This window comes from Carettochelys insculpta, chromosome 1, assembly GCF_033958435.1.
Source record: "Carettochelys insculpta isolate YL-2023 chromosome 1, ASM3395843v1, whole genome shotgun sequence".
NCBI classification, from domain to species: Eukaryota; Metazoa; Chordata; order Testudines; family Carettochelyidae; genus Carettochelys; species Carettochelys insculpta.
This window is the reverse complement of record NC_134137.1, coordinates 337,103,636-337,680,351: the sequence shown is the minus strand read 5'-3', so window position 1 is coordinate 337,680,351 and position 576,716 is coordinate 337,103,636. Positions and strand designations below refer to the sequence as shown.

The 576,716-nt window shown below is 44.2% G+C and overlaps 8 protein-coding genes and 3 long non-coding RNA genes across 20 annotated transcripts; 5 read left to right on the top strand and 6 right to left on the bottom strand.

Moving 5' to 3' along the window:
- Window positions 1-36,454: 36,454 nt before the first annotated feature.
- HYAL4 (hyaluronidase 4) lies at window positions 36,455-49,649 on the bottom strand. Its single transcript, XM_075005693.1, has 4 exons — window positions 49,641-49,649; window positions 40,358-41,353; window positions 38,154-38,243; window positions 36,455-36,868 (listed from the first exon to the last, which is right to left on the bottom strand). Exons 1-4 carry the CDS (start codon window positions 49,647-49,649, stop codon window positions 36,455-36,457), a joined length of 1,509 nt encoding a protein of 502 aa, XP_074861794.1.
- Window positions 49,650-73,325: 23,676 nt separating this feature from the next.
- LOC142019097 (hyaluronidase-1-like) lies at window positions 73,326-88,059 on the bottom strand. The gene is made up of 3 exons (XM_075005570.1): window positions 87,139-88,059; window positions 77,630-77,719; window positions 73,326-73,754 (listed from the first exon to the last, which is right to left on the bottom strand). Exons 1-3 carry the CDS (start codon window positions 88,057-88,059, stop codon window positions 73,326-73,328), a joined length of 1,440 nt encoding a protein of 479 aa, XP_074861671.1.
- A 73,969-nt stretch (window positions 88,060-162,028) lies between these two features.
- On the bottom strand, window positions 162,029-170,409 carry LOC142023883 (uncharacterized). The gene is made up of 2 exons (XR_012648334.1): window positions 170,301-170,409; window positions 162,029-162,576 (listed from the first exon to the last, which is right to left on the bottom strand). It is a non-coding gene; the product is annotated as an uncharacterized LOC142023883 (long non-coding RNA).
- Window positions 169,112-252,864, top strand: WASL (WASP like actin nucleation promoting factor). 3 transcript variants are annotated; one of them, XM_075015285.1, is made up of 13 exons: window positions 169,112-169,728; window positions 172,322-172,364; window positions 202,074-202,208; window positions 204,326-204,412; window positions 205,011-205,107; window positions 210,801-210,824; window positions 218,623-218,791; window positions 221,402-221,444; window positions 221,889-222,042; window positions 224,094-224,111; window positions 233,619-234,139; window positions 248,805-248,913; window positions 250,181-252,864. In XM_075015285.1, the coding sequence occupies exons 3-13, from the start codon at window positions 202,077-202,079 to the stop codon at window positions 250,240-250,242; spliced, it is 1,416 nt and encodes a 471-aa protein (XP_074871386.1). In that variant the 5' UTR covers window positions 169,112-169,728; window positions 172,322-172,364; window positions 202,074-202,076; the 3' UTR covers window positions 250,243-252,864. The 3 variants fall into 3 exon arrangements, with proteins under 3 accessions (XP_074871386.1, XP_074871370.1, XP_074871378.1); XM_075015269.1 differs by lacking the exon at window positions 172,322-172,364 and having other exon boundaries at window positions 169,114-169,728; XM_075015277.1 differs by lacking the exons at window positions 172,322-172,364; window positions 224,094-224,111 and having other exon boundaries at window positions 169,116-169,728.
- Window positions 252,865-281,401: 28,537 nt separating this feature from the next.
- LOC142023856 (uncharacterized) lies at window positions 281,402-284,313 on the bottom strand. Its single transcript, XR_012648325.1, has 2 exons — window positions 282,026-284,313; window positions 281,402-281,939 (listed from the first exon to the last, which is right to left on the bottom strand). It is a non-coding gene; the product is annotated as an uncharacterized LOC142023856 (long non-coding RNA).
- A 719-nt stretch (window positions 284,314-285,032) lies between these two features.
- On the bottom strand, window positions 285,033-292,412 carry LMOD2 (leiomodin 2). The gene is made up of 3 exons (XM_075015243.1): window positions 292,018-292,412; window positions 286,293-287,666; window positions 285,033-285,464 (listed from the first exon to the last, which is right to left on the bottom strand). The coding sequence occupies exons 1-3, from the start codon at window positions 292,288-292,290 to the stop codon at window positions 285,438-285,440; spliced, it is 1,674 nt and encodes a 557-aa protein (XP_074871344.1). The 5' UTR covers window positions 292,291-292,412; the 3' UTR covers window positions 285,033-285,437.
- A 5,068-nt stretch (window positions 292,413-297,480) lies between these two features.
- On the top strand, window positions 297,481-313,846 carry LOC142023862 (uncharacterized). The gene is made up of 3 exons (XR_012648326.1): window positions 297,481-297,571; window positions 298,960-299,065; window positions 313,722-313,846. It is a non-coding gene; the product is annotated as an uncharacterized LOC142023862 (long non-coding RNA).
- Window positions 313,847-318,048: 4,202 nt separating this feature from the next.
- ASB15 (ankyrin repeat and SOCS box containing 15) lies at window positions 318,049-360,398 on the bottom strand. Of its 6 annotated transcripts, XM_075015191.1 has the most exons (11): window positions 360,299-360,398; window positions 350,713-350,846; window positions 348,635-348,687; window positions 348,419-348,550; window positions 347,776-347,934; window positions 341,782-342,027; window positions 327,823-327,994; window positions 326,774-327,344; window positions 324,378-324,531; window positions 320,290-320,412; window positions 318,550-318,650 (listed from the first exon to the last, which is right to left on the bottom strand). In XM_075015191.1, the coding sequence occupies exons 2-10, from the start codon at window positions 350,826-350,828 to the stop codon at window positions 320,330-320,332; spliced, it is 1,686 nt and encodes a 561-aa protein (XP_074871292.1). In that variant the 5' UTR covers window positions 350,829-350,846; window positions 360,299-360,398; the 3' UTR covers window positions 318,550-318,650; window positions 320,290-320,329. The 6 variants fall into 6 exon arrangements, with proteins under 6 accessions (XP_074871283.1, XP_074871313.1, XP_074871322.1 ...); XM_075015182.1 differs by lacking the exon at window positions 320,290-320,412 and having other exon boundaries at window positions 318,049-318,650; XM_075015201.1 differs by lacking the exons at window positions 320,290-320,412; window positions 324,378-324,531 and having other exon boundaries at window positions 318,489-318,650.
- Window positions 360,399-370,967: 10,569 nt separating this feature from the next.
- NDUFA5 (NADH:ubiquinone oxidoreductase subunit A5) lies at window positions 370,968-390,713 on the top strand. The gene is made up of 6 exons (XM_075015169.1): window positions 370,968-371,152; window positions 375,466-375,510; window positions 377,687-377,803; window positions 381,518-381,583; window positions 387,605-387,719; window positions 388,007-390,713. The coding sequence occupies exons 1-5, from the start codon at window positions 371,132-371,134 to the stop codon at window positions 387,704-387,706; spliced, it is 351 nt and encodes a 116-aa protein (XP_074871270.1). The 5' UTR covers window positions 370,968-371,131; the 3' UTR covers window positions 387,707-387,719; window positions 388,007-390,713.
- Window positions 390,714-396,857: 6,144 nt separating this feature from the next.
- IQUB (IQ motif and ubiquitin domain containing) lies at window positions 396,858-467,522 on the top strand. The gene is made up of 13 exons (XM_074984113.1): window positions 396,858-396,959; window positions 397,650-398,260; window positions 398,924-399,058; window positions 400,481-400,648; window positions 400,759-400,934; window positions 401,189-401,344; window positions 406,690-406,900; window positions 415,669-415,841; window positions 449,981-450,151; window positions 452,321-452,497; window positions 459,050-459,298; window positions 464,900-465,085; window positions 466,814-467,522. The coding sequence occupies exons 1-13, from the start codon at window positions 396,952-396,954 to the stop codon at window positions 466,979-466,981; spliced, it is 2,589 nt and encodes an 862-aa protein (XP_074840214.1). The 5' UTR covers window positions 396,858-396,951; the 3' UTR covers window positions 466,982-467,522.
- Window positions 467,523-468,206: 684 nt separating this feature from the next.
- On the top strand, window positions 468,207-575,947 carry LOC142023812 (V-type proton ATPase subunit S1-like). Of its 3 annotated transcripts, XM_075015147.1 has the most exons (13): window positions 468,207-468,418; window positions 477,678-477,953; window positions 484,347-484,442; window positions 488,195-488,321; window positions 503,923-504,049; window positions 504,153-504,221; window positions 511,064-511,257; window positions 514,950-514,990; window positions 525,854-525,939; window positions 556,920-557,161; window positions 558,050-558,103; window positions 568,654-568,891; window positions 573,966-575,947. In XM_075015147.1, exons 4-13 carry the CDS (start codon window positions 488,227-488,229, stop codon window positions 574,173-574,175), a joined length of 1,356 nt encoding a protein of 451 aa, XP_074871248.1. In that variant the 5' UTR covers window positions 468,207-468,418; window positions 477,678-477,953; window positions 484,347-484,442; window positions 488,195-488,226; the 3' UTR covers window positions 574,176-575,947. The 3 variants fall into 3 exon arrangements, with proteins under 3 accessions (XP_074871248.1, XP_074871239.1, XP_074871258.1); XM_075015138.1 differs by lacking the exon at window positions 477,678-477,953; XM_075015157.1 differs by lacking the exons at window positions 477,678-477,953; window positions 484,347-484,442.
- Window positions 575,948-576,716: the final 769 nt, after the last annotated feature.

Below are 576,716 nucleotides of genomic sequence, written 5' to 3'. Positions count from 1 at the left end.
ACCAACAATTTCCAATTATGCGGGGTCTGAGTAGTTCAAGAGAAAGAGGCCCAGCTGAAGAAAAACAAACCTCCCTCTGGTTTGCTGCTTAGCCAGAAGCCAGCCAAGTCTTGGGTCACATGCCCTTCATGTGTCTCAACAGTCTGGAAACTCAAAACAAACAAAGTAAGCTCAATGTAATAGCATAGATCTTCTGTCTCGACACGCCCCACCCCATGCCCCATGACAGTGGTTCAGTTCTGGTTTACAACTTGTGGTTATCTCTGCTAGCCAGCTTGGACCCTGGACTTAAACCAAAGTACCCACCAATCTGTCTGATTCAATGGGAGTGCCTCCCATGGATGCCAATGATCAGGGGAGCCGACAGCCTTGCAAGACTCCTGGGTAAGATGGGAAAAGGCTGGCCCCACACTCCTGGAACTTGAGGTGGAAGAGGTGGGGTGGGGTAGCAAGCCCTAAGGACAGTCCGGACCACAGCCCATCCTCTCCCTTCAGCCCACAGCGCTGTCTGGAGCATGCTGTGCAGAGCTGTGTCAGTGATTTGAAGGGCTTTAAAGGGTAACAACGCTGCTGCAGTAGTGGTAGTGACCCCTGGGCCCTTTTAAATCGGGGAGCTATAGATAAATAGATAGATAAAAATAAATATAAAATATGTGGCTCAAGGCCCTCCCCGCCCCCCCACAGCCAGGCACCCCAGCCCCACTCTACTCTACTGGGGTCCTCCACACCTCCTCCCCAGAGCCAGGCACCCCCAGCTTTCCCCCCACTCAAAAGTGATTCCAGTGACCCAGCAGAGCTGCCACTGCACCATGGGCTTCTCCCACTATGCACTGGGGTGCATGTGTGGAGAGGCAAATGGCACTCCCAGCACGCAGTTCTGAGGTGGAGCCGCATTCAATGGCTCAAAGAGCCGCACGTAGCTAAACAGCTGCAGGTTGACCAGCCCTGTACACAGTCTTCCTATTTGCTAGCCTGGTAATTAAACGGGCTTGTGTAGATCTTCAAGGCCCACATGATCTGGGACCTGTTTATCCAAGACAACGTCCCTCTTTGATGTCCATTTAATCTTTCTGAATAGAGATATCTCCAGAATGCCTCCCAGGTACAGTACCTAAGCACCACTGCACTCTACTCATCACAGCAGTCAAGGTGGGCTTGAAGATTGTTATCAATTGTTATGTCTGATCACTCCATGGCAGGCTGCAGAGCTTTCTCAGTTTAGCCTCTAAGCCTGCTGCTTATAGCAGCCTTACAGAACATGAATCTGGAGACTTTCAAGGCTTCATACCAGGCACACTTAGTTTGCTTTGCATTTGAATGACTTGCATGTTTTAGTTTTGAGAATGGTGCATCTCATTTGTGTTTGACACTATAAAATTAGTAAATAACAATGTCTTATTTCCATGATTGTTCTTCACGGCTTATTATCTCTTTGCCAGAGTGCAGAAATAAATAAATAAATAACCCCAAAATAAATCATCTCGCCTGCTCATTCCCTGTGTAGTCAGCCTGGTGCACATGATCCATATTCAGCTACAATTTCACCCTAAGAACCAGGTATGAGACTTGTTTGAGTATGTGTATGAGTTTACCTAGAAGTAAGAGCAGGAGCTCTGTGGGATGGAACTTTTCAAATATTGACATGGGAACTTCATTTTGGCATTAGAAAGGATAGTACTGTGCAGTGTGCTACAGGGAAAAAGTATACTTTAAATCGAAACATGCATATCATATTCCATGAAATAAGAAATCATGAATATGAATCATAGAATCATAGAAGAGTAGGACTGGAAGGGACCTCGAGAGGCCATCAAGTCCAGCCCCCTGCCCTCTTAGCAGGACCAAGCACTTTCCAGACCATCCCTGAAAGCCATCTAACTAACCTCTTCTTAAATATCTCCAGTGATGGAGATTCTACCACCTCCCTTGGCAATTCGTTCCAGTGTTTGATCACCCTGACAGTTACGAACTTTTTCCTAATGTCCAATCTGAACCTCCCCTGCTGCAATTTAAGTCCATTGCCTCTTGTTCTATCCTGAGAGGCAAGGAAGAACAAGTTCCCTCCCTCTGCCTTATGACACCCTTTTAGATACCTGAAAGTTCTATGAGTTCTATTCTTCAACCAACTTTTTCTGTCCATGAAGTTACAGGCAGATTGAGTGAAAATTGGTTTTCTGTAAGTAAAATTCGTATCTGTTTACCCCATACATATGATTAAAAAGCTCACCCACCTCATTCTCCAGCAGCCTGAGGCAGCTCTTTAAACGACAGACCAATGTAAGGGACAATTTGCCTCTTTAAAAAAAGAGGCAGGATGCTCTTCAGGAAGATGAAATATGGTACTGTCTCAGTAAAAACAGAAAAGATGGTCACCCTATGACCACAGCAAATACCAGAGAATGCAAATAACAACAGATTATCTAGCCTTCTCACTACCCCTACCTCAGGCAAATTCCCACTCGCTACTACAAAACATCAATCATGCAGCACTTTAAAAACTAACAAAATAATTTATTAGGTAATGGGACAGACCCACTTCTTCAGATCAATGGCATTGCTAGTCCAGATTCAGTTATATAGCACAGAGGTCCAAAAAAAAAAGTTGCAATAAAAACTGACAAATCAAATACATAGAACTGAAGGAGAGGGTGAGGGGTGGGGGATGTTAAATGTTTTTCCTGAGATAATTATGGACATCAAAAGAAGGGAGACAGTCCTTGTAATGTGTGAGATAATTGCTGTCCCTGTTCATACCAAATGTTAATGTGTCGAATTTGAGTATGAACCCCAGTTCACCAATCTCCCTATGTAATCTGCTTTTAAAGTCTCTTTGTTGTAGGACACATATTCTCAGGTCTTTAAGAGAACAGCCCACTCTGGAATATGCAAAAATACAGAAGAGATTCTCCAGAATAGCTTATTTCAAAATAACGTTGCTACACACAAAACACATTTTGAAATAGCCCTCAAGTTAGCTCTCTAAGGCCATTTCTACACAGGCCACCATTCTTCCGGACTCCAAAACGCCATTTAGAAGCGCGGCCCCGGGAAGAAGGGGCCTCCAGAAGCTCCTCTGGGGCTGCTCTTCTATATGACGTTGTGGAATCTGGAAGAACGGTCTTCCGGACTCCAAATCACGTGACCGTATGCTAATGAGGTGCGGGGAATTTGCATCCACACCTCATTAGCATATTTCAGGCCGTGTATTACCATGCCACTTTCAAAGGAAGTGGCCTGTGCAGAAATGGCCTAACAGTACAGCCTATTTCAAAATAGGCTCTATCCCTGTCTACACAGCCCCATTTTGAAATAGCTATTTCGAAATAGAAGCTATTTCTAATGGGATGAGGTTTGCCTATTTTGAAATGAGACAACTGCTATTTCAAGATTATTTCAAAATAGTGGTTGAATTGCACAGATGCTAGCAAGTTATTTTGAAATAATGGTTGTAATTTCAAAATAACTTTACTGTGTGGACACACCTGAAGTCTCTATGGCTACGTCTACATTAGAGTTTTGTACACAAAACTGGGGTTTTGTAGGTAAAACATGTGGCGTGTCTGCACACAAAAGCTGTGCCTACACTACAGAGTTCTCTAACAGAAGTCACTGTCAACAGATATTTCACACAGAACCTCCATCTACAGAACACGTCCACACCTCATAGGGTCTCCCTCATCAACACCCTGTGTCGACAGAGAGAGGCCAGACTGCCCAGCCCTCTGTCTACAGAACAGCCAACCAGAAGCTCTGCAAACAGGGCTGCCCAGTGAACCAGAAGCCCTCTCTGTTGATAAAGGGCCCCCCATAGCAGCTATGCTATTTTTCTGTCGACAGAATCTGCCTACAGAGCTGCTATGTCTCAACCTGTCAAGACATAGCTCTGCCAGGAAAAAGGTGCTCTGTTGACAGATTAGACAGAATGTGTTTGTAGTGTGGACGTTCCCTTTTCTGTCAATAAAACTTTGCAGTGTAGACACAGCTTCTGTCAACAGAGGACATCGTCAGGGGGAGCCCCTATTAGGTGTGGACGTGTTTTGTAGACAGATGTTCTGTTGGCAAAACTCCATCAACAGTGACTTCTGTAGACAGAACTTTGTGGTGTAGACCCAGCTTATGTATTTTTCAGTATGTTTAATTTCCCACTCTGATCTTATCAATGTCAGCTTGTACTGGAAAATGGTGGCCAATTATCACTGAAGAATGCATATGTAATTTCATGCATGGAGAAGATTTACCTTATGCCAACTATCTCTGACCTTCTATTAGAACTTGGAGTGCACAGATTTCTGAACAGAGAGAATAAAGATCTGTAACTATTAAATAATCCTTTGATAGGTAAATAAATCCATTCTGACCTTTTCACAAAGCCTTTGAGGAGTTGGATAAGGTCTCAGTAGCTTTGTTTCTTGACATGGCTTGTAATTCAAGTTGGAAAAGCAGTTTTCTACCACATTAATGAAGTTGTGATTGATCCATGGCTATTACAGCACTTCTCATGTCTGTTGTTCACACATCTCAATTCATAAATGTCCCTCATGAATCTTCTCTAGCATTTCTTGTCAGAGGCTCCGTGGAACCACAGCCTTACTGCCCTTGAAAATCACCTCATCTATCACAGTAAGCTCATGTCTGCAGTTCCAGTAGTGTCCTATACTTGGACAGGAACTGTTTATTTCTTCATGACAGCCTTTAATTATCGCTTCTTTGAGGATTCCCAATGGTTTGACTTTGTCCATTTCCTCTCATATTCATTTTAGTTTCCTGTTAGCTGTGGGAACTGATTTTACAATCAGATCTATATAGGCTTGCATGTCTGTCTCTAAAATCTTCTCTGATGTTTTGGAAGCCACTGTTCTAGAAAGTGCATGTCCAGAGAACATGAAAGAACAGGCACACTTTTATCATACTTTTATCAGCATTCTTTGAGTGGTTAAGTCACAGTCATTTATGGGTCTGCAAAATCATGATATCGTGGCTTGTGCTCCATTTGAATGTATACTATCTGTCCATAAAAATACAGATTCGCTGTCTTATAGGCAAATAATATATTTCTAAAAGCTCATTTTCAATCTGTGAGTATCTGATTTCTGTCCCAGTCAGTGATTTAAATGCATATGGCTCACTTGCCAACAATCATTGTGCTTCCATAAAATCACTGCAGCTAATCCAGACTATGAAGCACCTGCTGAGATTTTGAAAGGTGTTCCTGGTGCATATAACTTTAACATTGGTTCTTGTATTAGCTGTTGTTTTAAACCTTCCCATGACTTCTCCTACTCTGCACTCCAATGCCCTTCATTTTTATTCTCTAAGGTCACGTCCATACTACCGCAATCTGTCGACAGAAGTTACTGTCAGAAGAGTTCTTCCGACAGAACTTCTGTTAACAGATTGTGGCCACACATAAAAGCAGATCACTCTGTCCGTATGCCGGGTTGACAGAGAGATGCTGGACTTCCTGGCAGCTCTCTCAACAGAACGACCAACCAGAAGCACAGCAGACAGGGCTTTTTTGAAAGAACCCATATTCCTGAAAAAAAATAAGGTTTACAGAGTTGTTTCGAAAAAGGGTATTTTTCAGAAGAATTCCATCTACCCTGCTTTTTTTTTCTTCAAAAAAATCTCTTCTAAAAAGCAATCAGATGAGATTATGCAAATGAAACATGATATTTGTAACATGATAAATCAGCGCTTATTTGCATTTTCAATTTCCCAAGGAGAATGAGAATTAAATCTTGATTTTCAGATTACATGGGTCATTTTTATACTTATTCCTAAAATATACTGCATTTTAGCATAGCAATACTGAATTTTTCGTAGGCCCTGGAAAAATAGCTTTGGGAAATGTCAGTTTAAATAAGAATCTGGTTTTCAGACTGCATTTGATTTCTGGTAGTTTAATTCTTTGCAACATCTGAATGCAATTTCCAGAGGGGATTTTTGAGATAAGTTATGATATAAGTATACTACAAATTCAAGTATGCTTGGTACCACTGTTAATTTCTCTATATGAAGATAATATATAAATTTCTGAAATGGTTGAGAAAAATAAAGAAATGCCGATCCATTTAGCTCCTTTCTCTTTTGTACCAAGAAACCAATAATATGAATTTGAACTTTGATAGCATAATAACATGTGATTGTAACAAAAATGAGAGATGGAGGAGATAATGGCAAGGCCTCGAAGTAAAACACAAAAATACTCTTTGAGGTTATAATACACATTTCTTTGGTACATTATGATGGGTTTTGTTTAATTGGGGTAGTAAAGGGCAGTGTTAGCAAGATGTTTTTATCTTAAGGTAACAGTGGAAAAGATCAATTTAAACAGAGAGACATACTTGCCTGTGTATGTCATAGAGCTGTGTGAATGACTGACTTTTCAGTTCATTGACCATTTCATCTGAAATTTTAAGTAAACCAAAATATTCTTTAGAATTAAATGAAACACTTTGAACTCAGAATTAAAAAAAAGGTTTGCTTTTTAAAAACATTTGATAATTTTAAATAGAATTGAAACAATATTTTTAAAAAGAAAGTCATTTCAAAATAAAAAAAATGTTATATTTCCAAAATGTCAAAGCAAAATATGTAGATTCTTTCATAATTTCCTTTATTTTTTCTAACCATAAGAACTCATCTAAATTAACATGAATTTGCAAAATTATTTGAGTCATCCCAAATCTGTACTCTTCCTGAAAAAAGGTTTAGGCCAAAAAATTTCACACAGCTCTAGTTCATCCCTTACAAATTCAGGATGTCCTGTGAGAGAGGCTAAATCTTATGCTTACTTTATGCCATATCCATTCTTTCCAAAACGAAAGAAATACCACTAAGAATGTTGGGAGATGTCTGTTCCTCTCATGTCACAATGATTTCTAATTAAATTTTAAATCATCATTCCCTGCTGGATTTTCTCTCTCATTTTTGATTTTCTAGGAAAGATTGTTAAATTAAGTAACTGGTCTCAAAACATTTAAGAGATTTTGAAATTGGTAAAACTTTAAAAATCATTTAAAAATTTGCCCAAGAAAACATACCATTAGTAAGAAAACCACTTACCCACATAAAAGCATCCAGAAACCTTAGAAAGTTAAGCCCCTTCAAATACCTCATGGGACTCACATCAATTTCAGTACAGCAGCCAGCTGCATGATTCTTTTAGTCATAGCTTCCTTATGCTTAGCAAAAAATTACCACACTGAGAACCTGTACAACTCCATGGTCATCTATAAATTCATGTTACGTTTTACAAGAGTCCATCTGGAATTCATTAATGTTCACCTTGCTCTATCCCTCCTCCAAGTACATAATTAGCTCATGCTACTTCCATACAAGGTAATATTTGTTTGCAACTCCATAGTCATCTATAACCCCACATTATGGTTTGCAAGAGTCCAACTGGAATTTGTTAATGTTCACCTTGCTCTTTCCCTCCTCCACACACTTAATTAGCTCATGCTACTTCCACAGGAGGTAATATTGCACGGTGCTTTGAAGACACACTGAACTTCATCAGTGGCAATTATTAGGACAGGACGATGCGAATACCTACGTAATACCATCCCACAACTTTTGGCCAACTGAACCTAGGTTACCTTCTTTTGGAAGAATGTCCCCAGGGCTACTCTGAAACACATTTTTCCACATCAAAGTATAACAATATTACTTCAACACCTCCCCATTGTCCTGTCTTGATTCCAAGGACAAGTTGCTTATTCAGTCTTAGGGAATACTCCTATTTCTTCCATCACTTTATTATATTTAAAACCCAGTCCAGTCCTTCCTCAGTATACCTTTAGAGATCAAATCACCAATTTGAAGTCTTGTCTATGATACAGTTTCTGCCCCAACTCCGAACAAAAAAAAAATCCAATAATTCATAACACTGATGCAACATCACAAGTGGTAGCAACAGTAAGAATTCTTAAGGGAAGAGCTCACTACCACTGTCATTATTAGCACCATTTTTTCCAGACTTGTTCTGGTCAGACTTAGATGACATATGGTACCTCTATACCACAAATACTCCAACACTGCAATTATGTCTTTATGTTTCAATGTTGCAAGGTTTCCATCACTGCAGTAAATCCACTCCTTAAGAGGTGATAGTCATGTCAATGGAAGAATTCTTCCATCAAATTAGCCATGTGTGTACCAAGGCGCAGGCTGGTTTAAACATATCTTTTAGGTGTCTGACATTTTCAAACCTAAGTTGGATCAACCCCTAGAAACACTGCCAGCTGCTGGAGTCTTGCCTACACTAGTGATCCCAGCTGGAGATGCGTCGGTATTAGCAATATTGGGATATTTTGGAAGGAAAAATCTAGTGTAGGCAGAGCCAAATAGATAGTATCGCCTAAGTGACCTAATAAAACTAGAAGTATGTTGTTGGGGGGTTGTTTTTGTTTGGTTTGGGGTTTTTGTTGGGTTTTTTTTTTTTGCTTATTTGTTGGTTTTTTTGGTCATGCTTCATGCAGACTATTCAAAGCCTACCAAGCTCTATTATTTATCTTCTAAGTTTATCTTCGAAGTTCAATAAGCTAAGATAGCACTTTTATTTTGTTTCGAACTGGGATTTTAGTTTTAACTAACTTAGTACAAGTCTCTTCAACTGTCCACATTAAGGCTACGTCTACACTAGCCCCAAACTTTGAAATGGCCATGCAAATGGCCATTTCGAAGTTTACTAATGAAGCGCTGAAATACATATTCAGTGCCTCATTAGCATGCAGGTGGCCGCGGCACTTCAAAATTGACGCGGCTTGTGGCTGCACGGCTCGTCCCAACGGGGCTCCTTTTCAAAAGGACCCCGCCTACTTTGAAGTCCCCTTATTCCTATGAGCAGATGGGAATAAGGGGACTTCAAAGTAGGCAGGGTCCTGTTGAAAAGGAGCCCCGTCGGGACGAGACGCGCGGCCGCGAGCCGCATCAATTTCGAAGTGCTGCGGCCGCCCGCATGCTAATGAGGCACTGAATATGTATTTCAGCGCTTCATTAGTAAACTTCGAAATGGCCATTTACATGGCCATTTCAAAGTTTGGGGCTAGTGTAGACATGGCCTGATTGTTTGATAAACTTAGATTTTTTTATTGTGTACTCTATGTCCCTTTTGGTGCCTTTCTCACAATAAAAGATTGTAATCACAGAACAGAATAAAATTTGCCTGTTATATAATGGCTAAACTGTGATTGGCTTTCTGGAACCATTCACCTTGAAATTCAATGACATACTTAAAGGCAATAGAAGCTAGACCAGCTTCCAAAGAAACTTCAGATGAGTCATGTACAGGAAGGACAGCTCTGTGGATAAGACATTGGCTTGGTACATAGTAACAGAGAGATAGCCATGCTAGTCTATATAATATCAAAACAAAAATAACAGTCCAGTAGCTCTTTAAAGATGAACAAAATAATTTATTAGGTGATGAGCTTTTGTGGGACAGACCCACTTCTTCAGATCATAGCCATACCAGAACAGACTCAATATTTAAGGCACAGAGAACCAAAAATAGTAATACTGTGTTTATTTAGTGCCTTTGCTTTGTATTTGCTGTGTGATTTTAGGTTCCTCCATTGTAAAATGCATGTGATGATAATTCCCAGAATCAGTTGCACTACTAAATGCTGGAAACAGTGTAGCCCATGTGGATCAAAAGTTAACCCTGGCTTTGGTGTTTAAAATTTAAGTCAACTCTGGATCAACTGGATGGACTTAGCAAACAGGTTCTATGCTTCACTCCTTTACAACCTTCTCTCTGACTAACCTATGCTAGAGTTAATGGTTATATAAAGTAATCCTACTGTTTATAATACAAGAACATTAGTTACTGATTTCTTCACCATACATTAATATTATAGAAAATGTTTTTTTCCTTTGATTCTCTTCTTGTGTTCTTATATCAGCTGAAGATATAATCCAGAAAATCTAGAAGCACATGTAACTCCTGATCTACTCTGCACTTCACTTCCACTCTGCACAGAGAGGAATGGAGAAGCTTTAACCTCTGATTAATCGATCTCAGGTGGATGATCTGAAATTGTTTGTCTGACATTTTTTTCAAATAATTGCTTTATAGATATGATAAATCAAATTGCATTCACCAATTTTAGTGTCCTATAGTGACAGTGGACAGTTTATGATGTCACAGAAGGTATATAGGCCCCCAGGAGAACAAGCTTTCCTGTGCTGACCTAAAAGAATTTGGTCAAAGATTTAAATTTATTGAACCAAAAGAGTTTATTTTCCTTTCATTGCATCAAATTGCCCAATTAATATCTGATGTAAAGAGGTGAAACCCCAGTGCATTTAATGGAAACCCCTCTTCTAATTACAGCCAACCCCATCACAAAAGAGGGAAAAAACTGGATGACTTAACAAGCCACCTCCTTATCAGTGCAAAATTATTCCCTGCTTTATACATTCTCATGTTTACAAAGGCCCAAAAGACTGATCTTCCTCCAGTTCTCATTTTGCACTATTCTACAGCATGATACATGTCATGCCAGGAATTTTTCCTTAATATTTACCTTAGTTTTGCCATTTCCAAGGTTTATTCCATTTCAGCTAGCCATACTTACTAAATACCACAGTAAATAATGCCTCTTGTTTCTTGACATCTATACCCGGCATTTATTTGTAGCCTGTTATTCTGTTCCCCATGCCCTGAAACATTGCTGAACAAGCCACCTTAATCTTTACATACAAGCCAGTTTCTTCAGTGCTCTGGTCACTTTTGTTAGTCTTCTCTGAGTCAACTGCTTCTAAGTTTTCTGTGATAAGGAGGTACTCAGAACGGAATGCAGTATGCCAAGTGCCATTGCTCCTTTCTGCTTTATAATGTGCCTTGTTCTGTCCTGCAACTCTACCTCATACCTAGCTTCTATCTAATTTTTTAGATATCGACATCCTTTGTTCTCCTTCAGTATTGCATTTCACCACATTTCGCCCTCACCCTCAATGTGCATTTAAGATTATTTCCCCCAGCAGGATTTCTTTCCCTGGAGAAAACAGATTGGTTTGTTTCTGATTGGTCACTACAGGAAGGTTACCCAAGACCCAATAGAGCTTATGAAATTTATTCAGAAGTTTTTGCAACATTCCCTACAAGAACTGCCATCATCCCAGAACATCCACTGTGAGGCTCAACTCATTTTATTTACCTGTTAGAGCTGTTCTGTTCCTGCTGTCTCCAGGAAAGAATTCTGTAGAGGAAAGTCCAGAATTTTATTTTCCCTGTGAGCAGCTCTGAGGTGAACCATGGAAGAGAAACAGGCAGACGTCAGATCAGGAAAGATGTGAGAGGTGTAGATATGAGAAAACACTACAGTGCCACAGGAGCTCTTATAGCGGGGAGCAGAGAATTATGGTCTGCAAGAGAAAAGAGGACAAGCAGTCGAGAGAGGGGAGGAGAGGGAAGCAAACAACAGTAAAGCCATAAAAATTCCAGAGCCTGATAAAGAGGGATGGAAAGAATTACACCTGTAACTGGTTAAATTTACTCAGCTGTTGGGGAGCCAAAGGGTGTGTGTGTAATTATTTAATTTTTCTGTTTGCTATTTATTTTTAATTCTAAAAAGGTGCCTGCAGTTGTTTAAGGGTTAGATCCTACACTTGTAAAATAATTAATTTTAATGGGAGTACATTCAGGTTCTAAATCTAGATATTTTAACTAGAATATGAATAACTTAATGGAACATAACTATTCAAATTTCCACAAGATCAGAGGTAGGAACACTTCGTAACTGAATCAAAGGAATAGTCATAAAATACAAATACACCTTCTGGAGGATGTTGGGAATTAAAATATTTCCGTGAGCTGTAGAGAATTAAGGGCTTAGGTGTTTAGTGACCAAGATCCGGGAAAATAACATCTGCTTTTATCAATTGCTTAAATGACTGGACCAGCTGAAACAAGAGCTGGTCAGAAATTTTTAGACTCAAGATTTTTTTTCATCAGAAAATGCAAATCAACAAAGTTGGAATTCTTTTTTTATAGGAAAGTATCTATTTCATACATTTTTTTCGCAGGGGAACTTATTAAAATATTTTGTTTTGGAAAGGTCAAAAATATTGTGTTTACTTTAAGAATTGGACTTTGCTATATTATGTAGGCTTACATATAACAATGAACTGATACCTTGATTAGTGTGTAAACAATCAGAATTGTTTGAATCATTTACAGCACTTTCATCTTCACAGTGCTTTATTATTATTTGTTCATTTAATACCAGGCCCTCTGACAGAGCAATATGGATGGTGCTGCATGGAAGAAAGGCAGGCCGATGGGAGAGGAAACGCTATCCAGGCTCACCCAAGCGGGTAGATGCAAAGGGGACAACTGCAGCAGACCTTTTAAATAATTGCCAGAGCACCACATGGCCCATTCCAGGCAGTGCTGAGGACTGGCTGCCCCAGTCTCACCATTCCACCTAGAGCCTCACCCATTCCAGGAGCACAGAGCAACAGCCCACCCCACCCTAGTGTTGCCCAAGGGCCCGACAAATCTGTTGGCCCCTTTGGTGGTGGTATCTTTAGCTAGGTGAAGGGGGCTGTGCAGCCATGCCCACGCCTATTATACAAGCATATGAAAATATTGCTGTCTAAGCCAGTTCTCTAAAGGGGCTGCCAGAGCCAATGATGAGGATGGGCTGTGGAAGAGACCAAGGAGAAGTGGTCCCCTCTGTGAGAGCACTTGTGGCACCGTAGTGTTTTCTGTTACCTGCACCTTTCACTCCTTTCCTGCTATGACATCTTCCCGTTTCTCATCCACAGCTCACCTCAGTGCTACTCGCAGGTGGAAAAAATCCTAGAAATTCCTCTACGTGAGTTTCTTCTAGGGACAGCAGGAGCAGGGGATACCTATGTGGGTGTGTTTTTTGGACAAATTGTCCACTGAAAGGTCAGCTTAAGAGAGGTCCCTCTAGCCAAGGTAAAGAACAGCAGGTCTGTACACCCCCAAACAAGAAAAGGCAAGGCATACTACCAAGAGACAGCAGCCAAACAGCCTGATATACACCCTATTGCTTAGGGCCTATGCCCATAGCACTTTAAGACCCCCCAGCGCAAAGTCTTTGAAGAAAGGGCAGTCACTGTCTTACCAGGGAATACAGAACGATTCTGTAGGCTCTATCGCTACAAGTGTGTATTGCATCAAGAAATACACAGAAGAGAAATAAAATCAGTTTAGCTGCATAGTTCACAACTCACGTCTATAAAATAAAGAAGGAATTAAATGTACCAATTGGCCTCCTGGTTTACTCTTGCCAAGTCAAAGCTCATCTTATGTAGTGCAAATTGGTAAGCATCAGGTTAGGAATGTTGCACTATCAATGTGGAAACATTTATGTCTCTAAAGCAACTGTGGCACCTTGAATTTGAGTCCAGGAAGCAGGAAATGTGATAGCAAAATATCTAAACCCAGAAACATTCAAAGATCTTACACATGTATATGCTTGCCTGCTGTCACTCAGGATATAGGATAAGAATGGCTGTACTGGGTCAGACAAATGAACCATCTAGTTCATGTCTTCTGACAGGACCACTTCCAGATGTGTTGCGTAAAGTACAGGTTGGACCTCACTGATCTAGCACCTTTGAGAACTGACTGGACCTAAATGAAGGAATTTGACAGACTAGGAGAGATCCCTTGCCTCTGATTTCCCCCATCCCACTGCTCCACCCTAATGCCAGCTCTGCTTCTGCCCCAGATAACCTCCCCCGCATCCTTCCCCCTTCCTCCAGCCCCAGCTAGTCCCCTACCACCAACCCAGCTGGGCTCTCAGCCCCATCCCAGTCCCTGCAGATGCTGACTTTGGCTCCTTGGATGCCAAATCCAGCCCCACACATGCCAGCTTCAGCTCTGGCCCTGCGAACACCATCTGTGGCTGGCTCCCAGCCCCACAGGGCTCCCAGCCACCGTCTCTTCTGCCACTAGGCTCCTGGATCCAGGGCTGACTGGTCCAGGAATATCTGTGGTTGTGCTGTACAAGCGGTACTTCCTTTTATTTGATTTAAACTTGCTGCCTATTAACTTCATCAGGTGACCAATAGTTCTTGAGTTATGTGAAAGGCAAAATAACACTTCCCAATTCATTTCACACCATTCATGCTTTTATAGAACTTTATCACATCCTCACTTACTCATGAATGTGCTAAGCTGAATGGTTGCAGTCTTTTTCACCTTTCTTAGTATGAAAGATATTCCATACCTGAAATCATTTGTGTTGCAATTCTCTGCACGTTCCTCAATTATTTTATATATATATACTGAGATGAGGTGATTAGAATTGCACACAATATTCAAGGTGGGTGTGCACCATGGATTTATGCAGAGGTATTGTGATATTTACTGTACTATTATTTATCTCTTTCTTAATGGATCCTAATATTGACCTTTTTTATTACTGGTTCACCTTGAGCAAATGTGCCCCATGAACCTAACAGGGAGATATCTCCTTACGAGGAACGTGCAGGGAGTAGAAGGAAGTAGTCTGGGTCATTGTCGCAAGGCAGATTTAGCACTCCACACCCAGAAGCCTCTGAAATTGGGTGTGGTAGTTTGGGGTCTGCTCCAAAAGGTTCTGTCTCCGTTGCTGGGGTCAGACTCCATGGGGGGCAAACAGTAGGGAAGCTGCGGTGCTGGGGACCGTGTGCTCTATGGGAGCTGGGAGAAACTGAGCTCAGGAACAGGCAGCAGGCTGGTGTCCCTCACTCTAAAGCACTTTGCAGCAGGTTAATGACGTTGTTAACCATCTAACAGGGAACATGGGCAGTGTTAATTATAGTGTGTGGAAACTGGGAGGGAAAAATAAGGCTTTGTCTACACTAGGGAGAGTAAATCGATTGCAGGTATGCAATTCTAGCTATGGCAGTTGCATAGCTAGGATTGATGTATCTCCAGTCAACTTACCTGGCTGTCCTCATTGAAAAAGGTCAACAGGAGAGTTTCTCCAGTCAACCTTCCTTATTCCTCCTGTCTCATGAGGAGTACAGGGATCAGTGCTAACCCCTGATAGGTCAGTTTCATGCATCCCTATCAGACGGGTGAAATCAAACCCCAGAACATGGACCCTGGGCAGGTCCGTATTCTGGGGTAGCATTGACATAGCCGAACCCCTGTTTTAATTGTATGCATTATTGTTTTGATTTTAGCCAAACTGGTTCTAGTTAACTTTATGAACTCGTATGATTCACCATCGCTACTTTAACAGTTAGGAAAGAGAGGCTGCTGAACTCTTTTGTATATTCAAATTTGACACATTAACACGTTGTTTCAACCAGGATGGGAATTTTCTAGGTCATTATAGGGGCTATTATTCATAGTTGGCTTTATCTAATTCTTGACTCCCCCACCTTTCTGCCCCTCCGTTCTCTGATTTGCTCACCTTGATAATATTGTTCTGATTTGTCAACCTTGATTACTATTTTTGGTTCTCTGTGCCATAAATATTGAGTCTGTTCTGGTATGGCTATGGTCTGAAGAAGTGGGTCTGTCCCACGAAAGCTCATCACCTAAAAAAAAATTTTGTTAGTCTTTAAAGTGCTACTGGACTGCTTTTTTGTTTTGATAATATATAGACTAGCATGGCTATCTCTCTGTTACTAATAGGAAAGAGTGATTTCTATTTTGTTACTGTCAGTTTTCGGATTTTCTTGTAAGAGGATTTTCTTTAAATCTGTATGCTTATGACTTACAGCCCATCTATACTTACTGGAAGATCAACATGATGACAATCAATCTTCTGGGGTGTGATTTATGCTGACTCCAGCTATGCAATTTTTGCAACTGGAGTTGGTGTATCTTAAAAATATATATATATATATATATATTTTTTTTTTTTGCTTAGTGTAGAGCAGGTCTTTCCTGAGTGATTGGTTGATCAGTTAGCTGACTGTCTCGCAGTGATCCACAGCAGAGGAACAGCCTGAATCAATATCAGCCAATGATTTATACAAGCAAATGGAAAGGAGATGTTTCAGGCTCAGCAAATTGTACGTATTTGGTGATCAAAGACACTAACAGATACTTAGCTTTTGGAATCTCCCTGTTTCTTCTTATGTTTTGTGCGGACTGAGCTGTTCACATTTTTATTTTAGTTTTCTTTTTATTTATGTTTATTATTATTGTAACTGTGAAGAGATGTTTAAAAATTAGTCTATTATTTGTTTCTTCATCATAAGGTTTTATAAAGTTTTTAAATTAAATTCATTTCTTTAGCTCCTTTTGGGAGTGCAATATGGGGAGGCTGACTCCCTGAAATCTTTGCTGAAGTATCATTAGAAACTGAATTCTGGGTCTCCAGCTACTTTCTGTGGAAGTTGGGCTTTCTTTTAAGACGCAGCAGAAGGGCAATGAAGTGAAGTGTAGTCCATGCAAGGTTGGACATGCATTTGCAGAAAACTATCAATAGTGACTCCAAGATCTTTATCTTGAGTGAAAACAGCTAATTTGGATCTATCATTTTGAGATTATCTTTCCAATGTGCATTACCTTGCACTTATCAACATTGAATTTCTTCTGACATTTTATTGCCCAATCACGCAGTTCAGTGAGATCCCTTTTTAACACTTTACACTCAGCTTTGAACTTATCTTGAATAGTTATTTTATCATCTACAAATTTTGACACATCACTGTTCACCCCATTTTCCAGGCCATTTATAAATATGTAGAATATCACAGCTTCCAATATAGATTCCTGAGGGCCCCCTCTACTTACGCGCCCTCATTGTAAAAACTGATTATTTATTCTTTCCCTTTCCCTTTTGAAGTGTGTGGGGTCCTTCCCAAAATGACCCCATGTAGGTGAGCTGCATGCAATCGAAAGTGTCACTTTCAAAGTCCTGCGGGCACCATTATTGTAATGAGGCACTGCATATTCATTGCAGCACCTAATTAGCATCTCCTGACGTGTCTCATTAACATCACCCTTTCAAAAGGTGTGGAGGGGGGCGAGTGTAGACATAGCCCATGAGTAATATCACTAATCTATACATTTCTGCATCACTCTTATTTATTAATGTCATCCTTGATTTTATGTTAATGGCTGCCCAAGATGTGAAAGTGCAGAACTCAGTTAAGATTTAAAGATATTCTGGATGCTGGGTGTTCGGTTGTTGTTGTTTCTTTTTTTTTTTTTTAATTTCCTTTTTGGGTCACATTTTCAACTGGTCTCCAACTAATATTTCCATCAATCTGTTTTCAAGCACAGATTCCTAGTTAAATTCATAACTGAAGTTTTGTACACACGCATAAGAATGTTTAAAAGGAAATGCATAAAAACTATGTGATTCTTAGTATAGGCCCCTGGATAATTTGGTTCATTCTGAAGGCTAGATTTTACCACTACAATACCAGCAGTTCTGTCTTTTTCTGCCCTTAATTTAGTTACTTCATCTTTTTTACTACAAAGTAATTACACATACTTTTGTAACATGTTATTTTATGGTTCCAGCTGGGGACAGGAGTTGTGTTCCATTTCAGACTTTGTTTTCCTATATGAGTTAATATTTGAACAGATCTATCATTATGTAAATCACTAAGCACAATGTCCTATTAGCTATTACTGCTGTTATCAGTACAGCCAAGGGCTAGAATAGCTCTTCGGGGTGACACAGGATGCCTCCTCCTCCTCTCCCATCTTGTAAATGGAAGAAAACTTTATTATTATACTTGCCCACAATGTATATTTAAGCCCTGCAGAGGTTAAGAAATGGTATATTTGCTGATGAGTGTCCCCCATTACCTGTCATTTAACTCAGCTGGATATGTGGAATAGTAACAAGTCTTACATAAACAACACAGAGAACCTGCAGAAAAGCCTCTTCCCAAAGCAGCAGGTGATAGCAGTGTTTTGTTGATTTCCAGTTTACATATAGTGAAAGAAGCAGCTGTTCTGTGATTGTATGTCTTTGTTCTGTGAAAAACTGGATACATTTAGGCCTGAGATGGGGGTGGAGATTTTTGTCCTACCCAAGCCCAGTAAAAATTTGTTTGTCTTTGTGAGGTTCTTTTCCACTATTAAATGAGTTTCCACATTGCCTAAACTGATGAAACTGGATAATATTCAAATTCCAAAGAATGTAAAAGATTTCAGCATTCTTCTAAGTAAGGGGGGGAAGCTCCAAAATTCAGAGGTTTATGTTCAATCCGAACAAGGTTATCCAAAACTGCAACTTTCAGAAGTTTATCTGAACTTATCAAGCCACTTGGGCCAAGAAGCTTTATGAAGTCAGGCTTTCTAAGGAGATGTGTGTATGTGGGGGTGGGATTTTCTCATGGCATTTTTGTTTCTGTTCTTGGCTTAAATAAAAAAGTATTAAAAGGTGCATAAATCTTTATTTTGGTATAAAATAAACCTTTTCCAAATTTCTTAACAGTACACATTTTGTTTTAGTCAAGCTGTGAACGAAGGCAAGGTGGTTCATGCTTTAAATTAATGAGTCTATGTGGCCTTAACTGATAATGATACTGACCTTCTCTGTAAAATATTTAGGCACCTATAAAAATCTGTCTCAATATTGCCATCCACAGTGACTAAGTTAGGTGCCTGTACTCCTTGTACTGTTAATGGGAAGAGACAATTAGAACACAATCCGCAAAGTAAGAATGCTTAGACTGAAGATGCCTGAACTTCTGGGGTATTCATTGCTTCCTAGAGGCTGAGGTGGGGACAGACTTAAACTGGTGCTCTTTCATATCCTAGAGCAGTTTCCCAATTTTATTTCACCACGAAACCCTTTTAAACTGGAAAGAATTTTGCAGAGCCACATTCCTAGGCTGTATTCCCCCTCATCCCCCAAACCTGCCCCCCATCTCCAGGCTTTACCCACTTCAGCCCTTAGCCCCCAAATCTGCTCCCCATCCCCAAGCTTTATCCTTCCATCCCACAAACCTGCCCCTTCAGGCTTATAACCCCTCTCAGCCCCAAACTGGCTGTGAGGACTAACCCCTCCGTGGTGCTGTAGGGGAGCCTACACCCAGCACCCAGTGGAAGGAAGGCTGACGTGGAGGTTTTCTGCTGGTGGGCATGACCCAAGCCACGCCCATTGGAGGGATGTGGCCACTTGGGTAGCCAGGCAAGTGAGGGGCTCTCTGTGGCTCCCTGCTCTGCCACCATTGTAATGGAACTAAATTCAATTGGTTTAATGGCCTCCCACCACTCTGCCAGTCATTAAATCTATTAAATTTGTTTTCACTGTTTCAACAGTGGCAGGGAAGGGAGCTCAGTGGGGTCGGCTATTGCAAGGGAATTTTCTTGCGGAATCCTTATTTGTTCTTTGCGGAACCCCGGGGTTCTGCAGAATACCAGTTGGGAAACAATGTGGGTCTGTCCCATGAAAGCTCACCTAATAAATTATTTTGCTAGTCTTTAAAGTGCTACTTGACTGCTTTTTGTTTTGATAGTATATAGACTAGCATGGCTTCCTTTCTGTTACTAATGTTCTAGAGGAGTGCTCTAGGCACTGGACAAAATGTTCGTCAGCTTTCTTCACAGCCCCCAGCTATTCTGTATGCAAGTAGGCAACTTCTGAGCATGCTGTCAGAGTTGGACCTAATTGGTAAGATAGATATTAGCCTGCCTAGCTTCCAACAGCTTGTGGATCACTCTGGATCTTAAGCAGGAGAGATGCCTGGGTGCCTAGAGGCAGAAATGTAGGCAACTGCAAGAATCTATTAAGTGGCTTGCCTGGGGTGGCTATGAATATCAAAGGTGGAGAAGCTGTCTTTGTAATGTGTAATTGCTTCTGCACTGATAGCCATAGCTGCTGGGTGTGGCCGCATTAAGGAGCTGCAAATGGCTTCTTTGAGAGCCATGTGCAGATCTGAGCTGCTGGTGACGCTTCACAAATCTAAATGTGACCCATGTTCGGGCACCAATTCATAGGTTTGGAATCCCTGCTCTAGTCTTTTCCATCCACGTGTGGAATAAATGTTTATGTGCTCCAAGGCTTGTTTGAATGTGCCCCACTAGGGCTATGTGTACACTAACCCAAAACTTCGAAATGGCCATGCAAATGGCCATTTCGAAGTTTACTAATGAGGAGCTGAAATACATATTCAGTACCTCATTAGAATGCCGGCAGCCACGGCACTTTGAAATTGACGCGGATCGCCACGGCGCAGCTCGTCCAGACGGGGCTCCTTTTCAGAAAGACCCCACCAACTTCAAAATCCCCTTATTCCTATCTGCTAATAGGAATCAGGGTATTTAGAAGTTGGTGGGTTCCTTTCAAAAAGAAGCCCCGTCTGGATGAGCTGCACGGCGGCAATCCGTGTCAATTTCGAAGTGCCGTGGCTGCCGGCGTTCTAATGAGGCACTGAATAGGTATTTCAGCGTCTCATTAGTAAACTTCAAAATGGCCATTTTCATGGCCATTTCAAAGTTTTGGGCTAGTGTAGACACAGCCTAGGAGAAACATAAAACTTAACTGGGGTCCCTCTGTTAAACAGCTGGACAGCATATGAATTTCTTCTAAATTGCCACACAAGCACACAGCTTATACCAGTGTTTTTAAGCTATGTTCCATGGAACACTGGTGTTCCATGAACAACTCGCAGCTTTGCCGCGAGTGTTGGACACTTTTTGGATATCCTACATTGCTGGTATATCTTTTCTGTTAGTAAAACTAGACACAATGTTACTTCTTCATTGCTATGATACCGGATTAATTCTCTTCATTTTTGGTTTTGTTGTATATGTTGCTGTTCTGGGTTTTTTGGTTGTTTGATTGCTTTTGGGTTTTGATTTTGGTTTTGGTTTTGGTTTTGGTTTTGGTTTGGTCTGATAATTTTTTTGAAGAACTTTTTTAATTTCCACATAAATATATTATAGTCTGGTGTTCGTGGTTTCAAAAAGTTTAAAAAGCAGTGGCTTACAGGGAACCCTGGCACAACGTGAGTTAGTTGCTCACTGGGTTAAGCAGCAGCTAAGCAGGGATCACAGTAAAGCCTAGAAAGAGGATTAAAGCACTTCAATCTGAGAGTTAGGGTGCCCAAGGACCTTTGTGGATTGGGGACCTAGAGATTATTAATTTAAAACACTTGATAAAAGTTTGGGATTATTGTTATGATTGTGACCCTACTTTACAGGCCAGATGCTGCCATCCTTAACAATACCTTATTCTGTGAATTAATAATAGTGTTGATTACAGTGGGACAATGTATGGCATCTGCTGTCTGGAAGAAAAGGAACGTTCCCCTTTTAAGGGCTCTCTTTGAAAGGGGAGCAGGTATGGACAGAAAAGACAGGACGATGTTGGAAGCAAATTTATGTCTGATAGTAATTAAAATAAATAAAATTATTTTAGCTTAGCGTGTTTTTAAAGAATTTATTTTAAAAAGCTGTGTCTGCATCTCTAAGCATTTAATACTAAAACTTAATAGTCAGATTGTGCATCTAAATTATCTGTGCAAGGATTTTTTAGAGATGTGATTTTATAAGCTTCAGCCACAAACTGTTGAAATACTTAAAGCAAAATCCTGTAGACATAGTACTAGACAAAAGTTTTTGTCCGTAAATTCCGGATTGACACATGCTTGTGAAATAGCTTCACTACCCAGTTAGTGGCTCTCTCACAGGTTCAATGTTATGTTAATAGGCCCGACAAGCTGGAAACCTTTTCACTTTTAACAAAACAAAATAGCAGTCGTGTAGCACTTTAAAGACTAACAAAATAATTTATATTTTGTTATGTGACCATGCAGATTAACACGGCTACTTCTCTGTGACCTTTCACTTTCAAGTTAACAAATTCACTGGGTGCTGGGTGGGAGGGGAGAGGCAGGGGAGGGTAATGATTCTGCAAGCTGTAAAAGCCTGCTGTAGGAGCCTTCAGGAACTGTTGCTCCCAAGCACTTTTTTGCAAATCTTCCCTTCACCAGTAGCTATCCTGCAGGACATGAACAACATAATCATTACAAAATTCAAAGGCAAATACACTCCTTCCTTTAAAGTTCCACTGTCCGCCAGTATTGCAAAGGGGCTACCTTGCTGGGTTCATTAGTCGTACTATTTATTTAGTGAGATAAATTTTGCTGAATGCGGCTTTGTATTATAATAGGCCCAGTAATAAAACTAATTAGTGATATTGTTTGTGTCCTTATATCACACTTTCTACCTTCAGCATGCTGTGCCAGCAATAACCAATGACCACTTCTTTTAGGAAATTGGCCCATCTGGATTTCACTCCTCTAAGTAAATGGCGTTAACCTGGGGCGAAAGGAAGGAGATACTACAGAGCTCAGCACTTAGAAACAGACATGGCTTGCCCAGTAATTGCACAGAGAGAAGGGGCAGCATAGAATGCTCTCGTCCTCCCTCAGGGGAATGTTGAGTACCATCGTAATGGCATTATTTCCTCCCCAGGATTTACTGGGACTCTTCATGGAAGTAATTACGCTCAGCCCTCGCTCTACGAGCACAACCGGTTCCCAACTTTGTGCTCGTAGGCAAAAACTCTCAAGACGGACACTAAATTCTCATCACATACACATAAACGTTTCTGATTGGTTCCTAGAGCTCCGGGAAGGAGCGGCAGCAGGTGGTGCTGCTTTTGAAAGGTAAGTGAACTTGGGGTTGGGGGTTGGAAAAGGTTAAAGGCTGGGGACAGTTTAGGGCCATGAGTGGGAGAGAGAGTTAAAACCTCGTGGCCAGTTGGGTCCATGGGGTGGGTTGGGGGTTCAGGCTGCTGAAGGTTGGGTGTGTGATCCAGTGGGGGGAGTCAGGCTGAAGCAGTTTAGGTCTACCGGGCTGGCAGGGAGGGGAGGCAGGGGCAGGCTGCCATGGGGCCAGTCTGTAGGGCCTGCAGGGGGCATTAAGGCTGCCGCAGGTTGGGTCCATGTGGCCAGCAGAGAGGTCAGGCTGTTTTGGGGCCACCAGAAGTGGGGAGGTAAGGCTGCCATGACACCAGCGGAGGACGGGGGTCAGGCTGCTGAGGGGCTGGTGGGGGGGGTCAGGCTGCTGCGGGGTCAGTGGAGGATGAGGGTCAGGCTGCCATGGAGCCAGTGGGCAGGAGGGGTCAGGCTGCTGCTGGGCTGGTGGAGGTGGGGGATCAGGCCACTGTGGGGCCAGCAGAGGTGGTGGGTAAGGCTGCTGAGGGGCTGGTGGAGGGTGGGGTCAGGCTGCTGTGCAGCCAGCGGGGAGATAAAGGCTGCCACAGGTTGGGGGGAGGAGTCAGTCTAGGGCAGGTTGGAGCCGTGGGGAGGGGACTAGCCTCGTATTAGTGAAGGGAGTTCACTCATAGAGTGAACTAAGGTAAGTAGATATGTCCCTCGTTTAAGTGAGTACTCGTTAGTAAAGTACTCATTTAACAAGGGATGAGTGTAGGAGATTTCTTTTTTCAGTGGGAAGGACAGAACAGGCAGTCACCTATGGATCTGATAGCACCTGAACTAGTAGAAGAACTCATAACAACAGTAGACACATATCCTCGGTATGGACCAACCACTGGAAGGAAGATTAGATACATGATTATTTTGTAGAGAAAACACCACTACTACTTCACTTCTGGTAACATCACATCTCCCTGCCCATATTTTTCCCTTGTCTTCTTACCTAAACCTCAACATTCTGTTTCCCCACATCCGAGCCATGTTCTGTGCTACAAAACCATTTCTAATAATCTTGTTTTTGTTAGCAGGCTGAACATATAGATCGCTACCATACTGTTTCAAAGACTAAGGAGTTAAATGAGCGTTTTATGCTGATTGTTCAATGCTTGTTAGCGTCCTAAATAAATTAAATAATAATTATAGTTATTTTGGTGCCTGGTGTATATCTCTCAAATGTCAGATCTAATACATATTTTTAACTATTATAAATCTTTAAAGCCAGCGTTTCCCGAAGTGTGGTCCATGGCCTAATACCCGTCCTTGGAAAAAAAATACTGGTCCTTAGAAAATATACAAATTATCACACATAATCCTATTAATTTGGTACATTTTGTATTTTCCCATGTAATTAAGGTAATCAAAATAAGTTAGGTACTTAAATATTTTATATCAAGATTTATATTATTATGTAGTATTATTATTGTGAATAAATAACGAACAGTGAAAATGTATTCATTTTTCATTCATTGGTTTTTGATATGTGTTTATATTTTTGGGCTGCAAAAAAAGGTACTGAAAACAAAAGTGTTCCAGCTATATAAAGTTTGGGAAACCCTGTTTTAAGCAACTTATCAAGGCTTCTATCAAAGTTGTCGACAAGAAAGAAAAGTATTTGTATAATGTCCATATGAAATCGATAAGCTTCTCTAAATCCTTTTTCCCCACAAATTTTATGTGATTCTGACACTGATCTGTTACATAAGAGTTCAAGCATAAAAATATGAGAGGAATTAATGAAAATACTGAGTGCACTTGGACATATGTTTGGATAGTTCTCAGGCATGCACTTAGGATTCTGCAGTGCCTGCTGAAACCAAGGGAAAGGAACTCATTGCCCAAGTCTACACAGCTCTTTAGCACAGGGCTGCTGCCAGCAGCATTATGCTAACACCAGTGTTAGAAATTGCAAATGGAGGTCCATTTACAAACTCGTGTGGCTCATTAACATAGCCACCTGAGATTTCGCTGTCAGCAGAAGGGGTACTGGCAGTACAGAGGTCATGTGGAATTTTTTCAGAGATAAGGGATGGGCGACAGCGGAGGGGTTAGCTAGCAGAGGCATGTCCACATGGCCTCTGTACTGCCGGCACCCGCTCCCCTCTGCTGACTGCAAAATCTTGCACAGCAATGCTAATTAGTCACACAAGTTTGCAAATGGACCTCCATTTGCAATTTCTAGAACCGTCATTAGGATAGTGCTGTTGGCAGCAGTGCTGTGTTAAAGGGTTGTGTAGACATGACCACTGACTTCAGTGGAATTTGGTTGTGTAGACATGACCATTGAATTCAGTGGACTTCAGCCCATATTAACTAGGCCAGTGTTTCTCAACCAGGGCTACATGTACCCTTGGTGGTACAGCAAGGTCTTCCAGAGGTACATCAACTCATCTAGACATTTACCTAGTTTTACGACAGGCTACATAAAAACACTAATAAAGTTAGTACAATCTAAAAGTTCATTCAGACAGTGCCGTGTATCTACTGCTTTATGTGCCTTAGGCTGAAATGTAAGTACAATATTTCTACTCCTATTCATTGATTTGATATTAAGATGGTAGAACGTCAGCAAGTTTTCATTTGTGGTCTTCTGTGATATTTTTACATGTTTTTGTTAGTAAGTAGTTTATAAGTGAGGTTTAACGTGGTGGTATGTAAACCAAATCTGACTCCTGCAAAGGGTGCAGTAATCTGGAAAGGCTGAATGGCACTTGTGGCAAAACCTCAGATTACCACAGGACTATGTCTCTCAAGCGGTGGTCCCCATACCCATAGGGGTAAGTGAGAGAAGTTTGGGGTACTTTGTAAAAAAAAGGGTGAGACACACTGAACTAGATTATGTTATTTTAAACTAAAGGATTTGCCCACCACTGCTCGGATCCTTGTGGGGGCTCAGGGAGAGGATGCGGAGTGCAAAATTCATGACAGGTGATGTGGGGCTCAGGGCAGGGGGCTGTGAGGCTCATTGAGGCTACCTGCAGTGGCAAGAGTGGCAGTGCTCTGGCAGCAGTGGCTTCTCAGAGCCACCTGCAGGCGGGAGGGTGGCACTGCTGCAGTGACACTGGCTCACCAGGGCTTAGCTGCCCACCCAGTGCTGGCAGGTCCTGGCTTCATCCATGGTAGAGGACTAGCACTGCCCTGCTGGCAGCAGCTCCCCGAGGGGCCTGCAGTGGCGAGGACCTGACATATCACACACCGGCTGCTTCCTGGGGCCCGCCCAGGGCAGCAGGGCTATGCAGCCGAGTTTGTGGCTGCACTCTGGGCAGGGCAGAGGGGTTGGGATGGTGGGGGCTCTCTGCTGACCAGCTGGCCACTGTTCCCCTGTGGCAATTGCAGGGACTAGCTGTCCCCTGCGCTTGCTGACCCCCTAGTGCTCATTCGTGAATGTATCTGTCCCTGATATCACACCCTTCCCTTTCCATTTGATAAGAAACAAATCCCATTGTCCTGGCACAACCAAACACTGACTTTGCTTTAAGTTATGGTAAGAGGAAGCGACATACCAAATTCAGTGGTTCTAGCTTTTACCAGACTGAGACATGAATGGATGGATACACACACACAAACTCTCCCGCATGTATAGTAGGTTACATAAGAACAGCCGCATTGGGACAGATCAAAGTTCTGTCTCGCCCAGTAGGCTTTCTGACAGCGGACAGTGCCAGGTGTACTTACGGTTTTGTTTTCCAATGGGCATTACTCTGCATTTATCAACATTATATGTCATCTGCCATTTTGTTGCCCCGTCACCCAGTTTTCAGAGATCCTTTCATAGCTCTTTGCAGTCTGCCTAGGATTTAACTATCTCTAGTAGTTTTGCATAAACTGCAAATTTTGCTGCCACACTGTTCATCCCTTTTCCCAAATAATTTATGAATATGTTGAATAGGACTGATCCCAGTAGAAACCCCCTGGAGAAGAGCATTATTTACCTCTCTCCATATTGAAAAATGACCACCCTCTCCTTTTTTCTATCTTTTAACCAATTACCAATTTATGATGGGACCTTCCCTCTTATCGAAATTGCAGCTTACTTTGCTTAACCGCCTTTGGTGATGGACCTTATCAAAAACTTTCTGGAAATATAAGGACACTATATCCATTAGATCCCCCTTGTCCAAATGATTGACTCTCTCAAAGAGTTCTAGTAGGTGCTGAGCCATGATTTCCCTTTCCAAAACATATTGGCCGCGTCTACACTAGCCCCAGACTTCGAAATGGCCATGCAAATGGCCATTTCGAAGTTTACTAATGAAGCACTGAAATACATATTCAGCGCTTCATTAGCATGTGGGCGGCCGTGACACTTTGAAATGGACGCACCTCGCTGCCATGCGGCTCGTCCCGACAGGGCTCCTTTTTGAAAGGACCCCGCCTACTTCGAAGTCCCCTTATACCCATCTGCTCATAGGAATAAGGGGACTTCGAAGTAGGCAGGGTCCTTTCGAAAAGGAGCCCCGTTGGGATGAGCCGCGCAGCGGCGAGGCACGTCAATTGCGAAATGCCGCGGCTGCCCGCATGCTAATGAGGTGCTGAATATGTATTTCAGCGCTTCATTAGTAAACTTCAAAATGGCCATGCCATTTGCATGGCCATTTTGAAGTTTGGGGCTAGTGTAGACACGGCAATTAACTCCAACAAATTATGTTCATCTTTAGATCTAACAATTCTCTTCCTTACTGTAGTTTCAACCATTTTGCCCAGTAGTAAAGTTAGGCCTACAGATGATCCTGTAATTGACAGGATCACCTCTGGAGCCCTTTTAAAAGGTGTAATCTGACCCTTGTGACTTATTGCTATTTAATTCTCAATTTGTTCCAAAGCATCCTCCAATGACACCTCAAAGTGAGACAGTTCCACCTCTCTTGGAACTTGAAGGGGCGTCAGGAGGTCATCTAGTCCAGTCCCCTTGACAGGGCCAAGCACCATCCCTGATGTCTATTTGTCCCCATCCCTAAATGGCCTCTACAAGGATTGAGCTTACAACCCTGGGTTTAGCAGGCAAAAGTGCAAACCACTGAGCTACCCCTCCCTTGCTTCAAGATCACTACCCAGAAACAATGGCTCAGGGCTGGAAATCTGCCCCCCCCAAAACCTCATCTGTGAAGATGGATGCAAAGAATTCATTTTTCTCCACAATGGCCTTATTGTCCTTGAAAGCTCCTTTATTATCTTGATTGTCCAGTGACCCCACTGATTGCTTAGCAGGCTTCCTGCTTCTGATATATTTTTAAAAAATTGTAGTTACTTCCTGAGTCTTTGGCTACCTGTTCTTCAAATTATTTTTGGCCTTTCTAATTATATTTTTACACCTCATTGGCTCCTTTCATCTTCCTTATTGGGATATAATTTCCACTTGCTACATGGATGTCTTTTTAATTCTCACTTTTTTCTTTCTTTTTCTTTTACTTTGTTGTTTAGACATGGTGGCTTTTTTAAAGTTTTTTTATGATTTTTTTTTAAATTGGGGATATATATTTAAATTGAGTCTTTATTATGGTGTCTTCATAAAGTTTTCATGCAGCTTACAGGAATGTCACTCTTTTAATTCCAGTTTAATTGGCTTAATTTTGTATAGTTCCCCTTTTTGAAATTAAATGCTATAGTGTTTTGCTGCTGTGGTGTTTTTCCCACCACAGGAGTGTTAAATTATCCTCACTGTTACCAAGCAGTCAAGCTATATTCACCTCTTGGACCAGATCCTGCCCTCCACTTGGACTAAATCAAGAAATGTTTCTCCTTTTGTGTATTCCAGGACGAGCTTCTCCAAGAAGCAGTCATTTAAGGTGTCAGGAAACTTTATTTCTTTTATCTCTGCATCACAGCCCGAGGTGACATATACCTAGTCAATATGGAGATGGTTAAAATTCTCCATTATTGTTGATTTTTTTATTTTAATAGCCTCTCTAATCTCCCTGGCTGTATCTACACTAGAGAGTTTTGTCAACAGAAGGGGCCTTCTGTTGATATAACTCAGAGAACGTCTACACACATAAAGCGTTCTGTCAACAGAGTCCTAACAGAACTCTGAATTTGCCTCAGCAGTGTTATGCCTCAAAAATTTGAGGGATAACATTCTGTTGACAGAAACGCAGTGTAGACCCTTCTGTTGACAGAGAGGGCTTCCAGTTGCAGAGCTGCCATTCTGCTTTCTGTCACCAGAGGGCAGTGCAGTCTGGCAGCTCTCTGTCAACGCTGCAAGTTGTGTGTAACAGCAATCTGTCGAAACAAAAAGCAGTCAAGCAGCACTTTAAAGACTAGCAAAATAGTTTATTAGGTGAGCTTTCGTGGGACAGACCCACTTCTTCAGACCATAGCCAGACCAGAACAGACTCAATATTGTATCAAATATTGAGTCTGTTCTGGTCTGTCTATGGTCTGAAGAAGTGGGTCTGTCCCACGAAAGCTCACCTAATAAACTATTTTGCTAGTCTTTAAAGTGCTACTTGACTGCTTTTTGTTTTGATAGTGTATAGACTAGCACGGCTTCCTCTCTGTTACTATTCAGCAATCCGTTGAGATTTCTCTGTCAACAGTAATTGCTGTCGACAGATGCTTCTAGTGTGGACATAGCCCCTGAGCAGTTCACAGTCATGGTCACCAACATGGTTCAGTAGCTGGTAAAATAGTGCTATATTATTATTATTATTATTATTATTATTATTATTATTACCATAGCATGGAATTACTATTCATAGAGATTTTACGCTACAGTTTGATTCATTTAAGATTTTTACCTCATTTGATTCTGTGCATTCTTTCACGTATAGTGCTACTTCTCCAGCAGCACAACTTGTTCTGTCCCTCCAATACATTTTCTGCTTTGGTATGAGTGTCTCCCATTTATTATCCTCATTCCACCAAGCTTCTGTGATGCCAATTTGTTAGCCGGTGGCTGGGTAATGTACCGTGAGGTACCAACTATGCCCTTGTTATTATCCGAGTTTAAAACTGCAAGAGCAGGGAACTCGTCGCTGCAAGCAGCCAAGACAGGCTGACAGATTCCCCTGGGTCCTAAGCAACGCAGTTTTTTTACTGTTAGAGCAAGGAGCTGGTAGCACTCTCACCCACAGCCAGGCTGTAGTAACCAAACGGTTACAGTTCTTTTGTTGTGCTGGCTGTGTTGTAGTGACAAAAGGATAACAGGGTCAGGCTTGGATCTTAACTGGTTACAAGTTTATTAAGCTACAGTTATAAGCGTGTGGTTACAAAAGGCTATTGTCTACTTCTTATTTGCTAGCAAAGTACAGGTGTTAACAAGTTACGTTACAATACAAAGATATCTGTTACCATCTAACACGATATCTTGATACAACAATGTCTAGTTACAGAGCTCTAATTCTTTAGCTGTGCCCAAAAAAAAACGGAGACCTAGCATGGGTATATCTTACCCTCTCTGCGTCTCTTGATACCAGCGTAGCCAAGCCGGATCGGTCACTGAATTCCATGGAAAGACGAATACGAGGTTGGGCGTCCCCAGTTGTGGACCTCGGGAGTCAATCACCTGACCCGACCAGCAGGCAGTTGGTGGAATGCACTCAAAGTTAGAGTTCTCCTGGGCCCACCTTTTATACCCCTTTTAGGTTACGTATTCTCTTTCTTATCTATGGTGCCAGATTGTACTGGTCTGTCTTTGTGACGCCAGTTTGTTACAAGGGCAATTCTTACTTAATTTGCACTTGTAAGACAGGAGATAAGCAATTTAGGAGTACAGGACATTCTTTTTGTGTGGGCAGAGATTTCCTCTTTGGGGATGGTATGTGTGTGTGCATGAAATCCATCAATGCCAGCTGGGGTGATTTCCTGAGGGTCCCCCCCCTCGTTGACAGTTTGGCCTGTTAGCCTTTTATCTGTACTTTCTGCTTCTCAGGGTTACGATGAGCTAGCACATCTGGGCCTCAGTGAGGGCACCAAAGACTGTGCTGTCAGCAGCCGTTTCCGTGCCCTGTGTGCTCCTCAGTGGAGGGGGCAGCAAGCAAGCTGGCTTGTAAGGGGGAGACTTTGTCTGGCTACACAATTACATCGGTAACATCATTAAATATAAGGCATTCTAGTTCACCCATCTTATTATTAGGATTTCTAGTATTTGTATATAAGCACTTTGAAAGCTTGTCACTTTTTAGCTGTCTGGTATTACGCGATGTAATTGAATGGTACCCTTGTTCATTTGACTGTTTCTGATCAGATGTTGTCTGTATTTTATCATTTTGCATCCTCTCTTCCTCACAAACACATAAAAAATCTCCATTAATAGATCCTCCTCTTAGGGATGTCTCTGTCCAAACCACATGCTCCTCATCTGTCGGCTTTCCCCCAGCACTTAGTTTAAAAACTGCTTTATGATCTTTTCAATTTTAAATTCCAGCAATCTGGTTGCACTTTGGTTTAGAGGCAGCTCATTCTTCCTATATAAGCTCTCCCTTTCCCAAAAGTTGTCCCAGTTCCTAACAAAGACACATCCTGTCTCCCTATGCAATCATCTCATCTACAGATTGAGACCCTGAAGTATTCCCTGTCTACCTGGCCCTGCATGTGGAACTGGAGCATTTTCAGAGAATGCTTCCATGAAGGTCCTGGACTTCAATCTCTTACCTAGCAGCCTAAATCTGGACTCCAGGCCCTCTCTCCTATCCTTCCCTATATCTGGGTATCTAGATGAGCCACAATCACCAGATCCTCCCCAGCTCCTACCCAGAACTGTGCATCCATCTTGATGTCTTGAGAGATCCACAACCTTTCACCAGGCAGGCAAGTCACCATACAGTTCTCCCAGTCATTGCAAACCCTGCTGTCTATATTTCTAATGATTGAATCTCCCATAACTATTACCTTTCTCTTCATAACAAGTGGAGTTCCCTCCCCCAGAGTGATATCCTCAGTGCAAGGATGGTCCCAACTATATTTTAGAGAGGACGCTAAAGAGTGTATTTGAGTGTATAAAGCACCCCTTAGAAGAAGCAGACCCTTTCCTCTGATTCAGGCTCTCCTACCTGTTGGTTACCTCAGACGGTTACCTCCCTTAACCCAACTATGAGGAGTCAAATGTATAGTTCAAAACAGAATTAAGTGTATTTAGAGTTAATTTACAATCCTGGGAGAGGGGAAAAGAGATCGATTAAACAATAGCCAGTTTGATAAAACAAACAACAGTGGAACAGTGACCTTCCCTGTTAGGCATGAAGCCCAAACCCAGCATAATTACCCTGGATAATCACTATGGTAAGTATGCCTGAATATAGAGACCCAATCTCGGAGACAGATACGTAGTATCCACTAGGAAGCCACGTACTCAGGACCTACAACCTTTAGGCTCTGTGGAGCCCACAGGGAGGATTACTGAGGAGTCCCTCATTGGTGGATTTGCTGAAGGATCACTGATGGTGAGAACTTGCACGTATATAGATGGTTTATGACGTGATAGATGGACGGGAAGATGATATTCTCCTTCCTTGGCAGGCAGCAGATGGACAGCAATGGACAGCATGAAGACCCACATTTACTGTGCCACTGAGACAGACAGAGATCTTGTGATGCAAGTCACAGTCTTTTATAGATTCCTGGGTGGGAAAAGCTGAGGTGACTTGTACTTTATGATCCCTCGGAAGGAAACAGTTCTGAGGTAAATGGAATGCTCAAGTAAAAGGGGAACATAAAAAATTGGTTCTGGTTATCAGGTGTCAGTGACTGACAATTCTGGAAAAGGGGAAAGCTGAGCCCAAAATAGAGTCTTAATAAGATGGTTCAACTCCATTTTGAATGTGACAACATAATAGTTATAACTACAAATTAGATATATAAAACACATTCAAAACAACCTCTGAGACATGGGATCATTTCTGTCCATTCCAGTTGGATGTTCTTCTCTGAGACTTTCATCCTCCTCAACAGCACACAGGCTGTCAAACTAGGGATGGAATTCTTCTACAGTGTCCCAAGAAGTCTCATCTAGGTACCTATCTGTCTCCTTTAGATCCTCCAGTGCAGTCAATCTGGCCTCTGTGGGCCAGGAGCACCAAATGCACACATATATCACCATAACATAGGGCAGGTAATCAGACAAGGTGCATTGGATGCAATTAACTGGATAGACCCCCACTTTTTTGCTGGGCTTCTGCCTGCATTATTTTTTTTACTCCTGAAGCTGGTTCCTTTATGAGTATCTTTTTTTTATCAGATAGTTTATCTGGCTTTAAGTTTAATAAGGTTAAGTGTATCTGCCCCCTCCAGTCTCTTCTCCAACTCCCTCATAAAACTCCCATTAGCTGCTCTTGTTCACTAGATGATTATTATATGCTATAAAGGAGCAACAACCACCTCTGCATGCAGACTAAAGGGGAAAATCACAAATGCATATTGTAATAAGAGAAAGTATTTATGTTTTAGCCTCATGAAATTTTAAATATGCAAAGTAAGATCAGTGGGTCAGTTTAAGTTTAGAAATTGAATTTTAATTCATATTAAAGAAAAGATACAGCTAAAACAATGTGTTCCACTTGTTCTTGACCTGAGCTAGGTGCTGAGATTCCCTATACAATGAATGGGGAGATAAATGCACTTTAAAATAGAATCTACCATGGTGGGAGACCTCCAGGAAGGGTGATGTCATATAAGAAGAAGAAAGCTCTTCCTTTTCTAGACGTGTATATCTTTCACTGGACTTTGGAAGCTGGGCGGGGGAGAGGGAAGGCATTAGGACGTCTTTGGAGTAATCGAAACAAATTCTTCTGTCACGGGAAGAGAGCAGCATGCGGATACATCTATGGTTTGCTTTGAAAAGAAAGGAAAACTGATTTCACCTGTGCCAGTAAAGAGAACAGTCAAAAGAAACTTTCTTCCAAGTCCTGCTGGTATCAGTTTTGTTCAGACATGCAATAGGTGTGGCTCCACATTGTTAAGAAGTTCAGCATTAACACCATAGATTACAGCTGTCTTTTCAGTCTTCAGCTCCAAGACCACAGAAAATTTTGAAAGAAGTACAGTCAGAATGAGAGGCTGCACAGATGAGAACATGGGTAGTCTGATTCCAACTCACGGGGCATTTGAAAAAAAACAAAGCTAGCAAACCTCTAAACTGAGAATATTGATGCTGTATATCATTTGTTTATAAAGTAATGGTGGAAATCATCACCAGCCCCTACAGTAAGTTTAGATCTGTAAAGATTTCATCATTATAGACAGTGTCTATAGCATGTTTAATGCCATATTTTTGTAAGTGTTCTTGAAAAGGATATGAAATACTAATAGCAATAAAAGAGTTGTGATAAATCAAGGACAAAGGATATTCAATTACATCTTTAACTGTGTAAGTCTTCCAGATACCCCTTAGGAAACCATACCATATGGACTGCAGTACCTATGCACTGCATAGTATGTATGAAGCATATATCAACATCTCACTACGTGTGAATAGATTTGTAAAAGTTTCAAGACCTGATGAAAAATGCGCAGTATAATTGTTATTAGTGTCATTAAAGGTATAACACAAACCTCAAAACTACACAAGTCAAAGCTAAGATTTAACTAAATTCTCCTCAGTAGTTATTAGGAGATATTGTGTGTCATAGAGTATTTATTTCTATCCCTGGACATAATGGCTGCCTCTACACATGACCCCTTCTCCTGACAGAAGCAAAGGTAATGGTAGGAAGGGGAATGGTAATGAACAGCCCGGAAGATGCTAATGATGTAAATTTCCCATGCCTCATTAGCATATGCCCATGTGATTCGGAGCCCAGAAGAAGCTCTTCCAGACTCCAAAATAAGCACGTAGATGTGTGTAGACATGCGACCTGCAAGGATCTCCTGGAAGGAAGCTCCTTCCAGAAGCGCCTTCTTCCTCAAAATATTGAGCTTGTTCCACAATCAGGCTGTTCATTACCGGAAGGGGCATATGTAGATGCAGCCAACAAGATTAAAGGTAAAGAAGCAGATTTAATCGTGCATTTCTTTGCTTCTGTCACCTTGTTTTACAATGGAAAAATAAATGATTTATTTAAAAATTAAACATTATCATTTATATGATGTCCAGATGCCCAGATTACAGTCAGAATTCCATTGCCCTGGGCACTGTACAAAGTGTAATGATGTGCCCACACTGCACACTAAGTCTGTATCTGCACGGTGAGTTGTTTTTGAAATAATTTATGCAATTTGCTCTATTTCAGAATTCCTTATTCTGAACTTGGTGCTGTCCAAACAGCATCGAGGTTTGGAATAAACGGCTATTCCAAACTTTCTGTTACCCTATCGTAACCGCAATAACATGCTCGAAATGACAGTGCTATTTCAGAGCAGGAAAAAGCTGCAAAGTTGCTATTTTGGGAAAACATTTGTATCCTGAAATAGCAATCGCTTTGTAAGCGTAGCCTAAGCTTGGGCTCTGACTCAGCTTTGAGCCCACACCCTCTTCTGTCCACACAGAAAATGGTCTGATTTAGGTCAGAAGGCACTCTGGCCCTGGTCTTAGGAGCTGGCTAGCGGGGTGGGTCAGAGCCCAAGTGCCACTCTGTAATGACAAAATGTTGAGTGTGTGTTCATAATATAAATATTAGAGATATATTTAGATGTTTAATATGACAGACTGCAACGACTTTCATTTTATTGTGGTCTGTTATCTTTCTTTGCTTTTTCTTTCTCTGGCCATCTATTAGCAGAGCTAGTAAAAACATGATATAATTTTCACAATAAATTACTACACTATTTCAGCATATTTTAGTCAAAATTAGAAATCTCTGTGAAAAGTTGTGTAAAAATGTTCAGCCAGCAGTATCCAGTATCCACCTAATGCCACATTTTAATGTCTCTTCTCACCCTGGTCCATGGGCAGACCTGGCTATGAGTTGTCACCATATTACTGTGCATGACAGACTCTGTAAATTGTTTTTAATCTTTTTGAAGTGGTACTTTTTAAATAGAAAAATGGCTGGCCCATACTAGCACCATCATCTTATAGAGTTGCTCTTTTACATGCCAACAAACTTGGAGTTTGTTGAAATAAGTTGGGCTTTTTGTTTTGTTTTGTTTTTAAATAAAAGCTTATCTCCATGCAGAACTTGTTCAGACCAAAATTATAACATTTCTAGTAACTCTCTTTGGATTGTTTTTTACAGTTCATCTTATCTGAGATCGTTCTTATTAAGTGTTGTGTTGTAATAGTTGAAATACGTACGTGACTCCTTTTTAATCACTTGAGCTGCATGACCATATATTGGCCGCATCTACACTAGCAAGTCCTTTCAGAAAATCAGGCCCTTTTTTGAAAGAACACGTGGAGCATCCACACATAAAATGCACTCTTTGGATCAGAAATTGAAAGAACATGGCTCTTCTTCCAGAAGCCCTCTTCCACTCCCAGATCACGAAGAGTGTCTCCTTTCAAATGCTTCTTTCAAAAGAAAGCATGTGTAGATCCTCCAAGTACCCTTTTGTCAAAAGAGCAGTCCTCATGGAACCCGATTTTTCGATCCCTAGGCCCATTCTTTCAAAAGGTGGGGGGCTGTGTGGATGCTGTCTGTCGAAAGAGCTGATCAATCTTTGTATCTGCTTTTTTGTGTGTGGACGCACTCTCTCAAAAGAAGATCTTCTGGAAGAGAAGGCTATTGAGCCTAAGGCAATAATCCCTGTATACACAGAACTCTCATCCATTTCACCAAGATGTGTGCATACAACCTGGCCTGTTTCAGTGTTGGTTTATTTAGGAGAGCATTCCAGTGGTGTTTTCATTGCTACAATATCTCACTTGATTTTTTTAAAAGACAATGGTGTATTGTCATAATCTCGTTTATCAAAGTGGCTTCTTAGAAGCTAAAGAGTTTAGAAAGATTTTCTACAATTTGATTATTCACCAGTTAACATTCAGAAAACAGAAGGACAAAGAAAGCAGACTTGTCATTACTAATATTCTGGGTAAGAGGACATCTGCAGGATTTCCAGTTTGTGTATTTGTAATCTGAACTTTCCGGCAATCAGCTCCTTCATAGCCCTGGTAGCAGTGACAGATGAATTTCTGTGACATTATTTCCAGGTCAGTACTTGATGCTTCTCCTCTCACTGTAAATTGTTGGTCCTCTGATACATCTATTCTGAAGTTTTTAGGATTCAAATGAAGATAATCCAGGGCTTTCCATTTTCTTCGTATGCACCGCCCGTTATCCTGACAAAGATGCTTGCTGCACACCTCTGCTGCTTTGGTCACATTGATGATGTAGACCCCTAATTCAGAGGCAATAAATTGTTTCACCTTGGTACAATTGCCCTACAAATAGCAGAGAAAAAAGCTTAGTTGAAGTGAAACAAACACTCCTTTGTTCAGACTGAGGCATATGCAAAATGTGAATAAAAAGCATTACCATTGATGCTTGAATTAGATTATTAAACTTAAAATTATGTTAACTGTCTAAAGTAGTAGTAGATAGATAAGCTAACAGTTGGTTTGATACACAAATGATAACCTGGAGATCTTTGAATTTGGAGCTTTGTTCATATAATTGGCTTCAGCAACTGATCTCAGTACATATCAAACCTTCCTAACCCAGCACCCTCTCCATAATCTGGCATAACTGCATGTAGCCAGACAACCACTTATCATGGGCATGGCCAAGGTTCCCGTGGTCCCATAAAGATTGTTTACAGCCACGAGTTCTGGCTGTCAGTGTTCTGTGCTGTTATTTACCCTGAAATGTCTTCTAAGAGCACAGTAAACAGTGGAAGCGTTGGTAATACTGCTAGGCAATACAGACCTCCCCTGGATCTGCAAATTCTCTCATTCAGCACCAGTCAAGTCCCAAAAGTGCTGGACTAGATAGGTTCAATCTATAATGACAACTGAGCATATCTACTTGCAACAACCAACCTTTCCTTCCTGTTACATCTGCCAGAGCAGACAAAGAGACCTGTTTCTTATAACTCATTGGTGTGGTAAAGATTTATGCCCATCCTTATAGAAGCTCAAGTTCAGTGTTACAGAACACAAACACCTACCCTTTTCATCTTGTACATGACCAGGCACATATGATACAAACATATTATACAAAAGCCCTACATCATGGCTCCATGTACTCATTTAAATTTAATGCGTCCATAATCCATATGCCTTCACAAACACTTCCCATAACTGGCCAGCTCCCACTGAAAATTCCAGTTAATGGCTATTTTAGAAATAGACAGGCCTGGGAGCCCTGCCTGATTCATCAGATAATAAGGTATAGGCTTAATTCCTTCAGGTCTGTCCAGCAGCTGCAGAAGGCTCTGTAAAACTTGGCCAAGACTATGAATATTCTGAACACTCCTCCAAAATCCATGGTGCCAGCCACTGAGTTCCCTTCCCACCCATGGTGGCCTATAATTAGGGCAATAATCAGGAAAAGTTTGCACATTCTATCATGATCTTGACTGGTAGCTAAGGGGGTTTATTGAGCTATCCCACTAGCTGGAATTCAGAACTGAAGGGAACGGATGTATTTGGAAAATGTATTCATACAATGGTATGCAGCTATATGTTGTGCTAGTGCATTTGAATAAGCGTTATGACACTGACTTACCTCTGATGATGTTAAATTCATGTCTCCCCAAATAACAACTCCTGAAGCTCCTAAGGCAGCAGTCTCACCAATAGTGCTAATAAGATCTTGCTACCATGAAAACCATAAAGACACAATAAAGACATCACTGTCAGTCTAATTCATTGTTCATGGCTTGTGTTATTAAAGCCACAAGGCAAATGTTAGCATTAAATAAAATGTAAAGCATGGTAACCATTACACAAAACTCACTGGACTGATGTGAACCTGTTCAAGCCTTTACATAAGATTAGCAAGTGAAAGTTGTCATGAATGGATTGCCTCAAGGAGGGAGAAGACTGACATAGTATAACTTAAATGAAAGAGAAATTATGACAGTTTTGGGGCCTATCTATGTGAATTTATAAATTACACTCTGATTTTATGTACTCTCTGTATGCTTATACCCTTAACAATGTCTTCCACTCTATCCTGACATCATTCCTCTGGTGTTGAAGAGCTGGAATCTTGAACCAAGGGATCTGTCACTGACCAGAATGGACAATAAGGACCAACAACAACTGAATAACCTAGCCCTAGTAGCAAGCAGTCCTGCAGCACCTTAGAGACTAACCAAGTTATTAGGTCATGAGCTTTTGTAGTATTCCAATCATCTGGGCCGCGTCTACACGGTTAGCTTCTGTTGATAGAACAGCCCTTTTGTCAACAATACTCACCAAGCGTCTACATGGCTAAAGCGCTCTGTTGAGTTTGACCACAAAAATCAGCTGTTCAGTTGTCAGAGTTATCCCTGTTCCTTATCAGGAATAGTGCCTCTCTCAACAGAGTGCCCGTGTGGACACTTCTGTCAACAGAGAGGGCTTCTGGTTCCCTGGGCACCCCTGTCTTGCAGAGCTTCTGGTCAGCTGTTCTGTCAAGATAGGGCAGGGCAGTCTGACTGCTCTCTGGCAACAGAGCAGATTGCTATTTTGATCTGCTTTTATGCGTAAGTGCAATCTGTTGACACAGGAACTGCTGAGATTTCTCTGTCGACAGTGACTTCTGTGGACAGAGGCTAACTGTGTAGATGTAGCCCTGAAGAAGTGTGTTTTACCCACAAAAGCTCATGACCTAAGAAGTTTTTAGTTTCTAAGGTGCAACAGGACTGCTTGTTATTTGTGAAGCTATGGACTAACATGGCCAGTTGATTCTAGATGCACAATTCCAGCTATGACAATTGTGTAACTGGAATCAATGTATCTATCATTGACTTATCTGGCCATCCTCACAGAGGGAAGATGATGGAATAGTTTCTCTTACTCCTTGTGATGATGAGGAGTACAGGCATCACCTGTTGACCCCGATAGTTTGATTTTGTGCATCCCCACTAGGCATGTGAAATCACACCTCAAAAGATCGACCCTGACCAGGCCAATCTGCTGGTAAGTATAGATGTAGCCTGAGACTACTAGCCCAAATTGAGAAATGGAGTCTACCAGCCAAAGGCTATCAATTTGGTAAGGACTCCTATAGGCTGTAATGCACATTGGGGTGCTGAAGGCTACAATAAATTGAGGACTGGAGAAAGAAAAATGGCAGAGGAAGTCCATAAAGAGTTAAGATGGTTTGGAGCTTCTGTTTAAAGGCTGACTCATTCTAGCAAGAGGAGGCAAGAAGCAGAAGGCAAGAATTAGCAGGAGTGGAGGTGCAGGCAGATTGTGGGTTCCCTGTAAGATTCTAGCTAATAATAATACCTGATGCTTATATAGCACTTTTCATCAATAGATCTCAAAGCACTTCACAAAGGAAGTGTGAGGAAACTGGGAAAGTGTCTTATTTGCAGGAATTCACTATTTTTGTACATACCTGTATATCTCTTGTGCTTATCTATGAATGAAAGGCATGTGCATGTTTCAGTGGTGTTTTTGCAAAGTTTGTGTGTTCCTTTAACTGTGAAAGGTCCCAGGTGAGGTACTGAGGAGTCTCAGGAGAGCCATATTGGTCTTGGCAGTCTCTCTAATATCCTGGGATCAACATGGCTACAACAATGCTGCAGATTTTTTTTAAAAAATCTTTCAGATTGAATGGCCACTGCTGAATTTGGCAGTTTTAAAACATGTAGTTATTTAAATACCAATCAGCAGCATGGACCCAATTGTAAGCCTTTACAAACATACAGAGCACCTCTGCAACAATGATGGCAAGATCTGTTAAAGCAGGCTCCATGACTTCTAAAAGTGGCTTACCTTAGAAAGAAATGCCAAAGGATCATCTCGGTAACTTAGCCTGGTATAGACAAACACAGGCAGAGCATAGTCATGGGCTGTCATGGATGAGATCCTCATGGATTCATTCACCCTAAATTGTGAGAAACGTAATACATTTCCACTGTTTCCAAGAGTTTTCTTGATGCCAATGGAAGGATACAGAGCTGCACTGCTATCCCAGAGCCAGGAAAGTTCATTGTTCCTCAAAACTTCACTCTCTGGGCAGGAACCAATGTAGTCTTGGTTATGCAAATTATAATTGTGGCAATCAGGGTATAAATAGTATCCCCAGAGACCCAGGGGTCTGCTTTTAATCCCTAACTCAATTGTTTCCTTCATGAAAGCCTTTGCACTTTCTTCAAAGGAAAGTTTAGCCAAATATTCAATGTCATTTGCTGAGATATTCCCTTGAGTTTCAGAAATGAGCTTTCGTGACTTTCGCCTGTAAATGTCTTTTGTGTTCCAATTGCGTGCCCACTGAGGCCTCCAGTATTCCCAGTCTATGACAGCTAATCCTTTAAAGTCCTCGGCTGGAATGTAATATTGAATGTCTCGGCCAGCTTTTTCCAAGTGAGTTTGCAAGCTGAAGTTTTGAGGTAGGCCACCATTTACAGGGATTTCTTGTGATGTGTACCATGGGTAGTATCCCAGTCTATTCACATAAAATATAGTCACATTCTGCCCTCTCGCTTTGGCCAGTGGACTTCCAATCACATGGAACATTTTCAAGTTCAGCATTATGTTATATTTCAATGAACACTGATCTGTGGGTGCATTCCAGGCAGCTATAAAAGGTTTCCTCTGGAAAATTGGTGGTTGGGCTGGTTTCACTGCAAAAACAGAACTCCAAATAAATGTAACCTGAAGCCACACTTTGAGCTGAGACAGCTGGATAATATGTAATGGTGTCCCACTTTCAAGCGGTATTCTCATGATGTGAGAAGCTATTGTAGAGATGTCCTTGTTCAATATTGTCTGCAAAGCTTAAAAAAAGAGATATTATTTGTTCTTTAAACAGTAGTAGAAGTGTGTTGAGGTATTTCTAAGACATTTGCAACTGTACCAGCACTTGACTGTCAACGTGTATATGATACTTACAGACAAACTAAAAACAATGAGCCAGTTTCTCAGCAGTACTGTGGAAGACAATGGAAATATGGCAATTTATAGCAGCTGTAAAATCTGTCCCATTGAGTCAAATCTTGATCTCATGGAAATTAATAGTTTTGCCATTACTTCACGGGGATGAAGAGTTGTCCCCCTGTGCCTGCCCTTAACATTTACAGTCTAAATGATTCCCAATCACCTCCTTTTCAATCATCTTTTGTTCCTTCGGAGAAGGACAATCCCTAGGCAAGTGGATTTAGGGCCGAATTCTACTCTCAACTCACTGTGCAACCCTCTTCACTTTCACTTGGGTTGATTTAACTCTAATGGGGCTGTACGGGTACAACTGAGAGCAGAGTTCAGCCCTTACACTTTAATGTTAATTTAATTTCCCCTGTGCCTGACACAGTATTCTTCTTGCAAATATTGTGCATTCTGACATTGTTACTGCAAAGAATTGCCAGCAAGCAGGGGTGTTTGTCATTATTTTAATAGCAGAAAATGAGTAAAGAAGTTTTCAGGTTTTGAAACAGATAGCCCTAGCCATTGCTTATGCTGAATCCTTACAAATACTTTCACTTCTCTACATCTGCTCTCATTATTTTCTGACCATACTTGGTATCTTTGCATAGCGTGAGGACTCCTGAAGCTGGCTATCCACGGGCTGTCTATCAAAATGCAGCTTCTTTTGCTGCTTTGAGATCTGTAAGTCTGGCTCTCCTACTTAAGATGTGTTGCCTTCACCTCCTCTCCTTTGCTGATGTTCCCGTACACCTCCATCTGTTTGTCAGCTTGTTGCTTAATTGCCTTTGTGTCTTATACCACATGTGCCCCCTCCACGTGTGTCCCTCTTAAAGACTCACTTCTTCAGCACTGCCTATAGCAAGTCAAGTTGACTTGTACTAAAAAGTCCCAATCTTTTGTTCCCTTCTCCTAATCTTTGTTTGCTGATCTGTCTTGCCATAGACCTGGAGCTGATTCAAGCAGAAAGCATCATCTCTCCTTGACTGTTTGCAGAGTGCCTAACCCATCCTGGGGTGCTCCCACAAGCTAGTAATTATAACCCATTTATTGCACAACAAGCATTCAAGTTATCCTTTCTTGAGCTCAGGATAGAAACTCAAGCATGCTAAATTCTTTTGCCTACATATGGTATTCATACACAGGCCCAGACTGACCTACCACTAGGTCCTAGGCACATTGTCTTAGGCAATCTTCTCTACTGGCCTGCTAAACAAGATGCTCTCACAATATGGACGCATTTATATTAGCCTTATGCTGATCAGCACAGCTACAATAGTGATCTCTAAGACCATGCATTAAGCACCTACTTCCCATTGGCTGGCCTAAGTGACTCATCCAAAGTTGCATAAGAAACCTGTAGCAGAACAGGCTATTGGACAGGTGGTTCCCCTGCCACCGGCTAGCACCCTAACTACCCAGCCTCGTTCCTTCTGGGAGTGTAGACTGTCTTGCCTGTGGGACAGCTATGCTGCAGTGTCACAGTATGGAGAGAATCACAAAAGTTAACAATGGGGATGTCCTATGTGTACAGAAAAATGGACCGTCTGCCTCTATCAGGATTGTTCCCTACTGTGCGTTTTCTGCTGTCCTATGTAGTTTAGTGTTAAGTTCCTATAATCAGAGACAAATCACTTTAATATTACTCTCCTTACAGGCCTTTTGAAACTCTAGCTTGATTTGGGTGTATACGCCCAGTAATTCATCAGAACCTTTAAAGGCTTAAACCAAATACCACAATGAATAGCATGTAACCATTGATTTTTGCCACTGGGTGTCACTATGCACAAAATTCCATGGTGTAATAAATAACATACAGTAAACTCTTTCATATCCAGCAGCCCTGGGACCTGGAGGTTGCCGGATATTCAGAGATTCTGGACAATAGAGAGCTATACGTTGCAGTGCATAACACTAAAGAAAAAACAAAGAAAAATGTATGCAGAATAGTAACAGAGAGAAAGCTGTGCTAGTCTATATATTATCAAAACAAAAAAACAGTCTGGTAGCACTTTAAAGACTAACAAAATAATTTATTAGGTGATGAGCTTTCGTGGAACAGACCCACTTCTTCAGATCATAGCCATACTAGAACAGACTATGATCTGAAGAAGTGGGTCTGTCCCACGAAAGCTCATCGCCTATTAAATTATTTTGTTTGTCTTTAAAGTGCCACTGGACTGCTTTTTTGTTTTAAAAATGTATGCAGAGTATATTTATCAACAACAGCTGTATTGCACGTTATAAACTTATACTGCATTTACTGGTTTTATTCGTATTTTCTTTCACTATACTGTACATATGGAAAATGTAACTAAAATTTACTTAAGGCTAAAATGCTGGTTACTTAAGATTTCTGAATGATAGAATATCATCACACACAATTATTTCCGATCTGGGGACAATTTATACTTCCAGATTAGTGGAACTGATATGGGCACCCACATGGCCCCACAATATGCCAATATATTTATGGCTGACCTGGAACAACGATTCCTCAGCTCTTGTCCCGTACTACCCCTCCTCTACTTAAGATACATTGATGACATCTTTATGATTTGGACCCATGGTATACAGACTCTAGAAGAATTCCACAGAGACTTTAACAATCTATACCCCACCATCAACTTATGTCTCAATTACTCCACACAAGAGATACATTTCCTGGACACTACAGTACTAATCAAGGATGGCCTGATCAGTACCACACTGTACCGAACACCTAATGATCGCTATACTTACCTACACCCTTCCACCCTTCTAGCTTCCATCCTGCACACATAACTAGATCCATTGTTTACAGTCAAACTCTTAGGTACAATCGCATTTGCTCTGATCCAACTGACAGAGACCAAAAAATAAAAGATCTTTACCAAATATTCATAAACCTTAATTACCCACCAGGAGAAATAAAAAAACACAAATTGACAGGGCCAGACAAATACCCAGAGACCAACTACTCCAAAATCGGCCCAAAAAAGTCAAGAACAGAACACCACTGGTCATCACCTACAGCCCTCAACTCAAACCACTGCATTGAATTATTAAAGACCTACAACTTATCCTTAATCAGGATGCTACACTCCAGAAGGCCCTAGGTGGCATACCTGTTCTCTCCTACAGACAACCTCCCAACCTTATGAGGAGTCTCACCAACAGCCACAGTCTATACCCCAGGAATACCAGTCCCGGAACCTTTCCTTGCAACAAAGCCTACTGCCAGCTTTGTCCACATATCTTCTTCGGAAATACCATCACTGGACCTAACCAGGTTACTCACAGAATCACGGGCACTTTCTCATGCTCCTCTACTAACATCATATATGCCATCATGTGCCAACAATGCCCAGATGCTTTGTATATTGGACAGATGTCTAACTCCCTTAGACAAAGGGTTAATGGGCATAAAACAGACATCAAAACATTCCAGAACCACAAACTAGTTAGGCAACCTTTTAATGGAACGGAGCATTCTGTTAAAGACTTAAAAGTATGTGTATTATTGGAAAAAAAATTCGCACCGCTATTCAAAGAGAAGCAGCCGAGCTGGCTTTTATATTCAAATTCGGCACATTAACACGTGGTTTGAACTGGGATGGGAATTTTCTGAGTCACTATAGGGGCTCGTCTGCATACTTAGCTTAATCTAATTCTTGACCTTCCCCCTCCCCACCCTTCACACTCTGATTTGTTCACCTTGATCATTTTTTCTGATTTGTCCTCCTTGATCACTGTTTTTGGTTCTCTGTGCCTTAAATATTGAGTCTGTTCTGGTCTGGCTATGGTCTGAAGAAGTGGGTCTGTCCCACAAAAGCTCACCTAATAAATTATTTCCCTAGTCTTCAAAGTGCTACTTGACTGCTTTTTGTTTTGATAGTACATAGACTAGCACGGCTCGTTCTCTGTTACTAACCTCAGCCAGTGCACTTACGCATCAAATTGAAACCTGATTTGTATGGTTGGTTGCTTGCTTTTTCAAAGTTCTTAGCTGTGTTTACACTAGCCCATTCTTTCAAAAGAGCAAGCCCCATTTCAAAGTAGCGTGCGGCACATCTACATGGCGTGTGCTCTTTTGAAGAGGAAATCGACATTAGGCGCAGCAGGAATCGAAACCGCTCTTCCAAACAGAAAATAGGAAGAAGCCGCCCTTTCTACGTCTTTTTTCCAAAAAAGACTTGCGTAGATGCTTCGTGTTCCACTTTTTCGACAGTGCGGGGTCCTCCATGGCACCAATCAGCTGTTAGGCGAAGACACCCTGCCCGCCTATGGTCTGTGTGTGCAGTGGCTCTTAAAGCTGTGTGGACCAGGAAACCCCATTGCAGGAAGCTGAGATGTGCAGACAGCAGCCCTTGCACATGGTGCCCGTGCATGCCTCAGTGCGACCCTCACCAGCCCCCAGAGAGTGATGGCCACCAGCCAGGCATGCAAAGAGCCCCAGGGCCCCCCCACAAGTGCTCCCAGAGCTCCCAAAGGTCCAGCCGGGGGAGAAAAAGGGCGCCCCCTCCTGGTCCAAGCACGAGCTACAAGACCTGCTGAGACTCTGGCAGAAGGAGGAGGTGCTCCAGGTCATGGGGAGCAAGCACTGAAACACAGCCACCTCTGTCCAGCTGGCCAAGAGCCTGACTACCCAGGGTCACCCTGCTCACACTCCTGACCAAACCAGGAGTAAGGTGAAGGAGCTGCAGCAGGGTTAAGCCCGAGCTCGGGACTCAGCCAGGCCATTGGGGGCCACCACTGTTTTCTGCCCCTATTACAGGGAGCTCAGGAGAATCCTGGACCTCTGGGACACCTCCTTCCTGCCAGCCCTCCTGGACACCTTGGCTGAAGTGCCCCAGCCAGGAAAGGAGCAGGAGCCGGGACCAGTGGCCAGCCCCACACTACCAACACTGGAGAAGGAGCCAGCCCCAGTCAGGGTCTGGTGCAGCGAGGAGGGGGAGCTGGTCATAGATTTCTCCTCCCACACCTCCAGCCAGGCATTAGCCAGATGGCCATCCCCCAACCTCAGCAGTGGACCCTCAGGTACTTAACCAACAGGGCACACACCCTGGATCATGGGGTGGGGGCACCATACATGGCTGGGGGTCCCCCCACAACCCTTGGAAGACCTTGGCCCCAGGGCCCAGCCAGACCATGGCTCTGGGACAGTGGCATGGCTGCCAGTGCCTGTCAGCACCCGCTTGTGCAGACAGCACTGCATCCTGCCCCCAAGGGGGAGGGATTGGGGGGCGGACCACACAAAGGGCAGCCCACAGTGCCACCACACCCACAGATGGGGGACAGGGGACAGGGGACATGGACCTGGTGCCCATGTGGGTTGGGGGGTGTAAGCCACAGGGCAGGGTCAATACTCACAGCCTGTTCCTCTCTTCCCCCTCAGTTTCCACAGACACACCATCTGAGGGCCAGCAGAGCCTTGCTCCATCAGTGGTACCAGACTGTCCCCCAGAGGCAAGGGACAGCAACCAGCCAGAGCCACCACCAGCACCAGGAAGGGCCCAGTTGTGGCGCAGCCAGAGGCAGCCAGCAGAGGACCCCCAACCTTGCCGCCTCCCGCCACTGCCAGCTGGAGCTGTCCAAGTGCCAGCTCCATTTTGAGGATGAGGTGGCTGGCTGGCACCAGGCAGCCTTGGAGGAGTTCCTGACCATGTTCTGGGATGTCACAGCCACCTACTGGGAGCTCCCAGCTCAGCTGTCCCCTCTCCCTGCCCCCCTGCTGCCCCTCCCACCGTTACCCTACCTGCCAGCTGCCCAAGAGAGGACTCCACTGGCCCAGACCGCTGGCCCAAGGTTGATCCCCGGCCCTACCTCCCTGTACTCCCTGCCCCCTCCCTGCCCCAACGGGGACCCCAGACAAGGGTGGGGCATGGGTCCTGGGGCTGGCACAGATGGCGCCCCTCCACCCCTGCCCAGAGTGATAGGTCCCCCTCCCACTGTAAATAGCCATCCTGTTATGTTTAGTGAGAAGTATTACGCACACGGTTTTTGCAGTTACCAATATACCAGTTTATTTTTCAAAAACTCCTGTGCGCTGTGTGCTCGGTGGGGGAGTGTGAGGTAGGTGGGGGAGTGTGCAGGAGGCCTGCTGGGGGTGGATGAGTGTAGCCAGACATGAACCCCCCCACTTGGCCTTTTCTTCCTCTCCCCCACACTGGGAGAGACGGAGAGAGAAACAAGCAGGGGAGACAGGTAGCATTTGATGCCCTGGGAACGCAGGTGTGCTGTCTCGCCCAGCCTCTCTACTATACACAAAAACCAGACAGTGAATGGGCTAGCTAATGGCCGCCCTTCTGGCTGATGTTGGTGATTGACACGCCTTGATCACTTCCCCAGGAAGGACGGGGAACCCCCGCCCATCACCTCCAAAGGTGCCCAATTGTCCACAATTCACAGGTGTGAATTGAGCCTTGCATCTTCCCTGGGAAACCTGGGGTTCAAAACATTCCTCCCAATTGGCCACTTGAGAGCAGGAAGAAGCATACGTGACAAAAGGAGTATAAAGGGGCTTGGCAGATCACCCCTCCTTTGAGTTTTCAATCACCTACACCTGCTGGCCAGGTCTGGAATTCACTCCCGAGACTGGGGACGCCTGGTTCGTATCTACTTCTTCCCAAGGGATTGAGAGAAAGATTCTGGGTCACACCGAATCTAGGAGGCAGGGGTAAGAATTACACCTGTATTACACTTCTTTCCTATAGGAATTGAGGGAAAGACTCTGGTTCCACCAGGTCTAAGAGGCAAGGGTGAAAATCACACCTGCAACTTGCCTTTCTTGTGTACACATTGATTGTATTAGTTTAAGCTAACTAGTTCGTCTAAAACTTTTCTTAAGTTAAATTGTGTTGTTTCCCCTTTAAAAACTGCGAGTACTAACTTGTACTTTAATCATTTGTCTTAGTTAAATTGTTTCTGTCTTTGTATAAATAAAAAGTAACTGTTAAAGCCTCTCTAAGTGTAATTTTCCTCTTGCTGCTGTACCCGAACTGAACACAAACCAAAGAACCCAGCCTGCCCTGGCTGCTTAGTGTAGCTGCTGGTGTGGCATCACCCCCTTTGCCCCACCGGACCTTTAGCTGGCACCTGGGCATCCGCTCACAATGAGGCAGCGCTTATTGGGGCCTCTGGTCAAAGTACCAGTGCAGGGCATCCCAAGTGTGGATCCCATCCTGGTGGGCCTGGCACCTAGGGCCGGTGGCTAGCTGGGGGTAGTCCATGACAACCTCAGGTGCCCACCCGTGTACAAAGGCTTCCCGCCTTACTCTCCATCATATTGTGGAGCACGCAACAGGTGCCCATGAGCTGGGGGGATATTGACAACACCCACGTCCAGGCTGGTGAGGAGACAGTGCCACTGACCCTTCAAGCAACTGAAGATGCGCTTAACCACCTGGCAGACATGGTTGAGCTGGCCTTTGAAGCACTCCTGGCTGGGGATGGGGTGGCTCGTATAGGGCCACATGAGCCGGGGCTGGAGCGGGTATGCAGCATCGGCTACCAGGCAAAGGGGCACAGTGGTGTCCCCCTGTGGGATCTCCCTCTGTGGGATGTAGGTCCCTGCCTCCAGCCAGCGGTACAGGCCTGAGTTCCAGAAGACACATGCGTCATGGGTGCAGCTGGGCCAGCCAGCATATATGTTCTGGGATGAGCCGCCTCTGCCTGGGGCCGCCCCGACTGTCCACCATGGGCTGCAGGACCACAGAATGGTAGCCCTTCCGGTTTATGAATTGTTCTCTGCTGTGCTCCGGGGCATGGATGGGTATGTGGGTCCCATTAAGGGCCCTGAAGCAATTTGGAAACCCCAGTGCAGCAAAGCCCAGGAAGGCTGCATCCAGGTTCTTGGTGAAGATGACCCTCTGGAGGAGCATGGCATTTAGAGTGCAGACCACCTGCAGGGGGCGGGGGGGGACATAGGCACTTGTTGGGGTGTGCATGGCATGCCCGGCCCCCCCCATCCCCACCCCAGCCCCACTTATCCCCCTAACCCTGTACCAGCTCCTCCCCAGTCCCCCCTTGATCCCCTGGCCCCGACCTGGGCCCCACCCTGCTCTCCAGGCCCCACTCGCCTCATCCCAGGCCCCCCAGCCCCCTGTGGCCCCCCCCCCCAAAACCCAGTGTGTGCATGCTGAGCTCTCCTTACCTCCGTCATGACAGCCCCAACTGTGGCTTTGCCCACACCAAATTGGTGTCCTGTGGAGCGGTAGCTGTCTAGAGTGGCCAGTTTCCAGACAAGTATCACGACACTCTTCTCAATGGGGAGGGCAGGCTGCATCTGGGTGTCCTGGTGTCTCAGGGGCGGGGAAGGCCATTGGCACAGCTCCAGGAACATCTGCCACTGCATCCGGAAATTCCGGAGCCACCTACCATCGTCCCACTCCCCCATGAGACCAGTTGCTCCCACCACTCAGAGCTGGTGGGGTAGCTCCAGAGCTGGCAGAGTGCCAGGGGCAGGGCCTGGAGGACCCCATGGTCTGGGGAATCCCCTTCTGCCCTATTTGGGGCAGGGAGGGGGGTTCAAGGAGCTGCACATCAGCCACCAGTGCTGCGGCCAGGAGGGTGCCCACTCCGCTGGTGGCAGCCAGCAGGGTGTCAAGCTGCTGCTGCTGCTTCATGTCCGTTCCTGCAGGCACTGTGTCTGCAGGGCTTATGGCAGCTCCACAGGCCTCATGCTGTGCAGGCTGAGGGTGCTGGGGAGGAGCCCTTTAAAGGAATGACTTGCTGTGGCCCTGTCCGCAGTGTTTCCTGGCCCTTCCTTTTGAAACAGGCCGTTGGTGAACGTAGACAGTCCCTTTCGACATCTTGGATGGCCCCTTTCCATGTGGCGCACGGCCCTTTTGATGGTGCTCAGGGACAGCGCCAGCCCCGGCCCATGTGTAGACACTTCCCTTCAAAAGGGCGTCTTTCGACCACTCTCTTTCGAAGGGCACCCTTTCAAAAGAGTGCTCTAGTGTAGACATAGCTCTTGAGTTTTGCCCCTGAATCTGAAAGAAGCAATTTTCAGAACTGCCACTTGTCGCTGGCTAGCACTTGCATTCTGCATCAGGTGAAGGCAGTGTAAATAAGTATATGGTCTGTGTTCTGTTGTTATTTTTCTTCACTAGAATGCTTGCGAATGCGGCATACGGAAGTCATTCTGACAAATACAGCTCCTACACTGAACAGAAATGGGTATTTAATTGAACACCAGAGAGGTAAGGATAGCATTCCACTGGAGCAGCATGAGCTGATCACCTGTAAAAATTACCTGTGGCCTGAAACTTATCACAAAGGTGCAAAAATACTTTTACCCTCTTTTCTCTTAGAAATTGCTGGGTTTTGTGCCTGATGATTGACACTGAACAGAGTGGGTTGTTTGTATAATCACTTTTTTCATAGACCTGCCGCTGAATGGCCGTGTCTACACAAGCCCCAAACTTCGAAATGGCCATGCAAATGGCCATTTCGAAGTTTACTAATGAAGCGCTGAAATGCATATTCAGCGCTTCATTAGCATGCGGGCGGCCGCAGCACTTCGAAATTGGTGCGCCTCACCGCCGCTCGGCTCGTCCCTACGTGGCTCCTTTTCGAAAGAACCCCACCTACTTTGAAGGACTTCGAAGTAGGCAGGGTCCTTTCGAAAAGGAGCCCCGTGGGGACGAGACGCACGGCAGCGAGGCGCATCAATTTCGAAGTGCCGCGGCTGCCCGCATGCTAATGAAGCACTGAATATGCATTTCAGCGCTTCATTAGTAAACTTCGAAATGGCCATTTGCGTGGCCATTTCGAAGTCTGGGGCTCGTATAGACGTAGCCAATGGCTGAAAATCCACGTCCTAATTGGTTAAATTCACTCTAGTATCCAGCAGTAATCTGCAGACACAAAACACCCAGTGGAGAAGAGGAAGCAAAGGTTCTTGTGTGTGTGCTGGAAACTGCAAGAGCCTATTACTAATTATTGACTCAAAAAGTGTGTGAGGCAGATAAGAATGTCAGCAGAGCTGGACTTTGGCATCTGACTCGAAGCAATCTGCAAATGGACAGCCTCGGGTTGGGGCTGGACCCAGAGGGAGGCTGCGTGTTAGAAGCACTTAAAGAAGACACAATTAATGTTTTGTGATACTGCATAAATGCATAAATAAGGTCACCCATTTTGGACGTTAACCCCATCACACGTGCACATAAACATCTAGCTTCCAGATGGGCCCAGAGCCTGATGCAATTTATTTGCAGACTGACTACTTCAGTCATGTGCTAAAGTCCTACTCTGCTGACATTCTTGTCTCACTCTCATTTTTTGAGACCGTAAGGAGTAATACATTCTGGCAGAGTAACTGAGCAGACAAGAACGTTTGCTTCCTCTTCTCCACTGAGTATTTCTGCTTTTTACTGCTGAACACTCAAATGAATTTACCCAGTTAGGATCTGAATCTTCAGCCACTACATGCCAGGGCTGAACAAAGTGACTACAGAAGCAGTCCACAGTGTCCCGTGTCAATCACAAAGATCTGCACTTTCCAGAAGAGAAGTGAAAAGAAATGTGTCTCATGTACCACCAGAACTGCAATAGGTAGAATGAAGCAAGAACTGACTTTAAAAGGAAAATTAAACATTTGTAATAAAGAGGAAATTAGTGCCACAAAATCTGAGTACCCTGCTGCTGAATAAATTATGACAAAAAATCTAGGCATGGATTAGATTATAAAAGCCCACAAATTAATCTGCAGTTGAGGGATTTATTTCAAATCTCACCTTTTATCCTGTAATAAAATTCTGTTCCAAGGATTTTACTTTATTCACATGAAGGGATTTGAAAACGACATCTAATGAATTAATAGCAGCAGGGTGTTTTTCCACAATGTGTATAGTAGTAGTGAGGTGACATTGGCTCGTGGCACAGTTCTTGAGAAAGTGAATGCTGATTGGCTGAAAAATAGGCTGACTCCCTCACTCTGCCAATCAGCCATCATTTTATTCATAGTGGTACATATTTTTTTAAAAATCACCGTATATGTAAAAATAAAATAACCCCTGAATTTAAATTATCATGTAAAATAATTATTTCATCAAACTTTTAGCTAGAAATTAAAAATGACATGCTCAGAAATATGATGCAGGTTTTACTGAGTTTAAATCATGCTGCTAGGGTAAATCTTGCCTCCACAGGATTTAAAGCTGGATGTGAAGGGCAGGTTAGAAGCTGCATGCTCCTTGTATGGCACAGAATCACTGGCACAGGGGATGCAGCAGAGAGGCCAATAGCCTGGATGGGCCCCTGGACAAGGTGGAGGGGCTGGGTCCGTACTCTGGGAAGGGGCAGGGCCTCTGGCAGAAGGGCTGAGGCTGGTGACAGCTTGCTCTCAGTGCAGTGCAGACTGTGTCTTGTTGTGTACACGCGTGTACACACACATGCACACACACACTCAAACCTCCAGGCTATATGAAGTATGCTGTGTGGCACTCCAAGAGCAATTTACAGGGCCTGGGGCTGCAGCTGTCTCTGTTCCTGTGGTTCATATGTTCTTATGATTGTGTTGCCGTTAGCTTAGCTCTATGACATTAGGCCATCATTACATTCTTTGTGCTGGGGAAAGTCCCCTTTACATTCTGGTCCCTTCTGCTACAGAATCAGCATAACTGAACTGAACAGGGTCCAGAATCAGGGCCCATTGTTCTCATGTGCAGCAGGCACACAGACTTAACTGAGTACACAGGAAGCAAGGCAATGGGAATGAGGCTCTCAGGGTATAGCTGCAGCCAGAGGCAACTAGTGCAGAGATTCCAACAACACATCCCTGTCCTGCCCCTCCCACCACTCTGCCCCTTCCTTCTGCTCTTCCCCAGCACTGATGGTAAGTACTGGGGGAGGCGACGCTGGGGTGCATGTGACCCCTGCGCACTTCCCACACACTGCCTCTGTCTACAGCTACCATGCAGATCAGAGGTGTGATTGCAGCCAGCAGCACAGACTCATTTTGGTGTAGCTAGCTCAGATAACAGAAGCAAGGAAGCTGGGATACCGGGGTGACAGGACAGGCTCTGCAAGCCCATCCTGGCTGTGTACTGGAGAAGTTAGTCCATGCTGACAGTTTCATTGCCATTGTTATCTGAGCTAGGTAGATCAAAACTAGCCTGAGTAGGCCAATGTGTGCTGCAGCCACACCTCTGATTTTGGTGACAGCACAGCAATTATCAGTGGATTTCTCTTTATTTTGCTCTGCCACCGTTACTTACAGCGTTATGAACTGTGCTGAACTGAAGTTCTCCCCTTTGTTTGTGTTCCTGTTCCTAGTTACAAGAAAAATACGTAAGTAACACTTGTTCCTAATACAGTGTTTAGCAGAAGTTTATAAGCAAATTATCTCCATTCAATAGTAACAGGTTGATTCTCCTCTTGCTTATCCGCTGTATAAAATTGGTGTAAGTCTTTGACTCCAGCTGATTTATTCTTGATTTGCCACAATATCAGAACAGAAGGAGGTCTGAAAACTTTGAATAGCTCAGACTGCATTCCCCAATGCATGTTGGGATGATTACAGCTTGTATCCAGACCAAGCAATGGTCGATGTCATTCCTTTCTTCCACCTCCAACAGACTGAGAAAATGTAACTTGCAGATTTTGTCCCACCTGCTGCATCTTGCATTAGCTCTAAATATTATTGTTGGGAGAAATGTAACAACTCCACTTTGTCAGTGGAGGGGATTATAGCAATTATTTTGAACCTGAAATCATGTAAGCTTCTGTAAGCCTAATGTACTGAATTCATTCTCATCATGTTTTATCTTTCTGAGCAAATTTATGAAGCTATCCCAGTTGTTTTCACAACTGCTGTGCATCCATACTGTCTATGTCTCTGCAAAGTACTTGAATAGAAACACAGAGAAAGATTTTAAAGAATCAGGGACTGCTGAGTCCCTGGTGTCTGAGAGAAAGGATGCTGTCAACTTCAGAAGAAAAACGTGTAAGAGGAAGGAAACAATCTGAGGAGGAATAGACAAAGCATATGCAAACACTTGACTCCAGATCCTTGGCTGGTGTAAATATGTCTAGTTCCATTGAAGTCAGCAATGCTGCACTAATTTTCATTAGTGCTTTGCCCCTTGAAGAGCAGAGAAATCATTACAGAACTGCAATAGGAAGGCATAGTCTGAAAATTGAGTCTTGAGAGAGTTTTCTATCAATGCAGTCAAGGAAAAAAATCAAATGAATATTGTAATAGCTTTGGGATAAATTCATAAAGACCTCTGAACTCTGAATCCATTTCAAATTCCACTGTGATCCACAGAACACCCACTGAGCCCTGTAGGTGCTGAAATTCATGGGCTGCCAACATTTTCAGGGTAACAATCTCTCGCAGTTTCTGCAGAAGACAGGCATCCATGACTAGGGAGGCAGCATTTCAGATAGGCAGGAGAATGACTGTCTCACTTGTGTGACCCAGTCCAGTAGGCACCTTGAGAGGCAGCTTACCAGACTGGGTCACACCTTCTAGTTCAAAACAAAAAAGCAGTACAGTAGCACTTTAAAGACTAACAAAACAATTTATTAGGTGAGCTTTCATGGGACAGACCCACTTCTTCAGACCATAACCATATGAGAACAGACTCAGTATTTAAGGCATAGAGAACCAAAAATAGTAATCAAGGTTGACAAATCAGAAAAAAAATGATCAAGGTGAGCAAATCAGAGAGTAGAGGGGCAAAAGGGGGTGGGGGGAGGTCAAGAATTAGATTAAGCCAAGTTTGCAAAACAGCCCCAATAACGACCCAGAAAATTCACATCCTGGTTCAAACCACATGTTAATGTGTCAAATTTGAATATAAAAGAGAGTTCATCAGCCTCTCTTTCCAAAGTAGTGTGAAAATTCCTCTTCAGTAACATACAGACTCTTAAGTCATTAGCAGAATGGCTCACTCCATTAAAATGTCAGCTGACCGGTTTGTCGATCAGGAGTGTTTTTATGTTGGTTTTGTGCCCATTAACTCTTTGTCTAGGAGAGTTTGAAGTCTGTCCAATATACAAAGCATCTGGGCATTGTTGACACATGATGGCATATATGATGTTAGTAGAGGAATATGAGAATGTGCCCGTGATTCTGTTACTAACCTGGTTAGGTCCAGTGATGGTATCTCCAGAATAGATATGTGGAAAAAGCTGGCAGTGGGCTTTGTTGCAAGGAAAAGTCCCAGGACTGGTATTCCTGCGGCATAGACTGTGACTGTTGGTGAGAATCCTCATAAGGTTGGGAGGTTGTCTGTAGGAAAGAACAGGCCTGTCACCTAGGGCCTTCTGGAGTGTGACATCCTGATTAAGGACAGGTTGTAGGTCTTTAATAATGCATTGCAGTGGTTTGAGTTGGGGGCTGAAGTTAATGACCACTGGTGTTCTGTTCTTGGCTTTTTTGGGCCTATCTTGGAGTAGCTGGTCTCTGGGTATTTGTCTGGCCCTGTCAATCTGTTTTTTTTATTTTTCCTGGCAGGTAATTCAGGTTTATAAATATTTGGTAAAGATCTTGTAGTTTTTGGTCTCTGTCAGTATGATCAGAGCAAATGCAATTGTACCTAAGGGCTTGCTGTAAACAATGGATCTAGTTATGTGTGCAGGATGGAAGCTAGAAGCATGTAGGTAAATATAGCGATCAGTGGGTTTCCGGTAGAGTGTGATACCAATCAGGCCATCCTTGACCCGACAGAACGAGGCTGTACTTGTACTAGACAAGAGATTTATAAAACACACTTCCACTTCCTACCAAAAAGAAAAGAGAATAAATTTTCTAAATTATTTCATACCTCAGAATACTACAGCTACAATAACAACAGCTCATCTAACAATATTGTTAATCTTTCCAGCTACCAACTCAGCCCAGTAGAAGAGTCTCTCTTATCCGGGGGTCTTTCCTTCTGCCCTACTTCATCCACGAACTTAATACAATTCTGTGGTGACCTTGAAGCCTTCTTTCACTGCCTCCATCTAAAGGAATTCTTCCAACACAACTATGAACAACAGTCTGACTCTCTTGACCCCCTCTACCAACACCAAAAGAAGAACTCTATGTGGACTCCCCCGACGGTCATAGTGAAAGTCTGGATTTCTACGTACAATGCTTCAGCAACTGTGCTCAGAGTGACATTATACGCAAACAATGCCAAATGAGACACAATCTCAACTATGCTGAACGCTATGCTATCCAGAGTCTCAAAAATAACCCAGACATTAGAATCAAACCAGCTGACAAAGGGGGTGCTGTTGTCATCATAAATAAGTCAGACTATGAACAGGAGGCAGTCAGACAACTCTTCAACACTGCATTTTACAGACCTCTCTCCTCTGATCCCACTTTGGAATTCCAAAATAAATTACAACTGCTTAAGGAACTCCCTGCTGCTACTTGAGACCTTATTCACTCAGACACACCATCTGAGCCCCATCCTGGATTATTCTATTTACTTCCCAAAATCCACAAACCTTGGAACCCCAGATGACCTATTCATTTCAGGTATTGGCACCCTTACCACCAGACTATCCAGTTATGTGGACTCTCTCCTTAAACCCTATGCCACCAACTCTCCCAGCTATCTCCGAGATACCACTGACTTCCTGAGGAAATCACAAAACATCGGAAAATTTCCTGACAACACCATCCTTGCCACCATGGATGTAGAGGCTCTGTACACTAATATTCCACATAAAGATGGATTACAAGTGATCAGGAATACCATCTCTGAAGTCACCACAGCCAGTCTGGTGTCCAACTCTGTAACTTTGTTCTCGTCCACAATTATTTCTGATTTGGGGACAATTTATACCTCCAGATTAGTAGGAATGCTATGGGCACCCGCATGGCCCCACAATATGCTAAAATATTTATGGCTGACCTGGAACAACAATTCCTCAGCTGTCGTCCCCTATTACGCCTCCTCTACTTTAGATACATTGGTGACGTCTTTATGACTTGGATCTATGGTATAGATTCTAGAAGAATTCCACAGAGACTTTAACAATCTACACCCCCCCATCAACTTATGCCTCTATTACTCCAGGTGAGAGATGCATTTCCTGGACACTTCCATACGACTTATCTGCTTATCTTTACTGTTTTTTTGTTTTGATAGTATATAGACTAACATGGCTTTCTCTCTGATGCTTTTAGTTCAAAGGTTAGAATGCTGACATTGGATGTGGGCAGCCCACATTCAGTTCCTTCCTCTGTGTTGGAAAAGAGAAAGGAAAGGGTTAACAGGGGTCTCATTTGTCAGAAGAGCCCCTCAGCTAGGGAATACTGTGATGTTTGAGCCTGGCTCATTTTTTCTGGTTGAAATTGTTCCACTGTGGGTAACTAACAAAAGAATATCTGAGCAGGTGGGCTTGAGCCTGTTTTTTCCCTGCTCCTAGCTCAGTGGCCTAAGAACCAGGCTATACAGTCACAGCTGGCCTTTGGGGTGGACCATGAGGTCCCAGAAAAGCCCACCAAAGGGGGTGCCATGGGCAGGATTTGGATTCCCACCTGATCTGAGAGCAGCAGCACTGGGAGTGGGGAGACAGAACAGCAGGGGGCAGCTGGACAATCAGCCATCAGAGCCAGGAGCAGGGCACCCTTCTCCCTCTGCTCCATGTGTGCAGCTGCTGCTCTTCCTGTCCCCACCCTCAGCCCCTGTCCCTGGAGCTGCCCATGACCACTGGGAGTGGGACCACTCTGAACCTGTCTGCTGCAGTGGGGAGGGAGCTGATGTCACCTCTTCAACTCATCCAATCTGCCCGGGGGAAAAGAGCAGTTGTTCAGTGGCGGAGTGAGTAGCAATGCTCTGTGCATTGGGTGAGTCAGTTTCCCCATGTGGCTGCAGGAGGCAAATACAGGAGGTAGGAGTGAAGTGGGGGGCAGTGCAGGGGATGGGGCACAGGAGGTGCAGGGGTAGGAGTGAAGGGGGGACAGTGCAGGGGATGGGGCACAGGAGGTGAAGGGGGGACAGTGCAGGGGATGGGGCACAGGAGGTGCAGGGGTAGGAGTGGGGGGGGCAGTGCAGGGGATGGGGCACAGGAGGTGCAGGGGTAGGAGTGAGGGGGGCAGTGCAGGGAATGGGGCACAGGAGGTGCAGGGGTAGGAGTGAGGGGGGGCAGTGCAGGGGATGGGGCACAGGAGATGCAGGGGTAGGAGTGAGGGGGCAGTGCAGGGGATGGGGCACAGGAGGTGCAGGGGTAGGAGTGAGGGGGGGCAGTGCAGGGGATGGGGCACAGGAGGTGCAGGGGTAGGAGTGAGGGGGGCAGTGCAGGGGATGGGGCACAGGAGGTGCAGGGGTAGGAGTGGGGGGACAGTGCAGGGGATGGGGCACAGGAGGTGCAGGGGTAGGAGTGAGGGGGGCAGTGCACAGGGGATGGGGCACAGGAGGTGCAGGGGTAGGAGTGGGGGGACAGTGCAGGGGATGGGGCACAGGAGGTGCAGGGGTAGGAGTGAGGGGGGGCAGTGCAGGGGATGGGGCACAGGAGGTGCAGGGGTAGGAGTGAGGGGGGCAGTGCAGGGGATGGGGCACAGGAGGTGCAGGGGTAGGAGTGAAGGGGGCAGTGCAGGGAATGGGGCACAGGAGGTGCAGGGGTAGGAGTGAGGGGGGCAGTGCAGGTGATGGGGCACAGGAGGTGCAGGGGTAGGAGTGAGGGGGGCAGTGCAGGTGATGGGGCACAGCAGTGAGGTGCCCACAACTGGAGGCAGAGAGGGCACAGTGCAGGGGATGGAGAGAAGGGAGGGTGTGGAATGTAGGGAACCCATGTGAAATCAGGGATAATGGAGGGCACCACAACCATGGGGCCAGAGCCACCCAAAATGCAGATTCACCCAGGGTGCCATTTTCCCTAAGGCCTGTACACAGTACAGTAAAACCCCGAGTTACGTGAGGATCATGTTCCTGCAACCCCTGCGTAACTCACGTTTTCATGCAAGTCGGGGTGGGGAGCTGGGCATTTTCCCGGCTGCTTCTCCCTGCCTGCCCCCACCTGCGTGGCTGTTAGCCTGACAGCTGCGTGGCTAGAGGAAGGCAGGGAGAAGGGGCTCTTAGCCTTGCTAGCTTCCCACAGCTGTGGGCAGCCAGGCAGGCTAACAGCCACAGAGCAGCTTCAAGTTGTGCTTAACTTGCACTGAAGTGAGTTACGCGCAACTTGAAGCTGTGTATTTCAGGGGTTTATTCTACACAGTCATTCTTACTCAGTCTCTTGGTGACCCAGCGACTATGTGATCGTTTCATCCTCAGCTTCAACAGGAGATATGGAGGAAACCTTCCCCCATCAGTGTGTCCAATAGGAATAGCTCAGTAGTTAAAGCACTGACTGGAGAGCCAGATCTCTGTTAGAATCCGTTTCTCCCATGTGAGTTCTTTAGCCACAAGGCTGAACGCTTTTAAGTGTGGTGCTGCTGCTATCACCTCCTCCTTTAGCTGTTTTGTATGGAGATAGGTACCTGCCTACCTCAATCTCACCAAAAATACCTGAGGCTCCTAAGCTGTCTGGCTTCAGTAGAAAGACTCCCAGCTGTATGTTGCTAGCAGAGATATATGACTGCCTATAACCGGTGAGAAAGGAATGGCTTACGACACACCTCTCCCATTGGCTGACTGAAGGCAGCTTCCTGCCTAGCAAACTGGATTTTGTAAGGTACTGCTTTTTTTCCCACATATAAGGCAGTCAAGTACCCATCAGGGTTTGTGAATCAATGTCAGCCTGTGATTTTCTAGTTGCTTAATAACTGTGGCACCTTAAAAACTAACAAATGTATTAAGTCATAAGCTTTTGCGGGTAAGACCCACTTCTTCAGATGATTGGAGCAGACAAGTAGAATCCAGGTTTTATATCGCTGGGGGAGGGGAAGGAAAAGAAGGAAGGACAGGTAAAGGGGTTAGCTGTCACTAGTGGATTTCCTAGGTTCCTGGGTGTTGGGGATCAAGCTGGTTCTGTGTTGAATGGGTGGCGGAAACCCCCTAAATATTTAACCCAGCCCTGGCTGCCGCTGGGTCAGCCTTGCAGAAGGGCTACATATGATTTCACTTAACCTTAAATTCAGAACAGAAAGGTCTATTTTATAAGGAAAAATGCTCTAATAAATCTGAATCTTTAACATGAAACAGGCTGCTGTTATGGAGACACTGCCATAGAGGAAAAGAGCACTTAGAAACATGTTTGTTAAAACAGAGGTAACAACTCAGAGCAGAGAACACTAACATATCATCATTTGGAGTTCCATCCATTTCTGCTCATTTTTAGACTGTTAGGTGCTTTTATACTCCAGTGACGTTATATAATACATATAATGTGAGTCAAAGCATAAACCCTCAGTGCCATATAAGATTATGTATGTGCCTGTAGTTATACTCCTGAGGGATAAAAAACAAAAGCATAATGCTTGTGGCAACTGTCCTTCTTCAAAGTCATTTTTTTTAAAAAAAATCCATTGTTCTCTTATTGCCTTTTAAACAGTGTAATCACTGAATCAGAAAACAAGCTACAATTTGAGAATATGATGAAATTTAACTGCAAGTGCATTCTTATTATTATTTATTGTACTACTTATTACCACAAAAGCAACCCACTTGCTTTAGTCTTCTTGAACAAATCCAGGCGTTGACTTTTTTCAGAGGCCAATATTTTTGCCTTCGAGAAGCCATATTGCTCCCATCCTGTGTCATTCTTCAAAGTGCACAGGACTATCATTTCCAATTTATTTTTAGAATGATCTGTGTTTGCAAATACTCCCACTTTCTGAGCCTGGCCCAGATTGACAGGAAACTGCTTTTCCTGTTACGTAAACAAAAATATGTTCTGGCAGCCACAGCATTTTAAGTGTTCATGGAGGCAAAACACTCTATAAATGTCTCATTAATCAAAGTTTTATGATGCAGTTCTAGTGTACAGAGTAAACAATCCCTCTACAGTACTCTGCAAAAACTAGCATATGTTTAATATGCTTAATTGAAACACAGATTTTATGAATACTATCGCTTTTTATTCACTAGGGGTTATTTAATAGAGATTTCTTGCACACCTGTTTACCTGCATGTACAATGTCATGATTCATAACTGATCTTAGCATTTATTCTATTTTAGTCTCATTTTTATTTTCTTAGGCTAGAGCCACACTACAGTGGAAGATCGACCCACTCAGGGTTGATCTTCCACCGTTTGTGCGAAATGACGCTCCCAAGGGTCAACGTCAACCCCTGTACTCCTTGCGAGAGGCAAGGAATAAGGATGGTTGAAGGAAGGTCAACCTTCTGCTGTGTGGATGGACATGGAAGTTGACCACAGATAAATCGATTTTAGTAATGCAATTGGTGTAGCCAAAATTGCATATCAGTGGTTGGCTTCTATGTCTAGTGTAGACACATCCTTCGAGATCTTGTATTTACTAACCACATTATTCCTATTTTCCTCTGCTAAATATCCACACACCACAGCAAAGAGGAAAAAGTAGATAAAATGTAAAAAGGTTTGTACTATTAAATTCAAACAAGCCCCTCCATTCTCTGGGCCATATATATGTATTAGACTTGGTGCAAAAAGGGATTTAACTGGCCATTTTTAATCCTTCTCACAGCAGCATTGCTTACAGTTTATTCAGAATTTGAGCCAAGCTCAAAATCCCACATGATCAAAAATAAAGCATTGGCTAAAATGATCTACCTTTAATGCTTGCAACTTAAGCAATCCTAATAACAATTCAAACTTCGCTGGTTTGGGGTAACTCTCGCCTCTAGACATGGAAAAGAGACAGTTAACAGCACTGGAAAAAAACTTAGTGGAGCAAATTAATCCCTTGTGTCACTCTGTTGACCTCAGTGGCAGTTTTGGCTGCATGATACTGGGCCTCCAGTTTGTATTACTTCTGACCTGCCCCTTCCTGTTTGTGAGTGACAGTTTTGTTTATTTTTACGTCTGTTTTTGGGAGCACAAAAATACAGGACCAGGTTTAGGACTGTTTAGTGCTTGAAGAAAAACTCACCAGGGATGGAATATAAGATTAGATAACAAACATTTGTGTTATCATACATACAGCTAGTCAAACAGTTAGGTGGCAGAAATAAACATTTTCTGAATTTTGCGATTTGAGACCTTTCAACTAGATAAAACACAAGTGTTCAAGGAAAACAAACATGGATAATCTGAACATGTCTTTCTAGTGGTATTGCTAGCCCTTTCTTCTGAGGTAGCAGATGTCAGGGCCTTGCAGATCACTTCTTGTTGGATGAGAAATTAGTGATATGTAGACGGAGTATATTTTTCAGGTATCTAAAAGGGTGTCATACGGAGGAAGGAGAAAACTTGTGCTTCTTGGCCTCTGAGGATAGAACAAGAGGCAACGGGCTTAAACTGCAGCAAGGGAGGTTTAGGTTGGACATTAGGAAAAAGTTCCTAACTCTCAGGGCGGTCAAACAGTGGAATAAATTGCCAAGGGAGGTTGTGGAATCTCCATTGCTGGAGATATTTAAGAACAGGTTAGATAGACATCTATCAGGGATGGTTTAGATAGTACTTGGTCCTGGCATTGGGGCAGGGGGCTGGACTCTATGGCCTCTCGAGGTCCCTTCCAGTCCTAGTGTTCTATGATTCTATGATTGTGAACTTTGTTTATTATGCACTGTAGACATCAGTCCTAGAACTGTGGTCACACATGGAGAGCAGAAAATTCCTTCTTTCGGGAATCTCAGCCAAAACACCCATGCCCAGATCCCAGAGAAGATGTGCTTAAAGAATTTCATTAGCAAGATTAAGGCAAAGAGGAACCTGCCCTGATCTTCCCAGAACTCACTCCAGAGTACTATACCACCACACTAAGAATAATGAAGCATTTCGTGAAAGACTACACAGTGTGCACGTGCTAAGAAACAGAACTTGAAAGAATATGTGCAACAGCACCATCTGGTGTCAAGTATCGGAGGGGTAGCCATGTTAGTCTGGATCTGTAACAGCAACGAAGGGTCGTGTGGCACCTTATAGACTAACAGAAAAGTTTTGAGCATGAGCTTTCGTGAGCACAGACTCACTTCATCAGATGCTGGTCTTGGAAGTCTGCAGGGTGTAGCCAGACAGCCAGCCCCCTCTCAGACCAGCATTGCTGGGAACACAAGGGAGCCAAAACAACAGGGCACTTAACATAAATTCCAGCACAGCCTTTGAAGCTGTGAGAAAGCACAGGTGTGCTGCTACAATGTGCCTCTGGGAACATATACAACGATTAGGCTCACAGCAGACAGAGAAGCTGTGACAGACATGGCTCTTAGCCCCTACTAAATAACGTGATGCACACACACCAACATCCTAGGTGGGAAAATATTTACCCTAATAAAAGGAATGTCCAGTAGTCGAAACTTATTGTTTCTCTCCCTTGCAAGTGTAAACTACTCTTGCGAGAGCTGGCATCGCCCAGACAGACCAGCCCCAATTTGGCATAAGAAAGGAGAAAGAGAATAAAGGAGTAGAGAGGTATAAGTATGGGACCTACAGCACCATGATTTTTGAGTGCTTTTCACTATCTATCTGCTGGTCAGATAAGTGACAGCCTCCCAAGGCTTCTGCAGCTAAAAGGGTCCCTAAGCCTTGTCCCTTATTCGTCTTTCCGCGGAATTGAGTGACCGATCCTGGCTTGGCACCGCTGGAATCGAGAGATGCAAGGAGGGTAAGAAGCACCCACACCTGATCTCCTATCTTTAGTGTACACATATTTTGACATAGAGCTCTATACTTTGTTTTCTTTCTTTGGGATCGTGGCTTCAGTTTTGTAACTTGTTTGTGTGTGTAACATCTATACATTTAAATAAGTAGGCACTAGCAATTTTGTAACCACATGATTAGAATCTAGGTTAATAAATTTTGGTAACCGTTTGTGCATAAGCCTGACTTGTTTCTCTGGTTTACTGTAAAGCAGCCAACACAATTAAAGAACCTCAGCCGTTTTGGCTATAAAGCCTGGCCATTAGGTGAGAGTACTAAGAGCCTAGCGTTGAGTTGTGCCGCCTCCACGGGGCAAACTCTTGGGGCGCCTGTCAGTCAATCCTGACTGCCCACTGCGAAGGGGCTCTGAGCTCTAGCAGTTAAAGTCACGGGTGTGGAAAGGCTCTTAGTGCTGCCATTGGGGCACCTGTCAGTCAGTGTTGACTGCCCACTGCGAAGGGGCTCTGAGCTCTAGCAGTTAAAGTCATGGGTGTTTAGGACCTTGGGGCATCCGTCAGCCTAGCCCGGGCTGCCCGCTGCGAAGGGACAGTGCGTCCTAGCGGTTAAAGTCACAGATGGTATAAAATGGGCATAGCTGGCACCTCACCAAACATCCTTGGCCATCGGCTAACACAGGGCCAGGTGTAAATAAACCAGAGCAAGGGTGGGGATTCATCTGCAAATTCGAAGCCCTCAGCTCTGGCTTAAACAAAGACTGCGAATGGCTGGCTAAATACAGAAGCAGCTTCCCCTCCCTTGGTGTTCACACCTCCAGATCAACTGCTGGTAGTAAGCCTCACCCTTGCTGACTGAGCTAACCTTGTTATCCCCACCCTTGCTCTGGCTTATTTGTACCTGGCCCTGCAGATTTCCAAGACCAGCATCTGATGAAGTGAGTCTGGGCTCATGAAAGCTCATGCTCAAAACTTTTCTGTTAGTCTATAAGGTGCCACAGGACCCTTCGTTGCTAGCACCATCTGGTGACTCCCACCATAACAATTATGGTGTTATAAATTGGCATGGATGAAAGCTGTAATTTAACTGGCTTGTGAGATCTCACTACTTCCTGTTAAGTATCAGAGAAGTAGCCATGTTAGTCTGTATCTTCAAGAACAACAAGAAGTCCTGTGGCACCTTATAGACTAACAGATATTTTGGAGCATAAGCTTTCATGGGCAAAGACCTGCTTCATCAGATGCAAGTTAACTTCCTGTTAACTCTTTGTACCTGGATTCTGCCTTGATCAAGAGTGCATCAAGAAGCAACAGTGCAATCATCCAGAACAAATATTGAAGGGATGATACATGAGAACTAATGCACGAATTGTGATTTTGTTGTTTGGACATGGATCATAAAAATGGTGAGGTGATATGTCTCCCTTATCCTCGAGGTCAGCAGTGTCCAATAGGAATTCAAAGATCACCACATTTGTGGTTGTTATCTTTCCATATTTGCTACATTTTATTATTAAATAAATAATTATCTAAATAAATACCCTCCCCCGCCCCCAGACCTAAGCACTCCCAGCTCCTCCCCCAAAGCTAGGCACCTCCAGCCCTCCTGTTCTAATTCAATGCCAGCGACTCACCAGAGCCACTAGGGCTGCTGCTGGAGCCACCACCAGAACCTCTTCTGGAGCCGCCACTGCTGCCACGCCCTTCTCCCACCAAGTGATGGGGTGGGTACATGGAGCAGGCTGATGACCGTCCCTATGTGTGGCTCTCAGAAAAAGCCACATTTAAAGGCTCCAAGAGCCGTATGTGGCTCAAGAACCATGGGTTGGCCACCCCCTGTGTTCGCCACTATGTAGTGTCCTATTCACCACATGTGGTGAGTGGCAAATGTATTGGATGCCATGGCTCCAGGTGGCTGAGTTTTTAAAGAAAGGCTATTTGCATGTTATGTCGGCCTCTGGTCCTACTGATACCAGAGGCATTCACAAGTGGACAAAAACATTAACCAAACATCTTGAAGCTTCAAAGAAGGTTCACCTTGAGTTTGCTGTTGGTTTTAAATACATAGATTTCAATGGCAGGAGACCAGCTACTCCAAGATAGACCCAAAAAAGCCAAGAACAGAACACCACTGGTCATCACCTACAGCCCCCAACTTAAACCACTGCAATGAATTATTAAAGACCTACAACCTATCGTTAATCAGGATGCTACACTCCAGAAGGCCCTAGGTGACAGGCCTGTTCTCTCCTACAGACAACCTCCCAACCTCATGAGGATCCTCACAAACAGTCACAGTCTATACCCCAGGAATACCAGTCCCGGAACCTTTCCTTGCAACAAAGCCCGCTGCCAGCTTTGTCCGCATATCTTCTCCGGAAATACCATCACTGGATCTAACCAGGTTACTCACAGAATCACGGGCACTTTCTCATGCTCCTCTACTAACATCATATATGCCATCATATGCCAACAATGCCCAGATGCTTTGTATATTGGACAGACTTCTAACTCCCTTAGACAAAGGGTTAATGGGCACAAAACAGACATCAAAACACTCCAGCTCCACAAACCAGTTAGTCAACATTTTAATGGAATGGGGCATTCTGTCAATGACTTAAGGGTATGTGTGTTACTGAAAAAAAAATTTCGCTTCGCTATTCAAAGAGAAACAGCAGAGCTGGCTTTTATATTCAAATTCGGCACATTAACACATGGTTTGAACTGGGATGGGAATTTTCCGAGTCACTATAGGGGCTCGTCTGCATACTTGGCTGAATCTAATTCTTTACCTTCCCTACCCCACCACACTCCTCCACTCTCTGATTTGTTCACCTTGATCATTTTTTTCTGATTTGTCCTCCTTGATCACTGTTTTTGGTTCTCTGTGCCTTAAATATTGAGTCTGTTCTGGTCTGGCTATGGTCTGAAGAAGTGGGTCTGTCCCACGAAAGCTCACCTAATAAATTATTTTGCTAGTCTTTAAAGTGCTACTTGACTGCTTTTTATTTTAACGGCAGGTAAGTGTTTTAAAACAAATAGACAACATCTGGGACACAGTCCCTGTCAAGACTCACATTAATTTACAATCAAAGAACATGTAAATGCTTCTAGTAAAAAAATAATCATTCCTGCCCTTCAAGAGCCAGACTATGACAAGCAGGAAAGTTCAACAAATGCCCGTAAAAATTGTGGTCCCTGAACTTGAAATTCAGAAACCACTCCCTTAATGGCAGGTCCTGTAAAGATATATAACCATGCCATCTGGTGCTGGACTGCATCTGGAATTTGGTATTTTTCCATTGGGATGGGAAGGGTGAAACAAAGGATTTTCAATCATGGGAAATTCTATTTAAGGCACGGGAAGTAATCAGTGATCAACTTCAGCTGGCTTTTGAAACTTCCTTGCCCACCCTAAAAGGATACACATGAAGAAACCTGAAAATAAAGAACTCTAAATACACAAGAAGCTGTTAGACCCAGACCAGAGAAAAGTTCAGCTCTGACTTGAAGTGTTTTATATGGAATATGGACTTGGGTGAAAAATTTATTTGTAACTATCTCTGCTAGCATATCAGGCTTAGCTAACATATTTTATTTATTTTAGATTAGTATTTGCTTTGATCTTTCTGGTTTTACTTGCAATCGCTTAAATCCTACTTTACATACTTCATAAAAACACTTTTGTCTATTATCAAACCCAGTGTAAATGATGGTTAGCTGGGGCAAGGGGAAGCAACAGATGTGCAGATCTCTCTTGCTTTGAAAAAGGGGTTGAACTTACAAATTTTCTCTATTTAAAACATAGTAAGAGGCTTTACATAGTAAGAGGGATTTATTTGCGGTTTTGGTCCCTTTTGAGGGCTATGCTCCTGGGTGCTGTGGAGAGTGTACAACTGAACCCTCCCAGAGCTGATCTGGTTCAGTGTCTATGTTACTCTGCTGAGGGCTGTTACCCTAAGCCTGTGCCTTTACTGCAGGTGACTAGAGCTTCTGGACCATCAATACAGGGCAGTGGAAGATGCCAGAGGGCATGCAGGTGAACTCAATGATATGATAAGCACACTGGTTGATAATCTCAAGGGGACCTCTGTGACCCAACCCATCACACCTACCTCCATACCTGCCTCTTCTATTGGAGTTGTCTGCCTGTGCCTATAAGGTGATACAGGCTATCCAGTCCCACTGTGTACCAGGCTACTTCCTAAAATCTTTGCTTAGGGGTTGGTTTAGTTGTGATGAATTTCAGGTTCTGTCTGTTCCATTTTTGAATTGTGAATACTTGTACGAAATTAGATCCTGATTTTTTTGTCTTATGGAAAGCCTTTAAACCTGTGGAGCCACAATGAGTTAGAAGGGTTGTGTCAGCACTCTGCCAGGCCAGAGCTACATTCAATGACTGTCTATTCAAAATAAAATATTGTTGGAAGATGGGTTTGCTCTGACTGGGAGAAGACATTTCCTCCTATTGTCTGAAGGATACAGAGTTGCAAGTAATGGAATGTTATCAGGAGAACAAAAGAAGCAGGTGGCCATAGGGAAGGTAAGCTCTGAAGGACATCACACGTTTAAGGTATTCTGTTGTTTTGTGTCATCTGTATTCCTGCGCTTTACATGATTAAAACAAAGAGCATAAAGGGGAAAGACTGAACAGAGTGTGTGCGTGTATGTGTGCTGCTTGCTGCACAACTCCTGTGTGGCCCTGAGAAAATTTAACTGTAAACAAATTCAGATCTGTAAACGAACATTAAGTTACACAGTCAGTTCCACTGATGAGATTAAGGAAGTAAAAATCCCAGACCCACCTCTGCTGGCAACAACCCAATAACACATCTGAAGCCAGCTAGTAGAATTTCTCTCACAGTACTGTACTTAATAGCATTATATTGGACAAATACTAAAGACTTCATCTTAGTTCCAGACAAAACTTTCATTGAACCTGACTGTCCTCTTCTGGTATAAGCCCCATAAAACCAGATGTAACTTCAGTGAGATCACTGAGTTATACTGCTGTCAAAATAAGAAATTGAGAACAGAAATGGACCCTTTGGGCCTGATCCAGAGCTGATATAAATTGACATACCTCCAAGGACTTCAGGGGCACAATGCCAGTTTACACCAACTAAAGATTTGTCCCTTTAAGTGAAATGTGAATTTTGCCTGTATAGAGACTTTTGGCTTTTGACCCCTATATTCATACTCTTTTACATAAGATATTACACAAGGTCCCAACGCTCTTTGCATAGACAATCTTAGGTTGATTTAATTACTTTCATTTATGCTACCAAATAATTTATGTATATTATGTATTTATTCTCATAAGCTACATAAAGAGATGGAATACTTTACAAAATAAAAGATGAAAATGAGCTAAAATAAACACTACACATTAAGTGACACTTAATGTATGCATAAACACCTTAGATTTTCTTACACCATAGTGTGGCTTAGGAAAACAAATTAATTTACTCTTCAACAATACAAAAATGGCAAATCCAAAAGCAAACCTATTGGTGATGACATATATTTAACACAATTAAGTTCATTGTTTCAAATACATGTGTTAAAATAAGCTGCACTGAACATATGCTTTACTTTTCTTTTAACTTCAATGAAAGTGAAAAGACCCGAAGCACAGTATATAAGAAAATTTTAAAAATGTAAAGATATCTAGGCAAAATACTGTAAGTTTTATTTTTATTACAGATAATAGCCCCCCTCCAAAAGGAAAAAAAAATAAGCAAGGATTTTTACCTTCAGATTTGTTGTCAGCCATTCCAGTTACCTGATACAAAGTAAGAGTTGAGTGGCAAACCTTTACTGTTGCCTTTCAGCACAACATATCATTACTGTGGTGACTCAGAACACTAAAGCTTGTGCTAAAACTCTGTTTCATCGGCCAGTTCCACTTAAGTGTCTTGGTTTAAACTGGCCATTACAGCCTTAAAATATCTGTTACAATTCCGTTGTGAGCTATATTTTTAACTGGCGCAAATCTGAGCAGTCACAAGTTGGGATTCTGATGCATATGAAATAATGGATGATATAAATTAAGGAAGTACAAAAAACACACTGAAGAATTTTGTCATGCTATCTGTAGGGTTACTGTCTTAAGTTTCTTGCCTTATTTAAACAAGATAGGCCAGTATCCAGGATAGTCTCCAGCTAAGGGCCAGATTCTACCCTCTTTTCATGTTGTATAGCACTTGACAGGATTCTCACTGATTTTAATAGAATTACTTCTGAATACAGTGTGAGTAAGGATGGCAAAATCTGGCCATGAATAATCAGTTATAAATTCTCAGAGTGCTCAGGGTAAAGGATTGTATACCGTGTTCTCTTTGGTCCAAGCCCAGGTCCCTCATTAGTTGAATGCACGCTACTCTAAGGTAGTAATCTACACAAGCCATCATTTGCAAGTTCCAAGAGAAAACAACTTTTATTTTGTGCCTATCAAATCAGTTCTGAGATGGGGTCGGGGAGATTTTTCTTGGTTTCATGACCCCTTTGATCAAGCCACTTATTTATGATTTAAAACAACCATACTGTAGGTAAGGTAGTATTTTTTGAAAACTGTGTATATTCCTGTTAGAAAATGGGCCACTGGCGTGTGTTCACGTAATGTTTTAAAATACGGTTTCAGTTGAAAACTAAAAATAGCATGATAGGACATTCCTTGGATACTACATTCACCAGTAATTATTCAATTGGTCTTTACATTAGCCTCATGGAAAAGAGAATCAGGCTGCAAAGCACTGACGAAGCTGGCTGGTGCCAGGGGAGGAGGGTAAATTGTATGAGGGCCTGGCAACTCAAAGGGACCCAGAGCTTCTGGCCACTTCCACTGCTGTTACTGCAGAAGTGGTAGAAGCTGGAGCCCCAAGCTGCTGTGAATTGCTGTGTGAGTGCTGAAATGCCATTCTGTATTTCTCGGGGGGAGGGGGGGGCAGGGGTCACGCTGTAGTCTGGGTGGTGCTAAGGGCTGACTACCCCAGGTCTCACCCCTTGTGCTCGTAGCCCCACCCCTTCCACCGGGTGCCCACCCCTTTTAGGAATTGGAGCCGAGCCTCCCCCTCCTCCCCACACACACCATGCCCTGGGGCCTGTAGCGTCTGTCAGCCCTGCTGGTGCTGAGCATATCATCAAGATCAGGATCTTCAACATGGGAGCGAGGGAAGAGGTCATGCAAGGTGGAATCTCCCATTTCTTCTCTCTTTCCTTCAAGAGGGGAAGGCAAGTTCCCAGAAGGTTTCTGTGGTGGACAAATAGATGTAGATTGAGCAGGGTGGCCAGTAGGGAATGTAGTGCTCCAGAAGCAGTGAGGAGCTTGCAGCCCCCTCTGGCTGGAAGGAAGGAGAGAGTGGAATATCCCACTAGGAAGGAGTGTGGGAATGTCCCCTTCCAAGCAGCCAGGATGGAAGAAGGGAAACACATGGAGTTCACTTTTTCCAGGAACCCGATGAAGTGCCAGTGGCAGCATGTAGCATGGTGCTGTGGCCTCCCCCTGACTCAGAGGCTGAGGAGGCCTTTCAAAGACCTTGATGGGTGGGCCCAGAACACCTGTGCCCCACCCCCCAGAGACCAGCACCTGGGGCCAGAAGTACCAGGGGCGGGGCTTGAGGCTCGTTAAAAGACTGGCCTCTGAGCAGGGCAGAGGCCTCTGACTGGGCTTCTGAGAACTGGAGCTGGGGGACCTGGGACAGACCTCCAGGCCAGCGAAAGCCACCACCCAGCTGCCCTGACCAACCCAGAGGGCTGCAGCCACGCCTGCAGTTAACCAGGTACTCAGACTTTCCTGATCCACTGGGGCCCTTGGGCCTGCAGTGAACCCCACACCCTGAGGCCCTGACGGAGCTGGAGATCCTGCCCGTGGCCAGCTACCCCAGGGACCCAGACGGGCGTGAGCCTGGAGTCTTGCCTGCTGCCCACAATGCTGAGGCGTTGGACCTGACAGAACCCATGGTCCTGCCTCCTGCATGCTACCCAAATGTTGTAGAGGTGCCTGACTGTCCGTACCCACCCACTGCTACTTACCTGAAGGAGACCCGCCTTCCTGAGCTCGCTAAGCACTCCGAGTGGGACCAAACGCAGATGAAGGGGGAGGAAGAAAGGGCCTGGGGAATGCTCCACCTGTTCCCAGGCTTGCTGCCTTGCCCTGAACCAGGGCTGGGCTCCCTGACTGTTTGCCTGAGGCCCTGCCCTGAGCAAGGGCCTGGGTGTGTATGCTGCTTGCCAGCAGCCCTGTTAAAGGGGACCAGACTCTGGGGAGACGGCTGTCAGCACCAAGGTCAGTTGTATGCAGACTGGGGCAAGGTGCGGAGGCCCGTGCTGTCCAGAGGGGGTGCCCACCACTGGCCAACACTGTTACACAACACTCCTCTCAAAGACTGTGGGGGATGCCCAAACCTTAGTGGATTTTAAATGACTAAAAATGTTATCAGAAATTGCAGATGTGCTCACTCTTTAGTCACACAGCAGCGTGCAAATCAACAGGACAGAAATATCAGGGAAGTGCTGATACATACTGAATTAGCATGAGAACTGAATATAATTGAGTATTTCTGTTTACATTCCAAATAATTTAATCTGTGTGCTTATGGAGAATTCCCTGTGCCTTTCAAATCTTTATGTAGAAGCTGCTATCCAAGCAGTAACATCCACAAGTTGGAACCATTTTGGGTCCTGATGCTACATTATTGTATGTCTAAAACTCCATTTGCCTTTTGTAGGATTTTAACACAAAAGGAGTACAGACTAGTTCCCTGGTCAAAGGGAAGATCATCAGAATTAATATGGTCTAACTTTTCCAGCATTTGAAAAAAAATGGTCTTTCAATCCCCTTGCTTTTTTGTTTCGGTTTGCTTTGGATTGAGGGTTTTATTGCTCCTCAAGGGACAAATTATGCAGTCTTTACTGATCTTTCCTCACTTCCCCCTCAAGCAAACATTCTCGTGGATCAGTAGAGTTTTAACTGATTAAGGAATGAGCTAGAAGATTAAGAGTGGGCACAATAAGAAGGAAGTGCATGGGAAATCTCCCTAACGTCCTGGGCGAAAATGCTGCCTTGACCAATAGGATTGGGTCTCAAATTGAGCAGAATGAAGCTAAAACAACAGTCTGCAACACCATTCCCATCTTAATAGAAAACCTTCTAAGCAAGAAGAGCTGAAGTCTCAATCGCTATATTTTTTGCTTCCTTGTAGGAAACATTAGTGTACAATGAATAGCAGAAAAATCTGCATGGATCCCACTAAGAGAAAGCTGAACATTTGATTGTTTGATCTATTAAACAGAACAAGAGCCCATCGTTTAAGTAGGCTATGGTCAGGCAGTTCACAAAATATCCCAGTCCAACCTTGGTAACACTGACATGTGAAACTCTGCTTCATGGCCTTTATGTCTTCTGGTTGAGGTTTTCCAGTGACAAAGAATCTTTGGCTTTTTTCAGAACGGTGGACCCCAATCTCAAAACTTTTGTGTGACAAGTGCAGATATACAGAAGAGTCAGTGATTTTACGGACACATCTCCCATTCTTCTGACACAGAACTTTACTGCAGAGTTTTGCTGCTGAGGTCACATTAATGACATAATGGCCTAAGGAGCCATCAATGTATTTTTTCACAAGTGCACAGGTGTCCTGTAGGAAAACAAGGGCGTGACATGTTAATCAGTAGCCAGAGTTATGGCCAAGTTTCCATCTTTTTGGTAAAATATTAACATGGAAGCATTGCTGGCTACACTAACATACTTAAACAACTTCTGCTGCTTTTACTCATGCAGTTAGCCCCCTGGCTTAAGTGAGTCTGCTTTCGTGGGAAGGCCAGTAAGATTATCGCTTTATTGCTCTCTCTGCTTTGGCTGAATGGTAGCAACATATTGAATATGTCATTACAAATAAAGTTTTCTAGTGTCTGTTGAATAGGAAACCATGTAAAATAAAAACAGGTTTTACACATTTTTTGACAAACTGCTTTAGCACTAGGGATTTCTACACTGATCACCATAATCCCTTTAACTTAGTAGCTATGAGACAATTTTCACTGGCTGGTGTGCAATGGGCAGAAACTGGAAAATAGCTTTTGCTTTCCTCAGATCCATGTTAAACTGCTGAACTCAGCTGGGGTTTCATCTCACCCCACTGGATTCAATGGGAGTTTTGCCATTGACTTCATCATAGAGTTCACATCATAGAGGTCACAATTTTAAGGAAGGGTAGAAGGGAAAACAGCAAAATAGAGATAATGGATTTCAGGAGGGCAGATTTTGGTAAACTCAGAGAGCTGGTAGGTAAGGTCTCATGGGAAGCAAAACTGAGGGGAAAAACAGCTGAGGGGAGTTGGCAGTTATTATTATGGGCCCAAAAGCAAGCTATCCTGCTGTGTAGGAAAGATAGAAAATATGGCAAAAGACCACCTTGGCTTAACCAGGAGATCTTGCATGATCTCAAAATAAAAAAGAAATCATATAAAACAAGGACAAATTACAAAGGATGAATATAGGCAAACAACGTAAGAATGCAGGAGCAAGATTAGAAAGCCTAAGGCACAAAATGAGCTCAAACTAGCTACAGGCATAAAGGGAAACAAGAAGGCTTCTTATAAATATATTGGAAACAAGAGGAAGACCAGGGACATGGTAGGGCCATTGGTCAGTGAGGAGGGAGAAACAGTAACAGGGAACCTGGAAATGGCAGAGATGCTTAATGACTTCTGTGTTTCGGTCTTCACTGAGAAGTCTGATGAAGGAATGCCCAACATAGTGAATGCTAGTGGGAAAGGGGTAGGGTTAGAAGTTGAAATAAAAAAAGAACAAATAAAAAATCACGTAGAAAAATTAGATGTCTGTAAGTCACCAAGGCCTGACGAAATGCATCCTAGAATACTCAAGGAGCTGATAGAGGAGGTATCTGAGCCTTTATCTATCATCTTTGGAAAATCATGGGAGACAGGAGAGATTCCAGAAGACTGGAAAAGGGCAAATATAGTGCCCATCTATAAAAAGGAGAATAAGAATAACCCAGGAAACTACAGGCCAGTCAGCTTAACTTCAGTGCCAGGAAAGATAATGGAGCAGGTAATTAAAGAAATCATCTGCAAGCACTTGGAAGGTGGTAAGGTGATAGGGAACAGCCAGCATGGATTTGTAAAGAACAAATCATGTCAAACTAATCTGATAGCTTTCTTTGATAGGATAACAAGCCTTGTGGATAGGGGAGAAGCGGTAGATGTGGTATACCTAGACTTTAGTAAAGCATTTGATACGGTCTTGCATGATATTCTTATAAAAAAACTAGGCAAATACAATTTAGATGAGGCTGCTATAAGGTGGGTGCATAACTGGCTGGATAACCATACTTAGAGAGTAGTTCTTAATGGTTCTCAATCCTGCTGGAAAGATATAACAAGTGGAGTTTCGCAGGGGTCTGTATTAGGACCAGTTCTGTTCAATATCTTCATCAACGATTTAGATATTGGCACAGAAATTACGCTTATTAAGTTTGCAGATGATACCAAGCTGGGAGGGGTTGCAACTGCTTTGGAGGATAGGGTCATAATTCAAAATGATCTGGATAAATTGGAGAAATGGTCTGAGGTAAATAGGATGAAGTTTAATAAGGACAAATGCAAAGTGCTCCACTTGGGAAGGAACAATCAGTTTCACACATACAGAGTGAGGAGAGACTGTCTAGGCAGGAGTATGGCAGAAAGGGATCTAGGGATTATAGTGAACCACAAGCTAAATATGAGTCGTCAGTGTGATGCTGTTGCAAAAAAAGCAAACATGATTCTGGGATGCATTAACAGGTGTGTTGTGAACAAGACACAAGCAGTCATTCTTCCGCTCTACTCTGCACTGGTTAGACCTCATGTGGAGTATTGTGTCCAGTTCTGGGCACCGCAGTTCAAGAAAGATGTGGAGAAATTAGAGAGGGTCCACAAAAGAGTGACAAGAATGACTAAAGGTCCAGAGAATGTGACCTATGAAGAAAGGCTGAAAGAATTGGGCTTGTTTAGTTTGGAAAAGAGAAGATTGAGGGGCGACATGATAGCGGTTTTCAGGTATCTAAAAGGGTGTCATAAGGAGGAGGGAGAAAAGTTGTTCTTCTTGGCCTCTGAGGATAGAACAAGAGGCAATGGACTTAAACTGCAGCAAAGGAGGCTTAGGTTGGACATTAGGAAAAAGTTCCTAACTGTCAGGGTGGTCAAACAGTGGAATAAATTGCCAAGAGAGGTAGTGGAATCTCCATCACTGGAGATATTTAAGAACAGGTTAGATAGATGTCTGTCAGAGATGGTTTAGACAGTACTTGGTCCTGCCATTGGGGCAGGGAGCTGGGCTCGATGGCCTCTCGAGGTCCCTTCCAGTCCTAGTGTTCTATGATTCTATCATTCTATGACTTTGATAGTAGCAAGGGTAGGCCCTGAAAGAGGTTACTTCTTCCCATATTGCTCATGCCCTAACAAAAGCCAATTTGCCTCCTACATCCAAACCTTTCTAAGTATTAGGTGAGGAAGCTGGCTTGTCATGTGCCTTAAAAAGACAGACAATTCAACCTTTGGTAGTTCTAGTTGAAGGGACTATCAGACTTCTTTAGATGAGTTCCAAGGCCTTGTCAAGAGGTGCAGGTTTTTGCTTCATTTGGGATTATATTCTGCCTGTGACTGTGTTAGAAAATTTGTGTCATAGTTCAATATTTGATCTCTGAAAAATGTTCCCCACCACATAGAATTGGAAGAGACATCAGAAGGTCATTGAGTCTAACCTCCTGCTGAAAGCAGGATCACTCCCAACTAAATCATCCCAGCCATATCTTTGTGAAACTGTGACTTAAAGACTCCTAGCTAAATTATTCCAGAGTTTCACCTCTCTCCTACTGAAACAGATTTTTGTAATAACCAATTTAGACCTCCCTGGCACCCCAACTTGAGACTATTGTTCCTTTTTCTGTCATCTATTTCCAATAAAAACAGCTGCCTCTCCAAGCCCCTCTTCAGGAGGTTGAAGGCTGCTATCAAGTCCCTCTCACAAGCACATGCCTCCCTGTGATCATGATTGGAACCTGCACATGGAAACCCTATTAGGGTTCTACCCAGAACCTTAACCACTTGGCCATCCCTGTTATCCATTACCAAATACTTAGCCTTGTGTTTTGTAATATACAGATTATGTAAGCAGAATACTGGAAAACAGACTTCAATTTACATTTCATTGCTTCAAACAGTATGTTATTAACTTGGTAGCAGTACTACCCACTGCTATGGATGCCAGCCATCATGTTTAGTCCCTGGATGTGGTTCCTGGGAAGCAATGGCAAATTAAAGCATGTTGTTAACAATGTGAAAGGACTCTCAAACCACTCATCTTTGGCCAAAAGGCTAGAGACAATGATGGGTGAGGGAGAGCTCTGTGGTATGGACATAAAATGGCAAAAATAAAGGTGAGTGGAGAGATAGGCTCTTATCAAAAACATAGCGCTTAACTGGTGAACATTTATAAATCCACCCCACCTACCTTTGAGCTGGCATACTGCATGCTTCCCCAAAGGACAACCCCTGCTGCACCCAAAGCAGCGCTCTCGCCAATAGTGTTCACCAGGTCAGCCTGAAAGAGGAATTTGTGTCAAAACTGGGCATTGGAAAAGCATCAGAATCTGTGGCACCAAACACAGGAAAGGACACTAGAACATTTAAGCATTGTTTTTTCCCAGAGGAGATGCTAATTTATGCTGTAAGATCTTCATATTCTAAAAGGCCCTTGATGAGTTTCCTGCTTAGACCTTAGATCCTTAGAGCGTGTGTTGTCTCACCTTTCTATGCTTGTACAGCTTCCTGGCCCCATGTCTGGACCTTCCAGGTGCTATAGTCATACATATAGTAGGCTGGATCTCCTGGCAGCTCCATGCCAATGAGCAGCCTTGCAATTGCAAATGGTCCCATGGCATATTAGCATAGTCGCATGAGATCTCACTCTCGGCAGATGCGGGGATGCTGGCAGTAAAGAGACCGTTTTTTCAAGCATAAGGTGCTGGCAACAGAGGGGCTTTTTGCCAGCAGGGGCACGTCCACATGGCTTCTTTACTGATGGTATCCCCCTGTGCCAAGTGCAAGATCTCATGTGGCTATGCTAATAAGCTGTGAGACCATGCTAATGAGCAGCCATTTGCAATTGTGAGGCTGCTCATTAGCATGGAGCTGCTGAGAGAGCAGCTCTATGTACACCCACCGGTAGAGAATAATAATAATAGATCCAGGGACTCACTGAAGCATTTTGAAAATTGACTTACAGCAGAAACTGTAAAGGGGAGAGGTAGAAAGAGGAGAAGGAGTAAAATTAATTATTTAAAAAAACATTTTTTTCTTATTCACACAAATAAGTGTGAATCCTATTGATATTTCAGTGTGTTGTAGTATATTTGTAATGGTTTCTCCAGGCAAATGGAACTGAGCAGAAAGGCACTATTGTGAACTGCAGTGGTTTGGAAATTTGTGTAGAATAATCTAGTATCTCTTTTGCAAGGGATTATAAATATGATGGTTTGTCATTTAGTCAGTTGATGATTATCTGCAGTTATAAGGCCTTGTACGTGCACACCAGGGTCGCGTCTACACGTGCACGCTACTTCGAAGTAGCAGCGCCAACTTCGAAATAGCGCCCGTCACGGCTACACGTGTTGGGCGCTACTTTGAAGTGGAAATCGACGTTAGGTGGCGAGACGTCGAAGTCGCTAACCCCATGAGGGGATGGGAATAGCGCCCTACTTCGAAGTTGAACGTCAAAGTAGGGCACGTGTAGACGATCCGCATCCCGCAACATTGAAATAGCAGGGTCCGCCATGGCGGCCATCAGCTGAGGGGTTGAGAGACGCTCTCTCGCCAGCCCCTGCGGGGCTCTATGGTCACCGTGTGCAGCAGCCCTTAGCCCAGGGCTTCTGGCTGCTGCTGCTGCAGCTGGGGATCCATGCTGCATGCACAGGGTCTGCAACCAGTTGTCGGCTCTGTGGATCTTGCGTTGTTTAGTGCAACTATGTCTGGGAGGGGCCCTTTAAGGGAGCGGCTTGCTGTTGAGTCCGCCCTGTGACCCTGTCTGCAGCTGTTCCTGGCACCCTTATTTCGATGTGTGCTACTTTGGCATGTAGACGTTGCCTCGCAGCGCCTATTTCGATGTGGTGCCGCCCAACGTCGAAGTTGAACGTCGACGTTGCCAGCCCTGGAGGACGTGTAGACGTTATTCATCGAAATAGACTATTTCGATGTTGCTACATCGAAATAAGCTATTTCAATGTAGCGTGCACATGTAGACGTAGCCCAGGTGTCCCAGTTTAGCTACACTGGTATAGATACTGATAGACATAATTACAGAGAAAATAACATCTTGTACATCATGTAGAATTGTAGATCAAGTTACCTTGCTCCTGTGCAGGAAAGGAAATAAATCATATTAATGTAAGTACTTTCATACTTGGTGATTGCATGTTCTGGTCATTCCCTCTGAAGCACCTGGCATCAGCCGCTGTTGGAAGCTGGACTAATGAGTAGATGGACCACTGGTCTGAGCCAATGTTGCCATTCTTATACACTGGATTAAATTAGTCCATATATAGATTATACTCATGTCACTCTTTTGGTTAAAAACACAATATAATTATACCAGTACAAAAACTGTTTTCAGACCAGACGTCATTAGTGTCACACAAGCAATGTGTGAACTCCACCATGCAGCCTCTCGAGGTTCCATGCCAGTCCCAAGCCTGGGTGAAATAAAAGGGTTGGTCAGATGAGTGTCGATGCTGATCGTGAAACGACAATACAAATGAAATCTGATGCCAGTATGACTAACTGATAAAAGATGTTGGCTCAGATGTCACCTGGATAAACAAGGCCCACAACATAAAATGAGCTATCAGGGTTGGGATGATAAGTTGGCTTCCAAAAGAAAATTACTACTAAAACATATACTATCTATTGGAACAAGGAACGCCCGAACACTGTGGGTGACTGGAAAGTCAGAGGTGCTTCGAAAGGAGATGGAGAGACACTGATGCAATATACTTGGACTGGTGAAGATGTGTTGGATAGCATCAGGAGAGATGCACGGTTGCAAAGTCATTTGGTCAGGGAAGGGAATGAAGCATGAGGCAGGAGTCAGATTTCTTCTTAGCAAAATAGCTAGAGAAGCACTGTTAGGACACAAAGCAGTGAGTGCAAGAATGATGGTAGCAAGGCTCGAAACAAAACCATTCAGCATCTCAATTTTTCAGGTGTATTCATCCACACCAGACAGTACAGAGGAAGAGACTGAGCTATTCTAAAAAGACTTGACAAAGACACTGGAGAAGATACCGAAGAGAGATGTGTTGATCATTGGAGGAGAATGGAATGTGAATGTTGGAACGAATAATAATAATAAAACAAATGAAGTTTGGGAAAGTTATGGGAAGGTTTGGATATGGAGCAAGAAATGAACAAGGAGAGAAACCATTACAGTTTGCTATGGAGCACAAGATGGTGATCTGCAACATGAGATTCCAAAAAAAGGACTGTAGGAAGTGGACATGGTGATCAAATGATAGGAAGTCTAAGAACATGGTAGCTATGATCTTGATAAGAAGATGGGTAACGTCAGAACAGCAGTGCTGAACTTTCCAAGGAGTGGACATAGACTCACACCACAGTCTAGTGAGCACAAACATCAAAATGAAACTCAAGAGAAAGTATAAGGCACAGTTTAAGAAAAAAAGAGACATGGCAAGGCTAGGCGAGGAAGAAATAGGAAATGAATACAGAGCAGCACTTGAAGAGTAGATTACGAGTGTGAGCACAGAGAAAGACCCAGATAAGAGAATCAAAGAGGTAGCCACAGCAATAGAAGAGGCAATTGACCAGACTGTTCTGGAAGAAAAGAAGATCAATAAGAAATGGATTATGCAGGAGACACTGAAGTTGGTCCAAGAGAAGAGAGCACTGAAGATCAGAAGGGATGTTTCCAAGAGGGTGGAACAGCAACAGAGTGAAAGCAGCTAGAAGGGATAAGGCAAAATCGTTAGAGGAGACGTGTGAAGATATAGAAAGGTATTACGTGAGTGTAAAACCAGGGAGGTGTATAAGACAATCAGGAATATTAATAGGAAGTGGCAGCCGAAGCAGATGGAAATCAAAGACGAGAATGACGAGGTGTTCATGAACAAGGAGGTTGTGCAGTGATGGACAAGATACTGCACCAATCTGTGCAAAGCACAGTTGGACCTGAGTGTCTCAGAGGGTCTGATTGACGAACTGAAAGAGATATCTCCACAGAGCATCGAAAGCAAGACCAATGTTTCAAAGGAGGAAGTAGAAAGAGCAGTGAAAGAACAACAAAAGCCCTGGAAAGCATAAGATCGTGGAAGAGGTGATCAAATATGGTGAAGAAAGTACAATTCAGTAAATACACCAACTATGTAATATAGCATGGAAAGAAGGGAAGACATCTAAGGAGTGGACAAGATTTGTGCTAGTGACAAGACACAAGAAAGGAGATTCAGGATGGTTCTTTGTTTCTGTCTAATCGCATGTCATCTTATTCTGTTTGGGAGAATATTGGAGCAAACATGGTTTTGTTCATGGGGAATGGCCTTTGTATACTACACAGCATGACATGAGTGAACGGGTATTAGTGCAGGAACAAGAATAGCTGTTATCTGCTTTATTAAAATATTTGTTCTTCCAGTCAAGGAGCAGAAACAATACCATGTATCTTCAGTCACTGATCACACATTATTAATATCAAGTTGTCTATAGAGAAAGTTTCTGAACATCCTAGATCATCCATATAGAGAATCATTTGCATACATTATGTGGTGAATACTTATCAATAAAGCCATTCTTAGAAGTTAGGCTGTGATGCAATGGTTTGCAAAGAGAAATAACACCTGTGGGGACCCAACTGCAGAGTCATTCTTGGCCTAGGTATTATGTATTTCCTAGGTCTTTTATAATAGGTACAGCAGCAGATGTGGTGGAAGAAACTGCTCCTTGGGGAGGCAAACCCATCAGCCTGAGACTCCACTCGTACTTCACCCTCTTTCTGCCTAGGCCCTACTCTCCTCACTGTCTGTTTCTTGTCTTCTCTCCCTCTTACTGCTCTCCCCGTCCAGGCAAATCCCTGAATCCAAATGTAGCAAATGACATTTGGGAAAAAACGAAAAAAACACCTAAAGAAAATGGACCTTGTTTTCTAGTGCCTGCCTGTGAAGACTGGGCATACAGAAACTATCTAATTAAAATCACTAAATTTGGGAATAAATAATGTCAATCACAATGTCAATCACAAGTTGTTTGTTGTACCCAGAAGTTCATCAGAGATTTATTGGTAAGTAAGGGCAAGTCAGCAAGTCAGCAATACAGCATTAAATATTATGGAATACATGATGCAGCTCTTCTTTGTTTTAAATTTTCTTAAATTTCTCAGTATTTCTGATCTGATTTTATATTTTAAATGTACTTTTAAGCCTTCATAAGCTAATCATTCCACATTAGTGCACATTTCGCAGGCTGAAACAAAGACATTATTTTAAAGTAAGCTGTGAGAGTGGGTTAGTGTATTTATAACAAAGTTAATTTCTCTTGGGAAAAGCAAACACTAGTTTGTTTCATGTGATCTCCATAACAACAGATATGTTTATGAAATGTCACCTGCTGTTTAAGTTATCATATGATTCCCAAGGTTTTAGGCATAACAGAGGATTTTATATCTTACTAAGGTACTGATTTTGGTGGCGGATTCTCTTAAAACTGCAGGTTGAAACTCCCAAAACCAGCATTCTCTCGTCCGGCAACATTTGTTGTTCAGAAGGACAACAGATGTTACTGGACCAGAGATGCTGGGGTGGGAATTTAGTACAGAGACCCTGGTTGCATTGGGAAGGGGGATCCCAGCAGGGCTTGTGTCCCTGTCCAGAGGCACAGCCAGCCTCTGTGAGGCCAGGGCTGCACCTGGTGCCTGTGGAGTTGGAGTCATACTGACAGCCTAGCTGGGACTGCTCTAGGCACCTGCAGGGCTGGGCCTGCACTGGTCTCTGTGGGGCCATGGAGAGAGCTGGCAGCCTGGTCCATGCCAAAGCCAGCTGCCAGCCTTAGGGCCATGTCAGCAGCCGAGTCAGGGCTTCAGGAGGGCAAGGTCCAGGAAGGAGGTAAGGGGGCCCTGTGGTTGGAGTTGGGGCTGGGGCAGGGGGAGAGGACCCGGTAGCAGACTAGAGCTGCGTCTACACGTGCACGCTACTTCGAAGTAGCGGCACTAACTTCGAAATAGCGCCCGGCGCGGCTACACGCATCAGGTGCTATTTCGAAGTTAACTTCGACGTTAGGCAGCGAGACGTCGAAGTCGCTAACCTCATGAGGGGATCGGAATAGCGCCCTACTTCGACGTTCAACGTCGAAGTAGGGACCGTGTAGACGATCCGCGTCCCGCAACGTCGAAATTGTGGGGTCCTCCATGGCAGCCATCAGCTGGGGGGTTGAGAGACGCTGTCTCTCCAGCCCCTGCGGGGCTCTATGGTCACCGTGTGCAGCAGCCCTTAGCCCAGGGCTTCTGGCTGCTGCTGCTGCAGCGGGGGATTCATGCTGCATGCAGAGGGTCTGCAACTCGTTGTCGGCTCTGTGTATCTTGTGCTGTTTAGTGCAAGTGTGTCTGGGAGGGGCCCTTTAAGGGAGCGGCTGGCTGTTGAGTCCGCCCTGTGACCCTGTCTGCAGCTGTGCCTGGCACCCTTATTTCGATGTGTGCTACTTTGGCGTGTAGACGTTCCCTCGCTGCGCCTATTTCGATGTGGTGCCGCGCAACGTCGAAGTTGAACATCGACGTTGCCAGCCCTGGAAGACGTGTAGACGTTATTCATCGAAATAGCCTATTTCGATGTCGCCACATCGAAATAGGCTACTTCGATGTAGGCTTCACGTGTAGACGTAGCCTAGGTGGCCAGAGCAGGGGACATTGCCCTTCATCAGGCAAATTCCTTTATCTGTGACCAGTCAGGTCACAAGGCTGCTGGATGAGTGGGGTGGAATCTGTAGCTCATCAAATAGATGAACTGATAGAGAAACTCTTTATCCAGCTATCTGGAAGAGAAGGGATGTTTCCCTTTACAGTGTCTCTTCAACAAGGTCGTGAAAGTAGAAAGATTACAGAAGAGATGGACTGAAGGGATAGGAAGACTTTGGAGGCAAGTTTTTATACTATAGTAAAAATTAAAATGCATATTGTAGATAAGGGTGAGCTTTTGAAGAATTTATTTAAAAAAGTTAATGTCTGAAGATCCAAGCATGCAAAGCTAAAGCTGAATACTCAGAGGCTGTGTCTGCACTACAGCTCCGTTTCGAAAGGATGGTTCTCGAAACTAAACATCAAAAGACGGCCTTTCGAAAGGGAGCATCCACATCAGCAAAAGGGGAGTGAAGGTTCCACTGGCCCTTTTGAATGGCATCCACACGTCCTAGGGCGCTCTTCCAAAAGTAAGGGGCAGGAAGTGCCCCAGGCAGGGTGGCATGGCGGACAAGCCCTTCCAGGGCCTCCACCTGCTGTCCCTTTAAAGGGCCCCTCATCCCAAGCCTTGGCCTGCACATACTGAGGGCCAGCTACCTGTCCCTAGGCAAGCAGAAGAGGTGCCCCAGGCCCCCATGGACATCGAGGCCATGGCTGGCGTGCTGGCTGTGGTCCTGGTTGCTGTGACCTTGGACCTCACCTGGTCTGGAGTGTAGGTGGGATGACCCCACCTGGTGAGGCCCTTGGGCAGGCACTTGAATGCCACAGCATTGTGGCACCAGATCCCTGGCTGGTGCAGGATCTCCTCATCTTCCCAGAGGGTGAGGAGGTCCCGCAGCTCAGCCTTAGTCCACGAGGGGGCCCAGTGCTTCAGGGCCTGGCTTCTCTCCTGGGAGGACTCCCTGGTGTCCTTGGGGGGGGTCCTTGGCATGGGCAGCAGTCCAGGGTGCCGGGCATGGTGCCAGTGAGCAAGGTGGGCTAGCTGGAGCCTCACAGCTGGGAGCAGGCTGTACAGCAGCATGGTCTCCCTGCTGCTTGAATGCTTTCAGCTTCCTGCCTGGGGGTTTGTGGGAGCCTGCTTCCTTAAACGTGGCTGGACACCGAAGCTATAAAGCTCTGCTTGTGCTATGAGTGGCGCCACCTCCTGCCAGCTGATCACTGCCATGGAGGACTCCCTCTTTCGAAATAGTGGGCCACAGAGCATCTACACTTTCTCTCTTTCTAAATAATCTTTCGAAAGGTGGTGCTCTTTCCACTGTGGGAATGAAGGACTGACTTCAATGGAATGGCCCCGTTCTTTCGAAGCTAATTTTGAAAGATTGCGATGTGTGGGTATAGGCTCTGCAGGTCATTTCGAAAGAAAGCCATCTTTCGACCTTACTTTCGAATGTACTTGCTAGTGTAGATGCACCCAAGATTCTGTGTCTAAAAATCTATGCAAGGATTTTTTTAGAGATGTGATTTTATCCAAGCAACAAATTAATGAAATATTTAAAGCAAGTTTTAAACTAAAGTCCTGTAGACACATTATTGCAATGCATACCTATTTTTGTCAGTAACTTCAGACAGTATATACATCTGCTAAATAATTTCATTACCATTGAATGGCTCTTTTACATGTTCAGTGCTATCCTAGTAGGTCTGGCAAACTGGAAGGCTTTTCACTTTTAAGTTACTAGATCCGCTGCCAGGAAAGGTCCACCACCCTGCAACAGCCTACTGTGAGAAGCTGCAGAAGTCACCAGAAAAGAGAGAGAAAGAGAGGAGCAGTTAAACACTAAGACATGGGGAAGGCCCAGCTGGTTCCACACCTCAAGTATGTATCAAACCACTCCTTTCATGCCCAGGATATCATATAATCATAGAACATTAGGGTTAGAAGAGACTTCAAGAGGTCATGTGATCCCATCCCCTGTTCACAGAGGGCCAATCCAAACTATAGCTTGGATACCTTTCATCAAAAGCTATTTAGGAAGTCTTTCAGGAATTACATGTGCTGAGCAGTGGCATAAACAGGATCAGAGACAAGGTTTAAAGTTACCACAATATTATCAGAAATCTCGATGTCTCTGTCTCAGCCATCTATTTTGTAACCTGCATATATTTATTGTATTTTTTAAAATATTCCATTCAATTATCATTGGGTGAAGAGGCATCATATGACACAAAATGTATTTTTGGAATACAGTAGATTTAAAAAGACAAAAAGCAGATAAAGTTTTAACTTCTCTAGTCCAGCACTCTAATCCAGCAACATCTGTAATCCATCATGATTTTAGTTAGCTGGATAACCACTTATCATGGGTGTGGCTGCTAGACAGTATTGACCTCCAGTGGTCTGGCAAATTTTTCGGTTCAGCACTGGTCAGGTCTCAAGGGTGCCAGACTAGAGAGGTTCAACCTGTACTTTGTTATTGTGTATGATCAGACATAGCATACTTTCAGAAAACAAGATAGCAAGGAGAACACACTTATCCTTCCTCTAGGAAGCCTGTGGTCGGTCACATTCTGCCTTTGTGCAAGTTTTCTCAGGCAGGAGCTAAGAATGCCAGTTTAAACTTGGGCTTGCCTAGTTGATTCATCTGATTAATTTCTATACCCAGTGAGCTTCCATTTTGGGAAGAAAACAGATAAATTCAATCCTGAAATATTTTCTTCAGAACAATTACCTATTCTTACTATTAATGGGTTTCAAACATCTAGAATTCTCAATTCCATTTCTCAAGCTGAAGAATTAATTCAAAATATTTAATGGCTTGAGACCCAATTGTTTTGTGCTTTCTTCTAAATTCTTCATATTAAAGAATACTACATAATTGTATAGTAATAGACCAAAGCACTCCTGAAAGTTGTACCGTGACTGCAGTATTTTTCTTTACTGGGATAGTTCTATATGAGAAACACAAAGCATCTATAACTATTGTTATTAAAGAAGAAACTCCTAGGAAATACTTTTTCCAAGAGATCATATGGCTAATCTTTAAGTTTATATATATATGTTTGCTTACCTCTGTCAAAATATGTAAAGTATAGGCATAAAAAGGTCTGGAGTAAACAAAAACAGGCAAAACAGAGTCTTTTCTTGCAATTGAGGCAATGCGTATTGCTTCCTTAACCCGATAGTGAACGAACTTCAGAGCATTTGGACTTGACTTCAATATGTAATCCAGGTATATGGAAGGGTAAAGGGCAGTACTTTCTTTCCACAACCAAAGAAGGAGATCATTGCGGGAAGATTCAATGTCTGGGCATTTACCTGTATATGCTTCTGGGTGCTCCTTGTAATCATAATTGTAGCAATCTGGATAAAGATAGTAACCCCACAGACCATTCGGTCTCATGTGCTTAGCCAGAAGGATCGTGTTGTTCATAAAACTCTTTCCAGCATTTTCAAATTCTTCTTTAGCAACCTTCCTAATTTTGTCCTCTGACCATTGAGGATGATGTCTCCTAATCAGTTCGATGGACTTGTTTCTATAAATGGTTTTATTACCCCAGTTCCTGTCCCACTGGGGTCTCCAGTTTTCCCAGTCAATGACTGCAAGTCCTTGGAATTTCTTCATGGGTATGGAATGGTCAATGTCAGACTTAGCTTTGTTAAGATGCTTTGTCAGACTCTCATTCTGTGGCACCCCTCCATTGACAGAAACCCCATTGTCTAAGTAATAGGGGTAATGCCCCAAATGAGTGTGATAAAAGATTGTCACATTGGAGCCACTCAAAGTTTCATTGGTATTTGAAGTAATGTCAAACACACTCAGGTCTAGATCCACCTTGTAGCGCAGCCTGCACTGTTCCGTAGGTGCATTCCAAACAACAATGAAAGGCTTGTGGCGCAGCAGTGGGACCTTGGCCTGCTTGAGCAGTTGACCATCCACCATAAAAAATAGCATTGTGACTACTATCCCTTTAAGACACAGAGTGCTCATGGTATGTTGTTTTCGCTGACACTAATGTGATGGTTTCCTTGAAGAAAAAATGAAAAACAAGAAGACTTTAAAATCCAATGTTCACAGCAAAGACAGCCAGTGTGCCAAAGAAATGGTTTATTTGGGGTTTCTTTTTTAAGTTTTGATTCACAATCAATGTGGACAAGGACAATACTATAACCAGGATAAAAATAAGTCCGCTTTGAAATGCTTTCAAAGAGGGACACCTATGGTGGGAGACTATTTTATAGATTGATAGAGCTCACTGTCAGGCCTGGAATCACTTTGCTATATTTAACCTTTTCTTTAATTCCATTCCATCAGGACATTTTCCTCTCTTCATTAAAACCCAACTGAAAAATTCACTCCTTCCATGAGGAAATAAGAATTGAGTTAATGTAACAATATTAGACTAGACAAAAACAAAAGCACAATAGTCATTCTGTACTTCAGTTTCCCAGAATATCCTATGTACTCACCCTAGGCTTGTCTACACTACCACCTTCCTAAGTGCAAGCTGGTCTCCATTTTGGAAGAAAAAATTAGAGGACTGGAGGCTCAAGTGGTGACCCTATGCTTAATCAGGGAGGATGAAGATTTCCTTGACAGAAGGGAGTGTTTAACCTTGCAAGCATGGCAGGCAGAAGAATCAGGGAGGGTGGTAAGGGATGAAGCAGAGAATTGGCAGCATGTAACTTCTAGAAGAAAAAGAAGGCTGGTACACAAGTCCCCCATCAGTACAGAGATAAGTAATCGCTTTCAGGCTCTCTCCACCAGTTCTGCAGGGGTGAATGCTTTGGAAGGAGCCTCACAGGGAAAAAATTGGAAGGGAACTGCTTCTACTGCAAGACATGGGATGTGTAGTCCTACGAGTGGGGGTTCAATGACCACCACCCCCATAAGAAAAAGATGGGTGGTTGGGGACTCCCTCCTAAGAGGGACTGAACCATCCATCTGCCGACCGGACCTGGAATCTCATGAGGTGTGCTGTTCACTGGGAGCCGAATTCAGGATGTCACTGAAAGCCTTACAAAACTGCTCAAGCCTTCAGAATACTATCCCGTACTACTTCTGCATGTGGGAACTAACGATACAGCCAAGAATGATCTTGAGCGGGTTACTGTGGATTATGTTGCACTGGGAAGAAGGGTCAAAAAATTTGGAGCGCAAGTGGTGTTCTCATCCATCCTTCCTGTTGAAGGGAAAGGGCTAGGTAGGGACCATCGAACTGAGGAAGTAAATGCATGCTTACCCAGGTGATGTTGGAGAGAGGGCTTTGGATTCTTCGATTGTGGCATGCTGTTCCGGGCACAAGGATTATTGGGAAGAGATGGGGTTCACCTAACCAAGAGAGGAAGGAGCATTTTTGCAAGTAGGCTTGCAAACTTAGTGAGGAGAGCTTTAAACTATGTTCGCTGGGGGGCGGTGACCGAAACCCTGAGCGGAGAAAGGAACTTGGAGTCCGGGAAGAAATGCAAAGAGGAATGTACAACAAAAGTGGACCCCTGGTTCGAGTAGTGAGGGTGGGGAGATCAACTGGTTATCTAAGGTGTTTGTACACAAATGCCAGAAGCCTGGGTAACAAGCAGGGCCAGTCCAAGAACTATGACTTGATAGGGTTAACAGAGACTTGTTGGGATGACTCACATGACTGGAGCGCCGTTATGAAAGGGTATAACCTGTTCAGGAAGAACAGGCAGTACTTCCACGTTTAAAATTTTGAAGTTGCTGTGGGGGAGGGATTTGCTTAATGAAATGCTGCCTATGCATGGCAGCACTTCATTAGTAAACTCCCAACACCCTTATTACCATCTTTCCTTCGAAGGAAGGTGGTAGTGTAGACAAGCCCTATTAAGTGTAATAATTATTATAACAATTAAAGCTTTTTGGTGCCAGCACTTCATAAGTTGTGCTCCAATTCAGCATGGAGCGTATTGTGAGTAGGATTTTCCCTTCTTCCACTCATTTTTACTCCCTTCTGCCTTTTTTCTCAGAGCAAAGATGTTAAAGAGTGAATGTTCTTTCACACCAAACTTGAACTTTTCCAAAAAATCAACTCTGGCTCTTCTTGTTGACAAATGAACAATCTCACCTAAAATTAAAATGGCTTTTGTCTCTTTCAAAGGTTTTCTCAAAATATTTTTTTTTGTTCAACTCTAGCCAGATTCACCCTGCTTCTGTTCCTTAATGACACTCTGATACTATTATTCCTGCTTCTTGTATCACCCACAGATTTACGGCTCCACATCAGTTTAGTAGGCAAAAGTAATTTAAACAAAAAGCACGATGAAAGTGTCTTTTTCACTGAGATGTTTGACAAATACCACGTCTAAGAAAAGGATAAGGGCCATATTTTATTATTATCGATTGCTGTACAAAATCATATTTTTCTAAAGGAGTGGGTGAAAGACTTATAATCAGGTCAGAAGGATGACATTATTAATGACTGCAAAGCATTTGAAGGCTAGTTGTTATACTGCATGTAATTTTAACTTACATTAAAAAGAATCAATTATATTAAACTCAACAAATCATTCATGAAGGTGTCAAGTACCTTTGAAAAAGGGGAACTAATTTTTGTTTAAAATATTGACAGAAGTAGATGAGGATTGTGAGACCAGATCTGCCATCAGGCTGAATTGGCACCCTCCCCAAATACCCACAGCAGGTACACTGAAGTGGAAGGATATCCAATTTGTACATCATCTGAGGAAGTGTTGCCTCTTGCAAATGATATATCTGAGACTGGGACTCCCTTAGTCTTCTTTGCCTCCCTTCCATTCTCATCCTCTAACTTCTGGTTTTGTATGCCTCTCCCTCTTCCCCAGTCTCCTCTCGTTGACTTCAGCTTCTGCTCCTGATTCCACACTCTTGGCCTTCTGTCTGGAATATAACAACCATTCTCCTCCCCAGACCACCGCAGTCCTCGTGTCTCTCTTTTCTGCCCCTTCTCCAACTCTTTTCCTTTCCTTAGCCATTTGCTACAGTGAGGAGAATGGGAAAGATGTGCGACACGATCAGTAAACCATCAACCTGTTAATAAGGTTGGTGAGGGTGACAAGGAGGAGACCTTGTAAGATGACAGACTGTGAGCGGTTCGCACCTGGGCCTGGGTGGTCTAGTGGCTGGGCCCCCTGGCCAGGGCCTGTTGGGTGGGTCCGCAGCCCCCACCCAAGCATCTATGTGTTGAGTTTGGGACATGGCCCTGAGAATCTAGTTCCCCCTTTTGGCAGGAGAGGCGTTCCCTGGGGAGGGGCTCTCTGCTCCCCTCAGTACCTGGGGAAGGGTCCTGGACTGCACCCTCCAGCAGCTAACTGGGTGGCAGCTCTGACCTAGGGCTTCCAGCCTCAGAGCCAGCTCCTGCCTCTTCGCTAGTCAACCTCGAACTGAGTTGGCTTCCCTCCCTTTATACCCCTCCAGGCCTGACACTGGCCGCAGGTGAACCGGGGTGAGGCTAATTGGACTAACAGGCCTTGTTTAACCCCTACCTTGCCTGGCCTCCCTCTCACACTCCTACGCAGACAAACTTCCTTTATATGGCAGCAGCCAAGTTGTTGGACCACTCACATAAAAATGAATGCAATGTAGGTTTCATTCCACTCTGACAACTGCCTTCTCCACCTGCCCTCTGCCCTGAAACCCTCCTACCAGCTTCTCCCTCTCTTTATATGAAATCTTGTTACCATTCCAGTGTCATACCTTATGGTGCAAGTATTTTATTGGTGGACCCAGTGGTGCTTCCTGTGAAACTCTAGCCAATCATTCCAGTGGAATTTGGGTTCCATCTTCAGAACGTCAGTTGGCAGAGAAACTGCCAAAGAGCCTTCCCACCCACATCCTATAGGAGATGCTTATCTTTTTGTGCCCTGAGCATCTCCCCTTAAACACTAGTGGGCCCCAGCAGAGCAAGGTATTATCTACAACAGCATTCTTACTGGGCTATCAATCAAAGGCAAAGCTGTTGAATGTAAGTGCCTAAAGTAACTGGCAAAATCCCCTAGCGTAGATGCAGTCATGCTAGCAAAACTGCACTTTTACCTGTGTAGTTTATTACACTAGGGGGTGGGATGGGATCTGGAAAAAGCCATACTAATAAGAGTGCAGCTTTTCAGATATAAGATCACCCCAGGAGCACTGTGGGGGTAGTGGTATGGGGTACTGGTACAGCTACACTACCAAAGCTCTCCCAGAATAGACCTGGTCCTGGATTCTAAGCTATCTAGGCAGGTATTCTCTTGGTGTGGTTCTTTGTAGAGTGCCAAGACAAGGGGGGCTTGATCCTTGATGGGGATCCTTAGGCAATACGAGAACACAAATAAAAATAATTTTTACTATTCCAGCCCCACTATAACTGTATTTTTCCCTTGCTTATATCTAAAAAAAGATTACAGTTGAAAAGAAATAAACAGAAAAGCAAGCAATTCTTTCTCTGATGCATTTTCGTCTGTTCTCAATGTATGTTGAATACCTTTAAAAAGTTGATTCGTTCATATTGCAGTCACAGTCATTTTTTATTAAATGCTGCTCACCATTAGCTACTGAAGGATTATACTTTGCTTATGAACAGAGAGAATTCTTCAAAGTCCTGTGGATAGTGAACAAGAACCAGTCTAGATCTGTTGAGCTAAAATTGTTTTTTGCAAATTGTGATTTTAGTGCTGATGTTATGTTTCTCCTCAGAACATGCTTGAGGCCAAGTGAAACAAATCCGTACGAAAATAAATAAAGTTAATTTTTGATGCTGAAAAACTGAGGAAAAATACAATTACCTACTGTTTCACGACTGCACCACACAATCTCTGAAGCATGAACAAAACTTCTTTTATTACTGGGGCCACTGATGTTTATCTGGACTGTGAGTTTACTGATCTCATGCTTAAGCACTAATTGGACTGCCTCAATACCTCGCTCTATAATGAGCACAGGCACTAATGATTCCATTTTTGCAGCTCATTGTCAATCTTGGTTCATATTTGCCTACTTTTCTCACTCAGTGACACATTGTCATAGTTAATTTAATTTTCAAAGAACATGCCTCTGTCTCTCTTCATCCCTACAGTGTTCTCACAATAGGAATCTGCTTTCAATATTTCTGCTCTAGATTCTAAAAACAAAGATGTAAGAGTTAAGGGCCTGATCCAAAACACATTGAAGTCAGTGGGGCTACGTCTACACTATGAGAAAAATGGCCATGCTAACGGACAAATCAGAGAATACTCACGAGGTGCTGAAATTAATATTCAGCACCTCATTAGCATGCTGCTGGCTGCTGCACTTCGAAAATGCTGCACTTTGCTCGCGTGAGGCTCATCTACCTCAGGGGGTCCTTTCTGAAAGGACCCTGCAAACGTTGAAATTCCCTTATTCCTATCAGCTAAGAACTGTCTTCAGCTGATAGGAATAAGGGGATTTTGACGTTTGCAGGGTCTTTTCAAAAAGGACCCCTGTGTAGATGAGCTGCACGTGAGCAAAACACAGCACTTTCCAAGTGCAATGTCCAGCAGCATGCTAATGAGGCGCTGAATATTCATTTCAGCACCTCATGAATATTCTCCGATTTGTCCATTAGCATGGCCATTTCGAAGTTTTCCCCTAATGTAGACACAGCCGGGGAGTCTTTCCATTGTGTTCAAGTAGTATTCAGATCAGGCACTCCAAGCACAAAGTTAAGTGTACTTTGCTATTTATGACTGTATATGCTGCTGATGTTTAGGACAGTGAAGCTACTAGACTGATTATAGTATATTGCTTCTCGGCCTTTTTATTTTGGCTAAGATGACATGTAGATCACTCAGCCCCACCATCTTCAACCTGGACATGTAGCCACTCCTGCAAGCCATTTCCTGTGGCCAGGCTGGGTTCAGTCTGCACTGTGAAAGTGTCAACGTCCTGGCATATGCAGGTGACCTAGTGCTGATCACGGACAACATCGAGGGCCTCCGGCAGATGCTGGAGATGACTGGATGAGCTGCAGAGTGGATGGGTCTACACTTCAAAGCCAAGAAGTGTGCCTCCCTCCATGTAGACGATGGCCACAAACCCCTTGTGAAACAACAGAGTTCCTGATCTAGTGAGATCCCATGGCCATGCTCAAGGAAGGACATCACTACCAGCACTAGGGGAACCCCACTGGAGTCCAGATCCAGCAGATCCTGGAGGACACTATCTCCAGGATGTTATATGATGCCGAACATATAGATGGATCCCTCCTTGCCCCTTGGCAGAAGATCAATGCAATCAATACCTTCCTGATTCCCCACATCTCCTTTGTACTTCAGGGCTCGGCTGTGGCCAAAGAATCGCTGACCAAGGCAAATAAAGCCCTGAGAAAGCTAGTGAGGAAGTGGCTCTACCACCCCCAGAGGGCCTCTGTGGACATCATCTACATTTTTCACAGGCAAAGGGGTGCCAGTGTTCCCCACATGGGGGACCTGTGTGATGTGGCAGTGGTCACCATGCATTCTGCCTCATGACCTGCCCGAACCCCAGAATGTGACAAATCACAGAGAACGCCATAAAAGAAGTTGTCCAGAAACAAATCACCAGAGCCCCCACTGACCAGGACATTGCTACATATGTGAGCAGATCCCTGGAGGCCGAGTTCAGGAGGGATGGAGGAGACCTGTCATCCCTTTGATCCCATGCCCACAGCACAAGCCACTACCTTGAGAAAAGGATCAGCTGCCGCTGGACCTGGTGTGAGGAGAGATGAGAATTGGGTGTGCTGGTCCCCCGCATCTCCAGTAAAGATCATACCACCATCACCCCCACGGCCAGGACCATGCTCGAAAGGGTCCTCACGTCCACCATTCACCGATACTGTGCCAAGGAGCTAAAGAAAAAAACAGACCAAGGCAAAGTGTTTGAGGTCACTAGCAAGTGGGACACCAGCAACCACTTCCTACATGCTGGTAACTTCACCCCCTTTGCAGATTGGCACTTCATTCACCAGGCACAACCGAACTGCCCTCCCCTCAATGGAGCCAGCCACCATGGGAACCAAGACAAGAGGTGCAGGAGGTGCGGATTCTCCAACGGGACCCTGCCCCATGGTCTCTGTGGACGCCTGGTCCACGCTAGGGTCTGGCAACTATAACACAATGTAATTCAGGATCGGCTCATCAAGGCCCTCCCAGTGGCCTTGGGCAGAGTCGCAGTGGACTCGACCATCCTGGACACTAACAGCCTGCTCAGACCAGACACTGTAATAACCAGTTAGCAGGCAAAGAAGATTACAATGGTGGACGTGTCCATCACCTTCAAAAATTGGATGGTAGACTTCCATAAAGCAAGAGCAAAGAAGATTGAGAAATACACACCTCTGGCGAATACCCTGAGGACACGAGGCTACAAAGTGGAAGTTGATGCCCTGCTGGTGGGAGCCTTGGTTGCCTGGGACCCACATAACGAAGTGATCCCAGAAGCCTGTGGTATCAGCCTCCACTATGCCCATCTCATGTGACAGCTAATGGTCTTGGCTGCCATCAGGTGGTGCCCTAACATCTACATGGAACATATTAAAGGCCTCCACCAGTACCAGGACAAATAACTGCCCACCTATACTGAACTTATCCAACAGGCTACACTACATAGAGAGAGGTGACCTCTTCTCCCCACCCCCTCTTTTTTTTTTCTTTTCTTGTTCTCCTTTTCCTCCCCCCTTTTCTCTCTCTCTCCCTTTTCTCTGTTTCACCCCATCCCCATCCAGGTGAAAAATCAAGGCACAGGACAATGACAACAAGACACCACCACAGAGAATGCCCTGCCAGATCCACCACTTCTACACCACACATGATTTGTGCCTTCCTCCAGGTACCCAACTTGACTGACAACAGGGAACATCTGTGCACCAGACCTACATTGAAGAAAGATGAAGTGGGGGACCCCATCTCTTGCCCCTCTCCCCGCTCTGCTCTTTCCTACAGGTGCCACAAGGAGCCATAACAAGAGGTTGAGGACAAGCAACCAGACATGCCACTGCCAGATAATCACTGGGCTCACACCAGCCAATCATCCTGACTAAACATTGGCCCAGCCCCCAAGGAGATTCTGGAGGCCTCCCACCTGAGAAGGAGGCAGACAGAGTCCTCACTGTCTCTACCCCATGAGAGGCTTCACCTCCTTTTATCCACAGATGCTGATAGAGACCACCACTGGGTGAACCCAAGGAGGCACTGGGACCACAGGTGAGTGACGGGATAAGGAGACCGCCACCCTCCCAATGACCTTACAGCCTCGCCTCTCATAAGAAAACATATGGGACCACCTGCCATGGAGGGCAACAGTCAGTGAGTAGGGGGCCCTCAACATTTCCCTCTCTTTCTTTTGTCCTTTCACGTTTGTTTCTCCCCACAGGTGCCAGGAGAGGCCACAGATGAGGAGCACAAAGGGCCAGAGAGGTACAGAACAGAGGATGACAAGTGATAAATCCCCTACAGGACTATACACCCCTGACTTCTATGGCAGCACTCCAAATGACCCCAGAGATTATATTCTGAGACCCCACCACCCCCATGGGTAAGGAGGAACACCTCAGAGAGTCTTCAACAAGGATCCTGGCCAGATGAAGAGCTGAACTTTCCTTCCTGATGGACTGTGATTTGGCATCTCTGTTCACAATGGCTACGTCTACACGTGCATGCTACATCGAAATAGCTTATTTCAATGTAGCAACATCGAAATAAGCTATTTCGATGAACAGCGTCTACACGTCCTCCAGGGCTGGCAACATCGACGTTCAACATCGACGTTGGGCAGCACCACATCGAAATAGACGCTGCGAGGGAACGTCTACACGCCAAAGTAGCACACATCGAAATAAGGGTGCCAGGAACAGCTGCAGACAGGGTCACAGGGTGGACTCAACAGCAAGCCGCTCCCTTAAAGGGCCCCTCCCAGACACAGTTGCACTAAACAGCACAAGATACACAGAGCCGACAACTAGTTGCCGACCCTGTGCATGCCGCATGGATCCCCAGCTGCAGCAGCAGCAGCCAGAAGCCCTGGGCTAAGGGCTGCTGCACACAGTGACCATAGAGCCCCGCAGGGGCTGGCGAGAGAGCGTCTCTCAACCCCTCAGCTGATGGCTGCCATGGAGGACCCCGCTATTTCGATGTTGCGGGACGCGGATCGTCTACACGTTCCCCACTTCGACATTGAACGTCGAAGTAGGGCGCTGTTCCCATCCCCTCATGGGATTAGCGACTTCGACGTCTCGCCGCCTAACGTCGAAGTTAACTCTGAAATAGTGCCCAACACATGTAGCCGTGATGGGCGCTATTTCAAAGTTGGCGCCACTACTTCGAAGTAGCATGCACGTGTAGACGTGGCTAATGAGGATCAAGGTCAGGAGAGGCATCGGCCTCTTTCTCTTCCTGACAGACTATGTCCTTAACCAGGGTGAGCATTGACTTCCTTTACCTGGGAGACTGTTCATATGGCCCGCAACAAGGGACGGGCCAGAAATCATTGGCTTCCACTACATGACGGACTGTGTCTACAAACTGCGATGTGAGACGAGGTGAGGGGAAGCATTGGCTTCTTTCACCTGACGGACTATATGTTTTCCATAGGAACTGCACCAGACGGAAGAGGATGGGAAAAAGACTCCATCACTGGGCGCAATCCCACCCAAGGACTTGAACTTTTCCCTGCCTTTGGGGTGGCACCCTCCTGGACATTTATAGACTAAAGTTCCCACTTCAACAACGACTCAGTCAACATGAGACACAGGCGGACGATGAAGATGTGTGATGAGGGATGAAAGAAGATGATGAAGGACTGGGACAGGGGGAAGCATTGGCTTCCACCCACCTGATGAACTATCATTAAGGGACTACTTCCCTCCCTCTTAGGTCAACTACAGAATCAATGGACAGACCGCAACTTGGGGAGCACTCCACCCATTACCATATGTATTCTGTGGACTTTTAGACTATGCTATATCTCATGGGTAATGCCCCCCACCAGATAGTTTATAGACTCTTATATAGAACATCTCCTATGTAAATCTGGGATGAGGCGGGTTACGCTTTTGGGCTTTCTGGTTTTAAACTGTTTTTGATTCAACCCTGTTCATGTCAACCTACCCTCAATTCTTGGATCTCAAATGCTCTATCGCGCTGAATGTACCTTTGCCGTTACTTGTTAGAAACATTAGCTACAAAAAAACCAAATCTATCCTATAATCATTAATAATTGCAGCTCGCTGAATTAAAAAAAAGCTGATCTATTTCTGCAAGTTTCCTTCATGGTTTACGTAAAACAAATATAAAGAATACAGTTTTCCATACTTCTCACAAGCATATTCTGCTAATGTAAATGCTCTTCTCTCCATGGTGCCTAAAGGGCCTTCTATTTATTTTCCATTGAATTATGGAACTCACCGAAGTTTGATAGTCACTGAAATTGAGAAGGGAGAGTTATGCTGAAGATTTTTGTTAAAAGAAACACATTTATACCTAATAAAAATTAGGGAATTGATTGAGCCTAAAATTGATTGAGCTACATTTTGAGCACTAATAAAACAATACTCTCCTAATGTGTGACTAAATCAAAGCTGACTTCTTCCATGAATGCACTGCTCTTTCAGCCATGCCGATCACAGGATATTAGAGATATGAGGTGGGTGAGATAATATCTTTTTTAAATTAATTTTTGTTAGCAAGAGGGACAAGCTTTCAAATTTCTCAGAGACCTGACTAAGCTTTTCCCCACTCTGTCAAAAGCTTGTCTCTCTCACCAACAATAACTTGTCCAATAAAAGGTATGTCATTCACCTGGTGTCTTTGATCTCTTCTGGACAAGCAACTGTGACTCTGTCCCTTTTGGTGATTATCTGAGATATTTGGACTCTACAGCTGGGTCTGCACTACAGAGTTCTGTCAACAGAAGAGGCCTTTCATTGACCAAACTAGGGAGTATCCACACTACAAATGCATTCTGTAAAAAATCATTCAAGAGAATGCAGCAGTTTTGCTGGCAGTGTTCTGTCTTGACCATAGGAAGCAAAGTGCCTCTGTCAACAGATTCTGTGAAAAAAAAACAGTGTAAGCACTCTGCGGGGGGGTGGGGGGTCCTCTCTCAACAGAGAGGGCTTCAGGTTCACTGGGCAGCCCTGTTTGCTGAGCTTCTGATTGGCTGTTCTGTTGACAGAGGGCTGGGCAGTCTAGCCACTCTCTGTGGACAGAGGGCATTGACAGGGAGCCTCTATTAGGTGTAGACATGTTCTGTAGACAGAGGTTCTGTTGGTAAATATCTGTTGAGAGTGACTTCCATCGACAGAACTCTGTAGTCTAGACAGAGCTTAATATTCCTTATGAGAGTTGCTGTTTCAGTGCCTAATTTATAATAGAATACGCTCCCCCGGTGTAATCTCCAATGTTATATTCCGTCATCTGTCTACTGACTTCTTGAGAAACTATAATCTAAGAAAACAAAAAAGCAGACAAGGAGCACTTTAAAGACTAACAAAATAATTTATTATGTGGTGACCTTTCGTAGGACAGACCCACTTCTTCAGACCATAGTAGACCATACCATGGGTCCAAATCATAAAGATGTCATCAATGTATCTTAAGTAGAGGAGGAGTAATAGGGAACGAGAGCTGAGGAATCATTGTTCCAGGTCAGCCATAAATATATTAGCATATTGTGAGGCCATCCTCAGCTCTTGTCCCCCATTACTTCTCCTCTACTTAAGATTCATTGATGACATCTTTATGATTTGGACCCATGGTATAGAGACCCTAGAAGAATTCCACAGAGACTTTAACAATCTGCACCCCACCATCAACTTATGCCTTGATTACTCCATGCGAGAGATACATTTCCTGGACGCTACAGTATTAATCAAGAATGCCCTGATCGGTACCATGCTCTACTGGAAACCCACTGATCATTATACTTACCTACACCCTTCTAGCTTCCATCCTGCACACGTAACTAGATCCATTGTTTACAGTCAAGCCCTTAAACACAATTGCATTTGCTCTGATCCTACTGACAGAGACCGAAAACTACAAGATCTCTGCCAAATATTCATAAACCTGAATTACCCACCAGGAGAAATAAAAAAACAAATTGACAGGGCCAGACGAATACCCAGAGACCAGCTACTCCAAGATAGGCCCAAAAAAGCCAAGAACAGAACACCACTGGTCATTACCTACAGCCCCAACTCAAACAGCCGCAATGCATTATTAAAGAGCTACAGCCTATTCTTAATCAGGATGCCACACTCCAGAAGGCACTAGGTGACAGGCCTGTTCTCTCCTACAGACAACCTCCCAACTTTATGAGGATTCTCACCCACAACCACAGTCTATACCAAAGGAGCACCAGTCCTGGAACTTTTCCTTGCAACAAAGTCCGTTGCCAGCTTTGTCCACATATCTATTCTGGAGATGCCATCACTGGACCTAACCAGGTTATTCACAGAATCACAGGCACATTCTCATGTTCCTCAACTAACATCACATATGCCATCAAGTGATGCTTTGTATATGACAGACTTCAAACTCTCTCTGAAACAATGAATTAATGGACACAAAACAGACATAAAAACACTCCTGATTCACAAACTGATCAGTCAACATTTTAACAGAGTGGGCCATTCAGTTAATGACTTAAAAGTCTGCATTTTAATGAAGAGGAATTTTTACAACAGTCTGCAAAGAGAGGAGGCTGCTGAACTCTCTTTTGTATTCAAATTCGACATATTAACACGTGGTTTGAACTGAGAAGTGAATTTTCTGGGTCATTATAGAGGCTCTTTTGCGTACTTGGCTTAATCTAATTCTTGACTTCCCCCCACCTTCTGCCCCTCTACTCTCTGATTTGCTCACCTTGATAATATTTTTCTGATTTGTCAACCTTTATTACTATTTTTGGTTCTCTGTGCATTAAATATTGAGTCTGGTCTGGTGTGGCTATGATCTGAAGAAGCGGGTCTGTCCCGTGAAAGCTCACCACCTAATAAATTATTTTGTTAGTGTTAAAAGTGCTACTTGACTGCTTTTTTGTTTTGATAATATACAGGCTAACACGGCTTTCTCTCTGTTTCTGTTATAATCTATAAGTTTAACATTAATACATTTCTATTTTTCCTTCTTACCATCCTTGAGCCTAATTATCGTTCACTCTCAAATGTTTCCATCTCTATTGGATAAATAAGTCACATTTATGGGTCTATTCTCTACTAAAAATCATTCTAAGGAACTCAATTTTTTCACAGACACATATTGAACACGTGAGGCATGTTGTGTCAAAGCAACACAAAAAATAAAGGCTTTTTCTTCATTCAAAGAATTTCCTACTAAAAGATCCACCACCCGTGTATTTTAGTTAACATTCAGTGTTCTGAAGATAACCACATGATGTGATTTTATCCCACTATTAATTTTGTCACTGTAATTTAAGGACCCTTCTTTCTAAATAAAGGCTATCTCATCTTTTCTTTCTACTTGCTGGGAGATTCTGGCTCCTGTTTCTTCAAGCCAGTAAGCAGGATCCAGGCAGGAAAAGGGTTGCAAGGTTCAAAGCAGCAGCTTTGCAATGAAGCAGAGAGAGTAGCTTTAGGCTTCGTTTTGACTATGATTTAAAGGTGTGCTGTTAGGACATATTGACTAATACCTACTAACTAGCACATGTAAACCTCTGGGATAAACAAGGTAGTGTGTAATTTAATAAATACTGAGCCAACTGATTTAAAGTCAAGGGGAGCTTATGCTTTGAAACAAGCTTAGCAACACATTAAAGGTTACACTGTGACCTTGTCTATACGAGAGTTAGAACATGTTAGTTAGCACATTAGCTAATGACCTTTGAGAAATAGCCTAGGCAATGCCTTGGACTGAGCTTAGGCATAGAATTTGTACTGGTGTAGCTATTTCAGTTAGAGGTCAGAATTTTTACAAAATAGCTACCACAATTTTATTATCACTGGTACAACCCCTAGTAGCATGTGCGCAGTTACATCAATATAAAGTTCCCTTATACTCAGCAAGGTTATTCACTTTCCCGTAGGGAATAACCTACACTGAAACGGATACACTTCTATAACTGCATTTACACTAGGGGGCTGTACCACTTTATCTACATCAGTATAGTTAAAACAGTACAACTTTTGCATGCAGACAAGGCCTTAGGGAACACTGTTCTTTAGTTCCAGTGAGGGAGACAACAGCCTTGCCAGGCGCTTGAGCAAGTTGGGATGGATGTCAGCTCCACACCTCCAGAAAGGGTGGGGCAGCCAGCCCTCAGTGCCACCTGGAACACACTGTGCCATGCCCTTACCCACCTTCCTCAGAGCCATTTGGTGATTCGAAGGGCCTGGGGCTCCAGCCACCACAACTCCTGGGTAGCTTTTGAATTGCCAGGCCCCAGGGCAACTGACCCCACTGGTCGCCCGACTCCAGCAGACCTATTTCCAATAGCATTCCTTGTTCTGTGTTAGAGGAAAGTGACTTTCTGTATTCCTTGTCTTGCCACATAAAGTCCACCAGTGACAATGTATGATGGCGTTATTGTTATTTAGAATGTGGTTGTAAAAGCTAAGACACTGAAGTATTGCCAGCTCCTTCAGACATCAAATAATCACGAGAGTAGTTTAAAAATATGAGATATGTAAAATAACACATCCTGGATTTTTTTTTAATTCTTCTGACATTTGAGCCTGTAAGTGTAGTGTTCTCAAGATTTTTTCCACAATAACAAAGACTAGACATTTCATTTCTTAATGAAATTTGATATTTTTAATGTAATCATTGGACTGTGGAAGCTCAGACTTGGAAAAAGCAGCAAATAGTGTGAGACTCATGATAAAATATCATGAGACTGAAAAAGTAAATGTCAACAAAAAGAGGATATGTGTGTTCCTGTTGCCTTGTGAAGGCAATTCCCTTCATTCTGAAAGCTATCAAGCTATGCAACAATTCACTTTATAAATCCCGTTTTGACACCTGGACCCAACTTTCTCAAACATATCCTTATCACACTAGTTATTTTTATGTGCACTTTGATATTTTGTTTATTGCATTGCACATGTGGACCATGCACTAGTCCATTACTATCCATTAACCAGATGTGGTCTGGAAATCCCATGTACCCCACTCACCCTTCCAGTACTGAGGAGAGACTCTACCCTCCAAATGAAGGTAAGAGATTACCTGCATTGTGTGTTCCCTCCACGTGTCAGCAATCGGTACACCTCTGGGTGTGGTGTAAAGCTTTACAAAACTGACAATATTTCCCCAGCTGTACCTGATATGAGGGTGCACATGGTTCACATCATCGTTCAATAAAACATCCATGCTGTTGTAATGCATGATTGCAGTTGGGGAAGAGAGCACGGAGGATGGTACAGGAATCTTAACCTTAACTTTCATAAGAAAGGTCACACTACGTCAAACCTATGGTCCATCTAGTGCAGCACACTGTCGTCCAATATTGGACAACATGAGATGGTCAGAGGGAATGAACAGAACAGGCAATCACTGGTTGATCCATCCCTTGTTATCCACCCAGAAGACTGTAAGGGACACCCAGAATATGGAGTTGCCCCCCTGAACATATCCGCCAGTTGTCATTGATGAACCTATCTTCCATGAATTTAGGGTTTTTTTAACCTGGTAATCGTTTTGGTCTTCAGAACATCCTCCCACCCCCCCCAGAATGATTTACACAGATTCAATGTGCATTGTGTGAAGAAATTCTTCTTGTTGCTTGTTTCAAACCGGCTGCCTATTAGTGTTTGAGCATTAATGAATTTTTAGAATGGCAAGCCTCTGTTCAGATATGACAGTTTTAACAAATCCTTTGCCTCTGCAATTACGCATGTTTTACATTACTATTTAACTGTTGCAATAAAAACACTGGTGAACATCAGAGTGGCTGCAACTAGGTGATGTTCAGGCTACCACAAAGTCACAGCACCTTATTAAAGAAGCCCAACATCACCAATATACTACTTGGCCCATACAATATACTGGTTTTTCAGGAGCAATGGACTAATCCTGGTCTTCTCTGCCCTATTAAATGAAAGTAGTTTCAAAAGAGCAAACCGAAGCTTTGTCTACACTAGAGAATAAAGTCAATTTTACGGCACTTAGCTCGAGTTTATAATATGACTGTATTCACTGTAAATAGTTTGAATTTAAAAGATTGAGTTAATGCTAGTGTGGAAACAACATTCCTTTAATCAATTTTATTGTCTTCCAGAGGTATTCCACAATGCCCCACATATATCAGTTCTTGCCACTTTCACTTCCTCTGCTTTCCAGGGCTACGTCTACACGTGAAGCCTACATCGAAGTAGCCTATTTCGATGTGGCGACATCGAAATAGGCTATTTCGATGAATAACGTCTACACGTCCTCCAGGGCTGGCAACGTCAATGTTCAACATCGACGTTGCGCAGCACCACATCAAAATAGGTGCTGCGAGGGAACGTCTACACGCCACAGTAGCACACATCGAAATAAGGGTGCCAGGCACAGCTGCAGACAGGCTCACAGGACGGACTCAACAGCCAGCCGCTCCCTTAAAGGGCCCCTCCCAGACACACTTGCACTAAACAGCACAAGATACACAGAGCCGACAACGAGTTGCAGACCCTCTGCATGCAGCATGAATCCCCCGCTGCAGCAGCAGCAACCAGAAGCCCTGGGCTAAAGGCTGCTGCACATGGTGACCATAGAGCCCCGCAGGGGCTGGAGAGACAGTGTCTCTCAACCCCCCAGCTGATGGCTGCCATGGAGGACCCCACAATTTCGACGTTGCGGGACGCGGATCGTCTACACGGTCCCTACTTCGACGTTGAACGTCGAAGTAGGGCGCTATTCCGATCCCCTCATGAGGTTAGCGACTTCGACGTCTCGCCGCCTAACGTCGAAGTTAACTTCGAAATAGTGCCCGACGCGTGTAGCCGCGACGGGTGCTATTTTGAAGTTAGTGCCGCTACTTCGAAGTAGCGTGCACGTGTGGACACAGCCCAGGTGTACAGAAACTAGGTAACAGGAATCCCAGGGATTTGGATTCATTTTCTCTCTGACCAGCATGGACAACACACCTCAAGAGTGATCACAGCTAGCCATCACGAGTTCTCAGGGTTCTAGTTCTGATCAAAGTTCTCAGGGTCACAGAAGAGCCCCAGCATGGAGCAGTCGGGAGATCCAGGATCTCATTTCTTGTGGGGTGATGAATCTGTGCTGAGCAAACTGAGAGCCAGCAAAAGAAATGTGGTCATTTGTGGGAAGATTTCCCAGGGCATGATGGAGAAAGGGTACAAAGGGACTCTCTGGAATGCTGGGTCAAAAATCAAGGAGCTCAGTCAGAATTATAAGAAGTTAAAAGAAACCAACGGGCAATCTGGGACATATGCTAAAACATGCTGCTTTTACAAGCAGCTTGATGCAATTCTTGGGAAGAATCCAACCATGGTTGTCAAGAATTGCATGAACTCCTCAGGCAACAATGTTCAACTCTGGTGAGATCAGCGAAGATGAGGAGGAGACAGATGCCAATGAGAAGGAAGATGCTGCCAGTCAAGAAATTCAGCAGATGGCTGAGGAAGCTGATCTTGCCAGTCAGGAGCTCTTTCTCACCCTGGAGCCAGTCCCCTCATCAATGCCAGCTACTTCAGAGTCCAGCAATGCTGGAGAGAGCTCTTCTGATCAGTATATTTTTTAAACTGCTACAAATGGGTTGTGGCTGGGTTGGGGTAGAGGTTTAGTTCTGCTGAGCATATTTTTTTAACACTGCTACAATTGGGTTGTGGGTGAGGTGGATCTATGCCCCTAAACCAGTTTGTTAATATTTTTGGAGATTGAGCATTTATCCTCTTTGGGGAGCTCCATAAAGGCCTCAGCCAAGTACTTTTAATTTTTGCACAAGTTTTTTGGGGAAGCCTGATTTATTCCAGCTTGCATGACAGCACTCCTTGCCATGCCATGCCATGCCACCAGTAAATAATCTGCCATCATGACACCGCACATCATTCGTGCAAATTTTCCAGCCCCGTGCCCACAGAGTATGGGCATATTTTCTTTTCCACTCCCTATTATTCTTAGGAGTCTGATGTCTCTTTCTGCAATCTAGAAGAAGCATGGAAACTTTCATTAAAGTTTATCCCTTTAACATTATCACTCTGCTCTCTGTCCATTTAAACTTCCCAGCACAGCCCTACCACATCACATGCCTGGTGAACTCTCTGTCTCCCCACTTGACCTCTTTCCACCACCACACAGCTGCCTCCAGATACCAGCATGTTGAGCATGGACTTTCCCTGCTTTAAATGTCTTTTTCCATGCATAGGATTTAGTAGGAGCCACTGAGAAAGTTTTTTTTCAGTGCTTTATGTTATACAGGGCTGCTCCCCACCCTCAGCCCACCATGCAGCCTGAAGGTTTGACCCCTTCCCCAATACCATGTGGCTGATGGGCTGTGCAGACCCTGCTGCCAGACACTGGCACATCCAGTGTGGGCTTTCCCTGCTGTAAATGGCTTTTTCCCTACACATCATTTAGGAGATGGTGAGAATTTTTTTTTCGTTCGGGCTTTACAATATACAGGAGTGTCCCCCTACCAGCCCACCATGCAGATGGTGGGCTTGACGCCTTCCCCCACCATTAGTGTGCTGGGCTGTGTGGACCCTGCTTCCAGACACCGGCATATCCAATATGGGCCTTCCCTGCTTTAAATGGCTTTTTCCATGCACATGAAAAAGATGCCAAGAAAGTATTTTTCTGTGCTTTGCATTTTACAGGGCTTTGTTTCAGCACCCCTCTCCCTTAGTCACCAGGATCTTTCCAAGTCCTCAATGAAATGGTCTGGAGAAGTTATAGTTTCTGTTCTGCAGACATTGATTCATTGGCCTTAGAAAACAAAAATTGCAGTGATTGTCAAACACAGACCCATTCATTGTATGGGTCAGTGCTATTGTGTCATATTTAAAAATTGTATCTAAATTTTGACCTTGACTATCTTCAACAGACAGCATTTGTGGGATTGAGAATGTTAGTGTGATGCACAAGAGGAAATGAACAAAACAGGACCTCATCCTGCAGCAGCTGCAAGAGGCCCAGAAAGAGTGAGCCCAAGCTGCTGCCAATAAAAGCGGACCCAAAAGTGGCAGCAAAGCATGCTCCAGTACATGAGTCAGGACTTGGCAGAGCTCCTGACAGCTGTCAAGGGGCTGACTGACATTTTCCAGTCCATGCTGGAACTGCAGAGGGCAACCCACCACAGAACTCACAGTTATGAGGCCTCCTCACCTTATTGTCTGACCTCCCTTCAATAATGCCCAACCTCCCCTCATCAGGGGCCCCAAAAGTGAGGAGGGGAGAGCAAGGGCAGTCTCATGGTCCACCCACAGGACCTCTCTACACTGCAAAAGGCTCACATTCCCCCCACATATGAGGGCAGGATTCCCTTTCTTTCCCCACCCCTTAACCCTCACACCCCTAAATAAAAAAAATGTTTTTTGTGACAACCACAGTGTTGTTTATTGGTACACATGGGATGCGCAGTTGGAGGTGCCTTTATAAAGTTCAGGCACACATCATTGAGGTGAAGGAAGGGGGTTGTATCACAATAGTTAAATGCAGCAGATTCATGTGGCTGTTCTGTTTATTCATAAAGCTATTTTTCGAAGCATCCCTGATTTCTATTGTGCCTATCTGTGGGTTGCTGATTGCCCTTGTGTCTGGCTGTTCATAAACACTGCCCAGGGCATCTGCCTCTGCCATCCAGTCTTGCATAAAATTTTCCCCCTTTGATTCACAAATATTATGGATAATACAGTATGCTGAAACCACAGCGAGGATGTTGGCTTTGCAAAGGTCCAATCAGGTCAAAAGGCATCTGAATATGGCTTTTAAATGGCCAAAGGCACATTCCACCACCCTTCTGCACTGGCTCAGCCTCAAGTTGAAGTTGGTCCAGGGTGCCAGTGTGTGGCTTCATGAGCCAAGAGAGCAGAGGATAAACAGGGTTGCCCCAGTATTACTATGGGTATCTATTACTATTGCCAATCTTGATTTTCTGATCTGGGAAGAAAGTCCCATTCTGGAGCTTTCTGTACAGACCTGAATTTCTAAAGATTTGAGCATTGTGCACCTTTCCCGACCTTCCCACATGGATGTTGGTGAAATGGCCGTGGTGATCCAAGTAGCCATGGCAATCAAGACCGTAACTTTGGGAAATGTTCCTGACGTAGTAAATGGCTTTGCTGCTATGGGGTTTCCTAACTGCAGTGAGGCAATAGATGGAACACACATGGCCCTGGACTACCTGGCCTCAGTGTACATAAACCACAAGGGGTACTTCTCCATGGTGTTGCAGTTGTTGGTGGATCACAAATAAACTACATCTTTGAAAGAACCGTTCTTCCCAGAACAAAATAGGAACAAGGACTCTTTCGAAGATGGGGTTTACATTTGAAAGTCTACACTGCTTTCTTTTTTCAAAAAAAGCTCTTTCAAAAAGACATTATGCAAATGATGTGTGAGATATGTAAATCAGTGCCTTATTTGCATGTTCGATTTCCTTCATTTGCATGCCTCTTTCAAAAGAGGAATGCAGGTGTAGACACAGCTCACGGGAATTAGAGACCAAAGAACCAGCATTTGGGGTATACCCTAGTATAGATATGTTGCTTTCTATTTCACCCACATTTCCTCTCGTCATATCACAAACGTTGCTGAAATCTGTCTCTTTGAACAAAGTAGTTTTTAATGCTGTGCTGGTTCTATATTCCATGATATGTAAACCAGTCTCTAGTAGCAAAATTCTGACAGTTATTCAACTTGACTAGTACCTTATTCCAAGTAGTCCTGATCATATTAGTAGGGTTACCAATTCAGTAAGGTACTAGTCAGGAGGGATAAGGCAAATAAAATCTAGCCCTTGTTATGTCACACAACTATTTTAAATTAAATACAAATCATTTAAAGTACATCCAAATTAGTGTAACACATCAGCAAAATACACAATACTCATACCTTTTTTCTATAGCTGCAATGTTATGTATGCAAAATCTCTGAGGCTATGTCTACACTGGCCCCTCCCTTTCAAAATGGGCATGCAAAAATGGCATTTTGAAAATGCAGATGAGGTGCTGGTTTGCATATTCAGCACCTTATTTGCAAAATGATTGCCACTTGCCTTTCCAGAAGCTCTGTTTTCAAAAGCCAAAACAGACGTGTAGATGGGGTTCCTTCAAAAGAAAACCACACCTTTGGAAGCACCTTCTTCCTGAAAAAAATGTTTGATCTGCTGAAAATCTGAAGAATTGGGTCTTACCCCCTAAAACTCATTATGTAATAAACAAATGTAATAGTCTTTAAGATGCTACAGGACTGCTTGATTTTTGTGACTCTATTGCCTGACCCTGTCCACAATGTAAATAGCCTTTACACCAGAGGGACTGGGGACTTAAAGGACCCTGGGCAGTATTTTAAGTTTTATGACTTTTCATGGAATTTCTCATTTTATTAAAGCTAATAAAGTAAAAACAAATAGTTGCACTTAATAGCATCAAGGGTTGGATACAAATGCCACATGAAGTATAACAAAAAGCAAATCCATATTCTTACCCATAGTTAACCTAATCAGTTGTTCCTGGTACAACAAGTATACCTACAATTTCAGGCTGTGTCTACATTGGACCCTCCCTTTTGAAAGGGTGCTTTTGAAAGCAGAGCTTCCCTTCAAAGGAACCCCATCTACACAAGTGTTTTGGCTTTTGAAGCCAGCACTTCTGGAAAGGCAGGTTTGAATGATGCTTTGGCTGGTTTTATGTATTTCCCTCTCACCTTTCTACAGGGTGGGAACAACACAGTGAAACCCCTCCCCCTGCCCCTCTCCCTGCATGGATGTTAGAGATTTCCCTTCCCTTTTTCAGTGGACCATAGAAGACCTTGTAACTGCCCAAAGGCAAAGTTGAATCTGGGACCTCTGGAATGTAGGTACCTCTACAGCTTGAGCTAAAGGTCAGCAGGTTTTCAGTTTAGGCTATAGAGGATACTCATTCTTTCTTTCTCTGTGAAGTGCTCTACGTACCACATCGGACAGTTAATCACACACATGCATGTGGGTTATGATATCACAGTCCAATATACATTTTCCTGAATAGAGGAAACGAGGAGAGAGGAAAGGGGCGCTGGGTGGCTTTAGTACGGGAGGGGGTGATGGGGATATAGACCTGGTCAGGATCTCAAAGCTTCTGTGCCTATTGTCCAATGTCCGATCAGCTCATAGGAATAAGGGGATCTCGAAGCTGGCAGGGTACTTTCAAAAAGGACGCCCATCTGGATGAGCGACGCAGGAGCAAAGAGCGTCAATTTTGAAGAGCCACAGCCAGCAGCATGCTAATGAGGTGCTGAATATGCATTTCAGCACCTCATTAGTAATCTTCAATTTGGCCATTTGCATGGCCATTTTGAAGTTTTGTGCCAGTGTAGACGCGGCCTTTGAGTAATACTCAATACTTTGAAAGGTAGAGATGCATTATTATCCCCATTGTACGTATTGTGAAACTGATATATAGAAAGGTTAAATGATTTGCCCAAGGTCACACAGAAATCAATGACAGAGTCAAGAATGAACTGTAAATCTCCCACTCCCAGTTCTCTGTTTCATCCACATGAGCATCTTTCCCTCTTTAATCACTATAAATTATGGATGACAGTTTAAATAATAGCGCAAAACAAATTATCTTGAATTAAATCAGTCATCACATGGCAGAAAGTCATAGGTATATATCAGGGCTGTTGATTAACTGCAGTTAACTCACAGGATTAACTCAAAAATTACAATTTTCAGACTATTAAACAATGCAATACCTATTGAAGTTTATTAAATATTTTGGATATTTTTCTACATTTCCAAATTCATTTATTTCAATTACAATACAGAATACAAAAATGTACAATGCTCACTTTAAATTATATAATTATAAATATGTGCACTTTAAAACTGTTAAACACAAGAAATAATATTTTTCAATTCACCTCAAACAAGTACCACAGTGCAATCAATTTGTAATGAAAATGCAACCTGCAAATGTAGCTTTTTGTTACATAACTGCATTCAAAAACAAAATATTGTAAAACCTCAGGGCCTATAAGTCCACATAGGCCTACTTTTTCCAAGATATTTACATTCCAGGTATGCTAAACATTCATATGCCCCTTCATGCTTTGGCCACCGTTCCAGAGAACATATGTCCATGCAAATGACACTCATTAAAAAAAATAATTAATTAATGTGAAAATGAACTTCTTGAGGGAGAATTGTTTGTCTTTGCTTTATGTTAGAGCAATCTTGGATGGTGACCCAGAATGTTGTTTCTTTTAAAAACACTTTCACTGCAGATTTAATAAAACACTAAGAAGGTGCCAAGGTAAGAATTCTAAAGACAGCTACAGCTCTCAACCCAAGGTTTAAGAACCTGAAGTGTGGTCCTAAATCTGAGAGGGACAAAGGGAGGTGCATGCTTTCAGAAGTCTTAAAAATAATCCCATGCAAAAACAATGGAACCCAAACCACCAGAAAAGGAAAATCAGCCTTCTGCATATGGCGTCTGACTTGGATGGTGAAAATGGATGAGTGTCAGTCTGCTCTGCTTGATAGATCATTATCAAGCAGAACTCGTCATCAGTGTGGACTTATGTCCTCTGGAATGAAGGTTGAAGCATGAAGGGACATAGGAATCTGGCACATAAATATCTTATAATGTCAGCTATAACTGTGCAAAGGAAAGACCTGTTCTTACTTTCAGGTGACTTTGTAAACAGGAAGCAGGAAGCATTGTTTCCCAAAAATATAAATAAACTTGTTTGTCTGAGACAGTGACTGAAAAAGAAGTAGGACTGAGTAGACTTGTAGGATCCTACAGTTTGACATTGTTTTAGTTTTGAATGCAGCTATTTTTGTTTATAATTCCACATTTACAAGTTAAATGTTTATCATAAAGAGATTATACTAATGTTCTTGAATTAAGTGAATTGAAAAATGATATTTCTTTTCATTTTTTTCCAGTTAATGTTTACAGTAAAAATAAAGTAAGTACTGCACACTTTGTATTCTGTGTTGAAACTGAAATCAATATATTTGAAAGTGTAGAAAACATGCAAAGATATTTAAATAAATTGTATTCTAGTATTATTTAGCAGAGCAATTAATTTTGTTGTGTTGTAAATTCAAAGAACTCTAATGGAATCATTTTAGAGGAGTAAATCTGGAAATACTCCGTTGAAGCTAAAGGAATTATTCATCTTTTACAATCCCATAAATGAGGGAAAAGGAGAAAATTTGGCTTATCATGAGCTAATATTGTTTTTTCATAACTCAGTCTAAATTTTAAATGATTGCTCATGTTCACTTCAAAATTATTAAAAATATCTATTTTGTAGTCTATAAATGTTTCTTACCCTCTGGATACCCAGAAAGGAAATCTTCATGCTTTTCTGAACAGAGAATAGGCAATATCTAGACAATATGAGACATAATACATAGAAAGTATCCAAAGTGAAGCTACATTTTATATATTATTTTCAGGACTGTATATAGGTTGGCTGGCTTGCCACAGCCTGCCTTAAAAACCTAAATTACAAAAATCCCTACGTCTGCAGAAACATGATACAACGTGTTAACCTCTAGTAGTGGTAAGAATATCTCAGAATACTTTCAAGCAATAGCCCATTTATTCTTTCCAGATGATTTTGAAGAAGATGGTTTTAAACAGGACACTGGTTTTATATCGATAAATGCTGTTTTACTGTTCAACTGATAAGAAGGGATTGGTGACGTTCTTCTCAAGTCAGCAAATGGCATGCTATTCTCAGTTTGAAACACTTGCCCTCGTTACTTCTCTCATGACACTAACAAAGAGCAAAATATATTTCTTAGTGAGTCGTACATACGTGACCAATATACACCTCTCTATTTTCTATGCCTCTGATGAATGTGCAGCAGTATGATCTTAAATCATAAATTGACTGATCCTGTTCTAAAATACATGTGAAGTCAAAACACTGTTGTTTCTCAGATGTGAATTTTATTTCTATCCTGGTTTCTCTGAAGTGCCTGTTCAACAAAATTCTAACTCAAAGTATTTATTATGCATTAAAACATAAAGCAGCACACAGCTATTTGGCTGGAAAATAAAGAGAAAATTAACCCAGAGGTAAGACACTGTAAAAGAAGACAGTTCAGAGATATTTTCCTAGCTATTGGACTCTACACAAGAGTTAAAACATTGTCATTTATGGTTGCTAATTAGTAAATAATATTAGTACTCACCTCTGTAAAACTAGTGAGTAGAAGAAAACTTTGGAAGAGAAAGTTACAGTTGCTGCTGTGTTTGTATTAAAAATTTGCTCCTCCTAATGGGTGTGCTTTTAACTATTGAGATACTGCCAAGATATGGAGAGAAGAAAGGATTTTTCCTACAAAGTTTCATGTAATTGCAAAATAGATACATAATCTAAACATTAGCCAAAGCTACTCTTTTCTAATCACTATGGTCCTCATGGCTCCACATTATTTTTTTATCCTGTATTTCCTATTGTAGAATACAAAATTAGAATATACAGGTTGAACCTTTCTCATCCAGCACCCTTGGGACCTGACTGGTGCTGGGCAAGAGGATTTGCTGGACAACAGGAAGTCAGTATTATCTTGCAGCATTACCAACGCTTCCGCTGCTTACTAGTTTCTTAGAAGACATTTGGGGTAAATTACAGCTAAATAACAGCACTGAACATGGAGAGCCAGGACTGGTGGCTGTAAAGAAACATTATTAGGTCCTGAGAAACTTGGCCACATCTATGATAAGTGGTCATCCAACTAAATAAAATCATGCCAGATTACGGAGTTTGCCGAACGAGAGAGTTCAATATTAAAGAGGTTCTGACCTGATCAATACTGAAGAAGAATTCATTTATGGTTTGGTAGTTACAGATACTCAGTCAAATGGGTGAAAGGTATGAGCAGTGGCAACATTATCACTCCTTCCTGTAATGGAGCTCTGCAACATAGTGGGATATGAACCCATTTGGAAAAAAAATGGTAAAATGATTTACGATTTTATTGGAATCCCTTTTTAAGAAAGCTGTTTGGGCATGTGATTGCTGGTTAGCTAGGATGCTTTCCCTTCTCTTTCTGATTGGTCTAGGGCATAGCTTTCACAATTCTGTTGACCTCCCTAAGGAAATCACTTTTTACAGCAGGTAGCAGTTGCTGTTGAACATTGCCTTATCACAGGAATATAGCTTTTTGTAATCCTGACATGTCGTATGACCAAGGCCCTATAGTAATGACAAGTCTCTTACTAGCACTCCTATGGCTGTGTCTACACTAGCCCAAAACTTTGAAATGGCTATGCAAATGGCCATTTCGAAGTTTACTAATGGAGAGCTGAAATACATATTCAGCGCCTCATTAGAATGCTGGCAACTGTGGCACTTCGAAATTGTTGCAGCCTGCCGCCGCGCAGCTCATCCAGAAGGGGCTCCTTTTCGAAAGGACCCTGGCAACTTCGAAATTCTCTTATTCCTATCTGCTGTTAGGCATAAGGGGATTTCAAAGTTGGTGGGGTCCTTTCAAAAAGGAGTCCAGACTGGACGAGCTGCCCGGTGGCGAGTCATGTCAATTTCGAAGTGCTGGGGCTGCCGGCATTCTAATGAGGCGCTGAATATGTATTCAGCTCTTCATTAGTAAACTTTGAAATGGCCATTTGCATGTCCATTTCGAAGTTTTGGGCTAGTGTAGACATAGCCTATGTGTCACTCACACCTTCAGTCCAATGACAACAAACTTCTCTGACCTCATAAAAACTTGAGAGTAATTACAGTTGGATGGATTCTAACGTGGAGGTGTGAACATCATGGCCAAACTGGACAGTCTCTATGTGACAGAATAAATGGACATAAATCAGACATCAGGAATGGCAACATACGCAAACCTGTAGGAGAACATTTCAATCTCCCTGGACACTCACTAACAGATTTAAAAGTAGCACTCCTACAATAAAAAAATTTCAAAAATAAAATGGAGTGAGAAATTTCTGAGCTGCAATTCACTTGCAAATTTGACTCCTTCAACCAAGGATTAAACAGAGACTGGGAGTGGTTGGTCCATTACAAAAGCGGTTTCTCTGCTCTTGATGTTCACATCTCTACAATAGAATCTGACAATGGGCCACATCCCACCCCGACTGATCTGACTTGTTTTCTCCTCTCTTGATATTCACTGCTCCACATTAGCTACTGATAATAGGCCATTTCCACCCTGACTAGAACTTGTCACCTCCGGCCCTCCCCTTTACTGATACCATCCTCTTTAAATCCTCCTCTGAACCCCCCAATACATGTGACAAAATGGGTCTTTGCCCATGAATGCTCATGCTCCAAAATTTCTGTTGGTCTATAAGGTGCAACAGGATTTCTTGTTGTTTTTGAAGATACAGACTAACCCAGCTACCTGTCCGATACTTTCCAGTTGTATGGTCACTGGAAAAAAAAGTATCTCTAAGCAAAAAAAAAGCAGATTGGGATTTTATAAAGGAAGTGGTTACCAGAGAAATAATCATATTGAAAGGCATTTGTGTGTCATACAACTGCAGAGACTGACAATATATGTGTTTGCACTGCAGCAGCTAGTGGAAAACCTTAGAGAGAAAAAGAAAATCATTCACATAGTAGTATTCCTTGTTCTGGAAAAGGGCTTTGACCAACTTTCAAGGCAAGTCATTTGGTGATGGATGAAGGAGAAAATGGTACCAAAATATTATGTGTGGCTTGTTTGAGCCATGTATGCAGGTGCAATGTTAATAGTCAGAACTTGTATAGGTGAAACAGATGTACTCTGCATAAAGATGGGAATGCATTAGAGATCAGCATTAGACTGCTTGTTTATCCTCACCCTGCACACCCACACATGGAACAGAAGGAGACAACCTAGTGCATGTTGTTTGTGGATGAGGGCAAAGATGGTCCATCCATCCAATGGTCCATCCAGCCCAATATCTTATCTTCTGACTAGGAGATTAATTCAAATTTAAGGGGCTTAGGTCGATTTTTTTTTTAAGCTTCAGTTTACTATAGGGCTCATTGGGTCCATTTTAAGGGGCTCTAATGTCAACTTTTGTGAACCTCCATTTCACAAGGAATAACTTCAAAATTTAATTTACAACGGCAGCCTTGGGCTAGTGCAGATGCGGCATTATTAAAATTTATTTTATTAGCCTCCAGAAGTATCCCCAATGCCCGCAATGTGTCTTTTCCGGTCATCACTTTTACCTCCGCTGCTCTCCAGGGCTACGTCTACATGTGAAGCCTACATCGAAGTAGCCTATTTCGATGTTGCGACATCGAAATAGCCTATTTCGATGAATAGCGTCTACACGTCCTCCAGGGCCGGCAACGTCGATGTTCAACTTCGACGTTCCTCAGCCCAACATCGAAATAGGCGCAGCGAGGGAATGTCTACACGCCCAAGTAGCACACATCGAAATAGGGATGCCAGGCACAGCTGCAGACAGGGTCAACGGGCGGACTAGCGCTTCCGGGGCAACAGCTAGCCGCTCCCTTAAAGGGCCCCTCCCACACACACTCAGCTTGCACAGCACGTGGTCTGAAGAGCCATAGGCACACAGACCCCGGGTGACGCAGTCATGGACCCCCAGCAGCAGCAGCAGCAGCAGCAGCAGCTAGAGGTCCACCCAGCCCTCCCGGCAGGAGCAGGGCTTGCCCTGACCCATGCCATGTGGGAGGCAGCTGAGCACCTCCTTGCCCCAGGGGAGGAGATGCCCCCAGGGCAGCAGGGCTCAACCCCTACCCCTGCAGCACCCCGCTCCACCCCCCGCCTCACACGCCGGTGGCTGTGGAGCTACCCCACCAGCACCGACTGGTGGGAGCGGCTGGTGCTTGGGGAGTGGGACGACGACCACTGGCTCAGGAACTTCAGGATGAGCCGGCAGACATTCCTGGAGCTGTGCCAGTGGCTCACCCCCGCACTCAGGCACCAGGACACTGCCATGTGGCATGCCCTCACGGTGCAGAAACGGGTAGGCATCGCTGTCTGGAAGCTGGCCACTCCGGACAGCTACCGATCCGTGGGCCAGCAGTTTGGTGTCGGAAAGGCCACCGTCGGGGCTGTCTTCATGGAGGTAAGAGAACCCACAGGGGGAGGCCAGGGCAGGGCAGGGGGGCCAGAGCAGGGCAGGGGTCCAGGGCAGGGGGGCCAGAGCAGGGCAGGGCAGGGCAGGACCAGAGCAGGGCAGGGGGGCCAGAGCAGGGCAGGGGGGCCAGAGCAGGGCAGGCCAGGGCAGGGCAGGGCCACGCACACCCTGCTCACCCCTCATTGGGGCTGTCCCATGTGCTTTCTCTGCAGGTTGTGCGTGCCATCAACACCATGCTCCTGCACAAGCTCGTGAGGCTGGGGGACCCAGATGCCACCATCGCCGCCTTTGCCACCCTGGGCTTCCCCAACTGCTTCGGGGCTCTGGATGGGACTCACATCCCCATCCGCGCCCCGCATCACAGTGGCGGACGATACCTCAATCGCAAGGGCTACCATTCTGTCGTCCTGCAGGCCTTGGTGGACAGCCGGGGACGTTTCCAGGACATTTATGTGGGCTGGCCTGGCAGCACCCACGATGCCCGGGTTTTCCGGAACTCGGGCCTGTGCCGCCGGCTGGAGGCGGGGACCTACATCCCCCAGCGGGAGATCCCTCTGGGGAACACCACCATGCCCTTCTGCGTCATCGCAGATGCGGCATACCCCCTCCGGCCGTGTCTCATGCACCCCTACACGGACCATCTCTCCGCTAGCCAGAAGCGCTTCAACGAGCGCCTGAACCATGCGCGCCAGGTAGTGGAGCACTCATTTGGCCGCCTGAAGGGACGCTGGAGATGTCTCCTGACCCGCCTGGATGCGGGCCCCAACAACATCCCCCAGATTGTGGGTGCCTGCTGCGCCCTGCACAACCTCGTGGAGAGCAAGGGGGAGACCTTTCTGCAGGGCTGGGCCGCGGAGGCCGGCAGGGCACACATCCAGCCACCTGCTGCCCCCAGTCGGCAGGTGGACCCTGAGGGGACCCGGGTCCGGGAGGCCCTGCGGGCCCACTTCAATGATGAGGCCGCGGGGTGAACTCTGCCCAGGCCCCCTACTGCCCGCCCCTTCCTCCCCCACACTCCTGCCCCAACGCCCACACCATGGAGCACCCCACCGCCCCCCCCTCACTTGTCCTGGACAAATGACAGCACGAACTTGTGGCTGAACGTAAATTTTTTTTTTCTGGCCGAACCTTTTTTTTTGGGTGTAAATAAATATGTGAACCACAAACAGAAAACTAGGTACAAACGTTCAACCAAAGCAATATGTACAAAAATAAAACAATCCAAAGAAACAACTGTGTGCCATACATAATAAAAAGAAAAGCAGGGAGGAGAAAGGGGAGAACTATTTACATGGGGGGGACGGGGCAAACGGGGGGACCAAAAAAACAGGGTCCAACTATATACAAGGAGGGGGCCACATCCCGGGCCCCTCACCCCTATAGCCCGGCACTGGGCATGCCCGGCCGGGAGCCCCGCCGCGCTCGCAGCCTGGTCCGCGGCTGGGTGGGAGCGGGCTGGACCGGAAGGTATGGGGGCCGGCGAGTCTCAGGTGGCTCCAGGGGTCCCTCGGCGCTCTGGCCCTTGCGGGTGGGTGGTGGGGTGACGGCGGACGGGCCGGCGACGGGCGGAACAGCTGGTGGTGGGGCTGCAGGAGCAGGCAGGGCGGGCGATGAGTCGGCCGGCGCGGCATGGGGGGCCAGGTAGTCCACCAGGCGGTTAAATGTCTGCATATAGGCCCCCCATGCCTCCTGGTGCCAGGCCAGCGCCCGCTCCTGCAGCTGGAGGTGCTGCTCCGAGACCTCCAGCTGCCGGCGGAGGATGGCCAGCAGCTGGGGGTCCGTCGCCGTCGGCGGTTGTAGGCGCGGGGTCCGCTGTCTAGCCCGCCGCGGGGCTGGTCGTTCCTCGGCCGAGGGGCTGCCCTGGAGCGATGGTCCCGGAGGGCTCTCCGGGACAACCGAGGCCTCGCTGGCGCTCTCTTCCGGTCCTTCTGATGGTGCAGGTGCAGGTGCAGGACACAGGAGAGGAGGGGGGAAAGAAGAATGGAGACAGGCGTTAGTGTGGGCCCCGAGCCGTGGCCTTTGTCCCCCACGCCCTGTGCTGCAGGTTCCCCATCCCCGTCCCCGGGAGATGCTGCTGTGATGGATGGGGTTCAGGGGTCCCCCTGCCCTGCACCCCATCCCCTGGTGGGAGCGAGTCGCACTTCACCCCGCAGGGTCTGAGAGCAGGAGAGGTTTCTTAGGCCACAGATGCCCAGTTTCTGCCAGGAGTGACAGCACCAGCTGTCGGAAGAGACAGTCCTTCCAACCCGTCGTGGGGAGAAGACCCCAAGGGGGGCCCCTCTGGGATGCAGCTTTCCCCCTCCTCAGGCTGGCTGCCTACCAGCTCTCCCTTCCCCTAGCCTCTACCTGTGGCCCCCGCCCTCGCCCCCCAATTCCAAGCCAGCTCGGCTCCTCCCTCCTGTTTGTTCAGGGCAGAGGTGTCACCTGCCAGCTGTAGCGCCAGGATCCTCCTTTGGCCCTGGGAGCTCTTCGGCTCTTGTGGCTCATATGTAGCCTGAGTCTCCCTTTGGCACTCCCCCCACTCCATCACATGCTGCTGCTGCGGGGTGTCCCACCCACTCCGCCCGGGGGCCCCTCGAGGTTCCGCTCCCCCCTGGCCCGGGGATGGGGCATGGCACTGTCATGCGGGGTGGCGGGGGGCAGGGGCTGATGGCTGCAGTGCTGTGAGGGCCATGGCCCTGGTGTCCTTGGGGCCATGGCCATGTGAGCATGTGGGGGGCCCTGGACACATCTCTGTTACCCCCGCCCCTCAAGCCCCGGGGTGTCCACCAGAGACGGGTACCTACCTGTGGGTCCGCTCCCACAGTCCGGAGATCCCCAGGGGTCGGAGGCCCTGCTGCTGCTCCGGGATGGCAGGAGGAGGATCTGCAGGCTGGATTCTGCGGAGGAGGAGCCCCCCTCCTCCTCCTCCTCCTCCTCCTCCTGCCGCGATGTCCCGGGGATGGCCTCCGGGGGGGGCCCCCGGGGTGCGGGGCTTGCCTTCGGGGCAGACTCCGGCTGCAGGGCCTGCTCGGGCTCGTCAGCCGAGGTGTCAAGGGTGGCCAGCGGGGAGGAGGTGTGCCGGGAGCCCAGGATGTCCCTGAGCTCCCTGTAAAAGGGGCAAGTGACGGGGGCGGCCCCAGATCGGCTGGCCGCATCCCGGGCCCGGGCATAACCCTGCCGCAGCTCCTTCACCTTACTCCTCACATGATCAGGAGTGCGGGCAGGGTGACCCCGGGCAGCCAGGCCATCGGCCAGCCGAGCGAACGCATCCGCGTTCTGCCTCTTGCTCCCCATTACCTGGAGCACCTCCTCCTCGCTCCAGAGCCCCAGCAGGTCCCACAGCTCGGCCTCCGTCCAGGAGGGGCCCCACTGCCGCTTCCCAGCCTGGCTGGCCCTCTGGCTGGGCTGGCTGCCCTGGCTCCCCTTGGGGGGGGTCCCCTGGGGGCGCTGGGGGGGCTGCCGGCTAGCCATCGCCGCTCTCAGGAGCTGAGGGTGCTGCAAGCTGCCCGCGTGTGCAGGTTGCAGCCTGCACGTTGCCTCAGCTTCCTACAGAGGCAGGGAGGGGGAGGGGACCTTTAAGGGGCCGCTCCACGCGGCCACCAGTGAGCTGAGGGGCTGGAGAGAGCGTCTCTCAACCCCCCAGCTGATGGCCGCCATGGAGGACCCGCCAATTTCGACGTTGCGGGACGCGGATCGTCTACACTGTCCCTACTTCGACGTTGAACGTCGAAGTAGGGCGCTATTCCTATCCCCTCATGGGGTTAGCGACTTCAACATCTCGCCGCCTAACGTCGAAGTTAACTTCAAAATAGCGCCCGACGCGTGTAGCCGCGACGGGCGCTATTTCGAAGTTAGTGCCGCTACTTCGAAGTAGCGTTCACGTGTAGATACAGCTCAGATGAGCAGGAAGTAGGTGACAAGAAGCAGGAAGCATGAGCCCGGGAAGTTTGAATTCATTTCCTACCTGGGGAGTGTGGCTGGCAGACCTCAAGAGGACACCTCACAATCTTGATCTTAATAAATGGGCATGTATGTGGGGGGAAATATGGGCTCAAAATAAGGAGAGAAAAAACAGACTATAAAGTGAGGAATGTTAATAACATTCACACTGAAGAATTCTTGAAACTAGACAGGAAAAACAATACCAAACTGCAGAGTTTCATATATCTGAGTTTAGAAATCTGAGCTGTCATAATAAAAATCTCACTCCAGTGGAGAGGGATGAGTGGTGTAGAATGTGACAGAAAGATACCTGTAAGATTAAAAAGGAAGTCTATAAAACAATGGGCCATTCAGTTTTAGTGTCTGGTGCTGAGTATTACACAATGAAGAAAAATTATGGCTACGATCTGCTCTACAGAAATGCAAATATTGAAATGATTGAGAAAGAAAGAGGAATGTGTGTGTCAATGACACACTCAGTGTAACACGTGGAAAGGCAAAATGAGGGGATATAAGCTCAGATGTCTGTAAAGAACATTCCTGATAACTATTTAGGTAAGAATGGCCGTACTGGGTCAGACCAATGGTCCATCCAGTCCGGTATCCTGTCTTCTGGCAATGGCCAGTGTTCAGAGGAAACAAACAGAACATGACATTTATCAAGTAACTACAATCCCAGTAGCAGTCAGAGATTAGAGACAACCAGAGCATGGGACTGTATTCCTGACAATCTTGTCTAATATCCATGAACTTACCTAATTCTTTTTTTTAACCAATTTACACTTTTGGCCTACACAACATCCCTGAGCAATGAATTCCTTTGATTGACAATGTACAGTGTGAGGAAGTACTTCCTTATGTTTGTTGTAAACAAACATTTTAATTGTATAATTAATTTCATAAATGCTTCTGGTCCTTCTATTATTTCCCCATTTCATACCATTCATGATTTTATAGACCTCCATAAAATGTTCCCCTTCATCATCTCTTTTCTAAGCTAAATAGTGCCAGTCTTTTTAATCTCCTCTCATATGGAAGTCATTCCACATCACTAAACATTTTTAGTTGTCTTTCTCTGTCCTTCTTTTCCAATTCTAAATATATCTTTTCTGAGCCTGGGTCACCAAATTGAATGATACTTTATGTTTTATTACTTATCCCTTTTCTAAAGGTTCTTAACATTGTTATCTTTTTCAGTGCTGCTGCACATTGAACAGCTGTTGTCAGAAAACTATCCACATTGATTTCAAGGTCTTTTTCTTGAATGATAACAATTAATTTACCCCTCGTCATTTTGTGCTTATGGTTAGAGTTATGTTTTCCATGGGATTATTTCCATTTTCATTAGCTGTCTGCCAGTCATCTGGTACTGAGGCTAATTTAAGTGATAATTTATAGAAGTTCTGCAATTTCACATTTGAGTTCCTTCAGAACTCTTGGGTGAATACCATCTGGCCCTCGTGATTTATTAATTTTTAATTTATCAGTTTGCTCCAAAACCTTCTCTATTGCTATTTTGATCTGGGACAATGTCTCTGATCTGTCACCTAAAAAGAATGGCTTGGCTGTGGGTATCAAACTTACATACTTTGCAGTAAAGATGGATGCCTAGAATTGATTTAGCTTCTTCTCAATAACATGTTCTTCCTTGAGTGCTCCGTTAGCACCTCATTCATCCTTTGGCCCCAGTGACCATTTGGCAGGCTTCCTCATTCTGATGTACTTAAAAAATCCTATTACATTTTGTGCCTTCTGCTAGCTACTCTTCAAATTCTTTTTGGCCTGCCTAATTATAGTTTTACACTTTACTTGAAGAGTTTATGTTCCTTTCTAATTTCCTCAGTAGGATTTTACTCCAAATTTTTAAAATATGTCTTTTTGTCTCCAGCTGCCTCTTTTACTCTGTTGTTTAGCCATGGTGGCTTTTTTGTTGTCCTCTTACTCTCTAATTGGAGGGGGAGGAGGGTATTCATATAGTTTGAGCCTCTGTGATGATTTTTTTTAATGTTTCCATGAAGCTTGTAGGCATTCCACTCTTGTGAATATTCTTTTTAATTTCCTTTTAATGAGCCTCCTCATTTGTGTGTAGTTTTGCTTTTTGAAATGAAATGCTATTGTGGTGGGTTTCTTTGGTATTTTCCCCCTTACAAGGCTGTTTAATTGTATTACAATAAGATTGCTGTTAATGAGTGGTTCATTCTACTTATCTCTTAGACCAGACCAAGTGCGCCAAGTAGAAGTAAATCAAGAATTGCCTCTCTCTTTGTGGGTTCCGTGAGTAGGTCTTCTGTATCCCATCCTAAGGTGACATGCTCCAGACCATATGGGGATAGCTGAAATACCCTGTTATTAGTTAGTGGGTTTTCTGTTTTATTAGTTTCTCTAATCTCCCTGCGCATTTCACAATTGTTGTCACCAACCTGGTCAGCTGGGTGGTAGCATATTCCTATTGCTGTACACTGAATATTCAACCATGGATTTTCTATCCATAGAGATTTGTACTCTCCCTTTTTCTCTGACCCAGCTGATATTTATTTATTGAGGTGAATCCTACAAATCAATATTTAAAAAAACCCAGAGGCTGACCCGAGAAGAAGTGGTGGGATGGCAAAAAGGAAAACAAGGAAGAAGGATACGGCAAAGCAGGAGGTCAGTAATGTGAATTTGGAGTAATCAACTGGGCATTAAGAAGTGTGTGCAGGCCCACTGACGGTGGGGTGAGAAAAGGGCAGTTGCCCCAGGCCTGGCCTTTCAAAGAGGCCCAGATCTCTGGCTTCTACTGCTTTGGTAGTGGTAAGCTGGAGCTGCAGCTGGAGCTCTTGGCCTCTTTGAAGTACTTCAGCAGTGCTGTTCCACTGTTCTTCCTGACTCATGGAGTGGGGGAGGAGGCCAGCACCAGAGTTCAGCTGAGGGCTGACTGCATCAGGCCATGTTCCCTTCTGCCCTTGGTTCCACCCCTTCCAGGGGCACGGAGCCAGGCCCCCCTCCCACCTTGACACAAGGCCCATGGTGGCTTTTGGCCTTGGCTAGTGTATGAACAGGATTTAAGACATCCTAGTCTTGTGATTTATGCCTGATGATTACCATTGAAGGCAAGTGAAAAATCTGAAATAAGTATAGACAATGGAATACAAAAGAATTATTGAAACCATATGAGATTTTTTTAATTGTATGTGGTCCGAAGCAGGTGCAGATATATTTCAATTGAATAGGAAAGATTACCTTTTCTGAATGAACTTCTACTTTGACTTTTTTAAACTAAACTGTTCCACCACAAAGTAATTTTGAAATTTGTTTGCTGGGGAGTCCAGAAAAATTAATAATATATATTGGCCCATGACTATCATATTTTGGCAATTCTCCCAGATATGTCAATTTAGGCACACCTTATAAAGCACTGCCACCCAGTCCACTAGGTTAGCAGAAAAGTTGGTATAAATGAAAAAGAATTAAATATCAAAACACAATATAAAAATAAAAGCAAGCTATGATTCACTCAAAAATCTCATCTTAATGTTGTTATAATATTGCAGAACACGTCACAATGCGTTAGTAAGATCACCGTTGGGTTACAAATCACTTTGGTCACTGAATGCAGCCATAATTAAATGTTATCTTTATTGTGCAAGTAAAGAGCAGGAAAACTGCACTAGCCTGTCCTGACTGAAAGCCTCACACTCATATGAATTGAACTGCTAAACAGGGAGCTCAGGAACCAGAGCACTGTAAAAAGCAAGCAGGAGTGAAGAATATGTGTCTGCCTAGAATGGGGGTTCTGGCTAAGAGCCCTGAGAATGGTTTAAGCTGCTCATCTCTCTTTAGGAGTCTTTGTTTGGTTAAGTATTTACTAGAACTGAAATTGCTTGTTGTGGGACAGTATTTCTAGGCAGACTGCTTCCTCCACTGAGATGTGAAACTCACCAAGTCTGTGTCTACACTTGAGAGTTCTGTTGACAGAAGGAGCCTTCTATAGACATAACTCAGGGAGCGTCTACACACATAAAGCATTCTGTCGACAGAGTCTCAACAGAACTCTGCATTTGTCTCAACAGTGTTGTTCCTTGAAAATCTGAGGAATAACATTTCTGTCAACAGAGTTCTGTCGACCAAAGTGCAGTGTAGATACTTGTCGACACAGAGGGCTTCTGGTTCACTGAGCAGCCTTGTTTGCAGAGCTTCTGGTCAGCTCTTCTGCCAACAGAGGGCAGGGCAGTCTGGCTACTTTTGTGTGTAGATGCTCTCTGCCAATGGAGTTACTGTCAACAGAGCTCTGTCAACAGATGTTATTTGCAACAGATGTTTCTAGTGTAGACATGGCCTAAGAGCTGGGTTGAGCCTCCAGAGATTGACCCACAATAGCCACAGCAGAGGAAGCTGTAGCAACAAAAAACAATAGAGTGTATTGCTGGCAGCCAGTAGAAAGGCCAGAGGAGTGGAGCAGCTGGCAGAGTAACCAGCAGAATGACTGGCAGAGTGCAGTGCCTGGAGGGCAGTCAGCAGGGTGGTGATGCCAGATCAAGCATGCAGACAGCAGAGCTACCAATGTCCTTCTTCACCCCAGGCTGGAGGCAAATTCATGAAGATGCATGTCTGAACTCTGCTCTTCACTGGCCAAAGACAACCACAGTGACTAGGGTGTAATGGGGGAGATGAGGGGGTATGTCAAAGGAATTTTTGATTGTGGGAATCAAGAACCTGAGGCAAAAACCACTGTCCAGCTTACTCAGAGCTGCGTGTTTTGCTCACAGTTTTATGTTTATGAATCATGAATTCTACTTGTGACATTTTCCTAAATTAATACTAGGTTACTTCCCTCCTTTCATTAAAAGTTTCCTTGCTACACTCAAACTCTGTGCTTGCAAGATGGGAGGTATTGACTCTTAGAGGAACCTTGGGGTGGAGTGTCATTTTCCGAGGCTACTGGGGAGGGAGAGGCTTGAGCCAGTTCTATGTTGAATTATTGAAAAGAAGCTCCAAGATATTGAGCCCAGCCCAGTTGCCTCTGACTCAACCTGGCAGAAACATTACACCTATTTGCATATGTATTAACAATGGGCTGTATTAATGTTTTAATATTATTTTTAGTTCTGTGTTATATTATGCTTCCATTTGGCTTTTGAAAATTGGACATGGGTAGGGAAATGCCACAGTAGCCACCAGAATCAATAGATACTGAAGCCTGTCGTGTGACAAAGGCATATGCGTAACCTTTCATAACTCTGGCATGTACCATGTGACTGGGACCAGCAATAAAAGCCAGTCCCTTGCCAGCGCTCAGTCTGTCATACCTTTGTTACAACATCAGAAAGCCTGTGATGTCTTAACAAATACCAAGCAGTCCTGTGGCACCCATCTCCTATTCTGAGTCACCAGAAAGTCGGCTGCTAGTACTCAGAATAGAGATACGTAGTAACTTCTGCTGACTTACATGTGGGATCTTGTGGGTTCCTGCGATAAAAGAGGTTGAAGGCTGTCTTTGATCAACAGAGTATTAGGTGCTGCATCAGAAGCAGTTCTGCAGGGACAGATGAGAGTGGGGTGATAATTTAGGTCAAGGTTTATGTGTTGTTATTTGTGTTGCCAATAAAAACAAACCCTTTGCGGGGCTAACTTTCAACTACATCTGGTAGTCTGTTCTGAGCAGGGCAGGAGCTTCATCTGTTTACATGCTCTTAGCAAATAGAAGAGGCATAAAAAATAGTAATGGAAAGATAGGTTGTTTTAAAGTGTCTTACCTTACAAATACAACCTGTCCCCTTCGGAATGCCTAAAGACACCTGTTGATTGTTGGAGGGACATGAGTTGCTATTTGAGTATAAAATTAGAGTGCCTTAAATTATTGGGCCCCTAGCTATCTTGCAAATAAATCTAAAATTCTGAAGTATATCTCCTTCATTAATACAAGTTAGTTACTAATCTTGCCAAGGATTTAGGCTTGTAAAGAAAATTAAAAAATCCCAATGTATGAAAGTCCAGGTTCCAACCTGACCCTTATACATGTGTTGTGAAACAAGTAAGGATGACCGACCCTCTGTCCTTGTTCTCCAGAGCTGGATCTGCAGCCAGAGGATGGGGATTGGCATCCTCAGACCCAGATCTGTGCTCCCAGGGCCACCACAGGTGCCACTGCTGCTTGACAGAATACCAGAGGCAGCACTTGGCAATGCTCCAGGCCATACACCACCTCATGGCCCGTTGCATTGAGGAAGACCTGTGGCTTCACCAGGAGCACTCCTGTGTACAGCTGGCCCACGGTCAGACCCTGGTGGAAGCCACCCAAGCCCTGGTGTGGGGCATGCTGGCCCTTCACCCTCAGCCCTGGGCCCCCTCACCTACCCTCACTTCACCCCCCATCCTCTCCCCCTCCCACCTCACCCCCCCACACCCTCTCCACATGCTGGGGACACTGAGGCCCCTGCACCTGTGGTGGTCTAACCCACGGGGGAATAAAACGCTTCACTATTGGAGCCCTGATCCCCTTGAACCTGGGTCGCTGCTGCCCCCCTCTACCATTCCCCCTTCATCTCACAGTTGCCTCCACTCCACCGCACTACACCCGCCAGTTCACCAGACACCTCCCCTTGTAAACAAGCCACTCTGCACCGCACAGCTCCTGCTTCTGTCCCTGTCTTGGTCCCTGGCAGCAGCTCTGCTCCCAGCCTGGGCCCAAGGCAAAAGCTGGGGACGGAGACAGGTGTGGATCTGCATCTGTCCACCAGCCCAGTTGCCAGTCCCCACAGAGGCCAGGCTGCACCTTCCCTCCCCCTCCACCTCCAGCCTTAGCCCTTAGCTGCACGTCCACTCCCTGCTGTGCACTCCTGACCCCAGACTCACCCTCATCTGTGGTCTCTTATCCCATCCACACTGCACCCGACCTCCACTCTAGCTGGCAGGTGTGGACAGAGGAAAGTGGGGATGTGAGCCTGAAAAGTTTGGGGGCCACTGCTTTAGCACATCAATCTAGAGCTCTGTTTTAATGATTTGCAACTATTCTAGCTTCTCATCATGTCATTAGCTATCCTTCACTTTTCCATTTCAATGTTATGTCAATCTTTATTGTCCCACTTTACCCCCTTAATGTATTAAGGGGCATGGGAAGGTCTGGAGATAATGTTGGATTCTTTAACGTCAATACCTCTGTATCTTCTGCAAATATGGATTTGTCCGGGGCTTTTGTTATTCATATCCCAAAGCCTTGAATTTGTAATTTTTACCAAATCTCCGCAGTGATTTTCCTGTTACAAATGTTGCAGTGCTTGTGTTTTAGAGAGTTGATATACACTTGCTTTTAATCATATTCCAACAATTGTATGAAAATTTTATTATTGTTCTTAAAAAAAACAAACAAAAAATACTCAACCAACTTTGAGGCAATTTCAGCATCAACAGGGGTGTAAGTAACTTACGTGTCTTACAGGTACTGTTGTTTTGCTCTGCCTCTCCCTAGAGAACTCAGGACATGGGCTGGGGCATTCAATATGACAGTACCTGTAAGAGACGTAAGTGGGGATTGGATTGCAGGGGGCTCGGGGTAGGGGGGGTTGGAGAGTGACAGCGGGGTTCAGGAGACATGGAAAGGGGCTGGGGGCATGTCGGAGTCAGGTTTGTGGAGGTGAGGAGGAGTTCAGGAGTCAGAGCTGGGGGTGTGAGGAGGTGCTCAGGGCTGGGAGTTGGGGGGATACAGGAGTCAGGGCTAGAGGGGAGAGGAGGAGCTCAGGGCAGAGGGGTGGAGGTGGCAGGAGTCAGAGCTGGGGGTGAGGAGGTGCTCAGGGCAGGGGGTGGAGTGCAGAAATCCTCCCGGGGGCTGGAGGTATGGGACAGCTGAGGTCATGGGGTTGTGGGGGGAGTGCAGAAGGGCCAAGGTGCCCTTCAGGGAGGCATCCCCCCATTCCTACCAGTGCTACTTGTTTCTTGCTGGTCCCCTTCTGTCACTGTCAGGGAACAAGAGGCAAGCACATAGTGAGCACCACGCACTCCTCTGCCCCTGCTCTCACCCATCAGGAGGAAGAGGATTACAGGCACGCACGCTGTGTGCCTGTCTCCCACTCCCTGACTGTGGCAGAATGGGGAGAGCAAGCAACAGGTAGTATCAGTAGTAGGAATGGGAGCAGCTTTACCCCCCACCATCCAATGGGCACTTGTTGGGGAGGGGAGCTTGGGGGTGGGGCCGTCTCGGAGTGGTGGAGGAGGGAATGCATCCCAAGGCAGTCCCTTTATCTGCCTGCTGCTTAGCGTGACAGCCTGCAGGGTAGCCCCAGGAGCACCGCTGGGAGCATGCTCAGCCTCCTCCTGCAGCGGAGCACCCTGGCTGGCTCTCACCGGAGCAGCGCACCCGGGTGCACTGTCACCCTTTCACCTCTGGTCTTCAACGTAAATTTCACACACAGCATGTGTCTTCACTGGGTCTCGGGCATGTTCAGGAGAAATAGGAACTATCATAAGAAAGCTGGAATATTTAGAAGGTGCAGAAATACACCATGTAACAGACTGGGACATGTCCCTGTGACTCCGAGTAACTTAGTGCAAAGATGTGTCCAGCTATGGGACTGCTGTGAATCGTATAAAGGATCGCAACTGATGCAAATATGTGACAAATAAGTTAATTGAATTTCATTCAAAGTTTATTGGGATGGAAATGTAGTTAGATAAGGTCCATGTTTTGGGCAGGCTCACTGCAAAATTAGACATGCAAAGATTAAACTATAGATGAAGCTTTCTTCATCACCTGAAACAGGGCGAACTCAGGTGTGTGGGTGACTAATTGCCACAAGACAATATGTTGCCTCATATTTGGAGTCACAGGCATTTTTCAACCCTCATAACCTCTCCTGGTTCTATTTTTATGGTGTGTCAATGTGCAACAGTATCACTGATACCATGGCAGTCATGCTTTGCCTGTTTAGATTTCCTACCATAGCTAATTATAGCGATGTGAGTAGTAACAGCCTGGAATTGATTCTCAAGTAAATTTTCTAAACTCCCAATTGACTCAGGTGCTTAAATCATGGTGACCTGCAATATGACTCAGCCTCCAAACTCTTTTAAAGAGTAATGAAAATGTTAAAAAAAATAAAGGAATTCTCCAATAACCTTACCACCCTGATAAAAATTCACCCTCATGTGTCCAACTTTAAAAAAAAGGATATCTGTTTGCACATCTTCAGCAGAGATTTGTTTGAGTCTGGCGGCTAAATTCTCTAATTAGCATGAGAATTTTATACCTGACATTGGTAGGTATTTATGTTCCAGATATCCCCCTGCCTGCTTTGGCCACCATTCCATGCTTCCGTGCTGATGATGCTCATGAAGAAAGGAATGTGTCAACTGGCTTTCTGACTGATCTCTTTGTGGGAGATTTGTATGTCTCCTGCTTTGCTTTACCTGTGTTCTGAAGTACATTTCATGTTATGGTGTCTCGGATGTTGACCCAGCGTATATTTAAGAACACTTTCACTGCAGATTTGACAAAATGCAGAAAAAGTACCAAACCGCGATATCTAGAGATAGATGCAGCACTTGACACAAGGTTTAAGAATCTGAATTGCTTTCCAAAATCTTAAGGTGTCAAGGTGTGGCGCATGCTTTCAGAAATGTGAAAAGAGCAACACTCTGATACAGAAACTACAAAAACTATATCACCATAAAAGAAAATTAACCTTTTGCTTGTGGCATCTGACCTGGGTGGAGAAAATGAGCATGCATTGAACCACACTGTACTGGATCACTATTAATCAGAATCCATAATCACTATGGCTCTTTCTACTGACATTTTGTCGACAAAACCCATGGAGTGTCCATATTACCAAGGAATTCTGTTGACAGTAAATCGACAGGACTCAGCACTTCTGTCGGCAGCATTCAGCCATTCCCCCATGAGACAGAATGCCCCTCTTGGCAGAGATCTGTCGACAGAAAGCCAGTCTGGACATTCCGGGTGGGGGGCCTTCTGTTGACAGACAGGGTTTCCAGGACAGTGGGCAGCCCTGTCTGCTATGCTTCCAGCTGGCTATTTTGTCGAGAAAGCAGCCGGGCAGACTGGACTCTCTCTGTAGACTGAATGGATCTCTTTTTCAATCCACTTTCCGTTCTGGCTGCCATCTGTTGAGAGAGGTTTTGTTGGAAGATAAATTCTGACAGCAACTTCTGTCAACAGATCGCTCTAAGTGTAGACACAGCCTATGGGTGCTTGTCCTCTGGAATAGTGCCTGTAGCATGAAGGAACATATGAATCTTCAGAACATCTGGCAGGTAAATATCTTGAGTTGTCAGCTACAAAAGTGTCAAGTGCACAGCTGTCCTGAGTTTCAGATGGCATTTTAAACTAGAAGCAGCAGCATTAGCTCCAACAAATGTAAACAAACTTGTTTTTCTGAATGATTAGCTGAACAAGAAGTAGGACTGAATTGACTTTGTAGACTTTACGGTTCCCCAGTGTTTCATTTTGAATGCAGTTTTATTTTTACATAATTCTACATCTGTAAGTTCAACTTTTATGGTAAAGATAATTCTCTATTTATAATGGAGGAACTGAAAAATACTATACTAGCTTTTCATATTTTACAATGCAAACATTCATATTAAAAGGAATATAAAGTGAGCACTGTGCACTGAATATTAAAGTTTGTAATTTAAATTAATATATTTGGAAATGTAGAAAACATCTAAAATGTTTAAATAAATGGGTATTCTATAATTGTTTAACTGTGTGATTCTCAGTCCACCATTACTTTTTCAGAGTCCTTGTTTTACGTTGCACTTCTGCCTTGGCCTTGGAGCGCGCTTCTCTTTTCGTTGTGCAATTGATGTCACTTTGCCAGGCCCTAAAGGCTTTCCTTTTTGCCTCATCAAGCATTCAATTGGGAGTCAAGCAAGGCTGTGTTTGCTCCATCACTGTTCCGCATCTTCATTGCCATGACCCTTCTCTTCATTGATGGCAAGCTTCCAGAAGATGTGAAGATTGTCTACAGAATGAACAGGAAGCTTTTCAATCTCTCCACAACCTCAATCATGGAGTTCCAGTTTGCAGATGACAATATGATTGTTGCTTTTTTCTCCCACAGCCCTTCAGACCATCTTAAGTGCCTTCACTGAAATATATGAGAAGTTTAACCTTACACTGACCATCAAAAAGACTGTGGTTCTCCACCACCCTTCACCGACAGGACAATCCCATGCACTTTCCATTGAAGTCAGTGGAGAACTGCTGGAAAATGTGGAGCACTTCCCATACCTTGGAAGTCATCTTTCCACTGAAGTAGACATTGATGCAGAAATCCAGCATCATCTGAGCCATGCAAGCTCTGCTTTTGCCTGCCTGAGACAAAAGGTCAGAACAGATGCCTGAGGTACGTCTTTCACATCAAATGGCAAGGCTTCATCACAAATCAGGAGCTCTGAAACAGAGCAGGACAAGAACCATCTGACATTGAAATCAGGAGAAGAAAGTGGAGATGGCTAGGCCACAGTCTTAGAAAACCATCGTCCAGCATCGTCCATCAAGCTCTCACATGGAACCTGCAGGGAAAATTCAAAAGAGGAAGACCTCAGACAACGTGGAGAAAGTCTACCAAGAATGAAGGACAACAACTGGGGTACTCCTGGAGCTAGCTAGAAGGTTTGTCCCAAGACAGAATGAAGTGGGAGAAACTTATAGATGACCTATGCTCCACTCAGAGTACAAGGTTTAAGTAGTAGTATTAGTCTACTAAAGATAGTATTGAATGTATTAAATGTGTATTTCTGATCCGATATCTCAAGGCTTGGGACTGGGCGTATTGTGCTATATTATCTCCTGAAAGTTCTAAATTTACATATAAACTTTAGACGTGGGTTTATCTGGAGTTTATATATAGTTTTTCTTTCTGCATATAATAATTAGATGAGGTGCTCCTTGTCAGCTAATTCTTAAGTTATTATCTGCAAAATCCCTAGAGTTTTCAGGTTCCCAAGTGATCGCTGGAATCATGGATAAGGTCTCCTCATAGTCAGAGATGACCAGTGTGGGAGTTTCAGGGGTGCCCATGCCCCCATCTCCCACATTTGCTCCACCTCCACTCACTGCTGCCTGAGCAGGAAGAACAGTTATCCCCTCCACCCTGGAGTGGCACAGCCTAGGAGTAGCACAGGCCATGAAGCTCATGCTACTCTCTCACTGCACCACTCTGGTGGAGGCCCCTGTGCTCATTGGAAGTGGCACTGCACCGACGGTGAGTTCCAGGTGGGGAGGATGCTGGAGGATGCATGTGACTTCCCTGTGCACCCCTAAACATTGCCTATACACCCTGCAATCTGAAACAGCACCCTGGTGAGCCAGGAGTAGCCAAGAGGCTGCGGGAGGACAAGGGCTCTGGGCAGATGCACCTCCCCACACCCTGTGTGACATGCACAAAACCTTCCAGCACATGCAGTACAAACTGCGATGGTAGCACGGAGGTAAGGGTAGCAATACACCATATACCATGCCACCCTTACTCCTGCACTGATGCTGGTGGTGGAGTTCCCTTCAGAGCTGGGTGCCCAGCCAGCACCTGCCAATGACAGGCCCCCCTGCCAGTGCTTAGTTTGTGCTGTTACTGAGCTCTGGCATCTCTTCTAATACAAATTAGACACCAAGCAAGGCAGTGGGGCCCATATATGATAGGAGGGAGCCCAGGCAGTCTGTGGGGGTAAGGAGAGTTAGGGGGGCGCCTAACTACAAGTTTGCCTAGGGTGCCATTTTCCCTAAGACCAGCCCAGAGGTCAGACACAGGAAGAATGGGTTGCAGAAGCCTGTGGGTGAGGACAATTAGAAGGGAAAGGTGGGGAAAGCAAAGGGAAAAGAGGACGCTCCAAGCAGAGGGTGGATAGGAGCTAACAGTATCAAACCTCAGTTGAATAGATAGAAACAGAGAGGAAGGGGGACAGGAGCCAAGAGGAAGTGGTATGGATATGAGCAGAGTCATAGGTGCCAATTCTGTGCAAGCTCTTGGGCTGGGGCACCTGCTGGCAGCCAGAACCTCCCCCCGTCCACACGCCAGATCGTGCCCACCCATCACTCCACCAGCTAATTCCTTGCCCTCCCTCTCAGTGCCTCCCACCTGTTGCAATCTGCTGTTTCATGGCATGTGAGAGGTTCTGGAAGTGAGGGGGAAAAGTGTTCTGGGGGCACAGGCAGGGGAAGAGGTGAGAAGAGGCAGAGAAGGAGCAGGGTGGCGTGAGGACTTAGGGAGAAGGATGTGGTGGGGATGGGGCCTGGAGAGGTGCAGGGGTGGGAAAAGTTGGGACTAGGTGGGGCTTCTAGGAGAGGGGTGGGCTGAGGTGGAGCAGGGGGCTTGAGCACACCCTGGGCCTGGAAGAAGCTGGGAACAATGAGCAGAGGCAAAAGGGGGCTGAAGCTAGGAGCATTCCATATGACCAGGTGCAGAGGGGCACTTGAATTCTGGCATTTCCTAACTCTGCAACCTTAATGCTCTTTTCACAAAGTTTTTAAGGATTTAATAATGAATTAATGTGCAACCATGACAAGCACTTAACATCCCAAAAGAGTAACATGGACTTTCTTTGAAAAATGGCATTGTGATATTATATATTCAATTATTTCCTTTCAATTATTTATATTTTGTAGGTACTCAGTAGATAAGTAAACATTTTTTTCTAACAGTCAGCTTTGAAAACCTATTAGAGATCTAAAAGTAAAGCTTGGTTCTTTCCAACTTATTATTCATCACCTGTACAACAGTTCTGAAAAACAAACTATCCCCTCAGTTACACTTATGTAGTTTTTTTAATTATACCATCAGTAATAATTTTGCAGTTCCACTGTTTTCAACATGCTTGCATTTATATAATTCTTTAGAATGATTTTGGTGATCCATGGAAAGGAACAGAATTGCTTTTAGTTATGTTAGGTTTGCTGGGATAACAAGAACACAATGCAGTGAAAGTTTGTTTTTGTGACTGGCATCAACAAATATGACAAAATTCACAAGGGTGAAATTCACTATTTTTTCAGAGAACAGCACAAGACCTATGTATTATTTAAAATCCCTCTTAAATGCTATTCTGAAAGCTTACATGGGATTTATGTTGTCCGTAATCCTTTTCATGGGGATTAATCTAATATAAGTATCATTTTTTCATAGTTATTGGAGTAAAAATGCATTCTAAATTAAGGAAGTGGCACCATCTTGTGGGTGATAGTATTTTTTTTTCTTGAAGTGAACTTAGACTTCATTTAGTGTATTTCATTTTACTGTTCTTTTATTTCCCTCTACAGAGAGGACTAACACATGTTAAATATTTAATTTTATCAGAAGCCTTTTGAGCCCAGCCACCCAAAACCTGATCAGATCAATGCCATTTTGGTAACATGAACATTCTGTGTCCATTTATATGGGGTGTTTTGGCTGATGCAGAAATGATTAATGAAAATCCATTTTGAAGCTAACCCCAGTCTTCCGAGAAGTGGTTTAATATTTGACAGATTTGATCTTCTGCTAAACTTTAAAGATGCTGTCAGATTAAGAATCCTTACTAAGAAACTGCTGGTAGTCACACTAAGCCTAATAAAAATATAATGATGAAGACTTTCTGATCACCTACTTCACTCACTTTTTCATAAGCCTCAGTGCTTTCCGCCAGAGAGTGAGATTGAAACCATAAGGCTGCACCTGTGTGGCATTTTCCAGCCTAAACACAAACAGGAAGCAGTAGAAAGTGCTGCATAACACCTAATTTAGCACATGAAAAGAGGTATGAATAGTCTAGAGAATAGTCAGATAACCATCCAGGCTTACGCATGTTGTGCAAATTCATTTGAACAAAATAAAAACTGACCCAGATGAGCCATCATCCAGAATTCAAAGTGAATCAAGTCCAAGCTGGATTTGAAGCTCCAAAAAACTTGATTGACTTGATTTGTCACCCTGCTTGTCATGTATTTTAATTGTCATATTAATTATCAGGTGCTCTACATTTCCTCCTTTTGAGCTACCTTAGGAGTGACAATGAGAAAATACAGCTCCAAATACAGCTCCTCATGCAGTATTTTTAACCTGGCTTAAACCAGAAAGCAACAGAAGCTTTGGGAGGGAATCTGTTCTTGTGAGCCTACTTAAACAGACAGAAGAGACTTAAAGGTCTTTACAATATTATCTGAATAAACTTTCCAAAGGCCTCTCTGAACCTATTAACTTTTGTTTTTGTTTTTTCCTTCACGCTATTTAAAAAATCTTTACTTAAAAATGAATCCCTGGACTGCCCTTGTTCTGCTCTTCAGGTCTAGTGCCACCCCTTGATTTAACAGATAGGTAACTTGATTGGATCTGCAAAGTACTGGACATCTTTAAGACAAAGGGGTGAGTGTATACAGGGATAGGCTCCTCCTTCCCAAGTGCACCATTGCTATTTGTCAGCCAGAGAGAAAGCAGCCAACATGCTGTGGCTTCCTATGGTCATTATTAAAACCTGATGTTGGGTTTTTCTTGCCTTTTATCATATGCCTAGGTCAATCCATGCTACCTGCCTGTAATTATATAGTATATTACTATGTAGTCAGGTTACTGTGGATCTGACTGGTTGTTCAAGGAACCAGGAGGAATGGGCATATAGTGCTCTTTGTCAATGTTAAATTTAATAATGTTGTGGCCTGCTGCTTAAAATCCATCCCTGTGTCTGTCCTCATTCCTTGCACATCCTGATAAAAATGGCAGTACATCTTTTTTTGATCTTCACTATAATACTTTCAGTGGCATCAGTAGGTCTAGTATGGCAGTTGTAGATTTTATGACAGGCAGCAGGAGTTGGTACTGAGTGATCTTCAAGCATGGTTACCTGGACAACAATATTGATTTCTCCAGGTCCAACCCTTTCCACTAAAGTCAACAGTAAAAACTCCCGTTTATTTCAATGGACTCAAGATTAGACTGTTTGGGACAGTCTCATGTAAATTGTCACACCTCCACTGAAGTCAATGCATGCCAGTTGAGGAATCTGCCCCTTAACCTGTTACATTTTGAATTGTCTTTCTTGATGATCTACGACTTGTAACATGTAACAGCTGTCATTTAACACACGATTAAACATTGCTCAAAATTAACAATATCATTCCTGCTGTATGTGTCTCTAGGTGGTGTAATAATCTTCCAGAAGGAAACAGCAGAGTTGTCTGTTGTTCTTTCCTATATCAGAGTCCAAGGAATTATCCAACTCCCATAGAAGCCAATCTTTCCATTAATTTTAAGAGAACAGGCCCTAAAGCATGAAATTACCCTCTTTGGAATTTATGATGTAATGACTTATTACTACATCCTTCTTAGGATTCCCTAACCCCCACCCTTCCCTATTTATCTTCTGCTAAACTCAAATGGATCTGCATTAAATCCAGGAAATGAAATGGCATGCTGAGTCACTGCACAGAAAATCAATAGGGAGAAACAGAAGAAAATGGAATGGAGTCTTTAAACTTTTAGGATGGAGACACTGAAGAAGATGACATTTCTTCTTCAGATAATACATATGAAATACAAATAATCACACAACCTGAGCCAAACACACTGGTCATTATGGCATTGCTAAGTCAGTCACAAAAGGTAAGGATGGGCTTTCATTCTAGTCTCCTGTTTTCACTTTTTTCTCAGCCACATCTTTCTCTTTGATTTTTAAAAAATAAAATATAAATGCAAAACGAGGAAACAAGAGGAAAATGTTGATATTAGGGCAGGACATCAGATTCTAGTGTACAGCTTTAAATGCTAATTGAACTCCATACTTCTTCAAAATTCAGTGCTGGAACAATAAATTGGAACTATTGGCCTATTACAGAGATACTGGATAACTGAGGTGTGCTGTTTCGATCCACAGCTAGGCCTGAACTTCCCCAAAGTACACAGGAGTTCAGATCCAGTGTTCTAGAGTGGGCTCATCTAATCACAATAACCAAAAGTTATGACTGAAAATTTGAACACACCAAAATCAAGAAATTAATAGTTTCAGAGATGTCGCCATGTTAGTCTGTTTCATCTATGAATTGGGCTCCAGCCCTGGAAAGCTTGTGGGTAAATAAATTTGGTAGTTTTTAAAAGTGCCTCAGGACTCCTTGAAGAAACTCACAGGCATGGTTCCTTCCACACTCTCTCAGAGGACCAGAGAACTGCAGCACACTTCCAGCTTTAGATGGCCCTAGCTATAATAAAAACAAGAAGTTGGAACACATAAGCACAAAATAAAGCACCAAAAAAAGCATGAGACATCATTTTTGTTAAACAAATGCACTATTATTGAGGGATACACATAAAAACAAGCTGCAGAACTTATAAACGCCAAAAAATTAACAAGTGTAAATTTGAGGCCCCATATGAGCTTGAGGTCAAGGCCAAATGGCCCTCCAAGCTCACTTCCCACAACCAGTTGGCTCTGGTTCCTTCCGTCAGCAACTCAGTCACATTGCACATGTATTTTAAGATTTTATTGTTAACACTCTGTACAGAGGGCAAGCTACTGCCTATGGGCAAAGGGATGCCTTAAGTGTGCATGGAAACTTGGACCCATATTCTGATCACAGGTACGCTGGTATAAATTAGGAGTGAAAATTAGAAATGTAGCACTTTAAAGTGATGAGCTTTTGTGGGACAGACCCACTTCATCAGATCAACCTTATTTCCAATACAGACTGACATTTATAAGTACAGAGGTCCAAAAAAAAAAACTGCAACAAAAACTGACAAAGCAAATAGGATTGAAGGCGGGGGGTGAAGGGTGAGAGAATGTTAATTGTCCTGTCTGAGATAATTATGAGCATCAAAGGAAGGGAAGCAGTCTTTGTAATGCGTGAGGTAATTGATAGCTCTCTTCATACCATTTGTTAATGTGCTGAATTTGAATATGAACTCCAACACACAAATTTCTCGCTCTAATCTGTTTTTAAATTCTTTGTGCTCAAGGACACAAATTCTCAGGTCTCTAACAGAGTGGCCCACTCCATTGAAGTGTTCACTGACCGGCTGATGTGTATTGAGTTTCCTGATGTCTGCTCTGTGGCCATTCATGCTCTGGCAAAGGTTTTACCCAGTCTGTTCAATGTACATAGTGGCAGGGCACTGTTGGCACATAATGGCATTTTTAATGTGCTGGAAGTGCACTAATACGTGCGTTTAATCTTGTAACTAACGTGGTTAGGTCCAGTGATGGCATCCTCAGAATAAATATGTGCACAAAGCAGGCAGCGGGGCTTGTTGCAAGGAAAAGTTCCAGGATTAGTATTACTGTGGTGTAGCCTAGTAACAGAGAGGAAGCCGTGCTAGTCTATACGCTATCAAAACAAAAAGCAGTCAAGTAGCACTTTAAAGACTAGCAAAATGGTTTATTAGGTGAGCTTTCGTGGGACAGACCCACTTCTTCAGACCATAGCCAGACTTTGATTTGTCCTCCTTGCTTACTGTTTTTGGTTCTCTGTGACTTAAATATTGAGTCTGTTCTGGTCTGGCTATGGTCTGAAGAAGTGGGTCTGTCCCACGAAAGCTCACCTAATAAACCATTTTGCTAGTCTTTAAAGTGCTACTTGACTGCTTTTTTTTTTTTTGTGGTGTAGCCTGTGATTGCTGGTGAGAATCTTTCTCAGGTTAGGAGGTTGTCCATAGGAAGGGACAAGCTTGTCACCTAGGGCCTTCTGGAAGGTAGCACCCTGATCCAGAATAGGTTGTAGGATTTTAATGGTGCATTGCAGGGCGTTGAGTTGGGGGCAACAGGTGATGTCAAGTGGTGTTCTGCTATTGATCTTCTTGGGCCTAGCTGGTTTCTGGGTATTCATCTACTCCTGTCAATTTGTTTTTTCACTTCTCTCGGTGTGTAATTCAGTTTTATAAATGCTTGGTAGAGGCCTTGTAGTTTTCAGTCTGTCAGTAGGATCAGAGCAGGTGCAATTGTATCTAAAAGTTTAACTATAAACAATGGATTGTGTGTGTGAGTTGGATGGAAGCTGGAGGCATGTAGGTAAAAGTAGCAGTCAGTGGGTTTCTGGAAAAGAGCGGTGTCGATGTGGCCAGCAGTGATTTGTACTGTGGTTATCCAGGAAACGTTTTTGTCTTGTGGAATAGCCAAGGCTGAGATTGATATTAGGATGCAGGTTGTTAAAATCTCTGTGGAATTCTTCCGGAGTCTCTTTACCATGGGTCCAAATGATAAAGATGTCATTGATGTCACATAAGTAAAGGAGGGGTAACAGGGGATGAGAGCTAAGGAATTTCTGTTCTAAGTTGGCCATATAATGTTCACATACTGTGGGACCACAAGGGTGCCCATAGCAGTGCTGCTAATCTGTAGGTATAAATTGTCCCCAGACTGAAAATAATTGTGGGTGAGAACAAAGTTACATAGGTTAACCATCGGATTTGCAGTGGTAACATCAGGGATGGTATTCCTAATAGCCTGTAGTCCATCTTCATGTGGAATATTGGTGTAGAGGGCCTCTACAACCATGGCAACAAGGATGGAATTGTCAGGAAGGTTTCCAGTGTTTTGTAATTTCCTCAGAAAGTCAGTGGTATCTTGGAGATAGCTAAGAGAGCTGGTTGTGTCGGATTTGAGGGAAGAGTCTACCTAGCTGGACAGTCTGGTAGTAAGGGTGCCAACATCTGAAATGGTAGGGTATCCTGGATTTCCAGGTTTGTGGATTTTAGGCAGTAAATAGAACAATCCAGGTCAGGGCTCAGATGGTGTGTTTGAGTGAATTTGATCTTGAGTGGAGGCAGGAAGTTCTTTAAGTAGATGGTGTTATTTCTTTTGAAATTCTGAAGTGGAATCTGAGGAAAGAGCTCTGTAAAATGTGGTGTTGGATATTTGTCTAGCTGCCTCCTGTTCATAGTCTGACTTATTCATGATGACGATAGCACCCCCTTTGTCAGCCAGCTAGATTATGATGTCCGAGTTATTTCTGAGACTCTGGACAGCATAGCGTTCAGCACAGTTGAGATTGTATTTCATTTGAGCTGTGTCTACACGAGCCCCCTTCTTTCAGAAGGGGCATGTTAATGAATGAGTTTGAAAGATTCTAATGAAGTGCTGCCATGAATATACAGTGCCTCATTAGCATAATGGCAGCTGCAGCGATTCAAAAGTGCAGCTTTCGAATTGTGTGCCGCCCGTGGAGACAGGGACCTTTCAAAAGGATCCCCCCAGTCTTCGAAAGCCCCTTCTTGCTAGCTTGTGTTAGGAAGAAGGGGCTTTCAAAGACTGGGGGGTCCTTTTGAAAGGTCCCCGTCTCCACGGGCAGTGCACAATTCGAAAGCTGCACTTTCGAATCACCACGGCCACCATTATACTAATGAGGTACTGCATATTTATGGCAGCTCCTCACTAGCATATTTCAAACTCGCTCATCACCATGCCACTTCTGAAAGGAAGGGGCTCATGTAGACACAGCTTTGGTGTTGTTTGTGTAAAATTTCAGTCTGTGCATGGTTGCGGAAGCATTGTATATAGAAGTGTAGACTGTCACTATGTCCATCGGGGGTAGTCAGCATAGAATTCTTCTTCTTTTGGTGTTAGTAGGGTGGATCTCGTGAGTCAGTCTGTTGCTCATTGGCATGTTGCATGTATTCTGTTAGACAACAAGAGGGACAATGAAAGAAGGCCTCGAGATCACCACAAAATTGTATTAGGTTCGTGGAAGCGGTAGGGCAAAAAGAAAGACCCCGGGATAAGAGAGACTCTTCTGCTGCGTTAAGTTTGTAGCTTGAAAGGTTAACAATATTGTCCAGTGTGTTGTAGTTGTTGTAATGGTAATATCCTCAGGTATGAAGTAATTTAGATAGTTTTTTGTCCTTTCTTTCTTGTTGGGAGTGGAAGTGTGTATTATAGATTTCTTGTCCTGCTCTGTGGGGTCTTGCATGGAAGCTAGATTATTGATGAGCATAGCAAGTTCAGAGGGGTCATTCTTGATCCTTTCCTGCTTGCTGTATGGGATACTGATCAAGTGGTTCCTCAGTTTCTTTGAGAGCATGTGGCATATTTTCTTCTTATAATCAGTGTAGTAAGTTGATTGTAATGGGTTTTTCACTGTCAATCCCTTATAATAGAAATGTCTGTGTTTCTAACTTAAGGATGATCCTATCACTCATATAAATATCAAATTGCTTGCTAACCAATTCTGGGAAGTACATTTCAATTTCCAGGACTAAGGCTATGTCTACTCTAGAGCAATCTGTTGACAGAACTTTGTCAGAAGATATCTTCTGACAAAACTTCTGCTGAAAGATTGCAGCCAGACTGCCAAGCGGATTGAAAGAAAAATCCATTTTGTCGACAGAGAATGGCTGAACAGCACAGCTGCTCTCAACAAAAAAGCCATCTGGAAGCACAGCAGAAAAAACTGCCAGGTACTGTTGACAGATAGCCAGCCAGCCAGCGCCACCCCCCCCCCCCGAACATCCAGACCAGCTTTCTGTCTATGGAAGCTATCAACAGAGGCATTCTGCCTCATGGGGGAGTGGCAGAATGCTGTCAACTGAAATGTGGCATTCTGTTGATTTACTGTTGACAGAACGCCTTGGGAATGTGAATGTTCCATGGGTTTTGTATAGACTCTGTAGACTTGCATTTTGGTGTGAGTGTACAGCTTGTTGTTATTCCACACTCTCTTGCTGAGTCTGGACAGAGTTGTGGCAGCTTTTCTGACCCTCCTATTTAGCTCAGTGTCCAATGACAGGGTGTCAGTGATGGTGGACCCGAGGCAAACGAACTCGTGGCCTCAGCACCCTCCTTTATGGCAGCGAGACTTGGACCCTGTATGCCCACCAGGAAAAGAGGCTGAATGTCTTCCACTTGCGCTGCCTCAGGCGCATCCTTGGAATATCATGGAAGGACAGAGTGACCAACACCGCCGTCCTCGAGCAAGCTGGAATCCCAACCATGCACACCCTCCTCAGGCAGCGTCGGCTCCACTGGCTTGGCCATGTCCACAGGATGAATGATGGAAGGATTCCAAAAGACATCCTGTATGGTGAGCTAGCCTCTGGCAAAAGACCTCCCGGACGCCCCCATTTGCGCTACAAAGATGTCTGCAAGAGAGACCTCAGAGAGGTAGACATCGAGCTGGACAACTGGGAAGAACTAGCAGATAACCGCAGCAGATAGAGGCAGGGGTTACACAAGGGCCTTCAGAAGGGCAAGATGAAGATCAGACAGCTAGCAGAGGAGAAGCGAGCGCACAGAAAGCACAATAAGAACTTGCCAGACACCCACTACATCTGCAAGAGATGCAGCAAGGACTGTCACTCTCGTGTGGGTCTTCATAGTCACAATAGACGCTGTAAATGAAGTTCTCAGTTGAAACTTTAAAGGGCACGATCCATAGTCTATGCAGACTGAAGGATGCCTACTACTACTACTACTACTACTACTACTTTGTATAGACATAGACTTAGTGTTTACAACTGGTATTTTCTTTTGGTGATATTAACGTAAGGAATGTGTCAGCAGGAGCTCAATACCACTAAGGATTTGGGGAATGTGCCTTTCAAAGATCATTTGCATGAAAATGCAAAGGTGTGCATATGTAATGCCTTGTAAGCAGGAGAGGCAATGAGATTTTGTCTGTTGTAAACATGTTGCTGTAAAGTCACAATTTATGCTATCACCCAGTGTAAGAATTGTGGAGTCTCACCAATGCTTGAAGTTTTGTGGGGGGTACAAGGCAGTCATGACTGCTGTGTAAGATACGGATTGCAGAGGGCTCCCTCCCTCTAAACATTGTGAGGTGAGAAAAGCGGGAGGTATAGTGGCTGAACTAGCTGGAAGGAAGTCTTTCGGCTATACAGCTGCAAGGCTGGTTTGACTAGTTCTTCCCCCCCATTACTGTTCAAAGGTAGACCTAAAGATGGGTCTACAGTTGTTCTGTGAGAATCCTCCTTAGTAGACGCTGCGGCTAGGCCCAGAGCTGAATGCCATTATGAGCTAAAATCACTGAGGGCTGGACTCACAAGATTTTGCCTACAGCAAAACTCACAAGACAGCAGCAGGTGACCAGCAGAAAGCCAGCAGGCATGACTGGTGGATGGCCAGTATGAGGAACAGTAGGTGGCTGGCAGAAGTGACTGGCAGATGACCGGTGGGGCAGCTGGTAGGGGCAAGTGGAATGCTGGACCAGCGCAAAGGGGGCATTGCCTCAGGTTCAATGCGGGAATGCATCAGGGTAATGTGTCAGTGCCTGCACGGACTGGACATAGTTCTAAGTGGGGCATTTGAAGAGAGGTACGGAGAATGTTTGGGTGTGTGAATTGACTGTTTACAGTATTGGACTGGTGATCCTGAGAAGCAAAGGACACTGCTCAATCCATTTGAGCTGGGACAGTTACTTGAGGGTGAACTCGGTGTGATATTTTCCCAAGCTTATGCCGCATGACTTTTCTGCCTCTTTCATTACAAGTTTCTTTTCTACACTCAGACTCTGTGCTTGCTAGTGGGAAAGCAGCAGGTGCCCAGGGGTGTGTGAATTTCCCAGGCTACTGGGTAGGGGCTTGAGTCAGTTCTGTGTGAGATGGATGAAAAGGAACCCATAGATGTTGAACCTGGCCCTGGTTGCTGCCGACTCCTTCCAGCAGAAGGGTTACATTACTATCTACTTTAGCTGCATGTTTGACTACACTTTTTACTTCACCTGACATTCTCATTCATGCTACTTTGCTTCCTTTCTGACTTCTTTTTTGTGTGTAACTTCAGTCTCCCCTCTTTCCTTTTCTGGTACTTTGTGAATAAAAATATCTAGCATACACAAATCTATGAATACCTTCCCAACATATACAACTATGAAAATGACCCTTTTCTCTTGTGTGGGAAGTTTGAGCAAGCTGCTTTCTCATGTTTACTAGTATTCAGCTCAGATACTCCTTGTTCTTGTAGTAACAGATTAGCTTAACTCCCCACAAAGTCCAGGGACAAACTAGCTGACAATGTTAAAAATCCCATTTACCCTTATTTCATCAGTTTTAAACAAATGATCCCACACTACATAAAATGTGATGACATAGTTTTTAGAAAGTTTATTGAACAAACAAACAAACTCAAGTTTAACAAATGCCACACAGGCTATGCTTAAGGAAGATTATGCACACAGTAATCAGCTGTAAATGCTGACAAACTGGTTCTCCGCTGGGTTTCTTATTTGCCTGCAAAACCTCCCTGTGGCTCATTGCACTGACCTCTATGAAAAGGCAAGATAGCAGCACTGATGTTTTCCCACATAGCCTCATTGTCTGTACTGAATGTTTCTAGTCTCCAAGCAACTGCTTGCTTTAGTCTAATGAATTTAAAAATATGCTAAGTCATCAATTTGGTGTTATGTGTTACACAAAGGTAGAAAAATCCAAGGCCACACAACATCACTGAATAAGTAAGATCAGTGTGCATATTATGGAGGAGCAGCAGACGTTTCTTTGCTAATGTTCCAGATGAATTTGTATAATAAATCCAATTCTGACATTCTTCTAAAATCTATAAAAGTTATGTCAGCTCGAAAGTGGTGTGTGAAATCTGGGACTGAGTTAGAATTTCTGTCAGATTCAAAGTTACTAAGAATTGTTCTACATTGGCAAATAAGACTTTGTCTATACTGGCAATTGAGTAACCAAGGTTTTGTCATGAGTGGGTGCTTAACTCCCCTCCCCACACTCAATAAAAAACTGGGGCAGCAACTACTACAGTAAATTATTTTGTATCTGGCAGTCACAGGACTGGGAGGTTGCTAGATATGCATATATTATGGATAATAGAGAGTATCAGAGAGGTAGCCGAGTTAGTCTGTATCTTCGAAAACAACAAGAAGTCCCGTGACACCTTATAGACTAACAAATATTTTGGAGCATAATCTTTCGTGGGCAAAGACCTGCTTTGTCAGATGCATCTGGCTGTACTGTGGATGCTTGGATGAAGGTTGGTTCTTTGCAGTAGTGAAAATAGTGTTTGTAAATTGTAGCGAAAATTAGGAAATCGGAAGTTCATAAATCGAGAGATAGGTGTAAACTTATACTGTATTTGCTGTGTATTTGTATTTACTCTCATTATACTGTACTTAGAGAAAGTGTAACTAAAATTTACTTATGGTTAAAATGATGATTATTTGAGAGTTCTGGAGGATAGAGTGTCAGATGAGAAAGAGCTTACTGAAGTATGCAGAAGAAGTCTTCAGACAACATGGAGCAAAACTATGGAGATAGAAAGACAACAACTGGGATACTCCCTGGGTCAGCTAGAAATTTTGCCCAGAGGCAGAGTGAAATGGAGGAGACTTATAGATGTCCTGTGTTCCACCCAGAGTAAAAGAGTTTAAATCAAGCACTAGTGTAGAGGATGCCAAATGCCACTCATGTGGAAGGAAATTTTTACAACATTGTGGTCATGTCCATACAACCTTGTTGCTAAAAGCTGTGTAGTGTAGACAAAGGTTCAGACAAGGGTTTTATGAATTCTGGAGCCCTAAAAACAGAAGCTACACTTACACTACAGCCGTCTGTCAACAGAAGTCAGTGTCAGAAGAGATTTCCCAACACCACTTCTGTCAACAGTGTGAGACCACACACAAAAGCCAATAGGCAGAGCACTCTGCTCTGTTGATAGAGCAGCTGGACTACCCAATCACTGTCTCGACAAAACAGGCACCTGGAAGCACAGCAGACAGGGCTGCCCATTGGGCTGGCTGCCCTGTCTGTTGAGAGAGCCCCCACTCCCACCCCCGCCTCCCCGACCATCCACACAGCTTTTTTGTTGACAGAATCTGGCAACAGCAGCATTATGCCTTGTGGATGAGAGGCAGATGGCTTCCAGTGAAAGTTCTGAGCTTGGTCAACAAACTGTCGACAAAACACATTTTGTGTTTGGACATTCCACCAGTTTTGTGGTCAAAACCAGAGTTCAAAACTCTTGTAGCATTTATTAGACAATTTTTGGGAGAGGAATGAAAACAGATAGAAGCTAGTTGACTAGTCTGTTTGACTTGAGAGCCAGCAATGACTTAATTACAAGCACACTTGAAATGTTAATAGTTCAACAGGAAGATCACTATGGATATTCACCAACAACAAGCATATACTTAGGACTTCTTGGGATGACCCCTAGCTCTTCTAGGTGTTTGTGACCTCTGGACACTATTTCAATTGTAATACAAATGTCAAATAAGAAGACAATATAATCAATTTCTAGAAAATAAAAACCCGCTTTTCCACCTCCTTCATGTTGTTTTAAATTAATCAGCAAGCATGTTAAGTGGCCCTCTGCATGCCACATCCTCTTATGGGTTATCTCTTAACAATTGTTTATAGTAGGAAAGGCTAAGTTAATCAAGTGTAGTGACAGGGTAGCTATGAAAACGCCGGTTAAAATAATTTGGCTCTTTGAGTTAACATTCTCCTAGACATTTATAAGAGCTTGTAAAAATGTATAATCTTTAAGAATCTACTTTCTTTTGGAATCTAAACAAGGCTTCTTCAGAAAATACAGATTTTGGGATATAATAATAGGACTGATTGTTGGTCTTCTTGCCTACCAGCCCTCTCATGCTCAGTACGTAGCAATCAGCATAACATTTTGCAAGTAATTTTCTTATGTATCACTTTCATCTCCATTTTTAAGGTAGATAGTACTATACCATATTTACTTTTTCTTTTATCCTCAGATGACAAGCTGCCACATTGGTTAAACTTACTGGGTGTGTCTACACTTGCATTCCTCTTTCGAAAGAGGTATGCAAATGAGGTAAATCGAAAATGCAAATACAGTATAAATTTGCATATCCAGAACCTCATTTGTATCTTCTAATTTCAAAAGAGCTTCTTTCGAAAGAAGAAAGCCATTGTGGACACTGCTCTTTCGAAAGTAAACTCCATCTTCGAAAGAATCATTCTTCCCATTAAAGAAAGGGAAGAAGGATTCTTTCGAAGACAGGTCTACTTTCGAAAGAGCAGTGTCCACACTAGCTTTCTTCTTTCAAAAGAAGCTCTTTTGAAATTAGAATATGCAAACGAGGTGCTGAATATGCAAATTTATACCTAATTTGCGCTTTCAATTTACCTCATTTGCATACCTCTTTCGAAAGAGGAATGCAAGTGTAGACACATCCACTATGGTTTTTTTTTTCTGTAGAAACAGACAGAGAACAAAATGTATATTTATGAACAAATTTTCTCTCCTTAATATGGATGTGAATGTTTTATCTAATCTCCTGGAAAATACAGCACAGAAGTTAATGCAAATCTGGCCATAGGTAGACAGTTATTAAAAACTTACAAAATGCTTGAGCTAAAAATACTTAATTATTCTTTTTCTATTTTATCAACAGTTCAGGAAAGCTTGTGTCACAATTCAAGGCTAAAAAAACAATGCCATTTTTAACAGATAAGCATATAAAAGAATTATAGTGACCTCAACAGATCATCAAGTCCAGTCCCTTGCGTTCATGATGGGACCAGGTATCAGACCATCCCTGCGTGGTGATCACTTAACATGCTCTAAAAAATATCCAATGATGGAGATTCGACAGCCTCCCTAGGCAATTTATTCCAGTGTTTAACCACCTTGGCAGTTAGGAAGTGTTTCCTAATATCCAACCTAAACCTCCCTAGCTGCAATTTAAACCGTTTGCTTCTTGTCCTATTATCAGCAGTTAAGGAGAATAATTTTTCTCCCTCTTCGTAACAACCTATTATGTACTTGAAAGCTTTTACCGTATCTCCTCTCAGCCTTTTCCAGATTAAACAAACCCATTTCTTTCATCTTCCTTTGTAAGTCATATTTTCTAGACTTTCATCATTTTTACTGCTCTTTTCTGAACCTTTTCCAAATATTTTCTGAAATGTAGCACCCAGAACTGGACACAATACTCCATTTGAGGCCTGATCAGCAAAGAGTAACATGAAACAATTACTTCTAATGTCCTGCTTACAGTTCTGCTAACACATCCCAGAATGATTGCTTATTTGCAGCAGTGCTACACTGTTGATACCTGTTTAGCTTGTGGTCCACTATGACCCCTAGATTTTTCTTTAATATTTATTGCTAGGTTATTATTTCCCATTTTGTTTGTGTGCAACTGACTGTTCCTTCTTAAGTGGAGTGGTACCCATCAAGTTAACCCTATAAGGACCCACCCAGAGGTGATACTTACTGAATGTAATTACCATTTTGACAGCTGTTAAAGCGAATGAACTAGTGATCCTGAATCAGTCCAGGGTGAATGGTATGCACATCATACTTAGTCATCTCAGTAGAAGTTTGAATGGACATGAAATTGTACTACCCTCACTCCCAAGATGTTCTTTCATGGTAAACACAGAGGTAGGCTTGGTTGAAGAGGTTGGTGACATTAAAAAAGAAAATTCACACGTCAAATCCAATAAAAATTTTCCACTATTAAATCTTTCTTAATATCAGTGGCCATTTCTACTTTCTTCGAAAGTGGCATGCTAATGAGGCATGGATGCAAATTCCCCGTGTCTCATTAGCATAAGGTCACCTGATTTGGAAAATGTTCTTCTGGACTCCAAAACACCATTTAGAAGCGCAGCCCCCGGGGGGTCTTCTGGAAGGAAATCTTTCTTCTGGAGGCTCCTTCCCAAAAAATTTCAGGAAGAAGGGGCCTCTGGAAGAAGGACTTCCTTCCAGAAGACCACCCTGGGTCTTTGAAGAAAGTGGCTTGTGTAGAAACGTCCAGTGTGACACTGGCAAGACAGGTACCAGCTTTTGTCAAGAGTGCATGCTGTAATATTAGAGGGTTTTGGACACTGCTGAGAGGCAAAATGTTTAAAGACAGGGCTACTTACAGCCCAAGACTGGGTTTCCTCCTCTATAAAATACACCAAACCAGTCACAAAGAGTACCACTGCTTGACACATTGACTAGCAAGAAGTCACACAAGTAATCCCTTTACATATTTCATCTTATTCTGTGCCACAATCAGTACTCCTCCTTTCATAAATAAGAGATTATGAAAACCAATCTCACCAAATCTGAATAGGTTATCCTGACCCCAAAGACCAGCCACATTCCCAGATCAAATTATTTCCCAGATCTTACCTAAGAAAGTATGTGGTGCTAATCCTTTAGCATCTAAAGGTTTATTTTTTAAAAAAGAGAAAAGATTGAGAATAAAATTGTTAAAGAAATTTCATTGCATATACCAGTGCAAAATTCCTAGTGCAGGCCCTTAGCAAAGGTAGAATAAACTGCTATCTTAAAAGCCGCTCGAAATCATCCTTTGTTAGGATTGATCATCATTCCTTCCAGGCCCAAATTCATAGCAAAGATGCTTCTGAAATGGTAAGCGTAAAGACCAAGATGGAGTAACCCCAGGGACCTCTTTATACCTGTACCCATGTGGAAAGAATTCCATTCTTCTCCTGTGTGAAGGCATGCCCAAATGTAGTATGTCACATAAGCAAGTAACATGTCCACGAACTAGTCAGTTCTTTGAGCAGCCATGGCTTACCTGATGGTCTGAATAGTCACAACAAAGTTCCTCAGATACAGATTGGCACCTGTTAAGGTCTTCTGTAAGTCAAGCACTATGATTCACATAATAACTAACCTAATCACAACTGGTTGACGAGCTTACTGGTGCGGTGTCCCAGAAACAAACATTGGAAATACAATTACCTATCCAATACTCATAACTCCAAATACAAATATGGTACAGTCATATGAACAGTAAAAAGAGAACCAGTGAATCATAAGCTTTCAATGGGTTCACTTGCTCCACTTTCTGCAAGGTTTAGTGCAAATACAGAAAAGTGGAAGCAACAATGTTTAGTATGTTCATCTCAGAATCCAATGAAATCACAAAGGCTTTAGCAAAGTACTAACAGACTCATCGCTGGAGACCAGATCCAGTCACCTGTATGTTAATTTTGCTCACCATAGGTATTAGTCTTATAAAGCTGTACTCTGACTCTAAGACATGCTTGTAAATTGCTGCATGTCCCAATCAAACTTGTAATATCAATCTTCAGTGCAAGAAGAAAGTAAGTTTCCTTTATTACTTTGAAAATGTTTGCTCTCAATTTGTAAATCCAGGCATGAGGATTGTCCTTCTCTCTCCCTTCCTTGTCTTCTTCTCTCTTCCTCTTCCATGTCAGGCTACATCTACACTATGAGATAAATGCAAATTTAGACTAGTAAGCATGATATTACAACTTCACTGTCTTCACTGTAAATACCATTAGCTTGATTTAGTGAGCATTAACATCAATACCATAACATCAACAAAATCAGCTAGGTGTAGTGTCAAACTTGAATTTAAAAGTCCAAATGAAGGCCAGTGTGGAAGCACCACATCCTAAAATAGAATTCATTAGCCTCCAGAAGTATTCCGTATGCATCCCACAATGCCCCAAAGTACTCCACTCTCGACGCTTCCATCTCCGCTGCTCTCCAGGCATGCAGAAATTAGGAAACAGGTAGCCCATGAATTTGAATTCAGCACCAGGAAGCCCATAGCTGTTAGGTCATGCTTATATCCTTTCTTTGCTATCAGCACTGTGAGCACATCTACCCATTCAAAATAGCCCCAACATGGCATTTATGGTTCTGTCTCTACATCTGCAAGCTAACCACTTGGATTTCTTCTTCAGTGCTGGCACCAGCCCCTACCCCGCTGCACCACATGGCAGGTAGGCTGTTGGGCAGGGAGGGTTTCATGCATGAAAGAAAGGCCAAAAATCTTCTTTCCTGCAGTTTGCATTTGTGTGGGGCCCTCCCTCCTTCCCCCACATGCGCCATGCAGTCAAGGTCTTTCCCGCACCCAACCACATCAAGTGGCTAGCCCCCTGACTCAGTAAAAGGATATGCCTGCTGTTTGATCTGGATCATACTCTCAGGTAGCATCATTTACTGGCTTGCAAGTGATGGGAGCTCCAAGGATGAGAAAGATTTTTGGGGGGCTTGCTACCATCAGGGGGAAGTATCCCCCAGTGGCTAATATTTTGGGTGCTTGCTGCCACCAGGGGTTGGGTGGGGCTTCTATAACTGGCCCCCTCACCCCCACCACAAATATTTTCAGGGGCTTGCTGATGCCAAAGGGAAGTCTCCCCCTGCAGTTAACATTTTTGGGGGCTTGCTGCAGCCGAGGTGGGGGACTGATTCAACTGGCCATCCACCCCCACCACAAATATTTTCAGAGGCTTGCTGCCACCGGGTGCGGGGTGGGACACATTTCAATTGGCTCTGCTGCCATGGTTCCTGCACCTACTTTCTGCATGAAAAGATTTTCAGGGAACAATTTCAACCAGCCCATCATCCTCTGATCCACCGAACCCCCCCATGGGATGATGGGGTCTGGCACCCTGACCACCACTTGTGAAATTTTCTGAGCCCCATTCCCCAAGTTGGATAATTCTAAGTAGTGTAGTGGGAAGCCAAAAATATTTTCCTATCCTTGTCTCTCTTCTTTCTTCTCATTTTGTCCCCCTTAATCCAGGGAAGAGGAGGGCCAGTTGAGAAGACACAGAGTGCTGGGTGATCCCAGGGCACAGAAGCTGTGTAATGGACTGGAAAGCCAAAAACCCTGCCTCAAAAAATCTATTTTTTCAAAACCTTTATGAGCCTACTCCTTCTTCAAGCTTTGCATTGTTCCTGAGTCACTTTCAGGGATCATATGTAATCAAGGGTGGGGGGGACATCTGTTGCTTTTGGCAAAATCTGTGATAATTCAGTTACAACTACAGTTATAAAACGCAATTCAGTTGTAGAAGCAAGAGATTTCAATTGATTTGGCGATCTTTGTTCCTGCCCTGCTTTTCCTTCCTTCCTCCTGGAAAAATGTCCATTTGCTTTCCATGGGAGGGGAATGAGGGCAATGAAATGTGGGAAAATGACACTGGATACCCAAAATCACTTTCAGGGCATTTTTTTCCATGCTGCACCAGTGAAAATACCTCGAATACTAAGTGGCTGAGGGAACTGTGGGATAGGTTGATGTTTGGTGATTGAGTGTGTCAGCAATAAGTCAACTTGAGCAATAAGCCTGTGGAGAGGTGAGGATACTCAAATCTGAATTTATAGAACCTAGCATTACAAAACTGATTTTAATAAATTCAGATTTATCTCACAGCATTAGACGTAGCCTCAGTCTCCCAATGGCCATCAAGGAACACACTAATATGAACAATTAGTTAATGTACCTAGCAAATGCTAGTGCAACAAAGGTAACTTTGGGAACTTAGAAGCTAAATAAAGGAAACAAAACAAAGCTGCAGGAAAATTTTCCATCTCTCTTGGCTGTTTGAACACTGACATGGCCAGAGACTCTAAACTCAGACAGCCCCAGAAGTTGCCCCTGGGTCTGTCCTGAATTGCTTTGAGATATTGAATTGAATTGACTACAACTCTGTCACTTAGGGTTGAGATAACTCATTTGTGCGCAAGTGTGAGTTGGCTTGCTTTAACTTGTAAATAACTCTCTCTTATTTTTTCTAGTTAATAAAGCTTCCAATAGTTTATTACAGGATTGGTGATCAGCATTGTCTTTTATATAAAATGTAGGGTGCTAACTGATGCAACCTGAAACTGGTGTGATATTTTTTAACCACTAATTCCAGTTTGTCTGGGTGGCAAGATGTCTGGAGCCTAATGGGACTGTCTGTGGCTCCATGGTAACACTGATACAGGAATTCACATTTGTTACTGGCTTGGGGTATGTCCTTACTAGGAACTAACTTCGAAGTTAACTTCGAAATTAGGCACTACATCAATTAGCCAGCAGAGAGTTTACACACATTTCCCCTTACTTTTAAGTTAACTTTGAAGTAGGGAGCCCAACTTCGAAGTCCTTACTCCATTCCCAGGAATGGAGTAGTGCCCTGCTTTGAAGTTTAACTTCGAAGTAGGGTGTGTGTAGGTGCTAAACTTCAAAGCTTCTTACTTCAAAGTTGTAATTCAAAGTAAACTTCAAAGTTATTTTTGTAATGTAGACACAGCCTTTGTGAAATCTAATTATGGAACACATCACCAGCCTGGGGGTATCTGCCCTGTTTCTAACAGTCTGTTGTGAGCCACTCTAGCCATCACCCTGACAATCAATTTGAGGGTTTAGGCCTATCTAGGAAATGAAATCTTCCAATTTTTTTGCTGTGGGGTTGTAAATGGTTATTGTACATATGGGCCATGTCTACACTAGCCCCAAACTTCGAAATGGCCTCACAAATGGCCATTTTGAAGTTTACTAATGAAGCGCTGAAATGCATATTCAGCGCTTCATTAGCATGCGGGCGGCCGCGGCGCTTCGAAATTGACACGACTCTTCCCGATGGGGCTCCTTTTCAAAAGGACCCCACCTACTTCGAAGTCCCCTTATTCCTATGAGCAGATGGGAATAGGGGGACTTCGAAGTAGGTGGGGTCCTTTCGAAAAGGAGCCCCATTGGGACGAGCCGCGCTGCGGCAAGCTGCGTCAATTTGGAAGTGCTGCGGCCGCCCGCATGCTAATGAGGCACTGAATATGTATTTCAGCGCTTCATTAGTAAACTTCGAAATGGCCATTTACATGGCCATTTCGAAGTTTGGGGCTAGTGTAGACATGGCCATGCTGATTAGAAGCTGAAGAGGTCTATTTAATCCCTGTGTTATTTAAGAATGGCTAACCTTTCAGACATCAATAGGTGCTCCTTTCACAGATGTGTATACAACTCAAAACAAATATGCACAATCAAGTATATAGCTATTATTTTCAGATTTAAAACCAGAAGTCGTACTTCAGCCAAGGTATGACCCAACTAAACAAGATAAGCTCAAAATCCAAAAAAATATCTCCACTAGCCCAGAAAATCTTATGGAGTTAAGTTGATTTCTGGTGGGACAGAGAAAAAAAATCCTTTCTTCCACTCTGTAGAGTGTCGGCTGAACTGCTCTGCAAAGTTTACTCTAGCCCAATGGCCAGGACACATTTGCAATTCCTGTGCAGGAGAGGTACAAGGGCAGAGATGGAAGGTTACATGTAATACCAGATTTTTTCCTCTTCCTCTCCTTACCACTGAACACAGGGGGCTCGTAAAGGCGAAGACTCTGTCTCACTCATAGAATACACATGGATTATCATTGGTATGGAGAAGTGGGCTGGATTTTCTCCTTAATGATTCTGTGGTCAAATCAGTATCCCCACAAGGTTTATCCTTCACTAGTACTTTCCAAATCAGTAAGGTGTTCTAGCTTAATAGCTAAACTAAATCAGCATTGATGTAGCACTTTAAAGACTAACAAAATTATTTATTCAGTGTTGAGCTTTCGTGGGACAGACCCACTTAATCAGCTCAATCGCATTACCAGTACAGTAACACAGAGGAAGCCGTGCTAGTCTGTACACTATCAAAACAAAAAGCAGTCAAGTAGCACTTTAAAGACTAGCAAAATAGTTTATTAGGTGAGCTTTAGTGGCACAGACCCACTTCTTCAGACCACAGCCAGACCAGAACAGATGCTTTGTATATTGGACAGACTTCTAACTCCCTTAGACAAATGGTCAATGGGCACAAAACAGACATCAAAACACTCCAGATCCACAAACCAGTTAGTCAACATTTTAATGGAATGGGGCATTCTGTCAATGACCTAAAGGTATGTGTGCTACTGAAAAGGAATTATCACACCGTTCTGGAAAGAGATACAGCCGAGCTGGCTTTTATATTCAAATTCGGCACATTAACACATGGTTTAAATCGTGATGGGAACTTTCTGAGACACTATAGGGGCTCGTCTGCATACTTGGCTCAGTCTAATTCTTGACCTTCCCCCCACCCCTCCACTCTCTGATTTGCTCACCTTGATTATCTTTTTCTGATTTGTCCTCCTTGCTTACTGTTTTTGGTTCTCTGTGCCTTAAATATTGAGTCTGTTCTGGTCTGACTATGGTCTGAAGAAGTGGGTCTGTCCCACGAAAGCTCACCTAATAAACTATTTTGCTAGTCTTTAAAGTGCTACTTGACTGCTTTTTGTTTTGATTACCAGTACAGAGTGACATCTCTCTGTACTGTCACTCCGTACCGGTAATGCGATTAATCTGAGGAAGTGGGTCTGTCCCACCAAAGCTCATCACTGAATAAACCATTTTGTTAGCCTTTAAAGTGCTACGTTTCTGCTGTTTTGTTCTGACTGAACAAGGCTACCTCTCTGTTACTAAATCAGCATTGTTTTCTGACGAGCAAACTGGAATGTGTACAAACATGGAAATTCCTCTCTCTTTATCTGAAAATAAACAGATTAAAGTTTAAAAAGTTTATTAAAAAGATACAGTAGGCAGGAAAAATGAACAGCAGGCCCAACTGAAACACAGCATTAGTTGGCACCCTAGCAATGTTAATGAAAGGTGATGAAGAAACCTATTATCTTCCACACTGAGTCTCATACTTAACTGGATATTCTGGTGGCCAGGGATGCACTGCCATGTGGCTTGCAGATCTGTCAACATTCAAAAAGAGATGCTTCCTGCTAATAGTAACTCAGTCCAGGATTCTTAATGGAATTATCAGTGGCTTTATTAAATAAAGTAAAACATAATTAGTACCTATGTACACTGTATTTCCATCATGTGACAGGGTTTTCTTGGGTACAAATTCAGTTAAGACCAAAATCTGCAGATCACAACCTATGAAACTTTTATTTCAAAGAAAGGAAGAAAATAAAGTCTCCATGTGAGAAAGAATACATTGATTATATCTGAACTGAACAATAAAATTCTAAATGTTTCAGAGTTGCTCCTGCAACAAGCTGGCATTTCCTCATACATTTAATAGTTCACTACCCAGAGAGTAAATCAGTGAATGAATGAATCTCCTGACAGTGGCTGTGTCTACATCTGCATTCCTCTTTCAAAAGAGACATGCCAATGAGGGGAATAAAAATGCAAATGAGGTGCATATTTACATATCTGGTGCCTCATTTGCATATTCTTCTTTCAAAAGAAGAAAAGCAGTGTAGACGCGGCTCTTTCGAAAGTAAACCCCATCTTTGAAAGAACCCTTCTTCCCATAAAATAAGGCAAGAAGGGTTCTTTCGAAGATGGGGTTTACTTTCGAAAGAGCTGCGTCTACACTGCTTTTCTTCTTTCGAAAGAAGCTCTTTCAAAAGAAGAATATGCAAATGAGATATCAGATATGTAAATCTTCACCTCATTTGCATTTCCAATTTCACTTATTTGCATGCCTCTTTTGAAACAGAAATGCAAGTTTAGATGTATCCAGTATGATAATTATATACACATCTATTCCTCAAAACAAAAAGCAGTCAAATAGCACTTTAAAGACTAGCAAAATAGTTTATTAGGTGAGCTTTCGTGGGACAGACCCACTTCTTCAGACCACAGCCAGACCAGAACAAACTCATTATTTAAGGCACATAGACTTGTATAGACTAGCACGGCTTCCTCTCTGTATCTATTCCTCATCGATTCAATAGCATTTGAACAACTAGATAGATGTCAAGACGAATTTGCTTTTGGGGGAAAAACAATGCCGTTTTCTTAATAAGAGAAGTGTTCATTGTCCCACTCATTGTCACAGTTCAAACCCCATCTTCAACCACAACTGCAGTATTTTCTTGGTTACTACATCTCGTTATGGAGGAAAATAGAATAACACACTCCCAAGGACAATGAGGGAAACTTACACTCTCCCATTTTCATACTATCCTGTTGATATCATCTCTCTGAGTGTGACTACAATAATCATATATTTTCACTTTTCTCTCTTCACAAGGGGTGTCACTAAGACTCTTCTCTGAGATGTGAAAATGTGAGATCTGAACACTGTGACCAGCTGGGAAGGGTGAGGCCACATCACCCCTTAGAATGGGGGGAATAAGGGACTGTGGGAAGTAGCTTGTGGTAATGGCTGGGCATGGCTCTGTGGCTAGGGGTGGCAGAAGGGGCAGGGCCTCAGGCAAAAGGGGTGGGGCTTAGACCTGCCTTTCTTAGCTGGGCCTTCATCCTTCACCCATGAGGAGCTCCTCCACCAATGTAGTGCTCCCAGCCCACATTGCAGGCCCCAGCCCTGTACGTAGAGATATGGCAGCCAGTGAAGGAGTTGGAGATGGCCGGCAGGGAGTCCAGAACACCGTACTGGCAAAAATAACTTGCGGGTACAGTGTACTAGATTGTAGCAACCTTCTTGCACCTTTGGGCGGCAATAATGTGTCACCCTCCCCCTTCCACATAGCCATGCAAACGCCTCCTGGGTCAGGACCACCAGTTTTGAGAAATGCTGTGTAGTTTTGAGTACATATATAGGGCAAAAATACACAAAAGACCATGAAAGATTCCATGGACAAAACCAGACTTTATGGTCCACGATGTGTGTTCTCAATGGCATGAATTTAGGAGAACCCTATCTATGAGACAGTGTTCTCCAGGGAGACTTACTTTAATACTGAACAGGCTTCTCCATCTCATTGTACAGTCTTCCCCCGCCTTATGAGGGTAATTCATTCCTGAAAAACTCCTCTTTGGGCGAATTCTTGTAAGTCGAAAATGTAATTACCATTAATTTCAATGGGAAAAAATTTAATGCATTCCTGAGCCCCAAAATTTACACTGATTTACGCTAAAACAACACCAAATCCCATTAAAATGAACACAATTACTTCAAAGGTTAACATTAGTTATCATAACACAACCTAACAAGGCATTTTCCCTTCATTAATTACTCTACAATATGTCTGTTTACCTGCAGAGACAGGGGAATGGAAATCAAAGAGTGCCTGGGAGGGGGGCGCAAAGCTGGGTAGCTGCCCACGGCTGCAGAAGTGGGGCCAGTGCAAGGGGACGGGCAGGGCAGAGCAGGGCACGGGAAGGCAGCCGGGCCTGAGTGCAGCTTAGGTTAAGTGGGGAGGGGGCAGTGTCAGGGGTTGGCCACGCAGGGAGCTAGGCAGGCACAGGAGGCCCCCAGTTGGTAACGGTTGATGCCTTGCTCTTGTGGCGCTGTGCGGTGGAGAGGCCCCGCCAGCAGAGGCCGAGGCACTAAATGCAAAGGAACGCCACAGGCGGCAAGCGGCGCTTGAGGCACAGCTGTGCAGGGTGGGCAGCAGTGGCCCCCTAGCCGCCTGGGGAGCGAGCGGCAGGGGCGGAGCCATGATGGGCTGCGCGCCCAGCAGCCACGTCTCGTGGGAGTGCCTGGGAGCCCACGGCTGCTGGCTGGGCTGGGGCGTGCTGCTGCTGCAGAGCTGAGGCGGAGACCCAGACCAGCCACAGGTAAAGGCTGGGCTGGTGGCTCCGGCAAACCGCCGCCAGGCGCTGCGGAGAGACGCACCAGGCAGGATGCAGCTGTGGGCAGCCATTGCCTACAGCCGCAGCCTTTTTCCCACTGCAGGGCGTCCACATCCCGCTGAGGTGCATGAAATTGAAATCGGTCCTCGTAAATTCAAGGAAATGCCTTGTAAGACGAAGTAGGGGTTTTAAATCAAACTCCTTGTAAACTTGAATTCTCATAACCTGAATGGGTGTATCTCAGGGTATGACTGTATGCTTTTTGTAATTTTATTTATAATTTCAGGTTACTTCCAACATTTAATTCACAACCAGTTACAAGTCATAAAACATTTTGTGGAGATTAATAACCAGAATTCATAGAATCATAGAAATGATAAGACTGGAATGGTCCATGAGAAGTCATCAGATACATGCCCCTTCACTAAGATAGAGACAAGTAAATCCAGCTGCACTGGGGCACTCCCCCAACCTGCGGGGCTGGAGCAATCCTCTGCCTTCTGCAGGCAGGGGGCCGCTCTAGCCTGAACAATTAACTGTAACTGGTAAGCTTCAGTTGTTCAGGGTGAAGTTTACCAGTTAACTGGTTAAACATTAAGATCCCTAGTAACTAGTCTTTTAATTAGAAAGTTTTTTTCAAATATTTAACCTAAATCTCCCTTGCTACAAATTAAGCCCATTTCTTCTTGTCCTATTTTCAGTAGACCATGGAGAACAGCAGATCACCATCCTTAACGATTACTAATGAAAGTCATGAATGAAAATGTTTAATAGTACTGGATATAAGACTGCAGGATCCCACTGGATACACCTTCCTAGACTGATAGCAAACCATTGATAACTACTCTCTGAGTCCAATTTTTCAATTACTTGTGCACCCAGTGTAATCTCACTCATACCATATATCCCTAATTTGCCCATGAACATATCATGTGGGGTTGTGTCAAATACTTTAATAAAATCAAGATATACCTTACCACAGTCCAGGACATGGATGGATTTGGATAAGTTTTGTTTACAAAGATAAGTCCTCTAACACGAAGAAAATAATTGCAAAAATTGGACATTTATAAAGTAAGCCTACAAAACAATTGAACTTGCTCATATTGAAGAATGTATGTCATGGTGTTATGGGATGGGCTTGATTATAAATAGGGTTCAGTAACAAAGAACAGCCATTGGTTCTCACAAAGACAGAGTTTTATTGTCACCAATGATTCTCTGGAGGAGAGAGGACAGGGCCTGGCCAGCCTCCACAGTCAGGTTCTTGTCTTCCACTTTCTGCAAAGATCCCTTTATAGTGAGGCAGTCTGGCAAGGAGCATTTTGGCACAGGACTTCCTGTGCAACTTTCAAGGTTTCTGATAGACCTTTATTTCCATCCAAGAGGTCTTCCGTGCGACCCCACTGAGCTGCCATTCTTCCATCGTAACCTCCTCTGGACCTCAAAGTTTGTCCTGGCAAAAGGTCCATGGCGGCTGCATAGGGGACGGTTCTCCTCGCTGAGCTCCTGCTACACAATCCCCTTGGTGTGCCAGACGTTGGTCCTGACAGGAATCAACAGTATTGGAGACCTCCTGGACTATGACCAGGGAGACTGGATGGTCCCCTTGCTCTCACTCAGCACAGGGGACCTTTCAAACTCCTCAGCATGCACTTCACTTGTCAGCCCTACCTCAACTGGGTCCTGTGAGAGGGTGCTCCCCATCCCCCTTCCCAACAACAATGCACAAAACATGGCTCAAAGCTAAGCTGTGAGTGAAAGGCCCCTCTGCTAACAGAACTTGGCTCAGACAGGGCTGAGAGTACACAACACTAATTGGCAATTGGTCCAGGTACAGAATGGTAGGTGATACAGTTCATAAGTTGAAATCTCAAGGTCTCAACAGCTGATTAAAAAAGACCTTAGTAACTACTCCTCACAGATACAGACTTAGGTTCAGGAAGGGGTCTAAAATAACAGCATGACAGATAAGAGATGATCTAACCAAACCATGAGGTACAGGCAGATGGGTGGCAACCTGATGTCAGAGAGTGGAAACCTGACATCAGCAGTAAAGTGTGCTTTGTTTGTACCTGTATTGTCTTTGTCTGACCTAGGGCCACAGTGGAATTCCCACTGTCTGCATTGGTCCATTGTGGCAGGTACATACATACAGGGTATCAGTACAGTATATTATACCTAACAACTGTTATTTGTACCTTACTTGACAATAAATCCCAGCTGGGTGCCTTTGGTCCTTATCTAGTCTGTAGTCTTTGGGGAACCTCCACTAAGGTCAGTGGACCCACATCACTGAACACACACACACGTGCATGTGCACAAGCAATCACCTACACACACAAGCCGCCTTCTGGTTATCATTAATGGAACCAAAGCCACATGAGGACACAAACACAGTAAATCTGCCAAACTACAACAAGAGCAGTAGATGCTGTTCAGGGTTATCTGCTTGGTATCCCCTTCAGGATCCCTGACCTTTACACCTGTCCTTGTATTTTCTGTTTCGCCCAGATGCTAGGGGAGGGTCCTTCAGCTGTGGGAGAATTTATGCCCGCCCACCTCCCTGGAACTCAATAGGACCAATGATTCACTCACATTCAACCTTAACAGGACCAAGGAGAAACATGAGAACAGTCAGAGTGACCAAGGGACAATACGAAAGATGAAACTCAGAGGTTTTAATGGCCAGACGTTTATCCAATATTCAGTACAAGGTTTTGCCAGCGTTAAAGCCAAGTGTATGAAATATTGCTACAAAATAATGCACTATTTGTAAGACAAAGAAGATGAAGCAGAAGAAGAAGAAGCCTGTAAAGTATGTCTCTGTTACTGTCTTTGTATATTTTCAGTCAGTGAAACATTCAATCACCAACATTCTAACAAGGGCTTCTCCTAAAACATTTCCTTCAGCATGTGTCCCAATGGTGCATACACTTTCTGGCTTTGTGTACACTAGATGGTTTTATCGACAAAACTCGTGGAGCGTCTCCACACAAAATGCATTTTGTTGACAGAAACTTTTAGCAAAAAAGCTGCATAGGCACTCTAGGGGATCCTTTTGTCGACAGAGCAGATCAAATTGATTTGCTTTTATGTGGAAATATGATCTGTTGCCAGAAGTTTTGTCAGAACATCTCTTCGGACAGTAACTTCTGTAGACCGTTGCTTCTAGTGTAGATGTAGCCACACAGAATAAGGATGAGGAACTGTAGAAGCTAGATTAAAAAAATTCAGGATCACCACCTATCTGCTACTCTCTAAAACCTAAAGTGTATGTTGAATCAGTGTGAAGTGATGGAAATAAGCATGGCTGAGGGCTCCTTTTGTTCAGAATATCACCAGGTCCAACCATCAGTGGGATTTGTGGTTTGTTATTGTACTTTAAAGCTGGGTCTACACCTAAGCACCCCTTCAAAATGGCAAAAATCGAAGTTTGGCGGTCAAAATAGTGGCCGTCGAAAGGGAGCACCCACCGCCATTATCAGATCGGCATTTCGATCCGCTCTTTCAAAGTGCCACCACAGGTATTTCGAAAGAGAGCATCCACATGGCTCCAAGCCCTCTTTCGAGAGAAGGGAGGCAGGAAACGCCGCAGACAGGGTCCCATGGCCAACAAGCCCTTCCGGAACTGCAGCCAGCCACCCCCTTTAAAGGGCCCCTCCCTCCACCCTCCACTCCACATGAGCCGAGTGCTGCCCAGCCTTTCCCAGCCCAGCAGAGCTCACCCGTGCCCACGATGGAGGCACAGCTACAGCTCCTGCAGGAGGACACCCTCATTATGGACACCCTGCTGGCAGTGCTGTGCACCATCGCTGCAGCTGCACCTGACCTCATCAGGTGGCTGAGTGGTCCCCCTGTGGCCGTGGGGATGCCCCCCCCGGGTGCTCTGATGCCTCTGGACCCACCCCAGCAGCACCGACTGGTGGGAGCGCCTGGTGCTGGGGGAGTGGGGTGAGGAAAGGTGGCTGCAGAACTTCCGCATGTGGAGGCAGACCTTTAATGAGATCTGCCACTGGCTCGCCCCCACACGCCGGTACCAGGACACCCACATGCAGCCAGCCCTCACCCTAGAGAAACAGGTCACGATCATCATCTGGAAGCTGGCCACCCTGGACTCCTACTGCTCCGTGAGACAACAGTTTGGGGTGGGCAAGGTCACCGTCGGGGCTGTACTTATGGAGGTAAGGTGCGGTTGGGTCACGTGTCCCCCATGGGTCGGGGGCGGCGGCTGGGGCGAGGGGAACCCACTGCTGCAAGGGGCCGGATGGGAGGGAGGTAGGGGGATGGACAGGGTGGGGGCTGGATGGGACGGGGGCAGAATGGGCCCCAAGTAGGGGGGAGACAGCCTGCCACCTGCACTAGAATACGTGTCCCCCTCCCTGCCTTAAGATTGTCAGAGCCATCAAAGCAATGCTGCTGCATAGGGTCGTCTGCCTGGGGGATCTGGACAACACCGTCACCGGCTTCCAGGAGCTGGGCTTTCCAAACTGCATCGGCGCTTTGGATGGCACCACATCCTCATCCACACCGCTCCACACAGTGCTGGCCAGAACATCAACAGGAAGGGCTACCATTAGGTGGTGCTCCAGGCCCTGGTGGATGCAAGGGCCAGTTCACCAACATCTATGTGGGCTGGGCTGGCCGCACCCATAATGCCTGGGTCTTCCGGAACTCCGGCCTCTGCCAGCGCATGGGGGCCGGCACCTTCGTCCATCAGCGGGAGATCCCGGTGGTGGAGGATATCACCATGCCGCTCTGCATGGTGGCAGATGTGGCATACCCACTGCAGCCATGGCTCATGAGGCCATACATGGGACACCTCGACCCCACCCGGGAGGCATTCAATCAGCACCTCAACAACACCCACAATGTCGTGGAGTGGGCCTTTGGGCGCCTAAAGGGGCAGTGGAGGTGCCTCCACGCACCGCTGGAGGTCAGGGTTCTCAACGTGCCCCAGGCAGTGGGGCACCTGTATGTCCTCCACAATGTTGTGGAGGGAAAGGGGGATACCTATGTCCCTGGGGGTGGTCCTCCGGCCGGCACCAGCTACAAGCAGCTGGGCACCGCCCCCATCTGCCAGGTCCACCAGGACAGCCACCGCATCAGGGAGGCTGTCAGGCAGGCCTTTGCCAACAGCCACCTCTGACCTGCATGCACACCCACATCCCACACACATCTTCCAACCACTGTCCCCGTCCCCCCCACCCCCACCAGCACCGCACCCACACATCTACCCCCACCCCCCGAGGAGCACAGCACAGAGTGGTGAACATTAAAATTAACATTTATCTACACTATTCGTGTTAACTATGTACAGGGGGTGGGAACCTAACTTGGAGTGGGGTGGGCAGCTCATTCCTGGCAGGGGTGGTGGGCTGCAAACCCCATTGGCCCCTTGAGCCCCTGCCTCCCCAGGTATGGGGTCCCCAGTGGGGCAGAGAGGGTGTGGGGAGCACCAGCAAGTAATGCCGGCTAGTGGACTTGGTGGGGGCAGAGGGAGCGGGCTCAGCGGGAGTGAACTCAGTGGGGCTGGAGGGGGCAGGCTCAGTGGGGGCAGGGAGGGCAGGCTCAGTGGGGGAAGCTGCTGGGGGGGCCCGGAGGCGGGCAATGTTGGCCACATGGTCCTGGAGGGTGTGGCCAATGCCCTCCAGGGTGGTCAGCAGCTTCTCCCAGGCTGCCCACCGCCACTCCATCTTGGACCGGGTGAGCCACAGGTGTTGTTCGGCCACCTTGGCCTGGCACAAGCTGTCTGGGTCTCCTCAGCCTGTTGGCCGGGGGGGGGGCCCTCCAGCCACAGCCCCGATGGTGCACTGTGTGGGGTGGCGTCCGGGCGCCTACAAGGGCTGTGCGGGGGGCTCTTTGGGATGAGGGACAGTGCAGGGCTCTCTCGGCACACGGATGGTGCAGCTGTGTGGAGAGGAAGACAGCGTGTCAGTAATGTGCCCCGGACAGAGGCGACCCAGCTGTGGCCCACCTGCCTGAGCCCACCCCATGAGGTCCCCAACCCCCAAAGGACACTGACCCGCCAAGGGGCCCCAACCCACCCCCCGACGGGCTGGGCCTCCCAACATGGGTGTGCATCCAGGGGGTCTCTCATGCAGGTGACCCATCCTGGCCTGCGGGGTACAGGCCCCAGGTGCTGTCCAGCACTGACCAGCCGCTGCCCCTGTGTGGCTTGTGGCACTGTCCATTGAAGGCGGGTGCTGGGCATCGCTGGTGGGCCACCGCGGGGTACCGCATCCCATGTGAGGGGTGGCCTGTGTGTAGGCAACTAGCCATTGTGTCACCCCCACCCTGTGGAGCAGGTGTGCGCCCCTCCCTGTATGTACCAGAGGGCCCCTCGGTGAGGTCTGGGGATTTCCAGCTCCCTGTTGCCCAGCTGTAGGAGCAGGAGGGGAGGATGATGGTGAGATGCCCCTCTTCACTCAACCATTGCGTGGTCCCCTTGCCCTCCTGGGTCCCCAGTCCAGGCTGCTCCTCCTCCTCCGGCTGCAGCTCCTTGGCCAAGGTGTCCAGGAATGACGGGGGTGGGGAGCTATCCTGGGGCCCCAGGATGCCCTGAAGCTCCCGAAAGAAGGGGCATGTGGCTGGACCAGCCCTGGAGCGGCCGGCCTGTTCCTGGCCTGGGCAGAGCCCTTCCACAGCTCCTTGACCTTGGAGTGCACCTGCTCCACGGTACGCTCCAGGTGGCCCCGGTCAGGAGGCCCTGAGCCAGGCAGCCGAAGGCAGCGGCATTGTGCCACTTGACTCCCATCTCGTGCACGACCTCCTTCCCCTTCCACAGACTGAGGAGGTGCTGCAGTTCCCACTCCGCCCAGGGGGGCCCTTTCTATTTCTCCCCCTGGGGGCACTCGAAGGGGGGGCTGTGGGGCTTGCTGGGAGGCTGGCTGCTGGCCATGCTGCAGCACTGGAGTGTGGGGCTGAAGCATGTGCAGAGGCTGTTCCTATCACGGTCTCAGCTTCCTGCCATGGGTTTCCTGCATGTGTGCAGATTTAAAGCAGCCAGACGTAGGGACCATAGAGCCCTGCTGCTGCTGGCTGGAGCGGCTCCATACTCCAGCTGACCAATGCCATGGTGGACCCGTATTTCAAAAAAGCAGACTGTGGAGTGTCTACATGTGTACTCTTTCAAATTAGTGTTTTGAAAAGGGCCGATCTTCCTGATCTGGGATTGGGGTTCAGATTTCGATGTCTGTGCCTCATTCTTTCGATTTCCTTTCAAAAGATGGTGTTACGCATGTGGACGCTCCTCCCACTCTTTCAAAAAAGGGCCACTTATTTTGATGTTTTGTGCACGTGTAGACACAGCTTAAGATTTTAACCATTCTGAATTTACACACGTGACCGCAAGGCATGTATCTATGCCAGGCCATTGTGATCTGAGATAACTCGAACAATCTCCACCCTTTTCCAATACAGCTAATTTACACACAAAAATTTGATTTTATGAAGGAGATTGGATTACTTGGCCCAATTGCCACATCAAAGGAAAGCACAGAATTTCAGCTACTTGTTATGGAATAAGTCTTTGACGGCTTAGGGCCTAAGCTGTTTTGTTTTTCCCTTTTTAAATACATTCATAACCAAGGTCCAGGTTATCTCCTCTGTCCCCAGAGATCTGCATATCCCACGCATTAATCTCAATCTCTCCACATTGTTGGTTTGGGACTTTCCACAATACTGTGCCTCCCTCACATTCCAAAACACTGTGATAGACTCCTTTCAGTTCGAATCTATTTATTTTTGTGGGGTTTTCCCATTGCTCCTCAGTTAATTTTTAGTATAAAAATGAATGACTAGGTAGGGCTGATTTAGCATTTCCCAGTCAAGTTACAAATTCCAAAAGCTACGTTTACACTAGAGTTTTGCCGACAAAACTTGCAGGTCATCCACACTAAAAATGCATCTGTCAACAGTAAATTGACAGAGCATGACACTTGTTGACAAACTGCTGCTTCTCCCCCATGAGGCAGAATGCCTTTCTTGACAGAATCTGGTGTGAATGCTGTGTGGGGGGGAACAGGGGGCCCTCTGTCAACAAACAGGGCTTCTGGGTCACCAGCCAGCCCTGTCTACTGTGTGTCCAGTTGGTCGTTCTGTTGAGAGAGCGGTGGGGCAGTCCAGTCGCCCTCTGACGACACTACAGATCGACAGAATGATCTGCTTCCATGTATGGCCACGAACTGCTGACAGACGTTTTGTCAGAAGATATCTTCCAACAGTAACTTCTGTCGACAGATCACTCTGGTGTAGACACAGATAAAGTGAGAGGAAAGCTAAAAAATATCCCCTTTAAAATGTGGAGAAAAGGTTAGCTACAGGCTCCCACTGACACCTGGTTTCATCTCAGCCCAGTGGAGGCTTTCCCCGTTGTAGCCGGGAGCTGTATGAATTGCTCTAAAATAGACCTGAAGTTATCCTAAGCCTGCATCTCACCACCCTACCCCACCTCACTACAAAGAGAGATAATTTGAAGCCCAACTGATAAAATTAGACTTTGTGTATGTTTTATGATGCCCTCTAATAGCTGGTCCGCAGAGAACCTAAAGGATCCATTATCATTATTAGCTAAAAGGAAAGTTGCTTTACCTCAAGTGGCCTGTCTTTCAGTCTCACATCCCATTATCCTACTTCCCGCTCTTCAGATGTGTGTGATTTATTGCAGAGTTGGAATAGTATCTACACAGTTAGGATTGTATCATTCCCCATTAAAAAAATCCTATTCTATCCACACTTGAACTTTGGTTTGGAAAATCAGATTGCTTGAAAAATTGCCAGATAGACTCCAAAAATAAAATTTTCCTATAAAAAAATAAAGTTAATCATTACAAAATTGTCTTGAATTCCATTTTTGATTTCCATTTAACCTTCCTTTTACTCCTTTCAGTCAAAACCAAAATCCCTTGTAATACGCCATAAAGTAAAACCTCCTTGAAAAGCCACACACCAGATAACGAAATTAGTAGACAACTGTGAAAAATGTATCAATGATTTTCCCTTGCTTCTGGAAGTTGTTGAGTTTTTGTTCTTGTTTAACACGCTATTCACATCAGCAGAAGCAAAATCAGGCACCAGGGGGTTGTTTTACAGAGATGTGGAACGTCCTCAGCTCTCAGTGACTTCACAGGGAGTTGCTAAATCAGGTTCCAAACCTGCAGGTGAATGTTACTTACAACTGTCACATGGAAGCATGAAGTCATGTCTATAGCCCAGAGCTAATACAGTTTCATTAGCAACCCAGGCCTCAGCCATTCCCAACCCAGGCTGCCTGTACATACTCTGCCCCCTCTTCCCTTGACCATTCCCCACCCAGGCTCTCTCCCACACCCAGAGGGCCCTCTAATTTTTTCCATCTGTGGGTAGAATAAATTTTATATGCATCAAGCATGTGCAGATATGAACCACCAACAGAGCACTCAGGGCCTGCTGTGGGTGGCTACAGGCGCTCAGCTGGGCCGTACCTGACTCTCTCCTAAGCAGCCACCCAAGCGCTCAGCTTACAGGGATCACAGGCCCAAACCACCAGCCCAGCTACCATGGCCATCCCCTGCCCACCTCCTCCACAGACCAGCCCTGACCCAGCCTCCCCCCACCGCTGCCCAGCGTCCCCCCCTCATTGTCCCTCTCACGCCAGCCCCGACCCAGCCGCTCGCAGCCCAGACCTCCCCCGCCCAAGGCCATTCACAGCCCACATCTGCCCCCCAACCCCAGCATCAGCAGAGCCACGGGCTCCCCGGGCCGGAGCCCCGCCCGCTCGCACGCCGGGCGGCCTGGTAGAGCCGGTCGGAGCAAGCGGCGGGCCGGTATTTAAGGGGACGGCGAGAGCAGCGCCGCTCACTAGCAGCCCCAGCTCCCAGGCGCGGCCCAGAGCAGGGCCGGGCTCCGCAGCGGGAGGGTCCCCTCAGCGTGTGGCGGCGGCGGCGGCGCAAGTCCCGGCCTCCCCTCTGGCTCCGGTGCCGTGTGGTCTCGCCCGCCCCCGCTGCCATGTTGGATTGTGCGGCCGTGGGAGCCGGGGAGAAGTTGGAAGTTTAGCGCCGCTCCCGGGGTGGGGGCGATCGGGCGGCGGGAGCCGGTGCTGCCCCGCCCCGTCCGGTCCGGTCTCGCCGGCCGCCGCCAGCGGCCCCCACAGGTGACGCGGCTCCGCTATGCAGCCGCTGTGAGGCCGCTGGGCCAGGGGAGGCGGACGGCGAGTTGCGGGAGGCCAGGGCACCGCGCAGCCCCGGGGACCGGCCCCGGCCATGAGCAACAGCCAGCAGCAGCAGCCGCCGCCCCCGCGGAGGGTCAGCAACGTGGGCTCGCTGCTTCTCACCCCGCAGGAGAACGAGAGCCTCTTCGGCTTCCTGGGCAAGAAATGCGTGGTGAGCCCCGGCGGCGCGGGGGGAGCCCGGCGCTGGGGAGGCCCGGGCCGGTGGGGCCCTGTGCTGCGTGGGGGCGGTTCCCGCCCGAGGCCTTTCCCCGGGCCAGCTGCCGCGCTGGGCCCCCAGAGTAGCGGGGAGCTGGCCGTGGGGCGCCGCGCGGCGGGCTCCCTGGCCGGCCGGGGGCTCGGCGGGGGAAGGGGCGCGAGGAATGAATGGAGCTGGGCAGAGGGCGGCCGCCGCCCCCGCGCTCGGAGGTGCGGGGCGCAGGTGACTGGGCGCCGCCTGCCCCTGCCCTGGGCTCCTGCAGGGGGAAATGCGGCCGCTGCTCCCCGCGAGTAGAGCCTGGGGGGGCTTGTTTCCCCCGAAACTCTCCTACAGGCCTCGCCTCCCCCACCCCGCTGGCTCCTGGGCTGCTGCCATGCGCAATGGAGCCAGCGTCTACGCCTGCTGGTTCGGGAGGGCTCGGGAGTTGGGCCTGGCTGTGGAGGAGCCGGGAATGGCAATCTCGGAAAGAGCTACGGTGTTGCTGACACGGCCCTTCATGGGCCTGGGTGATGCAAAGTTGCTTAGACCTGCTCTTTCAGCTGTCCTCGGGCTGGTCTCGGAATGCTGCGGGCACCCCTGTTCCTCCTTCCTGTTCCTCCTTCTCTGTCCCCATACCTGCTGTTGAGTACTTCCCATAGGTATGTGTGACCAGGGCTCGCCCAACGTGCGGTGCAACTAAACTAGGACTTACTGTGGGAGCGAGTCAACAATCGAGCTATTGCAACATCCGGTAGAAAAGTTTAATCCCTTGGCAAGGCAGAACAGATCTAGTCACATTGCACCTGCAGCCGGATCAAAGGGAATTCACAAAGCTATAGGAAAACTCGTAGGAGAGATGGGTTTGACTTGTTTTGAGGTTGTCTGTCCACATGAGTTTAACCTGAACAGTGGATTCAGACTAGCAGATGCAGTAGTTCTCTTGCTGCTCTGGGCCCTGCCAGAAAAACAAATACAATAAAGTTGATTCAAAAGCCTTTTATAGACCTGGTCCTAGCTACCTGAGTTAGTTTCAGGTTTCCTAAGTGACTTCTTGTACTCTAAAGGTAGAGGGAAAGTTGTTTTGGGACTGTGAAAATGGAAATATTACTGTTTATATCTTATGTCTGCCAAAGAGGAGCTGTGACATACTTTCCGACAGTTTTGAAGGCTTTTGGAATCAACCCTCATTGATCTGATATAAAACTCATTGTGCATAGGCTGTAGTATGGTATGTTGACTTGATATTCTTTGTATGGCAAGTGCCTGGAACATCAGTAATAGATGCACAATATTTTTGTAATTTTATTGATTGTATGTTTATAGTCTAATTTAATATGTATTTTTAAATAGGGTGTCATTAACAAGTTTTTCCAGAAGTCACAATGATTATGCAATTTAATTGAGATCTGATCAAAGTGATTAATTTTTTATGCACACAGATGACATAAAATTATTTTATACTAATTTAATTACAACAGATTAAACCTCTCTAGTCCAGTATCTTCAGGACCTGACTACTGCCAAATAAGAGAATTTGCCAGACCATGGGACATCAATAGAGTTTAGCAGGATTATCAATGCTTCCAGTGCATATTGGGCTGTTAGACATTTTGGGATAAATTACAACTAAATAACAGCACAGAACACTGAAAGCTGGTGTCTGTAAACAAACTTTATGGGACAGTGGGAATCTTGGTCACACCCATCATAAATGGCCATCAGGATGGATTACGGATGTTGCCAAACAAAAGCGCTCCAGATTAGCGAGGTTCAATCTGTATAAAATAACTTTATCATCTCAGTCTAGGTGTTCAGATGGTTCAAACTGTGTAGTCCTAAATCACAAAAAGGAAAAGAGGAAAAAAAACATGTTTAGGGCTGACTTCACCCAGCTACTTGAGCTACTCGCTGACTTGCACTGTAATAAATTATGCCTATGCGTGCTTTGGAAGTCTAGAACTAAGATGTGATCAGGCCAGTGAATTCGTATAGGCTTGATTAGAAGAAAATTTAGTGCCTTAGCTTAAAAATATGAATTACTCTTTAAAAGCAAAACAGATGAGATACTTGGGAGAATTTTTGGTTTAGGATCCATTCTAATGCAAAGCTAACAGTTTTATATGATCTGTTAGTGAAGTACAGGGGTGAGCAATCTTTTTACATTGGGGCCCACTTTTCACCCTGGCAATTAGCAGGTCTTACCCCCCCACACACACTGCCCCTGCCACCTGTTTAATGGAATCCAAACCAATGGAAATTCTGGTTTATGCTTATATGAAATTGAAAAAGGGGGGAAAAATCCTCAGCATGTATAAGAAAATAAGTCTGTAGAATGTAAAAAACTTTATGAACTGATATATGTGTGAATACACATACATAAGACGAATAATGTATGTCGACATTTTTAATGAGATGTATGAGCCTGAGGCCCTGCAGTCAATCGTGCTATTCTTCCCCCCCTCCTTATGAAATTTCATGCCCCCCTGTGGGGATCTCCCCCCTACTTTGCTCACCCCTTGCGTAGTCATTGAGGTTTAATATTTTGCTCTCCTCTAATGTTTTCTTTAAGGCACTCAGAACTCAAACACTGATGAATTAAGCCAACCTCAGAGGTAAATACCACTATTCACATTTTGAAGACAAGGAAATAGAAGCACAGATTATTACTTCACAAAACAAGCAGTCCTATGGACCTTAAAGACTAAAATATTTATTTATTAGGTAATGATCTTTCATGGGTAAGACCCACTTCTACAAATTCTTGGATGTCTCACCCACGAGCGCATGATATAATATGTAAACATGGGACGCAGAATTTTATTTTTAATTTTAAATACCATTTTTATATCAGGTTTTTGTGTTTATTTTAAATTACGAATTTGATTTTTTTTCTTAAAGGGGGGTTGGATGATATTAAAGAAGAGGTGGGTTTCTCAAAAATCAAAAGCGGGGGTGTGATGCTGAAAAGTTTGGGAACCACTGCTCTAGACTACACAGCTACGTTCAGGGATAATTAGTTGATGGTCTCAGGATGTCAGTGCAGGTGACGCTTCTGGGTTGACCTTGTAGACCATGATGGCCAAATAACACTGGATTTATATCCCATCTTTTCTTGGGCTCTGCATATTTCTGCCATACGCTGAATCTTTTTTTTTTCTGTCTTTCTTTAAATTGAAGATTTTTAAGACAGAAATTTGCTGACTATTAGGGCTGCCTAGAAAAAGAGTTTCTCCAACAGTTGAGGTTTCAGCATTTTTATTCTGCACAAGAATCAAAGCTGGGCCTTAGATACAATTTTATGTGTGTGGGGGGGGCAGGGGTGGAGGAAATCTGGATTCTAGCCTAGAATAGCCAGTAGTTCAGTGGTTAGGGTGCTTGTCAGGGATATAAGGAGTTGAATCTAAATTAAGAAGGGCAGGTACTTGAACTTGGCTTTCCCACATCCATTTGAGTTTTCTACCGTTAAGCTCTTTGTGCCTGTGTTTTGGTGGTTTTGATCAGAAATTTCATCCTGAATCTGCAAGATATTCTTGACAAAAATGTTGTAAAAACAATGCGTTTTCATAGTAGTTTCTGAATTTGATAAATCACTATTTTCTGAAAATTCCCATCTAGCTCTACCAGTCACACAGCACTCTTGGAAAGCCTTTATTGTTTTAGGGACCTAATAACTAAAGTCTGCCTAGGGAATCCTTTGAATCAGAGTCTTCAGCCATCTTGAGCATAATAATCTGGGGTCATTAAGACCAACCAGTATTCTTTAGTCGTCATCCTTAATGCTGTTTCCTCCTGTGTCATTTTCTTAAATTTCTGTGCTATGCACATCTATGCAAGATGAAACACAAGGCAGAAGTTACGTATTGGTGGCCTGGAGGCCACAACATTAATGTGTTTAAATCTGTATGCTATGCTGATATATGCTTTCTTCTCTATAACATAAATGATATTTTGTCACTTTTCTGCATGGTGAGTACTTTCTTGATTGTTTCCAGAAAATGGCATTTCTCATTGTGACAAGTTAACCTGGGATTTGAGATCGCATGGCATTAAACTGAATGGACTGTGCTGATGGCATTGAGTTCGCATTGCAATTTGAATGAGGCATAAGTCCCTAGTTTTTGTTTTTACCAGTTTAGCTCAGTGATCTGTCAAACCAAGTTATTAAGGTTACTTGGATATGTTTCTACATCTAGTAAAATCAAGCTAAGCAGTGTTGGATGCATTGTTGGTAGGGAGTGTCAGTGCCACCCAAGTACTCTTTAATACAGTAGGGTTTCAAGATTCGTGAACTTAATGTTCACGAATTCAATTATTCTTGCGCGGCCAAGCTTCCCCCCTGCGTGGCTGCCCCCCTTACTTCTCCCACCCGCCCGCTCTCCAAGCCAGGGGAATTCTGGGGAATCTCTCCCCCATTTACGTGAAATATGATTTACACAGAAGTTGCCCAGGATTTGTCGAGGAATTACTGTAGTGTTAATTTCTCTGTTTGGCAGACTGTTGGCTTTTCGTTTGCTTCCAGGGGGTGGTTCAGGACACTGAAACAGATGCTTTTGATCCTTTGTTTGCACACAATCAGATTTTTTCCTCCCTGTGTGCCACCACGATGGTTGAGACTACATGATGAGTTCCTATTAACAATATTAGAGTAACCTAAATTCATGTGCTCATTTAATCAAAGGAAAAATCTAGGCAACTTCACTATGCAGTAATCACTTAGTGAATATTTCAACAACAGGTTTTAAAGTTTATTTTTGCTCTGGTTTGAACATCCTTTTTTCAGTGACTATTGTTTGACTTCTTCTATTTTGTCTTTCAGACAAAGCCACTGTTAATGTTTTTATATATTAACTGGTCTCTAATGTCTTCCTGTCTATGACTTCAATATAAATTCAGTGTGCCTGTTGCCTAACTTCTGAAATCTTTTTGGCTTGATGGAAGACATTCTGGTGATCCTACGTGTCACAAAATAGTTTAGCCAGCCAAGTCGTTACAAGTGAAATTAAGTGTACTTACTCATAAGGCTGTAAGAAGGTTGATGAGTGCAGCATTTTGATCCAAAATTTGGGGGCTGCAGTTTGTTTAGGCTGTCTTGGACTGCAGCTTTATCTTTCAGAGCAGGGCAACAGCATAGACTCTCATTTAGGTCTTGAAGGCAAGTGTGAGGGAGGGATGGCCGTGCTGAATTTGAGTGCATGGCATCGGAACCTGCTATGCAAGATTGCAATACCAGTCAAATTTGTGTCAGCTTTAAAAAGTTGTGGTTTTGTTTTTCAGTTTCTTAACTAAAATCACATGTGACTTTTTTCCAGCCTTACTTACTGTGAAAGATGCTGGAATGGTGTTACTAGAAATAGAAATTGAAGTCCTGTTCCTCTGTGTAAGTCTGATAAGCCAAGGTACTTTGCTATCCTGCCGGTCCTGTTCTCGAAATGCTACTTGCAGGGCGGAGAATAGATGAGCCAAGTCTTCATGGTCTCTCTGCCATTGATCTGGATTAGTAATGGGGAACTTAAGCTGGTGAGTGGGCTACAGGAGTGGCCATCCTTCATCTCAGTGGGCCACAAAACTGTTGTAACCAAATGCCTTCCTGGTTTTGGTAACTGCGGTTGTGTACCTAGAATTTGCAGGTTATCCCAGTTGAACTATGCCAGTGCTTTGGCTGCAGAGGGAGCATGCAGCTTTTACAGTCAATGCAGTGTGTAATCAGCATGCTCCTCACTTTGCTTGTCCCTGCTTTATATGCATGTCACTTTAGGCTTAAAAAAAGTAGGAAAAAAATAAATGAACAGCAATTAGTGGTTTATAGCACCCCTGTGTGGGAGTAATGGTAAACAAAATGTCTGTGGGAGACACACCCACCCACCCACCTACCTCTCTCTCGGGGCACATGTGGTCCTCTGGCAGCAGGTTGCCCACCATTGATCTGCATGCTAAAATGGTCAATTCTGGTAAGATCCACTAATACCTATCCAGTGAACTGAAAAATTCAGTGCCAAGTGGGCAGCTTTCTTTGAACAGAGAGGATGAAGTGGAAACTGTTCCTAAGTCATCAACTATTGCAGAATGTAAGTTTTTTAAACCCGCTTAGTTACATAGGTAACTTGACCTGTTGAAGGGGAGAGGGAAAGAGGGTAGATGTGTGAACCACACTAAGTAAGATGCTTTAAACTTCTAATTACAATTTCAGCAGTTGCAGACAGGAGCCATTTGTACTATGCCAGATACATTATTTAGAAGTAATGGGTAACACATCGACTGTATGTTTCACAGTTGATAGCTTCAATGAAGAATTAGTTAACAAACACTTAGGTTGACTTTAAATTTCAGCATTAACCTATTTAGATGAATTGTGTGGTTAAGAACTCTTAGAGCTGTTTTGTGCTGTTTGATGAAACTCTGAGACAATTTTCTGTGGGCTGTAAGATTTCCTCTGTAACCAAAAGAACTAAAAAAAAAAAAGTATGTTAAAATGGTATCTCAGGTTATTTTCATGTAGTTGCAGGTATGTGTTCTGTGACTTACTGCATAGCCATCGATATGAAGGGCCTTTCTTATATGTACTTCAGAACTTTGTAACAGATCATGACAGTGCACTCAAGGATTTATTACAAGGCAATGAAACAGTTTACATTTTCTACATTATCTGTCCAACTGGTAAACAGTCTGCAGAAAAGAACTTCATTATAAATTAATACAGTCAGTCCTCAAATCGCAGTTCTTATGTGCCTCTAATGGAAGGTTAATACCATTAAAATTACCTGGGTTGGATGGGAGCAGTGAAAAAATATGTAACTGTTTTGATCATAGGCGCTGGTTGGACTAATTCTGATAATGTTGTTTTGTTAAAATCTGTCCATTAAAATCACAGGCACTGTGGCATGGTACAGAATTTCTGATGTAATGCTGCCTGCCAGACAGATTTCATAACCTGTCTAATTTCTTGATAGTTTCTCCTCTTCCCTCTCTATGCCCCTGGGTGGAGTTCCTTAGAAACATACATCGTCTTGAGTTGCTAAGGAGCCTGGAATGTCCTGGGACTGTGGTTTCCAGGTCCACTGCTTTGGAGGTAGCAGTGGATCTGATAGGGCTCTGGAAATGGGATTCCACTCCTCTTTGTAAGAATTCTGATATTTTTAGGTTTTGTTCCAAAGCAGACCTCAACCATACTTTTACATACTGAAAGAAGTATCTTTCTCTATCCTTTTCACAGCACTCTGACATCAGTGCAATACTTAATATTTGAAGTACGACTTGCTAATCATTTAGCATAAAATAATTTGAAGCATTTAAGTTTTTCTTCTCTGATGTTCCATATTCTTTTATACCTGGAAGTGGTTTCAGTATACAGCAAACACTGTGTTAGCTCTCGCCCTCCCTTTTACTGGGACCCCGCTCTTTAAATACCTCTCTGAAACCACCTCCCCCACTCATGCATCTGATGGAGCGGGTCTTTGCCCATGAAAGCTTATGCTTCAAAATATCTGTTAGTCTGTAAGGTGCCACAGGACTTCTTGTTGTTACTGTCTTAACTGGCATTCTATCATCCAGAATTCTCAAATAACCAGCATTTTCACTAAGTAAAATATAGTTGCTATGCTTTAATTATGGAAAACATGAAAGTAAATACAAATACAGTATGTTTACACTGTACAATACTACGTTTTTGCTTGTTTCTTTATCTAATCTTGTCTTTCTGTAGTGTTATGCATTGCTTAGGTACACGTCTCTCTCCAGAATATTTTACTATCCAGCAATTTCCTGGTCCTGGCGCTGCCAGATATGAAAGACTTTACTGTGGTTAAACTCAAGCAAACTAATATTGTTACTTTCCTTCTAATCATCATTTTTACAAGCATTTAGAGGAACATGAGCACTTTGGTTTTCATATTAGTAGAACAACTAATATAGTGGGGCCCCAATTCTGATTAGAATCTCTTGGACCTTTGTAAATAATGTGGTGCATTTCCACCTTAATTCTGGAGCAGTGCATTGAATCCGACAGCCATTCTGACAGTTGTCTCTCTTACTTCTGCCAATGTTATACCTAAAGGTGCAATCTTGACATAGGAAAATGTCAAGAGAGGAGTTGCTCCTGCAAGCCAGAGGGAAACAGAAAATGTGGGAGACACAAGTTAAATGACATGTGTAGCAGCTTGTATGTGTCAGAATTGGAGGGCTAACTGCACTTCTTGTTTTGGTCAGTCTGAGTGCATCCTCCTTAGGTGTCCAGCCTTGTGCCCTTATCCTTCCTAGGATGACTTTCCACAGTTATCCCATTCTTACATTTGTACGGTAGCCAATTCCCCTATGTGTCAGTTATGCTTACTCATCAAGTCCCAGTTCGTTTGGCACTTGCATTTCTTCCCTTTGTGAATAGTGCACTGACCAAACTGCCTTCTTTTAATCAGATTATTTAATTTTAATAGAAGAAACAAAGTATTTACCACCAAACGATTTAGAACAGTAAATAACCACATATCTGTTCTACTCAGAGCCCTCCCATCTTCTTATGGTGATCTTGGCAGCCTAATTTCTTAGACACCATTTTGGAACCCTGGCTTTCCCCAAACAGCTATCACCCTTAGTGGGAGATCCTCGTCAGTTCCTGGGCTTTGGCCTGGTGTGTCAAAACCAGGTCTCTAGGTTCAGTGGGAGGAAGCTGACCCAAGTTTCTCTGAGGCCTTGGCTTGGTTATTGTCCCATAGAAACCCTTAAAAGTTTGCTGAAGGGGTAGCTTATTCCTTACCTTACTCTTTGTCCTTCCTGCTTGTTTTCTTTATAGCTTTCTAGTAAACTAAACCAGCGTATTTGTACAATAAATATCCCAATTACCAGGTTTGCACATGGTCTTCATAAAATACCTTCCTCCCATTGAGCCTACAGATAGCCACTAGAGTAACTAATTAAGCACTTTATGTACTAATGCTCCTTAGGGCTCCTGTGTCCCATCAGTAGCACCACTGCTAAGAAACAGGGTGAGGCTGTCAATTTTTTCCACAGTGCAGCACATTTGTAGGGCTAGTGTGCCAGTACTGAAAGGATGGGGATGCTAGTTTCTCGAGATACATATTTGACTCAGGTCGGTGCTATGCAGGATGCATACCAGGGCCATAGATTTAAGAATGTGTCAGAAAATCCTTAAAGTTGAATGCAATATAGACGTTGAAACCCGGAATTTGCTGACATCGGTCAGCTGCCTCAAATCCCGCTAACCTTAGGCTTACATTGCTGTGTCCACATATGGGCTGTGTCTACACGGAGCCACTCTCCTGGCAGCTCCATGGTAATGATCAGTTTCACAGTTGCAAATGACTGCTCATTAGCATATTCATTCAGCTTATTAGCATAGCCCCACAAGATCTTGCTCTCGGCGGATGGGGTGCCAGTATTAGAGGCCCTGTGGACATGCCTCTGCCAGGAAGAAAAACCTCTGTCGCCAGCCCCTTATGCTTGATTTCCTAGCGGCCCCCCCCCCCCCCCCCCCCCCCCCCCCCCCCGCAACCCCAGCAGAGGCATGTCCACGTGGCCTCCTTCCTGCTGGCACCCATGTCTGCCGAGAGCAAGATCTTATGCAGCTGGGCTAATGAGCAGCCATTTGCAATTGCAAGACTGCTCATTAGCATGGAGCAGCTGGGAGAGTGGCTCCGTGTAGACCCAGCCATTCAGTAAAAGGTATCTGGTCTCACTGCTGCCATTTGGTAATGCTGCACTGCTTTTCACCCTCCTTTGGGTTAGCTTGCAGACCTTAAATTTCTGCTGCTTTCTCGGAATGGTCAAAAAAGTTGTTGTGTTCCTCTTCAGTAAGCTGCTAGAATGTAGACGTATCAGTGTCCAAAGAAAAGATTGGGCACACTCATGGTACTGGTTGCACTTCCAAAAAACAGCACTCTGGTTTAGCAGGACCACAGATGCTCCTGAACCAGAGAGCCTGGGAGCCTAAGGCAGGTGGGCCAGCCAGGACCATGGGCAACAGGGTCAGCAGCCTGGCAGGAGGCAGCGCATGACTGGGGCTGAGCCTCCTGGAAGCCAAGCCATGCTGGTGTGGGGAGGTGAGCTGGGGCCCTGTGGCAGCCCAGCCAACATTGTGGGGAAGGGGGTGAGACAGGATGGCTGCTTGGACAATAGGCTGTTGGCAGCAGGTGATGGGCTTGAGGGGTAGGGCCTCGGCCCTCCCTTGCCTTGACAAAGTTAGTCTCTTGTTCAGGACCAGTGAGGTCCTGATGGTGCTGAACCAGAGAGGTCCAACCTGCAGCTCATCCCAGAATGCTGAGATGCACACTGGACTCTAAAGGGCAGAATTTGGACTTTATCTGCAATACTTTGTATCATAAACTTCTCAGCCACATGCAATTTAGGGAGAAATTTTGGGAAACCTTAAAAAAGACTTGGTAACAAGTTGGAAACAGGCGGCATTTAATACATGTAAGAAAGTAAAAAGTAGCTGACTCTTGCTGAGTGCTCATAGGAGTTTCACAGAGAGACCCACAGATTGATGAGCTGCATTGGAGAGAATTTGGGAAAAAAGTGAAGGCTTCTTTGCCTTTTGAAAATGAGAAAATAGTCACACTAACATCTTGGGCCTATATCTCACTCATTTACCTTTCTCTCTGGAGGAAAAGCAAAGACTCTGCTTTGTACGTCGAGTCCATGCATTTTCTTTTACTTGTTGGCAGATCCAGGGCACCATTTTGGAGTCTGTCACTCGTTAATCTGCATCGTCACTGCAGGGGTTGGTGATACGTCTTATGTTCAAGCTAGACTTTCAAAGTCTTAACTTGTAACAAGCAAATAATTGGAGTATTTAGCAGTCCTGCAAGTTGTAGCTGAACTCAGCATTCTTCACTGTGATAGATGGAGAATTCTGCTAGTCTAATAAAAGGTTAAGCATGAGTCAGCAAATGACTGATCAGCCCGTGCTTTAAAAAGTGAGTCTAAAGCTAGTGACTGATTTTAGTGAACATTGCATGACCTCTTCTGAGACAGCCACAGTGGACCATTAAATCCGAGTGAAAGCCAATGTACAGGCTCTCTTGCATTTCACCTAGATAATGTCCTCCCATCAGTCCAAGGATAACTGATGATCAGGAATAGATGCCCAAATTGAATCAACCACATACGCATCCAATGTGGTATATGGGGGTGCATGCAGAGGGAGAGATCCAGATAATGTGATGTCTCCAAATATAACAGTTATGCGTACATTTCTAGAGATGAGGGTAGTCCTATATAGTTTAATGACATTCAGAGATCTGGAATCTGTAGTTGAAACATTGACATCACTTTGTATTTACATAACAAGGAAGAGCCTGTTGGATCAGGAAGCCCTGCAGACATGGAAGGGGTTTGTGTCACAAAACATTCTTTGTTGCTATGTTCTTGACAAAAAGGATGTTAGTGTGACATGTCAGTATCCTTTTCCTGAATAAAGCTTAAATTTCTTTGGAGTCCAGTTCAAAGATTATGTTGTATTGTGAAAATATCAAAGAAGTGTGTGCCTGAGGTTTGCTGCCTGCTCTCCTTGCCTCGCTGGCCAAACAGTAAATGAAGTTCACATTTTCCTAGGCTGCTTTCTGCATACTTGGAGAGCAGTGGAGATGAAAGTAGTAGCCAGAGTGGTCACATTGGAGCACTGTGGGACATCTCCAGGAGGCCAAGAATGTAGAATTTGACAGTTCTCTGTCTGCACTACTCTGAGGTCAGCCACATAAGGCTGAATTTGGTGTCGCTCCTTGTGAAAAGCAGGAGCACAAAAGTTGACCTTAGGAGCCCTTAAAAATGTAATGTGGACTGATCTTTTAGACATTTGACTTAAGTCACCTAAATTGGACCTAATCTCCTGGCGTAGACTAAGATCTAGATTAACTTTGAAGTATGTTTGGCTACTAGCTCACCCTTACCCATATGTGAGTTAATGGCAGGTGACTCTTTTCTCCTCTTCAGCTCCTTGTCAAGTTCTGCGTCGACATAACGTTTTAGGAATTTCCTATTTAAAAGCTCCTTGTGTTGTGAAATATTTATGTTCCTGAAAACAATGATGAAAGCTTCCCTTGGACTGCTCAGTTCCTTTGATCTTATTTTGGTTGCTTTTGGGTTTTTTTGGGGGGAGGGGGGGCTGTGGGGGGCTCACTGTAAGAAGTCATTTCAGTTTACAGGGTTTCAGACACTTAAGGGAGATTAACTTTTTATTTCACATTTTACAAGGATTATAAGCAGTGCTAAGAATTCATGCAAGATTCTTCTTTAAAAATTGTTACATGTTAAATGTTGACATAATGGCATGATTATCAACAGCTGCATTTCCGTTTCCTTGATCTTTCTCCATGTGCTCCATATCACAAAGTCTTAGTATTATTTGAACAAATTAGAGCACTTAATTTAATGGTCATTGACATTCTTGTTCGACATTTGCTGGGTGCTGTAATTGGTGGATCTTCTATTGTTTTCATATGGCCAATCTAAAGCTAGAAGGTTGTCAAAGCTCATGGTCAAAAGTGAGAGATTTCTCATAGGTTTTCCATTTGTTAATGTTATATATTATGCTGTTATGCTATATTTTTGCATGCTTATAATGTTAAAATGTTCTGTTGTGTAGAAACTTCTAACCTAGTCTTAACCCCAAAAGCTCATTTTTTTCCCTTGTATTTTGTTTAAAAAAATTGTTCATGTAGCCGTTTGAATTCTGTAAATGTGGAAAAATATCATTCCTATCTTAACCTTTTTAGACACACTGTAGGAAAAACAGCTGAAATTTAACACTTTCCATGTGAATAACCTTCAATAGTTTATTTACAACTTCCTTGAGAAGTTAGCAAGTTGTTGGTCTGATTTATGATGGTTAAAGCTATCTTCTCATATGACACTTATGAGTAAATAGTGTTCTTTAGACCTAGGCTGTGTAATGACTCTCTTAAATTTCAAATATCTACTGTAACAACCTTATTGCTCTGAATTGAGAATAACAACTTGAGACTTTAGGGTAGTACAGAAACAGAACAAATATTGGCTGGAAGTTGGAGCAACAGCTACTTTTCAAGATGAGAATTGAAACCACAGTTTTTTGTTTTGATTTGAATGTGGGTTATTTCCTGTTTCTGTAGTCTTATTACTTTTATCTCTTTCTTTAAGATATGGTCATATGTTGTATATAAACATTCTTTCTTTGATTCTTGCCCCCATTAGAAGCCAACAGAAATATCGTTTGGTTTATGAATAGACTTGGAAGGATTAGATATTTATCAGTAAATGTGAATGTCACTGGACGCATTCCAACCAAGGCAAAATATTTGGTTGCAAATGAAATTATGCAGATGAGCAAAGTAAGAGAAATGCTGCTTGAGAATTTCATAGATTTTGATTTAAGGATATTTACTTTGCAATGTGATGCTTACAAATAGTTTTAACTGTTTTAAGCTTTAATTTGTTGAATCTCAACATGTCACTGATTATCTGATCCCCTCCCCATTGACTGAGTCCACCATGAGTTTGTACAACTATGAAAATCAACACAAATAAACATCAACATGTCAGTTAAAATAAAAACTGAAACCTGCCCAGCCTAAATATGCCAAGAGACCTCTGAGGAAGCTCCTCTCTGTGTAAAGCCTCAATTGCTCTTTTTTGGTTAATTGAAAACGGAGGAAAGAAGTTCTGAACCTCCTGTAGTAGTGTGGTTTTTGTGGGTTTTTTTTTCTTTTAAGTGAAATGCCACAGATTAGCTTCCTCCTTCATTTGTTAAAAGGAAGCAACAGGAAACGAAGGAGTGAAATGAAACTACTCATATGTCTTTCATGCTGACTTCAGTTGATAGTTATCAATATTTATCAGGAGTGGGCAGCGGAGGCTAGTGAGTGGGCTGCATGAGTGGCCCTCCATTTCAGTGGGTCACAAGATTGAAATGGGTCATGTGTATTGACTGGACCCCAAGAATATGATTAAAGTTTTTCTATTTATTTTGAAATATCCAGTGTGGTGTATATTAATGTATTTAGTCGTGCATACATGAATAGAAATGCCAACAACTTCCAGTAATAGAAATATGTACACTTACTTTACAATAACATTGTACTCAGTGGGACTTTTGGTTGGAGATGTCCTCCACAAACTCTCTTAGATTAGGAGTAAGGGAGCCCCAGCGAGTGAGATGTGGGGTGGGGAAGAGTGCAGAGAGGGTTGTGCAGGCTGCACGCAGAACCCCAGTGGTCTGCATGCAGCCCACAACTGTTACGTCAAACAGAAGCTTTTCCTCCAAGAGAGGGAATGAAACTAAATTATTCCTTCAGTCATTTCACACTAATTACTTATTATTTTGCATACTTAAGTATTGCCATCTACCTATTTTAGGAAGGGGAAAGTAGAGGTGCTCAATTTACAAATTAGTCCCAGTTCTACACTAATCTCTCTCTATTTAGGATCTAGTAGACTGATCCAGCCTTGCATGGGTCCAGGTCCTGGGGAATGTGGGTTGGTCAGGTGGGGGCTGCTCTCCTGGCTGCTTCCCACTCTGAGGGTGGAGGGAGGGAAGGGCTGTCAAAGGGGTCACTAGCTGTTCTGGAGGGTGGGGATTGTGTTGCTGGCCAGCGAGTGGTCACTGGGTTGCTTACTGCCCCCCATCGTCATGGGTGAATAGGACTGTTCAGCTCTCATACCTCTCCCTTTCTGTTTGATATGGAACACACTCCATGAACTTCCTGTTGTCCTGGCACACTTTGCCCTAAGTTATAAGAGGAAGCAGCATACCAAAATTTGGTGGTCCTAGCTCTTAATGCTTAGTTCGTGAAATAAATGGACTTGCACATGGACAGACAGAGAATCACACTTCTAAAATAGATAAAAATAAAGGCTTTCAGGCCTACAGAAATTTCTTGGGCAATGATAACCTTGGATCTTTGGCGGTTGGACCTGTACCTTTGGCATTGTATTCCACTATTCATCTTTTCAGTATATGAATCTGTATTTTACCACAAACCAAAATTCCAGTTTGCATTGTAGGCAGTTTGTCACTGACAAAATGTGGATTCCCATTGCTCAATTCCTGTTAGAAAGGCCAGTGTTTCAGTCGTTGATTAAATAAGTGAGAGAGGTTGCTGTGCAGTTGAGATTAATTGTTGACCTGCAATTTTTACATTTATCACAACGAAGTCACTAAAATTTATTTCTAGAGTCTTCCATTGATGCAAAAAGTGACAAACCCTTGACCTGTCTCCACTACTGCTCTTGTATTTTTCTGTGGCATCACAACACTAACCGTTGGACAGGTTCTCATCAGTTTCATCAAATTAAGATGAGTCCTGTTATTTGCACGAAGGGACATAGAAATACATAACACTTCTGATTCAAAGTTTCATTGGTATCATTTGGACTTGTATCTTGCTGACTAAATTTCCATGTAACTTCAGATGAATTTTTTGTTTCTATATTTCATTTTGGCTATGGTGCAGAAAAGAGAATAATCCCCAAGAGTTATTTGGCTGTAGAACTGAAGCTGCAACACTAATACTCAGCACCTTTGCATGAAGCCATAGTCTGATTTAATGAAAAAAATTGAGACTAGCTAAAAGGAGTAGTAACTAGAAAATGGTAATCCACGCCTAATGTAAAAAGTGCAGTGTAGCTGTGACTTTTTTTTTTTTTTTGTTTGATCAAAGGTGTTAAGTGTATTTTGTATTCAGAACTTCTTGAGCAAACTTCAAATGATTATTCTGGATCACATAGTAAAAAATTGGAAGCGTGTGGTATTTCTAATCTGCATAATTTTATTTTGTTTCTGTGAAATACTGAATTTCTGATACAGCCTTCAGTGTGTCAATAGTGCCACCCAGGCTCTGTCTAGATGACTGTTTCCCAAATAGTGTTCTGCGGGACCCCAGGGTTCCTCAGAGTGAAAATAGGAATTCTGTGAGAAAATCCCATTACAACTGCTGACTCCTCTGCAGCTCCCTGCCCTGCTGCCATTGAAACTATAGAACTAAATTTAATTGGTTTAATGGCCAGCAGGGCAGTGGAAGGGATCCAGCCATTACACCAGCTGAATTTAGTTTTATTTCAGCAGCATCAGGGCAGGGAGTCGTGGAGAGCCCCTCACTCACTCAGCTACTTGAGCAGCCACATCCCTCTGGTGGGCATGGCTTGGCTCACCCCCAGCAGCAGAACACCTCCACACCAGCCTTTCTTCCACAGGGCACAGGTGGCCACCCACCATAGCTCCCCAGCCAGTGCCACAGATGAGCTCATCCCAGGGGCCGGTTTGGTGCTGAGGCCAGTTAATCCTGGGAATGTGGGGCTGGGTTTGAGGCTGACGGGCAGGTTAAGCCATAGGTTCTTGGGACATCCCTGTGCCTTAACCTGGGAGGTGTTTTTTGTGCTCATGGTGCAGGGCAGAGCCTTAGGGGCTGCATGGCGTAAAAGACTCAATGTCTCTTCCTTGTCTGTCTTAAAGCTGGACCCACATTGTCCGAGGGCCAGGCCAGGCCACCCCTACCTTGCCACCAGGCTGACCCTGCAGTGGGAGGGGCCATTGGAGGGTGTATGAGGACCTCCAGAGGGACCCCAACACTTCTGTGTGGGCAGTGCAGGAGACGGGAGTGCTGGCTCAGGGCCAATATCGAGTAGCAGTCACGGGCCTGGGACCAGCTCGTGTCTGACTTCGATGCCATTGCTGGTGTCTGGCATGATAGGATGACCCAGCTGCCTGTGGCTGCCCCCACTGCTCTGCCTCTGCTGGCCCTCCCACAGGACTTCCTGGACCCGACTACCTGCTCAAATGGATGATGCCTATGGATGGTCTCCCTGCCCATCATTACTCTGGCGCAGTCCTACCTGTCTGTACCTTTGCATGGTCCCAGCCCTGATGGGGACCCTGAACCCACAGTGGGAGAGGATCCTGAGACAGATGCCACTTAGGGGCCAGCTCGCTCTTGAGCTTGCAGTCCTTCCACCTCCACCGTGTTTCTACCCACCCTACCCCCAGTAAATAGTTATGTACATCCTTTCCCCGTAAATAGTTTGGAATGGTGTTGTATTTGCACACATTTCGTTTTGAGTAAAATGCGCTTTGGTTACTGTGCAGTGATCAGGGAGGGTTGAAGGGGCATGGGGATTGGGTAGGGCTGTGTGCCTGAGGCACCTGCTGGGTGTGCCCTAGGGAGGGTTACTAGGAGCCGTGAGAGAAGCACTTCCTCAGGGCCTCCCAGATCCACAGCCCTTCCTGATGGGTGTGGGAGATGGTGGCTGTGCCTGGCTGCTCATAAGCACACCCCTCATGGCTGATGGGCTGCCACCCACCTGATTAGGAAGGCCTTCTGTCCCTGTCCCTCCACAATGTTGTGTGGGGCGCAACATGCCGTTACAACTTGGTGGATGTTGTGTTCCCCTCCATCCAGGCAGGTGAGCAAGCAGCTGAAGCATGCCTTTAAGTGGCTGAAGGCACACTTGGCCTGCAGCCTTGCCTGGTTGAGTCAGACATTGAACAGTTTCCAGCGAGCCAGTGTAGGGTTTCGTGAGCCAGGGCATGAGGGGATAAGCTGCATCCCCCACGATGCAGAGTGGCATCTGAACATCCCCAACTGCCAGCTCACAGCAGGGGATGAATATAGCTGCCTCCGGCATAAGCCAGAGTTTCAGAACACACCAGTGTCATGTGCCTGGCATGCCCACCCAATGTAAATGTCCCACTACTGTCCATGGTGGTCAGTCAGGGCCTATAACAACACTGAGAAGTAATGCTTGTGGTTTATGTACCATCTGCAGCCGAATCGTGTTGATGGCTGTAACGACCTGCAGGGGGAGGTAACTAATCGCATGTTGGTGACTGAGGGAGGGAGTACCTGGCCCCCAGGAGGGTCCCCAGGCCCCTTCTGGCCCCCCTGAGCTCTTTGCCTGCCCCACCCCACCCCTGGGAGCCATCTCCCAGCAGCAGGGCTGTGTGAGGGTGGGATGGCATAGTCCGTCAGGGCATTTGCATCCCTGACCTTGCTTCCGGAGGGTCCTACTTTGGTAGGACACACCTTGCCCTGTGCAGGGACTGTGGCCAAAGAGTGTGTTACCTCCATGAGGAGGGCCCCGGTGATGGGCTTTCTCATGCCTAATTGGCTGCCCACTGAGTGGTAGCTGTCCGGTGGGAGCTTCTAGAGGGCGATTGCAACCTGCTTCTCCACAGCAATGGCTGTCTGCAGCCAGGTGCCCTGTATCCAGAGGGTGGGGTGAGTCAGGCACAGAGCTCCAGGAAGGTGGCCTTCTGCATTCTAAAGTTCTGAAGCCACTGCTGGTTGTCTCGCTGCCTCATGACCAGCTGCTGCTACCACTTAGAACTGGTGCACTGGGGCAGGTGTGAACGTCCTTCAGCCATGCCGACATCCTCTTTGGCAGTTTTCGGCTTGCCTTCCACAAGGAAGAAGCGGATGGCTTTCAAGAAGTTCAGCAGCTGCTGCAGCGTTTCTGAGTGGGGCCATCGCAAGTCCAGGAGGAGCATTCGCATCATGGCTCCCAAGGACCAGCTGTGTTGCCCACTAAGTTGTGAAGCCCTGCGCTAGCTGTGCTGTCACTCAAGGAGGTAGGCATGCCCACATGAGAGGCAGGGAACATCTGTCGGGGGGGTTGCCTTTAAGGGTATGTCTCATGGGGGATTCTGGAAGGAACTGCTGACTTATGACCCTGTGTGACGGATTTGCAGGTGGCCGTTTTGCTGATAGAGTGCTTGGGATGTCTGGCTGGTCTCTGACAGAGTGGATCCCTCTGATCCACGTTATGATCTGGATGCTATCTGTCAACAGAAGTTTTGTTGCGAGATGTCCTCCAAAACAAACTTTTGCCAACAAATTCCTGCAATCTAAACAACCTCAGATTTGTAACGATAGCTTTTTTGGGGAAATGCACTTCTGCAGAAATCTTGAATCCAGGTTGCTTGTATGTTTCATGGCATATTGCACACTTGTAATTCACTGAGGATACTATGTTATGCAAAACTGCACAGGTCCATGAACAGGTGCACTGGAAAACTGCAGAAGCTGATAACTGGAGAAGCATTTTCCTTTTCTTTGATGGTTAATCTTTACATCTAGATTTCTGCACTTTTGAGCTATTGACTTTGAACCAGAATTTTCTGTTTAACATAGTATCAGAGGGGTAGCTGTGTTAGTCTGTGTTTTCAAAAACAGGAGGAAGTCCTGTGGCAACTTACAGATGAAGCAGGTCTTTGCCCACAGAAGCTTATGCTCCGAAATATCTGTTAGTCTAATATAAGGTGCGCACAGGACTCCTTTTTTTTTTTTAAACACAGTTTATATAATATCAATGTATGTGCAGCTACTCACACTAACACAGAATTTTAACCTAGGAAGCCAATTTGATTAGTTGGAATTATTACTTCACTTCATAAGCTTTTCTCCAGGTGGAAATCAAATCCATCGCATACTAGTACACAGTATGGTATGCACAGATTGTCATTTGTTTTTTTTTTGTTCTATTGAACTTGTAAAGTTGCTTAGGCACATTGACGTACAAGAATAATATTGAAGCCTAAGATCTATAGTACCTCTTCTTCTGTTCAGTCCTAAGAAAATTACTTTATAACAATTATAATAAACTGCTAGTTTAGATTATAGTTGTGTAGAAAAATACAACATTGTTTATGATGTTTGGGAAAATACTTGGAACTGCACAAATTTCATAAAGAGATGGAAAATAAGTCAGTCTGGTCTAGAAATTATTAGCATCCTATATTTTTCTTTATTCCACATTTATGATGCACTAATTATGCATGTTTTAGTCTCAAGGAAACAAATTTCCATGGTTTTAGTTCATAAGTGAAACGGTTGATCTTATGTTACTTAAAAATTTGTGCTTACCAGTTACTGATTTACAGGCAGAGTCTAAAGTGCTTTTCTTTGATCTAGAGACTTAAGGTTTGGGATCTACCAATTTTGAGAAACTGCCTGTCTACCTGCCACTGTTGTAGTTAGCAGAAGCTCGTATTGATATTATCATTCATAAAGTGTCTGCTGTTTGTTTGTGATAGCACATTGTATTGTAAGGTACCGAGACTAATACCTGATGTGGAAAAACTATCTCATTTTTTATTTTATCCAGAAGTACAATGTTCCCCTTGTTTCACAAAGAGACGTATATGTTAAATTAGAGTTGTGTGGGCTCTTAACAGAAAATACATTTTTTTTTCTTTGTGTTGAGGGCTTCTTGCTGCACAATATTCACGGTTTCTATAATCAATAAGATTGACTCCATTTTAAAAAAACTGAATATTCTCCAATGGAATAGTTACAGTCCACTAACGCAGTAGCTTTCAGCCTTTCCAGAGTACTGTACCCTGTTCTGATTTGTCTTGTGTACCAGGTTTTACTTCACTTAAACTACTTGCTTAAAAAATCAAACCTAAAAATGTATACTGATAGCACTGTTACTGAAAAATTGCTTGCTTCCTTACTTTTACTATAGGATTTATAAAATGATTGAAATATTCTACTTACATTTCAGTATATAATATACATCAGCATACAACAAGTATTTTTTCGAAGTTTTAGTTCACACAGGCTTCATTAACGAATTTTGGGAAACCTGTTGTAAAATTAAGAAGATTTCTCCATAGCCTCGTGAGTAAATGTACTTTATGTTGAGAACGGCTTTAAAATATGAAAGAAATACATTATACAGTCAAAGAATTGAATCCTATAAACTCAATCTCTTCCATAGCCACCGTTGGTGGAGGGGAGAAGGGGCAAAACAGGGTTAGCCGCCCTCGTTCGCGTTTATGCACACAATACATTCATCAGGACTGGATTATGTGAAAGACAGTAAACTGTTCTTGTAGGCTTTTTGCATGCAGCTCTCAATTGTAATGTGTTTGTAATGTAAAGTGGTGTCTGGAAAAGCTATTATCAGTAGAAGTATTGGGATGGGTTTTGGAAGAACAGATGGGAAAGGAATGAGTTTCTTTCTCTTTTGATGTCTGCTTGTGGTTAGTAGATGTCAGATTAAAAAGGCAAACACTGTCAAGAATAACAATACAGTTTAACTAATTGTGCCTTCATACCATATTTGTATTCTTTTATAGTCAAACTTGGTCAGCTTGTAAGCCTGTGTTCTCCTGTTGTATCTTAAGTTTCATAACTTGGAAAGTTGCATCTTAAGATTGCAATTTTCTTTATATTTTCATTAATAAAATAACTGCATCCAAATAATATCCTAGTAGACTTCATTCAGTAAGCATTCTGTAGAGATAAGCCTAATAAGGGTGAATATATCAGAAGCACACAAAATAACAAATGTCAAATGAAAGAATTACTCTATTTATATCCCTCATGCCTCCTGATGTCAAAACAGAAGGTGATAGTATTTGGATCAAGTTTCTTTTGGCAGGTTTTCTCATAATCCTCCATTTTATTCCTGACTCTGGCTATTGTGTCACTTCAGTATGGATGGCAACTCCTAGAAGCCTCTCATGAGACTTCAGGATTTCCTTTCTAAGTCTTCCCTTTCCTTTGGGGCTCTGCTTTAGTTTGTCATGTCACAAATTTCTACTGTGGGTGTTTATAGAGAGCCCTGGTTTTGGTGAGAAAGGTTAAGGATGCCTTCCAGTCATGTAGTAATTTTTTGTCTTTCATCACTTGATTTTGATAATCTCCTCCCTAATTTTCTGGTTTCCTGATCCTTAAGAAAAACAGCAAAATGGATTACGTTAGTATTAGGCAACCTGCAGCCTACGAGCCATGTATGGCACAAGAGTAAACTGTGCTACTGTGTAGGAAAGATAGGCAGTACGGCAGGAGGCCACTCTGGCTTAATCAGGAGATGCTGAATGATCTAAAAATCAAAAAGAAACCCTATGAAAAGTAGAAATTTAGATTACAAAAGATGAATATAAGCAAAGAGTACAAGTATGTGGGCACAAAATTAGAAACACCAAGGTGCAAAATGAGCTCAGATTGGCCAGATACATGAAGAGTAATAAGAAAATATTCTGCAAATGCATTAGAAGCAAGAGGAAGAGGGGAGACCATTTCTCAGCGAAGTAAAGAGTAGGTGAGGGGGAATGATAATAGAAAATATGGAAATAGCAGAGGTTCTTAATGGCTTCGTTGTTTTCCCCAAAAAGGTTGGTGGTGATTGGAAGCTTAACAGCTTAAACTGAACATTATTTAGACATGTTAGAGTTCTTCAAATCTCCAAGGCCTGTTGAAGTGCATCCTAGAATATTTAAGGAGCTGACTGAGCTGATCTCTGAGCTGTTAGCTGTTATCTTTGAAAAGTCATGGAAGACTGAAAAAAGTCCAGAAGACTGTAAAAGGGCAAATATAGAGCCCACCTATAAAAAGGGAAATAAGGGCAATCCAGGGAGCTGCAGAAAAATCAACAGCGTAATCTGTACCAGGAAAGGTAATGGAGCAAATAATTAAGGACCACATTTGCAAATGTCTAGAAAATAAGTTGATAAGTAATAGCATGGATTTGTAAAGAAGAAATCACAACAAACCAAGGTGGCGATAGCTTTCTTAGACTAGATAACAAGCTTGTGGATAAGGGGGAAGCAGTAGATGTGGTATGTAGACTTCAGTAAGGGAAATACAACTTAGCGCTTCTGTAAGATGAGTGAATAACAGGTGGGATAACTGTTCCCAGGAAGTAGTTATCTGTGGATCAGTGGTTCTCAGTCACACTGAAAGGACATAATGAGTGGTATTCTGCAGGGTTCAGTTCTGGGGCTGGTTCTTCTCAAAATCTTCAAGAGTTTAGGTAATGGCATAGAAAGTGTATTTATAAAGTTTGTGGCTGGTACTAAGCTGTCAGCAGTTGCAAGCATTTTGGAGAAGACTAGAATTCAAAATGATCTGGAGGAATGGTCTGAGGGAAATAGGTTGAAATTCAGTAAAGATGGTGTGCTGTAATAAGGCAGGTCGTGTATGAACTTTTTTGAGCATTAATTTTTGCTCCATGTGTTTGAAAAGAATACCTGCAAGGTACATATGTTCTGTCTAGGCTGTCTGACCTTTCTCTTGGAACTATCAGTAATTTATCTTTATCGGTAGGAGGAAGTCAAGCTGATATCTGATCTAGTAAGTCTTTGTAGCCAAATCACACAGGTGGTTCAGTCAGATATTTACCAGAGAGTTTTGAGTTTATGGCTACATCCTGTTTGTGGAAGGCTTCAGTCATGTTTGTTTTCTAGTTGGGGATTTAAATTGCAGGGTTTTCTAAAATTATTTTTCTATTTGCCTAATAAGTTAAGGGCCACTGTGTTAAGTCTTTTCCCCATTCTGACGTGCTGTGCGCAGAAGGTACCTGCAAGAGACCTTAAAAATACCTTGCATGGTGACAAGTATCTGGGGTAGCTGTGTTCATCTGTATCAGCAAAAAGAATGCAAAGTCCTGTGGCACCTTAGACCAACAGATATATTTGAGCATAAGCTTTCATGGGCAAAGACCCACGTAGTCAGATGCACTTTCTTCCATGTGTTTGCGTGCCTTATCCTAAGTCTTCCTCTTGCTTCTAATATATTTACAGAATGTCATCTTGTTACCTGTTTATGTCTCTAGCTAGTTTGAGCTCATTTTGTGCTTCTGCCTTTCTAATCTTGCTCCTGCAGACATGAACTGTTTGTTTATATTCGTCCTTTGTAATTTGTCCTAGTTTCCACTTCTTACGTGACTCCTTTTTGATTTTGAGATAATGCAAAGTCTGCTGGCTAAACCAAGGCAGCCTTATACCAATTGTATGTCTTTGCTACACAGCAGTATAGCTTGCTTTTGGGCCCTTAATAACATCCCTTTGAAAAATTGCCAACTTTCTTCAGTTGTTTTTCCTTAGTCTTGCTTCCAGTGTGACCATACCTGCCAGTTGTTAGTTTACCAAATATGCCTTCCTGAAATCCATTGTATCTATTTTGCTGTTCTTCTACCGTTCCTTAGAATCATGAGCTCTGGATTTCATGGTCACTTTCTCCTAAGCTGCCTTCTACTTTCAAATTCTTAACCAGTTTCTCCCTATTTGTTAAAATGAAATCTAGAACGGCTTCCCTCATTATCTTTCTCCACCTTCTGAAATTAAAAAAAAAATTTCAGTGCTGTACAAGAATTTATTGGATAGTCTGTGTTTCACTGTGTTAGTTTCCCAACATATGTCTGGATAGCTGAAGTCCCCTATCACCACCAAATCTTGTGCTTTGAGATAATTTTGTTAGTTGTTGAGAAAAAGCCTCATCCATTTCTTCTAGCTGGGTAAGTGGTCTGTAATAAACCCCTGGCATGACATCACCCTTGTTTTTTACCCCTTTAACCTAATCCAGAGACACTCAATGCATCTGTATCCTGTGTCTATCTCTACCTTAGTATGGGTTGTGCACATTTTTAATATACAAGGCAACACTTCTTCCCTATTTTCCCTGCCTACCCTTTCTTAGTAAGCTGTACCTTTCTATACCAATATCCCGTATTATCCCTGCAAGTCTCTGTGATACCAGTTATGTTAGTTGTTTATTAGGACTTTGAGTTCCTCCTGCTTATTACCCATACTACTTGCATGTGGGTATAGGCATCTGAGATACTGATTTGTGTTTTGCCTCTGAACCAGTTGGGGGTTTGGTGTTCTGCCTAGCCAGCTCTTAACTGTAAGACTTCTTTAAACCACAGTATAAGCAGCTCCAGTAGTCTGAAGGGTTTGTTGGTTTGTTGATTGGGTTGGTCAGTCGGTTTTGGTGTGGGGAATGGACAGCTGTTTCCTTAAACATAACAAGTTGAATGCTTATCAAATTGAATTAGATTTTACAAGTTTGTGTGGGCTAGGATGAAAAATGTGAAGGCAGTTTTAGAAAATGTGGATGTGTGTGCATCTTCTCAAGGGGGTTTTAGGCTATATAAGGTATTTTTTAAAGAAAACCAGGTGACTTAAAACTCTTACAAGCATCCCACAAGCAGCTTCATTGAAAACAAGCAGTAAATTTAGTTTATGGACCAGAGTTTGGCCATGTTTCTAAAGCAGATTTGAAAAATCGGTGTCTTATGGGAATAAATAACATGCTTTCTTTCCCTCTGTAAAAATAAATCAAAGTGGACTGTAATTTTTTATCTTGACTTTTAGAAAGATTTTGCATGCCTCTTTTATTTAAATTTTTATATGCTAGTCTTAAGATGCGTTCTCCTGCTAGGTGTGTTAAAAGCTTTAAAGTGTAAAACTAAGTGTAAGCAAACAAATGTCAGTTTAACAATAACCTATAGACACACCTGATGGAGAGCTCATCAGCATTTAAATCCATGACATATCTATCTTTTCACATTCTCCAAAAAAGAGCTCCCAATCACAGAAAATTTGGAACACAGAAGGCAAAATCTTAAAATAGTTAATCTCAATTTTCCATGTTCTTCAGCACTAAATTTGGGTTGTTTGAGTTGTATATCTTCAGGCACTGATTTCTTTTTTCTGCATCCATATGGCACGGGTTTATGGTCATTGTGAATTTCCATAACAGGGAAATTCTCAGAAGGTAACTGTGTGGGTGTCCTGGCGCTGCATGAGAAAGTTCTGGAGTCCTTGCTCTCCTGGTGTTGAAATGGTTACATGTCTAAGCAAGCCCAAACAGTAGCACAGATTATCTGTGCCATGTATTGTGCTGTAGATAAGCTTGTAAGGGAGTAAGATACTGTGCAAGAAAATTTTGGAACAATTTGAAAAAGAACTAAAACTGCAGAATGAAATCCTGAAACAGGACTTGCAAACTGCTGTAGCACAAAATGTAACCAAGGCTCAGCAGATAGCTTGAAGACATAGATCTCCAGAAACAATAATTATACAGGTGGAGGACAAGGAGGAGTCCTTTCCAAGGCCTCCAGTGGCCCAGCTAGTAGTTACAGTAAAAATGCTTCCGCCTCCATGGCAAATACAAGAGGAAGTAAATCAGTCTCTCTCAGAAACTGAGAAACAGGTATTAGCTAAGGGGAGGGGGTCTGGACTCTGAGAATGGATTTTTGTGAACTTGGTGATACTCTGAACAGAAAACTCTCCACCTAAGGTGACCATATTGCCCTATGCTGAATACGGGGCACCTAGTACAATTACTCATATTCAAGCAAGTTCAGTGGCAATTTGTACAACAATTTAGATTAACTGCATAGTTTGATTCTCTTTATTTACCATCTTATCTTTAAGGTTTTGTGCTCAAATGCAGAGGGGTGACATGCACACACTCCTGTACACCTCTCTCACATGGGGGCAGTGGCTGACCCTGCGCTTTCTGCCCTCCACTCCTGGCTGGGCTACCAGGATGAACACCACTCTCCTGGTAGCTGGCATAGCATCTTCCTGGGACATATGGGCAGGCAGAGGGCATGCAGGGTCACATGCCCTTCCCCTGATTTCTTCCAGGTTTCTCAACGGAATGTGGCCATGAGCAGCCTTTTGGTACTATACAGGAGGAAAGGGATATAAGCTGCTTCCAGCTGCCAGGAAACTGGGCAGGTTGGGGGAGAAGGGTTGGAAGGGATGATCTGGCACAACTTACCTTTTCTCCTCTCCCCACACCACCACTCCCACGTGGCTGGAAGCAGCTTGTCCCTTCCTTTCTGTACAGTGTTGACAGGCAGTTAACATCTACAGGGTGTTGCTGGCCACCAATAATGCAGCCACCTATTGACCGTTGCCTGCTGTGAGGGAAGGAAGGAGTTAAATCCCAAGGATGAATGGTGATAATGAGTGAAATCAGCTGCGACATCCAGGCTGAAAACCCCTAAACCAGTTTATTGGGAAGTAATGGGTATGTGCCCTCAGTAGAGGGTTCTCTACTTTGGATCTTCTGCTTTTTTACCTTCACAATCTCCTTAAGTCCAACAGAATCAGCTTCTTGACATTCAGGTCGTGTTACAAGGCCTTCATATTTCCTAGGAATAAGGAAGTTTGAAAATACTTTAAGTGAACACTTAACTTGACAACCACCTTTTAATGGTGATAAGTGCCACTAGCACCTAAGTTTTCTGTAGATGAGAAAGCTAGCATAAATTATTTATTTTGTACCTTTACCAGTACTGTGTGTAGCCACTCTGTGTTTCCACCATTTAGTTGATGGTCCACTTACTCCCTTGCAAAAATGGTGAAACGTAAACAGTCTTATTCATTTTGTGAGAATTGCTTTTCAAAAACGACGGTGGGTGCATGTGTGCGTCTGTCCGTCCTTGAGGTAAATCTTGGAATTTATTGTAACCGCTGTGCCCCCAAACATTCATCAGGGTTGGCTTCTCCCCCTGCTTTCCTGGTGGCTTTCAGCTGGAGCCTCCAGGCCCCCTTACCTCCCAACTCAACAGGTGGTGGCATCCTGCACTCTGAGTTACTGGAGTGTTTTACCCAAGCCACTTATGGATCAGCTATGGAGGAACCACCCAATTTCTCAACTCTTAGCCTGCACCCTTTCTGGAATGTAAATACACAATTATGTTGTCTTACATTGACATTGCAGAGGTGTCTGTGTATTGCAAGCTCATTTAAATCAGTCTTTCTCCCTCAGTTTCGGGGGTTGCCTTGGGGTTAGTCACACCTGCCAGCTGCAGAAGTCATAAAGGGCTTGGAAAATCACAGAATCCATGACAGATTCTCTGCCCTAATTATAAGCGAGAGCACAGTGATGAAAGCAGCATGCCTAGGAAATTAAACAAAATCATAATCATGGTCACACATAAAGTAGGTAATATTTGAATCAGTAATGTATTATTCTAACAGATGATACAAGCAGGTTTTTGCTTACTTTCACAGGCAGGGCTTTGTTTCTTTCCAGTGACCCACTTCCTCAGCTCAGACTTTATTCCTCTGATTGTTTCCATGTGTTTGTTTTGTAGGGGAGCGAGTCCTAGGCTATGTCTACACGAGAGCATAAAGTTAATTTTAAGGCACTTAACTCAGTTTTACAATGTGACTGTCTTCACTGCAAATACCATTAGGTTGATTTTAAGGGGCACAAAGGTACACTTTCTCGCCCCGAGCCCCCAGTGCATCGCAACGCCAAGTTCCAATTTAAAAGGTAAAATTAATGCTAATGTGGAAACAGCATCACTTTAAATCAGTTTTATCGGCCTCCAGAGTTATTCCACAATGCCCAGAATGTGTCTGTTTTGTCTGCTTCCACCTACGCTGCAATCTTGGTGTGCAGGAAGTGGGAAACAAGGAAGCCCAGCAATTTGAATTCACTTTCTTTCTCGCCAGCATGACGGTTGTGTCTCGCAGTGAAAAAGCCCCAGCATGCAACCTTTAGGAGAGCCAGGATCTCATTTGGGCTGGTGGGCTAGCCCTCTTATCTCACCATGTGGCAGCGTGGGGACCAGACAACAGTATGTCCTGTCCCGCGTGGAGTGAAGACTTCTTCGCTGCACATGATTTAACTTCTTCTCTGCCCTTCACATTTGTATGGGGCAACCACTCCTCCCTCACAGGTGCCATGCAGCTGGCGGGCTAGACCCTGCCCGACCATACCATGTGGCTTAGCCCCCACACCTCCATAGCATGCACCAGCTGTGCGGTAAGGACTGTGCTTCCAGATAGCAGCATGTCCTGCCCTGTGCAGAGTGACGGCTTCTTTCCTGTGAGAAACTAGTTTTCTTGGCTTCATGTTTTCTGGGGCTCACCAAGTGCTGGGGGGCTGGCCCCTGGCAGCAGATATCTTCAGGGCAGTTTCCCTCCCTTAGGCACACAACTGATGTCAACAGGTTACTCAGCTGGCCTCTGCCGGCTGACAATTTCAGGGGCTTGCCCCCCAGAGGCAAAATGTGCTGGGGGACTGGCCCTGGCAACTGATAGTTTTGGGGGCTCTCCCCTCCCCCCCCAAGGCACCTCATGCCCAAGGTACCCAATAGTCTTCCTTCCCAAATCATGTGGCTCAGGGGAATATTTCCTATGAAGGCACGGCGTTTGTGGGCTCTTTCTCTTTCTAGAATAGGCAAGGAAAATCACTTAATTCTTTCCTCAACTTTTTCTATCTTCTAATGCTTCCTTAACTCTTCCTTCTCTTCCTGAGCTGCTACTACTTCTGAGGGAGTAATGGCTCCTTCCAGCAGCCACTAGACAGATACCAACGCCTTCTGTGATTATTTCCTTCTCTTCTGTTTAGTCTTGAGGATTCATAATGAGCCTGGAGCAGGGGGTCAGCACCTAAAATAGCAAGAAGTCTTTTTTTTCCAATTCAATAAAAACCACTGAAGAGCTCCAGTAAATACCATTAAACTATACTTCTAGTAACTCCTATTTCTAAGAACAGCACCCACACAATGGTTTGTAGTGTGGTACATGTTTACTGTAGGACATTCACAAACTTTTTTACCTATTTTATTTTTTCACCCTTGACATGTTTGTACCACTTTCTTTCTGACTTTCACTCTCAAAACTTCTCTCTCTCTCTCGGGGAAAATGCTAGCTGGGAGTTCTCCACCGTTTCAAGATCACATATCACTTGCTATTTAGATGAGTTGTTCATTTTGGGGCTTTTCAACCTTCACCATTTATCAAAGATCAGGTGGGTTTTTTCTTGGTTTTTCATTTTTACTGTCCTGGAAAAAATACTTCTAATGGCCTCCTTGCTTAGAGTGTTCCTCACTTCAGCCAGGTACACCACCACTTTTGCATGGAATTTCCTTTTTTGCGAATAATAGGAAGTGTTTCCCTTGTCATGTGGGGCCAGTTTGTTCCACTTAAGTATCCTGGTCTTCACCCTCTGAAGTCCCCCTGTTCTAGTGTGTTTTCACAGGGGAAAAGCAGCTGAGCAATCTGTTTGATGTGGTATAGTCAGGTTATTTTTTAAAGTCACTGCCCTTTAAAAAGGGACAGAATGAAGCACAGTCTCAGCAGTGACCACTTAGAAACGTAACCTCTGCAGGTGGTGGGGAGGGCAGTTGTAATGCAGACAACTCAGTTCCTCTCATCGTGGAAAGACTTCAGAAAAATGCCACTTTTCGACAGTGCGGGAATGAGGGCAATGCATTCTGGCAAGATGACACCACCATGTCCGCAACCATTTGCAGGGAATTTTTTCCCCCCATAACGCACCAGAAAGACAACCCGGGGTTGAGGGAGCTATGGGACAGGTTCCCACAGTGCACTGCTGCAACAGTCAAACTTTGGCAATTTTAGTGGACACACGCTAAGTTGACTTTGTGGGTAGGTGTGGAAAGTCAACTTCGACTTTATAAAACCTCAGTGTTACAAAGTCAACTTTAATGCATTTGGCTTTCTTTCATAGTGCAAATGTAGCCTCTAGTCACAATCTCATTTCCCCCTCATGTAGCTTTTTCATATGTCAGGAACCCCTTTGTTCCAAGCCAGGTTCTCTGCCCCATTTTCTGAAAAGCACAGGTCCTGTCAGGGAATTCAGTTTCATGATCTGTTCATAAGCTCTTGCATGCTCCCAGTGAGTTGTAGCAGCCGTTATCCATAGGCTGTTTGAAGCATTGGCAGGTGAGGACAAGCTTTTTTTCCATGGTTCTTTGTTTTTGTTGGTTGGTCCATTAGCATGGTCTATCTCTTTCATTGCTGTACCTGGAAAAGCTAGTTGTGATGTTCTCAACTTCACCATACCTTCTGGTAGGTCAGAGATGGGCAATAATTTTTGCAGATGGGAACACGCCATGAATTTTGGGAAAAAGTCTTGGGCTAGCCCCAGGCACCTGGAAGGGCTGGCTTTTGGTGGGTACGCTTGAGAGATGTCATGTGCACACTCAATAGGATGAGGAAACCTCCAGCTCTGCCTCTGCCTCCCCTGCTCTGCAGGGGGTGGGGGAGCTGTGAGAGATACTGCCTCTTTGTAAGTGGCACTTCTCTGTGATTCACCATACTTCAGAATATAAGATGAGGGCAGGTAAGGACACATACTTCAGGCTGGAGCCGCTCTGTAGTTTGACGCTCTCCCTGACTCTTGCTCAAAACAGATGAGGTATGCAGTGGGGGAGACTCTCAGCTCTTTCCTCTACCCCCTTTTCCCAACTCTGTAGAGCTAGCAGGAGGGTCCTGGAGGCGGCTTGGCTGCAAGATGGAGCAAGGTGGGGAAAGGAGCAGCTGAATACTAGCTGTTAGTGGAAGTGTGTATGTTGTGATAACCATCTGTTTGAGCTAGGTAGAAATGTTGGGTGGGCTGGATTTGGCCCGTGGGCCGTATCTTTGCCCACCCCGCTCTAGATAATACTTAGTACTGCCATGAGTGCAAGAAACTGGGTAAGATGGCCTCAGATTCTCTTGATATCGTACAAATGTATGGTGTGTAAAATTAGAACTTGGTTAAGTGTTTTCAGGCTTACTTATGCTATCAGTTTTGCAGAAGTTGTGTAATGTGGAATGTGCATGGAAAGCATAAATTGCATTGTGAGAAACTTTCCATTGTGGTTGATGCAGAAGAATAGGAATTTACTGCTTTTCTCAAGTTGCAGGAAAAAGCAAAACTTTTGAGAAAAATGAAGCTGCTTGTTTCCTTTAAAAATCCTATTGGAGAGAACCCCTCAGTTGTTTACGATAATGTTAGTTAACATAATTACAAATTCTAGAAATGACATGAGGCACATTAATATGTGAAAACACGATTAAAATTCAGATATAAGCAAGTCCTAACTGAGTGATTTTTAAATAAGTCTTGATATGGGTGTTCTAGCTTTCCTGTTGATTTTTGCATGGGTGCTTTGCAAGTAGATGCTAACTCCATTACCCACACCATCACCCTGTTATCTGACTGCCAATTCCTTGATTTGGTTCTATTAGCTGGTGTCTGGTCCAAGAATTCTCAAAATCCTATTCTTTTTAAAAGGACATCTAAAGGACCTTGCAAAAGAATGTAAAGGGTATGTTCAGAGCTTCTGAGCTTGACTATGACTGGTTTGTGGTTTCTGCCTGATGCAGAGAATCAAAGTAGGTATAGGTTTCACTAGGGCTGTGTCTACACTAGCCCAAAACTTCGAAATGGCCATTTCGAAGATTACTAATGAAGTGCTGAAATATACTCAGCACCTCATTAGCATGTGGGCAGCCGCAGCACTTTGAAATTGCCATGGCTCGCTGCAGCGCAGCTCATCCAGATGGGGATCTGTTTCGAAAGGACCGCACCAACTTATTCCTATCTGCTTTCGAAAAGGACCCAGTCTGGATGAGCCACGTGGCAGTGAGCCACGGCAATTTCAAAGTGCTGCGGCTGCCCGCGTGCTAATGAGGCACAGAATATGTATTTGTGCTTTATTAGTAATCTTCGAAATGGCCATTTGCATGGCCGTTCTGAAGTTTTGGGCTAGTGTAGACACGGCCTAGGGGAAGGAATGTGGAACTCTTAATTTTAAGCTTTAATCAATGTGAATGTTTTTTCTGATTTTAGACAATGTCTTCAGCAGTTGTCCAGATATATGTAGCAGATCGCAATGCCATGTGGTCCAAAAAATGCTGTGGAGTAGCCTGCCTTGTAAAAGACAATCCACAGAGGTCATATTTTATCAGAATATTTGATATCAAGGTAAGAAATGTTTCTTTAACCTTTTACTTTGTAATAAATTCATTTTCTAATAAATGTGAAGTTTCCTTGAATTGTTTGCATTAATTTCATAAAAGGATGTTGTAAAGTGAGTAATGCAAGAATATGCCTATTAGATTTTCATAAGACTTTGAAGTCCCATGTGGCATTCTCATAGAAATTTAGTGAGAATGGGGTCAAGATTAAATTACTATGAACGGGGCTCATTGAAAGCCTGTACTCAATCAGTGGTTTACTGTCAAAGTGGAAAAACCTACCAAGTGGCATCTCACAGGAGTCTGTTCGGGGTCCAGTACTAGTATGTGCATTAATGACTTGAGTGATGAAATGAAGTCTTCCTGTAAGATTTGTGGAAGGAGTTGTAAGCGCAATGGAGAGGATTGGAACTGAAAATTATTTTGATATGTTGCAGAATTGATTTGAAACTATACCATGAAATTCAGTAAAGACATGCAGAATACTTCACTTGAAATGAAAATCAAATTCCCAGATACAAAATGGGGAATAGCTGTTAGGGGAATACCTCAGAAAAGAATCTGAGTGATGTAATGGGTCACAAACTGAACATGAGTCAACGGTGTGATGCATCTGTGAAAATGGCAGATGTTGTTTTGGGATGTATGGGAGATAATTATTACTCCCTATCACTGGTGAAGCTTCCATTTCAATTGAGGGCAGCACGCTTAAAGAAAATGGGAGGAGAAATTCTAGAGAGGCTAGAGGAGCACAACAAAATGATGAAAGGGTTTTAGAAATCATGCCCTATAAGAGAGATGAAAGAAGAAATGTGTAATTCTAGAGATGAGAAGGTAAGTGATGGGGGAGATACATGTCAAATATGTAAAAGTTTAACAAAATGGACAGTGATTTGTTCTCCCTGTCCAAGGTTAAATCCTATTAGTCCACAGCAAGGAAGATATAGAAAGCTTTTTTTTTTTTTTTTTTTTTAAACTAACTATGGATAATTAAGTATTGGAACAAGTTACTAGCAAAGCTCTGGAGTCTTTGTCCTTTAGCCCTACATCTCTCTGAGAAGCAGAAAGTTGTAGTGTGGTTTTTACTTACTTATTCAACTATGCTGTATAATGATCTGAGTTCTAAATCGGTACTTTAATTTAAAATCTGTTACAGGCAATTTTTATGTGTAAATAGCCTTTCATCTCAACCATAATTTTAAAGAAGGATGTTCCTGTGAGCTGTTACTAGAGGAATTCATAGGGAGTTGGTGCAGTGTCACTGGTATGCATTATCTGAGCAGCTGTGTAGACTGTATAGGTATATCACCCTGAGTATCTGGGAAGTGCTGAATAAACAGAAGTCCACTCTACAACATGTGCAGCTGTACAACAGATTTTTCCCATTGTACCCTGCCAACGTACCTCCACTGAGAGAGGCTTTCAAAGGGGCTCAGATCTCATTTTTGAAAGAGATTTGAGTGTTGAGAAGTCCCCTTGACATCCTATAAGACTTTGACTGTGGTTCTTGAGTCACTTTTGAATGTTATTTATCATTCTTAGTAGTAGGGGCAGTTCGTTAGCATTAACATTCAATCGCTGCTTTTGCTAGGATTCATTGTCAGAAGGATGCGCATTATTACATGTGCAACTTTGTCAGCTGATCTTTTGGTGCTGGACTGAGGTTACCTATTTTTTTAATGCTGCAATCTTGTAACACTTTTCATTCAGATGTTTAGAACACCTCTACAAAGGTGAAACTCTTTCTACTTGCTACAAACCTGATATGGATAAAATTCCTGGTCTAATTTTGTCTTGGTGTTTACATTTTGACCAGTGTGGTTGTATATGTATAAAATTTTGAAGAATGTACTTTATCAAAAATATCTGGCAACGTGGGCAGCAATACAGCAATCTGTAAGTAATAATTTGGTTTCCCTTCATGCTCCAGTACTCATCTGTTTTAGATGTCAAACTCTGTAGGAAGCAATCTTCTCTGTTTGTAGATGTACAGGATCTGGTAAAATAGGGCTACAGTCTCTAGTTGTGCCCTCTGAGCACCGTTGCAATGCAAGTTTGTCTAGCCGGTCTCCTTTTTTATTATTGTCCTTTCATGTTGAAAATCTGCATTTCTTTCTTTTCCAGGATGGGAAACTATTGTGGGAGCAGGAACTGTACAATAATTTTGTATATAATAGCCCTAAAGGATATTTTCATACCTTTGCTGGAGATGTAAGTCCCAGGGTTTACTTCATTTTTGAGCAGCCATTTTTAAAATGTTTGTCCTACTACTGTTTTTCATATAGTAGATTCTTGTAATACCTCGTAAGATTTTTGCCAAGTAATTTTATGTAGTACATCATTACCTATATCTTCTTTCTAGCAACATGGTGTAGATTTTTATAAGAACTTTTTCTAATGGCAGTGCTAAAATAGAAAACCTGAACTACAAATGGAACAGGAGCACAAAAATCACCTCCTTTATTATGCTCTTTTTTGGTAAAGAAATAACCACTTCAGTGTTAACAAATGAGCATTTTCAAGTATATAAGGAATTTTTATGTGTCCTTAACATTTTCACTTTTGTCATTCTACATATTTGAAAAATTATTCAGATTTGACAAAATATGGACTTTACACACCTTATTAGAGAGAAGTTCTATTCAATTGGAATATATATTGAAATTTGGTAATATTTGCTTCTAAACTTTCATTTGTGATAAGTCAATTATTTCCAGCTTTTTCCTTCATAAACAAAATTAGTTCACTTAATTTTTAAAATATTTCACAGTTTAAACTTAATCTTTTCAAAACTGGTATCTTCTTTCAGACATGTCAGGTTGGTCTTAATTTTGCTAGTGAAGAAGAAGCTAAAAAATTCCGAAAAACCGTAAGTGATTTGCTTGGACGACGGCAAAGAAAATCTGGTAAATACTCAATTTAACATGTCATTAAATCAAATCTAGGCTTCACTGGGAAGGGATTAGTTGACACTTACATGTCTGATAGCTCTTTAAGATCTTAGTGTGATATTCATAAGGTAATTTCCTTAAGTTTATTTAATGTGTGTAATACAGAAAAATATACAGTTCAAATTTCTTGAAGAACCAATTTTTGTTTTACCATCTTAAAGTTTCTGTTGCAATTTGAGACTCCTCTAATATGTGGTATTTGAAAGAACTGATGGGAACAGATAAAGCAAATGTACTTGTGAACTAGAGATTTTTTAGTAAATTGTGCAGAAATTAGACTAATTAGCCATTCACTTCTAGGTTTTGCTTAACTAATGCTGTTTAAATTTGGCCCAAATTTAGAGTAATGTAAATCTTTTTAAATCTGGGATATCCAGTAGTCCAAGTGAACTTAATTGTAGGCATCAATGTAGTTATTAGTGGAGAAACATCTTATTTGCTGTTGGCAAGACCAGTGTTCCTTGTAAGCTGTGCACTTGGGCAGCCACTCCAGGAGGGAATCAGATGCTGCCCAGCTGATGAGGAGAGCTCCCACAGCTAGGTTTTTCCATTTCTGCATATTCACACATGCCTTGGTGACTCTAATTATTTTTACTCTGCACATGAATGGAAAAAATTGGAGTGAAAGAAGAATCACAGAAAATTTGACTTTTCTCTCCTCTCCTCTCCCCCTCCAGGGTTTTGTGTCCATATCTCAGCCCTCAGTGGTGGCACCTATGCACTGTTGGGGCCTGCGGTTGGCTTCCTGCTCCAGGTGTTGTGCTTGGGAGCACCCAGTCACTGCACTGTCAGCTTTGGCCCAGCGACCCCTACCAAGTGTAGTGGAGGGTTGAGTGAGTGAAACCTGGAGTGTGCTGCAACCCTTCATGCACCAGCTTGCAGTCCCTAGAGCAGAGTGCTAGGTTAAGCTCCATGGGACACGGGAGCCAAGTTTAGGATCGTGGCTCAGAAGGCAGATGGCGCTGCTGTGGGTGATTGATCCCTGTTTGCATCATCAACTGGGCTTTTTATCAAAAATCAGGTAGCAGTCACAGTAAATTTGGTAACCTGTGACTTCTACTAAATTTACTGTGACTATGTCGTTATTTTTAATTTAAAATAAAAAATAAGCCATGACACCTGCTGGCCTAACAGTTCTTCATTGGGGCCACATGCAGGCAGAGCTCATTGCAGGACTGGAGCCTGTATTTCTTTGGGAGGAATTTCCTAAACTGTGTAGGCTCCTAAGTCTGCGTTTAAGTGCCTAAACCCCATATTTAGGCTGTGTTGCAATTCACAGGACTCCCTCTAAAGTCTGTGGCTGCATCTACACTAAAGAGTTTTGTCGTCAAAGCTGGGGTTTTGTCGACAAAACTCATGACGTATCTGCACACAAAATGTATTTTGTCAATAGAAACGGTCGAGAAAAAGGCTGTGTAGATGCTCCAGGACCCTTTTGTCAACAGAGCGGATCAAAAGATCAATCTACTTATGTATAGACGCAATCTGTAGGCATTTAAGTTTCTGCATCTGGGTATGTGCATTGCTACCTTGGTGTAGGAGTCTGGATACCTTCTCCCATTTAAGCCTGAGAGAGATTCACAAACTGGAGCAAAATAATTGTGTGTATGGCAGTCTTGTTTGCAGGTCCTGCTCCAGGAGTTGTTCTCAGAAGTCATTTACCAGATTGGATTCCATTCAGAATCTGACTGGAGGAGATGGTGGTGTTTCCTCATACAACATCCAGCCTTTGCAGTTAGAACACTCACCTGAGATGAGATGCAAGTTCTGTGTGAGACAGACAGGAGTTGATCCTGCATTTTTCAGAAGAGAACTCAGTAATATGAGTAATGGGGGGCTGCCTCAGTCTTTCCTGCTCATTGGAGCAAAGGATCTTGCATCTTGCACCAAGCTCCGGGGTCCTTTTGTCATTTTTGCATGAGCATGTGCCTAATGACACACTATTTTATTACCAATTGTAAATAATGAGCTGTAAGTGATAAGGTGGGCATCATCCCCATCTATTTAGTGTGAAGTGCAGTAGGCTCATAGTTCTTTCTCACAACAAGCACTTTGGGTGTCTTTGCTTTCTGACTCCATGGGTGACTTTCCCAGCTGTGAATCATTGATAGAAATAGGCAGCTTTGTCCAGGAGAAGTCTAAGGCTTAGGACACTCATTTCATTGGCATTTTCCATTGCTAGCTTATGTGGCTCCCCTCTGGCTGGGCTGGTTTTTGTGAATCACTGTTGATGGTGCCTGTCTCAATGCATTTGTTTTATAAGAAACCCACCTTCCTAGCATAGTCTTTGAAGTGCAGTGTTGTTCCTGTGATCAGTTAGTGAAAGTTAGGCATGGCAACACTAAAGTCCCTTTGCCAGTCTAACCCTTTTTCTCTGAAAATTTCTCCAGAATTGGAACGTTACCAGGACACTGTACTGGAAATTCATATTATTGGTGCCTGTGCTAGAACTGTTCATTGAGTACATAGTTGTCCAAGGCTGTCAGCCTTGCAACTTCCACAAGCCTAAAATTTCACTCTCCTAAATAGACTACTGCAAGCAAAGCAATATTATGAAACCCTGAAGGTCTTTATTCATATGTTGCAGAACTTCATGTTTTATGCACCACAGTAACACTGTGACTTACTATTCCTTTTTGTAAAGGTTCTTAGTTTAATTGAAAAGGTTATGTAATGAAGAAATACTACTTAATATATAGTTTTCAGTTATTGCTGTTCTCATTTTAATTTCTAGGCTGGGAGTTTTTCCTCCTCTGCCTTTTTTTCTCTTGCACAGAGCTCATGAAGTTCTCTGATTAAACCACTAGATGGAGTTCTGCATTTATATACCTTAGACAGGATTTTATCTAGTTCTGGGTGTTTAATAACGACCATTTCACATTTATCTAAAGACGGCATAGTATAGCTTGATTAGCAAATTGATGCGTTTACACTAGGCTTCTGATGACTTTCAACCTTGATTCATCAGATGTAGGAATAATGTTTTCTTATGCTTTTAGTTGTCTTCACATGTGGTGTTAGACTAGTCATAAAAATTGAGCGTTCTTGGTAAAGGGAGATAATCTATGCCAAGAGTACTTTGACAGTGTGACCCCTTGCTAATATGACACGTATTGGGCAGAACAATTCTGTACTCATGTGAACTAGGTCTTGGAGCTTACATGGGTACATAGAATGTCTTACTGGTAGCTTTCAGATAGCAAGAGAAGTGACTGCAGCTTCTTGCTCTTCTTCCTCTGTCTTCCAACTCCTTCTAGATGCGCTGATGGATAAGGAAACTGGTTCTTGAACAGAGGTGCCCAGAGGCAGTAGCAACAATAAAGGTGCCCCAGGAGCTCATCACCTAGCGAGGCTAAAATAGAGATTGGAAAGACAAGAAGAAGGGGAGAGGGCCCTGGCTGGTTTTACATAAAGGGAAAGTACTGTGTGAAGGGGAGAGTGGAGCAGAATGCCTGCACCCAGCCCTGCCAGACCAAACAAGGAAAATAGGGTGGATTGACTGGGTAGTAAATAAGGAAGAAATTGAGTTGGAGGAGGAATGGATGGATAGAAAGAGAATTTTAGGTGAAGGAAAGAGAATAAAATGAGAGGTGGGATGGAGGGAAAGAATACCAATTACTGAACATGCTCTGATTTGACTGCTAGAGGCTTTTGGTGATTTTTTTTTTGGCTGCAATTAACCCCTAATTGAACACAGGTGAGAGCTCCCGCAAAATAAGTCTTAAGTAGTAGCTAAACTGTTTAAACCAAAAGGAAATAAGACACTATCTTCCACCCCCAGCTTCAAGTGGTATTGGTTTGTGGGGGTGTTCGGTTTGTGTTCCAAAATGCTGGAGAATGTGGCTGAGATAAGAATTTTAACGTGCTTGCAGACCTGCCTCTGTGCCTTCTACTTCTTTTCACCTTTTTTGCTTCTTTCCTCACCTCCCCTGAAAAGTTGTCCTTCCCTGCCCTCACCTTATGTTCTGAAAGAATAGAACTAGAAGTCTTACGTCTGCTCCCAACTTAAATCCCTAGGGTTATCTTGAAAACCACCCCGTCATTTTCTAGACAGAAACAACTGGCAACTTTCCTTTGAACATCTAACTTCAGGAGGAAAGCTAGCACTCCCCCTGCAATCCAGTTGCTACTCACCAGAGCTTTTTAAGATCAACATAAATTGTCTTACTAGAAAATAGGTAACCATGAAAATTATAATTAGGCATCCTGCCTTGAAGACGTTTAGTCATCTTAAATCCATATTTAATTAAATATGCTGCTGTGTGCTGCTTCTGTTCACCTCATATTTAGTGTAGGTGCTCAGTGCCTTTTACATCAAGGCTGCTTCATTTCTAGGACTAATGTTAAACAAGAAACTTCAGATTTAGCTACCTATTGCAGTAGACAAGAAGATCAGCAAGCTAATATAGATGAATTAAAAACATAGATCCATTTTTGCAGAAACGTAAATCCTAAAAGCTTTCCATTTGAATTCCAAAAAAGAAATGCGCTGATCCCAAATATGTCTCTCGCAAGTATTTACAAATGGAGTGTGTATGGATGAGGAGGATATTGTGGGAGGCAAAGCCATTTTCAATGGTAGAGTTAAACATCATAGCTGAGCCTTTTGCCTGCCCATTAAAGCTGTAGGTTGGTGGCCAAGGTGGCTTTGTTTGGGTTGTTCAGCTTTAGACATATCCAAAATTGTTGCAATTAAATTCTAAAATTTTGAAATAGAGTATTTTTGCATAAGTGAGAGAGTGTTTCTTAGCACAATACTGAATGTGACTTGAGACCTGCATTGTTGAGCCACTGACTTGCTGAGTGAACTCAAGGAAGTTTCTGCTGCTTCGTGCCTCTCTATCTCCATCTGAAAAATGGGGTGATGCCTCCTTTGTAAAGTGCTGAGAGAGTTACTGATAAAAAGTGCTATAAAGGCACTTCAAATTGACTGGTGTCACAGCAATGATGACTAAAGTTGCGTGGTATTCGATTTGGGAGGACTTTTGAGAGTATAATGCATTCTCTGTGGAAGTTCTGCTTCAAAAATCTTTGCATCAGAACACATTTTCTTTTTTGAAAATTAATATTCTGTGAACACTTCACCATACAAAATGTAAAGGATTCAAATTGGCATAATCAAATTTTCAAAAAAAAAAAAAGTTAATTCCACACTATCTTAGTCAGTTTAAGCTGTTCAAGCAGCTGATTCTTTCTTGACATGGGTTTTGTAGTTATGCAACTTCTAATTTTACTGTGATAATTAGGTTTTCTGTGGTATATCTGCAGCCTTTGGTCTCTGAAAACTCAGCATATACTGAGCTGTAAACATGAGAAGTGTCAGTTGTAAACTTTAACAGGACTGGAGGCTTTTGTGATCATATAAAATGATTTCACTGATCTTCTGTGCTAAACATTGTTTCGCATTTTGTCAGCCTTTTTACAGGGGATAAATTTGGTGTTTTTTCCATCTGTACTCTTATGAAAAATTTGATTGCTAAAATAAATAAAAATGTCCATTATGGATAATTGTATATTACTAGAAGAATAGAATTCAGATGCAGGAATGCTATCTAATGTGTAAAACTGCAGGTTATGGAGATGGGGAGAATGTTGAAGAATTCTGTTTCACCTGTTGAATGAATACTTTTGTTTTATCTTTTTAACAGAAAAAAGACGGGACCCTCCAAATGGTAAGCTTTTGCATAGGGTTACTACAGTTAATATTTCTTTGTTTAGACACTTTTTTGTCTTTAGTTTAACTTAAGCCTTATATTAAACAGTCCTGAAGGGAGCAATTCCAGTAAATCGGTATTTTAACGTGTCCTCTGCTGTAATGGTCCACACTGAATTCAAGATATGATAATACTGCAAAAGTTGAAGCATGGAAGTTGGGGGATGTACAATAATATAAACAAAAAGGCATTTTCTGGCCCATTGCAAAATGTGATTGCAGCCTCATTGGGGGTATCACTTCGCCCACCAGGGCTCAGGGAAGGGTTCAAGCAGTTCAGGCATCTCAGGCCTATGTTCAGGCTGAGCCTTGAAATAACTAGTCAGTAGGCCCAGGCACTAGCTCAGAACAGAGCAGCATGTGGTTCTGGGCTCAGGCCTATGCACAGGCCAAGCAAATAATCAGTAAGCCAGACCTGCGCTCAGGACAGGCAGCAATAGTTCAGGGGCTTGTGTGAGTAATGGTGCATGGGAAGGGGTTTGTTTACATTACTCTTCCCCTTCTTAAGGGACTGGCACTGGGATGCGGGTGAAGAGCTGAGACGAGGCTGCTGCATCTGCTGCTCCCTATCCCACCGTGGGCTGCAAAGGCTCCAGGGTTGCTCAGCAACCGCTTTTGGTGGGGGGAGGGAGAAAGGGGAGAACACCCTTGTACCATGTGCCAACTCCCCCTTCTCCCTCCGCCACACACCCATGGGGCAGCTTGGGCTGGGGCCTGAGCCGCTGAACCTGGCAGGGAGTGCAGTGGGATAGGTGGCCAGAGTGTGGGGAGCCAACCCTCCCATGCAGCAGCACAGGCCAGGGCCTGAGCTGATGGGGGCTGTTGAACTCCTGTGGGGAGGGTGGAGCGAACTGCACAGGCAGGGGTGGAGCTCTGGGGGCCAGACTGCTGAGGGCTTTGGGGAGGGGAGTGCGGCCCTGCTGTCAGGGAACCAGCGGCGAAGGGGTCCTCTCCAGTATCCATAATACTTTAACCTCTGGCAATTTCCCGGTCCTGGGGCTGCCGGATATGGAAGAGATTACTGTGTATCAATTCACTCATGAGCCATCAAAATGGAACACACATGGATAAGCATTGGGGAAAAAGGGAACTGTGATTTACCCTGTAGAAAGTGCAGTTCTTTGACATGTTGTTCCTATGTTTGCCACAATCTGCCCTCCTTCCTGTTACTGCAGTCTGCTAATACCTGTAGTATATATTGGTAAAGTACCCAAAGGTCATACTTTGTCCTCAGAAGTATAAGGTACTAGGGCGTACAAAACTCAGAGGTGGGCACAACAAATGTTGGTCAAAATATTCTCAATTTGAGATGTTTAGTGACCTAATGATATTTGTGGAGAAGACAGGTACATTATAATATCAGCTTTATGCTCTAGTGTATACATAGCCTTAGTGGTAAATCCTGGCTGCTGATTTTTACTGGGCCCATCATCTTACCAAGATGTTCAAAAAGTCTGAAGTTTGTGCATGTCTAGGGAAGGCTAGTTGTAGCACTGTACTTCAAATTTAAAAAAAAAATCCTCTGTGTTTGGATGACCTTTTGATGTCAAGGATTTAAGATTTTGAACAGAATTGCAGGATTAAAAATTAAATAAGCATTAATGGTTATGTAAAATGCATTAGCCTGTAATTTCCTGGGATTTGTTTTACACTCCTTGGTAATAGAAAAGTCTTTTTTATGCAAATTGAAGGCGTTACCATGGTTATACTGACCTTATGGTAAAATTTTGAAAGTTTAAAAAAAAAAAAAAAAGGGGGGGGGGAATTTGTCAGAGAATTAGTTTGAGATATTCTAAGAACTATGTGGTATTACTGTATTTTTACTTCCACTCTAATATTAGAACCATTTAAATTTATTCTTGGGTTGTTGGCACTTGGGGACAGATGACATGAAAAGCTTTTCAATAATGGGGGATTCTAAATAAAATACAAAATACTGAAATGTTTTGTACTACATTCTCTGGAGCTGCTTCTAAGGATATCACAGATATTAGTATCAGTGGATGCTTAGGGCCACTGTATTGTCAATTACTTCCAAATGATGAGCTCTGTTTGCCCCTCTCATCTTCGTTTGAGCTGTCTACAGCTGGTGGGGAAGGTGTGTGTGTGTGTGTGTGTGTGTGTGTGTGTGTGTGTGATGATGGGGAAATTTTTGTTGGATATAAATATGGCAGTGCTAGAAGAAAATGATAGCTCATGCAGACCAGAGAAGAAAATGATAGCTATGGACAACTAAGGTCTAAAAATGGTGGTAAGCATTGTCTGTTTAGGTTAAAAGTTATTCTGTGAATTACGGAATGGGTGTTAAACTTGGCTCAGACTCTAAATATTGTAGCTGAATTAAGAGAATTTCTCAAGTAAAAACTCTTTGACTAGTTAATCATTTATACGTTCAACCATAGCATTTTACATCCAGTGTGTGGGAAGCATATAGTCAACGTACTGAATATTTGAAGATTTAGTCTTTTCATAAAAAAAGATGTGTGTGAAATTTTGTTCTGATTTCAAAAGAAAAGACAATATCCTCTTCCTGCCCCCCGACCATGTTTCATTTGATTTTTTTTAACTAATTTTGAAGGATAACATATCTGCTGATGCTATGTAGAATCATACACATAATTATGTAAGTAAGAATAAAATCAATAGTTAAATAAGATTTCTACAGTGATTTCATTTTGGAATTCACCTGTATAATGGAAGCATGTAATTTTATTTTCACGATGTACTAAGATAAATTGAATTGTTTCAAAATTTTATTGCATAACTCCAGATGTGTAGCTTCAGCTCTAAGATTTGTGAGTCAGTGAGCTTCTTTTAAATAATACTTTAAATGTGATCTGCACCCCGGGACTGTCTGGAGGAAAAAAAGAAAATAAAAAAAGGGAGAAACCATGTCATGGCTTAGGGTTTGCCAGCATTATGTCGGTTATCTGAGAGTTATGGTTAACCAAATACCAGATAAACAAGAGTTTTCTGTAGTCACTTGCCTTTCAAAAATAAATTCTAGTTGTTCATACTGCATACTTTATTTTCACCTTATCAAAACTGTTAATTTTATATTTAATATCTTATCCACAATAACTTCAGCAAAAGTTGCAAAGTCAAGTATAGAAAAAGCTAAAATGCCAGAATTGAGGTTTCTTGTTCACGTCACTCAATTTATCGTGTGTATTCATGACATCTTAGATTGTAATTGTATTTGCAAGTCAGTTGAGGAGTGTTGAGACTTGTTATCCAAAATTCTGATGGGGAAGTCTTGCTGTCATTTGCAAATTGTGCAACTGAAGTCGACATATCTATTGTAGTGTCTTTTGCGTGACAAGGTCAACAGGGGCAGTTCTCTGGAGTATCGGCATTGACAGTCATGAGCTTGCACATGGTATTATTGCCTCCTTAATGATACAACAAATGGACACCCAGTGGATCTATCCCTGCCATGTCAATCTCTGGCATGGTGTAGACCTCTCCTCAGGATGGAATATGCTTGGTTAGTCTGGAGATGGCACGTACACAGCTTGGTCAGCACTAGGAGCAGTGAGGGATGAATTTTGGCTGCCAGCGTCCAACAAACTTTTATACTGAATGTATGCCAATTGATTGTTCAGTGGCTTACAGCTTAGACAAACTTGAGCAGATTTTCATGGAGACTGCAAAATGTACATTCCTGGAACCATGGCAGCCCTCTACAAAACTCAGGTTCCTGCTCCAAAGCATAGGAATATTCTGGTGTTTCAGTGAAAAGTTATAGGAATTTAACATGGGCAAGACCAGTGTTTTTCTGAAAATTTGTTTTCTGAAGTGGCTGAGCTGTTTCAGCCAGAACTTTCCAAAACCAAATCAGCTAGAGCTATATGCAGTTTTTGCCCCCAAAAATTTTAGATTTTTTTAAAGTTATATGCAACTGAAAATGGGTCCTATAACACAAAGTGTTGAGCAGCCTTAATCTTCAGCATAGCTACCTTCACAATCTATAATTAACTGAAGATGGACCGAAATTATTGACTTCTAGAAACAGATGCTAGTTTTCATAAATTGAGGCATTTTCGGAAAAACAAGCTCAACTGTTTTTTTTTTCCTTTTTCCAAACTGCATATTTACCTCTTTATTTCTGTACTTTTGTTATTCAGCCTTTATTACATGATGTGAAATTGCCCATGATTTTACCAAAGTTTAAAAATTGAAGCATTTCTAACACTGTAAAGGATTTTTAAGGATATCTCATACTTTAGACTGTATTCCATTGATTTCCCAGTGATGTACCTTCCTCAGCTTGAGCCGGGGCCAGATAGAATGATCCCTGCTGCTGCCATTAACTTTCAAAATTAAAGCTCAAGTCTTTGAACACTTACACTGGAATCTAGTGGAACTGTTGGCTAGATGAGTAAGAGGGTTGCTATAGTGAAATCTTTTGCCTCCAAAGGGCCGACTCCTACCGACCTTACTCTGTGCCAGTGAGACTACTTACTGAGTAAAGTAAGCTGGGATTATATTTGAGATAGTTCTTTAAATTGTCACCATTATCAGTCTGATCAGGGTAGCTAAATGCTGTCCCTGTTCGAAAAAAGAGATTGACCTTTTTCTAGGGTTTAGTGAACAAGCATCTGTCACAAAAAATTCAACTGTGGTTGACACTCGAATCATCTGAAGTTTTTTTGTGTCCCTAGAAATAAGTTGTTTGCCACAATATGAAGGGAGAAGTACACTGCTATTTGACTAAGTCCAGTGTTCCCTATTTCAAAACCCCTTTTTATGTACAAGCATATCTTACTGTTATACCTCAATGAAAGGCGTGGAATGAACAAGCATTCTTGCACTTGTTTGCTTTCTTCTGTACAAAAATTGCATACAACAAATGGCCAGTTTATGAAATTGTTGTGGAGGTACCTCAGATCAGACTCATGTTCAGTCCTGTGTAATAAATAGCTTATACTGAGCCTCTCTGTCAGTTGCTAGGGTACTTAGACTTAGGTCCGCCTGTGCATCTGGGCACATTGAGCAACAAGTGCTCGCCGGCGATTTTGGTCGGCTGCACATAATTCTGCCTCCTCCCATGATATACCAATGTTTAATAAGTCTTCCTTAAATGTGGTGTGCCAGGTCTTGAGTGGCCTGCCTCTCTTCCTTCTTCCCTTTGCTGGTATCCATCTCATTGCAGTCTTTGGGTGCAGTTGATCTGGCAGACACAGAATGTGTCCAGCAAACCGCACTCTGTGCTCTGTCACAATATCCTGCAGTGCCCATGACCTGCATCTTTGTAGTATCTCCTCATTGGTAACGCGATCGCAGTAGGTGACACCCAGGATCTTAAACAACGCTGGTGGAATACATTGAGCTTGCGTACTACTCTTGACGTTATTTTCCATGTTTCACTAGCGTAAATGGCGACTGGCGTGACGATGGTGTTATACAGTTGAACTTTTGTTGCAGTGTCGATTTGTTGGTGCAGATCAAATTGGGCGCAGTCTTTGGAACACTGATGCCTTACCGATTCTGCAGTTAACATCTGCCTCGACACCTCCGTCGTCAGACAGAGTGCTGCCAAGATAGGTGAACCACTGTACTACTTCTGTGGATTGGCGTCCGACCACTAGGGGTGTGTTTGTCTGAGTGTTCCCAACCCGCATCAACTTTGTTATATCACTGTTTATCCTTGGGCTAATTTTTCCAGCTTCTGCTTCCAAATTTGTCGTCATGCCTGGCAAGCATTCGCTCGTTTCTGCTAGCAGCGCAGTATCTTCTGCAAAGTCCAGATCCGTGAGTCGACGCTGATCTTTCCATGAGATACCTAGATGTGCATCACTCATCGCCTTTCTCATGATGAAGTCCACTGCCAGAAGGAAAAAGAATGGAGACAGGACGTGCCCTTGATGCACTCCGGAGTCAATGTTGGGGGAAAAAATCTGTCATCCCATTATCAGTCCTCATGCAGCAACTAGAATTTAGATAAAGATTTCGGAAGATGTTGATGTAGTGTTGTGGGATGCCATATGTTCGCACTATGTTCCATAATGATTCTTTATGAAAGCTGTCAAATGCCTTTTTACAGTTGATGTAGTTAATTAACAGCGGCCGTTGGAACTCAATACTCTGATGTTGTGCAATGTGAAGATCTGTTCACTACACGATCGTCTGCAGTGAAATTCGGCTTGCTCTTTATGCAGTGTTTTATCCACCACGCTCTGCAACCTCCTGAGTAGGAGGATGCAGAAGACCTTACCTGGGACCGAAAGGAGCATGATACCTCTCCAATTGTTACAATCAGTGGCATTCCCCTTCTTTGGTAACTTGACAATCATTCCTTTCCTCCACTCGCCTGGGATGCACTCTGTTCTCCAACATTCATTCAACAGCCCTGTCAGTTCCTGCACCACGGAGTTTCCACCATACTTCACTAGGTCAGCTGCAATGTGGTCTAGGCCAGCAACCTTGTTGTTCTTTAGCATCTTTATCGCTCTGTGTTTCCTCAGTCATGATCATGTCTAGGTCTACTTCCAGCTCATCAGGGAGATTGAAGTTACTGAAGTCGTAAGTTGTGGTTGGGTTCAGTTGATTGTTTCTTTGAAGTGTTCTACCCAGTGTTTCTTTGAAGTGTTCTACCCAGTGCGCATCTTGCTCTTCTTTGCTGAGTAAGACCTTCCCATTCTTGTCTTTGATGGGAGCGCTGCTATTGCTTCTTGCTCCTGTTTAACTCCCGGACAATACAATATAGTGTCTTGGTATCGCATTTCTTCGCTGCCTCTTGTGCTTCAGCACCTTTACGTTCTAGCCATTCTTTCTTGTCGGCGTGACAGCTTTTCTTGACTCTACGATCCAGCAACTGGTACTTCACCACAGCTTCCACTTTCTCACCTGGCGACTTTGCCTGATCTCTTTGCCTCTTCGCAACCTTACGTTAATCAATCAACTGCCAGGTCCTGTCCTGTATCCAGCGTTCTTTGTGTGCCTCTCCTTCGACCAATCATCTCTTCTGTGATCTCAGTCACTGCTCTTTTGAACTGCATCCACTGGTCTTTGAGTGAAGCTTCACATTGCATTTGTTGAAATCGGTTTCTAAGTTTGTTTGTACTGTTCAGCTATGGCTTGGTCTTTTAACTTTTCAACTGCATATGGCCGAGCTGTTTGCCATTCTTGTTTTCTTTTAAGGCGAAGACAGAGTGATGCCATCAAAAGATGGTGGTCTTACCCAACATCAGCTCCACGGTATACTCTCACATCTAGTAAAGCTGGTCGCCATCATTTGCTGATGCAGAAATAGTTTATTTCATTGTTAGTGATACCATCAGGTGACCGCCATGTTTTCTTGTGGATATTCTTGTGTGCAATATAGGTGTTTCCAATGCATATGTTGTTCATGCTACAGAATACTAGGAAGCGCTCTCCATTGTCGCTCGTTTGCGTTGATGATCCGTATGGGCCAATCACATGTTCCCATCCCAGTCTTCTGTTATCTATTCGCGCGTTCATATCACCCATGAGTAACTTGATGACATGATTGGGAGCATCACTGATGGTGTCTTGTAACAGGTCGTAAAACACGTCTTTTTCAGCTTCGTCAGCGTCCTCGGTTGGTGTGTACACTTGAATGATTGTAGTTTTTGCATGCTAGGCTACGTACGCTGAGAATTCAAGAAGAGTACCACATGAGATGGGGAGCAAATGGGCACGATATGTGTGTCAGCAGTACAAAATGATTGTTGGTAGATTAAATGTGTAACCCACTTACGTATAGTAGTAAAATTCATGTTCTGTCCTCATAGGTCCAAATCTACCAATGGCAACAGTTGATATCAAAAATCCAGAAATTACAACTAATCGATTTTATAGTTCACAAGTCAACAATATGTCCTATACCAAAGAGAAGAAAAAAGGAAAAGTGAAAAAGAAGAGGTTAACAAAGGCAGATATTGGAACTCCAAGCAACTTCCAGTAAGGACACTTGTATTACTGTTCATTTCATGCTTAGAAAAACCCAGTTCATTCACATAACTCTGGTTTGTTTACATGGTCATTGGCAAATTAGCCCTAAATGTCATATTGGCTGCTTAATCAATAAACCCGCCTCTTAACACTTTTTGGTTTATTTTTATTATATTTTTATTATATTTTTAAATAGCTTAACTGTTGGTTTTTTTCTAATTTTCTTTTTACACATGGAATATATTAGATTCTATTTCACTTACATTGTTTTTCAAAAAAATTCATATTTGACCTGTTTTAGATAAATTACAGTTCAGGAAACTGAATTTTTTATTCCTCTGCCATTTGAAAAATAAGTGTGCATTATCCACTTACTAATAGAGAAGGAGAGGTAATGACAGATAATGCAAGGAAAGCTGAAAGATGTAATGTCCGTGTTGCTTCAGTCTTCCGTAAAAGGTTATCTGTGATCTAGAAGCCTAACAGAATATTAATGAGGGGAAAAGGAAAGCAGGTGAGAGTCCAAAAGGAGAGGAGACTGGCTAAACATCACAGCTTTCTTTAGAAAGTGGAACAGAGCAATTGGGGAATTATACATCAGTCAGCTTAACTTTGATAGTCAGACGTCTAGATAATCAACTAGAAGACAAGTTGTAGTAGCCAGCATAAATTTGTCAAGAAGAAAGCATGTCAGCCTATCCTAATTTCCTTTTTTGACAGTTTATTGGCCTAATGTGTAGGAGGGCGAAATAGACAGAAGGTGTTTTAATTTTATTTTAGCGAGTCTTTTGACACAGTCCCCACATAATACTCCCCTAAGCAAATTAGGTAAATGGGATCTAGATGAAACTACTGCAAGGTACAACTCTTTTTTTAAGTACTCAGAATAGTTATCAGTGGTTCAGTGCCCCTCTGTCTGCCTTGGATCTGTCCTTGGTCTGGTATTACACAAAATTAACAAATATTGACTAATGAAATGGAAAGTATACTTATGACATTTTCATATGAACCTGAGCTGGAGGGGTTGCTAAGCATGTTTAGAATTCACAGTTAGCTTGATGAAGTGAAGTGATGTGAAAAAAACAAAGTGAAATTCAATAGAAAAATACTAAGGAAGAAAAAAGTAAATCACATGGCAAAATACTAAATAGGGATATAACTGGCTAGGCAGTATTGCAAAAATAGTCTGAGCCTTCTAATAGATCATAAGTTGAACACCAGGCAGCAGTGATGATTCTGTTGCACAAAAGGCAAATGTCATTCTGGGCTATGTTTAACAGGAACATCATGTGTAAGCCTTGTGCGGGGGCGGGGGGGGTGATTGTTTTGCTCTGCTCTGCATTGGTGCAGGCTCAGAAAGATGTTTTACTGGCCTTATGTATAGAAGGGAGACAGACACTTATTTTCACAAGAAAATATGCAAAATTGGGTAGCATCACAGAGGGAGTAGTACAAACGATAAATGCTTTATCATTGCTCATGCAAAGGGTTGCCAGTTTTTTTCCAATCGGTATTACTGGAGCTATATACATACAAAGCAAGCACATGTGAAGTGAGGTCTGTGCTAATTGTACAAAACCTTGTTTGTCAGAACTGTGTTCTGTCTGCATCCAAAGTTCGGTTGTTCTTCAATCAGCACACGCTGTAGAGTCTAGGTATGCAAGTGCAGTTAGCAAAATGATCCTAACCCAAGAGGCTGTCTTGGTTACAACAGTCCTGCAGCCCACTGAGATGAAGGGCCACTCATTGCTCACACACTAACCTATGTTACCCCTTGCTGGGTTAAACAAAAAAGCTCAGGAAAGGTGGAGTGGACTAGGTGACCTCTCAAGGTCTCTTCCAGTCCTGTGTATCTATGATTATCCAATAGGCTTCGAGGTCAGATTATAGCAATGGGTATTTAGACATCCTGAATTTACTACAGGCATCCTTTTCAATTCCCTTAAATATTACCCTTATTTTATCTTCAGTGTGAGTTTATACCTTTGTTGATTAATTCTGTTTTACTGAACCCTCATCCTCTATCACTGGCTTGGTAAGCTTTCCCAGTGAACTAGTTGTACTACCCTTACAGTGGTCTTATTTAATAGTGTCTGGAAAGAATGGGCACAGCCAAGAGCAAATACAGTGAGAGCTCAATAAATGTGAGGAAAAATGGATAAAAGGTATCCTTTCACCAAATGTCATGCTTAAATCCTTTGAGGAAGGAATAATTTGTAGTTTATACAGTGCCTCATACAACAGGCTATTAATAGGGATCCTAGGTCTCACTGCAATATAAATAATAAAAGAATCACTTCCTCCAAAAAATAGAGAAGCTGAATTGTGTTTCCTACCCAAAAAAAAAAAACACCTCTGAGACCATCAGGCCTAGTCTATGCTGGGGATTTCAGCTGTGACCCACTAGTGGTGGAGCTCCAGTGATAACACATCTCTGGCATAGAAAGTGGAGTTTACCTTTGCTTAAACCAACACTGAGTGTGCATTCACACCAATGGCTAATCACAGATTGCTTTAACAGGGGCAAAATTCCTACTGCAAAAAACTAATAATAGTAACCACAAGACTGTCAGTTGTCTGACATTGATTAAATGGATTTCTTCTAATTTTTCTTTTTAGACACATTGGACATGTTGGTTGGGATCCAAACACCGGTTTTGATGTAAGTAAATTCAGTATTGTCCGTAATCTGTCAAATGGGTAAAGGCAGTGTTTTTGACTAAGTTGCCCAAGGAGGGCATCAAATACTAAAAGTCCACAGTAAATCATGCTGTTCATGGCTATTTTGATACTAGAGAATGATGCACTTCTGAAACATTGTAGCCAGAGGAATATATTAAAAGGATTTGATGGGGAAATATTTGTAGAATGTTAGTCAATCCTTAATTTTAGTGCTCAATGTTTTCTTTCCCACCAAGAAAATTCTATTCCTATTAAAGAATTCACAGAAATCTGAGTCTCATTTTTGTTTAGCTGTTCCTTGTAACTAAATGAAATTCTTAACCACAAAAAAGGTATATGTAAAACAAGACTTCCATGTGTTTGTTTACTTCGGACAAGAAAATAGTATCCAGTAAAGCATAATACTAATATGTATGATTTGCAGGTGAACAACTTGGACCCAGAACTGAAAAAACTATTTGATTTATGTGGAATTTCAGAGGCTCAATTAAAAGACAAAGAAACATCAAAGGTGATATATGATTTCATTGAAAAAACAGGAGGAGTAGAAGCTGTTAAAAATGAGCTGCGTAGGCAAGGTGAGCTGTCTGCTACTAATTCATGCAATTGAGCTATTTGATTTTTAAAGTACTTTCCCTTGCATATTTTATGTATGATCTTGAAAAAATCATGTATAAAAGATATGGTTGAAAAAAATCCATTGCTGATGTCAGTTCAAAGTTCATCATCAAAATATCAACTATAAGAGTGACAGGTGTGTGTGATGCAAACTTAAACTACTAGTAGTCTACCTTCCAATATACAGGGGCCTGAAAAATTATCTCCTTTAACTCAGTAACAGACATATTGCTCGTTAGTTAAAGGATCTCTGGAGTAAGTTTCTGTTGGAACTTCATTCATAATTTGAGCCATTTCCAGCATAATAATGTATTTGAGACCATAAGATGGGCCATGCTTGGTCAGACCAAAGGTCTGGCTAGCCCAGCATCCTGTCTTCCAACAGTGGCCAGGCCCAGGTGCTTCAGAGGAAATGAACAAAACAGGCAATTTACCAACTGATTTATGCCCTGTTGCCCATGCCTAGCTTCTGGCATGCAGAGGCTAGGGACGCCTTCCCTGCCCATCCTGGCTAATGGCCATTGATTCACTCATCCTCCATGAACTTACCTAGTTCTCTTTTGAATCCTGTCAGTCTTCTCTATCACAATATCCTTTGGCAAGGAGTTCCACAGGTTGTCCTATGCATTGTGTGAAGAAGTACTTGTTTTTGTTTGAAACGTGTCACCTATTAATTTAATTTGGACCCCTCTCCTGCCCCAAGTTCTTGTGTTTATGAGAAAGGAGTAAGTAGCATTTTATACACCAGTAGCTCACAATCATATAGTGGTAAGTTGTTTCCTTTCCAAGCTGAAAAGACTCCATGTCATTCACTTATCACCATACAGAAGCCATTTCATACCCATAATTTGTTGCTTTTTCTTAAACCATTCCTGGTTTTTGAGTTGAGGTTAACTGCATCTGCACGCAGTATTCAAGTTGTGGGTACACCATGGATTTGAATCGAGGCAATATGGTGTTTTCTGTCTTCAGTGATTACCTGTTCCGTTCACTTCCTTTGGAGCATCTGGCATTGGCCACCGTCGGAAGACAGGATAGTGGGAGAGATGGACCTTTGGTCTGACCCAGTATAGCTGTTCTCATCCTTCCTTTCCCAATGATTCCCAACATTGTGTTAGCTTCTTTTGATTGCACTGTATGTTGAGTGGATGTTTTCAGAGAACTGTCCGCAGTAATTCAAGATCTCTCTCTTAGGTGGTGAAACCTAATTTAGTCCCTGCCATTTAATATGAATAGTTGGGATTACGTTTTCCAGTGTGCATCACTTTGTATTTCTCATCTTTGAATTTTACCTCTCTTTTTTTTGCCCAGTCATCCAGTTTTATGAGATTCCTTCTGCAGCTCTTTACTCTGCTTTGGACTTAACTATCCTGAGTAGTTTTGTATCATTTGCAAATTTTGCCACCTCGCTGTTTATCCACTTCTCCAGATCATTTATGTATTTGTTGAATAGGACTTGCCTCAGTCCAGACAGCCGTTTGGAGGACAGCACTATTTACATTTATTCATGCAAATATTTGTTGCCATCATATTTATCTGCTGTTTTTCATCGGAGGACGTTGTGAAGATCAGGACTTAACCGTTCAAAAAAGAATTAGATAAATCCATAAAGTATAGGTCTATCAATGGCTCTTAGCCAGGATGGGTAGGAATTGCGCCCCTAGCCTGTTTGTCAGAAGCTGGGAATGGGTGACAAAAAATGGATCTTTTGGTGATTGATCTATGTTCTGTTCACTCCCTCTGGAACACCTGTCACAGGCCACTTCCAGAAGGGTCAGGATTCTGGGCTAGATGGACCTTTGGTTTGGCCCAGTATAGCTGTTCTTATAACATCTTAATGTCAGTATAGTGGTGGGATGGTGTAAAATGATGTTCTGCTTAAAAAAAAATTCAAATAATTCACTGAAAGCTGTTAAAATTACAGCAGTTTCAGTCTTCTTGGTAAATTTGATTTGGTGAAAAAATACAGTTTAGAGGTTGAGTACGGTAACTTGTTACATTTATTCTCTAGGTCCCCCACGTTGGAGTGGTATGTATTGAGGTGTCATTTAAACATGTATCACTAAAAATATGTACGTTGTCAATGTGTGACCCTTACTTAATGGATAAGAAGTGGTAGGCCAAAAACTCATCTATTAACAATTAAATACACATTAATTATGACACTAAACAAATCTAATTTAAAAAAACTACCTTTCTGTGTTGGTTTACTATTGAAATTTGGGTGGATTCGAACTTTTTATAACACCTGGGATCTGCACATTTCCAATTGTATTCGTCTACTATAGAGGTTTGGCACTTTGAAAATTTGGTATATTAAATGTAGTTTAATTTTAAAACTGCTGACCATGTTAGTCTTTGAGGTGTTTCTTTGCTTGTCTTTGGTGTTCTGCAGATAATGTACAATGCTAACTTTTAGTGTGTGTGCCTTACCTTAAAGTTTCAACACTTTGCATGGGTGTAGTTAAACAAAGTTGCTGCTTCATGTTTGCGCGCATGACAAATAAAACGGGGTGCCTCCTTTGTGTTAGAAGCAGCTCAGTAGTCCTAAAGGCCTTAATTATGGCAACTTAGAATGCTTTTATCTATACCCATTATGCATAATGCCCAAGATAATATTTAATCTTGACTGCTCTTCAAAGTGCCTTGCATATTTTTTCTTTACTGAAAAATGGAGTCTTCATCCCACCGCTCTTAAATTTTTCACTTTGTGTTTTATTGCAAAATTCTCTGTGCTTATAGATGACATTAGCCCTGACAGGATGCTTAGTAGAGGTTTGAGTTCTTTTTGCTCTTAGCTTCCTTTGAAATGTCTTGGGTTTCTTCTCCCCAGCTCTTGGAGAATTGATATTTCCACTAGAAGACTTCAAGAAACTTAATTTTTAACAAGAATTATGTTCAGTTGAATTTGGTTCTGTTATATCAGGGTTGATACAAACTATCTCTTGCTTGGAATGTTTGGCTTAGTCACTTTTTTTCCTTAGGAAGCTCAGAGGTACTGTCATTCTTTGTTACTGTCATACTGTCACCTGTTTTCCTGGAAGGAATGAACAGGTTACTCTCTGAGTTGCACATTTTGAAAATCCAAAAGGCATTCAGCCACTTCCTTCGTGATATGTAACATTTGTAAAGCAGACTTTCTTTGAATGTAAGTGAGCCTCATAAAACCTCAAACTCCTACTTCTACAGTCATCAGGTTGGCTGTTCCACTATTTTGTTTGGGATGTGGCGTAGTTTTTGCCCTCTAGATCTGAGTGTAAAGCACATGATACATAACTTTTCTTCTCTAAGTCAGAGATATTTTAACCCCATTCTGTCAAGGAAAGTAGACCACAACAAGCTCTGATGGTGCACAAATTCTGAAGGGCAAAGCTGTAAATTTTTCCAGTAATCTGGAAGAATATACATAGCTTTTACTGAAGATGTTACAGATGGTGACTGACCTCTAGCAGCCAAAGTGAGAGAGAGCAGGCTGTTACAATGTGCTTTCCCTCATTACTACCCAGACTCCTGATATCAAGGATCAGGATGTTGTCAGCATAGTTTTCTGAGGCAAAAAGCTAAAGCTGAGGAGTGGGTCAGGGGCTTGAATAATCTCCTTCCCCCCTCCCCCCCTTTTTCCCCCCCGAAGGAAGAGGTACTGACAAGGAGAGATCCTCCTCCTCTAGAGGAGAGGAAGTGAAAGTTGAACTTTGTTGACCCACAACCTTTTCAGTGCTGTTCCTCACTTCACTTACAAGAGGAATGGTTGGGAGCCCCATCATCTTCTCCTGGAGGTGCCAGTGCCTCTTGCATCCCCTGCTTCAAATTCCTCTTCCAAGTGATTTTGACTGCAATTAAATTTTATTCTTCAGGGCATCAGGCAGTCACATACAGGAGTCAGGAAGCCTCATCCTCATCCCTAGTACGTAATTGGCCTGATACTGTTTCTTTGGAGCAATGGGAATTGGCCACATCTGGACTCTAGAGACCAGACAGACTGAACTAGTGCTCTGAGGTTATACAGATAATGGCCTTTCTCAGATTCCTGGCTTGTGAATCTCACTCACATGCACAATGGCAAATAATCAGCAAATGTGTAGTTTGGAAGGAACTGCCGCAGCTCAGGTTGGCGGGGACCTTAAGATTTTTTTTTTCTGCTGCACCTTTCCTTGTACTACAGATGGTTTGTAGGTGTATGTAGACTTTTCTGACCTCTTCAGTTTTCTGATGTTGCAGACACTGGCAGCACCTGGGTCTCTCCTGTTCTGTGCCTGCCCTCTCATCAGGACCAAGCACCATCTAGACCATCCCCAATAGGTATCTATTTAACCTGCTCTTAAAAATCTCCGGTGATGGAGATTCCAAAACCTCCCTAGGTAATTTATTCCAGTGTTTAACCACCCTAAACAATTTTTCTCCCTCTTCTTTGTAACCCTCTTGGAGGTTCTTGAAAACCGCTATCCTTTCCCTTCAGTCTTCTCTTTTCTAATCTAATCAAGAACAAGTTCTTTCCATCTTCCCTCATAGCTCATGTCCTCTAGATCTTTAATCATTCTTGTTGCTCTTATGCAGACCTTTTCCAATTTCTCCACATCTTCCTTGAAATGTGGTGCCCAGAACTGGACACAATACTCAAATTGAGGTCCAATCAGCGCAGAGTAGAGCAGAAGAATGACCTCTCATGTCTTTTGCGTGCAACAGCATCACACTGACTCTTTGTAGCTTGTGGTCTACTGACCCATCTCCTTAGTACTCCTTCCTAGGTAGTCATTTCCCATTCTGTATGTATGAAGCTGATTTTTCCTTCCTAAGTGGAGAACTTTGCATTTGTCCTTATTAAACTTCATCCTGTTTATCTCAGACCATTTCTCCAGTTTGTCCAGATCATTTTGAATTATGACCCCATCCTCCACAGCAGTTGCAACCCCTCCCAGCTTGGTATCATCTGCAAACTTAAATGTGCTCTCTGCCGGTATCTAAATTGTTGATGGAGATGTTGAATAGAGCCAGTCCCAGAACAGATCACTGTGGAACCCCATTTGTTATGTCCTTCCAGCATGACTGTGAAACACTAATAACTAGTCTTTGAGAATGGTGACAGAGAGAGAGACGTGGTAGTCTTTTTAAAATGCTACATGACTGCTTTTTGGTTTTGATAGAATACAGACTAACAAAATAATTTATTAGGTGATAAGCTTTCATGGGACAGACCCACTTTAAGGCTATGATCTGAAGTAGTGTGTCTCCCATGAAAGCTCATCACCTAATAAATTATTTTTAGTCTTTGAAGTGCTACTTGACTGCTTTTTTTTAATTTGAGAATGGTTATCCAGCCAGTTGTGCACCCACCCTATAGTGGCCCCATTTAAGTTGTATTTGCTTAGTTTATTGATAAGGTTGTGCAAGACTGTGTCAAATACCTTACTAAAGTTTAGGTATACCACATCCACCACTTCTCCCTTATCCACAAGACTTGTTATCCTATCAAAGAAAGCCATCAGGTTGGTCTGGCGTGATTTGTTCTATACAAATCCATGCTGGCTGTTACATATCACCTTTATTTTCTTCCAGATGTTTGCAGATGAATTCCTTATTTACTTGCTCCATTATTTTTCCTGGCACAGAAGGTGAACTGACTGGTCTGTAGTTTCCTGGGTTGTTCTTATTTGCCTTTTTATAGATGGGCACTATATTTGTCCATTTTCCAGTCTTCTGGAATCTCTCCGACTTCCAGGACTTTTCAAAGATGATAGCTAAAGCTCAGAAACCTCCTCTGTCAGCTCCTTGAGCATTCTAGGATGCATTTCATCAGGCCCTGGTGACTTCCATGGTGACTCGTGGTGACAGGGAGGTATGAAGTAGTGGGATCCTTAACCCACAAGGCAGTGGGGTGTGGAGAATGTGGTTATCCTGGGAAGGAGCAAGGCTAAGGGAGTAAACCCTGACAGAAAATCCGGAGTGGAGTCCGAAGGCGGTTCGGTGTCAACTTCTGGCACCGTCCCGGCAACTCCTGCAGCTGAGCTGGTACCAGACGTGTAGGTTATCCTCTCCTTTGGACTATATCAGTAAAGCCGAGAGGGGGACACTGGTGTCTGGGCAGCCCAGAGTCTCCATAATGAGTGCCCAGGCTCATGCCCGGAGAGGTACTCCGGCATCGCTGAACAGCGTTGCATCAACACGGGAGGCAACAGATAGCGGTTATAAGCTCTTGTTCGATTGGCGTAGAGAACGAGCGCCAGGGGTTGCCTTCGACGGTGGGAGAGATCCTCTCATCTCATTGGACAGTCACCGCCCTCTTCAAGCTGGGCAGCCCCTAGCCAATAGGGTACTGTCCCACCACAGTTCACCTGCCTCGCTGGGTGCGTGAGGCTTAAGGTTCCTGAACCTGACAAGTGACTGAAATTTGGGCACCAGGCAAACCAATAAGAAAATCAACAAGAAATGAGAAACATCAACAATTTAAGCTTGGTTGCTGGAATGTGCGGACCATGCTGACCGGCTTGACTGAAGATCTTCAGGCCATCAGTGACACCCGCAAGACCACTGTCATCAACGAGGAACTGAAGAGGCTCCGAGTTGATATCGCTGCACTGCAAGAGACGCGACTCGCAGATTCGGGATCTCTAAAGGAAAGGGACTACACCTTTTTCTGGCAGGTTAGGCCCAAGAAGAACCCAGAGAGCATGGTGTTGGCTTTGCTGTCAGAAACACCCTTCTACAAATGGTGGAATTAGTCATGGGCGGATCAGAAAGACTTCTTCAGATCACACTTCAAACTGGAGCCAGTCCCATCCACCTGATCAGCCCTTATGCCCCAACCCTGTACGCCACACCAGAAGTAAAAGACAAGTTCTGTGACATGCTTACTGATGCTGTAGCGCAAATACCTGCTCGTGAACAACTGTACATCTTGGGTGACTTCAATGCAAGAGTTGGAGCTGATTGGGCCTCATGGCCTTCCTGCTTAGGACACTTCGGTTTGGGAAAAATGAATGACAATGGACAGTGTCTCCTTGAACTGTGCACGTACCACAATCTGTGCATCACAAACACATTCTTCCAAACGAAGCCACAGCACAGAGTGTCGTGGAGACACCCACGCTCGAAGCACTGGCATCAACTAGATGTGGTCATCACTAGGCGTAATAACCTCAAAAACGTCCTTGTGACACGCACCTATCATAGTGCTGACTGATACAGATCACTTGCTAGTTTGCTCCATGCTCAAGCTGAGACCCAAGAAGCTGTACCGCTCTAAACCTGCTGGAAGGCCCCACATTGACGCCAGACAGACGGCAAACTCGGAGAAAGCCGAAAAGTTCAGACACCCTCCAGGAAAATCTGCACAGTGGCCTTGGGGGCTCCGATGTGACATCCAAATGGCAACATCTGAGGGATACAGTTTACAACACGGCCTTGTCGGTGTTTGGAAGAAGAGCTAGAAACACGAACGACTGGTTTGAAGCTAACTCCGATGAGATGATTCCAGTCATTGAAAAGAAGCGCGCTGCACTCCTGGAGTACAAACGCTCACCGAGCCAAAGTACCCAGCAAGCACTTAGAGAGGCCAGAAGAACAGTACAACAGACAGCCAGGCACTGTGCCAACAACCACTGGCTCCAGCTATGCAGCAGTATCCAGACCTATGCTGACTTTGGTAATCTCAGAGGAATGTACGAGGGTATGAAGAAGGCATTAGGACCTACCCAGAACAAGATGGCATCTCTGAAATCCAAATCTGGTGAAGTCATCGCTGACAAAGCCAAACAGATGGAGCGCTGGGTTGAGCACTGCTCCGAGCTGTACTCACGCGAGAACGTTGTGGTAGACGCAGCCCTCGATGCCGTCGAGCTCCTACCAATAATGGACGAACTGGATCAGGAACCGACTGTGGATGAACTGAAGAGAGCCATCGACAGCATTGCAGCAGGAAAGGCCCCTGGCCAGGATGGTATACCACCAGAGGTAATCAAGTGTGCCGCGGACACACTCCTGGAACCCCTACATGAGCTACTGTGCCTGTGCTGGAAAGAGGGTGAGGTTCCACAGGATAGGTGCGACTGTAACATTGTATAAGAACAAAGGAGACAGAAGCGACTGCAACAACTACCGTGGAATCTCCCTCCTAAGCGTCACTGGTAAACTGTTCGCTCACGTCATCCTTGGCAGACTCCAGAAGATTGCTGAGAGGGTGTACCCCGAATTGCAGTGCGGATTCCATGAAGAGAGGTCTACCGTTGACATGGTCCTTTCTCTAAGGCAGCTGCAGGAGAAGTGCAGGGAGCAGAGAAAGCCACTCTACATAGCCTTCATCGACCTGACCAAGGCCTTTGACTTGGTCAGCAGGGATGGTCTGTTCAAACTGCTCCACAAGATAGGCTGTCCTCCACAGTTACTCAAGATGATCTAGTTGTTCCACGAAGACATGAGAGGAACCATCCAATATGACGGCATATTATCGGATGCTTTCAGAATCAGGAGCAGCATCAAACAAGGATGCGTGCTTGCTCCGACATTGTTTGGGATCTTCTTCGCACTCCTCCTGAAGCATGCCTTTGGATCTTCAACAGAGGGCATCTTGCTGCACACAAGATCTGATGGGAAACTGTTTAATCTTGCAAGGCTGAAAGCTAAGTCTAAGGTGCGGGAAGTCCTCATCAGAGACATGCTGTTCGCAGACGATGCTGCTGTGGTGTCTCACACAGAAGACCAGCTTCAAGAACTGCTGGATCAGTTCTCCAAAGCGTGCAAGGACTTTGGGCTTACCATCAGCCTAAAGAAGACAAATGCACTCGGTCAGGATGTTGCTGAATCCCCATCAATCAGCACTGACAACTATACGTTAGAGGTTGTCCACGAGTTCGTTTACCTCGGGTCCACCATCACTGACAACCTGTCGTTGGACACTGAGCTAAATAGGAGGATCAGAAAAGCGGCCACAACTCTGTCCAGACTCAGCAAGAGAGTGTGGAATAACAAGCTGTACACTCACACCAAAATGCAAGTCTACAGAGCCTGCATCCTCAGCACCCTCCTTTACAGCAGTGAGACTTGGACCCTGTATGCCTGCCAGGAAAAGAGGCTGAACGTCTTCCACTTGCGCTGCCTCGGGCGCATCCTTGGAATATCATGGAAGGACAGAGTGACCAACACAGCCATCCTCGAGCAAGTTGGAATCCCAACCATGCACATCCTCCTCAGGCAGCGTCGGCTCCGCTGGCTTGGCCACGTCCACAGGATGAATGATGGAAAGATTCCAAAAGACATCCTGTATGGTGAGCTAGCCTCTGGCAAAAGACCTCCCGGACGCCCCCAGTTGCGCTGCAAGAGAGACCTCAGAGGTAGACATCGAGCTGGACAACTGCGAAGAACTAGCAGACGACCACAGCAGGTGGAGGCAGGGGTTACACAAGGGCCTTCAGAAGGTCAAGATGAGGATCAGACAGCTAGCAGAGGAGAAGCAAGCGCACAGAAAGCACACTAAGGTCTTGCCAGACACCCACCACATCTGCAAGTGATGCAGCAAGGACTGTCACTCTCGTGTGGGTCTTCATAGTCACAGACGCCGTAAATGAAGTCCTCAATTGAAACTATAAAGGATGCGATCCATAGTCTATGCAGACTGAAGGATGCCTACTGGTGACTTCCAGACATGTAATTTTTTCCAAGTAATTAACTTGTTCGGGTTTTGTTTTTTTTTTTTAATTTTATCCTCTGAGCCTACGCCCTTCCCACTGGCATGCACCATGTTGGGCAGTTCTGCATCAGCCTTTTAGGGGAAGACCAAAACAAAGCAGTCATTAAGCACCTCTGCCATTTCCAAGTTTCCTGATATTGTTTCTCCCTCCTCACTAAGTAGTGAGTCTACCCTATCCTTGGTCTTCCTCTTGCTTCTAATATATTTCTAGAGTGACTTCCTGTTACCCTTTGTCTTTAGCTAGTTTAAGCTCTTTTTGTGTCTTGACCTTTCTAATCTTGCCCCTGCATACATGTATTGTTTGCTCATACTCATCTTTTACCATACTTTCCTGTGCAGCAGTATAGCTTGTTATTGGGCCTTTAATAACGTCCCTTTGAAAAACTTCCAACTCTTCAGTTTTTTCTCTGTCTGCTTCCCATGGGGCATTATCTACCAGCTCTCTGAGTTTACCAAAATTTGTTTTCATGAAATGCATTGTTCTCCCTTTCACTATTTCTTAAAATCATGAATCTATGATTTCATGGTCACTTTTTCCAAAGCTACCTTCCACATTCAAATCCTCAGTGAGCTCCCCCTATTTGTTTAAAATCAAATCTAGAACTGCTTCCCTTCTAGTAGCTTTTTCCACTTTCTGAAGCTTTTTAAAAAAAAAAAAAAAAATCATCCATGCAGTCCAAGAAGTTTCTGGATAGTCTGTGCCTCACTGTGTTAGTTTCCCAACATATGTCAGGATAGTTGAAGTTCCCCCATCAGCACTAAATCCTGTGTTTTGGGTGATTTTGTTAGTTTTTTAGAAAAAGCCTCATCCATCTCTTCTAACTGGCTATGTGGTCTGTAATAGATCCCTAGTATGACATCACCCTTTTTTCTTTTTACCCCTTTTAACCAAACCCAGACACTCTCAACATCTTTGTCTCCTGCATCCATCTCAGTTCAGGTGTGCACATTTTAATGTATAAGGCAACACCACCTCCCTGTATACCTTGTCTGGTCTTCCTGAGTAAGTTGTACAAGGGATCGAACAAGGTTCCAACACACTCAGGTACACAATCCCAACTGCCACAGTAATTGAAACTGAAAAACAAGAAATGTTTCCTGTAACTTAAGGTACTAAATCTGCAGCACTGTTTAATCAAGGCAAGCTTGGTTTAATCTGTTGTTGAGGGTTAATTCTTAAGATTGCAGTTGTTTGCTGGTGACCTACACAACAACATAACTGTGCATGGAATATTGTGTTCCATCATGTTCTAGTGAGAAAGTAATGTTGGTGTGTTGGTAATTCTGTAAAACTTTCCTATGTGTTTAAAAATACTGATTTCTGTAATTCGGGACTACACCATGCTCTCCATTTGTATAGTAAAGATCAGATTTCCACTTACTAGTATTTCCTCACCCTTAACTTTTAATAAAAACAAAATAGTCCTGAAATCATGCTTGGTATCTGAGGAGATGATCTTGCAAAGCTTAATGTGAACTTCTTGAATTATTTTTACTACAAAAAAAAGTAGAATGGATATTCAGGGAAGTTACCCAGTGATGAGAGAGCATTCGTCAGGACCCTCTTACAGTTTATGGCTCTTTGGTTTGTTTACAATCATGGCGCAGGACTGATAGCATTTACTGTGTCAGCTCTCATAAAATACCTGAGGAAGATGACATGTGAACGCTATTTTCAGCATGCCAAGATCGGGACTAGTAAAATATGTACATGCACAGAGATTCTTGCAAAAGACATGGCAGAGATGGTCTGTCATTGTTGCACATTACTTCTTCATGTGCATCTCAGATGAAATGACTTGGAATAATAGTTTTGTGTGGTATCTAACTAGGTGTTTACCTTGTGCTTTGTTTCAGCTCCACCACCCCCACCACCATCCAGAGGAGGACCACCACCTCCACCGCCACCACCTCCACATAGCTCAGGGCCACCACCTCCTCCTGCAAGGGGAAGAGGAGCTCCACCTCCTCCTCCTTCACGAGCTCCCACAGCAGCACCTCCACCCCCTCCTCCATCTAGACCAGGTGCAGCAGTGCCTCCTCCTCCTCCAAATAGGATATATCCTCCTCCACCTCCGTTGCACTCCTCATCTGCACCATCTGGCCCACCTCCACCGCCTCCACCACCAGCAAGTGGGTCAGGTGTGCCACCACCACCTCCACCACCTCCTCCCCCTCCTGGTCCTCCTCCTCCACCTGGCTTCACTTCAGAGGTTGATCACCAATTGCCAGTTCCCACAGGAAACAAAGCGGCACTCTTAGATCAAATCAGAGAAGGTGCCCAGTTAAAGAAAGTAGAACAGAACAGTCGACCTGTGTCCTGCTCAGGAAGAGATGCGCTGTTAGACCAGATACGACAGGGTATACAGCTGAAGTCGGTATGTATGTCATCTTCCAAATTTCCAAAACTAATTTAGCAATAGCAATTTTTTTTGGGTGGGGTTTATGGAGTATAAGTGTGTTTGTTTCTGTTTGGTTTTTTTTTTTTTTTTCAATAAATCCGAGGCTTCCTTTCTTTAATGTTATGCCATGACTGCTGCCACACAGATTAAAATTGATTCTCCATTTTTGGTGGTGTTGACTTTTTTGGCCCACCTTTGAAATCCTTAAGGGATGGTTTGGCTACAAAACTCTGGTGTGGTGTTTGGTTGTGTTCTTCAGAGAATTTTTACATTCATTTTAAATCAAATCAAATTTTTTTTTCAGTAATAACTGAATAATTCTTATAGTGCTCCTTCTAGATTTTTAGTTTGAAAACAGATGAAGTTTTATTTCTAATAGAACTATTTAGTACAGTTTTAGTGTTCAATCCTACACTTCTTACCTTCATAGTCAAATTTTTTTTTTAATTAAATGTTGGCTTAATATCAGCGTCACACATCTGATTATAGCAGGGATGGGGAACCTGTTTTGGGGGCAGGGGCCGCTGACCTATAGATAAGAACAGCCATACTGGGTCAGATGAAAGGACTATCTAGCCCAGTATCCTATCTGCCAGCAGTGGCCAATAGCAGGTGCCCCAGAGGGAGTGAACTCCTGCCACTCATCTCCAGCTTCTGATAAACAGAGGCTAGGGACACCATTCCTTACCTATCCTGTCTAATAGCTATTAATGGCCCTAACCTCCATGAATTTATCTAGTTTTTTTAAATCCTGTTACAGTCCTATCCTTCACAGCCTCCTCTGGCACAGAGTTCCACATTTTTACTGTGCGCTGTGTGGAGAAGAACTTCCTTTTATTTGTGTTAAACCTGATTCCCATTAATTTCATTTGGTGTTCCCTAGTTCTTATATTATGGAAACAAGTAAATATTTTTTTCCTTGTTCGCTTTCTCCACACCACTCCGTTTTATATACCTCTAGCGTATTCCCCTCTTGGAGCAGCTAGTACAGGAACCCACAAGGGGAGAGTCGATTCTCGATCTAGTCTTGACTGGAACGCAGGATCTGGTCCAAGAGGTAACTGTTACTGGACCGCTTGGAAAAAGTGACCACAATATAATAACTTTTAATATTCCTGTGTTGGGAAGAACACCGCAGCGGTCAAACACTCTGGCATTTAATTTCAAAAAGGGGAATTACACTAAAATGAGGAAGCTAGTTAAACAGAAACTAAAAGGTAGAGTAATTAAACTAAAATCCCTGGAAGCTGCATGGAAACTGTTTAAAGACACCATACTAGAGGCCCAACTTAAATGTATACCCCAAATAAAAAAACACAGTAAGAGACCTAACAAAGAACCACCATGGCTAAACAGCCATGTTAAAAAGGCAGTGAGAGAGAAAAGGGCAGCTTTTAAAAAGTGGAAGTCAAATCCTAGTGAGGAAAATAGAAAGGAACATAAACACTCCCAAATTAAGTGTCATAATGTAGTAAGAAAAGCCAAAAAAGAGTTTGAGGAACAGCTAGCCAAAAATTCAAAAAACAATAGTAAAATGTTTTTTAAATACATTAGAAGCAGGAAGCCTGCTAAAAAAGCAGTGGGGCCCTTGGATGATAAAGATATAAAAGGAGCGATCAAGGAAGACAGTGCCATTGCGGAGCGATTAAATGATTTCTTTGCTTCAGTCTTCACGGCTGAAGATGTTACAGAGGTTCCTAAATCTGAGCCAGCCTTTTTAGGCGACAAATCTGAGGAACTCACTCAGATTGAAGTGACGTTAGAGGAGGTTTTGGAATTAATTGATAAGCTGAATAGTAACAAGTCTCCAGGACCAGATGGCATTCACCCAAGGGTTCTGAAAGAACTCAAATGTGAAATTGCGGAGTTATTAACAGTGGTTTGTAACCTATCCTTTAAATCCACTTTGGTACCAAATGACTGGAAGACGGCCAATATAACACCAATATTTAAAAAAGGCTCTAGAGGAGATCCTGGCAATTATAGACCGATAAGTTTAACATCAGTACCAGGTAAATTAGTAGAAACACTAGTAAAGAGTAAAATTGCAAGGCACATAGAAGAGCACGAATTGTTGGGCAAAAGTCAGCATGGTTTCTGCAGAGGGAAGTCGTGTCTGTCTAATCTATTAGAATTCTTTGAAGGGGTTAATAAACATGCGGACAAGGGGCACCCAGTGGACATAATATACCTAGATTTCCAGAAAGCCTTTGACACGGTCCCACACCAAAGGCTTTTATGTAAATTAGGTGGTCATGGGATAGGAGGAAAGGTCCTTTCATGGATCGGGAATTGGTTAAAAGACAGAAAACAAAGGGTTGGAATAAATGGTAAATTTTCACAATGGAGGGGGGTTAACTAGTGGTGTTCCCCAGGCGTCAGTCCTGGGACCGATCCTGTTCAACTTGTTCATCAATGATCTAGAAAATAAGCAGTGAGGTGGCAACGTTTGCAGATGACACCAAGTTGTTCAGGACAGTCAAAACCAAAAGGGATTGTGAAGAACTACAAAAAGATCTCAGCAAACTGAGTGATTGGGCAGCAAAATGGCAAATGAAATTTAATGTGGGTAAGTGTAAGGTAATGCATGTTGGAAAAAATAACCCAAATTACACGTACTACATGATGGGGTCAAATTTAGCTACGACAGCTCAGGAAAGGGATCTTGGAGTTATAGTGGATAGTTCTCTGAAGACATCCACGCAGTGTGCAGCGGCAGTTAGTAAGGCAAATAGGATGTTAGGAATTATTAAAAAAGGGATCGATAATAAGACAAAAGATATCATACTTCCCCTATATAAAACTATGGTACGCCCACATCTCGAGTACTGCGTGCAGATGTGGTCTCCTCACCTCAAGAAAGATATATTGGCATTAGAAAAGGTTCAGAAAAGGGCGACTAAGATGATTAGGGGCTTGGAAAGGGTCCCATATGGGGAGAGGCTAGAGAGACTGGGACTTTTCAGTTTGGAAAAGAGGCGATTGAGGGGCGATATGATAGAGGTATATAAAATCATGAATGGTGTGGAGAAAGTGAATATAGAAAAATTATTTACCTTTTCCCATAATACAAGAACTAGGGGACACCAAATGAAATTGATGGGTAGTAGGTTCAAAACTAATAAAAGGAAATTTTTCTTCACACAGCGCACAGTCAACCTGTGGAACTCCTTGCCCGAGGAGGCTGTGAAGGCCAGGACTCTATTAGGGTTTAAAAAAGAGCTTGATAAATTTTTGCAGGTCAGGTCCATAAATGGCTATTAGCCAGGGATAAAGTATGGTGCCCTAGCCTTCATAACAAGGGCAGGAGATGGATGGCAGGAGATAAATCACTTGTCTTCTGTTCTCCTTCTCTGGGGCACCTGGCATTGGCCACCGTCGGCAGATGGGATGCTGGGCTTGATGGACCTTTGGTCTGACCCAGTATGGCCATTCTTATGTTCTTATGTTAATCTCCTCTTTTCTAAGCAGAAAAATCCTAGTCTCTTAACATGCTGATATCTTTTTTTGAGATAAGATGGCCACATCTGTATGCAGTATTCAAGATGTGGGCCTACCATGGTTTTATATAAGTGCAATAAGATATGCTCCATTGTATTCTCTATCCCTCTTTTAATGATTCTTAACATCCTGTTCACTTTTTTGATTACTGCTGCACACTGCATAAATGTTTTCAGAGAATTATCCGCGATGACGTTTTCCTGATTAGTTGTAGCTAAATTAGCCCCCATCATATTGTATGTATAGGTTTTTTCCAACGTGCATTACTTTACATTTATCCACATTAAATTTCATTTGCCATTTTGTTGCCCAGTTACTTAGTTTTGAGAGATTCTTTTGAAGTTCTTCAGTCTGCTTTGATCTTAACTCTCTTGAGCAGTTTAGTCTTATCTGCAAACTTTGCCACCTCACAGTTTACCCCTTTCTCCAAGGACACAGGAGTGAGAAACAAAACAAAAAAAACCTCACTGATGTGATCCCTTGCTGCATGAGGGCCAAGGCTACGGTGGGATAGAGAGAGAGTGTGCAGGAGCGGGCTGGGAATTGGCTGGGGCAGGGCAAGGAATGGGGGGGAGGAGGGAGGGTGCAGGAGTGGGCTGCGGGGGGTGGGTGGTGAGGGGGTTCTTGCTTGGGCAGGGATACAGGAGCCCAGCTGGAGATGTGGGTCTAGGTGAGAGGAAGGGTGTAGGAAGATTTAGGTGTGGGGTCTGAAAGGGGGGAGGGGGAAGGCAGAATCTTTAGAACTTGAGAGGTTGGCATGTCCAGTCCCCTGCCCTCACAATCCCTGACAGATGTCTCAGTAACCTGCTCTTACATATCTCCAATGATGGAGATTCCACAATCTCCCTAGGGAATTTATTAAAATGTTGAACTGCTCTGACAGTTAAGAAGTTTTTCCTAATGTCCAACCTGAACCCCCCTTGCTGCAGTTTAAGGCCATTGCTTCGTGTCTTATCCTAAGGAGCTAAGAAGAAGAATTTTTCTCCCTCCTCCTTGTAACGCTCCTTTAGGTACTTCTAAACTGTTATGTTCCCTTTCAGTCTTCTCTTTCCTATACTAAAGTCCAGTTCTTTCAGTCTTCCCTCATAGCACGTGTTCTTTAGACCTTTAATCATTCCTGTTGCTCTTCTCTGGACCTTCTCCACTTTCTCCACATCTTTCTTGAAATATAGTGCCCAGAACTGAACACAGTACTCCAAGTGAGGCCTGGTTAGTGCAGGGTAGAACAGAAGAATGAAGTCTCGTCTCTTGGTCACAACGCTTCTGTTAATGCATCCCAGAATCGTTTTTGTGATTTTTTTTTTGCAATTGCATTACACTGACTCCTATTACGCTTTGTGGTCCCCTATGATCCCCTAGATCCCTTTCTGCAATACTGCTTGCTAGACAGTTGCTTCCCATTTTGTATGAGTGAAAATGATTATTCCTTCCTAAGTGGATGGCTTTGCATTTGTCCTTACTAAACATCATCCTATTTACTCAGACCATGTCTCCAGTTTTGTCCAGATCATTTTGAATTATGACCCTATCCACCAAAGCAGTTGCAACCCCTTCCAGCTTGATATCATCTGCATATTTACTAAGTGTACTCTCTATGCTAATATCTAAATCGTTGATGATGCAAACATTGAATAGAACTTTTTTCCAAAACAGTCCGCTGTGGAACCCCTCTTGTTATGCTCTTCCAGTATGATTGTGAACTGTTAACTGCTCTGAGAACACTTACCCAGCTAGTTATGCACCCACCTTGTAGTAGTGGAGAGGGATAGTTGTGTGGTTTGAGTAGTGCCCTTGTAAACTCAAGAGCTGAGAGTTCAGTCCTTGAGGAGGCCATTTTAGAGGTCTGAGTCAAATAGGGTTTTTGTTTGTTTTTGTTTTGTTTAAAAAAAAAAAAGTCAGGGATGGTGCTTGGCTCTGCCAAGAAGGCAGGGGACTGGACTCTGACCTTTCAAGGTCCCTTCCAGTTTTATGTGATATGTATGTCTCCATGTAGCCCCATCTAAGTTAAACTTGCCTGGTGTATTGATCAGATCATGTGAGACTATCAAATGCCTTACTAAAGTCTAGATATATCCCATCCAGTGCTTCTCTCTTCTCCATAAGATTTGTTATCCTATCAAAGAAAGCTATCAGATTGGTTTGGCATGATTTGCTCTTTACCAATCCAAGCTGGCTGTTACCTATCACTGTATTTTCTTCCTGATGTTGGTAGATAAATTCCTTAATTACTTACTTCATTATTTTTCCTGGGGCAGAAGTTAAACTGACTGGTTTGTAGTTTCCTGGGTTGCTGTTGTTATTCTTTTTATAGATGGACACTATATTTCCCCTTTTCCAATCTTCTGGAATATCTCTCGACTTCTAGGACTTTTCAAAGACGATAACTAAAAGCTCAGGTACGTCCTGTATCAGCTCATTGAGTAGTCTAGGATGCATTTCATCAGGCCCTGGTGACTTCCAGACATCTATCTTTTTCTAAGTAATTTTTAACTTATTCTGTTTTCATTTTCTCCTCTAAACCTACCTCCTTTCCACAAGCATTCACCATATTGAGTAGTTCTGCATCAGGCTTCTTGGGTGAAGACTGAAACAAAAGACATTAAGCCCTCTGCCATTTCCAAGTTTCCTGATACTGTTTCTCCCTCCTCAGTGAGCAGTGGACCTACCTGTCCTTGGTCTTCATCTTCCTTCCAATATACTTCATGTTACCCTTTATGTCCTTAGCTATCTTGAGCTAATTTTGTTCCTTTACCTTTCTAATCTGGCTCCCACATCTGAGGAAGTGGGTCTTTGCCCACGAAAGCTTATGCTCCAAAACATCTGTCAGTCTAAGTGCCACAGGACTTCTTGCACTTTTTATATGACCTACCTTTTAGTTTTTGATATCATGCAGGATATCCTAGTTAAGCCAAGGCCATCTTTTCTTGCACTCTCTCTCTTTCCTGCACATGGGAATAACTTGCTTTTTGGCCCTTAATAACAGCTCTTTGAAAAATTGACAGATCTCTTCAGTTGTTTTTCATCTTAGTCTTGAAGGATGCGGGAGGTAGGTGGGGAGCCTGGGCAGGCAGGGTAAGGTTGAGGATGGGATGGCTGGGATGGAGAGGGTGCAGATCTGGGTGATGGGGAGCCACTTTCTTTTGTAGCACCCCTGGATGCACATGGCTCTGTGCCCCCTGCTGCTTGCTCTCAGGTACTGCCTTCCGCTGCTCTTAGGAAGCCTCTGTCCAGGCCGTTCCTGCTCTTCCAAGCTGGGAGAACAGCAGTGACCAACAGAAGACCCCTGGTCTGCTTTCTGCCGCCCAGCCCCTGGCCTTGGCAGAGCCCACAGCCTATATCCAGGCCACAGCTTGCTTGATCTGGCCCTCAGGGCTTTGCGCTCTTCACCCTGCCGTGGGCTGGATTCTGTGGAGGAGAGCCCCAAGTCTGAGGGTCCATATCTGGACTGCAGGCTGGGTGTTCCTCATCCCTGGCTTATCTTTGAAAGGAACATCCAAGGTTTTATGTATAGTTTTCTTTAATAAGGATTAGTTCCATGAGAGAACACTGGGTTTTCTTCTTATGCTTCCAAGGTCAGCAGGAGAAGAGCTCCTGACTACACATATTTTAGGAAAATGATAAGAATAGGACTTCCTTTCTGCAAAACTTTGGAAAACCTTAAGGAACAAGGAGAAATCCATGGGAAGCCTTAAGGAACAAGGAGAAATCCATGGGATGCCTCTCCTGTTCGTGCTGCTCTTCAAGCCTTTCCTTCGTCTGTTCCTGTAGGCCACTTTATGCCTTTGAAATAACATTTTCTCCATGTAGAGTTAGAATCAACATTGAGGTGACTTGTACCTTCCAGCAGGGTCAATTGGGTGTGGGGGAGATTAGATGCATTATATCTTGGAGGTAGCACAGCAAATTATCAGACAGAAGTAAGGTTGTAAGTAGTTGTTACTATTTTTCAAGATCTTTCAAGAACATCCATGGGTGAGAGAGAACTGGGGTGGCTTGGTTTGTTCTTTAAATGAAGAAAATTGACCATTTTTAGGCATGTGTACCTTACCCTTCCTCGCTCACAAACTCATCAGCTCTACCTTTTCTCTTCCGTATTGACACACTAATAAAGAAATGCGCAGAATCTTATATAACTGAAATGTTTCAATTAATAAGTTTTTCAGTAAGCAATTATTATTCAGTGGAGTCCATGGCTATGTTAACCTTACAGCGATCTGTTGACAGAAGTTGTCAGAAGATAGCTTGACACACAACTTCTGTCAACAATTTGTGGTCACACACAAAAGCGGATTGTTTGTTGACCTGCTCTAACAGAGCAGCCAGACTGCCTGGCCATGCTCTCTCTGATACAGCCAGCCGGAAGCACAGTAGACAGGTGTGTCCAGGGTCCCAGAAGCCCTGTCTGTTGACAGAAGGCCCCCATCAGAGGCATTCTGCCTCCTGGGGGAATGGCAGAACATTGCTGACAGAAGTGCTGCATTCTGTCAGTTTACTGTTTGACAGAACCCATTTGTAATGTGGATGCTTGATGAGTTTTGTCAACAAAACTCTCTAGTGTAGACGTAGCCTAAGAAACTATAATTCCTTACCCTTTATTCTACAGTGATTGGGCATAGTGTGCCCTTTATGAATAACTTCATAATCTTTAGAAAAAAGAACTTACACCAGAAATTTTGAAGTAGCATTAAAATAATTAATGCAAAGATTCTTCCTCGAGTGTCTCCGTGGGTGCTCCACGATAGGTGTCGGGCTCGCCCTGGCGCCGCAGATCGGCTCTTTCCAGCAGTTTCTGCCGGACGGCGCATGCGCTGGCGCGTGCCACTCCCCTGCGCACTCCCGGCCACGTGCGCGATCCGGTCCCCACCAGTTCCTTCTTAACCGCCATCAGCTGCAGACGGAATCTGCTCAGGCTGCAGTCAGTCGGCGTATTTAGAGTTTTTCAGAGTTTTAGAGTTTTCTTTCAGAGTTCTTAGTTAAATTGTCTGTTTTCTTTATTGCGAAAAAAAAATAATATATATATATATATATATATATATATATAGTAGAAAGTCTTAGTAACGAGAGGAGGAGCGGAGGCACCCCGGGGACATGAAGGCCAGTAGGCCTCCTGCTGTGGCAGGCTGGAGTCCATGAGAGGGGAACAGGCACAGAGAAGGTGCTAAGTACGCTATTAACAGCTCAAAGACTCACTGCAGTATCCTCTTCAGGATTCAAGAAGTGTGAGTCATGCCGCAAAGCTATGCTGGCCTCCGATGGGCACAGTCAATGTATCAGATGCCTGGGGGAATCACACGTCACCCAGAAATGCTCCTTCTGTGCAAAGCTCACGGCCAGAGCCAGAAAGGATAGAGAAATGCAGCTGAAAATGCTGCTGTTTGATAAGGCCCTCCAGCCAGACGTGCCAGAGAGGCCTCAACCGGAGGGACCCACAGGGCTCCTTAAAAGGAAGGCGGTGTCCCTCACCCCCCGGTGCAGAAATGGAGGAAGCTCTCTCCAGCCCGATCCCTGCCAGCGGTCACAGCGAGCGGGACAGGCGTAGCACACAGCCCCCAGCCACAGTCACAAGCAAGCGGCAGCGCGGCAGCGCATGTGGCAGAGGCTGAGCCTCCGATGACTAAACAGCTGGCCCGCGCATTCAGAGCGGCGGCCAGGCAAGCGCCGCAACCGGCAGCACCGCCGCAAGCGGCACAGACCCCCGCAGCACCAACAGTGCAGGGCCAACAGTCACGTAGCCTGCAGGCACTAGAGGAGACCACCCGCGCGGCACCGCAGATGAGCGTGCCATGCGCGGCACCGACAGCAGGGCCAAGATCCCTGGCACGGGGAGGGGCGGAGCCAACCCCGCAGGGGAGGGGAAAGGCAGCAGCGAAAACCCGGCACCACAGCCCTTCTCTGGACAGGGCTGCAGGGCTGCTCTCAACAAGTCCTCCCCTTATGCTGCGTACACCAACCAGGAGACATGGGTCTCCCCCAGCCTACCCAGAGCCTCCTTCCCCGTTCCTCCAACCAGCATCACCATGGCTCGGGCCACCTTCGCCTTTTCTGGGATTTGACCCTCTGGAGTACGACCACAAACCAGTTTCACCATTGTCTCAATCATCCAGACGATCTCGCTCCCCCAGACATCGGGGGTATGCACCTCGAGAGTGGTCCAGGTCTCCATCCCAGGAACCATGCCCGTGCTGCCACAGTCGTCCTTATCACGCTGGGCATAGACACCACAGGCATACACCCAGGGGCAGGTCCCCCTCGACCACCCAGTACCCCCGCGGGCACTCACGGACAGGGATGGAAACACAGCTGTCTCAAGGGGAGCTGATTTTGGAACCCCAAGATTTTCCCTCGCAAGCCTCTAGTGAGAGGGTGTACCACCAGCAGCAGGACCCTGAGAGTTCAAGGGAGGTCTGCCCTAGTGGTTCCTCCTTGTCCTCCCCCAACGAGGCTACGGTCCCCAGTGATGTTGCCCTCCCGGACGACCTCAAACAGTTTCAGGAGCTGTTTAAAAGGGTGGCTTTCACGCAAGGCATCCAAACAGCAGAGGTGCAGGAGAAGCACCACAAGCTTCTCAAAAACCTGAGGCTTCCGGCCTCGTCCAAAATCGCTATCCCACTCGACGAAGCAATCATGGAGTCTGCTATTACCATATGGCAGACCCTGGCTTCTGCTCCACCTATAAACAAGAGGGCGGATAAGAAATACTTCGTCCCGGTGAAGGGCATGGAGTTTCTGTTTAGTCACCCACAACCAAATTCTCTGGTGGTAGAATCGTCTCAGCAGAGATCAAAGACTTCCCAGTACAAAGCTGGGGGAACGGATAGGGATGCCAAGAAGCTAGAGCTATTCGGCAGAAAGGTATACTCCTCCTCCACCCTGCTGCTGAGAGTGGCTAATTATGCAGCACATCTAGCGAACCACAATTTCGACAATTACTCCAGGCTTACTTCTCTCATGGATTCGCTCCCAGAAGATAAGAAGCTGGTGCTGAAGGCCATCGTGCAAGAGGGCTATGCAGCTTCAAGGACGGGAGTCCAGATCGCCCTGGACGTAGCGGACACGGCGGCACGCTCAGTGGCTACAGCAGTGGTCATGTGCAGGGAATCCTGGCTCCAGACATCGGGTATCCCGAGGGATCTGCAGGCAAAAATTGTCGATCTCCCTTTCGACACGCAGAAGTTGTTTGCAGAGTCAACTGATTCGGTCGTTCATTCCAGTAAAGACTCAAGAGCCACACTCAGAACACTGGGTATTTATACCCCTCCATACAGAAGGAAAAAGTATTACCCTCAACAAAGGCAATACCCGTACCAACCTCAGCGTGCTCAGTACCAAAGGGGCTACGACCAAGGGCGGCATCAACAGCAACAGTATAGAACTCCTAGGCGACGTTCCCAACAAGGCCGTGTATCCTCGGGGCAGGCCCAAAGGCAACAAGTTTGACGGACAGGTCGAGGGCTGCACTATTACTACCATCGCGCAATGTCATCCACAATTAATGTTCCATCATCGCCTTCGACCGTTCCACTCACAATGGCAAAAGATCACCACAGACAAGCGGGTACTAGAGATCATAGCCACGGGTTACGTGATCCCCTTTCAGTCGCTCCCACCGCCAAGACCTCCGCCCAGGCCTCATCTCAGGGATGTCGCACACGAGGCGAAACTCAAGCACGAGGTGGACCACCTGATGCTTATAGGGGCGGTCGAAAGAGTGCCGGAGCGACTTCAGGGGAAAGGGTTTTATTCACGATACTTCCTCACAGAGAAGAAAGCAGGAGGCTGGAGGCCCATCTTAGATCTTCGAGGCCTCAACCAGTACTTGCGCAAACAATGCTTTCGGATGATCACAGTTGCCTGTATACTCACGGCACTGGATGATGGAGATTGGTTTGCAGCCCTCAACTTACAGGGTGCGTATTTTCATATAACGATCCACCCGGCTCACAGATGTTTTCTGCGGTTTATGGTCGGCAAAGAACATTTCCAATACAAAGTTCTGCCGTTCAGCCTCTCCTCGGCCCCCAGAGTCTTTACCAAGACCCTGGCAGTGGTGTCAGCATACCTGCACAGACAGGGGGTATTTATATTCCCATATCTGGACGACTGCCTACTGAAAGGGACCTCGAAGGCGGAGGTACTACGCATGATACGTGTAACAGCAAACACGTTTTCTTCGCTGGGCCTGGTCATCAACCTTGCGAAGCCAAAGATCGACCCCACACAGGACATAGAGTTCATAGGGGCATGCATAAATTCTACCACAGCAAGGGTTTATCTACCCGACGCTCGCTTTCGCACCATCAGTTCCCTGGTACAAGTCATTACATACAGCCCCACGGTGCCGGTTTTAACGTGCTTGCAGCTGCTCGGCCACCTGGCAGCGGCAACGTTCGTGGTACAGAACGCCAGATTGCATATGCGCAACCTACAACATTGGCTGGCGAACGTTTACAAGCCGGCATCCCATACCGTCCGCAGGGTGGTGTTGCCCACGACAGAGATGCGCAGATCCCTGCAATGGTGGGTAAACCCCAAGAACATGCTAACAGGGGTACCCTTTCACCAACCACAAATCTCTATTTTTCTCACCACTGATGCCTCCCACATAGGGTGGGGAGCACATATTGGCGAAAAGGTGACGCAAGGACTGTGGTCACCTACGGAATAGTCACTGCATATAAATATACTGGAGCTCAGAGCAGTGTTCAACGCCTGCAAACACTTTCAAGACCACATACAAGGCAAGGTAGTCGGGATCAATACAGACAATATCTCCACCATGTTTTATATAAATCGACAAGGCGGAGCTCGATCCCGTGCCTTATGTGCAGAAGCAGTCCGGCTGTGCAACTGGTGCCTCGCCAACAATATAACGTTGAAAGCCTCGTACTTACCAGGCTCTCTCAACATGAAGGCAGACCAGCTGAGCAGGCACTTCACACTCATACACGAGTGGCAGATCCGCTCCGATCTGCTACGACCGATTTTTCAGGCATGGGGGTTTCCCCAGTTAGACTTGTTTGCCACTCAGCACAACAAGAAGTGCCCCCAATACTGCTCCAGGGCAGGACTGGGGCGGGGGTCCCTGAGGGACGCGTTCGCGATTTCGTGGAAGGGCCTGCTGCTTTACCCGTTCCACCCCACGGTGCTCATCCACAAGGTCCTGCACAAAGCCAGGAGGGAGAGAGCCCGCATGATCCTAGTGGTCCCCACATGGGATCGACAGCAATGGTTCCCCTTGCTTCTGCGCATGTCGGATCGTCCACCGCTTCCCCTTTCGGTAGCGCCGGACCTGCTCACGCAGGCCCAGGGGTCCATAGTGCATCCACACCCCCGAGGCCTGCGCCTACAAGCATGGTTAATCCATGGCTCAGCTCCCTAGAAAGTACATGTACGGAGGGAGTACAACAAGTCCTGGAAAGTAGTCGAAGGATCTCCACCAGGAAGACCTACAAACAGAAATGGACTCGATTCACTGCATGGTGTTCCACCAAGCAGTTAGCTCCCCTTCAAGTGCCTATACCTGTCATACTAGAATACTTACTGGACCTCGAGAGGTGGGCTCTCCCTCTCCTCATTGAAGGTCCATCTCGCCGCTATATCGGCTTTTCGGCATGAAGAGGAAGGGCCCACGGTGTTTGCCCATCCTATTGTTACCAGGTTCCTGAAGGGGCTGGTAAACCTGTACCCCCCTCGGAAACTGCTTCCACCAACGTGGAGCTTGGACCTGGTGCTCAGCGCGCTAACGGGACCACCCTTTGAACCCTTAGCCACAGTTTCCCTCCGTCTCCTTACGGTAAAGACAACCTTCCTTCTTGCAATCACGTCAGCTCGCAGGGTGAGTGAGCTCGCAGCAGTTATGGCAACGCCACCCTGCATGGTATTCTCAAAGGAGGCGGTAACCTTACGGCTGCACCCAGCCTTTGTTCTGAAAGTTTCTTCAGAGTTCCATCTTAACGAACCTATAGTTTTACCCTCGTTTTACCCGAAGCCTCATAGCTCCAACAAGGAGGCACGCCTGCACCTCCTGGACGTGAGGAGGGCATTGGCCTTCTACATAGACAGGACTAAGTCCTTCCGGAAGACGGACAGACTCTTAGTCTCTCTCGCTCCCAGATCAAAAGGAGAGGGTCTCTCTTCACCAAGCGTCTCGAAGCACATTGTGTCCTGCATAAAGATGTGCTACGAACTTCGAAAGACTCCTTTACTGGCCCCGCCTAGGGCTCATTCCACCTGGGCGGTGGCAGCATCAACAGCCTTTTTCAAGGGCATCGCGCTAAAAGACATCTGCAGAGCGGCGACCTGGTCATCCTGTGACACCTTCGCCAAGCATTATGCCCTACACCGGGTATTACAAGAGGGTACCCGCCTCTCGACAGCGGTCCTTTCGGGGGCAAGCTGCACATAACCCGATTACCCACCTCCTTTCTTGGGGTACTGCTGGGTAGTCAGCTATCGTGGAGCACCCACGGGGACACTCGAGGAAGAAAGAGAAGTTACTCACCGTAGTAACGATGGTTCTTCGAGGTGTGTCCCCGTGGGTGCTCCACCACCCGCCCATCCTGCCTGCCTCGGATCTCTGTTTGTTTGGTGTGTTTTCAGGAGCATCCGAGGCGGTTGGTCAAGGAACTGGCGGGGACCGGATTGCGCACGTGGCCGGGAGCGCACAGGGGAGCGGCGCGTGCCGGCGCATGCGCAGTCCGGCAGAAACTGCTGGAAAGATCCGATCTGCAGCGCCGGGGCGAGCCCGACACCTATCGTGGAGCACCCACGGGGACACATCTCGAAGAACCATTGTTACTACGGTGAGTAACTTCTCTATTTGTTCAGGCAAACCTGCCCATAGGCCTGGATTGCTGTTCTAGCACTTGAGGTAAACACAGAAGTTGCTACAGTAAGAAAGCATGCTTTATGCATGACATGGCTTTTTACACCTTTTTGAAACTCCATTTTTATCCCATTTGTTTTTTTAGTTTTCTCAGCTCTATTAATATCTGAGATTGGAAATTTGCTTAAGCTACAATCTTTCTCCATAATTGAAAGGTTTTTTCAATGTTACACAAAAGGATTTGCTTTGGAATATTAAAGGTCTTCCTTTTAACTAAATCCATAGCATTGTGTTTTTTGTTTTTTTTTTTCCAAGGTGTCTGATGGCCAAGAGCCTGTGCCACCTCCACCAGCACCCACCTCAGGAATTGTGGGTGCATTAATGGAGGTTATGCAGAAAAGGAGCAAAGCCATTCATTCTTCAGGTAGGTTTGTGGTACCTTGTTAGTTTGTAGTCTAGGTGTTAACACACAGTAATAGAACGCAAAAGGTTAATTACATTTTTTTCCTGGTGACTATACTGAATTTTTAATGCACAGTGAAATGGAATACGCCAGACCTAGCCACTGGCTCATCTGAAATAATCTAGCATGCTTTGTCAGGCGGGGACCAGTGTTTTGTACTTTTCACTAATGCTGTATTGAACATTAGCAGTTAAGACTAGCAAATGCCTGTTGTAAAATCTTAGAATCCACAGAATGATTATTTTGGTCTTCTCAGTGTTTGATGCAATACCAAATTAGCAGACACTGCATACAGGAGTTGTTCATTCAGAAAAAATCCCTTTTTAATTGCCAGAGAGTTTTTCTAATTGAAGATGCATCTGTTAGACCTGTGACTATGCTCTTTGAATGTCATCTGCTGGCCAACCTACAAGTGACTATCATCACTTACGCTTGCCTGCTTTGTGGTAATTTTTAATGCTTGGGTCGGTGCAAAATAAATTTAGAGTAGTAGTGAAAAAACTAACTGAAAACTATCTTGCTATTGTGGCTACAGCTATTTTGCTATATCTCTTTATTTTCACCCTTGCTACTTTTTTCTCCCAACATTTTAATAGTATTAATAGCAGATCTTCTGTTGTTGCCTGCAGGTACTCTTACTTTGCTATCCACAGATCACTTTACAGTTTGGTTGTATCATTCAGTGGGAGAACATTTGGATTAGTTTGGTTCTGTGTGGGAACCTTTTAATCATGATGGTTTTTGTGTGTTTTTTTTTTTTAAACTTCAGCTAGTCAGAAATTATTTTAGAAATGTTAACAGTCCTGAACTATGTATAGTAGTAAACGAGTGCTGGAAGACTGATACATATTTCACCACTTAGGCAGAAATAGCTCCACACACGAGTACCTTATCTGTTTCTGAAGGGAAAAGAAACACCTTCAGTAGGAGTTTAAATTTGGAGAGGCAAACATCTTAACCGAGACTTTTTTTTCCTTTTTTGCATAAATAGCAAATACATTTTTAACTGTATATCTAAAAACAGTTGTTGGTTGTTCCCTGAAAAAGAAAACACCCAGAACTGAAACTGTTACCTAATGATATTGAGCAATTTAGGGTTGTGAATTTCATCTCTTGTGATGCTAGTAACTATACTTCAATTGTAATGCTACTGGATTGATTTCTAATGGAAGGGTAACATTTGTTATGCCAATTCTATGTAATCAGATCATTGTTGCTCTTTTTCTAGATGAAGATGAGGATGAAGATGATGAAGAAGACTTTGAGGATGATGATGAATGGGATGATTGATCAAAATATATTATATATATATATATATTTTTAAGGTGAATAAAATACTAAACACTACTTTCTCTCTGGATTCTGTAAAATTATCATGTAAATGTTCTACCAATTTGCTGTATATTTTTGTTGCCTTTTGCTTTTTTATTAATCTGTGCAATACCTCATTTAATCTGTAAAGGTTTGTCAAAATCCTCTGCAAAACTACTCCCTATTAATGTGTGCAAGTTTACATCTGGATGCTCAGTGTACGTGTGAATACTTTCCATTCCATCAATAAGGGAGTTTAAATATAATATGTGAGACTGACAAAAAACCTTAATGTAATTTAGTTGTAATGCAAGAAGGAAAACACTATTTTCATACCCTACTTTTCTGTATCTAAATTTTCTTATTAAAACCTAGTATAGTACTACATTCTTTATGTGATGCAGCTCTTAGTTTCTTTAGCCCCTTCATTTGGAATACAGTGCTATATGAATGGTGAGGCTGATTTATTGCACGGTTTTCAATACATTACAACATTGCATTTGTTCAAATCTTAGCAATAGGCTTTTCATAAACTACAAAAATACACAGCTAGTATTAATTAAAGTTAATAATCTTCCATTATACTGTTGCAATATTGTCTGCTATTGGATAGCAGTAATATCTGAAGGCTTTAATTAGGGAACTCTGCCTGAGATTAAACAAGATTGCTTTTACTATAGCAATGGTGAAGGCATCTTTGATGCAAATCAGTTTAGTCTGGTTGCCAGCTGTCTTTCAGAACGAGGAGGAGCCTAAATTGCTGGGGCTATGCTGTAATCTGGCTGTTGCTACAGTCATTTGATTTATTTTTAAAATCAATTTTATGTATTTTTGGGCTGAAGGGCTGCATTTAGTGCTTGCTTCAATAATGTTGGGTTTAAATTCATTTTAAAATGTGTAGGGCACTGGTATACTAATAAAGTAAACTTGCGTGATGTTACTTTACACTCTTCATGGGTTATGGTAATACAAAACACTGACACCAGTCCTACATTTAAAAAAAATTCAAAAGCATAGAAATCAGAATATACGCTTTAAATATGTACTGAACTTTATTATTGCAATAGTCTGCATATGATGGCTTTAAGACCGAGTTGTGATAAAGATCAAGAGCCCTATTCATAAGAATAGTGTTTGAGTGCATAATTGGAAAATAGGTTTCTCGTTTCACAGCTTTCACCTTTATATCAGATGTACTTAATAGTGAGGTAAAAATTGGAGGCTTTGCCTGTTAAAATACACTACTCTAAGATGGGTATTTAATATCTGCAGCACTAATTATTGTACTTGCAGTAAGATTTAGGTAAAAAAATCTTTTTAAAGAACCACGTTATCTCACTGGTACAGAATGTTTAGTTGAGTCAGTCATATTTGGAGTATAGTTAACACATAGTATCTTGAGTCTTTCTGACTATAGTCAAGATATCAAGTTAAATTTAAGTTATCTGGAGTTGTATTGACTGAAACCCAGTGTTTGCCTGATCTTGACAGGCTGGACCTGCATGATGTGGCTTGGGATTTCTAACCCAGTTATCTAGTCTCTAGTGATCAAGTACTTAATCAGGTTGAGAAGCAAACAATTGAAAAGGTTATGTTGCTGAAAACTGGTGTGAGAGGTAGTTAAATTATTCCGGTAATGCTAACTCTCTTCTGAGTGTAACTTAAGCATGTGACTTTCCAAGAGGTCTCATTTTCTTGCAGTAATATTGACTAGAAACACTTTTACTGGCTCTTGCTGTAATGGCTTGAGCATTGACTATGGATGAGGCCTGGGGAAACTACTGTGCAGTGGGTTTAAGAATGTGCATATGAAAATATTCTGTGGCTTTGATATACCATCTAGCATTGTTTCTCTCTATGAGCATTAATGGCATTTTAAAATTAAGTGGGGAAGCCCCAGATGCTCTCCTAATACCTTGCTTAAAAGGGATGTTTAACCCCCCTATAACTGGGATTTCTGTTCTTTAATACCTAATTAACAGTCAAAGAAATCTCTATTCCCTGTTTTGGGAGAGCTGGAAGTTAAACACTGTATACTTCGAATAACTGTTGATCCATGGATCACTTAGCAAAGAAGGCATTTGATTTCTGATTTTTCTGTACAAAAAATCCACTTTACTGCACAAAGCCTAAATTAACACTTGCTTTAAAATCTGTAAAGTTAAATCCAGGCATGAAGACTGCAGCTGCAGTGAAGCAAAAATAATGTCATGGCTGCATGTTACAGCACTCCACCATTTGCACCATGGGCAGAAGATAGTAAATCAATGCCATGAAACACTGTTGCTAAACATTGTAATGAAGGCCTCTCTGTGTACTCCAGTTAAGTGGCTGTGTTCAGATAGCCTTAGCGATTAACAAACTAGCATGAGGCTTTTAGTATCTCAACACTATGTGCATAGACAATATCAGCTAGCCCCACTTAATTGTGCGTATGGAATTCATAAGAACTTCTCAATCATTCAGTTTTCCAGCTATCAGATTGAAATTTTTAGTATGTGAATTTTTGAAATGTACAGTGAATAGGATGTTGCACTGGTGGCAATTCATCATTGAGCATAATAAAATTAATTTGACCCAAATAGTGTAAAACTGTGTAGTTTTTTTAAGTGCTAATGTGGCACAGCTTTTAAAGTAGTTCACCATGTTTATCACACACTTCGAAAATAATTTCAACCGCTGAGCCAAGGCTACAAAGCAGTAAGTAGTGGCCTCAAATCTGAATAGTTCTCATGTCTGGAAAGTTGGATTGTGCCACTGAATAAACACATTCTGTTATTCATCATAACATGCTGTCCTGCTGGCAAACGTGACAGCTGCTCAGCAGCTCTCCTGGAAACAAGTGCTGCTACAGGCAAGTGCAATAATGCACTAACACTTCAAGGTCAAACAAGTGTGGCCTGGTTAGTCAGCAATGCCAAATACTCACCAAAGGTTGGAGGCTTTTGTCACAACTACTGTATATACTTGGCACACTTCTAGATGCAAGTCGAACTTTGTACCTTTATATTGCAATATTTGAAGATCATTTCCTTACCCCCCGCCCCACCCCAAAAAAAAGTTTGGGGGGGGGAGTTATCTTTTAAACTGTTAATAGAAGGAAAAAAGGATTCAATATTTTCAGTCTTGCAACTTTCTCTACCATAATCTAAAATCTCCTTTCCTAAACTTGGAGCTCCAAATTATCTCCCAACAATCCTAACTGTATGCAAGGTAAATTAAAGTTTAGTGTGTGTATTTTAAAAATGGCATATTGATGTTAATATTTTCTCAATATGGCTAATATTGAGGGATGGTTTTATATTGAATGACAATATTCACTAGGATTACAGTTGTGTGTAGGAGTCTTGATGTTTACACTGTTGCCTTTTCATCAAAACAGCTTTTATCTAATCATTAGAGGAATTCCTGGTCTAGTTAGTAAAGTTCCTGAAGTTCAAGTACATGGATAGTCTTATTTATAGTACTGCAAAAAATTGTTTGAGAAGTGCTTGGGAGATATTAACGCTTGGTTATTTTTATTCTCTGCCCCCCACCACCATAGAAACTGTCTTTACAACAGCACAATAAAAAGGTTAAGTTAATGTTAATTTTAATTTACCTTGCACACAGTTAGGATTGTTGGGAGATACTTTGGAGCTCCAAGTTTAGGAATGGAGATTTTAAGATTGTCAGAGAAAGTTGCAAGACTTTGAAAACCTGGAAGGAAAAAGGATTCAGTTAATATTAGCTTCCTGTTTTGAGGTTTGCAACAAGATGGTGGGGAGAATTTGGGACTAGGAGAGGAAAGAATGGAATCTGAACCACAGTTTTCATTAAATTTGGTGAAATGTAGACATGAACTTGGTTTATAATTTGGCCACATATAGTATTTCTGAGCATGTTTACACATGGAGGAGGCTTTGAAAACAAAACTTGAGTGAAGTAATAAATGTCTTCAGTATATGTTATGTTCCAATATAATTTGTGGGTGACTGAGTACAGGAAGGTTGCTTTGTGGATGATTTATATCCATAGATTAGAAAGTAACAAGAAAATTGAGGGTGAAGTGGAAACATTAGTCTATTTACTTCACTCCTTAGTGTCAAGAAATTGAGCATAACTGCAGTGACCATTCTATAGAAAAATCCTTGCCTGGAATTTTACAGCCATTTGCAGAGTAGCATGGTAGGTAGAGCACCTTCACAGTGGGCCAGGACACTTGCTTTTTCCTCATCTAGCCTGCTGCATATGTAGACTTGGGTAACTCGTTCAACCTCTGGGCTTTGCTTTGATCCCTCCCTAAAATGGAGAATAAGATGGACTTTCAGACAAGTCGAGGCTTAATAGGCGCATATTCAGTAAGTGCTGAACTGTGCTAGTAGTAGCTGAAGCTGATTCTTTCATTTTAAAGCCACTATTGTCAATGGTGCAGAACTTTCCTAGAAAGTACGTTTTGGGAGGTAATGGCCTGGGGAAGGAAGCAATGACTGTGTACAAGTCTTGAGAAAATCCATTTGCTACCCTTTCTCTGCAGTTTTGAGAGTCTTGATTCAAGCTGTTTAAAGGCCAGCCCACCTTTGGGTGGGGGATGGGAGGCATTTCTGAGGGCTTCCTGGCTCATTTAGGGAAATAAAATGAGGGGGAAGTAGTGGTGGCTACTTTCCTACAGTTTTCTGTTTGTAGGATGCAGCATAGTATGAAGTGTGTAACTTCAGAGGGCATAAATGTGATGAAAATATTCATTAGTGTGTAAGTTACATATGCCTCCATCTCCAAATACTGTGCAGGGGATGAATTAAATGGGGGGACAGTTCATTCCTAGGAAGGCTTTGGGAGATGCCTGTCAGCTTCGCAACAGGTTGGTACAATGCTACACAGCAGCTTATCATGGCATTGTATGTAACTGAAATTGTAAATAGACAATTTCTTACCAAACTGCAGTTCAGCTAGAACACTAATATTCATATCAAAAGTTCTGTAATGCACAGGAATCTGAGATTTCTATTTGAGAAGACTCAGTGCCCACCTTGGGACAAGCACCCCCCACTTGCTGTCATCTTTTTCTGGGGAACCCAGCCATGCTAGGCCCATCTGCTCCATACTCAGTGTCTTCCCGCTTAGATTCCCACTGCTGTTTGGAGTCTGGCGCTATTTCAGAGAGCAGTGTCATTCTGATTTGTGACGCTTCCCCCAGCCAGTCATGGAAGTACACAAACAGCAACAGACCAAAACATGCAAACAAAACCACACACAAGATATGGAAACTGTCTCAGAGTGAGTTTTGCTTAAATTGACATAGCTGAAAGCAACAAGAAGTCCTGTGGCACTTTATAGATGGGTCTTTGCCCACAAAAGCTCATACTCCGAAATATCTGTTAGTCTATAAGGTGCCACAGGACTTTATTTTTGCAGGTACAGACTAAGGGCTGCCCCTCTGATGCTTTTAAAAATGCTTTGTGACAAGTATTTGTCTTCTGCATAATGAAGTTTCAAAACCATATTGTCAATGTAAAGTTGTAAATTTTTGAAATAACAGCTGTAATGTTTTGTTCAGAAGTGCAATATTTGAGTTCAGAACTCTCCTTTCCCCAGGTGGTTGTAACTATGGCTGCCAAAAATGAAATCCTTGCAAGTTTGGAGGTGACTAATGATAGAGATCTATAAAATCATATTAAAAGTAGGAAAGGAATTGCTATTTACTCCTTCACATAACCCAAGAACCAAGGGTTACCAAATGAAATTAGTAGGCAGCAGTTTTAAAACAAATGGGAAATATTTTTTTGACATAATCCATGGTCAACCTGTGGAACTCCTTGCTAGAGGATTTTGTGACAGCCAAGACTAGGACTGGGTTCAAGACTTGTAAAGAGATATAAGCAGGCCTGAGGGTCAGAATGGAAGTTTCTATTCCTGTAGTACAACCAGGTTCCCATCCTTATGTTACAGCCTTAAAACCTGTAAACATAAGCATCAGGTAGCCATATCTGCCCTGATGCTTGCCCTTGAGCTGGGAACCAGTAGACAGGGTAACCTTGGCTTCAGCCTCATGAGAGCAGTAACCTTGGTAAGAGTAGCAATGAGCCAGTGTGTGCATGCCCAGTGAACAGCTAGGGGATAAAATCACTGCCAAGTCCCACCCTTGGTGAGTCTTGCTTGGGACTTCAACCTCGGGGGGGGGGGGGGGGGGGGGGGGCTGGATTCCCCCAGCTGGAGCCATGTCTGCCACAGGAGACAACAGGAAGGGGCCTCCCCATGGCAGAAGGGATGTGAGCGTTCCAAAGAGCTCCTTATTTCATTAAGCATTGTCCTGTCCCGCTTTTGGCTTGCTAATGTGTACCCTGTGAACTATAGTAGCAGCAGAGTTGTGATCTTAAAGTAGATTATCCCTAACTAGCTGTGTTTGGAGTGTCTCCCATAATCCTGTCTGCCCTGGGCCTTGTGAGTTGACAAAAACTAGATTAGTTCACAGAGGATAGGTGCATCAATGTATGTTAGTCAGGATGGGGATGGTTGTGTCCCCAGCTTCTCTTGCTAGAAGCTGGGCATGGCTGGAGGGGAATGATCATGTGATGATTACGAGTTCTGTTCATTACTTCTGGGTCATCAGGCATTGGTCAGCGGCTGGAGACAGGATATTGAGATAGATGGACTTTTTGTCTGACACATTATAGCCATTCTTATGTTCTTCACAATAGCTGCTCTTAGAGGGCACTCTTTGTATTCTATTTAGGGTGTCCCCAGATTCTTCATAAGTGATAGGGATTAATTAAAAGATGAGGCCCTATCAACAGACTAACAGTCTGAATTAAGTCATACAGTAGAATGTACCTTTTACTTTTTGATGAACTAACTTCATTTTTCTGTAGTCCCCCTTTCTGAAATTTAATGCTGGACTGCTGGCCTGATATGAAACTTATTTTAATTACCAATGTTCTGGCATTGGGTCAAACATAAATAAGAGCACAAATTGGTTAAGAGGGAAGTCAGAGTTCCTTTGAAAAAAAATGCAGGTGAGATCCCAAGGCCATCCTTTCTTTATGAAAACACATTAGGGAAAGACCCCCATACAACACTTGGGTCTTTTAGGCTGTGTCTACAAGGGAGCCTATCATCGAAAGGGCAAAATTGAAAGCCAGGAATCAAAATCCTAGCGTTCAAAAGTGTACGACCACATGGCAGAGGCAGGTCGCAGCTCTCACTCCCTCTTCCAACAATGTCCCATTCTTTCGAAAGGGAGCATCCGCACGGGTGTGAGCACTCTTTTGAAAGAAGGGAGGCAGAGACACTACAGTAGGAGTTGCATGGCTGCTAAGCCCTTCGGGGGTCCTTAAAGTCCTCCCCCAGCTTCCCTGCCCTGCCCTGCACAAGCTGAGGCCTGCTGAGCTGCCAGCAGTGACGCAGAGCACAGCAGCACCATGGCCACTGACACCCTGCTCCTGTTACTGGACACAGACATTATGAACACCATTGCCCACCTCATTTGCATGGTTGCCGCAGCTGCCCACCCCCAAGGACGTGGACCCTCCCAGCCTGCACCCTAACCCCTGGCACCAGGGGGCCTGTGGAGCCACCCAAGCAGTTCAGACTGGTGGGAGTGACTGGTGCTGGGCCAATGGGATGATGCCACATGGCTGCAGAACTGCCACATGAGCCAGGACACCTTTCAGGAGCTGTGTCACTGCCTGGCACCCACACTGAGGCAGGACATCACCATGTGGCCTGCACTTGCCCTTGAGAAGCAGGTTGCCATAGCAATATGGAAAATGGCTACCCTGGATTCCTACCACTCAGAGGGGCACCAGTTCGGGGTGGGCAAGGCCACCATCAGAGCGGTCATCATGGAGGTAAGCTGGACTCAGGGCACACCCTCAGCACAGGGAAGGGGGAGGGGCACAGGGTCTCCCCAGGGGCTGCTGGCCAGGAGGAGGCATGGGGGTGGGGGGCGCTGGGCAGGAACACCCTGTTGCACCCTCACAAGAACGCATAGCCTCCCTCCCATGCAGGTTGTTTGCACCACAAACACAATGCTCCTGCACCATTTCGTCCAGGACGGGATGCTGTCATCGGCGGTTTCTCCTTGCTGAGGTTCCCAAACTGCTTCAACACCCTGGATGGGATGCACATCCCCATCCATGCCCTGCCACACAGCACCAGCCACTGTATCAACCAGAGGGGCTATCACTCAGTAGTGCTCCAGGCCCTGGGGGATCACAAAGGCCAGTTTATGGACATCTATGTGGGCTGTGCAGGGCAAACCCATGACACGAGGGTCTTCCACAATTCTGGCCTGTGCCGGCATATGGTAGGCCAGCACCTTTATCTACCAGCGGGAGTTGGCAGTTGGGGCACCACCATGCCACTGTGCATGGTTGCAGATGCAGCATACCCCCTACTGCCATGGCTGATGCAGTCCTATACTGGCCACCTCAACCCCAGCCAGGAGGCCTTCAACACCCACCTCAACCAGGCTCCGCACGAGGTCAAGCAGGCCTTTTGGCACCCCAAGGGGCGATGGCAAGGCCTCCTCGCCTACCTCGAGGTCAGGGTATGCAACTTCCCACAGGTGGTAGGTCCCTGCTGCACCCTCCATAACATTGTGGAGGGTAAGGGGGATGCTTACATCCAGCAGTGGGTGGCTGAGGCTTCTGTGGGGTTCGAACAGCTGGCTGCTGTCACCAGGCAAACCGTGACGGGGTCCAGATCCAGGAGGCCCTCCACATGAGCCTTGCCCCTGGGCCGCACTGCCCCCCTAATGCCTATCCCTCACCATCTCCCCACATATACACCCCCTACCACATGCATCAACACCACCACCACCACCACCACAACTGCACCTCCTGCCCACAGGACACGGGCATTGGCGTGCAATAAATCTTTATAACCATGAACCACAACCCAGTGCCTGTGCAAATGCAAAGGGCGGGGGAGGGGGGGCTAGACATGTATGTTGCTGGGCAGGGAGGGCCCTGAACTGGGAAGGTCACTCGGGGATGGGGGTTGCAGGCCGAGAGCCCCATCAGCCCCAGGATCACATTCCCCCCCCGGATGCAAGCTACGCAGCGGGTCTGGGACAGGGTGGGGAAGCACTGGAAGGTAGGGGCATTGGGTGATGTCAGCAGCAGGGGTGTCGGCCCGAGGCAGGGCGGGAGCCCCTGAAGGGGGAACATCTGTGGGGGGCTCGGAGGGGTGGCCAGCGGGAAGCACTGCACAGAAGGCCAACAGCTGAGCTATATTGCCCACATGCTCCTGCAGGGTCCCATGGATGCCCCCCAGGCAGGACATCAGCCAGTCCCATGCTTCCCTCTGCTACACCAGGTCAACCTCGTCCAACCGAAGGTGCTGCTCGGAGGCTGGCGGTGGCATTCCCCAGTGCACTGCTGCAGTCTCCGGGTGTAGGCAAAGTGTGTCTGTGCTGCTGGAGGCACCCAGCCCCTGTCTGCTGCCTCTGGGGGGCTCCCAGGCACCACAAAGGCCAATGGGCTATGCAGATCCTCGATTGCTGCACCTGGATCCCGTCCCCCGATCACCTCAGGACCTCCAGGCCTCATCCACCCTGTCCCCCCAGGGCCTGGGCGTGGCAGGAAGCTGAGAGCAGGCGAGCTGTGAGTGGCAGGTGCTGGAGTGGTGGCTGTGGCATCCATGTGGTGTTAGGTGTACACAGGGGTTCCCCCAGGTGGGACCATCCCCGGGTGCTGGCTGGCCCACATATGTCCCACTGTATGTCTGGGTCCCCGGAGCTGTCCATGGGTCCAGGTGGTGGGTGGCATGGGTGGGCACCCAGGGCGTACTGTGGGCCATGGCCAGCCAGGGTGTCTGGCCCTGGACGTCCAGGCCCATGTAAGGACCACTGGCAGCTGTGCAACCCCTGCCCTGACAGCCAGGGTGCCAGCCCCACCGTGCACTTACCCGGGGGTTCCCTCGATGGCTTCCAGTGATGCCCAGCTCCCTGTAGTCCAGCTGGACAACCATGAGGCCGATGATGAGGTCGTCTTCCTTGCTGGACCAGTCCCGGGTGGTGTCTGCCCCTGGCTCAGGCTGGCTGGTCCGGGCTCCTCCAGCCCTTCCAGATTGAGCTGGTCTGCTGAGGTGTCCAGGACCACTGGGGGCAGGAAGCTGTCCTGGGGTCCCAGGATGGAGTGGAGCTCCTGGTAGTAGGGGCAGGTGGTGGGACCCGCCCATGAGTGCCCAGCCTCATCCTGGACCCAAGCATAGCCCTGCCAGAGCTCTTTTACTTTGCTCCAGATTTGATCCGGGGTCCACTCTGGGTGGCCACATCTGTTCAGTTCCCAGGCCAGGCAGGCGAAGGCTGCAGCATTCCTCCGCTTGACCCCAATCTTCTGGAGGGTCTCCTCTTCTTTCCGGAGCCCTAGGAGGTCTCAGAGTTCAGGCTCTGTCCAGGAGGCAACCGTTATTTTCTTTTGTGGAGGGAGGGGGACTCTTGGGAACCCTGTGAGAGCTGTGAGGTGGGGTCCCTGGGGCTCAGGAGGCTGCCAGGTGCTGGCCATGTGGTCTCTGCTGTCGTTGGGTGTGGCTGAGCAGGAATGCTGTTGGCAGCTCATGCTATTGCAGCTTGCCTGCTCTCAGCTTTCTGCCACAGGGTTTCTGGGTCTATGCAGCTTTAAGAGTGGATGGACGCACAGATCATAGAGCCCCGCTCTGCAGGGCAGGGCATCTCCACGCTCCAGCTGGTGCTGCCATGGAGGACTCCTTTTTTGAAAGAGCAGGCTGTGGAGCATCTACACGTGCCTTCTTTCACACAGGCTGTCGACGGGGGATGTGCTTTTCCCACTAAGGGATCAGGGTCCAGCTTTCGACATCTGAGCCACGTTCTTCCGATTTCCACTAGAAAGAGCATGTGACTTGTGCAAACACTTCCTCTTCTTTAGAAAGAGGGCCTGTCTTTTCCAAATAATGTGCACGTGTAGACACACCCTTACTGTCCTGGCAGGTGTGCCCATTATCCTTGTGTCTTCTCGGTTTAGATCCCAAGGAGGGGAAGGGTCTCTGACTGTGTATGGTGTATATCCACCTAAGGCCTTTCAAAAACCTAACTACCAAAGGGTGTGAAAATGTGGCATGTCCCTGAATCCTCAGATGGAAAGATGAGGCGGCTGATAGGGGAACCCTGAGAGAGCTCATCCAAAGTTCATTAATGATAATAGTTACTCCAGGATGTCTTGTGTGTTTGTCAGAGCCCAAGATAAGCCACACCCAGATAGGGAATCTCTTCAACTTGCAGAAGAGGCCTCCCAGAGTCCTATCTATTGTGAATAAGACTGTTTTGTATTTCAGCTGAACTGGTTCTCTACTGATCTTAGAGAACCACCATCCATGACAGGAGGTGCAAGTAATGTGGAACCAGATGAAGGATCTGTTAGTCTCTGAGATATCACATCTGGCCAGAGAGGAAATTATATTTGAGAGTAAATGGAGAGATTTGTCAGGTCTGAGAATCAAAACTGCTTTAGCCATACAACACCTACCTTACTCATTCTGGATAACTTCCATTTCAGCTGCTTGAGAACTCTTGGGACTCATGAAACTGATTAGGCAAAAATCAGGGCATCAAAAATGCATTGTACAGGGATCCTCAGTTCTGTTCTGCTCTGGGGTAAAACTTTTGACACTTCTTTGGTGACAAAGAGGTTGATGGCTGATGAAATGCTTCTGGCATTATTGTTTCTTGTATTGACCAAATCTGGCTGTTTGCCCAGTGAGATGATCTGACAGCACATTCTCCAATCTGAGACAATGTATTCATCTCAGAGTAATTTCATAGTAGGGACAAGTTTTAATTACCCGAAAACACTGCAGTACCAACTGGCAAGAAGGATACAAGAATATCCTCATTTTACTAAGTACAGTCTGGTTCACTAAACGGTGTCATGGAAGATTTTAAATGAAAGCTATGAGCATGCTGGTCATTAATATTGTGAAATGCATGCACAGATGCAATTTAAGCAGTGAAGTAAGTATACTGAAAATAAGTTCCTAAAGTTGGTATCGAGGCAGGGTTGACATGTGGGTTTGTCAGAGAAAGGATATATCTTCACCTGTCCCCCTTGGTACACATGTAAGTTATGCACTGTAAGCCCCACAATGGAAGCTGCATTTAGAACAAAGTCGATGGAGAGCTGCTGTAGCCAGACAGAGTCCCCTCTTTTTGCTCTACTCCATCTGGTCTCTCCTAGGTTCTTCAGAGCACCATGGGGTTAAAAGAAACAGCTCAGCCCTGGAATGCCTGAGAGCACAGATGTGCTTAGCTCAGGCACAGTCTTTTGATGCTCAGGAGCAAAACTGCAACATAACGACCCTCAATGGGCCAAAACCAGACAACAAAAGACAAAGGGGCTCACAGACAGCCAGGGCCTCGGGCTGCCCTTGGCTAGTACCATCAGTTGATCCACCTACACAAACGTCCCAGATGAGGAAACCTCCGGCCCATAAAGAAAGAATGCCCTAAAATGATCTCCACCTCACAGGTGTGAACTAGATCCTTGAACTCCCCGTGAGAACGAATGTCACAAGACGATCTAATTCAATTGGCATCTTTTGAGATAAGGAGAAGCGTACGTGACCCAACGGGTATAAAGTAGGGCCTGGTAGCCCCCTGTAACTGAGCTCCAATTACCTCTACCTGCTGGTCAGGAGGGTCTTTGCCTCCCGAGGTCCCAGGAGACACTCTTTCCTTGTATCGTTTCTTCCCAAGGGATTGAGTGAAAACGCTGGGCACGCCACGTTGGATAATGCAGGGGTGAGAATAAGACCTGTTAGGTGTATTGCTTTTGCTTTTGTGCACATTCAATAATAGAACTGTGAATTGTTATATGCTAGCTATTGGTAACTAAAGAAGGGAAGTATATACCTTGTAATCTTGTAACCATAAGCGTTAAGTTCCTTAGTCATTAAATAAGTAACTGGTTAAGTTTTTAACCTGACTCTTCCTGTTCGTGTGCAAAGCGAACACAAAAAAATAAAAGAACTCAGCTGCTTTTCAGCTGTTTTAGCCTGGTTACTGGTGAGGTATACTGAGAGCTGAGCACTGAGTTGTGCTGCCTCCGGGGAGCAGACTCTTGGGGCACCCGTCAGTCTCCCTGGCTGCCTGCTGCGAAGGGACTGTCTGTCCTAGCAGTTAAAGACTTGGATGAAGTGAGCGCACACGTGGTATCTCACCCCGATCATCAGCCAACAGCTGTGGAGTCAGCAAGGAGCAAGGATGTTGGACAACGAATGACAAGGGCTTGTCCTGTCTCTGAAGGTACATAATAAACTTTGAAAAGTATAAGAGCAAGTCAAGGAAGACACTTTAATTGGGCAGTACAAAAACAGGATCACAAAAGGCCATCTGGGGTGAGATAAACTTTTTCAGAGAGAAGGTTGGACTATTTAGTTAATTTAGTCTGTAGAAAGTGAGCTGTACTGTATTTTATATGAAATCTGTTATAGCGATTACCCTTACTCTCTTTCTCTTAAAATGCGCATGTTTCCTAATAAACTTATGATTGTTTTTCCTGTAAATGTATCTCAGTGCTGTGGTATTATACAAGAAGCCGATCCTGAGTTGAATCATGCAAGCTGGTGCATGCACTATTCCTATGGCACGAGGTGGCCTGCTATATCTGAATGTTGAGCGGCACTGAAGCTGGACACCGCCAAAGGAACAATCTGAGTGGGGTCAGAGCCTGGGGTGTACCTGGTGCTAACCCGAAAGACAAAACAAATTCTGGCATAATATAGAAGAGCTCGTTTTGGTGGCTAACGCTGCCAGTTTCACGCAAACAAGATTTACTCTTTCAGGAGGCAGAGGGGTAACAAGGTGATGCACTATCTTGGGCATCCTAAGAAACATCACGGGAAATGCTCCCTTTATGTACATAAAATGATTTGACTTGTGCAGCCTTTTCAAACTGGGAGAAAAAATTGATGAATGTCCCTTTGGGGCAAGCTATTTATGGGGAGCTGGGTTTCCTGAACAGCCCACATGCCCTGTGTTTGAAGGTTGTCTAAGTGTCATAGAAAGAGATGTCAAACTGTCACAGAAAATAATATGTCCAGGCAATGAATGAATGACAGGACCCTGTATTGGCAGTGGGAACAGCCCACCTGAAATCTTGGGTATCTTCTGTAGGCAGGGTGATTCACTGTATGGAAATAAACCCGAAGATTGAGAGCTGGGCACCAGTCATGTGGATTTAGATTTGGAATTATCAAGGCCAGAGTCACTATCCTACCCTTATTTCAGAAATGGAAATATTCTGTTGTTTCAGGTACAGAAAGGGCACCCCCACCACCCACTACCACCCCTTCTTTTTTTAAGAAAGCAGAACTTAATGAGAGCAAAACCCCTTCTTGTGGTACTTCTGACGCCATTCTGGGCTTTAGAAGCATTTAGGCCTTCTGGTGTAGCATGTTGTTCTGAGAAGTGTTCCACTGCTCGGAATAGCCCACTCGTGCCTGACTTCCAGGACTCAGTGGTGTGTATCAGTGGTGCTTCAGTCTCCATGAAAAGGAAATGCATTATTCTCCAAGTGGAGAGGATATACCAGGAAGATCCAGTAGGATTTATATGCTGTTCCTGACAAAGAACACAAACCTGCTGCCTTGATAATCGTGAAGGACTGGTGAACAGCCAAGATGGTGGGCTCAGATGACTTCCTCTTGTGAAATTTTTGGTGCTTTGTTATGTAGGACTGAGGCCAATATGGAGTTATGTTTTGTATAAATAATGAAGTTTGCCCCGGTCAATACAGAGTTTTTGTCTTTTATCATTTTCTGTACAAGTTCATTTGTAAGCATAGGGATTGTCTTGTTTCACCCACAGATTTGTTGCTGGAGCAATGAGTGCACTGGATGAGGTACACCGAGTATCAGGCACACATGGGGCTGGAAAGATGTGTTGTTCGGGAGAAGGGTGTTGATCAGCACAATAGCAGAAATATGGCTACAGGTTTTTTTCATCTGCTATGGGAAAGGTAAGTGTCAACTTTGAGTTGGTGTATCCTTGTTGGTGAGCAGCTTGCGTATGGTGATGAGCTTGGAGTGATGAGCTTGGAAAGATGTAACCAGTGGGCATTTGAAGGCAAGAAAAGGAGGTTCAGGAAAGATTTCTCCCAGAATGCAGTCCCCATTAAGCACAGGGGATACTTTTTTTAATTATAAAGGTTGAAGGACCCGGATACATTTAGTCTGCAGAACAGAAGATCAAGGGAGGATATGAGAGCCAGCTATGAATACATGAAAGGCTACTATTAAAAAAAAGAGATGGAGAAAAATTGTTCTGTCTTGCCCCAGAAGGCAGGACCAGAGGCAATGGGTTGAGTTTTGGCAGGGAGCTAGGCTTGACCCTTGTGGTCCATGTAACCCTATCGTTCTGTGGTAATCCATGTGGCTTCTGGTGCAGGGTGGTGGGTGACAACGAGTGGTGTGCAGACAGAGGCACTCTTTCCTCTAATGAAGGTTCTCTCAGGCTATTTAGGTGGAGCATCCTTGTTTGCAGAAGACAGTTTTAAATGTACTAAGGTCTGTACCCCAGACTTTGTCTTTAGACACATTCTAAGGTATCTTGGAGCACTCACAGGTGAACTTCCAGAGTTCAATTTAGTGCACCTGGCGGGGACATGCTAAATTGAATTATTGTGGTGCTGCCGTCAACCTTGGTACTTCTGGCACTCCTGCTGCGTGGATGGTGACAAAAATCTGTTTTAGATCAGTCAAAACCAGCTATGCAATTCTTGCAGCTGGATTTGCATATCTAAAATTAATGTTACCTCCTAGTATAGACCTGGCCTCAGCACCTGACTGTAGATGTTTGCTTAGGGTGTATGGGGTTGTTACTGGATCTGTGAAGTTTGGATATCTCCAGTTCTTGAGAGGCAAGTAACCATTTCCTCCCTCACCAACATGGCACACACATTGAGGGTCAAAATGAGCAAGCCCCTTCTATGGATCAGCAATGTGTGTGGGGCAGGGGAGGCGGCAGAGTCCCAAAGAGAGCCTTCTCCTCATGATTATGCATTAGGTAAAAAAGGCAGGCTGAATTTGGCTCTATGCTGTGCCTGCCTCCCTTTTCACAGGGGCCTGCGGAGCATGCCTGGCATTGGTCTGGAGCTCCGCTTCCATGAATTGGCACTGGGCAGGTTGCATCCTTCAAAGAGAAGGTCTCTGGGTACAAACTCAGCAGTGGTGTATCTCTGTGCAGCCCCTGTTAAGGACTGTGCCTATATAGCATAAAGGCCAGTAATTGTAATTCCATAACTGAGTTGCCCTGAGCCCCAGGTATCTGAACTCATTGACTCCTCTGGCTACCAGGAAGGAAGGAAGGTTGTGGGGGTTAGAGCACCAGTTAAGGACTCAAGAGACCAAAGTTCATGTTTCCTGCTCCCTATATGACCTGGGCTAGTCTTGTCTACACGGTACTTTAATGGGCACCCAGCAGGAGTGTAAACCCTAATGCCCACCAATGTATCACATGTTCACTGGCCCATGTGGACCCTGCGGGCATGCGCTGAAAGTTCCCTAGGCTGTGTGAAAGTTTTCCTGCACGTCAGCAGGGTCCCTGTGAGCCAGTTAGTGTGTGAGAGTCTGGCATGCATTACCGTTGACACCCCTGTTGGAGCTCATGAAAACACTGGGTAGACAACAGGGATGTTAATGTTTAACTGGTTAACCAGTAAGCCTCATTCTAAACGGATGAGGCCGACTGGCTATGGTCAACTGGTAGGTGTTGGAGCAAGCCCTCACCCACTGTGGGTAGGGGGCTGCTCCAGGTGGGCTGAAGTGGCCACCCTGCTGAGGTTAGGGGTTTCTGTGGCTGAGCTGGAGTGTCCCTGCCATTTGCATGCCCAGGACCACAGTGGATGGAGGCTGCTCTGGCTGCACTGGAGTGCCCCTGACCTGCTTCAGTGCCACGCACAGGGAAGTTCCAGCTGAGCTGGAGCAGCCCTGGTCTCTGGCATGCTGTGGCTGAGGGGGAGGGGATGATGGCTGGGGACGCTGCTCCAGTTCAGCTGGGCTGCAGCAGCCTCCTCAGGTGCCTGCCCCTTTAATTGGTTAACCAGTTAAATTTACCAGTTAACCAATTAAATGGGATTTTGCATCCCTAGTAGAGAAGCCCTTACTCCTTTCTCTGCCCCAGTTCCTCCTCTTTAAAGTGGTTCTAACAATACTTGACTGGAAGTGATGTATAAAGGCGGCTGATAAATACACTGGGCTATGAGACACTCAGAAACCGTGGCAAGTGGATTACATTTTTAAACATTTCTTCTGATTTCCGTAACCTTGGCACATTTATTCATAGAACAGGTCTTACCTAATGCATTTGTTCTTCCTTGCTACTGAGTCTCATTCTCGGAAGCAGCAAGTGGCTTCTCAAAGCACTGTATGATGCCAGCCATGGAGTTAAACTGAGCAGTTACATTTTTCATGCCTGTAAGTACTATGTCATGCTCAAATCAGTTTGTTGGGTGTCCAGTAACTTAGAAACCCAAGCCTGGATGAAGAAACATAGCGCCTGAGTCGGGCCACTTTGACCTGTTCATTTTTTTACTTTCCTTTTCCGACATTTTCAAAATCCCTTCTCCCAACTTTCCTGTCTGAGCAAAACCCTGGCGAGCCAGTGACAGCACGTTTCTCAGCACATTCAGTTTTACTGAACTGCATGAAAGGACGTGGAATTTCTGAGACCCACATTTTTGGCTTTCAGTTATAGGCTCTGTGCTAATCCTGCCTTCTTATAAGTGAAATGGACTCTCTGGATTCTGTGGCAGTTCATGTCCCAACCCACCATACCAGATGTGCTCTGGTGTGATTGACAGTGTCAGAAGTTGAGGCTTAAACTCACATTGCACACAAAATCCTCGGTGAGGATGATTCCCTCCAGCTCAAGGTTGTGATTGTTACAGAGCATTTGTCTAACCCTCTGCCCATGTCACTGAGTGCTGTGTACCTAATCAATCACATGTTTCATTGTTGGGCTGCCATGAACTGTTGCCAAAGTGTCTTCTTTCCCAAGAGAAAACAGCAACATTACATTTGACCAGGTCCAAATCACTAAAGGATCAGTTCCACATCTGAACTCTGCAAGACCAAAGGAAATGGTAGTGGTGCATCTAAAAACCTTAGGACTTCTGACGGGTTTAAGTACAGAAGGTGGGTTTAATACTGGCAGCTTTGCTGGAGTGACCCTTGCTACTTTTGCCGTACTGCTTTGCCTGTGTCTGTCAGTCTTGGTTTGCAGGGGGCCATCCTGTTCTCTTTATCCATGTTAAAGCTCTGGCTTCATTTGAGTAAGGGCAGCCAACAGTCCTGAACTGTGTAATACCCTTTTTGCTGTGTGATGACAGTTGCAATCTATAATCCCCAGCCGCTTAGATCATCTTGGGACACTAGGGAAATATCACTGTAGATAGGGCTGAAATGAGATTGATGTCTTTCCTTTTACATTCCAATATATTTTCCTCCCTACCCTTGAGATATTAAATATTACAGCAGCCTGGTAAAAAGGTACCTAGCTTCTGTTTCAACTGAACAGCGTGATCCATGTGGTACTTCCAACTGTCAGGCTCGCTATATATTCTGAGAACCAGCTACAGAATTTATTAATCTTGCTGAATAATTTTCTGTGAACAGCTGCACTGTCATTTTAGAGACCGGGAGTTCTTCCAAGAACCACAAGGGCAAACGGAGTTTGTATCTGGCCTCCTGGTTTTATTATTACTAAGGCAGGGAGGTTCTAATTTTGTAGCATCCATTTGGCAATATTGGAGAAATAAGAGGAAAATGAAATCTTTGCTGTTGCCTTCAGTGCTGTTAACATGAGGCAAGCTGGCAGTGTACTCCTGTTCTGTTTAGGGGAGCTCACTAAAAGGAAGATAACATTTATGTTATGCACAGAGTTTTTACCCTATTTTAATTAGCAATAAGCCTTTCCATTTCTATAACACCAGCTGTCTCAAAATCTCTCAAGCATTGTTCTCGTACTAATCAATTAAGATTCAAATACCCTTGTAATGCTGCAAAGTTGCAAAGCATTTTACCCCTTGTTTTACAAAGGGGGAAACTGACGCAAAAAGATAAAATGAGTTGACCAAGATCCCAAAGACAGTCTCTGGCAGAATCAAGACTCAATCCAATTTCTTGTGATGCCCAATGCTATGCTTTAACCACTATGCCATCCAGCCAAGGAACTGTTCAAAGCAGCACACATGAAATGCTTGTGGAGTCTTGGAAAGTTAAATTACTGGACTGCTGTACTGATGGAATGGGAATTCCTGGGCAGAAGGAGTCTATGTTGTGCTTTATTGCACTTGCTATGGGATAGGAGGAAAGATCCTTTCATGGATCAGGAATTGGTTAAAAGACAGAAAACAAAGGGTTGGAATAAATGGTAAATTTTCACAATGGAGGGGGGTAACTAGTGGCGTTCCCCAGGGGTCAATCCTGGGACCGATCCTGTTCAACTTGTTCATCAATGATCTAGAAAATGAGGTAAGCAGTGAGGTGGCAAAGTTTGCAGATGACACCAAGTTGTTCAGGACAGTCAAAACCAAAAGGGATTGTGAAGAACTACACAAAGATCTCAGCAAACTGAGTGATTGGGCAGCAAAATGGCAAATGAAATTTAATGTGGGTAAGTGTAAGGTAATGCACATTGGAAAAAATAACCCAAATTACACGTACAACATGATGGGGTCAAATTTAGCTATGACAGATCAGGAAAGGGATCTTGGAGTTATAGTGGATAGTTCTCTGAAGACATCCACGCAGTGTGCAGCGGCAGTTAGTAAAGCAATTAGGATGTTAGGAATTATTAAAAAAGGGATAGATAATATGACAAAAGATATCATACTTCCCCTATATAAAACTATGGTACGCCCACATCTTGAGTACTGTGTGCAGATGTGGTCTCCTCACCTCAAAAAAGATATATTGGCATTAGAAAAGGTTCAGAAAAGGGCGACTAAGATGATTAGGGGTTTGGAACAGGTCCCATATGGGGAGAGGCTAGAGAAACTGGGACTTTTCAGTCTGGAAAAGAGGCGACTGAGGGGCGATATGATAGAGGTATATAAAATCATGAATGGTGTGAAGAAAGTGAATATAGAAAAATTATTTACCTTTTCCCATAATACAAGAACTAGGGGACACCAAATGAAATTGATGGGTAGTAGGTTCAAAACTAATAAAAGGAAATTTTTCTTCACACAGAGCACAGTCAACCTGTGGAACTCCTTGCCGGAGGAAGCTGTGAAGGCCAGGACTCTATTAGGGTTTAAAAAAGAGCTCGATAAATTTTTGCAGGTTAGGTCCATAAATGGCTATTAGCCAGGGGTAAAGTATGGTGCCCTAGCCTTCAGTACAAGGGCAGGAGATGGATGGCAGGAGATAAATCACTCGATCATTGTCTTCTGTTCTCCTTCTCTGGGGCACGTGGCATTGGCCACTGTCGGCAGACGGGATACTGGGCTTGATGGACCTTTGGTCTGACCCAGTATGGCCGTTCTTATGTTCTATCTCTTTGCTTTTTGGCGTGTGTGAGTGTGAATTTAACTATCTGGGCTTACTTTACATACAGGCTTGTCAAACGTGGTAATATTACAACCTGTGGAGGATTCCAGTAGATTTTCCCCTGTTTTCAGTCTCAGTTGTGTACTGTAGATATCTGTATTGGTATTTATTTGCATGATAGGATCTGTCATGGATAAGGGCTCCTTTGTGCTAAGCCGTGTACTAACAGAGAACCAAACCACAGGCACTGCCCCCAAAGAGTTTCCCATCAAAATATAAAAGAAGAGAAAGCAGAGGGCGATAGAAAGACTAACAGGAAGACCAAGATGAGAATGAGATTATATTGTTCAGAGTGGTAAGCAATAGTCTCAGCACACCAGCAACATCAGTACATGTTATATTAGGGAGTCTCTGCTTTTCATCAGCATTTCTTTTCATGTGTATGTCATCTTGCCATAGGTAATAGAGCCAACATACAGGTTACGAAAGTTAGCATAGTATCAGGGAAAGTATTAAGGAGTCTGCACGCTGTGTACCGGAGTTTCTTAAACTATGTTCCATGGAACACTGGTTTTCCATGAACAACCTGCAGGTGTGCCACAAACATCTGACACTTACTGATATCTTACACTGACGGTATATATGTTCTGTTTTTAAAGTCAGATACAATGTCATTTATTCATTACTATACTACCTGATTAAACTACTTTATTTTTGGTTTTTCTGTCTATGCTGCTGGGTTTTTTTGGTGCAGGAAGGGGGTGCAAGGTGTGACAATCATTTTTGGAAGAAAATTTTCATAGGTGTTCTGCATAAAAAATATTATTGTTTGGTGTTCTGTGGTCTCAAAACATTTAAGAAACCCTATGTACTATTAAAACAACCAAACTTCTCTGCAGCACATACAAGCACTTGGCAGAATGTGTAAAGCAGATGCAAAGGCTGGAATTACAAGAGTGATAAGGGGTTTTGTTGCATTATCTAAGGCAGTGCCCATTACACAAATATACAGGAATGAAGTCAAGGCCCCTACAAACAACATTCTTGACAAAGATACATCAGGGGAGTGACAAGGTCATATTGCACTTTTGGCAACTCTTTCAAACCACGAACATTTGTCATTAAGAGTGTTTGTAACTGCCTATTTGTCATTCATAGACTTGTGTGTGTTTGAAAATCTATAAATCTATTCCTGTGATATCTAAGTATCATCAAAAGAGAATATACTTTTGAGGGGAAAATCAGCTAAGCTGGATTCTGAATGTTGCAGGGTCACATGCTGAGAAAATATGGCATCTCTTTAAAGGGTTCTTTTGTTTGAAGGACAAGCAGGTCATTAGTTTTAAAACAGATTATTTCATCAGATTCTTCTCATAGGCTATGAAGTGCAGCAAGGCCACTGGACTAGATGGAATCCTCTTCAAAGAAGGGGGGCCAGAGCTCCACCAACAATTCCACTTCATGATTCTCAAGATCTGGGATAGGGAGCAGATGCCGTGAGATTTCACAGACACACTGATGATCATTTTCTTCAAGAAGGGCGACAAGTTGGAGTCTGGAAACTATCATGGCATCTCCCCCCTGGCAACAGCAAGGAAAATATTTGGTTGAATCCTTGCAAACCGACCCCTGCCACTCTCAGAAGAAATTCTCCCAGAATCTCAGAGTGGCTTTCAACCATTCTGAGGAACAGTGAACATGATCTTCACTGCCTGGCAATTGCAAGAAAAATGTCATGAACAGAACCAAGTTTCATGCATGAGTTTCAACCACCTGACCAAAGCATTTGACTCAGTCAATCGTAGTGCCCTGTGGGCCATCTTCTCAAACACTGGAACCCCAAAAATTCATTAGCATCTTCAGGCTGCTTCACAACAACATGACTGCCACTGTGTTGAGCAACAAAGGATCCTAAAGCAACCTCTTTGAGGTCAAAATGGGAGTCAAACAAGTCTGCATCATTGCTCCAGCATGGTTCTGCATCTCAATCTCTATGATCTCATTGAAGGCAAGCTTCCAAATGATGTGATGATTGCTTATAGAATGAACCGAAAGCATTTTAATCTCAGGAGACTGAAGGCTAAAAGCAAGACCTCCACAACTTCGATCATGGAGTTGCCGTATGCAGATGACATTATGGTTACTGCTCTTTCTCCCTCAGCCCTTCACATTATCTTAAGTGTCTTTGCTGAAGCATACAAGAATCTCTACCTCACACTGATTTCAAAAAGGCTAAGGTGTTCCACCAACCCTCGACGACAGGACAATCTCATGTACCTTCTGTTGAAGTCAATGGAGAATTTCTGGAAAATGTGGAGCACTTCCCATACCTTGGAAGCCATGCAGAAAAACAGAATTGTCTGAACTGGGCAAGATCTGCTTTCACCTGCCTAAAACAAAGGGTCTTTCAGAACAGGAACATCTGTCCCAAGACAAAGCTCCTTGCATACTATGCAGTGGTTGTTCCAATCCTACTGCACACATGTGAAACCTGTACAATTTACAAGCGTCACTTGAAGGTACTTGAACAATATCATCAATGCCACCTCAGGAGAAACCTAAATATGTCTTAGGAGGATAGTCACACAAACACTAACATCCTGGAAGAGACAAACATGACCAGCCATTATCATTCATCAACAACTTCATTGGACTGGTCATGTGGTTCAGATGTCTGATCAGCACCTCCCAAAACAGATTCTGTTTGTGAGTTGGAGGAAGAATAGAGGTGTGTTGAGGTCCAGTAGAAGCAATATAAGGACGTGCTTGAAGGCACACGTGAAAAAGTGCAGCATTGGTGCTGACACTTGGGAGAACCTTACCCAAGACTGTCCCCAGTGGAAAGCAGTAATCCATGAGGGGGTGGCACAATTTGAGAGGTCAACACTACAGTGCAGTCAAGAAGAGGTGGAGAAAAAGAAAAGAGCATAAAAAACTGCCTCACACCCCTCCAACAGCTACTAACACCTGCCTTTTCTGTGGTAAGATCTGTGGCTCCAGAATTGGGCTGATCAGCTATCAACAGATTTGCAAAGAGGAGGGTGATATGAAGACCTCCTACTCATCACTGAGTGACTGCTAGAAGAATATAATTTTGTCAGATTTTTCTCACAGGAGATTTTGTATCGTAAGTGTGTGTTTGTATTTTTCTCTCTTGAACCTTAAATTTTATTTATATATGATATTAGTGAACATGCAGCAAAATACCTCTCTGATTTCATTCCTCTTTCCTAATACAATGCTCTAAAGAGAGCAGAGAGAGTGGGCTTCTCTGACAAAGAAAACTGAGCACTGCATTAAAGGTAGCTTACTCTCCCACACCACCTTTGTGCCACCTTCCAGGCAGTGTTTGTTTACAGTGATAGCTTCAGTGTCACAACACTTCCCCAGCTATGGAAACCTCTTGTTTCGGGTGACAACAATTCTGTTTGCCAAAGTCAAGATGTTCCACCTCAGACATACCCCAGAGATTTGAAGGCCTTTCACTGTCATATATTATTACAACAAAATGGCTCCCTTTTAAAGCACTGGGATGGTGCCTGGCTTGCAATTCTGTTTACCCAGGTTACACAAGGGGAAAAAACAGCTGGATGGACTTTTGATTTAGTCACCCATAGTTAATAGTAAGTCATCTTTTCTTTACCTCAGTGAATTTACTTCTCATATGACAGAAATAATGCCAGGTTAGATTAAAAACCATAAGAACTTTTGCAGTATGCTTGGCTTCAGGCTAATGCTAAGAAAAGCACAGATATTGACACATAAAAAGTATCATAGAGAACAGTAGTATGAGCACAGAGCAATAGAGGAAATCTTCCACTTTCCTTGTGCACTGTATTTTTCTGAAAAGAGTTACTAAATGGGCAAATATTCCATAGCAAACACTGGGGAAATAAAGCCTCTTCCATGTAAAACAAAGGTACTTATTTCCTGAAATGTGGTGGAAAAACAGATAGGCGAAGCTATTGATTATTGCAAAATTGGGACAGGAGATAAGGAAAATTGCAAAATTGGGAAGGAGATAGAACTGTCAAGCAGTTAAAAATCAATCATGATTAACTGTGCTGTTAAACAATAATAGAACACCATTTTATTTAAATATTGTGCATGTTTTCTACCTTTTCAATTTTTTTTATCTCTCTTACAACACAGAATACAAGATGCACAGTGCTCACTTCATGTTTATTTTTTTACAAATATTTGCACTGTACAACAGAAGTATTTTTCAATTCCCTCATCACAAGTTCTGTAGTGTAATCTCTTTATCATGAAAGTTGACCTTACAACTGTAGATTTATGTACAAAAAACAACTGCATTCAAAAACAAAACAATGTAAAACTTAAGAGCTGACAAATCTACTTAGTCCTACTCCCTGTCCACTCAGACAAACAAGTTTGTTTCTATTTGCAGGAAATAATGCTGTCCATTTTTTGCTTACAATGTCATCTGCAAGTGAAAATAGGTATTTGCACGGCATTGTTTTAGCCGGTGTAACCTACAACTAGGTGTAGGGTGACCATCCGTCCCATGCTGGGCAGGACGGTTTCATATTTGGGATGCCAAAAAGCGTCCCAATTTATTTTTTAAAAGAGTTGTCTTTTCCCGTATTTGAGCTACCTCCCCCCACCCCATACCACTTCCCCAAGCCTCAGGAAAGTGGGAAGAGTGTGGGCACCTGCCGCTTCCTCAGGGCTCAGGGAGCACTGGTGGCTGCCGCTTCCCTAGGGGCTCCCAGGGAATGCCAGCAGCTGCTGCCTCCTTCCCAGCTCCCCAGGGCTTGGAGGAGCTGCCCCTTTCCTCCATATCTTCCTGTTCTGTATTTGGGACAGGGAGATATGGTCGCTCCACCTAGCTGCAATTCACTGTCCCATGTAATGACACTTAGAACTCTAACAAAAAGGAAGAATGAGTCTCCTCTACAGCCTTAGCTGAAAGCCATCTTGCTTTTAGCTCGAACTGTAGAGGCACCTCCACTATAGCTACGTCTACACTATGAAATAAAGTTGAATGAAGTTGGCTTTTTAACACTAGATTTTATAAAGTTGACTTTGACTTTCCACAAATGTTCTGAAAGTTGACTTAGTGTATCTCCATTATATTGCTTATGTTTGACAGCTTGAGCAACGCTTTGTGGGTACCTATCCCACTGTGCCTGTCACCCCGTTGCATTCTGGGTTTTTGTGCTAGTGGCTTATGGGAAAAAGTGCTCCACAAGTGCTTGTAGGTGTCTGATGTCATCATCCCAGAGTGCAAAGCACCCATCCCCATTGCAAAACAAAGGGCCGTCCCAAGTGATTTTGTTCCATTTTTTGGGCCATTTTCCCAAAGCCTGCCCCAGGCTCACTTCATGGTGTTAGCATGGGTTCTCAACAGCTAATAGCCATTGCACAGTATGCTATGGCCACTTCACAAAGTGTTGTGCGGTGTTTATTTAGACAAAGTCAGTGGGGTGATGAGTTGACTTAGGAGGAAGAACATGATTCAGATGATGAAATGGAAGAACTGGAGACCACGAATGCAGAGCTGCTGGCTGCCCTGGGTCCATTGCTTACAGTGGAGCTCCATTTCTGGAGACAAAAAGGCCAGCACAGCACTGGTGGGACCACGTCATTTTGGAGGTCTGGGATGACCAGCAGTGGCTGCAGAACTTAAGAATGTGCAAGGCTACTTTCATGGAACTTGTGATTTGCTGTCCACTGCCCTGAAGCTCAGCGATACAAGAATGAAACCTATTTTGACAGTCCACAAGCAAATGGCAACTGCTCTGTGGGAATTTGCAACGTCCAACAGCTACTGGTCAGTGGGAAATCAATTTGGGGTGGGCAGATCTGCAGTGGGAGCCATGGTGATGGATGTAGCCAATGCAATTGGTCACCATCTGATGCAAAAGACTGTGACTCTGGGAAATGTCCAGCACTTAGTGGATGGCTTTGCTGCCATGGGGTTTCCTAACTGCGGTGGGGCAATAGATGGAATGCACATCCCCGTCATGGCCCCGGACCACCTGGCCTCAGAATACATAAACTGCGTGCAGTATTTCTTCTTGGTGTTGCAGGTATTGGTGGATCACAAAGGTCATTTCACAGGTATCTATGTGGGATGGTCAGGATGTGCACAACACATGCATCTCTATAAATTCAGGTCTGTACAGAAAGTTCCAGGGGGAACTTTCTTCCCAGACCAGAAAATCAAGACTGGTGACATGGAGAGGCCCATCATGATACTGGGTGACCCTGCTTACAGTCTGCTCCCCTGCCTCATGAAGCCATACAAAGGCAGCCTGGACTGCAGCCAGGAGCACTTCGATTACAGGCTGAGCAAGTGCAGAATGGCGGTGAAATGTGCCTTTGGCCATTTAAGAGCCAGATTCAGGTGCATTTGGATCCATTAGGACCTTTCCCAAACTAGCATCTCCACCATGGTTGCAGCGTGTTGTGTTCTCCACAACATATGAGAATCAAAGGGAGACAATTTCATGCTAAGCTGGGTTGCAGAGGCAGATGCCATGAGCAGGTCCTACACACAGCCAGATACATGGGCATTCACTAATACAAATGCAACAGCAACATTAATCAGCGAGGCTTGGAAAACCAGCTTTATGAATGAGCAGACAGCCACACGATTCTGCAGCATTTAACTATTGTGACAGCCCCACCCCCCACAATGATGTGTGCTTGGCTTTTATGAAAGAACCGCCAAGTGCTTCCCACCCCATGTGAACCAATAAATGACACTGGTTTTCACAAAAACATTCTTTTTATTTGGGTGGTGGTGAGGGTGGGTAGGGTTAAAGGGGTAGGGAAATGAAGGAAATCCTGGCATCATGTGTGGTGGAATATGAGTCCTTTGCAGTATGGAGAGGTCCCAGGAGTGGAGCAAGAGACTGTTCTTGACATCCCTCTCTCACTTTCGGGGACCCTGATGGGAGTGGTCGAGCTGTATGGAGGGGAGGCTGGGCAACAGGGTGTGGAGTCCACATAATGAGTCCTGCAATGAGTGTCCCTCAGCAGCTCCAGTATGGATGCAGGAAGTTGGTTTTCTCCCTAACAGCCATCAGGAGCTCTGCCGAGTCCTCTTTCCTGTACTCAAACATGCTTTGGTGACACTGCAGAATGCTCTGTCCCCACTGCAGCATCCACTTTTGGTTGGAAGCTACTCTGGCTCTCTCCCTGTCAGCCTTCTCCAACTGCTGCAGGATAAGGTCCTTTTCTTTATCCTCATTGTGACACGCTTGTCTCCCCCATAGACACTGCTGGCCACAGATAGCAAAGGTCAAAATATAGATACAGTTTTTACATATGATACAAAGCGCTTACCCAGAGACTGCAACTTTTCTTTTTTGTGGCCACTTTTGGCTTCATGAGGATGACAGAGACTCAACCTCTGCAGAACAGAAGCTCTTACTTCTCCAGACCATTTCTCGGTGAACATGGTAAGATTTTGGTGGCTTACAAATGTGGCCGGCTGGGGGAGGGGTTTGAAACAAAACCCTGTAAAGTGGACATTTAGAGCAGGGAAAGCCCACACTGGACGTGTCTGGGAGCAGGGTCAACAGAGCCCGGCAGCTGCATGGTATGGAGGAGGGGGTCAATCCTGCCGTCTGGCCCTATGTTGGGCTGGGGGTGGAGGACATCCCTATTAACTGTAAAGCATGGTAAAAAAAGTTTCTCAGTGGCTCCGTATCAATCCTGTGTATGGAAAAATTCATTCATTCAGAGCAGAGAAAGCTCATGCTAGACATGCCAGTGTCCAGGAGCAGGGTCCACAGAGCCTGGTAGCCACATGGTGAGGGAGAGGGGTCAATCCTGCCAGCAGCAGTGGTGGGCTGTGAGTGGGGGAGGTTATAAACTGTAAAGCATAGAAAAAAGGTTTCTCGGCAGCTCCTCATCAGTCCTGTGCATAGAAAAAGCTATTTAGAGCTGGGAAAGTCCATGTTGGACGTGTCGGTGTCAAGGAACAGGGTCTGCAGAGCCTGGCAACTGTGTGGCCGAGGATCGGGGTCGATCTCACCGGCTGCATGGTGGGCTGGGGAAGTCGTCACTGTAAAGCGAGGAAAAAATGTTTCTCAGCAGTGCCTCATCAGTTCTGTGATGGGAAAAAGCCAGCAGTGTGGTGGGAGGAGAGAAGTCCAGGAGAGCCTGCCAGCTGTGTGGAGTGGGGAGATACAGAGCCCGTCAGCCATATAGTGCACCAGGTCAGCCCTTAAAAACTGATATGGCCCAGGAACAATGCTAAAAATGCTAACCAAAATTCCCATGTTTCTTCTAGGTTGCAAAAAGAGACATCAGCCTCCCAATAACAGAGAGTGAAAAAAATATATATGCTCATACTGTGTGGGCACAGGGCTGGAAAATTTGCCAGAATGCTGTGTGGCACCATGATACCAGATTCCTTATTGGTTGCCTGGCATGGCAAGCTGTTTTATCACGGAAGCTGCAATAAATCAGGCCACCCCAAAAGCGCTGTGCAAAAAAATATGTGTATCCGCCTGAGACCTTTATGGAGCTCTCCAGAAAGAATAAGCAAGAAATATTAACAAGCTATTCTCTGGGGCATAGATCCACCAGGCCTGAGCCACAACCCACTTGCAGCAAACGTGCTCCCCAGAAGTAAACCTGTACCTCAGCCCAGAGGCAACCCACTTCTAGCATTCTAAATAAATACTCACCAGAAGAGCCCTGTGGACCATTGCTGGACCATGGAGCTTCAGGTGTTGATGAGGAGGGGAGTGTCTCAAGATTGAGGTTGGGAGCTCCAGGATGGCAGCGTGCTCTTCTTCATCGGCCTCCACCTCGTGCTCCACCTCCTGGTTCCCACCATACTTCTGAATACAGCCTCCTGAAGAGTCTCAACTAAGATTGGGGACTGTATTTGGGTTCCTCCCAAGAATGGTGTCCAGCTGCTCATAGTACCGACAGATGTTGAGAGGTGACCCAGATTGCCCATTGGCTTCTCAGACTTTATGACAGCTATACCGGAGCTCCTTTACTTTTCATGAATGTACACATTTCATTTGCTGATGCACAATCTGCTCAGCACTGATTTCTCTCCCAAACAGAAATGAGATCCAGGATCTCATTATGGCTCCATACTGGACCTCTCTTGTGACCCTGAGAATACAGATCACCAGAACCCTGAGTACTCAAGATGGCAATATGACTACATGCAATGGCTAGTGATATGATGCAATGGCTAGATGCGATGCACTGGACGGCTCCTGATGTGTACTTCTGTGGTGTTCTATTCATGCTGGTCCAAAAGAAAATGAATTCATATTCCTGTTACCTAACTCAAATTCCCAAGTTTCCTGTTACCTACTCCCTGCTCACCTGGAGAGCAGAGGAGGTCAAAGCGGCCAGCATGGACACCTGTGGAGCATTGTGGGATACCTATGGGACACCTCTGGAGGCCACTAAAATCAATTTAAAGAAACACTACCACCACCCTAGCATTAATCCAACCTTTTAAATTTGAACTTAGCCTTACACCACACCGGATGGTTGACACAAGAATGTGGACCTTAGCACTCCTTAAAATGGTGTTCACAGTGAAGATCATCACATTGTAAAATCGAGTTAAGTGCCTTAAAATCAACTTTATGCTATAGTGTAGACATATCTAAGCTACAGAGGTCCCAGGTTCAAACCCACGTATGGGCAGTTAAACAGCATAACAAAATATGTGCCCAATGGACTAAAGATTTGTATGTCCCTTCACATCACCATTCCAGAGAACATGTCCATGCTGCTAACGGGTTCTGCTTGTAGATAGAAAAACAGCCAAATGTTTAAGAAATTTCAACTACTCTATGCTGTGGCAGAGCACAATGGCTTGTTTATATTTTAATTGTTGTCCTAGAACTCAAATGATATATGTACATTAGGAGTTTGATTCTGGAGGGTGTTGAACATTTTGTCAACAAAGCATTCAAGTGAGAACTTAACTTTAAGCATGCGGGTAGTTAATGGGATTGCTGAAGATAAGCTATCCTGTAAAGTTTCCACTGATGGCCCCTTTGAAAATGCTATTGGAAGTACAAATAATTTTAATTCTGAAGAATGATGTGCCACGAATGTCATACTGTGTGGATGATTTGCTAGTCTTGGTCTCCTTTGGCCTGTGACCAGTTTCATCTGCTGGCTCAGAGATGCTCTAGCTCTGGAGTATGCCATATCTTTTTTGGCAAATCTTCTCAAGCCAGGAAGTCGAACTTGTGCCCAGCCCCAAGCAGGATCTGCATGTTACACTCCTCACTCGTGAGCAGAGTGCAGCATGATAACCATGACTATTGCCCAGGGAAAAAAAAAAAGACGAAGCGGTGAAGTAGCACTTTATTAGGTGATGAGCTTTCATGGAACAGACCCACTTCCTCAGATCATAGCCAAACCAGAACAGACTCAATATATAAATCAGAAAGGTCCAAAAATTATTATCAAGGTTGACAAATCAGAAAAATTGTTATCAAGTTTGGCAAATCAAAAGAGCAGAGAGGCGGCAGGAGGAGGGTTTGGGGTGGGGAAGTTAAGAGTTCGATAAAAAAGTATGTAAAAGAGTCCTTATAATGGGCCAGGTAATTACTGTCCTGGTTCAAAGTGGGCCCTTCTGTTAATGACCCAAAAGTCTGTGTTTTATTGAAAGTGAACTTTAACAATCGTTTACTGAGGGAGTCCTTACAACTGTCATTTATATTCAAATTTGACACATTAACATGTGGTTTGAACTGGCACGGCAATTACCTCGTCAATGGGAATCACACTCAGAGGCTGTATAGACACTAGCAAGTTCTTTCAGAAAATCAGGCCCTTTTTAGAAAGTACACATGGAGCGTGCATACACGAAATGCACTCCTTTGATCTGAAATCAAAAGAATGTGTCTCTTCTTCCAGAAGCCCTCTTCCACTCCCAGATCAGGAAAAGTGGCTCCCTTTGAAAGCTTCTTTCAAAACCAAAAAGCATGTGTAGATGCTCCATTGTCCGTTTTTTCAAAAGAGCAGTCCTCATGGCTCCAGATTTTTTGAAAGATTGCTGCAGTGTAGATGCAGCCAGAGGAAGGTACTGCTCAGTGTCAGCAAGGGTGTCAGAATCTGGTCCTTATGTTTTTCTGATTCGTGCAACTGCAATGTCTCTGTTCTTCAGTGGCTCAGTCTTTTCAGTGGCTGACTACAGGAAAATATAATGTAGGGCATTCCTGTTGGAGTATAGCATGTGAGTCAGCAATTCTGCACCTAGATGCTTCTCAGGCTTTTCTAGCCTGGGCACAGCGATTTTGGTTACCTTATCAGCTTTTCACTTCAGCTCTTCCCCACGTGGACCATCCAGTCGTTTCCAAGAGGGAAAGGTTTGCTAGACCAGACCCCTTTTACTGTGCACGTACTTTCTTTGTGTTACTTATCTTTGAGCGTCATTGGACAGGTACTTCCATAGATGCATCAGCAGTACCATCCTGCAATGAATCTCAGAAAGCAAATAAGGAACATAGTTGCATTGCGGGATGCCATTGTGAAGGTACTACAATCATCTTCCAAGACAGCAGACTACTGGATACAGTACCATTGACCCACACACCACATTCTTCAGTAGTCAAACAGGAGGCTGTCAGCCTTTAGAGGAAACTATCTGCCTACTTTAATGACTCAGGGGAGTCATATAGAATGCAAACTAAGCCTAGAAGCAGGAAATGGGCTCAAGAAAAAATACAGGCTTCTGGTGCTGCTTGTTGCCTGGGAGATTTTAAAACAGGCAGTAACGTAACCTAGAGTGAGGCTTTACATAAACTCTCACATCTCATTCCGACCTAAACAACATCTCCCAGAATGTATTTGTGCCTCTTGTTTGGTGCTAGCAGATCTAATTAAATGCAAATGAACTGCTCTCCAGCCTCATGTGTAAGCCACCTATGGACGGGAGAAGCTAGCAACATCAACAGAAAGAGAGCAAACTTCATCAAAGCAGGGAAATCATCCTAACCTTTCTTTCCATTAGGTAGTAAAATATTGACCAAGTCAATATCTCTAATACTGACCTGCACGAACATAGTGCATCACTGCACCATGCAGGAATATTAAACAACCTGCTAGTACTTAACTTGTATAAGAAGACAAGTTCCTTTTTCTCCCTTTTTCCTTTTTTTTCCCCTCTCCCTATTGTCTTACACTACTTGCCTTTTCCCCTTCTGACTCCACATCTTTTCCTCCAAGCTTCCTGCATTAGTATTTCCCTGATTCCTGCATTTCTACTTCATGCCACTCCATGTTTACCACCCACTTTGCTGTAACTCATACTTACTTCAGAAGTGGGTTTCTTGTAAAAAAAGATCTTGGGCTTCAACGCCTCCTGGTTGCAGTCTATATTCCAGTGTAAGGTTGCCATATTGCTTGCACCCTGTAAGCATCCTGATTTCAAATCCCCATGGGTTTGAGGGAGGCTGTGGATTATGCCATGGCCTCAAAAGCCTGAAGAATCATAGAGGTGTCCAAAAAATGGCTAATCAGACAGACCATACTTATTGTGACAATGAGACAACATAGTAAGTCACGGAAGGCACCTCAGTCATCTATCAGTTGCTTTTGATGGGTTATACTTGGTAATATAAAAGCAACTAGAAATAGAAAAGAGCCATTAGTTTATGTGTTCTGTCCCTTGACCAATGTACAGGTTTTGTCTACAACAGTGTTTCCCAAAGTGCAGTACACATAGCACCGGTGGTACGCGAAAGCATTTCAAGGAGCATGCAGCAGAAAGTAAATTACTAAAAATCAGGAGATAAGCCCTGGGAGGCAATAAGGCTGAAGTACCAAAAGGGGTATGCAAATGTTTTAAGTTTAGGAAATGCTGGTCTACAACATAGTATTGTTTGCTTCATCCCTTCTATATTTAACTCAAGCAACCTGTGTTTTTCATCTCCTCCCTAAGAGGGATACATTATATTTTAAGAATACTTCCAGATCTTCAGCTTACATTTATTTTTTTTTCAATTTCAGTTAATTATATTTTCTTGGGCCAACATAAACAATTATTTTCTTAAGTTGTGCTTATGTCCTTCTAATACAAAGAGGTAGAATAGATATTATTTAATGTTGAAACATAAGAAACATATTTAGTAGTTTGTTTTCCTGATAAACTCACATATATCTTTGAACTTCATGCCACACTAAGTTTCTCAGAATTCCTGCCAAATTATCATAGTGTTTCTGATAGCTGAGGAACACAGAAAGGTAACTAATATTCTAGAGATAGACTCACCATTGTTGCATTGAGAGGGACTTTCCACTATGTTGTCTGTGATGTGACACCTCTGTTGCACAGATCTCAAAACTTTGTTGGCTCAGTCACCATGGACTACGTCTACACTAGCCCCAAATGGCCATTTCAAAGTTCACTAATGAAGCGCTGAAATGCATATTCAGCACTTCATTAGCATGCGGGCGGCCGCGGTTCTTCGAAATTGATGTGGCTCGCCGCCGTGAAGCTCATCCCGACGGGGCTCCTTTTGGAAAGGACCCTGCCTACTTCGAAGTCATATGTTCATGGGAATAAGGGAACTTCGAAGTAGGCGCAGTCCTTTCGAAAAGGAGCCCTGTCGGGACAAGCCATGCGGTGGCGAGCTGCTTCAATTTTGAAGCACCGCGGCCGCCTGCATGCTAATGAAGCACTGCATTTCAGCTCTTCATTGGTAAACTTCGAAATGGCCATATCATACCCGCTTTAGGTCAGTCTCCAGAATCTGGTGGTCTTTTTCTGATTTATCACTAGCCAGCTTTTCCATCCCACTGAATCTCTGGGATTATTCCTCCTCTCTCTTCATGCCAAATGTATTAGCTTGTATTTGTATAAGATAGCAAAAACCATAATTTAGGTTTCTACTACCTGTTATCTTTGCTTCCAAACATTGCACCTTTTCTGGGACTATAATGTGCTTTCTTAGGTACGGTGATCAGCACACTGCACACTATTCTACATGGAGTCTGTCTAACATTTGCTTTACAACATAATTATTTTGTTATAGATTAAGTTCCAACTGATACTTTCAGTAAGAATCTTGTTTGTTGTTGTTGTTGTTTTTAAAATGGCTTCTACACATATACCTGGATTTTCAAAGGTGCTGAGCACCTGAAAATCTTACTGAAGTCAATGGATGCTGTGTGCATGACACAATTCTACAAAATCAGACCACTAGACCTTTATACCAACATCTTCACCGCAGTAACTGGATGTCTAACCAATGACATATCTGTACTTGAACACCTGACTGCATTGTACTCACAGAAACCTGGGACTATAGTTGTTTTGGTTGCTTAAAAACTTCAAACCACATTTATTGTATATTAATAGAAAAAGAGAAAAAAACATAGATCACTAAACAATTACATCTCAATGTAAAGAACATGCCCAGTGATGTGCAATCAAATATTGAAAAGAATGTCTAAATAAACATCTATTTTCCCAATAGAAATCATTGTTAAATAAAAAAAGTTTTATTTCCATATTTACAGATTAGAAAAGCTTATGCATTGTTAAAGCACTGTTTAATGTTTAATAGTCTATCTCCTTAAAAAGAAAAAAAATATTTCAATTCTAAGAGTGCACTTTAGAAGCCGCTCACAATATAGTCTATTTACCATAATTGAACAACTCGGTAACTCTCCCTTGACACAGTAGAGCATTGATTCTTCTATATTCCATGCTTTCATCGAAGAGCTTCTGGAACTTCCACCTACAAGATAGTGGGGGTTTTCTCATTACATTTACAGTACTAGATGGAAAAGAAAAAACAGCATGGTCTATTGATCTGCATATTGTGCTTATTTAGTATGATAGTAATTTACATACATTTCTATGGTGCCTGTTGCCATAGTACATGCATGCCCTTACACACATTGAAAAGAACACTCATTCACTCTGTGGAGAAGACATTTACATTGGACCTTGAGGTGTAATTTCCACCTCAGATAGACATACCCATGCTAACTTCCATTGAACTAGTGCACTAAAAATAGCAGTGTAGCTGTGGCTACATGGGTGGCAGGAGGAGCTAGCCAACATGAGTACAATCCCATCAGAAAAGGTCTAGCCAAGCCTATAGCCCATGCAGCCATTCCCATCTCTTCTTTCATAGATTAATGCTACATAAAAGGTGTCAGGTTGAGGTGTCTTAGAAATTAAGAAATCAAGCACATTTCACAATTCAATTCCGCAGGGACGCTTTGTTGAAAAAGAAGGTGGCCAAATTTCACCTCTGGCTCACTGCTTGCTATACTCACTCTTCCAGAGACCCTCTACTGTGAACCCTGAACCCCAAGAAATCTGAACATGAATTTGGTCAGCAGCTTGGATTCTGTCAAAACTGAGCTCAAATTAAAATGGAAAGCATAGTCACTAAAGCAGGTTCAAATGTCAGTCTGTTCCCAAATGTGTACCTATGCTGATATTTCTCAAACTGTAGTCTTATATTCAATATCTATGTTTTAAAATTCATGGTGTATGTTTTGGATTGTTCTGTATTTGAGCCATAATCAGTCACCTAAATATGGTGCTTACTTACCCGCTTTAACTGTTTTATGCTGCTTCCCCGAATTGCTTCCATAAGGCTATCATGGAGAGACATTTGTGGGGTGGAGGGCCGGGTAGAGGGTCGTGATCCTTCTTCTGACTTCTTGTCTGAGACCGATCTCAAGGAATTCTTAATTTCTTTCAATATGCTATTCTCATGTTTTTTACTTTTTTTGCCTTTTTTCTTCTTGTGTCCATTTTTTATGACATTCTTGGAGCTCTCCTGTTGTTTGATGACTTCAGCAATATTCCTGCTTGGGGCCTTCTTCTCTGGAACAACTGAAGGAGGAGAAGAAGGTGGTGGGGGAGGTGGAGGTGGAGGTGGAGGAGGGGGTGGTGGAGGAGCTGGAGGCTGGCTTTTGGCAGGCTCAGCTTTCTTAGGGAGTTTTGGAGAGGACCAAGGTGAGCTCTTTGGTGATGCATAAGGTGAGGACCCAGGAGTTCCTTTCTGCAAGGCTTTGGTCTTTGGATTGAGAGCTCCATTACAACCAGACTCCTGCTGCTTTTGCTCCTGCATACGTTTTTGCCGCTGTTTATCCATGTTTCTTGTGAGGATACTTGTCATACTCATTCTTGGTCCAGCAAGCTCAAAATGGTACCCTAGCTTAAGCAGTGTGGTATTTTCTTTTAACAGTTTAACAATGTCCATTTCAACCTGACTGCCCATGATATGCCGTTGGTTGTGGAACCGTAGTTCTGTTAAAATCTTGTTATGCTGTAAAGCTCTCATGATGGCCAGTATCCCTTTGCCGGTGATAAAATTTGAATCAACATTCAGACTTGTTATATACTGATTCACTTTTAACATCCCAGCAATAGCAATTGCTGCATTATCATCAGCACGAGTGTTGGCCAAACTGAACATCTTAACCACTGTGTTATTTTTGAGGGCTTGCGCAAAATGTGTAAGCATCTGTATGGTGATGTTTTCAATGTTATTTAAGTTGACTTCAGTGGTGTCAGGGTCATTGTTCCTAACTTTTTCCAAAGTATCCTCAATCACTGTTGGGTTTCCACAAAGTTGGGTGGCACCTGTTCTAAAACTTGTGTCGTCTGTGTCATCACCATTCATGATATTTTCATTTTCCTTCTGGCTGTTGCATTTCTTGTGTTTAGAATGATCAGAACTCCTGCCACTTTCAAAAGTTCCAGTCCTTTCACAAGTCGCAAAGTTTTCCTTTTCCTCTGAGTCATCTTCATCACTTTCTCCTCCTTCTTCTTCTTCACCCCCTTCTGTTTCTTCTGCTTTTTCCTCCTCTTCTTCTTCCTCCTCTTCCGTGTATACCTCCTCAGAAATTTTACTGTTAGTTCCTTTGAAATATTCTTCCTCAATTTCTTCTGAGTTGTTGTCTTCTTGCTTTGAATCCTGAACAGGAATGTAGGTTTTGGTGTTAAATATGATAGCAAAATATTGAGTTTTACTTTCATTTCCCCAACAGTGATTATACTTAAATTATATGAAATTAAATTTAAACATTTAAATTAGACAGAAGCATGGGAATTTTAGAGAGCTGAAAAATCTCATCTGATCTGATATTTTTAAAAATGTCCTCCCCTTTCTCAAGATCAAATCCTTGACATCAAATGGAGTAGTCTACTGAAGTCAAAGAAGCTAAGTTGATTTAGACCAATGGAAGAGCTAGCCAATGACACTGCAACACAAATGTACATAAAATTACCCATTAGTTCATATATTTACAGTGGAATATCAGATGGATTTCCCCCATCTGAATTTCCTTGCTTGTGTGGGTTTCACTCAGACAGATATATAATACAGGTTGAACCTCTCTATTCCAGCATCCTTGGGACCTGACCAGTGCCAAATGAAAGAATTTCCTGCAACGCTGGAAGTCAATACTGTCTAGCAGCATTACCAACACTTCCACTGCTTACTGGGCTCTTAGAATCACTTAGATGTAAATTACAGCTAAATAATAACACAGAACACTGAGAGCCAGGACAGGTGTCTGTAAACAAACTTTATGGGACTCCAGGAAACTTGGCCACACCCATGATAAGTGGTCTTCCAGCTAACTAATTATGGATGTTGCTGGATGACAGAGTGATGGACTAGAGAAGTTCAACCTGTGCTATGACTTCCAGAGTGACCACAAACCATGACTACATTTTTTTACAAGCAAAATTACATGCCCCTATTTAATGACAGAGTTTAGTTAACCAAATTTTTGCATGGTCCAGAACTCAGACTTCATATACAAATGATATTTATGTGTCCAAATCAGCTAAATGGGTGCCTAATTGCACACATAAATACCATTTGCACTTGAAAATTCGAAGGAAAAAAAAAGAAGTGGACTAATACTGAATCTGTCCAAGAGTTTGGATGCACATTTTTGGGCATGGACACTTAGACTGTGAAAACAGTCTCCATAATGTTACTCTAGTGTCTCTTTAATGCTTTAACATGTTCGAAGTTGCAATGGGATCAACATGCCAAATCTACTTACAAACTCTCCCATAGCAGTGGGGGTAGCTGGGATCCCCAGGTCCTTTTTGCCAGACCCCAGGGCAGCTGACCCTTTTGCTCCTCGCCCATTGGCAGGCCTGGCTCTCCCCTATTAATTTTTTAGCCTGGTAAACTGATCTAACCATAATCCTGAATTCTGATTACAATTCTGGGTGAAAAACAGGTGCTCTGCAAGGGCTGCTTTATTTAGTTGAATGTGTCAATCCTTGTAAAATATCACCTAAGGATGGGGCCCATGCAAAACACTTACAGAGATGCTGGGTTTGACTTTTTACTTTTTCCGTGTATGATGGTGGCTGCCTTTGCTTACACAGATGCTCTGGTCGGCTAACTCACACTAGCTAACTCAGAAATAGTTACTAAAACGGTTACTAAACTACCAGAAATAGTTGATAAAATGGCAACCTCTGCCCACACATCAGTGGTTAAATCCCTACGTAACTTTACTTTTGCTAATTCAGTGGTGATTGGGGGGGCACAGGAGTCTGCATACACCTACCAGCATTGCTCCTGCTCCCTGCACTCACTGTGGGCTTGTCTACACTAGCTCCCTACTTCAAACTTGACTATGGAGGTAAAAAAGGTCTCTGGGCAACAAAGCATGGGCCCAGTCTTACAACCCCTTGGTGTGAGTCACTGGAAACTCAAAACAGGTGACTATTGCAGGATTGCCCTGATTCTAAAATAAACTCTGTGCTGACAGGCCCCTCACCACTCAGAAAATCCTGCAGTGCCACTGCCTCAGTAGCACCCGTTATGGGTTCAAGACCAAGATCTATAACTTTAGTGTACTGCAGACAAGTTTAAAAGTTGAGAATATGTCTGTAGCATAGAACATCCCCTTTGATTCCTGCATGTTTTTCTGCTTAGTCATTTATTTCATTCACTCACTAATGCACTGATTGTAACTGATGGCTGATATTCTTCAGTGACTTTAGAAGTTTAGTGTAAAAAGAAACCCTGCTGGAAATGTGTTTGAAGTTGGGGGAATTCAATTCTTTTTCATATAGCATCCATATTTTTATTTCACACTGACAATAAGCATTAGCAGTCATTTTATCATTGCAAACTCTTCTTTTAATTCTCCAGTGGCTAGTTCCCCCCATCTTGAATGTGCAATTGTTACAGACACTGAGGGTGAAATTGCCATCTCACTGAGATCATGCCTTTGGTTGTTGCCTTCAATGTGGGGAAGATTTCACCCTCAGATTGCACTTTACAGACATGCCATGGCAGGGTGTTGACATGTAGCTCTGTCCCCTCCAGAGCTAGGCTCCTACCGAAGGTTAACCCTGTATTGCTATTTGGGATTCAGATTGCTGCCAAGTCAGAAATCCTGCTTTTGGGGAGGGATGCCCAAGCTAGGACTTCTCTGTCTGTTTCTCATGTCTGCCTGGTTGTGAGTTGAAAATGCAGTTGAAAAAAGCAAAAGGCTGGCTTGGCTTTCCTGTCCATATCAGAAGTACGTAGGGTCTAATGAAGGGTGACATATCTCCCTGTCCTGAATACAGGACAGGGAGGTATGCGGGGGAGGAGCAGCTCCTCCCAGTGTCACCAAGCCCAGGGGAGCCATGAAGAAGGTGGCAGCCACCGGCCCTCCCCAAGCCCCAGGGAAGCAGGAGCCCTGGGGAAGTGGCAGCTGACAGCACTCTCCAGGAGCCGCAGGAAAACAGCAGCCACCAGCCCTTCTCAGGAGCCATGGGGAAGCAGTAGGGAAGCAGCTGCCGCCCACACTGCCCCTGCTTCCCTGAGGCTCAGGGAAGTGACCTACCTACTCTCCAGCCACCAGCTGCACCTGTGCAGCTGCTGGCAGAAAAGGTCAGCAGTTGGAGGGCCCAAATACAAGGCAACTTGTCCCTTTTTAAAAATAAGTAGGGAAGCCTTTTTGGTGTCCCAAATGTGGGACCGTCCTGCCCAATACAGGACAGATGGTCACCCGACTCTAATATCTAAGGCTGTGTGGCCTAGTGCTTAGTGTATAACGGTGGTTGCATTTGCTTACACAGAGGCTCTGGTCAGCTAACTCACACTAGCTAACTCAGATTAAAATAGCAGTGAAGACAGCAACTTTGCAGCTTGAGTTCAAATCTACATTGCCATAAGGACTTTGTCTTGAGCTGCCCATCCAAAATAAAAGCCAAATTGCCACATCTTCAATGCTGTTAATCCAAGTTAGCACTGATCAGCTAACCTGCACTGAGAACACACTTTTTTCAACGTTAGCATAATCTAAAATCAAGATTGGCAGAGTTGGGTTCTTAATCACCAGAGCATGGTATGGAATGTTAGCGGCAAAATTACTGGCATACATGCAGCTAACACCCCATCCTGTACTTTGAAAGTTACAGCCCAGGTATTTTTTAAAAAGTGCCTTTTATAATGTTTAATCCTGACAGCAGTTTCCGCAAGGTGCTGGATAGCCTCAACCCACATTGAAGTCATTGGGAATTGAGGGTGCTGAGTACCTCACAGGACTAAGCCATTAATTATTATTACACAGTTATACTGCTCTAAGCAACCAGCACCTATTGTTACTATTTATGTAAAGCACCCTGGGATAGATTGCATGATGAGTGCTCTATTAATATGTTGATTGACTGAATACCAACTCCAGGCCCCTATGCTTACAAATTCCTCCAGCTGTGTTTTGATAAGATAACACATAGATAGTAGGCCAGATTCTCAGCTGGTGTAAATCAGCTTAATTCCATTGACTGCACTGGAGTTATACTGGGTTGAAGCCCACGAATTATCTGGCCAGTGAGTTCTCCTGCACTTTTTTTCCCCATCTCTCCCTTGCTAAAATTCAGAATTCTTTTCCTGATGATCATTCATTCAGCCTATTGCTCCAAAAAAGCCCAATACTGATTATTTAACAAGAGGGGAAAAAATGGTCCACTAACTCCAAAAAAGGTAACTTTTGTAATTGGCTACAACCACAAACTTACTTTTTGTAAAATCGTTTCTACCATTTGTTATATTATGACTTAATGTAATCATTAATGCTAATTGCTTAGCATGCTACAGGATTCTTTTCCACCGAAGTTTTTAAGCCACTGCAAGACCAAAGGTAAAAATTGCTTTTACCAATTTACAGCATTCTAGCAAAATGTTGTTACTAGCATTTTTCTTTAAAATACTTTAGCCAATCAGAAGACAAAAAAATGGTAAATGATGGAAAATCATTGACTAGTGAACCTGAATATATCCAGGGCTCTGAAAATCCTACCTGTTCACATGCCCCCAGTCTTTCTTTTTCCAGGAGTTTTCTGGTCTCTTTTTCCCAATAAGCCATCAACGCCTCCCTACTAAAAGTTCCTGTAGGAGTTTTCTCTGTTAGATTCTTTTGTCTTTGCCCCACTGGAAGATTGCGATCAGGCTCAATATCTTCCAGCTCTCTCTCCAGTTCCTTTAGTTCCTCATCAGTCAGAGAAGCGAGGAGTTCATCTTCATCAATCGATTCATATTTACTAAGCTCTCTTCTGTAGCCAAAGGTCGACATGGTCCCGTTTGGTCAGGCCGATAAAAAGTTGAAATAATTAGGCATTCAAGAAAGCTGAATCAAGTAGGCAGTATGGTGTTTGGTCAGCGACTGTTTCTCTGACTAGCTGAGGCACCTTTTAAGAGTCGTCATGAGAGTTACGACAATGCATGAAGGGATGAAAGCATGCTCTGTTTTAAGCATCAGACGTCAGCTAGACATGTGGATAGAAAGAATGTCACATCACTACTGTTGTAGGTCCCTTAAACAGGGGGATTATTGACACACTGACCATTACCATATTTAGTGTAGCCTGAGAGCAGGAGAGTGTATTAGCCTGTGTACTTAGCAGGGCAAAGGGGAAAGGCAGAAAATAAAACAAGAAGTTTATTTACACTGCCTTTCCTCAACAATGGGAAGGGAACAGTGAGAATGCACTTTAATTCTGCATTGTTAGTGGGGGTGGGAAATAGAACTACTGCATGGCTGTTGAGAGAAGTTCCACTCATTTCCATTGTGATTCAGGGGACCTGTAATGTTATCAGGCCAAGGCTTTGTGAAGACTTTGAAATTGCTATTAGTGTAACATGAAGTTGAGCAGGTCAGCATGCCAGAGTTTACGGAAAGCACCACTCCGTGTGTTTTACATACCAGCCATACAACCAGGCTATTTATTTCAATATCAATTTTGAAAACCTGTCTGAAGCAGAATTAGAAGTTTATATGAAGTCAATATGATTTTTTTAAATTAACAATTACAATGTGCCACTCATGCTTATAGGATTTCACAGGGTCTTAGTGTGGAACTGGGCCCTAACGTCCACAATATCACATTAGCACAGCTTTGGCTTTGGCAGACCCAAGCAACTATGGTTTAGAGGCTCTGTCTTTCTGTTCATCTGTCTGCCTGTTTAAGACCTCCTCCTAAATGGTGAGAGCTAGGATCTCCAAACTTAGCATACAACTATCTCTTATCATAACTTAAAGCCTGGTGAGGGTTTGCTTGTGCCAGGAAAATGGGATATGCTTGGAATGGGATTGCTTCTCATAAAACCACATGGAAAAGAGACAGAATCACCAGGCATGTGAAACGGTATGGCTGAGGGTGCGCCTCGCCCCCAAGCTTCCCAGCCCCCAGGTGGCCTTTAGGGAGGATGTGGGGGGTGCTGGACATTTACCCCCTCCCCAGTTCTTAGGAGAACATTGCTGGTTGTTCCTGCTTTGTCAGGGAGTGAAGGGAACGTGCAGTTTGCTGCATTCCTCTCTCTGGCTGGGGAGTGCATGGGGAAGATGAACCTGGGTCTGCCCCAAACAGTGGATATACAACCCTCCCCTTGCTGTTCCCACTGGAGCTGCAGCAGCCATGGAGCGGTGCTTCTCACCAGGTCTTAAGCTGCTATGATGAAAGTGGGCTGTGGTTGCCTCTCTTTCTGAGGCAGCCCTTACACTGGACCCCCTCATCCCCAGCACCACCCCAGAGCAATGATATACCAGAAGAAAAACAAAAAATAATTGAGTTAAGGGCTTGAGCAATGCGGGGTAAATCTTCTAGAAAATCTATAATGGTCATTTTGCAACTGGCTGATATGTGCTGTATCTGCTCTCCTAGCAGGCAAGTACTCCTTAACTTCTGTTATGCTTTCCTTTCCTTAATCCTAAGAAGATGGGACAAGAGCATGACCATAAGCTAATGCAAAAAGTGTCAGTGTGGTGTTACTTTTGCACACTTAGGCACCTAACAGGAAGGAAACACAAAGTGAAAACTGAGCATTCAATCTTCACTCTGCCCCTTCATAGGTAGGAACTGTAACATGAGCTTTAAATGCACGATCAGATGGTACGATTCAAATAATAGATATGCCACTTTTTTCTATTAATATTGAAATCCTCTGACTAAAGCCACTGTTCTCAGACATCTAGCCTAGTGGTCTTCTTCACAGCCTGTGCCCTTGTACATTACAAGGAGAAGATTGTTGTTGCAAAATAAGTCAGGACCAAATTTATAAAAATACAGTGTCTCCATGGTCACACTTACACCAAGTCCTTTTCATCTCGATGAGTTTTAGTGCAAGTGAAAGAGGAGGAGATTTGGGACCACTAGTTTGTTCAGCACCATCACTGTTTGGTACTTTTTAGAGTAGTGTCTAGAACTATATCTAAGATGTTCAAAAGTATATTCTTGCAGACTGAATCTTCACTGGCACTGGGTGGAGGAGGTGTAGCTGCGTGCCCTTCATATACGGCTAACAAAACTTAGTGGTCTTCTTATGATTTTAATATTTTTATTGTTTCACTTTTTAATCTGAATTTTCATATAGGCTCCTATTCTTCAGAATAAATACTACAGAATATACTACAGAAATGGGACCAGAACTAGGGAATGCAAAATAAATCAGTGCATGAAGTATTAGTGTAAAAGTTTGAAGTAGTTAAGCAAAGCTGGGTGATTAAAGTAATGCACCTGGATTGTCATGTAGTCAAATGGCATGTGTGTTTAGATTGCTCCTGCTGGTTATATCTTACCATAACCCGAAAACAGTGTGCCACTCACATTTGTTGTTTGTTATGGAGATGGGTGACATCATCGAAGCATGGACTACTGAGAAGAAAACAAAACATGCCAATAGCGTCTAGATGATACTTTGACACAAGGGAAATTATACTGATTTTTCCTTTGGTAAAATGACTATCTGTAATTAGCATAAATTACTCCCAGGTCAGGAATCACCCAATGAAATATATGAAAAGAATAAAAGAAATAATAGGCACTGTTTATTCTTTTAAATTTTGGGTTGAGTTATGGCTTTGATGGCAGAACGGGTGAAATGCGATCTCAGCTCAATAGGTCTGTCAGAATTCTCAGTTTAATTCTTCAATATATTAAGACGGTAACTTACTTGTGAGCATTTGAGCTTGTGAAATAGCAGTACAGTGTAATCTATATGCAATGCACAGAATTTTTACAAGACCGATGCAAAAATTTTCTGTCATAAAATATGGATCTGACTAAATTGAAACAGTGTATGGAATGTATTTGTTTTGTCACATTTTTCATCAGGAAATTATCAATGTTTTCAGATTATTGTATCAATTATATTTGTAACGTCACTGAAATGATGAAGTGAAAACAATATGTTTTAATACAGTGCAAACAAAATATTTTTAGAGCATTTTATTTCACTGAAAATTTTACTTTCCTGTGGGATTGAAATTCCAGTTTTTGACCAGCTTTTATTTGGGATTAAATTCTGTATTTGGGTTTCCTCAAAGGTGCAGTGCAGGAGGCTTGGTCAAGGGAAGCAGATCCCAAATGTGTCTTTTAAGCACCTCCTTTCATTTATGACAGCCTCCTTATATTTGTTTATGGATTTAAGAGCTATAGGTGTTCTCTTTCATACCTGTAACATATTGTCCTGGCTCTGGCATGCTCCCTATTCTAGAGACTATGAGAATGACTGCCACAGGTTAGCTAACATTGGCTTAGGCAGCTCCTGTAGTGGAGAAATTCTCCTCTGGCCTGTGGTGGACCCCATATACCGCGGGACGGGCATAAGGGGGCCACAGTGGTGACAAGATCTGGCTAGCTATATAATTATGTTTATTGTGATGACTCCTAAAGAGCCTAATAAACAGAACTGTGGCCATACTGTTCAGGCAGTGTAGAATCATATATTAAGAGACAGTCCCTGCCCTGAAGAGTTTACACTCTACTTGACAAGACAGAAAGACATATCAACATGCAAATAAAACTGAAACTGTCAACAGTACAAAACCTGAATGGAACTATTCCTCACTGCAGTCCTCCATCCCTCTCCCCAAAATCCATGTAATGGACACACACACACACACACACACACCATACCTCTTTGACAATCTCAGCTGCCACTTATCTCTCCCTCCGAGATTAATTCTACAATTTCATACCTGAGCAGATTCAAACAGCTGCCAATTATTTAAAATAACCTGCCAGAAGAGTATTTCCTCCATCTCCCCCAAACTGTGGATTCTCTCCCTGACCCCATATTACTCCTGGCTGATACCTAGAATGAGCAAGGTGAAGCCCTGGCCCAGTGACAGCTTTTTCTATACACAACAATGATACAACTTTGATGTTGGATAGCGTGTACGAGTCTAGTGCTAGGAATAGAAGTTTACAAAACTGGGAAAGGGCAATTCCCAGCATGAGATGAATAAATACAGAAGAGCAATTTTCTGTTGTTAGGGATGAGGTTATGGCTCCCACTGAGTCCTATACAACTGCAGAAGTGGCCAATAAGGCCTTTGACTTTATAAGTAGAGGGATAAGGGAAAAGCCCTAATAATCAGTTACAAACTGCCCAGAACATTTGTAAAATAGATTTTATGTATTCTACATGATCTATTATACATCAAAAACCAACTTATACAGAACACTATTAAGGTTGCCAAATCAAGCTGCTGGAGTGAAATAATTACATAATCACATGCTATATTTTCCACAGGACATCTGCTTCGTTCAGTGCCCTGGATGAACAGGGCTGTACACTGCAGCTGGGAAGACAAACTCATACAGACAAAGCACAGAACCCACTGCAGTCAACTGAAGCTGTGAGTGCTCATCATGTCTGCAAATCAGACAGCAAATGAGGAACTCACAATTTGTGTGAAAAGTTTATAAGAAGTGACATGTCTAGCATCCCATAGGAACTCTGTGGAAGAGGCAGGGATGGAATCCAGTTCTCCAGGGCAGCATTCACTGAGTCTTGAGACCTGTCTTCTCACAATCCTCTGCCTCATTCACATAAAAACTGTGAAATTGGGTGAGACCAGTGGTCCAGCTAGCTCAGTATCCTGTCTCTGACAATAGCTAGTATTAGATGCTTCTGGCATTTAAGGACAGTCAGATCATCACAAACCACTTGGCTATAAGCCATTGGTGGACCTCCATGAACTTTCTTTTGAACAAATTATACTTTTGTTGCTCAGGGCATCCCATGGTAATAGGTTGGACAGGTTGATTATGCAATTTGCTGCCTACTGATTTCATCTGGTGATACCTGGTTTGTGTGTTATCTGAAGGGCTTAAATAAGATCTTTTTACTCATGTTCTCAGCATCATTTGTGATTTTTAGACCTCTCTCATAGGCCGCCTTTAGTTGGCTCTTTTCCAAGTTGATCAGTCCCAATCTTTTTAATCTCTTGTCATATAGCAGCTGTTCCATGCAACTGATCATTTTCCTTGCCCTCTCTGCAGCCTTTCCAGTTCTAATATGCCTTTTTTGAGACGGGATGACCAGAACTACAATCTTTATTGAAGGCATGAGTAAGTTGTGGCTTATAAAATGTCATTATATTTTCTGTGTAATGTCCCTTTCCTAATAGTTCCTGACATTCTGTCAGACGTTTGCCACTACACATTGAGCAGCTTTTTGTAGAGAACTCCCAACAGTGATTCCAAGAATGGTAACAGTTCATCTAGCCTCTGTCAATTTATAGGTATATTTGTGATTAGTTTTTCCTATATGAATTCTTTTGCACTTACCAACATTGAATTTCATCTGCCATTTTGTCATTGATTTGAGTGAGACTCCTTTGTAACTCTTTGTCTCTTCACACCCCCATTAACCACCCTGCAACATCCCTACAGCAAGTCTACCCCAGATGAAAAGAAGTAGGTGATCATGTAATGATAGACTTTATCAGAACACATGCACAAAGGGAGCTAAATTAAGGTTGCACTGGCTTTTGAGTGTTTGACTTTGCAACTTTTTAAATTTATTTTTAACATAATTGTGTTTTAAACAAATTGAAATTGTGTCATAGTGATGGGTCATCAGCAGGGTTGGAACTTTTAACACCACCACCGCACTGCCCTTGCCCCTTGAGATAATGGAGTAACTGACGGCCTTTGTAAGTTGCCGTCCTCTATGAGAACCAGCAATAGAAAGGAATAATGATGGAGACACTTTGTCAGTGCGTTCCAAAGACATTTGCTGGCATCAGAGGAATGGTGGGGCTCAAAACTCTTGGGGTCCATTCCAGACTCTGGAAGGGAGTTTGCTTTGGGCGGGGGGACAGAATGTTCTGACCTTCTTCACCACGCATGCCCCCTTCTGCCCTTACATTCCAGTCATGCCTTCCTCAGTCCATTTCTAGTCTACTCTCCTAGCCAGTTCCAGACACCAATCCTCAGCTTCTCATCCCAGTTCCAGTCTCCTTGTCCATCAAATTCTAGTCTCAAGCCTCTCAAATTCCAGCCCCATTCTACTTCCCCAACTATTCTGAGTTCCCTTGAAAATCCTTGCTCCCTACCTCCTCTAACCTGCTCCTTTCCTGCACCCTCCAGTCATCATCCCTATGTACTGTTCCCATGGGTTCCCTGTTCCAATCTCCTTATGCAAATTCCTACTGAATCTCAGAGAACCCCTCCACCAGCTCCTTGTCACAAGCTTTTTGATGAGACAGTCCCAGTTCTTCTCCAACTTTCATGGTGGTGCCTTGTGCGGTCTGTCTCCACTTCCTTTCCTCCTCCACCCCCATTGTCTCTAAGTCTCCCTACCCAGCCAGTCTCACTCACCCCAACTCCTGGTTTCCCTTTCCCACCCCAGCAACTTCAAGTCCCTGTTTCTCTTCCCCCGGCGTCCCCAAGCTCCTTGTCCCAAGCTACAGCCCTCCATACATACACATGGTTCTTGTTCTTGTGTCTTCCAGATTTGGAACAGAAAGCTTCCTGCTCCTGCACCCTTCTGGGCCCAGAAGAGAGAGCGTTGAGAGTACAGGAAAGATGGGGGCTCTCATCTCTGTACCTGATTTTCAGGTACCCAGCTCCAGTCTCAACAAAGTCTTCAGCAGCACCTTGAGCTGCAGCTGCTGGGAAAGTCCTGCTTAGCCTCTGGCTGGAGCATTCTTGGTGTGGCTAAAATCTCCAGGGCACTTAGCTGCTAAAATCTAGGAAGTCTCCACTACGCACACGCAAACTGCAATTGTTCAAAAGATTTGTAACTTGGCAAAGTTTGGGCCAAGTTCTACAGGGGATGGCAAAAATTACATCTCTGACTTAAAGCCCTCTGCTAAGATCATGTTCAGGACGTAGGTGGTGGCACCTAATAGTCAGAGCCATGGAGGCAGCCAGGCCTGGAAGTTAATGCCAAGCCTAGCTGGAGTTAGAAAAAACGGGGGTCTGGCACACCTGGGGTTGCAGCTGACAGCAGAGCTGGGCTGGGGCAGGCACAGGCAGCAAGATCAAGCCCAGTAGCATGGAACAGCAGCCAGCGAGCTCAGGAGGCTGCTGGGTCAGGAGTCAGCTATGCGTAGCATGTTGCCCGGAGACTGTGTGTAATATGTTGCTAGGAGACTGACCCTGCTGCAGCAGCTCCTGTGCACTGCTCTCCTTCCTGCCAAATTGCAAGTTTTTGCTCTGAAGCATAAAGAGTGCAGGGATGACAGGACTGATTGCAGACGGTTTGGATGGTGCCCAGAATGCCCCTTTCCAACTCAATCCGTCCCCACCACCACCTGCCTAGGGCTTGAGAGGGAGTTTGGGTGGGGGAGTTTGGATGCAGTAAGGAGGAGGGATGGGACTCTGGGGGAGCCTGGGTGCAGGTGAGGGTCTGGGATGCAGGCTCAGGGAAGGGGTCTGGGTCTTGGCTGTGTCCTGGGGCAGGAGGTGTGGGTCCTGACAGCAGGCTCTGGGAGGGAGTGTGGGTGTTGGGTTAGGGAGATAGTTTACGGACAGGATGGAGGGGTGGGGGAGAGGCTGCAGGCTCTGGTGGGAGTGGAGTACATGGTGTGGGGAGACTTATCTGAGAACAACCCCCCCAGGCAAAGGCTCCTGGGGGCGGGGGCTCAGAGTGATGCCACCTACCTGCTGCCCTCAGGCACTCCCCGGACCCCTCTGGCATCCCCAGGCAATTTAAGAGGCCCCAGGAGCGCTGCCAACACCACCAGAAGCACAGCAGGGTTAGAGCAGCTTCTGGCTGCTGACTCCCCGTGGCTGCTAGCAGGTGCATCCCTGTGGCTGAGGGATGGGGTGTGCATGAGCAGCACACAGTACAGAGACACCACCTTCCCCTCTCCTGGTCCACAAGGATGCCCAGGCCAGTAGCAGAGGGAAGTGAGACACTGGAAGCACTTCTAACACTGCTTCAATGCTGATGGTGGTGGTGAGTCCCCTCCTGTGTCATTTTAAATTGCCTGGGGCTGGGAGGCAGAGCTGGGGAATGCCAGGGGAGGGGCATGCAGGGGCCAGCAGGTGGCTAGTGTTGGTGAAGCTCATGACTGGCCAGGAATATTCCTGCCCAGAGCACTGTGGGCCCTGAAGTGTGAGTGGTTCGAAAGAAAAAAGGGCAGAAATTTTAATACAGGTAAAATTGAGGTATTATTTCTCTGGCCTCATTCTGAGAAATGTCTGTTTTGGTGGAAATTGTCCCTAGAACAAGTCATGGCAAATTGTAGCCCAAACAAAGTTTGGCAAAGTTATAAGCAACGGGAAACAAGCTCTTCTAATTGGAAGTGCAGGGCAACCTGTCACCAGCACCTCCAGTAACAAAGAACCACAATGGTGGTGCTTGATTTGTAAAGGTTATATTGGTAGTTTCTTAGGATGAGAGATATCACTAGATCTGGCTTTTGTAATATAATCTCGCGCTGATAAAATGTTGCAAAACAGGACATGCACAGAGTGAAATGAATATATTTCCTTGGCTTACAAACACTAGCATAGTCAGGGTAAACTGAATTTGCCCACAACTCACTGGGCAAATGCAAGCATTCATTTTAGATTATTTTACCCACTTCTTTTTCTAACCACTGTTTACAAGCTGTTAGAATCCCTTGTAACACCACTAGATAATTTGCACGTTTGTTTTGTGCAGGATGCCAAGCTAAATTAGGAATTAGGAATTACAGCCATTTCTATACGTACAAGATTTGATCCCTTATTTGGAAATACTTTGCATACCAGGTTTTTTCATTTGTTTGTGTTTTTTCCATAGTGTCTTTCCACACCTTCTTAAGACAAAGGTAGCAGTTATTATGTGCGGCATAAGCATTGGCGCCTAATATTTAGTGGAAACTTTTTCTCTTTTATGAACCATTTCCAAGTTTTGCAGGAAGGGTCCTTCCAGATACGCTCCCCACCCTACGCCATTTCATCCCTACCAATTAACTGTTTCAAATAACATTTTGAAATGTTGTTAGATTTCTAGCAAATTTCTAAAGTTTGTACTTCTGGGCCATTTGTTTAAAAGCCTGTGAGCAATGCCCAAGGGGGAGAATTCATACCTGCGCAGGGGCCTACGTACCAGTAAGTCCTACTTCCACTTTGATGAACAGAGAAATAATGCTCGAATGACCAAACTGTTGTCCAATCTCTTCTCAAAACATGTTCAATGGTCTGCTGTTGAGAGGCTATTTAGTTCCATCAAAGAGAACGAGGGAAGCCTGCCAGGCGTACTTTAGGTTGTAAAAGAAACAGCTGAATTGGAATCCCATGTTTCAGGAGAGCAGCTCAAGTGCCACAGTGCTTGTTTAAAACAAATATACATTTATGCAAACAAAAAGGACATCTGCCCGTTCCCCTTTATCTCTCGCTCTGGGCTGTTTATTCTCTCCCTCTATTGTTTTCTCTTTCTTCCCTCTGTTTCTTCCTCTAGGCACTAACTGTCTCCTCTGCTTGCCATCTTGTAGTCTCTGTCCTTTCCCCTGTAATTTCTTTTCTCCTTCCTCTCCACTCCCTACTGCATGCCCCATGTGCATTCCCCCTCCCTCACTGAATGTCCCACTGCATGTCCTCTGTGTTCTTTTCTCCATCTTTGCAAAGGCTCTCCTAGGTATTACTCCTACAGGTCCTATGCGTATTCCAGTCTGACTGACTTGCTGATGGTATGTACTGCATGGTGGTTGCAGTATATTTGCTTTTGCTGTGAGTAGTCACACACCACTGCATTCAGAAATGCCTAAACCTTCTCCAAGTCATTCAGCTTAAATTGGCACTTCAGCAGCCTTTGGTTAAAGAGAAAAGGTCAAAAAGAAGAGAGAAAAAGTCAGTCCCATGTGACCTCAAAATATGGCCATAAAACAGACAGATAGGACAAGCCGGACAAGCTGTGTCTGCTTTACCCAAGAGACAAACACAACTGTTGAAAGCTGTGTGCACTGAACTGTCCTTGGAAGCTATGTGTCATCACCTACATTTAACAGTGCTATCAGCAAAGCAGGCTGGATAAAGCCTGTATTGAAGGCATGTGAAGGAGTAACTTTTCAGCTACTTTTCTCTGTGCCAGATGATTCCATTGTTCACATCCTATGTCCTGGTGATTTTGTAAACAAGGAGTCACATGCGAGAGGAGGCTCCTTCCCTTCCATCCAGGATGAGTTCAAAAAAGAGATCAGAGTTCTGAGGTGGGCCTGAGCCACCCTTCCCTTGAAAACCAGAATTAGAATCTGTTTTTCACAACTTATCTCCATCTCTGTGACAGTCTGAACCAAAACCTCTACCTGAATACTCAAGACTTGAAAAGGCAAGTTCCAGATCTAGAACAATTAGTGAACTTTAATATTTATACATATGAATTGCAGAATACTGACAAACTCTAACCCTCGCCATCACCCCAATCTTAACCATTAACCCTAACCCGTCCATTACCCTGATGCTAACCTTCATAGCAAGTGCAAACATGATTTTGCTTTAACACTAAAGATGACCATATTACCTTAAAGTTACCTATAACTGCAGATCTGGAGATTTCTACAGAATAGCCCTGTGAATCCCAGCCCAAGAAAAGCTACTGGGAGATGCTGTGGAAGGATGTGATGATAGGTTCACATTGGAAGAAATACAGAAAAGAGGAAAAGCCTAAATTTCCTGAACAGCCAAGGCTGTCATTTGTTATGGTTTGGGGGAGGGGCAGTTGTACCCCCTGACTTCCAAATTTGCAGGCTATAATATAACCACATACTGAAACAACTTTGTCTCCCCTGCACTTTTCCTGAAATGAGGCCCTATTGCCAGCCACTGAGGAAGGTAGTGGGAAACTGTCCCTAAAGGAAAGAGATAAGAGATGACCAAAAGATGTGAAGATCACAGGGGCCAAGGTCAATGCCAAAGCTCCTGAAGTAAAGACATGGACTTTTTGTTGTGTTGGATTTTATTCTCTCCCCAGAAGGAGGGTACTTAAATGTAACTTGGCCAGAGAGCTGAGTCATGGGAAGAATCTGACCAATGTGGAACCAGAGCAGATGTCAACATGGAACAGTAAACAAGACAGACCTGCTAGGCCATGCTCAGCCATGAGGAGTTGCCCCAATGGTAAATCCATTCTTCTACATCATAGTATTACCATTAACATTGTTTCCTCACTGAAACTTAACATTCTGCCAAGTTCTAAAAGGAAGTAGACATTGTTGGTGTCTCAGAGGAAGGAACTTTCACTGGTTATTTTCCAGACAAGAGAGAATGGGGATCAGACAGTTTTGACACAAGAGAGAGCGTCTCCTCATGAAGAATTCTAGGTGAGCTTTCCTATCTCAGAATGTTGCAATGTGGCACAGACATGCTTCTGGAGAGCTGAACCCTGCAGGCAGAAAGGAAATGGTGCAGAACTGACTCACACAGAACAGCAGGTCATGGTACAAGAGGCCAGCCAGCTGGATGGCTGGGACTGATTGAGCTTCTCTTGGCAAGAAGATAAACTCATAAGTGGTAAGAAGATGAGTCAGTGGGAGCTGCCAAGAGAGTGAGAGTCTGCTGTGTATATGGGAGGGCTGGGAGGAGTACCTTGCATAAGAAGGGGTATGTGAAGGAAAGATTGGTATGGAGAAAGCAGAGGGATCAGGGGAGGTGTGGAGTGATTCAAGAACCAGCCTACCTTGGTGTGAAGAAGCAAAGTTTGTTGCCTGATGTCCCCTGGCCTCAATTTCCAGTGACCCAGAAGCTGACGGTCTGCTTTATTATAGAGCAAAGTCTGAATCCAGTAGACTTTCAGAATTGTCCTTGAAACAGGCACTGTGCTAATAAAATAAACCAGCTCTTGTATTTCTACTTCATCTTGTTGAATAAAAATAAAATAGAGAAGTCAATGTAGACAAACAAAAGTTAAGTGTACAAATGTTCCTCCTCCACTCTCCCTTTCTCCCCACTCAGCCAATACCACCTTATCACTTAGTTAGTAAAGTAAGAATCATGTCTTGTAACAGGAGATGAGCCTGTTACCTTTGATAGCACAAGCTATTTCTGTCTGGCTTCTGCTCAAAGCAACTACTTCTCCACATCTCTGCTGACTATATACTTCCTCAATATCAGTTACTAAAGTGAAAGAGAAAGACAAAACAGCTACATGATTATGATGAGCTTAGAGTGAAATATCCCTCAGGAGGGTTTTCACCATGCCTGATAGGCATTACGTGCAGATTTATAAACTATACATAGAAGGCATTTCACTGACTACTGAAGTACAGACATCCTCAGGGTGAAAAACACCGGCTGTTTTGAAACTGCACAGTTACACTACACACTATTGTAGGAAGGTAAGTGAAGTATGTGTCCCACTCAAAATGCAAGAGGCAATTTTTTAGGTAAAGAGAACATAATTATTAAAGTTGTAATTGTGAAGAGAACACTATAATTAACCACTTCTGGCCTAATAAGTGCCATGAGATATCTCTAAATAAGGCAAGCATAACATACTCCTCCGGAAAAATAATGAGAAGTCCTGTGGCACCTTATAGACTTACCAATATTTTGCCACATAAACTTTTGTGGGCGAGGCGAGTCTTTGTCCACGAAAGCTTATGCTCCAAAATATTAGGAAGTCTATAAGGAGCCACAGAACTTCTCGTTGTTTTTGTGAATACAGACTAACATGGCTACCCCCAATACTCCTCTGGATGTTTGGAAAAATCTGCTCATTTGGGCATTCAGCTGATAGCTGGTGTTTATTAAATTATCATGTATTTACAAAAACATGTGGACTCAGTCCTGTACTGAATTCCTCAAAGGTGGAAAACTACAGAAAACTCACCTAATGTTCCCTGATCTTGGGAACAACTGGAGGCCTATCAGCCTATAGTTTTCATTCCAAACCAAAAGGGTGCGCTACTTTCTGTAGCAAGAGCAACACTACCATGCTGTTCATTTGATACACCAATCATTTCCTGTGCTCAACTGTTTCCTAAGTCGGGGTGGCCAACCCATGGCTCTCGAGTAGCATGCAGCTCTTTGAACAATGAAATGTGGCTTGTGCATGGAGCCATGCACTGGGAGTGCCATCTGCCACTGCACACACACCCGCAGCTTGGCGGGGGAGAAATGTGTAGCAGTAATGAAGGCTCTGGTGAGTTGCCTGCGTTGGGTTGGGGGGGTGGATGGCGCTGGAGGTGCCTGCGGGAGGGGGAGGGCATTGGGTTAGAGCAGAGGCTGGGGGTTCCTGGCTCTGGAGGGAGGGGGATTGGGTTAGAGCAGGGAGGCTGGGGGTCCCTGGCTTTGAGCAAGGGGAACAGAGGGGAACTGGGTTAGAGTGAGGGGATGGGGGTGCCTGGCTCTGTGGGAGGCAGTAGGCATTGAGTCATGTATTATATATTTTTTTTATCTAGCTATAGATATACATTATATATCAATATAGAGATACATTATATATTTATAGATATCTAATGTATATCTATAGCTAGATAAAAATAAATATATAATAGGTGGCTCTTTACACTCTATCCACAGCTATTTTGGCTCTTTGTTTCTAACTGGTTGGCTACCCCTGCCCTAAGTGATTAAAAACTGAGCCTTTTTCCTTTCGAAAATGAGCAGAAAAAAAAACATCTCAGAACACTTGCAAATTAAAATAGTAATACGTGGGGACCTAACTACAAGTAGATGTACAATAAGGGGAAAATTGTGCTCCCTGTTGCACTGTCCATATTCCATAAGCAGCACACACATTGACATGAATGGGAGTTCTGTGCACCATGGAACAGTCTGTTGGCATTCCTGGTTCGATGCAGACAAGAAAGAATAATTCTGCCCTGTGGCTGTTGTCATATTGACCATTTTTAGTTGAAGACATTAACTGTGTATCAACTCTGAAAGCAGAATGAATGGTTTGCATATGCCATGAAAGTTCCACTTTATAAAACCAGCTTTATGAACAACTGTTTGTGTATGTTTAATTATAGAAAATTTTACAGACACAGATGCCTGGAGCACTATTCTTTCTCTGATTTATGTACACAACTTTCACTGATGCTAGTGAGATTTCTGTGGCTACCTGAAAAGTAGAACACCCTCCTTGTGCCCCATCCCCTGGAATACATTTTAAAATAAATATGCAAAAATGTTGGTTCATTTACTCTTACTCTGTGGACTTCTGTGATGAATGCAGGCATTTTTGGAAGATTTTGATGATGTATGTATAAGCCTTGGTTTCCCGGTGTACTTGGTATTGCTTTACATAGAGGGTAAAAAGCAGGGAACATGAACTCTTTTGTCAGGTAACCATCTCTAGGAAATGCTGATAAGGCCTAGCAGGGAACTAAACCATATCTGTGGAAAGTAACAGAGAGGTAGCTGTGTTAGTCTGTATCACGACAAAACAAAAAAGCAGTCATGTAGCACTTTAAAAAAATAATGTATTAGGTGATGAGCTTTCGTGGGGCAGACCCACTTTGGATCTGAAGATAGTTCTGTACTGGAAATATACAGTACTGTCGCCAGATCTGAAGAAGTGCTACAAAAGCTCATCACCTTATAAATTATGTTGTTCATCTTTAAAGTGCTATATGACTTCTCTTTTTGTTTCATATCAGTGGAAAACACTAAAGCCAACTTGGAAGTCTCAGACTGAACAATTGACACTTACTCAGGCTGAGTATCTCCCAGGTTGGTTGGGTGGAGTACACATGGACTCAGGAAGAAGGCAATGCTAGGATGTGATAGGAGGTAATAAGAAGAACTGGGTACAGACTTCTCTCCCCTGAAACTAAGATAAAGGATAGAGAGAGAGCAAGGAAACCATGAGGATGGTTCCTACAGAAACAAGCTTCAAGGGTGCCCTGGTGTTGGCCAATATGGATTATATTTTAACCTTGCTTCTCAATACCAAACTAAGGACATCCTGATGTTGCACAACAGTTGACTAATAAACCTGACTATATTTTGAAAATCTGCCTGGTGCCATTGCAATGTCTCACTGAGGTGATTCCTGAAGCCGGGATGGTCTCTGAACAGGCATCTAGCTCAGCTGGACTTGGTTGGCAGACCTCATTGTTATGTCTACACTACAGTCATACCCTGAGATATGCCCATTTGGGTTACGAGAATTCGACTTTACAAGGAGTTTCACTTAATACCCCTACTTTGGCTTATGAGGCATTTCTTCGCATTTATGAGGACTGATTTGGATTTCGTGCACCTCAACAGGACGCGGCTGCCCTGCAGTGGGAGAAAGGCCGTGGCTCCAGGCAACTGCTGCCCACAGCTGCTGCCCACCCGGTGCATCTCTCCGCAGAGGCTGGCAGCGGTTTCCCGGAGCCCCCGGCCAGCCACAGCGGGTGCCCACTTCCGAAGCCAGGAGAGGAGAGGACAGTGCCCATCCATGGAGCCGCCACCCCAGACACCTCAGCCCACTGCTGTCTTTACCTTGACACTGCTGTGGCTGGTCTGGGTCTCCACCTCAGTGCTGCAGCAGCGGTGCACCCCGGCCCAGCCGGTGGCCGCGGTCTCCCTGCGCTTCTGGCGGCGCAGGCCGGGGCCAGGCAGAGGCTGGTGGCTCTGGTAGGCGAGCACCGAGGGGATGGAGTCGGCTGCGTCAGTCTTGATGAAGAAGCCGTGCAGGGGGGTGGCGGCACGGTGCAAGGAGGTGGACTTGTCTGAGTCCCGGCAGTAGATCATGGCACTCTGCGAGATATGGATGGTGGTCATGCAGCCCATCCCGGCCCCCCCGCTGATGCTCATCCCCCCAGGTGGCTAGGAGGCCGTCGCTGCCCCCCCTGCGCAGCTGTGCCTCGGGCGTCACTCACCACCTGTGGCATTCAGTCCCATTTAGCGCCTGGCTCACCTGCCGCTGCTGCCTCAGCCGCTGCCGCAGGGCCTCTCTGCTGCGGAGCCCTGTATAAGTGAGGCATCACCCCTCGCCAGCTGGGGGCCCCCTGTGCCTTCCTAGCTCCCCGTGCGGCCAGCCCCCTGGCACTGCCCCCTCCCTGCTTAACCTTAGCTGTGCTCAGGCCAGGCTGCCTCCCCGTGCCCTGCTCTGCCCTGACCACCCACTTGCACCAGCCCTGCTTCTGCCCCCCTCCCAGGCACTCTTCTATTTCTGTTCCCTTCACAGCCCTGTCTCTGTACCTGGGACAGCCCCCTCAAAGCAGGTAAACAGCCACATTATAGAGTAATTAATGAAGGGGAAATGCCTTGTTATGATAACTAATGTTAACTATTGAAGTAATTGTGTTCATTTTAATGGGATTTGGTGTTGTTTTAGCATAAATGGGTGTAAATTTTGGGGCTCAGGAACGCATAAAATTTTTTCACATTGAAATTAATAGTAATTACGTTTTTGACTTACAAGAATTCGCCCTAAGAGGGGTTTTTCAGGAACGAATTACCCTCATAAGGCAGGGGAAGAGTGTGCAGCGATCTGTCGAAAGAAATTTCTGTCAGAAGATACCTTCTGACAAATCTTCCATTGACAGATCACAACCAGACTGCCAAGCAGCTCAAAAGAGCAATCCACTTGGTCAACAGAGAGCAGCCAGGCTGTCCAGCTGCTCCCTCAGCAAAACAGCCAACTAGAAGCACAGCAGAAAGCCAATCTGGACATTCCCAAGTCAGTCGTCCCAGCCATGACTATGTCAAGCAGGGGCTTCAAGACTGCCAGTCGACAGACGAACCCCCCTGGAATGTCCAGACTGGCTTTCAGTTGACAGAATCTGCCACTCATGGGAGAGCAAGATAACACTTTGGACAGAAGTGTCATGTTCTATCAATTTACTGCTGACAGAATGCCTTGGGAATGCAGATGCTCCACAGGTTTTGTTGACATATAGTGTATAAAATATACTTGGTGCAGTTGGTTCCTGACTCAATTCGTGCAGCCTAAAGAACTGCAGATGAGGAATGGGAACAGGAAAATGAGTGACTGAATCAATACAGTAGGAACATGTTTTTGGTTGGTTGCACTTTTTCTGATACAATTTCCTTGAATGGAAGGACTAATATTTACTTCATTTTTAAAAGTAAATACAAAGGTGAGGTTTGGGAAAGATAGCGGAAGCATAGCGGGCAAGCTCAGAGAATTCCAGATGTGGGGGGCTGCATGGAAAAAAATGAGATGGAAACTAAGGGGGAAAGAGTAAATGTGCAGTATGGCTGGAGTAATGTGGCATGTGAAAAAAGACAAGAGATGCTCTTCTGTAATACATTGTAACAGTGTCTTTACATTATCATCTTACCAAGCAAAAAAGAAGCCTGTGAAGTCTATATTCCAGCAGACATTTATCTGATTCCAAATTATTGGACAACTAAGGACCAAAATAATTCCCCCACACTGGCACACCCCAGCACTATCTTGTGATCACATTCTGCCCTGCCATGCTCACTGCCAAAGCAGATTGCTCTGGCAGCAGTAAACAGGGATAATCTGAGCAAGGAAGGAGAAATTAGAAGGAGAAACTGGAGGACTTAAGCTAGGACGCACAGCCCATGACCCCCAAATATAAGCTCCCTCAGAGACTCCACAGCTCCTCACAGGGGCCTGCAACATCAGGCTTTTAGCTTTCGAGATAGCCAGTAACAGAATGCAAGGCTTACCCCCATTCAGGTCCACTATTCAGAGCTAGGATTTGGTCCTTTGAACCAGGCTGTAAATGAGACAAAAAGCAGGATCATATCAAAAGCTAAAGGTGGCACTGAAAAGCAAGAACTAAAAACCACAGCTGAATGTCTGGCTGCTTTTGGAACTCACCTGCCTGACACAGCTGTTTGTCTCTCCTGCATAATGTGTCAGATTCAATAAGAAATGGAGCCCTAATGATACAGAATTACTACCTCGTGTCACCTTCCAATAATCAATGATGAAAATGCCTGGCCTGGAACATGTTTCAGTCAATACTAGCGTTGCTCACTGCATGGGATGCAACATGGCACAGGGTTGTGATGTAGCACCTGGTGAGTCACAACTCCTGGGATCCAGTGGAAGCCCAGACAGGGGTCAAACGAGCAGACTATATTCTTCTTCTTCATTCTGCTGCAGTTTCTGCTGCTACCTCTTCCCACATACCACCCAGTCCCAGATCAGCTACTCCCCCTCCCTCCACTGAAGCAGTATTCAGCTCCAAAGGCATGTGGTCTATTGCATAAAGAAGTCTGAAGACCTGGCTTCCATTTCTGGCTGTGGCTCTGGTCTGTTGTACAACTGCAGGAAGCCACTTACTTCCTGTGTTTCTCTTCCAACTTTGGCTGGTTTCTTATTTAGACTGTAAACTGTTTGGACTAGGATCTGTGTCACAGGTATGGCAGCTAGCACAACTGGGTCACAATGTAAGTTAGGTCCCAGGTGCTACTGTACTACAAAGAACAAATAGTAACAAAATTATCACTTTACAGGCTTTACAACTAACAGTATGACTACCCACGGATTGCCAGCTAGCATAATTTATCATGGATTTCATATTTGATGGCTTTCTTAAAGCATCAGCTCCTGGACAAAAGGTGATGACTCAATGCTCTCAGCTTTCTTTTGAAGAAGTTTCTACCCCTCAACAGTGTTTAAAAATGTGATGCAGTGTGTCTTAGTCTTGCCCCCCGCCCCTTCCAGGATTGTCCTGGGATATTCAGGAATTAACTGTCAGTTTTTAACAAAAGATTATGTCATATAACGAAGCCTCCAGGAATATATTTAACCAAAATTGCTACCCCTAGCGGTTCAGAAACTAGAAGACACTCTTCCCAAAAGATACTTTATAAACCTTCTGACTTTAAATCTCATCACTTTCCACACACCAGTCATGTTTTATAGACCTCTATCATACCCTCTCTTTACCAAGCTGAAAAGTCCCAGGCTTATTAATCTCTTCTCTTACGGCAGCAACTCCACACCCCTAATCGTTTTTGTTGCCAGCATACATTTTGAGATGAAGTGACTATGTCTGCTTGCAGTATTCAAGACATGGGTGCACCATGCTTTTTTATAGAAGCAAGACGATATTCTGTCTATCCTTTCCTTAATGAGTCACAACATTCTGCTGGCTTTTTTTCACTGCCACTGCACACTGAGTGGATATTTTCAGAGAACTATCCACCGTGACTCCAAGATCACTCTGCATGGTAGCAGCTAATTTAGTCCCCACCATTTTATACGTATAGCTGGGATTATGTTTTCTAATGTGCATTACTTTGCATTTATCATCATTGAATTTCATCTGCTCCTAGAGTTTCCAGTTTCTTGGCTCATCAGACAGAAGGGTTGGGCTGTGTGACATTCTGCAAGGTACAAGCTGCACTAATGAATAGTGGTGTCCCCTTAACTCTATAGCTCGGGATGCCTTTTACACGATTTGCTGCCAGGCTAGTCACACCTGGCTTGTTCACATATAGATACTCACATGTAAAATTCACTCCATGTCAGCCATTCCAGAATTACATACAGAGCAACACCTGCATATTCTTTAGTTCCAGACTTGTTCTCCAGATGGAAAGAACAGAGATGATGTAACCATCCTCCTTTCTCAGAGGATTACCCACCCCCATCCACCAGTACGCAGACAGTCTGCTGAATGTAGGCAGTTTGAAACACTCCTGCAACACAATGAAAATTTCTTGTTCATACCCCTGCACCCTGCTGCAGAATGGACAGTTAAGTAGGATGGCTTCTTACCACCCATCTTGCCAGTGTGCCTTTCTCTCTGAAAAAGTGGTTTGTGTGCATTACACAGAACTACAATATATTTCATTAACAATCTAACAAAGATCTCATTTTACATGCAGTGATGTTATACACATTTCAGTGAAATGATATTCAGCAAATTATCAGTTTTCAAATGATTCTTCACAAGGCATGCTTTGCACAAACTATATTGTAACATTATAAAATTGATGAACATGGGTAGAATGCAGTGGCCCTATAAAGATTGAAACCAGTATAGTCTGCTGAGTGCTAGGCAACTACAGGTGAGGCTGCAGCTAACTAGGCTGAGTGGGAGGTAGTCACAGGTGGGGCTGCAGATAACCGGGAGGGGCAGGATGGTGGGCGGGCACATAGTTGGGGAAGTAAATAGCAGTTCTGGGAGAGGAAAGAACACTCTGGTTCCAGTTGGGGAGTAGGAGAGCCCTCACTGTCCTGGAAGCCTCAGAGGTGTCTTGAGAAAAATGAAAAGCAGGTAGAGCTGAGGAACTCTGGCCTGATCCCACTTCCAGGCTGCAGGGCCTGACACAAGGTCTGAGGGTGCTAGGGCTGCAAGGAGGCAGACTGGGTAGGCGGAGGCAACAGATCCACAACCACTTGCCAATAATGGCCTATTCAGACTGCAGTTTGCTCCTGAGGTAAGGGGCTAGATGATGACTGGCAGCTGGATACTGAGGGGAAGTGGGTCTAGGGTTCTGGGGTTTCCTAGAGGGGAAGGACTCCAGAGTGTAGGGCACTCTCATTGGGCAGTACTCTGAGGCAAGGTCACTGTGGTCTGGGCAGGACATGGGTCATGATGGAGAAGGGATAGTAAGTAACAGCAGGCAAGATGCCAGCTGGAAGGGAGTGCTCTGGAGGCTTGATTGAACTAATTCCACAGGAGACCAGTAGGAGGTGCTGGTGTGGTAAATCCTGCCCATTAATGGGGGGGACCAGAAGTCCTAGTTTCTCAAAGTGACTGGGAGAGAGCCTGGAAGTACCAATTCCTAGTTCTGCAGGTGAGCCTAGATGTTTAAGAGCTTGGATTCCAATCACTCATAGATATAAAAGCAGAAGGGACTACTGTGATAATCTAATCCAGTGTTTCCCAGTTGGTGTTCCACAGAACCCCAGGGTTCCACAAAGTGAAAGTAGGGGTTCCATGCTCAGGGGTTGGTAACCTGCAACTTAAGGAGTCATTGGCAGCTCTCTGCCCTGCCACTGCTTCTCTGCAATTCCATGTTGCCCAGTGCCCTGCCACTGCCGCCGTTTCTCTGTGGCTTCCTGCTGCTCAATGCCCTGCTGCCACTGCCACTTCTCTGTGGCTCCCTGCCCTGCCACCGGTGGCAGGGGAGTCAGACAGACCCTGCATCAGGCTCTTCAGACTAGACTGGAGTTGAAGGAGCAGAGGCAGGTTTGTCTGCCATGGAGGGTGATGTATTTGGGTGGGTTTGGGACTGAGAGGGGTTAAGCCTGGAGGCGTGTGGAGGGTGGCTATGAACTTTCTAACTGGTACAAATCATTCTGTGCACACTGTTCCTAAAATAGGGGTTACTAAAAAGTATGGTTTGTTGTTATTTATTAAGGACTGTTTTGTTTTCACATGTACAGAGGCTCTTGAAATATTCCTCCATGTCCCTCCATGATTTTCCTAGAGACTGAGGTAAGGCTGACAGGTCTAGAGTTCCCTCCTTATTTCCTTTTTTTAAAGATGGGCACTACATTTGCCTTTTTCCAATCATTCAGGGCCTCGCCTGATGACAGGGGCTTTCAAAGATAATGGTCAATGGCTCTGCAATGACATCTGCCAATTCCCTCAGTACCCTTGCATGCATTAAATGTGGACCCATGGAATTGTGTACCACTAGCTTTTCTAAGTAGCTCTTAACCTGCTCTTTCCCCACCAAAGGCTGCCCACCTCTTTCCCACACTGCATTGCCTAGTGCTATAGGTTGGGAACTGATCTTGTCCACAAAGACTGAGGCAAAAAAAGCATTAAGTGCTTCAGCTTTTCCTGCATCATCTGTCACTAGGTTACCTCCCTCATACAGTAACGGCCCCATTCCCTCTCTGATCATCCTCCTATTGTTAACATACCTGTAGAAACCCTTCTTGTTACTCTTCATATTCCTTGCTAGCTACAGTTCCAATTGTGCTTTTACTTTCCTGATTACTCCCCGGCATTCTCCAGCAATATATTTATATTCCTACTTAGTCATCTGTGCAAGTTTCCACTTCTTATATGCATGCTTTTTGAGTTTGAGCTCACCAGGGATTTCCCTGTAAAACCAAGCTGGTTGCCTACCATGTTTGCTTTTCTTATTGAGCATCAGGATGGTTTGCTCCTGTGCCTTCAATAAGACTTCATTAAAATACTGACAGTTCTCCTGAACTCCTTTCCCCTTCATATCCATTTCCCAAGGAATCCTGCCCATCAGTTCTCTCTAGGAGTCAGTCTGCTGTTCTGAAATTAAGAGTTTACTGTATAACCTAACTAATGTCGTAGAGGTTTTACTGCAAACCAGTGCCTTTTTTTTTTTTTCAACAAAAGAGGGACCAGTACTCAGTTGGTTACCCTGCCTCACCCACTCCCATGGCTGGGGCTGCTGAGCTGCCAGTATTCAGTACTAGCACAAAAAAGCACTGCTGCAAACTATCAAGTTGCGAGGTATTATTCTTCCTGGAACAGCAACTCACTAACAGAACAACATAACCATTTGTGGGCCTGAACTTGTTTCTCATTCCCTTGGGACACTGTGGTGTTGGTGGTGCGGCAGTGCTCTGAACAATGGGAATAGTCAGGGTAAGAAATCAGTCTGGTCTGATACCAAAGTTTCTTTCACCAAGTCTTCAAAATTAGGAGTTCTAACAGAAGATTTGATCCGAGGAACATCCCTGGTGTCTGGCAAGATTACAAGAAGTCCATGTGTTATTTCCATAATGTACCATCCAATAATTTTATTGCAAACAGAAGAGGTTCTGTGCATTCTACATGTCCTCCAGGTACCCATTGTATTTCACAATCACAGTTGTCAGACTGGTTTAAGTTTTCTTCTTGAAAAGAGCGAGGAGGAGTCTCTCACCATTAATTGGTTTGCATAGCTTGGGATTTCTCTCTGTGAGACAGCATCAGGATGTAGCAGGTCCCAAAAGAGATGCAATATTGCTTCAAGAATAGAGTTGCAGGTGACTTCTGGGTAGTAGTTTCTATTTTGTTCCTGTTCTATTTTGTTCCTGTACAAAAGTGGAAAAAAAGTCCAGTTTCTATTGATAAGAGACTAATAAGCAATTGGCTTTTAGAGCATGCTTAAATGCTTGTACCATACAAATGTTCTGCTGGTCCATTTGTAGCAGAGTGGTACGGACCAGAATGTTTATGATGAATTCCACTTGAAGATCGGAACCTCTGATATTTTTCAGAACTGAATTTAGGTCCTTTGTTACTCACCAACTGTAATGGTAAACCAAATTGACTAAACAGGGTATGAAGGTGTCCAATGTTCTTTGTTAACTGCAGCAAGAACTCATTCTGAAAGCTGGCCATTTCAAATAGGTGATTGCAATAAAAAAATATAACCTTCCATAAGGTCTGGCAAACACTACATGAGTACATGTCCAAGGAGTCTGAGGCCATAAGAAACAGCATGGATAAGGTAGGCCAGGATCATGTTTAATTTGTTGACACATAGCACAACGCTTTGCCTTTTTCTCAATATCTTTGTTAATCCCATCCATAGACATGACTCTGGGTTATGGTCTTCATCGAAGCAACAATGCTAAAAATTTCTTTATAAAGAGCTTTCAAAATCTGAGACTGGAGTGACCTTGGAATGATCACTTGCATTTTCCGCCATATGCAACTGTGATTCACAGGTAATTCACACTGACATGACGTGAATTGTGCACACTGGGAATTTTGTTGATCTAACACTACATTTTACTGTTACTTTTTTCCCTGTGAGAGAGCACATCAACCTGAGCTGTTTCTTTGATGTTTATGTCAATAATGGGTAACCTATCAGTCAGACTGAGATAAAATACTTTGTCTGAAGCTCCTTTGGGTTGATGGCAGAACAGGCATGGCAGTCATCACAACCCATAAGCATTGCTGTGCTGTCTTTCTTTACTTAATTGAAGAGTATAGTAATGAGCTGAAAGCAGAAATGCCCATTGGTACATGTAAGTAGCATTTAATGACAGAATTCTGTATTTCCATCTAAAAATTGAAAGTAAAGGCCAACGATCCATTGGTCAAGTAAAATGTCAATCACACAGATAAGGATGGAACTTCTGAATTGCAGAAATAATGCTGAGAACTTATCACCCTATATATGCCTATTTCCTCTCAGGTCTAATGAGTTGTTTTTGAAGTGAAGGTAACTGGTTTTCCCATGCCATCAGGAAGAAAATGGGAAAGAATTGCGCCCGCTTCTTATTGTGAAGCATCACAAGTCCATAGCAATGGAAGAGAAACATCAAAGTCCATAAAGACTGACTGATATGAACCATTTCTTTGCTTACTTAAATGAATGCTTACCCTCTTTATGCCATTTCCATTTTTTCTGTGCTTGTAACAGCTCAGGTAAACCTAATATTGCCACTAGACAAGTTAGAAATGTATCATAATAAACCAGTCCTAAGAATGAAAGTAACTGGGAAACATTCTCTGGCAAGGATGATTGAAGAAATCTGTTTTTCTAGCAATTCCTTTCAGAGTTTAATGTCAATTACATGCCCAAAATATCCAACTGAAAGTGTGAAAAACTCATGGTTGTCTTGACATACTCTCAGTCCCCGGTCTTCCAAAAATTGCAAGACAATGTCCAAATTCTGAAGATGATCTTTTTGATCCTTTCCTACAGCAAGTAAGTCATCCAAACAGCGATGAATGCATCCTTTCTTGGTCTCATCTGTGGCTTTATGGAACAGGAAAACTGCCAATGTGATACCAAAATGCAACTGCTATAACAAAGTAAGTATTTTTGCATATTGATTGTGAGATATTTATGAGATAACAGATAAATCTCCATTTGTAGATATGCATGGAGTAAATTTATTGGAACACAGTCCACCAGTAAGACTGGCAAACACGTCTTCAGTACAAGGTAGTTAGTGGTTGTACGAGTCTACAAATAATATTGGATTCGGTGTCACTTCGAAATTTCCACCATTTCAGACTGGTATAATGGGTATAGCCCACTACCTGTTTGAAACTGGTGAGAAAATTCCACTGTTGATTAAATGGTTCAAAACAGTTTCTACCAGGGGCTTTAGAGCAAGAGGCACAACTCTGGGCTTGCAATATTTTGGTAGACTGACAGACTTAACTGTGAACTTCATCAACATGCACAATTATTGCCAAGGAACACCAATCCCATTGAAGGCTAAGCCATAATATCATTTCCCTCAAGCTTTACTGTACAGGTTGCTTCTCCCTTGTCCGGTACCTTTGGGACCTGAGCCTTCCCTAATCAGGGAATTTGCTGGATGAGGGGTGGTTCTTTGGATTCTGCTGGGCTGATGCTGCCAGCCCCAACCGTGTATGGCCACAGCTTGAGAAGCTCCACAGGAGAGCCTACAAAGGGAGCTGGCTCCAGCCCCGGCCAGCGAGCTGGCACCAGGACCACAAACCCCTGGCCTCCCCTGAACAGTGCTGCCAGCCCTTTGCCAGAGGGCTCCCGTTCACTTATAGCAGCCTCTCAGCCGGGGCTCTCTGACCCAGTAACATCTGTGGTCCTGCCTGGCGATGGATATTGTCAGATGAGAGATTTCCAGCTTTGAGAGGTGTAACCTATACAAATAAAAAGGATGATTGTTGTATTTGACTTCTTTAGATCTAAATTGGATCTTTTAACATTTTGACCATGATTTACAATGTATTACACTGCAAGCCAAATACATCAAAGGTGGCCCAATCAAAAGTTCTTATACAAATGAATCAGGGAACATTTTTATTTTCATCACTCCACTAATGTCCATATATACACTTTTAAAAAATCAGTTAGTCTTTAAACAGCATTTCTTTTATCATCTTCAACAGAGAACCCACTTGAGACAACTCAGTTTGCAATAGATATTAAATGATTTTTTTTCCTGGTTGATGTGTACACATAACTCACCTAAAATCCAACCCTGGGAGTGCTGGGTTACACGATGACCATCATCTCCATGCTCTTAGAATAGCACGTGGGCAAAACATAATGTCAAGTAAAAACAGTTTTATGTGTTGTTTTAAAAAAGGCTTTCCCAGAAAAGGCCTATTACTGCAAATAGCAACTGTTTTGAATACACATAATAATAAATAATTCTCAGTCTATCCAAAATTTCTAAAGACTTCATTTACAAGGTTTAAATAACTATTTTAAATCTAGTCTAAATTTAGCCCCTTTCCATAAAGATCATATTCTTTATATAAGGTATAGCCTTTGAGAACTGGTGGAAGAGGAAGCCTTGCCATTGATCTTTGTTTCTGTAGCCTCTTTAGTCCCATCAGTTTACGTATTTTCAGGCGGCACAAATGTTTTAATGGGCGAGGATTCTCTGAAAAATAGAGAAACACATGGGGGAGGGAGGGAAACAGGCCATTAATTTGGCAATTATGTGTCTCAGATTTAGAATCTCAAAACATGTGTTCTAGCAAAACTCACTTCAGAAATCTACCATCTGAGAGCTCTCCTAGTCCATATATTTTTAAATGAAATACAGTTTGAATTTATTCCCAAATGTACCACTCATAAAATTTAACTGGAGCAATAGTGACATCCAGTGGACAGTTTTATTGTGCTTATATGCTTTCATATGGGATCCTTGTTAAGTTTGTGTCCTCTTTTTAACTGACAAGCTTGTTCGTTTTAGCTAAATTCTAAATTGAGATTTTATGTCCGGCTATAATCTTATAATCAGCACTTTTCCTTTAAAAGTATAGTAACATGATGGTCTCAATTTTTTTCAAACGTAAGGTACCTGAATAGCATATTCAAACACATGGGCTGTGGCTACTTTGCCCCTCCCTTTTGGAAGGGGCATGTAAATACAGCCATTCGAAAATGCTAATGAGGCATGGATTTAAATATCTTGTGCCTCATTAGCCTATCCCCTCAAGATCTCACTTTCGAAAGGGGCTGCTTTTGAAACGTCAACAGCCGTGTAGCCAGGGTTCCCTGGAAAGGAAACCCAGATTTTGAAAGCAACCTTTAGCTCAGGGTTTCCTTTTGAGGGAACCCCAGCTACACGTTTGTTTACATTTCAAAAGCAGCCCCTTTCGAAAGTGAGATCCCATGGGAGTATGCTAATGAGAGAGTTCACTCTGCACCTCACTAGCATTTTTGAACAGCTGTATTTACATGCCCCTTGCAAAAGGGAGGGGCAGTTTAGCAACAGCCTTAATTTGGTTACTTAGATCAATATTGAATTAGCACAATAAATGGTGATTAATTTTGTGATCTGTGTACTCAATCCTGAAAGGTGTTAAAGCATCTTCAATTCCCACTGGCTCAGTAACACACGCTGGTGCAGTCTGAGACCCTATGTGTTTCGAGTTACTGCCAGTTCACAAATATCATAACACATATATCATGCCACCAAAGAGAGTTCATTGTAATCAGTTTTTTTAAGAACAGAACACTTCAAGATACTTGAAGTTTTACCAGTTACCAAAATCAAATAACTTTGAAATTGCTGATACCAAATACAAGAAAGTCATTCTTTAGCTTAACAATGTGTAATAGAACAAAAATAAGACATCATTATTTTTAATTTTGACATCAGCTGATATTTCAATATCCACATGATTCAGACAGAATTTTGTATTTACTTCCTTTATCGAAAGAGAACTTTGATGAAGATTTATAAGTGTCTGTTAAATAGCTGATAGGTTTTTTTATATTGATCTGGGACAGTTCTTTTTGAATTGCTGTAATCTATTTCCTATGGGCTAATACCTTTTTAATTTACTAGATTTTACTTTTTATTTCCAATTTGTTTGTATGCACATATAAATAAGAACATAAGAACGGCCATACTGGGTCATACCAAAGGTCCATCAAGCCCAGTATCCTGTCTGCCGACAGTAGCCAATGACTGGTGCCCCAGAGGAGGTGAACCGAAGACAATGATCAAGCGATTTGTCTCTTGCCATCCATCTCCCACCTTTGACAAAAGGCTAGGCACCATACCTTACCCTTTGCTAATAGCCATCTATGGATCTGACCTCCAAATATTTATCCAGCTCTTTTTTTAACTCTGTTAGAGTCCTGGCCTTCACAGCGTCCTCTGGGAAGGAGTTCCACAGGTTGACTGTGCGCTGTGTGAAGAAAAACTTTCTTTTATTAGTTTTGAACCTGCTACCCGTTAATTTCATTTGGTGTCCTCTAGTTCCTATATTATGGGAACAAGTAAATCACTTTTCTGTATTCACTTTCTCCACACCATTCATGATTTTATATACCTCTGTCATATCACCCTTCAGTCTCCTCTTTTCTAGACTGAAAGGCCCCAGTCTCTCTAGCCTCTCCTCATATGGGACCCCTTCCAAACCCTTAATCATTTTAGTTGCCCTTTTCTGAACCTTTTCTAATGCCAATATATCTTTTTTGAGGTGAGGAGACCACATCTGCATGCAGTACTCAAGATGTGAGCTTACCATAGTTTTATATAGGGGAAGTAAGATATTCTTTGTCTTATTTTCTATCCCCTTTTTAATTATTCCCAACATCCTATTTGCTTTACTGACTGCCGCTGCACACTGCATGGATGTTTTCAGAGAACTATCCACTATAATTCCAAGATCCCTTTCCTGATCTGTTGTAGCTAAATTTGCCCTCATCATATTATATGTAGAATTAGGGTTATTTTTCCCAATGTGCATTGCCTTACACTTACCCACTTTAAATTTCATTTGCCATTTTGCTGCCCAAACACTCAGTTTGCTGAGATCTTTTTGAAGTTCTTCACAGTCTGCTTTGGTTTTGACTATCCTGAACAGTTTGGTGTCATCTGCAAACTTTGCCACCTCACTGTTTACCCCTTTCTCTAGATCACTGACGAATAAGTTGAACAAGATTGGTCCCAAGACTGACCCTTGAGGAACGCCACTAGTTACCCCCTTCAATTGTGAAAATTTACCATTTACTCCTACCCTTTGTTTCCTGTCTTTTAACCAGTTCCCAATCCATGAAAGGATCTTTCCTCCTATCCCATGACCACCTAATTTACATAAGAGCCTTTGGTGATAGATATAGTTTTAAAATAAATGTAGATACATAACAGACCTGCAATATAACACATAAATACATATTTTGCTTCCAGGTGAATTGTGTGCCACCGTGAAATGCAGAACTTTGCAGAAATTAATGAGGTGTGCACAGCATTTCCCTTATGCCCTCCCCCAGCCCCAGAAGTGGGCTGCAAAGATGTTTGCTGCCACTAGGGGCTGCTGGACCTGTCACAGTCTAATTGAGAGAGGCTATGTCTACACAGCAGTCAAGTATTGGAGGGGTAGTCGTGTTAGTCTGGATCTGTAACAGCAACAAAGGGTCCTGTGGCACCTTATAGACTAACAGAAAAGTTTTGAGCATGAGCTTTCGTGAGCACAGACTCACTTTCCGAATAAGCTATACGGGAATTTCAGAGGGGCTATGTGATGTGGCACTTTGAGATATGCTAATGATGTGCTTCCATGAATATGCAGCACCTCATTAGCATAATGGCATCCGTGACTGCTTCAAAACTGCTGGTTTCAAAATACAACCACCCGTGTAGCTGGGGGGACTTCAAAATGTCCCAATGATTTCAAAAGACCCTTATTCCCAAAGCCAGATTGGAATAAGGGGCTTTTGAAATCAGGGGGTCATTTCAAAAGACCCCCAGCTACATGGGCACCATGAATTTCGATACTGGCAGTTTCGAAACACGCATGGCTGCCATTATGCTAATGAGATGCTTCATATTCATGAAGGCACCTCATTAGCATACCCCAAAGTGGCACATTACCATAGCCCCACCGAAAGGAGGGACTAGTGTGGCCACAGCCACAATGGAGCCTTTTTCAAAACAAAGCCATTGGACGCACAATGGCTTATTTCAAACTAGGCTCTATTCCCTGTCTACACAGCCTTTATTTTGAAATAGGTACTATTCCTCATACAATGAGGTTTATCATTATCAGAGTAAGGCATCTGCTATTTCAAAGTAATGGTTGTGTTGTGTAGATGCTAGGGGAACTATTTCAAAAGAGCAGCTGCTCTTTAGAAATAACTTTGCTGTGTAGAGATACTCAAATAGAAGAGAAGGCTGGAGGAGAAGGGGGAGGAGGTACTGCAGGGCTCTCAGCCCCTGTAGTTCCCAGCATGCCCTGAAAGGAAGAGGCCCCAACATACAGGAAACTCTGTGCAAGCCCTGAACCCAGCATCAGGCAGTTTTTCCCTCTGGATGCCTGAGTTGTGGGTATGAGCAGGGGCAGTGGGTGAAGGCTAGGCTTGGGGAGGGAAGTCTAAGCCCTGCCCTGACGCTTCCATGCCCCACCAGTCCAGCATCTCCCCCCACCAGAACACCTCTCCCCCAGCTTCCAGAGCTGGGAAGTCCTACCTTCCCCGGCCCTGACCCTGGGAGCAGCCCCATGGTCCCACCCCTAGTCCTAGGAACAGCTGGACATCTGTACTGCAGCCCTAGCCTTTCCAGGTGGCTGTAATACTGCCCATACCACAAGCCATGCCCCAGCCTTCCCAGCCAGCCCGAACATATTGGGTGTGGCCACCCAGGCCTTTTTGGGAAGGCAGTACCTTCCCTTGTCTCTATTACCCGCTGCACACGGGTGTGAGTATCTGGGTTTGAGGGTGGAAACTCAGAATTCCCTCAGGAATAATAGTATTGGGCTAGATACACATACTCTTAGGATATTTTTAGATGATTTTTTCATATATATATCAAAGGGGAACTTTTCAGAATTGAATTGCAGCTGCCTTAAAGTGGTACTCAAATAAATATCACAAATTAATTCCTTACATGAGTTACTAATAAATGAATACAACAGAGAACTTTTTTATATGCAGAACCAGCACGTCCCTTACACACAAGCATGTACTCTAAATAGCTTATATAATTTACTTTGTGACTTCATACTTGTGAGTCTGTGTAGGTTTATGCTGCAGCTGGCAGGTGTGATCCCCGGCTCAAGCAGGCAGACTCATCCTTGATAGAACACAGCTACCACAATTCTATTTGTCTGTGCTACCAGCTGCAACATAGATAAACCCAATGAAGTCAATGACAAAACTGCCACTGGATGCCACTGGTAGTGCGTTTGCCAGACTGACCTATCAGGAAGGTTGAGTTTCTGAAGGATAGAAGTTCCTTCCACCCAGAACTGGGAAGGGTTTTTGTGTCCTAAAATGAGGATTCTTCCCTGAGTGCTTCACAGATCTTGAGTGATGTACTGAATCTCAGAGCAACCTGCATGAAACTCCAGCACTCACTCACTGCATCCAGCTCCCCGTCCCCGGCCTTGCCCCAAGCCAGTGTCCATGCCAGGAACTCTACTTATAATGTGCCAAATTGCTGCTGCTGCTCCTGAACCTTCCTCAGCACTGGGCTTAATATTGTGTCAAAATGTCCTATCTAGTGTCTAAGCCTTTCGAAATACAGATGTACAAAGGAAACTGTGAGATGCTCAATTAAGATGCTAAAAATGATGGGTATACTTTGCAATCACATCATATACTGCACATTGTATAAATTATATTTAGGAATTTATGACCTACTAAGTGCCAACATTTTACACTTGAAATTTTCCAGGATCTGAAACAAGCTCTTATGTTGTATTCTGAAGAGCTATTAGATGAAGGAGAGAGTGGAACAATGAAAGTGTGGGCAAATGCCCTTGGGTCAGCTTCTCGCAACGATTATACAACAATAGGTGCATTAGAAATACACATGCCAGCATAGAGTGAGATTCTGCCACCACTACTCACCTGGAGGTACCTAACTCTCCAAACAAAATAAATGGGGCTTTCCCCAGAACTAGATACTAATGGGGGGGCGGGCAGATCCTGAGCTAGTATAAATTCTTACTGCAGGGATGTCAATGGAATTGCAGTGACTGATTCTACCTGATGATTTGCCCCCACCTGAGAGTGGGAGTTGGAATCTGGTCCTTAGATTTGGTGATTCAAACAGAACAATGTTAGAATTAAATATAGTCTGGTAATTACAGTACTTTTTCACAAACTTTTAACACCGGATCAAATTATTAAACAAATGTTAAACATTTACCTAATATCTGACGAATCTCTGGCCATTCTTTCTGCGCTTCTAGGACAAACTTAAGTTTTGAGCACAAAGGAACATAATCCATATAGTCTATCAAAATGCGAACCACTTGTCCAACTAAATGTTTCAACCAAGTGACAGTAATAAAGTCACAGAACTGAAAGGAAAAACACAGATTTCTTTTAAAACCCACCTAGAGAAATGCCAAAGTGATGCAATTTTAAATAATTTATTGATAGAAATAACCTGTAAGAAACAGTCCTGTATTGCCATCAAATGTGGATGTAAAAGATGACATAAAAGGTTATCTCTAACTTCCGCTTCTTTATTTGATTGGATAGAAACCTGAAGGCCATTTTTCATAGTGTCAAAGATAAGAATATCTTGGTAACTTCTTCATTTGTTTTAGTCACCTCTGGTTTTAGCAGTAGGGTTAAACATCACTCTTTTTAAAAAGTAAACTTTCATTACCTGTATGCCAAGCATTACTGTTCAAACAATCACACTCAGAGGAAAACCCTGAGAACATTAAATCTCAGGCCTCCCTAATCTTTATCTACTATTACCCAGGTGTTCCATCTAATTTTTCCATCCATGGGAGAAATAAATTTTGCCATGTGCACTGAGACATGTGCAGATGCGCACCACTAGTAGAAACAAACGCTGCCAGCTGTGGGCACTATGCTAATCAACTGGGTGACATCTGAATCTCTCCTGGACAGCTGCCTAAGTGCTCTATTTTCAGGGAATGCTGAAACTATCATAACCCCACTTCTTTTGGTTGTATTTTGCATTCAAATTTGCTCAACTATATCCCTGAAAGAATGAGTTTAGGGTGAATCTCTAAACAGACTATGACATAATCTGGCACCCTTGTAAATTTCTGATTAAAAAGCATCCACAGTATAAAATCCTCAAACAGTATCTTGTGTTACTAATAACAACTTAGTATGTTGTGCATTGTAGTAATGCTGGAACATCTGCTGAGAGCAGAATCCTAAAAGGTATCTGCTTCATCTGAAGACAATGGGAATTTTGTCTGTATTTTTTCCTTTTATCTTTTAAAGCCAACATTATATACAAAAGATAGAAATGTTCCAAGAATGCTGTATCATGAGTACTGTCTTTAATTGTACAGACTCCATTTTATATGCTTTGCACTTACACAACTACACAACCTTTCATCTGAGGCTTTCAAAGCGCTATCCAAACATTAACAAAATAAGCCTCACACCCTACTGACAGATGATATTAGTCTATGTGAAAACTGAAGTACAGACAAAATATAGGCATTAACCAAGTTTTTTTCCTCACTACCGTTGGGTGCCTGAGTTATTGGGGTACCCAGATCCTGATTTTCAGAAGTGCTGAATATGCACATCTGTCACTCCAATCAAAGATTCTCATGGGCTCTCAAAATGAGGTCTTGGACATCTCAAGGTGGACAAAAAAAACCTGGATTTTTCATAAATTTGCCCGAACATCTCTACCCTGGAAACACTTAAACATGCATATAACCTTATCTGTGTGAGGCAAATAATTGGCTGAATTGGAAATCGAACTCATTTCCCTGTTCTCCATCTCTTTCCCAGGCCTACTGACAAAGGACAAAGAGGACAGCTGCCCCAGAGCTAGCATTTCAAAGGGCCTGGAATCTGGCCTGTGTTGCTGCTGCTTCAGCAGTGCAAGTAGCTGGACCTCCAGGCCCCTTTAAACTGCTGCAGCAGTGCAGCTCCACCCTGCTGCACAGCACAAGGAGAGGGGCATTGCAACAATCTAAGTGACGCTGAGGAATGACTGACCTAGGCCCAGCCCCTTCTACGTTTGGCCCCACCCCTTGTTGGGCGTGAAGCCAGACCTCCCCTCCCATTTCGACCCAGAGCCCATAATGGCTGTTGGCCCTTTAAAATGCCAGTCAATACTTCCTTCTTACAACTGCTATCTCATATACAAAACTAAAACTACTACTCTCCATAGTAGCAGAGAGGGAGCCGTGCTAGTCTATATACTATCAAAACAAAAAGCAGTCAAGTAGCACTTTAAAGACTAGCAAAATAGTTTATTAGGTGAGCTTTCGTGGGACAGACCCACTTCTTCAGACCATAGCCAGACCAGAACCAATACCAGGTTCTGGTCTGGATATGGTCTGATGAAGCGGGTCTTTGCCCACAAAAGCTTATGCTTCAAAATATCTGTTAGACTACTCTCTGCGTCATTTTCTCTAATCCAGAATAAAAACTGAAGAAAGATTATTTTATAATGGTAGGCAGAATGGGAAGGGTCAGTAAGTGTGTTGTTATCAAGAAGTCTTAATTTCTTCATTAAAATATGAAATAAACTTAAAGCAAGTTTGCACTGAAGAGAAAAATGTAAGAGAAGTAAATGTGGAATGTGCTTACTGGAGTATCTTTTATTACACAGGATGTCCATCCTGGTAACACATCCTCTTCTGGAAGTGACCACACAAAAGAGCTTCCAAAGATGTCATCATGCATACAGTCAAAACACCTCTCTGCCTTGTAGCCATGATTCAACAACAGCCTGAGCATTACCTCATCATTCAAAGCATACTGAATGGCACTGGGGAAATGGGTGTCATTCACGAGCATGAAGTAGCAATTGACATTTGCTCCATATTGTAGAAGCAACCGTACAATTTCGTGGTTACCAGCTCTCAGCGCTACAAGAAGACAGTTTAGAGGATCCTTATTTGGGTCTGCACCGGTTTTGAGTAACACTTCTGTGCAGAGAACGTCATTGTTAGAAACAGCAAAATAGAGTGCTGTTTTCCTTTCATCATCATAGTTTTCAGAAATGTGCTCAGCCAGGAGAGTATTGACATCAAAATCATTTTCAATGAGGAGTTCTAGGCACTGCACATTCTGGCCATCTGCTGCTGAGTGAATGGGGCTTAACCCACTTTTCTGGATTGCAGTCTTGGATGTAACTGGAATTAGATATTTCAGTGACCTGAAAAGATCACAAAGAAAATTTTCACCAATCCCCTCCCAAATATACAGCTAAAAATTATGAAGGCATCAACTCCTTCCCCAACCTCATCAAAGTAGAACCTCCATCTATCGAACAGCCTAACCTAACTGAACATTTCACATCAGAAGCCAGTTTCTGCCTTCATTTATACCCAAACTATCCCAGTAGATAAATTTCTCTGATGACTGAGCTCATATGGAACCCTTTTGACTTAAATGTAGTTATAAATCAATGCAGATTGTCTGAATTGCTTTCTTTTAGTTCTGCTAGGTTTTTGTTTTGCATTTTCTATTGTATATGCTGAAGCCACATATAAGATTTAATTAAAACTCATATAAATAATTGTTAAATATGAATTATCTTTACATTTGGACTTTTAAATTCCATCTGCTTTAATGTGAGGTAGTACTAGTTGCACTGTTATAAGGAAGAATGTGAAGCCTACAATAATACCTACAGATAATGTCCTTCATATGCTGCTTTGTGTATGGGGAGTTGTCCTGCCTTATTAGGCACATTACCACTTCCTCCATATTCCAAAAGAAGAGCAATGCAGTCTGGATTACCTCCCGCAGCTGCTTCAAATAGTATTGATGCACCATCATCTGCTAAAGCATGAACATCACCACCTAATGGAGGGATATAAAGGTAATAGTTACATCCAAAGGAACTTGGAGGATATATCTTCCCTATAAAATGTCCTGAATTTCTTTAATCTTCTTGTTGAGTTATTAAAATTACGCATCTAAAAACATAACAGAAAAGTTTATGGTAGTTTTAGACAGTAAATGTAAAATTCAACTGTCAGAGATATAAATGGATATCTACTGGGAGACTGGAGAGAAATAACTTGAGTAACATTTTCTTGTTTTTGGGATACTTACTGTGGCTTTGCAATAGTCTGAAATTCTTTCAAAACATGCTTAATATTTGACATGCATGTTAAAAAAATAGCATAGGAGCAGAAGTAGTCCCTTCTTAATTGGGATGGATTGAAGGCAGGTCTATCATAAATATTATCACGCTGTAATTTTTTTGTTTTCTTCCAGTGCAGCAAAACCATTCTCATGTGATCCCTCCCTCCCAAAAATCCAACCCGAGAAAAAAACATGTTCAGTTACAATAGAATCTCAGAGTTACAAACACTTTGAGAACGGCAGTTATATGTAACTCTGAAATGTTCATAACTCTCAACATTACTGTTCTTTCAAAAGTTTACAACTGAACAATGGCTTAATACAGTTTTGAAACTTTACTGTGCAAAATGCCACTTTCCCTTTTTAGTAGTGTATGTTTAACACAGAACTGTACTGTATGCTTATTTATGTACTTCTTTGTGTTGTTTCCTGATTGCATACTTCCAGTTCCAAATAAACTGTGTGGTTGACTGGTCAATTTGTAATTCTATTGTTCATGACTCTGCAGTTCTACTGTAAATATTCCCTTCTGAGACTCGGAAGCAGGCCCTAAAAAGGTAGCTGGAGACCATGGATTGTTTTTGTTTTCACTTATACCTAATGAAGTAAAAATTTCAATATTAAGTTTGTATTTTAAGAACCTTATGTGAATTGAGATAATCCCTACAGTGGTTTGGTTCCATAACCCGAAGAGTGAGGGTCATGTGTTTCCATTCTGTGACTATTAAATTTTGTAATCTGAGTTAAAAGCTTGAGAGCTGGCATAGTTATAAGCAAGTTACTTTGGGCTATGGAACCATTTTGGCAATTGTTCATAGTACTATGGGTGGAGTTAAAAATACAAATCTATAATATACAGTTTTCTTTTATTTGCTTGTCAAGTGTAAGGGTACATCTATACTACCCCAGGGAGCTACACTGCAGTGGTCGATCAAACGGCCACAGATTTATCATGTCTGCTTAGATGTGATAAATTGATCTCTAAGCACTTTCACATTGACACTGGTACTCCACCAAAATGAGAAGAATAACTGGCATAAACAGGAAAGCAGCCCCAACTGACCTGGCCACATGCAACATGACACAGTGAGTATGTTGACTTCAGCTATGCAAAGAGTGTAGCTGAAGTAGATCAACGGCAACACATAGTGGAGATCAAGCCTTAGTCTATCTATGAGAGGTAGCTGTGTTAGTCTGTATTTTTGAGAACAGCAGGAAGTCCTGTGGCACCTCATAGACTAACAGATACTCTCTTAGTCTATTGAGTCACTGGCGCAACTCATATATTGGGTATTTGTCCTGTATCAAATAAACTAACTTTGATAACTCTCATTCCACACCCGCTGCGTGTGTTCCTTACCTGCAGAATCCCCCAGTTTTATACCAACTATTCTGCGTTGGAGTCTGTTGGACGTTTGACAAAACATATTGTCAGGTTAATGCTTTGATTAATGCAGAGCTAGATGCTGTGGGATTGACTGTGAATCCTGGTGGAATTTCGGTGCAGGACACTCACAAGGCCTAAAATATGTCAAAAATACCCAACAGTTTAAAAAGTTAACCTTCTGCACCAAGGGAAAAAGCACATTATTACGAACAACCCAAAATTTGCATTTAATTGTCTTTAATAAAAGAAGGTCAGGCACTGATATTTGCTTGGATATATGGAAAGCATTTAAACAGGACAGTGATCAGCAGTGGTAGTGTAGATGGGCTGAAGCACGTGTTCAGCAGTCGAGGAAGACTGTAGAAAAATACGTTGAGAGAGCACAACATAACACGGCAAACCCTCAATATAGTGGACTGATGGGGGGATGGGAGTGCATTCCAACCAGAATTCTGTTACATTGGACGGTTTATTCTGAGGGTTTGCTCCTCTGGCTCCCAGGCCCGCATGCTCTGCCCTGAGCACAGCAGCTTCTTAGGCTCCAAGTTGCCCTCGTTCAGAGCAGAGCACGGGGCCTCCTCAGGCTCTGAGCCGCCACTGCTGCTGTGTCCTGCCGACCCCCAACTGCACAGCTGGGATGACTGCCGCACATCTCAGCAGTGGAGGGGTGGGGGGGACACAGCGGCGGCAGCTCTCCAAGCCTCAGCCGGGAACCCTGCAGCTGCGGCAGCTCCAGCCATGGCCAGGGACCCCGTGCCCGCAGCAGTTCCAGCCGGTGCCCCAGCAGTTCCCGCTATGGCAGCTGTATCCGTGGCCAGGAACCCCGGATATGTAAATTGCTGCATGTGAGAAGCATGAAGATGCCATGCAGCATGGCCTTCCTGGATCAAGGGGTGTGCAAAGCAACAGAAGATGTGGGCCTAACAATGAGAAAATAGTCAGATAATGGAAATATGGTTGAATATGGGGAAATACTTGAGGGATTCTGTGGTACGCGACATTGCAAATAATATTAATCAAGTACACTGACCACAAAGGTCTTATCCATTTTCTGTTCCTTTCCTATCTTGTTTTCCCTACAAGAGGTAAGCAAATGGCATAGAAACATACACTGCCAGTGGTAAGCAATGTATCTGCCCCGCAGGCTTCATCTGCATCTGAATATATTCCTGATTGTCTGTGTCATGGTTCTGGGAAACTGCCCCTGCTAAGACCCTCCTCCAGCCCCTGAGCGCGCTCCTCTCCAGCAGCACGCGTGTGCCTCCACAGCCCTGTGGGAAAAGTCTGAGTTAAATGTCATGGGCGAAGCAGCAGGTCCCCGCCAGGTGTACTTCATGATTGGATAAGCAGGCCTGCCCCCCTCCCACCCTGACCCCTGGCCCCCTCCCTGACCAGCCTGGCCAGGGATTACCTGGGGTGGGGTAGGCAACAGTGGCAGCAGACCTGCCCCTCTGCTCCACTCCCACTCATCATACAGGGCTGTGCCATTGCCTCCCGACCAGCTGAGTCTCGCGCCTCTGCAGGCAGCTGGAGGCCTCCCAGTGAGAAGAAGTGGAGGTCAGCGGGCCAGGAAGCAGTGCCACAGCACCCCATGGTGAGTATGAGGGCGGACAAGGCCAAGTGGAGGCAATCCCCTGTGGTAGCTGCTGCTGCCACCCCCCTGCCACAGGTAATCCTCCCCCTCCCCAGGCCAAGCAGGGAGGGGGAATTTCAGGCCCAGTGTGGGTGAAGGGCCCTTGGGCCCTGCGGGGGAGCAGGGGTATCTTTGGGCCGTGGGGGGGTGGAGTATCCTGGCTGAGTGGGGAGGTGAAGGTTTTCAGGCTGAGCAGGGGTGGGGGGATTGTCAGGCCTAGCAGGGCTGGGCGTGGGCTCCAGAGTTCCAGCAGCCATGCCCCAGCCTTCTAAGCTGGGGCAGCAGCCCAGCTCCAATCTGGGCCTGGCCCCAGTGGTTTGGGTCCCAGTGGCCAGGAAAGATAGGCCAGCCCCACGGTAGCCCCCCCGACTTTCCTCACACACTTTCCCCTAACCTCCACTCCCAACGCCACATCTTGCCTCCTGTCCCCACCCCACCTCAGCGCCTTGCCCTGAGCCCGTCAGGAACCCTGATGCCTTACTCTGGGCCCCTCACACTCTCCAGCCCTTACCCCTGAACCCCGGACATCCCCGTCACCCTACCCTAATGTCTGCACTGTCACACATTGCAACCCCCTGCCCGGAGACCCCAACCCTGATTCCTGCACCTCCATATCCCCAGCACCCTGCCCTTACTTCTTCATCCCATACACACTCCAGTCCCATACCCTGAGCACCTCATACACCCCAACCCTGTCTCCTGCACCCCCACATCCCCCATCAACTGCCCAGAGCCCCCCGCGCTCCATCCCATAATTCTTTGGAGTATTTCTAACTGACTCACAGAATTGCTTAGTGTCTTAAAATTGAGCTACATGTGGGTACTATGCACGTGGGTGTGTTCACCAGCCTGAGTGGTTGGTTGGAGAGGATGATAATACAGGCACTCCAAGAGTAGTGTTCATTTTCTTTATATTTGATTTCATAGTAAATAAATGTGGTCAGCATTGCTCCTTGTTAATGATCCTTTATTTTAATATATTTTCTTCCACTCCTCTGGGCTGTTTACAATCTATATTTATACCTAGATTTTCATTCGTACTGGTGGTGAACACCCAGGCCCTACCTTAATATTGGTCTTGCACATAAGAAATTTAACTCACTCAAAAGAAAATTCAATCAATCCAAGGGTGGAAAATCGTAGAGGGAACATTGCTCCCCTGCCCTGTATGCAGTCAGGAAAGTCCTGGTGTATGAGCTGGGGGCAGCTAGGAGAGCCCAGGCCAGGACCATGGTGCGCAGGCCTGGGGCGAGGAGTAGAACAGCAGGGGCCCCAGTGCACAGGGGTGCAGCCTCCAGCAGCAGGGATGCTGGGGGAGAGGTGCAGGGCCCAGGTGGCTGGAAAAGAGTGGGGAGCAGGGCCAGCTGGAGAGTCTGGGGTGGCAGGAGAAGGGCAGGGTCCACTGTATGGGGTGGTAGTCCACATTGTCTTTATCTGAACTGGAAACACAAGATTCTGCTCGATTCTGCTCCACCCACTAGGTAGGCCTCATACTCTGGGAGCTCGTATTACATCCCTTTGCTTACCAACCAAATTAGTTAGGAGACCAGATGACTTGGCACCTCCAAAAGTTTCCCATGGGAAGCTTTCATCCAGTAACAGTGTGCAGTGCTACATCAGCTTCCCCAGAACAAAGTATGATTTATTATTTATTTTATCCCTCCTCACAGCTATAAACTCAGCTACTGTGCTTGAGAGAAAGTTCATTCTTTTTGTCATTGTTTTATGCTTGCTGCCAAGTTTGGATACCAATCCCTTTTCCTTCACCTGTCTGAATTCAGGAAGGGTTATATCACCAGGGTACATTGATGGGCATATGATATTTATAAAATTGCAAATATTTCCTGTTTCTCCATGGTTTGAATGGTCCTAGAGCTTTTTAAGTCCTCGCTTGACAAGATCCTGGCTGGGATGACTTAGTGAGGGTTGATCCTGCTTGAAACAGGAGGCTGGACTAGATGACCTCCTGAGGTCCCTTCCAGCCCTAAGAGTCTAAGATTTAGGCTGTGTTTACACTTGCATTCCTCTTTCAAAAGAGGAATGCAAATGAGGGAAATAAAAAATGCTAATGAGGCACTTATTTACATATCTCATACTTCATTTGCATAATCTCTTTTTGGAAGTGATTCTTCTGAAAGACAATAAGTAGTATAGGCAGGGCTGTTTCCAAAATAAACCCCATCTTCAAAAGAACCCTTCTTCCTGAAACAAAACTGGAAGAAGGGCTCTTTTGAAGATGGGGCTTACTTTCGAAAGAGCCTTGTCCTCACTGCTTTTTTTCTTTTGTAAGAATCACTTCTAAAAAGAGATTATGCCTCATCTTCATTTTCCATTTCACTCGTTCGCATTCCTCTTTCAAAAGAGGAATTCACATGTAGACACAGCCTTAAAGACAAAGTTCCTACTGACCAAATCAGCTGAATTCTGTGCATGAAGCCAAGCAAGGGCCAATTTTGTAGAACAGTGTGATTTAAGGGACTGATTTTAGGGATGGAAGCGCACAACTCCTGTGTTGTATTCTATATTCTGCTCCTGTCTAACTATATGGCCTCATGTCTATTAGCCTGTCTATAACACAGGGTCATGATACTTACTTACCTACCTACCTTATGGGCAAGTAATGAGGAAGTGTGTACAGTGCTTTGATACTGTAAAGCACTACATATGTGTAAAATATTATTCTAAACTTTATTTCAGGACCATCTGGAAAGGGCTGACACTACCCCATTCAGATGACTGAGACTATGAAAAGATAAAGGAGTCAGTATGGAAGACACTGTGGATTGTCAAGTTTCAGCTATATTTATACAGTACTTTGAAAATTTAAAGTGCTATGTAATAGCTAAGAACTGTTAAGAATTAATATATGCTATAGATTGATATGCCTTAGCCATGAAACTGCTTGCAGAGGCCAGAGTGAATAATTAAAGCCAATGCTAAATATACTGAAATTTAACTGAATGGTAAAGCCCTGATGGAAGAGACTACATAGATTAGTACTTTAATTGCATTCCAGAGATAAATAAAAAATCTGGTCTTTGAGTTTGCAACTAACAAACTTCAATCACTGCTATAAACATGGAATGCTGGCAATGATATGAACTTTAACAGAAGCCTTAAACACATTACTACAGCACTTTGCTATGTTGGTATTGGGAAATACATCATATGAGGCTTAAAATATTGAATATAGCTTAACATAAGGAATGAATAGTTGAGTAAGTGAATACATCACTGCTGTGCACAGTTGAAAATTGCTCAGTGGTCATAGAAAAGTGTCTATATAGAACATTCAGCATAGGTGTCACTTTTTTATTTCCGGGCCGCGAATTCAACTGTTGTATTTTCCAGTATTTAAAACAATTGTAGCATATTTAATGGTGATGGAACGAAGAGACAGTAGATGTAGATGAGTCTGAGTATTGTATTATAGACACTCCTAGGATTGTTGGTGTTTTTAAAGACAAGAAGTGACCCTGGAAATATACAAGTATAATTGAACAGTAAAAAAAGATGGATTTGTAGATTGACAGATGAGTTCCTTTTATTGCCAGCAAGAATGTTCTCTTAGGGATTTCCTATCCAAAGAGCAATCAGCATGTACCACTGGATTATCACATTATGGCTACGTCTACACTAGGATGCTATGTCGAAGTAGTCTATTTTGAAGTAATGACATCAAAATAGGCTACTTGGACGCATATCATCCACACATCCTCCGGGGCTGCTGCGGTCGATGTTCAACATCGAAGTAGCGACGGGGAACATCAAAAGGGGCCACCCCAGATGGAAAATCAGAGCATCTACACACACAAGCACCCCCTTTCAAAATAAGGAGCCAGGAAAGCCTGTGGACGGGGTCACAGGCTGGACTAGCCCTTCCAGGGCAACAGCAAGCCACTCTTTTAAAGGGCCCCACCCAGAAACACTCAGCCTACACAGCACGAGGTCTGCAGAGCACTAGCCACACTCTCGCAGACCGAGTCACAGCAGCCATGGACCCTCAGCAGCAGCAGCAGCAGCACCTGGACGGCTTTCAGGTTGTCACTCGGGGAGCAAGAGCCCTGCTAGGTGCTGCATGGGAGGCCGCCCAGCAGCTCCTGGCGGGGGAGCCCTCCTGGGGGCAGACGGGGACACCCCTGACCACTGGGGTCCCCTGTTCCTCCCCCTCTGGGTGCTCTGCCACCTCTGGAGCTACCCCACCAGCTCCAATTGGTGGAAGCAGCTGGTCATGGGGGAGTGGGACGATGACATGTGGCTGCAGAACTTCCGCATGCACCAGCAGACCTTCCTGGAGCTCTGCCAGGGGCCCACCCCCGCACTGAGGCACCAGGACACCCGGATACAGCACACCCCCTCCATCAAGAACAGGGTCACAATAGCTGTCTGGAAGCTGGACAATCCAGGCAGCTACCGCTCCGTGGGACACCAGTTTGGAGTGGGAAAGGCCATGGTCGGGGCTGTTGTCATGGAGGTAAGGAGGCCTGGGCATGCACCCACTGGGGGATGGGGGGACCAGGAGGGGGGCCCAGCTATGGAGCCGGGGAGGGAGGGGCTGGGTGTGGTCTGGGGAGGGAGAGGAGCTGGGGAGGGAAGGGCCAGGTGGGGGTCTGGGGAGGGAGGGGCTGGGCGGGGAGTGCCTTGGAAGGGGGTGTCCAAGAGGGGGATACCTGGGGGTGGCCAGGGGCACCCTGCACACTCTCATGGGCACTCATGTCCCCTCCCCACAGGTGGTCTGTGTGCTCAGTGCCTTGCTGCTCCAGAGGGTCATTTGAGTTGGGGACCTGGACGCAGCCATCACAGGATTCGCTGCCATGGCGTTGCCAAACTGCTTCTGGGCCCTAGACGGGACCCATATCCTCATCCACATCCCAAACCACAGCTGAGGACAATACATAAACCGGATGGACTACCACTCAGTAGTCTTGCAGGCCATGGTGGACAGACGGGGCCACTTCCAGGATGTCTGCGTGGGCTGGGCTGGCTGTAGCCAGGATGCCTGCATGCTCCAGAACTTGGGCCTGTGCTGCCAGCTGGAGGCGGGGACCTATATCCCCCAAAGAGAAATCCCTCTGGGGGACACCACCTTGACCCTCTGCCTCATGGCAGATGTGGCCTACCCCCTCCAGCCCTGGCTCATAAGCCTGTACACCAGCCACCTCAACACCACCCAGGAGCGGTTCAATGGTCACCTGAACCACACCCACCAGGTGGTGGAGAGGACCTTCGGCCACTTGAAGGGCTAGTGGTGGTGCATCCTCGCCTACCTGGACGTCGGTCTCCAGAACATCCCCCAGGTTGTGGGTGTGTGCTGCACGCTCCACAACATTGTTGAGAGGAAGTGGGAGGCCTTCATCCAGGAGTGGGCAGTCAACACTGACACGGGCTTCCCCCAACTGGCCACCGCACCCAGTTGCCAGGCCCACCACGAGGAGTATGGGTCTGAGAGGCCCTGTGGGCCCATTTTGATCAGGGGACACTCTGAGCCCCTCCCTGGCCATCCCTGGCAGGCCTCCCACACACTGCCCCCACCACCCTCACACCACCCCCACCACCCGCACACCGTCCCCCCAACAAGGACACCTCTCACAGGGTTTTTTTGAAAAATAAAATTGTGAATTATTGATTAAATGCTAACTGTGTAGTGTGGATTGTGAACAACAAACTGGAACTATATACAACTGGGGGGACAACTATATGCAACTGGGGGGGACAAGTTATATACATGGGGGGCCAGCAGATGGCTCAGCCATCAGCCCATCACTCTGGGGTGGGGGTAGAGGGGCGCGACCCCGGCAGGCTTCAGTCGCGGGCCCCCCACTTGTCCTCGGTCCCTGGCGCGGCAGGCTGGGAGCCAGGAGGACTGGCAGGTAGGGCCAGGATGCCTCCCCCACACGGTCTTCAGCCTCAGTGGGCTCCAGTCCTCAGAGGCTGTCAGGGAGAGTGGCAGGTGGGTCAGCAGGTGGGGCAGCAAGCAGGTCGGTGGGTGGGACAGCAGGGAGGGTAGCGTGAGGCTGGGGGGGCAGGAGCCGGGCCATGGCCTCCTGGAATGACCCAACTAAGTCCTGGAACACCCCCATAAAGTCCTGCCATGCTGCCCGGCACCAGGCAGACCCCTCCCGGTCATACCTAAGCCTCTCTTCGGCCACCTCCACCTGCTGCCGAAGAGTCGCCAGAAGCTGGGAGTCAATGGTGGCTATCCCTTGGGTCTGGTGGGGATGTGCCCATCCCAGCGCCGGTGGTGCCCCCGGGCGCTGGCGGTTCCTGGCCTCTAGCAGGCTGTCTGGGATGATGGATGTTTCCTGGCTGTCCAGGGCCTCTGATGATATGGCTGCGGAAACTGGGAGAGGGAGAAGGAGGCCATTAGTACCATGCCCTGGCCCATGGCCCGTGGCCTGTGCTCCCCGCCCTCCCTTTTTTGGGTGCTGCGTCCCTGTCCCCCATGCCCCATCCGTGGGCATGGTGTCTCTGTGGGTGGCCCTATTGCGTGGTCCACCCACCCCCCCGGGGTTAGGGCATGGTGCTGTCCATGGGAGTGGGTGCTCATGGGCGCTGATGGTCATGCAGCCATCCTGGGGCCTTGCTGTGGCTGGGCTGTTGCAGGCTGGGATCTTCTGGGACTGTGGGGAGCCCCTGGTCACGTCTGGTGCCCCAGCCCCATGGCCCAAGAGGATGTATGCCCTGTGGTGTACGTACCTGATGGTCAACTGCCGCAGTCAGGGGATGCCCATTGGACGGATGTCCAGCTGGAAGTCCAGGATGGGAGGTCAATGAGGAGCCCCCCCTCACTGCTGGACTCCTCGGCAGTCCCGAGGGCTGGCTCCTCCTGTAGGCCCCGGGGTATGGGGCTGGCCTCCAGGCCTGACTCCAGCTCCAAGGCCTGCTGGGGCTCCTCAGCTGTGATGTCAAGGATGGCCATGGGGGAGGAGGTGCCCTGGGGGCCCAGGATGGCCCTGAGCTCCCTGTAATAGAGGCAAGTGGCGGTGGCAGCCCCAGACTGGCTGGCCAAGTCCCAGGCCTGGGCATAACCCTCCCGCAACTCTTTCACCTTGCTCCAGACGTGATCTAGAGTGTGGGCAGCCAGGCGAATGCTTCTGCGTTCTGCCACTTGCTCCCCATTACTTGGAGCACCTCCTCCTCACCCCAGAGCCCCAGCAGTCTTGGAACTTGGCCTCCATCCAGGGGAGGCCCTGCCACTTCTTGGCCCCCCATCCGGCTGCCTGGGGGCCCTGAGTCCCCTCAAGGGGGAGCCCTGGGGGCACTTGGGGGCTGGCTGGCTGGCATGGGTATCGAGGGGTGGCTTGGGGCCTCTGGAGAGCATGCAGAGTGTGTGTGCTACTGGCTTCATGCTCTCAGCTTCCTGCCACAGGAAATCCGGGTCCGTGGTGCTTTAAGGGCTGCTGCGCGCAGTGATCATAGAGCTCCTCAGCTGATTGCCACCATGGAGGGGCCCATTACTTCCCATCTTCTGATACAGATAGCAACTTCTATGTCTTGCCGCCTAACGTTGATTTCAACTTGCAAGTAGTGCGCAGCATGCGTAGATGCGACACGTGCTATTTTGAAGTTGGGCCGGCTACTTCAAAGAAGCCAGCTAGTGTAGACATGGCCATTTATGTGGCACGCTTTTAACCCCAAGTGCAAAGCTTTCACTGATCTACAGCTCAATATAAAGGATAGCTGAGGTAGAAATTGGGACAATATAGGTTATGTATGCATTTAAACCATGGCAGCGGTTCAGTTGCAGCTTTTTGTGGTTCACTGTAGAATAGACACTCTCCAGGGTGATGGGAGGGATTCTTCCTTTACCCTAGTTAATCTACCTTCCTGAGAGACAGTGCAAAAGAATTGTTCCATTGCCCTAGCACCATCTACCAGGGGGGTTGTTAGCTCAGTTTAATTACTTCACTCAGGATTTTTCACACCCTGAGTGACATTGCTGGGTTGACCTAACTCAGTGACGCTCAACCTTATTACACAGGAGGGCCACATAACTCTAAGAATAAACTTGTGTAGGCCAAAAAGATTCTACACGTTTCAATAAGATTTAATATCACCAGTATTGATTTATATTTTAAGTTTAACTTGTTTCAAGAGTATTTAGGTAGGTTGCTTCTTTGCACTGTAGTGTCTGTTTACATGTTTTTGTAAACTAAATGATGTATGATGACAAAACACTAATGAATCAGCCATAAGTATATTGTGTTGAAGCAGGCTGTTGGCCGTATGGAATGCTCTGGTGGGTTGTGTAGTCTTTAGTCCTGCTGTTTAGTCTTTCTTGTGTGTTAACTGGCCAGATGACTGAAAACAAAACATGACACAACATGACACATTTTTCAAACTATCAAAACAAAAATTGTGGACCTAAGCTGGTGCCTGTTCAATGTCGTTGAAATTAGAGAGGGTCCAGAAGAGAGCAACAAGAATGATTAAAGGTCAAGAGAATGTGACCTATGAAGAAAGGCTGAAAGAATTGGGTTTGTTTAGTTTGGAAAAGAGAAGATTGAGGGGCGACATGATAGCGATTTTCAGGTATCTAAAAGGGTGTCATAAGGAGGAGGGAGAAAACTTGTTCTTTTTGGCCTCTGAGGATAGAACAAGAGGCAATGGACTTAAACTGCAGCAAGGGAGGTTTAGATTGGACATTAGGAAAAAGTTCCTAACTGTCAGGGTGGTCAAACACTGGAATAAATTGCCAAGGGAGGTTGTGGAATCTCCATCGCTGGAGATATTTAAGAACAGGTTAGATAGATGTCTATCAGGGATGGTTTAGATAGTACTTGGTCCTGCCATTGGGGCAGGGGGCTGGACTCGATGGCCTCTCGAGGTCCCTTCCAGTCCTAGTATTCTATGCTTCTATGATCGTACAAGCGCACCTCTTTCAGTTACACCTCATCCCTGATCTTTCATTGGTAAACTCTCCATGTAAAATGTGAGGGTTTCAGGATAAGTACATTGTCTTCACAACAGTGTTCAGCACTTACATTGTTCAGCGGAACAGTGTTCAGCACATTTACCTATAGATCTTAACGGATCATTGTCCCTGTGTAACAGATGTGGAAATAGATACAGAGATCCTAACTGATTTGTCAGCGGTCACATAGCATGTCAGTGGGAGATACATATTTCCTGTCTCCCTATAAAAACAATACCATAAGAATAATGCAAATAACAGCTCCCTTGAGATTCCCTGTGTGCCTTCCTCCTTGCCCCTCCCCCTGCCCACCCAGTCTAACCTTATGCAACAGAAAGTAGCAGAGATCGAGGCTTCAGAAAGTGGGGGAAAGCAAGACACTTGAAAGAGCTGCAGTCCACTGAGGCTAGAAATGAATGCTACCTATGCACTGAAATAAAGGATTCCTGACTTTCTATGGTGCCAAGCACTGACTTCAACTCATAGAAAGTCATTAAATAAGCTTCCAAATAATTTTCTGGTTATCAGCTGTCTTTTGGGGTATATTCAGCAGTGCTGACAGATGCCGCAGGCTGGGAGACAAGGCAGGAGGGGGAGCTGGCTCCCCACACCCAGAAAGGGTGGGGCCCAGGGCAGAAAGGGCAGGGCTTGGCTAGTCAGCTCTGGGCTTCCCTCCACCATGCGCAGAGCAGCAGCACAGGACTCAGTGGCATTTCAAAAGGTCCCAAGGCAACTTCCTCCTTTACCCCCTGCCCAATCAGCAGGCCTGGGTATGTCTACATTTCAATAAGAAATCTGTGGCAGTGAGCCTGAGAGCCTGGGTCAACTGACTTGAGTTTGCACTAAAGGGTTAAGAATTGCAGTGCAGACAATTGGATTTACACTTGGGCTGGAGGCCAGGCTCTGAGACCATCTTCCCCTTGATGAGTAACAGAGCAGAGTTCCAGACCAAGCCCAAACATCTACATTGCTGGGTTTTTTTTGGCCTATGGTGCAAGCCCAAGTCAGCTATACTAGACTCCTAGGCTATGTCTAGACTAGCCCCCAACTTCAAAGAGGGCATGGTAATCAGGGTGATGGGGGATTACTAATGAAGTGCTGCGGTGCATATGCAGCACTTCATTAGGCTAAATCTCCCCCCGCGGCAACTTTGAAATATGAAACTTCGAAGTGCCGGCTTGCATGTAGCCATGGGTACTTTGAAGTGCCTGTGCTCCTTTGAAGTCCCTTTATTCCTTAACATTACCATGCCCCCTTCAAAGCTGGGGGCTCGTCTAGACACAGCCAACGACTTGCTGCCATGGGATTTTTGTTGGAGTGTGGCCATGCCCTTGCTGTCTCCAGGTGGTCACACAATAAAAAAACCCAGACAAGAATAGCTTGTTTTTAGAACCATGCTCTCTAGTTCACTGTGATCTTCAATATTATTTTAAAAACACAGAGCAAGATCAGTGACTCTTACCTCCATTTTAATGAGATCAAATATATCTGACCTCACATATGCATTAATAACTATACAATATGTATGTGGTTGCTGAGGCACAAATCTTCACCTAGCTTCATACCTTTATGAATGAGATGCTCCAGCACATCACAGTGACCATATTCAGCAGCCACTCCTAATGGTGTTACCCCATAACCATCTCTTAGGTGCACATTTCCTCCATTCTTCAGAAGTAGAGAAACAATCTCTCTGCAGCCTTGTTTTGCAGCTTCATGCATTGCTGACCAGCGTTTTACACATGGCTGGTGGATACGACAGTTGTATTTAATCAGTGTCAATACCATTTCATAAGACCCCTGTCTCACAGCTGGAAAATATTGAGAAAGAAGAAAAAAGAGACAGTTAGGGATCTTGTTACACATGCTGAAAGATGAATTGTCAGATTTACGTTTTTTTCAGCGTTTGGAGAAAATTAAGCTGGTCATCCATGGGCGCAAAATTCAGAGCTCAGTCCTAAGATCTGTGGACCAAATACACTGGCAAGCAAAAGGTGGTGTCAGTAACATGTTGGACAAAGCAGTATAACTGGCACAGATTGACATTCAGCATGTATGCAAAATTTATGTTCCAAGGCCGCAGAAGCAGGCATATTGTAAGAAAAGCAACAAACAGAAGGGTACTGCGCTCTCTCAGGCCATCCAGTTAATTGCTTTTGCTGCCATAACATTTCTCCTTCCCCCCTTGGCAAGTAAGGTATATTCTCAAGACTTTGTTCTTCATGTGTGAACCTCCCCGTGATTTCTCTCAATGTTCTACACATGCAAGGCTTGTAAGACTGGCCTTCCATTTAAAACTATGTTGATACAGATTCACTACTTAACAAGCACACCCATTCAACTTTTCAACTGGAGTCTAGTGCGTAATGTGCACCACCTTTTGCCACAGTTGAATATGGCTCTTTGCTTTTAGTGCTACAATGGACTATTCAACATTTTCCCAGTGTTCCAACTGTATCCCACTTATTCAATCAGCTTCTGATGCTAATGCATGAACTAATGTCCATTGGTTGCTGCTAGCCAAGATAATGCTGACATCCATTCTACTTAAAGGCCAACCTCTGCCCTTTTGTGGATCCAACTGTGAAATTATAATGGGTAACGGTGAAGTTCAAGATCAGCGCGATTTAACAGTCTGTAGGAGATTTTTCTGTTCATGCACATTTTGCTACCCAGATCAAGAAAGATCAGATTTTAACATTCAACAATAATATTTCTACCTTTACTTTCATATGGGTCTAGACCTTTTTTTTTTTGCCTTGTTTTTACTTCTATATTTAGTATGAGCTCGGTAGTTTATGTTTAATCTATTATGGCATTTCCATTGAGTTCAATGAAAATTTTGCTTCCAAGGGTTAGCGTGATCTAACCCTGAATTTTTGGACAAATTCCTTAGTCTGTGACACTCCAAGGTCTCAGCAATAATAACCTGTCATGAAAGTCTGAAAAACATGCAAGTTTCTCCATCAAAAAACAGTGTTGGTGACTATTCAGTTTCAGCTGATGATGTTTTGTGATGATGCTAATCATGGAATTTTGTGGTATGTACCCAACTATAGAGGCCTCTAACCTACAGTTCTCTTAAGGACTTGGTGCAGAAGTCATTCAGTTAAATTAAAAGCAATTCTGTGTTTCTTCCCATATTGAGTGGTGAGTGCTTGATGATATTCTCAATTAATTCAGTGGGACTGGCATTGAACTGTAAGGTGCAGAGTACCCTCTGCTTCCATGGACTCATTTCCAAATAACAACAGCCTCATTGTGTAAGGACCCCACAGGCCAAAAACTCTATATCTCAGGAAATCATAAAGAGAAAAAACCCCGGAGAGTAAATTTAGTGGGAGAAAATAAAACCTCTCTCTTTCAGTGCTAGTAAGAATTTACTCTTCCTGTTATTCATCAGACAGAAGCTATAATATCTTACCTTAAAAGTTCCGTGGATTTGCAACTTTTGAAAAGAACTGAAGAAATACAAAGTAATAAATTCTAAAGAAACTTTTACAAATCCTGTGTGGCTCAGGCCTTAAAATGTTAATACGCTAATTGCTTTATCGGGTGTTCTTGGTAGTTAGAATTGACAAAAGATAGTAGCCATCAAATGTAACATTTTAATAAGTCGAATCATTGTATTTCAGTATGTAGGATGAGGAATTGTATTAGTTTTACAGATTGATTTTCTTCATAATAGTGTGTGTACTTTTTAACAAGAACTGGAAGCTGGTTCAGATAAATTATTAATATATAGTAAAGCTTATTTAAGTCTATCAGTAGAAAAAGTTCTAAAAGAATAATCTGTCTTTGAACTGAGATTTTACTTAGTAATTTAGTTATATGCCATTTTCCACAAATTTTTCTGACAGTGAAAATAACTAACTGCTTCTGACAAAGTCAGCCTGTAAATATAATATAATTCCACTATCTATATTCTCCAGCAGGCCATACTCAGACATAAACAACTACTTGTAAAACGTGCAAGATTTCATTAATGGTTGTTTCAGTCTCTAGTCTAGTTAAACACTCGTGTATTGAGTGGTCACATGAAGCCAGATTTTTAAAGGTAATTAAGCACTTGTGATGGGGAGTATTCCCCACATATGTCCCCATGAAGGGATTCAACTTAGGCCAAATTGACCAATTAACTTGTTAAGCTGCAAGCTTGGAGGATATTTAGGCTGGGAGCCCTATTATGGGAAGCTGATCCATGCACAAACAGGTGTGGCTTCTATGAAACTAGGAAGCTGGTAGCAGAAAAGGAGCAGGAGGCCTTCTTCCTGGAATGAAAGAATCAGAGAATAAAGATTTATCCAGTAAGCCCAGAAGAAAAGATTTTTCTAAAAAGGTAGAGAATGTGAGTTAAGGACAGGTAATGAAGGAAGCCTTCTAAAAGAATGACAGGAAGGTTTGTGGTTCCCTGGACCTTTGCTTCTGGAAATAGGGACCTGAACTGGAATCCAGAGAAGAGGGTGGGCCAGTGTTCCCCTCCCTGTGTGAGCGGCACCATCTGGACTGTGAACTTGGAGGACAGGACCATCACTGGGTAGGTATGAGGCCCAGGACAACTCAGCCCCCCTAACTTAGGAGGGGGTGTGGGACCTGGGACAAATCAACCTGGTGGCTGGGCTAGTGGGATGTATTTGGCCTGTTGGGATGCCTGCTCCAGCTGGTAATTACCAGCACCTACCCTAGATCTATTGTTGCCCGTACTACCAGGGCAGCTCAGGGCTCTGGCCAGGGTTTTGGACTTGCTGCACTGAAATGCGGGGGGTTTAGCTGAGCACTGTCTCCATTAACTTCCAACAAGCTGGCAGGCCCTAAGGAAATGACAGTTTCATCTTCCAGGACTGACAGCATGGGCCAGTTGTATCTGCTTATGAGGCTTACAAACTATGGTGCCTAGAGTGATCACGCCAATTTGCCCTACCTAAGGGATGACTCTACTGGAGACTAGAGCCATGTTTTCTGTCCACTGAATAAGCAGCCCTGGTAGTGGACGTAAGGACTGCCTGGAACAATGAAGAAGATGTTGATGTTACCCTGGAAGGGGAAATGTCATACTGGTCTGGCTGGAGTGCTGAGGGTAGGAGGAAGGAGGAGAGAGATAGCGTGTGCGCGAGTGTGTCAAGGAACTGCAAGAAGAGGATATTGTGCTGGAAGAGCTAGTCCACAGAGTGGACATTAGAAGACCTCACCTATGGCGAGCAGAGGTCTCTGTGATAGCATCTTAAGATGTAGATTGTCATATAGAATGACCTCCATGGCAATTAGGCACCCAGATGCTTTTGAAAATCCCACTAAGTGTGTATTGCTTGGCTCCTATATAACTCTCAAAATCTGGCCCTGAGACCTGATCTGGCCCAGTGAAGTCGATGGGAGTCATCCCATTGACTGCAAGAGACTTCGGGTAACTCCGTAGTTTATTTTCTATACTTATCTGTTTTCATTTATAGATGGTCCCTCCATTTCAGTGATAAAGCACGTTGGCAGGGCAGGGCAGTGCAGGAAAACTTCAATTGCCACTGCCTAGTAGTGTCTATTCTGTAAACATTGAAAGTAAATCTGTTTCCAGGAATGTCAGCACTTCATCTTTCACGTGCATTAAATTAATATTAATTTTTAAACATAAAAGTTCTGCTTAATCAAATGTAACAACAAAAATAAAATGGTTTATATATTTCCCCAAAAAAATTAAGCAATAGAACTTCCAAATGTGACTAATATTTTAAAATGGGGGACAGCCTCTGTGTTACGTTACATAATATACTAGTTGCAGAAATCAAATCTATCTTTTGGTCAAGTCCTTGCAATCAATATAGTGTTCTATCAGCTGTATTAACAATTGTGAGATCTGCCCCAAGTCTTTACGGCAACTCAAGATGCACGTCCCAGAAATCATTTGATCAGAGTCTGATTGTGTCTCAAATTCACACTGGAGCTGTAATCTAGCCTGATCAACTGTGTGTGTGTTTGTTGTATCTAAGAGGTGGCAGTTTGGAGCTGGCACTGAAACTGACAAAGATTTGCTACAGAAGTAGCAGGAGAGAAAAAGAAAAGCTGGAATATTGGAATAGCTTCTATTCAAAGCTTGGGGCACATACCTTTTTTTTCCTTGGGACAACAGCTGAAAGAATATAAAGGTTACTGTTGTGATTTGTGAAACAAAGAATAGAACATACTGTTGGCAGGGAGGCATATATTGCCTCTCAAGTTCTGAGATATAAATATCTCAGCTTTACTATAGAAAGGTGCTTTTAAAATGTGATGCAGGAGCTCAGTGCCAGTAAACTTAACCCCTTAGTTGCTCATACAACACTAGAGTGGAAATTCCCTAAGATATCTCAGTACTCTCTTGGTGAAAGGTAGTTGGTAAAACTTTTTAAAGACAACTCCTAAATACTTAAAGTGATTTTGAAGAACTTTTCCTGAATGTACAAATCTATTCCTTTTGTTTAGTGTATAGATCAACTCTTTCATAAGTAGATTCCTTGTACTTTCTTAGCCCAAGCTATTAGTTCAACTTAGAATGTATTTCTTTCATTATTTTCATCTGCTTTTTGTCTGATATTGGTAACTCTAAGGACATAAACTGATTACCATGAAAAGAAATCTAATATGACCACTTCTGAAACATACCCCTATAACATCATGCACGGTCTCCTCCTGTACCCTCTTCCATCAATAGAAGAGTTCTCCCGGACTTCATGAATGAGGGATCAGATTTGTTGGTCTACACTGCAGGATTGGCAGAATTTGAGTTAGCAGACACTGGATGTATTAACCTAGGGCTTGAGTGCCTATACTCATTTGTAGCTGTAAATTAGGAATTGCTGAATGCTGGATCCAATCTGGGGCTTCAGCTTCTATGCCGCACTATACTGGATAAATGCAACCACATATATATACCACACTTCCTAGCACCCTCTGAAAATATGGTCCTTCTAGCTCTTTGTGGTGCAAGCATGGGAAAACTTGACGGTTCACCAAATTTGTCTGTCTAGAGGACAAACAAAGTTGGCCCATGGGATTGTGGAATACTTCCTGTAGACTTCCAGAGCACAAACCTTGTGGGCACTGAAAAGCTTGAACCTGAATCCCAGCTTGATTCAGGCTCAGATCCTCTATTCCCGGTAGGCTCCTGGGACCCTGTTTCAGATCCCTACATTAGCACAATTTGTGTGTAAATGAAGACGGGGGGCGGGGGTGGGGAATGGAGGAAGGTTAGATTTGAGTTTGAATGCTGGGTGTTGACATACACATAGAGTATGCAGGGAAAGCCAACAATTAACTGTGAAAACTTACTAAAGGAAAATTAACGTTATTTGAAAGCAGCATAATGGACTTTAATTTTCCTTCTAAAAACTGAACAGCAGCTAAACTACTTTAGTCAATGAGACCAGTCAAGTGAGTAAGGTCTATTCACATGAACAAGGGTTTGCAAGAGAAGACTTCAAATCCCCTTCTTATGTTTGGCTTTGGGAAAGACAAGAATTGGATAAAACAATTTAAAATACTGAAAACTCTGTGATTCATGTGGATTTAATTAATAGAAAAGAGGAAATTACCTATGAGTAGAGGCGTTTCTCCTTTACTGTTTGTGCTATTAGGCCAAACTCCTTTTTCCAATAATGCTCTTACATTTCCAACAAGACCAGCTTTAGCTGCCAAAGTTAAGGGTGTTTCTCCATCACATGTTTTATATTCCCACATTGATTTATAAGATGCTAGAGTTCAGGAAGTAGAAAATAAAACACAAAATTAATATGACAGGCATTTAGGACATAACACAATTGGCATGTTGAGAAATATCTGCACGAAAATTAATTTAAATTGTTTTAAACTTTGACTTACTGGTTAGTCCTGCCACAATGGTTTATTATTGCAGTCAGTAACTTGATCATACAGCTCTTCTCTGAATAATTATAGCTTTCCGAACAAAGTGATTCAAAACAGACCAAACTCTCTGTTGATGTACATGGGTGCAGTTTCACTGTAGTTAACAGACCTGTGCCAATTTACACTAGCAGAGAATTTAGCCCATGTTACTGAACAAGCCATGCAACAGTGGAGGGTTTTTTCATGCATTTTGCAGTTATTGATTCCATTCTTCTGTTTATCTATTTATTGTTTTGGGGTTTTTTTTTTCATTAATCATATCTTATAGCTTTCCAATCTCCTAGCCCAGTGGAGTATCTTGAGCTCACTTACCATCCAATATGATTTCAAGTATTTGCTGAATTGGCTGAGCTGCAGCCTCGTGAAGTGGGAACCAACCTCTTTCATCAGCTTCATCCAATGCATATTTATGTTTCACATAGTTGTGAAGATCACATATTTGGCCTGAAATAAAAAATAGAGCATATGTGAAAAAAAAGGACAATTTCATTGCTTTACACAACAAATGTCTAATTTCAATATTTTTACCTTGTCTTATGGCCGCTACAAGTCTCCTATTGTGATCACTGGGCGGTACAAATCTGTTGGAGGGATGACAGACTGTATCAAATATACATATATACTGTATCAAATATACATACATGATATTGAAGCATGATTTTTAGAGTGGTTTTAATCACTTGTTTCCACAGGTTTTCAACATTAGGTTTCTATCAGCTCAACTACAAATCCTGATTCACTGTGTGACCTTAAAGAGCACATGGGAATGTTATATACCAGATAAGAATTTGCAGTTACAGACTCTGGACCCCAGGTTTCAGGCCAAGGATGGCCTGTGACCATACATGATGCATGGACAGCGCACAGAGGATCACATACCCCCTCCAGCATTGCACCCCCCCCGACACACACACTCACCATCACCTCCATGCCACTCCTGATAAGTGTGGAGGCCTCCCCGGAGTGGCACAGCCTGAGAGCAGTGTGAGCTTCCTAGCTTGTGCTACGCCTAGGCTGCACCACTCCAGGGGACGCCAGTGGCTGATGCCCCCTCCAGAATCCTTTGCCCAGGCCTGCCCATAGTGAGAGTGGGGACAGCTAGTGTTAGCAGTGTTACTGAGCGTGCTTCGTCTGTTTGAGCATACTCAGCACAAGCCCCACCACAAATCTGGGGGAGAGGATACATGTCCCTACATATTCCAACCTCGCGCTTTATCACTGGCCTGAGACAGAGCCCAGGCAAACATAACGCAACACATCTTTTTGTCAGACGCTTTTGTAGCTAATGAAGTGCAGTTTTAATACATAAAGACAGTTGCCAATATTTTTAACTAATATTTAAACCCATTCAGAGCAGATCTATGTGATATGGTGGAAAAATGCCAGTGACTGCCAGGACCTTGTGCTATTATGCTGTTGAGTACAGCAGCCTAATAGCAGGAATCAGGCAAATGATAGACAGAAACGGACAGTGGCAGGGGTGATAGGCTTCAGTAAAGAAATGGGCTCTGATCTTGTAATAAAAAACACATGCAGGGCCTTACTTTCATAGAGTTAATTGATCCCATTATAAGACCAGAGTCATACATTGAACTGTATGTTTAACGCTTATCTGTCTTTGCCTTCCTTTTCAAACACTGTACAGCATTTTACAAAATGTCCTTCAACCTACAGAAGACACATAGTGGCCATACAATTCCTATTAAAGCCAAAAGAGGTAACTAACAGGTAATATATTCAAAACCATCTTGTGATTTAGAAATTGAAGACCCATTTTCTAAAGAGATGTAGGTACTTAGGTACCAAAGTCTCACTGAATGCCCACGAGACCTGAATGAGTGTAGGTACTCAAACAGTAGGTTAATAAACACAGAGGCTACATGTTCACTACAAGTATCTGTTGACAGTAATGTCTGTTGACAGAGCTGTGTCGACAGAAACTCTGTCGACAGTGCATCTACACACAAAACCAGATTGACAGAGCGATCCACTCTGTTGATAGAGAACAACCAGACTGGCCTGCCCTCCGTCAACAGAACAGCTGACCGGAAGCTCTGCAAATAGGGCTGCCCGGTGAACTGGAAGCCCTCTCTGTCAACAGAAGTGTCTACACTGCACTGCTTTTGACAGAATTCCGTCGACGGAAGCGCTGCTCCTCGAATTTTTGAGGGACAACACTGTAAAGGCAAATGCAGAGTTCTGTCCAGAGTCTGTCAACAGAACGCTTTGTGTGTGTAGATGCTCCCTGAGTTATGTTGACAGAAGGCCACTTCTATTGACAAAATTCTCTAGTGTAGACACAGGTAACTCAGGTCTGCTAACTCAAGTTTTATTAACCCTGGGCTTACAGTGCTATGTAAACATACCCAGTAATTACAAAGCACTGTCCATTTTCTGCGAAGAGAGGATTGTTTATTAGCATGTTATTAATGAAGACAGTTATATTGTAGCTATATGTCTGTACTTAGTCATTCTATTACACAGTGTCTAGCTGAGAAATTGGTAAACACAGAAAACAGCCAAACTCAAAGAAATATTTTAATTGCTCAAAACACCTTAAAAACTCAATATAATCTCATCACTTGTACGTGCATTCACTGAAGTACCTGTCATGGTAATGGGCAGATGTCGGGTGACTGGCTTCAGATGATTCTTGAACACTAAGCTGAATTGCATAAGCAGTGAGATGGTCTTCAATGGAGTCCTCATTATCTTCCATCATCTTATGTGAAAGGTTGACCTGTTGTCAAGAAAAAAATATAAAAATGTACTGAAAGGAGCCAGAATTGCCAATCTTATTCATGGTGAATGATACTTCACTCTGAGGCTTGTATACATGGCAGCAGTCTCAAATCTGAGTGCATCATCTGGCAGAACAGTTATATAATATGCAGAAGCAACAAGAAGTCTTGTGGCACCTTATAGACTCACGGATATTTTGGAGCGTAAGCTTTTGTGGGCAAAGATGAAGTGGGTCTTTGCTCATGAAAGCTCATGCTCCAAAATATCTGTGAGTCTACAAGGTGCCACAGGACTTCCTGCTTTTGAAAATACAGACTAACTCAGCTACCTCTTTGATACTATGCAGGCACTACTACATCATAGTTAAACTCCTTTGTTCTCCATTGAAACCAATTTTTAACTAAAAACTTCCCAAATTTCACAAAAAGTATTATTCACTTTTTTCTGCTTTTACCTGCCTTTTATGTTATTCAAATATATAAAAATGTGTGTTTAATAAAGAAAATACAATTTATGGCATGATACATACTTATTGTGCTAATATATGTGACTGTGCATATATGCAAAGCTGCCGATTGAAGTCTGGCTAGATATTAGTTTAGACCAGTGGTGAGCAAATTCTGAAATATATACACATCTGAACATACTGATGAATCTCACACCCCCTACGTGCACATTTCAAACAATTAGCAGATAACAATTTAAAGATCTGATATACTAAAATGGGAAGAAAAAATCTGTTAATTAGCAGACTACATTTCAGAACACAGGGAACATTTTAAAAAATTAAACTAAGTAAAGCAGGAGAAAAGGACTAAGTTGACAGCGCACACTGCAAGTGGTATGGCCTGATAATTCAATGTAAATATGTATCGGCTAACACAGGGCGAGCGTCTCTGATCTGAAACTCTCTTGTCTGGCAACATCTGTAATCCAGCATGATTTTAGTTAGCCAGATGACCACTTAACATGGGTGTGGACAAGGTTACCATGGTCCCATAAAGTTTGTTTACAGCCACCACTTCTGGCTCTGTATTCTGTATTGTTATTTAGCTGTAATTTACCTCTAAGACCCCAGCAAGCAGCAGAAATGTTAGTAACGTGCTAGACAACATTGACCTCCCAAGGTCCAGCAAATTCTCTCGTGCAGCATTGGTCAGATCCCAAGGGTGCTGGATGAGAGAAGTTCAACCTGTAGTTCTAAGCTGAGTGATGCTGATGACATTGTGCAAGTTGCCCTTCTTGACAGGTAGGTGAATTCTGAAAGACCTCATGAGGGTTTTATTAAGTTGCTGCCATTCAAAGGCCAAACAAGGGGAGAAGATATTTTTTCAGCTGTCATTGGCTACCTAAAAATGAAAGAAATAAACACCAGCCACATCATCTCAGTTGCAACTGAAGAGGCACCAAGAAAAGAAAGGGGCGCCAGGGATTTGTTTCTCTGTTGGAGAAAATGCTGGCTCATAATGCGCTACCGTTTCAATGCACACTTCATCAAGGAGAACTCTGTGCACAAATGTTTCCGCTGGAGGTTACAGAAGTGATGAGCCTGGTAATGCACATAATCAACAAGGTAACGGCAAAAGGCTTGAACAATCAGCAGTTCTTCTTGAAGAGTCAACTGTCAATATTCTGACCTTCTCCTACACAACAAAGCATGGTGGTTTTCCAGGGGAAATGTGCTTGCATTTTTGCAGCCTAAGAGTAGGAAGAAGTGAAGGTGTTCATGCAGGAAAAGGATTGTGAATATGCAGAGCTGACAGATCCTGTGTGGCTACAGAAATTTCACTTCATGTGGACATCACCTCACATTTAAATAGCCTTAACAGAAGGCTATGAGGAGAGAGAAACACACCTCTCTTGCTTTTAGAAGAGGTGCTGTCATTTGAGCGAAAACTAACATTGTTTGCGAGAGACATTGAGGGAGGTTCACTGTTCATTTTCCACCACTGAAGCAATTCAAAGAGGCAACAAAGTATGAGCAACCCTAAAAATGTGATCGTGAAAATGCAAGAAGCCTTTGCAAGGCAATTTCAGGAATTTAGAAAGGAAAAGGCAACTTTTGTCATTTGTGTTAAAACCCCCTGAAGCTGATATCTCTGCACTCAACATTTCAACATTTATAGGAGTGGACCAAACAGAACAGGAATTGGCTCAGTTTCAGGACAAGGATATGTGGACTTCTAAATTCAGAAACTTGGTGACTGAACTCAAACATTTAGAAAAGCAGAAATCTGTAGACCAACAAGAGGGTGTCAGGGATCACAGAGGGAGCATGGGGGTCCCAGTGTGGCCAGAGGGAGGACAGGGATCTGGGATCATGGAGGGGGTTAGGGAGCCCGGGTGGCTCAGGGAGGCTGGGGTCACCGAGGGGGTATGAGGGATCACAGGGGCGCTGGGGTCATGGAGGGGCCTGGGATTTGCAAAGGGGTTGGGGGTCCTTGGAGATGCAGGGAGTCATGGAATCATGGCGGGCGGGTTGCAGGGGGCCTGGGGTCATGGATGGGGGCTGAGGGGCCTGAGGCTCACAGGGGGGTTGGGAGTCTTGCATCCCCCACCCCAGAGCCAGCCAAGTGAGGGGCCCCTATGTCCCACCCCACATTAGTTGCAGGTGAGGGGTCCCTGTGTAACCAGTCCCTGTGTCCCACCCCTGAGCCAGATGCATCTCCATGCCAGGTGAGGAGTCACATGTGAGTGGTCCCTGCATCCCACCCCAGAGCCAGCCACATGTTAGTGCCCAGTGAGGGGTTCCTCTGTAACCAGCCCCTATACCAAAGTCAGCTGCATCTCTATGCCAGGTGGGGGGTCCCATGTGACTGGACCCAGCAGCCCCGCCCCCGGCAAACCAGGCAAGTGAGGGGTCCCTGTTTCCCTCCCCAGGTTAGTGCCAAGTGAAGGGTCCCTGTGTAACCGACCCTGCCCCACCCCAGAGTCAGCTGCATCTCTGCCCCAGACAAGGTGTCCCCGTATAATGAGCCCCCTCATCTCTCCCCAGAGCCAGCCACATCTCAGTGCTGGGTCCCTGTATAACCACTCCCTGTGCTCCACCCTAGAGCCAGCCACATCTCAGCACTGCATGAGGGGTCCTTGCAGAAGAGAAACTCTCTAGAAGTCGGGGGTCTCAAACTCTGGCCCTACCCCCACAGCCCTGCAGCCCCTTCTTGCTCCTCCCCCCCAGAAGTGAAGGGGTCATTTTACTCTGTGACTCTGTTTAACCAGCCCCCTTCTACGCCCGCTCACCTGGAAGAGGCTGCAGCTCAGTGCCCAGTACCCAAATACCAGCCTCCTGCACCCCATACCAGAAGCAGCCACATTTCAGATCTGGGCAACGGTTCACTCTATAACCAGATCCCCACAGTGTCTCAGTACTGGTCAAGGGATCTCCCCCTAAGCAGCTCGCCACCCTACCCCAGAGCCAGCTGCACCTCCACCATGAGGGACCCCCCTCTAACCAACCCCACACCTCACCCCAGAGCCACCTGCATCTCCGCCACTGCACTGAGACACTTTGGTGCTTTTTTACCCACGTATTTTTAATTCTCACCCTATACAATTTGGCTATTCATTAGTTGTAAACATTTGCTCAATAAACTCCTTAATTACATGTATTAAGATATATAGTATTAATTTTTATGCAAATCTTGACTATAATAAGCAAACATTGTATTGTTTATGTACTTTCCCTTTTTCCATGCAATAACTACTATGAATATATGAGGAGGCGCAATTTTATGTTCTTGCCTCAGGTGCCAAATTAACTAGTTACAGCACTGGAACTGAAGAGTGAAAGTCTACAGTCCTGCTTGAAAATGAAAACGACGACCTACTCTCCAAACATTCAACCACTTTCCAAAGAAACTCAGCAGCAGAAACTGCACTAAAATACTGATAAGCAGAAAACTTTATCAGTGTGCTTAGGATGCTGAAAATAATTAAATGTCCCATTTCACTGATATGAGTTCACATGCACAGTGTATTTGTTTGAAATGACACAACTGTTGTCTCTAATGCTTACTGTATTTGACAGGAAGAAGCAGATGACATCTAGTAACCTCCAGAGAAAGAGAAGGTTTGGAATGAAAGTCAGGAAGACAGTGTTACAAACACATACATGTTCAGTGTGAGGAAATAGAATACGTAAAAAGTTGTAAGCATCCTGCATTATAAATCATTGCGTGTGTGCTGTTTTTAACATAAAGGCTACAAAAAGCATTGTTTGATCTTATTTATTAAGGACTGTCTTGTATTCACATGCATTGCAGCTCTTGAATTATTGAGTGTTTTTACCAAATGTGAAAAAAGTGGCTCTTCTTGCAATTTTGCTTGCTGACCCCTGTCCCAGACATTCACAATGTTTTTAGAACATAAGAATGGCCATTACTGGGTCAGACCAAAGGTCCATCTAGCCCAGCATCCCGTCTGCTGACAGTGGCTAGCACGAGGGGCCCCAGAGGGGGTGGACCAAAGACAATGATCAAGAGGCTTGTCTCCTGCCATCCATCTCCAGCCTCTGTCAAAGAGAGGCCAGGGACACGCTTCCTACCCCCTGGCTAATAGCCTTTTGTGGACCTAACCTCCATGAATTTATCTAGCTCTTCTTTGAACTCTCTTATTGTCCTAGTCTTCATGGCCTCCTCTGGCAAGGAGTTCCACTGGTTGACTGTGTGCTGCATGAAATAGAACTTTCTTTTATTAGTTTTAAACCTGGTACCCATTAATTTCATTTGGAGTCCTCTAGTTCTTATATTATGGGAACAAGTAAATAACTTTTCTTTATTTACCCTCTCCACACCGATCATGATTTTATATACTTCTACCATATGCCCCAAGTCAGTGCGTTACTTGACACTTCTCAGGGGTAAGCTCTTACGGACTGTTACCAAAATTTATGTGGGAAGGGGAGTGGGCAGTTGGCTGTCTTAGCAGATTAACAATGGGAGCTAGGGCACCTTTTTGCAAATTTGAATTCTGCCCATCTAACTCTCCAGCTTAATGCTGGTGCTGGCCCATGGGAACCCAAACCCGGAATATTTTGGGCCCTTCCCTTCCCCAAAATACATTTTAATAATTAATAATGGGTCTTCTGAGCTGTTTGGGACCTAAGCAATTGCTTAGTCTGCTTATGCCTTGCACCAGCAGTGCTCCAGAACTCATTCAGGTTGTTTAGTGTGCATTTTGCTAGTGATATCACATCATATGATAAACCCTGAGAGTAAATAAAAATTGCAAAATTGTCCTTCTGCAGTTATATAAAGTTTAAAATATGGTATTTCTATCTTCTTAAAAGGTATAAAACGTAAATATTATATCCTCTGTAAAATAAAGCAACACACCAAATAAATGTGCCTACCTAACTCTCTCAAAGCTAGCTCCGTGTTTCATCAAGTTCTGTCTGACTGAAGTGACATTAACAACTTAGTATGTTTGGTCTCTACATTAGTGGGGCTTAGTTAAGAATATAAGGGATCAGAAGTTGAGGAACTTAAACTACTACTCCTGCCAATTAGTAATATCCAGTACTTTACTCATGTCAGTGTTGCACAAATATTAATCAATTGAATTAATTAAATGAGAATTATGTTGACTGCCTCTCATAGAAGCTATGTCAACACTAGCTTTCCTCTTTTGAAAGAGGCATGCAAATGAATGAAATTGAAAATGCAAATGAGGCACAGATTTATACATTTGACATCTCATTTGCATATTCTTCTTTTGAAAGAAGAAAAGCAGCGTAGATGCAGCTCTTTCGAAAGTAATTCCCATCTTCAAAAGAAGCTTCCCTCCTATTTTTTTAGGAAGGAGGGTTCTTCTGAAGATGGGGTTTATTTTCAAAAGAGCCCCATCAACACTGCTTTTCTTCTTTCAAAAGAAGCTCTTTTGAAAGAAGAACATGGAAATGAGATGCCAGATATGTAAATCTGTGTCTCATTTGCATTTTCAATTTCCTTCATTTGCATGCCTCTTTCGAAAGAGGAATGCTTGTGTAGGCGTAGACAGAATGGCCAGCAGAATGACATTTAGCATATTGGTAATGCTGCTGGAATTTTGTCAGGAGTTTCAGGTCACGTAAGCAGTTCTTCACACAGGAGTGCTAACCTGACGCCTGTGTACTAGGTATTTGACACTGTAGCACTAAACTAAAAATTGATTTTAAAACATCACATACAAATGCTACAATCCTATATCTAAAGGCTTTACTATTTCATATTGTGATACCCTGTGAAGCAAAAACTTATCAATCATGGCATAGAGTCAGGAAAATGCAGAAGCTGAAAGGGTCACTGCAGGACTACAGTTTCAGGTTTTTGCAATCCTATCGCACTTGCACCAAACATGAATTGACTCTTCTCCCAATACTGGGATATAGGGGTCCTGGCCAACACTGTCATGCAAGGGGGTGCACTTTTTGATAGCAAGTGAACGCCCTGCACAAGCACAGTTCCATTGCCTTTAAAGGTAAACAGACACATATTTTGCTTTGCAGGACAGCTCTGAGTACAATAACCTCCAAAAATAAAAAATAGTTTTTGTGGACAAATAAATCTTTTTTTTTTCCTTCTCAGCAGAATAGGACTTTATCTAGCTTGTAGCAGACAGGGATATTCTAATGGAGCCTCTTCCCTCTGCTTTTGTGTCTCAAAGCCAGGCATCAACATAGTTATCCAAAAAAAGATTTCACACACGAGCTGAATATCAGATGAACTGGTCAGCAGGGTACAGAATCATGTTCCAAGGCTCTTCACACCATTGCACAGGCTTAACCAGGAACAAAAGGTACTGGCTGTAACACTTCTGTGCAAGATGTCAAATCCTAAAGTCCTGGAAAACTCTCTGTTTAAACAAGCATGACTGTAACGAATCTAAGAAAGTGACTGACAGTGTATTTTCCAAATCTCTTCCTAAGGCTCTTTTAAGAAATCTATAATCCACAGAAGTAAGAATGTTCAAAATTAAGACTGAACTTCTCCCTTTCATCCTGTCCTGTTGGAAGTACAGTTGGTTGGCCTATGAGAGAATGCTTGATTTGGAGTTCTGTCTAGGGTTTATTTTTCTCCTCAACTTTACATCTACTTCTATAATTTCAAAGACGTCTAAAAATCCTTTTTGCCTCATTGAAATGTGTTAATGTGATGTGAAGAAACCAATAAATGTAAAGTGTTACATAAAAGATAGCTGTACCTTGCAAGCAGTGTGCGCATGTCTTGGGGGGATGTCTTTGAAAAATATGGGACCAGTATTTTATAGCGTATATCCCTAGGTACACAAGCAAAATTTTCCCCACCACAGACACAGCTAACAAGTGAGAAGTTTTTAGAGCAAGTTGACTTGAAATTTTCAAAATGAAGCCACGAAGTTATATAGTACAGGTGTTTCTGTGGATACAATATGAGAAACTGAATAGTATCCATCAGGTCTGGCTTCCAACCAGAATAGGTCAGAGGTGCTATATGTACACTAGGCTATAACATAAAACTTTGTGCCTTCCTTCATACTTTCCTCTACACTGGGAAGAAACTTCACCAGAGATAAGTAGGTGTCATCTAAGTAAATTATTCTCCCTCCTCTTTCAAGAAACTTCTGAAAATTCAGCTGCCTATGAAGCAATCTAGCTATATCAAACCGGTATGGATAGGCCTTCATACTCTCTACTTTGCCTGATTTGGAGCAAGGACTTAAGCCTCCTACACAACAGGTGAATGCCATAGGCTACTGAATGTGATGGAAGTCTGGATGCTTCTTTTCCTTCCCTGATTACATAGACAGGAACGCCATCTTGGACCTGAGAAACCTTTCTGTCAAAAGTGATAGATTGCCTTGAAATATTTGTTTTGATTATTTGACATTTTTTCACAAAATATACTTGAGCAAAAAATATTGACCAGCTTTACTCCCTTATACCTTTAGAGACTGAACCAAAGCCCACTGAAAGTACTGGAAAAACTCCCATCGATTTCAGTGGGCCCTTTGATTGCAAAAGCCTTGCATAGAGCCGCTATTAGAGGGTTGGTACAATTTACATATTGCAGGTGGTTATGTTGGGCTCATTCCTGCAAAGTAGTAAGTACCCTTAATTCCCATTGATCCCAAAAGAAACTGAGACTGCTCACTACCTGGCAAGACCAAGATCTTCACACATTGTAGAAATACAAGTAATTTAATAAGAGTTGATATAATAAAGTCAGTTCAATTAAGAAAAATATGATGCATGACCAACTGTATCTCAGCAGTAAAAGATAAGTGTGCACTTAAAAATTATTACAAACTTTTTTCTTTTCTTTCTGGACCCACAAAATCAATAAGTACTTGGACAACAAACTCCTCTGATGTGATTTTGTAGAATTCACTAGGTGACAGTCACCATAGAACTCAGCTGGAGCACAGACTCAGCTAATGTTGGGTAAGGTAAGGGGTGGTTTTGGTATGTTTTCTCCAAAGAGTCTTTCTAAACACTACCGCTTGTACTGTATGAGATTAGAAGCATAATTAAAATGGAAAAAGCTAATACACCGGCCAAGAGGCTGTGACATGGTAGGACAAGTATGATAAAGTAAATGACTCACCAAAGTGCATGCGGTGGACATTGACTGAGGTGTATAAATACTTAGGGTGCCTGCTTTGCTATATCACTGCTGGTCAGCTGCTGTGCTGAGGTGATGATGAATAGTTGAAATGTGGATATTGCACAAGGATCACAATGGAATATGGTAGAATACTGGCACACTGGGCAACGGGAGAAGCATATTTTGTCTGACATACTTTTATGTAAAGTAGCAATGAGACCATTACAAGATGCAGCTGAAAAATTCCCTTTTCTTTACCCAAGAAAAATGTATTCATCATTTTTCATTCCAACCTCATTACTAGATGAGATAGTGGTTGCTATTTCTAGAAAATATTACTGTTCAGGCACTGACATAGTAGTGTTCATATAATCAAAATATTTTCCAGATTTTTAATCTAAAGCACGGTTTCATATTTATTTTACCCAGAAAAAACAAGTTCCCAAGAAATTATTGATTACTGTAGTTTTTTTATTTTTAAGGTTTTAGGCATCGTAAACCTCAAGAACCAATTTTCACAGAAAATAATTTGTTTTTCTTTAAACTCCTTTCTTTCACTCCAATAGATTTGAAATACATATAGATCATGAAACTTGAGTCTTAGAAACAGATGTGTCAAAGATTTATTATTATTAGGCAAATGTTTAGTGCTATGCAAGCAAGACATGTTAATCTGATTTCACATTTTTAAAATAAACTAAGCAGTCTTAACGTTTTCTAGAACTGGAAGGCCTTTAGGTGACCAAGCCTGAAGAAGTTATTCATAGTAATACAGTAATTAATAGCAGTTTAACTCTGGATACCCTCTGTTATAAATTATTGACAATTTTAATCTACTTCACCGTTAGGCTAATTGGCTAGCTACAGATAAAACATATGATATTCTCACCTTTTCAACCCATCATCTTGTCACTGTTACTTTGGGGCCTGTATTTTGAACAGACAGGAATAGCACTCCGCACGCCGATGTGTCTTGTGGTACTTCTAAAATTAAGCATGCTGTTGAGAGTTAAATTAAGATCTGACCTCATACAACTGTAATATAAGCAGACGTCTCCCCACAGGACAGTATTTCAAATGACTTCACTAGAATCTCATCAAAAGTAACATCAGGTCTGATTGGTGTAATAAGATTATCTGTGCTTTTATTGGTTCAAACAGCTCTCTTTAAGAAAATAAATGACCGTAGTCCCACTAACTATGTGAACACAATTTAGTAACCTATATATAAATAAAAAGGATCAAGAATGGATTAGCTGTAATACAAATATTTAGTCTTCTACACTTCTTCAGATCAGGCCTTTAGAGACAGCTCTTGTCATATTACTATATGTCTAACAGCTCCCAATATCTCACTATTCAAATTTTGTAGATGTGGTAAACCTGATGGGATGCCAATCCTTTATGGATTCAGTGACAGCCAATCCTAATTTGCAACTGGACTTTAATAATTTCCATTTTAACACAAAAGCTGGAGACAAAATCATCATAGTCAACATTGACAAGTCTGACCAAGAAGCTCTGAGTAATACCATCAAGAACATTAGCAGCTTTCAAATTGAACCACAGATATAGAGTAAGTAGGAAACTGGATGCAGAATGAGTTAAGACCTGAGTACTTTTGTTTGTTTGTTTTATTATCTATTTATCCAGCTATAGTGATTGAGGCACAAGTAAATTCAAGCAAACTAAACGTAGGGTGACCGTTTTGGGTGGGACACCCGTATTGTGGGCGCCAGGAAGGAGTCCTGATTTATTTTGCCGAAGGGGTTAATTGCCCCATAGTCCACCTTTTCTTCAAGCACAGGTGGCTGCTGCCTGGTTCTGGGTTCCCGCAGCTGGGGAGCCAGGAGCCGGACCGGTGTGGTGGTGTGGGTACTTCCTGGCTCCCTGCAGCAGGGGCTGCTGGGAGCTAGATCACTGCAGTGTGGCTGCCACCCAGCTCCCCACAGCTGGGGGAGCCAGGAGCCAGACTGGCACGGTGGTGCAACTGCCGCTCGGCTTCCCGCAGCTGGGGCAGCTGGGAGCTGGGAGCCGGACCGGCGCATCTGCCGCTGGTTCCCAGCTCCCTATGGCTGCGGGAAGCTGGGAGCTTCACTGGTGGAGCGGCAGCCCCATTCTTGGTGTCCCATGTCATGGGGCAGTCGAGAGCCACAGTTGCACCTGCGCAGCCAGGGAGCACCCCTGTGGCAGCCCCTGACTCTGATGACCATACATCCCATTTTGACTGGGACAGAGTCATTTGCCATGCCCCATATTTAGCCGGGGGAGATACGGTCACCCTAACTAAACTAAACTCATCAAAGTGTGGAAATGAGGATAATAAGCTTTCAGTGTCTCTGCCTTTGTTTGACCTCTGGGTTCAGACGAATTTTATTAAACTGTAAGCTCTCAGGGGCTTAGATAAATTGCTATAGCTTCAAGCACATTGTGTCCTCATTCTAAGCTGGGCACTACTGCAATATACATAAATTAATAATAATAAATGTTGTTCACAGTGACATACCTTTGCCAATGTTACTTGGCCAAAGCTACATCTACACTAGAGATATACTTCGAAAGACGATCTTTCAAAAGAGAGTGATCGAAAGCTGTTCTTTCTATGCGTAGCATCTACACACGGGCTGGGACTGGCGCCATTGATGACCTACATTTAAAGGGCCCTGTGTCATGTCAAAAGGGGCCTCCCAGGACATTGAAGGAGGGTGTCTACACTCACCAGAAGCCTCTTTTGAAAGAAAGGGCCAGGAAAGGCTGCGGCTGGGGTCGCAGGGTGGACAAGGCCTTCCGGGGTCGCAGCAAGCTGCTCCTTTTAAGCATCCCTCCCAAACACACTTGGTCTGAACAGCACAAGGCCTGCGAAGTTGCCACAAGCCTCGCAGGCACAGTGCCCACAGGAAAGACCATGGAGCAGCAGCAGCTCGACACCCTGCAGACTGCCACCAGCAGAGCAGGCGCCCTGCTAGCTGCAGCCCCAAGGTTGCCCAGCAGCTCCTGTCAGGGGAGCCCCCACCTAGGGCAAAAGGGATCACCCCAGACCACTGGGTCCTCCTGCTCCCTCCCCCCGTGGGCTCCTCCAGCTCTGGAGCCACCCCACCCGCTCCAAGTGGTGGGAGAAACTGGTCATGGGGGAGTGGGCCGATGACTGGTGACTCCAGAACTTCTGGATGTGGCGGCAGACCTTACTGGAGCTCAGCCAGTGGCTGACCCCTGCCCTGACACACCAGGACACCTGGATGCAGTGCACTCTCCCCCGGAGAAGTGGGTTGCAATAGCTGTCTGGAAGCTGGCTACTCCAGACAGCTACCACTCCATCGGACACCAATTTGGTGTGGGCAAGGCCACAGTTGGGGCTGTCATAGTGGAGGTAAGGAGGCCCGGGCATGCACCTGAGGTGGGGGGCTGGGGTCGGGCACACCCTACACACCCTCACGGATGCCTATGTACCCTCCCTGCATATGGTCCGCGCACTAAACACCATGCTCCTCCAGTGAGTCATCCGCATCAGGGACCTGGACATGGCCATCTCGGGCTTTGGCACACTGGGGTTCCCAAATTGCTTCAGGGCCCTCGACAGGACCCACATACCTGTCCGCACCCCAGTGCACAGCAGAGGACAATTCATAAGCTGGAAGAGATACCATTCTGTGGTCCTGCAGGCCATGGTGGACAGCTGGGGCTGGTTCCAGGACATACATGTGGTCTGGCCTGGCTGCACCCATGATGCGCAGATCTTCTGGAACATGGGCCTGTGCTGCCAGCTGGAGGCAGCACCCTATATCCTCCAGAAGGAGACCCTGCTGTGGGTCACTACCATGCCCCTCTGCCTGGTGGCTGATGCTGCATATCTGCTCAAGCCCTGGCTCATATGGCCCTATACGGGCCACTTCACCACCAGCCAGGAGTGGTTCAACAGCCAGCTCAACCATGCCTAGCAGGTGGTTGAGCGCACCTTTGGCCACTTGAAAGGGTGGTGGTGCTGCCTCCTCACCTGCTTAGATGTGGGCATCCTCAATGTTCCCCAGGTGGTGGGCACCTGCTGCACTCTACATAATATTGTAGAGAGCGGGGGGGGGGGCCTTTGCGCAGGGGAGGGCAGTCAAGATCTGCATGCCCTACCCCCAGCCAGCCACTGCCCTTAGCTGCCAGGTCCACCATGGGGGTATCTGCATCTGGGAGGCCCTGCACCAGTACTTTGCCAGGGGCCCCAGTGAGCACTGCCCTGGCCACGCCTGGCGGGCTTCCCGCACACTCTCCCACCTGCCCACCGAGCACACAGTACACAGTGGTTTGGGAAAAATAAAACTGTGTTAAAAACTACAATATTTTTTTCTCAAGAACAGTAGGGCTAACTATTTACAGGAGGTTGGGGCTAACTATACACAGAGGGAGGGGGACCTAGGTGGCCCAGGCAGTGGCTCATCACTCCGGGGCAGGGGTGGAGGGCTGTGACCTCCTCTGTCTCCAGGTTTCACACACCCCCCGCCTCCTCCAGGGTCCCCAGAGAGGCTGGATGGGGGCAGGGAGGACAAGGAGGTAAGGCTGGAGATCGGCCTTGGGCCAGCGGTACGGGTCAGTGGGGACCTCTCCCGGGGGACTGACAGTGGGGCCATGCCATGAGGGGCAGTGCGGTGGGGGCACCAGGCAGGGGCAGCTGGGCCAGGAGCTCCAGGTACGAGGCCACCATGTCCTTAAAGGTGGCCATGAAGTCCCCCCCGGTTGCCTGGCACCAGTTGGCCTCCCTCTCCTCAAAATGGAGCCAGCACTCGGCCAGCTCCACCTGGCACCGGATGGAGACAGCGAGGTGTGGGTCCTTGGCTGCCCACCTCAGGCTCCAGCATGACCGAACTCATCCAGGTGCTGGTGGGGGCTCAGGGTGGTCACCATCCCTCGGCTCCAGGGGACCGTCTGGGATGATGGACATTGCGAGACTCTTCTGGCCTTTGGATGGTGCGGGTGTGGAAACGGGGAAGAGAGAAAAAGGCTGTAAGTACTGAGCCCTGCCCCATGGCCCATGCTCCCCGTCCCTCCATGGGCACTGAGTCTCCATCCCCTGTTTCCCATCCGTGGGTGTGGTGGCCCTGTGGGCAGCCCCTTTGTGTGGTCAGCCCCCCCGGAGGGCAGGGCGCAGTGCTGTCCACAGAAGTGGGTGCTGATGGGCACTGGCAGCCGTGCTGCCGTCCCGGGGCCATGGTCTGGCTGGGCCCTGGTGGGCTGGGGTCTGCTGGGGGAATGGGGGGCCCCGGTAGTGTATGGTGCCCCTATCCCATGGTCTGAGGCATGTGCCCTGTTGGGCATGTACGTCAGGATCCACTGCCAAGGTCAGAGGATGGTGGTCTGGCCAATGCCTGGCTGAAGGTGCAGGAGGGGAGGTCTATCACCAACTCCCCCTCCTCACTGGACAAATCTGCTGCCTTAGTGCCTGGCTCTGTCTCCAGCCCTGCTGGTGCAAGGTTGGCCAACAGTCCCGGCTCCTGCTCCTTGACTGGCTGGTGCTCCTTGGCTGCGGTGTTGAGGACAGTTGGTGGGGAGGAGGTATCCTGGGAGCCCAGGTTGGCCCTGAGTTTGCAGTAATAGGGGCAAGCAGTCAGGAGTGCGGGCAGGGTGACCCAGGTGGTCAGGCCCTTGGCCAGCTGGGTGAAGGTGGCCACGTGTTGGCGCTTGCTCCCCATGATCCAGAGCACCTCCTCCTTGTACCAGAGCCCCAGCAGGTCCTAAAGCTTGGCCTAGCTCCAGGAGAGGCCATGCTTCTTCCCCTCCCTGGCCGGATCCTTGAGAGCCCAGGGGTTGGTTGGAAGAGGGGCTCTGGGACTACTCATGTGCCTGGCTGCTCTCCATCTCCAGCAGGGAGCTGCTGGGTCACTCTGAGGCATGCAGGGACACCATGTGTGATGGCTGCTGCCTGCACACTCTCAGCTTCCTGCCACGGGGTTTCCTGGTCCATGCAGCTTTAAGAGCTGCTGCACGCATAGACCATAGAGCCCCGAAGGGGCTGGGCAGCACATCTCCACGTCCCAGCTGATTGCTGACATGGTGGACCCCACTCTTTCAAAGTACCGGGACACAGAGTGACTACACACGTCCTTTTTTGAAGTTAGACATCAAAGTAGTGCCCTTTTCCTATTTTCTGGTTGGAACAGTTGTTTCAACATCTGTGGCGCCTCACCTCCATTTCAACTTCGAAGTAGCATGCGGTGTGTATAGACGTGACACACACTACCTCAACGTGGTGCCTGCTCCTTCGACGCAGCAGCCTAGTATAGACGTGACTCAGTTGTGGTGAGGCTCCACATACACCAGGAAGCATGATGGACGGGTCTTGTGCAGAGAACCTTCCCTACAACACTAGTACTTATGCTTAATACAAGGATAATACAGATCTTTTATCTTTTAATTTGAAAAATTATACCATTTTGCAGTGTTATGTACACACACGGGATCTGAGTCTGATTTCACACTGGTTTAAATCAGGAGTGACTTCATTAAGGTTAATTGAAGTATATTGGATGTAATAATAGTATAAGTGAGATCAGAATCTCAGCCACAAAGTCCTGCATTGGCAAATATAGATAAGCTGAGGCAGCTTGTGAAAAGAATTTAGAACAAAAAGACTATGCACAGGCCTCCTTATGATGGTCTCAATTTGTTGTGCATTGAAAATATATAAGATAGTCAACACAGACAAATAATTGTTGAAATAACTGAGAATAAATTAGAAAGTAATCTAGAGTATGGTTTCCGAAATTGGGGGCATGCCCCCCCGGGGGGCGTGAAGAAATTCTGGGGGGGCACGAGGTGACCCAGCCCCCCCATGGTTTACCCATCTTGAAGAAAGATCCAGCCTTTGCTTCCAGCTCTCAGCCCCTGCCATTTTACGTGAGTGAACCAGTGCAGTGGCTATAAAAAGCAGGCAGCCAGCAAAGACCCATGTGGAGCTGGCTGCCTTCTGCAAATGAGAGTGAGTGTGGGTTGGGGGAGGAGGAGGAGAATGGGGTTAGATGGGGGGGTTGGGGGTGCCTGGCTTTGTAGGAGGGCAGGGGAGGGGCTCAGGTGGGCAGCTCGCAGGGCTTGCGGGGCTCAGGCAGCTAGCCAGTTTGTGGGACTCAAGGGGTTCAGACAGTTGGCCCCAGCAGCATGGTGCTTGGGTGGCTTGGGCTGGTGGGTGGATGGCTGGCCCTTGCAGCATGGGGCTAGGGCGGGCTGCTCGGGTGGCTGGTCCATGGCTGGTGGGCAGGCGGGCTGGTCCTGGCAGCGCAGGGCTCAGGCAGCCAGTGGGCAGGTAGACAGCTGGCCCCAGTGCTTGGCAGGCAAGTGGGTGGCTGGACCCAGTGGTGTGGGGTTCAGGCAGGCAGCTCTGGCAGCACAGGTCTCAGGCAGGAGGGTGACTGCGCAGGCAGCTCTGGGGGCTGGCATTGGGCTCAGGCAGTTGACCAGCTGGGGCTGCACCAGGCAACCACAAGGGGCCAAGAAAAATTATTTGTGCTTATTTTTAATTTTAAATAACATTTTTATATGAAGTTTTCATGTTTATTTTAAATTACAAATTGAATTTTTTGTTAAAGGGGGGGTTGGGTGATGGTAAAGGAGTGGTGAGGAGGTGTGAGGATTTCTCAAAAATCAAAAGGCAGGGCGGGATGCCAAAAAGTTTGGGAACCACTTATCTAGAGGCTTTTAAAGGAAGATGATTATTGCCTGTACTTTATTCACTTGCTATACTTCCTGTATTTACGGTCCTGTAATGGAAAACTCATTTTGTTCTGTTAATGCTGGAGGAATGCTGTGCAAAATGAGTCAGAACATGAGGACTGTGGCTGAACATATGAATTTCCACTTTACCTAAAAAATATGATAGAAGAGTTCATAGAAGCATCTAAAACATAAGAGATTCCTGGTGTTTCTATGTTGAAGATTCTTAAATCAAACAGCTCCCATGTAAAAGCTGGCCCAGGTATTTTTCACGTAGCTGGGTTGCAAAATTACACTTCAGAAGTACTATGAAAAATAGAGTGAAACATAATGAACAGAGTAGTGAATTAGTTAAGTGAGGGAGCAAAGTTAATTTTTATTCTTATGTTCTTACTAACCAAGTGTCTATAGTGTAGTTGTGTAGTCCTGCACAAAAAAAACCCCCACACACTCTCCATATAGGATCATTATTTTCAGATCTATAGATGCACCTGCGATAAACACACAACCCTGCCACCCTCAAGAGCTTAATCCAGTTAAAAGAAAACCACTCATTAGCTTCAAAGGCCTTTGGATCAGGTCCTAAGACCCAGGCTCTGATCTCTCTGCAGGTGGAAAAACTCTCATTGACTTTATTGGCACCAGGAATGAGCCCTACATTGTCAGGTGCCAGCTTATCACAACAGAGAGAACTTGGAAGGCAGTTCTGGTGTTCACCAAAAATTATGTATTGCATAGGGGAAGGTGTGCAGGAATGTTCCTTCATTTTCCACGTTTGTTTCAGCATTACAAAGGATGAGTCTTGTTAAGAGCTACTTAGAAGAACTAGATGCATACAAATACATGGGTCTGGATTTAATGCACACAAAGGTACTGAGGGAATTGGCAGACATCATTTCCGAGCCTTTGGCCATTATCTTTGAAGACTCTTGGAGATCAAGAGAGAGCCTGGATGATTGGAAAAAGGCATATTTAGTGCCCATCTTTAAAAAAGGAAAGAAGGACAATCTAGGGTACTCTAGACTGGTCAGCCTTACCTCAATCCCTGGGAAAATAATGAAGGGGATCCTCAAGGAATCCATTTTGGAGCACTTAGAAGAGGAGAATGTAATCAAGAGCACTCAACATGGATTCACCAAGGGCAAGTCGTGCCTGATGAATCTGATTACCTTCCATGTTGAGGTAAAAGGCTCTGTGAACATCAGGAAGTCAGTGGATGTAGTATTTCTTGACTTTAGCAAAGCTTTTGATACAGTCTCCCACAACATTCTTGCCCATAAGTTAAGGAAGTATGGATTGGCTACGTAGCTTATAAGATGGATAGAAAGCTGGCTTGACAGTCAGTCACAATGGTTTGTGGTCAATGGCTCAATATCTGGATGGCGGTCGGTTTCAAGTGGAGTGTCGCAAGGCTAGATGCTGAGGCTAGTGTTTGTTCAACATCTTTATTAATGACCTGGATGAGGGACTGGATTGCACCCTCAGCAAGTTTGCAGATGACACCAAGCTATGGGGAGAGGTAGATACGTTGGAGGATAGAGATAGGATCCAGAGTGACCTGGGTAAATTGGAGGATTGGCCCAAAAGAAATCTGATGTGGTTGAACAAGGAGAAGGGTAGAGTCCCACACTTGGGACAGAAGAATCCCAAGCATTTTTATAGGATGGGGACTGACTGGCTAAACAGCAGCACAATGGAAAGGGACCTAGCAATTATGGTGGATGAAAGGCTGGGTATGAATAAACAGTGTGCCCTTGTAGCCAAGAAGGCTAACGGCATATTTGGGTGCATTAGGAGGAGCATTCTGAGACCTAAAGTTGTTTTTCCCCTTTATTCAACACAGGTGAGGCCACATCTGGAGTACTGCATCCAGTTTTGGGCCCCTCAGTATAGAAAGGACATGGATGTGTTGCAGCAGCTCCAGCAGAGGGTAAGGAAATGATTAAGGGACTGAAGCATGTGACCTATAAGGGCTACGTCTACACGAGCCCCAAACTTCGAAATGGCCACGCAAATGGCCATTTCGAAGTTTACTAATGAAGCGCTGAAATGCATATTCAGCGCTTCATTAGCATGTGGGCGGCCGCGGCACTTCAAAATTGACACGGCTTGCCGCCGCGCGGCGCGTCCAGACGGGGCTCCTTTTCGAAAGGACCCCGCCTACTTCGAAGTCCCCTTATTCTCATGAGCTCATGAGAATAAAGGGACTTCGAAGTAGGCGGGGTCCTTTCGAAAAGGAGCCCCGTCTGGATGAGACGCATGGCCGCAAGCCACGTCAATTTCGAAGTGCCGTGGCTGCCCGCATGCTAATGAAGTGCTGAGTATGCATTTCAGCACTTCATTAGTAAACTTCGAAATGACCATTTGCGTGGCCATTTCGAAGTTTGGGGCTCTTGTAGACACGGCTGAGGAGAGGCTGAGAGATATGGGCTTGTTTTGTTTGCAGAATAGGCTGATGGGTGATTCAATAACAGCCTTCAACTTCCTGAAGGGGAGCTCTGAAGAGGATGGAGAGAAATTGTTCTCAGTGGTGTCAGGCAGCAGAACAAGGAGCAATGGTCTGAACTTACAGGAGAGGAGCAGGTTGGATATTAGGAAAAACTGCTTCACCTGGAGGGTGGTGAAGCACTACAATGTGTTGCCCGGAAAGGTGGTGGAATCTCCATCCCTAGAAGTTTTTAAGTCCCAGCTTGACAAAGTCCTAGCTGGGATGACTTAGTTGGGAATGATCCTGCCTAAAGCAGGGGGCTGGACTTGACGACCTCCTGAGGTCCCTTCCAGCCCTAGCATTCTATGATTCTATGAAACCACTAAAACCACATTACATAAATCATAGACAACCCCAGAAGCAAGTGAAAAGGCTCAACCCAAGGGAAGAGCTCTCTACTGAGTTCCCGCTGCAGACAGGTACCCAGCACTGTGGGTCTCCAGTGAGACTTGGACCTGGCTACTTAGGGCTGGAGTGAGCAAACTTTTTACACTGGGCCCCACTTTCCATCCCTGCAATCTTCACCAACAGAAATTTTGGTTAAGTTTACACATATATAACAAAACCCTTTCAGCCCATGTAAGAAAATAAGTCTGTAAAATGTAAAATCTTTACTAATTGTATATAAATGTGAATGCACATACATAAAAACAGTAACATATTTGAACACTTAATGAGATGAAACCACATGATCCTGTTTCCTGCAAGGAACTTTAGAGTCAGTGTGATACTCTGGGCATGGAGATACACCTGTCTCATAGAGCTGGCAGGGATGTTGAGTGGTCAGGGAGTGCAGTCACGGCAGGAGCCAGCACCATCCCTGGCAGGTTTTCTTTATAATCTGTTTGCCTGAGACCCTGCAATGGTCCCCCCACGGGGACTGAGCGCACGCCCCCAGGCTTAACAGGGCAATGCACCAACCAGGGAGCTATCACGGTGAGGTAGGACCTGCTGGAGATGGGGGCAGGTGGAGATCCCCCTGTCCTGCAGTGCCTGTATGGACCTGCGGGCTGAGATCCTCTCTCTTTCCCGTCCGTCTCTGTCGCGCCGAGGCCAAGGGGCCGGGAGCCCCTGTGACGCTGCGGGTCCGGGGCTGGCAGATGCAGACTCCCTCGAGGGCCCCTGCCAGGCCCCACTCTCGCCTCACGACCCGTTGATCCTGTGAGGCTGGTCTCTCAGCCCTTTTGCCGCCGAGACGCGCTCCCTTCCCTTCCCCTCCGCTCCGCCAGAGGGCGCCACACAAGCGACCCCCGCTGAACTCAGGAAGAGCAGACTCTCCTAGGTACCACCGCCCCTGCACACGGCGCAAGCGCAAGGAGTGTCCCTCCCTGTGCTCTCCAAGCTTGCCCTCCCGCACCCCTCCCCCGCGCGCAGAACGGCCCTCCCGCGCGTGCGCAGATACAGCCATCCTCTCGGGCAGCGCCGTAGGTGCTTGCGGCCTCTGGCTCGCCCTCTAACCAAGGGCCCAAGCTGCGCCTGCGCATTGTCGTTCTCTCCGCGGCGGTGGAGGCAGGGTGCTGTGCAGTGCCAGGAGTACAGCGCGCAGTCATGGCGGGGGCGCTGAAGAAGGTGAGGGTCGGGTTGGCTGCCGGGTGAACCCGTAGTAGGTTGTGGGGCCTCTGCCTTTGCCTCCCCCGCCCCCCGTTGGGGAGCCGAACAGCAGCTCTGCGGTGGGGGCTGATGGAACAGGTGGAAGGAAGGCGGAGCGGTGCAGCCCATCAGGGCTGTGGCCGGGAGGCAGAGCAGAGGGTCCAGGGGATTGGGGGCCCGGGGCGAGGCGGGGGGGACTGAGGGGCGCGGAGGCGGAGCCGGAGAGGCCAGCGGATTGGGCGGCTGCCTCCAGGAGGGGAGCAGAGGCCAGGGGATTGAGGCGCTGGAAGCAGCGCTGGGCATACACAGGCACAGCATAGGGTGCTCACAGAATCACAGGGCTGGAAGGGACCTCAGGAGGTCATGTAGTCCAGCCCCCTGCTTCAAGCAGGATCGACCCTACCAAGTCATCCCAGCCAGGACCTTGTCCAGCCGTTACTTAAAAACCTCAAGGTTTGAAGAATCCACCACCTCTCCAGGCAACGCATTCCAATGCTTCACCACCCACCTGGTGAAGTAGTTTTTCCTAATATCTAACCTACACGTTTCCCTCTTCAACTTCTGACCAGTACTCCTTGTTCTGCCATCTGACACCACTGAGAACAGTTTCTCACCCTCCTTTTTAGAGCTCCCCTTCACGAAGTTGAAGGCTGCTATTAAATCACTTCTAAGTCTTCTCTTCTGTAAACTAAACAAGCCCAAATCCCTCAGCTTGTCCTCATAGGTTTTGTGCTCCAGACCCTTAATCACTTTTGTTTCCCTTCGCTGAACCTGCTCCAGCAAATCCACATCCTTTTTATACTGGGGGCCCAAAACTGGACACAATATTCCAGATGTGGCCTCATCAGTGCTGAATAAAGAGGAATAACTACTTCTCTAGATCTACTCAAAATGCTCCTCCTAATGCACCCGATATGCCGTTAGCCTTCTTGGCTTCAAGGTCACACTGTTTACTCATATCCAGCCTTTCATCCCCTATAACCCCTAGGTCCTTTGTCCATTGTACTGCTGCAGAGCCAGTCGGTCCCCAGCCTGTAACAATGTTTGGGGGTTCTTCCGCCCCAGGTGCAGGACTCTACACTTCTCCTTATTAAACCGCATCAGATTTCTTTTGGCCCAGTCCTCCAATTTATTCAGGTCCCTCTGGATTCTCTCTCTATCCTCCAACGTATCTTCCTCTCCCCCTAGTTTTGTGTCATCTGCAAACTTGCTGAGGGTGCAACCCAGTCCCTCATCCAGATCATTAATAAAGATGTTGAATAACACCGGCCCCAGAACCGAGCCTTGCGGCACTCCACTTGAAACAGACTGCCATCCAGATATTGAGCCGTTGACCACTACCCGTTGGGCCCGACCATCAAGCCAGCTTTCTAGCCATCTTGTAGTCCAAGGATCCAATCCATATTTCCTTAACTTATGGACAAGAATGTTGTGGGAGACCGTATCAAAAGCCTTGCTGAAGTCAAGATATATCACATCCACTGACTTTCCCATGTCCACAGAGCTTGTTACCTCGTCATAGATGCTAATCAGATTGGTCAGGCAGGACTTGCCCCCTGGTGAATCCATGTTGGCTACTTTTGATCACTTTCCCCTCTTCCAAGTGCTTCAAAATGGATTCCTTGAGGATGCCCTCCATTATTTTCCCAGGGATTGAGGTAAGGCTGACGGGTCTATAGTTCCCTGGATTGTTCTTCTTTCCTTTTTTAAAGATGGGCACTACGTTTGCTTTCTTCCAGTCATCTGGTATCTTCCCCGATCTCCAAGAGTCTTCAAGGATAATGGCCAAAGGTTCAGCAATGACCTCTGCCAATTCCCTCAGTACCCTGGGGTGCATTAAATCCAGACCCATGGACTTGTGCACATCTAGTTTTTCTAGATAGCTCAGAAGTTGTTCCTTCCCCACAGATGGCTGCCCTCCACCTTCCCATACTGCATCATCTAGGACCTTCATGGGGAAGTTGACTCTGTCCATGAAGACTGAGGCAAAAAAAGCATTGAGTACTTCAGCTTTTCCTGCATCATCTGTCACTAGGTTACCTCCCTCATCCAGTAATGGCCCCACACCTTCTGTGATAACCTGTTTATTGTTCACATGCCCGTAGAAACCTTTCTTGTTACTCTTCACATCCCTTGCCAGCTGCAGTTCCAATTGTACTTTCGCTTTCCTCATTACTGCCCGGCATTCTCCAGCCATATTTTTGTACTCCTTAGTCAACTGTCCACATTTCCATTTCTTGTATGCATCCTTTTTGAATTTAAGCTGACTAAGGATTTCCCTGTTAAGCCAAGCTGGTTGCCTACCATGTTTGCATTTCTTACTACACAGCGGGATTGTTTGTTCCTGTGCCTTCAGTAAGACTTCTTTAAAATACTGCCAGTTCTCTTCAACTCTTTTCCCCTTCATCTTCATTTCCCAAGGGATCCTGCTCATGCGGTCCCTTAGGGAGTCAAAGTTTGCTCTTCTGAAATCCAGGGACTGTATGTTACTGCTCACCCTTCTTCCTTTCATCCGGATCCTGAAATCTACGATCTCATGGTCGCTGCAGCCCAGGTTTCCCCCCACTCCTATTTCTTCTACTAGTTCATCCCTGTTTGTGAGCAGCAAGTCAAGTTGTGTACGGCCCCTGGTCGGTTTCTTCAGCACTTGTACGAAGAAGTTATCCCCAACATTCTTCAAAAACTTCCTGGATTATCTGTGTGCTGATGTATTGGTCTCCCAACAAATGTCCGGAAGATTAAAGTCTCCCATGAGAACCAGGGCCTGTGATTTGGAAGCTTCACTAAGCTGCCTGAAGAAAGCCTCATCTATCTCCTCTCCCTGATCTGGCGGTCTATAACAGACACCAACTACAACATCACCTCTGTTACTTCCACCTCTAAGCTTAACCCAAAGACACTCAACTGGATTTTCTCCTTCCTCATACTGGAGCTCTGAGCAATCATACTGCTCCCTCACGTAGAGCGCAACTCCTCCTCCTTTTCTCCCCATCTGTGCTTCCTAAACAGTTTATAACCTTCCATGACCGTGCTCCAGTTATGCGAATTGTCCCACCAAGTCTCCGTTATTCCAACCACTTCATACTTGTGTGACTGTGCCAGGGTCTCTAATTCTTCCTGTTTGTTCCCCAGGCTTCTGGCATTAGTATACAAGCATCTTAGAGAAGGGGTTGATTGGCCCACTTTCTCCTCTTCACCCAGGAAACCCACTTGATTGTTCCCTCCTCCTTCCCCACTTACCTCCGGGCTTGTGTCACCTTCCCCCGACAAACCTAATTTAAAGCCCTCCTCACTAGGGTTGCAAGCCTGCCCGCAAAGATGCTCTTTCCTCTTTTAGTGAGGTGGATCCCGTCTCTTCTCAGCAATCCCTGTTCACGAAACAGAATCCCATGGTCAAAGAAACCAAATCCTTCCCTGCTGCACCACCTACGCAACCATGCATTTACCTCTGTGATTCGACAATCCATCCGCGGACCCCTTCCTTCCACAGGGAGGATAGACGAGAAGACTACCTGTGCTCCGTATTCCTTGATCTTTCTCCCGAGGGTTATGTAGTCTGCTGTGATCTCATCAAAGTTGTTCTTGGCTGTATCATTGGTTCCTACATGAAGAAGTAGGAGGGGGTAATAGTTTCCAGGTTTAAGAATTTTTGTCAGCGACTCTGTAATATCCCAAATTCTAGCTCCAGGCAAGCAGCAAACTTGCCGGGATTCTAGGTCCGGGCAGCAGATGGATGCCTCCATCCCTCTTAGGAGGGAGTCCCCGACCACCACCGCTCGTCTTTTTTTTTCTTAGGGGTGGTGGTCATAGAACTCCCATCCCTAGGACTGCGCATCCCATGCCTTCTAAACTGTGGGGACTCTTTCAGATACAATCCCTGGGAGGTATCAGCCCCAACTATCTCTGCTGTGTCACCTGTGGAGAGAGGCTGCAAGCGGTTACTTAACTCCACTGGAATTGGAGAGACTGGAACTGGTTTTCTCCTCCTGGAGGTAACATGATTCCAGTTCTCCTCCTTGTTTTGGGTAGCCTGCTGTTCCTGCAGCATCATCTGTTGCCTTCTATCCAGAAAGTTCTTAACTCCTTCACTTTGAGCGAAGTGGGGCCCCACGCAGCCGCATACTCCCGGGGATGGCCCTGGTGTGACTTCTTTTGGGGGTTTTGATCCTTGACCCCAAAAGATGTAGTTCCCTAGGTGTGCTTTGGTTCAGCTGAAGTTGAGTCAGTATTGTGTATGATAACAAGGCTTGAAATAAATGTGTTGGCTTAATCAGTGTTTTCTGTTTGTGCAGACCACTGGGCTCGTGGGGCTAGCTGTAGTCGAGAAGCCTCATGAGGTATGTATTTTAGTATTTAATTGAAATGGACTGTAAATCAGTGTATTCCCTTGTTTTGCTTGACTCTTGTAGAGTGTAAGCATTTTATCATCCTTTGGGATGAACAGTTATTTGAAATCTAAAATTTCACCATCTCTGAAACTTACTAAAAGAAGATTGGCTTTGGTCTGGAAAGGCTTACTTCTAAAAATAAAAAAAAAATTGCTGCTTTTGCAGATGTTTGTTGTTATATAAGTAAAATTTAATTTGGACAGTAATAAGAAATAATTAGAAATTAGGAAGAAATTCTTAGAAATAATTTGCAAAGTCTCCTATAATAAGGTTTGCTTGTTTTTGTTTTGTTTTGTTTTTGTTTTGTTTTTTTGAAGAAACATGAAATAGTAAAGGTTTTTGGTTGGTTGGTTTTTTCCCTTCTGCATAGAGCTCTGAGTTGCCCTGATACAGTGCGAACAACTGGGATGGAGTTGTAGCCTGGTAGGGGAGGGATGGGTGGTGATCTGAAGTTGGGAAGCCAGAGGCAGACTCTGCCTATGTAGTTCCTGGCCAGTAACTCTGTGGGTTGCTCAAGCAGGCTCCCTGTCTGCAGCAGCCCCAGGGCTCAGAGCGATTAGCTGCTCCATGCCCCTCTGTCCACGGGATGGTGTGGGGGGGAAGGTGACGCTTCATGTGCTGGAACTAGCCAACAGGAGCAGAAAGATTGTGCTGGCAGTGGAGGTAGTGTGCAGAGCTTCTGCTCTCAGCAGAAGAAGCAACCAGCTGCTTAGAGGCCTGAAGGTCCTAGCATGGGGGTAGGCCACAGGCCAGATTCATATGCTTGGTGGGCTGGATCTTGCTTGCCCCGAGAGAAAATCTGGTGCAGTGGGGTCTTGACCTAAGACTAGAGCAGCTACACATTACTGTAATACAAATAATCTCTTGATGATTCTTAGTGGCACTCTTAAATAACTATCCTTCTAGTTCATCTAGGAGTGAGGTCCCCAGTCTGTGGGGTATGCATTCTCCCCCAGTAGGGGTGTGGAGGAATATTTGCAGATATGGGAAGAGAGCACTACTCAGTCTTGCTCCCGGTTCCCCAGCCTGCCCTGCCTTGCTCTAGCATAGGCCCCCTTACATCTGTCTGTATTCTACCCTCCCAGAGCAGTGGCAATTCTCCCAGCTCAAGGGGAGAGAAAAGGAGCACAAGGTAACAGATTGGGTACCACTGATACTGAACAAGTGATTTTTCAACTAATATCTCAGCAATCCCATATACTTTTCTGAAACTTTGAAATTTTTGAACTATACAGTCATGCCAGTGCCGCTACTGCTATTGGTTGGAAAAAATTAATAGGAGTATCAAATAGCTTTTATAGGTAAAGAATCATATGTACTGAACTGTCTTACATCATCTGTGAGAGTAAACTTATTTCAAAGCTTAATTTGTAACAGTTTGGAGCCCTGAACTGTAAATCACCAGGGCTGCAATAAAACCCTTGGTCTTAACACACTGTTTTCCTTTTCTCCTGCTGCTGTTTGTGTAGTTTTGCCCTTGCCCTTAGCTTTAGTTTTTCAGTCCTATTTCTTCCACTCAGAAATTATCCCTTTAATTCTACTATCTACCTTCTCCCTTTACAGCCCAAGCTCATCCATTTCCATGTTCTGTGAAGTTTTTGTTTCCCTGTGAAATTTCCTAAAAACATTCTTAGGGCACTTATCCAAATCCACAAACTTTTGTTTAATAGATGAATGTAAATGAAATACTTCTAACGTTGGCAGCAGTTCTAGGTGCTCTATGTAGTAAGATGTGGGGCTGGGGGGAGGGGAGTGGCTATATCTTTTAGCTTTGATTTGCTTTTTGTTTCTTTGAGACTTAGTGCCAGCAAACATCTGAGATTAATTTAGATTTAATTGAGAACCTGTTAAAACAGTCACAGCACAGTTTGTGAGGAAAGCAGTCAAGAAGATTAGCAAGATAGCTTTATACTGTATAGATGAGTCCAAACTAGAATCCCAAATTGAAACACATTCTGACCCAAACCCAAGTCAGAATGCTGCAGTCATACCCTGCTACTTGGTTGGGATAGTCACTGTGAATTTAGATGCAATAGTTGGCTGTATTTTACTTTGTACTTGTAGATTTAAATATTTCTGTTAACATTCATTTACTGTTGGCACATTTTTCTTCCAATCATCTCAGCGCCTGAAGACATTATATGCAAAAATTCTTGCTGTTCTGCAAACCATGCCTAAAGATGCAGCATACAGGAAATACACTGAACAGATTGTAAATGAACGGTTTAACATGGTAAATACAGTAAGTATAGAACTATTTGTAAATATTTTATATGCTTAGTTTGCACAGCAAAGAATATAGTATTCTCAATCTGTTTATCTTCAAACATATAAAAGTCATCTGTTTCACAGAGAGTCACATGCTGCTTCTGCTTACATAAGCTACTACTTTTTGTGGATTTAACTAGAAAAAAGCAATTGTTTCTCATCACTGATTTCTGCTAAAAATGGAAATAGAAAGTAGTTTGCTCAAGATTTGCAGAATAGCAGGCTCCCACGTATTTTTTTAAGTTGTAAATTAAAGCAGATATACCCAGTGTTTTTTTAGCAGTTTAACTGAAGTAAATTTTTGAAAATAAATTGAAAATGTACGTGTTTGGTTTTTTCCCCCAATGATTAGTATTTTTCAAAAGTGAACTAAAATGAAGTCTGGAGTGAGGGTTCAGGGCTGAGGAAAGGCAGAGGGTGGGTGGCTTAGGGGAGAGCGTTGATGGGGACTCCAGGCAGGGGGTAGGGGTGCAGATGTCAAGAAAGATGGGAGGTGCAGAAGTGAGGGCTGGGGTCTTAGGACAGGGGTGGTGGCTTACTGGGGCCATACGTGGCAGGGAAGCTGATGCTACTATGGCAGCAGCTTTTTCAAGGGTGTCAGGGCAGTGCTCTCCAGCCAGCAGCTCTTCCTGAGGGGCTTCAGGCTGTGCCCCCTGTCTGGCAACTCGTCCAGGGAGGGAGTGATCTGGGGTTGCATGTTTGTCAGGTGTGGGCTGGCACCAGCCTGCAACTGCCCCCTTCTCCTGTAGCCTGGATGGTGGGGAGAGGGTAGCACTCTGGCCATCCTCCCAAGGCCTGCATCTTTTCAAGGGGGGGCGGTCTTTGCTTGGAATAGTGGCTGCCCCATACTGCAGCCTGTTGGCAACGGGGCAGTGCTCTGCAGGCTGACCCTAGCCTCCAGCTGCATTCCTCCTCAGCTCAGCTCTGTGGGAGCTACCGCCAGCAGCCCTTTCCATCCTGCAATCTGTTTGGTGGAGTGCTCTGGGGGGTGCTTCAGCTCTTCTGGCCTCTCTGTTGGTGTTGCAGCTGTGGTGTTGCAGTGACCACTCTCAGTATCACATCCTTCCTTTCTGTGCCCCTCCCTTTCACCTCTCTCCTCATTGCCCCCTCCCTTTCCATGTTCTGGGAGGTGCTGGGCTTTCAGGCATTGCCCGCTTTCCAGGCACAAACAAGCCCTGACCTTGGTTTATGTTAGGGCAGGGATGGCCAGCCAGTTAGGGGCAAAGAGCCACATGGATAGAGGACAAAAAGCTACGAATTAGATATTTATTTTTATCAATCTACATTTAGATTGATAAAAATAAATATATGATATGTGGCCCAATGCTGTCCCCCTCCCTCAGAGCCAGATACTCATAGCTTTCCTTTCTCTAACCCAATCCACCTCCCTCAGAGCCCGGTCACCTCCCACCCACGCTGTAACTCGATGCCAGCGACTGACCAGAGTTGTCGCTGTGCCTTTGCGTTCTCCCACCAAGCAGTGGGGCGTGTGCACAGCATGGCAGGTGGCACTCCCACTGCATAGCTCTCTGATGTTGTTGGATTTTTAAATGGAATATGGAATCCATTTTGTCACCATTGTATATAATGGGCACCGAATCTTGTGTCAGGTAGCCCAAGTGAGGTGCCTAATGAAAACTGTTAATGCCCTGAATCTGTTGTTTGTATGTCTGTGCTATGTTTGTAGATAAAGTTATAGATTTTGGCTTTGTAAGACTACGTCTACACTTACGAAAAACTTCGAAATGGCCACCATGCCTCCCACTGGGTACTCTTGGCTCTGAACATTGCTAATACAGTTAGGCCATGTCTACACTTACAAAAAACTTCAAAATGGCCATGCTAATGGCCAAATCAAAGAATACTAATGAAGCGCTAAAATGAATATTCTGCGCCTCGTTAGGATGCTGCTGGCCGTGGCACTTTCGAAAGTGCTGCGTTTCGCTCACCCACGGCTCATCTACACAGGGGTCCTTTTCAAAAGGACCGTGCAAACATCGAAATCCCCATATTCATGCCATGTTTGCAGGGTGCTTTTGAAAAGGAACCCTGTGTAAACGAGCTGCGGATGAGCGAAACACGGTGCTTTCAAAGTGCCACAGCTGGCGGCATGCTAATGAGGTGCTGAATATTCATTTCAGCGCCTCATTAGCATGGCCATTTTGAAGTTTTTCATAAGTGTAGACACGGCCTAACTATATTAGCAATGTTCAGAGCCAAGAATACCCAGTGGGAGGCATGGTGGCCTCTCCAGCCAGGATGAATGGACTTAAAACAAAGGAACAGATTCCCAGACACGAAATACGCATAACAAGAATGCAGGACTGTCTCCTGGGATGCATCCATGGCAGAGTGCCACAACATACTATCTGAGTGACGTGATCCTAATTCTCCATTTCCTGAGGGGAAGGAGAGAGAACTTCTTCCCTCAGCTTGAAGAACTGTAATTGGAGACCAGGGAGTGTCCATTTTGGTTGTTCTCTTCAGCCACCATGAACTAAGCTTGTCTGGAGTGAGGGCTTGTCCCTCAAAAGGATGCTTGCAAAGATTTTTCAAGAATCATCATCATAACATTGCTGGCCTGCATCAGTATCTGTGACTGATTTATGTAATGTATCACTTTAACAGTTTTTCTCTCTCGCCCTCTTTATTTCTTTCTTTGTTAATAAATCTTTAGATTTTTAGATTCTAAAGGACTGGCACAGCATAGTGATTTGGATAAAATCTAAGTATATATTAACCCGGGACTGTGGCTGGACCCTTTGGGGCCTGGAAGAATCTGTGTGGTGTTGGTGAAATAAGTTTTAAGAACCTGTCACCTGAGTAGGGGGCTATTGGTCTAGCCTGGTATAGCAGCTGGGAAATCTGTGGGTTTTCTTGTGTGGCTTTTCTTGCTGCCTAGTACGGCTGGCAGAGGTGCTTTTGTGGCTGGTTGGATTTGCCTTAGTGAGAGGGAAATCCCAGCTGGGGGTTGTAAGTGGCCTTGTTTTAACAAAGATACCCTGGATGGATTTTCTTAGTTGTGCCCAGAAGCTCCCGCCATATTACAGGCTCTAAGGAGGAGCTGCATTTAATGGATCAAAGACACATGGGTTGGCCACCCCTGCATTAGGGTAGGAGGAAGCTGCCATAGTTCTTATGGTTTAAGAGGAGTTCTTGAACAAATATAGCACTGTGACAGGTACACTGTCAAGTATATACATATTATACAGTTTATGTAATATAAACATATTACCAAATTCATTAGTTTGTCTTTCTTGCCATTCAGCATTTTGGAAGCAACCACTTTTCCATTGAGCAAGGTCAAATAGCTCATTCTGGTATTGCATTCTTTCTTTTCTTTGTTTATAGTGACTTAGTGAAAGGATGAGTATCTTATTTCTCCATAAAGCTATGACCATTTTCTACATCCACAACTTGCAGTACAGCAGAGTGCAATTCAGACATACAGAGAAGCAAAAAAAATGAAATAACTTTTGGGGGGGGGGGGGGTATTTCTCTTTACATTTTCAATGAGACACTGTTTATAGGAGGAAAAAGGAGTCCAGGAATTGAAGCTAACTCATTTGAATGGGTACATTCAGAAAGAATTTGATACCGTGTGGTCTATTTTAAGTTCTGTCTTTGAGTTAAGTGCTTGACATTTTAAAAAATTAAACATTTATTTTATTTTTACTCGAATTCACAGGAACCCAGTGTGCAAAAACTAGAAGACAAAATGAAAAGTGGCCAGATAGAAGAAGTGATGATGCAGGTAAAATTGGATACAGTTGAAAAATGCATTTGCTGAAAGGCAACAACTAGATCTGACTGCTTTCTTTGGAAGGAAAACTGATGGGCATTGAGGCTATGTCCACACTACAGCATAAAGTTGATTTTAAGGCACGTAGCTTGATATTTACAACGTGACTGTCTTTATTGCAAATACCATTAGGTCAATTTTAAGGAGCTCTAAAGCTGATTTTCTCACCTGATCTAATGTGGCATAATGCCAAGTTTGAATTTGAAAGGTCTAATTAGTAGCAGTGTGAAAACTGTTACTTTAAATTGATTTTTATCGGCCTCCAGGCATATTCCACAATGCCCAGAATGTGTCTGTTCTGGCCACTTTCACCTTTGTTGTGCCTCTTGGTGTACAGGAAGTAGGAAGCGGGAAGCCTGCCAGTTTGAATTCATTTTCTTTGTGGCCAACGTGATGATTGAATCTAACCATGAAAGAGCCCCAGTGTGGAGCCATCAAGAGAGCCAGGATCTCATTTCAGCTTGCGGGCTATTCCCTGCCCCAACACAACACGTGACGGCTTGGCTCTGAGGACCAGACAGTGGCATGTCCTGCCCCATGCAGGTGTGAAGGCTTCTTCCCTGCACAGGATTTAGCAGGAGAAGCTGAGAAACTTCTTTTTTGTGTTTTCACATTTGTAGGGGGCCACCCCCTCATCCCTAGGTGCCATGTGGCTGGCAGGCTAGCCCCCATGACCCGGCTAGCCTCCTCCCTTCCCAGGTGCCATGCAGTTAGGGGTCTAGCCCCGACCCTGTCATACTGTGTGACTAGGCCCCCTTCAGCCCCACCACACTACATGCTGACTGTGCAGTGAGGATCATGCTTCTAGACAGCAGCGTGTCCTGCTCTGTGCAAGATGAAGGCTTCCTTCCTTGCAGGAAACTTGTTTTATCTGCTTCAGGTTTTTCCTGGCAGGGTTCATGAAGCTGCCTGGTGGCAAATATTTTCGGGGGCTGGCCCCCTCAGTGGGCAGCAGATATTTTCAGGGCTGGTCCTCCCACCTAGGCACACAACTGATTGAACCATGTCAAAAGGTTTCTCAGCTGGCCCTTGATAACTGAGTTTTTCAGGGGCCGTTCCCTAAGAGGCAACATGTGCCTGAGGCTGGCCCTTGGCAACTGATGTTTTGGGGGGCTGGCCCCTCAGAGGTAACACGCGCCAGTACTCTCCTTTCCCAAAGTGTGTGACTTCGGAGAGCAACAGTCCCAGCAGTGACCTGTTTGGTGTGTTTTCACCATGGGAAAAGAAGTTGAGTGGCCTGTTGACATAATGCAAACAGCTGGGTGCTCCCAGAGCTCATTTGTGTTTTTCACCTTCTGAAGACCACCTATTTCTTGCATTTTCACAGGGGGAAAAGTGGCTGAGTGACCTGTTGACATTGTACAGTCTGGTTATTTTTTGAAGTCACTATTATTTAAAAAGGGACAGAATGAAGAACAGTCCCATCAGGGGACGCTTAGAAACAGCTTAGAGGGTGGGCCATACTGCAGACAAATCAAACAATTTCTCTCATCACGGGAAGAGACTTCACAAAAATGCCATTTGTTTTCAGCCGGAGAGGAGTGAGGACAATGCATCTGGGAAGGTGACATCACACACCCACAACCCATAGTGCACCATCAAGAAAACCCAGAGGGCTGAAGGAACTATGGGATAGGTTCCCACAATACATTGCAGCAACAGTAGTACTTTGGTGATTTAGTGGGGACACACTAAGTCGACTTCATAGGCAGATGTGGTAACTCAACTTCGACATTATAAAACCCAGTGTTACAAAGTTGACTCTAATAAATTCAACCTTATTTCGTAGCGTAGATGTAGTCTAAGAGTATGTAAAATATATAATTAGCATGCCTTTTCTAAACAGATGTTGTTTAATCACAGAAGGAGGAGAATGTGTTCTGCATGTTCCACTTGTGTGTGAAAATAGAATGCTTTTAGCTGTTTAAAGTTCAAGCCATGCACTGCATTAGCCCCTTTAACTCTGAGGATGGTCTCAACAAGGAGGCTGCATGTGACTAACCCCTGAAAATAACCACCAGAGGAAGTGATGAGTCTCTTTATAGTTTCAAATCAAGGCTGGATGTCTTTCTAGAAAATAGTTGTTAGCCAAACACAAACTGTTGGGCACAGTTTGGTGATAACGAATGGTCTGTGTTATGCAAGACGTCAGACATGATGATTTAGTGGTCCCTTCTAGCTTTAAACTTCCTGAATAGAAATAACATTTTTCTACCAGGATTTGGTTCAAGCAAGATAAAGAAAACTAAAAGAGCTAGGAAGTTCAAGATAAGGCAAAATCAGATCCTAATATCAAACATCCAGTATTGAGTACTGAAAAGTAAATATGGCTGAGTATGGCCATATTATATATGTTTTTTACCATAAGACAGGAACGATGTACCTAAAAGGAAAAACTAGTAAATTGCACTGATCCCTGTTTACATAATGTTCCTCTATGAACTCATCTAGGTACTTTGTCTAATAAGGCTCCTTTGCACTGCAATTTGTTTGACAAATCTTATATCAGTGAAGATCAAAGTACTATATTTTATGGGAAGTATGCATTAATAGTTCAGTTTTGCTCTGAGACTTGCAGGCAGAATTCCTACTGTTTGGGAATTGTGCGTACTTAGGACGAGACATTGTTTTCAAGTGTGGGAAATCCTATCTGAGAATAGCAGTTCCTGAAATCAAAACTGCTGTCACTTTCTCTTATATGGAAACTGAAAAGCCATTGTTTTCCATCATAAACATGGCTTCAAAATGTACATTTTTAAAAAATTAACTAATTGCAGGTTTGAGTTGAATGTGTTTGAAAAAAAAAAAAAAAAGAGAGAGAGATGACTGTTTGGCTAGACTATACCTCCTGGTTCTTTTGAAGTTGCAGCTAAGCAGTTCTTTCTTGCTTTGTGACGTACATTATTTGGGAAGGTTTGAGTCAAGAAAGCTGCGAGGTTCTTGAACTGTGCCACATGGTTATACTATACTTTTTTCTCCCAAGTGTTATCCTCTTGATTACATATTTTTGAATACACTATGTGATGTAGTAATAAAAGATGTTGGTTTAACTTCTTCAGGTCAATGTATGCCCTTAGATTGGCTCTGTTCTCCAGCAGGATTCTGTGGTGGTTGTTTCGTCACCAGCATAGTACATGCAAGGAGCAGTATTCGACCTTAGTGAAGTTGCTTAATTGTAGATGGTCTATTTATTTTCTATTCTTACATGTATTTTTGTCAAGTTTAATTTTGATGTATATATTTTTGAGAGGTTCTCTCCCCCTGCACTACTTTTCTTTGCCAGTTTCCCTCATTCTGTTTCCTATTTCTTTGTTCTTGTACTTTTTGTCCTCTTCTCCTTTCTGTCTACTGCCAGGGGAATTCTGTGCTAAAAATTCTGCATATTTGCCAAAATAACACTGTATAATCAGGCCAGTTTAATGTTTGTAATTTTTATTTCAAAACCTGTCCACATCTGTGCAATAATGGGAGGGGAAAAACACCCCCCTGAGTTGTTACACAGCCCTTTTTCTCTGCTATCAATCCTTCATAGCTGAGAGGGGGAGGGAAAGAACAGACCTGTGGGCTGCACCCACAGACACTTGTACCCCCTCCTTCCCCAGAGCCCAGCTGTGTGGTGCCCCCTGAGCTCAGCCTCAACCCATCCCCCATCCAGACACTTTGTGCTTGCTATAACAGGTTTGATCATGTTGTCCCCTTGGAACTGTTTCTCAGTGTGCTTGCTATGCCATTACGCCCATGTTCCTGCCTTCTGGAAACCCACCACCCTGTCCTGCTGGGCCAGAAGCTTGGGTTTCCCCCAGTCAAGACACAGAGTTGGTGTGATTGCATCCTATCAGAGCAACACAGAAGCAGAACCAGTTCAGTTTGAGAGATCTCAGCTAAAGGCAACACAGAAACACAGCCATAGAAAAGAGGAACACAGGCAACACAGCTCTAGAAACACAGCCATAAAGAGGACCAAACCCCCAAATAAATCCATCTTACTCTATAAAAGTTTTATACAGAGAAAGCTCATAAGGTCAGCCCCCTTTATAAACAGAAGAGATGCACAGTGGTTGCTCTCCCACCGGTAACAATTGTTTACACTGGGCTTGATAATAAGTGTTAAGTATAAAAATAGGATTTAAGTAATTCCACATGAAAACAGATAGAGCAAAGGAAATTAATATGCCAAAATAAACAAAACATACGGATTAAGCCAAATACACTAAAGTGTTACATGCAAATTCTTACACTAACAGTAGTGCTAATAACCTTTTTCACAACTTAGACAACATCCTACTTTGAGCCTCAGCCTGTCGCTGTTTAGCTTTCGATGTTTCCAGCAGGCACCTTAGATGGTGTGTGGGGCTGGAGGTGTCTGCTGCAGTGTTTCCTCTAATTTTTTCCATCCATGGGCAGAATAAATTTTGTTATGTGCAGATGTGTAATACCACAGAAGCACATACTGTTGGCTGTGGATGGCCATGAACACTCTGGTAATCAGGTGGGTGGCACCCAGATTTCTTCTGGGTGGCCATCCAAGTGCTCAGCTTCCAGGTAACACTGGTCTGCTGCTGTCAGATCATTCTCCTGTTTGCTTTCCCACCTTTATCTCATTTGCCAAAGATGGAAATTCTTTGTGTTTGGTTCAAACTTTTCTCATGTAGGCTACGTCTGCACTAGCCCCAAACTTCGAAATGGCCACACAAATGGCCATTTCGAAGTTTACTAATGAAGCGCTGAAATACATATTCAGCGCTTCATTAGCATGCCGGCGGCCGTGGCACTTCAAAATTGACGCGGCTTGCTGCCGCGCATCTCGTCCCGACGGGGCTCCTTTTCGAAAGGACCCTGCCTACTTCGAAGTCCCCTTATTCCCATCTGCTCATGGAATTAGTGGAATGGCACTGCAGGTAGTGCATCTGCTCATGGGAATAAGGGGACTTCGAAGTAGGCAGGGTCCTTTCGAAAAGGAGCCCCGTCGGGACGAGATGCGCGGCGGCAAGCCGCGTCAATTTTGAAGTGCCGTGGCCGCCGGCATGCTAATGAAGCGCTGAATATGTATTTCAGCACTTCATTAGTAAACTTCGAAATGGCCATTTGTGTGGCCATTTCGAAGTTTGGGGCTAGTGTAGACACGGCTCCAGTGAAAAAGTACAAGATCCAAAGTACGTTCCAGCATCAAGTGATCTGGCCTTGTGTCTTTTGTACTGTAGTACCAATTTCAGTCTGGGCTTACAGGAAAAACAAATCCATTTACAGAACATTGATTTGAGCACCAGGCCATTATATCTCCAGAGTATAACTAATGGCCGTCATGAGCACATCTACAATAATAAACAGATCCACACTTCATATTTCTAACCTTATATACAAGAATAGTAACATGTACAAAAATAGAATATAGACACTCAGCACATTGTAACTTTAAAAATGGCACACGATACATTTTGCTTAGTGTCAATAAGCCGATTTTCATAAAGCATGGGAAGTTGTAACACTTGCCTTAAGACAAGTTGGGTTGCTGTTATTCTGTTTTTTATTAAGTTTTTTTCCTCATTCATGTTCAACTAATCAAATTATCAATTTGCAGATTTCTAGCTTTTTTAAAATAGAGGCTATGTCTCTGAGAACTTTTATGAGAACATACTGCTCATGACATAACTGTAGCTGGAGGATAGGTGGAAATTGAATTTTCTGCATTTTCTTAACTTACCTGCAGTGCCATTCCACTAATTCCTGAAAAATAGAACTCGTCATAGATTGGGCTTCAGTGACTCTTCAGACATGAAACTAAAATATATAGCTGTGCATTGTGAAGTGATCTGTGTCCCAATGACTAATTGCTTGCAAAGCACTCTAGATGGAACTGTGGTATCCAAATGGCTTTTAAATTCATCAGCTGTGTTCTCCAATTATAGATTAGTCTGACTTAATATCTTGGAATATAAATATAATTAAAAATCTCTTGCATATTTTTATCAACAGGCTGAAAGTGAGCTCCTTCTGGCAAGAAAAATGGCTCAGTGGAAGCCATGGGAACCTTTAGTTGAAGAACCTCCTTCTGACCAGTGGCGATGGCCAATATAATAGCTTTATGCCTGTAACTATTTGAGAATGGAAAATACAACTAAGTATTGGTATTGTGTTAATAAAAATGTTTCTTTAATTTCAAGAACATAGTTTTTGTATATTTTGTTGCTTCAGTACTTCTTTAGCAGGATGTAAAGGTCCAGTTTGACTTTCTTTTAGTATTACTAAAACTTTGTTTAGCTATTGGTCTGTTTGATTATTTTCTTTCCTAACTTGCTGATTAACACTATATTTAAGTACAAACAATTTTTTTCCTCTGTAATTACCCTGCTTTTCTGATTAACTTAATTATCACAGGGCAATTCTTGACACACTATCACCATGGAAGCACTTTTCACATCTCAGACTCTGATTCGTGGCTACAAGGAACTGCCTAAGGGAGGAAGAGGAAGGGAAGAACTGCATTTTTGTACATAACACTTGATCAGCCATGGTGAGATAAATACAGATAAAACTGTGTTGTTGATACTTTTGATTAAAATGGGGCATTTGTAAAGTTTTGGAAATCACTAGGGAAAAAGCAAATAATGAAGACTGGAACCAAAATATGTAACTACTATACACTAAATGTACAGACAAAATATACTGAAGTGCCATTACCATCCCACATGCTTAAATTCCATTTGATAGCATGGTGGTAGTTGAAGGATGTTAAGAAATCAGATGGTAATCATAGAGTATGTAATGCATTTGTAATTCAGCTAATGCTGTTTTGATTGATTGTGAACTGGCATAGGGATGTCAGATAAAATAACTTGGCATTCATAATTGATATTTTGGGCCTGGTTGTTTTTCCTGTTGACTCAAATGGGAATTATATTAAGTCACTTGTGAAGAAAATAATCTAATATAATTAAACCTGTAAAACCTGTAGAGTTTAAAATTGAAAAGTCCTTGCATAACAGTTAGAAATTACAAGGATCAAAGATGTTATTTTTATTCTTTTAGTACCATGATCCAAATAATGCTTTCAAGTTTGCACATGACAAATAGCCTTGGAAGAACAGTGTGAACAAACAAATGCAGTTTTACACAGAAAAACTCAAAGTAAACATTAAAGATTTAGATTAATAGATTTAAATGTGATGGTACAGGCAAACAGCTAATTTTGGAGAGCCAATTTCTTTAACTACAAAGTGTTGCATTTAGCGACTTAGATAATATTCCAGGAGAATTCTAATCTGCAGTTCATTGTGCAAATAACAGGCCGTTAGTAAGCAGGATGTACTGTGCAATAAAGTACATTAGAGCAATATGAATATTGGTGAGTAGTTGAAATTTCTGCCTAATTATGCGTCACAGCCTTTCAAAAATGGGAATGTGGAAGAGGTGGGACTGATGTACGGGAAAACCAGGGGACCAAATGAAACTTCAAATTTTGGATACTAGTTGTTCACATAAGCAAAGTCTTAAAATTTAGATCCCAAAATATACAACTTTGAGTAGATGTATGAAACTTATTTCATATTAATTGTATGTACTAAGCAGCTGAGTTCTTGGAGGGGATAATTAACAAACCAAAAGAGTCAGTGGTTGAGGAATTTTCAGTGTAGCTTAAAACATGGAAAATCTAGAATTGTGTGCACAGCATATGTTTCTTTTAAGCCCACTTGATTAAAGTGTTTCCCAAATGCACCACTCTGGATCCCTGTTTTGCAATGGCTATTCATGTGTTTTGTAAGAAATGGAATAAAACAGAACTTTTAGCACTGCTTTGTTTAGAAGAGTATTATTACAAAGATTGGGAAATCCCTACTATGAAAATCAATTACTTATACATACTATTAGGCTTAAACACAAAAGTAAGGGATTGTCTACATAGATGTCTAGTTCACTGTAATATTTTCAGTATAAGTATTTTCAGGCAAGGAATAGCATATGTGAATTTCATGTACCATTTTAAGCAAATAATCAGATTATATTGGTAAACTGACATTGACTTGGACTCTGTTTTGACACATACAAAAATAAGAACTCCACAATGCAAACGATTCCAGGCCATGGAGGAGGACGTAACAGTTTATTTGGTATTTCCCAATACTTTTTACATGCAATTTCAAAGTGGGATGTAAAACATCTTTTTCATACAAAATTTGAACAAATTTTAAATAAAAATCATATGAGTGAGAATCTGATTATCTTTTTGTGTCTAAGGAATAGCTGTTTACTCTTCAAGCAGGATTTGGTTTGAATTGAACTTGTTTAAAAATGAGTTTGGATATACAAACCTATGCAGATATAGGAAAATGGGACTTCAGCTACTGAGTGGGATTTTTAGTGACAAAATTGTAGAATTGTTCTGTATGGTAATCAAATTTGCAATTCAAAAGAGGTAATTGAAAATATATAATTTTGGATATACAAAATGTATGAACAGTTGGGTATGGAGTTGTAGATTTCACAGAATTTACTATCCTACGTCTTGCTTTCTTGGGGACTTTTCTTAATGATTTTTTTCATGTTACAAGTATTTGGATTTAACCTTGTTACAAGAAAGTAATGATATCCAAATACCTAATACATAATCAAGAGTAAACTTAGTGTATACATTTATGATTCTAGACAAGTGCTCAATTGAATACGGTTGAGGATATACAGAGGAAAAGCTAAACTTGTAGTAATGCTATCCTGCTATGGTTTGCTTGTATTTTTAATGTTTGACATCTATTTGAAAAGAATAAATTGCATATTCTTTGGAGTGCGGTGCATATTCCTACTTACTTTTATATCACTAAGCATGTATTTGGGAAACTACTGTAATATGCAACAAATATATTTTACTAATTTACTAAATTTTTAGAATTTGCCTATTTCTAAAACTCTTTACAGTGAATTGAATGTGCAGAGCTGTTAGAATAGTTGACAAGTTGATGTTTTCAGGACAAAATTAAACTAGTTTATATTGTAAATATATGAATGTTTATATTTTGAATAATGAAATTCTAAAATGTTAATTTTAATAAACACAGCTTGGGTCTTACCAAGTTCCTGGCTATGAAAAACATATCATAAACCGCGAAATCTGATCTTTTCTGTGTTTTATTCCTACACTATACATATTTAATGAGGCAGTCCAGTGTTTCTCAGATTATGGGTCCTGACCTGAAAGGGAGTTGTTGGGGTGGTATTACAAGGTTATTTTAGAGGTGATCATGGTATTTGGCACCCTTACTTCTGGGTTGACTTTAGAGCTAGTTAGCCTGAGAGCAGCAGCACAGAAGTAAAGATGGTAATACCACACCATGCCACACTTATTTCTGCGCTTCTACCATCACAAAGCTGGACTATGGTGGCTGCGGATTGAAGGCCCCACTCTGCAGGCAGCAGCACAGAAGTAAGGATGGTAATATCGTTCCATGCCATCCTTCCTTTTGTGCTGCTGTTGGTAGAGACTCTGCCTTCAGAGCCGGCCTCCTGGCCAGCAGCCACTACCCTGCAGCTGCTCAGCTCTGAAGGCAGCAGTGCAGAAGTAAGGGTAGAAGTACTGCAATTTCTCCCCCACCACCTCACACCATCTCTTTTCAGTCAGCACCCCCTACAATTACAACACTGAAATCTGAGTTCCATGATTTCAAGATAATGATTTTTCAAGCCTAGTGACAGTGAAATTGTCCAAAATAGACTGAATTTGGTTAGGGATTAATTATAGTCAAGTTAAAGTGTCTTTTGGTTATGTTAGTGAGAGAGCTTTAACACACTCCATTTTTAGTGCGCTCCATTGGTAGCTGGATTTGTTTATGTGCAGTATTGCTACTGATCCACAGTAAGCATTTTAATTTGTTTAGTAAGGGTAAGTATCTTCTAAGACAAAGCCACTAGATGGCACTTCTCTTGAGGACTGCAGTTAGGTAAACAAATGCACTGTTGTCAGATGTCAAATAATAAGCTGAATGTGGGTGAGCAATGCAAAATGATGAAAGAGAAATTAAAATAAACAGTTTTAGATAATGCATGCTGAGAGGAAGCAAGAGGATATGCAAATTAGTACAAATTGTTATATTGCATTTGTTTTCCAGTTCATATAAGAAAAAAACACTGCTGTTATCATACATCTCCAAAGTGCAGTAGCAACCAAAATATGAGGAAAATATCTTGGTCTAACTGCTTAAAAATGTAGTAATTATTTAGAAGTATGTGTTTCATTCTTCAAAATCTTATTCTCCTTTCTCCATGCACACAAGGTATGTCTGTACTAGTGTTTTTTACTTGATTTAACTGGCAAATTACCTCAAGGAAGCTAATGCACTTTTTAAATTTAGATGTGTTGTGTGGCTGAGTTAGTCACCAAGACGTAATACGAGACAAATGAGGTGGTATTAATTGTTGGATCAGTTTCTGTCGGTAGAAGAGTTATGGGGTTGCCAACTTTCCCAACTGGATGGTAACCCTAGACCCAAGCTTTTGAACTTCATAGAGCTTCTGAAGAATCTTGAAAGCTTGTCTCTTCCTCCAACAAACCAATAAAATCTTTACCTCACCGACATTTGTGAAGGTAGTCTGTACATGCCGTAATGGTTCCAGGCTACACTAATCTCTAGTTTTTGGTTAAAATCATATCCTTTAAAAGAGTTTGAAAGTAACTCTGGAACAATTGGGGGATTGTCTAGACAAGCCTGTAAATGTGTTTAACTATTTGGAGGTAGTTGAGAATAAATTAAGTAGGGTTTTGTAAAAGCAAAAACATTTTAGTGAAAGAAAAACCCTATAATTTGCAAAGATGGGTTTTCCTGCTTTCTCAGCTGTTTCCAAAAGTTCAGAGTTATGGCTTATTCTAAACCCATTAGCAATGAGTTTCATTATCAGGGTTTAATTATTAATTACCTCCAGCTGTATCTACATTGGAGCTTGTGCTAGCTATAGTGTAGACATTAGCACCTAGGCCAGAGATGGAAGTTGGCACTGCTCCCTGGCACTGGAGACCGCCCCCCACAGCACCAGTCTCACTCCATGATGCAGAAAACAGGGGCTTGACACCGCTCCTGTTCCCAGTGTTGAGGAAGTGCATGGAGAGAACCTGCTCCCTTTCCAGGAGGCCATGTAAGGCTCCAGAGGCACCACATGCTGTCAAGAGTACAGTGGCCGAGTACCCAGCACCAACGCTGGCACTGTTGACTCAGGTCCCACAAGTGGGACTATCAAGTCTGGCATTGTTTTGCCCAGCACCAGTGCTTGCAAATGGCTTAGACCTTCCCTCCACGCTGGATATTTTCGAGGCCACGGGGGACTTGATTGAATTGGTGACACCATCTGGTCTTCCTGGTGCAGCCTTGGAGCCTCTGTTAGGGACAAATTTTGGATTTGATTTGAGTAAGATTGTCAACAATAGGATTCCCATGGTAATTCAAAGTGGAGTTCCTACTGGAATCCATTTTGAATATGGTGTTTGAAAGTGCTGAGTTATTGCCCCCTCAGAGGGAAAAACGGGCACAAATACAAAGGTGGGAAAAGTAAGGTCATGTGATTGGAGTTCTGCCTGGAGACAGGAGGTTATAAAAGGGGGTGGAACGCTCTATTCAGGGCTCTCACTCTCTGATGCCCCTGTCAGGAGTCAGGCAGGAGAACCAGAAGAGGCCCCTGGTGGCTAGAGCATTGTTGTGCTGTTGAGACCTCATAGGCCAGAGAGCTCTCTCAAGTGCTCCTGTCACAGTCAGGGCTAGGGTAATCAGCCAGCACAGTGTGGAGGCTTAGTAGACCTGGATATTTCTGTATTTAGAGTTAGGGATACAGGAGAGGGAAGTGTTCACATACACCTGCACCCAACCTACCATTCTCTTCAGGCATTTCTTCACTCAGGATAGCGAGTCAAGCATAGAAGAATGGAAGAAAGAAGAAGCAATGTCCATTTAGCTTGGGAGCCTGAGCATGGCATTTCTTTGGTCAACAGGTCCACCACTGCTCTCCACCCTCTTGAGGCAGCAGAACCTACCTGGGTGATCACAGGTCAATCCAGGAATCTGGTAGGGAGTGACATGGGGGGGATACACTCTCACCTGTACATAGTTATTAGTTTATATTGACAATTGGAGTTTTTGCTTGATTAACCTATTTGATAAATAAATCACTTCTATTTTGCACCTTTTATTTTGTGTGGTAATAGGGTGTTGTTAATTTTGCATGCTGTTCAGGCATAACACCTCCCCTGACTTTTCCTCCAGATATGTCCTTCCTGCCAGCAAACCTCCACAACCAACCTGGGGTCCTGACACTGAGTCTTTGGCTGATCCCAGTATCAATTCCTTCCCTGGCACCAGTGCACATGTTTACAGCACTTGTCCTGGCACCAGTACCAATGCTGCCACCAACTTCCTTACTGGCATTGCTCCTCACCCCAACCCCGGTGTAGTTCGCACCAGAGCAGTCCACACTGCGGGCTACAGTCACAGCAGCACTGCTGACAGTGCCAGAAGTCATGGGGAGCTAGTGGCACTGGAGTCTAACGTGGCTTAACCCTCACCAGCCACGATAGCTCCCAGGCACAGGGGCAAGCCAAGACCCATAACATTTAGGAGCCATTCACCAAGGTGCCATTCACTGGCACCACTCCACCTTGGTCTGTTTCAGAATATACCTTTAACTCTGAGGCGGACTTCATGGTGTCATGCAGCTCCATGTAATGGTCCAAGTCATGGCACCACTCCAGGTACCGTTCCTGCTACCATCATCAGAAACCTCCCTCAGCCCTGATGCAGATCTGGCCTCTCCAATGGCAAGGTCTTGTGCAGTAGCCCTTTTGGACTCCTTGGGCATACCAGCAGGTGCAGGGCCAGAGTGCCCCCTGTCAGGCCTTGTCAGTGACACCCTCAGGGTAAGAGGCCTCTTTGGCTGCTGCAGGGGCTTCACAAGGGACGGCCTCTGGCTCAGCCCCAAGTGCCATATCGCCATATGGACGAAGGGGTGCTTGAATAGCAGGATGGTGCCCTCCTCTGCTGGCCTTGTCCTCGCTGAACAATGTAGTGGCAGGTACATCCCTCTCATCACCATCTACGGACAACGAGGCCCACCAGGACCTCCTTCATAGGGTGGCACAGGGCCTTAACCTCCCTGCTAAAGAAGTGGAGGCAGATCCTACAGTCCTTGTCAGGCCTGGCTCCAGTTACCTGGCCCTCATGAAGACCATCACAACCTCAATGAAAGTCCTGTGGCAAACCCCAGATTCTATTCCCCTGCCCGACAGGTAAGGGAGTTGAAAGGTGGTGCTTTGTTTCAGCAAGGGTGCAAAACATCTGTATGTTCACCCTCCAGCAGCATTGCTGGCAGTTGATGTTGACAACCACTAACAGCAACAAGGTCAACTAGGGCCCACTTCCAAAAATAAGGTCAAAACTCTTGACCTATGGGAAAGATAGGTTTATTTGATGGGCTGTCTACGACTCTGGGTCTCCAACCAGCAGCACTAGTCAGCAGGTTTGCATAGAACTCCTGAGCAGCTCTGAGCTCGTTCCACAATAGACTGCTGACAGATAAACTGGACTTCGATGATGTCTTACAGGAGGGGTTTAGAGTGTCTCTTAACAGTTCTGCAGGCTGTACTGGATTTGGTGGACTCTGCATGCTGCACTATAACTATGGTCATTGCCACATAGTTGGGGACCTGATTGCAACTGTCTGGGCTACCAGCAAAGGTCAGTGCACCATCCAAGACATGCCCTTCAACAGAGGGGCTATTTGTGAAGAAAACAAACTCCCCAGTGCAGTCTCAAAGACTGTAGGGCCACCCAAAAGTCATTAGGTATTCACACCCCAGTCTTTCACCCAGACATGTGCCCCCTTAGCAGCCCCCTTGGTTCCAGCAGGGTTACTTTAAGAAGGACCAGGGCAGGCAGCTAGGTAGACGCTCCAGATGTAAGTGCACACAGAGGCCCTTCCCATCTTCTCAGTGTCAACCTGTGCCCAAGTAGCAACAGGGACCTCAACCCCAGGTTTGATGGTGTGCTCAGGCCTGGAGCACCAGTGGAACTCCTCAGTGCTTCCCTGCAGTTGACCACCTGATTATCCCAATACAGTACAATACAATCACTGTCAATTTAACTAATTTTATGTTGTTGAATTATTAAATACCACGTGTTAGTAAAGACGTAGAAATAGGTACAGAATTAGAGCTCTAAGGTACATTAGTGTGCGCATTGCTACGCATAATGCCACAGGTCAACCACTGGTGCTATCTGACCACTGGGTATGACTGTGCACTAGTATGTAGGTGTTATTTAGATCACACGTTATGGGGCCTCATTCAGGTAATATTTAATGACGCGATGAGCACCAGAGCAGCATCTCTTCACAACGACGTGGCAGGGGACAGCCAAAGGACGGCGCATTACCAGAGAGGCACAGGCACAGGGTTGGACTGCAGCATGGCCAAGCCAGGCATGCACTTGCACGCTGTGAGGGGCTGTTACAGTCCTGCCCGCCCCTGGAAGCGGAACTGCGGCACTGCTCAGGAAAGCTCGCACAGCACCTCAGACCCGTCTCAGCGAGACTCGCAGGGTCCGGGCGGCCCAGGCCTCTGCAGGTCCCGGCCGCCCCGCTGTGCTACAGAGCAGGTACTTAAGCCGCGGAGAGTTTGGTGCGGAGCACGGCCAGGAGCGATCACACCCGCCCGCGCAGCAGCCCCCGCAGCGCCTCGAGCTGCAGTCACGCCTGATGGGTCTGGGCTCGACTCCCCGCCCTGGCAGTGGCACGGCCCACAACGCGCATGCGCCTACTCCGAGATACACTCGCGTTTCCTGCTCTCGCGAGAAGGTGTGTCGTTCGTGGTTGTCATGGCTACAGTGACAACGAACCGGCGCTGGAGACTGAGGCAGGAGAGAGGCGGCTTGTCCCGGAACTGGCGCTGAAGCCGGGGGCTGAGGTAGAGGGGCCTCGAGCGGGTGTGTAAGCCAGTCACGGCTGAATGACTCAGGAGGCATCGCGGGAAACGCTACAGGTACAATATAGGCCGGAAAGCCGGCGCCTACATCTCCCGGCATCCCCTGCGCCGCTCCCGTGGTATGGCTGAGGGGGCGGGGCGGGGCGGCGCCATGGATGCCGGGAGTGAGAGTCGAACGGCTCCGTTTGTAAAGCGGGCTTCGGGGGCTGCAGTGTATTGTGGGGTCTGTAGTCCTGTTGGTGGGCTGGGGAAGCCGGTATATGCCCAGTATAGAGGAATTGAGTCGCAGCCCCTAGTCTCTGTGCCCGAATAAACCACGGTAGTTTTTGGTGGGACGCTCACAACCGCCAGATAGTTCGGGAAGGTTGTATCAGTGATGCACTGGTAAGGACCGACCATATTGCCCAAGAGTTAAGCCTCTCCCCGCCCTGGGCTGGGCTGGCTCGGCTCGAGCCTTCACATGAACGGCCCCCGTCCCATGCTCGCCCACGCCCTGCCTGGCCTCCTGCCTCATAGGAGGCCGGAGGTGGTATCGCTGGTTGCTTGAGTGTTACATGCCCCCCACCAGATCTCTGCCTACTCCTTTTTCCGTCGCACAGGCTTGACATTGCCATTCATGTCCCACACATCCTTTAACACCTGACATTTTGAAATATTGGTCATTTTTTCCCATTTGATTTTGCTAGTTTCATCAGTTGACAAGAACAACAGAGGCGAATACCCACTTTTCCCAAAACCGTCAAGATAGCCAGAGCAGGGCTTAAAAAGGGACTATGCTGGCCAAAATGGAACTTATGATTATCCTGTGTATTGGCATACTCTTTCATGACCTTAGTACAGTACCCAAAAAAGTACCATGATATAGTATCAAAATGTTGTCGGGCTCCACAGCAGGAGCCTGAGACATCCCTACATATCGGGTAGGTCTTGAGGCTACTGTTGCAAGGATTGGTAATACATAATTTAAAGCACCCAAATGCTTTGGTATAGGTACCATAATGTAACTGTAATATAACTAAAAATCTCTACATTATTCAAGAAGCAAGCTTAAGAATATGTAATCTTAAATTTCAGGAAAATGGCTGATCCAAAGGAGGTTGTTGGTAGCCAGAGTGTAGCACATAAAACTGAAGCATCAGACACTGGAAAGCAAACAATAGAACAAGCAGATGTAAAGCCAACAGCAGAAGAAGATACAGAAACCGATCACATTAGCACTGCAGAGATATCCGTTCTCCCGAAAGCAAGGATAGATGCATCACAATCAGATGAGGATGGACTACAGAAGGAGCAGGAGCCAGTTCCAGAGGAACGTGGGCAGGAGCCAACTTCAGAGTCTCGTGAGCAGAAACCAGCTCTTGAGGAACAAGAGCAGGCAAATGTAGAAAGGCAGGAACCAGCTCTTGAGGAACAAGAGCAGGCAGGTCTACAAGGGCAGGAATCAGGTCTTGAACAGGAAAAAGATCCTGCTGTGAGCAATAAAGAACTGCTCGAAAAAGAGCAACAATTTGTATCTGAGTCGACTGCTCCATTAACTGAAATGACTGAAGAAATTTCTCAAATTACTATGGAAACATTTGCTAAGTTGTTAACAGCTGAAATGTACAGCTTAGGTAGGATGCAACTGGATGATTTGGAATCTGAGAGGTCATTGCCAGAAGTGATGACAAATGCTACAGCAACAGGTAGCATAAAAATTGGTTGTTACTGCCACCTTTTTACAAAAGCTGTGTTATATTTATTCATGACCTGCCAATGGCATCTTAGCTTTTTTTCACCACCTGAATGAGGCAACGTAGACTTCAGGTGATATTTTGTATTTTTGATGTAAAAATCAACTTTAAATTGTATTGTATTAGTAAAAATTCTGTTCCACCATATATAACCTTCTGGAACACAAAACAAATAGATCAAAGTAATATTTTATTCCTAACTTGGTAGCGAAGTGTATAATAAGTGGAAGTGTTTTATATATTGATCCCCGTTTCTCTGTTCAGAATGTTCTCTTAATTGAGAACTGCAAAATAAACTGAGCAGTTCTGACATTATATTGTCATGCAAGGTCACCCAACAGTGCTGCCATTGGTATGTTTTACATTCTGTTCTGTTTACATTTTGTAATTTTGGTGTAAATTGTTTTAAATATAACATGTATGATATAAAATGTATATCTTATATAAAGATATATGTAAACACTATTATGCAGATAAAGCATATTTGGAAGAGGGGAAAAGTGCCTTATGCATATTGCAAGATCTGAGATTCAGTTCTTCAATTTAAATAATTAAAGATTTATCATCCATTCAGTTAATGTAATAGGAACTGCCATCTCTGTTTATTTTTCTCAGTTAAAATCATGTTGGTTCCTGATATCCAGATGATCACGATGGCTTTTAACATTGACCAGTCTGTGGGAAAGCTCAAGCACTACTTTGCATCACAGCTAAAAGTACCACAGGATGTCTTACAGGTTGTATTTCAAGGTACAGAGCAAAGATATATTTAAAACTTCTTTTGTTCATCATTCCTATTAAAAATCATAAACGGTCCTGATCCTGCCATTGGATTGTCAGAGGCAGACTTTGGTGAGACTTCTTATGAGTAAAGAAGTCTGGTTATATGATCCAATGGCATGATTAGGACCTTACTTTGTCCTTTTCATAGAAATATATTTCTGGCATATACCAAATAGTAAATTTAACAGGCCTGATGTTAGACGATTAAAATCAATGGAATTACCCCAAGACTGATTTGAACCCTGAAGGAAGAGAATCCAGTTCACTCTCACTTAGCTGTTTTGTCAATGCATGACTAAAAGGTAGTAAACTTTTATTGTCATCAGTGTAGATAAATCTATATATACACAGGGAGCAGGGCTTTTGAATAAGATGTTCCATTTTTACATCAACTCCTTAAAGGAGAAACCCACTTCAAATATTTTTAGTTCATGAATGAAACAAAATTTTAATATTTTTCTAATGCTGAAAATATGTTTTTTATTATCAAATACAGTGATTTTCCTCAAATATGTCAGAAAAATATCAAGTGTGGGCTGATACCAAATGTTGAAAGTTACAGACACTTGTTTTCTTCTTCAGAAGACTTAGGAATAAATGAAATCAGAGTATATCTGATATAGTATCGGAGAACTATGTAGGACTGCAAAAGAAATAGCTGGTGTTTTATGTTAAGGGGCATTAGAAAATGAATAAGTTCCAGGTGGTAGAGGCTGCTCTGGAAAATTACTATCTGTAACTTTTTCCTTCGTGGCAATGAGACAGAGTAGGTGATTTTCCTGGCATCTGGTTTTCAAAGTTTGCTGCTTGAGTCTTCTTTTTTCTTTTCTTAGAGGAACTGCAGAACAGACCACAGATAACCAAAAAGTGATGCAGAGTGGCTCTGTGCTGGGAGGCGATAGAATTGGCGAGCTATGCTTTTCAAAGCTTTTACAGTGGCATTAAGACACTTTGTTAGAAGGGCTCAAGTACAATAAAGCAAGATGTATTTGAAATATTTCGTTAAAATTAAGGGCAGATTGATGCAACACTAATACTAATACACAAAATCCTTAAGGAGGGTGAACAGTAACTACATGCAAAAACTAGAATTTTAAACTTGAATTTAGTATTAACAAATAAGTACATACTTTAATTGCTATGCCGTTTTTTGAGAAAATGAGTGTGAATAATTTTTTCTCTATGTGTGATGGTGACAGTGCTACATCTTTTGGGGCAAAAATAGCACAGACTTTCCCTAAATTGAGTGCAAACTGGCTCAAAATCCCATGATTATTCTTTGATGTGTTTTATTAACATCATCGGTAATTTTTATTTCTTCCTGAGGAAAATTCTTAACTTTATCCTCATTTATTAGAGAAAAACATCTTTTGTTTGTTTGTTTTAAAGGGAAGCTGATTGAGGATAGTGAGACTCTAATGGAAATTGGAGTTAGACCTCATGGAACTATCCAAATTGAGATGTTCTCCATTGATCCAGAACGCTATCCAATCAAAGCAATTAAACTGCAGCAGGACTACAACATGCCTGATGTCATAACTGTGAGAGTGCAAACAGGTAAACAGTGTTTTCAAATATGCATTAATATTAATATTAGTGTCACTCTGTAATCATATTACTTCTAGAATAGTATATAATTGCCTCTGATGATTATTATATCTGAACAGATTCTGACACATTCCAAGATGTAGCAGTCGAGATTGAAAGGCCTACCTATCGTAAACCATTTTTGGGTGGATTTAAACATAGGGTAACAGGTGTGGAATTTCATAATGCAGGATCACAAACGGTACCCAAAAAACGATGTGACAAAGGAATTAAAGTATTTTGCAGGGAGACACAGGTAATCTTTTAGCAGTCTTTTGTGTAGAACATTTGCAGCTAAAGAGAATACTGACATGATTGTCTGAAAAGTAAGCTGACTGGAGAAAATTTGAGCATAAATTGGAAATAAATATTAAAACAAATAGCTAATAAAATTAACTCGCATGATTTTAAGTAGCTGAATTTCATTTATTTTAATTGAAAAAATACCAAAGTTCTCAATATAGGTTGTTATAAAGTCATATTTTAACATAAATTATATTTTTATTCCAGACTGTTGTGGAGAAGAATAGGCACCAACAAACTAGAAATACAACGTCCACACAGATGACTAAAATTGGCCTCTATGTGTCAAACATAACTGACAAGTTAATAGAACCAAGAACCTATCTTACAGCAGAAGAGTATCATAAACATAGACTTGATGCAGTAAGTTCTTATCCATTTATCTGTAAAGCAACACATTAAAGATATGATTTGGTAAGTGCTCAAAAATGTGTTTTAAAGGTGAATTGCAAAAATGCCTGTTAATCTTTAAACTTTGTTTTTATGATTGCTGGTGGGGTTAAGGAAAAGCATGCATCTGCTAATTTACAGTGTTATCAGTGTTGTACTTAAACAACATTGAGATAATCATTAGTTATAGCACATCCTTAGAAATTTGATCAGTGGACTTAGTGGTTTCACTTTCAGAATGAGTGATATCCCAACTGGGTTTATGGAAGTTTGTCTAAACATGCTTTCATTTTTTTTGTAAGGTTTCTTTAGTTAGGGAAATTGTATGCATAAATGTGTGATCCTTGGAGGCACCATGGTCTAAGAGGATGGAATTTTGGAGATCTAGGTTAAGTTCCTGGCTCTGCTGTTAAGTGACCTTAGACAAGTTGGTTCTCTGTTCTGTCCTGTAACAGCTGTATAGTGTTACGATTTTGGTCAATGAGAGTGCTGAGCATCTTGTGGAATTAGGCCCTGAACACAATTATCCTTTCAGGCCGAAGTTTGTTTTAGTATGCTCTTTAATGGCTCTTTCAGAAATTATTAAAGGGTGTGTAAATGGCATTATGCAGCCAATTTTAGTTGCATTTTCCAGTTTACCTTGAAAGATGGGCATAGTTTTTTGAAGATTTCACCCATTAATATTACTAGCCAGTTTCAGTGCTTGTGAAAGCACCTGCAACTCCATTTAATCAATGATGTTATGTCTGTTTACACTAGATCTGTAATTTTGGCCCCATAATTTATTACATTATTAAAAATTGCAAGCAACTTGCAATAGAATATTGTAGCTTGCTTTTGTTAATGTAATTGAAATAATGTGGAAAGCTAGTTACCTGAACCTCTCTAGAACATCTGTCTCTACTGGGTACAATGTACTTGCTTATGATCCTGTTGATAAATATTTGACTCATGCATGTCTGTGTTCACTCATCCTTGAAGCAGACCAAGTGTATTTACTAGAGGAAAAAAATATCTAGTTTTCGTTTCCATTTTCTGATAAACACCATTCAGTCAGCTCTTCAAAATAAACGAAAAGGTAGCACAGAATTGTGGATGGAAAAACTTATAATGTACACTCACCCCTTGTTAAACGAGTACTTTATTTACGAGTACTCACTTAAACAAGGGACATATATACCTACCTTAGTTCACTTGACGAGTGAACTCCCCCCTGCTAGTACAAGCCTAATCCCCTCCCCATGGCTCCAATCCCTGTAGTCTGACACCCCCCCGCTATCCCCACAAACTGCCACAGCCTGACTGCCCCGCCAGTCCCATGGCCCCAAACGGTGACAGCCTGAACCTCCCCCACCACCCGCACCCCCTCTGGCCCTGCAGTCCCAGACGATGGCAGCCTTAACTCCACCTCACAGACCTAAAGCACTGCAGCCTAACCCCCTCTGCCAGCCCCACACACCCCAAACTGCCGCAGCCTTAACCCTCCTCCTGGCCCTGCACACTCCAAACCGTGGCAGCCTTAACCCCTCCTCCTGCCCTGCACACCCCAAACTGAACCCCCCCACCTGTCCACCCATCCCACCCCCATGGACCCAACTTTCCACCAGATTTTAACCCTCCCTCCCGGTCATAGCCCCAAACTGCCCAAGCCTTTGACCCTCTCCAACCCCCTCCCCACCCAACCCAAGCTTCACTTACCTTTCAAAAGCAGCGCCACCTGCTGCCACTCCTCCCCCAAGTTAGGAGCACAAGGAACCAATTAGAGACTTTTACATGTATTTTAATGGTAATTTAGTGTCCTTCTTATGAGCTTTCACCTATGAGCAGAAAGTTAGGAACCAATTGTGCTCATATAGCAAGGGGTGAGTGTATCTGCTTTACCATACATGTAGTTTATTCATTGAAGGGCAGCTGAAGTGGGTGAGCAGATCTGTGGAGTTACAAGATGTAGGGGAATCTCCTGAGAATCTCTTAGGAATGTTCTCCAGGTCTCCTGCAAGTACTTGTCATCTATCAACAAGATAGCTATTGCATGTAGAGCCAAATTTTAGGGAAGGAAGGGACCTCAGGAGGTCATCAAGTCCAGCCACCTGCCCAAAGCAGGATCAACCCCAACTAAATCATCCCACTCAGGACTTTGTCAAGCTAGGACTTAAAAACCTCTAAGGATGGAGATTCTGTCACCTCTCCAGCTAACACATTCCTGTGCTTCACCACCCTCCTAGTGCAATATTTTTTTCTAATATCCAACCTACACCTCCTGCTCTATAACTTGAGACCATTGTTCCTTGTTATACTATCTGTCACTACAGAGAGCAGCCTCTCCCCATCCTCTTTAGAGCCCCCCTTCAGGAGGTTGAAGGCTGCTATCAAATGACCCCTCACTCTTCTCTTCTGCAAACTGAGGAAAACCAAATCCCTCAGCCTCTCTTCATAGGTCATGTGTTCCAGCCACCTAATCATTATTGTTACCCTCCCCTGGACCCTCTCCAATGCATGTGCATCCTTTCTATACTGGGGTTCCCAGAACTGGGTTCAGTACTTTAGATGTGACCTACACAGTGCCAAATAGAAGAGAATAATAATTCTCTAGGTCTGCTGGACATGCTGCTCCTAATGCACCCCATTATGCCATTAGGCTTCTTAGCTACAAGAGCACACTGTTGACTCATATCCAGCCTCTCACCCACTCTAATCCCCAGTCCTTTTCTCCTGCACTGCTACTTAGCCAGTCGGTCCCCAGCCTGTAACAAATCTTGAGATTCTTCCATCCCAAATGCAGAACTTTGCACTTGTCGTTGTTGGACCAATCCTCCATTTTATCTAGGTCACTCTGGACCCTATCTCAAAACTCCATCATGTCTGCCTGTCCCCTTATATTAGTGTCATCCACAAATTTGCTGAGGATGCAATCCATTCCCTCATCTATGTCATAAATAAAGATGTTGAACGATACTGACCCTGGCACTGATCGCTGGGGCACCCCACTTAAAACCAACTACCAACCAGACATCGAACCATTGATCACTACCCGTTGGGCCTGACCATCTAGCCAGCTTTCTATCCACCTTACTGTCCCTTTATCCAATCCACACTTCTTTAACTTGTGGGCAAGAATATTGTGGGAGGCTATATCAAAAGCTCTGTTAAAGTCAAGGTATATCACATCCATTGACTTCCCCATGTCCACAGAGCTCAATCTTTTCCCCAGGCTGGCCTCTTGTTTCCTGAGGGTCTCAGTTGCAAACTTCAATTTGGAGGTTTTTGTTTCCTCAGATTTACTGAAAGGACTTCTTAGGCTGATGTCTTTGCATCATAAACTTCTTTGCTTTAAGAGTGCTTCATCAGCAGTCTCTTTCCTTTACTGTCTGTCCCCAGCTGTCATGACAAATCTCTTCGTCCAGAACTTGTGCTGGTCTCTGCATTGTGAGATTATTTTCCCTGCAGTAAGGAAATGAATTAACAAATGAAGAGGGAATTTTAAAAGGTCAGGTATGAGCAAACAGAATTGCTCTGTTACTTTTATACCCTCACTTATTGTTTTAAAAAAGGATAGTGCTGTAGAGTCTCTCTTTAATCACTAGTTTACAAATAAAATACGGTAAAACCTCAATTCACCCTGATTTAGCAGACTTCAGAAATAATGGACCGTCTGTCAGCCCCTCTCCCCAAAAGAAAGAAAATACCAGCGACTTGCTGAAGCCACAGCTGGAGAAGGGGCTGCATCAGGGGCTGCTGCCTGTCTGGAGGAGCTGCTGTGGCTGAAGAAACTGCTGGAGTGGCTGGAGCTGCCACCAGAGTGACTGGGGCCGCTGCCACACTTAAAAGAGCTGCCGTGGCTGGGGCTGCTGGAGCCGCCATCCGCTTTTCCCACTGGGGTGGAGTATAGGCAGCCAGGCAGAACTCATGTACTCTCCCTGCCCCTAGTGGGAGGAGTGCATGGCAGCTTCAGCAGCAGAGGCAGCTCTGATTAGTCTCTGGCATTTATCTGGGGGGGAGGGGGGAGTGAACCTGGCTTCTGATGTGTGTGGGTATGGGGGGTACTCTGGTGGATACAAGTAAATACTTGGATTTAACAGACTTTGGGCATTCACGGACACCCCTCCCCCATTATTCCATTAAACCAAGTGTTTACTGTATAGTTGATTTTTCATTTAATTTTCATTTTCTTTCCAAGTGTAAAAGGCCACATTTTCAAGTATATTTGCCTACATAGTACCTGTTTATACATGCCATTGCCCATTTTTGTCTACTATTATTTGTGTAAGGCCAACAGACCCAGGTTTTCAGAAATGTCAGGACCAGACTCCAAAGAGAAATTTCTGAGCTACAATTCATCTGCAAATTCGACCCCCTCAGCTCAGGCTTAAACAAAGACTGTGAATGGCTGGCTGAATACAAAAGCAGCTTCCTCTCCCTTCGTGTTCACACCTCCAGATCAACTGCTGGTAGTGAGCCTCACCCTTGCTGACTGAGCTAACCTTGTTATCCTCACCCTTGCTCTGGCTCTTTTTACCTGGCCCTGCAGATTTCCAAGACCAGCATCTGATGAAGTGAGTCTGTGCTCATGAAAGCTCATGCTCAAAACTTTTCTGTTAGTTTATAAGGTGCCAGAGGACCCTTCATTGCTGTTAGGTTTTCAACAGTAGAGAATGAACCTCTGATCTTAGGGGCTAAAGCTATGTGCTTTGCCGCATGAGCTAAAAGCCAGCTGACTTCCAGCTAAGGCTGTAAAGCAGAGACTTTACTCTCCCTTTTGTCAGTCGTCTCATTTTCCTCTGGGATTACATTTATATTACTGTAGCACTAGAAGGCATAGTAATGGATTGGAACAGCATTCTGCAACAGTCTGTACAAATACAGAACAAAAAGTCTCTGAGCTTACAACTTATATATAAGACAACTGTAGTGAAACAGTTTAGTTGGGGAAAGTAGAAGGAAATGAGATAGTACTAGTCATATAATAGGCAGTGGTGTCAGCATATATATGGCCTAATCCCTGGCAAGATTTGTGTAGGTATCATGACAAAAGAAAGTTTTGAGGAGGAATTTGGAGGAAGATAATGAGGTGGCCATATTTCATAATCACATGCATTTGATAACTTGAAGCTAGATGGTCACTGATACGTGAGCCCAATTCTGCTCTGATGAAGTCAATAACAAAACTGCCGTCTGCCTGGGTAGGAGTATACAGAAGGTTATGGCTTAGTTTTTGTACACTTGAAACAAAATTAAAATTTCTAACAAATGTATCTTCTAGAAATTTCTGGCACTGTACTTTAAACTGTTGTTATTCTTCCATTTTGTACTCCGTTTAGGTAATAGTACTACAAACATATTTCCGACGATGGCATGCAATTAATGTTGTACAGAAATTGAGAGAAGAAAAAAGGTTGCGGTTAGAATGGGAGGCAGAAGAAGAGTTAAGGAAAAAAAGAGAGAAGGAAGAAAGATTGAGAAGGGAGCATGAGCGAAGATTGAATCCTAAAACCAAGGAAGACTTTGAACTACTTTACCATGCTTTAGAATGTGAGTTTTTTCTTATAGGCATTCTCAAATTGTCTCAGATTTCAAAAGGAGGTTTTGTTAAAAACAGTTTTTACTGAGTCTTGATGTCAATGGAAATGATTCCATTACTTTTTTTTCAGTTTGCAGTGGAAGTACTTTAAAAGAGAAATACTTTTAAAAGTAAATTACTGTCTAGCAGCCAAATATTTTCTGTTTCATTTTAGGCAGAAATTAGCTTACCAAATACAGTTTGATAATTGTGCTAGCTGACAGATTTACTATTGGCTTCATCCGTGTTAACTCCACTTGGAGGAACAGGGTATTACTTGTGTTTGTAATGTAATAGTGTGATATTTAAATAGCTGAAAATAAATCCATACAAAATACATCAGAATTTTACCCATCTAAATTGTGACAGATTTGTGATATTTTAGCCAAAACTCAAAAGACAGCATACACATTTCTTTAATTCTCTCTCATCCTCTGATGTCAGTTTTTTTCCCTCTCCTCTCCGAAATCGCAAGTCATTTGGAAAATCGTGGCCATTTTAATATTAGTGCTGATGTTTGAAATCTGGAACCCTATAGCATTTATTGGAAAACCTGTTCCATAACTAATAATATATTAGCTGGTTGTGTGACCCAGTCCATTTAATTTTTAACAGACTTATTTGAGGTAAAACCAACAAAGATGAGAGTTAAAATCCTGAATGAGTCTTGCTATTTTTAGATTTTAAATTTATAGTTATATAAGTGGTTCTTTTGTTTAGTTAAATACCATCTGGTTCATAGGCACAATAAAATTCTTACTGTGCAAGTTCAGAAATGTAATATCTAGGCAACATGAGAAGCTTGTGCCAGGACAAACCATGTAAAAGAAAATTTCTTACTTGAAATCTCTTTAGCACCATATGTTGAAAAAATCAGTCATCATATGAATTATTGGCTGTTTGCTTTTGTTTGTTTGTTTGACTGGTTGTTTCTCTATACAAGGACCTGCAGTCATTCTCTTTATAACAGAGCTTAGTGATTCTAGGAACCACCTTTTTTTTTGAAACCTGCAGGTAGAAGTACTTTCACATTCTTACAGTGTCAACAGACTACACAAGCTAAATCACTGTGACAGTAATAGAATGAGATTATTGTCCTCCAGAGATCTGTGAAGGGCATTGCTGGTGATCACAACAGGAGTGGGTTGTTACAGGGTGAGCCAGAACTAGCTAGAATTTTTGTCACTTTTTTTTCTTCAATGAAATTGAGCATGAATCGTAATGAAGTTCTACTGTATATAGCATATATAAAATTTTAGCATGGCAGGTTTATTAATAAAATGTAAAGTTGGCTCATGGGAATAATAAAAAGCTGGTAAGAGAATAAAAATTGTACCAAAGTTTCCTCAATATCTATTAAGCAGTCGCTCTACAAGGTGCATTTTTAAGCTGGTTGCCAATTCTCAGTGAATCAGTAGACGAATCTAGACAATTCCAATAACTCTGTCCAAACACCTTTAGTTCAGTAAACACAACCTTGCTGACTGTATTTTTAGCTCAGTCTTTGAAGTTGCTGGCATATGAAGCTTTTGGCTATGCAAAGCTGTTGCCAACTAAACTGGCTACTCTTGGAAGCACTGTGGGATACTCTGAACTAGGCCGGTAGCAAAAGGAGCCTTAAAAATAAGTTGAAATACAATAAAGCCTTGAAATTCATGATTTCGAGTTGCGCTTAACTTGCATTAAGGCGAGTTAAGCAACAACTCAAAATTCCACTCCCCCAGCCCTGGCTCAAGCCCCTGGCCCCGCGTGGCCCCGATTCAACCCCCCCAACCCTCAAACATGGCTCTGGGTTACCAAACCCCCAGTGGGCTGGCTCACTACCCAAGAATGGCTTCAGCTCACAGCCCCCACGCACAGATCAGGCTCTGGCTAACCCCCCCACCCCTCATCCCCACATGGCTCCAGCTCACCACCCCCTCCCGCACAGTTCTGGCTCAATTCTACCCCGCAGCCCTAACCCACCCCAGGCTTAACCCCCCATCCCCCTCCCACGGCCCCAGCCCACCACCAGGCTTAACCCTCCCCAGTTCCCCCCCCAAGCCCCAGGACTTACCTTTCAAAAGGAGCTCCAGGTGCTCCTGCTGCTTCCCCAGCTACAGAACATGCATTCCACTGGAGAAAAAGCTGCACCCCCAATTAACCTGAAATTTGAGTTATGTGAGGGTGCATGGGAACGCAACCCTCATGTAACTTGAGGGACTACTGTAGTCTAAAATGATAAAGCTTGAGGTACTGGAAATAAGAAGTGAAAAACCTTTTCTTCTGCTCTTTCTGGGACAGGACACTATATTATAGATTTTTTTCCCATTACGTATGCATTGTTTCCTTGACATGTATATTTTGTTGTGTAATGGTTTTGAAATAATATTTTAGGAAATGTTTTATGTATGCAGAGCATTTCTCATGAGGAAGAGTGCAGATTGATTATGAAGTACATAAAAAAAGTCACTGTCCAATTTAATATTGTTAGGGACAAAAGAAGTTCAGGTGTCTGTGTGTCTCTGTTTGTGAGCGCTTATACACCACGGTAATGGTCAGTACCAAACAAGCCAAGATAGATGTATCTGTGCATATTACACCTACTACTGAACATAAAAGGCAATAAAATAAGTTCTATAAATACATCAGGAGAAAGAAAAAGGCAAAGGAAAGTGTAGGTCCACTAATTAGCAGGAGAGGAGAGTAATAATAGATGCCATCAAGAAGGCTGAGATTCTTAATGCCTATTTTGCTTCAGCCTTCATTAAAAAGATTAACTGTGGCGCATATTGTACATAATATTAACAAAAAGGGGGAAGGATAACAAGCCAGAAAAAGGAAAGAATAGGTTAAAGAACACTTGGATAAATTAGAAATATTAAAGTCAGCAGAGCCTGATACAATTCATCCTAAGCTACTTTAAGACATGGTCTTCAACAGTCTTGGAACCATTGGCAATGATCTTTGGAACTCTTGGAAAATGGTTGAGATCACAGAGGAGAAGAGAAGGTCAGACCTGTGTTTAAAAAGAGGATCAAAGAAGAAATTATGTGCCAGCCTGTTTCTTCAATGTCTGGAAAGATACTGGGACAAATTATTAAACAATAAATTTCTAAATACCTGGAGCATAATAGGGTGATATGCAGTAGCCAGCATGGATTTGTCAAAAACAAATCATGTCAAACCAACCTAATTCCCTTCTTTGACAGGGTTTATTGACCTAGTGGATGCAGGGAAGCTGTAAACATTATATATTTTGATTTTTAGTAAGCACAGTCACACATGACGTTCTTGTAAGCAAACTAGGGAAATAAGGTCTAGATGAAATTACTAGAAAATGGGTGAATAACTGGTTGAAAGAGTAATCAAAGAGTAGTTTTCAATAATTCACTGTAAAACTATGTAAAAGTGTCTAGTAGAGTCTTGCAGGAGTCTGAACCAAGACCACTACTATTCAGTATTTTCAGTAATGACTGAATACTGCAGTCATTAAAACATTTGCAGATGATGCCTACCTGGGAGGGCTTCAGGTATTTTGAAGGACAGGATTTGAATTCAGATCAACCTTAAAAACTGAGGTAAGTTGTCTAAATTGAACAAAGATGAGATTCAGTAAAGACAAGTGCAAAGTACTTTGACTTAGGAAGACTCAAATGCACAACTGCAAAATTCTGGGGTGATTTAACTGTTGTGTCCTTGAAAGGTGGAAGAGGTAATTGTCTTTATTTACTTGTCACTGTTGAGGCCTCAGTTGGAGTGTTGTCCAAGTTGAGACATCACAAATTAGAAGTGATGTGGACAAATTGGGGAGAGTCCTCAGAATAGCAACAAAAATGATACAACTTTTAGAAAATGTAACCTATGAAAAAGGTTTAAAAAAGCTGAGTATTTTTAATCTTGAGAGAAGAATATGGTGGTGGGATCTGATAAGTCTTTTTATAATAGCCTTTTATAGATATAAAGATCAAAGATCCATGGTTTCAGACCATGTGACTCACCTGCTGTGGACTTCACAAAGAGCTGATTTGCGTCTTTCCAGCTTTGGGAGAGAGGGGGAGGAGCAAGAACGAAGGGCAAATTAGATGATTTATGCCACTCAGAATGTGTTGGGAGGGATTGGGGAAGTTTATAGGAGCCACCAATTGATATCCCAGTGGGGCCTCGGGACTAGGCTGCAGTAAAGGCTGGCCCATTGGGGTTCCTCACCCTCTCAAGGTGACAGGTCACCATACCATGGGTTTTGGGGCAGGACTCAAGGGTGAGGAGGTGTAGAGTGTTGAGCATGAGCATGTACAGGTGGTCACTCAATACAGTCTGGAAGCAGACCGACTGCAGGTCATGCAGCCAGCTGGGATTACAAGGGGCAGGAGGCCAGGGGAGGACGACTCACACAACAGAGGCCGCACACCACCTTTGGCAGATGAAGCCACCACTGGACCTTGTCCTTGTAAAATGCTGTATAGGGGGCTCCAAAGTGAGATCTCTGACATTTATTTCAGACAGACCCAAACAGTTGTGCTGCAATCAGATCTGATGCTACCCTGAACCTGGCCTCTGTCAGGAATGCACTAGTCCAGGTAGATTAAGCTTATCTGTTTGCAATGTTGTCGAGCTATGGGTGAATCTGTATACCTCAACATCTGAGGTAGGTTCTCATCACTGACATGCACTTCATAAATGCCCTTGACATGTTGCTAGGCCAAAAGAAAGCACTGCAAATTGGTAGTGAGTGGTCCCAACCAGGAAAAGTAGGAACAGTGTGTGCCCATGAACTAGCAACATGTGAAAGCAGGCATCTTTCAGGCCAACATGGTGTACCAGTCTCCCGGATCCAGGGAATGAATGATGGAGACAACAAAACCTCAACTTCTCAAGACACTCGTTGAGGTGCCACAGGCTGAGGATGGGGCATAGACCACCTTTGGCTTTTGAGATCAAAAAATAGTGAGAGTAAACCCCTTTCCTTATCAAGTGCAAAGATACTTCCTTCACTGCTCCCACAGGCAGAAGGCCCCTTCCTCACCCAGATACCTCAAGAGAGCAGATGTTTATGAGAAGAGTCCCTAAAGACAGAGGAGGAATGTGGCAGGTTCTATCTCCTGGACTGTTGCTTCCGCTGTATCTGTGAGGCATGTGTCCCAGTTACAGTTCTTGGGCCTGTCCGTGGAGGTTCAGCAGTCCACCCAGGACCCCCTATTTGATAGTCTGGCATTGTTCTTGGAACAGACAGACAGTAAATTACATGCCCATAAAGACTCTAGGGCTACTTTGTGCTCTCAGGGCCTTTATATGCTGGGGCCTGTGAGGAAGCAGTTTAAACCACAAGACTCCCACAGGTTCAGGACCCAACCTCAATCAAAGCCCTTCCACAAGAAAGGCCAGGTCTATAAGTGACAGCAGGGCCATCAGTTGACCCCCTTGGCTTACTCAAGCTCTACCTACAACCAACAGGGAAATATGCAGGCATTTTGAAGAGGTGTTCAAGGGTGGCCTGCCAGCCTATGTGCTGGATTTAGCACCCTTGCTTTCTTCCCCATCCATATGTCCCTTTTCCTCCTTCTGTGTACCTCTATATGATCAAACAATTATGTTCTCAGCACAGTATCAGGGGATATACCTTACTGGGGGTACCTGCAATGGATCACCCCCTCATTGGATGTCTGCCGCTTCTGCAGCATGAGGGAGAACCTGGTACATGCCTATCTCGAGTGTGCCAGGTTGCAGCCCCTGTTTTTTCAGCCCCTCCAGAACCTCGTCCTGGGATTCTGGCTGCACTTCTCCCCTCACTTATTCATTTTTGCACGCCCCATCCAGGGTCGTGGGACCTCCTCATCAGCCTCCTCCTGGCCCTCATTAAAGTGGTCATTTATAATGGATGCTGGATGCGAGGGGTGCTCTGCGACTGTGGGGCCTATTTCTGCTCCTCCCTGGACTCACACATCTGGGCGGAGTTCATCTGGGTAACATCCACTGGCTCCCTAGATAGCTTCAGGGAACACTGGGCACTCTCTGGGGTTCTCTGCTCGGGGACCCCCTCTGGTTCCCTCATTTTGAACCTGTGACTGTACCCCCACTCCTGTTTTTCATCTGTTGTCCAAAGTAATTAGTTGGGTCTTGTGCCCAGTAGCCCCTCCCACTAGGCTGGGGGAGGGGACTTAGCAGTGTGTGGACTTAGGCCCACCCACTTGCCAGCACTCAAATAGTGGCCAAGGTGGTGTGACGCTTCCATGTCAACCAGGATATCTTCCTTCTGGTGTTCCATCCAAAGCCTCGTATGACCAATGAAGAGAGGCAGCTGCACACTCTAGATGTCAGGCATGCCACGCTTTCTAACTGGATCATACCAATCCCTTCTGCAGATCAACCCCACTCTTTATTGCAATAGCTGCCAGGATGAAGGGCCTTCTGGCTACCTCTGAGAGGATTCCTTATCTGTCCTTGTTATGCATTGGCACAGGCTGTACCTCCATCAATGCTACCTTTCATAACTCTTGCTCTTTGAGATGTGTCACTCATATCCATTCTATGACCCCTCCCGCCCCTTTGTCCCTCTTTGTTGTGAGTTCCAGCAAGTGGGAACTGAAGGGGTGGGGGACCCACAGTGCCCCTGATACTAAGGCTTATGCATGTTACTGCAAGAGGTGCCAGAGCTGGTCACCTACACACACCACTGAGGGGAAAGCTTTTAGCATTGGTGCATATGGTGAGCACATACACTTAAAACAGAATGATCTTGTTCTTGACTTCATGATTGTATAGACATGGTAGGGCTCTAAGCACCAACCGCTAGTGGTGCCAGAATGATAAAATACTTCTTGGAGTGTGGACAGATATTAATATAATTTTCATTTCTTCTATGCTTCGATTAACAATGAAATAGTTAACGCAGTTTTTTAAACTGTCGTTGGACACCTGAGTTAATACTTCTCTGCAAACTCATAGGGGGGTGTCTACACTGGGAGCTAACTTTGAAGTTAGGCATAACATTGAAGTAGCCATCAGAGAGTCTACACACATTTTCCCTTACTTCAAAGTTAACATCGAAGTAGGGAGCCCAACTTCGAAGTCTTTACCCATTCCCAGGAATGGAGTAATGCCCTTTCTTCGAAGTTTAACTTTGAAGTAGGGTGTGTGTAGTAAGCATCTTCAAAGTTATTTTTGTAGTGTAGACACAGCTGTGGAAAGTACTTTTTTCATTCAATTTTTACTCATATTTTGAAGATTTTCTTGTAACTGTAAGGCCTTGCCAAGGGTGAAAGTAGCAAAATTTTTACACGTACTGTTCTATTTCTCCTCCCTCCACAGGAGAAAAGAGGGGCTCAGAGCAGTGGTTAGGAGGAGCAATATGATAGTATAGGGTTGCGGACAATGTTCCTCTAATATTTATGTGCAGAATACAGATTTTATATGTACTGAAGCATGTGTGAATGTGCACCACCAGTAGAAATAAAAAACTTAGCTGCAGGTGCTCTGCTAATCAACTGGTTGGCATTTGTATTCAGAGGCAACTGATGCAGGGATTCCAGGTTAGGGTGAGGGAAGTGTAATCCCTGTGTGCCTGCTCTATCCCCTCCCTGCCCTGCCCTGCCCCAGTTATGGTCCACACCTCCCTGCCCATGCTCTGCACATTCAGTGGCCCACTTTCTCCCTGCCTTTCCCATGCTCCACCTCCACCTGCCTTTTCCTGTGGGACTGCCTGCACACTCCCCAGAAGCGGTGAGGCAGTGATGGTGAGTGTGGGGGAGAGCAGGTCAGGGCATGCATGTGACTCCTGTGCACCTGCACACGAATCCTCTGTTTGTATGTCTTCTGAGAGGCTGCACAAGCACGCAGCTTACAGGGAATACTAGTTGTACATGTGAGGAGTGGCTCAGGGCAGAGGGTTGATGGGGGTGTGTGTAGGGATGCAGGAATCAGGGCTGGCAGTGTGGTGCACAGGGCAGGGGGTTGGTGTGTGGAGCAATGCAAGGGCACCCTTTAGGAAGGGCAGTGGGGATGAAGCCCGTGCATTCCTACCAACGCTGCTTACTGTTCCCTTCTGTCAGTGTCAGGGAGCAATGGGAAAGCTCACAACATACATCACTCTTCTGCCTTCTGCAGCCAGGAGGGAGTGGAAGGCAGGTAAGCTGTGTGTTTTCTTCCCATCACAGTCAGAGAGTGAAAGGGGAAGAGCAAGCAACAAGCAGCGTTGATAGGAATGTGGGAAGAGGGGTTTCAGGCCTGCCCCCAACCTCCCCAATGGTGCTCTGCTGGTGGGGGGTGGCAATAGGCTGTCCTGAGTGGGGTGGGAGGCGGGGCGCACACTGCCAGCCAGCCCTTTCCACCTACCTGCTGCTTAGTGTGGCAGCCTACATAGGAGCCCCAGGAGCCTGGCTGGAAGTGCACTACCCCTCCTCCTACAGCCGACTCTTAAGCAGAGCAGAGCAGTGAGGTGGGGCACACCAGCTTACTTTCACCCCTGTGTGTAGGGATCTTTTCTTAATAAAATTGTAGATTGTGGAGCACAAGATGGCAGCTTAGAGGAGGTGAATGTACATAGCATATCTGTGTTACCTTGATAATGTGATCCATCTCTGTGAGGTTTTATATGTATGGAAAAAATATGCAGAACTAACTTAAAAATGTACAAGCCATTTGTTACAAAACTGATGGCATTACACACTGAAAAATAAATATATATTGACAGGATGTGAAAGCAAGAATGTCTACCTGGTAAACTTTTAGGAGTTTTAAAATCCTTTTTTTTTACTGAATATAGTATGGAGGCAGGAGGAGATTGAGCGCATTAACACTCTCAAGGGTGCAGAAAGAAAGGCAGCCCTCTGTGCGCTTCTAGAACAAGAGACACAGCTGATTGCTTCCATTGGGAGACACAAACTAAATGCAGATGAAGAGAACCAGCAAAAAGCAATACTGTTCTTCTTGGATAAGGTCAGTGAAGTAGTTGGTGTTCAAACATGACTGTACCCAATGTTTAAACCTAGTATTATTTACAAACTATCAAACAAAAGCAAACCACTATAATCAGCTTGACCACTATGCTTAGTACACACATTCACAGGTTTGCCTTAGAATAGAATCGCCTCATTAGTTACAGTATAAGTCTTTATTCATGTTGGTACGATTGAATGAACACTTCATTTTTCCCAAGCACAAAGTTCAAGTTGCTGCTTACATCATAACTTAACTAGTTGTTTGAAGAGATGTGAGAACAATGCGTCGTGTAACCTACCATCTGTTCTTCACTGTAGGCCCAGCAGGATATAAGTATATTATAATAACATTACGACTGTGTGATGGAGTGGGGGGAGTGCGTGTGTGAGTCAGGCTGGATGTCTGAGGCAAGCAGCAGCTCCCAGTGGCTAAGGATGACCCTGGGGCTACAACTGGCAGGTGACACCTCTGCCTGAACAAAGAGCAGGGAGGAGCTGAGCTGGGGGTTTTGAATCGGGGGCGGCAGTGAGAGGCTAGGAAAAGGGAGAGCTGGAAGGCAGCCAGCCTGAGGAGGGGGAAGCTACACCCCAGAGGGGCACCCCTCGGGGTCTTCTCCCCAGGACAGGTTGGAAGAACTGTCTCTGGCTGCTATGCTGTTGCTTCTGTGAGAAACTGGACATCTGTTGCCTAATAAACCTGCTGTTGTACCTGCTGAGTGAGAGTCTCTCCTGCCAGCGGACGGGGTGCAGTGCAGAGGGACCCCTAAACCCCATCACACTGGTGTCAGAAGTGGGATGCACTGCACCCACGGATGAGCTCCCAGCAGTGGCTGACTGAGCACCAGAGAAGGAAGGAGTCTCACAAGAGCCAGAGGGGGAACAGAGCCATTCCTGCAGCTGCTGCTGGTGAGTGGATACCCCGGGAGATAGCGGGGAGATGGATTATACCCGACTCCTGAAGGCAGAGCTAGCGGGGCTGTGCAGAGAGAGGGGCCTGCCCGTGGGGAAGGCGACCAAGGCCCAGCTGATTGCCCAGCTGGAAGAGAATGACCGATCCGGGGGGGCAGAGCCTGTCCCGGCAGAAAGTGGCTGGTCAGCCTCGGGAAGCGTTTCGGATTCTCCGACAGGAGCAGGGGCTCGACGCCGTCAGACAGACGCGGTGCCCGCCAGGTCGCGCTCAGCTAGCGGTGGTCCATCGCGGGCAGAGTCCCCCGCCGCAGAGCTGCGACGGCTGGAGCTCGAGGTGAAATTAAAGGAACTGGAAGCCCAGGAACGGCAGAGGGAACACGAGCGCCAGCTACAAGAGAGACAGCGGGAGGAGAAAGAACGAGAACGGAAGGAGAGAGAGCGAGAGCGGGAGCATGAGCGAGCCATGGCAGAGGCGAGACGCCAAGAGGCCCCAGCTGCGGTAAGCGGGGAGAGGGCCAGACGGCTCGGGGTGGCCAGTCACTTGGAGACGCGCTTGCTGGCCCAGTGTCAGGACCCAGGGGACATGGACGAGTTCCTTACCGCCTTTGAGAGAGCCTGTGAGTTGCATGAGGTTCCCCCAGATGAGTGGCTCCGGCACCTCACCCCCTTGCTGGGCCAGAAGGGCGCAGCGGTGCTCAGCCAGCTGGTGGGGCTGCAGCCTGGGGACTATGAACGGTTCAAACAGGCCCTGCTGCATAAGTTCGGGCTGACTCCAGAGATGTACAAGAAGAAGTTCCAGGAGGCGCAGAAGAGGCCAGAGGAAACCCACGTAGATACAACCGCCCGCCTGAAGCAATACTACCAGAAGTGGGCGTTCGGAATGGGAGTCCAGTCCGTAGAGGACCTGATCGAGCTGGCGGTCGTGGAGCGATTCTACGAGATGTGCGCACCTGACCTGAGGGTGTGGCTCGTGGACCGGAAGCCAGGGGACTCACACGATGCAGGGAAACTGGCAGATGACTTCACAAACAGCTGGGCCAGGTTTGAAAGTGAGCCCCACAAAGAGAGGGAGTCTCGGAGAGAGAGGGAGTCCCGGAGGGAGAAGGAGTCCTGGAGAAACCGAGAATCTCAGAGAGACCGGTCCCTAACTGTACGACAGAGGGGACCACCTCTTGGGCGAGCCCAGGAAAGAGGGGCCAGCCACCCACTCCCCAGAGAGCCAAACAGAGCCCGGACAGAGCAGCCGGCCCGAGGGACACAACAAGACCCAGGCTGTTATCGCTGTGGGTGAAAGGGGCATAGAGCAGCCCAGTGCCCCAGGCTCCCAGACAGGTTGAGCAGGCCGGGGGGTCATGGAGTCAACTGGGTGGGGTCCCAGAAGCCAGAGGGGCTGGCGGCCAAGGCGGGTGGTGCTGACAATGGGCACTCGGATTGGGCCGAGTCCGCCCCACAGACCAGCTCCTCAGGGGGACCAAATGCTCAGAGGCCAGTTTACAGAGTGGGGGCAGCACTGCCTCTGTGGAGCAAGTGTCTCAAACACCTCGAGGTAGACGGGAAAAAGGTCACGGGGTTCTGGGACACAGGCGCTGACGTGACGCTGGCCCGACCCGGGGTGGTGGCACCGGGTTGCATGATACCCGATTCCCACCTGACGATAACAGGAATTGATGGCACGCCTTTCAAGGTGCCCATGGCGAGGGTGCACCTGAAATGGGGGAGGAAGGAATGCCCCAAGGAAGTGGGCGTGCACAGCCATTTGCCGGCGGATGTACTGATGGGGGCTGACCTGGAGAACTGGCAAGGTGAACGCCCTCGTGCCCTGGTCCTGACCCATAGCCAAAGAAAACGAGGGGTGCGCTCCCCAGATTCAGGGGTACAGGCCCAGCCAAAGTCACAGGAGCCACAGGGGCCAACCCTGAGAGAAAGGGGGCCCCCAAAAACCAGATCTCACAGGCCAGGAGTGCTGGAGCCAGGCAGGGATGGGGAAGTAGCATCCGCTCCTGCCCAAGCGGAAGAATTCCAGGCAGAGCACCAGAGAGACCCCTCCTTGCAGAAGCTGAGGGAACTGGCCAGTCTCAGCCCAGCTCCACAGCTGGGGGAGGGCTGCAGGGAGAGATTCCTGTGGGAAAAGGGATTCCTGTACCGGGAATGGGCTCCCAGACGCAAAGCGGAGCCATGGAAGGTCCAGAGGCAACTGGTGGTTCCCCAAAAGTACCGGCGCAGGTTGCTGTACCTCGCCCATGATGTCCCGCTCGCAGGACACCAGGGGATCCACCGCACCAGGAGAAGGTTGTTACAGAACTTTTTCTGGCCAGGGATCTTTGCAGCTGTCCGTCTGTATTGCCTGTCCTGTGATCCCTGCCAGAGGGTGGGGAAGAGCCGGGACAAGGGGAAAGCTGCCTTGAGGCCACTGCCCATCATAGAGGAGCCTTTCCAGAAAGTGGCTATAGACATAGTGGGCCCCTTCAGCAAGGCAATGCGTTCGGGGAAGAAATATATTTTGGTAGTGGTAGATTTTGCCACACAATACCCAGAAGCAGTGGCCTTGACCTCTATCGACGCTGACACCGTGGCAGATGCACTGCTGTCCATTTTCAGCAGAGTGGGGTTCCCCAAGGAGGTCCTCACAGATCAGGGGTCCAACTTCATGTCGGCCCTACTGCAAAGCTTGTGGGACAAGTGTGGGGTCCGGCACACTTGGGCCACAGCCTACCACCCGCAGACCAATGGGCTGGTGGAGAGGTTCAATGGGACTCTGAAGCAGATGCTGAGAACCTTCATGAATCAATACCCCCATGACTGGGACAAGTACTTACCCCACTTGCTGTTTGCATACAGGGAGGTGCCCCAGGAATCCACGGGGTTCTCCCCGTTTGAGCTGCTGTACGGAAGGAGGGTACGGGGACCCTTGGACTTGCTCAGAGAAGAGTGGGAGGGGACAGCCTCTCCTGAAGGGGAGTCAGTGGTACAGTATGTACTGACCTTCCGGGAAAAACTCACCGAGCTCATGGGCCTGGCCAGGGAGAACCTCTCCATGGCCCAAAGGAAGCAAAAGGTCTGGTATGACCGTAACGCCAGGGCCCGAGCCTATGCCACCGGGGATCAAGTGATGGTCCTTGTACCTGTGCGGCGGAACAAGCTGCAAGCGGCCTGGGATGGGCCCTTCAAGGTCGTCAAACAGCTAAATGACGTGAATTATGTGGTGGAACTGTCGAACCGGGCCCACAACCACCGGGTCTATCATGTGAACATGATGAAACCTTACTGGGACAGACAGAATTTGGTGCTGGCCGTGTGCAGACACTGGGAGGGGCAGGGGGATGATCCCTTGGTGGATTTACTCACAAGGACTGGAGCCGGCTCCTTGCTGGAGTCTATTCCCCTCTCAGACCAGCTGACCCCTGCCCAGCAGACGGAGATCAAGGAGGTGCTGCATTCGCATCAACAGCTGTTCTCGGACAGACCCGGACGCACTGACCTGGCTGTCCACCGAATAGAGACAGGCACCCACGCCCCTATCAAGTGTGTGCCATTCAGAGCCACAGGGAGGACGGCTCATGACATAGAGCGGGAGGTTGAAGACATGCTGGCTCTGGGGGTGATCCAACCCTCGACCAGCCCCTGGGCCTCTCCCGTGGTGTTAGTCCCTAAAAAAGATGGGTCTGTTCGGTTTTGTGTGGACTATCGCAAGCTTAACGCCATCACTGTATCGGACGCCTACCCCATGCCCAGGCCTGATGACCTTTTAGACAAGCTGGGTGGAGCCCGTTACCTCACCACCATAGACCTCACCAAGGGGTACTGGCAAGTGCCATTAGACCAAGATGCCCGGCTGAAGTCGGCTTTCATCACTCCTGTGGGGCTCTACGAGTTCCTGGTCCTGCCCTTTGGCCTCAAGGGGGCACCCGCTACCTTCCAGCGTCTGGTGGACCAGCTACTGAAAGGGATGGAGAGCTTTGCCCTGGCTTACATGGACGACATTTGCATCTTCAGCCAGACGTGGGAGGACCATGTGTCCCAACTCGAGCAGGTGCTGGACCGACTCCAGAAGGCCGGTCTGACTATCAAGGCAGGGAAGTGCAAGGTGGGAATGGCTGAGGTGACCTACCTGGGCCACAAGGTGGGCAGCGGCTGCTTAAAGCCAGAGCCAGCTAAAGTGGAGGCTGTCAGAGATTGGCCAACACCCCAGACTAAGAAACAGGTCCAGGCCTTCATTGGGATGGCGGGGTACTACCGGAGGTTTGTGCCCCACTTTAGCTCCATCGCAGCCCCCCTCACGGAGCTGTGTAAAAAGGGAAAGCCTGACAAGGTGGTCTGGACCGAGCAGTGCCAAGAGGCCCTCTGCGCGCTGAAGGAGGCTCTGGTCAGGGCCCCAGTGCTGGCAAATCCAGACTTCAACAAGCCCTTCCTGGTGTTCACCGATGCCTCAGACGTGGGGCTGGGCGCTGTGCTAATGCAGGTGACTGACAAAGGGGAGAAACACCCCATCGTGTACCTGAGTAAGAAGCTGCTGCCCCGGGAGCAGAACTACGCCGCCATAGAGAAGGAATGTCTGGCCATGGTGTGGGCGCTGGGGAAGCTGCAGCCGTACCTGTTTGGACGGCGTTTCACCGTGTACACCGATCACTCACCCCTGACCTGGCTGCATCACATGAAAGGGGCCAACGCCAAGCTCCTGCGGTGGAGTCTGCTCCTGCAGGACTACGACATGGAGGTGGTCCATGTCAAGGGGAACAACAACACCATAGCCGATGCCCTGTCACGCAGGGAGGGCCCCGAACTTCCCCAGGTCACTGGCCGAGTGACCCCGCTCAGTTCGGTCTGGAAGGGGGGAGAGATGTGATGGAGTGGGGGGAGTGCGTGTGTGAGTCAGGCTGGATGTCTGAGGCAAGCAGCAGCTCCCAGTGGCTAAGGATGACCCTGGGGCTACAACTGGCAGGTGACACCTCTGCCTGAACAAAGAGCAGGGAGGAGCTGAGCTGGGGGTTTTGAATCGGGGGCGGCAGTGAGAGGCTAGGAAAAGGGAGAGCTGGAAGGCAGCCAGCCTGAGGAGGGGGAAGCTACACCCCAGAGGGGCACCCCTCGGGGTCTTCTCCCCAGGACAGGTTGGAAGAACTGTCTCTGGCTGCTATGCTGTTGCTTCTGTGAGAAACTGGACATCTGTTGCCTAATAAACCTGCTGTTGTACCTGCTGAGTGAGAGTCTCTTCTGCCAGCGGACGGGGTGCAGTGTAGGGGGACCCCTGAACCCCATCACAGACTGAGTTCGTGAAATTTGCCTAAAAGAATATTCTGCATAAAGGACCTAATTCTGCTATGGAACATCAGTTTAGGTACAAAGTCAGGCCCTAATGGAATGTGTATCATTTTAGAGCTGACACAGGATGTCAGAATAATGTGTGCTATCTTGGTTTTTGTATAGGATAAGTTATCATCATGCAGGAACCCATACATGAAAAGTCATTATGTTAAATGTGTTACCTATTTTTTGAAACAGTAAATAACTGCAAATTAATTTCTCTTTCCAAAGGGAAAACCAGAAAAAAATTATATGTTACAGAAGAATTAGTCTCTTGAAAACCTATATGCAGGGAAGAGTGATACAAGGATATTAAAGGGGAGAAAGTATAACACAGAAATCAAAGAGAGAGAGCTGTCATTAATCTTGAAGTTTTTATTCATTTGCTGTTAAAGTTTTGTGGTAAATTTTATCTTACAGTTTTATGTTGATGTTATTAACGCTTCATGTAAATTGACATAATATGGTGTTAGTGTCAGGTACCACAATCAGACAGATTCATTTGACATTTTGTTGTATGTAAGGCATATTAAAAAGATAAAAATAAAGAATTTGCTGATAGACATGCAGACTGTCAACTAGCTGTCATTGTCTGCAAATGTAAAGATTACAAAATTCTCCTTGGTTTAGTTGCTTGCATTATCAGAAATAATGTACTTTTACTTGACTAGAGGAATTCTTGCATTATTGTTTGAGACCAAGTTGACAATGAGCCCAAGTGCAGTATGTCTGAAGATTTCATTAACTGCTAGATAGGACATTAGGCAGGAAGAGGTCTTAGTTACTACAGAGCATTCTTTCCTAGACGTCTGGCTGGTGGGATTCACTTATGTGTTCAGGGTTTAACTGATCTCCATGTTTGAAGTCAGGAAGGAATTTTCTCCCAGCTAAGACCCTGATAGGGATTTTTTGGTCTTCCTTTGCAGAATGGGGCATAGATCACTTGCTGGCTTGAATTAAAATAGATGGTGGATTCTTTGTAACATGATTGAGATCAAGATTGTAGGATTTCAGTAACTCAGCCAGAAGTTATGGGTTTACTGCAGCAGTGGGCGGGTGAAGTTTTGTGGCCCACACTGTTCAGGAGTTAAGGCTACCTTTATGATGATGATGATCTCTTATGGCTTTAAAGTCTATAAGCTGTTCCAGGAAATTCTACTGCTCTCTCACTCTTTCATATCCCAGTACTCTTCTAGTGTTTTGTGGGGATTGAGACCTACTAATGTATAATTCCACACAGTAAGAGGAAACCATACCACATGTTTCTTGAAGACACACAAGTAATTTGAAATAACTGTACTGATTTCTTTCTTTACATAGCATGGGGACACTATCAGGACTACCTTGAATGTTTACTCATCTGCGCTGGACAGTTAATTTGCTCATGCTGAGCCTGCCTCCTTACATGACTGATGATAGAGATAGGTTTCAGAATAAAGCCAGCACTACATAAGAAAAGTTTATAATTACATCTGAAAACAGTTATTTTTTGAAAGCATATTTAATGTTTTGATTTGACAGTGCAATTAAAATTTGTCTCTCTAGGTCAATGCTTTTGTTTTGTATTTACCTTAGGTTTTAAAATGAAGTTTATTATACAGGTTGAACCTCTTAGATCCAGTACTCTCTTGTCTGGCAACATCCAGCAGGACCACGGATGTTACAGGACTGGAGCGTTCTGGGGCTGGGACTGGACCCTCATATGTGTGGCAGGGACTGGAGCCAGAGCCGTGGCCAGTAGCCTGGGCCAGGTCAGAAATGGAGCTTGTGCTGGCATTTCTGGAGCACGGGGCTGTAGCCAGAGCACTGCCACAGCGTGGGGCTGGGGCTGGAGCCCCCACCAGAGTCCCCCACAGCACAGGGCTGGGTCTGGAGTCTCTGCCAGAGCTCCCCACAGCATGGGGCTGGGGCTGGAGACCCCACCACAGCTCAGGGCGGGGGCCAGACTACCTGCCAGAGCCCCTGTAGGAACATGGGTCTGTGGCTGGAGCCACTGCAGGAGAGTGGAGCTGGGACTGGGGCTGCCACTGCAGCTCCTCACAGCGTGGAGGCTCTGGCAGGGGCTCCAGCTCCCACCCTATCACAGTACGGGGCTGTAGCCCTTGCCTGCTGGAGCCCTGTGGTAGCCCCAGGAAGCCTGGAGTCCTCAGGGAGAAAAAGGCTGGGGCTGCCTGGGGCAGAAGCCCTGGACCTTCCCTGGTCTGGCAAATTCTGTCATTCAGGACCTGTTGGGTCCCAGACATGCCAGACAAGGGAGGCGCAAGCCATACTGTGACTCATTGTGTACAGCATGACCTCAATTTTTTCGAAAGCTTTTCAAGACATACACCCATCTTTGTTAGGAAAATTCACACCAGTTTAAGTACAGTAAGGTAGTCACAGAGAGGTAGCCATGTTAGTCTGTGTCTTCACAAAACAAACCAGCAGTCATGTAACACTTCAAAGACTAACAAAATAACTTATTAGGCTATGAGCTTTTGTGGGACAGACCCACTTCTTCAGATCTGGAAAATCATTAAGGTAGTTATACTGGTATCACCTCTGTAAAGTAGGAGCACAATACCAGTGCAAAGTAGGGCTGACTTTGGTATGTTATGGTTACTTTAAAAAAAAGAAAAAAATACTTTTATTGTTCCATCCAAGGCCATACACAAGTAAACAGCAACTTAATTTAGGGCTTTTTTGTTTGTTAGTTCTTGTTTTGTTTTGTTTTGAGAGAGAGAAATATAAAATGTCGAGGTCACCTGCCTGGATTGCAGGGGCACAGAGGCTCAAGCCTTCCCTCCATCCTTCACAGTGGAGTGAGCTAGTGTTCACGGTTCCAGCACTGCTAGATGAGGTGGGGAAGGGCTTGGGGCTTCCCACCTGCTTTGTAGCTAGTTAGTATTTGTGGCTTCAGCCCATGGGGACAGAGTGCTGAGACTTGCCACAGGCTAGATGAAATTAAGCAATGGGCTGGATTTGACCCTTTGGTCTATATCATGCAGCCAGACCCTGGTATTTTTGTGCATGAAGCCAAGAAGAAAAGAGGCCCAAGGCAAAAAATAAAAAATACGTTTAGTTAACTTATCCACTTTAAGCTGTTACTACCCTCCTACAAAATAGAAGTATTTCAATATATCTTTCAAATGCTCGAGTTTTGGTTACAGTTTAACATTTTTGACTGAAAATAAGGCATTGCTATACTATATGACAGAAGTACTTAATGCTATTCAATGTCTTATTCCCCCCGCCCCCAAAAGGAGAGTTCTGGTGAGTACTCAAGTTAACATCTATGAGCTGAAGCAAAAGAACTGCTCAGCTGCTATAGATTTCAGGGGCCAGCAACTCCTGGCATGGGGGCCAAGAGTGGCACACGAGCTGATTTTCAGTGGCATGCAAGGCGGGAGCTCAGCCCTGCCCTTCCTCCCCCGTGCAGCTGCCATGCTGCCTGTGGATTAACAAAAGACCAGCTAATGCTACCAACCACCACCTAAATGGTAAAGCCTCTGCATCTTAATGTATTTATTAATGAAGCTGTTGTAAGTAGGACTATTAGGCTATGTCTACACAACAGCCCTATTTCAAAATAAGATATTTTGAAGTATGTTATTTTGAAATAACACAACTGAACACAAAATGCATGTTGAAATAGCATTTGGCTATTTCAAAATAGCATTTCTGGGTCTATAGCACTATTTTGAATAGTGCCGTTAGAGCCCATTATGGCCTATTTCAAAATAGGTGTTACTGCAAATGAGGTTTACCACAATCAAAATAACACACCCGTTATTTCAAATATATTTTGAAAAAGCGTGTGTGTCATTTAGACAATGCCAAAATTATTTCAAAATAACTTCTGTTATTTCAAGATAACTTGGCCGTGTAGACATAGCCTTAGTTACTTTAAAAATATCACCCACACTCAGACTGTACATAGTGGTCAAAAGGTCAAATTTTGGCCACTTTGGAAAGGTTGCTAACCCGTGGATTAGATAATATATTTGACCTTTCTCATTATGAACAGCTGATATGAAATTGTGATGGGAAGATTACAGCAAGCTCATATTCTATCATCCGAAACTCTCAAATAATTGGCATTTTAACCATAAGTAAATTTTAAATATAAATAAATACAGCAAATACAGTATAAATTTACAGTGTACAATACGGCTGTTGTAAACAAAGTAGTCTGCATACATTTTTGTTCATTTCTTAGTATCTTTTTTTTAGTGTTATGCATTTTTTTTTTCAGTGTTATGCATTGCTAGGTATACCTCTCTGTGATCCAGAATATTTGAATATCCAGCAGCCTTCCAGTCTTGGCACTGCCGGATATGAGTTTACTGGAGTAGATGAGTTTATAACTGTTCTACATTAACGTATGCTTACCTAATGTTGTTCTTTCCCAAGAATGCAAAAATAAGGAGACTTGCTAAGTAAAATCATGTAATTGTTATGCTTTAGTCTCCTCTCTGAACATGATACTGCTAAAAGGGGTGATCTATATTAATCCTGCTTTTTACTGTCATGTCTGTTTAGTGCTCCAACAGTGGCTCTCTAATGAAACATTATACTACTACTTCCTTCTGCAGAGTTTACAGCCACTCTGGGACATAGGCGTTCAGTCTAAACCCAGAGAGGTAGCTGTGCTGGTCTGTATTCTAAAAAAACAAAATAAGTCATGTCCCACTTTAAAGACTAAGAAAATGATTTATTAGTCTTTAAAGTGATACAGGACTGCTGTTTTATTTAATCTGAACCCAGTATATTCTCCCCACTTGCAGATACCTCCTTTTTAAGTGTAAAGAAATGATTCCCCAATATTATCTTGTGTATTTCAATTTCAATTTGTATATTCAGGAGCTTCATAGTTAACTCAGAAGAGCAAAATAAAAACCTGTTTCTTCAGAGTACTCTGATTTATGTCAGGAAATGAGGCGCTGAGGTCAGCAAATGCATTTTATTTCCCATTTCCTGTTTGTTCCTTTCTCTCTCCTCCTCCAAAATGGTTATGTTTCTCGAGCATTTTCATGTGTGATTGGGATTATGAATAACTTTTTGTTTTAGTTTCTATATTGTGAGTCTGTTTTGAAGGAACAAAAATTTGACACCATGTAGGTTCAAGCACAAGGCCTTTATTATGCACAGCTCGTTAGGCTCAGTGAGACTGATAAACAGCTGATAATATTGAATTATATAGGATACCAGTGGGTAGAGGGCAGCAAAGGGGCTGGGTGTTCCACAAAACTCCTGGACAGATACTAGCAGCAAGACATGATGAGCACAAATAAACTAGTCAGATTACATAAGTGCTCCGCTCATGGTTCAAGTTTACATGTGACTACAAAGGTATTATCCCTTAAGTTTTCTCTCATAGAAGATAGGTTAAATTCCAGTTTCTAGTTTTTAGGAATGTCGGGTGGAATCTTCTGAGAGGTATTTTCCATAGATACATTTTTGTATGGTCTTGAGACATAAAGAAACAAAAAAGCAATATATATATTAGTACAGTTATAAATGCTACCCCTCTTTCTGGGCTCAGGCTGACATCTGTAAAGAGTAGACACCATCATTCATGCTGACATGTTAGACCTTTCCTTGAACTGGGCTGGGAAGATTTGTTATCTTTCTTCAGTGAAAAGCAGACTTTTGGGCACTTCTCCAAAGAATTACGATGCTATAATTCAAGATAAGACCCAATTACTGCTTTCACACCCAAGGTTTATGTTGAATTAGCACTTGTTTGATGTGGAGTAACTTAAAGAGCCTTTGTTCGTGAATTTGCCATACCTTGTTCACTTCCAATGAAAGGGTTGGGGCCTGCTTTGTATAAATTTATGTTAAAAATCTTTGAACAGAGACTGTGGCCAGAATCCAGCATAATACAGTTTCAGGATCTTTGCCCTTCAGTGGTGATGTCTTATTTGGCTTTTGATGTTCTAAATGAAGAATTAGGCTACGTCTACACTAGCCAAAAACTTAGAAATTGCCATGCAAATGGCCATTTTGAAGTTTACTAATGAAGCGCTGAAATACATATACAGCGCCTCATTAGCATGCGGGCGGCTGCCGCACTTCAAAATTGATGCGGCTCGCCACCGCGCATCTCGTCCAGACGGGGCTCCTTTTCGAAAGGACCCCGTCTACTTTGAAGTCCCCTTATTCCTATGAGCAGATGGGAATAAGGGGACTTCGAAGTAGGCAGGGTCCTTTCGAAAAGGAGCCCTGTCTGGACGAGCCGCGTGGCAGTGAGCCATGTCAATTTCAAAGTGCCGTGGCTGCCTGCATGCTATGGAGGCGCTGAATATGTATTTCAGTACTTCATTAGTAAACTTCAAAATGGGCATTTGCATGGCCATTTCGAAGTTTTTGGCTCATGTAGACACGGCCTTAGTGAGTTTTTCCACACTTTTGTTTTATTGTTTTCTGTTTTTTTCCCTTTGTTTGGAATGTCAGGAGCATATCAGTTTTCTTCATTATTGTTTCTCTTGTGATGTGTACATCTGTCAGACAATGAGGTAAGGAGAGTGGTAATTCCTGCCTTTTGTGGTTTTAGTGTTGGTGTAGTTAAAAAGCGTTTCCTTGTTGGGGAAAATGAGCTGGGTGAGGGAGTTAGCAGGTGACTCGAAAGGATGGCAGAAGTTTCCAGGTTTTATGTTTCTTTGGCAAATAATGTTGACTTACATTGCAAAGAATGGCTAGAGGGAAACAGATCATAGAATCATAGAATGCTAGGACTGGAAGGGACCTTGAGACGTCGTTGAGTCCAGCCCGCTGCCCTCATGGTAGGACCAAGTATTGTCAAGACCATCTCTGATAGGCATTTATCTCATCTGTTCTTAAATATCTCCAGAGATGGAGATTCCACAATCTCCCTAGGCAATTTGTTCCAGTGTTTGACCACCCTCCTAGCCTGGTATCATCTGCAAACTTAAAAGGCGTACCTTCTATGCCAATATCTAGATCATTGATGAAGATATTGAACAGAACCGGTCCCAAAGCAGACCCCTGTGGAACCCCACTTGTTGTACCTTTCCAGCAGGATTGAGAACCATTAATAACTACTCTCTGAGTACAGTTATCCAGGCAGTTTTGAACCCACCTTGGTGTGGGTCACTGAAATCTTATTGGATGACACTGTGACTGAGTTTGTCCTGGCTGGTTCCAGGCAGAGTTTCCATGCTTCACTTACTTCGTGATGAATGAAAGGATGGTGCAGTGAAACTGTAGAAGTGCCTGAGGTAAACTGGTGTCTGTAGCAGGATATTTGAACATCTGACCATCTCTTATTTCCTGTGACCATCCTCCACAGAATACAAGTTTGTTTCTTCCTTCAAAAACAGACTTATATAATGTTTAATAGGAGAACTTTATGACTGAGTTCTCATATCTTAAGCAACAGAGAGGTAGCCATGTTACTGTGTATTCGCAAAAACAACAAGAAGTCCTATGGCACCTTATAGACTAACAGATATATTAGAGCATAAGCTTTTGTGGGCAAATTCACACTTCATCAAATGCATTCATTCAGGCATTCTCAGATCTTGTATTACTACTGATATTGGTGTCATCACAGCTCTTGTTCAGGTCAGCCAAATCACACAATTTCCTGGCAGAGTAATTCCTTGAGTTTACTTAAGGCAGGTGTGAGCAGACATTCTATGTTAGGCCCCACTTTTCATCCCTGCAATAAGCATGGGCCCCTCAACCAGTATAATGTAATGTAAACTCATGGACATTTCAGTTATGTTCACAAAAAAAAAAAACCTTTCAGCTTGTGTGAGAAAGTAAGTACATCTATCCCTTGATTAACGAATGCAAACAATTTGTAAGGTGAAAATTCATCAATCAAAAATGAAATTCCCATTAATTTCAAAGTAAGAAATTCTGACTGGTTCCCAACTCCCCCAAAAAATCACCCAATATTTTTCCCACATATGTTACAATACTATATAATCATAAAAATGAGAGCAGTGCTACTTTATTGCTTTTTTAATCACATTTATTACCACTAATCAGTTCTTAAATAGTGGTGAAGAAGATGGTATTGATGTGAGTTCCATGGGATCATCTGCATCATCATTGGAAACAGCTCTATAGTGATTTCAGCCTCCTTAATTAGGGTTTTATCTTCTGCTTTTGAGACTGAGAGTTGAGGATGAGCTGATGGTGATGAGGTTGTGTGTTGAAAAAATGATAGAACTGAAGTTTGTACTGCAATCGTCTTTTTTCCTGCCATACAGCTCCTGATAGCATCGAACGACTTAATGAATTTGTCTCTTGCATGCTGAACGGTATTGTAAGTTTGGGTCATTGTCATTGAGTATTTGTGTAGCTGCCTCCAATGCACTGAAGAATTCTGAGAGTGTTTTTAGTGCCTAGTTGTTGTTTTTTTTTGTTTTTTTTTTGTTTTTTGTGGTTCATCCAATTCTTTCTCCTCCTTTTCTGATAACCTTTCTGCATCCAGCTGAATTAATTCTTTGAGTCAATTCTTCACTGTGTGACAATAACAGGTCTTGAATAGCATCTGTGTCTGCCTCATTGAATCATGCTTGAGTTGCCAATTGCACAATAGAATTTCAATGTCTTTCACTGCACCCTCAAAACTGTGAAAATTATGAACATATTTCAGCAATAGCTTTTTTCCAAACACCATTCAGGACACTTTCAGTAATTTTATTCCATGTAGTTGTTGTATTTTCTATAGCTATCTTGACACTGTAGTTCTTTCACAATTGCTTAATTGTGGGTTTGCCTTCTCCATCTGATGCAGATGCGAGATAGATCATCACCAGTTGCAGAGTAAGCTTTACACGTAGCAGTGACGCCTTGATCCATCGGCTGAAGGATGGAAGTGGTATTTGGGGCAAAAGAACTGCTTAAAGGTTATCGCCATGGTCTTTGACATTGATAGGGTGACCAGGAGCATTATCGAGGATCTGCAGACATTTATTATCCAAATTATTTTAGCACAATATTTAGAGATGAATGATGAAAGGTAGCTTGTTATATAATCACCAAAATCTTGCTGTGTCACCCATGTCTTTCAATTAGAATGCCAGACCACAGGTAATGATGCCTTGTTTAAGCCTTTAAGCGCCCTCAGAGTTTCTGAATGGTAAACAAGGAAAGGCTTCAATTAAACATCTATTTCCAAATTTCCACCAAGAAGTAATATCAGTCAATCCTTTGAGGCCTCGAAACATGTTGCTTTTGTTTTATCCCTTGATGTAAAGGTTTGAGAAGGCATTATTTTCCAGAACAGCCACATTTCTTCAACATTAAAGATTTGTTTTTGGACAATATCCACCTACATCAATTATTTGTTGAAGTGTGGCTGGGAAAATATTATCTGCCTGAATATCAGCAGATGCTGCTTCACCTGTAACATGCAGACTGTGATAATGTAAATGCACTTTAAAGCACTCAAACCAACCGTGACTTGCTTTGAACATTACTTTGGCAGCCCCAGCTTTCCTCTCTTCCTTGGCCTTCTTCTTCAGGTCCTCAAACAAAGACAGGGCTTTCTCCCTTTTAGTGAGGAAGCTTAAAGGCATGTTGCGTTCATTATGGCTGTCAATCCAATGTATTAAAAGTCTTTCAAGCTTCCTCATTATTGCATCCCTGGCCTTTGTTATTCAATGCAACTTTTAGCTCCACCAACATACATTTCTGCCATTTCTTTTATCTTTTCTTTCTGCATGAAGATATGGTATGCACTGTCAGTGCTGCCAAGTTCATTGCCATACATATGTCTTTCGATTACTGGCCCTCTTCAGTTATTTTAATAACTTCAAGTTTGGCAGCCATGGATATTGCTTTCCTTGGTTTCTTGGCCTTAGTGACAGCTCCTGAAGAAACTTTTTTATGTCTAAGACCCATGATGATTACAAATAACAAAGATACTTGAAGATTAATATCACTCACAGTCAAGATGACATGAACACAATGAAGTGTGCAAACCAACTGGGAAGAGCTGGGTGACTGAGGGAAATTAATCAGCTACACACTGCATACTGCTCTATTCCTCCGCATTCATTACTGACGAAGGTTGGTTCTTTGTAGCTAAAATATGTTTGTAAAATGAAAAACAGGTATAAATTTACGTAGTTTGTTGTAGTGAAAATTCATAAATTGAAAATTTGTAAATTGTGGGATACGTGTATGTAGAACGTAAACTTTATTAATCAGTATATAAATGCTAATGCACATACATAAAAACAGTAACATATTTCAACATTTTTAATTGGATGGATGAGCCTGAAACCTAGCAACCGATTGTGCTGTGCTCCTCCTTTAGAAATTTCATCCCCTCCCCCTGAGGGACCTGCCCCTCACTTTGCACACCCCTGACTTAGGGTGTACCTACAGTTTTTACACCAAGCTTGGGCTTTGATTCAAGTTTCAGCCAAACCCCCTCTTCCATCCACGCAGAAATTGATCTGACTTGTGCTAGCAAGCACTCTGGACCTGGGATCCTGCTGGAGAGATATCAGAGAGATAGTCATATTAGTCTGTGTCTTCAAGAACAACAAGAAGTCCTGTGGCACCTTATGGACTAAGATAATTTGGAACAAAAGAGCAATCAAGTAGCACTTTAAAGGCTAACAAAATAATTTATTAGGTGAGCTTTCATGGGGCACCTTACAAACTAACATATTTTGGAGTGTAAGCTTTTGTGGGCAAAGACCTGCTTCGTCAGATGCATGAGTGGAAGGTGGGGGGGTTCACTCATGCATCTGATGAAGCAGGTCTTTGCCCATGAAACCTTATGCTCCAAAATATCTGTTAGTTTATAAGGTGCCACAGGACTTCTTGCTGGAGAGGTGGGTCAGAGCCCCAGTCCTGCTGAGAATCAGGTCCAAGCTCAGTCATTTTGCAGTATTTTTTTAGTGCAATATGTATACAACTGTGAGAGCCAAGTCCATCAATTTTAAATCCAGGTCACGGTTTTCCAACCTATGGGTTGGGACCCAAACATGGGTCATGATTACATTTCAAAAGGGTCACAGGCTGGGCTGGGCAGGGCAGCTCCACAGGTGGCTGTTAAGAAACCATTCACACCAGCGTCTGATGAAGTGAGTCTGTGCTCACAAAAGCTCATGCTCAAAACTTTTCTGTTAGTCTGTAAGGTGCCACAGGACCCTTCGTTGCTGTTACAGATGCAGACTAACATGGCTACCCCTCTGATACTTGACTCCTAAAGTGGTTCTCAACTTCTTAATTGGATTAACAGCTGTCAGGCAGTTAAGCCAATCAATTACATTGAGAAACATTTCAGCTGCAGGGCAGAGAACTGCATACCTGAGGATCAGCACCCAGCTCAGGTAAGGTGGAGTCCTGAGTCTGAGGTTGGGAAGGAGGGAGGGCAGAACTGATTAGCTGCCTGGTGTCCAGCCTCTCTAGGAAATAGGGTCCCCTGCAGACCCCAGCAGGGTTTCTGCAGGTGGCACTGTCGGCCAGGGTTTTGCGCCCCAGCCTGCTTCCATCCTCAGGGGTCCCTGTGACTCCCCTAGCGCTCTGCAGGCAGAGTGACTCCTAGCTCCTGAGTGTGACTCTCCTAGCCCCCTCTAGCCCCTGAATGTGATTCCCCTAGCCCCTGAGTATGACTCCCCAAACCCCTGATTGTGGGGTTTAAGCCAGGGGGAGCACTTTGGGGATGAGTGTCCTTCCACTACCACAACTCTGACTAGCTATAGTAAATCTAGTGTTATTATTTTATTCATATATTCCCCCTTTTCTATGAAATAACTATTATGAATATATAAACATGAGGGGGCACAATTTTATATTCTTGTCTCAGACACAAAAATAGCTAGTTACGGCTCTGCTCTCCCGCCCCAGTTTTTGAATTGCCTTGGGTCACCAAGTCTTCCTGAATTGTCAGATTGGGTCCCCGTCTAGAAAAGGTTGGGAACCGCTGATCCAGGTTTACTGTGCAGTGTGGATACTGAAATATGTTTGAACTTGAAAATACCAAATCCCCAAGCCCTGATATCACTTAGTGGGTAATGCATTTCTTAAGGTGGTTGAGGGGATTGCTGACAGATGGCTTTACTCTGGATACTCATGTTGTTAGGAAATGATCCCTGGACAAGAGGTTAGAATATCCTTGTTTTGCTAATAGTACAAAACTGGATATCTGTTGATCTAGAAGCTCTGAAGCTTCAGTTTCTGGGAGAAAGCTCGATATTGCCAGATGCCAAAGTCTTACTGTTATTTGGAGAGACTTGCTCCTTTGTGTCCTTGCTTGTTGAAGGGATTCTTTGAAAGGAAGTGACTGAGTTTTAAAATGTTGATATCACTGTCAGGCTCTTTCGGTGGAAAGTCATGTGGTTGGTATGATACAAGAATACTTCTTTCTTTAATTTCAGAATTTGTGTGGGTTACAGATTTATGTCATGTAAAACAAAGAAGTGTTCCATGTAAACACGAAAGCTTGTCTCACCAAACAGAAGTGGGCCCAATAAAAGACTCACCTTCTCTCCATAATTATGTAGTAACAATAATAAATGCCCTTAGAAACATGGGACTTGGTTATTTTAATTCCTCTCTGTAAAGCTGTAACTTGAGTTTTTCCATTGCTTTTGCTTATTCCTAATTTGATGGCACCTTTAATTACAGTTTTCATATGATATTGCTGTATTTTTTTAAACTTTTGTCTGCCTTTAAAGAACTAGGCCCAGACTGCATTAGAGGTCTGGTACTTGAACCTAATATAATAAACTTTTTCATACGCAGCATTCTACCATCTGGAACTGTCAAATAATCAGCATTTGAACCATAAGTAAATTTTAGTTACGTTTTCCATAAGTATAATGTAGTGAAAGTAAATACAAATAAATATGACAAACACAATATAAGTTTCAGTGTACAGTACTTCTCTTGTTGGTAACTGAAGTAATTTGCATACATTTTTGTTTGTTTCTTTATAGCTACGGTTTCCTTAGTATTATGCATTGCTAGGTATACCTCTTTATTATCCAGAATATTTAGAATATCTGGCAACCTCCCAGTTCTGGAGCTGCTGGACACGAGTTTACTGTACTGTACTATCATGTAAACTGTAATCACACCATCATATTTGAAGTCTGCAGGCAACTGTACTTTTGCTACAATTGTCTTGTGGTGTAAAATTTGTTCCCCTGTCTCATGTTTCTCATTTCATTCCTTACTGCTTCTAAATTTATTTATTATGGTGCTCTTAATGTGTTTTTGGAATGACTGTGCTTGGCCCCTCTATTTATTACCTTCCTTTCCAAATTCTTTCTTTATCTTTTTAAATTGGACTTCCTTGTTGATTGTGTGTATAAAAACCTCATAACAATAACAACCATAGAGTAGCCATGAGAGTGCTTCAGGGAGAACGTATCGTTATTTACTGTTGCTCATGATGCTCATGGATTTCAGGCTTTGTACTGTTTCTCACATCCCTTTTCTGTGCCCGTTCTACATTTTCTCCCTGTTCCTTTCTTCTCTCTCTTAATGCCTGTACTCTTGTATTGCTCTCCTCTGTTCTTATGAGTGCTATTATAGTAGTACTGCTCTCTGAAGCAATTCAGATAACAGGTGTGGTAAGGCTAGCCTTGTTCCTGGGCTCCGGGCCTCTGTTCAGTCTGCTAGCTCCACGGCCAGGACAACATTGCCCTTCTTCAGATGGGGCAGGAGAGAATGGTGGACTGGGGGGAACCCAGGCCCCACCCCGTCATTCCAGGTTCTGGCCCAGGGACCCTGTGGCTGCTACTGGTGGGGAAGGGCTCCCCTTGCCATGGATACTGCAGCTCTTCTCCCTGGGCCACTTCCCCAGACAATTCCCCCCGCCCCCCCACCGTACCTCCTCCAGCTAGTGGCAGTGACACCAGCAGCAGCAGTGGCATTTTCCCCCTCCTGGATTGGCTCCCCTGTAAGATCAGTGCATTCCAGCCTCAAGCCAAATCTTCAGGCCACCTGGGTAGGAACCTTAGTCCTTTGCTGCTAAGTACTCCTCCCCTCCTCTGGTGCTTCTGGATCCCCCACCCCCACCCCTTGCTTCTCTCCTCTCGCCTTCTATACTCTCCTCTATCACCCTCTTCTCCCGCTGGGCAAAGGGGTTTTAACGACAGTCTTAAGTGGGACCAGCTGGCCCCATTTGGCCCAGGGCAGCTTCCTCCCCAGCTGCTTCCACTCTGCTTGTTTGCCAGCCCTGCTTTTCCCTCTTACGCTCCACACACACACACACACACACACACGCCGCCCCGCCTTACCCTGTCACACAGGATATATTCCACTTAGTTGCCAACAAACTAGAAAGCAGGGAAAAAACAAGAATTTTTAAACTCTTGCCTCCATCTTGAGAACATGAATGAAGTCCTGAACTCAGCTCGAGATTTAGTCTCACGCATTGTCAATCATGCTTTTCACACTGATGGTATTAATATTTCTTCAGTGAGGAGCTGCATGTTACTTTTTAGGTGCATAATTTCATTTTATATATGTTAATATGTTATAATATCATCAGAAATTACAAAAAAAGACAAATTATACCAAGATTTCCATGCTTTCTAACCCTACCAGGTGATAGCATATGTGTGTGCTAGTTGCAAGGAGCTCCTGACCCTCAGAGACCGAGTTCGAGCTTTGGAGGCCAGGGTGGATGAACTGGAGGAGCTCAGGGAGGCAGAGAGATATGTGGACAAGGCTTTTTAGGAGACTGGAGTACTGTCTCACCTCCAGTCTGAGAGCCCCAGTGCTCTGAAGGAGGATGAAAGGCTCAGGGGAAGAGAGCAGCCATTGGAAGCTCAGGGAAACCATCCCATAGTTGGGACCCTCCTTCCAAAGGATGTTATAGTATCCTCTTGCATTGAAGATACCTCTCTGGGGGAGGGAATGCCAGTTGTTAGGAAAAGACAGGTGTTAGTAGTGGGTGAGTCCATTGTTAGAAACATAGATAGCAGGGTTTGTGATGACCAGGAGAATCATATGGTGACTTGCCTGCCTGGTGTGAAGGTTGTGGATCTCTTGAGGCATCTAGATAGGCTAATGTGTAGTGCTGGGGAAGAGCTGGTGGTTGTGGTACATATTGGTACCAACGACATAGGAAAGGGTAGGAGAGACGTCCTGGAGGCCAAATTTAGGTTGCTCGGAAAGAGACTGAAATCCAGGACCTCTAAGGTGGCATTCTCAGAAATGCTTCCTGTTCCACGCGCAGGGCCAGGTAGGCAAGCAGAACTTCAGAGTCTTAATGCGTGGATGAGACGATGGTGTTGGGAGGAGGGGTTTAGACTTGTTAGGAAATGGGGACAGTTTTGGGAGAGGGGAAGCCTATACAGGAAGGATGAGCTCCACCTAAATCAAAGGGGAGCCAGACTGCTGGCACTAAACATTAAAAAGGTCGTAGAGCAGTTTTTAAACTAAGAGACAGGGGAAAGCTGATTGATGCAGAGGAGCAAGTGGATCGGACAGAAACTCCTCTTTGAGGAGAATCCATCGATAGAGATACTCTAGGCTTTAGTAAAAAAGAGAGGAGGGGAGATATCAAACAATGGGCTAGATCTGACAAACAATCACGTACAAAAGAATCTAACACATCTGGGATGGGAAGACAAATAATCAGAGGCAAATCTTTAGAATGCTTCTACACAAATGCTAGAAGTCTGACTAATAAGATGGGTGAACTGGAGTGCCTTGTATTGAAGGAGGAGATTGATGTGGTGGGCATCGCGGAAACCTGGTGGAATGAGGACAATGTATGGGACACAATCATACCAAGATATAAAATATACCGGAAGGATAGAATGGGCTGTGTGGGTGGCAGAGTGGCACTGTATGTGAAAGATAACGTAGAATCAAATGAAATAAGAATTTTAAATGAATCAAAATGTTCCCTAGAATCACTTTGGATAGAATATAGCAGTAGGGATATATTAACGACCGCTTGATCAGGACAGTGATAGTGATGTGGAAACACTAAGGCTACGTCTACACTAGCCAAAAACTTCGAAATTGGCTAGAATGGTGTCCCTGGCCTCTGATTGTCAGAGGCTGGAGATGGATGGCAGGAGACAAATTGCTTGATCATTGTCTTCGGTCCACTCACTGTAGGGCACCTGGCACTGGCCACAGTCGGCAGACAGGCTACTGGGCTGGATGGACCTTTGGTCTGACCCAGTATGGCCATTCTTATGTTCTTATGTTCACTGCTACAGATTTGGTGACCTGGTTTTAGAGAACCACACAGTGTAAAACTAAAGCTCCTAAATCATTCAAGTGTTTTGTAAATTAGTCTCAGCTAGCTGTAGTCAGCATTTCCTAAAGTAAACCTTGGACTTTAACTCTTCCTAATACAACAAGTCAGAAACTTGGAGAGTCAAAGATCATAGTTTTTAATCGGAGGGCCAGAAATTGAATATTTCAAACCAGTGGAAAATGATGTCAGAAGAATTTAGCTGTACAGTATAAGTGTGATATTAGAGAACTGACTTTTTTATTTTGGCTTTGGAATTTAATCATAGACTGATGCAGGGTTTTGTAATCCTTACAACATTTTTAAAGGATTTGTCATACCATGCACACATGGCAAAACAAAATAATATATCGTTCGTCATGGTGGAGTAAAACTTGCTTGTTTTCACTTCTGCAGGAGTTTGCCATCGCTAATTAGAAGATTTAGCATTTTATTATAGAGCCTGTCCTGCTTCCTTTCAGATTTCTTAATCAGTTTTGGTTCCAGACCATCAGTTCCAGTTAACAGTACTTCATTTAATTATAGCCCCATACGGTACCTCATTTAATTATAGTTCTACTCCTCAGGATGATATAGTTAAGAATCAGTCAAATTTGCAATTATAAAATCCCATTTTCAATTATTTTGGAACTGTTTCTTAAAATACAGCTTTTGAGACTTTTAGTGAACTAATCACATTTATTATAGGGCCTCTATTGCCATAATATCAGAATATTTCACAAATGTCATGAATTTATCTGTCTAGCACCCCTGTGCAGTAGGTAGTAAGATGTGTTTACTGTATTACCCGTTTAAAGTGCTGTCCAAACACTAAATAAATCATAATGACCTCTTCTGTACATAGTAAACTATTAATATTATTATTTTACAGAGAGAGAAACTGAGTCACAGAACTTTTAAGTAATTTGCTCAGCGCTTCACAGCAGTTAGTGGTAGAGCTGAGATTAAAACTCACAGGGTCCTGGCTTTCATTGTGATGATGAATCCCCTAACTGCAAACAAATTCATTTTTTCTCATGTTCATTTTGACAAGACTACTCCCCAAATATTGCCCTGCGACCCAATTAATCAATCCTCTTTCCAAGCATATTCATACATGTTTTATTCCCCCTCTTTCACTGTGCTGTGCAAGTCTATAATTAGAGCACACCACGCATCCCTTACTACTTCTGCCTGGGTATTACCAGCTCCCACAGTGTTAGCTGTAATTTCTGGAACTCAAACGGCTGCTGTTAACATCAGGGAGGCTTTGAGGGTGCACTTTGAAAATGAGGGACGCTGCAATAAATCTCTGTTACAGTTGCTTCCATCCTCTCATCCAATGCAACAAGTAGCCAGGAACATGCATTTAAGGATGCATCTGAGATTGCAGTGATTGCTCTGCGAGATTGTTGATAGTAAATAGAAGCATTGAACCGTTATAAAAGTTTGCCTTTATTCATCAGAAAATGAATACATAATACATGAAATACATGAAAAATGAATACATGAAAAACATAATGAAGCACCCATAGCAGTTGGTAAAGGAAATGCTGACAAGGCCTTAGAGCTGACCAATGTATATCCAGGTATCCTAATAAAAGTTGGGAGAGGGGGTGATGTTCATGTGCAGATGAGGACTCCTAGAGAGAGAAAATGAATGTGAGGGGGTGTGTGGATGTGGGTGTTTGCTGGACACAAAATTTTGACTCTCCTGTGTGGGGAACAGCCCATGTTGGCTCACTGTGCTGTTTGTCTGAATACTTGAGGGTATCAGTGTGTTCTTCTTCAAGTGGCCCCCATGGGTGCTCCACAGTAGGTGTCAGGCTCGCCTGGCGCTGCAGATCGGAATTCTTCTAGCAGTTTCCACTGGATCACGCATGCGCCGATGCACGCCGCTCCCTTGCGTGCCATCAGTCATGTGCGCGATCCAGTCCCCGCCAGTTCCTTCTCAACTGCCAACGGCTGCAGACGGAATCCGCTCTGGCTCTAAAGCCTGAGACAGATAAGACAGTTGTTTTACTTGTTAGCTCGTAGTTTTTACTATTATACAAAAAAAAAAAGTGAAAAAGAAAAGCATACAAAATAGTAGAGAGAAGAGGAACGGAAGGGAGAGGGGTCGACAAAGAAGACTGTTTAAGCCGTCTGCTACCCTGAAGGCCGTTAATGTTATTTGGGTTGTAGAACGCACTGATTAGCGTCTAAGTACCCTATTAACAGTAAAGACTCACCGCGATGGCTACCTTGGGGTTTAAAAAGTGTGAGTCATGCCGTGAGGCTATGCCGGCCTCTGATGGGCATAGTGAGTGCATTCGTTGCCTGGGGGACTTCCATGTTATCCAGAAGTGTTTGCACTGCGCTAAGCTTACAGCCAGGGCCAGGAAGGACAGAGAGATGAGGCTCAAATGATCTTGTTTGATAAGGCTCTCCAGCCTGAGCCGCCGGAGAAGCCTCACACAGAAGGGCCCTCTGGGTCACAGAAAAGGAAGGCGGCGTCTTTGACCCCCTCTGTGCAAAAGAAGAGGAAACTTTGCTCGGCTCGATCCTTGCCGGCGGTTCCAGCGAGCAGGACGAGCAGAACGCAGAGCCCTCAGCCACAGGCTGATGAAAGCGACAGCGCGGTTGCACACGTGTCCGGGGCCGGGCCTCCGACTATGCAGCAGTTGGCACGGTGGGCGCCAGCACGGCAAGCGCCAGAATCGGCGGCGCCGCCTCACGCGGCACCTGCTATCACGGCTCTGATGGCGTAGGGGCACCCACCATGGGGCCCAGCAGAGCCAGAGGAAGCTACCCGCACAGCACCGCTTGTGACGGTACTGAGCGTGGCGCCAACAGCGGGGCCAAGATCCCCGGCATGGGAGGGGGCGGCGCCCACCCTGCAGGGGTGGGGGAAAGCTAGAGCCAATACCTGGCACCTCAGTCCATCTCCAGACAGGGCTGCGATGCCCTTATCACCCGCACCCCCCCCCCCCCCCCCCGAGATACACACACCGCGTCGCCGGGCAGCAACTCCACCGGCTTATTTCGGACCTCCCTCTCCGTTCCTCCAACCACCTTCGCCTTGGCTCAGGCCTCCTTCACCCTTTTTGGGCATGGATCCCTATGAGTACTATCACAAACCAGCTTCAGTGGTCCAGGTCTCCATCACCGGGCCCTTGTCCATGTTGTTATGGCCGTCCTCATCATACCGAACACCGACATCGGAGGTCTAGATCCAGGGGCAGATCCCCTCCCCCTCCTCGCCAATACTCCCATGTACACTCTCGCTCTGGGAGACGAACGCAGCTGTCCCAGAGAGAGTTAGGTCCAGAGTCCCGAGACTTTCCGTCACAGTCCACGAGGGAGCAAGCATACCAGCGAACTCGGGAGCCAGCGGAATTGGGGGAGGTTTATCCCAGTGGTTCCTCCTCATCCTCCCCAGATGAGGCAATTGTCCCCGGGGATGTCTCCCCTCCAAATGACCTTAAACAATTCCAAGAGCTGTTCAAAAGAGTAGCATACACGCAGGACATTCAAATAGCAGAGGTACAGGAGAAGCATCATAAACTCCTGAAAAATTTGAGACCCCCCGGCTTCATCTAAAATCGCTATCCCACTGGACGAAGCCATTATCGAGTCAGCCACTAACATGTGGCAGACTCCGGCCTCTATTCTGCCCACGAATAAAAGGGCAGATAAGAAATACTTCATCCCAGCCAAGGGCATGGAATTCCTGTTTAGCCACCCACAGCCCAATTCTTTGGTGATCGAATCGTCCCAGCAGAGGTCGAAGACGCCTCAGTACAAATCAGGGGGGTCAGATAAAGATGCGAAGAAATTAGAGCTGTTCGGCAGGAAGGTCTACTCCTCCTCTACCTTATTATTGAGAATGGCAAACTACGCGGCACCTTTATCAAACCATAACTTTGACAATTACTCTAGACTCATCTCTCTCATGGATTCCCTCCTGGAGGACAAGAAGCCAGTGTTAAAGGCCATCGTCCAGGAGGGCTATGCGGCCTCACGAACGGGAGTTCAGATTGCCCTGGACGTGGCGGACACAGCGGCACGCTCAACAGCCGCAGCAGTGGTAATGCGTAGGGAATCCTGGCTCCAGACGTCTGGTATCCCCAGAGATCTACAGGTGAAGATTGTGGATCTTCCCTTTGACAAGCAAAAGCTGTTTGCAGAATCAACCAACTCGGTCCTCCACTCTAGCAAAGATTCGAGGGCCACACTTAAGACCTTGGGTATCTACACTCCTCCATACAAGAAAAAGGAGTTCTATCCTCAGCAAAGGCACTACGCTTACCGACCACAACGCACACAATATCAGCGAGGCTATGACCAAGGGCGCCATCAACAGCAGCAACAGTACAGGGCCCCCAGGCAGCGTTCTCAACAAAGTCACACAACCTCGGGGCAAGCCCAGAGGCAGCAAGTTTGACGGGTATGTCGAGGACTGCACTATCAACACCATCGCTCAATGCCACTCTCACCTCATGTTCCATCATCGCCTCAAACCATTCCACTCCCAATGGCAAAAGATCACAACAGACAAATGGGTGCTGGAAACTATAGCCACGGGTTACACGATCCCCTTCCAGTCACTACCACCGACGAAACCTCCCACCCGGCCTATTCTCAGGGACCCCTCGCACGAGGCAAGGCTGGAGCAGGAGGTAGATCACCTCATGTTCATAGGGGCGGTGGAAAAAGTGCCGGAAAAATTCCAAGGGAAAGGTTTTTACTCACGCTACTTCCTAACAGAGAAGAAAACAGGAGGCTGGAGGCCGATTTTGGACCTACGGGGCCTCAACCAATACTTGCGCAAGCAGCGCTTCCGGATGATTACAGTTGCCTCCATACTTACGGCACTGGATGATGGAGACTGGCTTGCAGCCCTAGACTTACAAGATGCTTACTTTCATATAACAATCCACCCGGCACACAGACGCTTCCTCTGCTTCATGGTCGGCGGGGAACACTTCCAATACAGGGTTCTTCCGTTCGGCCTATCCTCGGCACCCAGAGTTTTTACCAAAACCCTGGCAGTGGTATCAGCTTACCTGCACAGGCAGGGTGTGTTTATTTTTCCATATCTGGACGACTGCCTACTGGAAGGGGCCTCAAAGGCAGAGGTCCTACGCATGATACGCGTCACCGCGAACACGTTTACTTTGCTGGGCCTAGTTATCAACCTTGCAAAGTCAAAGACTGAACCCACGCAAGATATAGAGTTCATAGGGGCGCGCATAAACTCTATCGCATCAAGAGTATACCTGCCCGACGCCCGCTTTCGCACCATCAAATCCTTGGTGCAAGTCATGATGCACAGCCCCGCGGTGCCGATCCTAACATGCCTGCAAGTGTTGGGGCACATGGCGGCCGCCATGTTTGTGGTACAGAATGCCAGGTTACACATGCGAAGCCTGCAGCATTGGCTGGCGAGTGTTTACAGACCGGCAGCCCATTCCGTCCATAGGGTAGTATCGCCCACGATGGAGGTATGGAAGTCGCTAGTGTGATGGGCAGATCCCAAGAACCTGCTAGTGGGAGTGCCCTTCCACCAACCACAAATTTCCATTTTCTTACAACCGACGCCTCCTACATAGGATGGGGAGCGCACATTGGCAGCAAGGTGACGCAAGGGCTATGGTCCCCCACAGAACAGACACTGCACATAAACGTACTGGAGCTCAGAGCAGTGTTCAATGCGTGCAGACATTTTCGGAAATACCTGCACGGCAAAGTAGTTGGGATCAATACCGACAATACCTCCACCATGTTCTACATCAATCGACAAGAAGGGGCACGGTCCCGTGCGCTATGCGCAGAAGCAGTCCGATTGTGGAATTGGTGCATTGCCAACAACATAACGTTGAAAGCCTCGTACTTGCCGGGCGCCAACAACGTGAAGGCAGATCAACTGAGCAGGCGCTTTTCACTCACGCACGAATGACAGATCCGCTCCAACCTGCTACGACACATATTTCACACCTGGGGATTTCCCCAAGTCGATTTGTTTGCCTCCCAGCGCAACAAGAAGTGCCCTCAGTACTGCTCCAGAGCAGGAATAGGGTGGGGGTCCCTGGGGGATGCCTTCATGATCTCATGGAAGGGCCCTCTACTCTATGCATTTCCCCCCACAACGCTTATCCACAAGGTTCTGCAGAAAGCCAGAAGGGAGAGAGCTCACATGATACTCATAGTTCCAACTTGGGACCGACAACAATGGTTTCCCCTGCTTCTGCGCATGTCGGATTGTCCACCACTCCCCCTACCGGTAGCGCCGGACTTACTCACGCAGGCTCAGGGGTCCGTAATGCACCCGCATCCTCAGGGACTCCTCCTACAAGCATGGTTAATCCATGGCTTAGTGCCTTAGAGAGCACGTGTACGGAGGGAGTAAGGCAAGTCTTAGAGTGTAGCCGAAGGACCTCCACCAGGAGGACTTACGAACAGAAATGGACACGCTTTACCACCTGGTGCTCTTCCAACAGTTAGCTCCTCTTGACGTTCCTATAACTGTAATTCTAGAATACCTGCTGGACCTCAAACGAGACGGCCTCTCTCTATCCTCGCTAAAGGTCCACCTCGCAGCTATATCAGCTTTTCGGCACAAAGAGGAAGGGCCCACTGTATTCGCCCATCTTATCGTCACAAGGTTCTTGAAGGGGCTGGTAAACCTGTACCCTCCTCGAAAACCGCTACCACTGTTGTGGAGTTTGGGCTTGGTACTCCACATGCTATTGGGACCACCCTTCGAACCATTAGCCACGGTACCCCTCCGACTACTTACCATGAAAACGACCTTCCTTCTTACGATTATGTCAGCCCGCAGGGTGAGTGAGCTCGCAGCAGTGATGGCAACGCCGCCCTGCACAGTATTCTCAAAGGAGGCAGTGATCTTACGGTTACACGTAGCCTTCGTTCTGAAAGTTTCCTCAGAGTTCCACATTAACGAACCAATAGTATTATCCTCGTTTTACCCGAAGCCTCACAGCTCCAGCAAGGAGGCATGCCTGCATCTCCTAGACGTGAGGAGGGCATTGGCCTTTTACATAGACAGAACTAAGCCCTTCCGGAAAACGGACAGGCTTCTGGTGTCTCTCGCTCCCAGGTCGAAAGGGGAAGGCCTCTCTTCCCAGAGAATTTCAAAGCACATTGTGTCTTGTATAAAACTGTGCTACGAGCTTCGAAAGACCCCTTTGCTAGCCCCGCCCAGGGCTCACTCCACCAGAGCGGTGGCGGCATCAATGGCCTTCTTCAAGGGAATCGCGTTGAAAGACATTTGCAGAGCGGCGACTTGGTCATCCTACGACACCTTCGCCAAGCATTACGCCCTGCATCGGGTGTTCGATGAGGATACCCATCTGTCAACAGCAGTCCTCTCGGGGGCAAGCTGCACATGAATCGAGTACCCACCTCCTTACTTGGGGTTACTGCTGGGTAGTCACCTACTGTGGAGCACCCATGGGGACCACTTGAAGAAGAAAGAGAAGTTACTCACTTGTAGTAATGATGGTTCTTCGAGATGTGTCCCTGTGGGTGCTCCACTACCCACCCATCCTCCCCGTTGTGGATCTCTGTCCGGTGTTTTGCAGGAGCATCCAGGGCGGTTGGTCAAGCAACTGGTGGGGACCGGATCGCGCACATGACCGAGGGCGCGCAAGGGAGCGGCGCGCATCGGCGCATGCGCGATCCAGTGGAAACTGCTAGAAGAGTTCCGATCTGCGGCGCCGGGCGAGCCTGACACCTACTGTGGAGCACCCACGGGGACACATCTCGAAGAACCATTGTTACTACAAGTGAGTAGCTTCTCTTTCTTCCATCACCCTGATCATGCATTCAGTGGCCTGCGTTGCAAAGATGTGATTGTTCTTGTGGTTCTGCAGCTCTCTAAGCATTTGGCACAGCTTCATTCACTCACTGATTGATTTATGGGATGGTGCCCTTTGTGGTTTATGTAATCAGGCTTCTTGAGGAGGGCAAATTGTAGGCACATGAATCCCGTCAATTTCACTACCACACTTAGCAAGCCCATTCTTTCAAAGTCAACAATTACCTATGTTAGCCACAATCACCTTACTAATCCTAAACTGGTGGACCTTTAGCAGGCTAGGTAGCCAGCTTCCAGGCAGTTATAGCAACACAATTTTAGACAAGCAAGGGTGACCTCATGTGTGTCTCCTTTTGAGGGCAGGGGACAGATAAGCTGCTTACAAAGTTCCAGAAATGTAGGTTTTTTCATTCAAAAGTACTGATCCCACTAGTCGTCATCCCAGGTCTAGATGACAGCGTGGTCTCACCAGTCTGCGCTTGTGGCTCTGTACCAGAGACAGCAGCCTACACATGGGGTATCAGCAACTATGCCATTTATACAGAGCAACATCTGCCAGTGAGAGTCTGAAACACCAGGGTTCTCATCTGCCACTGCCTCCTCCTGTAGATCTATCAGGTACAGGTGCATAGATGACAGGTATAAGAGGCAAGGGAAGGCAGTGCCTTCCCTGGGTCTTCGTGCTTAACCAGTTCTCTCTTCCTATCTCTATTCCGACATTCCTGCAGTCTCCCACAGCAAGCTGTTCGCAGCTTTGTGAGTCTTCCCCCAGTGTGGTTCTATTAACTGAAGAGTGAAAAGTCTTCTAGCTTGCCAGATCTATTAGCACAACCCTGAGCCTATGAAAGAGACATTAAGTGGTAATGAAGCCATTTAACAGGCATAATCCAGAGAGGTATACACTTATCCCTCATTTAACAAGTACTCTACTTACAAGTACTCGCTAAAACGAGCGATGCATATACTTACCACTGTTCACTGTCCGAGTGAACTTCCCCTGCTCATATGAGCCGGCCGCGGTGTCCCTGGCCGGGGAGTGGGAAAACCTGCAGCCCTGCAGCTGAAGCTGAGCCTGCCACGGGGTCCCTGGCCAGGGCATGGGGAGATCCTCAGTCCCATCCAGCCTGATCCCAACATTCCCCCAGCCCACAGCTCCCTGCACATTCCCCCCGCAACCCGCTCCCAGCACACACCCCAAACCTCCCTTCCCACTGCACCCCCCAGGTACCTCTGCTGCACACCGGAGGAACAAGCCACCACCTCCTCCACCGGAGCCGCCTGCAGGTTTTGACCCTCCCTCCCACTCATGGCCCCAAACTGCCCCCAGCCTTTCACCCTCTCCAACCCCGCCTCCAACCCAAGGTTCACTTACCTTTACTCCATTTACTTTAGAAAGAAATTTTAGAAAAGTGTTTGTTTGTTTGTTTGTTTTCCCAAATGTCATTTGCTACATCTGGGTTTGGAGAGTTGGCGGGAAGGAGGAAGCAGAAAGAGAAAGAGAAGAGGGGAGGGGACAGGGCCTGGGTAGATTTGGGGCAGGGCCTGTGCTAAGCAGGGATGAAGTGTGGGTGGGGCCAAAGGTTAGGGAGATCACTTCCCCAAGCAGCAGTTTTACCCACCGGTCATGTTTTCGTGGGATAAAAAATGTCACTGAAATGCCCACGAGTGCCTTGCAGATGTTTTGCCAGTTTTCTGGCACAGATGTAAAAGCACAAGCAAGAGCAATTCATCAAAAGGCACCTCCTCCACATTGCTGGTAGCTGAGAGATCACAGAACAAAGGATTACTTATCAGGCTGTGTAAACAGGCAGTTCAAATTTCTTGCAATGTGGAGAGAGGGCAGTGGAGTGCTCCCCCAGTTCACCTCTTTCCTGGGGCTAGAGCAGTGACATTGGTAAGGGTGACAGTTGCCACTCTTGAATATGGTTATTTTGACTTAGGTCTGTGTATTGCCAAGGCCATCTTGAGGGGAGATTGTGCCTGGGGCATCCCACCCCAGTGCCCCAGGCACAGGGCCCTGGGCAACCCCTCCGTGCCACAGGCCCTGCCCCTCCCCAGCTTTGACCCCACCCTGCCCCTTTACTCCCTCCCCAACCAAGCGTGCTGGGGATTACCTGGTGCAGGGTGTGGTGGTCAGCAGCAGCAAGGGGTCACCTCTCAGTCTGTGCCCCATACACATCGAGCAGCATGAGTGGCAGCCTGCTCAACTGTGCTCCACCACACCCTCCCAGCCAGGTGTGGTCTACTTCTCTGCAGGCAGCAGGGACTGGAGACTGCTTCCTGCTGCCATGGAGAAACAGGGCTCAGCAAGCTGGGAGACATGATGACATGGGATGGAGCAGACTGCCATGTGCACCATCTGGGTGGTGTGTCCAGTGGTGCTGGGGGGAGGGACGGGGAGGGAGAGGGAAGGTGATTTCTGCTGCCGGGCCCTGTCCCAGGTAATCCTCCTCCCTCCCATCCATAGAACAAGTGGGGCTGCTGCTGCAGTACCCCCAAAAGCATGGGGCCTGCAGCGGCCACTCTACTTCGTCCTATGGGCGGGGTGTTCTGTGTGCTCTAGTGTGGATGACAGAACCTTAGGTTTTGACACAGGTCAGAAAACTCTTAAACTATGGTTAAAATGCGCTCTAGATGCTCAAGCCCAGGATTCCTGGACAGGGTCAACTGAGTCAGGTCTCTCTAACCCTAGTTTACATTGTTGTGTAGACATATCCATACTTTTTTATTCGACACTGATGAGTATTCTGTCCAGTTCAGGGGCCCTCGGTATAGAAAGGATGTGGACGCACTGGAGAGGGTACAGCGGAGGGCAACCAAATGATATGTCTACACTAGCCAAAAACTTCGAAATGGGCATGCAAATGGCCATTTTGAAGTTTACTAATGAAGCGCTGAAATACATATTCAGCGCCTCATTAGCATGCGGGCGGCCGCCGCACTTTGAAATTGATGTGGCTCACCGCTGCGCGGCTCGTCCAGATAGGGCTCCTTTTCGAAAGGACCCTGCCTACTTCGAAGTCCCCTTATATCTATGAGCAGATTGGAATAAGGGGACTTCGAAGTAGGCAGGGTCCTTTTGAAAAGGAGCCCCATCTGGACGAGCCGCGCGGCCACGAGCCGCATCAATTTCAAAGTGTAGTGGCCACCCGCATGCTAATGAGGTGCTGAATATGTATATTTCAGCGCTTCATTAGTAAACTTCGAAATGTCCATTTGCATGGCTATTTCGAAGTTTTTGGCTAGTGTAGACATGGTCTTGGACTGTGAAAGTGGCACTAACACACTTGAATCTGAGAGATGAACAACTGTAGGTCCAGTAATAGCAATCCTTATTAGGGAGCCCTATCTTACCCAAATCTATCATTGGAAAGGCAAAAATGCCAAGAACTATTGTGATCAGAATTATAAATGCTTGAGTCATTGAGTTAAGGTTGCCTGGACCCAACATATATGTAAACTGTCCATCTTTACAACGCAGTGATAACAATACATCATCACCAATATTAAAAAAACCCACCTCCTAGAAAGTATTTCAAAGTACAATAGGCTTAAGCCTGCAGTCCTTATCAGCAATTCTCCCATTAACTCTGCAGGATCAGATCTTGAGCATGTATTCCAGTACCACTTTCAGAAAGTTCATTTTAAATTAACAGAACACTTCTACGTGGGAGAGTGTCCTATATTTTTAATATGTTGTAAGTCTGTATTATTATGGCCTGCCTTTTTTTTAAAAAAAAAAGTCATATAATATTGAAACTTTTGTCGTGGGTAAATATGTATATTGCAGAAATGTTGACAGTAGAAAAATAAGTATGAAAGCTGAGTTCTTGTTTATTAAGGTAAGACTTTTTGTAACACAATGTGCTTTTGCAGCTGTCCATCAAATTATAACAACTCTGATTGATACAAATTGTTTCTAAAGTGTGCACAGCCAAAGAGATGGAAAGCATATGATGGAAAAATCACTGAAATGGATACTCAATTTACACTACGTGCCAGAGAACTGCTTGAGATCTACCGCAGTGTTAGTATGAAAGACCTCCCAAAAGATGAGAGGCTGGATGTGTTGTTAACACTGAAGCATACAGTGAAGGTACTTTTTGGTCTTTCTCTCATGTTTAGCTTTTGGTTATATTTTCCAAACCCAGAGCCGAAATCCTTTAATTGATGCTGACACATCAGCAAGGGTTCTCTTGGCAAACAGTTGTGAGGACATGGTGGCACAAGTGGAAGCCTGATGCACTAATCTGTGCTACTTGTTAAATTAGGAAAGATCAATTTAATATCAATTTGTATTTTGCTATCACTTGGTATAATAATATTGATTTTAAGGTAATTTTAAAGTTATAACTCTCTACCTTGAAGTTAAATTTGTGTTTAAATTTTAATACAGTTTTATTATGAAGTTTACTAATTATATTAACTGGATAAAACTGGGAGAAATACTTTTCATGTACAGTAAAACCACAATGTACACAAGGGCAACAGAACTCAAATTTTCAAAAAAGTAAGGGTAGGGAGCCAGGAACCAGACTGCTGCTTGGTTTCCAGCTCCCCAGCACTTGCAGGACCCAGGAAACTGACCAGCCCACCACAGGGGCTGGTCAGTTTCTTGGCTGTTTCTCCCTGCCTTCCCCCAGCCACAGGGCTGGCAGGCTGACAGCAGCACCATGGGAGGATGGCAGACAGAAGGGGCTCTTCGCATGCCTTGCTGCCTGTTACACACAACTTGAAGCTGCGTATTTTGGGAGTTTACTGTAATTCATTTATTTTTAAGCCACAGTGTGTGAAATGTCTTTTCAGAAATTTGTCTATAAAATATCTTTTGGTTTGGATAGTTGGTTTTCCATCTCACAAACATTGATTTCCTCTCCCTTTTTAGTGGAGAAAAAAATTAGCAGGATTTTTAAAAAAAAGAATTCCCTTGTTTGAATGTCATGATGGCACTCATATACCTTCGTGTGATGTACTTGCACCTAAATGGAATAGAAGAGCTTGATCTTAATGAAGCCAAAGCAAGAATTTTGTTTTGGCTTTTATGGAATTAGAATTGGATCCAAAGGCAGAATGGTTCTAAGAATAGAAATCTATAGAATTCTAACAGAGAGGAAGCCGTGCTAGTCTATACACTATCAAAACAAAAAGCAGTCAAGTAGCACTTTAAAGACTAGCAAAATAGTTTATTAGGTGAGCTTTCGTGGGACAGACCCACCTCTTCAGACCATAGCCAGACCAGAACAGACTCAATATTTAAGACACAGAGAACCAAAAACAGTAAGCAAGGAGGACAAATCAGAAAAAGATAATCAAGGTGAGCAAATCAAAGAGTGGAGGGGTGGGGGGGAAGATCAAGAATTAGATTGAGGCAAGTATGAGAAATTAGAAATTATCGCACCGTTTTAGAGAGAGAAGTGGATGAGCTGACTTTTATATTCAAATTCAGCACATTAACACATGGTTTAAATCGTGATGGGAACTTTCTGAGTCACTATAGGGGCTCGTCTGCATACTTGCCTCAGTCTAATTCTTGATCTTCCCCCCCACCCCTCCACTCTCTGATTTGCTCACCTTGATTATCTTTTTCTGATTTGTCCTCCTTGCTTACTGTTTTTGGTTCTCTGTGTCTTAAATATTGAGTCTGTTCTTGTCTGGCTGTGGTCTGAAGAAGTGGGTCTGTCCCACGAAAGCTCACCTAATAAACTATTACAGAATTCTAGATACAGCTCTAGAAATCAACTTCTGCTCTCTGATCCAACAGAAGGAACTTATAAGTTTTTGGTTTTTGATGGTTTCACAATCATAATGATCCAAATCAATCCTGCATTCTAGAGAAAACTGGAATTGCTGTAAAATCAGGATTTTTACTGGAGTAAAGAAAGTTGAATTTAAGCAGTATCATTTACCTGTCACTGTCCATCTCCAATGCAGTTCCTTTATGTGATATCTGAAGGAAGGATGGGAGTATTTTTCTGTGGTATAATTCTCTGCCAAACCTGCAGGGATTTTACGACAGAACATTATAGTGATTTTATTGGTCTTCTGTATAAAACACACACTTATCTGTATATGACTATCCTTTCTTTGGATATTCTATACAGCATGCTTCCCAAGAGGCAGAGGGATTTAACATTTTTAATACATACATTTAGGGTATGAACTATAGAACATATAGCATGTTTTGTTTTAATATAAATTTGTTTGAAATGTAATGGCTTCTAGCAAGTTTCCATGTTATAACTTTATTTTCTTTTTGTGTCTGTAGGAACATGGATGTAAACTCACCCATGAAATAGTGGATTTAATTGATAGAGAAGCTGATCTTATGATGCGAGGTGTGAAAGAATGCAATCTAGAAGGCCTTAGAAAAAGAATATGTACATTATTTCTTCAGTATATTAAAACTCCAGTCTTTAACCCTGAGGTTGCTAGAGTACTTAAGGTATTTGTCCCTTCTGTTATCATCATGATATTTCACTGTGGTAGTGCTCACTGTATACTCGGTGTTTCCAAGCAGAGAAGCAAAAATAGTCTCCTCACCAAGGAGCTTGCAGTGTTGAGGATGAGCCATCAGGTACAAGATAATAGAAGAGAGAGGAAATGGGAAACATCATATACTTTTTTCTTTTTATTGATGTAAGATTAGCCAGAGATAAAACTGCAGATTTCAAGAGGAACTTAAGTGTGGAAATGATAGAAACCTCACAGATGACCTCAGGAAGGTCATACTGCAATATTGGAGATGATATGGAGGTGGTTTGTTTGTTTGTTTTGGGCAGGGGGTGTTAAATCTAACCAATATGTGCTGTCTTTGAGGACATTGGCAGAGTACCTGAACTGTAGGGTGTGAAGTGAAGCAAGCTTGGATAAGTAGGAAGTGGAAACATTTTGTAGAATTTTGGAAGTGGTGACAAGAGGCTTACGTTAGATTCAGTAGAAAATGAGGACCTAACAGAGAGATGCAATGAGAGATACTTGATCGGGATGGTTAGCAAGAGGATGGTTTTCATTGCGGCATTTTGTTCGGACCAAAGGAGGAAAACAAGAGTTTTAGGAAGGCCAAAGAAGGAAGAGATTTCTGTAGTCAAAGGCTATGTTTACATTAGAGCATGAAGTCAATTATAAGGCACTTAACTTGATTTTACAATGTGACTGTCTTCGCTGCAAATACCATTTGGTCGATTTTAAGGGGTGCTAAGGTCAGCTTTCTTGCCCTGCCCCTCCATTGCAGTGTAACGCCAAGGTCAAATTTACAAGGTTGAATTAATTCTAGTATGGAAACAGAGTTACTTTAAATTGATTTTATCAGCCTCCAGAGGTATCCCACAATGCCCTGAATGTATCCATTCTGGTTGCTTTCACCTCTGCTGCTCTCTGGGTGTGCAGGAAGTAGGAAACAGGAAGCCCAGCAATTTGAATTCATTTTATTTCTGGCTAGCATGACAATCACATATAGCCATGATTTCTCAGGATTGCAAAAGAGCTCCAGCATGGAGCCATGAGGAGAGCCAGGATCTCATTTCTGTGGGGGTGGATGAATCTGTGCTGAGCAAACATCAGGGATGCTCAGCAGTGCTGGGTGTAAGTCAAGCCCTGCCCACACCTACATGGCTGCCAGGCTGCACAGACCGTGCCTACAGACAGAGGCATGCCCTGTCCTGCACAGGGTGAAGGCTTCTTCCCCACACAGGATTTTACAGGAGAGGCCAAGAATCTTGTTTAATGTGTTCTGAGAGCACCCATCTGACTGAACGATTTGAACAGGTTGCTCAATGTGTTTTCTGCCTGACACACTTGTATGGGGCAGCTCCCCCACACAAGCTGCCATTCGACGGTTACATTTGTAAGTGGTCAGTGCTGGGACTGTGCTTCATTCTATCCTTTTTTAAAGAATAGTGACTTTAAAAAATAACCTTGTTACCAAATGAGTTCTGGGATCACCCAACTGACTGAACCATTGCAGGAGGTTGTTCAGCTTGTTTTCTACGCTTCACATTTGTGCAGGGCAGTCCTCCAGCCCAAGGCACCGTGCAGGGGGTGGGCTATCCCCTGCTCCACTGCACCATGTCATGGCTGGGCTTTGGGGTCCATGCTTGCAGACAGCGGCATGTCCTGACCTGTGTGGGGTGAAGGCTTTTTCCCTTAAGAGGATTTAGCAGGAGAGGCTGAGAAATTTGTTTTCTCTGCTTCACATTTGTACAGGGCAGCACCCCCCAAGCATCATGCAGCTGGTGGGCTAGCCCCTGACCCACCACACCACATGGCTAGTCCTCACCACAGCATGTGGTGGTTGTGCAGTGCAGGCTGTACTTCCAGACAGCGGCATGTCCTGCCCTGTGCAGGGTGAAGGCTTCTTCCCTGCAAGAAACTTTTCTCCACTTCACATTTACGGGACTGCCCCTGCCAAGGTGCCATGGGCCTGGGGACTAGCCCCCTGCCACAAACATTTTGCAGGGCTGGCTGCCTTTCCCAGCTGTCCAATGACTGAACCATTTCAACAGGTTGCTCAACATTTTACAGGGCTGACTGCCCCAAGGTGCCATGCACCTGGGGGCTAGCCCCGGCCACAAAATATGGGGCTTCCTGCGAGGTGCCATGCACCTGTGGGAGCCCCTTGCCACAAACATTTTACAGGGCTGACCCCCACCTACATGCCAATACTCTCCCTTCCCAAATTCTGTGGCTCAGGGGACGATTTCCTATGATGTAATGGAGCTTGTGGGCTCTTTCTCTTCCTTTTCTCTCACACACAGGCAGTTGCTAGGGCAAGGGCTCCTTTACTAGAAGAGGCAAGGGAATCCCTTCATTTTTTCTTCAACTTTCCTATTGTCTAATGCTTTCTTAACTTCTCCTTCTCTTCTCGAGCCACTACTACTTCTGGTGGGATAATGACTTCTTCTAGCAGCCACTAGACACCAGCAGACTCTTTGATCTCTTCTCTTCTATTTAATCTTGGGCTGGGACCAGCAACCTGTGGCTCCGGAGCTGCATGAGGCTCTGTAAGGAGTCACTTGCAGCTCCGGGCATTGCAGCTGTCGACTCCTCTTGCAGCTCCCTGCCATGCTTTCACCAAAATAATGGAAACTAACTTTAATTGGTTTAATGACCAGCAGGGCAGCAAGAGGGATCCAGCCATTAAACAAATGACATTTAGTTCCATTATTTCAGTGCGGCAAGGCAGGGAGCCACCTGTGCTGCAGGTCGGGGAAGTGAACAGGAGAGCTGGTGGGAGGGGTGGTTAAGAAGGAGGAAGAGGAATGGGGGAGGCCTCTTGGGAGCTGAATGTAGCTTCCCCCTCTGCAGGGCCAGTGCCTACTCCTGGACAGTGTGACATCCCCCAGCTCCTCCTCGCTTCACAGCCACAGCCCCTCCCTGTTTCCACTGGCAGCCTTCAGAGCCTGGAGACACATCCTGTGTGCAATCTCAGCTCCACCAGGACCTGGCCCAGCTCCCTGCCCAGCCCTGGGACCTGGTGAGTCCAGCGCCAGCGCCGATGGGTGGGGAGCAGCTGGCTAAGTTGCAGGCACTTTCTGGCCTGAGAAGTTCAGGGTTAGGGAGGCGGGTGGGGAGACCCAGGGACCCAGAGCATGTGCAGGGGGAGACCAACAGGTGGGCAAGTAATATCCAGGTTCAGTGGGCAGGTTGGGGCAGGGCGCAAAGCTGGAGGAGCTTGTCGGATGAGGAGGGTTAATTGTGGGGATGGGGTGGGGAGTGGATTTGGGGCTGAGAGGGGTTAATCCTGGGGAGGTGGCGGTGGATTTGGGGGCTGAGGTGAGGAAAGCCTGGAGATCCAGGATGAGTTTGTGGGAGAAGCGGGGTAGAGCCTGGGAATGGGGGCGGTGAGGCAAGGAGGGTTGATGTTAACTTTGCTCCCTCCTGCTTAAGAGCCTATCCCCTATTCCTTGTCCTCATTTTCTCTCCAATCCAGTCATGAAAGTAACTTAAACTTTCTGTTACAAATCATAGTGTGTGTGCTGTTCTTAAAATAGGGGTTACAGAAAGTACGGTTTGATGTTATTTATTAAGGAGTGTCTCGTATTCACATGCATTGTGGCTCTTGAAGCATTGATTTTGTAACCGAATTTGAAAAAAATGACTCTGCTCACTATTTTGGTTGCAGACCCCCTAGTCGTAGAGATACATAACAAGTCTGGGACTAATACTTTTAACAGTCTCCCTGCCCCATGTTGGAGACTTCAGTGCAATGACCTCCCTAGAGCATTCCTCACTTCTGTGTGGGGTGACTCACACATTTTTTTTCCTCTCTCTCTCTCTACTTCAAACCTGGCTCCTTTCGCCAGATATACTACCACTTTTCACTGTATCTTCTTTCCTTGAGAATAATTTGAATTCTTTCCCTAGTTGCATGGATCCTGTTTGGTGTATTTTCACCGGGGGAGGAGATGCTCACCACTAGGAAGCAATACACTATGTCTTTCCTTCTCTTCTTCTGATTAATGCTCACCAATAGATAAAAGTGCCCTCTGGGATTCACTATTTTTCCTTCTTGCCTGGAGAATAATATGAAGTCTTTCCCTAGTCGCACAGATCCTGTTTGGTGTACTTTCACAGTGGTGATGCCTCACAGCTTTCTCTTTCTCTATTTCAAACATGGCTCATTCATCCTCTCTTTCTCTTTTCACTTGTATTTAATGGCAATTTGAAGTCTCTTGAAAAACTCTTTTGTAAAAGCTGCCTCTGTCTGTAAAGATGATTTTCCTTAAAACAGCTTCCTCTTTCTGTAATGCAGATGACTCAAACAATTTCTCTCATTGGGAATAGAGACTTCTGAAAAATGGCAGTTTGTTTTCAATGGGAGGGGAATGAGTGCAGTCTGGGAAGATGACATCACATACTCACAACCACTTGTGGGGCATTTTTCCCCATACCACACTGGCAAAAAAACCCAGAATGCCACAGGGCTGAAGGAGCTGTGGGATAGGTGCCCATAATGCACTGCTGCAACAGTAGAAATTTGGCGATTTAGTGGGAATGTACCAAGTTGACTTTGTGGGCAGTTGCAGACACAACTTTGACTTTATAAAATCCAGTGTAACAAAGTCGACTTTAATAAGTTCAACTTTATCTTGTAGTATAGATGTAGCCAAAGCAGGATCTAATGAAAGCCTGACCAAGAAACTTAACTGTGAGCTTCTGGAGTAGCACCCTCAAAATTGTATGTTGTACAAAATTAAAGATGTTTGATAAGGCTTATGACCACATAAATATATGTACAAATGACTATACTTACCATGCCATTAGACACAATACTGTTTCAGTGACATAAACGATTCATTAAACAACCAGACATAGCCTAAGATCCTTATTTTCTGGGCTGCTTGGTAAATACTTTGTAGTGGAATAGTGCTGCAGAAATATTATAATTGAATGCACAAATGTGAAAAGTGCCTATACTGGATAGTTCCAACACTACACAGCCACATCCACCCCTCTGTTAAAGCTTTATGACCCATGATTTCCTCATGAAAAAGAGCCATAGCTATGGAGTGTCGAACAAGCTAGGGAACAATCAATCTAAGCAACATGTTCTACTTCCTGTTTCAGAGTATCTTAAAGTTGTGAATGGGCCAATCTTCATGTGTCCCCTGTTTTTCCCATTTAAGTTTTCTGATACTCCCTCATATCAACAGGATTTTGGCCAGTGATGTCTAGAACATTCGCAGATATTTGGGAATTGATCAGAAGTGACATACAAAAATTAGAAGTCCTGTGGCACCTTTTAGACTAAGAGATATTTTGGAGCTGTCCCGCATTACCGTTCCTGATATCTGATTTATGTCCATTTATTCTTTTATGTAGACACTGTCCAGTTTGGCCAATGTAAATTGCAGTGAGGCATTGCTGGCACATGATGGCATATATTATATTTGTATATGTGCAGGTAAAGGAGCCCCTGATGGTCTGGTGGTTGTTAGGTCCTGTGATGACATCTCTGGTGTAGATATGTGAGCAGAGTTGGCAGCGAGGATTGTTGCAGGGGCAGGTTCCAGGCTTACAGTTACTGCTTTGTGATCTATAGCGGCTGGTGAGGATTTGTTTAAGGTTAGCAGGATGTCTGTAGGCAAGGACAGGCCTGCCTCCCAAGGTCTGTGAGAGTAAAAAATCATTGTTCAAGATGGGTTGCAGATCGCTGATGATGCATTGGAGAGGCCTTAGGTGGGGGCTGTATGTGATAGCCAGTGGTGTTCTCTTGTTTTCCTTGCTAGGCCTGTCTTGTAGCAGGTGGCTTCTGGGTACCCATTTGGCTCTATCAATCTGTTTCCTCAGAGAGCACTTCAATCTCCCTGGACACTCAGTAGCAGATTTAAGGGTGGCAGTCCTAAAACAAAGAAATTTCAAAAATCAAATGGAGAGAGAAATCTCTGAGATGCAGTTTATTTGCAAATTTGACTATATTAACCAAGCATTAAACAGAGACTGGGAGTGGCTCGCACCTTACAAAAGGAGCTTCTCTGCTCTAGATGTTAACATCTCCACATTAGACTGACGATGAGCCATATCCCCTCTGTCTTATCTGACCTGTTTTTTCCTCTCTTCATACATACCACTGATATGGGCCTTTTCCACCCTGACTGAAATAGACCGTGTCAGCTCTGGCCCTCCCTTTTACTGGGACCCCACTCTTTAAATACCCCCTTGAAACCAACCCCCCGCTCATGCATCTGTTGAAGAGGGTCTTTGCCCACGAAAGCTTATGCTCCAAAATATCTGTTGGTCTGTAAGGTGCCACAGGACTTCTTGTTGTTCTCAAAGATACAGACTAATACGGCTACCTCCCTGATAAAAAAAATATTGCGCTATGTACAGATAGAGAAATGCCATCAAGTTGCTAGTAAAACCTTAACAAACTTAGCCAATAGGTTTATTGTGTAAGGCATCGCATGTTCTTAGTAACGTGAAAACTTCACTTATTTAATAGGAAGACGTTCGATCTTATATATATTAGAACATCTTTCTTGTTTTCATTCTGCAGGTTCCACCAGATCCATTAAAGCTTTATAAAAACATTTACTTTTGTCATAGTTGCAAAAGTTACTTGCCTTCTACTGAATTCTCTGTGCCTGCTAATTCACGCACTGTCGGCAGGTGTCGCCGTTGTTGCAAGCTTGATAATGAGGCCCGACGTCGAGAAGCCTTTGTGAAATATAAATTAATGCTCAAAAATCTCAGAAAATCTGAAGCAGAGTACCAGGATGATGCTAAAATCACTTACATAGTTCAGGTACTGTGTGAAAGGATAGTGAAATGAATGTGTTTGTGTTGAACATCATTTTTAGCTCTTTCTATGACTATATCACAGATGCTAGTGGAAACTGGTCTAAGTTGTTACATATGGTGGTAGTTCTAGTTTTAGACAGTGATTATCAAAAACTACATAAACTTCTGATGTGGAAGAAATAGTTCTGTCTTGAATCAATGAACACAAAGAACACAGAGATGCTCTTAATTACAAAAAGTGTAGTTACATTTTCAAACATGACTATAAAATAATAATAAAAAAATACAAAAAGGAAGGAAGGTATAAAAACAAGACCAGGAATCAGGAGATTTGAATTTAAACCTAGCTCTGCAACCCACTCCTTGCATGGTACCATGAATGTCACTTTCTATGCCATTGTATCATTTATAAAATAAGAATAACTTGCAATCATGTTCTGAGAATTAATATCTGTAAAGCACTAAGATATCCTTGGATGGAAGGTGCTAGAGAAATACAGTATAGTGTTTATATTATTAAAATTACTAAAATCTTGTATTGAGTTCTTGAGTAAGAAAACAGCAGAGAAGTCCAGTTTTGAGCCTTCAATCTCAAAGTTAGTAGAAAATTTGAATTTAGAGGTTTTTAATTTTTTTTGTTTTGAAAGTAGTTTTTAGGATTAATATTTACTAAATGTTAATTTTACTTTTCTGAACTACATGCTATCTTCTATTAACCTTGGATGACCAATTAATATATTAACAGTTTTGAAACAACCTCCTCATTTACACACTTTTAATCTTTTTAAAAAATTTTAGTTTTCAGTTGTTTTTAGTAGGTACTCTCAAAGATCATTTTATACAAAGAAATCCAACAGCCCTAGATTAACAGAAGTTTTTCAGGGCTTTGGCAACCAGAACCTACAGTATCTAAAATAGAAGCACACTTTCTGATGATTTTCAATGTGTGAGACATATTTCATATCTTATTGTGGTGCTTTACCAAAAAACTATAAAGAAGAGAATTAGGCTTTTACTATGATCCATGTCTATGTTAAGCATTATTATAAAAGTAAATAGATTATACAGATTCTGTTTGTTCTTATTAAATACTTTTCCTGTTTGAAGAATATTTAAAAATATATATTTTTTCTTTGTATTTGCACTAAGTTACAGCTGTCCTTAAAATTGGACTGTTCTCCAAAGCTCTATGACAAATTCTCTGTCTCAGATCTCTAGTTCACGCATGTGACTGGTGGCATTTCCCCGGTTAAAGTCTTGGCGGGCAAGCAGTAACAAGCAGATAGGCATCTGTCTCTGCCTGGAACACTGTTGGCCACTAATGTCCCCACTCATCACTTCCCTTTTAATGGCTGACAGCAAGGAACTTGCCTCAGCTGTTGCAACTGAAGTAGTGTCATTACAACATCTCAGTATTTTCAGTGCAATCAGGTTTTTCTATTTTTAGCTGTAGTTCTATGATAAAGGAGTTTTAGTCTGGCCTTTGCATCTTAGTTCACTGAACTTATTTTAAAATCTTATGCTTTCTGAATTTTCCATGCCTTTTGTACTTATTTTCTTGTTCCTTTACTTCAGACTTCCAGTTCTCCATTGCAGCTAGCTATCCAAACAGTAGGTCTGAGGTTTCAAAAACAATCAAAGCTTTTCATAACAGACAATCATGACAGCTGCCTTCATTGCATGGGGCAAGACCATCATTGGCTTTGGCTGTAGTACCTGTGAACAAATGCAAGCAGTTAGGTCCCATGGTAGGAACCTAAAGATTCTCCTCTAGTCTCTCCCAGACTGCATTTGTGTTTGAGCACAGCCACTTAGCTGAGTGCTGAGAATACTCAGAGCAGATATGCGGCTGGTGTAAATTGTCTTAACTCCATCAGCTTCAAAACCAATCAGTTTAACAGCTCTCTCAAGGAAAATCCCAAAGGTGCTTTTTAGTGCCTTCAGAGCATTCATGTGTGCTGTAGTCTGGAATCAGTGGGCTATTTTAAAGGATTTATGGTACTTGGTACTAACTCAGATAACGCTGTTACACAACCTTCTTTAAACACAAGCATCATGCTAAGCTCCTCTGACGGTCCCAGGTCTGCCCAGAGTTCCAAGTCAGGAATGCTCAGCTTACAGGAGCTACTGTTCTGATGGTTTTGATGTCTGTGAAGCATGATCTGAATAGAAGGTACATCAAGACCTGTTATTAGTGATATCTTCATTCTGTCATGTGGCATCAACTACCATATCTTCCCAATAGGAGGATTTCTCCTGGTTTTAAATTCACTTAAGAGATCTCATAGCTAGTGATGGCAGTCCAGCTCTGGGACCTTCACAGTGGCATTTGTGGATATGGAGTCAGTGCTTCTTTAGTACTGTTTACGCAGCTTCCACCCAGATGCTTAGTATTTGGAACATCAATGTGCCCTCTAATATTTTCCATCCATGGGCAGATTAAATTTTGTTATGTGCACTGAGGCATGTTCAGAGTGCACCACTAATAGAAGCACTTTCTGCCACCTGTGGGTGACTTTGAACATTCTGCTAATCAACTGGGCAATACCTGACTCTCTCCTGGGCAGCCTCTCCAGTGCTTAGCTTACAGGAAACACTGCTGAACATGGATCAAGGAGCTGACACTGGTAAAAATGAGCCTTGTTATCTCAACAAATATGATTTACCAGTGGAATTTCCAGAAGAACTCCAAATTTCCAAAGTGGTCTGTGGAGGAGGAAAAACACCAGTTTCTCTGCCTCTAATGCCAGGATGGATGAGAAAATCCTATTTCTTTTAGAAGAAAGCACTGTACTTATCTTTTTCCATTGCTAACCTGCTAAGAAACTTCAACCCTTCCTACCAGATGAGGACCTGAGCAAGGTGATCAATGCAGTTGTCACTTTGACACTGTATTGGTATAAATTGCTGTGTCTGAAGCTTAATGTTAAACCAGAGGAAAAAATTCTAGAGCTGCGTCTACACGTGCACGCTACTTCGAAGTAGCGGCAGTAACTTCGAAATAGCGCCCGTCGCGGCTACACGTGTTGGGCGCTATTTCGAAGTTGAAATCGACGTTAGGCGGCGAGACGTCGAAGTCGCTAACCCCATGAGGGGATGGGAATAGCGCCCTACTTTGACGTTCAACATCGAAGTAGGGACGTGTAGACGATCCGCGTCCCGCAACATCGAAATAGCGGGGTCCTCCATGGCGGCCATCAGCTGGGGGGTTGAGAGATACTCTCTCTCCAGCCCTTGCGGGGCTCTGTGGTCACCGTGTGCAGCAGCCCTTAGCCCAGGGCTTCTGGCTGCTGCTGCTGCAGCTGGGGGTCCGTGCTGCATATACAGGGTCTGCAACTAGTTGTTGGCTCTGTGTATCTTGCACTGTTTAATGAAAGTGTGTCTGGGAGGGGCCCTTTAAGGGAGCGACTTGCTGTTGAGTCCGCCCCGTGACCCTGTCTGCAGCTGTGCCTGGCTCCCTTATTTCGATGTGTGCTACTTTGGCATGTAGACGTTCCCTCGCAGCGCCTATTTCGATGTTGGGCTGAGCAACGTCGAAATTGAACATCGACGTTGCCGGCCCTGGAGGACGTGTAGACGTTATTCATCGAAATAGGCTATTTTGATGTCGCTACTTCGAAATTAGCTATTTCGATGTAGCGTGCACGTGTAGACGTAGCCTAGATGGTATAAAATTGACTGTTTACGTCTTCTGTGGTTTCAGCCACTATGAACACATCAAAGGTACGTACATGTCCCTCCAATGTGAAAAATAATTCTGGATATGGTTCAGTCAACTTCCACTTTCAGTTTAAGACCTTGATCTTAATCTTCAGAGCAATTAATGGGTCAGTTCCTAGCTACATTCCAGAGTGAATTTCCATCTATGAGCCACCAAGGTAGTTGCCCTTCTTTGGGAGAATGAAAATCACTGAACATTTCACAATAGAAATCAAAACAACTGCTGAGGGGATTCAGGAGAAGAAGTAGATGAATTCATAGTCTGATGACTTTTAGGAAATACAGCAAAACCATCCTGTCAGATTAGACTTTTCCACTATAACTAGAATGATTCTTTTTTTCTTCAGAACATCAAATACCCTTCTTCTGAAGGGCAGAACTTATCTGTAACAGGTGCTCACCTTGATTATCTTTTTCTGATTTGTCCTCCTTGCTTACTGTTTTTGGTTCTCTGTGCCTTGAATATTGAGTCTGTTCTGGTCTGGCTGTGGTCTGAAGAAGTGGGTCCGCCCCATGAAAGCTCACCTAATAAACTATTTTGCTAGTCTTTAAAGTGCTACTTGACTGCTTTTTGTTATGATAGTTCATAGACTAGCACGGCTTCCTCTCTGTTAGTATAGAATGTGGCATCTTGCAGGAGTATTGGCCATATACCACATGGTTCCAGTCATCACCTGTGATGGAATCTTTTTTGGAAACATGCAAATTTGACTATTTAATTAAAGTCATGCAATTTCTTTTTGGGAGAAGGGGAAAAGTACCTACTTCAAGTTCTTGGTATGGAAGAAGCCTTATCTCAAAGTTTGTTGGCGTAGTAAAGAATCCTTTTGACTAACTCCTTCCATCATTTTTGCTTTTGCCTTAATACAGAGAAAACTTGGTAATGGAGTATTACACGAAAACTTAACAAAGTTCAGCATTAACTGTGGGCCAAAACCACTTTATGCTTCACAGGCTATTTTTAAAAAATTAGTAGTGATTTCAGATGACTAGTGAAAAATGAAGCGTAGTGAGATCAGTATAGGTGAGTCATGACTTTCAGGAGGAAAATATCAGATTTAAGGCCTATATAAAGAATTTACAGTACAAGTCAATCAATCACTGGCTATTTTTAAATCCTGCAGCACCACCCTAAGATGTCACAGTCCCATGGGAGAGAATGAATGATAACATCACTATATGATAATTAACTCTTTGTAGGGCAGAAGTAGAGAGTGGGAAGGGAGAAGAGCAAAACCTGTCATGCTTATCCAGGGAATGAGCTTCTTGATATTGTACATCCTGGATTACTTGAGTTTTGCCCCTTCCCACTCCTTCAGCCCCAAGTTAGTCCTGTCTGTATGCTGATTTTGACTTTTGTAATATAGCACAGTACAATAACTTACTTATTAAATTTAACTAATTATGAACTCTAAAATACATGTGTAAAGGAAGCTGATAAAGGACAAAGATCATTTATTTTTATTAATGAGCAAGGAATAAACAAGTAGGGATGAGTATACAAAGGAGCAGAGGAAATATTAGATAGAAATATTAGAAGAAACTTTAAAATTAAATTTATATTAAACTTTAAAATTATAAGCAATAATGAAACATCCTGTCAAGAGAAGATACAGAATTGCCATCATCAGAAATGATCCAGAGTAAATTAGAATTTGATTTTCAGCGGTGACCTAAGAAGAATTAAATAAATCCTGCTACACTACACTATGGTAGGGTGTGTTAGATGAGTCAGATGTTCACCCTTCTCCACCCAAAAGGATTCTGTGGTACATTCACAAAATAATTTTGTTACAAAGCATTTCCTAAGAGGTAAATAGTTCAAGTCACTTTGCTGATAGAATTAAGCATTCTTTATTCTTTTCAACCCTGCTTGCAATTACAGCTACAAGATTTGCAGTACATGGTGGAGAACATTTGGGGTTGTCAGTCAGCTCTTAGTGCCTGGGACGATCTCTATGATTTGGTCATGATCAGATGGGATAAGCACTGTGAATGGTCTCCATGGAACACAATCCTCCTCACTAAAGATGAAGCACAAGCACACCTCAAGCTCCATAGCCTTCAGGAGGTAAAACAGAGCTACTTCATTTCTTCTTACACTTCACATTTTAGAATAATCTTGTGATTAAAAGTAAATAGACCGTATTTTGCATTTAGACTATGTGAATCACATTTGTCCCATTATAACTGCTTCATAAAAATACTCCTGTATATAATCATTATCCCTTTTTTGAGATATTAGTAAGCTTACCCACATCTGCGTTTTAAGAAAGATAAAATTTCAGAGTCACTGACACTGATTTATGATCACCTGCAATTAGGCTGTAAATGCTTACATGCTACTGTGAGTTGATGATGTGACAAAATCTACTATTCTCTGTTACTAAAGATAAACTAAATTGAAAGAATTTGTTAAGAAAATCTAGTTCAACTGCCTTGAAACTGTTATGTATTTTGTCAAAAGAAAAGTCCTCTGTCTAAAAATGCAGTAGTCTGGCAGAGGTCTCACTCTTAGGGACCTGGACAACATAGTGGAATATTTGTAATTCCAAATCTCAAGAGATTTCTTAAGAACTAGCTGTATCAGGTAAAATGGTTTATAGTCATTCTTCTCTAGGCCACTGGGTTATGTTGATGATGACCTAAGGTCATTGCCATATAGTGGCTGTTTGGTGGCCAGTTCAGTTCTTCGTGGCACATGTCCATGGCATAAAGCATCGTCTCAGCACCAGTTGCCATCCTTCTTGGAAGTCTCACAAGAAAACAGCAGGATTAAATGGGGATAGGAATGAAATACCATATCACCCATTGAAGTTAGCCTTTCAGAAAAGCAAATTGTGGGAAAGTAGCATGGAAACTTGTGATGCCAGTATGTATGATATACTTTTTTCTATGCATAACCAGCTGGGGTTTGCAGAGCAATCACTCTGACACCTTTTTGTGAGCATTACTTTTTAAAAGATATCCCCGTTCACTACACTTGCCAACCTCCCTCTCTTCCCGGGGAGGTTGGGGAAACACGCAGCCAGCCCCGACCTTCCTGGCAGGTCATGAAGCCATGCAGCCAGCCCCTGCCCACCCAGAGCTTCCCCTTCACACCCTGACCCCTCTTCCCACCTCCACGCACACCCTGATCCTTCTCCCCATCTATATTCCCTGGGTGGTAAACAGATACATTTGCATGACAACGTCATTCTGTCACCTGAGAGGACATTTTTAATAAATATATATATAGAGAGAGAGAAAGATTAATAAAAATAAATTATTAATATATATTTAATTATTATTCAAAATAAAAATTCACATTACACAAAAGATCATGAGGAAGTGTAGAGAGACCTGACCTGGGGAGATGCTGAATGCTTTAAATTTCAGTTGCTTTTTGTAGGAGTTTAAGGCAGTTATCACGTCAGAGAAGCAGTCAGTACCTTCCAGCCTGAGGCCTTAAAATACTTCTATACAGGACAATCTTCTGATGTATTCAGTGATGAGCTTTCGTGGATCTGAAGAAGTGGGTCTGTCCCACAAAAGCTCATCACTGAATAAATCATTTTGTTAGGCTTAAAGTGCTACATTTCTGCTGCTTTATTTTGTTGGAGTACAGACTGACACAGGTACCTCTGTGTTACTATTCTGATGTATGTTAATATATTAAGTAACATGGCTAGATTTGAGTATTATAGTTTTTGTTGAACAGTTTTTAGTTCACTAGTAGAGTGCTTTTACTGTGTAGGATGTATGGCAATGGCAACATGTAGATTGCATTTAATAGAATTTTGATTTTCTTACCTTTCAGGCATATGAAGTGGCATTTATTCATAGGATAAAGCACAAGCATATCCTAGCAAAGAACTATTTTTCTCAGATTCCAGAGATGGCATCATTTTTGCATAAAGGTGGCGATCAGGCTCACACAAGTGAACTGTTAATAACTAAGCCTATCCCTGCTGGTTCAAAACCATAATTCTTCAGAAATAAAGCTGTTATCTAAATTATTGATTAACATGATTAACTTAATTGGAGTAGAGAATTGTCCTGTTGCAAATATAGATTAATTGTACTGTATGGCAGGAACATGTATCAATATAAACGTCCAAGGAACCAATATTATTGTCCTTTTCCGTTAGTGTAGAAATTGCATTTCGTATTTTCTAACCACAAGTGTGTTAAGTTTCTAAGTATAAAATAAAACATTTTAGTATAGAGTTTGTAAAATTTATCATAATCATTCCATGAGCTCTTCAAATCTGAGATTATGATTTTGTATCCTCAAATGCCTAACTCATTTTGCAGAGTTAATGATATAGACAAGATTTAGAGAGCTTCCTTTATACACAATTTTGGTATTAAAAAAAGCTTATTAGCAGTCTATTGTTTATGATATTTTAATTCATTTTTTTGTGTTTCAAAGAGCTGAGGCCTTTTCGTCAAAAACAAATATCTCATCCACATTCAGTAATAGATTTCATTTGACTTGTCTAAATAGAGGTTCTTTATCTTGCAAACATTCGTGCACAAGAATAATTTAACACATGTGATAGTCCCAAGTGAGTTTAATGGAACTACTTATATGTCAGTGTTTGTAGAACTGTGGTTTTATTTTGTCATATCAAAAATAGATTGTTTTGGACATATTAATCTCTCAGTCAGCTCCTCTGAATTTACTACAGGAGTCAATTTTCTCCCTTAAATATATGTTTAGTTATCATTTGCTCCTATGTATTTCTATTACATACATTCAGTAAAAAGTTGCGTAAGATTGTTCAAAAGTTCTGTTCATGTGTTTCAAACCATTTAATTAGGTATTTCTTTGCCCCCAATCTCCAAGGCCTTACTGCTTTGACTAGTTTAATTTCCTCTCGTGAAATAGAGACACTTACAGATCGAAATAAGTAAACTTATGTTTACTGGCAAACCATGTTACAACTGCATTGAGCATTCACTGGAGACTTAAGACTATGCCTACTGAAGTCAACAAAAGTCTTTCTGTGTTCTTAATGGGATTTGGCCCCTAGGCTGTATTCTGCAAAACACTTAAACATATGCATAATTTTAAACACGTGGGATAGCCCAACTGACTTTGTTTTTTTGCTGGAGGCCTTAATAGGGAGTGAATTCCAGTGATAAATATTTGTGAGCCAGAAAATAGGCTCTTTAAAAAAAAAGGTTGGGACATGAAAGAGGTATAGTCCAAGGTTCAGTGGACTTCAGCAGCAGCTGTAGGAACTACAGTTTTTGGGCTACAAGCTATGATATTGGGAGAACTTCCTAATTCTTACCAAGAAATGTCCACAATACCCCCCCAGCAGGATGCTTCAGCACTGACTGAAACTGGGAGTACATAGCAAGCAAGCAAAGAGGAAGCTGCTGGACTGTTTTTCTGTTCTACGTTTTGTTTCAGGTAGGAACAAAAATGACTTGATGAACACCTTGGAGATAAATTTAAATGGCACAAAAGGAGAATATTGTTTTGGTTTTGTTTGGCTTTAGTTGTTGTGAGTAATGGAACATGTTTGATTGAAGGGTGTGTTATACAAAGTTCCCTCTGTCCTCCCCGCAGGAAGTTTCAACACTGAGTGAAACAGGGAACTCAAGCAGAACAGAGACTGCCAGATGATGTCCTGTTTTATGCTTCTTTGCAAAACTAAACTTTGTTTCTGCTGGTTTGTCTCAATGGGTCTGGTTTGAGGTGATACACATTGACATGCAATGCAGGCCTGGTTTCCTAAAGATGTATAAAAAACCACAGGGCACACTTACCATATCCTGAACAACCTCATATTGGGTCAGTGTATGGGAATGGGGCTACCAATGAGAGGGAAAATATGAATCCTATAGCTATCATTCCACCCTTGCATTAATTCCTTTATTTTTTTCCTTAAAAGTGGACATTAAAAAGCAGACCCTCATATTTAGTCCTACATGAGCATGAGGGAATTAGTTCAGGCAAATCTTGATTAAGCTGCTGATCTCATAATTTCTGTTTGTCATCCATGTTTGGAGATTATAGAATTCATAAGAAAACAAATGTTTTGGTTCAGTGAAGGAAAGCTCTTTTGCACAAATGCTTTGTCTCCTCATCTTTTGTACACCTCTGAGCCTTTAACAATGTTTTCTATAGTATCTGTTCAGGCATGCTAATTAGGCTTCCCATGTTTTAAATTGCGACTAAATTCTGTTGAAATTGAACTGAATTGGATACTTGACTGTTACCTGCAATAGTGGCTGGCTGATGGACTGAGTGAGAATGAAATTTCTAGGCTTTCACGTGCTCACAAAGAGAAAAAGAGTAGAATATTACATTTGTACAAGGTCAAAGCTTCAGTCTTTCACTGAAGTAGCATTAAAGAATGGTTGTTGAGAGACCTTCTGGGATCTAGCTGATTGAGTGGTTTGGAGGACGTGAGACAGCAGTAAAGAATTTTATGAAGAAATTGGCAAAAGTGCTGGTAAGTTTGAAATTCTAATTAAATCATATCATAGGATGGACCAAAATATAGTGGTCGTAATTCTGAAATATAACAATGTGTTATTTTCATTTAATTCCCAGCTTAGGACTGTGATAACCATAGTATAAAAACGTAGGTAGATATGGTCTGTGACATTGTTCTTTTAAAGCAAATTGTTTTAGTTCTTCTTTACTGCTGCTTTCATTGTCATCCAGAATGTTTTCCCTTGCAAGTGCTGAAATTACCATGGTAAGAAGAATGATTTTCACCTTTTTTACATCTCATAACATTGTTTACAATTATAAAAAGGAATTTTACATTAGGATTTTTATATAATCGGCTAGCTGGTTGTAGGGTTTTAGGGTATTTTAAGTAAATTCACAGATGCCATTAAAATGAACCAAACACCAACTTGTCGAACAAATGTTAAGAACAAAAGAATTTTTGTAAATCAAATAACAGTATGGACAAGAGGAGCTGACTGATAGGGGTATAAGCCAGGTTCAAATTATCGTGCACTTCAGGAGTGAGATCACTGGTCTTTTTGGCTGTGTCTACACTACAGCGATGCTTTGGAGGATGATCTTCTGGATGATCTCTTCCAGAAGATCGTCTTCCGGAACATCACGTCTACAGATGAAAAGCGGTCTGAAAGAGCCAGCTGTTTGTCTGGAAGAGCACATGCATACAACCATATGTGCCCTGTCGTAAGAACAGTCCAGGAAACACCGCAGATGGGGTCACATGGCCAGAAAGCCTTTTCAGGAGCGCCAACCACATGCTGCCTGAAAGGGCCCCTCCCTAACAGACCCTCGCTGCACATGCTGCTGAGGCCTGCTGAGCCGCTGACTCCCACCTGGGCACCCCACTCAGGCCACCCCCCGCCTATCCAGCCCCAACCTTCTCCCCCCCCGTAATAGGGGATATGGGGGTGTTGCAGAAAATAGAATTTACTTAAACAATAAAATAAACTACAGTAACAATAAACAACATCTTTGGAAAACTAAAAGCTGTGAATTTAACTGTCTACATATGGGAGGGGGGTAACTATAAACATTAGGGGAGCATCTCAACTTGGATGTGGGAGGCCAGGGACATGGCCAAGGGTTGAGATTATTCCAGGGAAGAGGTGGAGGGCTGTGAGCCCCAGGAGCTGCAGGAGCCCCTCCCACCCTGGGTGCGGGGTCCTCGTTGGGGCATGGAGGGGTGCGGAGATCACAGGAAGGTACATCTAGTGGGGTGGAAGCATGGGCTCAACCTCAGCAAGGGCCTGGCCTTTGGGGGGAGGGGGCTGCCTTGGCAGGGCCCACTCTGGCCGGGAGCCAGGTCACGAGGCCCCAAAGGACAGCAGGCGATAGGTCGCCTGGGAGGTGGGTGGCAGCTGAAGGGGCAGGAGGCTGGGCATCCCATGTCCCCCGCTGCCAGGCCAGCTCAGCCTCCTCCAGCACCTGCCACTGCTCTGCCAGGGTGTGCTGGTGCTGGAGGGTGGCTGTGTAGGCGGCAGGCTCCTCATCCCAGCCACAGAGCCAGACCCTCTGGGCATGGACCTGCTGGGGTGCAGATGGTGAGGCAGGTCCAGCCCTCGCTCTGGGACTCCCTGGCCCATGAGCCTGGATGAAGCTGGCTGGCCCCAGGGTGAGCCAGGGCTCTTCCAGCCCTCGGATGCTGCAGCTAAAAGAGATGGGGGTGGGGAGAGGAAGGGGAGTCAGTCCCCTCTCCTGGTCCTAGACCCCATACTGCCCACGGGCAGCTGCCCTGCCTGTGACTCAAGGGACTGGCATGCCCCCATGGCCTTGGCATGGTTTCCCTGCACCATGGCCCATGCCACATATGGCCCCCGCCACGCCCTGGGGACAGTGCTGGCCATTGTGCCCTCCCACAGGGAATGGGCTGGTGGGTGAGAGGGGAAGTGTCCAGGCCCAGGGGAGTCCCCACTAGGATGGTGCTTGAGTTTGGCACAGCCTGGCCTCCCTGGGTCCCCCTGCACATCTGTGCAGCTCGTGGCACCATCCATGGTCAGGTGCTGAGTGTCACTGCTGGTGTGCCTGCTTACCAGGGTGTTCTCCGGAATGGGCCATCTGGGATCAGACCGTCACCCTTCTGCCTGAGCCTGGCCCCATCTTACCCCCACACCCCTGCCCTGGGGTATGCAACACACAGCAAACTTACTGGAAGGTCCCTTGAAGAGTCAGGGGACACTCTGTTTGAGGTGGCCTGGCTGGAGGAGGCTTGAGGGTACCTTGATGACCAGGGACTTCTCAGACAATTTGTCCCTGGACAGGACCTTAGACTCTGGGTCCAGCACACTGGCCTGGCTGTCAGGTCCAGGCTTGTCCTCGCGCACCCCTGCCTCCTCTTCTAGTGCAGCAGGGGTTTCCAGGACTGTGGTGTCCAGCGTGTTGTGGGGTGGGGAGCTGTCCTCACCTACAAGAAGCTCCCGCCCACTCCTGCCCTGACCACCTGGCACTGTCCTGGGCCCTAACATACGCCAGCTGGAGTTCTTTTACTTTGCACCAGACTTGCTCTGGGGTCTAGACAGGGTGGCCACAGGCAGCCAGTTCCGTGGCCAGCCAGGTGAATGTATAGGCATTCTGGCGGTGTCCTGTTGTGTCCCGCAGGACCTTGTCCTCCAGCCAGAGCTCTGGCTTTGTCCATGAGGGGACCCTGTGCTTTGTGCCTCAGGTGGGTTCCTGGTTGCCCTCCGACAGCTCCCTGGGGGTGCCCTGGTTGTCGCGGGCTGGCTGGCTGCTGGCCTTGGTGCCTCTGGTTGCTACAGGGGTGCTTGATGACCATATATGGCAGAGGTGCATGTGCCTGCTGCCTCCACACTTTCAGCTTCCTGCCACAGGGTTTCTGTGTTCTTGTAGCTTTAAGGACAGCCAGAGGCAGAGACCATAGAGTACCGGTGGTGCTGGCAGAGGCATCTCCATGCTTGGGCTTTCAGAAGAAGGGGTTGTGGAGCATCTACACATGCTGTCTTCTGGAAGATGTCACTCTAGGTTGGGAGCAGAGTAAGGACTCTGGAAAAAGTGCCGTGCTCTTCCAGAAGAAATTCAGAAGAGCACCTTTCGTGTGTGGATGCTCCATGTGTTCTTCCAGCCGCCAGACCTGCGCTGCCAGAGCTGCCCACCCGATTCCAACGCCACCAGGGCCAGCCACCCACTCGCCCGTCAGCTACCGAGGCCAGCTGTCCACCTGCCCGCCGGCCGCCCAAGCACTGCACTGCCAGGACCAGCCCACCTGCCCACCAGCCACCCACCCTCGCTGCAGGCCAGCTGCCTGAGCCACCCACCCAAGCCCCACACTGCCAGGGCCAGCCACCCACCCACCATCCCAAGCCACCTGAGCCCTATGCTGCTGGAGCCAGCCACCCAAGACCCATGCTGCTGGGGCCAGCCACCCATCCACCAGCCCAAACCACTGAAGCCCTGCTCTGATGGGGCCAGCAGCCTGACCCCCTCGAGTCTCACAAGCTGGCCAGCCGCCCAAGCCCTGCAAGCGCTGACAGCTGCCCACCCAAGCCCCTCCCTTGCCCTCCTACAAAGCCAGACACCCCCAGCCCCCATCTAACCCCAGTCTCCTCCTCCACCTCCCAACCCACCCTCATTCTCCTCTGCAGAAGGCAGCTAGCTCCACGTGGGTCTTTGTTGGCTGCCTACTTTTTATAGCGGCTGCACCAGGTGACCCGTGTAAAATGGCAGGGGCTGAGAGCAGAAAGCGAAGGCTGGATCTTTCTTCAGTTGCGAGGAATGATGAGGGGGGCTGGGTTGGCTCATGCCCCCCCTGGAATTTCTTCATGCCCCCCCAGAGGGGCACACCCCCCAGTTTGGGAAACCATGACCTAGATCCATCTTAGCACAGTAGTTAGTAGTTCATTAAATCCCTCTGCATATTTCCCCTTCTGACTGTTCCAACAAGCTGAGCTAATTTATGGCTTTTCAGCATGGGGACACTCAAGAAAATTAATGCAAATTAATTAAAGTTGTGCATTTAAGGTGAATTACTTAAACTGTATTGAGCCCCTGTGTGGACACTCACATTCAGAATTAAAAAGACAGTAATTTGGTTTCGCCTGATTATCTTTGGATGTGCATCTGCATCTGATGAAGCAGGTCTTTGCCCACAAAAGCTTATGCTTCAAAATATCTGTTAGTCTATAAGGTGCCACAGGACTTCTTGTTGTTCTCGAAGATACAGACTAACGCAGCTGCCTCTCTGATACTTGTCTTTGGATGTGAAACTCTTGCTTTTCAGTGCATCCACAGGGTCTACATGGACCAGTTAATGCATACCACATCAGCAGGTTTTAAAAATCATCCCTGGGTAGTGTATATATTTCCCACAATGTAGGTGAGCCCTAATGTTAATCCAAGTTTATGTGAGTAAGGAGAAGTTGGTGGTATAAACTGAGGATCTGCATCCTCATTTTAAATGAGAAAGTCATTTCAAATATGTTTTATACTTTCTATTTTCCCTTTTTCCACTCTCATGGGATCGACCCCGGTCTCGCCTCTTTTTCTTGCGAGGCACCGGGGATTGGCTCCTATGGTGCCGAGGAGCACTAGGCGCTGAGTCCTGCTCTCGGGGTCGGGAGCTCTCTGATGGTGCCGGAGCGCTCTGCACCAATGATACACCACTCTGAGCTGCCAGGGAAATGTCTGGATGCAAGGCTGCCTCCATCAGCAACACCTTCAGTCATTGAGCCCTGTCTTTCAACGTTCTAGGCTTGAAGGCCTTGCATATAAAACAGCTTTCCCAGAGGTGAGCCTTACTGAGGCAGTTCAGACAAGTCTTATGCAGGTCACTCTTGGGCATTCATTTGCCACATTTTGAGCAGGTTTTGAAACCTTGGGACCCGAGCATCTACTGGCGCCGAAGCGCTGACGGGGGTTAGAGTCCCACCTTGGCTCACCAACCGTTAAGTAGACCTATTTACAAGTAAAAGACAACTATCTAAATTATTTACAACTGTTTACACTGACTATCAACTAATTTACAAGTAAAGGCTGCCAGCGGTACACAAGAAGTTGAGAGAGCTCCAACAACCGACAGCACGGTGAGAAGGAACTGAGCAGGGGGGTGAGGCGGGCAGTGCTTATGTGGGCCACTCTACGGACCTCACCGACCCTAGGGCTACTGGCTAGAGCAAAAAGCTTCCAGCAGCTGGGCATGCACCAGCACACATCCAATTTGGAATGGACAAGAGCAACACATCTCGAAGAACACCAGTTACAGAACAGGTAACTGTCTTTTGTGCGGTTTGATGCAGTTCTTCTAGACCACTGCTGATCCTAGTCAGTGGGCATTCATCGACAATATGTACCATCATCTGTCTTGTGCTGCAGCTACCTAAAGGGCTATCCCAAAGGCTTCAGCAATATTGGTTGACTGCACAGGGCCTTTGCCCGGTCTGGAATCTGTTCAGCAGGGACCACTGGTGATAAGGCAGGTTAAAACTAGGCAGGTGGATATCAGGGTTGGCTACAAGGGACTGGTAGGGAATTGCCAGATGATTGTACACAAGTAATTTTCCAGGTATCCTGTATTCAGTATAAGGTAATATGGTCACACTCCTGACTGTGCAGCTGATGTAACACAGGCCCAGATTGGGGTAATTGGTGCAAAAAAACACAGGGGAAGTCTCAACCATATGATGACCACGTGATTCCTCCCTGCATCAGACCAGCACAACCCTGCCTCTCCCTGCTCTTCTTCTTCCCCCAGTTCCCCAGGGCACTAGCAGGGACCTCGCATCAGCAGTGGGGGTTGGCTTTGCTACACTCACTGGCAGCAGTGGGCGCCAGAGAAGTAGAGCAATACAACCATAGCCACCTGCACTCTCCCAGCTGGTGACCGTGTCACTCTGCTTCCTGTTGGTGGGTGTAGGTGGGCAGTCCTGACCCTCCCCCAAGGGATGTGTCCGGGAGCTTGGGGAGGGGAGTCACATTGTTTTACTTCCCCAACCCCTGCTCTGTGAGTGTGGGATGGCCTGATCTCTGCTGTAGGTACCAGATCCCCACTACTTCCCCAGGCTGCCCAGAGGCTGTGGCCCCTTGCCCCTCAAACCCACAGTACACGAGGGATCATGTGGCTTCTCATACCCCCTCATGTGTTGCCCCTGACCCAGAAGAGAACAGGGAAGAACACCCTTCCCGTGTGGAAAGGTCAGCCAGCTTTGGCAGTCCTATTCTCAACACTTCTCCAAGAGATGTTTCGTCAGGAATTCTTATGCCATTCCCCTCTCCCCGCCCCCTCCACACCTAAATCTCCAGGCAGGTTCTCTGGATGTCACCAGCTTGAATTTCAACATTAAAAGAGATGATGAGGAGGGAAGCAAAGTGTGCTCTTCCTGAGCTCATCACAACAACATCAAGACAAGTCATTTGAGCTGGTCCTAAAGAAAGTGGAAACAAACATACTACAGACCAGCCACTTGGCTGGAGGACATTGTCCACTAATGTGGTGGTTCCTCATCCAAAGACATTGTGTGGTTCTTCAAAATACAGACCTTTACTGGCTCTAAAGCTCTGCAGACCCAGCAAGAAGAAAAGCAAATTCTTTTCCTGAGTTACTTCGACTCGCTGGCTTTCTTCAACAGCAGACTCAGGCACAGATGCCTGTGAGGAAAGACTTGTCTTAGATTTTGGCATGTGTGTGGCTAATAGTGTAGCACATGCATATATGCTAATACTATACAATACGATTGGACATCAATTAACCAAGGTTCCAAGCAAATCTTACCACCAATCACTAAAAGTGGTCCTACATATGTAGGATTCCAGCCTTAATCCATTCTTTCTACCAGGAGAAGCATAAACGGCTAAGTGAGATGTATAGTAATAACATTAAGTAAACTATTCAATAATTTAATATTTGTATTAGTTTTCTGATTTGATTATTGACTGTGCTAGTGTAAGACTTTGCTCAATTGGGGGTCTCAATTTTTTGTTAATTTTAATTCATACTATTGCTAATTCTTTGAACTGGTTAATTAGGTTAACATTGTAACCGCCATATGATATTTATTCAATACTTTAATGAAGTATAATAAATTAGTCCTAGTTGCTTATGCCCCCAAAAGTGATACAAACACAGTCATTTTTCTCAAATGATGATGAGGTAAAAATATCCTTAATTACAGGGACATTAACAAAGCATTTGACTCAGGTCTGGGAAACCCTTTTGCTGTTGCACATTTGGCAAACCAGGTAAGAAGCCCCTGTTAGTCACTTGAAGAGAAATAATTTACAAGCATTTAAAGGTGCTTTTGAGTGGTGTGCTTGTGACCCATCTCTCAAAGATGGAAAGAGGTGGCCAACTCTCAGCTCTCAAGCTGCACGTGGCTCTTTGAACAATTACATGCAGCTCCTGCTCCGAGCCATGCACTGGGAGTGTCGTCTGCCGCTCTGCACAGGCGCCCCAGCACTTGGTGGGAGATGAGTGTGGCAGCAGCAGCAATGGCTCACCAGCATTGAGTTTGAGCAGGGGATTGGGGGTGCCGGGCTCTGGGGGCAGGCACTGAGTTAGGGCAGGGGTCGGAGGCTGAAGGGGACTGGATCTGGAGGAGGGGAGGGAGATTGGTTTAGAGCATGAAGCTGTGGAACGAAAGAGTTGAAAAGAAGAACAATTGGCGTTCAAAAGGAGTTGTTATAGAAAGATTCTGAGAGCAGGCCAGATGCAGAAGGTCACCAATGAGGGATTATATCGGAAGATACAGCCGAAAGAGAACCTGCTGCAGAAGGTTGTAAATGGAACCTACAACTATTTGGACATATTTGCAGAGTGAACAACGAACGAAAAATCAAGACCCTGGTATTCGGCATAATGGATGGTTCAGATAGGGAAGGCAGACCCCACAGAGAATGGATAGATGATGTAGTAGATTGGTGCAGACCTAGTCTGCAGAAACTAAGCCACTCTGCACTGGATAGGGAAAGATGGAAGGAAATAGTGAGAGAGGCATCAGACACCAACGGGCGCTGAGCCCACAGTTATTGATGATGATGATGGGGCTGTGGGTGCCTGACTGTGGGGGAGAGGGAGGGCGTTGAGCCAAGTATTATATATTTATTTTTATCTATCTGTCTCTTTGCACTCTCTCCATCACTCTTAGTCCTAACTAGTTGTCCACCCCTGCACTGAAAGGTTCATAAAGGGTTAACAAGCTGAAAAAGAGAAAAGGAAGTTGCTTTCTGCTCACTGTGTTCACAGGCTGACAAAGTGAAGTGGTGAAGTTTTTGGCTGGAAGAGTTAGAGAAGTGGAGTGAAGCATGCTATTCACATCAAAGTCAGACACAGAAGTCTGGAGGAGATGATTCATTATGAGTTTTGATAAAGTTGCAAGCTAGAAAGCTTCCAGTTTTGCCTTCAAGTAAGCTGTCCTGGGTTACAGAGAGGCCAAACTATCTCACCTTTTTCTCTGAGGAAAATTTGCTTACTCCAGCATGGAAGAAGATTGCTAGTTATCACACTTGGAAATATCAAATGGTGAGTGTTAAGCTTCTTTCATTTATACTTCCACTTATTATCCTCACCTACATTTCATACAAAACTGACAGGGTTTATTAACTCTAGTGTCTAACCATGATGCAGCCAACTCATTTGAAACATGGAACAGAGGTTCCTGGCAGATAGGTCACAGAATCACAGAACTGGAAGAGACCTTAGGAGGTTATCTAGTCTAGTTCCCTGGGCTTATGGTAGGACTAAGTATTGTGTTAAGTATTATAGGTTCTTAGAAACTCCGGTAGTGGAGATGCCACCCCCTCCCTTAGCAATTCACTCCAGTACTTTAGCACCCTGACAAGAAGTTTTTCATAATATCCAACCTCAACTACCCTTGCTGCAGTTTAAAGCATTGCTTTTTGTCCTGTTCTTGGAGATTAAAGAGAACAATTCTTCTTCCTCCTCATAACAACCTTTTATGTACTAGAACTGTTAGCGTGTTCCATCTCAGTCTTTGCCAGTCTTAACAAATCCATTTTTTCAGTCTTTGCTCATGAGCCAGGTTTCATAGACGTTTAATAATTTTTGCTCTTTTTTTTTTCCTGTGGATTTTCTTCATTTTGTCCACATCTTTTCTGAAATGTGTCACCTTGAATTCAAAACAGTATTTCAGCTGAGGCCATATCAGTGCAGAGTAGAGCTGAAGAATTTCTTCCTGTGCCTTGCTTATACTTCTGCCAGTTCAGGGGGTCCTCATTATAGGTTGCCTCACTATAAGTCATTTCATGTGTACATTGTTAATTAGTTTATGAAAATAAATTCATTGTAAGTTGCACTGATCTGCACTTACATCACTTGGGAGACAAGGGACCAAAAGCTAGGAATGTAGCTGAGTTTTGTGCTGGCAGGACAGCATGTGCTGTAGTGCAGGGTCCCAGGAAGCAGTCCCTGAAGTCAAAGGGGATTGACGGGGAGCTGTGGGAAGCTGGGGCTGGGGAGTCAGCAAGTAGCTGCAGGGAGCTGGCAGGAAGCTGAGGAGAGCTTCAGGGAGCCCTGGGGAGCCAGGGTGGTGGGAAGCTGGGCCAGTGGCTGTGAACAGCTGCAGGCTGCCTGAATGTGTGAGCAGTGGGGAGTAGGTGATGGATGATGGCTGCTAGGAAACTGGGACCTGGGTGCCAGGACCTGCGATCAGTCAGGAGCTATCTGGGGGCACTGAGGGAAGATGGCTTCCCCTCATTCAGAAAATTCTGTTATCAAGCTCAGGTCAAGTCCTGAGTGTGCTGGCTATGAGAGGTGCAATGTTTATAGGTACTGTGCTGTACCAGAGTACAGCCAGACAGTAGAGGGGGAAGCAGAGGAGGCAGTCTCTCTGCCCAGCAAAGGCAGCTGAAGGCAGAGGGAGGTTGAAGGGAGGTGACAGTGCACGGTGTCCTCCTAGCTTGCGGGAGGAGGACTCGGAGGACAGGCTGCGACGGAGAACAGCCGGGGCACGTGTCTTGCCTGCACTCCTCCTGCAGAGCTGGCTTTTTCCACTTTAGTGACACTGCGACTGCAAGAAGCAGGTGTTTGCTGTGCCCCCCCCCCAAATTTCACACAACCCCCAAGGGTCGCACCCCGCCATGTTGCACATCCCTGCTGTAGTGTGCTGTGCCATAACACCACAATCCTTTGCATCGTCTTTACTGTCTAAGTTTTGAAGTGGATGCATTGCAAGTGCACACACTTTACCTTAATATACCGTACATTACTGCATTTGTATAATCTGTTTCTATTTATTGTGTTTTTGTGAATTACAGGTATGTTATATGTACCACAAGTGTGCAAATTGTATGTGTTGGGAACATACCTCAAGCTGATTACATTATTCCTTATGGCTATGAATTCTCCTTAATAAGTCATTTTGCGAGAGGTTGCATTATTTAGGAATATAAGCTGGACCTATAACGAGGACGCCCTGTGCATCAAAGTAATATTTGCTTTTTTTTTTTTTCTTTTTAACATTACACTGTTGACTCATATTTAGCTTGTGATCCACCGTGGCTTCCAGATCTCTGCAATATTTCTACCTCCACAGTTATTTGCCATTTTGAATGGGCACAACTGATTGATCCTTCCTAAAAGGAGTACTTTGGATTTGCCCCTACTGAATTGCATCCTATATACTTCGGAGCATTTCTCCAGTTTGTCCAGATCATTTTGAATTTTAATTCAATCTTCTAAAGCAGTTGTAATCCCTTCCCAGCTTGGTATCATCTGAAAACTTTATAAATGAATTCTCTGTGCCATTTTCTAAACCATTGATGAGGTATTGAACAGATCCAGAACTGATCCCTGCAGGACCACAGTTATATGCCCTTCCAGCTTGACTATGAACCACTGATAATAACTCTCTGGGAATGGTGTTCCAACCAGTTATGCACCAACCTTTTAGTTAGGGCCCTACCAAATTTACAGTCCATTTTGGTCAATTTCACGGTGATAGGATTTTAAAAATCATAAATATCATGCTTTCAGTAATTTAAATCTGAAATTTCTCAGTGTTGTAATTGTAGAGGTACTGACTCAAAAAGAAGTTGTACGAGGGGGTCACCAAGTTATTGTAAAGAGAAATGCGGTACTGGTACTGGTGGTGGTGCTGACTTCAGAGTTGGGCAGCTAACAAGCAGTGGCTGCTGGCAAAGAGCCCTGCTCTGAAGGTAGAACCACTGCCAGCAGTAGCATAGAAGTAAGGAGGGTATTGTACTGTATTGTATTGTAAGGAGGGTATGGTACTGCCACCCATATTCTGTGCTGCTGTTTATGGAGCTGAGCCCTCAGTCAATAGCATCTACTAGGGCTTGCCTGCCTGTCATTGCCTCAGGAAAGTTGAGAATGTAGATGCTAGGACTTTGAATGGACAAATGAAACCAGTGAAGATCAATGGGGCCGATTTTAAGCAGATGGTGTCAGTGATTGACAATAAGCTAGAGAAAGTTATGGCCTTACTACGAGTAGTGTGAAAGGGGAAGCTCAAGAAGGTCCTGCATACAAGGCAGCCACATGAGTCACCTCCCTCAGAGAGCTGACTAGGACCTGTTAACACGTGAGGTAGAGTCCTTGGTATTTGTCAGACTGAAGTAAATTATTTGACCTATGAAAGGCACTCATAGCTCAGAATGAAAAGTCATGCTGCTGGTTGGAGGGTTTTGTGTCAGGCAAATCTTTTTTGAATACTGCTAATAGAGAGTTCAGGTAAAGGCTGTCTAGGAGAGCTTATCCCAACTGGTCCTGCCAGAAAATTGTACTTGTTGATTAAAGTGCAAGAGGCCATGGTATGCACACAGCTACATAACTTGGCAGCAGAAGTAACAATCATGACAGAGAAAATGTTTGAGTCAACTAAGCCCAGAATCAGTAGGGACAAACCGTAATCCTTTTGTACCATCAGCTTCAATAGTTGTAATCAGAATAAAGTGAACTTGGAGCTTGCTGGATGAAGTTAGGTGTTGGTGACGTGATTATAAAACACCCAATTTGTCACCCATGTTAATATTATGAGACTTTTAGAATGTATCTATCATGCTATTAAAAACCTACAGATGGCTTGGGCTCATAAGGTTCAGGTTCATGAGCTATTTAATTGTGGTGTACCACTTGGGTTTGGGTTTCAGCCCACGCTCTGGGACCCAAATAGTGGGAGGGTCCCAGAGCTTGGGCTGCAGTCTGAGCCCACCCATATATGACATCTACCCCTTTGTGTCCCTTTTTCTAATCATGGCTCAGAAAATTGAAACACCTGTGTTGAGAACTCCCATATTATCTTGTGGTCTCAATTCTCCTTGACCCTGGTCAATGTGTATACTGATTGGTTATTGGATATACACTGTGTTGATTGCAGTAGTAGATTATCTTCTGGTGATGGATGAAAATTGAGTGTCTGTGCTGTTTGTGGGGGCCTTTGCTGTCTCAACTCAAGAAAGTTGTGATGGAGTGGTGAAGCAAATCCTTTGTCCTTGTCCTGTTGGGCGGGGGGTGTCATAAGGACTCACAGAGCTATAGATTGCACAGTTACCATAACACCACTGGGTTAAGCAGGCAGTTCAGACTTCTCAGTCAGTTTGGGTTGCTTATATGCTTAGGCAGATACTGCATCATTACACTTAGATCATATCTAGAAGCTTTACTTCAAAACCAGGAGAGCTAGAAATATTTTGTTTTGAAATGAAAGCAGTTTTTTATACTGTTTTGTGACTGCAAGAGTCAGAGCGATAGGCACGTGCCCATAGAGCCTACATTGTATTTGGGGCCAGTTGTAGTATTCACTTGATGAGGAGTCCCTCTCCAGAGCCATAGAAAGGAGCTCTGCCTTAAGTTTTCAGCCCACACATGCTTATTTTGACCTGGGAAGGGTTTGGGATCTCGGGGGCAGTTGGAGACCTTTGTTTCACTGCCTTCTTCCCACAGACCCCCTCCACAAGAGTGGATTGGTCCTTTTTCACACTCTGGCATTCACCAAAGTGCTCCATTCTCTTCAGACACGGCTTCTTTGGAAGTAATTGACATCCAAAGGGAAAGGCTCCAGTTTTCCTCCCACATACTTAAGTGGATAATCAGTTAACTTGGCAAGGAATCTCATGCAGTTCTGACTCTTCCTCTTCTCAACAGAAGGCTGTGTGCTCTTACATGGATTTACCTCTTCATTATTCTCTTATTACACCTAAGGGAAAAGAACAAAAAGTCTCCAAATAACCTTGCCCCCACGTCCCACAGTCTGAATCCCAAATAAGAAAAGATGCTTTCGCAGTTTGTGTCAGAAGGTAGTGGAAAATACAATGGTTAAATAGGAATACAGATTAAATAGTTGATGGGAGCAAAGATATTGGTTACTAATATTTGGGAGCCTTCAGATACTTTCTTCAGAGGAGAATACAATAACAGCTAGGACAACAACAATTACAATCACATTTTAAAAAACAAAGCCCAGAATAAACACATATCTGCTCTCATTATCCCACTTTGCCACCATTGATATGTCAGCTTCCTGAATCTGTTTCTTAGGTCATAGTCACACATAATTAACGACAGTCTTTTTCTCTCCTGTCTGCAGACATTCTGTTCACAAATGTTGCCTTCTCAGACCCATAAATTGTCCCTTTTTACAAGACACCCCTCTCTTCATAATTTAGGGTCTTAAATTTAACATCATCCCACACAAATCTGGCAGTCGCACTTTTTCTGTTCAGAATTATTTGCATCAGGAATGCCAAGTTTTAAAATAGACCGGGGTGGCGGGTTAAAAGAAGGATTTAGCTGAAAAAAAAAAAACCCACACATATCACTTCGATTTACCTTGCTTCCTGTTTTTCTTGTGTCCTACATTTGAGCTTTGACAGGTTGAGGTAGATGAGTTACAGTTGACATAGAAAACATAAATTACAGTTGCAGATGAGAAAGAAAACATAAATCTGGAGAAATGGATGGGTGTAGATTTATCAGTAAGAATTAAATGTAGGCTTGGGAAAAGAACTTTTATATTTTTTCCATGTAATAAAACTAATTGTAGCCAGAGAGCTGAAGGTAACATTCTGTCCTCTTTCCTCATTATAAAACTGTAATACTTTAAAAACAAGTTTGTCTGAGTCACAAAATTTGGAACTCATGCTGAATTTCAAACACCCCAGTGTTCAAAGGTATCTAAATAGAGTGTTTGGTTTATGTGCAATTCAGAAATGATCCTAGCAAAATATAGCAGTAAATTATACATTTTGATATTAGATAGCATCAATCTAAACATCCAGACTTCTGTTTGTGCTCCATAGAGCCAGGTAAATGAACCCAGAAGCTTTCATCATGTTTTAGTTCAACCTTGGTAAGTCATCCTTTGTACCAAATCCCTCTCTTGCCACAGTTTTATGGCTCCCTTGCACCTAGCCGTATCTTTCTTTATTATTCATGTCAGGAAAGTATTATTTTAGGAAAGAAAAATCAAAGTAAGAAAAGGGACCAAATATGTTTTCAATCCCATGCAAGTCAAATTTTCCAAGGAAGGCAAAATACAGGTCCAACTACCGGCTTCTTCACATTCCTTTCTTTAGGACTTACTTCATTTAAAACAAAGCTCCAACTTCAACCCTTGGGTAATCAGCACTCCAGCTCTTGCTGGCTGGGAGGGGATGGGGAGAAAGACAAAACACATTCTCTCCCTATCATTCCCTGACTGTGCTAGTTTCTCCTTTCGTTTCATGACCCCATCGAGATCAGAAATGTGTTCGGCAGCAAGCCTCAGTGCTTTTACAGCTTGTCTCAATGATTTCTTCTCTCTCTGCTGTTTGCAGTGAGTACTCATCATAGAAACGCCACACGCCTCCCAGTGTGTGCTGACGTGACTCTTGCGTCTAAGTGAAAACGTATTTCAATCCATTATTTGTTTACATTTGTTATTGTTATTCTGCTTAGGTTCCAAAAGTCCAACCTTCTTCAGACTGCTGAATGCTCTGTGATGTGGAGCCCCTCAGATTCCAGCTTTTAATACATAGGGGAAAGGCTGTCTAGGTAAATGGCATTTTCTTTTCTTTTTTCCCCCCGCTATGCAGTTTTGCAAAGAGCTTGTTGCCTGCACTTTTCAAACCATGATCAGGAGTTCCCAGTCCAGGAAGGAATGAGTGTGATAGAATCAAAGAAGCTCCAATATAATAATATGCTAAATGTTCCTCCTAGTCTGGCCAAGCAGGATGTTCATGTGTCAGTAAAACTGAAAGAATTCTGCCTGTTTTTCTTGCATTTCACCTGTTACGATAAAAGGGGTCTAAAAAGGTCTTCCAAAGTAAATGCTTTCATATCCAGCATTCTATCATCCAGAACTCTCAAATAATCAGCATTTTAAACATAAGTGAATGTTAGTTACATTTTCCATAAGCACAGTAGAGTGAAAAGTAAATACAAATAAATACAATAAATACAGCATAAGTTTACTGTGTACAATACTGATGTTGCTGGTAAATAAAGAACTCTGCATACATTTTTGTGTGTTTCTTAATAACTAATCTTGTTTTTTCTTTAGTGTTATGCTTTGCTAGGTATACCTCTTTAGTATCCAGAATATTTGAATATCTGGCAACCTTCTGGTCCCAGGGCTGCTGGATATGAAAGAATTTATTGTGATATCCTGAACTCTTGCCAGTAACATTTCTGTACTTTTAATATCATCCCACCACATATTCTGTGACTGTAAATCTTTCTATTCTGCCTTTTTTATTGTTCTCTAGCTGCAGAATAGCTGTAATCTCAAGAGTTTTTTATTTTCAATATTCCAGTAACTTTTTGGGCAGGAGGCACATGCATGCACAATTCAGGAAATTTCTACACTTGCTATAGGCAAATACAAAACCATGGCTGTGCAAATCATGTCCACACACACAAGCAGATCAAAAGAGCAATCTGCTCTGTCAACAGAGACTGGCCAGACTGCCCGGCTGCTCTCTGGACAGAACAGCCATCTAGAAACTCAGCAAACAGGGCAGCCCAGTAAACTGAAAGCCCTGTCTGTCAACAGAGGGCCCCCTGGAGCATCTACACAGCTTTTTTGGTGACAGAAACTGTCAACAAAGGCGTTATTCCTCTTCACTGAGAGGCAGAATGCTGTCTGTGGAATTGTGGAGTTTTGTGACCAGACTGTCGACAAAACATAATTTGTGCGCACACTACACAAGTTTTGTTAACAGCACCCTGGTTTTGTCAACAAAACTCTCTTGTGTAGACATAGCCATAATGTTTTCATGAGAGAAGCGGTTTTGGAGTTCTCAGACCTATTAGTCACATTCAGTTGGTTTCAGTTGAAGAAGGGGGCAAATTGTTTCACAGGAATTGAAATATTTCATTTCAACAGTTTTGTTCAGAAAAAGTCAAAATGTTTTGTTCCAACTTCCAAACTAGCATTTCAAATTGATGTCTGGTTAATTAAAAATTGAAAAACATCCAAATGTCAAAAAAAAAAACCAACCAAAAACATGGTTTGAGTTGAATTGAAAAGAGGTTTTTCCAAGTTTTTGTTGTGACAACAGCTTTCAAGAAAAACAGATTTTTGTTCAAATCAAACTGGATTTTGTTCAGATATTTCAGTTTGGCCCCACAAACCAGAAAATCTGTTATTTGCTCAACCTATTCATAACTAGCGAAAAGTTGTCGGTTCCCAGAGCCAACTCAGTATTTAGCTTTCTGCAACTGAACTTCTTGATCTTGTACTGAATTCTTCTCTGGAGACTCCAGTTCTTCCCTCTCTCCTATTTAGTCTTTCATTAGTTCACTTGCTCTGCGTTACACTGATCTTCACTACTCTGTTGTTACAATTCACAGCTGACCCCGCACTTCAGGAAATGGTGGGCGGTAGAAGCTGGCAGAGGAATAAGGGCGTAAAAGACAAAACTAAGAGGGTATAAAGAGTAAGGAAAGAGGAGGATTGTTGTTTTTCTAATGTAACTTTCCTCTTTTATCACACCCGAGTTTTTATTAGCATATGAACAAATTGCCGTATGTTATACCTAAACTGCAAAATACACTAATTCGAGTGAGTCACATGAATTCAAGACACTGGTGCTTACCGTTAGAGCTCTGTATGACTTCACCTCACACTCTGGCCCACCCTCATTCATTTCACTGCACTCAAGCTTCCCTTCTTCTTCCCAGTAGTTTCCCCCAGAGTCACACTCCTGCTTTTATCATGCTGTTTCTTGTGCTTGGGGGCTTATTCCCCAACCTGCTGCTTCTTTCTCTCCCCAACCTGCTTTCCATTCAACCCCCTCCTTTTTAGAAACCTTTCATCAATAATCCAGCAAGTCCAGAAATTAAAATAGTTAAAGTAAATATTAAATGAAGGTTTAAAGCACCAAAATAACCCATAAGGATCTTATATAATTGCATGGCCCCATAATTTTCTCTCCATGGCACAAATTGCCCTCCTGCAAGGGTAGTTCTCTCTTTCTTGCATTTACTGAGAACTTGTCTCCTTCCCTTTCTCCATGACTGCTCTCTGTAGTCTGTTGTCATTTTCTGCTGTGTCTTTGTTAACTACCTTCATTGCTTCCTAAATTCTGGGACCTCATCTTTTATTCTGACTGGAAAGTCCCTTGCATGCCTGTAATGAATGTGATACTACCTAACCACTGACTGTCAAATGCAGAAGCATGATGTGGCTCCAGCTCTCTCTTTGGAGAGGGCAGTGTAGCATTTCAAAAGGAAAGAAACCAGAGGCTCATACTGGTAGGGTCAAAGAAATTCCTACAGCCTTTCTAATCTGCTATTAGGTTTTAAGGTGTTTAAGTCATACCAGGTCCTTGGCAAAAATCAAACCTGGTGTGCAATTCTTGATTTATGGGTCAGCATCTTCCCCAGTAAAAGATACCGTAGCACCCCGAGATATGCACATGGAAGTTGTGTGAATCTCAGGTTAACACGACTCTGAGTGACCAGGAGCTGGCTCCTGGCTCTGGGCTGCCGCCACTCACAGGAGTTGGGAAACTGTGAAGCGCTAGCCAGTTTCCCTATTCCTGTGAGTGTCAGGGAGCCAGCTACGAGCTCCCTGCAGCTCACAGGAGACAGGAAACTGTCCAGTGCTGCTGCGCTGGTCAGTTTCCTGTCTCCCCCGAGTAACAACAAAAGTTGACTTACGTGGGGTTGTGCAGGAACACAACCGCCACATATTTCGGGGTTCTACTGTAATTGTACAATTCCTTGTTTTGCATAAGTTCCAGTATCATAACTTTCATATTTTCTCCCTCATTGATGGAAGCTGCAGTGTCCAGATATACTGCAGCTTTCAAACCTGCCAACACCCATGCATGACAGCAGCTTATATAATCCATGAGAAGCTTAGAGGTACGGTAATAAATAGTAGAGGAAGAAAATGGAAATACACGCGGTTCTTTCTCTTCAACATAAGGAAAGTTTTCTATACACCCCATTTCAGAGTTCAACTATTCACTTGTTAATAAGTTACTCTGACAGCGAATAAGAAAAGAGTAGGTCTAAAATAAATGTGCGCCTTGTGAACAATGTTCTGGGGAACAATCTGTTAAGAAGTCTGTGTACGGATTGAAGGCACATACAGTTTGTGAGTCATTTACACTGTTGCACTGAAAGTTACTGGAAAATTCTAGCACTGCTGTTTAACTTAATGAAATGGACATTTGGAATGTTTATATTGTTGACATAAAACAGCCCCACCCAATTTTCTAGCTGTATCCAGATACTGCACATTAAACAAGGAAATCCAGTTTCCTTCATCTTATGTTCAGTTTTATTCTTTCCAGCTTATCAGTCACATACCAACCTGAGTGGGATCATGGCTCTAGTCCAGCTGTTCTGCTGCTTTGCCATGCTGTTCAAATTGGCTCTGTCTGTGGACCATGTACCTATGCTGCTCTGGTCAACTCATAGGTGAGAAATTGAAACATCTATAAATCTTTATGCAGTTGCTTTACCTGAACAAATTTTCTCTCTCTCTCTCTGTGTGTGTGTGTGTGTGTGTGTGTGTAAAATAAATCACATATGATCATGTCTGCTCTGCCCTACCTGAGACCTTAATCTAATATGCAATATATGACACTATGGTCTAGATAATACCTAGTCCTGCCTTGAGTTCAGGGGACTGGACTAGAAGACATCTTGAGGCAGGGATGTCCTTAGGATTTATACAGCCCGATGCAATACTATTAAACTACTGCCCCTATGTTCAATGGCATCTTGGGGGTGAGGTGTGGGAGGAGAATATTGAGTTTTTAGAGATGCAATTTTATAACCTTCCGGAACACCTAATGAAATATTTTCAGGCAAATATTAAACTAGGGTTCTGTAGACTAGCACAGGAAATTCAGAAACTGACGGTCTATACCTGGGACTGGCAAAAGACTGTTAAATGGCTGCATTGCCATTTGAATGGCTCTTTCACATGTTCAATGTTCTGCTAATAGATCTGACAGACTTTTTAACTTTTCAGTTTACTCGGTCCTCTCTTGAGGAAGCAGAGCCACAGAACAGAGATAGGAAGGGGTGAGGGGTGTGCATTCAGACACAGGAATGCCCCAGATTTTCAGGTGTCCTACACAGCTGTGTGTGTGAGTATGCGTAAGGAGGGCCCTGTCTTTACAGTCCTGTCCAGTCCTATGATTCTATGTGATTAAAGGTGAGGGTCATGGTTCATCATTCACATTGTACTCCTTGCCTGTACCCAACCTGAAATGGGGAAAGTAGTGATCTAATTGGTGGACCACATTTAGTAATAAATCTTCATCATGTGCCACTGGAGGCACCTTCCACATCTTTAAGATGTATTTAAAGACTCTATCATGGTGCAGAGACACAAGGAGGTTGACTTAAGGTTGCATGGGCAATCATAAATCTAGTATTTCCTAAATTCTACTAAACATTTGCCGTAGTACACACAGAAGCATATGTTCTTTTACAGATGAAAGAGCTCTATTAAAAAAAACATTAAGGTGCAAAATCAAGTACTCAAATTCAGGAAATACTAGAATTTCTTGTATCATACTGGTTTTCAAAGTACATGGATGATACTTCAAGGTGAAAGATTTGAATGCATTTAGGAAGTCAAAAGACTTTTCAATATCTGACATGTGAGATTTCAAAGTAAAGGATCCAAAGGGACTTGCAAACTACTTTTGAACCATATTTGGAGGGACGCTAAGGAGGGATCGAAGAGGCTATTCTGGAGGACAAAGGTAGCAATAGACCTGTTGTACCCTAGACAGAGTTACTCTCTCTGTGCTTTACTTCCTTCCTCTGTCTTGTCTATTTAGACTAAATCCTGTGGGGCAGAGACTTTTATTATATGTACATATATATGTGTGATGCCTGGCAAAACAGGGTCCCTGACCTCAGCTGTGACCTTAGGCATTGGGGTGGAAATAGTAACAATCATCCCTCAGGCCATGCTTGAAATTTAATAAAGTTATACCAGGTTACTTTGAAATAGTTTCATAATGCCTCTCTTTACCTTGCACTGAGTAGCTTCATGACATCACTGATCTACTAGCTGTCAAGTGGCAGGACCTGGAATCCTTGCAAGCAATTCAGTTGCCAGCTTTACATATGTGAGTTCTTAAACTCTTGCTAAGATGGAGCAGCCCTTCTTATTATTACATTTGGCCATCTTTGTGGTCTGTGGAACAGTACAGTGCTGACACAAGGTGTGACCGAATGAATAATGGAGGTTTCAGAAAATAACTAGTTAGGATTTAAATGTCTCATTTCATCAGAAAAATCCCTTATCATCCCAGAGGAGGAAGAGATTTCACAAACTGTAATCCATCATGACAGTCTCTCCCTCTAACCAGTGTTAAATAGTAACAGAGAGGTAGCCGGGTTAGTCTGTATTCTAACAAAACAAATCAGCACTTACAGGCTACACCACAATAATACTAATCCTGGAACTTTTCCTGGCAACAAATCCCACTGCCAGCACTGTCCACATATTTATTCTGAATATACCATCACTGAACCTAACCATGTTCGTTACAAGATCAAGGGATCATTCTCATGTACCTCGACCAACATTATATATGTCATTATGTGCCAACAATGCCTCGCCACTATGCACATTGGACAAACCAGGCAAACTCTTTGCCAAAGAATGAATGGACACAAAACAGGCATCAGGAATCTCAATATATGTAAGCCAGTCAGTGACCACTTCAGAGGAGTGGGCCATTCTGTTAAAGACCTGAGAATTTGCATCTTGCATCAGAGAGACTTTAAAAACAGATTACCTAGAGAAAGTTGTGAATTGAAGTTCATATTCAAGTTTGACACATTAACATTTGGTATGAACAAAGACAACAATTATCTCACACATTACAAGGACTTCTTCCCTTCTTTTGATGCTGGTAATTATCCCAGGCAAGACACTTAACATCCTCCACCCCCATCCCTTTTCTTCAGTCCTATGTACTTGATTTGTTGGATTGTATTGCAGTTTTTTTTGGACCTCTGCACTTATAGATGTCAGTCTGTACTGGAAATACTATTGATCTGATGAAGTGGGTCTGTCCCACAAAAGCTCATCACCAAATAAGTCATTTTGTTACTCTTTAAAGTGCTACATTACTGCTCTTTTGTTTCCCTCTAACCAAGGCAAACTTGACAAATCTGGATTTATGGGACCTGATTCCTTTATACCTGTATCATTCTGTTAATTTCAGTGAAGTTACATTTGATGTGCTTCTATGTTAACTGAGAAGTGAATCAGGCCAATGGTTTTGGGGAAGTCACCGTCTTACAGCTAGTTGTACTGGGTCAGTTCTGCCCTTCCTGAGACCTTGAGCCAATGTCCAATATGTGAGACACTATTAAGACACTGTTGAGACACTACCTGTCACTAGAAAGATATCTAGACTAAGGTACCACCGAATAGTTCAACTGATTCCAGGGCAGATTATTTGGATTTAAACCACCATATCTAAGAGAAGATCTGATCTCTTGCGGAAAGGTGTCTTCATTTTATTTGTATTTGCCTCTTAATTTACTTTCATTTTGAGAAAGGAGTAAGTTTATGCAGAAATAGCATAAAGGTTGAACCTCTCTAATCTGGCATTCTCAGTACCTGACCAGTGCTGAATGAGAGAATTTGCTGAATTAGCAGCATTATCAACACTTCACTGCTTACTGGACTCTTGGAAGAAAATCGGGGTAAATTACAGCTAAATAACAGCACAGAACCCTGAGAGCCAGGACTGTTGGCTGTAAGCAGACTTTCTGGGAACATGGGAAACTTGTCCACACCCATATGTGGTCATCTGGCTAACTGAAAACATGCCAGATTATAAATGTTGCCAGATGCGAAAGTGCTGAACTAGAGAGGTTCAACCTGTACTATGAAAATTCAGAGTGTAAATTATACACTTTTCAGTTCAATGAATATCTCTTTGTGTAAAATGCCATTTCAATATAGAGTTCTTTGATGCCCTTTCATTCTGTTAAATTTGACACCGTGGTGATAAAGGCAGTGGAGGGATTGCATTTGAAGGCAGACGTGTGTGTGAAATAAGTGATTTGTTTCTCTCAAGTGTGTTTTGGTAAATGTGTCTTTTATAACATCACTGATTATCCCCATGCTTGACAAATGTCAGTTCTATACTAGGGCATCTGTGAAAAGTGCACCTTTGCTGCCCAGGGAGTGGAGGTATTGGAAAAACATAGCTATAACTACAGAGAATGACATTAAATTAGCTAGCTTTGTGTGTCTTTTCTGAAGGAAAATAAAAGATGAATTTCCAGTTTCAGGAGTTTGTACAACGTAAGTAAAAAGTTGTTTAGCTTATGAATCTTTAACACACGCAACTGGAAGGAGACTAAAATTGTGTATTTAAACAAGTAGATCTGGACAATAGTTTCATTTTTTAAGACTAAAATGTTCTTAAATGACTGAAAATGAATCCACGTCTCCTTTGTCCTGCTCTTTATTTCACGTAAATACTACATCTGTTGTCAATATAAACTAAGTGTGCTGCTGTTGAGTTAAAACAAAAGTTATTTCAAGGTAAGGAGTGTTCAAAAAGCAAAAGCTCATGGTCCTAATGAAAACAAACTTTTCACTAGCAAGCCGGTAACAACTTGTTCCGTGAAGTTTATTTAGGATCAGCAGCAAGAAAATCAGGCAGGCAGTGTAGTGAAACCAGCTTCATATTTATATGCCTGCAATTTTTTCAGAAGGAAATGCACCTATATCCATGACCTTTTGCATTTTGAAAATGCAGTGTTTCATGGGGGAGGAATTATTTCTTAGTGAATGCAAATAAAGTAAATAAGAGATATATATTAGTTTAAAAATAAAGTAGAAGCCACAGTACCTGTGGTTTCCATGACAGGGATATTTTTGTGTAGGCTTGGCTTCATATTCTACATTCAGTACTTTAAAAGAGGAACTTTCTAATAACAAAAACTTACCTGGCTATTTCTGTCTGTAATTCTGGTTTTAAAGGTTGCAGTAATCGGGGTTTTAGTTGTGGCTTTAAAGGTTTCAATCAGAGGGCTGGTGACACAGAGGAAGCTGGCTGGGGGCTGTTCTGGCACGGCGTTCAGGCTCCCCCCATGGCACCACAGCCAGCCTGACCGCATAGCTTCCCCTCCACCCCCGGAGGAGCTGCTGCTCGCTCAGCACCTAAGCCTGCAGACAGCACATGCCCCCACCCACATCCCTTCCTGTGGTCCTCCCACAGATTGCGGGGGCTGGGGCGCCCAGCTAATTGTAGGACTGAAAAGCGGGGCACAGCTTAAAACTTTGCACACCCCTGCTCTCAGGCGAAAGATACTAAAATGAAACAAGGAAAGGGGCACTTATTAACTGAATATGAAACTGCTGCTAGTTATATATGGTATGTAACATTGGGGACTGAACATATTTAAAATCAAATCTGTTCAAATTAACACCAGTTGTGCAATAGGTTTTAAGATTAGTTCTACAGAATTTTGGTGGTTTCACCCTTAAGTTTCTATGGGATTTTTCCATTAAGTTTTGACCATGACAGGACTATGAACACAGTCCAGAAGAGACAGAAAAGCGTATGTTTGGAGTGTTACATAAAATACTTTAAATCTTAACTTTTTTTTTTAAATCACAATTTAGGGAAGGAAGGATGAGCACAGAGCTGGTGACTATAAACATGGAGATGTCAAACATTGTGGTCCTTTTTTGCTGTAATACCTCTCCATCCATCTCTAGAATGAGTGTATATTCTATGTTAGGAATGGACCAATTCACAATGACTCTGCCAATTCCAAGGTTAGAAAGAGTAATTAAGAATTTATCCTTACTCCATAATGAACTGCACTGGAAGTAGCCAATTTTAAAATGTAATCTCTTCCTGTGTTACTGTAACTGCCCACAGTGGCCATGGCTACACTACCCCTGCCTTTCGGAAGGAGTATGCTAATGAGCCACTTCAGCAGATGCTAATCAGCTGATCCATGAATATGCAACACCTCATTAGCATAAGGCTGGCTGAACACGTTTTGAAAGTGCCACTTTTGAAACACACGCTGCCCATGTAGACAGGGGCCTTTCAAAAGGTTCCCCCAGACTTCAAACTCCCCTTCTTCTCATTTGGTTTTGGGAAGAAGGGGCTTTCAAAGTTCTGGGGGTCCTTTTGAAAGGCCCCTGTCCACAGGGGCAGCATGCATTTAGAAAGCGGCACGTTCAAAAGGCATGCAGTTGCCATTGTGCTAATGAGGTGCTGCATATTCATGGCAGCAGCTCATTAACATCTGCTGAAGTGGCTCATTAGATGCCACTACATGGGACAGTTAACCACACAAAGGTGTGTGGCTTACATTACTTCTCTCTAAATTGTTAGCCGATGGCCAAGGATGTTTGGTGAGGTGCCAGCTATGCCCGTTTTATACCATCCGTGACTTTAACCGCTAGGACTCACTGTCCCTTCGCGGCGGGCAGCCCGGGCCAGGCTGACGGGTGCCCCAAGGTCCTAAACACCCGTGGCTTTAACTGCTAGAGCTCAGAGCCCCTTCACAGCGGGCAGTCAACACTGACTGACAGGTGCCCCAATGGCAGCACTAAGAGCCTTTCCACACCCGTGACTTTAACCGCTAGGACTCACTGTCCCTTCGCGGCGGACAGTCAGGATTGACTGACAGGCGCCCCAAGAGTTTGCCCCGTGGAGGCGGCACAACTCAACGCTAGGCTCTTAGTACTCTCACCTAATGGCCAGGCTTTATAGCCAAAATGGCTGAGGTTCTTTAATTGTGTTGGCTGCTTTACAGTAACCCAGGGAAACAAGTCAGGCTTATGCACAAACGGTTACCAAAATTTATTAAACTAGATTCTAATCATGTGGTTACAAAATTGTTAGTGCCTACTTACTTAAATGTATAGATGTTACACACACAAACAAGTTACAAAACTGAAGCCACGATCCCAAAGAAAGAAAACAAAGTATAGAGCTCTATTTCAAAATATGTGTACACTAAAGATAGGAGATCAGGTGTGGGTGCTTCTTACCCTCCTTGCATCTCTCGATTCCAGCGGTGTCAAGCCAGGATCGGTCACTCAATTCCACGGAAAGACGAATAAGGGACAAGGCTTAGGGACCCCTTTTAGCTGCAGAAGCCTTGGGAGGCTGTCACTTATCTGACCAGCAGATAGATAATGAAAAGCACTCAAAAATCATGGTGCTGTAGGTCCCATACTTATACCTCTGTACTCCTTTATTCTCTTTCTCCTTTCTTATGCCAAATTGGGGCTGGTGTGTCTGGGTGACGCCAGCTCTCGCAAGAGTAGTTTACACTTGCAAGGGAGAGAAACAATAAGTTTCGACTACTGGACATTCCTTTTATTAGGGTAAATATTTTCCCACCTAGGATGTTGGTGTGTGTGCATCACGTTATTTAGTAGGGGCTAAGAGCCATGTCTGTCACAGCTTCTCTGTCTGCTGTGAGCCTGATTGTTGTATATGTTCCCAGAGGCACACTGTAGCAGCACACCTGTGCTTTCTCACAGCTTCAAAGGCTGTGCTGGAATTTATGTTAAGTGCCCTGTTGTTTTGGCTCCCTTGTTTTCCCAGCAATGCTGGTCTGAGAGGGGGCGGGCTGTCTGGCTACATAAATGTATTTCTCTTCTGTGATAATCTTCCTGTGCAGCTCATTAGCTTTAAGTTTTAGCAGTGGGTAATTTTTTTTTTGAGGGGAAAAGGAGTAGTTTAATGTTAATCATTCCTAAATTTTATCACTGAAAGTGCTCTCTGAAAGACCAGGTGATTTTCCCTCTCTCCCAGTGAGTAACTCTACAAAGGGTGTGAGCCCTTAAAATGAGTGAAAGCCAAATTTTGCCCTGGGGCTAAACATACAAAAATCAAATTATCTTCGATCAGCACTATACACAGCTATTTGAGAATGGAATTTGACACCAGTAAAAACAGTTATATATGATGGTGATAGACTATGTTGTGAGTCGTATTCCACTCATAAGACCTCAAAATAGCCATACTGAGTCAGACCAAAGTTCCAGCTAGCCCAGTATCCTGTCTTCTGACAACGGCCAATACCAGATGCTCCAGAGGGAGTGAACAGGACACGTAATCAACAAGTGATCCCTCTCCGTTCATCCATTTCCAGCCTCTGACAAACAGAGGCTAGCTACACGAGAGATCTTATCTTTCCAAACAGCTTTCATGTCAATTCAGGTTGAAACTGAGATCCAGAGTTGACTCCCCAGAAAACTTTGGGAAAGCTTGCAGAGGAATGTATTTTGCTTTTTTGCTGGTAATTAGCAGTGAAATATATTCTCAGCTGACTACTCTTCTCCCTGACTGCCAGCATCACAGATCCATTTTGGCAGAATGCCCGAAGAATTTTCACCCATGAAAGGCTACGACTCTGAAAGGATTTTCCTTGCAAAAGCACCTGATTAAAACATCACAATCTTCATGTGTGACACAGATTACAATTAATAATAGTAGGCTGGATAAATACTAAATTGTACATTTGTGGTCCTTTGCAATGGAACTCACTGTTTCAGGTTATGAATGCTGATTTATGATGGTTTAGTAGTTGTTAGCCGATGGCCGAGGGTGAGGTACCATGTATGCCCTTATTTCATCCGAGTCTTTAACTGCTAGGACGGACAGTCCCTTCGCAGCGGGCAGCCAGGGGTGGCTGACGGATGCTCCAAGATTTTACCACCCGAGTCTTTAACTGCTAGGACAAAGTCCTTTCGCAGTGGGCAGCCAAGGAGGCAGATGGGTGCCCCAAAGGTTGTACTGAGAGCCTCCTTCACCCGAGTCTTTAACTGCTAGGACAGAGAAGCCCCTTCACAGCGGGCAGCCAGGGAGACTGATGGGTGCCCCCAGAGTCTGCCCCGTGGAGGCGGCACGACTCAACACTCAGCTCTCAGTACCCCTCACCAACGACCATGCTAAAGCAGCCAAAAACCAGCTGGGTTCTTTTTAGTTGTGTTCAGTTTGCACAGTAACAGGAAGAGTCAGGTTAAAACTTAAACAGTTACTATTTATTTGATAAGAAGAACTTAACTTTTACAAGGCTTATATGTTATGTGCTTACATTACAAATGGCTAGCATATAACAGAAAAGCACTTTTAATTAATAGATCTACTATTAAATGCACGCAAAAGCAAAACAAAGACACATAGCAGGTCTTATTCTCACCCCCGCGTTACCCAATGTGGCGTGGCCAGTGTCTCTCGCTCAATCCTTTGGGAAGAAGCAATACGAGGAGGGTGTCCGCTGGGACCTTGGGAGGCTAAGAACTTCCTGACTGGCTGGTAGAGGTAATTGGAGCTCAATTAGAGGGGGCTGCTGGACCCTACTTTATACACATTGGGTCACGTACACTCTTCCTTATCTTTAAAGATGCCAATTGTGTTAGATTGCCCCCCTGCCACTAGTTCTCACAGGGAGTTTCAAAGGCTTAATTCACACCTGCGAGGTGGAGATAATTTAGGCATTCTTTTCTTATGGGCGGGAGATTCCTCTCCTGGGACGATGTGTAGGCGTATCAACCACTGGTACTAGCCAAGGGCAGTCTGAGGCCCTGTTCGTCTGCTAGCCCGTTTGTCTTTTGTTGTCTGGTTTTGGTCCATTCAGGGTCATGACGAGGCAGTCTGTCTGTGCTCTGAGGCATCAAAGACTGTGCTTGAGATTAGCACATCTGTGCTCTCAGGCATTCGCAGACTGGGCTGTTTCTTTGGCCCTTTGTGCTTTAAAGCACCAAAAGAGGCAAGATGGAGTAGAGCAGGGGGAATTCTGTCTGGCTACAGTAGTTCAAGCACATGACTGAATGATACAAGATTGAGTTTCTATTCCTGTTTCTCCAGGGGTTCAGTATTAACTTAGACAATCCTTTTAGGGCCAGATTTTCCATAGAGTTCTGCACTCAAGGGCTGCGTCTACACTACAGTTCTGTTTCGAAAGAACATCTTTCGAAAGAGATCATTGAAAGATGGTCTTTCGAAACGGAGCATCCACACACACCAGTGGGAACTGAAGGTTCGGTCCATTCTTTCGAAAGGCCCCCCGCACGGTTTTGAAAGAGAGCATCCACACACGCCAGGTGCTCTTTTGAAAGAGCAGGCGCAGGAAGCACCATGGGCAGGGTCGCATGGCAGATGAGCCCTTCCAGGGCCGCCGCCCGCTGTCCCCTTAAAGGACCCCCCTGTACCTCAGCCTGCACACTCTGAGAGCCAGCAACCCTGTCCCCAGGCAGCGTGAGAGCGAAAGAGAGACAGTGATAGTGAGAGAGACAGCAGAGGTGGCATCCCGAGCCCCCATGGACCCCGAGCAGCACCCCTCCTCCATCGCAGCCATGGTCAGCACCCTGGCCGCGGTCCTGGATGCCATGCTGCAGCAGCTCTGGGTGGCCACCACAATAACCACCCTCTTGGATGCCATCCTCAGGGTGCAACATTCCCAGCTGGTCCCCTGGGTCATCTGCTACCTGTGGAGCTTCCCCACAAGCAGTGACTGGTGGGACCAGCTGGTGCTCGAAGACTGGGGCAAGGACTAGTGGCTACAGAACTTCAGGATGACCAAGGGGACATTCCTGGAGTTGTGCCACTGGCTTGCCCCAGTCCTCCCGCACCAGGACACACACCTGAGGCCAGCACTCCCCCTGCAAAAAAGGGTGGCCATTGCCCTATGGAAGCTGGCCATCCCGGACAGTTACCGATCCATCAGCCACCAGTTCAGGGTGAGCAAAGCCACCGTCGGGGCCGTCTTCATCGAGGTAAGCCATGCCCAGCTCACACCTAGACTGAATGCGGGGAGGGCAGGGGGTAGGCTGGAGACAGGCACCATCGGAAGAAGGGCGGGCGCCCTGGGGCCGGGGGCCAGGTAGAGGGGTGGGGATGGGCATGAGCGGGCAAGCTGCACCCCACCCCATGCTCACAAGCACACCCCCCATGCCCTGCAGGTCATCCGGGCGATCACCAAGGTGCTCTTAAGGCAGCTGATGCACGATGTGGACCTGGTTGATGCCATCTGGGGATTCCAGGAGCTGGGCTTCCCCAACTGCTTCAGGGCCCTGGATGGCACCCACATCACCATCCAGGCCCTGGAGCACAGCCACAGGACCTATGTGAATTGCAAGGACTACCACTCAGTGGTCCTGCAGGCCCTGGTCGACGCCAGCAGCCGTTTCCAGGATATCTACGTGGGCTGGTCCAGCTGCACCCACGACACAAGGGTCTTCAGGAACTCAGGCCTGGGACGTCGTATGGCTGAGGGGACCTTCATCCCCCGGCGGGAGCTCCCCGTCAGGGACATGATGATGCTGCCCTGCATCGTGGTGGACACGGCCTACCCCCTGCAGGTCTTGCTGATGTGGCCATACACCAGGCAAAGCCAGTCGAGCCAGGACCTTTTTAACGAGCGGCTGAACCGTGCCCGGAACACTGTGGAGCAGGCATTCGGCTGCCTTAAGGGGCGTTTTAGATGCCTCTACACCAGGCTGGAGGCGGGCCTCCCCAACGTGCCGGTGGTGGTCAGGGCCTGCTGCACCCTCCGTAACCTGGTGGAGACAAAACACGAGCCCTATCTGCCTCTGCCAGCGAGGCAGAGCATGGGTATGAACAGCCCCCTGCCACCCCGTGCCACCAGGCCCAGCATGACGGGGTGCATGTAAGGCAGGCCCTGTGCCAGGCCTTTGAGTGGGGTCCACGGTAACCAACCCCACCCTGCACACACACTCCCCCCCACCCACACTCTGCACACACACGGACACCCACCAGCACCCATGCATGGGGGACACAGGTTAAACTATAAAAATAAACTATTTACTCAAGAACTGTGTCCCTCATTTTCTAGGGGGAACTATATACATGTGGGGGGAAGGTAAGTGGGGAGAACTATTTACATGGGAGAAGGCAGGGTGAAAAGGGAGAACTATTTACTTGGGCGCGGGGAGTGTGGACAGGGGGCTGGGGAGCAGGGGCCTCCCCCCTCCAGCGGGCTCGATGGTCAGGCGCCCCGTTGCCCACGCCCAACCCTTCCTCCATTTGTCCGGGGGCCCCGCCGGGGCCGGTGGCACAGGGAGATAGGGGTGTGGCTCGGGTGCAGTCCCTGCACCTGCTCCAGGCTCGACACAGGGGGAGGTGGGGGGCCGGGGGCTCGGCCTCCACCTGGCCGGCCCTGGCCAGCAGGGTGTGGGGCTAGGCGGATGAGGCTGGCCGGGGGCAGGTGGGGAGGGAGCAGGGCCTTGAGATCGGCCTCCTCGGGGGGGACATTGTGGGGGGGGCAGGGGGCTGTGGGGTTGGGGTGGGGGAGGAAACTGCTGGGAGAGAGGGGGGATGCATGGGTCAGGGGGGTGTGGGGATGGGGGGGCTTTAGGGGAGCGTGCAGGAGTGACCTGCGATGGAGCGGCGGCAGGGCCCAGGTGGCCAACCACAGCCTGGGTGAGGGCATTCAGCTTGGACCCCACCCGGTCCCATGCCTGCTGCTCCATCGCAAGCCACTCCTGCATGATGCCCGTCAGCTCCCTGAGGGCAGCCGTGTGGGCCGTGTCCCCTGCCTCCTCCTCCCCAGCCTGGTGTCACCACTGGAGGGACTGGCGGCGGCCCTGCACTGTTCCAGACCAAGGCCTGGACTGCCCCCCTCACCGGGCTGGTCTGGCTTCTGGCTGCTGGAGCTGTGGAGACAAAAGGGCAGAGGAACAGGCCATTTGTCCCGGTGAGGGACCCTCTGAACCCTCCCCTGTCCCTCCCACCCCATCCCGGTGGTCCCACAGGGACCACATCCGGGGTTCCCCATCTGGGTTGCGGAGGCGCTGGCTCTCCTCTGCCTCCTTTGGTCCCTCCATGGCCTGGTGGCCTGTGGTACTGTCTGGCCCACATGGTGCTGGGTGCCACACGTCAAACCCATGAGGCCGTGGCAGTGGGGCCGTCTGGCTCACCCGTGCCCTGGGGCTGATGTCCCTGTGGGTGGTCTGCGGCCACTGTGGGTGGGACTGTGCGCCCCCTCCCCTGGCCCCACGGCCACTGGCGTGCATGGTACATACCTGTCGGTCCCTCTAGGAACTCAGGTGAGGTGAAGTGGGAAGGGGCCAGCTGGACGGGCCCGAGGGGATATCGATGACAAGGGCCCCTTCACTCGAGCCCTCATCATCGCTGGTGTCTGGGATCCACTGGGGGCGCCTGCAGGTGGCCGGTGGTCTGGTCCGGTCTTCCCCTTCGGTCCCTGTCTCCTCCAGTTCAGTCGGGGGGTCAGCAGTGTCCAGGTACACAGCTGGGGGTCCTTCCACCTTGGGCCCAAGGAGGTGGTCAAGTTCTTGGTAGTAGGGGCAGCTGGTGGGCACTGCCCCGACCGCCCGGCTGTGTCCCAAGCCCGAAAGTACACCTGCCGGAGCTCATTCACTTTCAACCTCACCTGGTCCAGGGTCCCGGTGGAGTGACCCCGGCCAATGAGGCCCTTGGCAAGGCACTCGAAGGCAGGCGCATTTCGGCACTGGACCCCCATCCGCAGCAGGACCTCCTCGTCTGCCCAGAGGGTGAGGATGTCCTGCAGCTCGTTGTGTCAGTGTAGATGCTCCACGGCTTCTTTCGAAAGAACTTGGTCTTCCAATCCTAATTTCGAATGTACTTGCTAGTGTAGACACACCCAAGCAGAACAGTGTGAAGTATTGGACTGTTAAAACAGCAAGGTGTCATCATTACCTCTGAACTGAGAATAAACTCTTGTAATATGTGTTATGTTTTATCAAATAGCTGTCCAAGTACTATACTTCGCCAGAATGAATGATTTCACTAAATATTATGATCAGAAGATAGGCAAATCCGAGATAATCTTAAAAAAAAATCTTTAATAAAAAGTGAAAAATTTCAGTTGTTACTGCCTTTAGTTTTGCAAAGCCAAGTGACAAATAACATATTGAAAATGTAATGCCCCCTCCAATTTTGTCTATTTCTATTCTTATTAGTTTTAAAACTGGACAGCCACCTATTTCTCTCTCTCTCTTTCCGATCTTAGATATGTGCAAAAGTAAGGGAAATGTTTTCATCAAGCTTCGCATAAGAGCTTTTGACATTTTTATTCTGGGTGATTTCATACTTCTGAATAAGTAATTTTTACCGAGAAGTTTCTGCAAAAGTAGTCATTTTAATATTGAATAACCTATGAGAAAAATGTTTATGAATTTTATCATTGCAAAGCCACTCTCTGTTTACAAGATCTTATCTCATGACTGTTCATGTGATGGCAAAATATTAGTTACTTAGTATGAAGTCTATCTATTTTTTCTTGGTGTCTGACTGCTTTGTGCACGTAGCTTAATGAGAATTTGATAAGGGAAATTTCTGCTGAAAGTTTACAGCACAATCTTACTGATTCTAGCTGGCAACCACATTTTGGCACAAAACAATTGAGTCTATTTGTCCAGTGCTTCTTTGGTATTATGGGTTCTCCAGCAGAAATCCACAGAAACCAAACAAAAGATTCTAAGAGAGGATGCTATTATATGGAAATTGGACTTTAAATGGCAACCTTTTAGCCTTAGACAGAATGAGTCAACTTACTGCTTAATCTCCTGGCCACAAAGTTACTGTCAACCTTTTCTCATCAGTTTCCCTGTATTCATGATCCTCATACCCCTTCAGAAGTGATAAGTGAGGCATATTGATGAGTGGGACAGTTTCTAACGCTTCCTCCATAAAAGCTTCATCATCATCATCATGATAGTAACATTCTCTCTGTGGATTTGCATCTCTTCTTGTGTTTCTGGTTGCTCTGTGTTCCATTCAAGAAGAAATCTGACATCCAGGAACAGTTGTTTTCATTTTGCTTCCCAAATTGAATCTTAGCCATTTGAGTCACCGGTCTGTTGTGCTCTGACAAATTATTCATTTTACTAAGGCCATTTTTGAACACCTGTGATGCCTAATCTATTTCCATTTAGCACATAGAACAACTTGCAGCCTTGTCTCTAGAGGATGAAAAGAACATTAGAAGGATCCAAATCAAGCAAAAGGAAACTTTCTCTTCTATTCTAAAAAAACAAACAATATAACATCCTTCCAACTTTTTAAGTCTATTTTATATATAAAAGAAAGGTAGTATTTATCATCAACCTTCTTTTAAAATAGCTTATGTCTATTTCAATAATATGTCTGTATGGATGCTTAAATCCATCTCTTTCAGCAAACTGCTTGAGTATGTACTATGTACAGATTGCATCTACACATAAAAGCAGATCAAAAAAGCAATCTGCTCTGTCTACAGAGAGCAGCCAAACTGTCTGGCCCTCCCTCAACAGAATGGCTGATGATAAGCCTTGCAAAAAGTGTTGCCCAGTGAACTGTGAACCCCGTCTGTGCACAAAAGGGCCCTGGAGCATCTACATGGCTTTTTTTTTTTGTTGACAGAACACTGCAGGGAGCAGCATTACACCTGAATGGGGAGAAGTATAAGCTGCTGCCGGATGTGCTGGTCTTTGTTGACAAACTGTCGATAACATGCATTTTACGTGTAGATGTGCTGCTGCGTTTTTTCCCAACAAAAGCCTGGGTTTGCAGGGAAAAGGCTCCTCTGTTAACATAGCCCAAGGGTTTGCTGAATTGGGTCCACAATGTTTATTACTGTTAACAGCAACACTGACTTCTTTTGTGGGATCATCCACAGTGGAATGTGTGTTGCTTAGTAATGTATGTTTTCAGGATTGGGAAATGAGAAGAAGAATGTTTCATGTGAAGGTCACCAAGTTACACGTGTCAATAAAGCATCTAGCATACTATTGGCACTCCCTGAAGCATATTAAATACTAATGGCAGGTGTCAATAGAAATAAATAAGAATCCCCCATGCCCTATTTCATCCTTAGTGTAACTCAGCTGAACTACGCTAGAATAATTTGTCCTATTGAATTCATCTTTGGAAATGTTAAAGATCAGGTATGACACCTAATATTTATCAGAAGGCTAGAATATCATTACCAGCATTTGTGTACTGATGTGAAACAAAACGTCAACCTCTGCAACAAGAATAAAGGAAAATATTTACCTTTATTTTAGCTCACTATGGAATTCTGAAGCTACTTTACATGAAGGACACATTATCTCAAAGCGGGAACTGCATATGCTATTGCAACCTGTGTTTACCCAGGATTCCAGGAACCTTGTCTTATTCTTTCAGGATACGGTATGTACTGGCAATTTATTTCATCTTGTCAGTGCAGAGTACAGCTTGTGTTTAATGAGCTGAAATGACTCTGTGTGACCTATACTGTTCTTCTCTCTTTCAGCTTAGCATTGATGACTTCACATATATCAGTGAAACTTCTGAAAATGAGAAGCCATTTCACAATGTTCAGGCAAGCCTTTCCATTCCACATGTTGTCACTGAGTGGTATGTGAAAAACAAACAAAAACGGTTGTGAGAAAGATGTGACAGATAATTGTTAATAGAATGATACTCAGAGTATTTGAACATAAGAAGGTGTTTCAATTTTAAAAGGTATTGCAGAAAAGCAATTGCATTTACTGTAATGTCCTTCATAGTTTTCTTTCTGAAGGTCCAAGTTCTGGACAAAGATCATCATCTCTAAAAATTACGTCTAAAAGCATGATTGCATTGGTCAGTATAAAACAAGAAACTCCCAGAATGACACGGCTCCAGAGTTACATAGTGAAGTCCACTTGACAAAATTGCTGAACAAAGTAAAACGGGTATAGGAATAGACTCCCTCCTCCCGATTTGCAAAAGACCTCCAATTTTGTATCGATAGTTGTGCAACCACAAATAATTGCAAGGGTGTTTTATAGCACACAGACATCTAATTTTTTAATTTTTGAGTGTCGCAATGTGATTAGACACAAATACTTTAAACATGGGCCTATAAACTTGTGCTATTGTTATTTATTGGAGCAAAAATGCAGAGTGAGCATTGAAAACTTGAGTCCTCCCCAGACACAGCACTTTCTGACCTTCCACTCTAGTTCTCTTCATTAAAAGCGTTTATAAAATGCACTTGGACTAGCTAGGCAAGGAGACATGGAGCAAGGATCTGCTGGGGGGAGAATGAATGGACAAGGAAACTGGGTACAGGGGGAGACTGGGACAGGGAGTGTGGAGGTATGAGACTAGGAGTTGCTGGCTGAGAAGATTGCGACTGTGCACTGAATGAAGCAGGAGTCGTCTGGGGAAAAATAGTTTGAGATTAAGACTGAATCAAAATGCATACTCACAAGGGGGGACAAATTAAGGGTGCATGGGAAATCTTAATTCTGGCATTATATAAACTTTTAAGAGCTCAGTGTTCCTATTTGGCCATGTTCTTTTTTTATAATTTGTGTATGTGATACAATATAATGTAGTGGGAAAGGATCTGTAGGAAATTAGATTTTTCTATATTGTATTTGCAAAGCTATTGATGACATATGACACTGAATTATGTATTTTAAGGTAAATATTTTCTTTCACTTAGGTGCACATTTGTATTACTCTAGCAACACTTGTTCATTTGTGAATGCAAAGTCATAGATTAGAAGTTCGACTCTGACCTGTAGAATACAGGCTATCAAACTTCACCCAGTAATCCCTGAATCAAGCTCCTAACTTCCATTTGAGCAAAAGCATATTTTTAAAAAAAGAAATACAGGCTCGATCATTTGATAAAAGACTCTATCATAATATACACACAGTAGGGGACAAAGGGAAAATCAGCCATGAATTTCCTCACCTAAGGGAAATTTAGATTTTTAGTGTTGCATGATCACAATTTCTTTTCATCTCAGTATACATAGTGTCGTATAAATGATTAAGTGCCATGTTACCTAAGCATTCTCCTATCGAACTTCAGAGATGGAAATTTATTCACAGACTTAAACCAGAGCTCTCATTTAGTATGAATGTATGCATGCAGAAGCATGTGCAATACAAGGAAAAATGTAACTTGCAAATGGAGTTAAAGGGCTATAAACCTCAGAGAAATTTGCAGTTATTAGATTTGTTCAGCTACGTTAACAGCAGTTTTGAGCTTTTGAGATGAATGGATAGCTGTACAATTAGAAGCTTCCATGTCCAGTTAATACAGGAAAAAATGCTACAAGTACACCATTTGTCCTAAAGGTTCAAATGATTTTTTTTATTAAATAATAAATACAAAGATTAGCATTCTGGGAAAATTCCTGTCAAGCAAATTACGTCCCACAAACTATTTTCCCAAATATTAGTTTTGGCTTTCCCTCCACTGATGCTTAACTCTGTGGAATTACAATGTAAAAGAAAGCAATCTAATTAGCTGCCAGCTGTGCAATTGTGTAATTACTATTGGAAGTCAGAACTTTTTGCTAGATATAGCGTGTGTATGTAAATGCACATATGCACAGTTACGTGCCTTATAGACACTCCTTTATAGCCAAAAATAATCAAATTGGCCAAAACAGGTGTATGTATGTAACTGAAAATAATTGGTGCTGTTATTGGTTATTGCAATTGATCATTTTACCAGCTGGCTGAACAAGATCATATAATCCTACCTTAACATTATTGCTTCACAGAAATAAGCTATACTGCTATAAGCATTTTTATATCTGTATAATTGCACACACAGTAAGGGGTGCCCCATTTTAAGTCTATTAGTTTGGAAACCAAGATAATCATAGTGCTGCAAAACTCTGTAGGCCAGACCTCATTCACCCATTCTGTTGAAAGAGGCTGGAATGTTATTATTCTTACCCTACGAGGAAGCCTATTGCTATATACTTTTGTACTGACTTCAACTACATTGATAGAAGATAGTCTTAAATCAATTTAAATAGTTTCAGAGGGGTAGCCATGTTAGCCTGTAGCTTCATGAAAAACAAGCAGTCCTGTAGGACCTTAAAGGCTAAGGAATTTATTTATTAGGTAATAAGCGTTCTTACCCACAAATGCTTACCTAATAAATAAAGTATTGTCTCTGAGGTGTTACAGGATTGCTTGTTTTTTTACAAAAACAGTTTAAACCAAAGTGGTTAAATTTGTTACAGTTGCCTGGGATAGAGAAGGCTTTAGACTCTTTAAAACTTTTTTACAGTTATTTAACTTCAGTGACTATCTAACCTTTTAGATAAAGGTTGCCTTTGTTAAAGCTTCAAAACTTCCTTTCAGCTATGTTGTGAGAACACATGGTAAACAAGATCTGAGATGTTTCCTATTATCAGATGCTGTCTTCAAGCAAAAGTAAGAATGACCAGATATAGCATTCCTGATAGTTGAAAGGGGCTTTTAAAGTTAAAAAAAAGAGTATAAAATCAGACCCTCTTTATATATCACAACATTAGCTGAGAAGCTGCAGTTGAATGAAAAAATGACTTATTTACAAATACTTATTTACAAATAATTATTACAGTAAAATTGCTTTAATCTGGCACGTTTGGGACCAGACAGGTGCCGGATTACTAAATTTTCCAGATTATTGGACATCACCATAACTCCCACACCCTAGTTCAACCCCCCTGTTGTGGCTCACCACCCCTGCATGTCCCCAGCCTATTCACCACCTGGCACACCTGCAGTTTCTTCACCACCCCGTGCGTTCCCAGCTTCTTTACCACGCCTGTGTGCCCCCAGCTCCAACCCCCACAAACCCTGGCTCAACTCTACCCCTCAACCCCCTGCAGCCCTAACCTACCCCAGGCTTAACCCCCGTGTCCCCATCCCACAATTCCAACCCACCACCCAAGCCCCCCCCATATATCTCAGGGGACTACTGTATGCTGGATCATCAATTTTTGCTGGAGTATTTCTGTAAATGGGATTATTTTTACCAGCTGCCGGACCATCAGTATTTCCTAATCATCAAAGGTCGGATTAAAGGAATTTCATGTATCTGCTAAAGTTTAATGCATCAATTTTCCCTAGAACTATAAAGTATAATTTCAAATTTTCCTCTTGAAACTTGTGGTGATCTATATTTTATTAATCTAAAAAGATAAAATACATTTTATTAGCTGAAAGCTCCCATAGCAGTGACAACACTAATTTTCAATGTGATTGTCACTGATTTTTTGGAAGACTGTTACCTGAGTAGAAACAGATGGGTCTTCCTTCTCTGGTTTTCCGTCCTTTGCTTTGAATATATGACATGAATTGATCAGTGAGTTAGAAAATAAGTACATACCTTTGATACTTTAAATCACTGTTTGCAGATTAAAGACTTCATGAATCTCTCATTTATATGACATCTTCCTACTCCTGGCTTGTTTTTGCCCTGGGAAATCAGGAACATAAGATTTTGCCCCCAAAAATATGTTCTCCTGCAAAAGTGACAGAAAATATCTAAACACAATCTGTATCTAAGATCAAATGAGAGTGATTAACATTCTCTTTCTGGAAAAAAATGAAATCAATTTTAGAAGTTCCTCTAGTGTTTGTTCTAGAAGAAGAGTTTCAAGCAACTCATAAAAAGACAAAACAAGTTCTTTCAGATGATAATTTGATATAGCCAGCAGAAATTCCTTTTGCAAGCACTTCATACTCCAGCTGCTATACACTGTCACTTTGTATGCTTAGGAAGAAAACTTCTCCCTTTCCCCTCAAGTTCTCTCCAACATCCAGCTTAACTACTCTGAAACTGACTTGTCTGATTCCCTGATCTTTACTGGAATGCAAAATCAGGCCCATATTGGTAGCTGTGTCCTTTCTCAATCCCATTTAAAGTATGCAGGATTCTGACATGCCATATGCTGAATACATGCTGTGTAATATACATATACATGCCGAATACAATACTTAACAGCTAACATATCATGAGGGTTCCCAAAAGACAGGTATGAAATTCTCATATATGTTTTTGAATATCTGTCTTCACAATTTTTATGTCAATACACTGACTACTACTAATTTTTCTTCAACAAAAATACTGAAAAAACTGCTTAGCAATTCCTGCTGGTAAGGAGCAAGGGGTTTATAGATTACAAGGCCAGAAGGGACTGTTGGGATCATGAAATCTGGCTTCCTACATGATACAGGCCATACACTTCCCTGAATTAAAGAAATAAAACTATTGTGATTAAATATAGCATTAGGATTTTCTCAGGCAACATATTAACTATGTTCAGGGCAGCACTAGCCCTGTTCTCATTCCTGTGCTTATTTTACTCCCATACTCCTGGCTAATTGAACAATACAACAAAGATGTTTTTGATTTGCAGTGAGACAAACTGTGAAAATGTCTAACTTAGGGTGGAGTTCCCTTCTTTAAAATTAACACCATCAGGAAACATAATCAACAGCAACACATCTGAGCCATCCAAAAGACAGAAAAGGGCCAGAAAAGCGACAGACAGAGAACAGAAAGAAGGAGTAGGCGGAGAAAAGCTTTAGCAACACCATAAAATGAGCACTAGTTAAGAGAGAATCAGTAACAAGTTTAACACCAGAACACGTGATATATTAGCAATTAGTCCTAAATTTAGAATAGCAAAAAAGGAAAATATGATGAATTAGGTGTCACAGTCACACTGCAACTATTTTCAACCTCATTAAGCCCTTTCAAGTGCACCCTTTGGTGATCATCTTTGCTACCATTAGACTTCTCTAGAAGGAACCGCATTGTTCAGCCATTCTGGAAGTGGATTTCTGTATGGTCGTCCCTCAATTTCCTAACATTGTTAATGCAACTTCTGTGTCTCCATTACAAAGTTTTGTCAACAGAAGAGGCCTTTTTTTGACAAAACTAGGGAGTGTCCACACTACAGATGTGTTCTTGTCTAGAATCCACTGACAGAACACAACCTTTTTTCTGCCAGAGTTCTGTCTAGAAAGCTTGAGGCAAAGCGCCTCTGTAGACAGATTCTGTCAACAGAAGAATAGTGCAGATGCAGCTCTGTTGACAGAGAGGGCTTCTGATTCACTGGGCAGCCTTGTTTGGAGAGCTTCTGGTTGGCTGCTCTGTTGACAGAGGGCTGGGCAGTCTGGCTGTCCTCTGTTGGCAGAGCATGTCGACAGGGGAGCCTATATTAGATGTGGACATGTTCAGTAGACAGAGGTTCTGTCGGGAAATATCTGTCGACAGTGACTTCTTTTGGCAGAACTCTGTAATGTAGACAAAGCTAACAAGTCCAATTGATCATAGCACCATACAGGTGCCTGTGACAGGGTAAATTTGCAACCCAGCAGCATAGCAACAGCATCTTCAGAATATCAGCATTAAGTATTCATTCTTGCAGAAAGATCTTTTTCAAAAAATGCACTTTCCATGAGAGTTTGGCTCAGAAGCCTGACTAAAAATATTATGCTTGCAAGATCAAATAACTGATATTATATCATTTATATCAGTTCCAGCTGAGCCAGCTCAGTTCAAGTTTTGTGATTTAGGTTTTGAATAGCAAATCAAGGAGTAATTGAAATTTATGAAAATTCTGATGACATTACATACTGTCAGCACGAAACTCTGTGAGCCCAAAATAGGCAAAAGTTGTCAAATTATTTGTTACAGATTAGTCACTTACAGTACTTCTCAAGTATAGGTATTTAAGATGCAAAGTGCATAGGCATGATAATGTGTCTGTCTGGTCCTGAATTGTACTGGTGTAACTTGTACTTACCATATCGATTAGTTTCAGTTACAAGAACATTAATTTCCTGTCTGACAGCCATTTCATACCCTTTATGTATTAGACTTGTATCAAAGTACTTCTTCGTGATGTAGTAGCCCTGAAGACAGACTAACCGTCTCACATTAGTATAACAGTGTGGAAACTATTACTGTATGTGTTTGGCGTATACAGCCCAGGACCTGTCAGTCTAGCCCTTTTCAGTAGCATGCTTACAAGGCTTCAAATGGAGTATGTGCTAAGTTTAAATACTCTACTAGAAATTAAACATGTTGGCAAAAATTAATACATTACTGGTTGAAAAATGTAGGATTATCTTTGTGAAAATATTCAAAAAACTGCAAACATTTTCAATCAAAATGTTGAATTTTATACATATCAGTAACTTTATAAAACTATAATATAATGTGAAAATAGGAAAAAATAAGTTTTTCAAGGCTTTAATAATTTTGAAATGTTTTCAACCATTTCTACTAATGATCGTTGCTTGTCTTATTTTTAAAATTGCATTGTTAGATTGTGTGGAGATTTGAATAGCACAGTAAAGAGTATGAAAAAAGCAATCACACTGTGTCTTAACCCGATGGCTAAATTCTGCACGTAATTACTACAGGAACTGCTTGAGTCTTCATCATCCTCTTTAGTTTTATCGGCGGTTGAATGTCAGGCAACCAGTCACCTTTTGGATTATCTTCAAGAAACAGCAGATTGGAAGCTAACCAACATAGATGAGGTTGAGGTATCTAAGCTGGAAGTGGACACATCCAAGCCTAACATATTTGTGGTAAAGCTACAGCCAATCAACAGGTATGGAATGTGTTGCAGTAAAGACTAGGACAGACATTTCTGTATATAGTATTTTCAAGCTGCCTGGAAAATGCCATGTGTATTCCTGTGTATATAAGTTACTAAAGTTATTTTAAAAGTATCTAGGCATTGCTGTACTCTGTGTTGCAACACTTAACTGATTTGGGATCCTAACTTTTATTTTCAGAAGGGATTTAGACACTTAGGATCTGAATCACATTGACAGTGAAGTGACTGAGTGCCTAAATACCTTCTGAAAAATTGGATTTAGGATCCTAAATCTGTTAGGCATTATAATGCTGAGCACAGCAATGCTTAACAACTTTAAAAAACCTGCGCTTAAGAAAATAAGATTACAAGATTAAGAAAGTTATTATCAAATATTTTGCCTTAAATATACACTCTGTATTATTTCACATTTACCAAGGACAATGTTTGAATGGTGTAGAGAAAGCCAGACCTGTTTTACCTGTGTCACTATACTAGAAATATGGAGCCTCTAAATGAATTAAATGGCAATGTATTTATAACTGATAAAGGAAATTATTTTATGCAACATATTATTAACCTTGAAATTCACAACATGTTATTAACCTTGGAATTCACTGCCATAAGGTATTCTAGAGTTTAAGAACCTAGCAGGATTATAAAAAAGGATGGTATGTTTATATCAATGTTGATACACATTAGACAGAATAATGAAATTATAAATATAAAATGTTAAAGAAAATTATAAAATCATTCATACTTCTGGGCGTAAGCTATATTCTCTCAGCTGGAGTTAGGAAAAAAGTTCATAGGCATGTTATTGCATGATTATTAGTTATGGAGCTTTTATGCCTCTTTCTGGTATAGAGCACAGTTAGAAATAGGATACAGAACTTGTATGAGCCATTTTCCTAAACAGGAATGGCAACCCTGTATATTTCTGTTTTTGTTTCAACAAAAAGCTACAGTAAACCATCAAGTTATGCAAGGCTTGCATTTCTGCAGCCCTCTGCATAACTCAGTTTCACACAACTCGGAGGAGAAATGGGAACCAGGCAGCCACCTGGTTCCTGGCTCCCCTGGGTTTGCAGGAGCCAGGAAATTGACCAGCCCACCAGAGTGGCAGGGAACCATGAACCAAGGGGCAGTCTGGTTCCCCTCTCCCTGCTGCTTGTGGGATCTGGGAAACTGACCAGATCGTGGCTGGTCAGTTTCCTGATTCCCGCCAGTGCAGGGCAGCCAGAGAATAGGCTGCTGTTTGGTTCTCAGTTCCCCTCCACTTGTGGAACCCAGGCAACTGACCAGCCCACCAGGCTGGTCAGTTTCCTGGCTGCTTTTCCCTGCCTTCTGTGGGAAGGCGAGGAGAAGAGGCTCTTAGGCGGGCTGACAGCCACACAGCAGCTTTAAGTTGTGCTTAACTCACGTTAAAGTGAGTTACACGCAACTTGAAGCTGTGTATTTCAAGGGTTTACTGTACAAAGTTAATAGGTAGTCATACCTGGTGCTGTCAGCATTTCTCTTAGGTGCTTTATCTCAATATAGTGATACAAATTATTGAGTTTGACAGGACTTTGATTGTTTATTTAATCTCATAATTGCTTGTTCTCCTGTCAATTTCCCCACCACTTGACATGTTTCTAACTAGCATTTGCATTCTCTCCCAAGTGACAGCAGTGATAAATTGCTGTGAACATTTCTGTCATTGATGTTATGAGAGGAAAAAGCACATGGAAATGCTTTTAAACATAAAATCAAATTGCATATGTAAAAAATCTAATGTTACATTGCAATTTATTTTGAGAGAGGAGCTATTTTGCATGTGAGTTCACTGTAATCTGTCCTTTAACACCCTCAACCTTTGAAAACTTGCTTTCACATTTATAGCTCTTGGAATTATGTACAATCGAGCAGCTAGTTTACTTTGCAGTTAATGTTAAACATTTGCAAACCACACTGCCAGATGTTTGGAACAACCTGAAGCAACTCACTTCCTGTTTGTGATGCTGAGTTTTGCTAGCTTCTGTGCCCGGAAGGCAAATTTATGCATGCTCCATGCAAAAGGGGGAAGCAGATGCTGAGTAGTCCTTTTTCACCCTTGTGGACCTGCAGAGGCGACAGCTATAATTTGATTTGCTATGCTGAGGAGCACTGCCAGCAGCATTATGAACTCTAGAAGAAATATATTTGGGCACAGTGAACATAGGACCTGTCCTGCTTGCAACATAAACCATCGAACACCAATGTAAGAGTGCTGAAGAGAAGGGCCAGCTACATGGTTTGCACAGATGTAGCAAATACATCTGCTCAGTTCATTCTGCTGGTACCACTATGTATGCACTCTTCTCTGGGCCAGGGGTGCACAGACTGGGCAACGTACCCCCTGGCAGGGGGGGCACAAAATTTCAAAAGATGGGAGCAGCACAATCAGCTCCTGCACGTAGCGGGTGTCTGCAGCCTCCCCACAGCTTCCCTGGACTAGGCTGACCTGTGCTGCCAGCCCTTCTGCTCCCTAGGGCTACGTCTACACGTGCACCCAACTTCGAAATAGCTTATTTCGATGTTGCGACATCGAAATAGACTATTTCGATGAATAACGTCTACACGTCCTCCAGGGCTGGCAACGTCGATGTTCAACTTCGACGTTGCTCAGCCCAACATCGAAATAGGCACAGCGAGGGAACGTCTACATGCCAAAGTAGCACACATCGAAATAAGGGAGCCAGGCACAGCTGCAGACAGGGTCACGGGGCGGACTCAACAGCAAATCGCTCCCTTAAAGGGCCCCTCCCAGACACACTTTCATTAAACAGTGCAAGATACACAGAGCCAACAACTAGTTGCAGACCCTGTATATGCAGCACGGACCCCCAGCTGCAGCAGCAGCAGCCAGAAGCCCTGGGCTAAGGGCTGCTGCCCACGGTGACCACAGAGCCCCGCAAGGGCTGGAGAGAGAGTATCTCTCAACCCCCCAGCTGATGGCCGCCATGGAGGACCCCGCTATTTCGATGTTGCGGGACGCGGATCGTCTACACGTCCCTACTTCGATGTTGAACGTCGAAGTAGGGCGCTATTCCCATCCCCTCATGGGGTTAGCGACTTCGACGTCTCGCCGCCTAACGTCGATTTCAACTTCGAAATAGCGCCCGACGCGTGTAGACGTGACGGGCGCTATTTCGAAGTTAGTGCCGCTACTTCGAAGTAGCGTGCACGTGTAGACGCAGCTTAGGGGTCCAGCTCCTCCCTAGTTACAGTATAACTCTTTCTCTATCAAAGACACCATTGTACCATAAGATAGAACAGTGATATATAGCATGTCACAGTATGGGACACAGACAAGAGCCCTGTCTTGAGGAGTTGACAAGCTAATAGCAGACATGAAATAATGAGAGGGTATAAAACTTCCTCAGAGGGAGTCTGAGGAGGGAAGGAACAGGTTAATACCGATAAAGTGGCTTGTTAGTCTGGGGAATTCATCAGCTTGGTGGAGCAAAGACGTTTGGGTTTTTCAGGAATGAAATAAATACATCTCTTAGTTGACTAGTGTCCTGTGAGCTTTGAAGAAGAAAGAAATGGACTTTAATATGTATTGAATAAAGAGGGAGTAGTGGCTTTTCAGAGCCAAAAATGGTCTTTTACTCATTAAATTTCTTGAGAAGATTATTCTGATCCATATAATATTGTAATTGTCTTTCCTTTTTGTATAGATTCAACGGTAATTCTACTGCAAAGGCTTTCACTGCAAATGGTAAGCAACGTGGCTGCTGTATGTAGTGTTCCATGATTTGGTTCTCAGGGTGCATGCTATGTCTTGAAGTGAGTCCCAACAGTTGGTATGATACTACTGCTAGTTCTTTGGGATTTTATTACTATGTCTGTACCTATATTACATGGCTGTAGCCAACCACATTAGTATTTAGGCACTGACAGTCTGATTCAAAGTCCAGTGGAAGCAATGGAAGTCTCCCACTTAACTTCATTGGATCAGTCCTAACTGAGACTGGTCCTTTCTGCAATTCATATGATTGTGAATACCACCCCTGCTTCAGAAATAAGCCTCTCTTCACTGTGCCTCCTACTGAATTCTGTACATTTTAGACCCACCCATCCATATGTTTGTACATTATAGTGCATGCAACTAAATAAATGGGATGAGGTTGGAGCAGGCAAGACAGAGGTCTTATTCTAGTAAAATGGTGCATATGGTTGAAAAGACTGGGAAATGCTTCTCTAGCCTCTGTAAAAGGCTAAGGGGCCCTTCAAAGAGTACTTGATTTTAAGTTTATCTTTTGTTGGTTCTGTAGAAATAACACAGAATTTGTTAATGTGGTATCATGCACACATTTTTGTATTAATCCCTTTCTTCTATGGTACGTACGCTAGCTGTCAAAAATTACTACGTGCAAATAAATTGACCATTTTTTCACAGGGTTTTAACCTGGGTTTCAAATTAGAACTTGTTTTATGAGGCTTTCAGATAATTGTTGTGGCAATCTCATGGGCACCAGTGATTGCACTCACAGTCAAGTAATTACTCTTGGTGATTAAGTTATACAATAGACCTGCAATTATACATGACCCAAAACCTGCAGATCCACAATCAGAGGCAGCTTTTGCAAAAGCAGAAGAATACCTCAATTCTGAAGTTAATGTTGCATTGTTTTTCCACAGAGGCACTATGGTAACATTACCAGCTAAAAATGTACAAAACACAAGAGGTGAGAGGCTGAGGGTTGCCCTAAACTCCACCAGTTAGTGGCTGTCCCCAAGGGACTTTCTGCCAGGTGGGGACTGCCAGAGTGTAGCACTCACTGGTCACACCCATCACATCATTCCTATTCTGGAACTGCAGAGGTGGTGTAGGAGTTGATTATCCCCACTGGGCACTAACTTCAACAGCATTTTTGAAAGGAGAGGCGATTTTGAAACAAGCAGTGGAGCGATGACACACAAAATGCTCATTTCGAAATCAACTTCCAAATAAAAAGGCGGTCATTCCGAAAGCGTTGTTCCACTCCCGTCTCGAGAACAGCACCTCAGGTCAATGTCGATTTCGAAATGAAATGTGTATTGCCGCTCCCCTGACTGCAATTTCAAAATCACAAGACCTCCACTGTGCCAGCCCCTCCATGGAGCACAGAGACACCCTGGCCAGCAGCCAGCACTCTGCGGCTGTCAGTCCTGGCTGCCTTACAGCTTCAGGAACACAGAAACCCTGTGTAGGAAGCTGAGAGTGTGCTGGCAGCCACAAGAGCCCATGCTCCCCGCAGAACACTCTTCAGCACACCTCAGAATGGTAGAATGGAATCCAGCTGGAGCCATGGCCAGCAGAAAAGACCACTGGGAGCCCCAGGGATTTCAAGGCACTGGGCAGTAGGGCTCCCAGGACCCCAGGCAGCCAATGAAGAGGAGGGGCACCCTGAGACTGGAGGCTGAGGTCCAGGGCCCCCTGGCCATCTGGGTGGGGATGAGGATGTCTTGCTGAGGATGGAGAGCTGGAAGCAGAATACAGCTGCCTTCACCTGGCTGGCTGAGGTCCTGGCCACAAGGGTCCATCCCCACCTCACGCTCGACCACATGTGCTCAAAAGTGAAAGAGCTACACCAGGGTATGCAAAGGCAAAGAACTCAGCCAGGCGGTCAGGGGTAGTGCCTGCCATCTGCCCATACTTCTGGGAACTAGACCAGCTCCTCAGCCCCAGGGAGGCCAGACCACCAGAACAGGCCCTGAACACAGCAGGGCTGGAGGGGGTGGGCAAGGAACAAGACCTGGGACCCTCTGCAGCATTGCCAACTCCATGTCCAGAGCTGCCAGCTGATGGGGACAGCATCGGAGAGGGCGGCAGCAAGGGGACACTATACATTGCCGTGCCTCGGAGGTCACGAGCCGGGGCCTCCCCAGAGCCCCTGGGACACCTTCAGGTAGGACGGGATGTTGGATGCTCTGGGCCTGCGGAGGGGCGGGGTGGTCCCCACCACTGCCAGCATGGGCCCAAGCACACAGTCAGCGACCACAGACCGGGGCCCTGGAGACATACATGGGCAGCATCAGGGAGGGACCTGCGCATGGGGGTCCCCGCATGGGGCCATAGACAGCCACATGGGGCAGGTGGCTGGGGAAGCTGGGGGATGGATTGTCCCCACAAACAGCCCAGTGTGGATGGACCGCACAGGAGCTGGGCCGCCCTTGCCGCCCACCACAGGCGGGGAGAGATGGTGACAGGGATGTGGTCACCGGCTCACAGTACCCAGTCATGCGACTGACAGGGCGCTGGCCTCTCCCCTTATGTCTCTACAGTCTCGACATCAGTGGGCCACTCCAGCCCCCTCGACATGCAGGGAGCCCTGCAGTGGCTGACGAGGGGGAAGGAGCGACATCCCTCAGCACTGGGCACTGTGTTGGGCAGCCTGCACCCTCAGCATGTGTACGGGTGGTGTGTGGGGGCGTTTGGGAGGAGCCCCTTCAGGGAGCAACTGGCCCATGCTCCAGGAAGGGCTTGTTGGCCATTTGACCCTTCCCTCGCCATTTCCTGCCTCATTATTTCAAAAGGAAGCTCAGTGCTGTATAGCTGCTCTCTTTCGAAAGGATGGCGGGGGGGTCTCGTTGAGCCACTTTTTGTTTGTAGTTGCTTCATCTTGAAACAACTCTCTTTGAAATCATGGATCAGGATCACCCTTTCAACATCCCTTGCTAGTGTGGCCACAGCCTGTGTGTATTAGTGACTCATTGCTCCAGGGAAGAAATGGTCAGTTTCTGCTTCCTTTGCAGAGCTGAGCAGCAGCAGCTAGGCCATGACCTGCATTCCAATTGTGCCATCAGCTACATAAAAGTAGAACTGGGTCTGGTGCCGCAATCCATGTTCAGTCCTTTGGGTTCTTTTGTCAACCATAGTGATACCAAAGCACTTCTGAAGAGCTCCTGAAAATGTCAGTGGCAGTGAAGTTAAATTTGAAAAATGAAAAGTTACCGAACTGCTGATTTAAAAAGGAAAAAAGCAAAAATAAAAAAAACAAAGCCAACAACCCTGCTTCAGGTGTACGGAACTGATGGGTGAAATCATACAGGAATCTGACTTTTTTGTTCCATCAACTGCATTCCATAAAGCATTCCCATTACAGCTTTCCAATGCATCATGCATTCCATGCTCCAGCAAATCTGTTTATTATTGGCAGCCCAGCAGGATCCATTTGCCAGATATACTGCTAGCAGGAAACTTCTTGAGGTCACAATTCCTTGCAGGATCATTAATTATTTGTATATATTATTTACTGACGACTGATAGCTACAATTTGGCATTTGGACCAGTAACAGAAAATACCATTTGTCACATCCCTGTAACATGACAAGCATATCGTAAACCAATAAATATTGCGTATTGTTCTGACAAAGCCAACAGTAAAATCAGAAGAAACACTGCAGTCCTGTAGCAGTGGCTCGCAGCTCTAAAAGCTGTGTATGCATGTCACAGTAAATTCTTTACTTTCCTCCCAGGAGTATGCACAGGCAGGCCCATCAATGAGGGGCGGGACAAATGTGGCAACTGTCCCTGGGTCTAGTGATTCAAAAGGAATCACTGGATGTCATTGCAGCTACTGTGGCAGTGGCCGGCGCACCAGACCATTTAAATTGCCACTGAAGAACCGCAGGAGGGCTGGTGGGTGGAGGAGGGCACAAGGACCGAGGCCCCACCTCTTCTGGGAATGCAAAGCTGGTCCCCCTCACCTTGTCCAGGGGCCAGGAATTCTGTCACAGTGGCACTTTCTGTGGCCCCCATGGTTGGAGAATCTCACTTTCTCCCGGCAGCCAGAGAAGCTGACTTTCCCTGCTGTGGCCCCAGGGCCAGCAAAGCTGTTCCTTCTCTTCTCCCCACAGGTGCAGAGAAGCTGTTATCTCTCATTCTGGCCTGGGGCTGAGGGAACTTGCGCTTCCCTCTCCAGCTCCAGAGGAGTTCTGTGCCCTCACTGATGGACTCCCACTGACATGGTCCTGTTTCTTCCCCAGTTAACATACTTTTAAAATATGACATAACAGAATGCCAGAAGATCTGCTCACAGTTTTATTTACTAGAGATGCCGTACTTTATGTAATATAAGATAGAAAAAGTCAGATCTGGATTTGGACACCCCAAGGTTGGACTTGAAGTGATGAGGTAGGCAGTGTGAACATGTTATAGGAATGAGATCAGCTGTGTAATGTGGATTAGGTCCAATCCACCCCCACAAAATTCCAAGTATACAGACTTAAGGTTTTAGTTAAGAGTTTGTTTTCTCTTCCTGTGAGGGTACTAATTGTGAAAAGATCACCTTAGACTGTGTTTCTCATTTTTAATGACGTTTTTTTCCTCTCTTGGGCCATACTTTGTTCATCTCTGCAAGATACTCTGTTTTTCTTCTGATTTTTGCCTTTGTCTTTTGCTCCTTTTGTTTTTGTTTTTGTTTTTTTTTTCAGCATTTTCTCTGTCCCTGTTGAGACATTCGCCTGGGATTCTTCTCCCGTTTTCCCTTTTGCTAAGATTCTTCCTTTCTCAGTAGAACTTTTCCTCTTCATATCAGTTGTCAGCTAGATCGGGGTCAGCAACCAAAATAGCAAGTAGAGCTATTTTTTCTAATTTGGTAAAAAAATCGATAATTTAAGAGCTTCAATGTCATACATGTTCACAAACTTTTTATATATTCTATTTCCTCACACTTTACGTATGTTTGTATCACTGCCTTCCTGCCTTTCACTTCCAAACGTTCTTTCTCTCTGGAGGATGCTGGGGGAGATATCCAACAATTTGGCTATGTCTACACTAGCCCCCTGTTTTGAAGGGAGCATGATAATCAGGGTGATGGTAGATTACTAATAAAGTGCTGTGATGCATATGCAGCACTTTATTAGGCTAATTCTCCCCCACAGCAACTTTGAAGTGTCAAACTTCGAAGTGCCAGCATGCGTGTAGCCGTGGGCACTTCGAAGTGCCTGTGGTACTTCAAAGTGCGTTTACTCCCCCAAAATTTTGAGGAGTTATAAATTAATAAATTAATTAATAAATTAATTGCTAATTTAATTAATAGCAGGTAAGGGTGGTATTGTACTGTCTTGACATAGACTGCTTGCACTGAAGAGCTGATAATCTAAGTAATATTCATTAATATCATTTAGAAGAAATTGTGTGGCGTTTTTTCTTCTTTTTTGTAACATATGTATTATAATCTTGATCAAACATGCTGACCTATGTGTGTTCACATGACATCTTCTCTGAATAAACAGATTGCCTCTAGATATTTCTGAAAGGCAAAAGTGATTGATATTCTTGGTAGCTGTAGTGCCACTTGTCTCTTCATTTCAGTGACATGCTAAATAACATACTATTATCTCAGAAGTTCTTTAATTGTCTTAAATAATACGAATATACATGGTTTTACCTAGTATTATACCTGCTGCCAATGGCAATTAAAGCTGTTGAGTTTTTTAAAGTAAAACTCTTACCTGTGCCTACTGAATATAAATCTGCAGGATGTAATTCCTCAGAACTCCTAGGTCAAATATATTAAATGTAAACAGTTATTTTTGTTGCAGAGGAAAATCTGTGTGTTTTATAGGAGATAAACTTTGGTCACCATTTAAAAAATAATACCTTCATGTAACGCTTAATTGAAATTGTTATTGTCTTAGCTGTGCAAATGTGGCAAATCCTGCTGAAAAATAGTTTCTTCCAATATCACCAAAGCTGCCAAAATATGAGAGGACAATTTCAGTAGATAGAAGACAATAAAAGGGTAAAGAAATGTGACAAAATGCTGAAAAATGAAAATTAAATGCCGGTTACTGTAGTTTGTCCACTCACAATCCATATGAGAACCCTGTTTGTCTGGGTTGTGTGAATAACCATTCATCAGAAGGGTTTGCTTGGTAGATAAAAAGCAGTAAAGGTACCAACAGGAGACGCTGACGTCTCTGTCAATCACACTAAAAAAGCTAATGTTTTTGAGATCTGCCACCAGGTTTGCTTATCTTAGGTAGTGTTTTTCCTAGCATTTTCAGCTGTAAGTTTTAAAATAATATCAAATTGTAAATTGTCATAATTTTCTATGATTTTATGAATGATGAATATTCTGAAAGAAAATTCTTTGGATTTCCTTACTGAAAATGTCTGTAAAACTATGGCAAGACACTGTTTGCAAAGTCAAGTACAGGTTGAACCTCCATCATCCAGCACACTCTGGACCTGACCATGCCAGATGACAGAATTTGCTGGATGATGGGAGGTCATTATTGTCTAGGACATTGCTGACACTTCCACTGCTTACTGGGCTCTTAGTAGGTATCTGGGCTATGTCTACACTAAAAGCATCTATCTACAGAAGCTACTGTCAGAAGAGATGTTCCGATAAAACTTCTGTCAACAGATCGCATCTACACATAAAAGCAGATCCATCTGCTTTTGACCTACTCTGTCAATGAAAGTGCCCCCCGAGTGTCTACACAGCTTTTTTGTCAACAGTTTCTGTCTCTAAAACACATTTTGTGTGTAGATGTGCCACAAGTTTTGCCTACAAAACTCTCGAGTTCAGATGTAGCCATAGTGGTAAATTACAGCTAAATAACATCCCAGAACACGAAGAGCCAGAACTGGTGGCTGCAGACAACCTTTCTGGGAGTACAGGAAACTTGGCCACACCCATGATAAGAAGTCATATGGCTAACTAAAATCATGCCGGATTACAGAGTTTGCTGGATGACAGAGTTCTAGGTAAGAGAGGCTCAATGTGTAATTTGTATTGATTCTCTCATGTACAGCCACATGGTTACATGATTTAGGTTATCTTCTTTTCTGCAAAAACTTAAGAGCAGTGCTAGTTAATGGCCTGCTTTCTGCTCCCATTGAAGTCAATAGCGAAGTTTCCATTGACTTTATTCTTAATGAGTGTGTCTATATGTGCACATTATTTTGAAAAGACAGACGCTCTTTCGAAACAACAGCGGGAGCATCTACATGTGCCATGCACTCTTTTGATTGGAAATCGGAGGAATGTGGCCCAGACATTGAAAGCTGGACCCCGATCCCATAGTGGAAAGAGCACCCCCCGTCGACAAACCATGTCGAAAGAAGGCAAGTGTGGACACTCCACGTCCTGCTCTTTCGAAAGAGGAGTCCTCCATGGCAGCACCCAGCTGGAGTGCAGAGATGCCCTGTCCTGCAAAGCAGGGCTCTATAATCCAGCCGCTCTTAAAGCTGCACAGACCCAGAAACCGAGCGGCAGAAGCTGAGAGCAGGTGAGCTGTGAGTGCACAAGCTGCCACCAGCATACCTGCTCAGCCACCCCCAACAACTCTAGAGGCCACACGGCCAGTGCCTGGCAGCCCCTCAAAGGACTCACAGAGTTCCCAGGAGCCCACACTGGAGAAAAAAAAAGGCCCCCCTCATGGACGGAGCGTGAACTCTGAGACCTCCTAGTTCTCTGGAAAGAAGAAGAGATCCTCTGGGAGATGAGGGTCGAGTGGAGGAATGCTGCAGCCTTCACCCAACTTGCCCGGGGACTGACCAGCCATGGCTACCTGGAGCAGACCCTGGACCAAGTCCTGAACAAAGTAAAAGAGCTCTGGTGGGGCTATGACCAAGTCTGGGACAAGTCCAGGCACTCAGGGGCAGGTCTCACCACCTGCTCCTACTACCGGGAGCTCCTCTCCATCCTGGGGCCCCAGGACAGCTCCCCATATGCAGTGGTCCTGGACACCTCAGCAGACCAGCCTGATCCGGAGGGGCTGGAGGAGCCAGGACCAGCCAGCCCAAGCCAGAGGGTGCAGACCACTCTGGACTGGTCCAGCAAGGAGGGCAATCTCATCATCGATGTCCCCTCATGGTCATCCAGCCAGGCCACAGGGAGCCGAGTGACACAGGAGGTCATTGAGGGACCCCCTGGTAAGTGCACAGTGGGGCTGGCACCCAGACTGGCAGGTCAGGGGTGGCACAGCCACCAGTGGGCCATGCACAGGCCCCAAGGCCCAGGGCCAGACAACTTGGCCAGCCATGGCCCACAGCATACCCCTGGCGCCTGCCCGCACCACCTAGCACCTGGACCTGTGGACAGCTCGAGGTACTCAGATGCCCAGTGGGATGTACATGGGCTGGCCTGCAGCTGGGGATGTTCCCACCCTGGGGGAACCCCTGTGTGCCCCTGACACCACATGGACGCTGTGTCCACCATGCCCAGGCCCTGTGGGGGACAGGGTCCTAGGGGGAGGGGGGGAAGGGGCCCTGGGGTGGGATGAGGGGGATGGGGTTCCAGGGAGATGGGAGGATGGGGTCCCACTCACGAACTGACACACCGTCCTTCTCCCCTTCCCGGTGCAGCAAGTGAGGGACCACACAGCTCATCAGCCTTGGTGGTCCCCAAGAGCTCCCCGGAGACAGCAGACTGGAGCCAGGCACCTCCAGTGGCACCAACATGCCATGTGCTCAGCCAGAGACTGCAGCAGCGCACAGGGGACGACACGCCAGCCTCCGCCAGGCTGAGCTGACTGAGCAGCATCTCCAACTGCAGGAGGCTGACCTGGCATGGCAGAGGGAGGAGTTGGGACTGGCTCGTTTCCTGCCTGGAGGGCATCCATGGGACCCAGCAGGAGCATGTGAACAATATAGCACAGCTCCTGGCCCTCCGTACAGCCTCCCCGCCAGCCACCCGGCCCCAAGAGGCCCCACCCACTCCATGCTGATGCCCCCACTGACATCCACCAACACCCCTACCTTTCAGTGCTCCTTGCCCCATCCCAGCCCCATGGCGGAGCTTACGCCTGGGGGGAAAGGGGATCCTGGGGCCAACAGGGCTCTTGACCCACAATCCCTGTCCCCGAGTGACCCTCACAATTCAAGCCCCTTCCCGCAGCCCTCCCAGTTCAGGCCCTTCCCTGCCTTGCGACATATATGGCTGGCTCCCCACCCATTGTAAATAGTCAAACAGTTGCTCAGGCACTTGGTTGTGGTTCATGTTGATAAAGGTTTCTTGCACACCAATGCCCATGTCCTATGGTCTCATGGGGGGGAAGGCATGGGTGCGGTGGGGGTGATGGGGGTGCATGTGGTGCTAGATGGATACAGGCGGGAACAGTGAGGGGTGGGCATTGGGGTGTCAGTGCAGCCCAGGGGTGAGGTCATCCACAGGGTCTTCTGGAGCCATACCCTTCGCCTGGCGACTGGTGACAGCGGCCAGCCGCTTGAACCCCACGGCAGCCTCAGCCGCCCACCCCTGGATGTAGGCATTCCCCTTGCCCGCCACTGCTGTGCTGGGGTCTGCGTCACTGCTGGCAGCTCAGCAGGCCTCAGCTCATGCAGAGCGGGGGAGTTGAGGTGGGGCCCTTTAAGGATGCAGCTGGCTGTTGGCCCCAGAAGGGCTTGGCAGCCGTGTGACCCTGTCTGTGGCGTCTCCGCCTCCCTTCTTTGGAAGGAGCACTCATACACATGTGGACACTCCCTTTCGAAAAAACAGGATGGATTGTTGAAAGGGGTCAGACCAGCGATCTGCCTTTGCTGTGTGGTTGTACACTTTCGAATGCTCGGATTTTGATTCCTGGCTTTTGGTTTTGCCCTTTTGATGGTAGGCTCCTGTGTAGACAAAGCTAATATGATCACGCCCAAAATTCACAAAGACAATAAAAATTTTTACTATCAATATAGTATATATTATACACATATCTTAGGTATACTAACCATTTGAGCTTTGTTTGCAGGTAAGTTATCAATAATCATGTGCTCTGGACATTCTGGGTTACATGGTATATTTCCTCCTCATAAACACAGTTTACTAATTCTTCAGCTTTATTTTTAAGTACCTGGTAACTTAACTAGCAGTTATAGATCTCTTTTCCTCATCTGCTTGTGATCTTCTCTTCCTTTCATAAAACACGCTGTCCTATGTATCCTTGCTACTGTACTTTCTTCTCAACTCCAAAATCCCTGCTTTATGTGATTTGTTGTCTTGTCTAATGTGGACGAGCTTCAAAGGGCAGTGAATGTTTCTTACTCTCTTTTTTACAAATGCAGCTTCAGCTGGAGTACTGTGTCCAATTTGGGCACCACACACGTTAGGAAAAATGTAGACAAATTGCAGAGAATCCAAGTAAGAACAATACAACAGAAAATGTTTTAGAAAACCTAATATGTAAAAGTTAAAAGAACTAAGCATCTTTAGAATTGAGAAAGGGGTGGGAATCTGATAAATATTTAAATGTGTCAAGGGCTTTTTAATAGGTATTAACTGCAGCAAAGGAAATTTAAGTTAGACATTAGGAAATACTTGCTTACTATGAGGATAATTAAGCTCTGGAATAGGCTTTCAAGGAATCCTGATCAATGGAGGGTTTTTACGAACAGGTTCAAAAAAGAGGCATCAGTGGTGGTCTATGTTTACTTAGCCCTTACTCAGCACAGGGGCCTGGACTTGATGACATCTCAATATAACTTCCCACCCTATATTTCTGTGAAATTGTCATGAAACTTGCAGTGTCGTGTAAATTATTTTAAGTAATAGTACTAGTAAGTATACTCATCTATATTGTTACTTGTATTATGATAACAGATTTTTGGTTGTCATCTTAGAGTTTGGTAAGCTCTATTTTTTTGTATTTACAGACAAAATAATTGGAAGACTGACTATGATTCTGCAAAAACAAGGAATTCAGTTTTCAGTAATTTATACTGCAATGAAACCTTCAAGGGTGAGTAGTCTTCCATATCTAGAGCTGTCAAACTTCTGGCATATAACAATGCTTGCTAACATATGTTGTATCTGATGACTTTTAGAATGACACAAGTAAGCAGTCAGGCCTATACAAGACTTTGTGTAAAAAGAATTGTCTCAGTTTTCAATTACAGCTCTGTATTTTTGATAGACTGTTGTGAATTTTCCACCTTTACAGTGATCATTGTAATGTATACTTTTAAAAAAAAAACATAATGGTTAGATTTTTTTTCCCATTTAATCCTCGTCTTTTGCTTAAGAAGAACTTTAATGAAACATTGGCTGACTCTGGGTTATCAATCTTTCATCTGTAGATGGTTCAAACCTAGATCAGGTCATTATTAGCCAGAAGTTATTAATTAGTTGATGGACGTTAATTGTCCAGAGAATCGAGTGGGTGGTCTAAATCTAATTCCAGATGGATGAGGTTCAGACAGAACTGATTTGCTCTTTTTGATAGTAGTCTGAGGAGATGGAACAGTAATCAAATACATACAGACACCGAACTACCATCTGGTCATGTTTGCAAATTACACACAGATTAGCAGAGAGGACTGTAATGATGAGGGCAGGTCACTTTCCTTGGTGTCACTTGTTTCTCTTGGCAAACTGATTGGAAACAAACAACATATAGTTTAATACAGCCAAATGCAAGATCATACATCTAGGAACAAAGGACTAAGGCCATACTGAAAAGATTGTGAACTGTACCCTGAAAAGCACAACTTTGTAAAGGATCTCAGGGTATGTGTATATAGAGATAAAATATCCACAGCTGTCCTAAGTCAACTGACTTGGGCTTGCAGAGATCAGATCTGAGGTTAAGATACAGTGGAGGTCCAATACGAGGAAGTTTGCATTGCTCTGTCCATGTCCTTTATCCATGTGGATAAAGTTTGGTCTCAGGGCTTGTCTACACTCAGTGGAAGATTGATGCTGTTGCTGTCAATCGTACACTAAACTGAACTCTGGATGTGGTAGGAACATGGTAAATTGCATGTTCGGGCACCCCATTGACCCCGATACTCCTGGCCATTGCAAGGAGTACGGGAAATCAGTGGGAGATTTTCCCCCATCAATCTCCCACTGTGGGGATGGTGGAGAAAGTCAACCTAAGGTAGGTCGACTCTAGCTATACCATTCTTACAGCTGGAATTGCATAGCTTAGGTTGACTTTCTCCCCTACTGTAGACTGGCCATCAGTCTCCAGAGCTTTCCATCAGCTTCTTTCATAAGCAGTAAAGTTCATATCTTAAAGCAAGTCCACAATAATAATTACAATGAGTGGGTTACAGTTCTTTCCTGTATGAAGTGGAAGGACAGGCCTGTCAAAGAGGGGCAGTTTCACTAGGGCCTGGTGATTCAAAAGAGCCTGGGGCTTCCAGTCATCACATCACAGGTCTTCAGCCCCACCCTTTCCACCCGAGTCTATGTCCTTTCTGGGAATGTGAAGCCAACCTGTCTGCATCTTGCCCAGGGGCCTGGCAGGTGTGGCTCCCCTCCCCCCCATTGTCCCTGGGGAAGTAAGGTAGTCATTCTCAAAGTGTAGATATACATTTGGTAGATTTTGCAAGCAAAATTGGGGTTGGCTACAGGAATGGGAGGAATGTTGAGGGTAATTTAAAAGGACTGTTGAAATCTGCAATTATTTTAAAGTGATTCAGTTTAGGCAACTGGAGCTTTTTTCAATAATTAAAGTAATGTAAGCATTTTTTAATTCTTCTGTATTCCAGAAACTGAGCCCTCTTAAAGTCTTCTACATTCTAAAGTCAAGCCCATGTAAAAGCACTTTGAACTATTTGCACAGTACCAGGGGTCTTAAATTACTGCAGTAGTTTCACAGTTTTATCAGTTGTCATACAAGACTACAGGAGTCAGCTAGTAAAGCACCTACTGTAGATTCATCTATCCATACTTCTGTCTGTAACCGAGTACTCAATATGTACTATTCTTTTCTGTGTTTGGTTCAATGAAGATATCAATGTACTTAACTGTCAGCCAAAGCCAAATTATTCCTCCACCTCATGCTGTAGAGGTTTATGCTCTACAGAAAGGTTATAGGTTCAATCCCCAGTGACAACCAAGCTGATCATTATATATAGCAAAAGCAATGGTTATGTGGAAAGGAATTTAACATTATTCTTTACTTCTGAAGAACGTCAGCAGCCTCTCGCTTTAAACGCAACTCCTTACATTATATCCAGCATAATGTTTTTGGCATTCACTCCTATTTATACCCTAATATCTCAATGTACTTTTCCTTAAACATTCTAGTCATGTGCAGCATCTATCCATTAAGTAGCTCATTTGCTATTGCTTTGTTGGAAAGTGATTCCATGTCTAATTACTATTCAGTTTTGAGAGATTCGGTTTGAGAGATCTGCCTTTACCAAGCTGTCCTTCTTTGATAAAGGAAAATGACTTTAATCACAATGCTCTTCTTATAAAAACTATGGGTATTGCATACATCAGTGCAGTTTCTACAAAGGAGATCCTGACTTCGGAGCTGAGCAGTTGTTCCTCTTGGCTCCCTTGCAGGTAATTCTGCCCTGTAACAGTTGCTAAGCAATTCATGACTAGCGGCAATCCCTCTTTGCTGCAGCCCCTTCTCTCTAGTGGAAACTTCCATAGCCTCAAGCACTAGTAAAACAAAATTGGAAGGATTTTTTATCAACAATAGAACCTGTGTAGGATTTCAGACTAGAGTCTTTCTCAGAGAAAGTGAATTACCATGGTAGAGATCAAAGTCTTCCTATGATTAACGTCCTTTTTCTCCATTGATGGGGAAGGCCAGTTTTAGTAAGTTGAGTCAGAACACTGTCCTGTAGGTTGAGAGGTGGCTGGTGAGCAAGTCTAGATGACCACAACCGAGGAAGCAACATATAGATAACCCACCAGAAGCAGCATTCCCTGGAAGATGAGCGCTTGGGCAGCCAATTGTGCACCACCAATAGAAAGTGCTCCCTGCCTCACTGTCGGAGCAGCCAGGCTCCAGCTCCTTGCAATCACAGGAGACTGGAAAGTGACTCCGGGCTCCCAAGTTACACAAAAATTCAATTTATGCAGAGGTTGCCAAGAACGCAACCTCTGCGTAAGTCAGGGTCTATTGTACTGCAGCTGATGGCTGTGGCACCAGCTTGATAGGTACCGACAGGAGTGAAGGGGCCATGAGAGAGTTGGTGGCATTGCTCGGTAGTGCCTTATTAAGGCAGGTGCTGTGTTCAGCAGCTGTGTGGCTGGTACTGCACTCTCGGTGCCGGATGGTGCCATTATGAATGACGTAGGCAAACTTCAGCCTTTTCCATCGGTACCAGAGTGGTGCACACTACCCGTATTAGCAGTGTGCATGGTGCTGGATGTCTCAGGCATGTCATATGTGCTTAGTCTCAAGTGCGGCTTTTGCCAAAGTCACTCAAGTGCTTGGGGATTGCCTGGTGCCTAGGGAAGGCTTCTGAGGCAAAGACGATGCACAGGTGTTTCAAGTTTTCTTCTCCTTACCTCTTCCATCTGGCTGAGGTATAGAATGGGCTGTGGATTCAGGGCCTGGATCTGAGGCTGGGCAAAGGGGTGTTTCCATGTGGATAAACTTTAGGCATAAATCCCTGTCTTTTCATGCCCTTGCCTTTAACTTACTGCAATGGGTGCATTGCTGGGGAACATGACTTTCCCCCAGGCAGAAGACACATCTTGAGCATCCATCCGACACAGGGATAGTGTGATTACAGGATGTACAATGCTTAAAACCTGGTGAGCCACATATCCTATCTAGCAATGGGGAAAAATAAGGAAGGATTTGTTTTTGTGGTAAGATGAATTCGGGTAATGGAAACTTGTCAAGGGAAATAGAAATAAACCACATCTCTAGCAGTCAACGACAAAGATAAAGATTTTTTTTTCTCTGAGGTTCACTGAAGAGCTCCCTCTCTGGCCAGGGACAGTAAAGAAGGAGTTAAGGAGAGGGGCCACACGTGGGTGCATGTCAGGGCACCGAAGTTGCACAAACAGGGCAATGCGCCTGAGTGGCCCATGAGGATATGCTCTAAAAGCTTCCAATCAATGGTGCAGGGACTCACCATCCTTTCCTGCAGAGCACCCACAGGGACACCTCTGAAAGAAGTTATGAATATTGACTATGGATCTGTATTTCAAATGTACATACTCTGGAAAACACACACAGCTAACCTTTCAGGTACCATGTTGATGAAGCTAGACAATGCTGATGGCTCATCAACAAGGACAACGGGCTATGGAAAAGCTAAGGTTTCCTGTAAGTATTTCAGCCGGACTTCTAAGTAATGGCTACTATGACTCTGCAAATGCATGTGACCAGACAACATGATCCTGGACTCCATTTTTAGTAGCTGTATTTTTCCATAAACTGAGCTGGGAAGTATTTTTGGAACAAAGGGTTGAATATCTTTCCTGTATTGAGGGGAAAAAAACTATTGTGAGCTTACGTTGTACAGATCCCTGTGCAGTGAAAGACACTATAATTTTGGGTTTACACTTTAGTGGGGGGTGCATGCCTGGAATGTTGGGAAATTGGCTGGTGTCTGCTGTTTGCATTTGGGTAGCTCATTTTGGATGAGTGATCTCACCTCAGGCATGTACAAAAGAATTTCCGGAAGGGGGTAATTTTTTTTTTATAAATATGGACTTACCTCCCCCCAACAGCAGGCCCTGACCTTCTCTTCTCACCCTCAGTTCTCCACCTGGCCCTCCCCTGCCTGCCCTCCCCCAAACACCCCCAGTTTGCCTCCCGCTCAGCCCCCCCATGAACAGGCTCCCTACCCCACTTAGCCCAAGGACACCCCCCATCCTCCCTCAGACTGAACCCCCCTCCACAAAGCTCAAACATCCTCTCTGCCCAACACCCCAGCCCCACTCAGACTGAAACCTCCCCCACTCGCTTGGCCCGAACCCCCCCTCCACCCTTGCTCAGCCTGAACCCCACCACTTGGTCCGAACACCCCCAACCCCACCCCCAATCAGACTGAACCCTCCTGCAAGGCCCCAACATCACCTTTGCCCAAACACAGTCCTCCCCCCCGTCAGCCCAACCCCCACCTTGCTTGGCCCAACCCCCACCCTGCCCCCTGCCACGCTTGGCACAGACGTGGGAGGATTACCTGGGACAGGGAGCAGGCAGTGGTGGAAGCAGCAGCGGCTGTAGGAGATTGCTTCCTGGCAGCCTCCCTTGCCCCTCCCCTGCACTCACCACGGGAGCTCAGCTTCCCAGCATGGTGAGCCCTTCTTCTCCGCGAGCAGCTAGGAAGCGTCTAGCCACACAGTGGGGCTGAGTGGGCTGGGAGGCAGTGGCAAGGCACCCTGGATTGGGTGTGGGTGGAGAGAGGCCCACAGTGGTGAACTGATCCCCTGCTGCTGCCGTCACCTGCCCCTGCCCTGGTAATCCCAGGCAGTCTGGGAGGAGGGCAGGATGGGGGCAGAGCAGGGAATGGGCGGGGCAGGGCAGGGGTACACCCCTTGCACCTCCCCTGTGTACAGGCCTGCACCTGCTGTTGTGCTGAGTGGTAACAGGACCAGATGAGACTAGCTATGTCTCCAACCCAGCAGTGTGAAAAGAGGGCCAACCCAGCTGTGTTTCTTAGAGGGATTCAGTGATTCTCCTGTCTCCCAGACTTCCCCAGAGGTGACAGATTGTCACGTTACCCATGTGACAAAGTCGAATATCCAGAGGATTCTCAAACTGGTTACCAAAACAAGTTAAACAAGTTCAGCACAGACGTACTGTTCTAAGATATTAGCCCTCTAGCTACAAGCTCATGGCCCAGAAGATATGGCAAAAACAAGCCAAGAAACGAGAAAACTTGGACAAATCTCTACCTCCTGGTCAGTGTTCCATTTAATTTTTTCCATTGTGGGTGGAATAAAATTTGTTATGCACACCCAGGCACGTGTGGATGAGCACCACCAATAGAAAGTGCTCCCTGCACGTGGCTGGCTGTCCATCTTCCTCCAACTGTGGGAAACCAGGGAGAAACAATGCCTGGATGGCTGCCCACCCAGCTTTCCCCTGCTGGGAGAAGCCAGGGGAGCTGGGCAGGCAGACAGCCTCAGAGCAGCTTCAAGTTGCGCTTAACTCATGTCAATGCAAGTTAAGCACAACTCAAAAGTGTGCATTTTGAGGGTTTACTGTATAGCACCCTATGGCACTGTCCACACTGGCACTGTAATTCATCCATCACAAGAACCTCCTTGTATCACTGAATCTTAACTCCCCTTGTCTCAGCACCAACCTTTCTGCAGGCATGCAGGCACCATATCATCAATTATATCCCGACCATTTTTCCAGTGAGGAAGCAGACAAGAGTGAGGCAGTTTTTCACTTCACCATTCCCTTTCCTCTGAACTGCCAATTCCATTGGCATCATCACAATCTAGGTCATCTTATTTCAGAGATTTTCCTCCATGGCACTGTCAGCCATGGATGGGACCCCCTCTCCTAGAGACTGGCCATAAGGGAGCCCATGGAAACCTCATTACAAACATCCCTCCAGTAAACACTATCATAAAGTTACATGTAGTAAATCTCCTATTCAAGCCAACTAATCACCTATATAGGGACTGCAGGAAACAACTTCCTCTGAGAGGCAACCACTGGCCCCAGACACCTCTCCAGAAACTAATTCATCCTCTTCCTTGGATGAAGCCATCATGCCTCCTTCTCCCACAGCATTGGACAACTTCATACATTTTCAGAATCTCTTCAGAAGGGTGGCTGCAGAACTTAATATGACCCTTGAAGATGTTACAGAAAGCCAGCATGAATTAATGGATATTCTTCAATCAGTGATGTCCTCCAAAATTGTCCTACCAATTAATTCAACCATTATGGAACCAGCCAAAACTATCTGGTGAACAGCCACTACCACACCTCTCTGCAAAAGAGCAGATAGAAGATATTATGTTCCACCAGGGGGTTGGAGTTTCTAGTCACACATCCTGCCCCAGATTCCTTAGTTGTGGAAGCTGCTCAACAAAATGAAGCAAGCAGCAATAATACCGCTCTACTCCCTCAGACTGGGATGGTAAAAGACCTGACCTATTTGACCAGAAAGTTTATGCTTTCTCCACCCTGCAATTTAGGGTGGCCAGTTATACAGCCCTACTCAGTAAATAGGAACACAAAATATATTCAACATTCAACTATTTCATTATCGACATCCCTGATGCAAAAAAAAAACAACCAACCAATCAGCTAGTTCAAAGCCATAATAGTGGAGAGCCATACAGGCTCATGCACTACCGGCCAGGCTGCTCCTGATGCCACTGACACATCTGCAAGATCCACTTGAACAGCGGTAGTTACGAGAGGAATATCATGGTTTACTTCTTCCACCTTCCCACAAGAGATACTATACATGGTGGAGGACTGACCCTTCGCTAGAGGGAAGGACTTCACAGAAGATGCCAATGAAGTCCTCCACACCATTCCAGGTCCATGCTGTGCTCCCTCTGTATTCACACACCAGCACTTCAACAACGATATAGATACCAGCCATATCCCAGACCACAATATCCTATGTACGTGCAACAATCACAGAGACCATATGATTACCATCAAGCACAGTGAAACAGAAACAGGGCTCAGTGGCAGCATCCAACAATGAACACTGCAACCAACCTCTCCAATCTAATAAACAGATTTTAGGAATTACTTGAGGAGTTAGAAAACTGCTGTTTCTCCTCAGCTTCATCAAAAAAACTCAAATTATTCAGTCACTGTCTCTTCCCCTCTACAGCAATTTGACATGCCATCACCTCAGGCAGATGAATGTTGCAAACAATCCAATTAGATTGTACCATCCCCTTTACTTCAATACCCCCAGCCCCTCACCCCCCTGCAACCCATTCCTCTTTTGGGACCACTCTCATGACCTGTTAATCCACTAGGAGGTCCAACTTCTTCTCCAACTGGGGGTGTAAAACCAGTTCTGACCACATATTGAAGGGAGGAGATCTGCTCTCCTTACTTCTTATACAAAAGACAACTGGGGGTTATGCCTTATTCTTGACCTCAGGGCGCAGAACAGACACATAAAAAAGCAGTTTAATATGGTGACCCTCATATACATTATTCCCCCGCTGGAGCATGGAGGCTGGTTTTCATCCCTTGGCCTTCAAGACACATACTTCCATGTTTCCGTACACCCAACTCATAGACATTTTCTCCAGTTTGTCCTAGGTCAAATCACTACCTGTACAAAGAAGTTTTACCTTTTGGGCTTTCCATGGCACCAAGAGTCTTTTCCAAAATCCTGGTGGTAGTGAATGCTCACCTTAGGAAAAAAGGGCATCATTATTTTTCCTTACCTGGACAACTAACCTCTGAAAGCACGTTCCATGCAGGACTTCCAATGATCCACACTACCATCCAATGTTTCCAATCCCTTGGTCTACAAATAAACAAAATAAAATCAACAGTCACTGTAATGCAAAAGATACTTTTTATAGGAGCTCACCTCAATGCAACAACATTGACTGCTTTTCTACTGTGCAACAGATTCAACAGATAAAAGCACTAGTACACAAGCTACAGGGCACCCTGCATGTTATGACTCACAACTGCCTTCAATGGTTTGGCCACATGGCCACATTAACTGTGGTCATCCAAAATGCATGCCTCTTAATGCAATGTTTCTGGGGTTGGCTGAGTATGGTCTACAGGGCAGACATTTGAATCCTTAATGCTTACGCCCAATGTACACAGAGCACTATCTTTCCTTCTTCATAGGGCTGAGCCCTTCATGTCCTCTCCCACACTTTTCATATCAATAGCAGATAATAAGGGCAAAGCCACCTCTTCTCAGGGGCTTTCACACTGGATATTGTACTGCATCAGATTATGCTGTTAGTAGGATGACATGAACACTCCTACCACTTTCCAAGCACATTCCACAAGAGCAGTGTCCACATCTGTAGCATATCTATGAAAAGTCCCAATTATTGACATATGCAGAGCTGCCACATGGGCCTCTGAATGCACCTTCACTAAACATTACACATTCACGTGTGGCCCATTCTCAGACATTACCGTGACTAAAGCCATCCTACCCACGGCTTTATTACCAGATCCAAAGTTCCTACCTTCTTAAAGCATACAACTCTACCATCACCTACTGTGAGGCATCCACAGGGACATCTCTCAAATAAGAGGTTACGTACTTGTGCAGCAACTGTACTCATAACACATTAATACAACGTAAGTTGGTAGATACTGATATAGATACTCTCCCTCTCAGGGGTATCCTCCTTTTTGAAAGTTCAAATATGGTAACCCTAGTTGATGTGTAATGCCTAGCAACTGCTGGGAGGCTGGAGCTTCCTGAAGTAGAGTCAAGAGGAGCAGCTTCTTCACAGAAAGTTAGTAATTGAAGAATTTCAATCCTAGTTATACCAGTCCTTTTTCTGTGGGAACAGGTTAACTTCTGATGGTGCTGCACTTCCTCACCTTTGCGGCCCACGCGAAAATCAGAGCCGCATGACAATTCTTCTGATATGTATTGAGGAAAATTTGAAGAAGCTTGTTTTTCCGACTTTGAGGTTCTGTATGTCAGCCTGATCCTAGTTAGTTGTTTCATGCATAAAATTTCCATAGGTGTCAATAAATATTTTGCACGTGTCAGGACTGTAGGTTCAAAATGCAATTCCTGATTGATTTTTATGACATATGAGGCATTTCAAAAACTTCTGTATTTTGAATAGGGTACATTGGCTATGAAAACATACAGGAAGCGGAAAGTGTGACTCTCACCTGAGCACAACAGTTGCTTATTTGTCTATTTAATGGTTGTAACATCTGTGGCCAGTGACACGGTTGAAAAATTCCCTTTGTACAGTGATTTTTTTTTTTTGATGATACAGGCTTTACAGCTGCTGCCTCCTCCACTTACAGTTGGCACCTCACCCCTTCTCTTTCTGATTAAAAAGATACTATTTGCTATCAAATTTAATAATCTCTGAAATCACAAAAATGGAAGTTTTGCCAGGGACCAAGGACAAGTGTCAGGAGAATGGCCCAAATGCCTTTTCCTAGAGTTGAGACAGATGCATATGTGTGTGTGTTGTAGTTGTAGTTGTAGGAGGCAATTCAGTTAGATTCACTCACTTATTTACACTCTTATAGTCTTCAAACCTGGGGGAAAAATGTATAGGCCATATTGCGACATATAGCTGCTAGCTACAAGGAGGAAGAAATAGTTGTGTTTTTCGTCTTCCTCCCCTCAAGCTTTGAACACTCCTTTATATTTAAAAATAAACTTTAACTTGTAGCTGTAGAAATTGTACTTAATTATTTCCCAGCTAACTCAGCTAGATTTTTCCACATGCTATTCAAAATGTTTCAGATAATTGCCAAAGAACTGCTTCAAGCTGGCTGAAGCTAGTTACATTAAAAAAAATCCACCTGATTACTTTGGAAACAGACTGGAAGAGGGAGTGAGAAATATATTGAACAATGTCCAATGATTTGGTCCATGTTCTAGTGTAATACCCAGGTAAATAAGTGCAAGCCAATATTTTAAACTTTAATCCCAGGTACTGCAGTGCTGCTTTTCTCAGGAAAAACACTGAATTCTGTAATGCTTTATCAGTTCATGTGTTTTATACCCTCTCTGAAGTTCATCTTTTGTTTGCTAATTGTATTCTTGTTGACTACACTAGGAAATACAGAAATAAGCTGCCTCTTATCTGATAAGGACAGTCATTTACTTTTAATTATTTTGTTGCCAGAATGTTTGCATATGTGTAGACCTTTGCCCAAACACAGTCCTCCTCTCTAAGCCAACAATTTGAATGAGTAAAGAGTAGTACCTATAAGGAGATCTACAAGGACAGGCGGAGGGATTTGGGCTTATTTAGTTTGCTTAAGAGAAGAGTGAGGGGTGATTTGATAGCAGCCTTTAACTTCCTGGTGGAGGGTTGTAAAAATGATGGGGAGAGTCTGTTCTCAGTAATGATAGATGGCAGAAGAAGGAGCAATGGTCTCAAGTTATAGTGGGTGAGGTCTAAGTTGGATATTAGGAAAAACTATTTCATTAGGAGGATGGTGAAGCACTGCAATGGGTTATCAATAGAGGTGGTGGAACTTCCATTCCTAGAGGTTTTTAAGTCCTGGATTGACAAAATCCTGGCTGGGATGATTTAGTTAGGGCTGGTCCTGCTTTGGGCAGGGGGCTGGACTTGATGACCTCTTGAGGTCTCTTCCAGCCCTAGGATTTTGTGATTCTATGAACACTATTGATAAATGACCAAAGGCAGAACACTCCAGCAAGGGAAGCTCGTTGAATTTCTCCCCATACACATTGTTCCATTGGGCTGGGTGCGAGGTTTCCCTTGTCCCTGCAGAGTAAGATAATTTCAGTAACATTTGTAGGTTCTTCATGATCACTACAGCCTAGAGAAATCAACATGCAGCCTCTACGCTGGCTCTGAATCTCTCTTGTAACTCATGGTCTCCCCTGGCTATATAGACCAAGTCCTTTTGAAAGGAACGGGAGAGGGGAATGGGAGATAAGAGCACAGGAGATCCTCTGGCTCATTTAGAAGCTAATAACATGCTTCGCTTCTCCAAGTTACTCTTAGGGCTGAAGTGAAAGAAGATCTGTGCTGCAGAACTGAAGATTGTGGGTTCAGCTTTGCTGATAACCCATATAGGTGTGAAAGAAGAAATATATAGGTATGAAAATAAATGAAGAACACTGAAGTAATTCCTGGAGAGCATTTACATTCCAAAAATATATTTAGAAGTGAATTAGACTCTTGGGTTAATAGTTGTTTTATTATATGTTTAGTGTTTATACGCTGAATAATGGGAGCTGAGAGCTGGCTGGGCATTTTATAGAAGAGCGTGTTTGAATCCGGCCCAGCTCAGCAAGGTTTAAAAGTTATTTCCACCTGATTGGCTGTTCGTAGGTCTCTCACAAAATGAGTTTGATGGATTTCAGCTCCTGTGTCATAAACTCATTGCTGTTCTTTGCACTGATCTGTGGGCTCTTGAGGGCGGGGACTGGCTCTTCACTACATGCAGCATTGAGCACCATAGGATCCTGAAGTTGGCTGGGCTGTGTAGCAGGGTAGCTCTCCCTTAATGTCTGGAGGGTGAGGACTAGCCAACCACAAGAAGATGTTAGATTAGGTCAGGTGTTTCTGCTCTAAGAAGCAGCAAGAAACTGAAGTGACTGACTGAGGCAGAAAGCCTGATGGGAAGCTGTGAAAGAGAGACCCCTGAGGACAGCGCTTAAGACTAACAAGGCAGATGTTACACTGTTGTTTTCAGTTTTGGTTTGTTATACTGGGGAAATGAAAAAGGGTGAAAACATGGGGAAAAGGGCCTGTGAGACTGTGTTTGGCTGAATGGAACAGGAGAGCCCTGAAGAAAGGAGGAATTGATAACAGAAAAAAACACAGATACCCCTAGCCCTGAGAGATGGTACTCCCAGCTACAGGCCTTCCACCACGAGCTCTGACAGCAAGATCCAGGCCATAACCACGTCACTTGAACATATTTACAAGACTTGGTAATGCTATAGTTGTCACATACACAAACACTGCAAGGAGCGAGGTGTTGCAAGGAAGCCTCAAGCAGTGGGTCTGGCTATTGTAAAGCAGATCAGAGATACTTCTCCCTTTGGAGCATTAAGCAAATTTTTATTTGTACAGATTGCACTTCCCAAAACCTGGACTCTAGTCTGGCAACGTCCGGGGTCCAGCAGGATCACAGATGTTCTTGGACCAGAGAGCTCTGGGCCCAGAGCCTCATGGTTCAGGGTGGAGGGCTGGCAGCTTGGAGCCCTGCTAAGCTGACAGCCTGGTGGCAGGGGAGTCTGCACCTGGGAGCCCAGTTAGGCTGAGATCCTGTTGACAAAGGGCCAGTGGCCTTGCCAGGCTGGGATCCTGGTGGGGACAGCATCTGAGTAAGTGGGGCTGACATCAGCATCTGCAGGGGCAGAACTGACATCTGTGAGACTGGGCTTGCACTGCTGTCCAGCGTCCTGCAGCCTGGCCAGCTCTGGGGTCGAGTCAGAGCTGGAAGCAGTGTGGCCGAGCCCAGCATTTGGGGTCAGGGCTGGCAGCAGTGGGGCCAGGGCCAACATTTGGGCTGGTAGTACAGGGGGCCAGCCAGGACTGGAGGTACAGGGACCACAGGCCAGGGGAGCAGCTGGGGCAGAAGCAGTACTGGCAGAGTGGAGGAGCCAGAGGGCCTCCCCCAGTCCAGCAAATTCCCTCATTTGGGACTGGTCAAGGAGGTCCAACCTGTGCTCCCCTATACTGGGATAAAACATGCACAAATCCTCCAACTATAGAATCCCAACGTCAAAATTTAAGTTTCCCAGCAGGAGTCTTCCACCTGCTATCCTCAAAGGGTTTGCTCCACCACACAAAGCTTGGCTGTTCCCACCCCTAGCTTTTGGGTTCAGGAAGTTTGCAGTCCATGAGTTTCTCTGGATCTTCTCATTTCTTCCTGGTTTCCTGATTAGATCAGGGCAATTATCCCTTGGCTTTTTCTGCTTAATTGTTGTTAAAGCAACCCAACTGATTCCCAAATGTCAGTGTACTCTGGTGCTCATTAGAAAAAAAATGCAAGATGAATGGGAACAGGAAAATGGTTCAGCATAAATAAACCTAACACTGGGTAGTGGGCAAGGAACGAGAGAAGACTCTATTTCATACTCCATTTATACCACATTCATTCATGTGATGAACCCATGTGCAAAGTAAGTGTTTTATAAACTACAGAAACATGCTGTAATGTATTCAGCTCCACAAAGCACTAGGCCACCTTTGTCACACAGGGGTATTAAAAAAATGACAAAGACAGCCCCCACCCCCAAAAAAATCTCATGACCGTGGTGGGTCTAACTTAAGACTTTTGGGATTTGCAGTGTAGTTTTGATTAAATGAACAGTCATGTATGAGAGATGTGAGCATGCGAAAAGGGCTACTGGTCTCAGTGAAAGTGTCCAGATACTGCTGTCTAGGTGGGGTGATAGGCTGAAACAGCTCATACATACTGCCAGAATAGTGCCTCAACCTTGCCTATGCAGCTACCTGCAGTGCTGTCTCTTTCTATCGTCTCAGAACTAGAATGAGCTTTGCAAGACAATTTTGCAATGGAAAAATATGTTTTTAAATGAAAATTTTCATGAAAATGTTGCCTTTTCTAAAACATTTTGACAAATTCATGTCAAAAAGTATCATCAGAATTATTTAAACAGACTTTTGGATTTTTCATTCTCTGGGAATTTTTATTTCTGACATTTAAAATGTTTTGGTAATTGTTCTTGAAAAATCATGGCCTTTTTTAAAAAGAGAGACATTAATTCACATCTGAACACTTTGGAATGTGCTGAAAGTTCAGAATTTCCTTTGATTTTTTTTTTTCATTTTTCAGCCAGATATATTCAGTGTTGTTCAATTTCATTTATAATCAGTCACTTGCCTAAAACTGTTCTTTTTCCAATTGGGGTGCTTCTACACTAGCCAGCTACTTCAAAGTAGCTGTCACAACATCGAAATAGCGTGCGTCTCATCCACATGCGCCGTGTGCTATTTCAATGTCAAACTCGACGTTAGGCGGCAAGCCGTCAAAATCGCTATTCCTATCCGAAAATGGGAATAGCACTCTACTTCAATGCTCAACATCGAAGTAGGGTGTGTGTAGATGATTTGCATCCCACTACATCGAAATAGCGGGGTCCTCCATGGCAGCCATCAGCTGAGGGGCTGAGAGACGCTCTGTCCAGACCCTGCAGGGTTCTATGGTCACCGCATGCAGCAGCCCTTAGCCCAGGGCTTCTGGCTGCTGATGCTGCAGCTGGGGGGTCCGTGCTGGGTGCATGGGATCTGCAACTGGTTGTCGGCTCTGTGAACCTCGTGCTGTGCAGGCCGAGTATTTCTGGGAGGGGCACTTTAAGGGAGCAGTTGCTCTTGCCCCAGAAGGGCTAGTCCAGCCTGTGACCCTGTCCACAGTCTTTTCTGGCCCCTTATTTCGATGGAGAGCGCTTGTGTGTGTGGATGCTCTGCATTTCCTTCCAGGGCGGCTCCTTCCGACGTTCCCCATCACTACTTCAACGTTGAACGTCGACGGCACCAGCCCTGGAGGACGTGTAGGCGATACGTGTCGAAGTAGCCTATTTCGATGTTCTTACTTCGAAATAAGCTACTTCAATGTAGTGTGCTAGTGTAGACGTAGCCTTGGTGTCTCAGAAACTGCCTAGCTCAGCACAATATCAAAGCCCTAAATAAATATTTTAGTTAACTAAACTAAACCTAGATAACTACCTAGATGCCAGATCTCTTTTTTCGTCCATAGTGTCTTTCTTCCATTACCCACACCCACAATGACAATAGCGCTCAAAAGTGAGTAGGTTTTTATTTCCTTTTTCCGGCTGTCTACGGTCATCTCCTCTTCTGATGGTCTGTCATTATAAACAGGACCCTACCAAATTCACAGTCATGGACCTTGTGAACCTTGAAATCTGGTGTCCTCTAGTAAAATCTGGTCTTTTGTGTGGTTCTACCCAATGCAATACAGATTTCATGGGGGAGAACAGCATTTCTCAAACTGAGGGTCCTGACCCAAAAGGAAGTTGCAGAGGGATCATAAAGTTATTTTAGAAGGGTCAGAGTATTGCCACCCTTACTTCTATGCTGTCTGCAGAGCGAGTCAACTGTAGAACAGTGGTTGTCATGCTGGCCAGGCACCCAGCTCTGAAGGCAGCACCCCACCAGCAGCAGTGTAGAAATAAGGGTGGTAATACCATTCACATGTTACTTTTACTTCTGCACGGCTGCTTCCAGAGCTGGGTGGCCAGAGAATAGTTGCTGCTGAGTAAGGGCCCATCTCAGCTGGCAGCAGCAGCACAGAATTAAGAGAGGCAACACCAAGCTATCCTTACTTCTGTGCTGCCGCTGGCAGTAGCTCTGCCTTCAGAGCTGGATTCCTGGCCTGCAGTCATCACTCTCCAGCTGCTCAACTCTGAAGGCAATGCTTCATAGAAGTAAGAGTAGCAATACCACCACCCCCGTACAGTACAGATTTAAATATATCAGTTCATGCAAATTGCCATTTTAAAATCCTAAAACCATAAAATTGACCAAAATGGACAGTGAATTTTGTAGGGCCCTAATTGGAAGCCTGTCCCCTACCAATCAGTAGCATACTTCAAATGTGCCAATGTAGTAACACAAGCAATCAAAATATGTAACAAATGAGCTTTATTGCACTTTATTGTAATTTGTAATATTTAACTATGAAACAAATTCTAAAAGAAAACTTTCTCACTCTGTATATTAAATAAACCGGTTGCTTTAAAAAACAAACAAGTTCACAATAGCAAAACAAATTTCATCCTGTGCAAACATGGTGACATTCCACTTCCCCTCATTGTTTGGTAGGCCGATTTGAACAACAGATCCCAAACCCAGACCTCTAGGCACTTCTGCTACAGAAGTGACTGCTGTGACCAGCCAGTGGAGAGGAATACAGCACGTTTTGCCAGTGTGATCCTTTTTCCCAGATATAAGTAAAATGCAGGGAATGAAGATTCCTGGATTCTTTTCCTGGATATTTGGGGCGAGGAGACTGGGGGAGAGTGTGTGATCAGGTGGTTAGAAAGAGGTTGGCCTAACACAGAGGTTTGGCATGTTCATGCTGAAACACATTGTGGCTCATTAGAGAAAGCCTTATTTTTATTTTACTATTTGTTTCATAATTTCATTTTTATATTTTACTTTATCTTGGAAAAGAATTACGATATAAAGTGCTTCATTTAAATCTTTATTACCAAATTTCATCAAAATTGATATAGTCACATAGAATGTTCCAATTTTGACAAATAGATATTTTCTGATGGAAAAACCGCCTGAGTCTAGCTCCTGGTGATGAGAAGGAACGGAATGGGGTCAGGGCGTACCATTTCTTATATCTAGGGGGTAGGCGCAGCAACAGGCTGCATGTGCTGCCTGGCTACAGGTACTGCCATCCAAATAGCTCCAAAGCACTGGGCACGCATACACCTAAGTGGAATACATATCTACAGAGAAGTGGACTGCTTCATGGACATTCAGCCAAACCAGTGAGAAGGCCATGAAATGGAGAAAGGAAAATTTCCTAACTCAGAGATAGGCTGGATTTTTGGAAGTTGTCTTCAGATTCAGCCTTTATCTCCTAACTGCTGGAAATGCCTCTCTTCGCCCAGTCTATGATTTTCTTATGATCATCTTTTCTTTGCTACTGTTCCAGACATTTCTCTGAGGTTGAGAACCACTTCAGGGGCCAGGCTTGGAGATACCCAGAGTGGGGAGGTTGGACTGGGTACAAGAGTGAGAGTACACAGTAGCTACAACATTTTTTGTTGTCATAAATATACGACCAGGGGTGTGCTGGCAAGAAATTGGTCTTTATTTTCTGGCTCCAGTAATCTGACATCAATTAGGTTTCCAAAATTTAATGAGACTGTTACAAGACAGGGATCAGTGGCCACAAACGCCAGCAGCCTACAGTTATGGTCAGCTTGTTAGTAAGGGGTACATGCTTTGGTGATAAATTGTGGGGAACAGGGGACAGAGGCCTCATAAGATAGGCAGAGACTCATTTAGTTAAAATAATGGATCAAGAGTTGGCAAGAAAGTGACATAACCACTCTGTTGAAACAGGAGATGAGTTCATACAAGTGGCCCTGGAAGGGTTAACTGAACTTCAGTGCTCTTGTGGCTATCATGTGACAGACGTGGAGTGGGAAAAGTTTGTCAAGTAGAAAGAATTTGTGAATAATCTCCTTCCAAAGGACACATATGTTTGTTATAAGATTAGCTTTGCTAAACACGCTGCTGTGATCTCTCTTGAGTGCTTTTTGGTTGGTTTTATACATTCTAACTTACCCAATTGCACTATATTGTCAGTCAACTCAACTGTGCCACAGAGCATAAGAAAACAGAACAGAAGACAAGCATCTTTCTACTTACATTCTGCTGGGGAAAAATACATGTTTTAATTATTAAGTTCCATAGAAAGACCTTGTCACAGAGGTCCTGTTTGCTAACATTATTGTCCTTTGCCCTATGATTCATCATTGTCCTTTGCTCTATGATAACATTATTGTCCTTTGCCCATGATAGAGGCTCAACTTAAAAGTATATCCCAAATTAAAAAATGCAGTAAAACAAAACAAAAAGAAAGCGCTACCGTGGCTTAACAACTAAGTAAAAAAAGCACTGAGAGATAAAAAGGCATTGTTTAAAAAATAGAATATAAATCCTAGTGAGGAAAACAGAAAGGAGCATAAACGCTGTCAAATGAAGTGTAAAAACATAGTTAGGAATGCCAAAAAAGAATTTGAAGAGCAGCTAGTCAAAAACTCAAAAGTTATAGCAAAAAAAATTGTTTTAAGTATACGAGGAACAAGAAGCCTGGTAAATAACCAGTGGAGCCACTAGATGATCAAGATGCTAAAAGAACACTCAAGGGCAATAAGGTTACTGTAGAGTAGCTAAATGAATTCTCTGCACTGGTCTTCATGGCTGAGGAGGTTAGGGAAATCCCCAAACCTGAGCCATTCTTTTTAGGTGACAAATCTAAGGAATTGTTGCAAAGAGAGGTGTCAGAGGATGTTTTAGAACAAATTGATAAACTAAACAGTAATTTGTCACCAGGAACAGATGAAACTCACCCAAGAGTCCCAAAAGAACTCAAGTATGAAATTGTGGAACTACTAACATGGTTTGTAACCTATCCTTTAAATCATTTTCTGCACCAAATGACTGAAAGATAGCTAATGTGATGCCAATCTTTAAAAAAGGGCTTTAGAGGTCATCCTGGTAATTATAAATGGATAAGTCTAATGCTGATACCAGGCAAATTGGTTGAACTGTGGTAAAGAGAATTCTCAGACATGTGGATTAACATAATTTGTTGGGGAAAAACAACATGGTTTCTGTAAAGGGAAATAATGCCTCACTAAACTACTAGAATTCTTTAAGGGGTGCAGAAGCATGTGGTCAAGGGGGAATACAGTGGATATAGTGCATTGAGATTTCCAGAGAGCCTTTGAGAAGGTCTCTCGTAAAAGCTCTTAAAAAAAGTAAGAAGTCATGGGATAATACAGAAGGTCCTCTCATGGACTGGTTAAAAGAAAGGAAACAAAGGACAGAAATAAATTGTCAGTTTTCCGAATGGAGAGGAGTAACTAGTGGTGTCCTGCAGAGGTTAGTAATGGGACCAATTCTATTCAACATATTCATAAATGATCTGGAGAAAGAGGTAAGGTGATACTAAAGTGCTCAAGATAGTTAAGTCCAAAGCAGACTGTGACAAGTTTCAAAGGTATGTCACACACCTTTATGACTGTGCAACAAAATGGCAAATTAATTTTAATGTTGATAAATGCAAAGTAATGCACATTGAAAACAATTATCCCAAATTTATGTACAAAATCATGTGGACTAAATTAGCTATTACCACTCAAAGGAGAGATCTTGGAGTCATTATGGATAGTTCCCTGAAAGCATCAACTCAATGAGCAGCAGTAGTCAAAAAAAAAAATGAAATGTTAGGAATAATTTTAAAATGGATAAGACAGAGGATATTTTATTGCCCCATATATATATCCATGGTATGTCTATATCTTGAATTCTGTGTGCATATGTCATTGCCTCATTTCAGAAAAGATATCTTGGCACTGCAAAAAGTTCAGAAAAGGGCAACAAAAATGATGAGGGGGTTGGAATGGGTGCCATATGAGAACACGTTAAACAGACTGGGAAATTTCATCTTATAAAAGAGGAGACTAATAAGGACAGGGGATATGATAAAATCATGACAGGTGTGAGAAAGTAAATAAGGAAAAGTAATTTACTCATTCACGTAACAGAAGAACCAGTGGTCACCCAAGGAAATTAGTAGGTAGCAGGTGAAACAAACAAAAGTAAATATTTCTACACCCAACATGCGGAGGCTGGAAATGGATGGCATGACGGGGATTACTTCATGATCACCTGTTCTGTTGACTCCCTCTAGGATATCTGACATTGGGCACTGCCAGGAGAAAGGATACTGGGATAGATGGACCTTTGGTCTGACCTCATATGACCTTTTTTATGTTATTCTGATTCACCAGCACTGCAAAGAAAAGAAGCCCAGATTCTCCTTACAGTTACACTGATGTAGATTTAGAGTACTTCTGAATTTATGACAATGGCTTTGCTCCAGATTTACACCAGTGTTACTGAAAGCAAAATCTAACCCCAAAAGAATATTTCTGTCTTTTATGACAATAACGGGATCGCACTGAACAGAATGTACCCTGTGGGCAGAATCTGACCCAGAAAATGTGAATAGTCTAATTGAATCAAGTTAGTCTACCATGTATTATTACAGATAGTCCAGAGGAATGGAAGCTGGTGGTATATGATTTATGGAAATTACAGATTACATTCCATATAAAGGATAATTGCATACCCACATCTGTTAAGTATTGAACTCTCAGTGATATGCTGCGATCAATGCTGCATCCTTCCAGCTGCAAATCTACCCCTTTCTCTGGTACATTTCTGCCCCTCCAGTAGCTGCAGAGCTCTTCACTATCTACCTGAACTGGAAGGAGGAGCTCTAGGTATGCTTTACCCACTTTTCCAGGAGTGGGGCAAGTGGACAGTTCCAACAGGAGTGGCCCTCTACACCTTCCCAAGCCTGGTGGTGGTGTGGGATTAAGGTGTGTCTTTACTGCAGAACTACCCTGAGTGATTGGCACCTGCTCTGAGCACTGGGTTTAGCCCAGCTCGGATGTGAACATCCACACTGTAAAGCTGTACTTGTGACTGTGGGCTGGCTGGTGCTGACCTTCCCTCTGTGTTTCAGTAGGACTTTTGGGGATACGTCCCTTGTTCTCTACACTGCAGTGAGTAGATACTTTCCCAGTGAATTGTGGAAGAATGTCTGTCCTTCTGGGCGTAGATAGAAGACAAAGGAGAGTATGATTCAGCTTGCATTTTCATTGCAGATGCATGGGTTATTGCACAGGGAGCTCTGCTCTCAACCTGGCTCAAACACATAAACCCATCTATTTCACTTAACCTGGGTTGCAAGCACCACCAAACTCTGGTGAAAAGGGTTTTTGGTGTGACTAAAGTGGGGATGGGGGCAGAACCTGGGTTAGAACTGGCACCTGTAATAAAGATAAGCCCTCATGGAGGGGAAGGAAAGCTGGGAAGAGCAGAGAGGTGTGGACCTATTTTTCACTGTACAGGAATGCAGAAATGAGAGTTGGGTTCCCCTGACCAGCAGAGCTTTTATTGCCCCTTCTTCCCTGTGAAAATAATATTGGGAAATTCCCTTTCCCTCGCTCCCTATTTTTTAAAAAAAAATAAAAACCACCTCCTCGGACTTCCAAAAGGGAAGATTACCCTCTGCCTGCTTCTTGCAACAAGTCTGATTGGCTGTTCTTCCTCAGGACGTGCGGAAGTAGGAAAAGCAGCCAGTCAGTGCATGTTTTTCTTTGAGAATTTTAGAAGTGGCATGAAGGTTGCAGCTTCTGTCATTGTCTTGCAAAGATTAACCACCTGCAGCAAGGGGCAAAATTCCATTACTTATTATAAAATTGAGGTAGGATTCATAGATTCCAAAATTATTGTGATCCAGTCTGCTGTCCCGCATAACATAGGCCATACAACTTCTCCAGAGCAATCCTTAGAACATATAGTTTGGTGAAACATCCTGTCTTCATTTAAAATTGGTCACTGATGGATAATCCACCATGACTCCTGACAGAATAAAATGGTTAATTACTCTCAGGCTGGGTCTACACTTGTCCCCAAATCAGGGAGATGGGAGATTACTAATGAAGTGCTGTGGTAAATACACAGTAGTTTATTAGGCTAATTCTCCCCCTCAGCAACTTCAAAGTGCTGGCATGCTGTGTAGCCACAGGCATTTCAAAGTTCCTTTACTCTCCACAATTTCAAAGTTGGGGGCAAGCGTAGACAGACCTTCATTGTTTAAAAGGTGGCAACAGTGAACCCCCATTGACCAGTATATGTTGTTTAAATACTTTTTCCGACAGTACTTTGGTTTTCTATTAATATTAGTTTAAAAATCTGATTTGAATAAAAGAACATAGTGAGTTTTAAAAATCTGGTATAAAGTCAAAAGACTATCTGTTTTGAGTCAATCATTCATCATTTGCTTGCTGTATTTGTCACAAAGTTGAGAAATGTAGGAAAAAAACAAACTGCTCACAAAATGTGTCCTTCACATTACGCAATTCCTTAAAGCAATCTTCTTGTTGTTGTTGTTGAGGGTCCTATCCTGTTTCTATTATTATATCAGAGGCTTGCAACTGACTTTAAACTTGTGGTTAATATTGTAGGAGAAAATGACAGGAAACTTGAAAATTTTCTTCAGGGAATTCTGCAATTCTTTGTAAGCCACTGTAGAGATATCTCAGGTACTCAGTCCACACAAAAGTCTGCCGGGGTGAAAGCTGGCAGCTCTGAAGTTTCTGTTGTATACACACCAAAATGTAGAGAAGTGGCTGATTTTCACATAGGTCACTAAACTGCCACCCTATCATTACTTGTATTTTTTTCATTTGAAGATCTGTGTGTCTTATAGACATTGCTTCACATCCCTGTATTGTTACACCTATTTATAGCTGAAGAAACTTAAGGTGTTAAAATCACAATTCTAGTCTTAGTCATGTGAGGATCTCTCAGAGCATGGAAGCACAAGGGATGCTGAGCAAGGGGCCCTGAGCCATTGTGTTCACTGATGACGGCATATGTATTTGAAACTAGGGTGGGAGTTGGGGACTGGAAGTAAAGTAACATCAGCTGATGATTGGCCCATGTCTTGTTGGAGGCTTGAAGCAAGCATTAGCCAGGCCTCTTATCTAGTGATTAAGGGAATCTAGACCCACATCCTTCCCTGCTTCTCAGCAGGTGTATTCACACACTATCGTCCCCCTTTACACATCCAGGATATCAACGTAAGAAGACCAAATTTCTTGCCTGGAGTGATTTGTCTGGACACAAATAAAAACAGGGATCGAGGCTGATAAGAGGAGTAGGTAAGGATGGGAGAAGAAGTAAAACAGCCTCATTCTGAAGGTCAACAAAGTGAAGCAACATGAATTGATTGCAAGTGCAGTCCTTGCAGCTGCTTTACACAGATATGAAGTAAAGTATGTATGATCCATTTCACAATGCTAGCAAGGAAGCTTCTAATGATTTATTACCAACTGGGCTGAAAGCAGCAATGAATGTGAAAAGTGTGCTCTCTCAAGCAGTATGTTTTCTGAAACTTTCATTTCATCTGTGTCAGGAGCTAAAGTGTCCATTGCGATTTCAGCAAGTGCAATGAAATCCTATTTTGAAAGTATATTTCCTGCTGTGCACTTGTAAATAGGATTGCTGCCTCACTCCCCTCTCCCAGTGAATGCACTCACTTCTACTGCCCTACAATGAACAGCTAGGTCACAAATCCACATAGACTGCTGAGTGAAGCACGAGTTCCTTCATTCTTTGGTACAAATTTTCCTCTTCTCAGGATCCTTACCTTCATTGAAGTGTCACATGTCAGTGAATTGCTACATACCACTGTACTCTGGTGACTGTATGTCTAACACCAAGGATGGAATTTCCAAGTGTATGTATGTGCAACATATTATCGGTATTTAAACTATCCACAAGTCATATAGGTAAATCTTATTGCATGGGATTTTATCCAAGGACTTCTTTCTTGCTGTCTAATTCAAAAATGGCTCTCTAATCACTGGACCACAGAAAACATCAGTGCAGTATAATTTTAGGGGTGGTTCTTGTATTCCCCACACATTCACATTTAGTGTCAAAATTTGCAGTTTTCATTCAGGAAAAGCACCCATTGAAGCCACTGGAAGTGTTGCCTGAATGAGGACCAGGATTTTGCCTCAATGTTGAAACATCATCATCAAATCATGCAACATATTTTCACCTTGAATTTTCCAAAGCCTCAATTTCTAAAGTGATTTAAATCCACACACTATGTGTTTCTCCCTCGCCTGCACTCACATGAAATAACATTTTAGCTACTCCTAATGCCACCTGTGTTCCAGAGGGTTAGTTGAGAAAGAAAATAGAGTACATCCACCCTTGTTTGAAGAGACTGGATTCAGGTACCAGCCGTGGATCTGATAACACACGTGAATGCAGATCCTTTAGGATGCATGTGTTTTCAGATCTATAATGCCTCTTTTTTATAATGCGCACAGACTAGTAGACCTCAGGTTGAGATTTTCAAGTTAACTCTAGGATTTAACCATGCAAATTCTATTAATTTCTATGGGAACTCTATAAGACTAAATCCACCCCCTCAGCTTTGAGACATCTCAGCCTTAAAAGTACTACAATTGAATAATTTTCTGGATGCCAAATGTTTAAATAAATGCATGTTGTATACCCTAGTGTAGTGCGCATTGCTGGACGGTGGGCATAGGAACTACATTTCCCATTGGAATTCTGGTCAGCCTTTATGCAGGAGTTCCGGGGTATGGCAGGGCAGCTTACTCACAGGGTTGGCCAGAATCTCTTCCAGAGAAAGAACAGCGAAAGGGCCAGTCCATTGTGAACTTTCACTTTATGGCTACATCTACACTAGCACACTACATCGAAGTAGCCTATTTCGAAGTAAGGACATCGAAATAGGCTATTTCGACGCGTATCATCTACCCGTCCTCCAGGGCTGGTGCCGTCGACGTTCCACGTCGAAATAGTGATGGAGAACATCAAAAGGAGCCACGCTGGAAGGACAGGCGGAGCATCCACACACACAAGCGCTCCCCGTCGAAATAAGGGGCCAGCAAAGCCCCAAGCTGCTCCCTTAAAGGGCCCCTCCCAGACACACTTGCCCTGCACAGCACAAGATCCACAGAGCGGACAACCGGTTGCAGACCCTGGGCACACAGAATGGACCCCCAGCTGCAGCAGCAGCAACAGCAGCAGCAGCCAGAAGCTCTGGGCTAAGGGTTGCTGCATGCAGTGACCATAGAGCCCCACAGAGGCTGGACAGAGTGTCTCTCAACCCCTCAGCTGATGGCCGCCATGGAGGAACCCACTATTTCAAAGTAGCGGGACGCAGATGGGAATAGCGATGTCAACGTCTCACCGCCTAACATCAATTTCAACGTCGAAATAGCACACGGCGTGTGTCGACGCGATGTGTGCTATTTCGACATTGTGCTGGCTGCTTCGAAATAGCTGGCTAGTATAGACGCACCCTATAAGCCATTTCTTCATGTGGGCCATACTCATTCCTGAGCCACCAGGCCCTTTTCTCATTGCCATTTTTTTGTGGGCACTAAAACAACCAAAGGAAAAAGAATATGGAAAAACTTCTGTTCAGGGAAGAAAAAGTAATATCACCTTTTGGACAAATACCCTGACAGCTACCATCTTTAGATACAATGGAGAATTTTCATCCTATTACAACTGTTTGTTCATTTTTTTGTTGTGCTTGTAGCTGAAAGCCTGTGCTGTTTCACAACTGTTGCAGCTGAGCTAAATAATCTCTGATCAGTGCAATCTCTCTCACGTAACCAAATGAAACTACTGCATGGAAATTAGCTGTTGAATAAGGGTATTGATTGGTTATCTCTGAAACTATAATGGTCTAGGACTCTTGGCCTGGCATTAGATACGACTTGTGGCAGCTGTGAATGGAATGCGTCATTTGTCAAGTCAAGTGGCTGAGAACTTAAAAACAGGATGGAAACAGACTGTGAATCCCAGTTATGATTTAACCTGCTGGTATTCTGAGCCAAAAGAGACCTCCACCCTGCTAGTGGCCATTACTCCTCACTGACTCAGACATTCTAGGCTTCACAGTGACACATACAATGACTATTCTGGAATCTTACATATCTATTTCCCCACTATTTTTGTATTTCTTCATTACATTTATTATAACCAGTTTGCATTCAGTTGTATCCTCTCACACATATACACCAAGTATAATAGCATTTTGGCCACAAATCTCTGTTTTGGTTATTTGTAGCAACATAGTGCCTAGGATCCCTAATCATAGACCAGGCCCCGTTGCACTAGATCTGTGAACCACACTGTTCTGGGGGAGCCACCAGAAAAACACAAGATACATGACTCCTAGGAACAGCTCCATTTGGGAGGAGAGAGGAATGTCAGTGGGTCAAACATTGTCAATCGAGTTTCTTTCATACGTTCGAAAACACAAAACAACCCTGATTGTTCTGAATTAGGAGTCAAAGAGTGCAGATCAAAAGGGAGAATTAGGCCCTTTCCTTCAGCGCACGTCGGTCCTACCAACGCGGCCCAACTTTGATCTAAGACTGCAAAGTGCACCCCTCTCATTACATCTCTTGTTCTCACAGCTACAGTGATTGTTCAATAGTAACAGAGAAGGAGCTGTGCTAGTCTATATACTATCAAAACAAAAAAGCAGTCAAGTAGCACTTTAAAGACTAACAAAATAATTTATTAGGTGAGCTTTCGTGGGGCAGATCCACTTCTTCAGACCATAGCCAGACCAGAACAGACTCAATATTTAACTCACAGAGAACCAAAACAGTAATCAAAGTTGACAAAGCAGAAAAAAATTATCAAGGTGAGCAAATCAGAGAGCAGAGGGGTTGAGGGGGGGGGAGTCAAGAATTAGATTGAGCCAAGTATGCCAAAGAGCCCCTATAATGTCCCAGAAAGTTTGCATCCCAGTTCAAACCACATGTTAATGTGTTGAATTTGAGTATGAAAGAGAGTTCAGCAGCTTCTCTTTGTAAAGCAGACTGGAAATTCTTCTTCAATAAAACACAGACTCTTAAGTCATTAACAGAATGGTCCACTCCATTAAAATGTAGACTAACTGGTTTGTGGATCAGGAATGTTTTGATGTCTGTTTTGTGCCCATTAACTCTTTGTCTGAGAGAGTTTGAAGTCTGTCAAATATACAAAGCATCTGGGCATTGTTGGCACATGATGGCATATATGATGTTAGTTGAGGAGCATGAGAATGTGCTTGTGATTTTGTGAGTAACCTGGTTAGGTCCAGTGATGGTATCACCAGAATAGATATGTGGACAAAGCTGGCAGCAGGCTTTGTTGCAAGGAAAAGTCCCAGGACTGGTATTCCTGTGGTATGGACTGTGGCTATTGGTTAGAATCCTCATAAGGTTGAGAAGTTGTCTATAGGAGAGAACAGGCATGTCACACAGGGCATGAAAGCTCACCTAATAAATTATTTTGTTAGTCTTTAAAGTGCTACTTGACTGCTTTTTTGTTTTGATAGTGATTGTTCACTGTACCTCAGAGACCAAAACAGTTATTGGTACACTTGACAGAAAAATAATGGGTAAGCAAAATAATATCATTTTAAGAAATAGAACATGGAGACTATATTGTATTCTCATAAATTAAATTTAAACTTAACAAATTTTCCAAGTCAGGAAATTTATTGTTTGTAGTTCTTACTATGTATAATTTGGACAGGATGGTTCTAACTAGAGAAATTCATGCTTGTTGTATCAGAGGGTAGCTCATAAAATTGAAAAAAAAATAGGATCAGGAAAGATATGTTTAAAATAGAAATATGAAGTGATGTGGTAGAGGCCCCCTCTGTTTAAAACTCCATCATCAGCTGCAAGGGTTAAATTGATTTCCCTGCCTTTGAAGGAATTAATTCCCTCTTCTGGTCCTGCTGAATCACTCCTGCCACAGATAATTTCTCCCTAGGAATCATACAGGGTCCATATATACTTATGACCTGGGTGAAATGTTATGGATTAAGTTAATTCAAACTGATATGTGAGTTAACAGCCGTGTCTACACTAGCCCCAAACTTAGAAATGTCCATGCAAATGGCCATTTTGAAGTTTACTAATGAAGCGCTGAAATACATATTCAGCGCCTCATTAGCATGCGGGCGGCTGCGGTACTTCGAAATTGACGCGGCTCACAGCCACACGGCTCATCCAGATGGGGCTCCTTTTCGAAAGGACCCCACCTACTTCGAAGTCCCCTTATTCCCATCTGTTCATAGGAATAAGGGGACTTGGAAGTAGGCGGAGTCCTTTCAAAAAGGAGCCCCGTCTGGATGAGCCGCGTCAATCTGGAAGTGCCGCGGCCACCCGCATGCTAATGAGGCGCTGAATATGTATTTCAGTGCTTCATTAGTAAACTTCAAAATGGTCATTTGCATGGCCATTTCGAAGTTTTGGGCTAGTGTAGACATAGCCAACGTGTAAGACAATTTAAGAAACTCAAGAGGCATGTGCATAAAACAAGGCCTAAGAGTGTCTGTCCAGAAACAATCACCTTGCAGGTGGGGCCGAGTGGAAAGGGAGTTTCCACTGAGGATGCGAGCAGGTGTGTGTGTGAGAGAGAGAGGGCAGAATACATAGGAACAGGGAGGGAGGCAGAGGCAAAAAGCAAGAAAGCTAAGCAGTAACTAGTAAGGACAGTGCAATGCTGAAAGAAACTAGACAGTGGGCTTTTGAGTCTGTTGGCTGACAAGGCTTTAGGGTGGGGCTGTAAGAAAAGAAACTGCTTGTTTTTTTCTGCATTCAGAAGAACAGGAGTTTGTACATTCTTTTTATATAAACAAATGTAACACCCTTTCTTTCCTCCCTGGGTTACTCAGGAGCAGGCAACACTCACTTGTGTATCATCATCATCATCATCACCATCAATAACCGTGGGCTCAGCGCCCGTTGGTGTCTGATGCCTCTCTCACTATTTCTTTCCATCACTTGTGTACCTGGGCACCAAATGCTTTTAATATTAAAGGAGATCCTGAGTGACTCAGTGGTGATGTTGGATACTAGGGAATCCCCTTTCCAGCCCTTATTTCCAAAGGTATGCAAAATGGTGGTGCCTCCACCTGTCTGGCCCCTGTACGCACTTAATTATGTGCCTTGGGACCCTCCAGGAACATTTATTTCATTTATAATCTGGGTTTAACTCTAAACAGCAATTATAAATAGTCCATATTTAGTTGATCAAATTACAATTAACAGGCATCTTTACTTAACTACTTAAGGGAACAGGGTTACAAACTAAACTTGAATAAAATCAATTAACAAAGTACACAGAAATAAATGAAACTTATCTAATTGGCATGTACATTGCCGTCAGATATCCCACCCCAGAGTGTACACTCCTCAGGTATCAGAACTGCAGATACTTGCTTGCATTGACATGCTTGCAGGTCTTCCACTGAATTGCAGACAGTTCAGTGGAGGTTCTGTGTGTTGGTCCAGGTAAGGCAACAAGCTGACCAGCCCCTGCGACACTGGAGCTGGCCCCTGCAGCACTTTAACAGGCACAGAAAATTACAGTCCCTTCTCTGCAGGGCCTCTCATCAGCAGGCTCTAGCTTCCCAAAGCAGCTCCCATGTGTGCGAACCCCCTTCCATCCCCCACAGGCGCTACGCAGTCCTGGTCTTTCCCGTGCTCAGCCACATCACATGGTAGCCCCCAACCCAACCCAATGAAAGGATGTGCCTTTCATGCTTCCAGTCATGCGTTTAGGGCTCCAAGGGCAGGAAAGATATTCTGGGCTTTGCTGCAGCCATGGGTAAGTCTCCCCCCGGTGGTTAGGATACTGGGGGCTTTGCTGCCACCATGGGGAAGGAGCACTTCACCTGGCCCCCCGCAACTACTGACTCCCACCTTCGCCCATACCAGGCCGCGCTGCTGCCGGGAAAAAGTCTCCCCCAGTGACTAAAGGGCTTGCTAGGGAAGGAACACCAGGGAAGGAACACTTCAACTGATCCTCCACTGAACCCCATGCCTTTATTTGGCCCATACCAGGGCTCACTGCCACATGGGAAAAGGTCTCCCGCAGTGGCTAAGGGGCTTGCTGCTGCCAGAGGACCACTTCAACGGCCCCCATTCCCTTTGCCCATACCAGGGCTTGCTGACACCAGAGGGAAACCAAAAGTTCTTTTTTTCCTGCACTTTTCTATCCTCTTTCTTCTAACTCTAAAATACAGTTTGGGACCCTGCATTAAGACTCTCCCCAACACCCATATAGCATCTGGGGAAACCAAAAATTCTTCCTTCTGACATTCTTCTCAATTTAAAAAACATTCCAGGCCCCTGCATTATTTTCAGGGATTACATGCATGCAATCATGGGAGGTGGGATACTCAGTGGATGGCCAATTGAGAATACAATCACTACACCTGTGTTAGCAATGTAATGTGTGGGGAAACCAAAAATTCCTTCTTCTAATTTTGAGTGCCTTCTGCATTATTTCCAGGGAGTGACATATTTTCTGGGATCGGGAGGGGAATGATGAAAATGCAATGGGGTAAGATGATGTCAAGACCAGCGAGCATACCCAGAATGCTACAGAGATGAGGGAACTATGGGATAGCTTCCCAGAATGCACTACTGCAACAGTTGATGTTAGCCAATTTGTGTGTGGCAGCAATGACTCAACTTTGTGGGGAGCACAGTAGAAGTGAGGATGGTCAAAATCTAACTTATAAATTCCAGTGTTAGAAAATCAATATAAATAAATTCGATTTTATCTTGTAGTGTAGACATAGCCTAGGATTCTCTGTACAGAAGTCAAGCATTGCAACGGGCAGTCACAGCACAAGATTCCCCGCAACGTCCAGCCACTGTATCTCCACACTGACCTAGAAAAGCCACTAGAGACATGAGAAGATAGGGTAGGTGCCGTGTCACAAGATTGTTAGCCAGTGGGACTGGTTTTTTGATATGAATACCTACCCTCTGGAAACTGGACTAAGACCTATGGTCTATATGAAATGAGTTTGGTGAATACCTGTAAGATATTACTATTTCCTGGTGATTGCACTCCTGTGCTGGATTCCAACTAACAAGATAGAGCTGAAATTAAGTCTGTGTTCGTAGCCCAATTTTCTTTTTGTTTCATAATTTAATTGTTCATATGCTGTTATCCTAGATTCCCAGAAGACCTGATATAGTGCTGGAGACGAGAAGACGACTAATGGCCACTGACGCGACAGTGACAGTTCCAGAACCTCCACTCAATGTGACCAATGGGACCAACACATGCATCCTTTTTTATGCCAGTAATTTCAGCCTCACAGCCAACAAATCAATTCATGTGGATTTGACAAATGTAACATTTGTGTCTCGTAAGGTGGACTTCAGTTCATCTGCTTGTTCAGCCACCAATGCTACGTGAGTGGGGCACAGTTTGATACCATAAAATGCATTTGATTCTGACAGCTAACAGAAGTTGTGCAATTTCAACTGGCTGAGACTAATTTAATTATGCACTTGTAAACCAACTTGACTAAAATACATCATGTTTCATTTTCTTGTAGGAAAATAACAGACAACACTATAGGAATCCTTTAATTTTGGTTTCTGTTTTTTATGACTGTTTTCCTTTTTCTATTTGTTTTTATTTGCTTATGAAAATACAGCTGAAATGAGTTTTGGCTAGAATACTTATCTTTGCTTTCCTCAGTGCCTCTGAGCTGCTGTATCTCAGCTTCTGATGCATGCTGTCTCTCTTCTACATTAGTGAGATAGCAATTTCATTGTAAGATTTCCCAACAGTGAAGCCAGGCAAATACCCAGTATTAATCCCGCTGTGAGTATGTTCATGGAACAAGGTCTCTTGTCAATGCATTTTCTGTTTTTCTATTCTTTTGAAGTACATGCTAGAGGTAACCGAAGCATTTCTCTTTGAAATGTTTGTCATTTTTGTCCAGTTTACTGTATCTTTTTTCTATTTAATTTCTTTGTTGTTATCTAACAAAACAAAACAGATGAAATGTAGCACTTTAACAAAATGATTTATTCGGTGATGATCTTTTGTGGGACAGACCCCCTTGATCTGATGTAGTGGGTCTGTCCCACAAAAGCTCATCACTGAATAAATCATTTTGTTAGTCTTTAAAGTGCTACATTTCGGCTGTTTCGTTTTGTTGGAGTACAGACTAACAGGGCTACCTCTCTGTTGTTATCTGTTGCAATGGAAAACTGAGTTTGATTCTGAGAAGTTGCAATGCTGTAATTTAAATGGACACATGGTAATGTTTAAAACATTTTTATTTGTAGGTTATCACTAAACTATACTGGGTTGCTGGATGGAATCAACAGACTAGAAATAAGGTACCTTTATGGTTTATTCATAAAACGTGTCTGCTTGAGGTATCTGTAAATTAGGACATGAAACAAAAAAGAATCACGTGCAAATACCATTTTTAATTCACTGTTTCTTCTCTGTAACAAGGTTGTGCTGGGTTATAGCATTATCTTGGTATCTTTCAAAAATGTTATAAGTTAACCAATATTTCTTTGAGTTAACTCTTACATTGCATCGCAGAATCATGAAAGGAGAGACATATATATATGTCTTTAAAAAAGTGTAGCAAAAATCATGTTTATAGAACATTGGCACGTGTACTCTCCTATTTCTAGCAATGTCAAAAATGTACCCTTTTCCCATGATGGTCTTAGGTTTATGAATCATCTACTTAATCTTATCTATTATAGGGCCATCCATAAGCCAGAGCAAGTGTAACAGAGATAGTGATGTGGAAGTAAATCTAATATCTAAACAATAGTTCCACGTCCATCACTGTGCTTGCGGTCTTATTATTCAGTGAGCACTATCAGTGTATTCAATGTTCTGCGAAATGAAATAAAAAAAGTCAGTAATGTAATTTACAGTCTAAGGGCCCAGTTCTGCAAGGTGCCAAACATCTCCTGTGAGAGGATATCTGCTGTTGCATACTTAAATATAATAATTATTCATGATGTCAAATAATTGGCTCAATTGGAATTAGTTAATCGGATTATTAGTCAAAGTTTAATACAGCGCTATGCAAAATACGGAGGAAAAGTATACTTTGCCACTCTTTATGAATGATGAAAAGATGGCACCCTGTTCCCTTCTTCTGTAGCGGGTGGAACTCTGGCAGTTTGTGCATTCGATCAATTCACATGATTAACTCAAAAATGAATAACAATGTTAAAAATTCATCACAATCAAAGTTTTAATTGCACTCTTAAAATAGACTACCAATTGAAATTTATCAAGTATTTTTTGATATTTTACTACTTTTTCAAATATATTAATTTCAATTACAGTGCAGAATACAAAGCACACAGTGCTCACTTTATATTATTATTTTTCATTGCAAATATTTGCATTTTAAAATTAACAGGCAAAAGAAAATAGTATTTGTCAGTTCATCTCACACTTTACCGTGAAAGTGCAAATGACAAATGTAGATTTTGTTTTGGTTATTTCACTGCACCAAATCAAAACAATGTAAAAGCTTATTGCTTATGAGTCTGCTCAGCCCTACTTCTTTTTCAGAGAATTACATACAGAAACAAGTTTGTTTACGCTCATCAGCAATAATGCTGCCCATGCTGCTTCTTATTTATAATGTCACCTGAAAGCGAGAACACATGATTACATGACACTTTTGTAGCCAGCATAGAAGGTATTTACATGTCAGATGTACTAAACATTCCTATCCCCTTCATGCTTTAGCCACCATTCCAGATGACATACTTCAGTGCTGATGATGCACATTTAAAAACAGTGTTAGTTACATTTGACACTGAATTCCTTGGGGATGGGGGAAATTGTTTGTCTCCTACTTTGTTTTACCCACATTCTGCCATATATTTCATGTTATAGAAATCTTGGATGATGACCCAGCACAGATTTATTTTAAGAACACTTTCACTACAGATTTGACAAAGCACAAAGGCTATGTCTACACTAGAGAGTTTTGTAGACAAAACTGGGGTTCTGTTGACAAAACTTGCAGAGCATCTACACACAAAATGTCTTTTGTTGACAGAAAATGTCAACAAAAAAGCTGTGTAGATGCTCTGGGGGCTCTTTTGTTGACAGAGCAGATCAAAAAATTGATCCGCTTTTATGTGTAGACATGATGCTTCTATGTAGATATAGCTAGTGGGGTACCTATGTGAGATTTCTAAAACTACCTACAACACCCAGCCCAAGGTTTAAGAATCAGAAGAGCCTTCCAAAACCTTAAAGGCAGTTGTTGTGGAGCATTCTTTTACAAATGTCAAAAAGCAACACTCCAGTGCAGAAATTGTAGAACCCAAACCATCAGAAACAAAAATCAACCTTCTGCTGGCAGCATCCATCTCAGAAGATGAAAATGAACATGTGGTAGTCCATGCTCCTTTGAATGAATATCAAGAATAACCTGTCATCAGTGTGGATGTACATCCTCTAGAGTGGTAGTCGAACCATGAAGGGATATGAATCCTTAGCGTATCTGGTATGTAAATATCTTGTGACTACACTTACAACAGTGTCAGGGGAATGCCTATTCTCACCTTCAAGTGACATTGAAAACAAGAAATAGACATCTTCTACAAATGTGAACAAACTTGTTTGCCTGAGCATTTGGATGAATAACAAGTGGGATCGAGTAGACTTGTAGGCTCTACAGTTTTATGTTGTTTTATTTTTGAATGCAGTTATTTTTGTATATAATTCCACATTTATAAGTTCATCACTTATGGTAAAGAGATTGCATGACAATTCTTGTAAAGGAGGAATTAAAATACTTTTTATTTTGTTTTTGTAGTGCCAATATTTGTAATCAAAACCAATGTTTTGCTAAAAAAAGCCAGATGTTAGTAAGAAGAGATAGCACAGGGGAGATTATTGCAGTTAATTTTTTTCCCTTTTTGACCCAAAAAATTACCCTGTATATGGGGGTCCTGTGGGTTATTTCTGTTAGGGAGAGAAATTAATAATGGAATGAAATATTTATTTAATTCAGTGCTGTTTATTTATAAGGAATGTGCCAAGTGCTGTTTCCCTGAACACAGTGGGAATCAATCAGGAATTTGCATTTAGCTCCTTGTGAAACCCCTCAACCCATATAGCTCAAATTCTGACTAGCCTGTGGTTCTTAGAGTTTCAGCTATTTTATTCCACATAGGTGCCTAGTTACACCTTACATTTATCTTGAATGAAGGGCAAGAATCACACTCACCAACTTCAACAAGGTTTCACTCACTCCTTAACGTAATCATATGTTTCCAAGCGTATAGAAGGAATAAAGCTTCATACAAAATACTGCAAATAATAAGGCATTTAAAAGACATACCTAGACTGATATTATGTCAGCATAACAGCAAATTCGTATAACTGAAGAGAATTAATGTTTTAAAAGACTGTTTAACAGGGAGAGGCAGTTTTGTTAGACATCACAAGACTGAACCTAAAATCATAGGAATGCTAATATAGAAACAGAAGATGCTAAAATGTAAAAAGTTAATCTGATTTCAATGGCAGTGGATAAGAAGATTAAACATGACATATATGAACTAAATGAGGACTGCTCGGACCTATCGTAGTCACCTGTTTGCTAAAATTATTCATTTTATTAATTATTTGGAAATAATGTTAATGTGACCATGAATCCCACATTCATCTGGGGAAGAAGAAATGTAATGCAACTTGGAAAAATGTAGTGTAAATGAATGGTAGTCTGGAGAACACCCATTATAGGAGAAAGTTTTCTCCATCAGTCTAGAATGTTTCTGTGTTCTTGGAACCTGCCACTGGGAAGGCAAGCATACTCCCATTGGTTATCTTAGATCATGCCCCTAGTTAATAAGGTATCTAAATTGCAAATGTAAATCCTTTCTAATAATTATGGGAACAATTAACTATACTTACCATCTCTTACCACGGTGGCCAGGTAATGTGCGGTGAGGTACTCCCCTGGGTCCTAAACAACCCAGTTTTTTACTGTTAGAGCAGGCAGCTCCTAGCACACTCACCCACGGCCAGGCTGTAGTAACCAAACGGTTAAAGTTCTTTTTGTTGTGCCGGCTGTGTTGCAGTGACAAAAGGGTTAACAAAATGGTTAGGCTTGGATCTTAACTAGTTACAAGTTTATTTAAGCTACAGTTATAAGCGTGCGGTTACAAAAGGCTATTGTTTACTTCTTATATGCTAGCAAAGTACAGGTGTTAACAAGTTACGTTACAATCCAATACAAAGATATCTGTTACCATCTAACACAATGATATCTTGGCACAATGACATCTAGTTACAGAGCTCTAATTCTTTAGCTGTGCACAAAAAAAGTCAGAGACCTAGCATGGGTGTATCTTACCCTCTCTGCGTCTCTCGATACCAGCGTAGCCAAGCCGGATCGGTCACTCAATTCCGCGGAAAGAAGAATACGAGGTTGGGCGTCCCCAGTTGTGGACCTCGGGAGGCAATCACCTGACCCGACCAGCAGGAAGTTGGTTGAATGCACTCAAAGTTAGAGTTCTGCTGGACCCACCTTTTATACCCCTTTTGGGTTATGTATTCTCTTTCTTATCTATGGTGCCAGATCATACTGGTCTGTCTTTGTGACGCCAGTTTGTTACAAGCGCATTTCTTACTTAGTTTGCACTTGTAAGACAAGAGATAAGCAATTTAGGAGTACAGGACATTCTTTTGTGCGGGCGGGGCACGTCCCCTTCTGGGTGATTGTGTGTGTGCATCATATTGATCAATGCCAGCTGGGGTGATTTCTGAGGGTCCCCCCCGCCCATGTTGACAGTCTGGCCTGTTAGCCTTCTAGCTGTACTTTCTGCTTCTCAGGGTCACGATAAGCCAGCATATCTGGGCCTCAATGAGGGCATCAAAGACTGTGCTGTCAGCAGCCATTTCTGTGCCCTGTGTGCTCCTCAGTGGGGGGGGGCAACGAGCAAGCTGGCTTGTAAGGGGGAGACTTTGTCTGGCTACAGTCCTCAAACACTTTAGTAATATTAACTAAGCATTTCTCAGCACAGGCTGTGAGGTAAATGTCATCATTCCTTTTCACTGATACAGAAGGTTAAAAAAGAAAGGTTAAATTACTTCCCCAAGGTGATGGAGAAAGTGTCTAATTTACTACTGGAACTCAGGTCTTGTCTACATAGCAAGATAATTCCTGGCAATCCAGGACATGGTTCTAAAGTGCACTAGCTTACTGTATACTAAGGGGTTGTGTGGTCTCTACTACCATGCATTAGATCCCCTGAATTTGCAGCGCACACTAACATAGCCCATGTGGCTAGATAATATGTGACAAGATAGTCTGCTGTATATTCACATCCTTCATTGCCATACACTATGTGTAGACAAGCCCTAAGGCTTCCTTGTTTTTACGCATTCTACAAGCTCACAGCCCTGTATGAGACAACGACTTTGTGCATGCCCACACGCCACCCTCAACTTCCCGCTCAACTCAGCATGGCTCCCCCAGGCTCCCAAGGCTGCCTGGTCTTCGGGTCTGCTGAAGCCGGTGAGGCTAGGGATACATGGTACACTCTGGAATCAGCAGGGCTGCACACTGCACACCCTCATGTCTGGTGGACCTTCTGTCCTACTCATGCTTTGGGGACAGCTGGGGCCCTACACCTTCTGTCCCCTTTGTGTTCCTGGGGCCACTAAAGTGCAGGAGTCTTGGCTTTCACAGGGACCCTGTGCAGCTGAGGTGGGGCCTTGGGTGCAAGGAGTGGGGCTGGGATATTATCTTCTCCAGCTCTAGATTCCTCCACTGCCCGTACATGCACATGTCTGAGGACAGAATTTGGCCTTAAAATACTATGATATAAATAAGGATGTTGCTCACCTGAAATTAGTTTAAGATACATTTTAGGAGATGACCCTAAGGAGGTGAAATCTAAGAGAAGAAAATAATTAGATGGTGTAAATAACTGAAAGCAAAATTGAAATTATTGGATGGCAGCTTGCAAACAAAGTAATAAGCCCCATCTAAGGTACAAGAAAATACAGTAGAATTAGAAAGGATATAAAACTACAAAGCTTGCATTCTCCACCACTGAGGCTCAAAGAAATATTAATGCAGTGGGCAAAGGGCTCATGGAAACATGTAGCAGTATAATAGAACATCAATACCTTCTTTCTGAACAGCCTCAGGTAGAATAGTAAGTGGAAGGCAGGTGACCAACAGCATTTAGAGAATTTAGCAAAGTCTTGTAAACTTCAGCATACAGCAAAGATGACAGAGGATTATTTTGTGCTTGTTTATTTAGGCATCATTAAAATGATTTTTTTTTTTTCACTTCTAATACTGCAAGAGAAATAGACACCAGTCTCATATGGCTATATTGAGACAGCCAAGAAAAGAGGGATGGGAAATTCATGGAAAAAAATGGTTTCTTCTGATAATTTTTTATTTACAGGTCAATGGGTGGTTTTGCTCTGAAAAGTTGCCATGTAAAATGGCACATGCTACTTAAACAGTTAAGGTTTGTCTATATTCCAAACCATATCTGCTCACTTCAGTGACAAAATGGCTATTACTTCATTTTATTTTTCTTAGCCCCACAGAGGCTAACCACTAGTACTGAATAGGCTAGGATATGAGTGTCAGGCTTGTTTTTGTACATAGCAAATAGACTCATTTGCTAAATCCCAACCTATTCAAAGATATTTTGGCCTCAGCAGTTAATGTGGGGACACAATTTGGCTTTCAGAATTGGAAAAATTACTCAGCTTGACCCTCAGATCATAGCTTGAGTTTTCAAGACTAGCAGTTATGAAAGACTAACTTTGAAAAAAATCTGATCTGAAATCTGAGGCACAAAAGATGTGGCCGACTACTTTCCCAGTAGAAGCATATTTTAATGATTATTTCAGCCCCATGTTAATGGACTCTCTGAATCAAATATTAAATTATCACTATCTTCCACTATGAGCAGTTTTCTTGCGTACCACCAAAAGGCAAGCTGCTAGCTCTTTTCTAAAGTCTTGTGATGCCCATATTTAGTGATGGGATAGTGAGCCAAGACTCTCCAGTTAGAAGTTAGAGGCCTACTCCACGGGGCTTTGTAAAGAAAGCTTTCTGGTAACCCGAGAGAGGAAAGAATTTGGAATTGGGAAACTAACCTGGGGATGGGGGCTTCACATTTTGCCCCTGCCCAAGCACACTCTTACAGCTCCCATTGGCCAGTTTCCAGCTAATGGCAGCTGCCTGGGCTGCGCTTACAATGCAGGCATTTGCGGAGGCTACTCCTGCCCCTGGGATGTGCAGCACACAGGGAGCTCATGGATCCTGCAGCCAGCCACTTTGAGTGGTGTGCAGGACTGCAGCAGGCAGGGAACTAGCCTGTGGTTCCTGCTGGGCTACTGGCCAGGAGCAGCCTAATGCAAGCGCCTCCTTGCCAGAGCCTGCACCTGGCACCCCTCCCCCTCCAGCACCTCAATTCCCTGACCTAGGTCACAAATCAAACCCTCTGGATCACCTCCTGCACCCCTGCCTTAAGTCACAATCTCCTCCGAGACCCTGCACCCCCTGATACTCTTCTCCTCCAAGTCAGAATCCTCACCTGCACCTATACCCACTCCTGGATCCCGAATCCTCTCCTCCACCCCAATCCCCTGCCCCAGGTCCAGGCCCACTGATATGGTGGAGCAAAGGGAGAAACCACCCCAGGGCCCAGGGTTCCTGGCTGCTGCCCTGGGTCCTTTAGAGTGCTGCTGGAGCACTGTGCTGCGCACTCCAGGCAGCTCTAAAGGCTGAGTGATGGGACAAGCTCCAGGCAACGCTGATGGCAGGTTGCCCTGTTAGCCGATGGTCAGGTGAGATGCCCTTGTTTTCATCCGAGATTTCAACTGCTAGAACGGAGTCCCTTCACAACAGGCAGCCCGGGCAGGCTGACAGATGCCCCAGGGTCCTAAACACCCGAGCCTTTTACTGCTAGGACAGAGTTCCTTTGCAGTGGGCAGCCAGGGTTGGCTGACGGGTGCCCCAAGAGCCTGCTCCGTGGAGGCAGCACGACTCAACACTTGGCTCTCTGCACTTTCACTGGTGACCAGGCTGTTACAGCTGAAAGCAGCTGGGCTCTTTGTTTTGTGTTCTGTTTGCACAGTAACAGGAGGAGTCAGGTTACCACTTAATCAATTACTTTGTTTATTTAACTAAGGAGTTAAGCTCTGGTGGTTACAATGTTACAAGGTTTATACTTTGATTACAAAGAGCTAGCACAGGCTTTAATTCATAGATCTATGCTTGTTAAATGCGCGCAAAAGCAAAAGGTAAAACACCTGGCAGGTCGTGTTCTCACCCCTGCGTTACCAACGTGGCATGGCCAGAGTCTTCTCTCAACCCCTTGGGAAGGAGTCTTTTTCCCTTTTTTCGAGGAAGCGGGCGTCCCCTGGGACCTCGGGAGATGATAACCCTCCTGCCCAGCTGGCAAAGGTAATTGGAGCTCAAAAAAGAGTCTGCCAGATGCCCCTCTTATACCTCTTGGGTCACGTACGCTTCTTCCTTATCTAAAAGGAGCCAATTGAATTAAATCATCCCATGATGCTGGTTCTCACGGGGAGTTCAAGGGTTTAGTTAGCACCTGTGAGGTGGAGACAATTTAACAGTTTAGGGTATTTTTTCTTAATGGGCCAGAGATTCCTCCATCTGGGACCAAGTGGGCATATTAATCACTGGTATCACCGGTACCAGTCAAGGACAGCCCGAGGCCCTGGCAGTCTGTTAGTTCATTGTTCTTTGTTGTCTGGTTTTGGCCCATTCAGGGTCAGTCTGGCTCTTGCTCTGGAGCATCAAAGACTTGTGTTAGGAGATAAGCAGATCTGTGCTCTCGGGCATTCCAAGACAGGGCCGTTCCTTTTAATCCTTTCGTTCCTGAAGCACCTAAGGAAAGCAAGATGGAGTATAGCAAAAGGTGGGGGGGAGGTTCTGTCTGGCTATATGCCCCCAGCCCTCCCCTTTCACCCAAGGCCCCACCTCTTTTGGACACCTTGTCCAAGCACCCAGCAAGTCTCTCGGCTCTCCAGGCCAGGTCACAGCCCTCCCCTTCACTCCTTCTCAGACCCTACACCCCTCCTGCACACCATTCCCCTACCCTGAACTCCCTTCTGCACCCAACCTCCATCCCAGATCCCACACCTCCTTCATTAATATCATGGAAGAGTGTAGCCCTTGACCACCTATCAATTTTTCAAGTAGCTCCACCATCAAAAATTATTGACCACTCTTGACCTGACCCAGTGGGTTTCTCGGATGTGACTGGTACCCCAACATGCTATTGCAATACAAGTCGTACATAATAAAAATGATTTTGTGGGGAGATTTGGTGACCTGAAGCTACACTACAATGAGGTGCTTGCTGTCCAAACTAAGGACTGGTTTTGGCTCTCATACAGACACTTCAGATGCATATCATCTTTGTTAGTCAGACAACTGATAAGTTGTGTCCATCCTATTTGCTACTTGTGCATCTAGTAAAATATGTCTAGGTTTTACGTTTTGTATAATGAATGCTTTTTGTGTATTTATGAATTTGTTTGGCACCTATTGCAGCAGCATCTATACAGCACCCACATTTTCAGAGTCCGCATCCAATACTCATGATGGGCAGACAACGTAGAATAGCTAAATTTATAGCTACCTTCAGTGGGGAACCCCTAGGGATTCTGACTGTCATCGTAAGTTAGTGGAAAAATTCTCCAGCTAGTATTAGACAAAATAAGTTTAAACTAGGCAGAATTAAAATACTGAGCATGGTAAAATAAGGAGAAAAGTGTGAAATCTCCAATAGCAACCCTCTTAATTGACACAGAGAATATATTTAGTAACAGAGAGGTAGCTGTGTTAGTCTGTATTCTATCAGAACAAAAAAGCAGTCACGTAACACTTTAAGGACTAACAAAATAGTTTATTAGGTGATCAGCTTTTGTGGGACAGCCCCACTTCTTCAGATCATAGCCATGCTTGTCAAACTTGGAAGCGTCAGCATGCATGTAGCCATGGGCCATTCCAAGTGCCTTTACTCCCCAAAATTTTGAGGAGAAAAGGCATTTTGAAGTAGCGTGGGCACTTCGAAGAGCCCATGGCTACACATGCGCTGGCACTTCGAAGCTTGACACTTTGAAGTTGCCATGTGGGAGAATTAGCCTAATGAAGTGCTGCATATTCATTAGTAATCTCCCATCACCCTGATTAACATGCCCCCTTCGAAGTGTAGACCCAGTCCTGGAGTGAGAGAATTGCACTTTCATGTATATGCAAATAGTCAGTTATCTAAATTGAGAAACAGTTGCTACTGTATATCAAAACAGGGTTCATGTTTGTATCTTTCATGAAAATACTTTTATTTAAAAATCCCATAGCAATATTTATTGCAAAATACTGTAATTCTGCTGACAACCTGTCAACTTAAATCTGATGAAATGGGTCTTATCCATGAAAGTTCATTACCTAATAAATAAATTCACTAATTTTTAAGGTGCTACAGGACTGTTTATTTTTTGTGAAGCTACAAACTAACACAGCTACCTCTGTGAGACTATAAACTTCCAGTCACTTCTGGAATACAGTACTGTAACAGTCCTTCGCAGAACGAAAATACAAATTTTAATTCAAATTATGAAAACGTGGCTTTCTACAGTGCTGTAACAAGTTGTAAAACAAGATTCACAAAGTCATGTCTCTCATGACCTGTCCTCCTGCAGGAGAAGATACTGACTGCAGTCTCATAGGCAAAGAGCTAGTGATCTCATCTGCCATCTGTTCTTCTTCTAGTGGCGATCCCTATTGTATTCTACTGTGGGTTAAGCAAGCATGTTACTGGGTATTTTAATTTTTCCCATATCAGTTTGACTCTATTTGTTTCGTTTTTCTTCCCTCTAGGTTTCTAATGACCAACAAATTCTATGCGGGCTCTGCTCGAAACTGGTTCACTTTAGATTCTGTTGAGATTGTACAGGACAACCAAAAGGATGCTAGATTTAATGTCTCCATCATCTCTGCTCCTGCAGAGTACTCATTTCATTGTCAGCTGGTGGGGACCAGCAGTCTCTATGGTGCAGAGCTGATTCCAGTCAACAACGAAGCCAAGATCTGGGATGTTTACATTTCAGAGTTCCAAGTGAGTATACATTGCAGGGTCAAAGGCAAGCCAGGAACAGTTACTTGCCGCAGTAGGTGTTGAACAGCTTGCATTCACAACACCTGTTTGTTTAGCTCAACTCTAAGGAAGAATAAATAGAAAGTTATTTGCCCTCAGCGGGTGCTATTCAACATGGGAAAAGGAGCGGACAGCTTCCGAACAATAACTTGAGACTAACTGAGAAACAGATTTTATAAAGTCATACACAGAAAGGAACAACAAATAAGCATATTCTCAGCCAATGGGAGCTGCTAGGGCAGTTCCTGGGGTAGGAGAGTGCAGAGACCTGTGCTGCAGGAATGTGCTGGCTACTTCTTGGAGCGGCACCAGGCCAGGGCAGTCAGGGAGCCTGTCTTAGTCCCACTGCGCCATCAAATGTTTCACAGCCTAAAATCTCCTAGTTTGGCTTCAGCAGCTTCCAGGAGACCAAGCCCGATTCTGGGAGACTCCCATCCAAACCAGGAGGATTGCCAACCTTACCAATCATTGACAGAGCTCTAACTGGAGTCGTAGCTTTATCTTTCTCAGGAACAGCCTAAAAACAGGAGAAACCTTGTGAACAGGTTTCAAAATATACGAAACACTGGAAAAGTTTTAAAATATACTAAAGCAATTATTCTACTTCCTCCACCCCAATGAAAAGACATACTCGCCTGTTCCCTCCATATGTACACACACTTTCAATGGCAACAGCCTCTTCTCTAAGGTAGTAATACTTGACTCTTCAGTTCAATAGCCCCAGCAGGGGTATATGATGAGATTAATGCCACACCCACTGGGTTATGGCTTCACTCTGAGTTCCACACAAAGTAGCCCAACAGTGTCTGGACCCCCCAAACTTTTTTTCTCTTTTTGTGCAAGCCCCATGCTTTCCCTGTTACAGAAACCCTCATGCAAAAGGTCACTAATGCTGTTCTCCAGGAGGCTGTAGTGAATGAAGAAGCACCAGCTCCCAAGTGGGTGAATGCCCCCCAATCTTTGCAGTTTTCTCAGCTCCTGGCTTCTAGGCTCACAATGCTCTTTAGGTAACTGTTTGACTTGCCTGGACTAGCTGGTGCCTCTCCACCTTCTCATCGTATTCTCCCTGATACTCAGGGAATCTCTGACAGTTCCAATATAGTCTTTTTCATAGGGGTTCCGAGTGCCCCAAATCCACTGAAAGCACATTTCTCTGAGAGGTGAGCAATGACTGCAGGCCAGGGTCCAGCGCAGGACCTGGTCATTATATAGAGAGACTAAAATAGTGCCAGTCAGATGGCTGCAGTGTGACTATCAATGGTGGAAATGACCGTTGTAGTATTATATGTCCTCCTTTCCCTTTAATGTTGTCTGGATAGTCTGAGGTGGCCAATTGTGGTTTGATTCATATGTGGCTCTTTTACCATTAATGTGTGGCTCATGGAACCTCCTAGGCCACTCCCACCTTTCTCTGCCTACCAGACTTGGGGGTGGAAGCTCAGGGCCTCTTTTTTGCAATCGGGTGGTAGAGTAGTGGCTTCTGCCTGGCTCAGGGCTGCTGCCCAGCGTGGAGTGGGACAGTCTTGGGGACTTCAGCCCTGTGGGGCACGCCTGCCAGGACTTGGGGCTTCAGCAGAAATGGGCCTGACGCCCCAGTTCCCAGCTCCCAGTAGGTTTGCCCCAGATCTCAGACTTCTGAAGTCTGTCATGTGTGCCTCAGAAGCCAGTACATTTGGCCAGTATGTTTGGCCATCCCGATATAGTCTATGAAGTGAAACTCTGTTGCTTTTAAAGCTGCATCCAGGCTTCTCATTTTTCTTCAGGGCCTGTCATACGAAAGCGTAGCCCATTTTGCTGCGTAAGGCAAATGCCCATGACCCCGAGGCCAGAAATTTTAAGCTTTTCAAAGCTGAACTATTTCAAACCTCAGCATTTATGTGTTGCTCCTGATGTTACTCATCACCAGTGCTTTTTTTTATAAGCACACAGGTGCTAGTACTCATCCTGCTCCCTGGCCAGGGATGGGGGGGACCCTGCAGCCCTGCAGCTGGGGTGCAGAGCCCCATAGGCAGCCCCAATTGCAGGATCACCAGCAGGGGGAATAAAGATGCTGGTACACCGGGCCAACGTGTACTAGAACAATAAAAGCCCTGCTCATCGCAATTTGCATAACAAGTCTATGTTAAGATTTTGATAAAGGTCAAATGATCAGGAACCTCCATTTAAAATACGTGATACAGTGCTCAAATTACCATTTCATTTTAAGAAGAAAAATCAGTAAATACAGAATAGGCAAACCTGTAACAATGATACTAACTGAAGGACTAGAATTAAAACCTACGGTGGGCTGGAATCCTTATCAAAAGACTTATATAAAAATAACTAACCAGGATTATGTATCTACATATTTTTAACTTCTACACAGGTGGCAAATCAGTAGGGAGTAGCTTCTTTATTTGCCAGCTGGGATCCAACAACACCCTCATAGTAATGATCAAATATCAGAAAGCAATAAAAGAAATGAGAATAGTTTACAGTGGTATCCTAAAAGTAAACATAGCATTTCAAGAATATATAATTAAAGCTCCCACCTAAAGGTTTGTTAGGCATCATCTTGGCTGAATAAGGAATAATACTACCACATAAAATAAAATTGTCTCCCTGACTGTCACTCCAACAAATGTACTTGTCCCGTTAAGAACCTCAGGCCGCGTCTACATGTGCACGCTACTTCGAAGTAGCGGCGCCAACTTCGAAATAGCACCCGTCACAGCTACAAGTGTTGGACGCTATTTCGAAGTTGAAATCGACGTTAGGTGGCGAGACGTCGAAGTCGCTAACCCCATGAGGGGATGGGAATAGCGCCCTACTTCGAAGTTGAACGTCGAAGTAGGGCACATGTAGACGATCCGCATCCCTCAACATCGAAATAGCGGGGTCCGCCATGGTGGCCATCAGCTGAGGGGTTGAGAGACGCTCTCTCTCCAGCCCCTGCGGGGCTCTATGGTCACTGTGTGCAGCAGCCCTTAGCCAGGGCTTCTGGCTGCTGCTGCTGCAGCTGGGGATCCATGCTGCATGCACAGGGTCTGCAACCAGTTGTCGGCTCTGTGGATCTTGTGTTGTTTAGTGCAACTGTGTCTGGGAGGGGCCCTTTAAGGGAGCGGCTTGCTGTTGAGTCCGCCCTGTGACCCTGTCTGCAGCTGTTCCTGGCACCCTTATTTCAATGTGTGCTACTTTGGCGTGTAGACGTTCCCTCGCAGCGCCTATTTCGATGTGGTGCTGCCCAACGTCGAAGTTGAATGTCGACGTTGCCAGCCCTGCAGGACGTGTAGACGTTATTCATCGAAATAGCCTATTTCGATGTCGCTACATCGAAATAAGCTACTTCAATGTAGGGCTCACATGTAAACGTAGCTTCAGAGTGTCCTGGAAAAATGGTAACAAACATGTATTGTTTCACGGAAGCTTTTTCTGTCAAGAACCAAAGTGCCATGAAGCATCATTTGTGTTTTTGTTTTTTTTTTTTTCCAATCAGCTTTTTGCACCATATTGTGTGGCTCCCATGCCACCTTTGGTGTGATGTCTAAAGGGAGGCTTAACAATGAAATGCCCTGGCAAATGAATCATTTACTAACGCTGTGTACAAACACAGCCTCCCAACCCAAATGTTTGTTTCCCATAATCCTGCTTGAGTCAGAAACATACACTTGGCTATAGTGCGAAGCTTTCAGTGTTAACAATTTACTGTGGTAAAAATAGGAACAGTCTTTAATTCTTGAAAAAGGCCCAACAACGCTGGTGCCTCCAAAAATGTCTTTACTTCCACAGAGGACAAACACGCCTCATCTGCTCTGATTTTGCACTAACCAGAATTTTGGCGAGTTATTATAGTAAACTGAAAAGCAGCACATATATATTTCCAAACACTATATAGAATCTGGGTTGCAAAGGTTTGCGACTCAGGCTACCTCCTAACACTGTGAAATACAATATTTATTTTCTCTAAGCAATTATTTTATAAATTTGTACAAATTCATTAAGCATTATTACATAAGGACCTGGGAAACTAAACCTAAAATGACTTCTCTAGGGAGGCACCCCACCCTGGTGGATTGGGGAAGCAAAAGGCATATGGACTAAAGGGACAAAGACTTCATTCTTACTATCTGGCAATCCAAATCACATTTTCATATGAATACCTAGTCATTTCCAGGACAAACACCATGTTACTATCACAAAAACATAGTTCATGGCAGTTCTGTGAATAGTAGTGATGTTCCCCACCCCCCCAGCTCCCCGTAACGTCCATTTTGCTGTTTCTATGATATGTTTGTACTTCAGAATTATATACCTAGAGACAATTATATAAGGAACAAAATATATTTTAAATTCTGCTCTCTTTTTTATATTTGTGTAGTGGGGAAATTCGTACAACTGACATTCACAAATGTTGCCAACCCTTGTGATTTTTATCATAAACCTTGAATGATGTTTGATGTTTTTCTTAATGCCCCATCTCCCAGAGTCAGGTGAATATGTGGGAACCTCAGCTCTTCTTTTTCTTTTTTTTCCTTTTTTCTCTCTTCCACCTCGAGTAAGATTCTAGCTTTCAGACTTGTGGGAAAAAATTTAGAACCCCCACCTTACTACTCAAACATCAAAACCTAAATGAAAAAACCCTAAATATAATATTTTTAAAAGTAATGATTTTTTAAGCCAGTCTCATGATTTTGGGAGTCTGACTCATGATTTTTGAATATTTAGGTTGGCAATTCTGAACAGTTAATTAAGTTGCATTGTTCTCATGCCTTCCTTGGAATTATATCTTTAAAGGATTCCCAAGTCTCTGAAGTGTGAAAACACAGCTTCCTTTTTGTAAAAAAACAATAACTCTCATGCATATGAAACTTCAGGGAAGGAGAGGGAAATTGAAAAATTGTGCTGAAAAAGAGCTGGCACTCAGTTCTCTTCAATGGGAATTGAGGGCACTCAGTATTTTTCAGGCCTTGATTTTGTAGTGAATATATAGTAGGCTTAAAAGTAGGCTTTGTTGCAGAAATTCAATGGGTTCATCTGTTTTTTTTCTTGTTCTCAGATTCAAGGCTTCAGTATTGAGGGTGGCCTGTTTTCCTACGCAAGCGACTGTACATCTTTTTTCTCCCCGGGAATCTGGATGGGCTTGGTGACGTCAATAGTTTTATTATGGATCTTGACCTATGGAATCCACATGATCATGCAACTCACAACAAACAGTAGATTTGATGATCCCAAAGGCCAGGCTCTCTCAGTTCCTCAGACAGAGTAGCAGTGGATGATTTTGACTTTGCTGAAATGTTCCTTCGTAGTAAAGTTAAGATCTTGTTAAGTGATTTTTAGCAAAAGTCGGAGACAGATCATTGGCAATAAACAAACATTTATAGATGTCCATGACTTTTACTAAAAATATGGGGTGGGGACTGACTGCTGGAGAGGGGCGAGGGCGCAGTGCACAGCAAGAGCACCACTGTTGCAGGGGCTGAAGCCAAAGAAGTTACAGAGGTTTATTAAAATCATGGAATCTGAGACCTCCATGACTAAATTATACCTTTAATTTTTAGTGATGTGTGATTTTTATGTTCTTTCCGCTTTGTATAGTGAATGTAGTCTGAGCAGTTCGTGATAGAGAAAGGTTTAATAAAACTCCCCAAATCTGGACAATGAAAATCCTCCCTGGAAAAGAGAACATTATTCGTGGCGCAATGCAATTCTGCCAGCTGTTACCTATTTGTTCCCAGTTGTGTGAGTTAGTCTACACTCTGATTAAAAAACTACCAGAACCACGTCTCAGAGCTCAGATCAGCTGACTTTGGTTTGCAGAGCTTGGGATGCAGGGCACATGATTAAATTAGCACAGGAGCCCATGCTCTGAGGCCCTGCAAGGTGGAAGGGTCTCAGCCCAGGCTCCAACCCAGGCCCCAATGTCCACAATGCAGTTTTATAGCCTCGTAGCCCAAGACCCACAAGCTTGAGTCAGCTAACATGCGCTGTCCATGTTATTTTATCCCACTATGAGTGTACTCTTAGGGGCCTGAGATGAAGCCAACAGCAGTCATGACTCAAACCGACCATTAGACAAATTGGTAAGGACAGCCAGCGTAGTCATTATTCTCAAAGGGGTTGAAGGTTTGGTTTCTTAATTTTTTCTAAAGGCATTCCTATGGTATTTTGGAGAGAGTCTTAAAAAACAAAACAAAAAAGCAGTCCAGTAGTACTTTAAAGACTAACAAAGTAATTTGTTAGGTGATGAGCTTTTGTGGGTCTGTCCCACGAAAGCTCATCACCTAATAAATTATTTTGTTAGTCTTTAAAGTGCTACTGGACTGCTTTTTTGTTTTGATAGTATGTAGACTAGCACGGCTAGTGTTTATTAAACTGTCTGAAGCATCTCACATCTCCTTTAAAGATTTATTTCCTCTAAGAACAGAGAACATCACAAAAAGCTATTAATAATGCAAGAGTCAAAAAGGTGACTTTTTGATGACATTTGATATATGTAGTTTATTTTGGCAGCATGAGTAGCAGTCCTGAAGACAGGAGAGATAAGTACATGAATATACGTATGTATGTTTTGAATATGTTCATCTTTAAAGAAGACTATCATTCTGGCTACCCTTGAGAGCAGGCAGAACCCTTGCAAAAATGCAATTTCTAAATTACTGGTAAAAACAAAAGGTGAATGGAATATTAAAAAATGAATATTGGAAACAGGTTTAAAAAATGTTGCCCTTTCAGAACATCAGATGGTGGCAAAAAAAAAAAAAACCCACAGCTTAGACATATCTGAAGGAAGAAAATTGTCATGGCTCTTTAAAAAGCCAATGGAAGTTTGGTGCATGAGTCACATTTCGGTTGCAATGAGATTTGGCTCATAAAGCCCTTAAATGCCATGGAAAATTCCATCCCTAAAAGAGACCTCCAATGGATTTGTTGAAAATGAAAATGTATTTATAGGATTGCAAAAGGGGAATCTTCCATGATGTTGTTCAGAAATGTATTAAGCCATTTATTATAGAAAAATACAAATGTGTGTATCTCTGAGGATTCTAGATACGGTCTCTGGTTTCAAAACCAATCTCTTTGCAGAACCCTCTGTGTATATTGAAAAACTGTGGGAAAACAAGACAAGTATACACTAAATAATAAATAGACCTTGGAAGGTTTTTCAAAATGTAATGCTATGTAATGTTTAATCACCATGGAAAGTGGTGGTTCAGGGCCAGTTTATACTAGAAATTAAACCATATTAGAATGCCAACTTTGATGGAGTGTGTTAATGAACATAATGTTAAACACAACTTTGCAGTAAGGTGTAATTATACTGGTTATTTTTAACATTGACTTAACTGATTGCAAGTCACTTCCTTAACATTCTCCCTTCTGAGCTATCACGTTGTAGCATCACAGTGACTATGAAAATGAGATAATAATGTACTGTTTGTTGTGCTAATGCTGAAGCTTGTCCACATGTGGATTTTGTGAGGGAAGCTTAGGTGTGAATTTAAAGTCCAGGAGCTATTCTGCACTATCTTCCCCTCTTGATGCCCTTACTTCCCATTGAGTGCTTTTTGTGAATTCACTTAATCCACTTCCAAAATGTGTCTTCGGAAGCCTGAATGTATTCAGACTGAACTGCATGCTTTAACAAGTGATAAAGGTATTGTGCCTTCTCTCCAGCCAATCTGAACACTGGGTAGATTGCTAAATATTACACAAGCTCCTCCTCTTCAGTGAGAACAAAGTCCCTGGGAAGTTTAATACTCATATCATACTCTAAAATAGATCAACTAGTTTTGATATAACTTTTCAC

Excerpts from the sequence above, each read along its gene's own strand:
- NDUFA5 (XM_075015169.1), top strand. The coding sequence starts at position 371,132 with ATGGCGGGGGCGCTGAAGAAG. Across the intron at positions 371,153-375,465 it reads TGGCGGGGGCGCTGAAGAAG|ACCACTGGGCTCGTGGGGCT; the intron begins GTGAGGGTCGGG and ends CTGTTTGTGCAG. Across the intron at positions 381,584-387,604 it reads TAGAAGAAGTGATGATGCAG|GCTGAAAGTGAGCTCCTTCT; the intron begins GTAAAATTGGAT and ends TTTTATCAACAG.
- WASL (XM_075015269.1), top strand. The coding sequence starts at position 169,609 with ATGAGCAACAGCCAGCAGCAGCAGCCGCCGCCCCCGCGGAGGGTCAGC. Across the intron at positions 169,729-202,073 it reads TCCTGGGCAAGAAATGCGTG|ACAATGTCTTCAGCAGTTGT; the intron begins GTGAGCCCCGGC and ends TTCTGATTTTAG. Across the intron at positions 234,140-248,804 it reads AGGGTATACAGCTGAAGTCG|GTGTCTGATGGCCAAGAGCC; the intron begins GTATGTATGTCA and ends TTTTTTTCCAAG.
- IQUB (XM_074984113.1), top strand. Across the intron at positions 398,261-398,923 it reads GACAAATGCTACAGCAACAG|TTAAAATCATGTTGGTTCCT; the intron begins GTAGCATAAAAA and ends TATTTTTCTCAG. Across the intron at positions 400,649-400,758 it reads AACTGTGAGAGTGCAAACAG|ATTCTGACACATTCCAAGAT; the intron begins GTAAACAGTGTT and ends ATATCTGAACAG.
- LOC142023812 (XM_075015157.1), top strand. The coding sequence starts at position 488,227 with ATGGCTCTAGTCCAGCTGTTCTGCTGCTTTGCCATGCTGTTCAAATTG. Across the intron at positions 514,991-525,853 it reads AAAGGCTTTCACTGCAAATG|ACAAAATAATTGGAAGACTG; the intron begins GTAAGCAACGTG and ends TTGTATTTACAG. Across the intron at positions 568,892-573,965 it reads TTTACATTTCAGAGTTCCAA|ATTCAAGGCTTCAGTATTGA; the intron begins GTGAGTATACAT and ends TCTTGTTCTCAG.
- LOC142019097 (XM_075005570.1), bottom strand. The coding sequence starts at position 88,059 with ATGAGCACTCTGTGTCTTAAAGGGATAGTAGTCACAATGCTATTTTTT. Across the intron at positions 77,720-87,138 it reads CTTTACATATTTTGACAGAG|GCTGACCTGGTGAACACTAT; the intron begins GTAAGCAAACAT and ends TTCCTCTTTCAG. Across the intron at positions 73,755-77,629 it reads TGCAGTATGCCAGCTCAAAG|GACACCTGTGCACTTGTGAA; the intron begins GTAGGTGGGGTG and ends GTTTTCCTACAG.
- ASB15 (XM_075015182.1), bottom strand. The coding sequence starts at position 350,828 with ATGATGGAAGATAATGAGGACTCCATTGAAGACCATCTCACTGCTTAT. Across the intron at positions 347,935-348,418 it reads ACTTGAAATCATATTGGATG|CATCTTATAAATCAATGTGG; the intron begins GTAAGTGAGCTC and ends CCTGAACTCTAG. Across the intron at positions 327,995-341,781 it reads GGAGCATCTCATTCATAAAG|GTGGTGATGTTCATGCTTTA; the intron begins GTATGAAGCTAG and ends TCCCTCCATTAG.
- HYAL4 (XM_075005693.1), bottom strand. Across the intron at positions 38,244-40,357 it reads CTTTGGCATTTCTTTCTAAG|CAAGATCTTATTAGCACTAT; the intron begins GTAAGCCACTTT and ends TTTTCATGGTAG. Across the intron at positions 36,869-38,153 it reads TGAATTTAACATCATCAGAG|GGCAATTGTACCAAGGTGAA; the intron begins GTAAGTCAGTGT and ends TGCTATTTGTAG.
- LMOD2 (XM_075015243.1), bottom strand. The coding sequence starts at position 292,290 with ATGTCGACCTTTGGCTACAGAAGAGAGCTTAGTAAATATGAATCGATT. Across the intron at positions 287,667-292,017 it reads GACTGGGGGCATGTGAACAG|GATTCAAAGCAAGAAGACAA; the intron begins GTAGGATTTTCA and ends ATTCCTGTTCAG. Across the intron at positions 285,465-286,292 it reads GCATAAAACAGTTAAAGCGG|GTGGAAGTTCCAGAAGCTCT; the intron begins GTAAGTAAGCAC and ends ACTATCTTGTAG.